This window comes from Corvus moneduloides, chromosome 3 (genome assembly GCF_009650955.1).
Source record: "Corvus moneduloides isolate bCorMon1 chromosome 3, bCorMon1.pri, whole genome shotgun sequence".
Taxonomy (NCBI): Eukaryota; Metazoa; Chordata; class Aves; order Passeriformes; family Corvidae; genus Corvus; species Corvus moneduloides.
The window spans coordinates 26161011-26694194 of NC_045478.1; the positions used below are offsets into that span (position 1 = coordinate 26161011).

General features: G+C 39.9%; 6 protein-coding genes across 16 annotated transcripts; 4 read left to right on the forward strand and 2 right to left on the reverse strand.

Moving 5' to 3' along the window:
• Positions 1–28248: 28248 nt before the first annotated feature.
• On the reverse strand, positions 28249–65362 carry GCLC (glutamate-cysteine ligase catalytic subunit). Of its 2 annotated transcripts, none has more exons than XM_032104642.1 (16): positions 65087–65362; positions 51011–51123; positions 50016–50198; positions 47330–47443; positions 46521–46579; positions 46293–46429; positions 40643–40717; positions 39671–39787; positions 38711–38849; positions 38066–38178; positions 37296–37388; positions 36443–36547; positions 34307–34388; positions 34107–34210; positions 33894–34014; positions 28249–29962 (listed from the first exon to the last, which is right to left on the reverse strand). In XM_032104642.1, the coding sequence occupies exons 1-16, from the start codon at positions 65234–65236 to the stop codon at positions 29757–29759; spliced, it is 1911 nt and encodes a 636-aa protein (XP_031960533.1). In that variant the 5' UTR covers positions 65237–65362; the 3' UTR covers positions 28249–29756. The 2 variants fall into 2 exon arrangements, with proteins under 2 accessions (XP_031960533.1, XP_031960532.1); XM_032104641.1 differs by having other exon boundaries at positions 38033–38178.
• Positions 65363–92598: 27236 nt separating this feature from the next.
• Positions 92599–100953, reverse strand: KLHL31 (kelch like family member 31). The gene is made up of 3 exons (XM_032104643.1): positions 100797–100953; positions 97344–98547; positions 92599–95559 (listed from the first exon to the last, which is right to left on the reverse strand). The coding sequence occupies exons 2-3, from the start codon at positions 98513–98515 to the stop codon at positions 94827–94829; spliced, it is 1905 nt and encodes a 634-aa protein (XP_031960534.1). The 5' UTR covers positions 98516–98547; positions 100797–100953; the 3' UTR covers positions 92599–94826.
• Positions 100954–102026: 1073 nt separating this feature from the next.
• On the forward strand, positions 102027–124394 carry LOC116440607 (elongin-A-like). Its single transcript, XM_032101524.1, has 13 exons — positions 102027–102117; positions 103179–103270; positions 106667–107077; positions 113578–113634; positions 115294–115406; positions 116472–117156; positions 118581–118680; positions 119916–120089; positions 120639–120736; positions 121484–121664; positions 121986–122109; positions 123849–123964; positions 124109–124394. The coding sequence occupies exons 1-13, from the start codon at positions 102027–102029 to the stop codon at positions 124168–124170; spliced, it is 2304 nt and encodes a 767-aa protein (XP_031957415.1). The 3' UTR covers positions 124171–124394.
• Positions 124395–151422: 27028 nt separating this feature from the next.
• On the forward strand, positions 151423–249551 carry LRRC1 (leucine rich repeat containing 1). 2 transcript variants are annotated; one of them, XM_032104644.1, is made up of 19 exons: positions 151423–151653; positions 166725–166842; positions 180901–180979; positions 184167–184256; positions 198385–198441; positions 200011–200074; positions 200753–200827; positions 202563–202707; positions 205333–205451; positions 206435–206518; positions 215613–215728; positions 216629–216801; positions 218344–218480; positions 230305–230508; positions 232629–232865; positions 233445–233534; positions 234209–234286; positions 236066–236161; positions 248905–249551. In XM_032104644.1, the coding sequence occupies exons 1-19, from the start codon at positions 151495–151497 to the stop codon at positions 249055–249057; spliced, it is 2274 nt and encodes a 757-aa protein (XP_031960535.1). In that variant the 5' UTR covers positions 151423–151494; the 3' UTR covers positions 249058–249551. The 2 variants fall into 2 exon arrangements, with proteins under 2 accessions (XP_031960535.1, XP_031960536.1); XM_032104645.1 differs by lacking the exons at positions 230305–230508; positions 232629–232865; positions 233445–233534; ... (1 more) ...; positions 236066–236161; positions 248905–249551 and adding an exon at positions 220341–221606 and having other exon boundaries at positions 151429–151653.
• Positions 249552–256557: 7006 nt separating this feature from the next.
• Positions 256558–360309, forward strand: MLIP (muscular LMNA interacting protein). 5 transcript variants are annotated; one of them, XM_032104646.1, is made up of 14 exons: positions 256573–256833; positions 298079–298237; positions 300582–300950; positions 306885–308513; positions 313939–314010; positions 323042–323107; positions 323186–323269; positions 323365–323424; positions 325145–325189; positions 327666–327710; positions 333488–333613; positions 350310–350363; positions 357855–357886; positions 359982–360309. In XM_032104646.1, the coding sequence occupies exons 1-13, from the start codon at positions 256771–256773 to the stop codon at positions 357879–357881; spliced, it is 2799 nt and encodes a 932-aa protein (XP_031960537.1). In that variant the 5' UTR covers positions 256573–256770; the 3' UTR covers positions 357882–357886; positions 359982–360309. The 5 variants fall into 5 exon arrangements, 4 of the variants coding, with proteins under 4 accessions (XP_031960540.1, XP_031960537.1, XP_031960539.1 ...); XM_032104648.1 differs by having other exon boundaries at positions 313942–314010; XM_032104649.1 differs by lacking the exon at positions 333488–333613 and having other exon boundaries at positions 256564–256833.
• A 7058-nt stretch (positions 360310–367367) lies between these two features.
• TINAG (tubulointerstitial nephritis antigen) lies at positions 367368–447625 on the forward strand. 5 transcript variants are annotated; one of them, XR_004239369.1, is made up of 14 exons: positions 367368–367850; positions 372096–372159; positions 373235–373324; positions 374902–375016; positions 383917–384040; positions 386198–386348; positions 392392–392572; positions 393026–393071; positions 398636–398741; positions 432490–432602; positions 433793–436421; positions 436743–436886; positions 437311–437412; positions 437656–447625. XR_004239369.1 is itself a non-coding variant. In XM_032104652.1 (11 exons), the coding sequence occupies exons 1-10, from the start codon at positions 367481–367483 to the stop codon at positions 432590–432592; spliced, it is 1350 nt and encodes a 449-aa protein (XP_031960543.1). In that variant the 5' UTR covers positions 367368–367480; the 3' UTR covers positions 432593–432602; positions 433793–436667. The 5 variants fall into 5 exon arrangements, 2 of the variants coding, with proteins under 2 accessions (XP_031960543.1, XP_031960542.1); XR_004239368.1 differs by lacking the exon at positions 437656–447625 and having other exon boundaries at positions 433793–436413; XR_004239370.1 differs by lacking the exons at positions 433793–436421; positions 436743–436886; positions 437311–437412; positions 437656–447625 and adding an exon at positions 430708–430831 and having other exon boundaries at positions 432490–432556.
• Positions 447626–533184: the final 85559 nt, after the last annotated feature.

The window sequence follows — 533184 nt, forward strand, 5'->3', positions numbered from 1 at the left end:
TCTGAAGATCAAGTAGTTCCAAAATGGGCATGAAGAAAGTGGTCACTTAACCCAGAGTTATGCAGAGATTAGCTGAGCTAACCTGTGTGGGTAGTGCCAGCTGTCCTCCTCAGTCTGCCTTATCTTTCTCAGTGTCCACAGGAGAAGTGGCAATCAGTACTGGCGTGTTTATAGCCCTGTACTCAAACCACACCTCTCCCTCTGGGGCAGACCCAGGCTCTGGCAGGGCATGACCCACCTTAGCCCATCCAGGAGTTTGCTGGTGGCTGCAGTGTGGCAGGGAAGGGGCAGCATGGAGGATCAGTCTGGTGTGCCTCTGTCCCACTGCTCTGCTCCGACCCCAGAGAGACCTGCGAGCCTGGCCCTTCTCTCTCCTTCCCTGCCTACTTTTGGGTATTCCCCCCACAATCTGGACACATCTTCAGTTAAGACTAGAAGCTCTTCAAGGGGAAAGTATATTGTCACTTCATATATCAAGCAGCTTCTGCTGGAGGAGAGTGATTCCATAAGAGCTAATGCTAATCACAGTAGGGTGAACAAAGTATAAACTGCATTATTTTGCATTAGTAATTGGATGCCTTGCTCCTTGCCTCTTCTTCCTATGGTGCCTTTTTGTTGACTTACTATATGGATTACAACATCTAATCCTTCAAAACAATGTGTGCTCTTCCAAAGAATCATAAATCCACCCGTGTCCACTGCAGCCTGTCAACAATTTTCTTGTTAATCTCAGAACTAGTGGGACAGGGATTTGGAGCTGTCATGTTACTCAGTGTAAGGGAGCTGGTAAGAGTGCAACACTGTATTTCCATGAAGAGTGTTAGGTGTTCTGATTTAGAGAAGCAGTTAAGGGCAGCATTTGTAATCCCTCTTCATGTGCCGTGCTGCCTATCCCTTTCTCTTTAACCAGAACCAGGGTAAACTGTTTGAGGTAATCCTGTTGTTGAGAGAAAACACTGTCTTACTGCTTGGAGCAAACAGTAAATCATGTTTTAAAAAAAGAGATGAGGGAAAGTATTTTTGTAAATGCGCTGGTTTGTCTGAAAACATGTACATGAATCTGAATGGTTGTCATTCTGTGTTGGAATTTTTAAAGTATTAAATCCATTCAAACTGCTTTGTTGGTGGACCTCATGGTGCCAACTCCTGATAGTCAGGATAGTTATTAAGTCATCACTGTAGTCATGTTTTTGAGGAGGCTGTTTCCCTGCAGAACACTCTGATCCTAACATAAGTCCTTTCCTCTTTCAGCCTTAAGTGTCCATAGAAAATCTATTCTGCATTTTGAGAGAACCATTATACCTGGACATTTGGTCTGAGTCAAAACTATGGTATACAATTTTAATAGTCTGTTTTATTGCAGGATCGCTGTCTGTGCAGAGCAGCCTGCCTTTCTGGCTGCAGGATACTAAAGCCTCAGTACACAACACTGAGCCCTCCCCTGCCCATCTTCCCAGGAGAACCTGCAGATCCAATGTGCTGTCTCTGTTGCTTGCTCAGCCCATGTGCTACGGCAAGAGTAACATTTTTGCCTCATATAAAGTGTTCAGATATCCTTTCCCACTTTTAAGGATTATTCCAGCTCTCGCCTGGGAAGGCAGAACCTGCCTTTGTCCTGTGGTCTTTGCAGTCTTCTTGGGACCTCCACTCACGTGGCCTGGGAAAAAGGAAGGCTGGGAATGTATTTTACAGGCAATTGGAAAAAAAAAAAAAACAAAGGTAAAAATAAAACATACAAAATAACCGGTGTTTTAGGGTTTTTTCCCATTCTCACTGGCCATCTTCAGAGAGCCCTCTGGAGATGTGCAGCTGGAGAGTGAGCCACTCAAAGCAGTGGCTGCTATTGGTGTTTCTAGCCCTGCTGCTGACCCGAGGAGAACTGTGAGGGGGCCCTGGGTGGGCTCCTCAGCTGTAAGATATCAGCAGCACCCTGCCAGCTACTGGGAATAATATTTGGTGAGTGATACAGCAACCAATCCAGGTCAGGTTTTGTGTAGGAGGTATTTTAACATAAACCTACTTCTTGTCAGATGAAAAGTATTTTGGCTTTCCCTGGGAAGGATGGTTGGTTTGGCCTTTATTCTCCTAGGAATGCAGTTTTTTCCCAGCTGTGAACAATACAAGATATAGGTAGATAATGAGATAAATAATGTTGGATATTCCTCTCTTCTTGTTTTGAGCACTCACACTGTAAACTTAGGGCAGGGACTCTTTCCCAGTATGTGCATGCATAATACACTTCAAATATTTAGATGGGAGAAGGGTGTAGAAATGTCACATCGCCTGGAGTAATTCTGATAATGACCCAAGGAGCTCTAAGGAAAGACTGGGTACACTCCTGGCTGCTATCCAGAGCGGCCTCATGGGCTCATAATGAGGTTTTAAGTAAGCAAAAGTCTTAAAGATAACTGAATCCATTCCCTCACCCTTAGGCAGAGTGAGATTCTCCTCAGCATATCCAAAGATACTGAACTATTCCTGCTGTGCAAGGTCAGCAGCCAAAAAAGAACACCCCCAGCCCCACAGATCACCATGTCCCAAGTGTGTAGGTTGAGACTGTGACTGCCAACCAAAGCCATGTTAAAGTCCACAGGAGGTCGTGATGGGGTCATGGGAAAGAAGAGTTCTTGCTTTGAGCAGAGACTGCGGTCTCTGGGGGCTGGTCTTCAAAGAAACAAGCCTGATTTACACTTTTGAAAATAAATTATATTTAAAACAATGCTCTGGTCAGTCTCATTAATTTCTTCTTGAGTGCCTTGCCTTCCTCACAACTCTTTTTAAACAAAGTGTCTACTTACTTAGCCATAAAAATAGTATTTAAAATACTTGGGTTTGCTTCCAAAACGAATTTTTTTTTATGCTGCTGAGGTATTTCTCCAGACTTGTCTTTTACGTATAAATACGTTTGAGCTTGCAGCCCTCTCTTTTATTTTTATTAGGCCTTACACCTATTCTGATGACATCTAACATTTCTCCTCTGCCTCTGGTACATAATTTGGTCTATTGTCTTCTTTCCAACTTCCTGCTTTCATAATTTATTGCATTACTAGCATTTTCAAGCTGCAGTCTGCTAAAACCTGTGTATTTGTCTGCTGTAATTTTTGTTTCTAATCCTTTGACACAAATTTTCATTTCAGTATTTGAGCAGCAATATCTGACTAACAATTATTAGGATTTCTTGTGTTTATTGGTCTGTTTGAAAAGGAGTATGGCATGATTACACTATTGTCAGAATCTAGGTGCTGACCTTTCACATCCATATCCATCCTAGTTAGCTTCTTGGTGCTGATGGCATGATGTGGGTCATGCTGACTGTTTCTCTGAGCAGAAGGTTAATGCATCCACACCTCTAAGCAGCCACTTTTATGAAAGTACTGGAATGATGAGATCCAATCTTTGTTTTTTGTCTGTCCTTATTTCTCCCACATAACTCCATTTTAAATGAGGCAAGTTCTGGTTTTGAGTCCTGCTACAATTTTGTCTCTTACATTTAAGGTTTATCTTTTCAGTGATTTCTGTGGAAAAATATTCTGTTTCTGAACTTGATCTCATTTTCTGCTTTGGCTGTATCACTGTCTAATAGCTATACTGTTATGATTTGATAACTTTAAATACCATATTTGTATCTAATCAAATTTAGAGGCATTCTGTATTCTTGTAATTGCATTTTTCTCATTTAAAAGGAAGCTCTTTTGTATGGTTGGACTAAAGGCTATTTTAATTTTATTGTTGGAGTAATTTTATTCACTTGATTTTTCTAAAACTGAAAGTTGCTGTAGCTCATTCACTGCTGCCTCCAGCCTCTGTGTGGGAACGGCTGCTGTGGGGTGTCCCTGGACCTTCATCTCCAGGATGGCTTCTCTGTATCATGACAAAACAGCTGGAACTCAGAAATGCCAAGTTACTGTTCTTTAATGAATTACCACATCAACCCACAGAATTAAGTTGTTTGTGCTCTTACTTTCTGTTGGAAATGAGAAGAGAAGTGCATCAGTCTAAACCGTCATGGATCAAAGGTACCTATGCTTTTGCTGGGGACTGAGAGCTTTCAGCTCCTGCTGCTGCACAGGCACTTGGTCAGCTGCAGCTGTCTGAGCCCTTACAAACATTTTAACAAGAACTAAAGTAGCTCTGTGTATACTGAGGGCACTTACTGCTGCTACCAGCTCTCCTCAGCACCAGCAGCTCAGAATTCTAGGCATATTTAAGAGAGTGCCTCTGTTCTCATAATTATAGTATCACTACCAACATACTATAATTAGACAAGTTAAAAATTGTCTGATCTGAAATGCGCTAAACTCCAGATGCAGTTATCACTGAGAAAAACTGCTTTGAAGCTTTAGCTCCAGATGGGTGATATCCTGACACCCTCCTCACCTTTCACTTGAATGGAGCTTTTTGCATGGACTTAATACACATGGATGGTCTTTGTTAACAGCTCTTCTTGTCTTTTTATTATATACCAGGAGAAGCATTAGAGGCTCAATGGAGTGTATTTTTTTTACATAATTCCTTTATGCCACCTGCCAGCCAGGGGGTTGTTATTTTATTACAGTAGTTTCTCATTAACTGTGCACATTTCCTGTGTGGGGGCCGCATAGAGCATCCTCTGAAACTTGGGAAGAGTAATCAGTTCACTCCTTTATTCTGTGTGAGGTGTCTGTGCTCCTTGTTTCTTGCCTCTTGCAGATAGTGGGTGTGAGCTCTGCACAGCCTGGACAAGATGTTCTATCTTTGAACTGCTGCCAAATTCAGTGAACCGTCAGCTTTGATGTATCCTGGTTTCTTCAACCTACTTTTAAGAGGGAGAAAAAGCATCACTGAGGCTATTTGCTTTTTTGCTATAACCACTCCTCATATCATTTTGACAAGGTAGTTGCCTTGTTACATCCCTTGTATGGATCATTGATTGTGTCACTTTTTATAATCATTGCATTTTTGTTCCAACCCTGCAGTGAGAGCACTGTCAGCAGAGAAAAGGTAGCTCAAAGCTCAGACTTCTGCCCTTCTCATGAATGCAGTAGCAGGAGATTCATCATCAGAGGCTCTCATCAGAAATCCCCATTCTTCACATAGTTTTGGAGTTTTGGCAGACTTTCTGCTTCCACCCACGCAGAAAAGACTTGTCTAATAAGGCTAGCAGCATGAAGTCCATTAAGATCAGAATGGCAGAATAACTGAGTCCAACTCCTCCTTTTGATAGTGGAGAGTTGTCTTTTTTAAAGGAAGGCAGAAAACTGTGTTTCAGCTCATGAAGCTGGCTGACTTCTGACACTGAAGCAGCAATCTGTGTTGGCCCCATGAGTGCCTGGATGCCAAGGTGGGCTGAAGCAGCATGTCTCTTCCTCAGCTGTGTTAGCACTGTGCCTGCTGCGGAGAGGTCCTGCCCCATCCACAAGGAGCTCCCGTGGGATGTGACCTGTGGGCAAGACTACTAACCACCCCTCCTGCTTCCAACACATAGCTTTGTTACACTTGGACTCTGTGTTTTATTTCAAGGTGCTTGCTGTTCCCCTGCCCTTTTCTTCAACCCTAGCCTCTGCCAGACTGACTTAAAAGCTGCAGTGATCTGATTTTTTCTGGAACATCGCTCTGACAAGGAGGCTTAGCGTTCCCAGCGCTGAGGCTTTAAAGGATGACTATCCCCAGGGGTGGCAGGATGGGCCACACAGGCACTGAAGGGCTTTGAGCTCCACTCAGTGTGTATTAGCACCACAGACTAGTGCCTCTGTTTAATACATTTATCAGTGTTTCTTACTGCATCATTGTACTCTACAGTATGAAGAATTGATTTGACATGAATCAGCAGGGGAACCTTACACATCCCAAATGAATGATGTGCAACGTTGGCTTTATAAAATACTCATCCCTAGTTGATGCTTGCAGCACAACATCACATACCTAATTGCTCACATGCAGAACTGTGCCAGCAGCCTGCCTGGGTAGGGTGCAGTAAACATGTTCATCTGTTGTCTAGATCCTGTTTTAGCTTAAACAGGAGGTAAAGGCTTCTAAGAAAATGAAGCTTGGCTATTTAAACTCAGGTTTTGCCTAATGGACTGTATGGATATAATTTTCATTCCCAGTAAACCCCAGAATGCATCAAGCAGACCCCATGTCAGTAAGATGGGTTGCTTCCCTTGAAAGCTAACAACTTTCATGGGCATGCTGGTAACTGAAAGACTAAGAAGGGGCTGGAATAATTGACTGTAGGGTTATTGCTGTGGACTAAGTAAAACCCTGGAACAGATTGCCCAGAGAGCGGGTAGATGCTCCATCCCTGGAAACACTCAAGGTCAGGTTGGACAGGGCTCTGAGCAACCTGATTTAGTTGAAGACTTTGCTGCTCACTGCAGGAGGGTTGGACTAGAAGACTTTTAGAGGTCAAATGCAAGTGCAAGGGAGAGAATGGGATTGAGGCCTGGGAGCTGGGGGAAGAATGGATAACCCCTTCCAGCTTGAGTAAGCACTTGTGCTGGATTAAGGGTCAATGAACTACAGTGTCATTTGTCTCTGCAGACACAGGTATGGGTGCTACATGCTTTCCACAATTTGTTCCTGCTGATGGTCTCCTTTTCTAGAAAAGTACCTTGAAATAGACCTCTCATTTCCACCTCTCATTTCAAACAGACTTTTGAAAATACTGTCTTCTTTTTCTGCTTTAATTGCCTGCAATATCTCGAAACCAGACACTTAATACATTTTCTGATTTTATTATTTTGTACTCTTTTCTTCCTGTATCAAAGATTTATTTCCCTACATTAGCTCTTCTTTCGAGCTGAGTGTTCAAGGGGGAAGAAAACTGTGCTGTCAGATCTCATACAAGTCGAACTGAAAGAAAGTAGCTCTACAACAGCAGGTATTGACTAGACCTCTCTCGGTTCAATTGTTTTTTTTTTTTTCTATTTGTCCGTGAAGCCTTAGACCAAATTAGTGCCATGACTGGCCCCTGCAAATTGCAGCATGCCCACAGGTGGTGGGACACGATGGCTCTGCTTCCCAGAGTCTCAGGAATGTTCCTGAGGCTTGTTAGGATGCACAGTGTAAGGGACCCCAGAGTCACACAGCTGTGAAAAACCACCACCTACATGAAAGCTGTCCAGTCCTGTGTACTTGGGAAATTCACAAGTAGTTGCTGAAAGGTCACAGAACCATCTTGATGGGTACCGTGATATAAAGAAAATATTTCAGTCAAAAGAGTAAAACCTTTCTTAAAGATTAAACTTCTTTAGAAACATATATTTATAAGAGAGGGAAACTAACATAGTTTAGGTGTGTCGGGTTTCTTTTTTTAAAAAGAGCAGGGAAAGATCTGGTTCACATTTTTACCAAACCAGGACCCAACTTCTTAAACTCAAATTGCCATTGATTTTAACAGCAGAAGAAATGAGCCTCACATTGATTTAGACAACAACTAAAAATTGGGTTTTGTGTGGCAAACTGTTTTTGGATCATAACTAATTACATCACTTTGGTTAAAAGCTTTTTAAAAACCCTACTGTTGTCATATTTCCTTTTAAATGCTGTTTCATCTGAAAAAATCCCCATCTCTTATGATGGGGAAAAGAGCAAATTCTGCACTCCGTTCAGTTTTATCTACCAGACAGCATTCTGCATTCCGTGCACACCGTAAGCAGAGGAGCGACCTCGCGGCCGCTCGGAACGAAGGCAGGGAGCGGGGCCGCCCCGGCTCTGGCCCAGCGCGGGCCGCGCAGCCGAGGGCAGCACCCACGGGCGGCCGCGCTGGCTCCGGGGCCGGCTGCGGCCCAGCCCCTGCCGGGAAGCCGGGGTTTTGTTTTCCGCAGTCAGTCCTGCCTCTCGTCCTCTTGCTTCAGGATGTGCTGCTGTGGGCCACTCCCTGAGGTACTTCAAGGCATGTGTTTTTGCTGGCGAGGCCAAGAGGCTTTGGCTAAAGGCATGAAGAGGTTTGGCTCGGCTTGATTCATGCTCCCTCCTCTTCTGGGAGTGCCTGGGGAGGTGCCCGAAAGGCAGCTTGAGGTGCTGATAACATCCCAGCAGATCACTAGGGACTAATTATTTATGGCATGCCCTCTTCACATTGCTTTAGCCTTAGCTGAGGTGCAAATGTGCCCTGCCCTGCCCCGGGGCAAGTGGCCCAGGCCACAGCAAGCATCTCTCTGGGGTGCCTGAGACAGGAAGGGCTCCCAGAACCGACAGGAGGAGTGAAGTCCTGAGGATGGTTTTGAAAAGGAAAATAAGGACTGTAGAGGAGGTGTCTTCTGAGACTTCTGCAAATCTTCTGGACCTTAAGGGAGAAAATCAGCTGGCATTATTTAGAGCCCTCTCCCTGAGCACAGTATTTGTACAGTAGGTACCATTAGCAGAAGCTTTGGTTGGTGAGAGACCTACAAGTCTCTCTTTATGTTCAGACAGTTCAGATATTTTTTTAAATTTTAATATAATTATTTAAATCCTACAAATAGTGATGGATGTGACTGTCAGGATGCCACACCTGGCACAGCATCTCAGCCTGCACCACTATGGAGACTTGTGCTTACCTCTCAGGAAGGGTAGTGGTCTGGGGCTGAATGGACATGAGCTGAGCAGAAGTTTGGGACCCAAATTGCTTCCAACTTCATCCAGTACCTTATCTGTTGTTCTTACCATTTGCAGGTCAGTTTTGTGTCAGTAACATGAACCTCCGCTTGGCATTTTCTCCCCCAATGACTGTCCACCGGCTGATGTCTCTTCCAGTCTGTCAGTCTGTGCTCTTCTAACTGTGACTATTGAATGCACCTGTACAGGCCAGCACAGGGATGTTTGGGCCCTGTTCACTGGAGGAACACAGAAGTCTCTTTCTTCACACTCTATTTGCATGGTCACATTATCATCCTAAATCCTGTGGTTAGGACCAAAGTTCCTCCATCAGACCATGTTTCATCCCTCAGATAAATCCAGATCAGAAAGCATTCACCCATTGCATATGTTATTTTTTTCAATACCAGCATTACTGGCATCTGTCTTCAGGTGCTTTCAGAACATCCTCTTTTTCTTCTAATAATATATACTTCCTTCCTGTACCTCCCTCCTTTTTACATTATATAGTACCATCAAAATCACAAATATTTATGGTGTTGGTTGTTCAGTTTAGTTAGCTGAGAAAAAGAATCAAAAAAGAAGGTCAGAAAGTAAAACTGAAAGCTGGTGGAACACTGGTAAGAAAACAAAAGGAAGTTATCGTAAGGGCAGAACTGAGGAGCAGAAAGAAGTCAGGTGAGGTCTGAAGACATGGTAATGAGGAAGTGCTGCCTGGAAAAAAGATGACATTTTGAAGAGCCTAAATAAACTGTAGAACTATAAAGAATACATCAATTCCTATAAAAATCTATTGAAACATTCTCTTTTTTGAAATACCTGTGACAAACCCCAGAACCATATCTTATTTTAAAACAGCAACAGAAGCTGTAAGCTTCACTTCCTTGGAAACATCTGCTAGCACCACCAGCAGTCCAGCCAGCTGAAGGTAAACCATCTCCCTGGCTTTGCCACGTACCCAAATCCTCCTCCTGCCAAAGAAAGGCAGAAAACCAGAAGGGAAAGATGCCAGGGCCTGTCACCACTTCTGCTCAGCCCTTCAGCTGGTCATTGTGCAAAGGGCAAATGGTAGGAGAGCTGCTCAGCGTAGTGGGAAACACAGAACCCTGTGCTCCAAGCCCAGCAGCAGCTCATCAGATAGCCCTCATCATTACTGATCTCTGGTGCCTTTTTTGTACAGTGCTAATCATCATCTTGGCTGTTTTCCAGCCCACATGATTGCCTTCTGCCTGCTGAAATTATCTTCAGATAAATCCAGATCTTTGAACTGGATTTGGTATCTTTCTGCATGTCCTAGGAGTGCTAGGGAGATGTGTCTGCACCATGTCGTTACTGCAGCTCCTGACTGAGGGCATGTAGGTGATGCCCTCCTCCTTCTATCTCTGCCACTTTTTCATATTTTAGAGCAACATGCTTAATAATTTTGCTGGGTTTCAGATCACACAACTGGAAATTGCCTTCAAGGTCTAAAATATGGCCCTAGCCTTATTAAGAACTATTTGCTTCCAGACAGAAGAGACCCTGCATATAAGTGTCACCTAGTACTTAAGGAAGTGTGTGTCCAGGCAATTGAACAGAAGTGCCTTGACATCTTCCCAGGTGACAGCTGGTCTCCATTGCCTGTTGCTGTCAGCCCACAGGATAATCACGTAAAACCTGTTGGCTGCAAGGGGGGAAATAACGAGTCTTCTCACAACTGCCCCAGGCTGAGAAAGGCAGAGCAGAACTCATCAATGTTTGCAAACAAGGCTCGGCAGCTGCCTGTGGCAGCAAAACAGAATCCTGGCACCTGATGGCTCTGGGCCCACTTTGCTTTTTCACCTCTTCCCAGAACCATAAGCAGAGTCTCTATACACCTGAATTTTGCTTATTCTGCTGAGAAATTTGGAGCCTCTGTCATATGCCCCATTACCGAACTTCAACTGACAAATGTGACTCATTAATCACAGTAATTTACCCTCAGCATACCACTGCAAGAAAATGGATCAAATTATTCTCCCAGCTCTGTTTGGGCAGTTGCACAACTTCCAGGAGCTTAAATGAGGGGTGGATCTGGCCCCTAATCTCCCAGGAGAGTCACAGTTGCTGCTCAGAGTACCTCCTCCCAAATCCTCTGAGCTCTTGGGCAGTTTTCCTGTTGCAAACTGCCTTGAAAGTATAAAAAATAGAGTAATCTGTTGAGGCAAGCTTGGCTGAATGTTTCATTGTTCCTTTGTTTCTAAACACATGCAAGCTGATTTACTTCCGCAGCTATCCAGTTAGAGAGGAACAACTGCTTTAAAAAAGCAACACTTGGGAAACACAAGGGAAAAAAAATTGGAGTTTGAACATAAATGGCCATAAGCCCAAAGAGAGCCATGTCTGACAATGAAGAAAAACTGAACACATTTATTCTTGCTATATATAAAGCAAACTACGTTTTTAAATCCATAAGAACAGATGCCCTTGGTTTTCAATGCATGTTCAAAACCAGTGGCATTGGTAGCAGGAGGAAACAGTTGTAATGCTTTGCTGGGGGAAAATGGCTTCGGCACTTCCCATCTTTGTCAGTGAACTATTCCCCAGCCACGGCAAACAGGCATGGCTGTGGCATACTTGCACTCCTCCTGAAAGCCATGTCTCCCCCTTTTCCCTCCCAGCTGTAGAGTTCAGTGCTTGCTCCAAGGTCACTGAATAAGCCTGTTAGACAAAGCTCAAGGTATTGAAGTATTCCTAAGCTGCTCTTGTGATTTTTTTACAATACCACCAAAGATGTGCTAGTGCAATATTTATTTCCAGGCAGCAACTGAAGAAGCCAAACATATGATGATAAATACAAATGTATTTTTGTCATCCACAGAGGGCTTTACTGAAAGCACAAGAATGTGCTCTAATGTCTGCACAATTCCATGCTTGATTTCTTACTCTTTCTTCCAGGATCCACAAGAAATTTAGCTTGCAGTGAGAGGTGATTTTGGTTTTGCTATGAAAACAGGACAAACGGATAGCTTTCACGTAAAATCTTAAATTGTGTGCTAATTTTAACTACCAGAAGATGAAAATAATTTAAGAGAAACCACTTAAAGCACTTTGTGACACTTTTGTGTCCTCTGGTAGTGGGAAGAAGCTTTAAAATGCTGCACTGTAGGCTATTTTACCTTGCCAGAAATATGTGTGTAAGTACATGTGTCAGCAGAGCAATAACCACTTTCTTTTCTTGCAGTAATTTGAAATTCTATGCCATTCCTTACACCTCCTGCAATAAGGACAAGGCCTAAATGCAGCAAAGTCACATACTGTATCTTCTAGATTCTGTGAAAGGATGAAGCTTTTATCAAAATCACCTTTTTTGTGATTTTTGTATTGCTTTCCCTGTTCTTGTAATTGCACAATTCAAATGCAACATTCAAGAGGGGTAAATGCTCCTCAGAAACAGCTTTCTTTCTCCACCCATTGGATACTAATAACTGCTGTAGTGGACAGGACTGGACAGCAGGCATGCTGTACTCTTGATCTGTCTTCCTCTTTTAAAAATGTTGAACAAATTTTTTCCCAACATACGTTCAATGTATTTGCAAAGGACTAAGGATATTGCCTTCATACATTTAAACAAACCCTGAGTGCAGATGTAGGTTGTACATCACCAGTGATTGATAAGCAGACAAGAAAAACAAAAGATAATCTGTTTACCCATTCCAGTTGCAAAACCCTCCTGCTAGATGACTCTCTGCTGTCACTTATGGATGACACTCTGCTGTCTGTGTAATGTCAAGGTAAACCTCAGTGCTGTAACTTTGCATCTACAGCAACACAGTTGAGGGAACCCACATCTGGCGGCCTACCTCGTGTTGATTTAAAATGCTCTGGACATCTCCTTCTGTCAGGCAGTGGTTTGCATGGCTCTGCACAGTCTTTGTAAGTAACACATCTCTGCTCTGAGGTGTGATATCTTTTAAACAAATGTCATATGAGCTTGAAGTTGAATGAAGTATGAGGTCAGTAGCATTGGAAATATGTCTTGCACTGGAAGTTTGTGAAGGATGAGGGGATGTGAATTTATGCTTAGAAGATCAGGAGGCTTTCTCCAAATGCTGTGAATGGTCTATGAAAAGGGCACCAAGCTAGAAGACAAAAGCAAGCATCAGCAGAGGTAAGGATATGAGGACATCATTCATCACAAATTGGAGATATGAGGAGATGTGCATGCTCTGTTCTGAGTCAGCGAAAACCAAATTGTTGATGTGACTACCTGTCATCTGACACAGGTAACGACCCCATAAAACATTCATGGATATAATCAGGCTTTATGGTACAAATTTGAGGAAGCATAACTCCTATTGAAACCCCTTTGGTGCTGTGTTTTTCCATGGATCCTGGGTATGTCCCAAAACATAAGAGCGGAGCAGGGAGTAGCAGGGAATCAGGCAGGAGGGATATCCTTCCTGGAAGTATCTGCCTTCTAAACATCAGGACATGCTCCTTACATCCTGCCTGAAGTTTCTGATGCAGTATTTAGAGCCCAAAAAACTTCAACTTGGAAAAAGATCCTTATCTGCTTTTAGTCTTTTAGTCTGAGATACTCAGAGCAGAACTATGATGCTCCATCACACACAGCAGTGTTCTGGCTGCTTAATCTCAGAAAGCATCAGCACCCTCTGCACCAACCACGATACATTTTCTGATCTTTTCCTCTCTGTGTTTGTGTGTGTCTCTGCCACAACTCGATCATTGTCCATTGGACTACCTTAGAAACCTGCCTGAAGCTGAATGGTCATTCATTTTGTACTAGTGGATAGACCAACTTGGGTTATGTAGTTGTGGGTGTCTTGTACAGATCATTGGATTGGAAAGAAGTAATAGCTGAGGTCTTCTTCAGGCAAGTGGAAGAAGCCTTGCTTGGTCAAAGTGATTTGGAATAGACAACGTGGATTTATGAAAGGGAAATTGTGCTTATCCAAACTTATAGCTTCCTACGATGAGAAGAGTGGCTTGATGGATGAGTGGATGTTCTCTCTCTTGGCATTAGCCAGGGTTTCAAAACTGTCACCTGTAACATCCTCATAGAAAAGCAGAGCAGTGGGCACAATATGTGGACAATGAGGTGGACTGACAACTGTGTGAATTGACAGGCTTAAAGGGTTGTGATCAGTGGCACAAAGTCCACCTGGAGGCCTGTTACTAGGGGTGTACACAAAGGTTGATACAGAGACCGCTATTACTTAACATCTTCATTAATAACGTGTGTGATGAGGGATGGGACAAGCTCAGCAAGTTTGTTGATGGTTGAAAACTATGAGGAGTGGCTGATACCATTCAAAGGGACTTGGACAGCCTGGGGAAAGGGGCAGAGAGGAATCTCATTAAGCTCAGTAAAGAAAAATACAAAGTCCTCCACCTGGGGAGAAACAACTCCATGCTTCCATACAGACCAGGGGCCAACCAACTGGAAAAGAACATGGCAGAAAAAGGCCCTGAGTGTACTGGTGAACAAGCTGACCATGAGCCAGCAATTCTGCCTCATGGCAAAAAAGGCTAGTAGTATCCTGGGCTGCATTAGGCCAAGTGTTGCCAGCATGTTGAGGGAAGTGACATTTCCCCTCTGCTCAGCCCTGGTGAGACCACAGCTGGCATGCTATGCCAGCGCAGGGCTCTCCTGGACAAGAAAGGTATGACCTCAAAGGACTGGGTCCCATGAAGTGTCTGAGAGTTGATTAAGGGACAGGAGCAAGTGCCACATGAGGAAAGGCAGAGAGAGCTGGCACTGTTTGGACTGGAGAAGACAAAGCTCAGGGGCAATCTTTTTATTGGATATAAATACCTGATGGGATGATATGAAGAAGGCAGAGCTTCTTCTCAGAGATGCCTACTGACAGGATAAGAGGCAATGGGCACATACTCAAGCACAGGAAATTCTATCTGAAGTAAGAAAACACTTTTTTACTGTGAGGATGGCCGAACACAGGCACAGGTTGCCCAGAGAGGCTGTGGAGGCTCCATCTCTGGAGATATTAAAAAGCCATGAGGATATGGTCCTGGATGGCCTGTTCTAGCTGACCCCGCCTTAAGAAGGGTGGCAGGGGATAGACTAAATGATCTCCAGAGGTCCCTTCCAACCTCAACTGTTATGTACTTCTGTTCCCTGATTTCCAAACTGGTATGCACTTGAACTGCACTTTCCTTTATCAGGAAAGTAAATCAGTTCCTGCATGCATTACAGGTAACAGGCAGTGATATTAGACCCTCTCCATGCACGAGAACGTCTGTTTCCTATTTCAGACACAAAGCGAGGATGTAGCTTTTAGATGTTTTAGAAGAAGTTGGACACAAAGACAGTGTGTAAAAAGAACATTTACTATATGAGACTCAAATGCTGCTTGATTTACACATGGTTGAATTATAAATTTCTGAGGCTTTGCCATTGCCTGGAGCTGTAGTGCTTGACCACCCCCCTCATCTGTGACGGTTCCTTTGGTCCTGTATAGTACGTGATGTGCCATCAAGTACTGCTGGATGTACCCACAAAGGCATAACATTCCTCTGGTTCTGTAGAGAGTCAGGTGACAAAACCAAAAAAATATTTGGGTACATGAAAGTGAAGATGTCATTATGTCTAATTTATAGATGTAACCTGTTTTTGCCAGTGGAAGTTGGTGGGAGGCACACAAGCTACAGCTGTACTAGTAAATGAAATAGTCAAGGGGGCTGACTCACCTGCCCGCTTAACTTGTATCCGTGTGCTGGCCTTGGCTACGTTAATTTTCTTCACAGTGGCTGGTGTGGGGCTGTGTTCTGGATTTGTGCTGAGCACTTGGTTGATAATATAGAGATGTTTTTGTTATTGCAGAGCAGGGCTTACACAGAGCCAAGGCCTTTTCTGCTTTTCACATTGCCATGCTGGTGAGGAGGCTGGGGGTGGATGGGAAGCTGGAAGGAGACACAGCTGGGACAGGTGACCTAAACTGACCAAAGGGATATTCCAGACCATGTGACATCATGGTCATATGTTTTCTTGGACTGTATCTGAGCCCCAAATATTTTCTCCCTAATGGGTAGGGCTAGGTATCCATTCCATGATTCCAAGTAACAAGTAATTCCATCAAAGTGTCTAGTTAATATTAACAGGCTGTTAGAACACTGTTGACCAAGATGTGGCCTGCACCCATTAATCAGGTTATAACACATCCTTGGGAAAGTAGTTGGGGCATGAGAAAGAGCAACCAGAGGAAAGAGCAACATTACTTAAGTAGTTAGGGAGACAATGTGAATCACTGAGTTCACCTAGAACAGGAGCATGGAGCAGAACAGTTGACAATGCTGCTGCATAGCAAAGTCAGTAGGAAACAGTGGGGCTTTCTTTACGTCCTGCATAGCCAAGACTGTTAGAGAGGTAGCCCTGTGAGAGGCCTGACTCATCTCAGGAGAGGCACCTGCCTGTTCTGTGTGACTGCTGGGAGGGCTGGGCAGGCTTCACCCTGCTGTCAAGGAACACAGTAACATGGCTGCAGCTGGTCTAGTTGTCTCCTGTGCAATGCTGCTGTGTTTGGAGGCTCACCCAGAAAGCTGAAGACTTTAATTCCCTTGCATGTTCAGCCACTAACAGCCATCCCACAGGAGGAGCCCCTAGGCATGGACAAGGCTCCCAGTGGTGTAGGGCATGTGCATGCTGGCAACTGGGAGTTTACCTGCTAGGGAACCACTTTTAAGTAGCCCATTCTCTACTCTACTCTACTAGTGACTGCTTGAATTCCGATCCAGCTCCCAATGCCTGCCTGATGGGCTGAAGTCTGTCCTTTCTACTATGCCTGCTTCCCAATTAACATTGAATTTTGTAAGAACATAACTCAGTCAGACCAGAAAGCCGGTGTTGTTTCCCTGGCAGATGTGGATGCTCAGGGAGAGAACACAAGGAATAGATGGTACAAAATGATCCTTCCCTGACTTATTTACCCCATTCCACCATCCAGTCGTTTGTGGATTTCTTTGGACAGAGATGGCACCGAGGCAATGGTAATCAGAACACTGACTATTAAGCCAGATAATAACAACAATAATAATGACAATGACGATGATGCCACTCTCTAAGTACTAGCCACATCTTTTCCATTAATTTGGCTGATCACTTGGAAAACCCTTTTATATTTTTGCCTCATCTTGCAATGATTGGTTCCACAATTTACTTAGATGATTCAATCATGTTTATCTCCCAGAAACCTATTTTCCAGGAGAACAATTTCTAACTTACTTTGTCTGCCTCATTAGCAAAGACCTTCTACTTTTCTGAGAATTCCCCTTTGGCCTTGCCCATCTGTTGCTCTGTTTTATGTGTTTTGAGATTAGGTAGGAAGAACACTCATACGGCACAATGTGTATTATACAGAGGTTTACAAGCATGAACTGGTTTGTTCTCTGTGGTAGCAAAGTCTGATAAAAAGGATGGAGAATTTCCATCCTTTCCTCTCTCCACCAGAGACTCTTTAAAAACTATGTTAAAGAATTGATTTAGGCACTCTGTCTGGAGATTGTGTGTATGTAAACACTCAGAGGCAGCAGCACATCTCTATTGGGTCTGACTGAGATAGAGTTCACTTGTCCTTAGCAGCCCTCACCACGCTGTGCTTTGCATTGGTAGCTGGAAAGGTGTTGATAACACACCAGTGTTTTGGCTACTGCTGAGCAGCACTGTCCCAGTAACATTCCTCCCCCCATCAAGGGGCTGGGAGTGGGCAAGATCCTGGGAGGAGATGCAATGAGGCCAGCTGACCCAAATTAACCAAAGGGATATTCCATACCATGTGATGTCAGCTCAGATATAAAAGCTAAGGGAGGGCGGGAGGAGGAACAGGGTGGGGCATGTATTATTCTACAGTGTTGGCCTTCTGGAGCTGCATGTGCTGAAGCCCAGGAAGTGTCTGAATATTGCTTGCTGATTGGAAGTAGAGACTGACTTTTCCCTTTGCTTTTGCACGTGCAAACTTTCACTTTTCTTTTTTTTCTTTCTTTTTTTTTTTTGCTTTAGTAAACTGCCTTATCTCAACTGACAAGTTGTTTTCCATCTTATTTTCTCTCCCCTGTCTGGCTGGGGAGGGGAGTCGTAGAGTAGGTTGGTGACCACTGAGCACCCAGCCAAGGTCGACCCACTACAGTCCTTTTTTGGTGACCAAATGTGGGGCAAGATAAAGGCATTAATAAAGTTATTTATTGCATGCTATAGTAAATAGTAGTTATCAAGTAGCAAGCTCCTGTGCAGGACATTGAGTTTGTCAGCTGTACTGCTTATCTCTTCATTTTGCTTTTGGTAACATGCTAACACAAACAATGGCTCTGTGCTTTGCCCTTACACTGATGGCCTTGTTGTGGGGGTGAGCTATCTTCTGTGGATGAGGGAATACACCTCCTTCCCCCTGCCTGAGATTGATATGAATGCTTTTATAATGCAGCCTCTCATGGTCTTTGCTCATCCTTATGCAAACTGCTTAATACTGTTAATAACATTAGCTAATACTGTTAATAATACCAACTAATACCATTGCTGTGCTATGGAGTTTGTGGAATCTGGCATCATCCTGGTGTAAGAGAAAACAATCTTTAGGTGAGTCGCTATTGAAATCTGCCCTGAGGCATCCAGTTCCTGGGTGGCAGGGTTCATGGAAGGATTTGGGCATGTTTTAAGGGCGGTTATCACCTCCCATTACCTAGGACTTTACACCTGAACAGGTAATAAACTTTGACAAACTGACCTGTCAACTGATAGAAGGGTGCCTTGCCCACCCCAGTGAAAACCAGCAGCTTCTTGCTCTGTACTGGAGCCTGGCGTGTGCCTATTGAACTACTGCACTGTACTCTCAGAGGACTTTAGTTGAGGCAGGAATCCAAACTGCATTTGAGGACACTATGGCTGAGACAGGGACTCAAACTACGGCAACTGCAGTAATTGCTCCAGTAGCGAAAACAAAAAATGGACAAGGTGAGTTACAGGCCCATACCACCATTTAGTCAGGGAGGAAGAAGAAGCAGAAGAAGCAGCACTAGGACAAGAAGGGGAAGTAACAATAGGAAAGAAGGGGTTAGATCAAGTGCCAGGTTCCTTCAACAAAGAAATCAAATGGAGTGAGGCAAATCAAACAGGAAACCAGAGTTACTGGTTACAGATCTCATCAGAACTTCAAGACTTGAGAGAAGATTACAGCCACCAGCCAGGTGAGCAGATTTCTGCCTGGCTGCTTCGATGCTGGGGTTGTGGTGCCGACAGTCAGCAGTTAGAAGGTCATGAAGCCTAACAGCTGGGATCCCTTGCTAAGATCCCAGGAAACTGAAAGAGGAATTGGAAAAGAAGGAGCAATTTGCAGCCTCTGGAGATGGCTTCTCTCAAGCATGAGGGCAAGATATCCATTTAAGGAAGATCTTGTGAACTCCCCAGGGAAGAGGACCGCTGCAGATGAAGGTATCCAGTACCTGAGAGAATTATCGGTGCTGGAAATTGTCTATAGTGATCTAGAAAGTGACAGGGTCCCTAAAGATTCTGAGGATGCCCCTTGCACACTGGCCATGTAGAGGAAGGTGATTCAAGGCACCCCTGCATTATATTCCAGCAGCTTGGTAGCACTGTATTACCCACGAACAGATACACCAACCATAGAGATGGCGTCCTCCTGGCTCTGAAATGTAGAAGAAACTCTGGGTATTTCCTCATTCCTGTGAGCCCACACTCCAGCTGTCAGGGGCAGCCCAAGAGATCAGTCCTCTCCTGCGCTTGTCAGAGGGAAGGGAAGCCCCAAGTGCAGGCCGGGTGATGAACAGTAGATTCTCATGCCCTGAATGAAGTCATGCTGCCTCTGACTGCTGCCCTATCAGATGTGTTGGAACTTCAGTATGAGCTAGAGTCAAAGGCAACCAACCAAGACTCTGTAACTCCCATCCATGAACTAATTCATCGACTGGAGAGCCAAGGAGCGATCAGCAGGACCTGGTCACCCTTTAACAGCCCAATATGGCCGGTGCGAAAATCTAATGGGGAATGGATGCTGACAGAAGTCTATCGTGGCCTGAATGAAGTCATGCTGCCTCTGAGCACTGCCATAACAGACATGTTGGAACTTCAGTGTGAGGTGGACTCAAAGCAGCCAAATGGTGCCACAGTTGATATCGCTGATGCATTTTTCTCAATCCCTCTGGCGGCAGAGTGCAGGCCACAATTTGCTTTCACTTGGAGGGGTGTCCAGGTCACCTGAAATTAACTGTGTCGACCAGATAACAAGAAAGAAACACAAGCTTTTCTGGCCTTTGAGGTTTTGGAGAATGCATATTCCAAGTTATAGTCAGCTTGTGAGCCCCCTCTATCGAGTGACCTGGAAGAAGAACCACTTTGAGTGGGGCCCTGAGCAACAACGGGCCTTTGAGCAGATCAGACAGGAAATAGCTCATGCAGTAGCTCTTGGGCCTGTTTGGACAGGACCAGCCATGCAGAATATACACTACACTGCAGCTGGAGAGCAGGGTCTCACCTGGATCCTCTGGCAAAGGACCTCAGGAGAAACCTAAGATCGACCATTAGGATTTTGGAGCTGGAGTTATCGAGGATCAGAAGCCCACTATGTTCCAGCTGAAAAAGCGGTTAGCAGCCTGTGAGGGGGTTTGAGCTGCCTCAGAAGCTGTTGGGACAGAAGTGTGTCCTCTTGGCACCACAATTGCCCATCCTACACGGGATGTTTAAAGGAAACATGCCCTCAACACATCACACAACAGTGCTACATGGAGTAAGTGGGTATCACTGATTACACAACAAGCTCAAATGGGAAAACCCCATTTCCCAGGAGCCCTAGAGGAGATTATGGGCTGGCCAGAAGCCAGAGATTTTGGAGCATTGGCTGAAAAGGTGACACATGCCCAAGAAGCACCACCATATAACTTCCACTTTCTGAGAAGTGCCCTAACCACAAGGGTCTCATAAAAACTTTGAAGCTAAGCAAGCCCTTCTTGAAAAACAGAAAGTGACCACTATTGCAGTTGCTGGATAGCCTGTTGCTTTCATTCCAGATGGAGTCCCTCTGGGACTTGGGCATTTCTGATTTGGTCAGTGACTGGACCTACACAGGTCTCTTGGTGCTCCCCTCTGGAGAGGTGTGTGCTGAGATGCCTGGGAAAGCTGGGAGGTCAAATGTGGGAGGAGTCTGGAGCTCAGACCCGCAATGTAGAGGGCAATAAATGAGCAAGGGTCTGATGCCTTAACCCATCTTGGTAACAAAAGGTCACCATAAATGGACTTTTATCACTCCTATCTAGACAAAACATTGCTGTAAGTCTGCAAAAGCCTGAGTTCATGTTAGGATGAGTGGCATAAGCAATGTAAAGCTTCACCTGCTGTCCTGTGGCTCACAGCCATCAACACAGCGAGCATTTGTCATGTTGTACCCAGCTGCTTCCTAACCTCACCCTTTCTTCAGCACGAAGTCCTGACATTTTGACTGAGGCCATTCCTGGTTTACCTCAGTGATGCTTCATTCTTTTTTTGATTTCTATCTGCCACACAGAAAGAAGCAGAGGGAGGATGGAACCCCCAGCTTTTCTTGGGAAGAAGGAGTTGCTAGGCTTTCTTAGCCTAGAAAAGGGTTGTCAGCTGCATATCCAAAACCGGTTCCACGGACGCCAGACACAGAGAAGTTCCTGCCTGCCTCTCAGTGTGCCAAAGCTAATGAGGTAAGCATATGAAAGCATTCCTTGGTGATCACTTGATGGAAGGAGTGGCTCAAAATTAGAGAAGTTTTTTTTTTTAAGTTTTTTTTTAAAGATAAAATTCTGCAAACACAAAAAGGCCTTCCATCCCAAATTACATGCCAGACTTATCTTGCTTGCACCATCAGGTTTCACAGGCATTGCTAAACTCTCCCTGCTATCTACATCTTCTCTGACTTTTTCCTGTTCTGCCCACTCTTAGGTTGCCTCCAGACTGTCACCTCACTTTATTATGTGGGTTAACCCTTTAGTGGGTCATTGTCAGCTTCTCACTCCTATGTGTCCTGCTGGTCTCCGTTTCAGCTGTCTATTCTCCTGTCTCTGAATAAAAGCAAAATTTCCTTTGCCTGTCTCTTTGCAGACAATTTACAACTCACTCTCTAGGCCAGACCTGCCTTCTTCTGCCCACATTGAAATCTGAGCTGCCAGATAAACTGATCTTGGACAAACTGGAACTCCTTAGCACCTCCCTCCTTTCCTTATTCCTTTCTTTTTTTTCGTTAACCATGGACAAAAAAAGCCACACAAGCTTGTAGCTTGTGCACTCAGTCCTCACGTCTAAGCTGCCTAAGCCTTGCAGAGTCTTCCTTCATGATGTTAAGTAATGAGGCATTTTAAGACGACCATTTTGTGGCTCATGCCCATGCTCAGCTTCCCAGGTTTTTTGTCTCTTCCACCACCTGGGTTGTGGAAGCAGGCACAGCCTCCCACTTTGCATCCTATGAATGTGGAGCTGCTGACATGGAGCTGCAGAGGGGCAGGCAGGCAGGGCAAATTCAGGAGGCAGAGCTTACTCAGGAGCATAAGAAGCAGTCAGTCAGACAGGAGACTCGACCATGGCAGAGGATGTGCTACCTGGGAAGAGGAGGGGGCAGGAAGGGTGTGGTCCTGAAGGAGAAGGTAAGGCTGGCAGAGAGGGAAGTAATGATGAAGGTAGCCTTTTTCCCTGGAAAACATCTTTGCAGTTCCTCTTGAGTAGGTTTAGCTTTGCTTCTTGGAGCAGGCAGAGCTCCTGGCAACACTAGGACAGAGAAGCTGGGATATGCTGGATGCATGTGATTCAGATTTTTTTCCCATTCCTATCTCCACAGAAGTCATCAGGGAAGTTACAAAACTGGGAACTTGGCGTTATGTCAATGTTTCCTTCCCCACTGAAAGAGTTTATGAAAGTAACTGCTAAATCACCAGTTCCTGTTGTAGAGCCTGTCATAGCTGCTGATCTCCAGCTGGAGGTATGCCATGAAGACACAGCACTAGTGTTCAGTGATTTCGGCACTGTCTGTAATGTCCTCTTGGAGGCACGTGCCATCCCGGGACACAACCAGAGGTGTTTTTTCATTATAGGTATTGGAGAATCTCCAGTCTGGCTGATTTTGAGCCAGTGGGCTCCACAAGTAAAAGTTTACAAGGAAGTAGCTAGGACAGACCAAGTTTATACACACTCTGTACTTGTTGATAATAAAAGATAGGAAATGGGTGTGCAGGACTGTCACTGTGTCATCTCTCTCGAACTCTAGGCACAGATGAGGAAAAATTGTAAAGACAGTGCAGTTTGATGATAAAATGCTTTACATTTTAATTGTAATTAGAGCATCAGACTCCCCACCCCACATCATCCTGTGGGCACTTCTAGACCCGCATTGTGCCTTTGGTTGCCCTATGTCAGCTGTGAGGTGGTGTAGAATGTCATTGCAACAGCAAACGTGCTTGGCACCAAAGTTTTGACACACTACAAAACTCTGTTGGCTGCATCAGGACAAAAGGGGATAAACCCTCCCTTTCAGGATGAAAGCAGAGCTGGAAACAGTTAACCATTTTGCTGATGTCCTGACAACTGATGTGCCTGGCAGATGATCCCCTCTGGACAGCATGGTCCTGGAGGAAGTGTTCCTCTCCCCTGGAGAGCAGCTTGCTGTGCTGTATCTTGAAACCTAGTACAGAGCTTTGTACAAACATATGAGTACTGAAGGCACTCAGTGAGAAACATAGCAGCCTGCAGGGATTTTCCCTGGATACTCTTGTTGCACAGTTGTAATCCTCTAAGCTTCCTTTCTGTTCTGTGGATTTTGATTTTCTGAGGTAGGATGAGAAATGCTTTGTCCTAGCACTGTGTTGGGGTTCAGGGCAAGCATCACACTTCATCAGTTAGAGGCAGGGCCAAACATGCCACATTTCTGGAAGCCAGAGTCACACTGAAAGCAGGATGCCTGGCTACCTTCTCCCTTCCTAACCATGCCACCTCTCTGAGTCCCTGTGGCCTGAGTGGGAATGGTCAGACGCTGATGACACCACATGTGCTGTGATGAGTGGGAAGTGGAAAGTCAGAATGAATTTCCAGGGACATGTGGGCACTCCCTTCTGGAGCTCTGCTTTTCACATACCTCTCTGGAAATGGCTGCATCCCTCCCCCACAAGAAGCTGTGGGATGTGTGCCAGTTGGGCTGCACTGGAAGTAAAGGGAAAAAGACAAAAATCTGAAATATGTTGGTTTGTGCCATTCTCTGAGGAGGCCTGGACATATTTTTTTAAAACATGGAGTGAAGTTTGTTGTCTAGAAAAGATTATTTTAGGAGCAAGAGCAAACTGCATTTAAAAGGGGAATTCACCTCTTTGGCTCACATGGTTGTTCAGGATGTGTCATGTCCGGAAGCACTGGGATGTTACACGTCTTAATTCGGACCATGGCAGTTTTGCTGCCAGCAATTGTGTGGCTAAACCAAAAGTTGGAAAGGGACAGGCTGGTCTGGACTGCCCTTTAAACACATAGAGGGGTCTGCCCTGCCTGTAGGGCACCTACAGAGCACATCTGCCTGGGGGGCTCCCAGCTGGGGTGTCCCCAGGCAGCCCCACCACTGGCTTCAGCTGCCCTTTGCCCTTTCCAGGGGGACAGAGTGGAATCACCGCTGCTCTGCTGTGTGACCCCACTGCGAGGAGTTCATGGGCTAAACCCATGAGCAGCAACTTGGGCATAAATCCACAGAGAATTTGGACCCGGAATACCGCTGTGGCTCTGGCTCCTTTCCCCCTTTACTCTGCCGAGAACAGCTGTTTTCTCTCCCAGCTCCCTGCAATGCCTCTTACCTTAGGAGGACACCTAGGGCTGGCCCTGGGCTTAGCAATGAGCTTCGTCCGACCTCATTCCCGCGCCTTGATCACACCCCAGTGAGGACCCTGCCTGGTTTTCTGCTCTCTGTGCCAAGGTTATTTCATTTTGCTGGCAATGGTCACACTGCCGAAGCCCAGGGATCACGTCAGGGTTTATATTGCATTGCTCTGGTTCATCCTGCCGGGGTGAGAAATCACAGGCAGAAGCGGTTTGTGCTCAGTGGTCCAGCTTGTGTCTGAGACAGAGTACAGCAGCCACATCTCCTTCTCTCCACAGTCTGGGGGGTCTGGAGATCTGGCTTGCAGCTTGGCCTGCCTCCACTAACATCCCATGCCATCCTCTGTCCTACTGCTCTTTAAAATCAGATGTCTGTAGCTGATGCCAGTGGGATGAGTAACACACAGGAACACTGCAGAGTGGGATGAAAGGTAGGAAATGTGGGTGATGCCAAGCCTTGCTTCCCCTCAGCAGAGAGGTATTTTTTTTGCTGGAAGGCTTTCCTGTTTTTCATTAGGCAGCTGTGTGACGGTCTCTGGGCAAGGAGTCTCAGTCCCTTACAGTGCCAAGAAAAACACTCCAAGTTCTTGGCCTCTGAATGCCCATGTTGTGAGTAAGCTGGCAGGGATTAGATGTCCAGCTCTGCCTGTGCATGCACGGATGGGAACAGACGGGAAGGAATATAGTCCAAGCTAGAAAATGGTTGAAGGGAAAGAAGAAACCTAACTGAAAAATGCTGGAGAACTTGAGGTCATCTTGGCACAGATGCTTCCCCAGCACAAATCAAAGAGTCGGGAGAAAATGGAACGTCTCAGGATGGTAAGAGGCTTCTCTCCTTCATTCTTTCCTCCTCCCTGCCCCCAGCCACCTTTTCTGAACATGACCTGCCAGAGCAACACACAGCAAGCAACTCCTCACTGCCACACCGACTGGCTGTAGTCAAGGAACAGATAGTAAGGCACTCTGTAAGATCTTTCATCCAAATATGTACCATCATCCTGTACCATCAGATAAAAATCTGCTTACTTTTGATCTAATTGCATTTAATAGGAGCTTGGGCTTTTTCCAGAGTAAGAAAAATTGTTGTTGCTTAAATATTTTATAAACTAGCATGTTTCTGGCTAGAACATAAACTCTTAGAAGTCAATAATGAGGAGCCATCATGCACCAACACTTTTTTTGAGCACAATGTGGCTCTGGGTATTACCTTAATTTCCTTCACTGGGAAGTGAAGGAAAATTTACTTTTTACCTTCTCACTGTCAGCATGATTTTAGTTTTCCCTTTGTGTCATGTCACAGGGGTGTAACTTTGGAGTAACTTGAGATACATAACTAAATTCAGTGGCTAAATTAACATTGTTTTCTAAGACTGAGAAAAGAGTTTACAGCCATTTCTTGCTTAACATAAGCCATACTATCTTGCCCAGTTGTTCAATTCATAGCCAGCATTTACAGTTACGCTTTTCTTCTGGAAAGACATTGCTTTGTTCAAAGGGAGACGCGATGCTGCCACTCCCACCTCTAAGCCCTTGGAGCAGGCATGGCAGCGTGAACGGTGCAGGCAGCAGGACTCCCCAAGCTGCAGGGTGCTCTGTGGGGCTGCTGCCAGCACCTGGAATCTGCCATCGGCTCTGGCCAGGTATCATGCTAGTGGAGGCCTCATTCTTTCTGCTCACAACAGTGGTATCTCAGCAAGAAGGACCCACGCCCAAAAGTGGAGTCTGACTCAGCAGTGCTGCCGGCAGCTCTGCAGGCTTCAGGGCTACCCACCTTACAGCCTTTACTCTCCCCTAGTTTACACAGCCTAGTTGGGAAGGGTGTAAATAAAATCAGGTACATTTTCAGGAAACAATCTCCAGTGTAATTTGACAATATGGTTGGAATAAATGTTTGATAAAGTCCTACCAGAAACCAGGTGGGCTTCTCTTTAGAAACGTGCTCACACTGGGGTGGTCATCCCTGAGCAGCGCCATGGGCTGCAGGCAAAGCAGTGGGAGCAAAGAATGTCTGCGACCCACAGCTGTAGAAACTTGCATTTACTGCTCCCACTGCTGTACAGAGAGAATACATCCTTGAGAAGGAATGGGCAGAAAGCGCTGTAGCCTGCAAAGCCTTCCTGACTTTACTTGTCTAGGAGAATCTTACAAGGAGTTTCCCAGTTCTAAGGGAATCTTATTCCAGGGAACACTGTATTGGATTTGCATGGCCAGGTTTGGGTATTGGGGGGGGCTATAGGGGTGACGTCTGTGAGAAGCTGCTGGAAGCTTCCCCCACGTGCAACAGTCAATGCCAGATGGCTCCAAGATGGGCCTGCTGCTGGCCCAGGCTGAGGCCATCAGCAACAGTGGTAGCACTTCTGAGACAGTATATTTAAGAAGCAGAAAAAAAACTGCACAACAGCACTCAGCTGGAAGAAAGGAGTGAGAATATGTGTGAGAAACAACTCTGCAGACACCAAGGTCAGAGAACAAGGAGGGAGAGGAGGTGTTCCAGGTGCTGGAGCAGAGATTCCCCTGCAGCCCGTGGTGCAGAGCATGGTGAGGCAGCTGTGCCCCTGCAGCCCATGAAAGACCATGGGGATGCAGAGATCCACCTCCAGCTCCTAGAAGAACCCCCAGCAAAGCAGACAGATGTCCAAAGGAGGCTGTGATCCCGTGGGAATTCCACAATAGCACAGGCTCCTGGCAGGACCTGTGGCCCTGTGGAGAGAGGAACCCAGGCTGGAGCAGGTTTGCACCACTCCCAGAAAGGCAAGCTGCTTGCAGAGCTCTGTGCACACACAAAAGGAGACATTTGAAGGATGCATGCTATAATAAAAGCATAGCTATAATAATCCAGAAACAAAGACATTTGAACATAAGTAGTCTGACTCAAGAGAAAACTGGCATCAGAGTTCATAGCATCAAGACCTCTGGAGATCACAATGGAATCTCCTAGCTGAAAACTGAGTGAAAGGCATGAAGCATGTTACTGGGATGAACTGGGGCCAACATAATGATCACTGAAAGTGCCACAACTGCTGCACAGTTAAAGTCTTTGGGCAAGGAATCAATCACAGTTCACCTCACGTGTCTGATGCTTCTTCCCCTCCCTTTGCTCACATGATTGTTGGAAAGGTCATTATTTCCATGAAACCACTTCATGATTGCAGGACCAAAAGTCCTGAATTCATAGCCCAAAGGAGTTTCTCATGCTCTCTGCAAAAAAGTCAGCCAGCACTTGAGGCTTGGACTAGGGTTTGCTTCTCTACCTCAGAGTGGGCACAGAGAGAGGTGGCTCTGTTCTAAGTTGTATTCAAAACTAGTGGCAAAGCTTGCCCCCTCTCCCTGCAGCAACTCTGGTTTGCCCTGTGAGAGCCCTCACGACACTGTAAAAAAAGACTGGATCACATACTTCAACTCTTCATCTAGTGACTGTAAGATGCTTAGACACTACAACCATGCATGTCTCAAAAAACAGCAGCAGCTCTTGTTTGATCTCACTCATCCCTTTTGGAAACATGCACACAAGTCAGGAGGGAAACTTCCAGCCACAACTTTCAGGACATCATGACAAAATGTTCTCTCACAGGACACATAGTCTGCCAGAAGGGTGATTCAATGTCAACTGAAAGGGAATAAGGACATGTATTGATGCAGTACCAGCAGAAAAGCATTCCAACTATTTTTAGGGGTCCTCAAAGCACAGCAGCTCATGCTGTGCAATCAGAGAGATGCTACCTTGACAATAGCAAGGACTTCTATGCTGTAGAAGTGGCAGACCATTTGTCTGAGTCCTGAAAAGCTCCACTGTGAACAAAGTGAGTCTGGGTGAATTGTACTTGCCAGGTATGCAACTCCTCCTTTTTTGAATCTGAAAGTGCGGATTCGAGTCATGGAAGTGACCAACACATACTGCAAATTTTATTTTTATTTCCTCATTACAGAAACTAAATTGGCATATGCCTACACCTTAATTAAAACAAATTCACCACTGCAGAAAAAGAGCATTCTTTTTATTCTCTAAAGCACACCTGTCAACACAGAACAAAGTGTAATTCAGTACATAAAAGCTTCTTCTTAGTGCATCTCTCACTGCAGTTTCTCCATTAGTTCTTTTAAAAGAATCATTACATCTTAGGTATTTATATATGCTTGCATTAAAGCTTTGCATCTTCTACCCCTAATGCAATTCACTTCTAGAAATCAGTTATGAAGCTAAATCAAAAAGGCCCCTTAAGTTTGCTTTATTTACAGATGCAATGGCTGAATTTAAATACTTTACAGTCACTCCCAGCACCAGCTTCCAATTCAAAGGATTAGTGCATTCCAAAATTTCTCTTGAAACTGTTTTCTAGAGGGGATTAAGTTGTCTATAACTACAGCTACGTAGGTAACCCCAGCCAGCTACATAAATTAGCCTACAGGAATTAAAACATGCTGACAAAAATACTTATAATTCATAAAATGAGAAACTCCATCTTTAGGAAGAATGGACAGAAGTTTGGTTTTGTGCTGCAGTCATTGTCGACTATAGGAACACCAGCAGTGTGGGAGAAGAGCAGTCAAGCAGGCCGAAGTCCAGAGCAGCTGTCTCTGGTTCCTTTGTGAAGAGAGCTGTATGTCCAGCTCTCATTTCCTCCTCTCTTTTGACACATCTCCCATTACTACTTTTTTGGTGAAATCATCTGGCAGATTTCTGAACTGAGACAGCATACAGCTTATTTCAGAGGGGAAGAAAATAACTGTGCATCTGCAGGCAGCCTGACTTGCATTATCTGAATAAAGACAGATCTGTTCCTCTGAGTTTTACAGTTTACAAGTGGATGCAGGTCTTGTGGCAACTGAGAAACTGCTGTAAGATTAACAACTGGGATGCACATATATTTGTCTGTTCTTATATACTTTCAAAACCCAAATGGAAGGAAGAAGTATCTGTGACTCAGGTAGATCCAGAAGGACTTTTTTTTTTCTTACACAATAAGGTAAATTACTTAGCACATTCCAGGTTAAAAAAATTACAGTAAACATTCAGTAACTGGAATGCATATAATATAGAAGTACCATTACATTTACAAAGCTGTTCAGGACAATTTTTCTTTCTATATTAAGCATAAAAAAGTTACAAGCTAATTCACAATAACTTTAGTTACAATGTTATTAAAATACATTGATGTTAATCATAAAAATATTTTACTATTTACATGTACATTGTATAAACCTTAACAATAAGAATATGCCTATTTTAGGATGCCTTAAATGAGAATTTAGGCAGATTGGCCCATTTTATAGTGCAGTATCCCTGTTTTGGTCTTCACACCATGAAACTGTACCAGATTCACAGTATCTTTGCTAGTGCTTTGCTAAAAGGCTTAAAGTTTTTATTATTTAAGAAGCATTCATTCATTCATTACAAAGAGTCAGTTTTGTTTCCACTTTGTTTCTTATTGAATCCTACCCCCAACAGTTCAGGACACTCTGCCTGGCCTTGTGCGATTTGGTTGCATTTCCACATAAGGCTGTAATTAATTTCATCAGTTATCACACTGTCTTGCTTGTAGTCTGGATGCTGTGCGATAAATTCCCTCATCCATCGAGCAACTGTCATTAATTCTCCTGTGGGCAAGAGCAAGTTAAATTCCACAGTTTATACACTAATTTAGCAGTACAACATCTAGAGTTCTGTGCACTATACACACAATGAGTAGCCCATGCTTTCATGAGAAACACATTCCTATATTTTTTGGTTTTCAAATATGGCGGAACTGCAGGCACAATTATGCTGACATAACCCAGATGGTCTAAAAGCCACTTATCTGGTGCGATTTTCAAACTTTTACATGTTCCAGTGACATAATGCAGAGGGAAGTAGCAGGTGGAGCAGGTGCTACCAACAGATTGTACAGCAAAAGGTCTTAAACATTTCATTTAACAGAGAATCTGTCTGAGATGAATCAACAGACACCTCTGCATTACTTCATTTATATAAAATAATTTTGTAGTTGATCCATCCAACCGAGCTGCTAGTTTTGATCAGTCAGCCTTGGCTTACTATTCTTTCTCCCTCTGGCAGCTACTCTAGCAAAAAATAGGCTGGTTCCAAATCATACCAACTTCTGGTTTGTACACAGTGCCTCTGCTTCACTACACAGTTCTTGGGTTGGTCAGCAGGTACTGAAGGGTCCCCAGCACCTCTATACAAGGTCACCCAATGACACACACCCCTTGCAGGAGACTGGTATCCCTATGAAGTAGCAGCTGGGGACTGGCTGGACACCAGTGTCCAGGCTGCTGAATGTTGCTCTTGAATGCAGCATGTGCAATCAAACCTTAAATACTACAAATTTAAGGTAGCTCTGACAGCAAGACATTAAGATGGGCTGATGGGATGCTCAAAGAGCCTAGAAAAACTTTCATGGCTAGCTACTGGAACATCAGCTTCGTTACGAGAGTGGAAAGAGTCAAGGGCTTCTACTACAGAAGTCTTTGGTTTAAGAATATTATAAAAGCCAAGAGGAATCAAGTTAGAGAAAGCATGAAGGAACACACAAATAAAAAGTAAAAAGAATCCAACACTATGTGAAAATATCCTAGCAGTGGTTTTGAACAGATGTACACAAAGACAAATCAGAAAAATTGCAAAATGTACAGGAAAGAAAAGCAGAACAAAAAAGGTTGCTAGAAATCAAAATGTGCTCCAAAAACCAGAAGTAATGTTTTAAAGGAATGAGGTCATAGTTTACACTTCTACATAAGCGGGCAGAAAAAAAATTACCCAAGGGGCTTTATTTGTTGAAGACACTAAAATCTCAACATGAAAACTTTCTGACACCAACAAGAAGCAGGAGGCCTGCAAGAAAGTCAGTGGAGTCAGGAGATGAGCCGAGCAAAGCTTAAAAAGAGACTCATGTTTGAACTGCAAGCCGTGCAGGTGTCAGTGCTGGCGGAGCCGTCCAGCACACACCAACACAGACACCTAGTGGCCAGGCAGCCCAGGCACTCCTCATCCTCGTCCCGCTGTACCCTGCACACCTTCACTGGGAGCACAGCCAGCGGCTCTCCAAAGTACATCGTGGGATAGGCACCACAACTGACAAAAGGTGTGAGACACCTTCCAGGCAAGGAGAGACAAGACAAAGCCAATTTTAAGTTCAGGAGCAACAATATACTGGAGAAGTGTGCACAATTATGAATGCTGATGACAAGTGAGTAGACAAATATGATTCTGCAACACAGAACTAGAAGGCGTATCATGGAGTACCTGTGAAGAGCACTTAAACACGAAAAATTACAGAATTCATTTTTGCAAAAAGCATATAATAGAGCTGTGTGAATTTTATTGTATGACTTTAGGGGGATCAAAAGTGTAACTGCTTCAAGAAAGGTAAGGCAAAGATAATGGAAATCACATTTCTGAACGCTCATCAAGCTCTGATTACTGCACTGCAGGCAGCCAGGAGCCAGGAGAGCACACCAGGGGCAAGGACCGCTTGCTGCTGCTACCTCAGTACTGCTTTCACTAATATTTGGTGGTGGTCAGCAGCTGCTGCCTGCCTAGCAAATCTGTAGTCTCACTGAGTGGTGGCAGTCACATACCATCTGAACACAGACCAGGATAGTAATGCCTTGCTGTGCTGCAGGAGAGGATGTGACTGAAGCTCAAATGAATGATGTCGGGGCAAGGTTACAGCCACAGCAGCTAAGGTGTCAGTGGTCTTAACTCATGAGTGCTGTGTTCACCATTTGAGAAATCTGAAAAATGGCCACTCTTTGTGGATATGACTCATGCTAAACAGGCTGCAGATCAGGAGCATTTGATTTAATATAGAGAGTAAACTAGAATAATCAAAAACTTCCAACTGAGAATCATCACGGCACAGTAATACAATACCTAATGTTTTTTTATTCTGTGCGTTCTAGTTCTTAAGTGTGGATACAAATATGCTGCTAGCAAGAATTTTTCTTGCTTCTTTCCAGTCCTGTGAGATGTTTTTCTCTCTCACAGAAGATATTAGTAGATAATATATAAACTATATACTATGAACACCTGTGACCTTGCAAACCTTTGTTTATAGTATAGTAGAAAAATATTTTGACAATGGATTTTAGCCAATCACCCCAAGGGGTGGCTGATCCTTTGACCAATTAGACTATGAAGAAAAAAGTCTATAAAAGAGTTGTAAAATAATTAAATAAATCAATCTTGCTGCACAATTCCTGCCTGCTGGATCTCTCTTCTCCTCCCTACGGCTGTGGGATACCGCGACACTTAAGAAGCCTCATTTAGAAGTAATTTCATAAGTTCGTAAGAGCTGAACTGTAAACCGTAGACTCTTATCTACCTACTCTCACAGCTCTTAGGTCTGTGTAAATACAGGAGCTGACTTTTGCAATGACTGCAACTTTACACGAGGTAGTGAAGTTTTTCGTTGGTGGGTAACACCTGCAGCTGAGGTTGGACCCAGGTCACTAGGCCTTAGGAAAAAGACTATGCTAGACTTATGCATTCCTTGTTTTTTCAACAGCATTTCTCTGAAGGGAAAAAAACCCCAACAGACAAGGGAACATTTAAAAACATGTTACCACTCTGAAGTACTGCTAAAGTAGTGAATTACCAGATAAGACACAATTCCGATTTCCACCTCAGCTTTAGAAAGGTCTTTACCTAAAAGATTCTACAGCAATTTTCAAGAATTAAAAAGGAATGCAACACTTTAGTTTAGAACTGGGGGAGGGGAAGAAAAAAAAAAGCCTTGACTTATGAGGCTAAAATTAACCATCTAACTAAATTTACATCAGTGCAGGTATACAGGGGGTTTACACAGAAAAAGTTAAAAAGCTGCTGCAGGCTGAGCTAAGCACACAGTTCTGAATTAAGTTTAGCTTGCATCTTTTACTCACTATATGGCTGCATTTTAAGAAGAAACATAAACAGTCATTATACACCTTTCCTGAAAAACATTGCAACGTGGGAAGCCAGTGAAAGAGTCTGCTCTGCCTTGAAGAAGTTCTGCTACATGCGGAAGGACTTTCTAATCAGTGAGCTAAAGCCTAGGTCCCATGGTCTAGCAGACCTGAGTTTAGACTTACGACTGCTTTGGAGCAGCCAGCTTTGTAGTCACACCAGTAATACCAGGCAAGCGATCAGACCCAACCTCAAATACTCTCACAACACTCAAATGACAGGGCAAAGTGGACTAGTGTATGTTTAAACTACTACAAAGTGGACAATACAGTGGCAAAAGCAGCAGTAACTGGTGAAAGCAGCAGTAAATCATGTTGAAAAGCACCATCAAGGACTGGATATATACTACTCTCTAAACCATGATTGTTACTCTATCAGTTACTCCTAATTTAAGTTCTAAAATGGATCACTAAACATTAAAAATCAAAAATAGACAGGACAAGATTTAAGCCAGAGAACACACTCCAATCCTTTACTCTAATGATTGAACAGCTAACGAGACATCCACAGCTGCTGTCAGTTTTATCCAACTGAAAGTAGAAAAAGGCCAAGAAAGTCAATGTCCAAAAATGTCAAACATACCAGAGGCTCTCTTTTTTATTAGCTTCAGATAGTTTAGGATGGTGCATCTTGTGTCCACATCCACTTCCATGTTTTCAAGATAGGAATTCAAAATTGGGATCAAACCAGGAAAGACTCCTTCCTATGTAAGAGAACAGAATCAGTATAAAACACACTCAGTCTGGTTTCTGGGAGGGTAGAACAGAATGTGTTCCGGGTAGAAGAGGCTATGACCTTCCCATTGATAATTGTATCAATGCTCATTAAGGTGTACTCTTCTGCGTCGGTGCCTGTCCCATTCTGTGCAGAGCCACATCCATCCACAACAGCATTTCCACCTTCATGTGTGACAAAGGGAAAGGAAAAAATGGTTAAAAGGCAAGACATGCTCTAAACATCCACAACAGTGTTAGTCAGATTACTTGATGTGATACCTTTGCATATATCTTTTCTGAAGTAAAACATTCCCTGTCGGACAGCATCTCTTTTCTGGGCCACCTTCATGTTTTCATCCACCTGGCAAAAAAAGTATTTCAGAGATCTATGACATTTTTAAAAAGTAGGATTCTACCAAACTGTCACATTTGGGTTTCACAAGTTGAAACATCTGTATTTCTTACTATACTATACTTCTTACTATTTCATCACACAAACTATGAAGGTAAGTTTTATTTCATTCTTAAGTGTCCAGGACAAACCCATGAATAGATGACATTTAATGAAACTGGGTCTCCAGCAGAATAGGTGACAGTATCATGTTAGAACATGCTATGCTAATTTAAGTTTGGATGAAAACACAGGAACATTTATGATTACTTCTTTGCATATTTAGATGCAATTTAAATAAGTACGGAAGAAGAAAATTTCAATTTCCCTACCCATAGTTTGCTGCTTTTATTAACAAAATCATCACTGTCTTTAGAAGAATTATCACTGTATTAAACAAACTTTCAGAAACAGCATTCAAGTAACTTTGCATGGGAATTGTATCTATTCCATTCCCAAACATCTGTTAGATATTTCAACTTAGATTGCTAGCAAAGAAGTTCTAAATTTCAGGCCTCTCGAAAGTCCTGCAAAGTACAAAGTACATATGCTCTGCAAATGACATAAGCATTGCTCTATCTTTCTGGATGGAAGATTTTGTCCAAGTTCTGTGGTTGGTCTTTTCTCAGGGAATTAACATCATACAGCTTTTGGGCATTAGCTTTACCATATTGTCTTCAGAAAAAGAGATATGATTTGCTGAATTCTTTGTCTGACCTTAATTAAAGACTATGCAAAAGCTTCACTTCTTACCTTTCAAAGCTTTGTTTTCAATTCATTTTACATTATGAAACCTATTTACACAACAGGCTCTCTTGAAAGTTTGAAAGAACTCCAGTCCCAGCTGACGAGCGTTCAACCACATTCAATCAGACAGCCAAGATTAGTGTGAGATTAGCCCCATAACCCCCTATTATTTTACTTGAAAGAGGCAGGCTTACCAATAGTTGTGCAATTCTGTGTTGCATTACCTGCCAAATTGCTTGGCAAGCTCAAGCAATTTTAAACCCCCCAGCCCTATGATTCTGTTCAGGTTCTTTCAGCACCTGATCTCTTATTCATTCTTAACTGGTAGTTAAAAATTTTGTGCTTTTGAGACACTCAAATAACAATGTAATTATGTAATCTAAGTGCTAAATTGCTGCATTATTTATGAAGTCTGAACTCCCTGACTTCAGGGAGTCATACCAAATGCATGGTATGATTACTGTAAATTTATGACTTCAATATTTTTCTCCATTTTAATTAAAAAACTCTATGAAAAGCCACGGGATACTATGGCTATGCTGGATTTTCCAGCATAGCGTCAAAAGCCTTCTGCCCTACAAGATCTTTTTCAAAGTTACCTATAACATTGCAAGAGTCTCTATCTAAAAAGACATTTTTTGGTCAAGTGCCTCAGAAAGAGGACACACAAGGACAATTTCACACAAAACAGTTCAGCAATTGTGAGGGCAAGATTAAGGAAAAAGTACATTTTGCATGGCTCTTCTGTCTAAAGACAAGTCACAGTTGTGACCAGAACCAGCAGTATTTGTTTCCACTCAAGTAACTGTGTAACACTAAGCATGCTGAGCTCCTCCTTTCCCTCTCCACCAGACACAAACATAACACAGAGTAAGAGCATGAGATGCAGGCAATATCCATGCTAAGGTAAGTCTGAAGCATTTATTTTGACCTCCACAGGTTATTCTCCCCCTGCATGTAAAATGGGGAAAACATGCCCTTTCCCAGCCTCCAAGCAGCCTGTGACAGTGGTATTTCACAACATTTCTGCAGACACTGCTAGGCATCACAGAAATTCCTACAGCATTTGTCTGTGTTTAATTTCATGAGACAGCAGTAAAATATTTGTTTAACACTGTAGAGTTGAAATTCAAACTACCAGTACAGATGAAAACTGACTGAAAGACAAAAATGACTGTTCTGTAAGTGCACAATTTCCTAGCTTGCAGGGGATAAAAATCAGACTTGATGCAAATCCTTTACATTTAGCTCTAATAGATCTGATCTTCCATACTTACCTTGGACAAAGGAATGAGAAAATCCAGTTTATATGACAGAATCACTCTGGTTAGCAATACCACAAACACAACATATGCAGAGTTTTCAAAGTCTGTTAACTGGACCTAGACATGAAAGGATTAGAGATTCAATTACTTTTAGTGGGAACACACTCATGCAAGTAGTCAAACAGCAAGGACAGCCTAGAACAGTTTGACTCGGATGTTCATGTTGGTACTTGTGTTCACACACACTGCACTCGCCGAGGGCTGATGCACGCACGCAATCACCAGCAGTGACTTCCAGCGCACAGTGCACGCACACGCTTCAACAAACTCAATCAACCCTGCAATTTGATGCCAAAGCACACTTGTGTTTCTAAAGACTATCTAATAACCTGCACCTTCAGGCTCTCTGTCTAATTACAGAAGTATAGTAGCTTTTAAATTTCCACTGTAAAAGGATTAAATTCAGAGAGCTTAGAAACAGACAGCTATAGAATAAAAGCACTTCTGAAAGAAACAAAACTCTGACAGTGGAATTGTTCAGTACCAGGAAATGTACTGGAAAAATACAGTCTCTAGAAGCTAAATGGGGCTTTGTTTACTGCTGCTTTAATACAAGCCTAATTCCTTTCCCCATCACCCCAAATCCATTAGCATGCGTTGCTGTGCTGCAGCGAATTCTCCTGTCAGTTACATTCCCACAGTCCATGTCTGATTAAATACTGCTGTCCACTTCACTTGCATCTAGCGAATCAAAGGGAAGAAAACACAGCACAAGTAATAGGAGTTTGATACTGGATGGCAGAATGCCTGGTACTTTTCCACTTAAAAGGAAATGTGCTCTTGTACATATTGATGTCTTCCTTACCTCCATAGGTCTGAATTCCACTCTCCATCCAATATCTGAATTTGGAGGTGGTGGCTTAAACCTCATTGTCTGCCAGTTTGTAGACTGAATATTCTGCAAAGCACATGAAATAATCTGTCACAATCAAGATACACATCATTCTATAATATAATCAAAGAAAAATAAGCAGATAACTAGAGTCCTAGTATTTTCCTTGGAACAGTGCATCAGGCTAGAGAAGTGGTTCCAAAGTAAGTGCCATAACTTCCTAAAGCCTACAGTACAACTAACTACCCATCCTAGGAACAAATATGTTGTACTTTCTCATGCTATTTTTGTTGAGTATTATGTACAAGACACTAAGGGACTAACATGCAGCTGACTTTATTTTTTCATGAGGGGCTGACACATCCCAAACTAAAAAGGCCTAATATGACCATAGCTATTATCTCATAAAGCTGTAAAAGGGAGCTTTCTACATAAATAAAATACAAACCAGTTTTTAGGAAGCCTTAAAAATTAACAGTTCCCCTTAACATTTATATACATAGCTATAATTTAGGCTCTTCATATTTTATTTGGTTTAAACTATAAGCCATCACCTTCTAAATAAAAGATAAAATGAATAAATGAATGTGCTTATAACTGCAGTCATATGCTAAAGAACTAGTTGAAGTGAAAAATCAATGAAAAAATTCTTAGCTAATACAACCATCTTCCAATTAAGTAGCATTATAAAAATAACCAATCATATATACATGTTTATTAAATTCCTCTAAATCAAATGTAACCTCAAAATGGTCGGATTCATTTGCATCATCTAGATGTATTTTCTCCTCAAACAAAGTCAATGGGTCTCGAATGAACAAGTGTGCAATATGCTGTGCCAAAAGATGGTCAATACCTACAAAATGAAAATTCAAACAAACAATTCACACATATCAAAATAGGTTGTAGGAAATGATTTTTTTTTACAAGACTGAAAATATCTAACACTGCAATGCTACCTCAACCCACCACATCCTGTTAAAGTTTAAATGATGACTTCAGGAAGGAAGGTGATGATTAAAAAGAGAAAAAACCCCAAAAATAAACAGGTTCTTGTTTGGAAATGGCAGCTGAATATTGGTGTGGCTGCCATTTTTCCTGTTTCCTGATGCATTCTGTGCCATGTTTCCTACAGCAGTTCTGCTCTCTCCATAAAAATAAAACCTTAATTCCAGCTTGAGAAACTCAGTTTGATGCATTAGGGACAGTTTCTGTTACAAACGAATCCTTTTTAAAAAACTCTTAAGACCACTCTACACAGATACTTCCTGAGTAGAAGTCACTCTGAGGGCTGCACAATGCTTGCAACAAACAAGAACATAAACACAAAATATCCCACACACTGCAAACATAATTCTTAACCTGCTCATAATGAAGCAAACACTTACCTTCCTTTATTAGGCGCTCGTAGATATCTTTGTCTATTGTCAAATCAATGTCATTGTATTTCTCACCACATTCAGATAGATAACTGTCTATGGAATCATATCTGGATTTACTGATTCTATAATGGTTGTTCTTCAGTGGCTATATAATTTAAGAATACAATATTTTAACAGCTTGTTAACAATGTTACCTAAGTTTTGCTCACTAATGACACTTTGAGAATTATAATCCTATTTAAAAAACCCTACAGCCTCAATTAAAATTATTAAAAGCACGAGTCTTAAATAGGCTCAATATAAAGTGATTCTGGAATTACGACTATTTTGTTTGCAGATGTATGTATCTGAGCAAAAAATCAGTCTTCACACATTGACTAGAATTCTCTAGCAGTGGAAACGTTTTCCTGATGTAATATACCATTACCCCAAGCACCTGGAAAGCATTAATAAACACATACCAACAGTTTCACTATGTGCACACTGTTAGAGCTGCCCTTAAAATATGTAGTTCAAGAATTCTTTCAAGTAAATTTTAAAAATTATTTACTTTATGTAATTTTTTAAGTGCCTTGAATGAAAATTCCTGCTTAGAGAAACTCTTCAAGTTCTGACACCTGGCTCTCTTCATATAGTTCTAGTTTATTCTACTCAGCAGCACCTGCTATTTAATTCAGTGCAATTTTTGCCTTTTGGGCTCAAGCACAAATTGGAAAGTTTCATCACAGGGGACCCTTTTCAGCCAGCTGTGGAAGACTGGGATTGCACACCTAACTAAAAATATTTATCTGTTAACACACTATCCAACCAAGGTGAGTGTTTACACCATCTCTCCTGTATTTACCACAGAGACCATCACATTCCCTGGTTAGTGATTCTGATGAGCACAAGCAGAATTTCATACTAAAGGAGATTTAACTTTTTTGCCTGAAAAACCCCAGACACCTACTAGGTAACATGACTTACCTCTAGCCCTCTCTCCTCCCGCGTTCGATCATCCACGGAAGCAGAGATCACTCCCCAGCGACAGTCAATGTCAGACACGTAGCCTCTGTAGAATGGAGATGCAGCACTCAACGCCATCTACAATGAAACAGCCCGTTATCAAAACAAAGGACAGGCCAAGGAACCAAAAGCAAAATACAACCCCACTGGAAAGGGAACATGCTGGTCCAGAAGGGACTGAAGTATATATACTTCAGTTTAACAAACAGCCAAAGCCAGAAATATCTCAACTGCTCCCTCCAAAAAACGCCTGGGTGAAGGGTTACCATTCCTGAAGTGGCATCTGACACTCCCCAAATATTTTACCTCTACAGATCAGTGTTTAAGGAACACAAAAATGATACTGGCAGTAGCATTTCTGACAAATCAGCAAGTATTCTGCTCGCACAGTTCACCTGGCAATCATTTTATTTGGTTTATTTTTGTTTGGCCAAACACCTTAGTAACACAGCTGGAACGTACCTCACTTGGGGCAGGATCTACTCATCATCCAGACCAGACAGTTACCTTATTTTTGTAACTCCCATTATAAGAAGCTGTTTACGACAACATGCTTATAAAAGGGACAGATTTACACAACTTAAGCTGAAACCCTCTATAACACCAGAGTTGAAAAATCAAAAATTGTTTTAAGGAGCAAGCTTGACTTGTTTTCATGAAAAACTGCCCAAATCTATTTCTGAAACTATTTAACAAGAGTCTCATGCATGTGGGAGTGAGAGCGGAGGAGAAGAAATAGACACAAGGGCCAAGAAGGAACAGATATCATCTGTTTTGTGGTGTCATCTGCACATTAAATAGTTAACACAGCTCTTGAAAGCATCTTCTCCCAGAGTACCCAATTTGTGAGCTTGCAATTTGGATATTGTTTTTTTTACATACAGTGGTTTTGCCACTAAGGAAGAGTTCATCTGACAGATGTCCATTACTTACCACAATGGGACAAATTGTAGCTAGCTGATCATAGAGATACCTTGCTTCAGAAATGCTGCAAGCCTGAAATGTTACCTGTTGGAAGATGTACAATTGCTATCACAATTTCTATAATCATACAAGAAGCACAGTCTTCCTACATTTAAAATCAAGTATATAATATAATTATTTATATACTAAAAGCTTTAGGGTTTTTTGGTTGGTTGGTTGGTTTTGTGTGGGTTTTCACCCTAAGTCTTGGGCACATTTCTGCCCCACCTACCAGTAGCATTTATATTAGAAGCTTCTTTCCATGCCATTTCCATGTTCATTAAAAGATTTCGGACCATAATGCTTCCATGGTGAGGCTAAATATACAAACACTTGCCAGAATCAAAGAAAACCGAGTTAACATCTAGAATACACATGGGTGAGTAATGCACCTTCAGGAAATAAGCCAGGAACCTACTTACTTAGAACAACAGTCAGACACTATTGTAGATTTAACATTTGTTTTATGTGACGCTAATCCTGTTTTAAAGAACATTTCAAGATGCCTTTGGTCCTGAAAAACTGTGGAAAAAAAAAGAATATCTGTGTATCTACTGTAACTTTCATTAAAAAAAAAAAAAGTCCAGCTTTTTCTGCATTAGCGGCCAGAACTCAGCAAAAAAATAGAAAAGAAATACTTGCAGAAAAGTAGTATTTTTGTGAAATTCACTCAGAGCAGCATCAAACAGAAGACATATTTCTAGTAGCAGATCTTATCCTCTGGGCCTTGCAAACCAACACTTTATGAATTTAAATAATGCAGAGAGGGATCAGTCTTAAAACTCCCTTTGTCTTAGCAGTTTACATACTCACAGATCAGAGGAAAACTTAGATGGGAATGTACCTCTGTACCACTGTCATAACGTTATACAACAGGCTTCAGCTCTATATCAGCATTTCTGCTTGCTGTCCTGAATGCCAGTTGTACACAGGCTTTCCTCTTCCAAGGATAAGAATTAGAGAGTACCACAAAACACAAATGTTATTCTCAGCTTGCCACTAAACCAAACTGCACCTCAAGTAAGACAAAAAAAAAAAAAAAGGACAACCAACAAATCCCTCCAAAACTCCTGAGTTCACTGGTACCTCAGTGAACAGATGGATTTTTTTGGGGGGTGTTGATGATGGTGGTATAGTGAAAATACGGGATTTGTTTGTGTTTGTTTCGTCTTTTTAATTCTTCAGCCAATATTCATTAAAACATCCCAGATTAGAAAACAGTTCTGCTGTGGAGAAAATATTCCTTCTGTGTCTATCCTTCAAGTGGCTTGTTTTTTTCAGAGAGAAAACCAAGCAAACAAACAAAAAACACAGTTGTTGAAAAGACAAGATTATTTAATTATCTTGCAGAGAAGCAGCTAAGTATGATTTCTCATCACTAATTTTGGACATTCAGCACTAGGGAGCCAGCCTTGAAGTGGGGGGGGTTGACAGGAAACCTACACTCTTTCCCCAGACAGTGATATTTGCCTTCCCTTCCCTTTTATGTTTATTCCAAACCACATTAAATCTGAGATTCAACATGGTTTCTAGGCAAATGTCCCATTACAGACGAAAAGAGCCTGGCTGTCTTCTCCAGGAGGGCTACAGGCACTGCCAGTGCAGGCCATCCTAGCCCAAGCTCATCAGGACATTATTTTTAACCCTGGAAATGCATCAAACCAAGTTGTAGCTTGGTGTGCAGTAAGAAAAACAGGAACAAAAACCAAACCAACAAGACTACCCCCCAAACACGAAAGGAAGTACATATACTACAAACTACCTTACAAAAATAGGTGGGCAATACATGTTTTCTTCTAGTCAGTTATCAGGAATTATCAGTTGATACAGAAGCAGCTGCCTGCCTTGTTTTCATTCTCCCTTTGATGGTAACAGGACTACTGAATTTGAATTTGGCCACTGATTACCAGAACATAATAAAAAAATCTAACAGTATGTAATGGTAATATAATAGTAAAATAGTACTCCTCTAAAAAGGAATTTAATAATGTTCTTAAAGTTCATACAATGACTGAATAAGGCTGGATTTCTTTTATTGGTCTTAAATGAGAGATGGCATAAAACAAACCATGCCAAACTAACACCTTGTAAAACCACAGAGTATTATGTACACCTTACTATCTCATCAGATTCTCCCTGATTTGCCCTAGTGACAGAAACTATATGTAGCAGCTGTCAAGAACTTTTATTTATACAGCTTTTGTAGTTTCTCAAGCTCAAATGGAGTGCTTTTCATGAGGTTTTCTGCCCCTGCTATGAAACAAGAAGAGCTTGGAGAATTTCCTTTAATTCCATAGAGAGTTAACACTAGCCTCTTCCTAGCTCTGCTTCCAAGACTGCAGTGGCAACAGGCATATTTTATCAAGAGACAAATACACCATGATTACCTAAGGTGTTAGTCAGTGCCCAACATCAGAGAAACATTTAAAACAAACAGAAAATGAAAGGATTAAAGCGCTTTTAATATTCAGCACCTGGATTCAAAAGGAAGATACTGTAAGACAGGAATACTCAGGCAAATAACTAAAACCAATAAAAAGTGGGCATGTCCAAATGGGAGAAAACAGAACCAAAAACATCTCCCAGCACACAGTTAGAGAAGACAACTACCCTCATGGATCTGGTAGGTTTGGGGTACAAGCAGTGAGAAGACAACTCTTTAGCAGATAGATACAAATATTTAAGAATGAGAAAATTTATACAGGAGGTCATGATGTTTGTAAATGAAATTAAATTATACAAAAGCAGAAAGCTACTTATTTTTAAAAATATTCCCACAACCTCTTGCTTTTGCAGTTCTAAGGATGCAGAAGGAGGAAAACACCCCAAATCAGTAACTACGAAACCTCTTCCATTCCTACAAGACTGCTCGGTTTCCATCTCTAGTGTCCTTTGGTAATGCCTGAAAGATGACCAGACTGGAAGATGACCTTTCATGCTTGAAAAGTACTGGAGTTTCAGGAGCAGGTGCTTGATCAAATGTGGTTTGACCAGTTCAAGAAACCCTCTCAGCAAGTCATCCAATTACATTTGAATATTAGCAGAAAATAAACATAATGCAAGCAAATAAACCTGGTGTGTTGGACTGACCCTGGCTGGATGCCAGATATCCACTAAGCTGGACAGGGAAGAGAAAATGTAACAGAAGGCTCAGGATCAAGGTAAGGCCAGGGAGAGATCACAGAATCAATTAGGTTGGAAAAGACCTCTGAGATCACAGAGTCCAGCCTACGACTGAACCCCACCTTGTCAACTAGACCATGGCACTGAGTGCACATCCAGTATTTCCTTAAACACCTCCAGGCACAGTGATTCCAACACCTCCCTGGGCAGTCCATTCCATTATCTAATTCACCCCTTCTGTGAAGAATTTCTTCTTGATGTCCAACCTGAACCTCCCTTGGCACAGCTTGAGGCCATTTCCTCTTGTCCTGGCACTGGTTGCCTGAGAGAAGAGGCCAACCCCCATTGGGCTACAACCTCCTTTCAGGTAGTTGTAGAGAGGGATAAGGTCTCCCCTGAGCCTCCCTTTCTCCAGGCTAAACACCCCCAGATCCCTCAGCTGCTCCTCACAGACCCTTGTGCTCCAGACCCTTCACCAGCTCCACTGCTCTTCCCTGGACTCCCTCCAGCCCCTCAATGTCTTTCTTGTAGTGAGGGGCCCAGACCTGGACACAGCACTCGAGGTGTGGCCTCACCAGTGCTGAGTACAGAGGGACAATCACTGCCCTGGTCCTGCTGGCCACACTACTGCAGATACAGGCCAGGATGACATAGGCCTTCTTGGCCACATGCTGCTTTATGATCAGCTGGATGTCAACCAGCATCCCCAGGTCCTTTTCCACTAGGCAGCCTTCCAGCTACTCTGCCCCTAGACTGTAGTACTGCATGGGCTTGTGGCGGCCAAAGTGCAGGACCCAGCACTCGGTCTTATTGAACCTCATGTAATTGGCCTTGGCCCATTGTTCCAGCCTGTCCAGGTCCCTCTGCAGAGCATTCCTACCCTCCAGAAGATCAACACTGACCCGACTTTGTGGGGTGAAGATCACTCACCAGTTATTCTCACAGGCAAAACAGGCTTAACCTGGGGAAATTAACTGACTTTATCATGAGTCAAATCAGAGCAGAATAATGAGAAATAAAAACGAAATCTTAAAATCCACTTCACTTCTGAATTCTCCACTTCCTCCCCTCCCAGCCATGCAAGAGAATGACAAATGGGGGCTGCGGTCAGTTCATCACACATTGTCTCTGCTGCTCCTCCCCCCCCCCAGGACAGTCCTCCAATGAACACGTTCACTGCTCCAACATGAGTCTTTGTCCTGGCGTCAGCTGGGATTATTAATTTTGTTCCTAGTGACTGGGTACAGTGCTGTGTTTTGGATTCACTATGAGAATAATGTTGATAACACACTGATGTTTTAGTTCTTGCTGAGCAGGGCTTACTCTAAATTAAGGACTTCTCAGTTTCCCATGCTCTGCCAGTGAGCAGGTGCACAAGAAGCCAGGAGGGAGCACAGCTGGGACCTGACTTGGCCAAAGGGATATCCCACACTATATGGCATCATGCTCAGTACATAAACTGGGGGAGTTGGCTGGGAAGGGCTGATTGCTGCTTGGGGACAGGCTGAGCATTTGTCAGCAGACTGTGAGCAACTGTATGGCTGAGCACCACTTTCTTCTTGAGTTTTATTCCCCCCTCTCTTATTTTCTTTACCGTTATTATTGTATTTTATTTTATTTCAATTATTAAGCTGTTTTTATCTCAAGCCACAAGTTTCACCCATTTCCGATTTGCCTCCCCATCCCACCAGGGGCAAGGGGGTGCATGTGTGTGTGAGGGAGTGACGGCACGGTACTTATTTGCTGTCTGGGTTTAAACCACACCAGCCCTTCCCATGGGCTACACTTAATCAACTGCTCCAGCTGGGGTCCCTTCCACAGGGTTCAGTCTTTCAGGAACTGAGCGCTCCAGCATGGGTACTCCATGGGGTGACAGGTACTGCGTCCTTCACACGTCCACCTGCTTTGGTGTGGGGTCCTCCAGAGGCTGCAGGTGGATCTCTGCTCCAATGCCAGTCTCCTGCCTCACCATGATCTTAACTGCAGGCTCCAGGGGAATCTCAGCTCCATCACCTTGAACACCTCCTCCCCCTGCTTCTTCATTGACCTTGGTGCCTGCAGAGCTGTTCCTCTCACATATTCTCACTCCTATCTTTGCAGCGTCACTGTGCAGTTTTTTCCTCCTTCTTAATGTATTTATCTCAGAGGTGCTACCACTGTCACTGGTGGGCTCAGCCTTGGCCAGCAGTGGGTCTGTCTTGGAGCCAGCTGGCATTGGCTCTGTTGGACATGGGAGAAGCTTCCAGCACCTTCTCACAGCAACCACCTCTTCAGCTCCTCTGCTAGCAAAACCTGGCCACAAAACCCCAATATACTTGGATTTGAAGACTAGAATACTAGACATACCATTTGTTCTTTTATCTCCCCTTTTGCCACACCGATGTAAAATGCATCAGTTGAACTATGAAAGTGGAAGTAGACATAAGACAAGTCTTAAAAAGGGAAGCATTTACAGAAGACAATGTGCAGTAACATCTTGAAAGCAGATGCACTTTACCTGGAGACAACAGTTTCCCATTCCAAAACCCATAGCATCCATATATATGTAGTCTGGCTTAGCTGCCTTTGCTGCTTCTCCATCATCATTAGGAAATGTTTCAATAAAAGGTGATGGCGTGCTCTTATCTTTAAATACTGTGTGGAAAATACAGGCACTCAGTAACTCAGAGCGTGAGACTAAACCATTATTTTGAAAAAGAACAAAGATAAGACTGAATTTACTCACTTGGTACATTTATCACAACCTTCTCTCCTCTTCGGTGTCGAATGTTTCTGGTCAGCGTACTACAAAAGAAGAAAAGTTTTTTGAATTATATCAAATTTTCTCTTTATGCAAATATTTTTGCAGCTACCTTCTCAACAATTTTCAGGGTTTCAGAATGTCAACTTTCTATTTATTTTGAGCATTTTCCTTCAGGAGGCTTCTTTTCCTAGTTTTAAGATAGACTGTAACATATACAACACTGAATTTTTCTCCAGTAAAGTCAGTCTTATTTTGATGGACTTCACAGTACTATGCTGACAAAACAGTCAGAAGTAAAAGGCTACGGACCTGAAGAATACAAGAGCAAGTTAAAAGGTATGCTTAGTTTTTAAACAGAATGATTTTCATAGTCCAAAGTCTCACCTTACAGTGAGAAGTACATGGTCCATTTCAGAGTAACTAGGCCAAGCTACTGAGTACAGAGATGTCACTGTGACACACCTAAGCAAGAGCTGGATTAACTGTGATGGAAGCATTTAGGCACAGGATTTCAAACTGGAAACCAGTTTGCAGTAGCAAAATCAACACTTTTTGCACCATAATAGCGTGAACTACTACATAAAGTTCCTTGAATTTAACAGTGTATTTTCTTAAGACACTTTGAAAAGAAAATACAGGTCATCACAACCATTTCTGTCCAAGTCAAGTCCTTGTGATATCTGCAGCAACTAGCTACTATTCCAGTAATGCACAGAATTTGCAGGTTTGTCTAGGATATTTAGGCACAGAAAAAATACTCAACTTCTCAAACTTCACAAAAATATTCTTACCTAAATCTAGGATGTTTATTGATGGCTTCATCTGGAAAAAAGAGGGATTTTGAAGCTCCTCCTTCTACTGGTGTTGGCTTATATTCCGGCAGTGTAAACCCAGGACACCCTAACCTATGTAACACAACAATGAGATCCAAGCTGTAATGAAAACAGACTGTGATTTTAGAACGGTCGGATGATCAGATTAGTATTCTAGTAGACAACCAGCCAACAACCAGCTTCTGCAGTGGTTAACACAGCCTTTTTTTTAAAGAAACCCCGCTAGTCTATCATTAGACAGCAAACATGGACATTTTCAGTGGCTGAAGCAGGAAACTTCAGTACTGTGTGGGGTACACACACATTCTAGTGTGTTAGTGCTTGTTATTAATACTGACACGCAGCTGCATTCTGTGCTTTAAAGTTTATCTAGAGGATACAGGTTAACTGCCAAAGTAATTTATCCAGTTCTGCTCTTAACAATCTACCCCTTTTAAAATACATACTTAACCAACTCCGTAAGAATTAGTGGTAGTTTCAAGTGGTACACATATCCTAAGTCTTTTAACACTTCTATAGCTCTGGAAACCCCAGTGAGGGGAATGTCATAAGCAAAGAAAAATTGCAGCTATTAGGTGTAAAATGCTGAGAGATATGCAAGATAATCAGAATACACCTCTCCCCCTCGGGAAACTCCATTTTAAGTTTCAGAGTCACCTGAAACAAGAATAAGCTTTCAGTACAGCTGAGACAAAGGAACATTTGACAAGGTTGAGGTAAAGTAGCAGATTAGTTTCCTCCATGTTGCACAGTAAAAAGGGGAAAGATTGTGTCATCTTGAGAGGCTCTAGTATTTAGATGGTTACAAAAAGTTAGCTGATAAAATTACAAACTACTCAAAACATCAGGAAACACTCACATTTCCAAGAACATTATTTATGCTCAACACAATTTCAGTATTTCAATATTGTTTCTTCTTCCTGGTTTCAGTGTGTAAGTTGTCCTACAACTTGTAAACCCAACTTCATCACTTACCTAAATGCTACACTGTGAACTGCAGCCCTCCAGTCCTCAAGAAAGAAAACAATTTTCTGGTCCAGTAGTGAGGATTCACAAATTTAGGAACTAGGGACACTCATTTAGTATCTAAGCTAGATTTTTAAAATATTTAAGCATTTTCAAATCATTCACTTTTAACTGAGTTGTTTTAATTTGAATAAGCTTACTTCTTTACTTTTCTTCTGTCTGCACTCTAACAAGTTTTTTTGTCTTTTCAAATGCACAGATTTTATTATTACATGTGTACATGCACAGATGCACACAGGTGTACGTACATGCTGTTGTAGAGACAATGTGGCAAAAAACTTCAATCCCATGAAACCTCAGAAATACATAACCTCAGACTCCAGTCACACCAGCAGGGACTTGAACGGCAAGATAGCAAAAGGGAGAAATAATAAACTAAATTAGGCTACCCTAGGGACAGCAATCTCTGAGGGATTGACCCCTAAGTAATAAACAAACTACATTTCATGATTTACTGGCTTTCACTGAAGTCCCATGTACCGCTCCTACAGTGACGTAAAAAGTACTTATCTGTATCTACAAAGTGATGAAGAACTCTTCTCCCTTTAGTCCCTGCAAGACTGGGTCCAAAATGTTTGTATGTAAAATTTATTAAATGACATAATGTAGTTGTAAGGTTGCAGGGGAAAAAAACCCAATTCTGTAATACACTGAGAACTACTTAACCACTTTAATAAGCTCTTATTACATCTAGTACCACTAATAAAGTGAAAGTAAATTTTGTCAACAGAGTGTTCTTAAAACAGCATTCATGGGGCATTATGCAGACATTTTGGCACCTTTACTGCTAAGTCATATTTTGTATTGTTCCTCCTCTCAGCAAGAAATTTGGGCTATCACACTCTGTATTACACAAGAAACTAGCCAGTAAGGCCAGCTGCTTCTCTTCTACTGCAGAGAAACTTTTTTACCATTATAAGCATAATTACCTTCATTCGCTTCACTGACCAGGCTACTTAGAATGAATGTAATACATCTCTGCCTAGAATTATATTTGAAAGGAATGTCACAAAATACAGTTTCTCCTAGATAATGAAGTTCATCCTGAATTTAATTTCTTCAGTAACGTCTTTACAACAATAAAAAGGATGAAATCTATCCTTTCTAAGGGTATTAACCCAGGAGAGATGCTCTCCTTTCTAGATTCAGTAAGTAGAGTATTGTATAATAGAAGTACTAAGTCCAAGTGCTCCAACCTACCAGAAGCTTGCATTTAATTCAGCGAAAAAATAGTATTAAAAATTGATCAGGTTAGCCATGTTTTGCAAAACTGCTACTTATAAAGATCAAAGTTTGCAAAATAGGTAAAGAGAAACCTTTTCTATATAATTTTCTGTATCAACTCAAGAAGGCGGACTACTCTCTACTTAGCACTTTATGTTACAAATATTCAGTAGTCTCTCCTAATACAAAATCGTCACAGGTTAGAAGCAACTTAAAAATATAGAAGATACTTATTTGCTTGTCTCATGGCAAGAAAAATTTTAGGAAACATGAGTGGAACATCAAGCCAAAGTATTTTAATCAAATAATATTTTTCTCTGTTCCATTGAACAGTTTAGCTATATGCAGTAAGGAGAAGAGGAAACATGGCATTACACTTCAACAACCATCTCACCTTGGAAATGATGTCACTGTGCAAACAGCCTCATTTTCTTTGAGTACAGAAGCAGCCTCTTGCCGTCTTTTCCTCATGTTGTCTTGCACAGTGTTGAATTCAGACATGGTTCCCCCATATGGCTGTCCAGGTGTCCCTTCAATCATGTAACTTCCATATTCTGGTCTCCAGAGTGTTGGGTGACTATGATGAAAGAAGAGCGACATTTAAATATTTGTGCAACTTCAAAAAACATTAATTATTTGTGAGAATTTCAGAAATTAATACCACTTGCGAGAAAAATCTCCTATACTTGTATATTTGACAGAGGAACACAATGTACCTTGCAATGTAGCTCACCATCAGGAAGTGGTGAAAAGAAAGCAAGGCGCAGTTTGACAGTAATAGCGCTGCTGTGTAGTACAATAAGCAGAATTTGCCTACACCAAAATTGCAGTCACCCTTAGCATCTGTATCAAGCTTTGTTTTTCGGGGTTTTAACTGGAACCAGAAAATACAGATCACTGCTGTTTTTCCACAGGAGAGGATAGGGAAAAACGTCCCTGCCATTCTTACATCTACATTTCTAGTTCTTCCAAAAATGGGAGAGTGCTCCTACAGACAACAGGCTTCCCCTATACAGCCCTCACTTGCTCCTGTAGTCAAGAGATACGGGAGCAAGTGCACACACATGTATATTTTATGGGACATGGATTACTGTGTACACACAGACACAAAATCAGAGCAAGACAAAACAAGTACCCGCACTGCAACTTTTGTGGGCTCACCATTACATCCTCCTTTATTTCAAAGCATAATACAAAAAGTGCATGGACTGCCTGCAAGTCTGCTCAAAATCTTTCACTTCCTGAACCCCAGATTTATCTGAAAATATCAGTATCTGTGGTTTACAGTTTTACCAAGAGCAGACTTGAATGTTAAGCCAGGTTAACAAAATTTTGCACAGTACCATAACAGGAGGATAAAAAAAAAAGAAACTGGAAACAGCTACTCACTTGGGGTTTACCTTCTCCCCCTTGTCTTGCAGTGTTTGAAGAACTTCTTCACCACAGAGTACCAAGCGCACTTTCTTATTTTCATGGTCAAATTTTACCAACATATATTCCACCTTGTAAATAATAAAAACAAAACAAACAATTAAACAGTAAGGTTTTGTTCAGACACAAACACATTGGCACACAATTTTAAGCATCAAGTGAAAAAAAAGAAATCACACTGAACTTCATGTAAGTTTAAAAAACATCACTAACTATGAATGCAGTAGGCAATCCTAGCAAAGATGGCTGCAGGCTTATTTCATCTTGAATAAAGAATGGAAATGCCTTGAAATTTCTTACCCTCCATTTCTAATTGGAGACACTTCACAAAAAAACTCCTGAATTTGTATTTGCCTTCACATTATTTTTAGACAAGAAAAAATTAAAACATGCAAGCTATATGCAACCCACAAACATTTCACTGTCATCCCATCAGTCTCTGCTGCCGACAAAAAAAAAAACCCCAGACAAACAAAACCACCAAAAGTCGTTCTACAAGACATCCATTTACACCCATCACTTGTGGCAGCTATTACGGACTAGCACTGTGTCTCATTTTCACCACAGAAAGCCCACAGCTGTTGGTGACAGCATCAGTCCTCTCATTATGACACTCCAGCTCTTGGCATAGCACAGTGGTTTTCACCGCTGCTTGATCCAGCTTTGGTGCCACATTTTCTTCCCCTCCTGCCCAGCACCATACCTCGCCCCCACAGCTCTGCCTCCTCGCCCCTGTCCCTACTCCAGGCTGCAACCCACACTAGATCCAACAAGCTACTCGTGACAGCAGTGCTGCATCCCAGCACTAGAGAATATGTTCCTCCAACAGACATTATCTGAAAGCAGCCAAACCTGGAACATCCTCATCTCAAACTTCCTGATCTCCCTGCACACTTGCTGTCAAAGCTCCCATAAAGACTTTCAGAGTGCTACCCAGCTCAGCAACTTAACAGCTGCTTATAGCCCTTCAATACTTATGGATACACTCTATTTGCTAATACCTCTAGGTCAGAGGATGCTTAGCCATGTTCTGGGAAGTGTAAAAGACAAACCAGCTCCCAGGTGCGATGTGTTGCCTACCATGTGGAAACAGAAGTCACACATGGAAATGCATTGCCAGAGGATGGGCTTTCAAACCCTGGTTGGACCAGCAGTTACAGGCAGTGCCTTTTGTTGGAGGCTCTCGAACCACTGCCTCCAAGACTTCCAAAAATCATCTAGTCCAAACATCAATTTATAGTTAAAAATTCAGGTTGCAATTTCACAGCTAGGACTATCACTGTGCTCCTCAGTTTCATTTTCCAACACTGTCTAGAGCCACATCCCTCTGTATTTAACAAATGTGACTGCTCCAGTCCCAGGAGTTCAGACTCACACAAGATGCTCATGGTTAAAGTTGCAGCATACCAACTCATGGCAATTTCTATTTTGTACAGAAGTCTGATGAAAATAGGAAAGCAGCTTGCCAAAACACAGGGAACTTGTGCTGTATTTCACAGCACACTGTAAAGCAGATTTGTGATCTTCACGTTCTTCGGCTGCTTCAGTGTCCATGGAAGAGTTATTGCTTACTACTGTGACAAAAAATACAATCCTCTGTTGGGATTTGTGATTAAATCACAAGCAGTATTATCCAACAGTGTTTGTAATTCTACAGAATCTGATCAGAGAAACTCTGGAAGGACTCATCCAGCAATTATACACATTTACTGTATGTTTTCTAAGTTCAAATTTTAACCTCTTAGAGAACAAATGATGATTTCTAGTTTCTGTGTAGATTGCACTTTCTTGCACAGTATATTCTGTCAATTGTGTGTATTATGCCGCAATAATCTACTTCCGATAACTACAGACTATAGTAACCAGAACACAGTCGAGCACTGATTTCGTTATTACCCAGCAGCAGTCTCTCCAGTGTCATTTGACCCTACTATTGGAAAGAAAAAGGGACTTCAAGTTTCCCTACCATGTTCAACATCATCTCCTGCTTTGTAAAAGTATCATTCTCACTAGGAGCTGGCCTAATCTAGAAGGGGTATCCAAGTCCACAGGTGAGAGTCATACAGATGGATACAGAAAGGGCATCAAGCTGGACATATGCCCAGCCTCCCCCCAACATTGCCTGCAGGAATGGGTAACAGAAGGGAGAGCATAGGAACTACAGCTGCTATCGAGGGACCCAAAAATTGAACACTTGTCCACCTTTACATGAGTATGCTACTGTGATTAGCTGCCTTTCCTAGAAATCCCTCTCCAAATGTAGCTGTAATAAGCTGGTGGTGAGAAGACTGTACTTTTCTATAAACCAAATTAATTGCAAGTTTCAAAAAAAAAAAAAAAAACCAAAAAAACAAACCACGCCAAAAGTGTAAAGAAACACTAAGCCAAGAAGGCAAACCCAAAGAAATCAAAGTGCTTCACGTTTCAAGTACAGTAGAGAATATATTGCATTTATCCATTCCAGCTTTAGAAACAACTATTACTTTTGCCTCCACAAACATTGACTAAATCTTCAAAGCTTAACACACGGATGATCTTCCATTAATTTTAATGAGAAAAGAAAAAACTTCAGATGACTGCCAACAGTTCTGAGTAACCCACAGAGCATCTTGACAACAGAGGGACTGGCTGAATGGGCATCCTTAAAGAATGTAATTTCAGCTCATTAAAAGATTTAGCCTACAGCTACAAAGAAAGAAACAAATTCAGAGTTCACACACTTTTACACTCAGCTTCAGGTCATCATTCACAGACTTCTCACATGTTTTTTATCCACAACAAAGTTCAGAGAAATGCAGCCAAGCTGAGAGAATCAGCATACCTGGCAGAGATTCTAGTCCAAAGGCCAAATATAAGGGGCTTCACCCAACATCCGTAATTCATTATTTTGCTGAGCTCTTTAGAGTTCACTTTTCTCTAAAATTTTAATTAGGCTCCTTAGCAAGAAGCAAAATACACATCAGATCAAACTACTGATGCAGATGGCTGACCAGCAGCCTTGCTTAGAGCCAGTGAGGACAATGTGCCCTGTCATGGTAATGAAGGTGGCCACTTTGGACCCATGCTTCCAGTCAGTGCTCTCATCGTGCAGCAAACCCTACACATCTCTGTCTTCTGGCTGGCACATGCTGCAAGGCTGCTGATGACAGGACATGGCCTCCCAGCCTCTCCCTGCAGACAGACATGCTCTGCGCAACCTCAGTGGACTAATCTCTCCAACCACCCCTGGGTCTGCCTGGCTCGCAGAAGTTCTGTGGTACTTTACCAGGCAAAGGAACAACAGTTTGGCCAGCATGGTTGCAAAGTGAAAGCCGAAAATCCAACACCCCACCCGCATCCCAGAGCAAGCCTAAACAAATTATTGTTCACAGTTAAATGCATTAAAAAAGCAAATACATTCTTAGTTAAAGCAAATACTCAGAGTATAACAGAAGTACCCATGAGCCAACACAAGGAAAAACTGTTCTTTAGTGGGCTCCTTCCTCTTAATTACTGGCTTGCAATGTAACTTCATCTGCAGAGCACTTCCACGCCAGCTCCGCTCCACTCCATTGCCGAATCTTCTCAAGAAGCAGTATGCTCCATTAGTTTGCTAGCAGAACAGCACCCAGAATGGTGTTACTTCACTTACTATCACCTTTTCTCACAGTTGGCTACCAAGAAAATTTCAGGCTTTTGAAAATTCTTTGATACCGCCTCTGTAAATACAAGTGAGACCTTGAAGCCTCTCACTGTGGAGAACCACAACCAGTCTCTACTCATTAAGGCAAACAGTTGTGCTTGACTTGTCTGGCGGTAAAATGAAAGATGACAGCTCTCTGGAAATGGGTAAGCATGTCTGAAATTGTGTTTGAATGCCTGAGTTATTTAACCATAATTACACATATTATTTCTGCATAAAGTATGCCTCTTAAAAATGAAGGGGTATCAGTGAAACAACCCATTAGTAATAATTCTAAGGAACAAGGTGGACCGAAGCTGCCACCCACGCCACACTGCTGTCCCAAATGCAGGCTTGCTGCCCTGGGTGCAGTGCCAACACCAAGATGAGGTATTTCTATTTAATCATAGAATCTTCAAGGTTGGAAGAGACCTTTAGGATCAGCAAGTCCAACTGTCAACCCACCACTGCCACCGTAATTCCTAAATCACTAAACCATGTCACCGAGCAAGACGCAGATTCCTCTTCAACACCTCCAGGGATGGTGACTACCACCTCCCTGGGTAACCTATCCCAATGCCTGACCACCCTAATGGTGAAAATTTTTTTCTAATGTCTGATCTGAAAGACCCATGTTTCAGCTTAAGGCTGAATATTTCTTTATTCTAATTGGTGCAAAGCAAGGAACTTGGTGATAACCCACAAAAGGCTGCTAGCTCCCCTATCACCAAAGCTTTATACCATTTATATGTTTTAGCAATTGACTAGATTAACTACAAGTTACATAGTTCTCTTACTAATTCTAGCTTTTGTTGGTTAAATAATTCTCTTGCTTCTCATCCTAATTAGTCTGTATGCTCAGTACTTCTCCTGAGTGGGTGGGTTTCTTGAGTCAGTGGACCATGGTGGTGGGAATCTCTCCCTGCCTAAATTACCTTTTACACAGTTGGAACTGATCTCAGCACAGTTGCTGAGTTGGCTTTGTTACTTTCTTACTTACCTTGGGAGTTCTGCCAAATGTCCTTGTGGCCCGTAAATTCTGTGTCCTTTGCGCCCACTATCAGTAGTACATCCTTCTCCCCAAGCTTTGCTAACCTCTCTCCCTAGACCTAAGATCACTGAAGCATGTCAAGCCCTAAACCTTAACATGGCAATTCTACCAACAAGTAATTTATCTTTCTCATGCATGGATATCAACATCATATCATCGTCCAAATACTTGCCCTGGTAGTGGTCTGCTTCCCAATGTGAAAACCTGTCCTTGCACACTCAGTTTAACACCATCATGCTAACTACACAGGGAACAAAACCTATCTAATAGTTAAGAGTAAAGCCTCTGCTGTAGCATTGAACTTTAAAATCTTTTTAACATTCAAAGTGTTTGCCACGAGGTACTTCTGCCTATGAAAACACTGGTAAGCACGAAGTCTGGACCTCTGTAAGCTCAGAAGTAAGGTGCCAAGATTATATAATAGAAAAAAACCAGTTTATAAGAATCATTTGAAGAGAAGCTTTTTTTAAGAGAAAAGCAATGAAGAAAGCATTGCTGCATGCTTTCTACATGTGAAAAACAGTACCTGCATTAGCCTTGTACCACGCTCCTGACCACTGATCTCAGACGTGGATGCCCCATCCCTGGAAGTGTTCAAGGCCAGTTTGGATAGGGCTTTGAGCAACCTGGTGTAATGGAAGATGTCCTTGCCCATGGCACGGAGTTTGACACGATAATCTTCAAAGGTCCCTTACAACACCAACTATTCTGTGATTCTAAATAAATCAGATCATAGGTGACTCATGGACCAGTGCTGTTTCTCAAGGACAATCTTAATGACAGCTTCTTTCTCCTTCCACTGGACAGCTATTGCCACATGTACCTGGAGAAATTTTTAGCAGTCTCCTCACATGAACCTTCCTTCAGGCCTGGAGCTTTAAGAGAAATTGAAAATTTTTCCTGAACATCCAATGAGGTCTCATGGCTATCGTTTACTGTTAACAAAAGCCACTACCAACATTTAAGTATTTTCATGCAGTTTGCCTCATACGCTTACGTATACAGCAGAAAATACCCCTTTCACTAGTTCCTAAGCTCACTTATGGAAAAAACAATAGCTCCTCCATATATTTATTCATCAGTTAATGCATTACTAAAATACCATTATCATTAAATGACAGTCTAGAGGAGAATAAAGTTTTAATAATCTGACTGTTCAATGAAGAACCTCTGCCACAAGTTTTCAGTGTTAGATGGAAAAAGCAGATTCTATTCTGTAGGTACAAATACTTCTGACGGATGTAAAGCATAATACCCAAAGTCGGTTTTTTTGATGCAGTTATCTTCTCACCACTGCTGTGATAAACATGGAGCCACAGAACTAAACAGCTGGTAATGTACCTTTAATTAAAGGTTTACTGTCTTACAATAAGTCTAACCCCTGAGGGAGCAAATTTCAAAGGAAAGCAAGTCTGGAAGTGCCACAGAGGCTGGTTACCCTCTTTCTAGCCAGCAAGCCCCCAAACTGTGCACTGGCATGAGGCAAGGCATTTCCACACTCATGAGATTACCATGGATGTTCTCTGCCACAGAAATAATTTCAAAAATCTGCAACAGGAGAACCAAGATTAAAATGTAATGCCCAAAATGCTTAACTTTGATTAAGCAGATTGGAAGTGGAAATCCAATGAAAAAAGCATCATCTTCAACTCTAAACAAAACCAATTCATAGAAGGCATGTCCCAGAAACAAAACACAACTCATGTTTTACATTACATTGACAAAAAAAAAAAAAAAAATTAGGAACTTCTATGCCACATTAAATATTATCATAGACAAAGAAAACAAAGAGGATGCAGAGGCTCTCAGCCAACACAGCCAGCCCCAACTAAGCGCTCTTGCCTGTTCTCCCTCCCATGTGACAACATCAGGGCTGCAGATTTTTTTTGTGCACGACACAACGTGACTAGAGAACCTTCTGCACACACCCCAAACCAGGAAGCTGGCTTATTGAAAACTAAAATCGAGAAGTTATAACCATTTGCATGATTCTAAAGAAGTAAGATGTGGCGCATTACAGAAAGAAGTGTCATCTTTGACTTCTGTACAGTGTAACACCTGAGGTTAGTATTATTAAAAAGACTAGGATCATGTTAACTTTAGATTTCTGCAGCAAAGACAACTTTTTTATTAATTCACCTGTGAAACAAAATGCTCCAAGCTTCTAATTTGCCTTTTGCATCAGAAAGAAAAATAAAAAACCTGAACAACTGAATATACAACATCAACAACAAAATCTTTCCTGCACTTATCCTTCTGATTCACCCTTTCTCATACTGTTAACTAAAATAAGGCATCTGCACAGCAAGAAGAGGTCCTGAGGGAAAAAGAGGAATTACAACAGAAAATATCCCATGACAAAACCACAGCAATCCACTTGATAGCCACAGAAGGACATACACTGTGAACAGAATATTTTGTTATCAGAAATACACAAACAATAGGTAGTTTAAGCTTCTCTTACTAAATTCTGAGATTGGGAAGGAGGAAATCAATGTTCACCATGGGGGTGGGTCAATATTTATGACCAACTGCAGCTTGCTTTAGGGAAAAAAAACTCCTAAAACCCCCCCTAAAAACCACCACACCAAAACAGCCCTAAAAAAACCCAAGCAAGCAAGCAAGCAACCAACCACACACACAAAAAAACCCTAAATAAAAATCCAAACAAAATTCCACACAACAGAAAACCCCCAAACTTCCAAAGTAGTTTTCGTTCATTACAAAATTAAATTTTCAAAGAGCATCTCAGTATAAACTCATCTCAGTGAGTCTTGCACTGTCACATGCACAGTGCATCTGGCAGTAAAGCTCTCGGGTAGGTCACTGGTGCTGCACTACAACCTATACACATCTTATCACCTAGCCACTGGAAGAGCTGAGCAGAGGGAGATGAGCAAAATTATAAGCCATCATGGGGTTAACACACTGTGCATGTTTTGAAAGCAACATGGTTTACTTTAGGTTTTCCATGATGCCAGGATTAAAACCAGGCAGAAAAAGTAGTTTCATGAGAGTCAGTTTAAGTACCCAGAGAATGAATTAACATGAAGATTCTTCAAGGGCACTTATCTTGCTCAAGTCAAGATTTAACGAGTTATATTTCCATGCACTAGTGTATTCATTTTAGAGGTTGCATACATACACACTCATGGCTGTCAAGCAGCATAAGCTGATACACTAACATCATACCTTCAGATCCAGCCCCAGAAAAGCCACTATTTGAAACAGGAGGTATCCATACAAAAAGTATTAAGGAAGTTATAATCTATTTGTAAACAAGTAATTCCACTGTCCCTTTATTTAGCTCAATAAAGCTCAGAGAGAAAGAGTGAATAAGCAGACACGTGACAGATAACGAAATCATTCACGAGTGCTGCTTCCCCCCAAGTGGCCAGCAGGTGAGCACATCGATTAAGACAGCTCCATTGAGATGCATCCGCACATGCCACATTTGGCAGAGGCCATCTTCAGGAATTTCTGCATGAAAAAAATTCAAAGACATATTCTGTTTGGGGAATTTTGCTGGGGGAGTGGGAGACTAAAAGCATTTGTCTTAAAATGACAAGAATGCAAAAAAATTTCTAAGACTGCAGGCTACCATTAGCTTTATTATAGGCACAAGATTACCAGGAATAGCTTTTAGAAAGGCAATTTCTGCACACTGGTATATTGCAGCAGTTTGTACAAAATGAGAATGTGAGATCATCATAGTACTGAGTATGAATCTGTATTAATGACTTGGATTAATTTTTTTTAAAGACCACATATTATTGACATTCTGGAAAATGCAACAACTATTTTTTGTGATTCTGTTTTACTTATAACATATAAAACAAAGAGCTAGTTAGAAAGTTTCAGATAAACATTAAAGAAACCCCACAACTCACTATACAATTATCTGAGTGGTTTGGATAGATGGACAAACATCTTGCAGCACGTAAAGTTTAAAGAAACTGTAATAAACTGTCTGTTCTTGTCCATGTAAGTCGATGTCTATCTTGGCTTCAAAGCTATCATGCGCCATCTTGTTCCACAGGGCATCTAGGCTTTGTAAAATATGCAATTATCTTAAAAGGACATCTGCTCTTCTAGCCCATTAAGTTAACCAAGTTTTTTGTAAAACGAGAAATGAACATTACCTTTCTGTACACCATGATGCTCTCTGAACCTACTCCATCAATTCTGGTCCTTTCTTATCTCTTTTTGAACATTTTTATGAATGTGCATCTGTCTCTCACCAAGCTTCACTGGTTGTCTTCTAGCAAAGAGATGATGAAAACTTCATCTGTGTACTTATTTCACGCAGCTGGTGAGCTAGATTCACCATTGCTATAAAATGCCCTAGATTTTGTTCCTGGTTTTTAATGGGTGACAGACAAACTGGAGCCTCAAACTGCGTGCATATGAACCCAAATTCACTTCCTTAATATGCAGCAATAATTTTACCAGTCTGAAGTTCTACAAGCTGTAATGTAACATCTCTGATCATATAATTTACACCTTGCTACTGCCCTGGAAAAACCCAAAAATGTAACAGGCTAGAAACTGTAACAAGACATTAATGCAATAGGTAGCTTCCTGGGAAGAATCACTCAAGAGGAAATAGAGCTCTTTTCACAGCCTAACCTTTCATTACGAAAAAGGAGAAAGCTTTCAAGAGAGTCATGCATCTTCTATCAGAAGCAACACCTTTGGGACATTCTGGTAAGAAACCTCTGGCCTCTCGTAGCTCCTGAGAAGGGCTACTTTGCTTCTTGCATGAGGAAGTGCTCATTAGCACATGCTCATTTTAGTTCTCATTTAACTTATTTACAAGGTATAATTAAAAAACTAAAGGATAAGGAGGGGAATAAATTGAGTGTACAGGACAAAGATCAAAAGAAGCTTAAAAAGGACTGAGGTAAAAGGAAGGAAAGAAAACAAAATCTAACTAGAATTAACTCAGTAAGATTTCAACTTGCAAGCAGTGCAGCAGTACATTTTTCTTGCTGCCTCATACACAGCATTATCGAATCTATTTAAAGGCCTCCAAATTTCACTTCAAGTTTCCATTAAGAAAACAAATTTTAAAAAGTTGAAGATGCTTATTGTATGCTAGCTCCCCACTTTGATGGGAACAAGACTCATACACAACAAAAGAGTCATTACGTCCAATTTCACTAAACAAGGCTGAGCAAGTCAGATTCCCACTTCACTCACATGTACTTTAAAATAAACTGTCATGTTTTGCCCATGCTTGCTTTCTACATATCTTCCTTCTGAGATATCCCTCTGGCAAACCTTTCTTAAACTTTCTTATGCTGAAAGCTTCTCCTCAGTATTTACAGACTGTGGAAGACAAGTATTACATGCACATGTGCATACATATGTAAACATAGTTCGGTGTGAAATGCTGTGACTCGTGGTTGTGTGTACGCTCAGCACAAAGCAGCAGCAGTGAGCCTTGCCAAGGGCCAGCCATTCCACTTGTCTGATCCGAGTGTCCGCATAAAGCTCCAAAGGGAAATTTAAGCAACATCCGTCAGAGGAATGCAATCAGCAGACAAGAGGCACTGAACAGCACAGGAGACAAGTAATGCACTGGCACAGAAAGGAGCTTTTTGGGACAAAACCTGGGAAGCTGCAGAATAGGCTAGCATCTGCCAAGCTGCACAAATTAATAGTTTCACATAGTATCTGCTAACTCTACTGGAGTACTGAAAAGTTGCAGGTTTTTGCTTCTGCTGCACAAAAATAAAAAAATAAACAACGATTACAACTCTGCAACCCCAAAGTCAAGCATACATTATTGGATGGAAGAGCAAGATGAGAACACAAGGAAATCGTACTTGTTAGCACGACAGGGTCTCACCAGCAGATGTAATTGTTGCCCAAACTTTGTGAGCATTAAGGCAATGAGAGTAAGGGTTTGATGACGGATAATAAGATAGTTCACTCTATTGTATTCTCCACAGTCAGGAGAAGTCAAGCATAAACAGGGAGGTCAACCGTCAGTTTTAAATGAGGTAGAAGGATGATTAAGAGGCAGAGGACCTTCACTTGCAAATACAGATTTAAGGAGACCTTTAGAAAGTTTTTTTTTAAAGCAACTCTTACTCTGTTACACTCATATTTGACTGGCTTTTATTTTTTACCATTACAAAGGCTTCATGGTTGTGGAAAACAGAGTAAAAAAGGACTTACCTCAAAACAGACAACAGCTCTTGGTTCTATTAACCCTGCAAGCAATAAAAGAGCTAACTTTTCAAAAGGCAGCAGAACTAGTGGTTTGACCTTTCCAGCTCTTTACTCAGGAGAGGATGGGAGCACTAGGGAATGCTACCCCGCAATGTAAGCTGTGATGCTGTCCCACTCCCTTCAAAACAGATGCCACCACCATGCTCTGTTAGCACTTAGCCTTAACACTTCTGTCTGGCACCCAAGAAACAGCACATGAGGATTCCCCACAGTTTCATTCCTTTGGAACTCCAGGGAATGGAGTCCCTAGGAGGTTACAAGCACCCCAAAGGACCCACACAGTTCTGTAATGAGTCTTACAACACGCAGGGCAAAGTGGGAGTCCTGTTGAAAACAAAACCAAAGCAAAGGCTGGTATCTACAGTCATGAGCAAACACAGTATTTCCTTTTCACAATGGCATCACCTAGATGAGGAACAACCTTTAAAGTATTCACATATATGCCCTGAAAGACAAACTCAGTATGTGCTACTGAAGTTGGGTTTTTTCTCATAAACATTCCTTAAAAAAAATTTAAAAATACATTTTTCACTAAACACAGTCACAGAAACGTCTCTTGAACACAAAAGTAATTTTGTTTATTCTGATTTTATCTCTACCATTACATGAGGGCTGTCATCTCCATTCTTCATTTCTATCTTCAACAAGTTTTTAAAACAATTAAACACCCTCAGGCTATGACTTTTTACATGAAGGTCAAAGTGCACAAAAGACTTTTTATGAAAACTGTCCAATTAGTCAGTTGATTCATCTAAGCTGCATATAAATGTGGCACCACTTTCTAACAACTGAGAGGAAAAATGGAAAACAAACGTACTGCCCTCTGCATTAGCCTATCTACAGCACAGCTCCAGTAAGTTATGGACCGAGGTATGGTTTTGTGTTTGCACAAGAGCAGACTGGCTACAAGTACCTGGGCCTTTAACACACTCCTAAATGCTGTGTTACATAAAAATATATAACTGCATAACACAGCAGAACAAAGTTGCCACACCTAAGTTTATCAGCGTTTGCTAAAATGAAGAGGTAGACAACGACCCAGGTTACCTGACCTCCTCTGAATGTTCACAGACATTTCTAATACAGCTCTCAGTTCCTTATCAAAATCACATCTGTAAATGATACTGCTCTTAAAATCCTGCCTCTTGCCATGCTGCAGCATGGTAGAAGAAAACTGTGAATCTCCTTTAACACAACGCTCCACTATTTACCCAGCATAACCACTTTGTTCAGTATGGTCCCCAGGCCAAAGGAAGAATGAGGCTCCCAGAGTCCAGTCTCACCATACGGCTAAGATTACCAAGTGATCAGCTGCGGGTGCGGCAGGCACTGGTCGTACTTTCCTCCACACACTCCTGCTACTTTCCTTACATTAAGCAGAGCTTGTTGGGTCTACCTGTGAAAGAGCTGAAGCTCTGCTGAGAAAACCAACCACCCTAAAAAACTGAATGGAAGTAGTTTTCTGCTGGGTTAACTTTTTGAACTCAGATGGCCAGTAACAACACAAGGCAGGCAGCAGAAATGTGAGCCTGGAACACAGGGAGGGAAGCTGAACCAGCTTCCTAGTGGGTCAGCCTTAGCTATCTTGTGAAATCTCACTCTGAGAAAGCAAGGACAATTAAAATCTAACACCCATTGAAAAACGAGTACCATCTCTTAAAGATTAATGAGGAAACCCTCTAGCCAAGTCTCAGAGCAACAGGAAGACTCTGTCTATATTCCTGGACTCAAGACTGTGAGGGTGTTTTGTCAGCATAACTTCAGTCATACAAGACATGTGGAAACACAAACATCAGACAAGGATAGATAAAAAAAGTATACTTAAACTTCCTGAGTCCACACCACTCTAGCTGCAAAACCCTGTGGTGTAGACTATACATGCTTTCATTAAACAAATTTCAGTAGCCAAGCCCCCACTCACTCATGGAAGCAGCTCCCATGTGCTGACGTTTGCCCTGCTGTTAAGTGAATTATGACAGGGGTTAATTTAAAAAAGAACAGACTTTAAGAGACAAGTTCTATCAAGGCGCACACAGTGAACAGCATTTTCCTCTGTGAAAGAGCATGTGTGAATAGCTGCTACTACTGGAATAAAGTTTTCTCACAAATGCCTTTGCTGCTCAGAAAGCAATCTGTGCATGAGACAGAGATGCAATGTATCCGGGTCTGCTCTTCCAACTTCCCTGCAACCTCATCTAGGACAGTTCAAATGACCAGTGCGGGATCTCACCAACACCACAGACAAGGAGAGCTTCTAGTTCAGCTCACGTGAAGCTGCTCCCTGTCTCCTGGGGAACTGATCAATGGAGGAGGCAGCCTTTGCTCCTCGCAGAGTGCTGTCAGGCTATGGCACAATTGAGCGCAGGTTTACAAGGCAACACACCTAAGACTAAAGTTACAGTCCTCGGGCACAAAGCACCTGTAACAGTGTTCAAGTCATGACCCGAGCGATCATCCTGATCCTTGTTCAGAAGGCAGCCTGACAGGTACCAAACGCCCAGGAAACTCTGGGGTAAAGCAGGGCTCAGCAAGTCCCTTTCACACAGGGATACAGGAGGAACACGGCGCGCGGCGACAGAGCCGCCACTGCAGAGCCGCCCGCCCATCCCCGGTCCTGCTTTCCTCCCAAAAACTGAGTCTGAGTCCAAGGCACTCGAGGCATAAACACGCTTTACTCAGACTCATCAAGAGAGCATAAACAGACTCCGGAGAAGGAGCGAGTGCTGCTGAGCAACACCGCCCCGGGAATACACCTCCCGAGGGGCTGCCCGGGCAACCGACTGGTGCCAGGCGGAAACACTGAAAGTTGTCCTAGCGCTTCAGAACCGCGGGTGATAGCGGGGCAGCCGTGCTGCGCAACGAAATGCGGCGAGCGCGTGTGTGTGTGCGCGAGGTAAACAAAGCCCCGCCGGGCAGCCCGCAACGTCCCCTCCCGCCGAGCGACCGCGGCCGAGCGGCCGGGCCCGCTCCGGGGCACCACGGCCGGCACGGCCCGACCCGCGCCGCACCGAACGGCACCTGCGCCCGCGCCAGGGGTCGGCGGAGGCCACGGCGGAGGCCGCGCCGGCAGGGGTTCACCCACCTCGTCGCCCCACTTGAGCACGTCCTTGTGGCGGTCGCGCAGGGCGCGGTAGATGTGGAGGAACTGGAGGATGCCGTGCCGCCGCACGTGCTCCGCGTACCGCCGCGTCTCCTCCCAGCTCAGCGGCGAGCCCTGCGACAGCAGCCCCATGCCGGCCGGGAGGGAGGGAGGGAGGCCAGGGAAGCGAGCGGAGCCGGAGCGGAGCGAGTGCGCCCGTGCGCGGTGCTCTCGGGGCCGCGGGTGCGCTCGCTGCCGCGGCGGCGGGACCGAGCCCGGCGCCGCACGTGACGGCGGCCGCGCGTCACGCCGTGACTCAGCACTTTCCGCCGGCAGGCGCCGCCCCCGCCGTGCCGAGTGCGGGGCTGAGCGCGGCCTGGCGGCCCCGGGGCGCCCCAGGCGCGGAGCCGCCGGGGAAGGAGGGGAGGGAACGTCCCCGGGGAAGCGAAACCCGGGGAGCCACGGCGTCGGCAGTGCCCGTGAGCGCCGCTGCTCCGAACGCCCGGCGCACGCCCCGGGCACGCGGGAGGAGGCGCCGCTCGCCTGCGCGAGGCGACATGGCGGCGGGACGGTGTCCCCGGCCCGGCGGGGCAGGACGCGCCACGTCCGGCCGGGCCGGTGTTCCTGGGGGAAAGGGACCCTCGTGGGCCTGAAAGCGCCGAAATGAAGGTGCTGATTGAAAGGCCCCAAGGCGCGGATAGCGTGCGAACGCTGCTGTGGATTTTACAGATCAGAGCACAGTGCAAAAGCGTGATGCTCGGAAGGGGTGGAGGGAAATCCAGAGAGGTCACACCTCATCCCCCATAGATCCTCCTCTGCATCTCTCCGGCTGCGGAGACCAGGTGTTGTGGTATCAAGCATAAGCCCAGCTCGTGAAGATGTTGAAAATGAGTTACCTGGGAATTGTTCTGGAGGGAATTGCGACAGCATTGTCTCAGGAAAGGGGATACGGGGGCGTGTCAAGGCGTGTATTTCACATTTGATAAAATGTAGAAGGCCTATCAGTGCTAGTCTTTACTAAATGAAGAGACAAAAGGCACTGAACGTTAACATGGAGGGAAAGTTTCTCACTGCTGAGAAGCAGAAATTCATTACTCCTCGAGCCTCGTTGTTACATCCACAGAGCTTGTCATAGGCTGCAGGAACAAGCAGGGCTGGTATGTAGTAGGATAAACTAAGGCTTTGAGAATTAGTAAGGTATTTTAATTGTCATATAGCCCACTAATGGATGAACTATATTATTAGATATTTCATTAACTGAATGACTATACTTACAAGAACTGCTTAATTGTCTTTATTCCAGGATATGAGATGTCTAAAGGATAGAATAAGTTCCCAAGATAGTAGACTAATAAAACTAAAATGCATTAGTGGAAGATATCAAATATTGAAGTAAAATGACTCAAAAATATTTTTAATAACCAAGTTTGTACACAAAGGGAAGCACTGACAGAATAAGAACAATCAGTAATCATTTAAATTACAAATATTTAATTTATAATGAGCTGGTTTTTAGGAGCTCTTGTTTTTTTAAAAAAACCCCTCATGTTTTTGGCTGAAATTGTACAGGCCAGCCTGATTGAAAGCAGTGCTGTTGCTGTAACTATTGTAGATCTGGAGATGGATGGTTGAGTTAGTTTGAGGGACAAGAAAACAGTCTTTTCTTCTAGCTAAAAAATCCCACAGCCTTTTTTATTTTTGAAACATCAAGAGGCCAAAAGTCGGACACTTGGCAATGGCATTCTGATGAGGCATATCCCTGATGTGAAAGCCAAGTACTTTATTTCAGATCTAAGGGGACAAAGGGATTTCATGCACTGCCCTGCATGTTGGAGGGCAATTGCACCAAAATATCAAGATTCCATGTAGGTGCCACCATGCTGCCATCCAGCCTCAGCTTTTCCACAGCTTTGAGTTAGAGCTGAAGCACCTGAGGAGTCCTGGCAGTGACAAGTAGCACCTGAAAGCCAACAGCTGTGTTAGCCCTTTTCTGGCTCTTGGGGCAGTGAGCCTGGGTCTGGAGCAAACCTTTTTGTATCAGATCAAAGTTAACATTATCATCTTATGAATCTGGTCCAGCCTGTCTGTATGGTTTAGGGTCCATGCTCTCGGTTCACTTGGCTGACAGCAAGAGCCCTGTGTTACTGAGAAACTTTTCTGGAAGAATTGGGTAGTTGGTATGATCCCAGCTGCTTTGAGTGTGCTGGTGTATAATGGACTGTAAATATTTCCAGTAACATACACAACATTTCAAAATTAAGATCAGTTTTATTATATCGCATGCTGCTATTATGCAGTCTGTACTCTTCAACTGACCACTAATGCTACTCTTTAACCTGCAATTCAAGAGCACATTTTCAGTGTCTTGTCTTTCTCAATATTTAAACTCAGCTAATTTTTATGTTATTTTAGTGCCAATATCTGCTGTATTTCTAGTTGTGTGTGCTTAGTCTTATCAACTGTAGAGCTAATACATTGTTTATAACAGAAAATCAAGGTATTTTCCTTCTGCACCAGTAAAACTGATGTAAACTCTTCTCACACTGTAATGTCTAGCATAACAGTGTGACAAGTCAGCTCTGTTTATGAAAAAGCTGGAGCTTTTTCCCCTCCAGCTCTAATGTATGTGTTCTGACAATGCGGGCTGATCCATAGTGGAGGACTAAGCCACTCTAAAGTTGACAGCATCACATGCAGAAGTGTTCATTTGCACATTGCCTAAAATATGACTTCAGGACTAACCACCATTGTATAATATCTGCCTACATGCTTAATGTTGTATAATTATTTCCAGTACACTGAGTATCATGTATAATTACTTCCAATGCACTTAATATGAAAAAAAGCATCTCTGAACATACAGGCAGTACTTTGGATGATATTATTAGTTTACTCTGTACCCATATCCCCAGCCCCAAGACTTAACTAGTTTTTCTGAACAGTCCAAAGGAAGTCATTGAGGGAAAAGGCTGATGTAATTTGGTAAGTTGTTCAAAGAGTATGTGACTTGCAACCTGTACAGCAAGGAGCTGTTTCACATGTTCCTGCCTTTCTCCACAGAGGATAACTCACTTTGTGTTTTGAATAGCTGCAAAGCTATTCAAACAAGCTGCCACTAAATCTAAATAGAGTAGCTTGGCTCCTTGAGAATATACCCACTGGGAGAAAGATATGTAGACTCATAGGTGAGACCACTCCTACAGAATCCTTTCTTTTACTGTCTGTCATTAAAAGTAATAAGTAACAAGCAGATGTCTTGTGATAAGGCTGTTATTAGAAGGAAGAAAGATTTGTCTTACTTCATGAATCATCTGCAAAAAATTTTTAAAGCAGCTTTGTTTGTTCAAGGTGATTGTTGAGTTGGCATTGCTGTATATTGTGTTATTCTCTGAGTAAAATGAAAAGACTTCAAATGAAATAATCCACTTTCAAAGTTTTGGAATGGTATGTTTGGTAGAAAAAAAATCATTATGTTTTTTTTGATCAAAATTTTATGCTTCCAGGTCTATAATTTGTCATGTGCACTTGTATCCATCCACCAGAATTGACTCAGGTGAGCAGCAGATGCAATAACTGTTTCCTTTTGAGTGAGGAGGCCTCCAGGCATTTCCTGAGGCACTGGAGAGACCTGTGCTCAGGCAATTATTTTTTGATGCAGAAAGTCTTGCTGACTAGCAAGTTGGAATAAATGATCTGTCTGGGGGGAGAAGGAAGTCAGGACACTGAAAAGATTCAAGTGAAGGATCTTCTGATGTATCTTGCAGTTAAAGTATTCCTGCTCTGCATTGAGAAATATGATTAATGGGGACTTATTCTGGTCTAACTAATAATGCTTATTCCTCTCCAAACGAACTTCTTAATTAGTGTATGAAAGACATTGTTGTGGCTTATCAGTATAGCTTTAAAATTTATTTTTCTTGCTGTTACTTGGTGTAGAAATGACTGTTGTAGCATTAAGTTATGGCATGAGTCTCAGTGGTGCATTTCTAGGATTTTTTTGGTGACTTTTCATTGATAACAATTGGTTTTGAGGGTTGGAGTTTTTTACTTCAGAAAGGATGAATTGTGCATTTCAGTCTATAAAGTTTCATGCATTTATGTAAAAAGTGAATATATTCACATTGTTTCACCATTTTGGTCTGTATTAGCATGTTCCTTTTGCAAGGAACTTGAATTTCTCCTTTCTGAGTAGCCCACATATTCTTTTGCTGTGTCTGTGCACAGGACATGATTATGGTGCCTTGACTGAGTCGGGCATCTCTAATCATGCCATGAATGCTGCTGGCAGTAATAGCAGTTGTAGTGTGTGAATTATTCTGTGTGCAAATTGCTGAGCTGCTTCCTCTCAGAGTGGTCTGGCATGGTGACTGATGTCCCTTGCATTCTGTTCACCTTTTCTCCTGCTACTACCAGTTCCCTTGGAGGTGCACTCTCCTATCAATTCAGCTGTCACTGTGTCCAGGTCTGTCCTAAAGAGGCTCCTTGATGATGTCCACAAGACACAAAGTATTCCAAAGAAAGCAAGAACTTCCAAATTATTTTCCAGTTTATTTTCTTTCCAGCATCTTCTAAGATGGAGACCCTTTATTACAGGATTATCTTTATATTCTTTCCCATAGGCTGACCTGTGGGATTTTTTTTCTGAGAAGATAACTGTCTAATATAAAACAAAAGAATGCCAGGTGCTCAACAGCAAAGCCAAAGACTGATTACCACCTCATCCTCTGCATGCTGAGTTGTTGTCTTTAATGCATCACTTCGTTCTTTGTGAATATCAGAAGCAGTGAAATTCATTTTTAGACATAAGAAAAACAGGGGCTGAGTGCAAAGTCCTTCCAAAGACTTTGTTGATGATTAAGCTTTACAAAAGCGTGAATTCAGTGTGCATTTTAACAAAGTGACTGAGTTCCTTGGTTACTTGAATTCCCACCTCAGGCAGGAGTGTAGGAATGTGCACTTTTTTTGCACACATGTATCCTCTTGAAGGATGATACACCAGAAAGTCCTAACTCCATCATCAACATCTCCTGAAAAGAATCCACAAACCCACAAATATTAGTTGAATGTGGGTTGGAACACTCAAAAGTCAGCTGAAAAGCAGAATAAATAAATCACATTTTTCCCTTTAGCAACTGTGTCATCTTTCTTGCCACACTCAAGCTGTAGCATATTTTTTACATAAAGAAGTTTAGCAGCTTAGAATAAAGTACTGATCCTTAGTGAAAAAAATAGTAGAATTCCTAAGTAAGATGCATTAGTAGCAGCTTTTGTATCTATTTTAATACCAGTTTTCAGCCTTCAGTTTTTTACAGGCTGGGAAGTAAAAGCAGAGCCAGTGAGCTGCACTGCCAGGTATACCCCAGGCCACCAAAAGCCAGAGGGGCTGTAGCACTGTCTTGTGCTCCTGCCTTGGTGTGGGCCAGGACGGGTGGCCTGGGCTCAGTGGTCCCTCCCTCTTGGAGGCATATTCCTCTACCAGGCAGCGACCTAGAGCCACAAGCTGTTCCCATCCTGGGAGCAGCATGATGTGCCTTAATGTAGTGAAGTCTCCCTGCCAGAGAAAACAGACATCTGAGAGCTGTGTAGATATTGTATATGAATTTGATTCTTCCATACCCGCATTTCTTCAGGTCAGGTCCAGCTCAAGATACTGAACTGCCACAGTATTAAATCTGCAAATCTGGTAATACCACGAATTTCCCAAGACAGGATCTGTTTTTTTCCCCGCTTCATGTATTTGTTCACTGCCTGGCAGCTTGTGTGTTGCAGTTCTGTGTGCTTTCATCCTTCAATATTGTTACTGCAGTCTAAGTTATGGTTCCTGGTGGGAATAAGTCAATATTTACAAGATTGCTCATCGTGTAGGCTTTGGTCAGGTAACAATGAACCAAATGGGAATAATCCTCTTGCGTTTTAAAGGACTGTATCTCCAAATATTTAATGGCAAAGTATTTTCATTTCTTCTACTTCATATTGTATATTTGATTTTATATTGAGTATAAAGTTCTATTGACAACTTGAAAATTATTGGAAATGCATTCCCCTTGTCTCTATGAATGAAATTGGTTGGTAGGTGATTTTTAAAAGAAGTCAGACAGAGATGAGTGCCAAATCAAAACAGTAAGAAGAAATTATGGCAAAAGAGAACATTTAGAGAGAAACTCAGTATTTGCCATGACATACCTTTTGAAGGTTACTGTTAACACCATTCATACCTCCTAGGTGTTTCCACCAGACCAGTACTTCTCAGGGTCTCTTCCAGAGGCAAGTTACAAATGTTTTGGAGACTCTAAGAGAAATCAAATTTAAGATACTGAAAATACCTCTTGTGAAATTTCTCTAGGTGGACTAGTTGATACAATTTTAAACGTTGGCCTAGTACTTAGAGTTACAGCACTTTGTAATATGTTGCTGTTATTTATAGCACTGATGAGGAACTGGTAAGTGGTCTTGTATACAGGTAGACAAGCAGAGGAAGAGAGATGTCAGGCTGCTTTGTGAGGGGTACAGAAGGCTTAATTTAAATACCTGAAATAATTATTGCTTACCTTACTGTAGGCCCCCAGCTCTAGGGGCTGATGCAGTTCTCTTTGAGTAAGAGCCTCAGTTTCCCATAAAGTCTGCCATGGAATTACTGCATAAGAAGCAGTAGTGACAGCCTGCCAGGATGCTGGCAGTGGAGAGTGACAAGCCTGCCTGCGAGGAGAAGCAGCCTGTGGGTTGCAGAGGGCTTTGCAGGCAGGTACACAACTTCCCTCCATGCTGTGCCCCACTGCCATGCCCCCCTTCCAGGAGGGACCCCCAGGCAGTGAACTGGGCAATGGTTTGTTAGATATGGTTTTTGTCCTGCACTCTGTCATCCAACTGCATTTATCTATGTAGCTAACAGGAGCCAGGAACTGGTTAGTGGTATCCCTGCCCTGTGGCAGCCTTTAAGCACTCCTGAAACAGCATAATTGGTGGGCTGCAACCCCACAAGGCATTTAATACAGAAACACCAGTGGCTGAGAAGTAGATGGGAGAGCACTGGGTCAAAGAGGACTGTTGGAAAGGTCAGGGCTGCTGAGGGATGTGTTGGTCTGAGCTGTATATTCCCTGGCAAACCCCTGGTGTCAGAGATGGATGGTGGCCTACTTATTTCCCTGTGTAGAAGGTCAGAGGAGCAGGTAGATGAAGTGTGTACTGTGTCCTCACCTCTTCTTAGACTTGTTGCCTTGGGAGGGCTGACAAACCATATTCTCCTGGCCATTCACCAGCTGATATTAAACCTATGATGATAAAGTAAGAAATATACATAAAAAGCTTTTAAAATAGTGATACACCTTCATATAATCGAGTATGTATTTTTAACCTTGCTTTGCACAAGGTTCATGCTTCAGTTGCTTATATTCCCTGTTTTGGCTCAAGCTCTCTAATATATATATGCATAATAATATATATATGCATTCAGGAAGATTTTTACTTCAAGGAAGAAACAGTTAAACCTGAGCAGGTGAGGTAAGGGTTGGAACCCAAGCCATGCTTGCATTACCAAATTGCCCAAGGCTCCATTGTTCTAGTATTTGAGGTTTATAGAAAATAACTGCCTGGTTCCTCTCCTATGCCTGTAAATGATTATATGCCTCACATTTCTAACCTCTCCTGATACTGCCAGTAACAGCAATACAACCTCCATGTGGTAACCCAGTTGTTCACATCCATAACTTCTTTAATCTTTGTCCAAATTCTGATTTCTGCCAAAGAATGCATCAGGCACCAAGATAAGACTCAGGGAAATGTAGCCCTTGCCCCAAATAACCTGTCATGAACTGTAATGTTTTATCACAAGAACTGTACTTTGCACAGCTGTGTGAAAGAGCAACCATCTGCCTGCCAAACCTGCAGTGCTCCCACACTCCATGGTGCTGACACCAGAATTCCCAGGTTTTGCCTGTTGGATTAGCTGCTGCCGGCTGGTTCTTTCCAAAGCCATGGCTGTTGGATGGCAGCAGCAAGGCAGCATTGTTGGGTTTGTGCCCTGCACGGATCCATGCATGGTGCAGAGCGGCAGAGAAAGCTGCAAAGTTCCCTCAGTGCAGGCTGTTGGGGGCATACAGCAGCAGAGCAAGAAGGAGGAACAGCAGATACAGCCAAAAGATTCCATGCTTAAAATAATTCAGTCTAATGCTAGTTATAACCTTCCTTTTAGTGTATGTATGGGTGCAGGTTTTGGTCATACGGATGACTCCCTGAGAAACCTTTGTTCTCAAATTTCTCATGACTCCAGTCTGCTGTAATCTTCTTTTTCATAAGAGCTGTATAATTCTGTGGCCCTCCACCAAGGAAAAGCCTTTAACTATATCATGAAATAGTTGTTCAAATTCCCAAGTAGAAACCTGTGTATTACTACATGTAACAGAAAATTGAATTTATTAATAAGCCTAAACATGTTCCAGGCATCTTGAGTAAAACACACTGTTAGCTAGCTCAGCAAATACTAGTGAGGCTGAAATGCCAATTTGCAAATAGACCAGCTGTATCAAGAAAGATGACATTGGTCTTCCATTGAATAGTTCATGTATTTGAATAATTTTACATTCCATTTTTATCTTGCTTTGGCAGCTTGTATTTCTGCTTCAGTTACTGAGAAATGGGTGGAATATAAGCTGAATAGATCTGTTTTTTCCCAGTGAGAAACTGAGTTACGTGAGGGAACATCTCCCAGCTGCTGTCTCACTGCTGCTTCCACATGCTGCATAAATACCACTCTTGGAAGTAGCTATGGATCATGGGCTGCAGGGTCTTTGGTGGTGTTACCACAGTTGTTTCTCAGCCTTTGTTGTAGAAAGATGTGGTCCTAAATGACTCAGGAGGTTGTTGAGAGTTAAGTAAGGGATAGGTTCTCAAAGACAAAGATGCTACAACTAAACAGACACATGCAGCTCTCAAGGGATGGCTAAGTGCTTTGGAAACACCTCAGTAGATACTACTCAACATTTTAGGCCTCTAAAAATATTGAAAAGGTAGCTTTCTTTTGGAGTTCTTGATGTTCACCTTATCACATTATTGCTCAATCCTTTGAGCCAGGCTATATAATTATGGTCAGGCATGCAGATGGCCATTAAGAGAAGCCTGCAGGACACATAACAAAGAATTAAAGTGTCTGCAGAAAAGCTGCACAGGTAAAAAGTTACATGTTTAGGCTTGAGATTGTCTAACAGCTCATTTCCACATAAAGAGGTTCTGTGCCCTTCTCCCTGTCCTCCTTCTGCCTTGGCCTACCTCCCTTTATGTGCACTGGCTTGTGTTTTCTGACCCTGCACCAAGCCAACTCTAATTACTGGAATTGAGAAGAATATTAAACTGGAAAAAAGGTGAATCGGTTGTGATGGCATATGGCATTGACTCAAAGCATGAATGTACTGATAGGCACAAAGCTAATGCAAAAGATGTGACTGGAACTGGATCTGGGGAAAGGAAGAGGAGAAAAATAAACAAGAGTTTTATAACAATGGAAATCTGGTTAATGTTCTTTGTGCTAAAGTGCCACTACTCCTGAATAACAAATGGCCAAATTCTGTTCATGCACAGTCCAGCATCATCCTGCCTATACATGTTACCTTTGTTTGTCATTATGGATTTGTCTTTCACAGAGTGGGTACAAGTAGATAAAGCTGGGACTGCAATATGACAGATCAGTCAGTGAGACACCAGCAGCAAGGCTTTGCTCTGAGGAAAGGTGGTCAATAATATTGGCATATTTTGTAATCTTGCCCCTCAGCTCTCTCCAGGAGGTAACAATCTCTCTTGCCAGCTCCATGGGACCAAGGTAGGCTTTCTTTCTCGTTTATTTTTTTTCTCATTTTTTTAGCTGCTTTTTTCCCCTTATCATAAATTCTGGAAAAAGATCAGCTTTCCATCTTCCTCTCAAAAATCTGTAGAAAAGCAAGACAGCAAATAAATAAATGGCAATGAAATGTACTGCCCGTGAAAGATTTAACATAATTCAGTTGGGGGAAAAGGAGGAAAGTTAATGGTTGGCAGCAACTAGTAATCACTCCAGCATTTCAAAGTGTTTTCCAGATTAACTGAAGACATTTTCAGTTGAAGTCAAAGACAATATTTCCATTGGCTGCAGTTGGGGCAGTTTTAATCCCTTAAGTTTTGAACAGTCCTGTTTTTTAATCTAAAATAATAAAGTACGGTATTCTTTCAAAACTGGGTCACTTATCTGATGTGTGGATTCATCATTCCATTTGACACTTATCTGATTGTATCCTCATTCTTCTGCTGAGGTTAGTTTAAGAGAAAAGGCAACTCCCAAGCTACCCTCCCTTGAAATGTCATCTGAGGCTTTCTTTTTCACTTTTTAAGCTCTGTGGCAGTACAGCCCTATTATAAAAAAAGCACAGCAAGAACCCATCTTCCTCATACAACAGTGTCTTGGGGTGAACTTGGCAGTGACTCACCGTTGCCTCTGGCACCCTGCTTTCGCTGGGCAGGTGCAGTGGCAGGTACGAGGGAGCATCGGGTGCATGGCAGCACACAGGCAATTCGTGCCAAAACACTGATGTGGGGAACAAGGCAGATGCCTGGACATGAACTGCAGAGGGTGTCCAAGACATCCGCACAGGGCTGAAGATACAACATAGGAATTACTGGACCTCCTTGCCCTCTGTGTTGGTGGCTGGAGGCTGCGTGGGATATGCTAGAGAACTCAAGAGGGCAACTACATGTGAAAACCTGCATCTTTGTTGAAGTTCCCCTAGAGCTGGTATGTTAAGAAGTCATGGGTGAAAGTGCTAACCCACACAGAGAATGTACTTGCTGGTTTTCCTTAACAGATTCTCTTCTGAAACCTTTAAAAGGATTATGGCTTATGCTTCTTTTTAAACAAATGGGCTATTTGTGCTGGTTTTTATCTTTGGCATAGCATATTGGACCTCTTGGCAGCCTGAAGGTCAAGGTTCCCATGTGCAGTTGCCACTGCCTTACAGGCAGCTCTCAGCCCAGTGCTTCTGGTTGCACAAATGCATCCCTCATGTTCTGTCTCCTGGAAAACTGGAGGAATGGTCCACCTTCAAGTGGACAGATTAGCCAAAACTCAAGGACAAATCTGTCCTTCAGGTAGACAGATCTCCTTTGAAGAAAGGAGTTCTGTCTTTGTGTGTGCATGTAGGCATTGGATACAGTGGTCTGTCCTGGCATAGATCAGAAGGAATTTCAAGCTTTCAATTTTATATTTCCCTATGACACCTTCAGGTGTTCTTTGTAGTCTGTACTGTGAAAACGTATCCTACAGTCAGTCAGTCAGCCTGAGGACATTGGTATAACTGCCCAGTGAGAGTAAAAAAATGTGTATTTTCTGGAGTTGAGCTGAAATATGCTGCTCTCTGAAAGGTCAGCTTTTAGCGTTGAGTGGAGAACTTTCAGTGAGGGTAGGAGTACTGCCACAGTAAATGCAGCTGGACATGACTGTGTCACACAGGCTGGGGACACAAGACTTGAAAACTAGGTTTTCATAGTTTGCTTAGTCTGTATATTTTAGTTTACTGTCTTGGATTACTGAGTCAGAACTCAGCTGCAGTTGAGTTGAACTTCGAGAATATTTACATAAAATATTACATTTTAAATTTCCTATTCAGAGCTGTACTGGGAGTGAGTTCAGTAAACAAAAGAGGGTGCAGAAGATCAGTGCTAATAAAAATCCTGCCTAGAATCTCATTAAGAAATTTCATCTGTTCCTGTGTACTGAATGAAGTAGGGATCTCTTGAAAGAAGCACGATGCAGTTGTATCATTAAAAAAGTGTATCATAATATGTACAAAACAGGATGTCACATTAAAGGCAAGCTTAATTCTGGCATTTCATGGCATTAAAGGGATTGACTTTGCAATAGTAATTTTCTTTCAGTGCAGGGCCATTTTTGCTTGGGTGGTGTGTGTGATTAACCTCATAGGTTCACAAAATTGGGAGGGTGAAAATGCAGGCCTCCTATGTATACACATGTATACTCATGGTGGCATTTATGCGTTCATCAGCAGGTTAGGATGTTTTTGATTCAGAACACATCCTCTGCCCTTTGAACTGCACTCAGAGAAGGCTTTCCCAGGGAGTCAGCGCCAAAAGGATGCTATGACACGTGTTCCCATTGACTTTAACACATAATATGCTGATAAATGAAACTTGTTTATTCCCAGCTCCAGAAGAAGTTGAGATGAGCTGAGATGAACTGTCTGGCTATTTGCTTTTCATAATTTATTTGTGGTAAGTGTGTATCTTGTGCCATTGGCTCCGTGTGCTGATCCTTGCCTTGGAGCCTTCAGAAGAGCATAAGGGTGCCCCAGGCAGAGCAGCTGCAGCATTGCTGCATGGGGATGGCACATCTCTCAGTCCCTGCTTGGTTCACAAACCTCCACAGACTGGAGGAGCAGGGCCTCCTGAGCACTTAAAAGCCATATTTGTTGTGTCCTTGGAATGTGAGGAGTTTCTCATATCGTGCAACCTTCACCTTCCCAAATGGGACATTCTTCATCAAATTCATAGTTACCAAAGAGCTTCCCAAGGGACCAATTGTAGTCTTGTCAACCTAGGAAACAGCATGTTTCCCACCCAGTCAAGTTCTCAACAGTGACTGAACCCCTCCAAAAAGAAGGTGTATTTCATGTCTTTTCTTGTTCTCAGTAATGACAACTATTTTTGTCAACATTTTCTAATGACAGGCACTCTTAGTGATACCAAGGATGAAAATTTTCAGCTGTGTGGAAGTCTTGCAAAGTCAAATGAAGAACTTCATGTGAGAACTGCTGGACATTTCTTCCTATAAACACTGAGGCCAGATTTGTGTATGGTACCAATCAGAAAGCACTGATAAATTATTGATTTCTGTCCTGATTTTATCATTCCTTAAAGAATAGAACTTACTTTTGCCTGCTATAAAGACAGTAGCTGCTATTCAGTAGCATATTGTACTTGTGAAGGAAGCAAGTTTCTGCATCTCAGATTTCTGCATTTGATAAGTTGTCCCACTTGCACACCAACTTTCTTAAAGACCTACAGAGCTGCTCAGCAGCAGAATCCAAAATAGAATTAAACCCAAGAGAGGAATCAGAAGATAGAAACTGTCCTACTTGATGGGGAAATGTTTGATTGACTGCACTAAGGATGTAGTTTATTTTAAATATTCTCATCCTTTTGAAATACTAAGAGGTCTAGAAGTAGATTCTGCAACTTTGAAATGGAACATTGCTATTTGTAGGGATGGTACCAAAAGTAAACATAATTGCCAAAAATACACAGAAATATTTAGTTGCTTTTCAGCAAGCACTGACCAAATAGAGGAGCTCTCCTGGATCAAGCTGTATGTTAATTACTGACCCATCATTAGGGTCTTTGCTTCTGAAAGTTTAACACCACTATTTTATAACAAACCTATAAGATGCTGTATTTTAGCAAATACTCACCACATTCCCCATTGCCGCTGTCAACCTGGACAATTCCATCTGAACAAAATGGCTGTTCTCATGCTCCCCTAAAATCTCTGCTCTCTGCTTTGATCTTAGGCTGCTTGGAGTTGAAAACAATTAAAATTTGTGGATGTGTTTCTTTGTATTGTTGTTTGGCCATACTATGGTTATATATAATCAATATGGTGTGTTTTCCATGGTAAATTACGTCAATATGTGGCAGCAGTGCTATGAAAATCAGGTTTCCAATTCCTTGGTAGTCAGGAATTTCTGACCCAATATGATGCTATTTGAAATCATCTAAAAGAATCAAATATTCTGTAAGAAAATAAATGAACAGATCCTTTTTATCAATTCATTTTGTTCTTCATCAATTCATCAATTCATTTTTTGGTTTTGGATGTATCACCAAATGAAGCCAGAAAGATAAGAATTTATTTTTTTTCAGAGAAAATTCATCCATTTCTTATCTTTGGAAAAATTTGGCTGGTCTCTATCCTTGAGTGATGTCGTGTTATTTCTCTGAGCTAATAAAAAAGACCAGTGACTCAGCATCTGTAGCTTATAATTCAATCTCAGGTGAAAAGTTTGAAGAGCACGCCAACATTTCATCCTAATGTTAATGTATTATCTTCAGGAGAGACCACGGGAGCCTCCTAGAATGCAAAAAATGAATACATTTAGCCGTAATTATTTTTAAATTCTCAGCTTGTTTTTCAGGTGTCACCTGTTATTCCTAAATGACTTTAATTCTTCATTTCGATTGACAGATCAAATTTGCCACCAACTCTGCCACTTTCCTACCAAAACTGTAGGAAACATACTAAAACAGAAAAAGGGATAATTATGGGAAGAAGTATTTTCTCTTCTGGCTGGTGAGTTGGTTTATTTTAATCTTGTGCACTATCAATTATTTCCAAAAGCTTCAAGTGGAAAATGCAGATGTAAACAGAATTTTGGTACTCCACAGAGCACAGCTTGAAGAGGATTTTCAGGAAAAAAAAAGTAGTTTCAGGAATTAAACTCAGGTGACTTTCTTTTTAATTGCACTTAAAAGTTGTGGGGAGAAGGGGGGTGCACAGACAGATGAGGCAGCTTCAAAGTATTTGTGGGGAGGTCACTGTGCAGCAGCATCATTTTCCATAAGTTCACCAGCACAAGGCCTGGCTGGTCCAGGAGTCCTCTTGGAGCAAGAGCACCTTGTCTGGGTCTCTCTTGCCCATGTCAATGAGGAGCATCACACGTGTCATGGTCTGATACAGCTCAAATCTATTAATTGATTTTGCAGAGGGGAGAACGAGAGTTTGTCATGATGCTTAGTCACTACTGACTTGTAACATAATTAAAATAATACAAAAACTTCTATATACTGTGCCCTGAGGGTTGCCATGAGGCTCCCATGCAATGCAGGCAGCTGACAGCTTTGTTTAGCTTTTCAAAAATCTGGTGACTTTCTGAATGCCTTCAGAGCCTCCTCTCCCCGCACTTTCAGTTTGCGTTCCAGTTCCAACAACAGCTGCTCTTTTTCGGCTGTATGACTTGTGTGGCCCAGTTGCAGAAGCAGATGTGCCCTCCACACTCATGGAGAGAAGGCTGGACAGGATTGCTCTGCTAGGGTTGAGAAGTTGGTTCAGGGATAGGAATTGTATTTTTAAGCTGACATTTGCCAGAGTTGGTGCTAGAAGATATACTGTTGCCTCCCTCGCCTGCTCATTCCTACCCTCTCCCTTGAGTTTGCACAAGCCTGGTCTGAACAACAGAGGAATTAATCCAGCTGAAGTCTCAGGCAATGGGAACAAAAACACAAGCTGTAATCTGGCTCGGGTTTGTGACGTGGTTTTCCATCCAGCCACGTGGACATGTGTGCCCACAGGAGGCAGAGCTGGAGGAGAGGGAGAGAACTGTCTTTCAGGGGACATGGGAGGAGGATGCAGGGTGGTCTTTGGGAGCTTGTGCTTCCTTGCAAGGTGAGGTCACATGGGATCGCTGAGCCTGGGGGTAGCTGCTAACCTGGGGACAATGACACCTATCTCCAGCAGAGCTCTGTGAGCCTTCATGAAATTTCTGTGATCCTTACTTCCCTGTGCTGGGATGGTGCACACATGAGCACCAAGCCCCACACCACAGCATGCCACAAGCAGGATGGCAGTGCTGGAGCAACAAGCATGAGCAGGAGCCCTCAGACAGCATTCCCCAGGCAGCCACAAAAACTGTGGAGATGGGCATGCTGCAACCTAGGGTGAGTATGTGAAATGGTGTGTAGGAGATGCTGGGAGGTGCCCCCAGCCCAGCTGTCCTAGAATTTCATTCACAAGGTAGGTCATGAGCATTTATTGTACAATTTGTGTTCAGGGTGGCTTTTCACAATGAAGCTGCATAAAATTGACTTTTTGTGTGTTGAGAAACCAAGTCAGAGTTGTGGGGCACCTTTGCATCTACACACAAGCCCGTAGTAGGGATTTTGCAGGCTAGCTCCAGGGTTGGAGAAACAGAGGCATGTGGAAACTCGGGCTGTCCTCAAAAGAGGGCATTGCAAGGAAAGGTTTCAAGGTCCTTTACTAGTTAATGGTTGTTTTCTCTGTTTTGCAATACAGAACAACTAAATATTCTCATCTTGTTGGAACCAATATATCTTGTGTGACTTCTCTTTCATCTTCTTTCTTTCATCACCTTCTTTATCTCTGACTAGAAAAATATACATTAATTCCTAGAAAAGCTTACAAAAACCAAAAAGGTGAGTGAACTAATTTCACTGTGGTAGAACAGGGCAACTTGTTGGTACTTGCTGTTAGTGTGCATTGATTTTATCTGGTGGGAAGATGGTGGTGACACCAGCATCGAGGTGCCTTGCTCTAACAACTCACACATGTACAGGGGCTGTTGAGAGCTCAAAAAAGTGGTAGAAAGTGTAGCATCTTCCTCTGTGAAAATATGCACAAATATATTTTTGTTTTCTTACTCTTCCTATTGGGAAGATTTTTTTGATTTTTCAGCCTAGCATTCAGATGAAGGAAGACTCAGTGATCACAGTGTCCATCCATCTGTCCTACTCTAAAAACTTTTAAACAAACCACCACTCTTTAACATCATGAAGTGACACAGAGCTCAAAAGAATTAGAGTAGGATTCATTTCACCTAAGTTCACACTTCTGTAGTACCAATGGTTCCATCTGAGATGATCTCTTTGGTTGTCCTTACAGTTAGTGGAGACCAGCTGGCATGTTTAACCATGATTCCAGTGACCTGATTTAGATGTCTATTGTGAGACAGGATGAATCATGGACTGAAAGTGCCTTCTCTCTTTTCTGCTTAGTTAGGATGACCATCTGAGATGAAGAATAGTGGGATTTTCAACATGACTCCTGAAGACCATCTCTACATAAGAAAGGAAGTTTAATGAGGCAAAGGTGAAGTGTGTGCTCAGCAGCAACAGTTGGGCCACTCACCCTGGATATCAGGCTGCCGGACAGAACATGCCCCTTGTTAGGGAGCCCTTCACCTAGGTGGTATTTAGAGGTCATGAGAAGAAACATGCTGAAGAAGTACAGCGGAAGTGAGGAGAAAGTCATAAAGAGCTTTAGGGTCAGGAGAGGTTATTGTGTTGGGCGAGTAAGAAAATAAAACATGAGTTCAAAATAAACAAGGCTTCACCAGGCTTACTGCTCATGGAATTAAATGATTGTTCCCAGAAACTCACTACAACTTTGTGTGCTGTGACTGCTCAGATAAAAAAACTTCTAAAATAACCCTTTCAGTATTTAGAGGTCAAGCCCTACCTCTGATCAGCTTATGCTGCAACTTAGTAATTTTCCATTTCCCTTTCCATTTTCAAGCACGCGCTTTTGATGCTTTTTCCAAGAAGCACTCTCTCTTCTCTGAGAAAGTCATTATAAACACCTCATAGCCACCTAATTATTTTCTCTGAAAGTCCTCAGGCCTGCTAAACTCTTGATGATGGTTGAGTGGTTGGTGTACTAAAACTGCTGCCTCAGATTGATTGTTTCTGTTTCCTGTTACTTTCTACCTCATGGCTCCCATTCCAAGAGCTTCTGTTCAGAGCATTTCTTTGTTGAGCACAATAGATGTCTTTAGTCAACACACCTGTGTCTATAAAATTTATGGTAATGCAAGTAAATAAATGTGAATACATTACTGTACTAGTTCTGTCCTGAATGTGTGAATGTTAGTGGTGTTCCTTCTAAACTGAAGGGTCTGGAAGTTGTTATGACAATGTCTCTAAAACACGCTCACCACTGCAAAGTTTCCTGGTTAAGCTCGGCACCCAGTTGTTTGTGGAAGGAGATTGAAAAACAGGATTGAGCTGCACCTGGAAGGAGGCAACAATTTGTGCTTTGTCACGGTGACTCTCAACCTTTTTTAAGTCAGGGTGCTATTCAAGACTGGCCTCAGTGAAAATGCAGTTGCTCCCACAAGCATATTCTTGTCTTAGGATCACTTCTTAATGCATATTTATTTAGTAATCTACCTCCTGGGAACAATTCCATTCATGTTCACTTTTTCATTATCAGCAAAGTGTAACTCATTACCCTGTTTTTCAGAAGGCACAAATGAGACAGTGAGCTAGTTGCTAGCTTAAAGCCATTGGGTGGGTCAGTGAGTCATCAGCAGAGTAGTTTGAATGGCAGGCAGGTTTTGTTTTGTGTTTCATTCCAGCAAAAACAAAAGAATGCAGGCTGGGAGAAAAACTTCAAAGCAAGTGAACTGGAACAATCACTCCCAAGCTGATCTTGACCAGAATTTGGTCCAGAGTCTGACGCTGAATGATGATGTGAATGCCAGATCCTCATTTCATCCTCAAAAGCTTCCTTCTCCATAAAACTCTGGCAAGGTTGCTGTCTGTTGTCCATGATACCTCTTTTGGGGTATCCTCATCTTCCTCATGGGACAGCAGAAGGAAGCATGGCCCATGTGGCATCCTTGTTGCCATCCTCTTGCAGAGGGAGCAGAGGTCTTCTGGTCATGGTATAAATTAACAACTCATCCCTCAGCATTTTCCAGTCTGACTGCTTCCATTCATGTCCTTGGTTATTAATACTGACCATTCCTTTGCCTTCATTTTACTGTTTTTTTCTGATGTTCTTAAACACGTTCATTCCTGTGTCACCCATAACTACCCATAACTACAATTTTTGTGCCTGTATGCTGAGGGAGGGCCATAGGGCTGCCTTCCAGTGATTTTCTTGCAAAACACAAGTGAGCCACAGTTAGGAAAGTTTGAATGCAGTCTCTAAACACTGAGCTACCTGTGTGCACATGTATTTGTTCTGCAATAGCCTGTTACGGCTTAAGAATGTGAGCTGTTGAACATATTTCAGGTGAGTGAAACAAAGCATGAGAGCTTCTAAAATTGAAGACACAACAGCCTCAAAATGAAACTTCAAGCCAACAAAATTTTCAAGGGCAGGGAAAAACAGGTAATATCTGGAGTGGAATTAGTTTAAGATGGAGGCTCTTAAATTAACATGCCTACATGTAGGTAAAGTTAAAAATATGCTTGCTGCTTATGTTTGGCTATGGAGATCAATGGATCAGTGGAGACCAGTGGTTTGATTCAGTTGCCTAAATGTTAGTGCCTTTGGAAGAATTTCAGAAGTCTGAGATGTACCTGGCACTTAAAACATAAGGGAAAACCTATGTCCTTTTGGGATGGCGGGATGCCAGACAGGACACCCTCCCAGCACACAGGCAGTGCTGGACATTTATGTGTGAATCTTGTCTCTAGCCAATACAGTCAGTAAAGCCTGAGGAGCAACTCAGGTTACCCTACAGTAGGACTTGGGGGTGACCGAATAAATAATTTGTGTGCCTGCATTGGCTGATAGTGTACCTTTGACTGCACTGCCTGTAACTGAAGGTTTAATATCTAGTGCATATATGGATGCCTAAATTTATGCTTCCTGACCTTGGGTTGTCCTCAGTGTTTCAAAGGAGCAGTGGCAGATATGAAAGCATTTAGCTTACACAGCAGCTAATGCCTGCAACTCCTCCAGATGCATGACTGATCTGGCCTTTTTAAAGCACTCTGCCCTTCCAAAGAGATATGATCATATGGGAATTCTTTGAACACTTGCTTCTCATATGAACAGATCCCACTTCTGGTAGTGACCCAAACTGACATCCTCCTGCTCTGCTTCTACTGCATGAACAAGCCTCTTTGCTGTGATTTCCTGCAACCATTTCAGCCCAGGAGACAGGTGTATCTATTGTTTCAAAGGATGCTGTGTGATAGAGAAGAATTCAAGCTGCTGCTAACAGCTTAGGGTGTTATGACTCACATAACACCTTAAGAGAGCTGTGCATTGAGTTTTAATACATGATTTATTATTACCACAGGCCTGGGCCCTAGGGTATATCACTGTGTCCCACAGCCATAGGGAGGAGGAGGAGAGAAAAACCAGCAGGCAGGAATTGTGCAGCAAGATTGATCTATTTAATTATTTTACAAACTCTTTTATAGACTTTTTTCTTCATAGTCTAATTGGACAAAGGATCAGCCACCCCTTGGGGTGATTGGCTAAAATCCTAAAACATCCATTGTCAAAATATTTTTCTACTGTACTATAAACAAGACTTTTCAAGGCCGCAGGTGTTTGGTTGTTTACATAACTCTGCTACCTCTTCTGTGAGAGAGAAAAGTCTCTCACGGGCTTAGAAAATAGCAAGAAAATCCTTGCTAGCAGCATTTTTGTATCCACAATTTACGATCTTCACTTTCTTCTTTTCAGCTTTGTTAAGATTCCTTTGCAGTCTAAATGCTTTGCAGTTCACTGTGCTGGTCTGCCACATCTGTTCCTCCTTCAGAAGAGTTGATCTGTTACTTCTGACAATGTGGCCAAGGTGTCCTTTTGCCAGAACTTGTTTGACACCAGCAATGAAGCAAAGGGACTCTGAAATGTCACTGACAGCCATTTTGGCTGCTTCAGTGCATTTGCTGTTGTTCCACTGAGTGTGATCTAGTGGAAAGCAAAATATTCTTATTATAGCAAACCATAATTCACTGGCTGAACTCTCAAGTGTATGCAGTGACCAGCATTACAGCTTTAGAGCAGCAGCTGGGCCAGGAATCTGTTGGCTGCACCGTTCTCCCAGCAACATAGGAAATAACTTTTTCCCATCTGCTAAATGTCAGTAATTTAAAAAATGTGTTCATACTGCACTGAGAAGAGAGCAAAATATGTTCTTGCAAGAACTGGTCCTGAGCTGAGCTACCAGCATTTAGCAGACTGGCTTGGGAAGCTGAAACGAAATGTATTCCCTACCCTGCAAGGGTGGTAAATATTAAGTTATATATTCAAACTGGAACAGCTCTGACAGAGGAGACTGAAAAACTTTCAGATAGGTTGGTGGTGAGATCACGTAGCTGCAACATAAAAACCAAGTCCCTGGTGTGAGCAAAAACATTACAGATGTATGTCCTCCCCAGTCAAGACTATGTCCTTTTCCCTGTGAAAGCAGGGATGGTACTCTCTTGTGGTGACCAGAAATTCATCCTGGATCCAAGAAACGTTTCCCTGATACTAATGCTGTCAAACCTCATGCAACATTGTGCCCTTTGATTTTAGCAAATGGGAATTTTTTCAGTTCATCCTTGTTGAATTGCACTCTGCTGTTTTAGGATCATGGCACCAGCCTGTTGTGATCATCCAGAGGTACGAATCTTTTCTCCCAGGATGTTTATGGGCAATAGATGGACATGAGGGAAGAGAAAGTGGGCAGACCACTGCTGAAATACACATTTGCACATGATGTAACTCTTGCCTTGTATGTTTTTCCCCTCTTTCTCCCTCTTCCCCGGAGCCGCCAGCACTGCTGCCGGAAACAAGCACTTGATGGCTTTCCCTCTGCCTTTCCCCTGGTACTGCCGTCAGCTTCCCACTGGGACACCCGTGTCCCCGCGGCCGCAGTACGGCCGCATGCCCAGAGGCAGGGACGCGTCAGCTCCGGCTCTGCCGCAGGGCCCGTCCCCGGCTGTCCCTGCTTGTCGCCCGCGGGGAGTCTGACGCCATCTCCGGCCTCTGGTGCCCTCCAGTGTCTTCTTCCCAGAACAATTCAGGAGAGCAAAACTCTTCAGAGATCCCGCGTAGAGTGATGCTCCTTCGGGATGCGTGAGCATCAGGTGCCGAATTGAAGATTGAAACTAAATTAACTGGGCAAGCCTTGTGTCCTTGACTAAAGGCAGGAAATAGAAGCGCCCAGCTGACATTAAGTCAGGCTAAGAAAGACAAGCGTTGCTGCGTTCAGTAAAGCAACACAGCATTCCTGGTTATCTGAGTAACAATTCAGAGAGCAGCCTTATCAAAGATATTCCCTGCATAACCATTTACACCGTAGTTAAAAGGCGGCATTACCCAACATAGAATGAGAAGCTGTGATTTGTTCTGCAGCTGCTTTCACTGAAAAGAACACAAGTTGCAGACTGAAAGACCTTTAATCTGAATTTATTCTCTTCCTTTAGGGAAATAACTTCAACAAATTTACTGTTTGGCTCAGGATAATCTCATACACAAATTTAACACAAAACAAAAGCAGTCTGTTCGATTTGGCTGTTTCTAATTAAATTCAGTAGAATTCTGACCCTACTCAGTTATTCTCACATCACTACAGAATCACAGAGTCACAGGATGGGTCCGGTTGGAAGGGACCACAGAGGGTCACCTTGTCCAGCCTCCTGCCTAAGCAGGATCATCCTAGAGTACGTGGTACAGGATTGTGTCCAGATGATTCTTGAGTATCTTGAGTGAGGGATACTCTACAGCTTCTCTGGGTAACCTGTTCTAGTGCACAGTCACCTGCACAGTAAAGTTCTTCCTCATATTCAGGTGGAATTTCCTGTGCTACACACGCATTTTACTTATAGAATACATGGTGTCCTTCAAATGAAAAAAGAGTACATAATCTTGGGTAACATTTATCCTATAAGCATTCCATGGAAAGAAGCAGGGTACCAATTTATAGGCCTCTACATACTGGGTTTAAGTTGCTATACTGAACACCATAAATCTATGCAAGACCTAGAGTTAAACTGTGGATAATTTACAGAAAACCAGCTGTCTCTAGCTAAATATTTCACTCGTATTATTTAGCTGTTTTTTGGAAGAAAATGATGACATAATAAGCTCTGAAATATAGCTGCAATACAGAAAAATAAGTTTTCCCAAACCCTTAATAAACAAGGCAAATATTATAAGAAATAAAGGATCCAGATAGTTTCTACTTTAATCCATGTTTACCTTAGTAGTGCTGGCAAATAATGCATTTTTCGAGACTTGCTTACAATATTTTCACATAGTTTAATTGTAATTGCTGTCTTTCTAGCAGTTTTTACAATAGAGTCTGGCTTGGCTCCCCAAAACCATCCCTGAATTTTGAAGCAAAATCGTCCCTTTTGTTGTCACATAATCATCATCACTACCCAAGGCAGCCAGGACTAGTGGACATACCAGCACACACACAGGTCAGCCATTCACTTCTGGACTGCAGTGTGGAGACTAGAGGGGCAAATAGATCCCCTTCTCCAGGCTTGACTTAGTGGCCATAGCTGGACACCCAGTGCCATTTGAAATGCTCTTCAGCACCAGGGCCATCTGCACAAGGGACATTTAGACAACTGAGTCCTGATCCCCAGACTTGATGTGCAGGTAAGCACACCCACAGGCATGCAGTGGCTTTTCAGGTGCCCTAAGGAGTCCAGCTGCTGCTCCAGGTGAGCATGGGTCCTGGTTCAGAGCCAGCAGGCTCACCTGGCTGCCTTGGCTTACCCAGCTGTGAGCAACCTGGTTAGAAGAGGGAAATTGCTGTACAGAAGAAATTATTGGTTGAAAATCATGAGAGACAGAGGTCTGCCAGCCTGGGACTGCGAGGCTGAAGACTAGGCCTGGGAGCCACAAGCATTCTTGAAAAGTGCAGCCGGGGACCTAGAAACCAGAGACATCCCAAGGAACCAGAATAAGCGCAAACCCAAGAGACTGTAATGACAGTTTACTGTCTGAGAAAATGGAAAACAACATGGGGATATAAAATTGCTGTAAAAAATCAGAAAACAGAATAATCTATTGCCTGTTAGAGGTGAAAAATAGAAATTAACATCATCTATTAACTGCTCAAAGTAGAATCTCCTACACACACATCTCTCTGTTATAAAATGGACTAAAATTGTCTCCCTCTGAGGACTTCCCAGCTGAATCCCACGTGAACTGTCCACTCTCTTGGACTCAGTGGGAATGCTGGTTGACTCAAGACTCTGTGTCAGGGATCTGTTTTGAAGGGAAACTGTCTGTTTTCTTACTGCTTAGGTCTTTCTTTCTTCCCTTCTTTTGGGGATGGTTGGGTGTCCCCTCCAGGATCAGTTTGTTCCTCCCTTTTGGGATGGTTTGTCTTCTTTAAAAATCTGGCTAATTTGCTGACTGTAAATATTACATATATTAAGCATATTTGCTGTAATATTATTGTTGGTCAGTTTGTTTCACTGGTAAGCTGCAGTAATTTTAATAGTCCATGCCTACTTGGTGGTTGCTGTCATCGGGTGTACTACCGTACTGTTTGATGCTAGTATTGATTGACACCATACTATTGACTGATACTGTATTATTGATTGCTGATAATAATTGTAATAGATTGACATATATTAATTCATATTCACTTTATTAATCTTCATATTAGCTGTAATAACTATCGGTATACTTGCTAGCAGCAATTTTTGTGGTAATCTGTAATAAAGTAGAACATTTTAGAGAATAAAGCCTCTGTGTCCTTGTGTATTATGGAATCTTAGGAACCCAGTCATGATCTCTGCACAGCTACAGGCCAGGTAACCCTTCAGGTTGTGACCTATAGAATCACACTTTGAACCAAGTCCTTGGTGTCAAAACACAGGGAGCAATTTTTGGTATCTCAAACCCTCTCATCTGCGGCACAAATTAATTTCTCTTCAGAATATGGAATAAATTTTTTCTTGAAATTTAGATGTTTTTATTTTTGGTACTGTTACCCATACAGTCCAAATGAAAACATGTTCAGTTGCTAATCAGACATCTGATTTATCATCACTTCTTGTTACGAATTTTGATCACAACAAAAGACTGAAATTCATGGTTAAAAAGCAAGTTGTTGCCCTTCTAATAAAATGGAAAAGAGAAAAGTGGCTCCAGTGTCACATTGTGCAGCTTATTGTGAAAGTGGTTTGACAGCCTGGGTGTAACAAACATTCCAGTTGGCTGATATGAAAGCAAGGATCAGCCTGGGGCTCAGAAAACAAAGCATATTTCAACTGCAACAAGGTGTTCATCAGAAAGACAGTCTCGCAGTTTCCAACTCATTTTAAAACAAGAATAATTTGTCTGTGCCATGTGTCAACAGTTTTATTTAAAGCACACAATGAAAAATACCAACATGCTGTTTTCCTCTTAATGACAACTTGCTGCACTACAAATTTCAATTTTTAAGTAGTAACATTCTCACATTACACTTACAGATTTTTTTCTGTTGTAATATGTTCCCTTGTGTTATCACAGTCCATATTTAAAGTGTACACTTAGAAAACCCTTCTGTATGACCAATCTAACACCTATAAGCCAGGAAAATGCTTTATACAAATAAGTTATATTTTTAACTTTTCTTGTCAATAAAGAAACTGCTAAGACTGCAACTAGAGTAACATCATCTTCCTTTCACAGTTCATCTAAATGTGTGTGTTCCCATTCTTACTAACAGAAATTGCCTATTCCTCATAAGTTTGTTAATTGCTTATATTGTTATTGAAAATTTTCATTAAGACGAGTATGTCTTTTGCATGGCAAAACTTATCTGATATTAACCAAATCTCACACGAGCTGTATAGAATTGCATGTGTTTTCCTTTATTCTTTAGGGAACTTCTGGGAAGAGAGCTCTGAGCAGGGTCACACTTGCAAATGAGCACCAGCAACTCATTTATTAACAAGGTTGTGGGTTTGATCCCCATACAGGCCATTCACTTAAAAGCTGGACTCTGTGATACTTGAGGATCCCTTCCGATTCAGAATATTCTGTGATTCTGTGATGTTGGGCTTGGTTGGTGCTAATTTTGCTTGCTTCCCTCTTTGAGGGATTCAAGTTTACTGGAGTCTTGACTGATCCACAGATGATCTTGCAGGTTAACTTCAAGAAGAGATTAAATGATCATGATCTCATCTTGATTAAGGACTAAACACCACATCTTCCTTTCAGCACAACTTTCCAAGAGTAAGTTCCTGCCTCACAATCTCTAACACACTTCCATGCGCCTAAACAGTCAGGAATAAACAAGAAAACAAACCCTAGCAAATTGCTTCACTCACAGACTGAAGAAAGCTTATTTTTCAGATCTGAATTTGAAGCACAGGTATTGACTATAAAATGCATAGGCATTTTATACAAAATTTTGAGGGTAACAGCTTATATTAATTTGTTTTGTTTGGTTGGTTTTTTTTCCCTACTACTAGTATAGCATTAAAGAAGATCCCTGTAGTGCTTTAACAATCTGCATCTCATACAGTTGGAAGCCCTCTGCTCTACTTAATATTACTGTATACAGTACTTCCTTGTACTTTAAAACTTCTTTTTGGTATATACAATAGTTCAAGTTCAACTGAGATGTTGTTATTAAACATCTAGAGATTGATAATACGGTACCAGACAATGAAAGAACACCATCCCATAAAACAGAACATACAAATAATTTTCACAGTTCTAACAAAAGAAGGTCATACAGAAAAATGTCACAAATAGGTCAGTACATAGTATGATTCAACATAATATTAAGTCCAGCTAATAGTGTCACATATTAAGGGCCAAATCCTGGCTCAATGTGCAGTTGAAGCCTAAACAGATGCTTAGAGAAAAAAATGTAAAGCCAGCCTGAAATGTTACATTGTTAACAATACCATTTGTTAATCTACCTAAAATTTTTGGCCTGAAGTATGTACCTAACTTGTGCTACAGAAGGAACGCATGGCCAGCGGTATTTGGCTCCTGTCCTAGGACATGTCCTCATGGATTTGTCGTGGCCAAGGGCACTGGAGGCAGAGGAGCAGTCTTCCTTCTGGGTACGACAGTTTTATCTACTGTTCTGCCAGAATTTGGCCAAGAGTTCAAAATCCTGTACATCTTATTCAGTAGTCCCACTGAAGTCAATGGAACCTTTTTTTTTGTGAGTAAGATGAAAAGGATTTGGCCCCCAAAGTTTTTAACCCTTTAAGTAGTAAGAAGTTTCATTGCACTTAGCCCATCATTCATAAATAATTTACTACCCAAAACCAAGATAGTTGTTGATGTATATGAAGTGCTGGCTCAAAACCAGGAAAGCATGCAGCAATGTCTGAGTATTCATAGCATTTTGGAACTGAATTCCTAAAGGGAAAAAGAGACACTTGCATATGACAGTTCCATCCAGTGTCTGTTTGAGGCCATAATAGTTGTTTTTTCAATTCGTAAATACAACATTATGGATACCTTATAAAAACTAAATAACTACACCATGTATACTGTTGTAATTGCATGTGTACAGGTGTCTTAATTGGACTGGATGGATTTAAAAAAATTTACAAAAAAATATTGGAACAGATGGTTATTTCTAAAGAGCTTCCGAAATGCATTCATGTGGAACACATGGTCATGACTTGGGGAAAGAGAAATTTTTCTCTCCTTCAGGAAAAGCTTTTGGTGACTGGAATGGGCAAGAACAGAATTTTCATACTTAAAGTAATCTTACTCTGTTACTCTGTTCCACATTTGTTATTAATTTGAATTATATGGGGTAGAGGACAACTATATGCCAATTAAATGAATCAAAATATATATGACAGTGCTACTCTGACCACAAGTCATTGCAAGACAGTATATTCTAATAACACGCAGCACTCAAAAACACAATTTGAAATTTAAAATTGTGCAGTCAGGATACAAACATGAGCCCTAAGTTAGAACTGGAAAACAGGACTGAGTACCGTGGAGTTTAATCCCAACCAACAGAGTGAATTACTTCATCTCTAATACCATGTCACGCTCATCCTGATCCTCAATATACAGCTTTAACAAAGCTACAGACAGCTTGGGTCTTGAAAATGCTTGCCTCAACAACATCTGCACTGACAGACAATTTTATAGTGTTCCCTTTCTGCAAATGAGATAAAAATTTGTCTGCCTCATAAACATTGCTAAGAGCATGGCTTCTCATTAGCACTGAAGCCTGGAGGTGTCAATGATAGTCAATGATAGTCTGAGGAAATTGAATGTGAAGCCTCTATGAATTGGTTGAGTGAGCTTCTGCCCTTTTGGTTATATTACATCATTTAAATTCCTTGTATTCCCTCCTTTCTTCCCAAAAGAAGGATGTAGACATTTTGTGCTGAAAGCAGTCCTTTGTTATCAAATCCTCAGGGGACATGATGGGCTGCATATCCCTTTGGCTATGGGAATAGGATTAGGTTTCATGCTTAATTCCCCCACTTCATGCTGAAATCAGGAAGAAAAGTTCTTGGAAGGTAAACTAAGTTGGGTGAAGACTCCACTCTATTCACTGGGAAAACTTCGACAAAAAGAGCATTAGTCTAGCCTTTGGAATAATGTGAATGAAATCTCCATAAAAAGGGCTGTAATGAAGGCTTCAGAAGATGCATAATGGTATGCCCAGGAGAAGGTTACTTTGGGTGGTGTTGTGCCTACACCTGGGAAGAAAGGTGTTACCTCTTTGTTTCTACTAAGGGAGTTTTCCCATGATTCCTTGTTTTCCACACAAATTCTAAAGGGCAGATCCTGAAGTCTTTATTCCATCTGTGTTCCTCACTCCACTGGTTACTTGCTGGAGTAAGGCAAGGGAGTTTGCTCTGTGCATCTTCCCCAGGTTCAGATGCCATTAGTCCTTGGTGTCTCCTGGCATGAACTCAGCTTCCAGGATTTTCCACCTGGCGTGAGAGGGGTGTCTCCCTGGCATGAGGAGGAGGATGAGGTGATGCTCCTTGGTGTACATGGAGGTCAGGAGAGCCATCCAGCACCCAAGGTAGCCCTTGGGGCTGGCCCATAGTGCTTACAGGAGCTAAAGTATTTTGTGGATTCAGATCTTGAAAGCCATGTCGCAGCATTTGATATAGGAATTAACAGGTTTCATTGTGGAGGGCTGTGAGCCCTCGGCACTCCCTTGGAGGAGAGAGGCCAGAGCCCAAAAAGACTGTCCCCAGAGATAAGCAACCTTCCTCTGGGTCATGGTGACAAAGTGAACCACCCCCAGCATGCCTTGTTTCTATACGGTAATAGTCTGTACCCAGTTGGCTAATTGGTTTCTACCCCACCCCCTGCCTTTCCCATAAAAAGACCCCTGTTTCTGCCCTGAGCAGGGTGTTGCTGGCCTTCCTTGTACAGGGGCTGCTGGACAATAAAGGCTTCCTCTGTGGAACTCCCAAACAGGGCTCCTGTCTCTCTGTCCCCGAGTTTGTCTTGGGTGATTTTCCCAAGAGCTGGAATCACTTGCAGCAGAGAAGTTGCTACACTTGCTGAAATCCCCTGCTGCCCAGGGAAGCCTGCCACTGCCCCTGGAAGAGTTGTTCTTTGCAGGATTCTCTCTCTAGGAAGGTCGTGGCATACTGGTGCTGACCAGCATCGGACCCCCTGTGATATTTCAGGCAGAAGATGAAGATCTTTTTCTACCTTCTGAAGGAGAAAATGCTTTGAGATTTTTTGTGAATACCCCTGCCCCAAAAGGAAAGTATGCACATGCTATATGCAATATTTTTGGTCTGCCTTTTTTTTTCCCCCTTCTGTTTGTGAAAATAGAAAATGCTTAGAAAAGAACAAAACTGATCAATTTTATGATGACATGGAACATTTCTGATCTATATTGAGATTTATTACTAGTCATATTTGACTTTCATATGGGGTTCTGAAAGTGTTTAAAACTTAGTATTAAAAAGCCTCATAACAATCTTCTGAAGCAAGTTTATCTCAATTTTACAGGTAAGGAAACCAAGGCATAAAGAAATGAAATGATTTGCCACAGATGGTCAGGAAAAAGCGGCAAAGTCAGGAAGAGAATGAAATGCTGTGATTATGGGTTAACTCTCTGTTCCTGCTAAGAAAACTGATCTTATCCCTAATGTGCTCTTTCATGCCACCTGTACTAAAGTTCATGAAAACTGGCCAGTTTGTACTGTTAAAACATTTGCAAAGCCAATGATTTTTTTTTTCCACATAAGCACAAAAATTCTACTTAAAGGGTTAATTATACTGCTGTGCTGGTAAACAGTTTTACTTATTGCTGGTTAGACCTGTCTAGATACTGACTGGGACAGAAGAGACTGAGCTGGCCCTGGACTCCCTTGTCTTAGTGTTGGGCATAGATATAGTACAGCAGGATACGCCCACAGTGGCCTCAGGCAGCTCATCTTCCTCTGTCCATTCATTGAGATCTGGGTTATAGCACTGAATGCATTTCTTGTACTTTTTCTCTATTTCATTCCAGCCACCCACTAAGTAAATTTTCCCATTAAGGGTGGAGGCGCCAGCCGTGCTAACTCCGGTTTGAAGTGGCGCCACGTAATTCCATTGCCCCATGTATGGGCTGTAACACTCCACAGGGAGAACATCGACCCTTTCAGCTCGTCCCCCCAGCTGAGACCCACCCATGACGTAGACCCTCTCCAGGAGGGACACTGCGCAGTGCCAGCCCCTTGGGGTGCTGAGGCTGGCCTTATCCTGCCAGCTATCTTTGCTGGGGTCATACATGCACACCGAGCGAGAGTAAGCGTTATTGATGTAACCTCCTGTGACCAGGATCTGGCCATCCACCACTGCGCTGGCGTGGCAGCACCGGGGCACCTCCAGCGGGGCCTTCATCTGCCACTGGTTAGTTGCAGGCACGTAGCACTCGACAGAGGAGAGGCAGCCCTCGGAGTTGCGGCCACCCACTGCGAAGAGGAGGCCATTGAACACATTCAGGCTGAAGTGGGTGCGTCGCTGATTCATGTTTGCCAAGTGAATCCAGCTGTTGAAACGAGGGTCATATCTGAAAGGTTAAAAAAAGAAGGTCTTATATATTGTTCTGCTAAATTATACAGGACTCCTCTGCCATGGCTGCAAGAGCAAAGTTGCTAAAACTTTAGTTAGTTATTCAGCCTATTAAAAGTCAGCATAATGAAACTGGTATTCCTGATTAAATTTCCAGTAAATTTAGGTTTTGATTGGAGAAAAAACATGTTTGTATCATTCAAACCCGGTATTATTTTAATGAAGTAAATCTGATTCTTCTGTAATTTGATTTTGTACAATAATCTCATTAGAGTACTAGGAAGAGATACTTTCAAGATACAGTAGAAATTTTAGAAGTTTCTTTGCAATTTACACCCACAGCAAAGATGTCTAAATTTACTCATAGAGTTTTTAAAAACTTTAGGTGGTGATTTATACTTGCATCCTCTTAGTGCTTTCTAAATGGTGAATATGCTTTCCCTGCCACTCACATGGAGTAAGTTTTATGTAGAAAGAGCATCTGTGCTTTCTAACACCATTCCTATCTGAAATAACATTCATTGTCCTTGACATTTAAATGAGCAACTCTGAAATAGGAAATGTCAAATTATGACTCCTGAAGATGCTGAGTGAGGTACATTAGTAGATGCACACACTTCTGTTGGATGCTAAGGGGACCAGAGAATCACATGAGAAAAAGACTATGGGAATGTAAATACTAATTGCTATATGTCATTCAGCATTGTCATCTGCAAGTCCACAGACATACTGATGTGACTTGACATGCTCACAGTTAAGGGCACAACGAGGATTCCCCCACCTCCTCCCTGCTACCAAGGTGTGCAATGAGCACACAGCTCCTTGTGACAATGTGAGGCATAGCTTAAAGGCAGAAGGTCAAGAGAGCATAACCTCTTTTATGTGAGATATTTTTCTGACGAAGTAGTTTACACAATAAAATTGATCTAGAGAATGTTCTTCATTCATGAACTTCATGTACTGGTTGAGGTCCTCAGGAGAAGCTGACTGTTCCTTCTGGGAGCAGAAAAGGAAGCACTGGTAGAACTGTGGCTGTGTAATGCCATTGCACGTCCGTAGTCTTAGTAGACAAAAGTTTTCTCACCCCCAGCCCTTGCTTCAAGCTACTGTGCACTGCCAGCTTTCAGGCTGAACTATTTAAAAACTAGTACCACCCATGTGGCATTGCATGTTAGTGTATGCACTCTTCTGGCCATGCTATCACCAGTGCAGTCTCGGATGACTATAGATAGGAACTGCAGTATTTCAGAAGCGAGGTATTATTCGGGGTACACTGTAAAAGACAGTCTTCAAGCAATGGTACCATTGTTTCTAAACTCTAGATAATAATAATTAAAAAATAAAGGATATGAAATGCAATATAAAAGCTGTTGAAAATATGATGAATGGTGCATAGAAAGTGAAGTCTATAATACCTAAAAGGTGTTTTTCTGAACTTTCTGTGCGGCATCAAAAGCTTTCAAAAATTTGAGAAGTCTCCTTAGAACATCCCATGACTTCCTATTTATGTTCCTATCTATTTCCTCCACTTGGAATAAGTTTTCTCAGTTTTTCCTCACTTCTCAGTGTGCATATGTAACCATGGTGAAGTTTTTTGGAGAACTCCAGTTGCATATTTCTGCTCATTCAAAGTGTAATATAGAATAGCATCTGTACCTCCCCCACATTGTCCCCTTTCTCTTTATCCAAGTGGTCCATGTTGCATCACAAACCAGCTTAGTCTATCTACCTGCCTTCTGTGGAATACATACCTCTAACCTTTTTAAAGAAAGAGCCAGTTACCTGCAGAAATTGCTGACTGCATGCTTGGCTTGGTTCCTGGCATCATTCTGGTCTTCCCCACCAGCCACATAGAGAAATCCATCCATCACTGTGACACACTGATTAAAACTTTTAGCAGGCATTTCACTTAGCTTCTTCCATCCATTTTCAGGATCTCTGTATAAGATGTCTCTGCTAAGAGACTTTTCTGTTAAAGCAGGGCGTCCCCCAACAGTAACTAAGACTCTGAAACCTCCACGGATCCTTGTTCTTCTGGACTGAAGTGTATTCTGGTGATAGGGAAGCAAGTGATAGTTCATGGCATCCACTAGGAGCTTATGGCAGTCTGCATCTTGCATCATTCTTGGCACAGTCTGAACGTAATTGACGAGGTCTTGAGCTGAGATGGTACCAAAACGGATGTTACTTAAGAGATTGGCAGCAAACTTTACTCTTTTTTGGTCAAATTCCAGCCATTTTATTGCAATCTGGAATGCAACAATTTCAGAAGGCAACTGCAAGTCATCATCTGCAAGAAGTTCATTAATCTGATCAAAAGTAAGTTTTAGGAACTGATCAGTTTCTGAAAATTCAATGAAGTTGTCTTTAATAAATTTGTGTGCTGCTTCCTTGGTTGTTTTTAGTCCATATGTTTCTGCAATATTGGCAATGTACATACAGTTCTCAACACTGATTTCTTGGACTAGAAAATCACAGCACATCTTTGTAAGGGTGTGAATCTGTAGATAAATTGCTGTGGAAATGATACTACCTATTGTATAAAGTGAGAGAGTAAGTTTTCCAGTGTAAGCATAGGTAATAACAGTAGCTAGACCCAATGGGGACACATCATTGAGGTCCACCCTTTGAGTAGATGGATCTTTCTTTAAGATGTTGTGAAAGTATTCACTGCTTGAAGCCATCACTACCTTATGAACACTGAAGGATTTGGTTTTGGTACTGATGGTCAAGTCACAAAGGAAATTTTCTTGTCTCATTTTGCTTAGACCTTCCAAGAGGTTTGGGCAGTATGATGGGTCAGAAACCTCAGATGAGATGCAGCTGAAACCATTTCCTCCTTCCAAGAGTCCATTCAAGCCATTTAGTTTACTGAGGGGGCCATCTTCCACAATGATAGTTGTTTCATTGATATCTGCTTTGTTCTTTTTCACATTCTTCTTCTTAGGGGCCATGACTGCAATGAAATATTACAGCCAAGCACTTGCTAAAAATAAAATTAAACACCACAGTTGTGAAATTTAATAGCTATGTGATGATGCAACAAATCTAACTTTTGTCAATACATATAATGCCACAAAATCAAACACACAGGATAATCTGTCTTCCTAAATTCTAGGTTGTAGCATGGCTGCTTATTAATAACAATCAATACTCCAATTGTGAAGAATATACCCACAAGTAATTCAGTAATTCCTTTTTGTTTTAAATAACAAGGTCATAAATTAACATTCACCTATTATCACCACATTCAGAAAGTTAAATTCTCTAAATGGGTTTGCCAGAGTGTAAAATTTTGTATATATTTGTTTAAAACAGACAGGTTCTAGACCTGAATTCATTAGCCTGAAATATAGGAAAAATATGGGCCCTCAACTTTCCAATATAGGAAAAAATATGGGCCCTAACCTGTCTGTAAGGGTACAGACTTACAGGTGAGTTCAGAACTTGACCAGGAAATACTAAGACTGGGAAAAATTCTTAAAGAAACAAAAGTGAGATGAGACATAAAGAGAAAGAGGATTTTAATATGATGTCATATTGATTTTAGATTTAGGTTCTACTCCAAACTGCTTCCAGGTTTTTGTAACTTTTGATTTTATAGACTGATAGTGTTCTATTTCCCATGTCAGATGTGCAAATATTTTCTGCTCATAGCATACTTTGATTGCTTTTCAGTATCAGTAATTTGAAATCTATAATCTTACTTTTAGGATTTTGTGGAGATTTAGGGAGAAGAGGTCTAACTTCTATTTGACAAAATGTCATGCAAACTATCAGGATGTGCTATTTTAAACAAGTTCTGCATATGTGAAGGTAAGAATCAGTCCCATACAGTTACGTTAGAACACATATTTAAATTATATGTAACAGCTCTAGGCAAGCTCTCAATGAAATGAAGAGCCAAATTTTGTCAAATGCAATGTGAGTAACAACTCCTAGTAACAAGGGAGTTACTTAAAACAAAAATATGTATGTGCAAATATACTTGAAGGAAAGCACTGATCTTCAATAACACAATTTAAACAGAATTGTGAAGATCAGCATTCAGTATATATTTTAAAACAATTTACACATGCTAATTTTCTTTGTGATCCTTGCAGTCATAAAAACCTGAACATGAAAAAATGCTAATTAATGATAAATCAAATGACTGGTTTATTGTAGATAACTTAATAAAAAGACTTCAGTAATATTTCAATCTAGAATCTCAGCACATCATTTATTCCTTAAGCACACAGCATGTAATAAATGGTAATATAATTATAGAAAGGAATGGTTGGTGCCTGTGAGCACCAGCAGTATTTGCTGCTGCTGCTGGGTGATGACCATGTGCAGAGCAGGCGAGGGAGAGGCCATGTGTGCCCCAAGTGTCAGTGTCAGCCTGTGCTGACGTGAGCTGTGATCCCTGATACGCCAGTGTGCCAGCGCAGGGGTCAGCTGCTGCCCGGCTCCCCAGCTCCGGCTGCATTCCAGGAGCTGCATCTGTTGAGACCTATCAGAGTCACCTCCCAGAATAGCAACCTCCCAGCAGCTTGCCATTTTAAGACAGGTTCACTTGAAGGCAGAGCTGGTGTTTTAGTATACTTGGCTGTTTAACGCAACTTTTGTTGCAAAAAACCTATGATGTTGCAAGTGTTGCATATATTTGTTGGCGTGGGAAAAAAGTGAAACAAAACTTTTGGATATCTCTGTCTGTTATACACATGTAGCTTTGCATATGAATAGTCACAATTTTAAAGTTGGCGAGTGCATATTCTTTGGCAGCCGTATCTGTTGTTCTAAGTATTTTTAGAGATTGTAACTTAAAATTTCTAATATATGTAGCACTTAATGTTTATTGCCTCATTGCAGAGCTCATTTAAATGTGACACTTTAAGCTCTCTGTTCAAAAATTCTCACTATCCAAAGCTTTTTCCTGAGAAACACCTTTTCATCAGCAGAAATTTCACAAGCTAGCTTAATGTACAAGCACTGTAAGTGATGGGACATGTAAACCCAGTGAAACAAATCAAACAATCCTATAATAAAACCAAGTTACTGAACTTTGAAAATCCTGGGTGATTTGGTCTTCAATAATTGTTTGCTTTCACCTAATTTATTTTAGCTTAAGTACTAGTCATGCCAAAGGACACTTGGGGTCCCCAAACAATGCATTCAACCAACCAGCCTCCCCCCCACTTTAAAATGCCACCTTCTAAAAACTATCAAAGTGAGGAGTTAAAAACCTCTTACCCTCCTCAGAAAGATACAGTCCCAGAGCTGTCCGTCAAAATGCCTCTTCCTTGGAAAATGCGAACACAAAAAAAGAGGAAGTGTGGGGAAAAAGAGTGAGAAAGATCAGAGACCACTTGGTAAGTGTCAGCTCACTGGTTTTCAGTGAGGCACTTTGCCGTCACAGTGAGCAAGAGACCGGAGCCTGTGCTCTGGTGCTCTTTAAAATGACCCCTCCTCTCCATGCCTTGCTCCCTGCCTCTGCCCAGCCACGGGAGCTCAGCTTCCCTGGGCTGCCTGGCCACTGGAAATCAGGAGGACAAGGCTGGATCCTGCAAATGCGCAGGTACAGGGGAGGAAAGAGAGGGTAAGGTGAAGATAATTACAGCAGGTAATAATTGTCCCAGGTGTAGGGTGTATGGTGAACCAAGGGGTTCCCCAGCGCCCAGCTGGGAGCCTGGGAGAAAGCCATGAGGCTAGGGAGGGGCACAGGTTTAGACTGGACATAAGGAAGACAGTTTTTATGATGAGGGTGTGAAGCACTGGAACAGGATGCATAGAGAAGCTCTGGATGCCCCATCTCTGGAAGTGTTCAAGGCCAGGAACTTCAACAACAGTTCACGGATGTTTAACAGTGTTCAAGGATGGAACTTTAAACAACTTTGTCTAGCAGAAGATGTCCCATGGCAGGGGGGTTGGAACTAGATAGTCTTTGAAGGTCCCATCAAAACCCATTTTAGGATTATATTGTTCTGTGACCTAAAATAACCCACAGAAAACACCACGCAAAAGCTGGCACTTTACACTTTCTTAGATTTTCCATGCCTAAATGCAGTCAGAGGAAAGGAGACCAGCTGACAGGGATTCAGTCATGTCCTGTTTTGTGGAGTTAGGTCACTGCTTCCATAAAGACTTGCCTCAGCTTTCAAGGATAATGGCTCACATCCTGATACAGAGATGTGAACTTTGATCTTCTGTCTCTCAAGTGTGTATCCTAACTTGGTGGTTATAGTGTACACTGGAATAGCTTACCTCCATATCCTTGCTAGGCAACCTCAGGAATCATATAAAGCCAAACCTCCACATCCCAGGAGAATTTCATCCCCTGGGAGAAAGAAAAAATGCAAGTGTCTGCAGGGGAAGGGAAGGGTATTGGGAGAAGTGGAAGAATAAGAACAGGAAGATTTTCTCTTGGCTGTGCTTTGTAGAATGCTTAATCAGACAGATTTATTGGGTTGCGTTCAGGCTTGGATGGGCTTTTACACCAACCACTGCAAAGTAACACTCGTCCTTTTGAACAAAAGGGCATCGCTGTGCCGGTGGAGCTACAGAACATCACAAGGTAAGAATGAAAAAACAGAATTGGAATGTCTAATGTGTGAAATGATAGCAAAGGAGAGGGACATAGGGCTCAGCCCTCCCAAAAGCAACAAGGTGACCAGGTTTCCTTTTGAAAAATAGGGCCACAGCTATGAAAAATCAAGGATAAAGCCTTATTTTCATAGCATCATGGAATACCAGGTTGGAAGGAATATCAAGGATCATCTGGTCCCACCTTTCTTGGCAAAAGCATTGCCTTGACAAGAAGGCCCAGCACTCCCTTCAGGTAAATCTTTAAAAGTGTCCAGCTTTGGGGAATCCACCACTTACTTCCCTGGGGAAATTATTTAAATGGTTGATTGTTCTCATTTTTTCCTCTTGTGTCAAGACATAATCTCCCCAGGAGTAACTTGTACCCATCCTGTCTCATCTTTTCCTTGTGATTCCCTGTAAAAAGGGAGTCTCCATCTAATACTTTCTTTTTTTTCCCTCACATGTAGATTCCTACTGCCTGAAAAATACAACTAACTATAGCATTAATTTAATATGCTGGATGACATATATATCATCTTTAAACATCTCAATATATTTTAATTTGGCAGTTCAATCTAATTATAAAATTACTTATATCAACACCTATCTTTAAGACTTTGAAGCTTTGCACTAATAGGATCAGTTATAATGATTTTTATACAAAGAATTTATTTTGCACTATGCCCATGAGTTTTAAGAACTTGGAAAATATTAGGTCTTGTAGGTAGTACAAGCACATTTTTAAAACAGTACTACCAAACACATCATATCAGTGAATCACAGTTACTGAGTGTTCCCTTCTCTAACAGCTCATGCCCAGACTTCTATCAATTTTCATAATTTTAAGATGCCCTAAAAGGCCAACATTTTTCAGAGAAAGATTGTTTTTTTCTTTTGTTATTTTTCAGCTAGTTGGGTTTTCTTTATAAAGGGAACACTTGCCCTATGAACAAACACACATCATGATACGTAGAAAATAAAATATTATTTTAATTTTCCTATCTTTAAAATTTACTAGTACATTGTAAAATAAATTTAATTCTTATTCAGTCTCTACGAATGTGTTCCCAACATCCTTATATGATTCACTGTTGAAAATCAACAGAAACAACAATGGAGAAGCATCCTCTGAAAAGACAAAAGTAATTTCTAATTTCCAGAAAAATACTGAACATGCTTTGAGCTAGGCAGTGTAGAGATAACCATCTTGTGGGGATTGAGTCAACATCTCAATGTACTAAAACTGACAAAGTCAAACATCTCACATAGTTCTGAAACTTTGGTTCTGTGTTAGGACAAAACCTTTAGTTACTTGGTCTTCGAGATTAGAGGATGACTGATAGCATACTTGGATATTGTGTGGCACACAAGCTGGCCTTGGAAGCAGTCATTCTCATTTTCCATTAATTAGCACACAATAAAGTCTTTTAAAAATAACTGATTCAGGATCAAAAATAATATATTTGCATAATGCAGATCATATAGCTATATAATTTACATAGTACAAATCATACAGTTTTAAAAATCAAACTTTGATCTAATATGCTTTTTAATTTTCAGGTATTCTTAACATTGTTTCCCTTATATCTTGAAAATAGCATGTTCTTTCTGCTTATTTACTTTCAAATGACATAGAAATTAATTGCTATAAAACATTTTTATATTGACTGAAGTCCTTGCAAAGATCATTGTCTTCTCACTTAAAAGAGAGAGTAGTACATTTTTTAAAAATATCTTGAGCCTCTCAAGATGTATCCTTTTAGGTATGAGTGAATCTTGGGGAAAAAAAGAAATTAATTTCTTCATAATCAATTGGTCTGTATGAGTGACTAAGGACAATACTACCAGTCCATGCAGCAGTAGCAGGTCATGAAGTAATGTTTTAACATTTTTGGAGTAAAACGTGGAAACATTTCAAGAGAGTTGTTCTCAGCCTAATGAACAAAACCAATTGTTATTATTTGCTCCATGTGCATGATTCAGAGTCAACAATAGGGAAAGTTCTTTTGTCAGCAAAGACAGTCCTTTAGGCAATTATAACCATCTTTTCTAATCCATGCACAACCATTACTGCACTCTTTCTGGAAGTATAGAGCCTTTTGTTTGAAGTCAACATGCTCTGATTTGTTGGTGGAACTCAAGTGTCACAGCCATGGCCATGTGGAGATATAAACTATGATCAACTAAAGATGTTAACAAAACTCAGGCTCAGCTCTAGATCATGACTGTTTTGTTTGCTCAGATCACTTTGTGTATGCTCAGCCAAGTACCACACACCCTCAAGCCCAAATTTAGTTCTCTATGATAAATAGTTATGAAAAATATCTTTAAATGCACTAATCTGAATATATTGAGTAATCACACCAGCAATGCCTTTAGGAAGGGTGAAACTCCTTATGCAGACTGCAAATAACTGTGAAAGCATACTGAACTTCAGTGGGAATGGCAGTGTTTTCAAAAAAGAGATGGAAAAGCAATGTGGTTTTTTTAACCTGCTGAATAAATGTAAAACCAAAAACATTGTTAGGAACAAATGCACAGGGCTTGATTTCACTTAGATAGCTCTGAGGAAGTGTTCAGCAAGACACCCAGCCCCAGTGGGTCACTCAGACCTGCCCTGGTACTCCATCATTTGGTCCCACTTCCTTGCCTAGTTGTGCCCAGCCAAGCCTTTCACATCGACCCATCCCCTGAAGTTCTCACTAGGCTCGTCTCCTGAGCTCAAACAAAGCCTGCTCTTCTACACAGTTTCAATCTTTTCTTGGAAACTCACTAAGCACTGCCAGTAGGGTATATAGAGGTCCTTAAGGGTGAGGAGAGAGTTTGCAAGCCTTGGAGCAGAGCTGATGACACATCTCTTGAGCATGTAGTGCCAGCGCAATTTTTGGAGCTATATTTGTGTGTATGTCAAGCCCACTTCTTCCTAAGAGGAGTCACACATCAATGCCAAACAAACAAATCCTTGTAATAATCAGCATTGGCTGCAGTTTTAAAGGACTGAGTAAATTGGAATTCTTTCCTCTTGACAGTTATGACAAGCAATACAAAAAGTGTTTCAGTTAGATCTGGGCTAAAAATATTTTTCTTGTTCTAGGAAAACTTTTGAAATTTTAAGTGTTTTTTTCACTGTCATGAAATCATGATCTTTCAGTATAATTGGGCAGCAAGAACATCTTCCTCATCCCAGGAAATCCAGAAGCTTGATAATTAGGCTTTCAAACAACATATTGGAATTCTAGCTTCAATCACATAATCTGTATGACAATCTGACCCTCAACTTCTCTACTCAATAATGACTTTTAATCATAATGCTGATGTGAGCTGAATTTCTCTGAAGATTTCTTCTCCATAAATGCCACTTTGTATAAACAATGTTACACTATTTGGCCCAGAAAACTAAAGAGTAACTAGTTGTGGACCTATTCTAAGGAAGGGTTGATGAAGTCTCTATAGACTGTGAAGATGAGTTAATTATTTCTGTAAAATAAAAATTTGAGTACAGGAACTGGAGAACCAGTCTGCATCAGGGACCTGGATTTATTTTTTCCATTTCCAACCTGAGTGTTCTACCTACTGTATTGGCCTATCAGCTATTTTGGTTTCTCTACTGATGAATTTGCTATACAGTGTGCCAAGCTGTAATAAGACCTATTTTGCAAGAGCAGCAACCCTAACGTGCAAATACCAGACTTGTGCCTACTTAAAATTCCGCTGTAGTTCATACTAGATGCACTTTTTTTTTAACACTTCCCCGAAACACCACTTTAAAGAGTGAAAGGTGTTCAATGTACCTATTTTCATTATATCTACAGTAACTTCCAGGAAATTCTGCAAACACACAGATTTTTCTAGGAAGGACTCGTTCATCTTGGGAGTCTTTCAAGCCCACGCTCAGCCCCGGCAAGCTCTGTGGCAGAGATCCCGTTTCAGACGTGCAGTTCACACAGCAGCAAAGACTGATTCCCTGCCGTAAGTTTTTAGGTAACCCGTGGGAGAGTCCTGCTGGAAGTCGCAGGGCCCAAGAAAAAAACAAAACAAAACAAACCAAAAAGCATTAGGCATGAGGCTGTAAGTAAGGCAGGACCTAAAGAAAAGGTGTCCTCTTCAGCCCGAGCAGGACTGCAGTGGGCTGCCTGCGGGCGCCAGTCACGGCTTCACGGCTCGGCCTCGCCACCCCAGCACAAGGCACCCTTCCACAGGGCAGCCTCGCAGAGACACCAGGGATGCCACGGCCCTCGAGGTGACTGCAGCTAAGAGATCAGGCGTGCACCAGCAAGTGACACTCTCCGTGTCCCACCTGGCGCCCGCGGCACAGGGACCGCTCGGGGCTGCTCCCGGGGCTGGCACGGCCGCCCTGACGGGCCCGCCCTGGCAGGGGCACAGTGGGCTCCACGGCTTTCCCTGGGCAGGCCGCTCCCTGACTCATCTCCACGGGCCCACCCCGACTACGCCGTGCTTGCTCAGCACCGCACTGTGCGTTCAAACGGAGTCCCGCGGGGCAGAGAAAAGCACACAGTCCGCGCTGTTATTGCTGGTAGCTGGGCAGCGAACAACCAGCCCGCCTGCTGCCCTCAGCAATCAGCCCGGCCGGGAGGCACGGCCAATGGTGGAGCCGGCGCGGCTACAAGAAGGGCGGGCGGTGGCGGACTGACCCCCGTGGCGGCGCCGGGGTGGAGGCGGAGAAGGGGCGGAGCGGCTCCGGCGGCGGGGCCGTGGCGGAGAAGGGGCGGAGCGGCTCCGGCGGCGGGGCCGTGGCGGAGAAGGGGCGGAGCGGCTCCGGCGGCGGGGCCGTGGCGGAGAAGGGGCGGAGCGGCTCCGGCGGCGGGGCCGTGGCGGAGAAGGGGCGGAGCGGCTCCGGCGGCGGGGCCGTGGCGGAGAAGGGGCGGAGCGCTGCGCGGAGCGTGCTGGGGCTGCAGGAGCGGCTGCGCTGTGCGCAGGAGCCCGCCGAGGTACGCGGCCGGGAGCGCAAAGGCGGCAGCTGCTGCGCTGTAATTTCTGTGTTCATAAGCGCTCTTCTACGTGAAATAGGTGCTTCTGCTTGGTTTTAAGGGCGCACATCAGGATGAGCGGGGGTTGTCACGCCCTGCCTTGCTGTTCTTCCTGGTCCAAGAAGGACTAAGATGTTATTCTGAAACGACCCCTGCAGGGTGGCCAGGCTGCTCAGTGCGCCCGAGGAGTGGCTAAGGAACACCTGAAGCAGGCAGAGATGGGTGGGGAGCGCGGTCAGAGCAGGTGCTGAAGCTGCGCCGGGCGCTGGAGGGGCCGAGGGGACCAGGGCACCCCCCGCTCTCTGAGCAGCAGCCGGCGCTCCCAAGGAAATGGAAGCAAAGTAGCACGTGCCAAATTTGCCTCAGTGTTTCAGTGAAGTAATAAATCACATTTGACTGAAGAAGGTGTATCCAAAAGAGTGATGTCATTTTTGCTTTGAGGGGCTTTTTAAAAAAATTTTTTTCGGAGGGTCACATCTGCTTTGAAAACACAGAACGCTTTTACCTTGATGGGTTTCAAAGGCATTAAAAATTGATACAAGTTTGTGGTCAGAGGCAGAGGGCAGCAGTAAAAACGGCATTGTATTTGGTAGTTGATGAAAAGCTTAGCTATTAATCATGTTTAGAGCCTGTTTTTAAAGTGTGTGTGTATGCATATAGAGGAAATACTGATTTTCCTAGCCAGTAATGGTTTATCTTATTGAATGCCTGTGATGTAGACAATATCTGTCTAAAAGGCAAATATCTGTGCAGGTGGTTCTTCAGAAGTTTTAATTTGCAGTTCAATAAACCTAAGATCTCTTCCTGTGCTACAGAAATGATCAGATATTATAGTGTCTGAATTTGTACTTGGGATTAGTGTTGCTATGCTATTTTGAAGGGGTACCAAAGGAAAAGAAAGAAATAATTCTAGAGGTAATTAATTTTTAAGTGATCCCAAACCAGTAAGTTTCAAAGCATCCAACTAAAGTGAAAAATGAGAACAACTCTGTTTATGATTCATTAAGGGAGGAGATACACTGTTATGCAGCATAGCTGCAAGTAGGTGCTGCATAAAATGGAGCACCTAATGGTGGTGCTGCAGCACTTCTGTCCCTGCTAAAACTGTCTACTGAAATAGAAGTATTTATGGGTAACAGGGCCTAAGGAGTGGCAGAGAAAGTGAGAAACTGATAGCTGTAAATTGGCAGTCATGAAAGGTACTCCTAACAGAAGTTGAATCTAGTAAGAGAAATTATGTGGTTAGCATCTTTAAAGGCAAAGAGGATGTGTGGAAATGTGTGGAAAGAATTACAAATCAGTATTACAGATGTGTATGTAGGTAAGCATTGTTGTCAAATACTTGTGTTCCATACTGAGAACGATATTTGTCTTTGGACTTTTTAGTAAGTGCTAAAAGTTTTTGATAACCATGCAGAACATCAGTTGTCCATTTCAAAAGCTTCTTAATGTGTGAAGTTTGATAGCTACCCACTGAGTTTTCAGAGAATTGACCAAAGAAAGAACAGGTATTGAATGATGCTTATGGTTCTAGGGAAGGTACAGGAAAAAAGTAACTGTACTATTGGTGATAAAGGTCAGTGAAATGGTCTTCATTGACATTGATCATAAAGGAACATGTTGAGCAGCTGCATGATGTTAAGATGTAACTGATGCAGAATTAAAGAGTGGTGCCATGATCCATACCACTTAGTGAGATGTTACGTAGATACTTTCTGCCAAATTTATCTCAAATTGTATTTGGCTGACACTAATTATAATAAATATATGCAAGCTTCAAGGCATTTGACTTGCTTCTGTCCGATCCTGATTTGAGTAGTGGTGTCACGGGCCTGATATAATACATAAAACTGACTTCAGTTCCACTCGCCAAAAATAAGTGCCAGATCGCATCAGGAAACAATATTGGTTTGTGGGTTTGTGGTGTTTTTTTGGGGGGGTAGGAGGGTGATTATGCATCTCTTTGTGACTTGATGCTACTGAAATCTTTCTTAGTTTAAAAGACAGCAAGCATTGTAGGGAAATGCTACACATACTGAAGTAATTTGTGTCAAATGAAGAGAGTCTCTTCTAGAAACCAAATGTGATCATGTGGTAGGCTACATTCATTTGAGCAACACATGTTTTACCATGGCTCAGTGGAAAGTCACAGCTAGGAGCTATGAATGTAGGTCACTCAGGATAGGAGACTGTATTTTGGAAAGCATTGACTCAGAAAATGATTTGGAGCTCTGATGTATTACCAGTTGAGCATGAAATTGCAATAGAGTGCAGTGGCTTATGGGGTAAATGCTATCTTTGGGTAGCTTAGCAGGGTTATGTTATTATTGCTATATAGACGGACAATTACAGGAATATTATGTCCTGTTCTGAGGACTGTTTTTAAAAACAACACTGGCCAAGCTGGAAAGATAATAAGACAGCCAGAGAATGGCTGTAGCTCTGGCTGGCATAACTTAATGAAACTAAAGAACCAAGGTAAAGTGTGTGATTAGTAATTACATTTATTTCTGTGTTGTGTAAGATGATTGGAGGAAAGCTCCTTTTGTATAATTAACAGATTTAGTAGCTGGAAACAATACTAGGCAATTGTTTTAGGCAAACTGTTGGTTTTGTTTGGTTTGGTTTTTTGTTTGCTTTTATTTTGTTTTGTTTGTGTGTAGGGGGGGTGTTTTGTTTTGGTTTGGGGTTTTTTGTTTGGGTGGGGGTTTTTTTGTTTTGGGTTTTTGTTAGCTGAGGGCATAGGGATTATTTGCTTGGGAGAGTTGGGTTTTTCTAAGGTGTTTTCCTCAAAGTCCTGGTGCTCTTTCAAATGAGTTATCTAGCTCAGCCAGAAGTTACTGACTTGATGGAATTTCACAGGCTTTTTTATAGAAGAGAATGAGCTAAAGAATCATAGGGATCTCTTTTCGAAAGAGATGCGGCTATTGAGTGAGGAAGGAGAGAAAACAGGAGTTACTGTAGAGAAATGTTGTCAGTCCCCTAAGGACAGATGGTCTGGGAACCTGTTAATGGGTCCCGGCTCAGATAGGGAAATAAGAGGAGACCGTACAACACTTGTAGAAAGGATGATGGAGCAACACTGGTGTCGTGGGAAGAGACCAAACCCAGTGCACCTGGCAGCTGTTGTTACTACTTTGCTTTCAGTTTTGACTCTGGAAAATTTTGTTTGCTCACATGCTTCTTTCCCATTGCTGATTACCATTGATCTCTGCTTTCCAAATTCCAGCCTGCGTTCCCTTCTTCCCTGCATCCTTGCTGGCTTTTGTTCCTACTGTCCTCTTTGCTTTTGTCTCATACCACTATGTGTATGCCAGCTCTCAGTTCGTCCATAAGGCTTTGCCTGTTTATATTGCATGAAAATCTAGGTCTTGGGTTTTCTTGGAATGTCTTTTATGGAAAAAAACCCCCAGTCCTAAAGGGTTTTGATCATTCTTTTTAAATCAGCATTTAGGAATTATGTAGACTAGTCTAGGAATTGTATATGAAGATAACTTTTCTTCAAAATTTTTCTGTGGAGTTTACAGTCTCTTTTAAAGTTGATAGATTTTTCCACGAGGATATAGCTGATAGTGGTTTGTGAGGTAAAACAGTCTGAAAGCCAGTGGAGGGTTACATATGTATTGTTTGTATATGGAAAGTCTTCCATAAAGAAATTACCAGATCCAGTCCAGTGAGATAAGAGCCAGATAGGCCACAAATGCTATGGTAGAAGAAATGGTTAGAGAAACATGCCTCAATAGTCAGTCTTCAATTTGCTTTTGAAGGCCTACTCAGAACAGACTTTACAATTTTGCCTTATTTTATGCAATAATTATAATGGTATACTATATATAGGTATCATGACAACAAAGCTTGTGTTTCTAGCAGGCTCTGGTTTTGGTGAAAGACTTTACTGTGTCCTGTGCTTCACCATAGACCTTTCTCTGGCCTTCACCAAAGCCCGATAGATACTGGAGCTTGGTATTTGTGCTTTGTCTTTGGCAGAGAAATCAGATGTCTCTAGCAAATAGGATAAATACAAAGTTTCTCTGCTGCTACAGATGCTTGCCACAAATTATATTTTACTTCTGATTGTGTCTGTAAGTTTGGTTCTAAATCCCAAGAACTTGGGGATGTGTGATTCCTACTGGCTGGATGCTACCATTTGCTTTGTCCAGTTACAGAACGGAGTCTTACACTTGTCCTGTACATGCAGAGCTGCTGATTCCCCTGCAGCCTGAGCTGTTCTCTGCTTTCAGGTGGTTGGTATAACTTCTAAAAACCTTGTCAGTGTGTCTCATCAATTTTTTCTGCCTTTTTTTTTTTTTTTTAAATGAAACAGTGTTATTTGTCTTAATTTTCCAAATGTGATATATATTTCAAGTAACCAAAATGAGCAGTGTGGTCTTTAGTTTAGAAAACTTGGAAAGTTTTGTTTTTCCTTAAAATGTGTTGACTGCTTTTGAACATGCTTGTTGTGTAGGTGCTTTTGTAATTTAGCCTGTTGGTTTGAAGTTGTATGAATCGTGATTGCCTGCTTCCTGAATTTTTTCTTCAGAAATAAACTTGGCTTTATGAGTTAACTTAGTCCAAAATCCATCAAGAGGAACTATTCAAAACCCCTATTCACTGTATCTTGATGAAAACATCCCTTACTGTTCTTCCACAAATAGGTTTGTCTCTGGTCTATGGGATTTATTCCCAGTGGTTTGCACTGCTTGATTATCTAGTCATGTTTTATATCCAATATAATGTGTCAGCAGTGGGTTACTTCCTTTTTTCATTGCAAAATAAATTAAATCAATGAGGATATATATTCTTTTCATTAAATAAAAGTGAACTAACTTGACACTGATCATTTCAAGCATTAGAAACTATGTTACCATCGTGAGCAATTACTATTTTTCTCGGGGAGTGCCTTATCTTAAAAATAAGCAGAACTTCATATGGTTTTTGTGCTGGTTCTGAAATCTTGGTCAGGAAGGTTGGTTTTTGGTTTTTTTTGGTTTTTTTTTTGGTAGGTATCCTGTCATTTTATAGGTAGCTGAACTTCTGGGAGAGATTTGATTTGTTAGCTCTGGTCCTGGGTGTATGTCTTACCTTTGCAACTTGCCTCACATTTTCCCAGACTGTGAAGTATTTCTCCTGTGCTTGTCTAGACTCAGAAGCACTGTTGTGGGGTGGATGTTTTACAGAACTGCATGCCAGGCATGTAGATAGAGCCCACTGAACACGATGAAAATTAGTGTCAAGTGTGGGATTCCACTACTCTAATGCATTGTAGGAACAATGAAACTTGGAGCAACGGTAGAGCAATATATCCCTGGAGTGCAATTTGTAAATTGTTTCTTCGAGCTTGCTACTCATTTTTTAGTACCACTTCCACCTCCTGCAATGCCGTTTAAGAAGCAGTATCTAATATAACAAATGACAGTTCATCAGTTATTTAAATTAATATAGCTGTTTTTATTGTCAGAAGATTTCTGGGGTTGTGTGTTTTGTGTTCCGGCTGTTACATTGAGAAGTGTTAATGATCTGAAACACTTGACTAGTATTTCAGGCTTTGTGAAAGCCCTATGAAATGCTGCTATTTCAGTTGTACATTAATTCTGTCATCTCCATAACATAGTTTCATGTGTGTGGTTGTGAATGTTTCAGTGGGAACACTAAACTGGGGGATGCCATTCTTAAACCACAACAGGAAAATAAGACATATGCTTAGCTGCAAGACTCTGGGATGCTATATACCCATTGCCAAAGAAATTGTATCATATTGCTGTTGAAATTTATACTCTGCTTATAAATGAGACTTCTTTGTTATTACAACACTTCTCATAGGAAGATCTGCATTTTGTATGTGAAAAAATCTTTCCTGCTTTTATGGAAGTCTTGAGTTTTCTAACAGGTGTAAGCTTTGATAGTGCAAAAGAAAACAGTTGTTCTAGCTTGCGCTTGTTTTGTTAAAATACAAATTGCAGTTATGTTTTCAAAACCTTATTTTGTGCAATCTGGGCTTGGACCAGCTCTGTTGTCCTTTCTTGGCCTGGACTGATGCAGTAGTGCTGCTGACTGTGAGACTTGCTGATTTTTGCATGGTGGCTTTGCATAATGCGGCTTTCTATTGGCTCTGTGGCAAGTTAGGGCCACTGCTACATGATGAGGAGGCATATATATGTAGCCTGTACTACTGTGATATTTATTTTTACTGTAATCTTTGTAGCAGTAAATTCAAACTATCTACTGGATTTTCTGATGCTACTGAATTTGAGGGGTTGGCAGGACCATACTGGTTCACAGCACAGACTGCAAACATGGCCCTGATGTGCTGTAAAGGAGTGCTTACATTTTCCAGGAGTTACTGGATGTTCCTTTTGACACTATTGTGTGTTTTTGGATTAAATATGTGAATGAGGATGAGAAGAACAGAATAGGATTTCCAAGTATTTGTTTAAAACAATAAATCTAATGTTTCCTTCCAGATTATTAAAACACTTGAGGTACTACAAGGTTTGGATTTATCGCTGGATATTCTAGTGGTAAGTGATCAGTAGTAATACATTAAACTCTTTAGTGAATTACTATGTAAATGTCAGGAGTGTGCATTTGTAGAAGTAGTGAACACATTGCATTTTATAATTTTGACTTTATATCCTATTTGGTTAGAGTCATTTTCCAAAAGCTGGTCATCCAACCTGATAAATCCAGTATTACATCAACAGTGATAGTACTGAGGAGGGAACGGAGCACACAGAGGACATTTTGCTTCACTGTAAAACTGCCTTCAATCAATGCTTAAAACAAAGCAAATATGGGTGAACCATTCTTTAGGTCAGTTGTCTAACTCTTCCATCTTTTATTAGCAGCTCAAAGTTAGTTTCTTGCATTTAAAGAGCAGGCATCTCAAATAATGATTCCTGTGGCTTTTATCCTCATCCAAGCTGCATCATATCAAATTCTATATTACATATTGTCACAGTGGTCTGTGAAGCTTCTAGCTATCGTAAGCAATGTGTCTGTGTTTTGAGAAGAAGAAAAATGTGGGTTTTGTGAGAGAATTCTTTGAAGAGTAAGAGGAAAAATATAGTTGCCAAGATATTTGGGTGGCCTATTCAGGCAAAAGTGTTTGCCTGCCTAGACACAGGCAGACTTCTGCTTGAATGAAGCAGTATGTATTTTGTTTTCTAATAAAAATATATAATCTCATATTGCAAGTCGTTGTTTAAAATGACAAAGGGTTTCTGCAGATGATTCATGTTCCCAGCAACGTTGCGTGTTTTATAACGGGACAAACTTTGACGGAAGCCTTCAAGTCAAATAGAGGAAAGTGATGTCTTACAGCTGAGGGCTCCACATATTTTTAATGCATTTGAAGAACATCAATAGCTTTATGAAATAGTCCCACCAGAATTCTCCCATCTGTTTGCAATAACTGACTTAACCAAATCAGGTTGCTCAAAGCTAAATATACTTGAAGTGAATTTAGGGAAGCCCTTTCTAGGGGCTGAGCTGATTATGTGGGAGTAATGTGTATAGCTCAGACTTCACAGGAGTGTAATTTCACTAGTTAGCAAGAGCATTAACAGGTTGCAGTGAACCTACTGAATTCCATATTTTGTGTGCATCTTAAAGATGAGAGTTTGTGAATCAGAGGTGCTTACTGATAATACAGAATTAACATCACCTGTGATTCTGCAAACAAAGTCTGCAAGATATTTTTGCTTAAACAAAACACTAGTGTGAGACTTGAAGACACAGTGATACTGTGAAAATAACTGCTCCTCTGACCCTTCAGTGCTGTACTACTAGTTGAGATGTATTTTACATTACACCATGCCCAACATATATGCTCTCTAATATGCTGAAATGTGCTTAATAAGCCTAAGGGAAATTTGAATTGATGCATTTTGTGGGCTTAAGCATTTGAGAGAAGTGAAATTCCTGAAATATTGTACATTTAATGGAGGAAAATTACTTATCTTAATTTTATGAATTAAGGCTGCATCTTGTTCCCCATATGTGGTTATAAATAACTACTTCAGTTCTGTTTGCAGTATAAAGAGTGCATTTATTCTTTGGCTGCCATAGGACTGCCTTGAATACTAGGCTAATACTATTTGTAGCAGTTTTAGAGGAGCTGTTATTTGGGATGAGAGTTGTGATTTATTCTGCCTATCTTTCTTGCATATCTTCCACAGGAAACTGGCATAGACAAAACAGTTGACAGTTTTAGGAAACATGCCACTGCTGGGAATGTAGCTAAAAGTCTGTTAAAACAATGGGAGAAGCTTATTTCTCCAGAAAGTAAAAGGTAGGTGAACTTTTTTTCCTAAAAGTTAGTTATACTGTAGTGTAATTTTAAAATACAGATTGGAAACTTAGGAAGGTGTTTAGAATGACAAATGCACATTGAATTGGAATGTGAATTGAATTGAAGAAATGAGAATGCAGTTATAAAATATGAGAAGAATAATCAGACCATTATTGGTCAACTGGCCAGTCGGCACTTTGACTTCAGCTGCTTTTTTCGACTGGCACAAGTTCTTAGGTCCCAGCTAGTGCCAACGGGACTAAACCATGATGGGCACTGCTCTGCACTTCAGGAAATTGGGAAACTTGCTCTTTCTTCCTGGAGGTGGTGATTACATGAGGCAGCTCTCCAGTGATTTGGTTGTATTTCTTGTAATGTTCTTGTGGACTGAGAGGGCCTTCCAACACTGGAGGAGTCACAGTGAAGCGATGCAGCTTCTTCTGAGACTGAAGCAGCCACCACTGCCATGGCCAGGCCCACTCTGCTTTAGATGTTTTGCAGAGTTCCAACACTTCCAGGCAGTTGAGCTGGGAAAGCCAAGGGAATAGTTTGACTAAATAGTGCATTTTAAATCTGAAGTTGTTCAAACAACAGGAAAGTAAAATACCAGAATCTGTGATAAGCAAATCATAAAGGCTGACCTGTTAATCTGTTATCACCTACAGACCATGATATAAATTCTCTGTCTCCTGATTATTTCAAGCACCATGTCTTTGTTATAAAGCACGCAGGGAAACTTTATGAAAAAGTGGTATCCAGCATGTTACGAGCAGATAGTACTGCCAGGTGTGTTTTCCTATGCAGGGGTATGTCCCTATTCCCCACTCGTTTTGCTATCAATTCTTGTTGCAATATTTAGCAGTGCTGGACCCAAGAGCTCTGTGATTCTGTGCTGATAACGGAAGAGTAAGAACACAGCACAGAACAAAGTTCTAGGTTTTGTGAAACTATGACACATGGTGTGATTTTATCCTTTTAGTTTTACCAACATAGGGAAAAACAGATTGTTTAAGAATTTAACGTCATCTGTAGAATGGGATGTAATTTTTTTTTTTATTGTTGCAGTGGTCACAGGAGAAGAAAAAATAATGAGAAAGAAAAACGTGAGATGAAATCTTCTGTTTCCAAGGAGATTAAGCCTTCAGAGAAGCTCAAAACATCTGTTCTGGCCTTTAGAAGTTCCAATAGTGCTCCCATTTCTGCAAAGTTGAATAAGGAGCATATTTGTAGTGAAAAGACCCATCAAAGCACAAATTCTGCATCTCCAAAAGAATGGGATCATGAAGAATGTAGCACCAGTGGTTCTAAGCACGCTTCCCAGGGTACCAATTCTCAGGCTAAAGAAAGTGAGTTCAAAGAGAGCAAGAAAGTTTCAGAAAAGCAGCATTCCTCTGCAGCAAATGAAGGCTTATTACCCCTGGAGGAAAAGCCCAGTAAGGATGCTTCCAAACAGAGAAATCCTAAGTGTGTGAAGAAACGAAAACAAAATCTTGTCATGAAAGACCGAGCCAAATCCTCTAGTGATGAGGAATTTGAACCCCCTACTATGTCTTTTGAAGCTTATCTTACTTATGATGTGACCAACAAAAGAAAGAGAAAGGCTTGTTCTACAGGTGCACGGCCAAAAAAGTGCAGTGAACAGAAGAACAGCTCATTACCACAAAAGACTTCAAAACTTCCTCAGGCAAAAGTGGGAGTTGAAGATGTAAAAAAAAGTGAGAGTGAGCAATCAGAAACTCCCAGTAAAAAGGTAAACCACTACAGGGTTGAGATAATAGCAGATAAACTGCAGACAAACAAGTGCTTTGGACTTTTATTTTCAGTGAAATTTATCTGTATTTGAAGGAACAGATTGCATGACTCTGATGTATCAGCTGCACTGCAATTGCCAAGAATTACAATAACTGGGGGGAAAAAAAGATACAGTTTGCAATTGAATTACTTGTATTTTTAGTATTATTTCCAATATTACAGTAGTGTTTGATCCATATCAACTAATCTGCATTTGACTTGAAAAATGCAAAGGCAGTTACCTTTGGAAAGATGTCCACCTTTTTCCTTTCTTGACCATTCTGGTTTGTGACTGCTGCAGCTCTCTGTGTATAGAACAGTCCTTTTGTCAGATGCTGTGGTTCTTTAACAGTGAATATTAAGGTTTGCAGTGGAACTCAGCCTTCTTTAAGTGCATTGAAGTAAACCACAGTATTGCATATAAAACTAGATTACACATTTTCTTAATCTGGGCTATCCTAGTCCCTTGAAATGCAAAAAGTTTAAGTAGCTCCTCTGAGAAAATGTGTATGTAAAAATGTGTATTAATTAGACCTTTTAAATGAAGAGCTTTTGTGCACTGAAAATTAGAGTTATCTTCAGATTTATATCTTCACTGTGATGTGAAAGCTTTAGGCTTTTTTTTTTATTGTGGAAGATCTGCAATCTGAGTGTGGTATCTTCTGTCCCAAATGGGGAAATATTAATGTAGAGGCTTATGTGTGATACTCTAACATAAACTGTTTGAGGAAAAACCTCAGATATTCAAGCAGTTGAGAAAAGTTACTATAGATACTAAAATAGTATCTATACTGTTGTAAGTGCAGGGAGTGCAATGCTGTTAAGTGCCTGACTTGAGATTGGAGGACACCTAAGACCCAATTTAAATGTTGCACATCATCCATTTGTAGGGACCTATACTGAACAGGCTGCTGCATCTTTCAATCCCTTTTCAGGGGATTAGCGGTGAACATTTTAGGCTAAATGGCTTACTGAACATGATCTAGCAGGCTCGGTAGGACCAGGTATAAAGCTGTTTCTTGTCTTTTAGAATTATGCTTTTGTCATCTTGCAGTTTTGCCTCATTCAGTGCATGCCTCAGTCGTGATTTATCTGAAAGCCCCTTAGCTCTACATATCTGCTCTGTTCTTTAATCTTTTTATGTGCTGATTGCAGATGTCCCACTAAGTTCCTTTTGTGGTATAGTGTCGGTAAGTGGAATATGAAAGGATATACTGAACAGTAATCCTGTGAGTAAATTTTAGTGTAGAAAGACAAGAATTCTAGTTATCCTAGTTCATTTTGGGATTTGCATAAAGGTTTGGGGGTTTGTTGTAGCTTATTTTAAGCCTCGTTAACCCCAAATTTATGATGTTGAAGCAGTGTTTCCTTGACTGTGCACAGGCCAAGGTGGCATCCTTCCAAGAGCTTCTTAATACTCCACTACCTAAAATTCTGCCAGGGATCTCACAATCATCTCCCCCATATGCTGCAGACTTTACAGGTAAGTAATATACAAGGCTGATAAATATGAAATAGTGCAGGTTTTTACAGCTCTGTGTAGAAATGTTTTATCCCCTTTTCCAATAAGCTGTATTAGCTCATCAGTCCATGGCAAAGAAGGGCCTCACTTTCACTTTCTCACCTGTAGAAACCATGTTGAAGCTGAACAGAGTTACGGGGCCTTCCTTCTTATGGCTTGCTGAGTCTGAGGAAGGTTCCCACAGGCATAGAGAAGGCATAAATCGAGTGGCAGTTCTACAGGCTCCATTTATCTTTATTCCTGTCTATATCTTAAAGCAGGCAAAGCCTTAGTAGAAATTATCTTAGGTAAAACAAATACATGAAGCACGGATGCCTTGAGAGGCCTCCCAGAAACAGAGACTAGACAGGAGTAAGGGAAAAAAAGTAGGTATTTATTTGAAAGGCTTTCAAAGGTACACCCTGGGGACTCTGAAGCTATTCTCAAAATGGACCCCAAAATGGACCCCAGCTCACGAGTTCTTCACCCTTTTATAGGTTTGGTTCATTTGCATAGCAGGGTTAATCCTCCAATTAAAACTCCAGTTTTCCCCTCACCTTGCCCCCCGCCTTAGTGGCTCTCTGGTTTATAGTTTTGGCCTAGGACAGTCTTGGTGTCCTTGGAAAGCAGGGCCAGAGAGGCTTTGTTATGTCTACCTAGCATGAGAGAGCAGAAGTTAACAGGCTACAAGAAACTTCAGAGTCATGCACCAAGCAGTACAGAATTTGAAAAATACAAAAGTTAAAACCTAAGGCATCACACTGGGTCTAGCTTTGGCATAGGAACCACTAGCATCTTTATGGGTAGGTGACAAAACGTGCCAGTGGTTCCCTTAGCAGCTCTTCTGATGTTTCAGTGGTTTCATACCACTGGGATTTGAAACATTGCTGCTATTGCAGCTTCTGGCTTCTCTAAGATAGCTCAGGAGGATTACTAAGGTGCATGTAGGTGGGTAACAGAGTAATCGAGGTGTGAACACAGCTCACATAGACTGGAGATAAATAATGCAAGACTGGTTTGAGTTGGTGCAGCTCACCTGCAGTGTACATGTTGTCTTGGCGTTAGATAATGGTAAATGGCCTTCTGCAATTTACAATATGTGCTAGGGCCCCAAACTGTAATACAATAACTTAGTATTTCAAGAAAAAGTAATACATGTTTATCTCAGAGATGAATGTTGGAAGCATTGTGAAACCTGCCTGGTGTTTTGCTTGCAGCTTCCACAGCAGCTGTTTTAGACGTGCCCCAGCAAGTTGATGAGATAGTTCAATTCACAGGACAGAGACTAAACTCTAAAATGCAGGTTTACGCTGGCTCTAAGGCAGTCTGCCTTTTGAAGATGCTGACGCTGTATGAACAGTGTGTCCGTGTGCTTCACAACAATATTGAGTGTGAGTATTTCAGGGGGTTTATAGCAGCCATGACTCAAAGGGTATGAGATTTTTTTTCTCTAGGCCAATAACTGGCCTACTAAAATATATTGTCTCTCCCTACAGAGGGTGATTTGAAGCAGGTTGAAAGGCACTTGCAGAAATGGATTGATTGATGGCTGTGCTAAAATGTACCTTTGTTTTGAAAGCTTACCATTTTTAAAGGTCCAAGTTTACTTAAAATAATGTCCTATAAATTATAAACCAAAAATTCTTCCCATCCCCATGTTTGTTGTGATCAAGAGATTCTTTTCTTCCTTGCATAGGCAGAGGAGGAAGAGATGCATATCAGTAAAGATGGGGCAATGACTACTCAGATGCTTTATCCATCCTCAAGTATAACTGCTAGTCAGTATGGAACTGCTGGTTTATAAATACTATGTCATAGCCGGACATAGGATATTCTGTTAGTGCTTGCTAAAATTAACTTGTGTTTTTATTTTTAAACTGAGTGGTGTTACCCATTGAGTAAAATAAGTGAGATACTGAAAGTACTGTCCTCTTTTGTAGTGCTACAGGAAGCAGGAGATGTGCCCTTTGAAATTCTTGAGCCTGTGCTAATACGTTGCACACCAGAGCAGTTGTTTCGAATAGAGAAATGTAATCTGGTAAATTCTGCCTCAAATTTGGGTAACCAGAGTTCCACAACTCCACGGGTTGCACTGGTTTTCTGTCTTGCATACTAATTTCTTTGAATTCAGCTGTCATTATCAAGTCTCCCTTTCTCAAGTGTCAGGATTTAAAACATTCAGGAGAATTACTACTGATGACTAAGTGAAAGACAGTGTGTATAGATGAGTATTTCTGTTTCTAAAAATAAGAAAAAAGATGACCACTGTATTTACCACTGAAGTAGCTGGGAAAGTCAGAACCAACTGTTTCTAAGTTACAAACTGTTAAGGCTGCAAAGCATATCAGTCAGGAAGTAGCTGGGGTGAGATTTCATGTGTGTGTTAGATTTCTTATCTATGCTGTTAGGACTTGAGTTCCATGATGCACTTGGACACTGATATTCTCAGTGTGTACTCCTTCGTAGGACAAGTTAACCTTTTCTTGTGTGCTTCGAGTTGAGAGCCAGAGTGGCCTGAGCCTCTGCTGTAATCACAAGTCTAGCCTGTAGGCATGGCTTACTGACTCCAGGTCTGCTGCTTGAAGCTGTGTGATTACCAGGCTGTAGTCAGTGTCCCTGCATGGTATTGCCATGGTGCGGGTACCTGTGTCAGCACGTGTGGTGGGATTTGTTCTGTGCCTTCTTCCACCAGAGGCTTGGGTTGTGTCTGTAGGCTCAGGTAACAGGTACTCTTGAAAATGTTATTTTGCAATCTCTGATTTAAAATATCTTGTGTTCAAATTAGACATTTATAAAAGAGACTGACCACTTGTGGAAGAAGCACTGCCAAAGAGACTTTAAAAATGAGAGCCTTCGGGAACATGAGTCTTGGCGTGAAATGTACTTGAGACTGTTTAATCAGAGAGAAGAAAAACTGAAGATCCTTACAAAAAATATTCTTTCAGCTCAGTCTGAGAAACCAAAAGGTAAAATCTCTGTTTAGCTCTTCCACTTACAAAACCCACTCTTCTGCTGTTCTTGACAATATGTTTGGTTTAGTGACTTGTTTGCAGTGAGTACTAATGCTGTACTTCTAGGAGAAATCATCAGGAACAAACACTGTTCCTCTTAAATTTAAATTTGCTTAAAAATAAATACATGCACTAATACAATACATTGGTGTATCCTGCAAATACTATGCATTAGACAAATCTTACCTTACTGGTTAGACTGAAGATTCTAAGCAACAATGCAAAGAGTTTTGGACATAAAGGACATGTATCTGCTACTCCTTGCTTCTGTATTAGGCAGGCAAGTAAAAATGGCTTATATGACTGGTGCAGCAAAACCACCCAGGAACATTCGCCGACAGCAAGAAATCCATGGGACAGCAGGACCTGTCATCCAGCTTCATCCCACAGAAAAGTGCAAGTAAGTGCTATGTACTATGCTTTTAATTTGTCTTTGTCAGTTCAAAATTGTGCTTGCAAAATAATTTTAAAGTTCTAAATAACTCTATTTACTTTCCTTTTTTTATGTGGCTAGTAGCTAGAAACAAACTTGCCTTTTAAGTCTTGTGTGTTCCTCAGCTGCGTGTGCATTGTCATTGCACATTTCTCGAAAATGCCAGTGAATTTACCCTCCCAGCTGGAGTGTAAGTGGACGCTGGTTTTTTTTCTCCAGATTGCACCAAAGCCGCTTGGCATCCTAGGGCGATTCCATTGTTGATAGTTTGGGTCTGTAAACCTGCCTAGTAGCCTCATGTGTTCTCCTGCTTTGATAAAATCCCAGTCAGCAGCCTGGTGTGATACAGCTGACCAGAATGAACCTCAGGAACTTTTAATATTTCTTCTTTCCTGTGAATTTCAGAAGCTTACTCGAACAGCCTTGCTGCTCAAGGTGGTTGTAGTATGGGTCAGGAAGGGCAGCCTGGATGTAAGAATTTTTTTAAAGTCAGCTTTTACACCAGATAAATTTTCATAACTGTGCCTTTAGCTGGTGAGATTCAGAAGGTTCTTTCCATACTGTTGCTATTTTCAGTGAAAAGATAGTTCCCCACCAAGACAGTAGCTTAAGGCACTTTGAACTGTGCTTTTGCTTTCAGTTGCTTTGTGGGAGATTGTTGCTTTGTGGGAGACCAGCCTTTCCAGTTTAGGTGCTTCAAGTACAGTAGCATACAATTACATATGTCCTTTGTGCTCTAGTAATCTCTGGACCAGGAACTGAATGATGTAGATAGACCAAACCTTGCATGATTTTTTTTTTCTCAGACATGATAAATTAGGAAGAACTGGTGTTGTGTGAAGGAAGCTGTGAAGAAGGTCGTTGCTTTGCCTTCTTGAGAAACAAGGGTTTGTTTAGGCACGATGAATTTAACTTACTGCTTTGACCTATTGGATTTTTAAGCTGCAGAATTTGTACAGCTGAAATTGTCACTTAAGAAGCTGGTCTTGCAGGAGCTAAAAATCCTGTGGCAGACATGCAGATCCTTAGCAGGCCACCGTTCTCACTCTGTGCAGTGGTGCTGAGCCCTGGCAGAATCCTCAGTGACTGGCTCTGAGGAGCACAGGGCTGGTCACACTGGTGACATTGTGCTGACACTTCAGTGCTGCATTGGGTTAATGGTCTTCAGCAGGAGGCATCAGCTCTGTATATGCATCTGCCTCAGTCCTTGTCTTGTTGACTGAGGATTCCAACATCATGTTTAGTTAGTTATTGTGCCTTTTGCTAGTTACTCGTAGTTACAGAGGTATTGTTTTTAAATACTCTTATTTACCCTCATTTTACCCTCGTTTTCTGTCAATGAGCTAGTTAGCAGTTCAGCTGTATTCAAAGAGGAAAATAAACATAAGGTGCAAACTAGAGCACAGCATTATGAATCACAGTGTTATTTGCTGACGAATTTTGATCTGTCACAAACTCTGATAATTTAAAGACTAATAAGAGACATGGAATCTTATAAATGTAATATTTGTTCAAGAATTAAAATGGACAAAATGATCATCTGTGATCCCTGAATTATCCTATGATTTTGAACTGTATAAAGTCTCTTAAATGTGTCCAATTAGGCTGTTGTTTTTGTTTGTTTTTTTTTTTTTTCAAAATGAGCCAGGGCAAATAGTAGCTTGATATCAAATGCTAACTTTTTTGTTATTTGCTTGTTTTAAAAGAATAGGGATTCCAGAAATGAGAGACAGAAACAACACATTATCAAACCTGATTCCTGCTGGCAACAGTAGTTCTAGCTCAGATGTCATGATTCAAGATGGAAAGAAGCCTACCAAAAGTAAGTGGCATTTCCTAAGATGATAAATTTAATTGTTTTAACCTGCTGCCTACTATTATATGCTTAATATTATACTAGTAGCATTTAAAGTTGCTCATAGCTGTAATCCTGATGGGTCTCTTTGTTTTGTTGTTGTTGTTGAAGAAATTGCACCAATAATGAAGAAAACTTTGAAAGCACTGAGGAGTAGAGTTGGACAACGGTAAAATGAGGCTGTGTATTTGAAGCTTATTTGATGTGACTGTTTGTATATTATGCTACAGTGAATGAAAGTAATGTTCATGTAAGCGCTGTTAATTTGTCTTAGTTGAAATAGGTCTGAAAAATTGCAGGGGTGAATAACTAGCAATAAATACTGAAACCTCCAAGTCGTTTCATACTGCTGCCTTCTTACTTGAATTGAAATAAGGTCAGTACACACACTAATGACAAATCAGTTTATATGAAGTTTTATAGATGATGTATTTATCAGTTTAAGTTGATGAAGGGTCTGGGACACAAGTGTTGTGAGGAATGGCTGAGGGAATGGGGGTGGTTTAGTCTGGAGAAAAGGAGGCTGAGGGGAAGACCTTATTGCTCTCTACAGGTACCTGAAAGGAGATTGTACATGGATGGGGGTTGATCTCTCTTCCCAAGTTACAGGACAAGAGAAAATGGCCTCAAGTTGCACCAGTGGTTTAGATTGGATATTAGGAAAAATTTCTTCACTGGAAGGGTTTTCATCACTGGAACAGGCTACCCAGAGAAGTGGCTGTGTTACCATCCCTAGAGATATTTTAAAGATGTGTAGATGTGACATTTGAGGATCAGAGTGCTGGATTAACAGCTGGACATTGATGATGATCAGGGTCTTTTCCAACCCAAACAATTCTGTGATTCTATGATTCTACTAAGTGTGGAGATGAAAGAAAACTTGGACTATACTCTGATCTGCTGCTCTCAGCCTGTCATGAAGAGGCCTAGCTCACAATCTTACAGCCATTTGTCTTAAAGTCAAGAAGCTATTTGGTCTTGGATAGCTGTCCTTTCAAGAGTTAGGGACTACTGCAATTTGGGATTGGTCTGTGAATGGGTTTACTCTTAGAAATGAGATAAGTCTTTGTAATTTCTTCTAAACCAGTTCACTTGCACAAATTGTAAGCCTGACTTTGCTTTGAAGGCATGGCTTAGAAATGGAGGAACTCTATTGTACTCAGTAGTTGCAAGTAGGTATTATTTCTTTCTTTGTACTTCCAGGATTTGGCATCTTAGAACTCCTCATGAAGGACAGAGTAAGGTTGTCATGAAACCTTTGAATTGATGTCTCTTACTCAAAACACCTTATGTGTCAATTTCCTCACTATCCTATACGTTAGGTATTACAGGTAGATTACAAAAATACTGCTACTAAAAATGGCTTTTAAAGCCATTAATGTAGTCACCCATCCATTACAGCTTGTGCAAATGCCCTGTTTATACAGGGATTTGAAGCCAGCAGGTGTGCTGCTGTGTTGTGTTTTTTCTCCATGCATTATAGTTGCACTAAAAACAATGAAGGTTGAAAACAGGTGTGTTGAACTGGAAATGCTGGGGGAGCTTTCTCTGCTTCTGAAATCAGAACAAACATTAACTAGTAGGAGAGGTAATGCAGCATCTGTCATACATACCTGAAGAGTTCATCCCAGAAGCATTCTTCACAAGACCTGAATCTGGCTGAATGGCCAATGTACCACTCTTTGTTGCTAATCAGTTGGTGGCAGATGCTCAATTCAGCTGGAAGTTTCTATCAAGTGTGGTGTCTTTTTGTGTGAGAAAAGCCAAAGTCATTGGTTGGGCTCTGGCATTTGAGAACACAGCTGCAGCCATCTAGAACAGATACAGATGATGGGAATGTCCCCTTGGGAGTCTGAAGGATAAATAGTTGTTTTAACAAATAGGCTTACATTGTTGATTGGCGATAACTTTCCCTATCCATGACAGTAGCAGCAGAGTTATGTAGAGGGCAAATGTGACTTCAAGATTAGGTGGCTTTCATTTCCTCTTCTCACTTTCTCTCACTTCAAAGGCTCTAGATATAGCTCTGGTAAGAGGGTACTCATGGGATCAGATTGTCATCCTGACATTTCTAATTTAGAAAACACAGTAGACAAGCAAATCTCTTTATTGTAAAGTAGTTGGTGCTACACACACTTTAGGCTAGGGTTTTTCTTTTGCTTGTGCTGTGGTCTGTTCCTATGGACTAATGCCCACCTGAGGCTGCAGTACACTGGGGTACTCTGGGAATGCATCTTTGTGAGGAATCTTGTTTTTGTGGTTTGACAGTGCTTGATGACGCAATACAAATCATATGTGGAGGCAAATTCAAAGCCTGCTTCCAAAGCATACCCTTTTAATCTAGAACACTAATGTAGGTGCTTCTGCAGTCTCCTGCCTTCCATCCCTATATACAGTTACTCCAGTATAGAGGAATTATTGCTGGGTATGTGTTCCTGGCATCCGACATACCGAACAGTACACATGGTATTGGACTATATTGGCCTGAGGGAGATGACTTTCCTTCTGGTGGATGGATGAAAGATGTTTGCTTGGTTTTGTTGCATATTCCCCAGGCCGGCTGCCACATCTCATCAGAGAAGACCTCTGATCCTTCTTGGATAAGGGACTATTTTCACAGAAAGACTGAATGTTACAAGTGCATGATGGCCTCCTCTTCCTTAAAAACACATTGCAGCTCCTAGTCCTCCTGCAGTATCTCTGGAGCCTTTTATCCCAGCAGCATAATGCTTTTCCCTCCAGGTGATATGCAAGTTCCATATTAATTTCTGGCAAGTTAAATAAGTAATGGGAGAAAAATATGGGCACAAAAGGAAAGTCCTGCTGTTGTGGAAAAGACCACAAATGCATATTTCTTTTCTTCTTGAGCTTTTTTCTTCTTTCAAGCATAGAAACCACTTTCCACTTCCTGACAGTGTTTGTTTCATAGCATTCAGGAACGTTTTCTATCCTGTTAGTGGCTGGGCCCAAGAAGGAAGCTTGGCCTGATTGCTATACCACTTAAAAAAGGAGGATGCATGATGTTGCCATCTAAACAGTCCCTGTGGTAGGAGAAGGAAAACAGTTTTGAGGTGAAGTGTTCAATGTTATGAGACCCTGCTCAGAAGGCATATGAATTCCGGGAACTAAACTCTTCTTGGGGACCACGTAGGCATTTAAATGTTAGCTTAAATCCTGGGCCAGGGCCAGAAGGGGGTGAAGGGTTTGGCATGATCCTTCTGGAAGAATTTGTAGATGTCAGTGTAGTGCCCCATGCATGCTGCTGTCAGTTGATGCTGTTTAGGAATCAGTATCTGGGCTGCTGCTAAAGCAAGGTACAGCTGGGATCCCTGTGAGCAGGGAGGTTGTGACAGCTCTGAGCATGATATAGTTGGTTGTGTGGTACCTGGGGATGTCTGAGAATTTCTGGTGGTCATAGGAGATAACCTCAGCAGAGGGAAAAGAAATCCCCTCACACAGTGCAGATCTCAGACTTGCCATCTGAAAGTTTGGCAAAACATCTGTGCCAGGGTTTAGTGTGGTGAAAAATGCTGATGCACTGATGGGTAAGAAGACCATCCTCTATATACTGCTTTTGGGGAAAAAAAACCAACCAGACAAAACACCACTCCACAAAAACCCACATCAACCAGTCAGAGTTGCTTTGTTCTTCATCTCACTGCCCTTCTGTAAAGACAGGAGAGGTTTTTCAGTGGCTGACTGAAGGCCTTGGTTAGACAGCTTATTGTCTCCCCCTTCAGCCACCCCCCCCCCCCCCCCATTGAAGAGGGGGGAAATTTATCAAGATTGTTTTCCTGCAGTTGTAACTAGTTACTGCCACTGGAGGAACAAGTCTCTCCTGGGTCACCACTGTAGCAGAAATGGTCTTGGGTTTGCCTATTTATAGGAATAATGTATAGTAATTTCCCCCCCCCCCCCCCCCCTAATTTCCATATGAGCAATTCTTCCCTCCAGCTTCCAAAGCATTTCCTTTCTGATCTGCTGAATCAGCTGGAGGGGAAAAAGAATGGTGTTGCATTCCTATGATCAATCATATTTGATCCAGTGTAAGGGCTGGGTTCAGCCTTTCTTGGTGTTATCATTTGCCTTTGGTTTTCAATCATCTCTGCTTTCATTGTTTAGCAGTGAAACCTTTCAGGACAGCTATGGAATCTCTCTGCAGTTGTGCTGCTTAGCATGAGAATGGAAACAGGATATTCTTCTTCCTGCTTAATGGAAGTGATGTGCAATGTATTTGCCTCCTCTCTTACAGATTCTAGTAAGCATTTTTTAATGTGCTTTTTCCAATTTTCTGCTTTGCACATGTGTGAGTTGCATCCTTGCACAACTATTGCATCTTCTCACTCTCCAAACTTCTTCACAGAGCTGAATTATATTTTATTCTGTGGTACAGAATTCCTTTGGTTACATGTCTTGGGTTGTTTTTAAAACTTCTACCCTAATCATTGGCAAAAAAGGGGCTCTGTGACTACACGCATTATAGAGATAGAATTGCAGGCTTTTCAGAAGATAAATATAATTTGTAGAGAGTTTGGATCTAAAACAACAAAAAAGCAGATTAAAAACAGGCATTCCCAAATGTGTAAAGGACTGTACTAATCCCAGAAGACTTGAGAAGATTGTTTCCACAGATGGACATACCAAGTCCAAGTCTCTGATGGCCTGGAGATGGAACATCCTGGAATCTGAGGTCTAACCGTCCTGTGCATTTAACCCTACTCAACTTCCTCACCAATGTGCCCTAGGCAAAAATTATACTAAAAATGGAGCTTGGAAGTGCTATATATATTCTAGAAGAAAGCATATGATGAGACTGTAACAGTTTTTCAGAAATGAAGCATCAAAAACTCAGAAAACTGCCAACTGTGTAAAGGCGTTGAAATCTAGTTTCAGAATCCAAGTGTTTCTCCTAATTTCAGAAGATGAAGCTAATTCAGGTCAGAATAGTGCAGGAGGTTGCAGTTTTGTTATTTTTTTCCCCCCTCAAATTGCAGAACTTTAAAATTCCTGCTTTAAATGTGAAACTACGAAGTCATGAATGTAATCTTTGTAGTTTAAGCCCTAAATGGCGTGCTTGCTGTGGGAAGTGCTGGAGGAAGCCTTCAGCAGCATATGTTATGTGAACTCTGTTTACAGAGAAGTCACCTCTTTTTATCTCTGGTGACAGACCTAAAAATGGCACTTGCTGCGGGACAGGGCTGAACAGCTCTGGAAAATCTTCTGTAGCTGTCCTCCTACAGAACTGTAAATAGGTATCCAAGCAGTAGACAAAGCTCTTTACGACATCTCCAGGCCCTATCCCTTTGTGTTTATGGAATTGCTGAGGCTGCAGAAAGAGATGCTGTTTCAGGAGCAGGAAAATTAACTGCTCAGGCAGAAATAAAGAGGAGCAAACTGCTGCTGGCCTCTGGAAGAAGGAAGGGGTCTAACCTGCAAGAGGGGGAAAAAGCTGCTGAGACCAGACTGGGAAGCAATATTCCCTCTTTTCAAGTTGCTGACCTCTCTGAGGGGCAAACATTGAAGCACTCTTCCTTATGCTATCTAGCTCTGTGTATTACATAAGTTTCTTTCACCAGACAAGGCACTTCTGCTGCTTACAGCTCTTCACAGTGCTCAGGGTTCTCAGCTTTTCTCTCCCACGGATGTGCCATAGCCAGCTCTCTGCAAAACACACTTTCCCACAGTTACCTGGGTTGATGTGCTTTTTAATACTTTCAGACTTTTCACTCTGAAAGTTAGATGATTAGTCTGTCTCGAATTTTAGATAAACACTAAAGTGGTGTATTAAAGTGTGACTTTTCAGAGCATTAGTATCATGCTTGAGCAGTGCTGACAGCTGAGTTCTGGGCTTAGGTATTCAGAAAAGCATGGAGAGACTAAAATGTTGTAAAGAACTCCCAAAGGCTTATGCACAAAGTAGCTTCTCCAGGCTTCCAGAAAGCCTGAGACCTGAGTTTGCTTCTGCAGCCAAGCGATGAAGATCACAGGCCCTGAGCAGAGGTAGCAATCCTTGTATAGGAAAGGAGAAAAATATTCTATGTGGCTCTGAAAAGGCAAAATCAATATACTGGGCACCTCATTATAACAAGGAGGTCTCTGTGCCACAAGGTTTTGTTGTGACCTGGATGTTGATCACCAGCTGATTAATTAGCTGGCATAATTTCAAATTCCTTTATTTGATAAGGTGCAAGATTCATCACTTTTCCTTGTTAAACTCCTATGGTTGGTGATTGCCCAGCTGTCTAATTTTTCTGTGTTTCTCTGCAGGGCCTCTCTGCCCTCAAGGGAGTCAACAGCTCCCCTCAATTTAGTGTCATCTGCAAACTTCTTCGGTATCCCTTTCAGTTCCGCATCCAAGTCATTTACGAAGATGTGGAAGAGCACAGGGCCCAAGATGGAGCCCTGTGGAACCCCACTGGTGACAGGTCACCAGATTGGTGTCACTCCAGTCACTGTAACCCTTTGTGCCAGACCCATGAACCAGTTCCTCACCCATCCCATGATGTGTTTATCCACCTCTGTGCTGGACATTTTGTCCAGAAGGATCTGGTGAGAGACAGTATCAAAAGCTTTGCTAAAATCCAAGATTACATCAACTGGCTTTCCTTGATCAACTAGGTGGCTTTACCTTGTTGTAAAAGAAAATTAGGTTTGATAAGCAGGACCTTCCCCTCATGAAGCTGTGCTGGTTGCGAGTGATGACTGTGTCATCCTTCAGGTGTTTTTCAGTAAGTTTCAGAATAATATTCTCCATAATTTTGCCAGTTATCGAAGAGACACTGACAGGCCTGTTTTTCCTGTAGTTTCCAAGTTCATCCTTGCACTTATTGAAAATAGGACCAATGTTTGCCAGCTGTCAGCTGGGACCTCTCCAGATTCCTATGACCGTTAAAAAGTCATTGAGTGAGACCTTGTGATGACATCAGCCAGCTCTTCAAGTATTCTTGGATGAGTTCTGTCAGGCCCCATAGGCTTAGAGGGATCCAGCTAGAACAGCAGATCCTGTGTACATTCAGGGATGACTGGGATCATAAAAGGTTTTAGTGGTCTTAAGAAGTTAAAATTTAACATTTTCAGCAAGGTATGGGTCCCTAAGAAGGGAAATGTCCGTGGTCGGTATTGAATGCCTTTCCAGAAGTTTCCTGATCTGGAGAGCTGTAGTAAGGTGTACCAGTGTTTCCTCTGCTGTTTGGTACAGCAACATGTTCTTCATTGCTGAGAGCTTGAATCTCTTTGGCTTGCCTAACAAGAGAAGAGTAGGAAAGAAAGAAAACCTTAGTTTGATTTACTATGAAGTTATTTAATCATTCAGTGTTATCAAAACTTTCAACACCCAGTGTATCTTGTTTCTCTATAATCTCTATCAAGAGCTTTGTGGAAGAACTCATGCATAATGTATGAAGTGTTTTTCTAGATTGTTTAAATAAGACTGAGCTATATTTTGCATATAAGCCAGTGTTAAACATTGAAAACATGGTGTAATTTTCTCAAAATCATGGCACTTATAGCAGAGAAAGGATTTTTCTGAAGATTTAAGGGAAAAACCAAGGATGTGACAGACCATGTTTTTGGTGCTGCTGTGATGAGCAGCAGCTGTTTACATCCTTCTTAGTTCTTGGTAGTTAAAACCCTCTGAGATCTTTGAGCTAGTCAGTGACAAGACAGCCATTCTTTCTCACCAGTATTTTTCTCATTGCTCTGCAACAGGAAGCTTCATCTTTTATCCATTGTTCATAATAATCTGTTGAATTATTTTGAGAATAATGCTTTTCTTCTAGGAGTGAATTACTATAATTCTCAAAAAATGACCATTTCCTATGGTACAACTATTTCCATTGGAGAGAAGACACTGCTGACTCTCTTCCGGGATGCTTATCCATTATTCACTGCCTTCTCTTTCAGCATTCTGCTGCTGGGGAAGTTAGGGCTCTTACCTGTGGAGAGAGAGCAAAGAGCTGCCTTTTCCTTACTATGCTCTGAGATACATCCTGCTTACCTAAGTTTATTCAGTCTTCCTAAAGTAATTATCAGGCAACAGAATCTGGTAAGAATTTTGACAGCAGAAGGCTAACAGTGTCACCACAAGACCACAGTCCTGAGGGTGGTAAGGAGTTGGGTGGGTCCTGTGCATCCCACATCCTGTGTCCTTCTTGGAGCATGGCTCCTGTCCCTAATTGTCCGTCCTTCCTGGTGGCTGCTCCATGGCCCAGCAAGGATTGTTACAGAGGGTTTCAAGTGTGGCAAAGAAGCTGCGAGAACCAGGTCTTTGTTTCCTCCTGAAGCTGGGTACAGTTGGACTCTGTAACTCCTCTGGGCAATTATGAAAATTATTGTTTGGGTAATTTCCGCCTCAACAGCCCCTTTCTGGGAATGTTGGTGTGCAGCTTAGAGGGTTTATTTCCTCAAGACAGATGCCAAGCCACAAGCATGGAAAATCTTAAAATCGGAGAAACCTCTGAGAGGTCAAGAATACTGTAAGTTTTTTCAGTCTGTCATCTAAAATGCTAGTGTAGCTCTGTGCCTTGACAGCTCTCCCAGTAACATTGAGTAAGGCGAGTTTTGGTTCTATCTCTTTTTTACCCAAAGCCGGCTGTGTCCTTACCTGCCCTCCCACCCCCAACCTCCTCTGTTCACCCAGATCCTGCAGTCTGTCTATCTGCCTCCTCTTTTTATCAGAACCCTTCCTCCTCCAGCTCCTGATGCCATATAGCAATGCTGCACGAAGAAATGTCTCTGTGAGAAGCCCTAGTGTGTATACTCTGTAGTGCCTTCTTTTGTGTTGCACATGCATGCTTTTTTTTCCCCCTGTTTTTAGGGGTGTCACCATAGTTCCAACATCAAAACCATTCCCTGTTCCTCATCACAGATAATTCCATAAATGTATTTCCAGTGGCACTTTTTATTTTTCATAGCACTCCAACAGGAAATTAAAGCTTCCTAGTTTGAGAGATGCAGCTGTTCCTTGCTAATGTATCCCAAAATAATCCCAAAACTGAGGATGTGTTTGCTGTCTTCAAGTGTTCATACTTTTCAATCTGCTAAATTTGTTTTCTCTGCACTTTGACTTGCTGATTTGTAATTAAGTGTGAAATAGGTGCTTGTGTTCCTTTGAAGCAGGTGCTTCAAATTCAGGTTTAGAAAGTCCAATTTCAGTTCCTGTGCTTGAAAATGGGATGTTTCAAAAAAAAAGGAGCTTTCTCCTTGCCCAAAACCTGCCTTGCTCTCAGGTATTGCTTGTCTGCAGCTCTGCTTACAGCCTCACATGATGAGTGGGCTGTGTCTGTTCAGAAGTAAGCAGATAAACACGCTGTCCTCTGCTCACCTAACGCTGGCTCCCATGCCTTTTGGCAGTTTTAAAAAATAGACTGTTTACTTTTTTTTCTTGTTTTCACAGAGGAAAAACACTGTGCTATTTTATCTAGCGGAGACAAGATACCTCAAAGCAGTAGTAACTGTGTTGGTCTCCATGCAGGACCACACATGGCTCTGGTGGCCTCAGCACAGCAGTCTACAAAGACCAGAGAGCAGTGTCTGTGCTTGCATTTTTAATCAGGCGTCACTTGTCCCCGTTAAATAAGAGAAGACTTGCTAGAGGGAAGGCTTCCTCAAATGCCTTGCAAGAGCTCGATCATTTTCCATCTGGGCTACGTAAAATACGTCCTCTAGTCACACCATTCCCTGTGGTACAGCCTGGTGACTGGCAGCATGGCTGGGGCAGGCAGCAAACCTCCAGGTTGCACTCAGAAGGAGCCAGCAATTCACTTGAGTGTGCTGCTAATGGCCTGCCACTTCCCACTACAGAAAATTAAGCACGAAAGGTTGAAGGAGAGTAACATTAGTTTCAAGATATGCTACAATGTATTTGTGTACAGACTGTGAGGCTCACGCTTCTCTTCATGGGGAGCTACATTGGTCCTTTATACTCTTCTTCTTTTTACCTGCTCTAAAGAGAGCAGGTTGTTAGGTCATCTAAAAATATCTTGCTTGCATGAGGTAGCGCTCACATCAAAATGGGTGTTTCAGAAAGTTAGAGAAACCCAGTGCTGCCAGGACAGAGAGGTAGCAATGTTTACTTTAGGGGAATGTTAATAGGAGTCATCCACTGAAGTCCTTCTGACTTTGATTGGACAGTAAATGTTGACTCTAAACACTGCAGTGGATGGGCAGGGGAGGGCATGTGGATTGAACTCAGAAAAACTAATTTTCCATTGCTTGGATAATCCCTTCAGAATCTGTTTTATGAGCAACAGGGAAAGATCCTATCTCTTTATTCATGCCTCTGTAGTGCCTGTGTTGGAGTGGAATGGGTGTCAGCAGACGAGTAGCTGTGCAAAGGCTGTTTCTATAACTGGTCGGCAGCTGATAGCTGTGAAGCTGAACCATTTAAATCTGTGCTAATATGCAGCACTTGGGATTTGTTCTAGAAAATTTATGCTGGAACTTATGAAACACCAGAATGGCAATATGCACTCAAACAGTCAGACGAATTGCAATATTTACAGTCCATTAAAGTCCAATAAAAAAATTCACTATCATTAAACTGGAAAAACAAAGGTCTGTGATAGATATCTGTTATTTTTCAATATAGTAAGCACAGCCTGCATCCAGTAGGACTTCAAAATTGTAAACTAATCTGGTGAACATATAGATGAATCTCTTCAAAACACAGTATATGTTGCCTCACCATTTTCAAACCTCAGCAGGATACAGCCAACAATTCTCCGTCTTATATTTTATGGGTTCTTTTACAGACAACTGGGTTAGATCCAGATTACTGGCTCAGGCTGATACAAAATGATGATGTTGTAGCATCTAGTTTGTATTACAGGAGAATATGGATTTATTTATATTTTTACTCTGTAGAGGATTGGCCATAGGCACTACATAACTTTCTGAATGTTTTCAGCTGAAAAGAACAGTTTTCATACCATACAGAGTGGAAGGTGGGGTGGGGGGAGTATTCAGTCACCTCCACAGACATCTGAAGTTGATTCTTTTATCAATAATGGCTCTATAAACTTTGTTCTATTGGAAAAATCAAATTACATATTTGCTGTTGGTTTTTTACTTACAGTATTTACACCTTTTTTTTTCTCTCTGAAGTAGAAAGGATGAGAATATTTTGCCTTTATGCCTCTCAGATGAAAACTGGCATTTCAAAAGCAAATTAGACACATGAGCGGGAACTAATGTGGTTGTTTTGTCATTTTCAGCCTGCTTACAGTGAGGTTTCTGTCTGATGGGCTGGTGAAAGGAATGCAAGGATGAATTGCTTGTCACCGTGTAATCTGTCAGTATAATTTGTCAACATATAATCTAAAGCAGCCTCTGGAGAAATAAGTACATGCTTTGTGGTTGCATTCATAATGAATTCAATGAAATGCAGATACTTTGTATAAAGCCATGACAATCTAGCCGTAAGACTATGCTAATTGAAAAGATCTTTCTAATTTCAGGATGAAGTTTTTGTGAGCTAGTAGGGCTCTATGTAAAAAACATATTACAGTGCTGAATTAAGGAAGAAAAGTACCTAGAAGCTTCCAGTATTGGTATTCAGTTGTTTTGCCCGTTCTCTTGCGTTTCAGCACAGGTTGCACCACCTCTCAGAGTTCCAAGCCACTATTTCCCCACCTGTCCCTGCCTGCTGCCTGTAATTTAGGGTTCGCCTCATGAGCTCCTCTGTGAAGTTTATGTAATTAAAATAACCTTTGCGGAGGAACAAAGAGCCATTCAGTTTGGGAACTTTGACTTGACTTTGCTTTTAGTGCACTGGTTTCCTCAATACAATGTAGAATCAAATAAGTAGCTGAGTGTGACAATAATGGTCCAGAAAATATATAAGATACTAGAGACATAGAGTACACTAAGAGTAATGGGGAGAAAAGTAACCTGAATTTCTCACTCATGCTCTTTGCTTCCACATTATAATGTGTGAAAGACAGCAGGAGCTTATATGCTGTTAGCCAGCAGGCATGGCCACCCCAAATACTGCCTATCACACTGGAACTTTTTAATACAGGGTCCAGAAATACATGGTGGGATTCTCATGCTGCTCTTCATAAGACCCAAGCCAGAGAAGAAAAATGTGTTATAATTCTATAAGAGTCAGTCTGTGAACACTACAGTTCTCCTTCAAAGAAAGTAAATTCCTGGTACTGCCCAGCATGCTTTTTGCTCACCATTTTATTTTTGTGAGCTCTAAATATAGTTCCCAAATGAAAAAGCTGTAATATTTCCAAGTGTAAGATAGAACAATGTGAGCTGATCAAAACTGGCATTGATACAGTCTCCCTCCCCTCTCTTGCTGTATGTTCCTGGCACCTTCTTTGCACCAGGCTGAGTGTTTTTCTGACTAAGCCGTGAGCCAAATTGGTAAAAATACACTCCCAAACTGCTGACCAAACATTTCCACCTCCTTTTGTCAATCGGATCTAGTGCTCATGTACTACATGCTGTGTTGATTCAGCCTTCAAAACCAATGAAATAAAAAACTCGTCTGTTTCTTTGTATTTGTCATACTAGTTTGGTTTCCCACAGGATCAGCAAGCTTGATCTTACCCCACTGCTGTGACCAATGCACAGGAGAGCTTGGGGAAGGGGAGGCAAAGGAGAATAGCTTTTTTTTTTTTTTTTTTTTTTTTTTTTTTTTTTTTTTTTTTAGCAGAAACCTCTAACTAGAGAGGTTTAGGCTGAAGAGTGGTTCAGGATGGTCAAAATTGGTCTGAAGCCCTCTGAGAAACGGTCCAGCCTGTGCTTGGCTGCAAGAGTGCTGGCAAAGTGTGAGAGAATTGTCGTGCTGGGGAATTTCAGGGCTAAACCTTCTCTTGCTGATCACAAGGGCACTGGGTTCAGTTTCTGACACAGTGGTATAAGCCTAAAGTAACTCACTGTCCAAGTGGTTTAAGCTTACACTGAAAGTGTAGCCTCAGAGTCTAAAAACATGCAACTGATGAAAAGTGTACTGAATTGATACTTGTCCCATGGAATTGGGAACTGAAGTAGTTCAGAGAGCAGGTTCAGCTACTAATGATGGCTGGACTGGATTCCAGTTGAATTGGCTTGCATGAACTGGCTAGAATGTGCCTGCATGAACATTAGTGCTGGCTAGCACAGGAGAGAGAGCAGGGGAGAGGAGGACAAGGGTGTAGTAGCATAGGCTTAAATTGCAATGACATTTTGTACTGGAGTGAGCCAAGAAGCAGATTACATCTGTCCAGATGGGGAGACTTAATCAGTGCAACTACAATCAGCCTAGACTGGAAAAAACAGTGGGAGCAGAAGGTGGAGACTGCACCACGCGCTCCATGTTGAAATGGATTGGTGGCGAATGGGAGGAGGGTCTGGGGTGCTCTTTTCCCTTCTGTTTTAAGTAGTTGGCTTTGCTGGTTCAGAGGTATGAATTGTATGAAGTACTACCTGAAAAGTCTTCAAGGGATTACTCTGGGGCATGTAGATACAGTCCAGAGTGACATTTGTTCAAATCAGCTTTTGAGGAAGGTAAGGGATTTTCTTTTTGCTGGCCTTACCCAGCCCAGCTCATCCTGGAAACTCAGCACAGTTTCACAATTCTCAGCTGCCACATTGAGTGCCAAATGAAATTCAGTGCCTAATGTTGGGTGAGATGTTTCTCATAGCAGACAGTGATACTATACACAGTATACAGGCCATTCCCCAGGGGAATTCATGGCCTGTAAATGTGAAAAAGCTTCGTTTTCTTTAGATGTTACTTTACTTTTTTCATATTTTCATTCTGTTTCTTCTATGTTCTGTACAAGGCACAATATTCTTGTGATATTGTTGAGTCATGTGTTACTGCAGTTTCATGGCAGGAAAGCATGAATTTGATCTATTATTATTTTAGCTCTTCTCCTACATTGTGTATTTAGAATTTAGATTAATTACTGCAACTGGTCTTTAAATATTATTGTAATACAGGAACTAGGTGTAAATATTCAAATTGGTTCATCTAAAACTAAATTACTAAAAGCATGGCGTGCGACACTTGCTTTACTGATTAGTTCCAAAGGGACTGGCTAGGTGCTAAGGGTTTCTAAAACTCACAGCCGTGTTTACTCTCTGTAACTAAATAAGAGACCTAGAGACCAAACTAGAAACATGATGGGATTTGGAAGCTTGCATTTTTTTAAAATTTTTTTTTACATTTGTTTCTAATATAAATATCAGCATAAGCCTATGATCACAGGGAAGCAGAGAAATGAAGGTGAAGCAATATTCTAGGTATTACTGAGTGATTGGAGCTTGCCTCAGTTTGTTACAACCATGAGCCCTGTAATTAAGTAGAATTCACACCAGCACAGAGGATTTCTGTAAAAGCCTTTGCTCCACACACGACCTACTTCACGTCTCTGTGGAGGGCAGAAATTTGGCATAACTGGTGAGGTTCTGCCCCAGACATAAATCCTTGATGAAAATCCCAGTTATAACATTCAGCCACTGGATGTCCTCATTTTCAAAGGCCTGCAAAGGTTCATCAGCTGGAAAGCCACATGTTGTTGACAGTTTGCATTGCATAAAAATATTCTTGCATAAAAATATTCTGTGTGTAGTGGGTGTTGCTAAACTCCAAGCTTACCACCCATGTAGCAATGGAATCAGTTTCACTTAGCAAGGTAATTGAACTACTACTAGATGCAGAACATGTATTCTCAATTATCTTCTTTTCTCTTCTTTTATTTTATCTTATTTTCTCGAATTTTGCTCGAGTTTTTTGGGTTTTTTTTAATGACTTAGGTGTAATTTATGTAACACCTTGCTTTGCAGGACTTGCATTCCTAAACACTGAGAAGTTCACTACATTTCTTCCTTTTTCCAGTGCTACCTTTGCTGGAACTTACTGCAGTTTTTAGTGTGGTTTTGGACTGCAGCTTGGTTTTTTAAAGTTCTTGTGAATTCTCAAGGGTACATCCCTCTGCTTGCAGGAGTCCTGATTGTCTGATCCCACAAAGACTTTGTCAGGGTTAGGTAATCACATCATGTGTGCAGCGACACCTGCTCAGAGAGCTTAACTTTGCTTCCTCTCAGAATCATAGAATGGTTTGGGTTGGAAGAGACATCAAAGATCATCTAGTTCCAATCCACCGACATGGCCAGGGACACCTTTCACTAGACCACGTTGCTCAGAGCCCCATCCAACCTGGCCTGCTTTCTCCTGCAGCTCATGAGCCATCATCACCCACCTTTCCTTTGCTGCAGGCTCGCCTGCCTGCACCATCACGGAGGGCGTTCCTCAGCCCAAGCTTCCCCTGCAGCTAAAGCTCTCATCCAGTCTCCTCATTCTTGCAGCTCTAATGGCATCATCCTTATTGCCAAAACATTCCTGTCTTCTGATAATGATTTGACATTGCTTGTCAGACACCCTCCAACAACTTATAAAAATCTGAGCTGGCAGAAAGATTGACAATGGGCTGTCTGCAGTGCATGTGGGTTTCATGTTTGATCATGAAATGTGATACATTCACGAAAATCTGTACTGATGGTTTTTTTCAGTTCGAAATTTCGAAGAAAAAGTCTACTTTTCTTAGCTTTCTGCCTTTTATTTCTTTAATGTAAGCTGCTCTTAAACCACATTGTCTTTCCATCAAGGCAGCAGCTTGTGCTCCCTAAACACTTGTTTGAAATTGTGAAAGCAGGTTTTACTGTGAGTAGAAGACAAACTCAGGAGAAAAAATTAAAGCTAGGCTTCTTTCCTTCATTAGGGAAACCCACCTTCTGGTCACACTTACACTAGATACCTACCCTTCATGTACTAGGATGGTAGTTTTGTTCTTACCAGGCTGGTGCATGAGGCACATCTCCAGCACGAGTCAGCCCCTGTAGCTGCTGAAGTCTCCCAAGATGACTGATGCCAGATATGCTTTTATTTATCTCCCCACTCAGTGGTTCCGCATCAGGTGAGTGCTTCAGAAAAAGAGATGAACATGTCATATTTCCACACACAGCTCTGCAGGACTGGTAGATCCTCATGGAAAGTTGCTCACCCCCTGTGCATTCTTTCATGCCCACTGTGGAAAGGGAGGTGTGCCCAGAGTTGCTCAGGTGGGCAGAAACAGCTCCTGATAGGACTCTCAGTCCTAGGATTTGCTCCAGCTCAGTTACTGTGCTGATTTCTGGACTCTGGAACAAGCCTAACGTTAATGTGAAAGATTCAGAAGATGGAAGACAGAGAGAAAACCACCATGGGCAGATCTGGATGATACAATTCCTGTCACAATGCTGTTACCTCAGTCCCAAGTTTGTGCTGATATTTCCATAACAGGGAGAAGAGCCAAGTGTGATAGGAGCAGACCGCTCTGCAGACACGGCGAGGAGCAAAGAGCAGCTTCTGAAGAGGATGTGTGTTGCAGGACTTCTCCAGAGCTGCCAGCAGCTGAGGAGCCAGGAAATGGTTGACTGGAAATGAGCTCTCTCCACTCCTGGAGACTAACTTGGCTGTAGGAGTGAATCAAAAAAGTCATATCCCTGCCCTAGAAACTGTGATACTAGTCTGAAATTTGCTCACCTTAGGCTAAATGATCATCTCTCAGAAAACACAGCTTCTAAACTGCTTAGGAACTGGTGACAGCCTGCAGACTGCTCAGCCTTCACCCTCTAGGAGAAGACTTACTGATCCCTTTCTGTCATTCTGAAGGTCATTGTGGGCCATGCGAACAGTGGTGGCAAATACAGACGAAGAAGAAATGGAATTGGAGTCCCACATCTATCTACTGAGGCTGGACACTTCCACTTTTCCCTCCGGCACTCATGGCCACCCTTGGAGAGCTGAAGCCTGCTGTGATTTTGCAGGGATCTACCTACTCTTTTCTCTTGTGGCTTTTGAAGAGCTCTTTGGAAAATGTCAGGTGCTGCTTTTAGAGATTGTAAAACTGGAGATTTAACTTGGAGTGATGAAAAGAGATTAAAGGTTTTGCAAGTGGCAAACCCTAGATTTATAGCAAACACAGAGGATTTTGCTTCTTCAGTACAAAAGCCCAGATGCAGCTCAAAATCAATAATTGATCTATGTGCATTTACAGATACATCTACATTCATTCAGGCTAGGAAACCTTATTCCTGGGTGCATATTTTCCTTTTAAGCAGCTTGTACTCAGGCTGCCTACAAATGTATCTGTTCATCAAGTGGGCAACACTTAGTCCTTCTAGAAATAAGCCAGGGACATTTTTTTCTACAGGGAGCCACGAGTAGGACTGGAAAGACAGATGGAAGCTGCTGAACTGTTACACAGCTTGTTAGGGAAGCGCAGAGCCTTTTAAAGCTGAGGCTGCAGCCAGGATTTACCTCTTGAGAAATGGCAGCAATCCCCAAAGTAAGTAGCTTGCATGGGCTACAAATCTGCCTCAAAATAAGGAAATAAGTAGCATGGATGCAGCCTTTCTATTTCAGCTGAGATACTATAATATGGGATGAAGCTGAGCAAACATATTGTGACTCCCCCGTTTGGTGCTCTGTGTCCCAGATCGCTGACTGTGCAGCCACACCAAGCTGTGCGTCACACATCTGTATTCCTTATATAGCTAAAAATTCCAGCTATGTTAACAACAGATCTGTGAGGAATTTCATTTTTGTTTCAGCTGGGTAATGAACCAGTGTCTTGCTCTGGCTGGATGCTTGATGCAGCACCTGGACAGCCTGGGCAGCATGATGCAGTCCATGGAGGATTTGGAGGATTTTTAGCTGCTAAATACTAGGCTTATTAGATGCACATGCTTCTGGGCCTTTGTGAACTGATTTTTAAATTTTTTTTTTTAAAGGAATCTTGGACAAATTTCATGGTTGTGGCAGCAAAAGGCCCACTGGTGGCAGGAGGCTGAGCTTGCTGCTTTCTGGTAAAAAGGCTCTTTTTCTTCCAAACCAAACAGTCATAGCAACAAAACTATGTGCATCTTTTCAATCTTTACATCTGGTAAATGTATTCTTAGAAGCAGATGATCATTTTAGCTAAAACTTTCTTAAGAATACCTGGGTCGAGCCAGACATGTAAGGCAGAAGACATTATCCTGACAGCTGGAGTTTAGGGAGGTTGCAAGCAAGTAGAAACTAGATCTTATGAAAAGAAGTACTGGCCAGCTAAGGATGGAGATTATCATCTCTTCCCATTGCTTCTGATGACAGAAAGACAAAAGGTGCCCTTCTGCTTCCTAGGGATGTTTCCAAACTGAAGAAAGGGTCTTTGTTTTTGGTGAGGGGGATTTTGGCTGAGGAAAGTTAGCAGGGAAGCAGAGATCTGAAGCCTACAGCAGCTTGGCATTGTGTGTGAGGTGGCAGTTGCCCATTTGGTGCTAAGTGTGCCTCCAGAAGCTAGAAAAGGCAAGATGCTTTTGGTTTTGGCTTTATTTATAGCTGTTGTGTACTCTCAACTTCCTGTTTTCAGCTTGCAGTCCTGAGATTAATTAAGCTTAATAAATTAGAGCTTCCCACCTTCCAGAAAATAAATTATGTGATCTCATGGTGGTCCTGTAGGAGATGCACAGGGATGAAATGGGAGACAAAAGAATCAAGGAAAAACTGCATCACACAGCTGTGTCTGTATTAGGCCCAACATCTGTATCCTGGCATCAGATTTCTGCTGAGATTTTGCTTGAGGGCAGCTTGTCCTTCCTTCCTGCTGTACATCTTGTGGGTGAGCCACAAGATGACCATGGCTGTGTTGGGAAAGTTGGAGGAAAAGCGACATACAGGAAAAGGGGCCCTGGGTGGCCTCTGTTTCTTTGGGGTAGCCCATGTCCCAGCAGCACTTCTACCTGGGGACAATGCCATCTGTACAGCTCCTGAACCTGAAAGCACTGATGTATCTGAAAAGCCTAAACAAAGCAAGCCCATGGCAAGGAGTGGAAGATGAGAAGTCAAGCCTCTGCCACAAGCCAGGAGCCTGGCGCCATGCACAGTAGAGTGGTATGGACAGCTAGGCTGCAAAATTACAGCCAAAATTACAAGCTGCTGCTTGCCAACTGTGTGGCTGGAAGGAGCATGCCAGAGCAGACTGGGTTTCCCTCTCACCCTTGTCTGGCCTCCTGTCAGTCTATGCCTCTGCAAAGTGTCTGGACAATGTGCTAAAAACTGGAAATAGAAATACAGAATTAAAAACTTGAATAAAATGTTCAGGTTCAAGGTCTGTGTTTCTCTGATGGTTGAAAAATTAGTGGGCATTTCATAATTAAAGCTGAGCAGTATCCACAGTGGGTGATGGTGTTTCCATGCCATGATTCCCACCAATGGGCATGACAAGGTGTATATTGCACCTCTGGGTTGGCACCAGGTCCTTTTCCGGTCCACACATTTTCAGGTCATCTCATTTCACGTTTGCAGTCATCTCACATCTTCCCATAATCAAGTTAATTTCAATACTTTCTTCCAACACAAAAAAGTCTTAACACATGGTACCCTGGAAAACCTCTCACTGACGCCGTCGGAGCATGCCCTCGGCAGATGTTGCTGCAATGTGGCTGCTGGTAAACGGTTTGGTGCTGGCTCCTCGTAGGAGGGAGCACATCCCAACCTGTTAGATGGATGAGCTGGCACTGCCCAGGGCCAGAGAAGGAGAGAGGGGTCTTTGTGTGGGTTCCACGAGCTTTTTTTTCTTCTGAAGGGTCCCCAGAGAAAAACCACAAAAATGGAAGGGTCCAGGGTTCTTATAGTAAGGGAATAGGGGTGGGGAAAAGGGAAATAACCAATGGGGTACAACAAGAGGGGTGGAATCTTTTAAACAACAACCAATGGGAATAACATGGAGGCGGGAGTTAGGTCAGGGAGCCAATGGGGGTGTCAAACTTGCCAGAACCTTCTGGAAAGGGGTGGTGGCCTCAGACCTCAGATCTGCCCATGGATCCGCCCCCACATCCCTCCTCGGGTCTGCCCTCATCCTGCCATTGGAGGGCTAGAGTCTTGTGGGCATTTGATTGCCACAACCCATTGATGGGCTGGGCCACTGCAGCATCTCATCAAATGGCCAAGGATGGGATAGTTCAGTGTGAAGGGACCTACAGTGATCATCTAGCTGAGCTGCTGGGCTGGTGGATGTTCCTTGCAGTTAGGAGTTTGCTGAAGGGTCACATTTGCTTTCCATTCACTCCTTCTGTTTGCCTGCAGAGCTTCAGAGGTGCCTGCATGGACTTCTAGTTCTGTTTGCCAAGTGTTTACTTGACCTAAATTCTTTTGAAAACCATCATTTGTGACAACTTAGCACAGGCTTTACAGAACTGGGTAGCTGATTAATAAGCACTGTGGCCTGGACTCACAAGCTCTGACAGTTCACCAACAGTACAGGCAGGTTTTTTTCAATTTTATTTATTTTTAAATGTTACTGGTTTCTTAAACTGTATTTTTTTCTAACTGTATGATTGAACTGTTGTATATATGTCCTAAATTGCTACTTCATCTTTCAGTCCTCAGCATAACATCTCTCCAGAAAGGTATTTAATTCTGAAGACAGTCGTGATTCTCACAGAGTAGCTACATCATACCAGGCAACTCACTGGATTCAGATGTCTGCTTTTAATGCCAGTTGTTATTGTGACATGATTAAAAGCAGAAAAAATATTTTAGCTGGTGCAGCTACTTACTACAATTTTTGTTTTTGGGATTCCAAATAATTTCTGGTTATATTTTATTTATCCTTGGTCTGATTCCTTAAATAAGCAACTTTCAGAGTTTATTTCCTCTTGCTCTAAGGAGAAATGTCAGAAATTTCTTCATTCTTTTTACTGAAGACCAGTAATACTTTTATAACATAGTATTTTATAATTTGAATTTAAAAAAATCTTCTGTAGTAAAATTCATTGAAGTACAGCTGTCCAATTAACATGCATTTATATGAGGTAATAGAGGAAATTAGTGAAGGGCAGACTCAACATTAAACTTGCATTTATGAATGCCAAATGTGGCATTGTGTGTGTGCAGTTGTGGATAACACCCCATTTGACTATTGTAAGGGCATTAAATTCCCTTTCAGCTGAGAGGAAGAAAAAAATAAGAAACCACTTACCAAAAAAAAAAGTGTAAAACAATTATGAATCAGTCAAAATACATTTAATTGTTGTAAAATTTACATTAGCCCTGGTGCTATCTGCTTCTACCTCCTCTCTGTAAAACGTGCTCCAGGTCCATCAATCAGTCCATGAAATGATGGGCTGTAAGAATACTCCTGATACGGGTTCTTGATGTGCCAAGTGGTGTTCCTTATTGCTACCCTTGCACTGGTGGGAACCACCAGCTCAGCCTCCCCAACAGAGATGGGACCTCCTGACCCTCGCAGTGCTGAAAGCCCACTGGCAGCTGGGGATCTCTCATCACTCAGCCAAAAGAGATCATGAAATGAAGGTGAGGCTTAATGCCTACCCAAATCCTCAGGCTGGGCTGATAGGCAGGGTGACCTACCTTGTGCTTGTAACTGCCTTTTTACTTCATGCTAAATCCAGCAGCGTGGTTGTTTCTGCTGGCCATAGGAAATGAGCACCAAACTATATCCTGTCAAGGATTAGTTCCATCATGACGTTGATTTGAAAAAATAAACATAGACCTGAATTCATGTCTCTACTTGTTCTCTTCACAGTATTTGGAGAAGGAAAATTTGCTGTGAGAGGTTGTACTGAACCAGCTGAAAACAGCAAAAACCTGGAAGAATGGTTGGGACCCAGAATCTATCCATCAGCTGTGACAGCCAGCCCAGCAATTGGGAGACGAAAAAAAGAAGGAAGGAAAAAGCTCGTCCTGGCTGCCAGAATATGTCTTTTCCTTATTTGCGAGAACACATCAATTTGTTCTTCTGGCCAAAGAAGATGAGGGGTGTCAGCCCTTGAAAGATGGTGTGAAATATGAAACTATTGGATACAATGCAACCACATATGACTGGCCACTCCTTACAAACCAAACTGAAGGAAGTAGGATTAAATCAAAGTAATACCTCATGTGATTACAGCTCATTGTGTTCAAATAAAAGCTGACGTTAACATGAATGATTTGTTTGGTGGTGGGGGTGGAGAGGATAGGAGATGCTACAGCTTCTGCTCTCAGTGATTGCTATTTATAACACTGTAAAACCACAGTGAACGTGTTAAGTGCGCTGCCACGAGCGTGTGCCGCTTCAGCTTGGTATTATGGCTAAAATAATTGATTGCAGCTCTTAGATGTTATTGTACTAGTAATACATCATGTGATTCTCTATCAGTAATTCTAGGTATACAAAAACCTTGTAGATGTGGTGGTGCCTGTGATGATTAAACTGTAATTTGTAACTGTAGCTGTGTAATCAGTATGGGAACACTTTATAGTCACATCTACCTGCTGTATTTACAGCCCTCCTCTAAACAATTTACATAGAAATGAAGAGCAAATGAGACCAGAATCCTCAGCCAGCAAAACTGAGCAAAGAGAAGTATGTCAGTGCTAATTACCTCCAGCACCCTGCCGGGGCTGGCTCTCAGCAGCTCTGCAGGCTGTAATACAGTTACTGTGGGTTCAGTAGTATTCCTGTCTAATTTGCTCAGAGGTGCTGGGTAACTAATCTTCCAGCAGAAATACAGTGCTACTTAAATTATTTTCCCCAAAACTAGTCGTACTTGGGTCTTTCTGTCTTCATACTCTTCTTGTTTTGCCCTGGATTCTCTGTGCTATATAACTGTATCTCTTTATAGCAAGGCTTAGAAATCTGGGGGAAGGAAGAAGTCCTGAATGCAGAAGGAGGCTTCAGGAAATTGGCCTGCTTTATTTTTATCTGCTTTTAAAAAAAAAATATTATTATTATTCATTGTACTTTTCCGGGTGTTAATTTACGTGGATTTTGAACTATGAGCTTTATGAACTACTTAAACCATGCTGATGCAAAATCTATTTCTATCCATTCTGTATGTTTTCTCTCTATCCCACAATGTGCTTTACTATTAAATTCTGATTATTCTGAATATTACTGCTTTCCTTGTAGCAGCACTAACCTCCTCTGCACTCACTCAAGCCCATGGATATCCTTGCTCTAGGCCTATTTATAAGAGTCTCAACTTGAAACTTGGCATTGTTTGCTTGAATTGCCTTTTGACAAGCCAGAAAGCAATTCTGTCTGAGCCATGCTGAAGAGGGAGAGCTGCAGCATGACCTTGCTCTTGGTTCTTTCAAACCATAACTTTCAGGAACACTCCTGAGATCAGTCCAGCCTTATCTGTATTTTACTTTTCATTGTCTGAATTCTTTATAAGTCACATAGAGCTAATTTTTTGTTCAGGATCACACAGGATGATGGTATCTAGCAAGAGAAATTGAGATTTTCAGCACTGAAGCTCTTGGCTATGTTCCCAGACCAGGCTGGTAGTGACTGAAAGATAGCTCTTTGTTTGATGGACTGTAAGACATTAATTTTTTGGTCATGGCCAGTCTCCCAAGTTTCAACTAAGAAGTGACTGTCTGTATAACTGGTACCCCTGGTGTCATTCCCAACAGAGAGCCCTGGAAGCACTGAACTGTTCAGCAGGGGGATCTCTTGCATTCAACACAACTCGGCTGGCAATGCCATGCAGGAGAGTTTGCCCACCTCCTGCTGTGTATGTCCTGCAAATAACTGGGGCTGCAACCTTTGTTTATGAGCACTTTAACACTATTTAACGGGGGCAACAGTGACTGTCACAAACCCTGATGTGGGTTGCCTGATCACAGCGCGAATAGCAGGAAGATACGTGAACTGTGGTATCACAGAGAGCAGATTTAATCTATTCCCCTCCGAATCAGAGCTGGTAGAAGTCTGACCTTATCTGCACAAGGCTGAAGAAAGCAGTCGGCTGGGAAAGAAGCACAGAGCTGCTCCCCACACTCATTTACTCCTCCTGCAGAAGAGGTAGTGGCTTTACCTCTCATCAAATGGCAGCTGGAGCTAAGTAATCCCCCTGCAGGACTGCGAGAGCAGCACACCTTAATTCCTTCTGCACCTGAGCCACACCTTAGCTTGCTATGGAAATGAGTAATGCAGCAGGACTGCTGCTATCAGAGAGGGCAATACTGCTTTGACCCCTGGGGGACACAGTTGCCCCAAGTAATAAGGTTGTCAGATATGTGTTAGTATGAATTCTAGCAACTTGCTGTCCTCCTTTCTCACAACTTGCATGCCTGGCTATAGCTTCTAGTTACTGTATTGTATCACAATTCTCTTTTCTCACTCTTTTTTCAAGACCTCTCCCACCAAAACTTGTCCCAAAGGAGGTCTCTTCTTCATTTAAGGAAGGTTTTGTTATTGCTGCTATTTCTTAGTGCAGAGGAACCCCAGAGACCAATAACTTATTACACTGACCAAAGCTGAACAGGTTTACTTTCTCGGGAAGTTGCTTTCTGCTGTGAGAATACTGTTTCCTCAAGAATGGCACTGGCTTGCCTTTTGACTTCTTCGATGCCTATTTCCATACCATAGCTTCACGCTATATCTTCACCTGTGCAGTGGGCCAGGGGCACTAGCACTGATTTAACATCCTAAGCTTCCAAGGATTTTATCAAAGATCCTATGACAGTAACTGTCCACCTTAGAGAAGTGAAAAATCTTTATATTGAGGGTCAGCTGGCGAAGGCAGATCTCATAAATAAGTATTAAACTCTCTTGCCATCACTCTGTCCCCTGGACTCCCTGACACTCATGAGAAGCGTGCAAATACGTTGACTCATACTTCATTAAAGTACACAGACTCACCCGACTGATAGTCACCCTCCTGTTACTGCCTAGACTTGTCACAGTGAGGCGCAGTCATGAGACACATGACAGCATCTGCAGAAATGACATCTCATGTCAGACTTTGTGTCCATGTCATGCACGGAAGGCTCAAGCTGTTTACAAGCATCTGAGACAGATCAGTGTAAGTCCTCTTTGTCTGGAGGGCATGCTGGGCATTTCTCCCAAATGGCACAGAGGACGGTGGGACAGAGAGCAGCATAAGCTGGCAAGAGAACCTTTCCACTGAGGGCACTGCTAGAGTTCTTGTCTGTTGTCAGACTCAGCTGTGGGACAATGTGGATGCTTCCAGAAAACAGAAGATGGACATGACGTCCTGAGGTGCCATTGACCAGTCTGTTTTTAGAGCTGAATTTCAGGAGTCAATGCGTTCATCCTTCTGTTTGGCAATTAAGCAAGTCACGTTGTTCTCCAGCTTCACATGCTTTGACTTATCTCGTCCCCATGATGTAGTCCTTTGTAGTGCTACATGTCCTAGGTAAGCTGGGGACAGTCAGCTGCAGCCCTCCTTTGTTCATGTGCCCTGGTGCATGGCTCCTCTGTAGTCTCACTTCTTCAGAGGGCTCCCTAGGAACAGAGGCACTGAGGTCACTGAATTTAGGCAAAGCAATCTTGGCAGCAAATCTCAGTTGGTCACAGAGGCTTGTGAACACTTTGAGCCTTAAATCTGCCTCAGTATTTGTTCAGTTGGTCTCTGCTGAGCCTCCACGTTCCCTGCATCTGGTTCAATACCTCCAGTGTCAGATATTGGGTTGGAGCTGCCATGAGAAGATTGATTTTCTGAACCTGTCTCCTTTGCCTGGCATCTGGGAGGACCAGTCTCACCAACAGCTGCAAGAAGTGCATCTGAAGCACCTGGCTGGTCACTGGTTGGGACTCACAAACTGTGATGGAGATGGTCCTCCTCATCTCCACCTCTAAAATCTGCTGGGCAGCTTCCTGCATCCCTGTCTTTGCCAAGCTCTGCCAACGCACAACAAGTTCATTTGATTTTCTCCTGTCAAAGTTATCTAATCTCCTGCTGCGGGGCTGGGAAGGCTTGGGAGTGCTGGTGTGTGCCTGTCCTGTTTCTGAGCACATGTGAACGCATTTTTGAATGCTCTTCTGTAATTACTGAATACATTGATGGAAGTAAGAATCTATTGGTTCTGACGGCTATTTTTAAAAGGTATTTATAAGAAGAAGTTAACATTTTTAAGGTTTCTTGTTTTGTAGGTCTGCAAAGAGTAACAGCACACAAGCACCTAAAATGTCCTTTTAAAAACCAAAAAATAGGCAGATCACTCCAATTCCCACAGAAATTTAACAAGCTAAGCTTGCAAGATTTATCAGCTAATTTAAGAAGAACCTAACAATAAATACATTGCGACTTTGTAAGATTAAGTATTGTCAGTGCTATGCAGGGATTGAAGAACAGAGACTATTACAATAAACTCCCCCTCTCCCCTATTCCTATACCTGCACCCAATTATAATTATGCAAGAAATTAGAAATATTTCAAGAGCAGCTCTGATGTTAACTGCCTGTTTTCGAAAAGTATTTTGTGTTGCTGTGTAGATTACAAAATTGCTATTATGCAACCAGAAAGACGAGATCCTTTGAGACTGTTTTGCTATCGGAGCTCAGGAGCACATCGCCCCACTCACAGGGGTGTGGAGTGGGACTGCCGGAGCCCAGAGCCGGTGGACAGGGGCAGAGGACTGCTGGGGTATTTGTGTTTGCTAACCCTTGTGACCTTACAATTGCCCATTGGAAAGTGGATTAAAAAAAAACAAACGTGTTTCAGACAGTCTTGAGGATTTTTTTTTTTTTTTAATGTTAGACCAATGCAATTTGAGAGGGAAAACATTACCCACGGCCACGTACCTAGAGTGCGTTCCGTACATTTTATTGTGTTACTTTCCAGACAGTGTTCTAACAACTGGGAAGAAGCTGTGAGCGTGGTCTGCGCACGCTCCCGCTCGGTATTCCCGAGCGCCTCAGGTAGGGATCGGCACGTCCCAGAGTCGGTAAAATGAGCGTCCCAAGCCGCTCCCCGGCACTCCCGGTCACCACAGCAGCTCCCGCACACCGCGGGGCGATGGCAGAGCCCGCCCGAGGCGGCTGCCGGCCCGGCCGCTGCTGGGGAAGCCGCGCCCCGCCAGCCCCCCGGGCAGAGGGGAGCAGTGCGAGCCCCCGCTTCCCGACCAGCACTTTACGCTTCCAGCCGGGGGAAGCTCCGTGCCGGCGCCGTTTTTTTTTTTCCTTGGCAGAATGTTCTGCGGGCGCCCGCCCCCGGCGGCCCGGGGCGCGGCGGCGCCGGGGCGGGCGCGGGGCGGTGTGCGAGCGGCGGGCCGGATCCGGGCCCGGGCCCGGGGCGGGGCAGGGCGGCAGGGCCCGGCCCCGCTGATGTCAGCCGGGACGGGGGAGGAGGGGAGGGGGAGCGGGAGCGGCTGCCCGTGTTCCGGGTCAGGCGCGGGAATGCGCGGCGGCCGCCGGCAGCGCTGCGCTCGGCGCCCCGCGATGCCCGTGCCGGGAGGGCAGCGGCCCGCCGAGAGGCACTAGGGGAACGCCCCCGGTTCCGCCCCGCTCCGGCTCCCGCCCATTGTTCTCCCGGGGCCGCCGCGCTCGCCCGGGGCTGCTTCCCGCCGGCGGCGGCGGCGCGCTGGATGCGGGTTGCGGCCGCTGGCTCGCCGGGACCCGCGCTGCGCGGCAGCGGAGCGGGCAGCAGCTCCCGCGGCCGGCGGCGAGGAGGGGGCGGCGGTGAGCGGCGGCGCCCGCCCCGCGGCCCCCGGCGGCGGGGCGATGTTCCACTGCATCCCCCTGTGGCGGTGCAACCGCCATGTGGAGTCCATCGACAAGCGGCACTGCTCGCTGGCCGCCGTGCCCGAGGAGATCTACCGCTACAGCCGCAGCCTGGAGGAGCTCCTGCTGGACGCCAACCAGCTCCGCGAGCTGCCCAAGGTGAGCGGGAATGGAGCGGGGTCCAGGTGAGCTGCCCCGGCAGGTGCCCGCCGAGCTCCCCGGTCCAGCGCCCGCACCGAGGCTGCGGTGAGCGGATCCCGGGGCCGTCGGTCTGTGGTAGCCGCCCTGGGAGTTAAAGGAAGAGCCGGAGTTTCGGGTTGGCGTTTCCCCGGAGTTAGGTGGTAAATGAGCTTTCACGAGCAAAACCTGGAGATCCGCGTCTTGCGGGAGGGTAGATCCTGTTGGAGGGCAGGGGGGTTGGTGCCGGAGTCGCAGGACATGAGTGTATATTGTGATTAACAGTCACGTCATCGGAATTACGAGACCTTGGAGGGTATTCAACCCTCCCCTTTTTTCCCCTTTCGGTAGATACTATCTGCTCCGTACATGGGAAAACCAAAACCCTCCAGCAGATAATCGCGTTCCCGTTTCTGCATTCTACTCCTGGAAACTTCGCTGTGTGAAACACGAGCCTTTTCTGTGTCTCAGTCTTAGTCCCGCACAGTTGTCAGTGTTTTGCTTCTTACTTGAAGCATGTAGTCAGAGTTTTATGCATACTTTATTTTTGGTAGTATTGTCAACGGTGAATTCACTTTAAATTCAACATGGTTTTGAGACCTTGAGGTGGTACCTGCCAGTGTACCTCTTCAGGTGGCATTTGCAGGTTTTGCTAGACGAACTCTATCAGAGTGATTCCAGCGAGGCACTGTTGGGCTCCACAGATGCAGAATGAGTGGGAGGTATGCTCGACCTCTGACTTGAGGACCCACGAGCTTTTTCCCCGTGTTTACCCTTTAAACTTTGGACAACTCAGAAGCCTTTGTGAGCTGTGGTTGGTGGAGTTTGACACGGGAAGTGCATCTTACCTGGAAGCTGCATCTTAAAAGTGTGTGGACTCTTTACTAACTTGGAATCCAAGAAACTGAACTCACTAGCCAGAAAATTTTTGAAAAGCACCTTTGTTTGCACCTGAATCAAAGTTGCTCTGTTCCAACTGAGACTTCAACAGCCTTACTTTTTCCTTTTTGAAATTCAGTGCACTCACACATACTCTCTTTTTTCAGTCTACATAGTAAGAGTAATCGTGGTGGCTAGGTTTTCCTTCAGACAGTAGTAAAGATATGCAGTTGAACTGACATATTAAATTTGGCTTTTTCTTTTGAAAAACCTGGGCACAAGTTTGCGTCTTGTTGTGACTGAACTCTCTATCCTTCTGAAGTAGAGCAAAACTGGTTTACATAGCCTGTGTGTGGGTGCTATTTTTACTTCCAGCAGTTTTTTCTGGCTTTGTGTGCAGACCAGACTCAGGAGTCCCTTTGTACTAGACCTTTCTTCTTCGTATTGGCTTTCAGGCTTGTACACATCATATTACGGGGGTATTTAATGTGCGTGTGACTGAAATCCCATTGAAACCCATGAAGCTCTCTGATTTAAAAAAAAAAAATCCACCGCCAACTGGTTGCTGTGTACAAATGTAAAGGTTGACATCTGTTCATGGTGTTATATGGTATTAATTTCTGTAAATAGAGTGCAACTATTTATTGTTTCTCCTCTCTTCCTTGAACTGTAATATATGAAATAGCCTTTTTTTGCCCTGTGGTGCTTAAAAAGACCACTTCTTCCCATTCCTTACATTTGACTATGCATTACATCCCATATGTGTAGAAATAGCTGAGGGGGTTAAAAAACACCAAAAACCAACCAAGGCTCCTTGGCATTGCGGTAGAATCAAGCAAAAGTTGAAGTTAGAAAGAAGTTTTTTTTGTCTCTCTTTTTTTTTTTAAATGTGCATGGATCATGTTACAGGAGTCCCTAAATATACTGTAGGAATATGTTTGTGGGTTTTTAGCTGGCCTAGGAGGAATCTGATGAAATACAACCATGGAAACATACTTGTTGTATCTGTCCTAAGTACTTTGTGCCTTGTCAGCAATGCAGGGAGGCATTTTTATTGGGACTTCCTGCACGAACCTATGAACTTTCCTTGTCAGTTCCTTATTAATGATTTCTCATAAATGGAATATAGAGCTATCATCTCATGTAAATGTTGACTCTGCAGAATTCTGAGGTACAAAAATAGAGCTGCAGTCCTGAATGTGAGACTAATCTATTGAAGGTGAAACTGATGTTTAGCTGTTCTACCAGCAGATAGTTCTAAAAGTTCTCCTATAGGAATCTGGTTCAGGAGAATCACGGAAGATCTCTCAGTGGAAGGTAGTTACAGCATACATTGCTCATTCCTGTTGTATTAGAAGGGTAGTGTCAATAAAAAGTACAGATACAGAATTGGAAATAAGTGCAAAAAGCTGGGGTAGACTATACCTCTGGTAGAGAAAACACAGGGGAAACCATCAGAGTGTGTAGTTAATAAACAGTTAGGTCAGCACGGATAAAAGTGGTCATTACATCCTTAATTTAATGTAATTCATTATATTAGTCTGACCTTACATCCATTAAGTTTCTTCTCTACATACATAAAGGCAGTTACACAGAATCAAGCTAGGTTTGGGCTCAGTTGAGGTCTAAACAAGTCAGGAGAATTGTGTAACTCTCTGTGCTGGTTAGTTAGGTGTTTTTCAGTGCTTGATAAAGTCCTGAAGTTCAGTGATCTGTGCCAATTCCTGCTGAATCACCTGTGGGCTGTGCTGATGCCGTAATATAATCCATTAACACTGATAATCTGTTTGTGTCTCTGAGATGGTTGTGATGCCCCTTAGGAAATTGCTGCTGTAAAGCCTTGCCTTGGCACAGTGAAGAAGAATCGCCCTGTGAACTCCGTCACTTGCAGCAGAAGTTGCTGTGGATGGAGGAGGAAACCCCAACTCTGCTGCGCAGCTCTTCATTGTGCACACAGGCAGTTCAGGCTCATTTAACCAGTGTGGGCAGTTGTGGTCTGAAAGGTCTATTACAGCTGGCAGGAGGTCTTGTAATGCTTCTCTGAAATCGAGTAGATATTGGTGAGTTCTTTTACCAGCTTTGCCATGGCTACAAGTCAGACAGTGATGATGGCTTTATTTCTAGACATCCACTTCCCATCCACTTGCATATTTTTTTTCATCCCTTCAAATGTAAAGCTTTCTGAGGGAGATAAGTATCAGCAAATGGCATAATGAAATATGTGGACCTGCTGCATTTCTCTCAAGCTGATGAGGCAATTTGTGTTGGATGCACACACTTCTCCCCTCCCCCCCGGTTCTCTCTGCTGCCATTTCTATCAAGTAGCAATAAAAGGTGTTCTTTGGCTGGTTTGATTCAATACCCCAGTAAAAGAATACACTCTGATTCATCCTAAAATCTCCCTTTTGAGATAAAGAAGTAGTCCTAGGCTTTGTTTAATTTGCAGTCTTTTGTAGCATACTTAAAACCTCTCTTATTCTAGAATAAGTCAGAAGAGCATGGCATATATCAGGGTGTTACTGAAAAAAACCCAACAGAGCAAACACACATAAAAATCCCTTCAAAATACAGAAGACAACTTAGAGAATTGCTGTAGCATCTTGAAGGGAAATGACTAGCAGAAGGCCCCAGCCCTGTTGCTGAATTGTATGTTATGAGAGTCATGTGAAGTATCCTCAGGAGAAACAAGAAATACACTTGAATTATTTTGAAGGAATTACTTTGCTAGTTTTATTTTTGTTCTGTTGGCTGACCAAAATGTATGGTAGAGTTCTTCACCTTTTTCTAAGGGGAGAGGCCCCCATTGTTTCTGCTCTTCCCTGTGTTTTCTTCCTTGTGCATTAAGGTATATGTGGACCTGAGAAAGAACTGTTCCTCTGACTCCCTTTTCCCTTCAAGTATCTTTATTTCACTAAGCTGTATCTGTCAGCATTTCAAGAATACAAGGCTATAATTTTAGTTTGTAGAGTACTTTAAAGGTTTTTTAATACCATTTTGCTGCTGCACATTTGGTTTCCCATGTCAGTAAATGATTCTTTCACAAGGTTTCCCTAACTGCTCTGCTGGATCCCTGGGTCCCACTCTTTGCTCCACTCCCCAGTTACGTGATGCAGAACTTGTGCTCATGTTGACAGCGACCTTTTTCTGTTGTTACCACTGGTGTGTCAGACTCCTCACCCTGCATGTTCATACTTTCCCATCCTCCCTTGTCCGTAATGTTCCAGGGTGTTGCTTATTTCCTCCAACCTAAACAGCTCTGTCTGCCGTCTGTTTCTGATGCTTTGCTTCCTCTCCTGTCCTTTCTGTGCTGGGTTCTTGACTGCCCTTGCAAACATCTCTTTTCTTTGTACTCTGCTCTTTCCCCTTCCTTTCTGCTGCCTCCCAGGTTCCCTCCTCTGCTCTTGCCCTTCTTGCAGGATAAGCCAGCCTGGTGGGATGTGCTGGAGGAGCAGGCTGTATACCATTAAGCTGCTGGTGGTTTTCCACAATAATGAAGTCTCTCTGAAGCCTTTCTCGGCAGATGTGGCTGTTTTCCCACAGAACAGCAATTTCTAGCTGTCAGCATGCTTCTCGCCACTTCTGCTTTACAAGACAAATTAAAGAGCTGCACCCTTTGGTCTGAAAAGGATGGGCTATGTATAGAGTTGGTGGTAAAGTGTAGCTCTTAACTTGCTTAAATAATTCCTTCTCTTGTGTTGGATCCTAAGTGCCTTCTGTTGATTATTTTGTGTATCTGATTTTATTGGAAAAAAAAAAAAGGTCGCCAGTGTGCATAGAGTGACTTAAAATTGTAGTTTTTGTGGTTTTTTCTAAACCTGTAGCATTTTTATTTTCCTTGGGAGTGAAAACTTGAAGGATTTTTCAACTCAAGCTGTAATGTGTAGTATATCATTTGCTACACGTCAAAAATTATTCTTCACTGAAGAGTAGGCTTTCTGGCAAATTGCTTTGATAGAAGAAAATAACACGTTCTGCATGATGGGTTTCAATAGCTTCTCTAATGAAAAGCATCAGATAAAAATAAAATGCTTTCAATTCTATAGATCAGTCTGTAGTTGATGAAATGTTTTCTACGCCCCTACATTAGAATTTAAGGGCAAATACATCCTGTCAGCTTAATTTCTCTGTGCCTCCAATTTGCAATACAAATCCAAATCTCTGCATATTTCTTTTTCTAGTGATTAAAAAAAAAAAAATATCGTAGGAACCCTTGAATGCAGTATTATATTTTGGCCTTGGTATTAAATCACAGCATTCTTTGCATTGGTGGGTGGTGGAAATAGCTTATAACTCTTGTTTTGCTGCTGTTTTGCCTTGCTGCTGCTCAGTTCTTTAACTCAAAGAATAAAGACCACTTTCCCATGAGACTTCTAGCAGATGTTGTTTATGGAAAAACTCCAGTGGCCAAAAAAAAAAAATTCAAAATTTTTTCGATGTACTTACTTTAGCCTAAGAGTCTGAGGAACTCTTTTTTTCTTTCTTTTTTTGTTTTTTTTCCTTTGGGGAATGATTTTTATGTCGTATTTGTAAACCTAACATAGTGCAGTTCTGAATTGTTTCACATTTCTGAGCTTACAAATTATCTCTGTCATCTGTAATTTTTCTTCTTGGTCTTATATACTAAAGCTTCTCTGTAGAGTTACTAGATAGATGGGAGACCTTTTTCCTGAGAGACCTGGTTAAACCCTGGCCTCCTCCTGTGCCCCAGTTTCTTTGTTAGAGATGCTGCTGGTCTGCTGCTGCTTGGCATTTGGCACTGTCGGTATCTTTGTTATGTGCGGTGTTGAAATCCAGGGGGCTGTTATCTTACCAAAATCATGTGAAAGCTCCTTAAGAGTAAGCCCCTCTGTTCTTCCCATACCACACCTTTGTCTCAGGGAAAAACCTGTTCCAAGCTGAATTTCACTGTTCTATCATTGTTTCTATCATTATGCAACCATAAGCCTGAACAACACTTGTTTGGTCAGTGGCCAGTAATCTGTGGAAAGACACGATTATCATACTGTCCCTCTCTTTAAATTTGGGTTTACGGATGCTTATGTTGTACATATATAGAAGCTTTATTTCCTTTTTTCCAAAGCATAGATCTCGTTGGGTTTGGAGAGATGTGGTGAGATATCTCACATGGCTGGAGTGCTGCAGTGGATGAACACAGGCTCTTTAAGAAGGATGGGTCGGAAAGGCAAGAATGGAGAGTTGCCCTTTGAATGAGAGAGCAGCAGGGATATGTGAAGTTTTGCCTTGGGATGGGTGATGGGCCACCTGAGAGCAGGTTGGGATTAGTGGATGACATTGTTTTGGGTGTCTGCTGTAGACTGCTTGATCAGGCTGAAGTAGTAGATGATGCCTTCTTCAGATAACTGGAAGAAGTCTCATGTTTGCAGGCTCAGGTCCTCACGTGGGTCTTGAACCACATGACAGCTGGAAGGACAGCACAGCGGGACATAAGCAATCCATGAGTTTTCATTCTTAAGACAGGTGGAGATGTGAAGATCAGGGTTGCAGTAGCTGTAGTGACCATGAGGTGGTGGAGTTCAGGATCCTGAGAGGAAGGAATAGGACAATAAACAGCATCTTGAGAAAACAAACTTTGGCGTGTTTAGGATTCTGCTTGGAAGAGGTTGGTAAAAAAGATGTTTATGCTGCCATTCAGAAGGACAGGGAGAGGCTGGAGAAACAGGCAGAGAGGAATCTCATGAAGTTCAGTAAAGAGAAATACACCTGCACCTGGAGAGAAATAACCATTCAGAATTCTCCAGTACAGGTTGGGGGCCAACCATCTGGAAAACACCTTTCCAGTAGAAGGCCATGGGTGACCTGGTGGACAAGTTGACTGTGAGCTAGCAGTGCTCCTTCATGACAAAGAGAGCAAACAGTATCCTGGCCTGCGTTACACAAAGTATTGCCAGCAGGTGATTCTTGTCCTCTGGCTAGCTTTGGGGAAACAGACCTGGAGTGCTTTGTCTAGTGCTGGGTATCCCAAAAGAATGGACATACTGGACATATACTGCAGGGCCACAAAGACTGTTACGGGCTTGGAGCATCTCTCAGGATGGGAGGCTAAAAGAGCCAGAATGGTTCAGCCTTGAGAAGTAAAAGGCACATGGTTGTGTATAAATACGTGTAAATCAGCGTGCAGCCTTGCTTGGGGTGCCCTATGACCTTACAAGAGGCAGTGGGCAAAGGCTGAAACACAGGGAATTGTCTGAAATACGAAAATACTTTTTTTACTGTGAGGATGGTCAAACACTGGCATGGGTTGTCCAGAGAGGTTGTGCAATATCTGTTTATGGAGATGCTGTAAACCTGACTGGACATGGTCCTGGGTGACCTTCTCTAGGTGACCCATGCTTTGAGCAGGGGGTGGTACACTAGGTGATTTCTAGAGCCCCTTCCAACCTCAACTGTTTTATGATTCTATAGAGGGCATATCAAAGATTTTGCCATCTTTAACTTGGGTGTTTTTAATGATACAGATAGAATTGTCGTGGTTTTCCCTGTTTATTCACCCTCAAAAGTTTAATTGTTTTACTTTCTGCATTGATAGTGTCACAGTGTTTTTGCACATCTTGCTGTAAATCCTTAAAGAAACATGACTGTATGATTTGAACAAGCATGTATTTACAGTTAGTGTCAGAGAGAGAACTGTGCCACTGGGTGAAGCTGAAGCAAACTGCTACACACAGAGTAAAAGTAGTTTTATTGAAAGTTTAAGATTTTTTTCAGTATGACAAATGCTACTTAAAATACTTGCTAAGAATACGTGTAACTTTACAACTTCAGTATCTTGAGAATATGTTACCTTTTGTAAAAACCTGTTGTGAGTATAGTCAATTAGGACTACCATGCAGTATGTGCTTGAATTACTAAAATCCATAATGGTTTGTAGAGAAGCAACGTTGGATCCTTATATTGACATACTTCTAAACACAGAGCTCTGTGTTGAAGGCTACAGATAAGTTTATTACCAGATAAATATCTCTAGGTTCTCTCCTCCAAGTTTCCAGATTTTTCTGTTGTATTGCTTCGGACTTGAAGAAATACTTTACCTTTTGACATCAAATATGAAAGACCACAGTCTGATTGGCGCAGAGGAAGAACTTAGTCTGCTGTTTCCTAAACAAAGGAAAGTCATAATCTTCCCTGTGATTGTTCAAAAGATTTTTGAAGTCTGCTTGGTTTGAAATATTTTCTGATGGCAGTTTTTTGTAGTAACAGCTCAGCTCTACTGATTTTTGACCTCAGTTGAAAGAAAGTAGGTAATTATGTTTCAATACCTTTAACTTTTTTTTTTTTTGGTAAGGTGTGTACTGTTGTAGTAAACTGGTAGCATTCCCTTCTATTTGTGATGTACATAGGTGAGACAAGGTTTGTGGGCGGAGATTGTACATCTGTACCTCTAAAATAAGTTTTATGATTATAGATAGAGTTATTTTTCTGATTATATCAGTTGGTCTAAAAAAAAAGACATTACCTCCTGCCAACAGTCTTGTATACTGGAAAAATGCATGCTAGAAATTCATTAGAGAGATTACTGTGGGCTTTGGACGTGTTTTTTTTTCTCCAAATGGCAAATGCATTTAACTGCAATGAATCCATATTTCATCGCAGCAGATGTTTTCTGGCCTCTCTTAAAGGCAGAGGCAGTCCTTCTCACCACTGTGCTCTAACAAACAGCTCTAGCATGGAGTGCTCTTTAGCCTTTGTTGCTTCTGCTTAATTGACATAAAAGAGAAAGCAAATCCTTGCCTGCCAGGAGCAGTATGAGATAACCTGGTCAATGCATTGCTTGGTAGCACGGCCATTTGGATTCAGTGCTGCAGTGTATTGGTTTTTCAGAGTGGATAATCCCCTATTTGTTTTTCAAAAGGGATGTAATGACTGAGACTAGGACCTGCAATTGGCCCATCCTTGTCAATGGTTCAGAAAATGGCAGATGCTTTGAAAATAGGGCGTCAGAAGCATAGCAGGTTGATGCTGAATACCAGCTTCAGTGAGGCATTGGTATCAGTTTTGCTGTCTTCTGTAGGCCTTCCCCCACAGCCCTTCTTGCCTGGCTGATCTTTCTGTCGGGCTTTCAAGTATCCATTGGAGGGGGAGACAGCAGTTGCAGCATCTGGGTCTGTTTAGGATATGGGCCCATGAACTGTGATCTTTAATTAATACTTTTCTCTTGTTGTGAAATCTAGTAATTTTATTAATGTTTTGTATGGACTCCTGCTTGAATGTCTGCCTCCATGATGTCTTTCATTAGTATTCATGATGACAAAGTTGGTAGTAGAATGCTGTGAGACCAAAGTACAGCTTGAATATATTCTGCATACATGGTTAGGTGTGTGAAACAATCTTTCATCATGCCAAATATGCTCATGGCATATGTGAAGACAGAATTGGAGACCTCAGCTGCATGGTGTAGTTGTTCGTTTGCCAGCTTGCTACAGAACAGGCTGGCAGAAGTCTTGTGTACTGCTGTCCATCACCAGCTGCTGCTGTATCTTCTCATGGCTCCAGAGGAATTCCATTAGCTGCTTCTTTGATGCAGAGTCATCAATTGCACGATGACTCTGCTGTGCTACACCGTTGAGTTAGTCCCTTCCCTCAGAAATTGTTTAATTATCTCAGGGAGTATTTTATTTGAAAGTTAAAGTTTATTGTGCCCAAAGGATCACATGGGATCTGCATTTGTGAAACCCTGTTGCCCTTGCCAGCTGTCTTTGGTCGCAGGTGAAAGCAGGCAGAGTGACTTGAGGGATCGTGATGTTGCTAGCAGCCCTTGTGGGAGATGCCAAGCTGATAATACCCATGCTAGGCTTTACTGGAGTCTGCTGAGATCTCTTTTCACACTTCATGAATCCAGAGTAGGATTCAGCTTCCTCAGCATTTATCATGCAATTGGATTGGATGTGCTTCTAGGGGAAAGGTGTCTGTTTTCTGTGCTCTTGCTGGTTTTCCTCAGTGCTCCCACCTGTGCTATTGGCAGAAGTCTCTGGGTTGGATGTTAAGACAGTGATGTACAGGATTACATCCTAGAAGGAGTTTTTTGCTCCCGAGTTAGTTGTGGATTTCGACTGAGGGTGGATGTCTTGAGGCTTGAGTGGAGTGCATGGTTCATTACAACTTGCTGAGAGCTCCAGACTGGTATGTCCACCAGCTGACTGGAGTAGAAGTGATGTTTGGAGTCCCACCAGCTGGTTACTGTAGGGTATTGAATGTCCTATCTTCTTGGAATTCTTAGCACTGGGTGACCCCTACTGATCGTCTTTCAAAGGCCGTTCTGTTGATGACTTCTTCAGAAGTGGGTTGGGGAGGAATGAGGAGAAGCTCACCCTTCCCTCTTTGCCTTTGCTCTTCAGACAGATGGGGAATGTGCACGTATGGTTGTGCCAGTGCCTGGTTATTAAAACCATCCCAAGGAAGCAGAGTGCTTGAATTCAGTAGTGCTGCTTCATTATGGTATTTAATCTTTGTTTTCCTCATAGTGTCCTGACCACCATGCAGTGTGTTCACCTAAAGTGAGCTGGGCTTCCTCTGCTCCCACTGGAGCCATGCAACAATGCAGACAAAATGATAACTTCTAGGGGCCAAAAGCAAGGGACTGGGGACCTTGTTGGGGAGCAGCTGTGTTGCGAGGTTATTTCATGGATTTGATGCCTTATCTCTTCTTTACTGCCTTGCTTACCAAAATTACCTTTTCTACTTGTGTTTGCCTGAAGAAAGACCTCAGAAAAAATTCTTTCTGAGGCAGTATAAAAAGTGTGGGGAAGGATTGACTGTGATTTCCCTTATCCCGTGACTGAAGGAGGACACACAGCTGGTGATTGGAAGTAAACAAATGAAATGATGTCCCCATTGACTTTTGTTTACAATGTAAGAGAAGAAAATGGAGCCTGATGTAAGATTTGAAACAAGAATGCATCTAGGAGTTAAACTGTGTTTAAATTACTATGTACCACTTCTTAATTCTAAAGCACAGATAGCCTTTGGTTGCTCATTTGTAAGTTTGGAAAATGGGTGAAATAAATACAGATTGTACTTAAGAAACAGAACCTAGTAACATTCTCTTCTCATAGCTTACTTAATTAATTTTAATATAATAATGTAATTGCCCGAAGAAGCCTTAAAAGCTGAGGCAGCATGTGTATGTGGAAAATCCATACTGGTGTCTAAGGGATATTTGACATAAGAGCAAACGCTTACAAATTCTTAATCTTGTCAGCAACAGCTAAAGTGCTTGCAAAAAACCCCAAAAATGGAAGCAAAAAATCAACAAACCCTCATCCTATCTGATGTGTATGTAACCGTGAAACAAGTTAATTTGCAGTTTTCTTTCTCCTTTACATCTCATTCTAATTTTTACTGCTTCTGCTGGCCCATTGTGAGAATTAGGCAGTGGATTCATAAAGGTTCTAATTTTAATTCTCTTTGCTGCTAGTAGTAGCCTTTTTATGGAAATGTTTTGCTTAACACAGTAACATTTAGTTATGCTACCTGTGCCAGATGGGTTTGGAGTGTGACATGTCTCTAGCACTGCAAAGGCTCTAGCAGCTCAGATGTTGCTGAAATGTTGCTCTTCCCCTTAAACAGCATTAGCCGCAAATGCGTCTTTGTTCCCTCCTATTTCAATTATTTCAATTGTCTGTTGTTCCCATGGATCTCCATTTATGGTTTTTTTATTCCCATCAGCTAAGGTGCTGAATTTTCAGGGAAAATTGTCAGATATGCATGTTCTTTGTTTCAGGAGTGAATTGTTTCAGGAGCTATTGAAAGAAACCCAGAGATATGTTGTCTTGGCCACTTGCAAGGGAGAAAATATCCTACTAGTTTGGCTTAATTCTCTTAACTTTTTTTTTTTCCCCTAGAATTGAATGCCAGTTGGAGTGGTATTCTTAAAAAAAAAAGTTATAAAAAATGAGAACTGTGGGATCACACTGTCTGTTTATACTTTTCAGTGAGTCATGCACTTACCTGTTACTTTTTTTCTTCCGTTGGTTGACATCGACCCAATTTTGTCAGAATGAAGTTTTTTTTAAAATGTGTGTCTGGGTGAGAGAGACTTGGTTAGTTTTCCAGTGAGAGGAGGGATCTGTTCAAGATGTATGTTCTTAGAAAATCCATATAATAGAAGCCTCTATAAATTCTTTGATAGGAGGAAAAGCTTCGATTGAGGATTGGGAATTGTTACTAAATAGCAAGTTATAGGCTACTTCAGTGCTTTATGCTCATGACATTATTTTTCTCATTGAGGCACTATTAATTAGGCTGGCTAAACTAAGCAGCATTAAAAGTGTTGCCAAGATACTTACAGAGACGTTGGGTCTGCAATCAAAACCTGCTATTAGAGCCTGCTGGGTGGATATGCTGCTCTGGCCAACAACCCCATTGCACTTTGGATCGTGTTAGAGCTTATCAAATAGATGCAGAATTGTTGTTAGATACATCAAATTAGGAACATGTTTCTTGTTGGCATGGACTTAAGAAATCACTGATATTTATACACATGCATATATGTATCTGTTTACATTTGTTCAACTCTCTTGAGAAAGCTTTTAATTCTCTTTGTTCCCTGTGGCCTTTTTGAAAGGTAGAACATACACGGCCAAAAGGAATTGCTTGACTCTCCAGCAGTGCTTCAGAGCACTAATGATGTGCCTTAGATAAAGGAAGAACACTTACTGAAATGGGAGTAGGATGCACTAAACATACAAGAGTGATTGAGTCGTGTAGTTTAAAGGAAAAAAAAAAAACAAATGAGAAGTTCAAAGAAATGCCATTAATGTAACTCCAGTTTGATTTTATTTAGGAAATGGTGTTATTCATTAAAAAATTGTTATGCAAACAGAAAATAAAGCTTCCAATTAATTTGTCTTTTAAGTAGTAGTCAGTTAAAGAAACAGGAATGTATTTAAATATTGTGTAATGTTGCTTGTTGCAGATGTGCTCTGCACATTTAATAAATATATACTGCATTGGGACACGGTAATGTGAGGGTCCTTTAGCCTTCCTGGGGATATCCAGCTCTTAACAGGCTTTTGATGACTATTCTGTCTTTTAGCCATGTTCCTTCTGTCTTTGCTCATTTGCCATTGAATATCTGTCAGGGACAACTGTTGCTTAGGATAAGATTTGTAGTAGAACATCAATATTTGTAACTGTCATATAGTTTAGCAGCTACACGCTGCCTTGAGGAACACATTTTGGCAAGTATTTATTTTGGAGTGTTAGGACAGATTGGGATTTCTTCTGTGGAGTGTACTCCTGCTATGTTTTCACAAAAGTGTCTTTAAGTGCTTTTCTAAGCTTCTGATGGATTCTTGGTTTAGTCATATTAATAAATATTTAGAAAAAGGGCTACATTTGTTTTAAGATAAGAATGGTAACGATATGAAAATGCAGTTATGGATCTTTTGAGGACAATGAAGGATTAAAAAGCATTTGTGGCTATTTTAATTGGAATTTATGTTTTCAGGGAGCTAGAAATATGGAAGTATAGGGTTTTTTTAACCTTCATCTTAAAATTTCAACTCTGTTATAAAACACTTTTAATATGGGTGGAGGAGTGCCATTCTGACTCAAAAATGCCTTTGAGATTTCACATTCAGGTCTGGTGCATCTTTTACTGCTGAGCGTTTATCAACTTTTTAAAGCTCTATCCTTTTTATTCCCTAAAAGGAACCCATGTTTTTGAGGGAAAACACATTAGTTTCAGTTGCGTTTTATTTTTCTGTGACGAAGTGTATATTGAAAAGATTGATGCAGAAATGCAAAACTCTGCACTTAAAAACCTGATTTATGATATTGAACAGAAGACGCTCAAAATAAGATTGAAAACCTGTACTGTAATACAGATTCATGAGACTGCTTTTATCTTGTGTCCTAGTAAGATGCCTTACTCCTCCTTTTTGTGTCAATCTAAGTCATATCTGAGTGACATTTAGAGCACATACTCCAGCACCTAAATAAAACAAAAACTAAAAAAGAGGTGCTAATTTCCTAGAAGAGATTGCAGGTGATTAAATGTTAGCAGGTGTCCCAAATTTACAAGTATCTTCCAGTTACCCTACGGGGGGGCAAACCCATGGGGTGCAGGCACGCACACATGCTGCGAGTGGGTGAGATGGAGATGCACGTTCTGACTCCTGGGTGAAACTCCTCCTGCACTCTGGGAGCACCAAACTCGCTCAGAATTTGAGGAGTCCGTTCAGTTTTGATCAAGATGACTTGTATGTAAAGTCATTTCATTCTGCACAAATCCTCACCCCTTGCAGTCACTCTCCTTCAAAGGCCTGCCTGGGAGAGTGGAAAGTTGCGATAAGAGCTCCACAACTTTCTTAGGAATGCCTACATCTCATTAGGTTTTAAATGATCATTTTTCTCTTTCAGTCACCAGCTGCTCCCAGTGCCTGGGGTTGACCTGGCTTTCAGCTTGGCCTGTTTAATTGCTGTTTTGTCTTGCTGCCAGACCCCCTGAGCCCATAGCTGGGGGTCAGGGAAAGTTGCCATCCTGTCTGCGTTGTGTGCCTGTGTCCTCACTGTGGACAGGGCTGGCTTAGGTTTTTCCTCAAACAAAGAAGACCTGAAATTGTGTGTATCCTGCCCAACTTTCATTAGTCTTTCTGAAACTGGGCCACAGAACAGACGGTGTTTGAGGCTGGAAAGAAAGCCTTCCTGAGGGAGGCTGGTTCTGTAACCTAGTTGGTTTTGGTGTTCACCGGTGAAGAAGACCTTGTCAGCACCTCTTCGTCAGTTTTCTGGATCTCGTTCTTTAGCAGTGTCCCTCTGCATTAACTTCCTAATGAGCCCTGGTGTGTAATTAGGATGCTTTTAATTACTCTGCCTGGTAGTCTCACTCCATTAATGACTTGAAGCTGGCACTCTGGATTTTGCTAGTGTCTGTCTGTAATGATCTTTAACAGCAAGGTTTACGGATTTTTCTTTTTTTTTTACATAAATTTTCATTTTAGGTAAAACACGGGTTATAGTTTGTTTTAATTTTTACATGTAAACAAAATGTTCATTCTGATACAGGTCTGAAAGAGATTTACATAACTAATGCCTTGCAATAGCCTTAATTAGCTCACATTTTGAAAGTGATTCCTGTTATTCCTCATTGTTTATCATGCCTATATGTGAGTTATGTGAATATTTTCTGACATGTAATTTTTTCTTTCTTTCAGCCTTTCTTCCAGCTTGTGAAGTTACGGAAACTTGGACTTAGTGATAATGAAATCCAGCGGCTCCCTCCAGAAATAGCAAATTTCATGCAGCTGGTGGAACTTGATTTGTCTCGAAATGGTAAGCTCCAAAGTTAATTTGTTTGATTTTATACAGTCCTATGACATGGTCTAGAAAACCGGGTTAGTAGGGTTTTTCTGTCTCAGAAATTGTTATCTGTATCCTGCAGAACACTTTTCGGTGTAATTCATGGATTTGCCTGTAGTTCTAGAGGGGAAGGAGGGAAAGAGAAGAGAGGAGCTTGTGGTAGAAATACAGCAATAAAATAATCCTTGACTGTAGTTCTGCGTTTCTAAGACCCTGCTTTATTTTCCAGTTTAAAAAATGCTTTATGTGGTAGTTTTATATGTGTTTCTGTCACTATGTTGACTTCTTTTCCCATGCTTTCTGAAATGCCTGGCATTTAGAGATGGAAAAAAACAGGGAAAAGAAAAAAAAGTTGAAAAAAAATAAGGCTGCTTTCTGTGCTCAAAAAAGGACTGCCTGTGGGTTAGAAGTCCAGTTCTTTATCTCTGCTCTGCTCTTTACCTGGGATTAGCAAGAGGCAGAGTGCTGGTATTTCTAGTTGTACTTCTGGAAGAAGAATCAGTCTGTTTGTCATCTTCGGTGATAAATTCAGAAAAGAATGCTGGGACAAAGTATCTTCTAAAATGTGTTGGTGGAAACAACATGGGTTTATCGTTTGCTTGCAATGCTTGTTGCATGTATTGTCCTGCATTGTGATGGAGTGAAAACTTTTTTTTTTTTCTGTGGCCTGGTGAACTTACCAGTTCTACAAGAAGTTAAGGGGCTGGTGGGTCACCTTTAAGCAGCCTTATGACCCAGTGGTCTAGAAACAGTGAATCTGTGTTACCAAATTAGAGCAACTGTCAGCTATTTTTGCCTCCTTACATGCAGTGCATGTGCACAAAAATGCTCTCTGAGCTGTGATGGAAGGGGTGGGAGCGATCAAGGTTGTGTAACCTTTTAAATAAATGCGGGTTGTACTTGAATATTCAAGAAAATAATTAGTGTAATGGAGAATCTTTTTTGCTTTATGGTTTAACTTCACATCGACTCTTTGTGACTGAGGAATATTCTGTTGCTACTTCACCTTTCTGTAGCATATTTCCTTTATTTATTTGGTGCTTTAAATTCTGTCCTTATCTGATAATATAACTGATGAAGCATAATGAGTCTCCAGGCAATTGCTGAAAAATTTCTGTGAACCATATAATTTTATGCACATTTGGAAAACATTTTAAGAGAAGAAAACTGGGAAAAAAAACAAGAGACAGAAGAGACAGATTAGTTAAAACATTCTAGAAATACATGAACATTAGTTGATGTGGTATTTGGCTACTGAGTTTGGCTGAGTTGGGTGCTGTCAGTGACAGACCTTATACAAAAAGAAACCCTCTGTTGGCTTAGTAATTCTCTTTGCAAATGAGTAACTAGTTGGAAAAGAGCTGGTGGATCAGAGCCATGTGAACTCTTGTCAGCCTGACTTGGAAGTTGGCTTGAGAACTCAACTGTAACAAGAGCAGATGGTGTGAATGTTTATGGCTGGGTAGATGCATGTGTCATTAGAAGTTACTGCACAGGGAAGTATTTTCTCCAGTAATGGGTTGAACTAATGCAGGTGGCAGGGAGCAGTTGCTTTTCTACATCCAAGGTTCGGTGTTAAAATACCCATTTTATTGCATTGCTTTCTTTTCTTTGTGTTTCATTGCAGAAGGTGACTGATAAGGCTTCCCTCTACTTAATTATGTCCCAGTTACTGCATGACTTGACCCTTCAAATGAAAAATGCACCATGCAATGTGGTGCAGGGTAGCTGTGGCAGAAGATAACTAGTATTACTTTCCGCTGTTTGGTTGTTTCATGGTTGTCTCATGGTTCTCCAAATCAAAAGGCAAAACACACACCATCTGGGATGCGGCAGGGGGAATTCTTGCAAAGGTTTTTGGGATTACAGTATTTTGTTAGCTTTGTATTTCGAACCCACCTTTCAGTACGTCTCATTCTAAACCTGCCACAGGTTTGTCCTGTTCAGTGGTTTGCACTCCAAAAGGTTTTGTTTTTCTAACTGTCCAAAACTACTTAGGAAAAAAAAAAGTGAACTCTTCGTATTCCTTTCAGGCAGAGAAAAAGAGCCCTGCTTTTCAAAATGCAGTATGCTGCATGAATAGGAAAGTGTGATGGTGACATCTGAGCTTGGGAAATAAGAGATCATTGTTCTGTGTTTTTTGTTGTTCTAGTTGTCTGGTTTGGTGCACTAATTGCCTTCAGTTCTGGCCATTCTGTTTCCTCAAGAGCTTAAAAACGCAGATATAAATTCATTTAATATTGTCTCCACAGGAATAGCTTTCTCTTTTTTAACCTCTCATCACAGAAGGAGGAAAGGATTTTCAATAAACGGAGTGCTTCCACTTCTGCCATAATAAAATGGTAACATACCTTCCTTTCTCCTGCTTTACAACCCTTTGATCAGCATATGATCTTTGAAGCCACATGAGATGGTGGCTATATCATACGGATGGACTTGGGTGCTCTTCCAGGCTGCAGTGGCCAGCTGTACTTGGAGCAGCAGTGAGGTGTTGAATCTGGAGGAGGGATCAGTCCCTCCAGGCACAATCCCTCCTGATCTTTGGAGGTAGCTCTGGATACCCGTGCCATGCAGTGTTATGTGCTGTGTAATAGCCCTGCTTCATAGGCACTTGGAAAAGGTCCATAAGGAAACTCTTAAATGTGTCTCTCTCAAATTCTCAAGTGTTTTAAAATGCCCAAGACATGCTAGTATATGTTAAAAATGTGCTACAATAATTAATTCTTCAAGCAGTTTCTTGGTCAATGAGTGAATATCGAACTACAAAAATCTCTCCAAGAAATAAAACTAAAAAATCTTCAGCAGATGTAAATTTGATGCTCCCTGTGTATGTGAGAGAAGTCTGGGGAGGGTAAGGATAGCCTCAGTGGTGCAGAAGGAAAAGGATTTGGGAAGGTAAGCAGCCATATATTCTTAAACTTTTCCTGGATTGTTTGCATGTTGATGTTTCTTATTCCCTGCAAGGCCATGTGTTCATGCAGATTTTCCTAGGAAGCATCCCCACTGTGCTTTTCTAGTCTGGCTGAGGCTGTTATTTGCGCAAAGGTTGAATGGATGAATCAAGGACTGGAATATAAGAGGGCAGAGAAGCTGTGCTAAGAAAACAGCATAGTGGTGGTGAATGCTTTGAAGGTTATTTGGCAATCCTGTTTATCTCTGCCTCTTAGTATCAGGTTGTTCAAAAAGCTGATGTACTTGTTGCAAGGCTAAAGGAAACAGACTTGTAGGATTTCAACAGTGATGCCTGAGCTTTTGACTTGCTGGCAAAGCATGTCTGAAACTCAGAGTATTCCCTGAGATAGATAGTCACCTGCTGTGTGTCTGAAAATACTTCTGGTTTTGTCAGACTCCCCAAGCTTGGTTAAATCTTTTCCTGGATTCTCATATCATGGGTGAATTCTGTGAAGACACTGGGTCACTGAAACATTCTTGCTTGGTGACCCTAAAGTTTGGGTACTCTCCAGTTCTTTGCATTGAGCTCCAGTGCAAGTTTTTGCTCTGCATGACAGAGGGAGAGCTTCTGCTCTAAGCATAATCAGAAGTGTCTGTGTGCTGTTTTTATTCCCATAGCACTTGGACATTCCCTCAGGCAATTCCTGAAAGACCCCGTGATTCATAAAGTGCAATCTCCCAAGGTAGAAAGACGTGCTTGAATTTCTACAGTTCTTTCCTGGTGCCTGGACTGGCACTTCATTAAGCTTCCCTTTCTTCCGAAGGCATGCCGTGTGTTTCAGATCCCTGTGAGTTGTAGCAGGTTGCTACCCATGCTGTTCACCCCCCAGAGATTTTCTTCAGTGACTCCATCCCCCCTTTTCTTCTTGCACAGCCCCTGGAGGCCAAATTCTTAAAGCTTAAGGCCCTGCCATCCCAGGTTCATTAAAATGTTAATGGCTTTTCTTGTTCTGTAGCTGCTTCTAAACAGGAGGGGCAATGCATAAAGTGTCTTTAGTTAATTTAATGCATGTTGATATTTGGGATTATGTATACTATGTATGTATGCTGTGTTCTTCCAGAGGTGATGCAATCCTTTTTAGTATCCCTTTTCTCCTAGAAGAGGGGTTTTTGTTTGCCTCTGACAAAAATATTCAATCCTCCTAACTCCACTGATGTGTTTTTGTCATGATATTGCATGTTCCTTAAAATGCCCCGAAGGTGTTAATTTAACTGTTGCATTCTTATTTGAAAGAAATTTCTATCCTGCACACACTTTCTCTTAACAGGTGTGCTGTGGAAGCCAGGTTTTGTTCCTAATGTCATACACCTTTCACAGCCATTGACACATTGTCAGCAGCTTGTTTAATTCAGCTCTTCTAGCATCAAAAGAAAATTATTGTGAGCTGGGATGCTAGACATGAGGCACTGGAGTGGCTTTCCTACCCTTCCCAGCTTCAGGAGTGCCATTTGAACCGTCCTGCTGTCCACCCCTTTCTCTGATGCAGGCTAACCCCGTTGCTTTTGTAGGAGAGGAGCTTCTTGCACTGCTGTGTCTACCTGTGAGATGCTGTCTCTTTGTGACCAAAGCCTGGCAGGCTTTTCTGCTGCTTCTCTTGCTTCCATTGAATGTGTGTACTGAGGACTTGGTCATGCAAGCCTGTAGCATTGGTAGTTGCTCTGTGCTGGCAGTTTTGCACTGACTGACTGTAGTGACTTTCCAGCTGGCAGCAGGTAAAGGGACTCAAATGGTGTGTTCTTCTCTGGAAGTGGTCTGTGACCTTGCAGTTCGGTGTTATGTCCAAGCCCCAAGTCTCAAAACTGTGGAAAAGATGCAAGTGTGAGTGCAGTGGGAGAATTAAATGGATTTTTATATTACTGGTAGATAGATTATTCTGGTTCTGTTTGCTGACTCAGCTCTCAGTGGAGCTGAGATCCATTACCTTGTGAGCTGAGGAGTGATGGGTTTGGCTGTGGCATCTATTGAGGAAATCTCTGTGTGGGTGCATCTTGTTAAGCTATATTTGGCTCTGCATGATGCTTGATGCCAAAATCTCAACATGGTTCTTTACTGTGATATCCAATAAGAATAATACTGTTTGTTTAATGTGTACAGTTCATATTTCATAGCCACCTCAGAGAAGAATTCTGGCTACATGATAGTTGCTACCCATTTTTGTAGTTTCTGGCTAAACTGATCTTATGATTGTATTGATAGTGGGGTTGTTCTGGACACAAGTCTTGTGACATCAGGATAGTCTCATTCCAAAATCCTCTCTGCACACAGTTGCCATATGCTGTCATTTATATGAAAATTATTACAGATTTGACCAAAGATAAATCTGCTACTTTAGGATTACCATAACAGTAGAGATGGTTCCTCACAAGCATCTCAATAGTCACTACACTGTGTAAGGAAAGATTACACTGCTGCTGTGCAAGGCCTGGGCAGGGTCCAAGACTTTGGAAGTCAGTCTCTAGAAGATCCAAGTGCTCCATGAGCCTTATTCTTATGCTTTCCTTGCTTCCAAGATGGATCACAGTTGCAAATTTAGAAACTTGTATTTTGTTCTGTCTTCAGTTCTCAGGGTACTTGGAGAACTCTACAACAATGGTATTTTTCTGTTCCACTTTCAGCTGCAGGTGATTTGATATTTCTGCTTTTTATTTGAAATGTTTATTCTTTCTAGCCACTTTACAACCTGACAGTCTCTTTAGAGATCTTGGTCATCCTCAGGACACCACATGCATTGTGTGATAGGTAAATTTCATTGAACAAATCATTGGAGGGCCAGGTGAGCAGGCAGCATCTTTCCTGCAGAGCATCCATCAGTCTGTCCTGCTGAAGAGCAGTGTAGAATCTCTGCTTTTCTAAAACTCTGAGACTCAGCTGACTTGTTTGTATCAGTGCCTGCACATCAGTAGTGCTTTCCCTTTTTAATTCAGCCATCTGCTCTCAAAGGTATACCTGTCATCTGTACTGTAGGATTACCTCCCTTATGCTCACAGAACAAGTGCTCTCCTTTTCCTCTCCCCCACTGAAAGCAGGATAACCAGTATTTTTTCAAACTAGAAATTCTGAGGGAGGAAAGGCTTGAACACTTGTTTCAGTTCAGCCTGGCCTGCTGATCCAGCTATTCTACAGTGAAGAGATAAGCTAAGTAGGGAGAAGCACTTTGAGTCTTCTGATCCTGTCCCACAGCCTCACATGGACTCTGCTCTTGTCTGGCCGCTGCTGCTGTTACTTTGTGCTTTTTGCATGGAGTCTGGCTGTCACCTCTGCTGCACTTCCACAGCATCTGAGCAGAGACTTCCTCCATGAAATCCTCTTCTCTGCCTGCCACCAGCTGCCTTGATGTGAATGTACTGATAACAGGTCTGGTAGCAAATAGCAAAACGTGGAATGCTGAGAGATAAATGGGAATTGATGCTTGCTTGCTCAGTGGACAAAGAAAAACCTCAAGCCAGCTACCTGTGTCAGAAGGCAATATAGTTGACAAGTGCATCTCTTTTGTTAACATATGCACCTGCTGGATGTTGCTTGTTTGTCTTCTGGTTTGTGTCCAGGGGAGTGCTTATGGACAAACAGGAATTGCTCTCCTACTCCTGCATGGACACGTCTTACCTGATACAAGAAAGCATCCTGTGAATGCAGTTGCTGCAACCCTGGGATGGAACATCCTACCTATGTGGGACCATTGTGTTTTGTATGGTGTTAAAATATCTTAAGCTTCAGTCTGAATCTGAACAGTGACTGGTTTTTGGTTTTGTGGGGATTTTTGGGGATTTTTTTTGTGCTAATGAAAGTGAAGCAGACTTGGAGATCAGAGAATTTTTTGCTCTTTTAGATGGTTGCTTGCTAACAGTTGTGTTGCATGTTTGGGTTTTTATGTTTGGGTTGCCTTTTTTTTTTTTTTTTCAATTCTAATTCCTTGTGACATACCTTTCTTTGTATTATCTCCCATCTCTCCCTTGAGGTTAGTTTAAAATTTGTACTTAAAACCATCATCACTTTAATGTCTTACACGTGTAGTTTAGTGATCAATGTACAAAGGAGCATATTAGGGAAGAAAGAAACACCTACTGCAAATTCCTTTTGGACTCTGGAGCTCTGCATAGTCCCTCAGATGTGTAGAAATTCTTGCTCACTTTGAAGAAGTGATGTAAAAGTGAATCTGATTTGTGAATCTGTGTCACTAAAATTAATTTTATGTCAGTAGGTTGGAGGAAGAGGAGAGCTTTACATGCAGCAGGAGAAGTAAGGTACGGAGAGAAAATTACTGGACCTTGTCCTTGAGCAGGGCTTCTCATCAAGGAGAAGAAAGAAGCAGCAAGTGCTGATTGTGATTGAGAAAGTGAAGATAAATGAAATCTCATGATAAAATAATTTAATTGGAGAAGTCTGGAAGAGGTTATTTTAAAATTGATTACAGAAAAGTGGATTTTTCCATCATGGCATATTCTGCCAGATTTAACTGTTCTTTCTGATGAGGCTTTGCTAATGTACTTGTGTGTGCATCTAGCAATAGTGCCTTCATGCAAATTCAAGGGAAATCTATGGAAGGGAGCAGGCCAAGTTGGACACAGAAACCTTAGGCCTGCCTGAAGTATCAGTTAGAGTGTTAAACATCAGGCAATACATGTAGGAGTGACATAAAATAAAGACTTAATTTTCTGGATAATCTAGATTAGAGATCATGAAATGGTTATCTGCAGACAGGCATTCTTAGTTTTTGTATTCACAGGTTTGCATGGGTTTTGGTTTCTATTTTATTGAGAAGGTAAGATGACATGACAATGAAGTTACTGAAGAATTAATCCAGTAAATCTGGAACTTTGCTGTTAAAACGGTTCAAACACTTTCTGTCATCTACAGCTTTGTAGGTAGAATATTAGTTTTCACATTTTTCTCCGTCTTACCTCTCAGACTAAAAGTATTTAATTCCTGTTGTCCTTGAGGTCCAAGGTAGAAATTCGTATAAAAACATCTCCATTAACTCTTCTGTTTAACTCTTGACTGGCATATATATGTGAAAAGGTAGAAGACATAAATTTGTTGTCAAACTTGGGCTCTTCCACTTAATTCACCTGGAACTATTGTTTCCTTGCAATGTGGTCTTCAAGCTCTCCCCTCTCTCTCCCCCCTTCTTTTTTCCTCCAGTTTCGAATTTACAGCTCCTGATCTCTCTTACTGCTGCTTGCTGCAGCTGAGGAGGATAGTATGTTGAATCACTGCGTGCTATCTGTTCAAAAACCCAGCTTGTTCTTATGTCCCTGCATAAGTTTTCTTTCAAGTAACATGTCTAATATATATGTATGCATGAAATGTTGTTTTGTGAGGACTCTTTTCCCCGGTGCTCTTGTTTGGAAAAGGGATGTATCCACAAGCGAGGGAAATGAGACGTCTCTTCAGTTTCTTGTTAATTATTCAGTGAGGGATTTTCTTGAGAAAGTGCAACCTGAACCTGTTGGTAAATTTTCCTTAAAGCTTTAGCGTCAGGTCTTAAAAGAGCTTTATGTCTTCTATGTTGTATATCCTCATCCTCAGAGACTGAAGAGGAAAATGTTGCAACCTGTTCAAGAACCATTTAATCTCAACAGACTTTGCTAGAACCACATTACTCCTGTCACATTGTGCCCCCAAAATTGGAGCACTTTACCTAAAGAGGTTTATTACTTCTGTCTTCAGGGCTAGTAGCAAAGCCTCCTGGTTTTAAAAAAAGGGAAACCTGTCTGATTATTGTGTATGTCATGATCTCGGTGTAGAAGTGGAGGGAGAAGATGAGTAACCTTCCTCCATCCCTTCCCCTTGCAGGATCAGACCCTTTGGGAGCTGCATTTGGCTGCTTTTGGGAGGATAGAGAGATGTGGTGGGGACATCTGTGACACTGCAGCCTGCTCAGCTGGGCTTTCTAGCTGGAGAGCCCTTCAAAAAGACAAACAAATGCTTGCAGAGCAAATTACCACTTGAAAGGTATTTGACAAAATGGGCAGTTTCCTTCCATGTTTAGCGGCAGGAGGAGGTGGACAGCAGGGCTGGAAAACAGCTTTTCCAAGGGCAGGCTTCTCAGAGATCCCTCTGAGAAGGTGGGTGGCACAGAAAAACCTCCCTGGAAGTGACAAAAGAACCTTGAGGTTCCTAAATCACTTGAGTATTCCAGTGTTTAATGCTTCAATGGACCGTGTGTGTGTGTATAAATACTGTAGTTGATAATGCATATTATGTACACGGAGGGTGAAAAATAGTCTGTATTGAACTGGATGGATGAGACCTGGTTTGCTGCTGGTTATCTCTCCTGAGGGATAATGCTGCATGGATTCACAGTCTTTGAGTCTAGAATGGGCTTCCCTGGGTATAAATTTGGTGTAAAGTAATCAACTGCTTAATTACATTTATGAATTACTACTAAGCAGTTAAAGGTGTTTTGTCTTATGGAAAAGTGCTGTATATACTGTATACATCTTGGTGGATTTTCTACCAGGTAAATCAGCTGACTTTTTGCTGGGGTGTATGCAGTGTGCCAGCTCCAGTGCTCCTAACACGCGGTGCTCTGCGTTGCCTTCGCAACTGGAAAATATGACTGCATCCAGTAGTTGCTCCCTGAAAGACTCTCGAGCGTGGTAAACTCTGCCTCAGGAATGTGGTGTATCTCTCATGTCTGAGACTTCGGCAAAGTTCTTGCAAAAATACTTTTTACTTTGATCAGATCAAGAATCATTGTTTGAGTAGCTCTGGTCTGGCAGCCCTGTCACAGCCTAGGATTTTCCTGGTCATTGCTGTTGTCTTATTGATTCGGTATTGGAAATTATGTTCAATATTGCAGGATGTATAAAGGATGCTGGCTATACTGTAGCCTTTGGGTAGATGAAATTTTATCAGTTCTTGAAATGTAATATAAAATGCTCGAAAAATGTGCTATACAAAAATTTTATCTGTTTAAAAATTACCCTCCCAGCCATTAGAGGAAGAAAAGTGGGGGAATGTGGATTGAGTGATGTAACTGTTGTAAAAATCTTAAAAAAAAAAAAGAAAAGGGAAGAAAGGATTATCATCAAACAAAAGGATTTTTAGAAGTTATTTCCTCATCCAGACAGTACAGAATTCCCTAGAGGCAATTTTACTTCTAAAGTTATTTGTACAGGGCTTGCTAAATTGTTAGCAAATTCTTGTACAGACTATAACAATAAGCATCTGAAGAGGTGTTTTGAATGGAGAAGGGGACACATACCCTCTTGTATACATGACTGCTGAGCTTGATTTTGATCCACTTCTGCAGCCACAACTTCTTTTTTGCTGTCAGTGTATTTGTACTGTCACATGTCACAGGGCTTATGTTTGGTTTATGGCTTTATTATTAGCAGTGCTGCACAATCTGTATGCCAGAACATCTGGGGCATCGTGTAAATGCAGAGCATTCGCTGCAGTGTAGCATTAGAAGAAACGTAGATATTTAAGTAGGATTTGAGCTGGTTATCCAGCAGTGGCAAGAAAAGTATTCAACCTTACTGTTGCTGATATGGGCAGGTACATACATGTTAACGTCTGTAACAAAATTGAGTAGTCAACACTAATGGTGAAAGGTTCTTAATACATCAAGACTTCAAGGACTTCTTTATATATTTTAATATCCTCTGCTGCATTCCAGTTGATCATATCAATACTTTTATTATGTACCATTATCTTCTCTGCTACAATTATCACTCCATTTTTTTGTCATGTACTAAAATGCTCCTCTCCTTTTCTCTTCTGAATTCATTTATTCAATGCAATATTACGCTAGTCTTCACATGTAGTGATAAAGTATCTTCTCATAACTTGGGTTTTGCTTGAGAAATCTTTTTAAGATGCCTGGCAATGAAAGTGAATTACATTTCAACCTTTTTGAATTCAGTTAATGTATAATGATCCTCACTTCAGAGGGCTGCGCTGAATTTTTGTCCAGCCTTTGTCCAGATAGGCAGAGGATAAAAATGAATAGTGAAAGTATCAAGCAAGGGGGAGGAAAATGCACTTTACAGAATCAGAGAGTGGGTAATATTGGAAAGGATCACAGTGGGTCATTGATCCACCTTCCCTGCTCAAGTGGGATTGTCCTAGACCACATTGCACCAGGATTATGTCCACCTGGTTCTTGAATACCTCCTGTGAGAATGCTCCACGACCTCTGTGGGCAATCTGTTTCAGTGCTTGGTCACCTGCACAGTAAAGACATTTTTCCTTATGGTCAGGTGGAACTTCCTGTGCATCAGTTTCTGCCTGTTGCCTTTTGTCCTACTGCTTGCCTGGAAACATCCTCTGACACCATCTCTTCATATATTGATAGACATTGATGAGTTCCCCTCTCAGTTGTCTCTTCTGGAGGTGAACAGGCCTAGCTCTCTCAGCCTTTCCTTGTAGGAGAGGTGCTCCAATCCCTAAATCGTCTTTGTTGTGCTCTGTTGGACCTGTTTCAGGAGCTCCCTGTATTTCTTGTACTGGGGAGCCCAGAATGGGACACAGCACTCCAGGTGTGGACTCACAGCTCAGCGAGTTCTCTGTCCACCTCACTGTCCATTCATTCAGTCCTCACTTCCTGAGTTTGTCTATGAGGTTATTGTGGAAGACAGTGTCAAAAGCCTTGCTAAAGTCCAGGGAGATGATATCCATTGCTCTCCCCTCATCCATCCAGATAGTTGTTTCATCATAGAAGGCAATTAATTCAGTCAAGTGTGAATCCATGCTGACTACTCCTGACCTTTCAAAGATGATCATGAGTGGCCTGGCTGTGGTGTCCACCAGCTCTGGCCGCACTCGTGAGTGTGTACCGACAGGGCCCATCCACTTGTGGAAGTCAAGTTTGCCTAGGTGTTCTCTACACCAATCCCTCTTGACCATGGAAAAGTCTTCTTCCAGCATTCCTATACCCCGGTCTCCTGGGTCAGAGATTATGTGCAAAAAAACCCAGAAAAATGAAATTTCCCTTGTTTTCCCTATGTCTGTTTACATTTCCTGTTGAAGAAACGTAATTTCTCATGTAGTGCCTTCATACTCTGGGAGAGCAAATTTTATTTCTAAAACAGATTTAGTAATTTGCAAATGCATCCAAACTATAAGCAGTGCCTATACTGTCTTATTGTAAATAGTATCTTATATTGGAGTAACTTTTTCTTAGCTTGGATACTTGTTGGCTTTTACAGATAATATCCAAGACTTTTTTAACAGAAAAAGCTTATCAAAATATTTTGGCTGAGAAGGTGTATTTTCTGGGTTTCGTAGTACATAATACACAAGTAGAAGAGAAACTATTTGCAGTATAGTGAAACAATACTTTGGTGGAGGAAATCAGTAGCATGATTAGTTTTAGAAACTTTTGCATTGAGGATTTATCTTCTGCTCTATATGTTGCATTTTTGTGTGTATATTTTTTTTCCCCCAAACAAACCAGGATAGTTATTTTTACTTCAGCTTTACTTTTGTGGTTTGTTTGTTGTTTTGTTTTTAATCTGTGAGAATGATAGTCATGCGAAAGTCTGTATCTCTGTGTGAAAGGGTTGTGTGTGTACATAAAAGCATTTTAAAATTCGTGGACACTGGGTTGGTCGCAAAGAAATAAGTAATTTTGAGTCCTCAGAAGCTCTGAAATAGAGATGTCCCTTTCAGAATGTTTCCAGCTAGTTTCCAGGGAAGAACAGCATGAAGACTAGATAGTGGATGGCATGTTTTTTACTTGCTGTTGGTTAGCCAAGCTCAGTGCCAGTATTTGTTGTTGCTGTAATGCAAGATAAAAGTTGCAGTGTCTATTTGACTGGATTTAGATGAGATTTTAGGAAGAAGTTAATCACTGTGAGGGTGGTGAGGCACTGGAACAGGTTGCCAGGAGAAGCTGTGGACGCCCCATTCCTGGAAGTGTTCAAGGCCATGCTGGATGGGGCTTTGAGTAACCTGGTCTAGTAGAAGGTGTCCCTGCCCATGGCAGGGGGGTGGGACTAGGTGATCCCTTCCAACTCAAACCATTCTGTGATTTTGTTCTGAGCAAAACAGATGCTTTTGCTGAGATTACCTGGCAAGGAATGAACCTAGTGAGCAAGTACTTTCTTCCTTTCTATCCTTCTTTCTCTATCACACCTCTTTTGGGGAGAAAATCTGAAGTTACTCAGCTGGGTAGGAAAAGAACTACTTCCCACATTTTTTTTTCAATGTATTTAGATCATACAGGGCTGCTAAGGTCAGCGAAAATAGCAGTAAACTTTGAAACAGAAGTCTGACTTTTACTTTAAAATTTGCTTTTTAAAAAAAATTACTTTTAAAATCAATCATAAAGATTCATTTTGAGATTCAAGGAAACCAAAAGTATGTTTCATTTTTGCTGGATCTCAGTCACAGTGAACAAGTACTTAACCAGAAGACTCACAGCCTATTTGTGGTGATTCAGTTTGCAGTAAGAGGGCGAGAAGACAGTTATATTTCTAAGATGTACCTGACTTGAGTAGATAAGCGTGTTGTATTTAAGTTCCTTGAAAAAAACCTCACCTGTTTTCTGTACAAATACCTCTGTTTTCTTCCTGTCAATCTGAAATAGTGTAGTAGCACTTACTTGCAACCTGTCATTTTGAATAATATTTTCAAATTACTTGGCTATGCTATAAGGGAGGATGTTTCTGCTCCGTGAATGTATGTTACAGGTGGAGAGACTTGCATATTCTCTTCTTCCTTCCATTGTTTTCCATTCCCATGTACTTTCTTCCACTACAGAATGTGGGCATGTGTTGATCAAATCACAAGAGGTTCAGATTACAATTGGCTCTTTAGGACAGCCCTAGCACATCAGTTGTCTGATTCTTTTGATGGGCAGAGTCTGATAAAGATCAGTCCAAGGACAGGTGAGTAGTAGGAAGATGAATGTGGAGCAGGAGGGGAAAATGGGATGTGAAAAACCACAAAATGGCTCTGCTTCTATAGTTCTGTACTTGGACAGGGAGCAGTCTTGCATGTTGAAATGTCTTGAAAGATACCAAGATAACTCCTTGCAGTAGCAAGTTACTTACTGTCATTAGGCAATAATTTTGGTGCAGATGCAGTACAGTTGCTGACAATTTTTTCCTTTTTTTTTTCTTCTGCAGATATTCCTGAAATACCAGAAAGCATCTCATTCTGCAGAGCACTACAGGTAGCAGATTTCAGTGGCAATCCACTGACTAGGTAACTTCACCTTCTTCTTAGTACATGACACACCAGAATTGCAATCTTGCTGTAACAATTACAATTTTAAATAAGCCCTTAAAAATTGTGACCTAGGCTCTCTGTGTAATATTGCCAACAGTGTTTGTCTCTGGCAGGCACTGCAGCAAAAGTTCAGATTAAAAAAGTGATGTGCGTCTTTCCTTGGGAGGGGATGAAATTTGTTAGCCAACCAGAAAAATCTGATTGGGTAAATCTGATTGTCTATAAAATGATTTTCATTCCTTTCCTTAAATGCATAGGAAAACCATGTTAAGGCTCGGGAAAGATAAAGCAATGGCTAGAACAAATACATTGGCACAAACCCAGGTGCCTGATGATTTGGAATAGACTTTAGATCAGCTGCTGCAGATAATGGCTTTTACTAATGATTAAAGAATGGACTAGCATTTCATCACCCTCCCATCAATTGGGACACAGTGACATGCAGTAACATGAGGCAGAAATGCACTGTGTATGTCGGTGACTGCTCTGTCTGCTGCCAGCCTTCGTTCTGATGAGCTGATGTTTGGAGCCTATGCACACTTTTAGTGTGGAAGAGGAGTTTTGTTTACATTTCTCTGTTCAATTTGCTGAAGAACTTGGAATTTTTCTCTTAAAGTGGGGGTGGAGGTGGCAAGGAAGAGGTGGTCTCCTGGTTAAAGCCTTTGAATACTATTGGGAGAACTGTTTCTTGAACCAGCCATTGCCACAGAGCTCCTTTGTGATGCCGAGCAAGTCACATAAGCCAGAGTGCTTGCAGTGGGTGCTCACTGACCTGCTTTGCTTTGTACTGAGATGGCCAGATACTTGCAGGGTTAGCTGGCTGGCTGGGCTGCTGCAGTGCTAACAAACAGGAGTCTGTAATAGCTTAAGCTGCTCCAGTGGTTTTGCAAGGCTGCTTCTCCCACATGTGCAGCTCAGATTCTTCAGAAGTGTGCTTTGAATATTGCCCATAGTGCCTCCTAAGTTCTCTGAAAGTCAAATCGCTGAGTGTTAAAGGGACACTTGTGATCTTAATCCCTGTGGCTCTGTAGCCTATTTATATAGTGAGGATAATAATACCACAGAAATCTGGCAAAGCAAACTGGGGCTGAACTGATGTTTAGATACACAAGTGGTGAGGGTCACTGAGCAGCTTTTTTCCAGGCATCAGTTGCAGTGTATAAAGCTCAGAGCTGTGTCTCGTGGTATTGAAATCAAAATTGTCAGCAGTAGTGTTCTAGTTATCTTTCTTCATTCTGTGTGCTCAGTAAGGCCTGAGGCCTGAGTAATGTGTTTCCTTAAACAATAGTAATGCACAGCTACAGCTTCGTGGAATTCACAAGAGTTTTTCAGTGGTGTTGAAATAGATCTCGTAACTCTTTGTTGGCAATTTAAGGGAATTCTAAAACTTCTTGATAAAGTGGCTCCAAAGCGTATGCATGTCCTGGAAAACATCAGTCCAAGCAGTTTAGTAAGTTAGAAAGCACACATTCCAGAAACTGTTTACATATGGTTGTCAGGTCTTTCTGTGATGAGATCCAGAATTTCAGTTTTACCTATATAATAGCATGTCAGTTTTGGCACTGATTTGCTCAGGCAAAAAAAAAAAAAAAAAAAGTGGGAAAGTCAAATAGTTATTTTTGTGTAATATTCTGGAGCTTTATTTTAGCCATTGATTCTTGTCCTTATTTCTCTAAGCTTAAAAGCCAGTCGGAAATCTTTGCAATGTCCTACCACTAATACAGTATGTTACCTCAGTGTCAAATCACTGATGAAACTGGAGCATTAAACGTGGATGGCAGACCATTTTTCCAGTTGTTTTCAAATTATTTCAGGTTTATTATTTATATCAGTAAAAAGCTGATGCATTTATTTATAGGTATTTATTTATAGATATTTATACATATATATAGATTTATTATAGATACGGAAGTCCACTGCATGCTATAGATAGAATAGTTCTAGTTGGAAGGGACCTACAATAATCATTGAGTCCAGCTACCTGTTAACATCAGGGGTGAGCAAAAGACAACCAAACCATTTAACTCGACTCCTAAACTTATTAGAGTCTAAATAATAATAAATGGTTCCAGTGGAGCTCACCTTTTGAAGATAATGAGCATCTTCTGTTGATAAGGTCCAGAATGTGAAGCAGTGCAGTACAGAATTGGTCACATGAAAATTCCCTCCTGCCCCACATTGTAATTTGCCTTTTTCCTTCTCCCCATCCCCACTCTGCAGAGTTGTATTTGCCTGTAGGTGTGACTCCATTTGGCAAGTTGCCTGCAGGTCTTACCGTGTGCCTTGAGCTGGGTGATGGGGAGAGCAGGAACCAAACCAAATGCTACAGCTTCATCTTTGGTTATATGCCCTGGGGGTCTAGCAGAAGTTGAGCGGCTGGGCCAGGGGCTTCTGCTCCTTTACCTCGTTGGCCCCTTTACCTCATCCTGTCTCTTGTGCAACTGCAAACTGAGCTTCTTGGTAGAGACAGTGAGCAGCAAGTGGCACAGGAACCCCTTAGTGTGAGGGAACAGGGAGCCACGCTTTGCAGAAGACCAACTGGGTGATGGACCTAAAGGCTTTGGGAATTTTGGAAGTGTTTTGCATATGATTGCATTTTATAGTGTGAGAAGGGGGGATTAACATGCTGTTGTGTTGTGAACCAGTAAATGTGAAATGCTGTAACAGCAGAACATTGTCTTCGTAGTGAACAGAATGTTTCTTCAAAAAAGCAGCAGTTGAAGAGCAGCCTAGCAGCTAATACAAAATGGCCATGCTATAAGCATGTATGTAACTGGAGCCTGAATAAAAATAAAATTTAATCATTTTACCATTTGATTATACAGAAAAATAACAGTAAAAAAAATTTGGCTGCCTTTTTTTTTAATGTGTTTGATTTTATTTTTCAGTGTTGTAAAAATGCTTAAAATGTTCTCAAGCCATATAGCTTTTTGAAGTTGCAAATTGGGTGCAGGGCAGAGAGTGGTGTATCACCTCTTCTTTGACACAGAATAAATTTTAACGCCTCTAAACCATGGGGATTTTTTAATGATCCTTAGAATTTTCTGAGACTCATGCTGGAATCTGGGTATTCCTCCCTCTGTGTGTACTTGCTAAATAAAGTGTTATTCACATGAATGTGAATACTTCTGGAAGTCCTTGATTTGAATTAATATCTCCATAGGTTGCCTGAAAGCTTTCCTGAATTGCAGAATCTAACGTGTCTTTCAGTAAATGACATCTCTCTGCAAGCACTACCTGAAAACATTGGGAAGTAAGTCCTTTACACTTTATTATTTTAAATTTATTTTTTCTTTATTATTACATTTATTGTATGAATGACTTGCATAATTGTATTTAATACACCTATAAAATTATTTACAGGTCTATCTTTATTTTTTCCATTCTTTCAAGTTGGAGGGATCGGTTTAAAAAAACCTTAAAACATGGCATTTTCACTTGGCATTCTCAGGCTAATGCAGAATCTAAAGTGTGTATGTGTATGGTTCAACTCTGTTCTCTAGGATTTAAAATAACTTGTAATTTTAGATGCAAAATTAATTTGGTGTTTTGTCATGCCGACCTGACCTTTTGCTTTTCTAAGTAGACCATTGATCCATTATTGTGAACATGTCAGATGGCTTGCAGCTTAGCTCAAAACCAGGCAATTGCTGGCACAGGAACAGATGGGTAAAAGCTGGCTGTGATCAGGGTGGAAATTAGAAGGTTCCTAACTAGCTATGGGAGCAGTCTGGTTTTGAAAAAAACTCCAGTGGGAGCTGTGGAAATGAGAAGTCATAGAACAGCTCTTAACATGAAATTTTATAAGCTTTTAAGATGTTTGTTCACTCTGGAAAGTAGAGTAGTGTTGAAAGGACAGACTTTCAAAGTGGGAACACATGGAAAGTGAACAATGTTTATTTGTCTCTTTTTGACTGAAATAATATCCACACTTGCAGAAGGGAAATCTCTTTCCCCTTAGCTGAGAGAAGGGTATCTCTTTCAATTTGAAGGAGTAGTAGTAATTCCATGTCTCCTCACTTAAATATATGAGAATGACTGACTGTGCTGATTCAGCTTAAAGGCTCATCTAGCCCACCTTCCTTCTGCAGTTGCAGTAAGTAGATGCCTAGTGAGGATTCAGAAGAAAAGTGTGTGTTTGATGATTCTTCTTTCCATCCCCTGTTTCTGGTTCATAGGATTTCCTGAGCTTTGGGTTTTGGTTTGTCTAATTGATAGACCATAATGAATCTCTTTCATGTACTTGTCCAGTTTCTCTTTAGGCATGCGTAGACATCTTTAGTATCCTCCCCTGGCAAATAGCTGCACATATCTATTACCCATTGCAATGGTTTGATATTAGTTCAGTAAAATCCAGATGTTTCTAAACAGAGGAGTCCTGCAGAAAGTATCTTAATAATACGAGCTCCTGCAATTTAGTCAAGTTCAGACTGGCATTACTTTAGCCACTTCCCATGGATATGAAAGCTGTCAGCTGGCACCATGCCAGCTGCAACAGAAGTGGAAAATGTCTTTTGAAACCTCCCACAAGCACTAACTGGTACAGATAATGTATGCCCAGTGACTAGGGCAGAGTCTTATCTAAAAATTGCATGGACCAGGACTTCTGTGACATTCTTCCTTCACTATAAAAGTTCACAAAACTTTTTGTGCAGCTTTTTCAGCAGTGGCAGCTAAGAAAAGGCCTGTTCAGGCTTTGCATTTACTGAAAATCAAGGCAAAAAATTTGGGATCCTGCCTGATTCTGAAAATAAATACAAGAAACATGACGAGCACGATTCCCAAAAGCATGGTGTGGACCGCTGCTCTGCAGACAGTAGCTACAGGAAGATTGTTGGCTTCCTTGAGAGCTCACTGGCTGTGGTGGCTCTGGCATATTGCTTGTCCTGCCTCTCATTTGGTAGTGTGAGTGGTGATAGCCTCTGTTTTGGAGCAGATGACTGGAAACAAGTATGGTTAAAATGGGGATACCAGAATTTGTAGAGCTCTTTATAGAGATCATGTGTGGAGCTGTGCAAGAAAGAAAAGTAAAAATTTGCCTCATACTGATCCTAAGCAGTTCATGGAAGTGTTGTGATACTATTTCAGCGTGAGCTCTTGCAGAACAGAGCAAGGCAACCCATCCTTCCTCAAAGTCAGGATCTGATCCTCAACATTGAAGTCAAAAATCTGGGGTCCTCCCTTGTGTTGGGAAGAGCCACAAGCTTGTCTTGGTGAATTCTCCTGGAGAGACATACTTTTATTCAAGTCTGACAGGCGTGCTTTGATCTGGGAAGTGTTCCCACGTTAGTTGTTTGGAATGTGAATATTGTATTTTTACAAAAACACTTTAATCTCACTAGTAGAAATTTTTATCAGGTTTATATTTAAAGAAGCAGAGACAAATATGTGGGGCTGTTGTTTTTGCATCATCAGGTATTCAAAATAGGTGGGAACATGTTGGGAAGTCAACAGGAAGTTTGGACTGAACATGCGTAGTTTCCAACTAAGAAAAATGATAATGTTGCAAGAGGGAAACTCATGGGGTGTCCACCCAAAATGTAACTGTTCCTGAAGTCTGTTGAGGAATGTCCAACAGAGAGATTCTGTCTGATTCCAGCTGGAAGTTATTGAGAGGTCTTATTTGTAGTGAACTGGAGCTGCAACCTGAAGTCCTTACAGATCACTTCTGAGAGTGACTTTTACTGATTTTTTAGCATTAGATCTATAAGTAAGAGATTTACTTTTTTTCAGTCTGGCTACCAACAAATGCAACTTTCCTGTTTTAGTTGGCAAAATTTTCATCATTTATTGCAAATGAATTTGATGGTGCTGCTAGTCACCTTGTATTTGGTAAAAGTAGTGAAATGCTCTGTGGCTTCTCCAGAGGTAAAAACCACAAACTGGTACTCGTTGTTCCCCTCCTTTGTTCTTTTTCATCTGCTGGGACCCCAAAAGGTGTTTGGATATGTTTGCAAATGCCTTATTGGAGCTTCAGTCTGCTTTGAGTAATAATGCATGTTGTTATTTGATTGAATAGGCTGCACCTATGTGCTCTATATAACATCTATCAAATAGTGAGCAAACAAATATATATACTAGTGTTTTATTCTACTATGGTTAGGCTTTGGGGGAAAATTTGAAGTCCTTGTACTTGCTGCAGGTCTTCTGACCACTAGAGTATGTGGAACCTTGGGGAAGTGCTTTCTTACGGTCTTATAGTGCTGTCTAGGAAGCTGCCTAGTACAGCCAGTGAAATCTCTAACTCATCTTCATGTAGTACAGTGATCAGAATGTACTTAGTGTCTTTTTTTTTTTTTTTTTTTTTTAGCGACCTACTTACACTCTTGTTGCAATGCAAATTTGCCTTACTGTCTTAAATGGGGAAAGCAGCAAAAGCAATGGCAAATCTTTTACAAACGGCAGTACTTTAATGTTAGTAAGAAAGTTCTTACTAATGGCAGATAATAGACTTGAATTGCCTTGCGGTGAACCCTTAGAGGAAGTGTGTCTTCCATGTGAATTCAGGTATCCAGTCTGTTTTTCCCATGGTCTGATGTATGAGTGCCAGTGTTCAGCTTCACTGTCCCAGGCCAGTGTTTGAACTTGCTCAAACTACTCATATGTAGAGTTCTGTCAGTACTTTTACTGTGCTGTTAAGAATTCTTCTGTGCAGACCTTCTATATTTTTATTTTCTTTTGTATTGCCAAAAGGAGTATTTTTAAGGGTTACGACTGGATGTTTGAAGAACATAGGCAAGGCCTTCCTTGAACCTTTTGTCTTTCTTCTTGCTTATGAATAGCCATGCTCCGAGTATATAAACTTTTCTTACTCTGTGTGACCACTTCAGTCTGCTTTTCTGGCACTGTTACTTGCGCTGTTTTTTTTCTTGCTGGATTAAACCTACTTCTTTTAGGCTCATGCGTTGTTTCAGGGCTTTCTAGAAAGATTTGTGACGGACTGCCTTAGGACTGGATAACAGACTAGATATCCTGATATTATCAGCGCTGCTTTTTGTGTTTTTCTGTGATTTGTGTTCTCTTAACTCGTGGTTCGGTTGCTATCCGGAGTAAAACAGTGAATGCCAATGCATGGGAGATACTTAACCTAATAATTAGGTGGGTGCAGCTTGGAGCAGGACTTGTCCTGTTGGCTAGTTGAACCATTTGGAGAAACAAGTTACACCATTTAAGCTGTGAGTAGGAGTGTCTTTTGCAGCTTTTCTCCATCTTAATGAGAGCAGGTCTAATTTCCTTGCCTATTCTGCAGGGCTGTCTGTGTCTAGAGCTGCCCAACAAGCAGGCATAACCTGTTCCTCCCAGCATGGGTAACATTTAGGAATTTCCCCTTGCTTCTAGGATTATTTTTCTTCAATACTTCCCTATTCATGTAGCACTCAAAACACAGGGGATGACTTTTTCCTGAAATTGAAAAATCAGAGTATTTGTACGTAAGGGGATTTGAAAAAATTGGGATGTGAGGCTTCCTAGGGCATGTCTTACAGTAATAGCATGAATATTCTGATGCCCAGCACCTTTCTTATACATATGTGTTCATTCTGTAGTGCTGGCTTCAGCCCACTGTAATATTGGCTTTTTTACCAGTAAAGATTGATGATTTTAGAGATCTGCGTAGTGCTCTTACAGCTTAATGTCTGGAAAGAGAAGAGAGATTGTGTCAGCTTTGTATGTTTATGATTTATTTGTGGTTCTTAGGCTTGAATGAGATCCATGTACCTTCTTTGGAAAGCTTTTTATGTATCTCTAATGTTTAATCTAGCGTTGGACTCTCAGAACAGAGCATCATGAGGAATTGGCCTTAGCTGGAAAAACAGTCCTGTCAGCATGAAATACATACTTGAAAAAGACAGTTATCTGTCACATTCTGTAGGGGTAGCAAAATCACCTAATTTCTTCAGTGGCTGAAGCAATGGGCAGAACTTTACTAGTGTGCTTTAAATTATGATTTAAGACCTGCTGCCCACTGGCACACCAGACATCTAACTCCTACCCAGTTTTTAGCTTTCACCATTTTTTAGCAGTCTTGTCTGTGCCTGGGAAAGATAAAGATTGCCAGATTACTTTTTTTATTTTTGATATTAAGCTTTAAAGTAAGAGATTATTCATGACTTGCAGGTAGGGTATTTTGAAAGTTCCCTACATGGCAGATGAAAAAGGATTTCCTCCACCATACGCAATCTTTATTATTCCCCTGAAAATGTACAGATGTTCTCCTACTTGGACATGATCTCAAAATCCTGAAGATTCAACAAAAGATCACAGAAATGTAATGATTTGTAGTATCCCCATCATTCACAGTCTCCCTCTCCCCGCCCTTCCTTTTTTTTTTTTAAGACAGCTGCACAGTCTGTGATGCAAGAAAGTAGGATAGCTTTATTTTAGCTTCAGAAACTTCTGATGTGGGGAGGGGTGAATTTCTTTAGATGTGAAGGATATTCTGATGCTGCTGACTGATGAGTCTGGTTTACCCCCAAGCTGCAAGCAGGCTGAATGGATCTGTGGACCCTTACTACTGAAAGGGAATTACCAGGTAAGCAGAGATATTTTTCCTCTTAACATTTGCAGCTAGCAGGTAGAATGCTGAAATAGGCATTTCATTATGAAAGTGAACATAATGAAAAGAATAGAACAAATGTGCCTGCGCTTAGGAGCATTGTTTTGCAGAAGGATTTGTTACAGGCATGCTTTTCAACAGTTGTGGAACCACAAATACCCAGAGATTTCGTGTTAGTCACTGAGGGTGGTGGTTTTACATATATATGTTTAATTCTAGAGGTTTTCAAGTTTTCAGCCGTTTCTGAACCAGAATTTCTAATATTGATCATAGAAGAAGTAGCTGGAGAATAAAAGGCAAGGGTGAATCTTCAAAGGCAAGGGTGACCTGCTTAATACAGATGGTCCAGAAGCCGATCAGAATGGCAATCCTTAGAATGGATTCCTGGGCCAGTCCGTGACTGTGTTTTTCTTAGTGTATGCCTGGATGTCTCAAGTGTAGATTATGCATCTGGGAGCATCACACAGAATGGAAAATGTTCTTAAGATTGTGTGGAACAAGACAATGTAATTGTCTTTTCAGGTTTAGCATAATAATGTCTGATTAACATAAAGTCTTACATGATACAACAGAAGTGATGGGGAGGCTTATCTCACAAATACGTAGAAGGAGGACTATGTGTAGGTGGTCTGGCTAGGCTGATATAAATAGTATTAAAAACTCCTACTGTGGCTTAACTGAATTTAGCATGGCAAGAAATATTTACAGAGTTTGAGTAGGTAGAGAATTCAGTGTTAATCACAGCTGGTTGGTAAATGACAAAACTGAATGTTAAGAACGCGGAAGTTTATTTCAGGAACACTAGCAATGTCGTAGTGAATGCAGTGCCAGCTGGCCTTTAAATAAGAGATGTTGCATCCTGTATGTTACACAAGAAAAAATATTTAACATATATTTAACAATATTTTTTAAAAGTGAAATAATTCCATTTTTATTGAAGTTGTTGAAGATTGATGTTGCATGAGTGGAAGATATTTTAAAAATGAAATTTTGTGGTAATAGTGAATTTGTTTAGCCTTCCCAATCCATTTCAATAATCTTGATAAGCAAATACGAGGGTGTTTGGTTAAAACATTCAAAAGTGAACAGGATGAGCTGTAATTACAAATCTCTCTTTTCTTCTTAATGATGCCTTTGAAATTCATAGGAAGTTCAGTGTTCCTGTCCATTTTTTGGTCTTGTTGCCATGCATGAGGGACTGAGTAAAACTGATCTCAGCAACTTGAAAGCCAAGCTTAAGTAGAAAACTAATCTTAATTAGCAACTTAGACTATCTTTGTAACATATTTAGGGACTTCCTTGGCCATAAACTGTAGAATTTTATTTCTAAAATTTGAATGTGACTTGTACTACTGGCCATGTATTGAGGCTTTCTCTCAGTTAGTGGCTGGTAAGATATTTATACTTTTTTATCCTGTTTTCACTTTTGGAAGACATGTAGCTTTTTACGAGCCAATTAACGGTATGACAATTCAATCCAAGTAACTCACTATGCAAATGCACTTTTCTCTGACTCTCAATGTCTGTGCTAAGTCTAGGAGGACAAAATTATCAACTTTACTTTTTTGGTCCCTATTTAAAATCAGTCTTCAGAAGGAGTATTTCCCCACCCTAATTTGTGTCCTGTTCTCCCAGCTCTGTAGAAAATGACAAGTGTTAAGAACGTAATCCTTAATTTCAGATTTTGTTACAAGAATTATTACTAGAATGCTGTTCTGCTTATCAAGCTCTAGAAGTAGACTGCTAAGGAAAGCCTCATGCCTTTCCCCTGAATGTTATACACTTAAATTTGAGAGGAAAGAATAATGTTTAATTTAGATACAAGTTACATGAAGTTACTTTGCTTCCAAAGAAAAGGAGGAGGAGGAAAGCTTTCAAAGATATTTCTGGATGGTCTTTAACAGTACTGGCGAGACATAATAATAGTTTCATCAAAACCAAATCTAGTTACTTTGCTTTCTAGTTGCTTTTCCAGCTTCCCTTATATTCCAAGGTAGAACCGCAGGACTTCATGTGTGTGAAGATCAGTTTGTTTTGAAATAAGGAAGTGCTCTCAATTAGGAAATTAATACTTCGTGTAATTTCCAGCTCATGTAAGAATTTCTGGCATTCAGTACCTAAGAATCTGCATAAATCGCTCTTCCCTGTGGTATGGTGTGGGCAGAAGGTCTCTTTTTCAATTCTGTCAGATTAGTTTTGCAAAAGTTCATCAGTGCTCTTTTTTGTCATTCACAATGTAAAACAAGTTTCTATGAGCAAAGGGTAACTATTTGTAGGTTACCATATAATGGATATGAATTCCAAGGTTCTTTCATGGTAACTTTGTCTAATTATTTGCCAGCATTATGCAGTAGTCGGAAGCAAAATAAGCATGTAGTGTTGAACCTTTTAAGAAGGTGAGAAAAATGCATGCCTGGAGCATATAGACCACAAACTACATGGTTATGTGTCAAGAGACCCTTAGTAATTTCTGGAAGCATAATCCTTCCCTATATGGCAAATACTGCTTTAAATTACACCAAAAATCCACATGGAGCTGGTTGCTGGTTGTTAGACACGGGGAAGATGCGTTGCTGGCAGGTATAGTAACTGTGGGTGAAATATGGCAGATTCAGGGAAGAACTGAGGTGGTAGTTAACTCTGGAAAGGGGTACATGCTACAGGAGCTCTTGAAACAATCCAACTTCAGGCATCTAATTTGATAGAATGGGTTGGATTGGTTGGATGGGACCTTCAGAAATCATCTAATCCAGCCCTTCTTTTGTGGGCAGAAACATCTTGCATTAGATCTGGTTGCTCAAAGCCCTGTACTGTCTGACCTTGGTTTCTAGGGAGGAGGCATCTGCAACTTGTCTGGGTGTCCTGTTAGTGTCTCACTGCCCTCATTGTAAAAAAATTCTTCTCCAGACTGAACAATGCCAACTCTCTGAGTCTGTCCTCACAGGAGAGGTGCTTCAGTCCTCTCACCATTTTTGTGCCCTCCTCGGGACCTGCTCCAGCAGGACTGTGTCTTTCCAGTGCAGGGGCCCTTGGAGCTGGATGCAGTGCTCCAGGTGGGGTCTCACCAGTGCAGAGTAGAGTCACTTCCCTCGACCTGCTGGCCACACTTTTTTTATGCAGACCAGGATGATATGGTTGATGTAGGCTTGGGAGTTTGGAGATTTGGTCTTTACAGGGTCTGTGTGCAGTTGAGGAAACAGTCAAGAAAGAAGAGAAAGAGGCTTCTTTTGGGTGTGACTTGGAACAGGAGCCTACCCTGTTCCAAGTCCAAAGGTATATGCTGCACCTTCAAATACTTATAGTCTGAGTAAGTGGTATTTTGAGAGCTGGCTAGTTATTGATTAACCCTGTCATTTTCTTGGGGAATAAAAGCTGCTAAGCATCGGGTTCTCAGTGCATTGTTGATCTGCAGCTAGAAGCCTTGTGGGATGGGAGTAGCTTACTAGGATTCTGTCAGATGAGTGACTTGTCATCTGACTGGTGTGTCCTGGGGCAGGGTCATACATGTTACTGGTAGTTTTATTTGGCTGTGGGGATGGGCTGTTTAAATAAGGCTAATTTCATGCATTGTTCTGCCATTGTCAGAGTACTACGGTTACCTTATCTCTTGGAAGACCCTTGAAGGGACAGAAAACCCATGTTCCTTTTCTGCACAAAAAAAAGACAGTAAATTGCCTAGTTTAGACTTCTTTCCTTCCCAGTTTAGAGTCATGACAAATGTTTTAAGGTGTATGTGCTGTATATCCAGGCAGGGTGTCTAAGTACCAGTAATCTTCAGATGCTGGCTCAGTGGAGTCCTTTGGAACTGGTGCACTGGCCAAAATGTGGACTTAATCTCTGATTTCTGTATGCTGCATCCTTGAGCTGTGTTTTGAAGTCATTGCTGCTGCTGCATAAAAAGTTGTAATACCAGACCATAGTCGGAATCTATACCTGCTGTTTCTCACTTACGTATCCTTATTGTGCAGGACTGTTCTATTGTTCTGTATAAATTTGGGGACTGTTCCCATTGTCCTGTGTTTCATTTTGCAGTTTTACAAATGTAAGGAAAAATTACATTTGGGATTTTTTTATTCCCCTAACCAGCTTGAAACATGCTGGAAAGGGTGCAGGTCAGGCCATGGATTTCTGCAGGTGCTTTAGATCTTCATCTCTTCCAGCTTTGCTTCCTTATTTCCCAAAGCCTGTATTCTTGTCTTGCTGGCTCAGCTGTGTGCCACTTTTAACATAAGGTCCGAAAGTGTAGTTTTTATTACTCAAGAGAAGGGCGTTGTTCAGTTTTTATTGACAGAGCATCTTTAGCTTTTGTCAGTTCCTTTTGTCATCTATCTTCATTTTTTCCTAGCTTTTCCCACATTTCTCTTTCCACTTTTGTAATTTTAACTTTTTCCTTTTTCCAACAAGGAAATAGTGTATGTCTTATCATGCTTCCCAGTGCTTCTCTCAGAAACCTTTTCTAGTCTCTGCCAAGGGCTTGGATCCTCCTAGTCTTTTTGCAGGGACTGGGATAGAAATGGGGTGTAGGGTGTTGCTCTTAAGGCTGACTTTCTGTCCTCATGGATAGAGGAATATGCTGCAACTGTTCCCCAAGGTTAAAGTGCTAGGATAAACTCATAGCACTTCTGTATTTTATAACTTTACAAAAGATACTACATTTAATGTATGCTATACACTGAAAACGTAGTTTCATCCAGAGTAACTATGGAATGTCTCTCTTTTTTTTTTTTTTTTTTTTCTTTGGTTTTGTTTTGGTTTTTCTTGTGGTTTTTTTTTTTTTTTTTGTTTTTTGGGGTTTTTTGTTTTTGTTTTTTTTTTTGTTTTTTAAATTCAGTGTTGTTGTTGTACCTATTGCAATGAATCTCTGTTGTTTAGAGAGTCATCTGTCTGTGAAAAAGTTCTTTTGTAGAACATGGTGGTGCTGATAATCTCGTTGTAATCAATCCAAACTGGCTTCCTTTGGAAGAAAAAGAACAACAGGCTTTGTTTCTGGTTTTAGTGGATGATTCTAGTCTAACCCTTGTTTTGGAGTAGACTGCTGCAGTTGATAAAGGAGTATTTGTGGTATTCCCTATCTGTAGATTGTGTTGGATTGCACACTTCTCTCTCAAATCCTGACAGGAATGCTCAGGAAAGACACTTCCAGCATTTATGTCTACTTTGTTGCTATTAGTTTTGTTCTCAGTGATTGATTTCACATTCTCTTCATTCTTCTAGCTCACACAATGAGTACCAATATCTACAGTTACTGTTGGTAGAGTGCTGAACAAGTATACCTGGTTTATACTGAACCTGACATTTTTAGCCATTGTACCTTTAAATTCAACTTGGTTCCACCCTTACACCAGAAATCATCTGGAATGCTGGGATGGAAAACGTGTAATTATTTTAGTTAGCTTCATCCTCTGTGTGGTTTGTCTGTTTCCTTGTGCTCAGTAATTTCACACACATGCTCAGTGTTCAAGGTGTGTGTGGTAGCTTTTGTAGTGAGAGTTATTACAACATTAATGCTTTTTACAAAAAAAAAGTCAGTATCTTCTGTCAGTATCTTCTGACGGTGGTGTTTTTTTGTTTGTTTGTTGTTGTGTTTTTTTTAATCTTGTTGCTGTTTTGTTTTTCTTTCCCCTTTAGACTATAAATTACATTTGCTTGTGCATTTTCTGTTGGTTTTTTTTTTTTTTTGGGAGCAAGGAGTGTTTGTTGGAAAGCAGCCTGCAATGCTCTGTGGTGCATTTGCATTTCTAAATGCAGTTGGTGAACAGCTGCTGATGGAACTGTCTTTAGTGTGAGTAAATTAGACTGCTGTTGCCTTTGTGTTTTATGGTAACTTCCCATGATTGATTTTCTCTACAAGATGAAGATTAGAATTAGGGAAAGAAATCGATAAGGTATGGCTTGCTTTACTTCTTTTCAGGGACTTTAGAAATATTGGACTGACAGTGCACCTGTAAAATTAAGGGCATAGGGAAAAAAGAAATTATTTCATTTAGTATATTGTGAAAAATAGCTATTTGTGGCTGAGAAGAAGGATTACACTTTCTGGAGAGAGTGTTACTAAGTCAGAAAACATACTTGAAAAATAAGTTACGTAAAATTTTTCCTGCAAAAGACTTAAAATTGTGTTTCTTAACAAAACTTAAAAAAAAAAATTTAGTACACATACAATGTGGTAAGAACCTGTTGGTAAATGTAAGGATGAGCTATACTTCTGCTTTTTAATGTATTGGAGATTAGTGCTTCAGTACATCAGCATGTCCTTTATATGATACTATTTTATATGATAGCTGTCACATTTTAGATTGCAGCACATAGATTTGCTGGGAGCCATTTCTGTAATTAGTCAAAATGTAAGAATAATAAGTCACTGATTTCCTTCCATTTTCTGACCTCTCTATCAAATAGATCCATCTTAAACATAGTATTTCACTCTAATGATGCAGCTTTGCTGGTTTAAACTTCATAGACTTAGGTCTCTGTGTTGGTGGGATGCCTAATTTTGCTTATTGGGGTCTGCTTACATTGGATTTGTACTCAAGACCTTGGAAGAATTAAAAAGGATAAAGGAGTGTGGGGCAGTATCTTTTCTTTTGTTCCAGGGTAGAGTTAGGGTTGTGAGCATGCTGTGGGTGCGAGTAGCTGTAGAATGAATAAAGCACTTCTCCCTCAGAAAGCTGTGTCATTAGAGATGAAAACGTAGTCCGGCAGGTGGCCGACTCCCACAAGAAGACAACCTGGGCTGAGACTGTGGTGGGCCACAGTCCCTCCGCAAAGTGTGGTTGGATGCTCGCAAGGTACCCACAAGGGCACAGCTGCCAGTGAGTGCTCACAGTGCTGCAGCACAGCTGCCTTCCTTGCACCCTCTTGGCAGCTGTACTAGCCCAGGGGTTTAAGGGGATTTATTCTGTGTTGGTTTGGGGATCTGTGTTACTCTCCTTGCTGGGTTATTTTTAAGCAGGATCAATTTCCTGAGCTGATTCACTGGCCTGCCCCAGTCTAATGATATGATGAGGCTGGTTAAGATGGTGGTTCCAAAGTTCTTACTGTTGAACATGCTTTTCTGACAAAGATTTCTGTTCAGCCACAGTCAAAGTGTTGTCTGAGGTAAGAGAAGAAATTAAGAGATTGCACCATTTTACTCATCAACACTTCAGCGTGATGGGGAGGGAGATAAGTAGATGTGGGGTGATGTGTAAACACAAGATTGCAAGGCAACTTGGAGGTGTGCACATCCTTTTTGTATTCTCTTGATAAAAATGAATCATGGACCTCACCTAATACAAGCTTGAAGAGAAAGTGGAAAATTCAAAGGAAGGCTGAAGTAAGTTTCTAGAAAACCTGTAAATGCAAACATAATGGCAGTCTGTGGGCAGCAGTGCGGGTAAGATCAGACCTACACACCTTTTGCAGAGAAAATGGTTCTCCATCACCCCTTTCCTCTCCCCCTCCACTTGTTTGGTTTTCATGAGGGTGTTGGATACCATGTCCCACCTTGACTTGTGTTTTATAGTTTTAAAATTTTTATGTGTGAATTTTCTCTTGTGTTGTTGGAATGATGGCTTGCTTATTTCTGTCAATGATTTTGAGTGGCAGTAGCAGAGTTATTCTCACTTATCTTTTAATTGAATTTGTAATAGACTTCTACTAAAGTATCTTTGCCTATGTGATATATTTTAAGTATACTTCTGGAGGAATACAGAACATGTTGGGTAAAATGTGCTTATTTTATAAGCTGGAAAGGGCTGCAGAGACCATAATCAAAGGTCCTATGAGATTTCATTCATTGTTTTTTGAATGCAGTATGAAATAGGCGCATGAGATAAGGATTTATTTTTCAGGCACCATCAAAAGTCAATCCATGAAAAATCTTCTTTCCCGTTTAGTCATTACATCAATTCTGTTGCTTTTCCCTGCTTTGATAACTGTATTGAAGTTGCAATGTGAAGATTTTTCTCTTTTTTTTGAGGCTTAAGTTTTATTGAGGTTATCAGCTGCTTTTTTTTACTGGAGCTTAACTAATTATTCTGTAATTTGGTAAGCTGGTATTGTTTGAGATGAGAAAATATTTCAACTTTATGTAGTCTGAATGCATGGAATTGTTTTTGTGTTCTTTTTTTTTTTCCATAAGGTGTACAAATTTAGAATTAACATCTGTTTCAAATTCAAGTGGAATTCTTGTTTTTCGTCTAGATTTTATTCCCTGCATACCAGGGCAAGGAGTTTTTTACGACAGAATTATGTTTTATTTGCAGTCACCATATCTGATTTTCATTTTTCCCTGGGATGGTGGAGGATTAGAGCAGATTATAGTGTTGGGATAATGTCTGACTCCTTGTGTTCCATTTAGTCATAAATAACCCCCTGAGAAATCTGAATGTTGCCATGGTGATGTTAGTAAAAGCCTGGGATATGGGGTAAGCGAGCCGCTTAGAAGCAGAATGTCACTTAGAGTAATGAGCACACCGTCATTAGGACAGTGATGGGTTTACCTGGTGCTCTGTAACTTTGGGAGCCCATGCCAGATTCTGAAGGCGAGTAACTAAAAGCAATTCAGATGTAATATACTCTGTTTAGTAACTTGCAGCTACAAACCTTTTAACAAATGGAAATTTGTGTTTTATGTGTTTACTTTCTAGCTTTAAGTATCACAGAGAAGCAAGCAACAACTTAGTCTTTCTATTCTGCCTTTCACATGGTGGTCTGACTGAATTAAAACAAGAAGAATCAGTTTATAGCAACTTGTTTTAAACTGTGTAAATGCACACTTCTCTTCTTAAAATGTGGAATATAAAAAGATGGTATTAAAATGTGGGATTTTTTTGTTTTTTTCCAGTCTTTATAACCTGGCTTCACTGGAACTGAGAGAAAATTTACTGACATATTTACCTGAGTAAGTCACATTGCATGTGTTTCATTATATTAACATAAAATGTTTTTATTCTTAAAATCTGCTCACATAATGAAACTGAATGACAGCTAGAAAAAATATTCCAAACCAGTTGACAACATGAGATACACCCTTCTTTTAGCAGCATCTACTTCCATCCATTACTTCTAGTTGTACTTGATTAGTAGTAGCAGGAGCCTGCAGTCTGCATGGATTGGCTTTGTTCTATAAAAAAGTATTCTGTATGAAATACAGCAGCACCAAACATGTCCTGCATGCATTGAACAAGCCCATCTGCAGTGGGAGTGCTGGTTTGGGTTGTTCTCATGATGAGATTTTGCAACTCTGAAAGTAGGGCAGTAAGATCTCTGAGATTTTCACTCTAGACCTTTATAGCGTTTAAATAAGTGTTTGTATTCAGGGCTGAGTAGCCAAAAGCTTCTAAACCTGGAGGTGAATCTGTTGGTAGCAAACTAGGCCTTCTGATGTCTGACTTCAACCACTGTGACTTCTGGAGAAAAAAGTTATCTGTGCTGTCTGTATTGTGGCAGAGGAATTGGTGGTCTTCTGTTAGACTAATTTGGTATCTTATACTTTGGGGATCCTTTTTGTCTGCCTGGAAGCAGCCTCTTCTTTCTCTAGTGAAGGAGTTTCCTTCCTTCATTATCTGTCTGCTTCTTGCAAGAGTTTTGTTGATGCCTTGTGCTTGTTTAGATAATCTTAATAGGTACTGTAAAAGATTTAACCTATTTTAATCAGAATGTCTTCCCCAGTTGCTTTGGGGTAATTTTTTCCTGTCAGTCTACTCAGTGCCTTGGTTGTGGCTGTTGATGGCAGTGAGCCACAAGACACTTCAATGTCAGTGGTCAGAAGATAGGAATTGCTAGCTAAGTTTGGCCATCCAGTGTCAGAATGAAGCTATCACAAATGCTGACAGTTTTATTGCTCCTGGAAAATTCTGACTGTCAGTAATGTAGTTGACAATTCTTTCTGGTTTTTGTGCTGCTGCAGCTTTGGGGAAAGTAAGCAAGGGCTCTACGACAGCCGGATTTTGAAGGGTGGCCCTCTGTTGTCTGTCTGTTTGAACTTCTTTTACATCCTTTTGTGCTTCCCTGTGTTTGCAGTCTCAAAAACTGAAGTATTTCAGAAATTGATGGATCATGTTGAGAAGATAAATGATGGATATTGAGTCTTGAGTCACACAGTTATGTGATCACGGTGGGGAATTTTTATGCAATTGCATAACTGCAAATTTCCCCTAAAAGTAAATCTAACTAACTGTACTAAAGTATGTGGCATTTGCTACCCCAGGGGACTTACTGTTAAATTAAAAAAAAGTAATGATTTGGTTGCTTACTAAGTTTTAAGTTTCAAGGGCATACAGTTACACTGACAAACCAAATTATTTTTTCAGTAAGATATTGCTGCAAACAGTCTGTGCCTGGTAAAATAACTGTCTGCTTACACTACATTGTGATTTGAAATTCAAGTTTCAGTAAAATGAGCTTATTCAAATACATGGGGTTTCTGTTGCTTTAGTCTAATGTGGTTTTGTTTTGACTTATCTCACAGATCTCTTGCCCAGCTGCAGCGACTAGAAGAACTTGATTTAGGAAACAATGAACTTTATCATTTGGTAGGAGAGCATGCCACTGAAACTGCACATTGGTCTTGTTTTATGCATCATTTAGGTTAAATAAGTTATAGGATGTCCAAAATGGAAGAAAGAAAAATGTATGGAGGGAGAGTCTTTTTATAGGTACAGATGAATTTTCACAGTGAGCTGGTGCTTTCATATCTGCTTAGTCTTGTTCAGTACAATGTCACTTTACTCGAGAAACTGCAGCTGATCTCTAGAAAATGGCCCAGCTTTTTTTATGGAAATAAAAAGGAGTGGAAGGACACAAACTCTTGTCTGTGCTTGCAGTTATAATGGCCATATGGACTTGTGTCAGGGGATGGTTGGGCTAAGGGGTTGAAAGTTCCTACATTGTCACAGATAAATCTACCAAAAATATATCTGTCATCTCCCTTAAGGTGGCTCAGGTGAATGTTGGATGGATTCTCAGTAGATCAAGGCTGTGCAGGCAATTTGTTAGTGCATGCCAGGTAAAGAATGGTAGCTTATTAAGCTGTAGCAATTAATTTGTATGATGGAGTTTCCAAATGCTTATAGTCACTACTTCTAACCAAGGTACTTCTAAATAGTGCTCTCAGTAAGAATTGGGTTACTTAGACTGTAATTGTTGGGTAGCTGTTTGTTTTTTACTTGAAGCTCCTATGCTACTTAACTTAACTGCTTTTTATGTTATAGCCAGAAACAATTGGTGCACTTTTCAATCTTAAAGACCTTTGGTTGGATGGAAACCAATTAGCTGAAATACCTCAGGTAAAAATGAGCTCTACTGATACTGTTTTGAAGATGCTTTTAAAAGAAAACTTTTTCATTCATTCCTAAAGGGAAGTGCTTTAAAATGGAGTATTTTTTCAGTCTGGGTCTTTGCCTGGGTTTGGTTTTGGGTGTGTAAGGGTTTTCTCTTAATGAGTTCCTCTGTAAGGGATTGGCCATGATGCTGTATGTTGTCAGAAATTTTCTTTTAAGCATTTTGACAAAGGAATTGTTTCCTAATACGCACATTGTTCAGTTTGTAGGATGACACATCCTCTGTTTATAGTTCTTGCCCTAAGATCAGGGAGCCATTAGTTGTTTGAGCTAACCCTCACCTTGTGTATCTATCTGAATTGCAGTTTTAAAAGTTTTGAGTATGAATCCTATTTTTTTTTTTTTTTTGTAGTCATCTTCATCCATTTAAGCATGATATTTGGAAGAAGTACAATAATGGAACTGTTACCATAAACAGAAATTTTGGTTTATTCAGGCAAATCCCCCATCTGACATCAGTCACGGGATGACGGAACTTAGCATTTAAAGCTTACAGCACTCTAAATTCCCTTTCTTAAGAACTTTTATAATATGTGGGATGGTTCCTTTTCCCTCTTTTTCTTTTACAGCCAAGTCAAAACCTGTTTTTCTCTGTTCCTCCTGCAGTTTGCTCTTACTTGCTGCATGGATCTCATTGTCAACTGTGTGTCTTGGAAATCAGTTACAGTTCAGTGGGTTTAGTTGACTTTGTTTTTGTTGGTTGGCCTAGTAATTTTTTAAGTAGAGGTGATAGTTCATAAAAGGTCAAGTGTGACTTCAGCAGCCGTTTTTGTTAAAATTGACCATTATTGTGGTCAGCGTCCAAAGGGTGAACTTGTAATATAAAGGGTATGTGTTTAATGAAAGATCCTCTTGAGAGGTAGGCATTTCAAAAGTAAAAGAACCGATCTTGTAACTTAGGATCAAGGCCATTGCTGTATGAAAATTTCATATATGTAAAAGTAAAAGGCACTTCTTCCTCAGCCATTCTGTTCTCTGAAAGGTGATTTGGATGACTAAAATGAGATCTGTTCTCAAGTGTGTATAGGGATGTCTGTGTGCATGGGGAAAGGGGGGATGCTCTGATAGCTAATAAAGTCAAAGGTATTTCTCTGTCTAATGGTTGGGTTGCCATGGTAAAAAAATTAAGTAGTCATTAATAATAGTAGATGATGGCAGTATAACTTGGCAGTTCAGATATGCTTGCCAGAGCAACACCCTCAATTCCTATTTCTACATTTGTTGTAGCTGGGAGATGTGAGGATATGAAATCCCTAGATGTCATGGCATGTTGCTGTAGCAGCCAGGAGAGACTAATCCTAATTTGCCTAGGGTTAATTGGGAGGGGTAGACTTTAATTATGTAGTGGTTGATAATCTGCCATTCTGAAAAAAACAACTTTGCAGTCTTTACTTGAGGAAAACTCCAGGTTTGGCTGGTGCTTGCCTGGGTGTGCTTGGCATAGCTTGCCTGACTACTGAAGCCAGTTTAATAGTTAAAACAAGAAACCGTGACTGAATCACTTGGTTGGTTTATCATATGTAAAGTGTAATTATTTACTTTTTTCTGCTTTTAGAGGTCGTACAAAGAATGGCCAATTAAGAGGTCATACAGATAATTGTTTTTCTTTGTGGAACTTCGTTTTTCAAAATGCTTTCTTACGTGTTTGGGCATGACTTAAATTTTTTGTCTTGTATCGCAGGAAGTAGGAAACCTGAAAAACCTGCTTTGTCTGGATGTTTCTGAAAATAAATTGGAATGCCTTCCTGAAGAAATTAGTGGTCTGACTTCTTTAACAGACTTGCTTGTTTCTCAAAATTTACTTCAGGTCTTACCTGATGGCATTGGTAAGTACAAGATGAATGCTATCACACAGAACCATTTAATCCACCATAACTGGAAGTCATTTGCGTTTTTTAAGTCTTTTTGTGCAAGAGATGAGTTTATCTCAAGTTGGTTTTTTTTTTTATTTTTTCTTAGTATGAAATGCATAGCTTTATTAATGCTGCATTTTAATTGCCTGCATAATGACTCCCTCATAATCCTCTTTCAGTCTTCACTTGATACATCCAAAACAACATAAAAGTTAGTATGTCTCTTCAGTTCCCATTGTATCCATGTCACCATCAGAACTCTTTAACAATGTAAAATTGTAGCTTGCAACATGCTGTGGGTCACTTGATAAGACTGGCTGAAAGTATCACTGTATCAAAATACAGTATTTTGAATGGCAGTGTGTGTTTATCTTCGTTTGGACAATGTGATTAATCCTCTACTGAACCTAGTGGAAGGCTGTTTGCCTCGCAGCCCATTAATCCTTGCCTTGAGGATTCCAGCTACAACCTTTCTGTGTCTGACCCCTTAGACTGGGTTCAGTAACTGAAGAATGTTTCCTGAAGCATTACCAGTGCCTTTTTTAAGGTGTATGTTTTTACCTGTGCAGTAGTTGTGACAAGTAGTCGAACAAGCATTTTTTTCTCTACTCATCAGCTGTTTTTCTGGAAATTTCCATTTGTAGGAGTATACCCTCTCCTTTAGAGGATTCCCTCCCACCTCCCCCCCCCCCCAAAAAAATAAAGGTGTAGGGGAAGGAGGACTTGTGAATGTGGTTTAACCACATTTAACATTTGGAAAAGAGTGGTCAGACCTTCCCCCTTCGTATATAGTCTATATAAGGCTAAGAAAAGTTTCTCTAGGAGTTAGACTTGGGGAGTGGGGTGGCAGTTGTGGGTCCTACAGCTGCCTACTGTTTGTTTGACAGAGAGTTGTAGCAGCCCTCTTTGATGACCTGTGCTGGCCAGTACAGTTTTTGTACATCAGAAATGGAGCTGTAGCTTCTGAAAGTCGGCAGCCCATGCACCTGGCTAGACGGAGCTTGTTGGCAGAAGTGAACCTTGCTGGTCTCTGTGGAAGCTCCTGGGAGTTGCCCAGCTGATCACTGAATTCTTGGTGGGATTGGTGGATCTGTAGAGCTCTTGAAACAGGGCTCTCACCAGTGCCAGTGGGTCAGGTCAGCTGTGGCCGTGTCTCACCCAGTCTCCAGAGTTCTGATGGAGCTCCAGCACCCCCAGGCAGCCTGTGCCAGTGCTGCACCACCTCCCACTGAGGAAGCTGCTTCTGATGAGCAGCTGGGATCTCGCACGCTGCAGTTTGCAGCCATTGCTGCCTCACCTGCCACTGCAGAGAGGAGTTTGGCTCTGTCATGTCTGTAACTGCCCTGCCAGTGGTCCTGGGCAGTTTCTAGATGCCTCCTTGGCTGTCTCTTGGTGGGAGTCAACAAAGTCAGCTCCTTCAGCCTCAGCTCACATGTGCCCTGGCCATCTTGGTAGCTTCCTACTGGACCCCCATCACTTGAGCAGGGGAGTTGAGGGGGAAGACAGGACATCACATGAAACTGAGAATGATTTTGAAGGTGTGGTTTCACTAATTGCACATAGATAGGATAGTAGCAACTTCTGTTGATCTGCTGGCTGTAGTTCTCCTGATGTAGTCTATTGGTGTTTGTTTCTGATGAGAGCTCACTGCTCTTTAGTGTTCAACCGGGTGCTCAGCATGGTATCCATGTCCTTTTCAGCAGGGCTCTTTTATAGCTGTCACTTCCCAGCCTGTGCTGGTGCATAGGTTTACTCTGTCTGGGTGCAGAGCTCTGCGCCTCTTCGTGCTAAACCTCAGGTTTCTGTTTAGGTTGCTGTCTTTTTGTGTGTCTGACATCTCTTCATGATTTAGCATCATCAGTGAATTTGATACTCCAGAGTATTACAGCTGTTTTGGAAAACACAGGGGTGGCAGGGAGGTGTCAGCACCTAGTGTTGTCTCCTGAATTCTTTATCTTGGGCTCTGCCTGAGTCAGCTTTTGCACCAAAGACCATTCGGATACAAAGGAGTAGAACAAAGAGAGTTTTCTGCACTGAAATAGTGTTTTGTTCTTCCTGAGAAGGTCACCTTCAAAGAAGTTTGATTTCTCATCTAAAGAATAAACTTGGGTTTCATGTCTGACTAACTAGGTTCTCTGTTAGGACAAAGAGACCTTGATCCTGTTTGGGTTTGGGCTATCACTTCAGTGCAGGATGTTCTCACTGTGTCTGATTAGGTGTAGGTGATCTTCTGAAGACTTCTTTATTAATAAACATTGTATAATTGAGGAGCAAACAGGTAATTTTTTCCCTTGTTTATAGGCGTTTGGGTAGACACATCCTTGATATTTACATGGGATATCATTCAGATTGTAACTTTATTTCAATTTAATATGCTTAAAGGTTGGATATGAATATTGAATATTAATTCAGTCATATTAAAACTTGCAAAAATAGTGCAAGCACTAAGTAAAGTAGTGCTTGAGTTCTTTTATTTCACCTAAAAAAATTTTTCATTGTTTTAGAGGATTTCTAGGTGTTTTGCAGCAGTAAAAATTAATGGAATTAAAGGTATTGGAGGATACTAGACTAAAAATCCATGTTGTTCTTTCTGTCCAGGAAAATTGCGGAGGCTCTCCATTTTGAAGGTTGATCAGAACAAACTGATTCAACTAACTGATTCAATTGGAGACTGTGAAAGCCTTACTGAACTAGTTCTCACAGAAAACCAGCTGCAGGTAAGCATGGTCATGGCTGCTCAAATGGCAGGTGGTAATAAGACCTGCTGTTAAGTGCTGAATCACTTAGCTCATTAGGTTACTCACCCTTGCTACTGCTAAGTAGTGCATTTTCTTTAAATGCATCTTATTTCTTACCTGTTAAATGAATGCTGGAGATCAAGCTGTGTGTAGTAGCAATCTGCCCTTCAAATGCTTAAGCAGTTACATATTCACTTCTGAGTCTTTCATGACCAGTGAGAGAATTGGAGCTCGTGGAGTGCAGGTATCGCTTACTTTGTTGCGTTTTTTTATGCAGGGGTTTGTGTTGTATTGCATTATTGCAAGTTTTTTGCTGTGCATTATCTGGATCGGTCTTGCTGGGACTGAATAGAAGGCCTGAGCTCTGAAGAGCTTGAACTACTTGCTCTGCTGATCTGCTCTAGCCAGGTGTTAAATATGTTAAATGAAAATAAAATCTCAGAATTCCTTCTGTTAGGTGTTTTCTTCCATTATTTTGAAACTTCATGTGACGCTGACACTTGGAGAGTAGCTGTCTTTAAATAAACTAGGTTTGAGCATTTCTTGTGCTTGGTTGAGTTAGAAGCTTAAGACTGTTGAAAAGATGCCTCTCTAACAGTCAGTTTATAGCACCTCAGTTAGGAGATAGCTGACCAAGAAGCAATTTTAGGAGTGTAAAGTTAGATAATACGCACATCCTACATACATGCATTCTGTACACAGCTGTTGTGTGTCTATTGTCATGGTGCAGAGATAATTAATGAGTGAATTTGTGTTAGAAACTGACATTCTTGGACACTTGTTCTGAAATATAAACCTTTGGACCTTCTTTGGAAGGTCTGGCAGTAATGAGGATTAACTACATTTCAATTTTGAAAGTGGATCAGACTATTAATTAATTATACAAGCGAGTTAAGTGGTTTACCCTGACTCTGTGTATTTACAAATTCTGTTTGTGTATTGTTTTGTTTTTGTTGGCACAGTCATTGCCGAAGAGCATTGGAAAACTAAAGAAGCTGAACAATTTGAATGCTGATAGAAACAAATTAACATCTTTGCCCAAAGAGGTAAGTTCTGTACAGATGAGATTGTAGAAACAGAAAACTCTTGATTTCAGATGCCTACAAGAAGTAGCAGGCAACTTTGGTCCCATGGGTATTCTTTCCAAACTGATCAAAACCAGAAACTTGTCTACTAGATCTGAACTGTGGTGATTTGGTGGCTTGGAAGTACAAAATGTCTTTGTAGTTGAACAAAAAGGCTTGGATCTAATTAGCGTGTAACTAACTGGGATCTAATTAATTTTCAACTGTTAATTCCCAGTGTAGATGTCAGGTCCTGCACTATTTGAAGACTTGGAGTTCTGGTAGGGTGCATGCAACACCAATATGTCTCTTCTGCATGTAGTATGAAACTACTGCCACACACTTCCTCACCTCACTGCTATGACCAATATCTAAGGGAAAGTTTCATACTCTGAAAAGTGGCTCAGTGACTGTCTTGACAGTCTTTTTGGTTTTGGAGATCTCTGGACTACTTTTGTCCTTAAATATAAGGACCTGACGTGACCAAGATACCTCAGATTTTGCAGCAATGAGCACTAGGACTTCTTGTCTATTGTAACAGTATGTAGAATGAAATGAGGCTAGAGTTTGTGTTGTGGAACTAAATCTTATTGAAGGCTTTACAAGTTTAGTTGAGGCGTAAATTGTGGAAAAAAAGTCGGGAAAGCAGCATCCTATGATTGTAGCATGGGACTATGAGTTGGTTCTGTTTGTACTACTTTTTCTCTGTGATATTTGTCCAAGTAATTCTCCCTCTTAATTTTCCTATCTAGTGTGTGATTCTGAGCTTGTAGCTATTGTTCTCCACTTTCAGTCACCTAAGGAGCAGGAGGGTTATGTACTTGGGTGACAGCCATTGGATGGAAATTGAGAGGAGTATCAGCTCTGACTTGCTTCCTTATGGAGCTTGGAGAGCTCAAGAAGGAGGTATGAGAAGAAAGCAAAGTGGCAAGGAGATGGGGAAACGCTGAAGAAGAGGGATCAAGCAGGGGCAGCTGCCGTGCTGTGGCACCGGCAGCATCAATCAGTGTCCTGGTCTGAGCTGCCACAGGCCAGTCACCTAATTGGGGGAAGGTGAGGGAGGAGATATGTTAGTACTGCAGCTTTTCTAGCAGAACAGTGTCTTCTCTGCAGTGGTGCTTCTGGTTCTGAACAGAGAATTGTTACAGGTCTTACCCAGACAGGTTGCATGATTGCTAGCAAGAGGCAAGACCCTGGGAAAACTATCTGCGTTGGGATGGGATGGCAGTTTTCATCTTACAATATGCTGAGTTGGAGGAAACCCATCAAGATCATGAAGTTCAACTCCTGGCCCTGCACAGGACAGCCCGAAGAGTCACACCATATGCCTCGAGAGCATTGTCCAAACACTTCCGGTACTCTGTCAGGCTTGGTGCTATTATCACTCCCTGGGGACCCTGTTCCAGTGCCCAGCCACCCTCTGGGTGAAGAACCTTTTTCTGATATCCAACCTAAACCTCCCCTGACACAGCTTCAGGCCATTCCCTCAGGTCTTGTCACTGGTCACCACAGAGAGGAGATCAGTGTCTGCCCCTGTGCTTCCCCTCACAGGGAAGCTGTAACTGCAATGAGGTCTCCCCTCAGTCTCCAGTCTGAACAGACCAAGTGACCTCAGCCACTCCTCATACAGTTTCCCCTCAAGGCCCTTCACCATCTTTGTTGCCCTCTTTTGGATGCTCTCTAATGGTTTAATGTCTTTCTCATCTTGTGCTCATACAGCAGAAGACTTTCCATGTCTTTACAAAGGCCTTTAAGTTAATACATAACACAGGTATGGTAAAATGCCTGTACTTGAGATTTGTGCAGTTTTATGTCTACTGCACCTTTGAGCAGAATTGTTCTGAGTTTAGCATGGAAGGTTTTACTGGTACACTTTATTTCCAGGTTGGACATTAATATCTTGTGTAGTGTATAAGCGCTTTTCTCAGTTAATGGAATACATGGTATTGGAGGTGGTGCATAAGGGCAATCAGTGTGGCTTGGAAGAAGCAGGGACAGGAGCAGGTGAGAGGAGAAGGCTCAGCTGCAGAAGCAGGTAAAGCAGGGGGAATATGGACCATGTCTGTTTGGGGGTATAGTGGGGTCAAGAGCTCAGTTGAAAACAATAGAGGGATTAATACTGAGCAAGATACTGAAGACTTGGAACCAGCGACGTTTTTCAGAGGTGGAATGTGTTGCTCAGTTGGTGACGGGGATATCCAAGGGTGAAGTGAAGAATGAGAGTGTGTCTAGAGAAGTTCAGTGCACATGAGAGAGAGGGAGGGAGGGGGACACCTGCACAGAAGTGGAATGAAGACAGGGCTGAGCCTGTGTTTGGAGAAGGTGAATAATGAGAAAATGGAAGGTAGTGTCTGGAATGAGGTGAGCTGGGGAGTTGTGGAAGTCCAGGAAATAAAAATGAGAGAGGGTGGTTCCCAAGGGAGCTTGGCAGGGAAACAGAGGAAGCAGAGCTCTTTGGCTCCCTATCAATGACTTTGAAATAGAATTTTTATTTTTCCTTTAAAGGTGTCCACGCCAACGTGTCTGTCTCATTAGAACAAGTGCTTTGAAATTACATGTAATGTAAGATTTTATGTTTTGCTCTGTGGATATTTAATTTTTTATTATTTAATTTTAAAGGAAGCCAGCCCTTTTCTAACTGCAGGGTCATCTCACCTTTGATCAGTGCATTTGAATTCCAAGATAGTAATGTTACAAATAGAAAGCATAAACAACTCATGGCAGTGGTGTGCCTCAAAAATACTGTTAATGCTTGCGTTGCAGAACCTGCTTTCTAGCTAACAAGACTTTTCTGTTTCAGTTTTTCAAGTTTCAGTTTGAATTCCTTGGGCTACAGCTGTGAAGTAAAACATTTTTCCTTGAATGTTTTTAGAGTGCCTTCTTAGAGTGCTGAAATGGTAGTTTCAAAAACAAAGTAATCTGTTGCTCTCTGCTCATGTTCCATCTGTTCTTGGAGCTGGATTTTCTCGGTATAGTATTTTTCTTAACCAACAGCATTTTGCTTTAAACCAAACACGAAGATTTCATAGTATACGTTTTCTGCTTAAAATTCAGAGGAATTAAGTGAAGAGTCACATTTCATGTCGCTAAAAGAAAAATGTTCCACATAATTGAGTGCATAGGTATAACAATTACTGTTTGCTGTTATGGAAAGCATCAACGGGAGCAGCTTTAGGGGGCTGATAATGGCAAAGATTTCAATTCTGAGTTTCCCTTTGGATGGCAGGGAGGAACAATTTGGTGTCTTTGGTGAAATGTTCAATTTCCATTTTTGTTCTCATTGTTACTGACTTGGAAAAAAATACAAAATACACTGGTAGTGCACTTAGGGAAGACAGGAAAATGTGTCACCCTTTTACTGTCTGTTGGAAGGCTCTGCTTGACAGTGAGAAAGTATACTGTGTTTTCTGTTTATTTTCATCTTAAACTGACTAACTAAGATTTAAAGCCAGGCACAAGCTTCTGTCAGAAGTAATTTTCAACAACCCTGCCTGCTGTGTGTTGCTTAAGATGTCTCCTGAGACAGTATGGCAAAGACTGGGGTCGTGGACATTTGCACATCAAAGTTGGTATTTGTACACTGGTTCCCCCCTCGCAGAAGCAGAAGTAGAGTATGCAGTGCAGATATTTTTCCTCAGTATGTTTCCCTCTTTTCTTTTACGTGTTTTTCTTACCTCTTCCATTCTTTCTCTGCCTTACAGAGTGCTAGAGCAGCTGTGCGCATGTAGTCTTCGGCCCTATAAAACATGGATATGAGACAGGCTGTTACTGGTTTCTGTTGGAGAGGGACAAAGACACGGTCTTGTGTGTAGAAAAAAAAGTGGAATTCAGCTAGAGAAAAGAGTACTTGTACCCAATACTGTACCTGCTTGGTGTTGCTGTCATTTCATCCAGAATTATTTCAGTAGCAAAGGCCACTTTTATAGATAGGACGGTGGAAATTATGTGCCTGCTTTAATGTAGCCTGGTGAGATAATCTCTGAGTTCTAGCTTTTCTGTGGTAGTGTGTGTTTTTTGGGGAAGGGAGTAGAAGGATGTTGATTTGGTTGTGTTTTGTTAACAGTTTAAGAGAATTGGATTTTGAGTCACTGTGTTAAACTATTACGTTGCAAGATCTATTGCGAGGCACATTTGTAAAACCATTCCTTATCTTTTGGTGTAAAATTTCTTGACTTGGGATTATTAAGGAGTTTGTATGTAAATACACCTTCAAGGTTTCCTGGTTCAAAGGTTCTTCTTTATTGTGTGCTGATAAAGGTAAAATGTGGAAGAACTAAATGTATGACCAAGGCTTGAGTCACAGATTTCATCTTCAGTATCTCATTTTGCAGCTTAGTCTCTCTCTGACTGAAGTGGTGAAACAGACTTCAGCAAGAACTGAGAATGTCTAAACCTGTTCATAGTTACAAATGTTTTTCCCCTTAAACTTGAAAGACCTGCCTGGTGACTCTTTGGTGTTGAAATCCCACCCTGGCACAGGAACGCTGATGAAACTGGTGTGTTGATTTTGGCACTTGCATAAATAACCTCCTTGGAATGTTTTCCAGTTTATGTGCTTTTGTTAATGAGTCTTTACAATCTGCAGAGATCTGGTAATGTGTCCTTCCTGGCTCTGAGATACATTGTGAGAATTATTACTCCATTAGGTAAAACTATAGGGTTGGTTTGTTTTTTTTTTTTTTTTTTTTTTTTGCAATAACTATGGTTTTTAAATTTAAATTTTTTAAAACAAGTTGGGACCACTTTGTTTTTTCTGATTTTAACTTTTGATATCCTGTCCCTTCCCTCATTTGTGTAGAAGTATGTGTGTCTCAAAGGAAAAAAAGAAAGACACTGAGAAAAAGTGCAGGAACACTTGAGTCAGAGGGCTAAGAAGCTGTCTTGGTGAGCCCCTCTCCTACTGTTCACCAGTGGTGCAGGAGGTGTTGAAGTGAGTTTACTGAAGATTTTCCTAGCCAATTTAAAGTTAATAATAACAACAGAATAATAGTTAATGATAGTGAATTGGGCAGTTTTTTCCACCCCTAAATGTACCCTGTGCTTGCAGTTAAAGAATTAATACAGTTTATGTGGAGCCAAGGAAAATTCTGACTTTATTTTCTTTGAACCAAAACAAAATTTTGGATATAGTGCTGGAAAAGATTTTACAACACAAGAGGAACTGTGTTTAAATTGCCACTATATTTATCAGACTTGTTTACATCTGTGAGAGTTTTTGATGCTGACAGCTCTTTTGAGAGTTGAATAAAAGAGATGCATCACTGGACTTCTAGCTAGTCACACGACAGCTGAAGACTAATCATTACAGTATTTGTCATAATGTAATTTTTTTGCAGTGCTTATAGCTGTGTGAAAGGTGCTGACTGCTAAAGGAGAGAAGAATTGATTCATACCTTTTGAGTAGTAAACAGGTGCTGATATCTGCTTGAGAGTCATCAGAAACACCAGCAGAGAAGCAATGTATTAAGACTTGAGTTCTGGAGGACTGTTTAAGGTAGACTAGTAGTGGGTATATGAATGGCAAAAAAGCAGGAGAGTGAAATGCTAAATGCTGGTCATGATGACAACATAGGGGGGGAGTTTTAGCAACCAAGCTGATACCCTGTCTATGTGTGTCCCAGCCTTACTGCTTCTCCATAATGAGGAAGCTGTTAGGAAGATGAGCCTCAGACTGAGATAGAAGAAAAGAGCAGTAAGATCACCCATTAAAGGGTTTAAAGGGTTAAAGGTTTGTGATGCCTCTAGATGCCTCCTAGTGATGCTCATCCTCTCAATCAAGCCCATCTGAATGCAGTTTTGTTCTATCTTCGTAGTATCAATGATCTTAAGATTAGTGCTTCATAGAAATGACCATTTACTGCCTAACGACATGTGAGTTTTGTTTTTGTGATTTTCCTTTTGGTTTTTACCTAGGCTTACTGTTCTTTGGAGTTGGTGTGATGTGACAAGTCAGTAACCCTTAAACTAAAGTTGCTAAAATGAACTAAGTCTCATGAGTATGACTTAGGCATGCACAACTCATGTGAGATCTTTTCCTGATGTCCTGCTCACTACAGAAGAACGTGAGGACTTCTTTAAGCCTCCAGTCCTTGGAACAGTTACTCACGTGCCTAGAACTAAGCACATGCTTGTCCCCATTAAGTGAAGTCTGTGCTGGAAATGAAGTGTGTGCTTAACTGGCGAATGGGCTTGTGGCCTCAGCTGTGTCCTTGCTGCGTATGCGGTGGTTTGGCACAGTTTGTTGTGAGCATGTGACCCTTGGAAAGCATGGCTCTTCCTCAGTTAACAACTCTGAGCCAAACCAGCGACGTTCTGATACCGTGTTACTTCATGGCAGCCACAACAGTGTTTTCCTTTCCGCATGCCATGTAGTGTGTGCACTTTGCCTCCGTGGTACTGCTTCTTGTTTAGGTTTTCAAGCATTGGACCTGATGTCTTTCTGTACTGCTGGATGGGTGCCATCTTTGTTTGAAATTACAAAGATTTTAATTGATTTTTAACTGTCAGCTTGTCCTTTTTTCCTGTGTGATATCTCACTCGATGCTGCTTGTTAAATGCTGTCTGCATTTTCTAAAAACAGTTTCATTAAAAAAATTCAGTGTCTCATTTTTAGCTACCCTACTACCCTACTAAAATAAAAGGTCTTCACTACCTTTGAATGAAACAACCTTTGAACAGCAGCCTGTTGACTGATAGAGAGCAAAGTTATATTAACTGAAGTTTAAATGATTTAGGAGTTACAACCCTCTTTGGCAGTAGAAGAATGTATGTTCTGTCTCCATTTGTTGGCATGCTCTTGTCCAGTATGGGTAAAGAAAAATAAATTGAACATCTCTTGTATTTTCTTAATTGTTAGCCGCTTGGAAAATTATGGGTCAGGTAAATTGATAACCCTGTAAGTATTCTTCAGTCCGTGGTTCTACTGTTACCTTTCATTAAACTGCTTTAAGTGCATGATGACTCAGGCTGTCCTGATTCCACTGCTGCATTTTTCCATTGTCAGAAGTATAGAAGTTTTGGTCTCATCAGGGCTGCATGGCTTTACTTTGTTTGTTTGGCTAACCTGTTTGGATCTCCATGCTCCAAGACTGAGTAATGCAAACTTCATTCATGAAAAGGGAACACTTTGTGCACACTGAGGGCATCACTTGCCAGCTCATCAACATTCCCTAATTGTATTTCTTGCTTTTCAGAGCTACTCATGTTAGAAACACCAATTAGACACTTACTTTGTATATATATTTTTTTAATGTCACAGTGTGTTCTGTGAATGTGTGAAGGCACATTATTTAAGAATTTGTACACTCTTTAAAGTGAATAGCAGAGTTCTTGCACTAAGAAATGTTTGCTTACTATTTGAGTGCTGGTTTCTAAGGGCTTTGATTCACAAGCTAAAATGGCTTGCAAGGTTCATGCTTCTGTGGTACACACAGGGCTGGGAAAGCTGATAATCTTGTGAAATAGCTGTATCTTAGGAGTGCAGTGATTTAAGGGAAATGTCACGGATTCTCTTTTGTCAAGAATGTAGTGCGTTAACTTTGTGCTGTAAATAGCTTGTGAATCAGAAGCCTTGAGCAGCTGATTGCTGTTTTCTTCTGTTAAAAAGCATTTATCATACAAAGGAAGGTGAGTGGGATATAAATGCTCCATTTCTTTGTTTTATTTTGTAAGTCACAGTTGCATCCTTTAAAAGTGGCTTTTTGCTTAGTAAATAGTATAGGCTAAATCAACACTATTTTTACTTTGACTAGTTAAAATATTTTGTGCTATTTGTCTATAATCTCAGTCTTGGGTTAGGTTTTGCAAAGGCACAACTGACAGTTGACAAGAATACAATAATTTCAGCTTAGTTTTGGGGACTTCTGGCCAAGGTATAGTTACATATTTGCTATAGTGTGAGGGGAGAACCTTCTTAGATGTATGTCACTACAGAAGTCCTCTGATTCTTGAACGGAGGTGTTCCACTGTGTTTAGTTCGGAATCTAACTCTATAGTTAGATTCTAAGTCTACTTAACTTAAAAGCTTCAAATGGCATTGGGATATTTTGCCTCTAATACTTGGAGTAAGAGAAGAGAAATCTTTTTTCACCTTCTTACGGTGAGTTTTGGAACTGGCAAACAAACAACAGGGCTTTTTGAAACTCTGTATGATAAGCAAACAAAGATGAGTTTCCTTTGTTAATAGGAACAAAGAGTTACTTGAGGCAGCTTTTGAATTCCTAGACCTGATTATCTTCCTGTTTAAAGTAGTTCCCTCTGGAACATAAAGTTGGAATGAGGGTTTTTTAATCAAATGTGGAGGGTTTATTTTTCTGAAAACAGCTACTTTTGGTGCAAAATGTAGATTTTTAAAGGTAAAACTGAAAAATCCCATCTTTTGCACCCAAAAAAACGAATTAGCTTGAGAATGCAAGTGCTTATATTTGGGTAAATTGATAGAGACAGAGGATATTAGATTAAAATAGATTAAAGAAGGCCAGTTCATGTGGGAATCATGTTGAAATTGGATGCTTCTAATGAATTGGGGCATCAAAGATTTTACCAAGTCTTCTGCTTCTAGTGAAATTTTAATTAATCTTTGTGGACTCAATAAATTTTGGGAGTTGATAGGTGTATTTAGCATTTTGCCTTGCTTCAAGCCCCATTGCGCTTGCCCGGATATAAAGTTGCCATGAGGAAAGAAAGAATTAACATGTAAAACATAGAGCTAGAAAAAGTTGACTGTAGGGTGTTTTGTGAATGTTGGGCACAGAGTAGCTTCTGTGCGGTTACTGGTTTCTTCTGGGTGCGGAAGGCTCTGAAAGGTAGCTAGAGTGTGACCTATATGTAAAGATATCCATTATTTGCAGATACAGATGTTCCAGAGACTGCCCCAACAGACTTGCTTCAGGTCAGACTTCTTCTAAACTAACACTTGTTTGCAGTCTGTACCTCTGGGGGAAGTGTCTGGCAGGCATTGTAACTTGAATGTGCTGTGACACACTCTGTGACCCGTACTGCATGCTTTTGTTATGCTATGGTACTGCAACAAAACCAGACTTGCTTTTTTTCCCCCCCCCCCTCTTCTCAAATGTAGGTTGGGGGCTGCTGCAGTCTTAACGTCTTTTCTGTACGTGACAACAGATTATCTCGAATTCCCTCTGAAATTTCACAGGCCACTGAACTTCATGTCCTGGATGTTGCTGGAAACAGGCAAGAGATTTTCGTATTTTCATGTTCTTTTGCTGTATTTACTTAATTCTTTCTGATAGCAAAAGATAGTATGTCTAAGAACTGAGTAATAAAAAAACAGTTATGACATTCCTGTTAGTGTTACTGTTGAAATTGTTGAAGTAGTCATCCCCCTGGGCCAAAAGTAGCATGAATTGTGTGTTGTCATGAGTGTGATTTTTGGATTACTTTGACCCTGAAGAAGAGATTGGATTTAAAAAACAACCCTCTGGATTTGTATATTTCTGAGAATATAGGCAGTGGATAGAGCTTCAGGTGAAGCTACCAAGCCATGTCAAGTGGCACTAATATTGAGTGTCTTATCTTCGTGATACAGTGTGAGTAACAAGGAAAGCCACTTTGACCTTGCAGCTTCTCATGAGTCTTAGTGCTTCAAACATCAACATGCAAAACGAGTGGATTAAAGCATAAACCAGCAAATTAGTTCAGTTAGTAGGAAGTTAAATGAAAAAAAAAAACCAAAATGGAGGAATAGCGAAGGGCATCTCATCTATGCAATATAATTGTCTCACAGGCACTTGCTTATTTCTGTTCTGGCCACTGTTTACATGTAAGGCTCCTGACAGGAAGAAGCTGTCCGCCTTCCAGGGCACTTTACTGCAGTAGAGGAAGCTCAGTGTAGTTTTACCTGTTGTTCACAGCTTCAGAGGATTATGGTATAAAGTTCAGCTGCAGATTTTTTTTTTTTTTTAAAGAATGGAGTAGTTGAAATTGGTGACTACTGCAATGCCTTCTGTTAGAGGCATTAAATTCAATCCTGTTTGTTCCAACTCAGCGATGTATACTTGAGTTGCCTTCACGACCGTCTATTGAGTCTCCTAGAGAGTGTCCTGACATTTTTACTTTGCTTTTTTGAACTAGGCTGACGTATCTTCCCATTTCACTGACTACCTTAAAGCTGAAGGCTTTGTGGTTGTCTGATAACCAGTCCCAACCTCTGCTGACATTTCAGACTGACACAGACCCTGAAACAGGAGAAAAGATTTTAACATGTGTATTACTTCCTCAAATGCCTTCTGAGCCTGGTTGCCAAGGTAAGTGCCTAGAGTCAGCTTTTCGTTATGTATAGAAGTATTATTTCTTTGTTTACTGAGTTGTCCCATAAAGTTTTGCAAAGCATGCATAATCTCTAGTGAGCAAAGTAGCAAAGTTATGGTTGAATTTTTGACATTAAACTTAGATTTTTCTGTTATCCTACTAGTCTTCAGAAGACTTGAAAACTTGGCACTGAGTGTTACTGAAAATACAGTGACAGCAGCTACAATAAATAAAATACAGATCTGTAAGAAAAAGAGTTACTCATATCACTATTCTGAGGCTTGCCAGTGGGCTAAGTAGTGGTGTCCATATTTGTGTACGTTGATTATACATCTTAAAGATAGATATATATAGATATATATATATATATATATGGTTAAATGGTGGCTTTCCAACTGCAGTCTTTTCACCAGCAAAATAAATTGCATAGCTAATAGTAAACAGTAGACTTTTTACTTTGTAGCAAACTAATTTTCTTTCAAGCAAAGGTGCTGTACAGTAACTTTATTATATTTATCAACAAGTGTAGAATTGCAGTATAAGTGGCTTTTCCCTTTCATGCTGAAACTTGCCTCTGGGTCAGGTGGAACCATAAACTCTTCTGTTGGCTGTGCTGCTGCTCCAGTAACTTCTGAATATTTTTTGTCCTCGAGCTTTTAAAGCTGTGTGTGAGCATTCCAGGGGATTCATCTGAGCTAATATTTAAATCTCTGCTGTAATGACTGGAGAGTAATTTATCCCATCCAAGAATGGACTTTTAAAAGAAAATTGTGTGGATTCTTCTCCACTGAGTACAAAGGGGCCTGAAGAGAAAAGTTCAGCTGTGGGTATTTGTATTGTAGGTACCCAGACTTAATTCCAGTGTTTCAATTGTATATGGCTGGAGCAAATAGAAACCATTAAAGCAGTAGGAGTTGTAGGAATGTCTCTGGAATGTCTCTGTTTTCAGCTTCTGAATTTTAAGAATAATTAAGAATTAAAATAAATAAATGAATTAACCCCTTTGCAATTCGAGAAGATAAGGCTAGTTCAAGAAGAGTGAGGTCGATTTGACTTCCTCTAAAGGCCGTACTACTAGAAATTAGATTTCCTCCTCTCCAGATGAATCTCTTGGCTTCAAGGGTAGAAGGCTTGGAGTTCAGATTGCTGGATGTGTATGCCTAGCAATACTGAAAGGATGAGGTTAGTAAAAACAATGATCCTATGTTATGGAATGCCATTTAGGGAACTGGCTAATGTCAGCTAGCAGCCATATTCCACAAGAAAAGCAGGTATAGTGGCACGTCTATTAAATTATATAGTCAGTTCAAATACAGAAATACCTAATTTATACAGAACTATTGTGTATATACTTGATAAAAGAAAACTAATGTTAGTTCTGTTTTCTTCCAAAAACTACTGCTGAAGAAATCGCCACTTGTAAGTCTTGAATAAGTGATCGTTCAGTTATTGCAATTATGAACAGTATAGCATGTTGATTGTGTGACTTCACATGCATGTTGTTGTGAGTCTTGAGTTACATTTTCCTGTTCTAACAGATAACCTACCACGATGTGGTGCATTGGAGAGTTTGGTAAATGAAATGTCAGATGAAACATGGAACGAGCGGGCAGTGAATAGAGTCAGTGCAATTCGCTTCTTAGAAGATGAAAAAGATGAAGAGGAAAATGAAATGGTATGTTTTCCAAGCCTTTGCATACCTCCAGACACTGTGACATTAATGCAAAAGTACAAAAAGTCTCTGAGCATTCTTGCTGTAAATGTTTCAGCTTGAACTGCATGCTTCGTGTGTACATTTGGAGAAGAAACTGTTCATGTTGGCTGCTGCAGCTTTTTATGTTGACTTTAAATGCCTTTGTTTTTTCTGCTTTGAATATAACTTTTATATTCTGATGCAGGGCAGTCTTCTGTTTTGCTTTGTTTTCCTCTGTCTGCTCAGGATGTTTTCTTTCCAGAAAGAAGATAGGATCTTTCTGTGCATCTGTAAAGTTTTACTGCCTGAAAGTATATAGGGTCTAATTTAGGATTCCAGCACTCTGGCATGTGTCTCCATTAAGCTTGCTATTGTTTGTCTTTCTAATTTCTGTTTCCAGTCTCCTTCTTGCTCTCTCTCATTCTTTTTTTTTTTTTTTTTTTTAACTCCACCATTTGCATTGAAACAACCATAGTGTCCATAAACAGCAGGAATGTTGCTCATTAGTTTCCCACTTAAACAGAGGATGTGGGAACATCTGTCACTGTACTTATAAGACCTCTCCATTAAGTTGGGCTCTGCATGTCCTGAAGATCAAAACACAACATGATCTGTAGTTCTACTAGCTTTTATTAACAATTAAAACTCTCTGTAAAGATTAAGACTGCTTCAGTCACATTTTTAATGTGCTTCTCTGATGCTCTAAAAAGTTGCTGGTGGTCCTCATTAGATTTCAGCTTGAGATACTTCAGGGCACTGTCTGGATTGTTTTAGTTTAAAAAGTGACTATAAAAACTCCTACTTTAGTATGGAAATGAAAAAATAGGGTAGTTGCTTACTCCAAAGCAGCAGAAACAAAATATCTCTTAACAGGCATGGTTCACAGACTGATAGGGAGTTCAGAATGATGCTGCTTAACAGCTGTGCCAACCTGAGAATGTCCATGCAGTAGTGAGGGCTCAGGTGTTGAAGATAACTGCTTTCAGTCCTGGTATTACAGCCTGATTTGAGGCAAGAACCTTTCTAGGGGAAAAAAGTTTATGATCTTTCTGAGGAGAGGGAAGGGCAGATTTCCAAAGCAGTCTTGACCAAAGCATCCACTTATGGGTCATCAGTTCTGCTGTACTCTGCACAGTTTACAAGCATGCCACTAAAAAGTAAGTGCATGTATACCTGTATTACACATATATTGTATTTGTGGTGTTCTGTTGGTCTCCAGCCTGGATGCTAATTGGAGTTGTTGTAAATTTTTGTTTTCCTTGTAAAGGTTTCGGCACAATGATAGACATTCCTGTGTCTAAGGTGGGAGAGAAATACTCCCTCTTCCTCTCAAAATGCTTGTTCTCAACTGACTAGAGAACCAGACTATGTGGTGAGGCTGAAAGGCAAATGGAGCTCCACACAAACACCATCTAAAACTGTAAAGAGATCTTGTGAGAGTCTTTCAAAATCAGATGGATGTTTTATGTTTGAAGTGTGATCTTAAATCATTTGCATGCTTTTGGGGAGAAAAAAAATCCCCAAGTATCGTTACGAAAGAATCTTCACTTCATAACTTGTAATTGGAGTTCACTTGAGCGGCTTTCAGATTAGTAGTCCAAAAGAGGACAAAATTTGCTTTCAGAGACTTCTTAAAACCTCCTTCCCTGTCTTCATAAACAAGTAGCTTTTAAAGTGTTGTTCATCACAGAGCATCGTAGTTTGAAAAGGAAAAAGGGGGAGGAAAAAAAGGAAAAAAATTGATACTTAATATTTGGTATTTGAATGCTGAAGCCTTGAAAGTGTATGTTGTTTTTGCAGAGAGACAAAGGCAAAACCACTTATTGCGCTGTTTATTTTTAGAGAACACTTCTAAGGCGAGCCACTCCACACCCTGGAGAATTAAAGAACATGAAAAAGACAGTGGAGAATTTACGGAATGATATGAATGCTGCTAAAGGACTGGATTCAAACAAAAACGAGGTCAATAATGCCATTGACAGAGTGACCACTTCTGTGTAGAGTTTCATCTCCAGGTTTTACCTCCTGTGTCTTCCCCTGCTGTTTAAATGTTCCTGTCGTCTTCTGGGACCTCACTGAGCCCCTTTTTGTTTTTAACCAGAACCTGATTCATCGCCTCCATACACATGAAAAGTGCGACCCGCTGGAAGAAAGTGCCTTATTTCATCCAGGCAGTGAACCAATAATTTCCAAATCAATTTTGTAATTTTAATAGTCCTAGGCTTTTTTAAGTTTAATACACTACTGTATGCAGAATACAATATTTTTGTCTTAAACACAGGGGAAATAATGCTTTTCTTTTCCAGAGTGCTGGGATACCTTCCTCCCAGTGGCTGGATGTGCTGGTGAGAAATATAGTTTTGTGGGAAATCGGTACATTTTTTTATTTTTTGGCAGCTCAGATGGTGTAAATTTTAAATTTTTGTATAGGACTTTCATAACAAGATGATGTATTTCATTTTTAAGAGAAAATTTATCTTGAGCGGTACATATTTTAGTATTTGTGGAAGAGAACAAGTTTCATGGACAACTGTATTCATTTGTTTGTACCACCCATTGTGCCTTATTGTGTCTGGTATGTCATATTAGTCTTAAATATAGAAATTCTCGAGGAAAGTGAGTAGATTTGGTCTCTTGCTTTAGATATGTTTTTCTTTCTGGACAGTAATTTGTTGGGAATTTTACAGCAGAGAATTTATGTTTGTATTATGAGATCTTAGGTTGTGAAGCACAAATGTTAGTTTTGTTGTAAACAGAATTAAGATTAAATGACCAAACTGCTAATGTTCATTACATAATGCACTCACACTTTAACTTAGTTGTAATGAAACATCTTGGTTTGGATGCCTTGTTGCATTGCAGTCACTAGAAATTCATGCTTCCATTGTTTTTTTCTTATATGTGCCATCTGTAAGATAACTTGGAAAACAGCATGATAAACTTTCAGAAGCACAGTATGAAATTAGTTTTATGTATTACACAAGAAAGCATGATTCTTTAAAGTGCTTTGGTGGTTTTATAAAAATTTATAAAACCATAATAAAAACATCTTTAAAAGCTTCAGTAGATGTGATGTATCATTAAACCAGCAATTAAAGTATCTATGAATTAATGCTGTCACTGTTACTGTGTTGCACTTCAGTTGTCCAATGCTGCTTTCAAGGTCTTATTAAATCTGTGGGTTCTGGTTTGTTTATAAAGGTAAGTATTAACTGAATTGAATTCAGTAAATAACAATTTTGCAAAAGCCTGATAAAGACTGATATTGATGTCTCTGGGTTCTGTACGTGCCATGAGCTAACAAAGACAGTGCACTGACTGGTTCAGTGAGGGACTTGAGGTGCAGAGCAAAAATGTCATATATTTAGTGTTAGATAATGCAATGAACCCAAATTTCAACAAAATGAAAGACCTGAAGTTTTGTGTGGCTAATGATGCCCTTTCTTCTACTGAATGTTTTTTCCAGTAAATGTTGGTTGTATGAGGATATCTAGGAGAAGGTGGGAAAGGAGGAGATCGGGGAAGTCATAATAACTTGTGTTCAAATTAATACCTGCAATATGTGATAATTTTTTAGTTTAACTCTTTGAATTTTCATTTGAAGCTTTTACAAAGGGCACTGCTCTCTTTTTGATACTGAGCAAGTAGGTGTTACAAGCCATCTGCAAGTATTCAAATCTAACCTGGTACAATGCATTAGTTTTCATTTCTCATCCTAAAGATTCCTCATTTAAGCTTCAAGACATGGTTTCTTTGCAGGAGGGTGCTGGAGGTTTGTAGGTGTTAGGTCAGTTCAGTGGTAGTGCTGTTTCATTCTTCCCAGAGGAGAGTTCTCCTGGTTATTCTTGGTAAGCTGCTGTTAAAATAAAACCAAAAAGAAAATCAGGTTTTGGTACAGCTCACTCCAACCTTGGGTAGAATTTTCTTTGTAAAGTACTTACTGGAATCGGCACAACGAAAGTTTAAAAATACAGGAAACCCTGTACCCAGAGTCCAAGTAAACCGCAACAAACCCATTTGAGATGAAAAAAAAAATTCCTAAAAAAGACAGTTCCTAAAAGAGCCAAAGGTAGCAAGTCTCTGTGAGGCCAATTTTTCATTTGGAGGCCGTGGTTTGTTTAGTTTTTAGTGTCTGCTCCATCAGCAAGATGAATGCATAAAGCCTGGATTTGGGCCCTTGCCTGACATGCCACCAGATGAAAATAATTAACTGCCCTTGTGCACCTCCTGCTGCAGTCAGAACATGATGCAAGTCTTGTCCCAGTGCTGTGATATGCTCTGTGTCGCTTGGCAGTTCCTTTTTGTACATTCAGCAGGCTCGTGGAGACTGCTGCAGCCCACAAACTCACCACAAGACAAGCACTACTTGCTGCATCCACTTTGACGCAAAGTAACTGGTCAGCAGTCAATATTTTTTACTTCGGTGATTTTTTAAAAATTTTTAATAGTGGAAGGAGTATTTGTTGTGGTTTCTCTGACTACAGATAAATAAGTGGGTGATCCAGGCTGGTTGCCTTCATTTGGGATGGTTTCACATTCCTGCACCCGAGGGTGGCTGGTATCATTTCTTGTGGTCGTCTCAGCCAAAGATGGGTGGTATGAAATGCATATTGAAAATGTTTGCCTCCACTCAATTGTAAAAGAAAATAAATTGAGCTCAGACTAGAATCCAACAATTGCTTAATGAGAGGTTAGAGGAGCTGGTCCTTCATCAGACCAACCAGCTACTATCCCCCGAGGAATGTTGGTGTTTCCTTGCTTTTCACTGCCATCTGTCTTCACTTTTTTAACTTGTGTAGTGGAAGTCTGGATTTTTATTATGTTTTTTCAGTCAGTGTCTGGGGAGAGATAAAGGAGGTGTGTTTTTCAGTCTTTTACACTAACACTGCGTAGCACTGTATCTCGTTAATGTCTTTTGTTTATACTTTTTGGTGAGGCAATTTGAGATTCTGCTCTGCTGCAGGTAGTTGAACAGTGTATACAAGGTAGTGTAGTGTTTGAGTCTGGCAGTAAGTGTAATTTCCAGGCTACACCCTGAGGTATGGGAACAGCTGCTGGTGGTATGGAATAATAGCAGATGAAGTGTTGCTTTTCAGGGCTGACAAGATGCTTGAATACTAGCTGTGCAGAGACAAGTGGCTACCCTCTCTCTCCTAATGCTGGTTCAGAGCAACTTGCATGTCATTCCACTTGATCAAACCTCCATCAGCTTAGACCTCAGAAGTCCCTCTGATCTCGAGCGATCCATGTATATGCCATTTTATAGAGTGGTTGAGGTACACTTCTCCCAACAGTGTTGATAACATTCCAGGCAGTTTTAACTGTGTTTTATAGCCAGAAAAAGCTGATGACACATGTTCTGATGAAGCAATGTCTGTCCTTGAAAGCACAAGCCCTATCTTCCCAGTCTCTGTTTTTTTTTCTCTTGCTGATGCTGTGAGGAGCCTGAGTAGTAAATATGGTTATGAATTTTTTCTCTATAAACTTTTCCTACTTTGTAAATCTTTTGAGAGGTGGGTTTAATGCAAAGAAGCTACAAAATTTGCATGCTGTTTTATTAGCTATAAACAGGTAACTGGGGAAAATCAACTCACCGTACTGGTCGAGTGGATTTAATATTAACCTGCCAGGTACTGCATGCAAGTTCTCTTTATTCAAAGTCACAATTCCTAGCCTTAAAAGAATAGGAAGGAAAAGGGCACACCTGTGCTATCGTAGTTAGTGTAGCAATGGATTTTTCCATCCTTTGTGTGTTGCTCCAGGCTTTTCCCACAACTTCCATGTAATTTATGTGTTGAGATTATTTTTCTGGCTTAAGTGCCATATTTTTGATAATCAGCGTATTGTAGGAAAGCGTGTACTGGAAACTTGCATGATGCTGTTCTTTCCAGCAAGTGACTTGTTTGTGTCCTGCTTGGCCTGCTGCTTGTCTAGCACTGATGCTTTACTAGTGCTGTGTGAGCAGCTTTTTGCTGATTAGCTACTTAACAGGTTTCGCTACTTGCAGCTCATAATTTCAGCTTTTAAGAGAGAGTAGTGACGCCAGGAATTAAGTTTTATTAAAAGGGCATTTTTTAGTATATTGGTTGATACTATCCAGGTTTGCTGTAAATGTCCGCCTCCCACTGAGACAGAAGTACACTTTATCAGAAGTATCTAGACCTTTTGTTGTGGAGAATTCACCACCATTCTTTGCCTTGACTCCAGAAAATAAAATTACTTTAGTTTTTCAATTGACTTGATAAGAGTGTTTCCCATCTTCAGTCTCCGACAAACACACAAATCTGTTTCTGTGCTTGGGTTGCTGTCAGGGAATATGACAAAAGCTGTCTGGTCTTGACTACCAGTAATTGTTTTGGGTGTTCCCTTTCTTCTGAAGCAATTGTGAAATTTTCAGAGGAACAGTGCCTCCCTCTTTTATTATAAAGTCAGGATTGTAATCATTATTCCACTAGCTGAATGAAGAATGTGATTTTTTTTTTTTTTTTTTTTTTTTTTTTTTTGAAGTGGGTAGCACATGCCTGATTTGAGGACAACTCTCTGAGCTGCTTTGCAGGAGCCGTCCTGTCTCCTCTTCTGGTGGGTGTTGGAGACAGTGTTTGTTTTATTCCCACTTACACAGTTCTTGTGGCAGTGGGCTGGTCAGTCATGGGTTCTGCCAGAGCAGAGGGCTTTGAGGATGGAGCTCAATAAGTGTAGCTGGACTGTGTGCTAACTTCAGGAGCAAGGGTTCATGGCAGTCTGGTTTTAAATTTGTAACCTGTTCAAGGTATTTGCCTCTAAAACTGTTGTTATTAGTCCCTTAACTCTGAGATCTTAACAAGTAGCTGATCTTTTTCTAGGAGAAGACCTCTCTTGAAAATACAGCAGCACTATTGTCCATGGAGAGAACTCTGTGGCTCCTCAGTGATGTTTCCGAGAAGGGTTTTAGCAAACCTCCCTTGGCATTAACACCAGGAAGTGGACACCTGATGTACAGTAACCTTTGACACTGTTTCTCTGATGTGCTCTTCTATTGCTGGGGAATGTTGTCTTGGCTGAAATCTCTGATGTGCAGCTGGTGGTGACAGCCAAACACCAAATGTTAGCAACTCTCACTGTGGAAGACCAGTGCTGACTGCAGTAATTTTCCTCAAGATCCACAGATGCACACAGAGCTTGGAAATACCACCAAAGCATCAGCAGCTTGGATTTCAGTTTGTACGCATCCCCCAGTATGATGCGGAGAAAGGACTTTGAAGCGTTTAAATAGTTTTGTGTCCAACTAAAACTGTCTTCTTTTGCTCCTGAGGCAAACTCAGGCAAGTTAAGGGAATATGCTCATGATGGAAACAGTCTGATTCTATGATCACTCTCAGTAACTTGCCAGTTTTACTCAACCCCAAAATAAATGGGCTGCTTTAAATCATTCTGAAGTAGCTCATAGGAGATATGATTGTCCCGTATTTCTGGAAGATTAAACAGGGCACTACATGATGACATGATTATAAACGAGTGAATTTTTTTTTAGTTTGTTAATGGCGTCATGAACTTCCACTAAGCAACTTAAAACCAAAACAAAATCCAAACTAACTAGCTAAAAGGTTTGTTTGAATATTACTGATGACTTTTGTTCATTCAAAAGGGAAGAAAACTTCCAAGTCTGAAGAGCATTTGCATAGTGGGTATTTTTAGGATAACCTACAGCAATTTTTTAAAATTGTATTTTCAGGAAATTTAAAAAATCTTATCTGGATAGTTAATACTTGAATATCTGAGTTTGAAATTAAGTCATATATTTACTGCTAGCAAAGTGTATAAGGCTTGCTTCCATAATCAGTTCAGGCAGCTTTTACGTTGTCTCTCCTCCAGTGAAAGTATATTCAAGGATGCCTTTGTTTCAGCAGCATTTTGTTCAGCTTTTGTTTCATGTGAATTACACAATGCTTTCTTAGAAACAGTCTTTTGTACATTAAAAAGGGAATGAGTCCGAAATAGTTTTTGATTAGTAGAATGTGTTATGTGTAGTTATACTTAGAAGCACGAAAGTGTTCTAGGAAATGCATCTTTAAAAACATTTTCTTTCCCATAATTGTGCTATTTAAGCAAATCATCTTTTAAATAGAAAAACAGGTAAGAATATGTGTTTGGGGTTTTGAGTTGAATTGTAGTAGCAAGTGTATGACCATTGTAATGTTCTAGGTAACTGGTTTCTACTTGCCAGTGGAGACCAGGCTGTGGCTGTAAGCAGAGTGCTTCATTTTCCCTGTGTGATTTCAGTATGGTACTTCAGAGACATGGGTGGCTTTCATATCTTGGCTTTTATTGTTAGGCTCTTTTGGATTCTCTTTCATTTACCACCTTTGTTTCCTGGAGGAAATGCATTCTCTAGGGCATTTGTTAGTGAGATCTTACCAGAACAGACACCTTGTGCTTTATGAGAACAATTTGTCCTCTTAACGTACAGGGATATGATACGGAGCAGTAGTTATGTTACGAAGAGGCTGCCTTTGAAAAGATGAAAAACGTGTTGAAAGGAGGTAAAAATGTCACTTGACTTGCTGGTGAAAAAGTGAAGCAAAACAATCTGTTACCAATCAGTGAGGATCATTAACAGTGAAGGGAGAAGAAAAATGTGTTTCCATGGAACATAATAACTGCTAGGCTGGTAAATATTTTCTCCCTCAAAACACATCTGCATTTACAAAACATCAGTGTTACACCACCCACATACCCACGAAGTTTAAAGTCCTAAATACAGAATTTGCCTTCTTTGTTTCATTCCACCTATTTTTAAGCAGATGTAAATCTATGTGCATCTCACTTTGTGTTTGCTACTAATGACTGAAACCAATCACGTTTTTAATCTTTTTGGGTCTTAGCTTCCCCACATATGAAACACAAGAAAGAACTTCCAAACTCTACCTGTGTAGTAAGAAGACCAATTATCATCTGTAAAATTCTGTGAGGAGAACTGATCATTTTTTTCTTCATATTAGGATATTTGCCAGTAGCCTCCTGTCTCAAACCGTGGTCCTATAGTATTTAATATAATGGGAATGAGCTAATAAATTACTGCAAGTTTTTTGAGAGAGCTTCGTTTTTGGAGTACAAATCTACTTTCTGTTACCTGAACTACCTTGAGGGGTGATGGAAGCTTGTCGCCCATCTAAAGCAATTTTCATTAATACATCAGAGTAAGGAATTGGCTTTATTTTTGGCAGGGAAAACAAAATCCAGTAAAAAAAATCAGACTGAGGGGCTGAGTTCACTATCTGCTTATTTCCACCCCTCTCCCTTTTCTTTCATCAAAAAGGATCAAGGTGTAAAAAACAATTGAGGATTAAGATTTGTTTGCAAAGTAGTATTAGCCTGCACTCACAGCAGTAGCATTCATTGGCTCGGTTTCTCCATTTTACTTTGTGAAAGTATAATTCCTGTGGTGTTTTGCATAGAGCAGGTACGTGCAAATATAGACTAAAAGGCATTTCTGGTTGTTCCATTCCATCTTCTGCTACTGATAGAACCAAATTAGGAAACTTTCATAAAGATAATGCTATCCACAGTACTGTGTAGACCTGGTGAAAATTCTTCACCAAAATTGTTCTGTTGTCTCTGTTTTACTTTGTAGTGCTGTAGATCAAAAATATTAAAGACTAAAATTTCTTGGGTTACAGGTGTTAAACAGGTACTGAATTTATTTTCAGGTGTATGTCAGCATGAGGAAAAGCATCCTGCCATAGGAGAAGGCCGACAGGGAGCAGGAGTGCCCTGTAGCTCTGTGTTCCCAGCTGAACTGCAGGGGGCATAGGGATGTAAAATCTACTGATGTTCATCACCTTGCTCCTTGTGCATACAGGAGGCTGCCACTGCAGTTCAATGTATGCCTAAAATGATGAAGGGATTGTCAGCATAAGCTTAATTAGAAGTCTCTGTTACGTTGAGGGAATAGCCTTTTACTCGTCTTACAGAATTTGGCAGGCTGAGTTTGAGAAGCTGTTGTTTAGGATTAGGGGTCAGGGTCAAACAAGGATGAGACATTTCCTTGGAAGGAGTTAAATGCTTCACTGTACCCGTGTTTATTTTTAGAGTGAAATTGCTTTATGACTTCCTAATGAGCTTAGAAGTTGACAAGGATTTAATTTGTCTCTTGAAATACCCTGAACATTGAGAGATGTCACATTAGCTATTCTGAAATACAACAGACCAAGCCAATAGCAAACAATTGCACCTAGTGTACTGTTTATCTATCTGATTAGAATTGCTATCCCCTTAGTTAACAATCACAGAAAGCAAAGTTTCTGTTTAGGGTACCCTGTGTTTTCCTTATTCAAGATGAGCGTGAAGAAATATCAGGAGATATCCTGCCTTGCATTTTGAATTGTCAGGAGGAAGGGGAGCCACTGCCGTGTTGTGATTGTTTGTGCTGCTTTCCCACTGATAACTAAATTGGCAATCACCTCCAGTGTCCTGAGCAATGTGGTTTAGAATAACCAGGAATATGGGCTATTTATCTGCAAATAGTGGTATCACTGAGTGTCAGTGCAGTTCAAAATGTGGTTTAACAGCAAATTTCCTGCAGAAGCCAATCATGCCTTCCTTGTACAATACAAATAATCCTGCATTGGGGTTATCATCTTTTCAAGGCTCACAGAAAGGTCTGTGGTGTTTTCCAGTGAGGTGCTGAGATACTGTCCATTTCCATTTCCTAGTGTTTTCAGCCATCCTGAAACCAAAAGCAAGTGAAGAATCCCAAGGGGACCTTTGGCAGCTGAAGATGAATCAGTGTGTCCAGCATGAACAATCTTGTCCTATTTCCTTGTCTTTATCAACTTTAGATCCAATAGAGATGGTGACATCTGGGTTGCTGGTAGCAGCAAGAAATCTGTGTGTGTGTGAATATAAACATTCTGCATTTAAAAAGGAAAATGGAAACTTAAAGAACTGTTAAATCTGAATCAAATACCTGTTAAAACACGTGTAAGTCACCATGTGCTTCTTATTGCCCCACCACAAGCTTGTTGAAAGTTGTTTTTGTTAGGTTGTTTTCTCTATTGATGTATCTTATTTGTATGGCATCAGGATGCTTTTTGCCATCGGATTTGTATCACTGTAAGAAAATGCAGAGGTGAGGTTAAAAGAAAGCTTCAAAGAAAAAGTTACTTTGAAAAGTGACTTCTAAAATACAGTGAAATTTAGGTACATAGGTGACCTTGACACAACTTGTCATGTATAAACTTCTGTGTACGAGTGAGAGAGGTGGAGTATTTTGGATGTAAATAAGTAATGGACATTTTGGGATAACTGGACTATAATCACTTTGAAAATCACCAATCCTTAAAAGATCAGTTAAGTGTTGTGCTTTCTGTTGGTACCATTCAACAAATGAAACATTTTATTTAATGAATAATGAAGAGGGGAGTGACTTAATAGTTTTTTAAACTCAGGTTGTGAGATGAGATGGTCACTAAAGGTCTAAGTGCTCTTGTTTGTTTTCTTAATAGTACACTTTATTGAAGACTGTTGTTGATCATTAATTCTTCTTTATGATGCTGAAGGTAGGCTCGGTCCCGTGCTCTTAAAAATCCTTAAAGGCTTCCACTATTTTCAGCAGCCTTTGCTTGTTCTTTGTATCACCAGTAATGCCCATTAACTGGCAAAGTCTCTCTCTGGGACTGAAGGTACCTCTAAAGGTAAAAAAGGGAAACAGTATTTGCAAGAATATAAAATAACTTGCCAGGGAGTTTCTGCACTTACATACTTCAATTGCTTTCTTAAAATCTATTAATTGCCTTTTTTTTTTTTTTTATGTCCTCTTCCCCCTCAGGACTCTATTAAGTGGCTTCCCAAGTCTCCTAAACTGTACAGTGGCCATAACTGGAGCTCCCAGGGCTCTCGCTGGGCCTCGTTGAAGGGAAAGGAAGGTTTTCATGGTGGTAACCTGCACAAATTCAGCTCTGCTAATGGAAAATGGAGAGAAGGAAGGATTAGTCCTGAGCAAGAAGCAGAGGAACTCGAGGATCCTGATGATGTAAGTAGTCTTGAAATTGGGGGAGACAATGTGTATCTATGAAGAGGCTATGGCTGCTCACAGTGCTATGGAGCAGAGCACTTCGGGTCTGTGCATTGCTTGTACTCTCATGTCCTTGCTTGTGCAGATGGTGCAGAGTTCAATGTTTTATTCCTTTACTTTGCTTGCAATTAATCCATCCAACCCTCAAGAGTACAGTTCAACTTGCAGGTTAAGATGAGTAACCTGAGCAACGCTGAGACACGTTTTTTACTTTACTCCTACTTAGATCTGTGGTTAGCAGCCTCCCTCCATCTCTTTCAGGTGAGTAGGTTGTTGGCAGTACTTGGGGCTCAGCGTCTCCCTGGGCCTGGATGGTAGAAAGGAGAGGTTGCAGTGCTACTCTGCTGCACGTTTTGGGTGGTGCCCTTCCAGGATGCTGATGTCTGTGAGCCCCTGCCTGCTGTAGTTTCTCCAGCCTGTGCCTGGCAGGTGTCTGTCACCTATGCAGCAGCCTGGCTGTCCTCCTGGTCCTAGCCTGGGAAAGGAGGTTGTGATTGCACTCTTGCAGCCTTTCCCTTTCAGGGCATTGCTCACCATCCTTCCTGATGTTTGCTGGGAGATGAGGGAGGAACTGGGGCTCCTGCTCCTCTTCCTCTCTTTCCTTCCTAGCCCCTGTGAGGGCTCCTGGTGTGCCCCCTCTTCCAGCCCACAGTCCTGGCTCTTGCTCATGGGCTTCCTCCCTGGCACCCACAGCACTGAGCCATCTCCAGGTTGGTTAGCCTGGCACTGTAAAGAGGAATCTCTCTCAAGAGAAGAAAGGTAATGAATGTTTTATGTGAGTTAAAGCTAAGCAAATTTCCTTTTAAGTGAAAATAGGAAGCAATCATGCCTTGTATGCTTTCCCTGGGGTTGGCAATGCTTCTTTCCATCCCAGCCAAAAAGAGATTGTGGGAAAGCACCAATATAGATGAAAAATAAAGTGTCCATTGGGGTTCTGCACAGCTGTTCAAGGTAATGCCACTGCTTTTTATTTCTGGTATTAAACTTCCCAGCTTAGAAAAACACATATGGGGCTTATTTTCAGAGGTGTTGGTGTGTGTTCGCTGCATCATTTTACTGCCAAGAGAAGATAGAAGGATTTGGGCAATATGAAGATCTGATTTGACCTTAACCCATCGGATTAGGGAGCAAAAATCAGCTAAATATAAATAAAGCATTCATAAAATGTGAACAGAATTTGAGCATCGTGTCTGAATTTTGTTTAACCCTTCGCCAGGAATAGCTGATAGCTGGAAAACATCACTACATTTTGCAAACTTGTCTGAAGCTTTAATTGTTTAGTGAATGTATTTGAATTGTGTATTTCTCTTTTCAAGCCCTTGTGGTTTATCTAAGCATAGGGTGACATTGTGAGCTCCTCACTGCATCTCAGAGTAGGTTCATCCTAGAGCCAGGCTTCAAAGTAGGCTTTAGTATGCATCACCTTTGAGGTTCCATTTCCAGAGGACTCCTAAATCACTTAGGTTTGCAGGTCTCCACTCACTGCCATTTGCAACTAAAGTCAATCCAATGACTAAAAAATAGTCTTAGATGTGTAGATGAAAGGTAGGGGTTTGCCTTCCCTCTCACACCTATGCTCCCAAAAATGGAATGTGAGCTTTGAGGAACTGTGAGAAATGTTTTATTTTCTGTATGGAAATATCTTTCCTTTGCCTTGTGCGTGTGGTTCCTTCCCCTGGAACAGTGGATTCATGCTACGGGGCTGCCAGAGGCTGCCCAAAATAGTCTTGTTCTCATGCTCTGTCATTTTCACAGGGCACTGTAGGATTTATGCACATATGGATATATGTGTGTTACGTGTGCTTGTGCATGCCAGGGAGAGGCTATACAAATCCCAGTCCTCTCCCTGTTCTCACAGTTTCAACCCCAGTCTCGAGGGCAAAACATGCCCAGAGAAATAATGCTAAAAGAAATCCTTGTATGTTTGCTGTAAAGTTCCAGTTTTGTATTCAGTGAAACAAATTCTATCATACAGCAATGTGAGAGTGAGGAAGAAATTCATGTTAGCCTGGGTAAGGTCTGTGTTTCAGATTCTCCTTGCTGTTGCTGTGTTTACCTTTTTTATCTTTAACCCTCAGGAACCTATTTCCAAGTTTTCGGGCAGCCTTTTTGATAGCAATGATAGCATGCGAGATCAAAGAAATACCAGAAAAATGCTTCAGGAAAAGCACAAGTTGGCAATGAAAGGGAAGACTCTTCCAGGATCCAGCACTAAGGTGCAGCCACCTGTCTCAGCAGCAGGCAGCTTCCCCAGCGAGAGCAGCCGCATCCCGGAGGAGCTGCAGGTGCTGGATGTGCCGCAGCCCCCGCTGAAGGTTTGGAACTGCTGCATGGGCTGTGCTTGCTGCTGGGGGGCTCTGCATGTCTGTGGGGCAGGCCCTGTGTCTGTGGGGGAAGCCCTCTTGTGTGAGGCAGTTTATAAAAGATGCAAAGAAGTGGGCACATTGCATGGCAGATAGCGTGAGGTTTACCTTAAAGAGAGTAAGCTGAGGGTTGTCCTTGCTCTCCATGGCTTAATGGAAAAAGAATTTCCCATTAAAAAACCCCAACAAAGCCCACTTTTCTTGTAGCTATGCATCTCACTTTATATATCCAGCTTTGGTATTGTGAGGTCAAGTCGAAGGTACATGCAGGTGGGCACTGAGCTGAGTCTTTGTTCAGTCCATGGTTTCAAAGCAGTGGTGACAAGTCTTGCATGTGCCAGTAGGGCAGCACCATTTTTCTACTGAAGAAAAATACCCATTGAAGGGGTAGCACCATTTTACTCTGGGCTGGGCTCTCCAGGGGCATGTCTGGTGGTGTTCAGAGTGGGAGCTAGATTTTCAATGCTCGTGTAACTGATAGGCAAGGTTTTTGATTAATCAGGCCACTTATCCATTATAATTCTTTTCCAGGTAACCATTACTGTGTGCAGTCAAATGGGGAGTCTTGGTATTAGCATTGCTGGTGGAAAGGGCTCATCTTCATGTAAAGACAGTGATGAGGTGCATTTCATTATCCAAAATTTATCTAGTGGTCATTAGGAATAGACTGATGAGTAGTTCCTTGAGTTATTTTGGTTTTTTGTTTTCTTTCTGAGCTTGTCCTTCATGTAACATTACTGTTTTTGTGATAAAGCTAACAAGGGTAAACATAGCTTATTTCCCAGCATAGGATCTGGCATTAGATCTTGTTGGGGAAGCTCCAGAAGCGATGATTTGGGAGAGAAACACAAATGTAAACCAGTGATTTTGCAAAGGCAACCTGATGGCTGAAACACCGCTGTCTAATTTTAATTTTCTACCTCAATTTGGGGTCACTCCCTTGGCAATCCACATGCCTCTTCATCTCATTTGCTCATTCCCAGGAGCTAACTTGATTTGAGAGAAATATTTCACACATCTTCTCACTGATTTATCATTTAAATAAAGCTTTGTTTTCAAGTCTGTTCCCCATGGCACAGTGTAAACAATTACTGACTTTTGTTCATTGTTGTATATGTCAGCCATGGAGGCTTCTTTTTTTTTTGTCTTGCTAATGTGCTAAGGCATTTAGTTTTTAATTTTATAGAGGCAACAGAACAATAAGTCTTGAAAATTAATTACTTCCCATTTGCTTTTTACTTCTAAGAACAATGGGAGAAACTGTCATGTCTGAAAACTATGTTTTGTGTTACCAGGGGATCCTGATTGCACGGCTGCCAAAAGATGGTCCTTCAGACTTGGCTGGGGTACAAGCAGGAGACAGAGTGGCTGAGGTAGATGAGTTGTTTGTCACTGTGGAGCGTGTTCTCTTGTTGTTGTCTTTAAGTCAAATCACTTAGAGTTGGGGAATTTGAGATCCAGATCTAGGCTTGCCTTAGCTTTTTAGATACTTGCCATTATGAAGAAATGATAATAACATTAAATTGTTGTATTCCTTCTTGTTATGTTCTGGTTGTCAGATCTTTATGTTCAAAGTGCTTAACAAAATATTATTCACTTAAATGAATGATTTACAAAGGAAAATAATGGTCTTAGTAAGCAGTTATGTAAGCATAAATGCAGTTGTACTTGATCCAAGAAGCTTTCTTGTGACATGGTATTAGATTTACTAGATGAGTTCATTGCAGTTGTAACAAAGAAATATAGACTAGATGAGCTTGTTTCCTCAAGGTAATTTTTGGTGGGAAGAGAACAGCTCAAAATAACTCCCCTGATGGAGGCTTAAAGTGCTAAGTGCCAAGGGAGACATGTGCCTCTCGGGCTGCTCCACCTCAAGTCTCATCTTTCCTAGCAGAAGCCACATTCTTGAGCTTCAGAGTTTCCCAAGAACAGTGGGAAAAAAGTGGTCACATACAGTTTCGTAATATATACTTTTGATGTACTGTTTGGTTTCTACCTGCTGAGAATGGTGGAGTAGGAAGAGAGCCTCTACAAAATTACTTCGAGGTGAAACTGGTCCATATTTTTTTCAGCTCTTGTTCTCTTAAACTGTCATTTATACTTGCTTATATTAATAGTTTTTACTTCAGCGTGCTCCATGTTGAATTAAGGTGGAGAGAGCAAGCAATATTACATGTCTGTTAAATTGTCAGGAATAGTGATACAACCTGTATCAGCCAAAGATTATCTAATGATAAATTGATCTACTACTTTTGTAAAACTGTGCTATGGACTTATTAATAGAGGATGGTGTTCCATAATAGATAAATATTGTGCTAGTTTAACAGTTCTTGAAAGGTTAATTATAGATAAAAGTCTGTATAATTTTACATTTTTTCTTTTATGAAAGGTATTTTAATGAATGTGAGAGACTGTAAATAATTCTCTATGTATTTCACCTTATCAGATCACTGGGGAGAAAATCCCAGGATTTTTAGTTGCTGTACCTTTACCTTCCGAGCAGAATTTCTGGTCAAGTTATTATCTTAAAGATCAACCCCATTGCTCAGGTTCCTCCATGAGGCTATAATTAAATTATTTTGGGGGCTATTTGGAATATACTAGCTGTTAATGTCTGTTCACTTAATCAATAGTGAAACAAGTGAAAAATAGAAGACATTTCTGTTCCATGCTGTTCTGCCCTGCTGTTATTGTACAAATAGTTAGGATTTCTCCATCTCCCACAAGATGGCAGAATCATTCATCTGTTTAAAGAATATAGGAAACAACTCTCTGCTTTTTGTGTGTGTGTGTGATGAGAAGGGTTTAATGCAATCAGGTGTGCTATAGAAATACTGTTTTGACCATGGGACTATTCTGTGTACAAATAACAAGCATTTTTCTCTTGACACTATGTGTTACAACTTCTTATTCTTGAACTGGTAATTCCAACAGTTCAAATATAAAATTCACCAAAAATGGGAAACAGCAAGAATTGCAATTTTATTTGCTTTTGTTTTATCGCCACATGTAACAACAGGGCCAGGTGTTTGTATACTAACTTGAGAGGGAGGGAGGGAACTGCTCTTTACTAACTTGAGAGGGAGGGAGGGAACTGCTCTTCTTAAACAGCATTCAGAATAAAAATATATTTCTGGTGTTTTCTTTTAAAGGCAACCTTTGTTTCAGAACCTGCTGCCCTTGATGCTGGTCCCACTGAAGCTTCCCCCAGGGGCAGCCCCTTCCCGACAGTCAACCATGTCATAACAGTAAGTAGGATGGCCCAGTGAATAACAAATCACTCTTACCTAAGAAATTTGTGTTGTCTGTCATTAATGCTAGTAAACAACTGGCACAGAACTCGACACGTATCAGAGATCAGTGACCCTACCAAACATTTACTTGGCTGTCATTGCAGCTGGGACATGGCTTCTGGAGGAGCTCAGCTCCTGGGTGAGCACCTGTGTAGCAGAGCAGGGCTTTTGAAGCACTGTGGTTTGGGGACTTTAGGGTGGTGTCTATTCCCTCCAGTTTAAGTCATTATTCTGTTGTCTGACCTCTGTCTTCTAGCTAATGGAAGGAGCAGCATTTCCAGGGTCCCTCTTTTAGGAGGGAGAGGGCGAACTGCTGCCTGGAAATGACCATTTTCATCTTTTGACTGGAGGGGGGAGCTTGTGTCACAGGCCTTTAAGACATGCCTGTATTTTAGGTGACTGGTAAGAGTAAGCCTACTGCATATGTCACAGAAGGAAACAGCTGAGTCTTCAGGGTGGCTTTTAGAAATTCACTTTTTTGAACTTCTCTAGCAAGTTCAACTCTATGAAGTTCAATTACCCTAATCTTGGTCATCTATGTGCACACCTGAACAATGGCTTTACTAGGAAGATACAATAAGATCAAGGTATCTGAATAATTAAGGTCAAAAAGCATCTTACTTTTATGGAGCTTGAAGTACCACGAAGCAACAACTGTTTCTCCTACAGCAAATGCCAGAGGAATGCTTGCTTTGATTCCTCTTCTTTCAGCCTTTTTTTTTTATCTTTCTCCATGAATACCATTCACAACCCACCTAATGGCAAAAAATGAAAGTATGTAATTATATAAAAGACTATAATGAAAGACCATATCCGTTTTTATTAACCATTTAGATAACTAATGTGATTTGTTAGTTGACTGAAAAAGTGAGCAAATAGATCATGCAACTGTTTTTCTCTAGTTTCCTCTGTTAATCACTGTTTGAGAAGTGCTGAGCTACAGTTTTTGTGCATGAGATAGACTGAGAAAGGTTTTCTCTTCTATTAGTTGCTTAAAGAAACTTATTTTGAGGCCTCTGGCCTCCAACGTAATTTTGTGAAACCTTTAGACCAGCTTTATTTTCCAGCTGAAAACACTTTGATCAATTTGGGTTTTTTTTGTCCAGCTTTACCTGGTAACTGTTTCTCACAGTCTATCAGCATTGCAGGAAGCATGAGGCTTCCTGTTAGAGGAACCGCTGTTGAAAGGGTTTATTCTTACATTGGTGGTGGCCTGGATCTGTTGCAGTAGTATCTGACTTTCAGTATTTTCATCCAAAAAGAGGAAATTACTGCATTTTTATTTTGTATGCCTCCCTTTAAAGTTCTTCAGCTGTAGGGGGTGGGGAGGAGGCAGATTAGACTGAGCTGCTTAACTTAGAGCAGAGTACTCAGAGGGAGTCAACTGGCTGAATATGTTCCCAATGTCAAAAGTACCTGATGTGCAAGTTCTTTTGTGAAGAAACATTTGTGTTTCTGGCTTTTTTTTTTTTTTTTGAAATAAGAATCTTCCTGCTGTAGCAAATTATGTGTGTTACTGCCTGTAACCTGGAGCAGCATTCATCAGTTTTAGGGATTATGGGCTCATGGGGAGTATCCTGCTGACTTGGGAGTGCTCAGTTTCTCATCTGTTCTCACTTTGAAGTCCCTCTTATTCCTCAGTAACTGAAAGAAATCTTATTATCTGAAAAACGTTTAGAGCCTGGCTTCTCATGGAGGACTTGCTTTGCATGTTCAGATAAGCAGGTGGCAGTAGGACCTTAATGCAGAATATTCTTCTGTGCTAGGAATATAGGAAGGTTCATTTCCTTTGTGTTTCTGATCAGGTTTCAATAGAAGATGGTTGTGTCTACACATCAAGGGAGGGAAGGATTGAAGCATAATGGCAGAAAAACCAGAGACTCCTATTAATATTCTGCAAAAACCGAGTATGTGCCAGATGGTGTCATCTTTCTTCTCCCTCTCCTCCATGTCATCATCCTGCCTTCCAGCAGATACTGTCTTCATCTGTTTATTTTTATTGAATTTTAATAAACATCCTCTTTGCATATGCTCTCTGTGATAATATTTGTCTCATTCTTGCTAGGCACAGCCCACCCCATCTCTGAGCCTGCTGCTCTGGCATTGCAACAGGCACCGCTGCTGCCAGCTTCAGGTTTGCTCTCTGTTTTCCACAGACTTGGTTGCTCTAACTGCTTCTAAAAGGCTCATTTAATTGTTAACTCATCCAGTCAAACTCAATTTCAAACCCTTTGTGCCAGCTTTAAGATTTCATGACAGTGTGAATGACCAGTAATTAATTGGACAAATGAAATGTTCTTTCACAGTGAGTCATTGTTTTGCAAAGGAAAACTGAGAATCTTCCTTGGTTTTAATTATGATTATTTTGCTGACATGTAGATAGAGGCCTCAGAACTTTAATTACTATTAGATAATTTTTACATACAGTATTTTATAGACTTGCCTCAGTTAGGCTAATCACAGCTCAAAAATACGAGAACATTTTTTTACTTTGGTTAATATGTATATATCTAAATAGAAATACTTGAACTGAATATAAATCAAAAAAATCAGGGATATAAACACATACCCATGCTGACTTTAACAGAAGGAACTTTAACTTGGATTCTGGAGTCTTCCTTTCCAGTTCTGTTATTGTTTCCTATTCATCATCTCAAACACAGAGCCAACTCTTCACAATCTTTCTCCATCATAAATATTTTCATTCAAGTTTTGACTGAAATTCCCAGTGGATTTTGTCTGACTGAATGGAGAGCTTTGACAGGTTTCAGCATCTTCTGTCATTTCATAACATGCATCATCATGCCATCTTCTTTGACTCATTTTTGGGGTTGTCAACATAATAAGGATATTAGATACTTCATCATTAATATCAAGTCTTCAAGATATTTTAATCACTTAAATTGTTATCATATTATTTGATTTAATTTTATGCCTTTGCCCTGGGAATTTCCTCAATTGTATTTTTTCATAGTTCACCAGGGGTACAAGTGTCGCTCATATTGGGATTGTCAAGGATGGTTAAAGTAAGAGTTATCAATTAAAAGTGATTGTGTGAATAAATAAATAAATATAGGTGAATCTTACAATATTGGAAAAATCTGAAGAACTTCTTCAGGCTAAAAAAGCCAAATTTTTTGGCTGCTCTGTTAGAAGTGCAGAGATAGCAAGCATTCCTAAATCTGCCGAGAAAACAGCTGAGTGTACTAGAACCTGTAACATGTATCAAAATGAAATCCTCTTGTGCCTGCATAAAGTGCATAAGCAGATACACCATCTCCCACAGTATGCAGCTGATGGATTTCTGCCTTTTTCTCATATTTTTCATTTACAAGTTGTGAGAAATCTTACATGGATGAGAATCCCAGCAGATCTACCTTCTTCATTTCCAGCTGATAGACTTTTCAGGAAAAAACCTTGATGCACTTACATTAGTTAAAAATCTTTAAAAATCTAATTATCAAACCCTTTCTTTATTCATCTGAGTGTGTTAGTTCTAAACATATCAGAAAATTGAAATCACACAACATAAAATAAAACTTTTTTCATGTTTCTTTAGTCATTGTCTTACTTTGTTCAATTTTAAAAGCAAAGCCAGTGGAGTACTCAGGTCAGAGAAGCAGTGTAAAAGGAGACAACTACAGTGAGATTCAGAATGTCCCTATCATGAACAAAGCCAGGTTTCTTCTGAAGCTTGTTTCAAACAGTGAAGACCTTGCTCACATCACATACAGTGTTTGACTGACCCGTAGCACCGTAAGTTCTACTACTTCAAGTTTCTTATGAGGAACTGCTTTATCCCTTCTCCAAAACATTTTCATAACTCTTTTAATCTTGTCAGGTAAGGGTGTTGATGTTTTTATGTTATTTTTTTTTCTATTCTGATAAGCTAAGTTAGTTCTAGAAGTCAGGAATCTAACTCTCCACTGCCTTGCACCTGGTGCAGGTTTACATACGTTTGCAAAGAAGCCTGTGAGCCCTGCTGGTTTAGCTAACCTTAGTCATCTTGTGAGCTCCAGTGGAGTGTAAGCACCCATGTGCCGTGTGATCACCTCCTCCATTTCATCTCCTAGTTTGCTTCTGCTTTTATCTAAGCAACTGAGTATTTCTGAGTCACGATGAAAGATAGAAGATAAAAGGTGTGTGTTGTAGACACGGTGTTTGCCTCCATAGTGTAGTGGTTGGGGAACTTATTTTGTGAATTTGAAATTAAGTTCCTGCTCCCAACAAATGCTTCTGTTTGCACAGTGTATCTTTTTCCTCTCTTTCTTTTAAATAGTTTTCTCACAGCACTCAGTCAAAACTGACTCATGTCAAACTTTAAGTTCTTGGATTTTGCAAAGCTTGTAATTAACAGTGCTAAATAGGAAAAACCTTTTAAAAAGACAGGACATTAATTTATCTTTTCAAGTTACCATATTAAAATACCTCCAAGTTACAGGAAATCTACAAAGCGAGCTCATCATATAAGCAATATAAGCATAATAAGACAATATAAGCACTGCCAACAATATAAGCAAAAACATATGAAAGACAAATAGACTCAAGCAAAGCACCTGGAACTGTGCTGTAGGACAGCATATTATTTGAGAATAAAAGAGGGTAAGTATTGAAAGAATTACACAAATGATAAGCAATGTCTCCCCTTGTAAAAGGCATCCTCACGGACTCTGCGGGAGTACTGCAGGGGAAGAGACTGTACTGAGTTCCTGCAGGCTTTCAGATACAGCCACTGCCTTTCACAGGGGTGATGAGTTTTCCTCAAAAAATCAAAGGGTTGGTAGCTTGGACCATGGGTAGCACTGCTTATGGGGGTAATGCCTTTTAAGTCTCCCGATGTGGTCAGAGCAATGCATTTTCTTCAACGTTTTCATACAATCAGGCAATAAATGATTACACAGAAAGCACTTATATGAAAATCTGTAAATCAGGTTCCAGGGTCAGGAAGTCACTTTCCAGTGGTACATTAGTAGATGAAAGAAATAGAGCAAGGACAATTTTTCATACACAATTTCGATCATATAAAAGCCTTTTGTGCCTGACAGCATTGTAGATATGGCACAATGGGGATTGATCTCCCATTTTTGTGCTGAGTTTGACAGAGCTCCACCTTTCTTGCCTTGTGCATTGCCCTTGGGAGGCACTTGGCAGAGAAGCAAGAACAGAAAGGAGCTTTGCTCTAAATGTGACATGACCAAATGTTGTATATACTACATGCTGGAAGACAGATGAAACACGCAAGATGTTCTCTTGCTACTCCAAGTAGAGAAAATACCCAGTTTTAAAACTGAGCTGTTAAATATATCAACATCTAGAAAATTCCCGCAGAGGAAATTTTCATAGAATCATAGAGTGGTTTGGGTTGGAAGGGACCTTTAAAGATCAGCTTATACCCTACTTGTAGTGAGCGGGGACATCTTCCACTAGAACAGGTTGCTCAGAGCCCTGTCCAACCTGTCCTTGGATATTTCCAGGAATGAGGCATCCACATCTCTCTGAGCAACCTGTTCCAGTGTTTTCCAGTGTTGTCTGGTTCATTGACTTCCAGGAAATCATGCTGAGCTGAGTTAGATTTTGGAGTGAATCACTCTGCACAGTGCGAGAATAGCAACAGGGAAGAGGGATGGGCTGGTGGGGTAGCCCCTGCTCAGGGCTCTCTCCAGGCTGCTGCACACAAAACTGAGGCAGCACTTCCAAAAGCATGGTGCCAAAGCTCCTCTGTCAGTGCTTGAGGGTAGTGTGGCTGCTCCAAGTGCAAGGATGAACTGAATTATGTGCTGCCCTCTCCCAACCCCAAGCAACAAAAGGTGTTGTTGTGAGCCAGTTGCTCCCAGAGTGCAGCAGCACAGGTCACACAGCTCTCCTTGTGCAGAGCTCTTCTGTAGCCAAGAGTAACGAGGTGCTTCATCCACGCCTCACCAAAAATTTATCTTCCCCAGAGTGCAGGAGAGGTTTATACCTCTCTCTTCATCCAACTTCACCATTTCTGGAGTTTGGCCAGAGGTCAAACACAGCAGAAAAATAGCATTGTAAAGTGCCAGGGAAAGGGATGCAGCCAGGGATTTCCATGGCCAGGAGAGTTGAGGGCGCACCATAAAACACATGCTGGGTAAAATGTTCCTGATATGCTATGGAAAGGGAGCAGTGTTGAATGCCCAGACGAGGTTTCCAGATGCATGTGCTTCCATACACACAGCTGTGCATCAGCCGGATCCTGGCGCACGCCCCTCGCCCCTGCCCCAGCTGCGCCCTGGCTGCTGTGCCTGCTCCTGCCTGGCCTTGGGATTGCTTGTGAGTAATGAACTCACAAGGAACCAATTAGATCTCTTTATCTCTCTTTGACTTGTATTTCCTTGTTTCCTTTTGGGGAGAAGGTTGCTTTTATCTGTTGTCTCTGACATCACTGCAGTTAAGGACACCATCAGATGCCGGTTTGTTCTGAACCGTGCAGCAGAAGATCTGCCCCTTCTCTGCTGTTCTGTTGGATGCATTTTTGCATCCTCTTTTAAAAACTTTTATTTAAAAATCCAGCTGTGTAATATTTTTTAGGCATGAGTAAATGCCCTTCTTTACTAAATTCAATTTAGACAGTTTCTTCTGTGAATACAGTCATTATCAAATGTGACCTTTTGCATCTAGCAAAGGCATGTTTTCATTCTTTAGTGAGAAGTCTAAATTTCCTGTTTAGGTCTAAAAAATTACTTCCATGCCCAGTGATGATAAAATAGGTAAGACTAAGTATGAAATCATAACATTATTCATGGGGTTTATGTAAACCCTTGCACATGCTCTCAACTGTGTTGATAATTTTATTTTCTCCTGTTTTCCCCAGTTAAAGGGTACCATCCTTAGCACTGGAGTCAGTGAAGATCAGCTGTGAAGTCAAATTTTAAAAATATGCACTGTTTAGATACATGGAGCTGAGCAGGCAGGCATCCCTATTACAGGTATTTTCTAGCTGGGGAATATTTTCTTTAGAAAGTTACCTGTTTGAACTAGAGTTAAAAGTATGTCTGGTTTTCTTCTTAAAAAGGATGAATCCAAATTCTTTTTTCCTGCCCTTATTCCATCAAACTTTGGCCTCTCATGTGTTGTTTCACCTTCTGATTTGTAGCCTCTGTCCCCAGCAGCTGGCCTTGCTGCCAGGTGTGATTTGCCCTGTCACTGCTGGTTATGCCTTTGATGTGAAGCTTGGGTTGCAGCTGTGACTGTTGCCTTGAGAGCTTTCCTCTCTGGCTAATACTGGAATATGGACCTGTGGACTGGGGAAGGCCAGGGGAAGGGAAAGGCTTATAAAAGAAAAAAAAAAAGATGTTTGTTCTGTTCAGTTTTAGTTTTGAAAAAGTTATAAAAAGACATAATGAACTGTCCTTTATGGACTGTTCTGTAATGTTTTGGACAGACATTTTGGTTAGAAGTAGGTAAGGAAAGCATATGTGCACATCTGGAAGTTAAAAACTATTGGATGTTAACCTGTTGGCAGGACATCTCATTTATCATGTTTTAAGAAACTGCTTTCATTTGAAGCATCATAGCTACTTGTGGGTTTGTTCCCATCCTGTTTCAGTATGAAAGAATTTTTGCAGCCAAGAGTGCAGCTGAATTGCCCCAAGTTGTTTAGATGGCTTTATTTTGCATCTTTCTGCAGAGGACCCGGAGTGCACAGGCAGCTCCTGTCTGTGTTCCAGTTGAAGGACTCTGACTTTCAATGTAGGCTGTTAATCCCATTAAATGAGAGTGTCTGAAATAATTTGATTTTTAGTTATGCCTGATTCAAACAAAACGGAATTTTTTTAATGTAGAAAGTCTTAGTGGTTATGTTATAAAAAGTGACACAAACAAGGTAATGAAAGAAGTTTCCACAGTGAACCCACTGGTTTTACTACAAGACATGTCTGTTGTGAAGTTTACTTTATAGGCACTGAAAATGTAATTTCAGGGGAAAATGGAAAAATAGTAACTTGTTTCAAGTGCATGCAATGCATTTGCAATGACGCATTTTTCTGAAAAAGTATCCTATGTATTCTGCCGGTTTGAGGTTGAATAGTAGTTCCACTATTATTTAAATAATAATATTTAAAGCATGATGATGGAAAGTGAAGTAGGAAGACTTTGCAATTTCCACATAAGTATTTTAAACAAGTTTGAACACTGCTGCGTAACAACCAGTGGAGAAAACAATGGAATAATAAAAAATCTAGATAATTCTTCCTCCTACACCATCATAATTTTTCTTTTGCAGAATTATCTACAGAGGATAGAAGTTTCACACCTTCCCACATGCCTTAGACAGGCAACTCAGGTGCCTGTACTGGAAGGGTTTTCCTCATTGCCATCCTCAATGTCTCTGCCTTGCCCTGTCTGTAATGGGCAGTGGAAATAGTTTGCTTCCTCTTTGCTGTGCCACTTTTTCACATAGGAAATCTGTTCTCCTATCTTCCCTCTATCATGCTGCACCAGGAAATGTACATTCAAATACGAATAGTAAAGAAAAGCTCCAAGAACAAAGCATGTCTATTCAATAGGGTAATGCTGAGGTCAGTGAAGATAAGCAGGGAAATATGAAAGCAAAGGTAAAATCGTCCCAGGATTCTGCGAAGAGAAGGGCTGGGTTTGAGAAAAGGATGTAACAAAATACAACGCAAATTTAGAGTTGTCGAGTTTTGTTACTTTCCTTTATTTGTGGTTTTTGTTGTTGTTGTTTTTTCATTTTTAAACAAAGCTGAAAGAGGAAAGGAAGCTGATAAAGCTTGTATTGTGATGTTCCTGGAGCTTGGGTGAATGTGAAGGCAGTGACAGAGTGCTGGGTTCTTAGGGGATGGTTAGGTAAAGATGGAAAGGCCACTGTGGTTAGAAATGTGATGTGTGTTTGTTACACCTATTTTCTGTTGCTTTTGGTTTATAGAGGAGATTAATTGATAACTTTTGCTGCGAGGAGAGAGAGATTAGAGGCCTGAGCCTCTTATTGAATTAGACCTTGTACAAATGCATGCTCTATTACTTAGTTGCATTTTCAATTGCATAATTGGCACAATCTGCAACAGAGTTCTTTTTTCATTGGTACCTATGATTCAGATTTGAGGAAATGAGCACTCTTCAGGGTCCTGTCAGAGAGACAGGCACGGAGGAGGATAAGGGGCCGCAGGGGAAGGAGCAGCGATGGTTTAGGGACAATAGTGATATGGGTTCACATGGGGTTTCAGAGGGAGAGTGGGCAGGGAGACGTGCAGAAAGCAGAGGGACAGAGAACACAGCTGCACTTGGACCAGGACATTGATTTGTTAGACTCAGCAGTACGTCTCCAAATCAGCGAGAGTCAGTGTACGTGTGAGCTTTCTCCTGCCTGGAGAGGGTACAGAGGGGCTGCTGTAGATCAGACCTGAGCCCACTCTTCTCTTGCGAGTGGAAGTTTCCAGCCTTTGCAGCACTTACGGGCTGAGACACTGTTCAGCCTCTGCTATAGAAAATTGGCTGCTCATTTAGTGCTGGTTCCTCTTTCTCTGCAGCAACATGAAAGATTAGATGTAAGACTTCTCCAACACCGTGTATTTTGTGGAGTAGTTAATACAATTACCACAGAAATGTTGAAGGAGCGCTTTTCATCAATTAAATTTACTTTATCATTTTTAGACCTAGTCCCATTGTAATATTTGAAAGATAGGATGAAAGCAGTCATGAAATGTTTGAAGAAAATCTTTTTTAGAGAATTAGTTTTGGCTCCTTGGAAAGCGGGGAGTAGGAACCATGCTGATAAAGAGTGCTTAAAAAAATGACATTCAAAATGGCTAAGGTCTTTTCTTCAAAAGGTCAAATAGGTACTGGTGACTCTGCATTGCTAATGAAATACATGTCAGTCATGGGGAGGTGTGCGCATGTCTATTTTTGAACAGCACAGTACACAAAGAAAGGTCTTCCCTGAGCTTGGAACTGACAGCTCAATGAAATGCAAAGCCTGGTCCTGGATATGACTGTAGGTAACTCAGGGCATAGACCTCTGCAGTAGTTCTTGAGGTGTCAGAATTTCATTATGTGACCCAGTAAACCACCGGTATGTATAGATGTGCATTTGCTGTACTGCAAAGCAGCTGGCTGCTGGCTGTTGATAAGCAGGAAGCATCTTTCAGCAAAGAACAGAACCATCCAGTGCAAGGAAAGCCTAAAGTGATGTCACGTGTGCATGACAAAAGCAAATCTTCCCAGGAGCTGTTAGCTTGGCCAGTGCTTAGGATCTGTAGAGGTTATTTAAAGCTTCCAGAAATGTGTCCTTCTTAGTTTAAGCAGAAGGAAAAGAAGAGGGGAAAAAAAAGGATATATAATTGGGTGCCCAGTACACCAGGGTATAAACTAAATTTATAGCTGGTTTTAAAATTAGTTTACTTCTGTCAGGGGTGAGTCTCAGCTCTGGACTGACACCTGCACTTTGGTGTCTACGTGTAGTGTGCCGTGAGCCGGGGGGAGTCGGAGCTAATGTCAGGGGAGCCTGGGGAGTAATTCATTTTAATTCAATGCAGAAACCTCCTGGCTGAAAGTTCAACAGCCACAAAGCATCTATATGCTTGTGTCGTTTCCTAAATCAAATAATGTACAGCAAGGAAGTAATATATAAGCAATTGAATTGTGTGGTGTCAACATTAAATGTTATTATGAATTTGAAATAGCTGATAAATAAGAAGTACTAACTTTCCTGAAAGTTTTCATATTGCTCATAAGATGGCCACTTTATTGCGCGTTATCATATTACATTTTCCTTAGATATATTGACTCACCCTTATATGTTTTCATTACATGTTAAACTTTTTTTGAAATGCAGTAAAAAAGGGTGATTTTGTGCATCAGAGTGAAATTCGTAATAATCCATTCATTGATAAAACAATTACTGATACATTATTTGACTATACATAAAGAGCCTGCCATTGTTTTTTTCTCAGTTACAGCAATTAAATTAATTTTAAAACATTACAATATAATTCTCAAAGAATAAAGTTCTTATCCAAAAAAAAAAAGAATCAAATCCATGTATGCATATTTTACTGACAAATTTAAACACTGATTTTTCTCTTAATGTTTCTTTTAAATATATTTTGTCAGTAAAGAAGCCAAAATATGCAATTTTTCAAAGATCAATAATTGATATGCTTTTTGGTTCTTAATGAACCCTTTATTGCTTTCAGGGGGATGAATTAATGAACAATGAAGTAAAATTAATTTTTCATATTTACTTGTCTTTATTTTTAAAAAATATTTTACTCTTTTTTTTTACATATAGAAGGTATTTTAAAAGATTAGCTAATTAGAGGAAGAGGCAATTTATCCTAATCTCACTTTAATTATCAATGGCTTTTTGGCATAAACAAAAAATGAAAGGAAGGCTAAGGAGAATCGTCCTTTACTGGATGTGATAGGAAACATAGAGACAAAGGATAAGGTACTTAATGCCTTCTTTGCCTCAGTCTTCAATAGCAAGACCAGTTGTTCTCTGGGTTCCAGTTCCCTAAGTTGTAACACAAGGATAGGGGGTAGAACGAAACCTCCATAATCCAAGGGGAAATGTTCAGCACCTGCTGCACCACTTAGACACCTACAGGTCCATGGGGCCAGATGGAATCCACGAAGTGTACTGTGAGAGCTGGTGCAGCGCTCACCGAGCCTCCTGTCACCATATATTGGCAGTTCTGGCTAACTGGGAAGGTCCCAGTTGACCCTCCACCAGGCTGGGTGGGAGTGTAGATCTGCTGGAGGGTAGGAAGGCTCTGCAGAGGCATTTGGACAGGTTGGATTGATGGTCCAAGGCAATTGTGTGAGGTTGAACAAGGCCAAGTGCTGCACTTGGGTCACAACAATCCCATGCAGAGCTACGGGCTGGGGCTAGAGAGGCTGGAAACCTGCCCAGTGGAAAAGGATCTGGGGGTGCTGGACCTCAGCTAGCTGAACATGAGCCAGTGTGTGCTCAGGTGGCCAGGAAGGCCAGTGGCATCCTGGCCTGTATCTGCAGTAGTGTGGCCAGCAGGACCAGGGCAGCGATTGTCCCTCTGTACTCAGCACTGGTGAGGCCACACCTCGAGTGCTGTGTCCAGGTCTGGGCCCCTCACTACAAGAAAGATATTGAGGGGCTGGAGGGAGTCCAGGGAAGAGCAATGGAGTTGGTGAAGGGTCTGGAGCACAAGGGTCTGTGAGGAGCAGCTGAGGGATCTGGGGGTGTTTAGCCTGGAGAAAAGGAGGCTCAGAGGAGACCTCATTGCTCTCTGCAACTGTCTGAAAGAAGACTGTAAAAAGGTGGGGGTCAGTCTCTTCTGCAATCCAAAAAGTGACAGGGCAAGAGGAAATGATCTGAAGTTGTGCCAGGGTAGGTTTCTATTGGATATTAGAAAGAAAGTCTTTATAGAAAGGGGTTCAAGCATTGGAACACACTGCCCAGGGAAGTGTGAGTTACCATCCCTGGAGGTATTTAAAGGACATGTAGTTGTGGCGCTTAGGGACGTGGTTTAGTGGTGGACTTGGCAGTGCTGGGTTAGTAGTTTGACTTGATGTTTTTAAAGGTCTTTTCCAACCTAAACAATTCTATGATTCTCTATGGTGTTGCACCTCTCACATGTTTTTCTCATCACCTTTTTCCCCTGTCCCTTTAAAATATTTCCTTTAAACACTTCCCTGCTCTTGATCTGATTCTTTTCTCTGAAATCTTTCGCATCTTGCTGAAGATACCTCGGATAATCCTCACACGCCCTTCCACTTCTGATGAAGATGCAGACCAGTTGCCCCCAGACCCTGATGACTTTGAGCCCGAGGAGCCTGACAGCGCAGAAGGCCATGCCTATTCAGACTGTCTGAGGAGTGCTTTTTATCCTCCCTAATAAAGTACTTTTCTGGAAGGAGTTCATGGGTGGTTTTCTTTCCCATTGTTTGACTACATTTAATGTAGTACTTGAACCGCTATGCCTTATTTGTAGTGCAAACCATTACATGGAGGATGGATTTGAGCTGTGGGAGGAGAACCCTGTTTGTATTTCTTTGCCTTTAACTTTCCTTCGGCAAGAACTTGAGAACCTGAAATGAAATGCACTGGGTCAAGTCATGTGAATGTCACCACATGTTTCAGTAGCTACTTGTAAAGGTACCCTGCAGCACCTAAATGTAATGGAGAAAAAACCAGATGATTTTTATTTAGAAGGTACTTTACCCATTGGAAATACACTGAAAGCAATTGTATAGTTTGGTGGGATTTTTTAAATCTTGTATCCATGTTTTGTCTATACAGCTCGTCCTTCTGTGTCCCCCCAGGTTCCTATGATTTGTCCCTTTTAATGTTATTTTCTATGAGAATTAAAAAAAAAATTCCATCTTTTAATTGTGCTGCTTTTTTTACCCATTGAGAAATGTTATTTGTGTTGGAATTCTGTATCTCATTTTAATGTAATAAAGAATAGTTTCTCCAGTTATATCAGTAATGTGAATGTATATCAGATTTGAGCAGGACCTGTCAGCTGTATTTTATTAGATCCAAATGCAGGAGGCACCTTATGCAACTATGTACCTGAGAGTGAACTGAGAAGTAATTTCTTATGCTTGAGGAACTATCTGGAACTTACTTTTTTTTCTGACTTGCATATAAGCAGAACACTTTTAATTTGGCTTACTGCAGTATGCCTGTATTTCATGTATATATGTGTGTATGTGTGAGGTAAGCATTTAAGAGCAAATTTTCCTGTACAACAGTTTTCAATCCTTTAATTCTCTTCACTGCTATTCAGGTTTCTAATGCGTTTTAAGGTGTTTAAGAAGAATCTTTTGGGACTGTTCTTAATTTTGGGTTCCACAGTGCTGCCTTAACTCAGAGGTGGGGTCTGGCCCTGCTAGACTTGAATGCCGTGACTTCCTTTTCATGTACATAAAGTATGCATTGATGGTTTTTATGATGTTTATGATCTTTATACGGTTTATTTTCCTGTAAATGTAATATAGCACAACCCACTGACCTGGTAAATCCTCATCTTTTATTCACATTTTTGAGAAGGATTTCTCAGGTGATCGCTCGTATATAACTTCAATGAATGCTGGTAGCTGCCTTTTACAGAATTACAAAGTTCCCAGGAGGAGATGGCTGTCACAAAGACAAAAATATCTCCTACTAACAGAAGGGATATTTTAGTTTGAAAAGATAGATTTGCACTAACACTATGATAACAAGTCAATGGCATCCACTTTGGTTTTATTATCTTGTACATCTGCATTTTAATTGAAGATAGCAATAGGAATATTAAGCTAACTTAATTCATTTGCAAAATAAACATTATCGTAGAATCTGCTGTGACTTTAATATTAAAGACTGTAGAATGTGCATAAGCATAGGCTTAAATGATATTGGTAAATGAAATAATATTTAAAATATTTGCTTCCCATCTCTTCCTCCAAAACAGGGTTCTTCCACTGTGACTTAATGTTTGATCAATGCATGTTGCAAAAATATCAATCTCAGAATCCACAAGTGCTTTGGCACTCTAGCTAGTAATGTATGGTTTACTACTGCTTTATTGTGTCTTACTAGACTGCAAAAAAACCCCCAAACTCATTCAGCTGTTCTAAACCAGCCTTAGATTGCAGAACAAGTGGTAGTTGAAAGCTAGTAAAACAAAAGTAAGAGTTCTGTTGAGAACTTGGTATTTTCTTCCTTTCTAGTTCCCATGCATAAATATTTGTTTTAGATTCTTCATTAGAGCTCAAAAATCAAAATATTTGCTATCAAAATGACAAGCTTTTAATCAAACGCTGTTGCCATTCAGATAACTTAAACACTGAGATCTTTGTCTGTCCTTTTTGACTGATTTTCAAGGCAAATTTCATATTGCGGTGTTGAGAATTTTGCTGTGAATATCAACTTATGGTAGTAACACTCTCTGTGGACATGCAGCTCTACAAAATATATCAGTCAAAGCCTATGCTTATTCAAGCTTCAATTAAGAAAAAAAAAGTCAGTGGCAGTTGATTATGTTTTGCTTTTGTTCTGCAAAAGAGGGGCAGAGGTAAAGGTCAGATGCTGGTGTCCTTATCAGCACTGAGTAATGTCTCTTTTGAGGTTTGGCTGTTTGATAAGAATGGGCAGAAACAGAAGGTGGAGAGGCTCAGTGGGAGTTGGTCTGTTAATGACAGCTCATATCCTGTGCTCTCATTTCCTGCTGACCTGGGAGGTGACTAGAAAAAGCCACTGCCTGGCTATGGAGCAGTCCCTTGTTAACTGTGGGGAACGGGCTTCTCCTCATTCGCAGCTGCCACATTTAAAAGATAGCTATGAAAGTATTTAATGCTTTACTAATGTATTTCATTAGCTCCATCCTATCATTGTTACATCCATCGTTGTGGAGGAAGGCATGGAAAACAGTACCAATCAATATGGGAGGGAAGATTTTTTTGTGTGTGTGTAACTAATCTACTGAAGTATATTTTACAGCCCAGGATAATTTGGTTGGCTGGGATATAGCAGTAATATTCAGGGACATTATGTATATAGCTGAAGCAATGGATATCTGACGGAAAAGAGGTCTGTTGTTCCACTCCTATCTGTACCCCTGGAGGACAGTAGATGTAGGACCTTGCCAGCCCAAGGATAGTCCACTTTAAAATAATTGACTTAAAAGACCTGCAAAGAGAAGAACGCACGTACAGCTTCCGTGGACTGCCGTGTCAGAAAAGGCTCTGAGCTCTTGGAAACAATTTATTATGTTGAAATAACCTTCTTTGTTTTCATCCTCAAACATATACAAACTTCTCCCTTTGGAGAATATTTGTCACGGAGTCTCCTGCTCCCTGTACATGACATGTAGGACTCTGCTTCCACACATGCAAAGCAGAAACTTGTGGTGCCTGTGCTGTTTTCCTTTCTCCACGCCTGCTATCTCCTGCTCTGTGAGTATTTGCGGAGCCAGCGGGGTGGACCAGGGAGTGACAACAGCAGCTGTTGGGTTCTGCGGCAGGAATGTGGACCCACCTCTCATAAGGATCAGCTTCCCACCCTTGGCTCCTGGCTGCCTGGAGGTAAGCCTGCTTCATACGCTGTCTTGGTAGTTCAGTCATGCTCTTCATTTCTGCAGGGATCCTGCCATGGAATACCAGCTAGAAATGCTGCTGGTGTCCTGTCGTTTCCAGGCGTGTGCAAGTGACCTTGGGTGCATATGACCTGGGGTAACATAGGGGGATGCTTGCTGGCAGGGCACGGTGGGGCTGAGAGAAGGGTGAGCACCAGAAATAACCTGGAAAGCTCAACTTGTGCCATCTGCTGGAGTGGCAGTTAAGAGTCATGGGGAAGCCTACTGAGTTTGTGCTTGTTCCTTTCAGCTTTTTTGATTTAAGTGTGGGACAGAAACTCTCTCCATGTTAGAGCTTTAAAAATCACTGTGAGAGGAATTGCTGTATTAGGGTTTTTAACTGGTATATGTTAAGTAGATGGTTTTCAACTGAGTACAGCTTAATTGACCACATCAGGGTAAGAATTAATACTTCTGTTGAATTCTTATGATGTGTCTGATGCTGAGCAAATAAAAGCTATGGGCTTAGGAGAGCAGCAGTGCAGATATGTGACGTGTGGTGTAGCCACTGGCTGGCAGCCCTGGGCTACTGCTGAGCCAGGCTGAAAATGAAAATGTGCAAATTTAAAGAATTGCAGGAGCCACAAGAGTGAAAACACAGCTGAGAGTGACAGAAGCATCATGATACTCACATGCTTCCTTCTCCAAGTACAGCAGATCAAATGAGCACAGAAGATAACATCTGCTTAAATGCCTTATTTACACGATACTGTTATTTGGGATATACAGCGCTTGCACCTTACAAGAAAGCCCACAACTCTCTCCTCCATCAGCTTCTCTTGGCCTCTTGTTAGCTCCTGGTCTGAGAAGAGAAACAGGTGTCAAGAGATGAGTGACTGTAATAAAAAGAAGCAATTGGAAATAGCACAGTAATTTAGGCAATGTCTAGAACATGCTTTTTACTTAGCGCCTGTTTTCTATGTTTTTCCCTTGCAAAGTAAAACAGGAAATATACAGTTACTAACAGTGTCTCAGAGAGTCCTTGGAGTAGAATAACCATTATTTCTCTGTAGGAATAAGAAATGTACTCTCATGATTATATAAAACCAAATTCTCAGATGGTTAGGATCATGGTCTTTCCTCAGGTTTATTGATGAAATGTCATGCTGAGCAAGGTGTGGTAGATAATAAGGTGATGTCAGCTGTTCTGTGCTCTATCTCCAGGGTCTTTATATAATGGCATTCAGGCTACAGAAGAACCCTGCATACAGTGTTTGTTTCCTGGGCTCCCTGATTTTAATGTGATGGCATGAAGTTTGGTGTCATACTCTCTTGCATTCATAGCCTTTTTTTCATGTTCCCATCTCCAATGCAGTTTGCTCCAACTGCCTTGCAGTTGCGTGGTCAGCAGCATGATGCATTCTGAATGTAAATTTCCATTCATGAGAAGTGGAGATTCTCAAGTGAATGCTGTTAGATGCTTTTACAAGAATGTTAATGGAAAACCCACTTGTGAAACTACATACTCTCACCACTATCTTATGTTAAAATTATTGAGTACAGTTCACTCCATAGTCAATTCCTTGTGTCTTTCTATAGTGATTGTCTTTGATATCAGAGGGTGAGATGACACATGAGAACAGTATTAGACCCTGCATGTAAAGACTATAAACATTACTGAAGATTAAGTTTTAGGGTAGTTAGGATGAGTGCTAAGTTACATGCAGCATAAACACCAGATAAAAATCTGCCATTACTTGCTTATAAATGTCTGGAGTCCTGCATTGCTGGTTAATATTGCACCACTGAGAGCCTACTCTTTTACTGACATGGATCTCTGTTCCCCAGCCCAAGGAGGAAGTGACTTCCCTGGGAGCCACTGTTCGGAAGCCTGCTGACCTCCAGGGTCTCCCAGCTAGCAGTGGGATAGAGCTGGGAGGGCATCGAGCTGACACAGCTGAATGTGCCCACCCGAGGTGCTGCTGTCCTTGTCTGTCATTTCAAACCATTGCAGATGGACGGATTAATGGGAGTGGAGGGGCTTCGGGTTCTTCCCCTGCGCCGCAGGAATGGCCGGTAATGTAAGCAGCAGCATAGTGCAAGCTGCTGTTTGGGTCCTGCTGAGGACCTCCTTTGAGGTCTTTAAGTGGTGCAAGGACATTATGAAATCCCTTGCCACAGGGATAAGTTTCAGCCTCAGGAAAGATTATGGAGATACGAACTTACTACTGTTTGCCTTCCCACTGAGGAGTGGAGAACTGCAGATTTCCTCTGGGTATTATGTTGCTTACTCTTGCTCTTTTTATCCCAGCATTTCCAGGAGACACAGCAGGGTGATTTTTTAGTTCATGACATCAAGCTCATATTTATTCCCTCTGCTACAGCAGCTCTTGCAGATTTGACTGCTTCTTTGCATTTGCCTTGCCATATTTACTCTTCTGCTGGCTGTCTTACACAGGTGAAAGAAAGACTAAAGACAAACAATTGTCACTGAACTAACTTTTTCTTTGTTCTGAAGAATGTTTCAGAACAGGAACAGTTTAAGGTTTGGGGGTTTTTTATCAACTTTTCATGTATAAGGTACGTAGACTGTTGGGAGATGACTGGCTACCTTCCTATCCAAGGCTCTAAAGATCACGTGAGTATAACATCTATCAAGAGACATGCCTAAAGTAGTGTGCCTAGTTATAATAGATAAAAATATAATGATAGATAAAAAAAGGTTCAATATTTATTTATTAATTTATCCCATCTACTTATTTATTTATTTTATGAGAGCCTTCTTTTACCAATGTGTTGATGGGAAGAGGTGGAAAGGATGTGTGTTTATGAGGGGTTTAGTTAAATGCTTAAACAGCCAGCTTTACAGCAGGGCTAATGAACCACAGATTACTAGACAGCATGTTCTTGTTTAACAGTAGCAAACATTTTCTGTTACTCTGTGTCTTCATGCTTCCCCTTCCCTTGCTGGTAGGGGCAGAGCCAGCCTTGTGTGAATCACACCTTAGGCAACATGATCCCAGTTGATGTCGCAGCAGAAGGGTGTGTTGGAAACCTTGGCATCCTCAGCAGAGCTGCTGAGAGGTTCCTCCAGCACTCCAGTTTCTATTATTGGCCTCCTGACTTTATCATTGTGAACCAGAGCCAGGTTATTCTTCAGCAGTCAACTAACAGACTCCACAACCACCCTCATATGGCTGTCAGCTCCATTTTAGTTGTTCACTGGTCATTTCTTCACAGTGCCTGCTGGAAGTTTAGCAACTCTTTCTGCATTTCAGAAGTGCAAGATGTCGTATTCTGATACTAGGAAAGGAGAGTATACTCTGCCTGAGGGAATGGGGGGATAGCTCTGTTCCAAAGACTCAACAGGGAAAGACCAATAGTTATGGTAAAGTGCTGTTTTAAAGTATTTTTCTGTACACTTTCATCTCTACATAGCAACATGTGGTGCCAGTGAATTATATTTGTCATTTTATTTGCTTAATAATCTCTGTGAACTCAAGTTAGTGCTACTGAGACATAGCTATTAATTTTCATGGACTTTCTTGGAGTGAAAACTCCTCTGGACTCAGGCTCAGAGGGAAGCCAAAGCACAGGGGTTGAATTAGAACCTTTGGACAAGCTGAGATACATGAAGGCACACCGAAGTGAAATAGAAATATAGATTTTTAACTTTTAGTAGAAATATGTGCTAAGTGCCTTAAACATTAAAGAGCTGTAGCAGAGACCTTAAACACAGTTCTTGCTGCAGCAGTGGTACCTTTTCACAGAATTCTTTACTTTAGACAAAATATAGATAGAATGATACTGTTCACATATTTTAGGTGGAGTGTTCACATAAACAAGAAGAACTGATAGAAACTGTATATGCAAATCTGTGTAATACATGTGTAACACTTGTGTAAGACTTATGACTGTTAGAATTAGACCAGGATAGGTTAAGAAAAAGAAAACTAGAATTGTGTGTTAATCTTATTGGTCAGTTAACAAGTATAATCCACACTTCTGTAAGAAAAAATAAAGAGAATGTAGAAGAAACTAGAATTAGAAGAAGCAGCTGTTTTTGCCTGCTGTTTGCCGTTGCTGCTTGGCTTTAGCATGTAACCCCCTTGAACTCTGCCTTCAAGAAAGCTATGAGACTATGAAATAAAGAACTTAGCAGAACAGGAGCCTCCTCTGCTCTCTTACCCTGGTCTGAGAAGGAAGGGTACCCCGTCAAAAGCTCAACAGGATTTTTCAGTGTGAGCTTTTGGGATAGAGGGGAACAAGGAGAGAATGAATGGGGCTGGTAACCAAAATCCATCCTTAACAATTTGCTGTGATACCAAACCAATGTTTATTGTTATCAAAGGCAGCTGTTTCTCTTCTCTCCACGCTTCTATTTGTGGATTTTCGATGGCTATAAATGGAAACACATGCTGACCAGAAATCACCACAGCGCTCCTGATACTCTTCTGTCCTGACTCCAAAAGTGCAGGGATATCTAACATGTAGTCAGGTTGAATCATTTCTGCTCAGGATATTAGCTGATTTTTATTCCCCTGGGAAATGGAGTTAGGAAAACGTGAAAGCAAAGCCTCAGGAAGAGAAGCTTTAGAGGAAAAGCAAATGGTAAGCTATGTTGAGAAATGTTGATATTTTAAATTTTTTTTATTGTAATTATAAGCAGGAAAAGGAAATAATCTATTGTACTTTATAGGAGTATTTCCTGGCTTCCTTTAACCACTGACCTTGAAGATTAAAACTTTATTCATGTATGTTAAATTAATTATAAATTAATTATGACAGTACATTTCTATGGAAATTATGGAAATTTGTGAATGCATTTTGTGTGCATGTGAAATGCAAAAACTGAAATCTAGTTAAACTTTGATTTGTTATCGTAACCCAAACTGATAGCTAATATCTGTGAGTTTCTTCTGTTTTTCTTAAGGGACAATTTCGTATCTTTGCACATTATGTTCCATAACTTTAGATCAGCAAATGGCAGAAGAAATTTTTTGTGTCTGGAGTGAGTCTGAAACTTACTGAAAAGAGGTGTCACCAAAACAAATTATTAGGAGAAAGTGAAAACAGTCAAAACAATTAGCTTATTCCTAATTAGCTGAGGCTTGCAATGCAATTTATAATTTGCCTTGTGTTAATGAGGTTTTTTTCTTGATATCACAAAAAGGGCAGTTTTTTCTTGGCTTTGCAAAGCTGTCAAGAAAAGTGGTCATCACTCTTGCTAAGAAAGAAATTAGCACTGAATTTTTTAGCACTTAAATGGTGGTGTTGTGTTGATTTGGTTTCGTAGTGGGCCAACTTTTACTCCTGTTTAATCACAACGTTGGCCTCCACTAGCCTCAGTTAAGTGAGTTTTGGCAAGGTTGTGTGTTAGTTAACAGTTTTAAATACAACTTCACCAAGGCAAGATGCCTTGGGTAGGAAATAGGGAAAGCAATGAAACTGAAAGTCATGACCTGGTCTTACAGTATTTTTCTTTAAAAAAGCAGTGTTTATCTAAAGAGTAATATCTGAAAGAGCATTGCTAAAGCTCCAGCATTAAGTTCTAATGGAAATACTATTTATTGTTTTAATTGTTCATTTTCTCATTAATTAATTCTTTAGACAATGACCTCATTTTCAATTTGTGGTTGATATCTAAAATATGAGGAAAACTCATCAAAATTAAAAACAAGTATAAAATCCACTTAATCTTCAGGGAACGTTTCAAAGGAAACCCTTGAAATTTTGTTTCAGCTCATGCATAGAGAAAATATATAGCCATGTAATCAGCCAGTATGGTTATCTAATTGCAGACCATATCCTCATGCACAAAGTATTGACCAGCCAACCTTAAGTAAGGCTTTTCCAAAATGCAGAGTGCTTCATTTGGAACACTAATGATCTGCTGATGACCTTCTCTGTGTGCATCATTTACTAATTTTAAGAATAGCAAACTGGAGCAAACAGGGACCCCAGTGATGGGAGCCGTGCTAACACCCACGTCAGGTCACACACTGTTCAGTAGTTTCAAAACTAAATCCTCCCAACACGCTGAGCTGAGAGTGTCCCTTGGCAGTGGCAGGTCACATTCCCGTGGATGCTCAGTGAGGGGGATACAGACACCTTGGCTCAGTGTGTTTCTCACCACTCTGTTCAGTGGAGGAATGCCTCAGCTGTACACCAGTTCTCCCAGCCCTTTCCCTGTCCCCTTCCAGCTGAGCCCCAGCCTCCTCTACATCCCACCTCAAACTGTCTCTGCCTGTTTAGTCTTAATGCCTTTCTTTTTGTTTGCTAGATTGATTTCCCTTTGCCCCCACATTTTTTCCCTAGTTGTGTATCTCCTGGATTTTTATTGATTCTGCCCTTTTTTCTTTGTTACATGCAGGTCAGGTCAACTGACTGCATGGTAGCAGTGTCAATCTGTGGCACAGATGCTATTTGTACATGCTATTGTTGGTGTCTGTTCACATATTTAACTTCAGTAGAGCAAATACATAAACTGTTTCATATTCTGCTTCCACCTCTTGTGCTGCCTTTTTGCACTTCAGCTCAGTTACAAACTCTGTTTGGCCACACTGGTGTCCTGATAAGTCTGCTTGTATTCCTGAATCATGAACAGTCTTGCATGTGTGTAAGAGGCTGTTTTCAAGGACGTGATGACTTTCCCAAACTCCCTGTGTTTCCAAGCTGCCTTCTACAGTATCCCACTTACTAGCTTCTGGATAGGCTGAAGTCACTTTTCCTAAAGCCCAGGGTGTGTGTTTTGGTATTTGTCTTCCTCAGCTCCCTGCAAGGTCTTAGGCCTCACTATTTCACAGTCACCACAGCCAAGCTTGCCACTGAGTGTAACATCCACAGCCACTTTTCCCTTGTTTATGAATAACAGATCCAGCTGTGTATGACACTGGTTGGCCCATCCTGTGCCTGAATCAAGAAGTAGTCCTTGACACCCTGCAGAAACTGTCTGCAGTGCTTGTGCCTTGCCATTTTGTTCTCTGCAGGTGTCACAAAAGCTTAAGGCTCGCGTGAAAAACCCCAAACAAACAGGGTGTGGAGTCCAGATACTTCCCTGAGTTGTTTAAAGAAATTGTTGTGAGCAGCACTGCCCACTTCCTCACCCCTTCTGTGCTCTCTATAGCCCAGTCCCACTGTGATGTCACCCTCCCTGGCCTCTCCTCTGTCCTGACCCAGGAGCACTCACCCAGCCCTGTTGTTCAACCTGTGCAAAAATTCTCCACATTTTAGCTGCTGCTGCACACAGAGATTGTCTTCTTTTCCCTGCCTTTCTGAAGAGCCTCACAGCACTATTGCCATGTGAGCTATCCCAGCGTATCTCAGTTATTTCTGTAATGTTGTAGTTTTGTGACCTATATGTATTTGTATGTGTGAGACCAATCTTGGATTTGTATGCCTTGTTACAAATATTTTCTAGTTATTTTCAAAAGAACAAAGTCTATGTCATTCTGAAAATATTCTGATTGTAGCATGTCAATCAAATAGAGACCAGTTCATGCTCAGAGTCTAACATAGAAGACAACCTCACAGACAGGTTTATGAAGTGGTATTGTACCTTTACACTCACTGCTTACTGTGGATGAGATAAATAATATAAAATTCTCTACCACTTCAGGCTTTTTCACGTAATATTTGTGAAATTTATTGTTAAAGAATTCCTGTCCTTGCTTCCTGGAGGAAGACTCTTCGGCAGCCAGAATCCTGAAGAGAGTCTTTGTGTGGAGCTGACTGTGGGAATGGAAGATAATGGAGGGCCCATTTTATGAAGGGAAAATAGAATGACTCACTATAAAATAGATTGGACTAAGTAGATGGACATAATTTTCCTTTTCATAGCTTTGATAGCTCAGAAGGATACAGTAATTCTGGAGTTTCCCTACTGAAATGATGACTCACCTCAAAATAGTCTGTTTTCAGAAGTCCTCATACCTTAATGCATATTGCCTTATTTGAATTTATTTTAATTATATTTCACACTTGTCTCTTTCTTAGTTGATCTATTCTGTCCCCATGAAAAACAGCACATAAACTATTGCATTTAAGATAATGTTTACATTGGTATGTTTAACAGGGAACATTTAATCTTTGTACTATAGTTTGCATTTTAGGGTTTTTCTTCTTACATGGAGTAGCAATAAAGAACAGTTCTGTAGAGAATATAAATCAGCCAAATGGATATATGAATCAGAACGAGTTCCATGCACTCCTTGAAGTGGCATTAAGGTTAGGTTTTGAATGAGAGGGTTGCAGGACTTCATTCAGAGAATAAGCATTTGGTTTTCACAAACAGTATGTGGATACAGCTTATACAGAGCAAGGCAATTTGGATCAAGTCCACCCAAGCAAAACAATGATTAATCTTTGTACTCTAGTAGCAACATCAAGAGTCCTGTCAATATCAGGTCTTCTCCATGGGAAGTGTGGGAAGTAGAGATTCCTTGAAGAAGGCAGCCTGTTTCCTGAAGTTTGCCACCTAAGGGAGCCCAGACAGAATGGAGGATGGTGACTAGTGAGGTGATGGCAGGTCCTGCTTGCAGGTTTTGTTGTTGATTTAACGACATGTAAACCAGGTGAGAAGCGAGCATGAGATGGGAAGGGTTGTTTGAAGAGCAGAAGATAAGAGAGCTGGGTGGAGGCTGGTGGGAGTGGGCAGGGCAGGGAGCGCTGGCTACAGCCATGCCTCCATGGAGACTTCTTCTGCTAGGTCACCCTCGCTCTTGTGCTGTGAGGGCTGGTGTCAGACAGCTAGAGACGGCAGCACTCCCTCTGGGCTTAGGCTGTCGCTTCTTTGCCAGGAGCAGGAGCCCGTGGCCAGTGCTCTGACATGCTCCCTCTGGGCATGCACCAGGCAGCTCCTGCTGGTGGTGGCTGCAGCTAGAGAGGTGTGCTAAAGCCTCAGTGGATCGCCCCAGGGAAGGAAGAGGAGCCGAGGGAAGAGCGAATGTTTCTTTGTGCAGATACAGGGAGTCAAACGCCTGGACAAAGGGATCATCTTTGGCAGCAGCAGAAATCTCCGTGGCTGAGTAACAGCAGAATAGCTGCGTCTGCTCAAAGCCTTGGAGACGAACCGAGCTTGTGCCTGTGTGACACACCAGCCCCTGAGCCACTCCTCCTGGTGGGGGGAGCGAGCCTGGAAAGGTCGAGGTGGGAGGGATACGGTTGCTGCTCTTGGGAAGCAGCTCGAATTGGAGGCTGTGAGAGGGGCAGGTCGGTAGGTTCCTCGTGTATCACGTATCTGGTGTCCGTGCAGAGCTCAGGGTCTCCACCCTCGTACACATCTAGCCAGGACGGTGGGGCAGGAGCACAGAACAGCACTGCTGAGGTCGCATCTTTCTCGTGGAGAGAGGAGGTGATGATCACAGCTTGTGAGGATGGCAGGGATTCCGAGGGGGAGAAGAACAGTGATAGAACCCGGAGTGCAGAACGTACCGGTGCTTCAGCAGGTTACATGCTCTGAGCAAGCCGATGGCACATGCACACAAACCCCTCCTCCTCTGCCAGTTCTCCCACCTAACAAAGGACAGGCTAGGTGACTGCTAGACTGCCAATTTACATTCAGGTGAGACGGTAAAGGTGAGAGGTGAAGTGAGTTTTTGTTTAAGTCTGCTTTCCTCACTGGTTTACTTTGCACCTTGGCTTTTCTTCCGTCTGCTGTAAGAACACACCTACCCACAAAAGAAACTCCTAAAAATACATTGCCTGCCTGAATCCTTTCCTCAATTTGATAATTTGGCGCTGAAGTTTGAGTATCATGCTCATCTCACGGCATATGAAATTAAATAAACACAGAAGTCTAGAGTTAGAGGTGGTTTTATATGTATATATATGTAAATAATTCCTGTGTATCTAAAATAAGAGTTTTAGTTCTTGCTGTGGAAGGTGTGTGTGATCTCCTCTGGGAGATTTTGTCATGTAGCTGAGTTCAGGTGGGTGAGTTGACACACTTAAGGCATTTTGTGCTACTTTGTCCCACATTACAGCAGCTTTGGCAAAAAGGATTGCTTCCATTTTCAAATAATCCAGAGCTTTGTAGATCAGGACTGAGGCTTTGTAGTTGCTACAGCAAGAAACTGGTAAGATCCTAACATGGAGACAATTGCATCTTGCTGTACAGGTGTAGGAAAGTGACCAAGGCAGAGCTCCAACCAGAAGATCACCATTTCCTCTTGCATACCTAGAGTTGCATTGCTGCCTAACTGTGTGGATGCATGGATTACTTCAGCAAGCAATCACCCAGAAGGAGGAGGAGGGAATAAACTTGGAGCCTGCATGTAGCAGCGTATTTTTAGCACTGTTGATGTAACGTTAAGCAGGACAAAAGAAAATGGGAAGCACTGAATCCTGGTCTGCCCTTCTTTCTAATCCTGTCACTGAACATAAGTGTAACGAGGCAAGAGCTGCCTTTTTTTAAAGCTAATGCCAGTCTTACAGAGACTGCTGGAACATTTGAGGTAGGCTTTGGTTGCATCAGTGGGAAAAGAGCTATCTTGGAGAGGTGTCATCAGTGCATTTTTGGTTGGAGGTTATGTGAAACATTACCATACAATCTCACACGGGTGTTCCGAAGAGAAGTGCAGCAGATTCCTGTAGGGTCTCGGATGTTGTGGTAAAAGAGGCTTTTCATGAACAAGTAGCAATGGCAAATTTTAATGTTTTGGGGTGAGGAAAGAGAGCCCCTGTAACAGTTGGATCAATTGCTGCCACAAAGTCATGCAGGGCAATTCAATTGATTGAATTCTGGGTGAGGCATCAAGAAAAAGAGTGTTAGTACGGAGAGACAGCCCCTGTTGATGAACTAAAGCAGTTCTGGGAGATAGTTCTAGGAGTGGAACTTTCTAGAATTCAGTTAAATTAAAAGATTGTTCTGTGGTATGCTATTGGTTTGATACTTGCCTGGATGATACCCAGGTGTAACTTGAGAGTTATGAGTGAGAGACCACTTCCAGAAATAAATTTGGCTATGGAGCCTGTTTAGAAAAAAACCCATTTTTTCCAAAGATATTCCTCAGGAATGTGTGAGTTATGGGTGATACTTGTGAAGAGGTTCACTGTCCACTGCTGCTGCTCACACTGAAATTCAGAATGAACACTCGGAAAAGCTCCTTCATTAGAAGTATAGGGCAGCACTGGAACAACCAGGGTATTTCTGGACTATCCACTTTGGGAAATTTTCAGGACTGCTGATGGGGTGTCCAGGCTCCTGGATCATGTGTGTGCCTGGGTTTTGTGAGTGTGCATTTTTATTGATAATTTTTGCCTGTTCTGGAGCTAAGTTTCTCACTTTCTATGCAAATTAGTTGTCATATGCAATTCATTCTTCTGGACCCTTCTGGAGATGGGTTGGAGGACACTGGGGGTCGTTGGTGGTCTTGTTGGCAGCCATTTGTTGGCAGCCCGTGCCTACTTCTAGACCTCGTTCCTGCACTTATGCTGTGCTGTGTTGTGCTTATCTCCAGAAACCAGAACAAGGATGTTTATCCCAGAAAAGTGCTGCCCTACCTCTGTATGGCCTGCTTCTCCAGTCACATGTAGTGAGGCATCAAGCCTCCCTCAAGTATGGTTGCTTATTTTCATCTCTTCTTGAGAAGAAGATTCCAGTGGATGAGGAGAAGCGAGAGTAGGGTAGCCTATGTTTCACTTTTTAAGAATATAGTCTGCTGCACTGATGGTAGCAAAGGCAGGCTGAAGAAACACAAACTGTATGTGGAATGAGTTTGTGCTGCAGACAAATGATGAGGCACTGCTGAGGACCTGCCACTTCCTAACAGGTTGGAAAATGGAGCAATGCCTGGTGGTCCTTAATTTCTAGGACAATCTAAAATGTTTCCTTCCTGTTGCTTCTCCTTTAGAGGAAAGCACTACCCTCACCCCTAAGTTCTGTGTATCAAAGGAGGAGCACTTCAACTCTTGATTGAACATGAAGGTCGTGCAGGAAACCTTTCTGCGTTTAATGCTGCACTGTTGAGACTTAATGGTTACCTTTTTTTAAAGGACTGATGGTGACTTGTAGTACATATTGCAAAATACTTTCTGATGGCAATTTTACTATATTAATACCTTCCTGGTAACAAAGATCCATTCTTGAGAAAAAGGAAAAAAAGCGGATTTGCTGAACTTAGGGGAAAAATTAATTTTGCTCAACCACTTTTAATTTGTTCAGAATTCTGAAAAGTAGAAAGTAACTGGTTGAAGCTTTCCATATCTTGAATTGTATGCAAATAGATGTATTCATACCCCAGAACTGACAGAAATCCCCAAAGCAATTTCACATTTTTCTCTATGAGAGAGAAATTGAATCACTGCCATTCTTTCTTTGCTGTATCATGTTTCTTGATCTTGAAGAACATTTGGGAATCAAACATGGGAAAATTATAGTGTTTTTTAAATATTATGTTTTTAAATGATGTAAAATGAACCGACAATATTTTCTTTAACCATTTAAAATCGAAGATTCAGGGAAGAGCCATAAAAATTTTTTCCCCTGTTGAATAGATTTAAAATTGTTTTCATAGGAATTCCATGCATCTCATAAAATGTTACTGACAGTGCATTTATCACCATTTTACTGCTTCTTAAAAATACAGCTGTTGGTGGTGATTTTATATAACAAGAATACTTGAAAAAGTCATTAGATTTTTCAGCCTCAAGCAAGAACTAAGTGGTTTAATATTCTTCTTTAGTAAATGCACTTTGAAATATATCCAGATCAAACCCGAAACATCAACTGAGTTAAGTGATAATCAGGCAAAGAGTAATTCTTAGCCAAGCTCCTGAGCCAAAACTCAGCTCTTTCAGCCTGAGACAACAAAAGCAAAATGCAAAGTGTCTGTATTTGAATTCCAGCAGAGGAGAGGACATGATTTGTCTTTCTTTCTGCTCTTCTTTAATAGATAATGTTGTCACTAATGAGATGGAATAGATCTCAGTTAAAAATGCAGCGGCTTTCCTTGTAACAATCTTATTTACAATCTTTTAGGTGAATTGACACTGATATTTACATATTAAAAAAAAATCCAAAGAAAATGTCACTGTTTTTTTTTGTCAGCAGAGAAGTAGCTAAATCTTGACAAGAAAGGTTTTATTTTTAAAATTTCATTTTATTTTTAATAACAATATATTCTAGCTTACACTGTCATTTTCTGAGAAAGAAACTGTACGTGCTGAAGGATTATAATGATAAATGATTCCTGTAGTGACTTTCAGTTCCTCCCCAGTTTCTAAGGCTTAGAAGTCGGGGCTGTGGGCCCATGACTTGTGGTGACACAGTGCTGCATCATGTGATGGATTGCCTGGGATTTTAAGGGGCTCCAGTGCACTTTAAAGTTTATCAGAGCAAATTTAATTTTCACTTTGTTTCATTTGCTTTGTTTTATTAATAAGTGTTATGATAAAAGTGTCAATAACAGGATTACAGGCTATTTCTTTGTTCTCCAATGGTGATTTTTCTTAGGAATCACCATGGTCAACTGCATGAGGATACAATGTGACCTGAAAAAAAGAGTATTTACCCCCAGTGGTCTTATAAGTAAAATATGATAAAATAAAACCCAATATTTCATCCTTCTGTTTCCAATTGAATATTTTTTGCATTTTTTAAGAACATATGCTTCTTGACATATGCAGAAAATCCAAGTCAAATGGTTGAGTTGCCCAAAGAAAGGGAAAGCTGGTATTTTCACCCTTCCACATAATGGCAGTCAAAGGGATGAGTCCAGAAAATGGTTCTGCATACTGCAAAGTGCTCTCAGAAATTACCCCCTGGCAGCCAGGTGTGTGCATAACACTCTCAAAATTACTAGGGACAAGTTAAACCAGTTTCTTGAAACCAGCTAAATTTGTAGATATTAGTAATTTTTAAGAAGTAGAAATGATCAGACCACTTGAGTTCTAGGAGCACTGCCTCTGTGGAATGCTCAAGTACTGCAGATGTAAGTGTCAAGTAAAAGGATGGAAATAATTGTCATGGTGCTCTGGGCAGTGCAAGGCTTGGGAGGGGTGTGAGACTGAGCATTGCAGAATTAGGATGTGCTTTGTCATGTGCTGATTTAGATTTTCAGAATATACTCTGGTGCAGCAATATTACGTATTCCTTAAAATTCAGGACTTATTCGAAGTGTTGACCCCAGTATTCTGAAGGAATCTCTTTGCTGTTTCTATATTGGAGTTTCTTGATAGGAAACTCTATTAAGAACAGAATTACTTATATGCTGTTATGTTTGTTGTGTATTGTAGATATCTTGTAAAACATTATTTGTCTATGAAATTGTATATTAGAATTTTCTAATTAATGTTTTTGTGTTCTGTTTTTATTACTATTTCTCATACAAAATCTTACAGGTTTAGATGTTCTTTCATTAATGATGCAGGATAAAGTTGCCTTCTTTCAGACTCCTTAAACAAGAACAATTTGTTCCAATAGTGGAATTATATTTGAAATAATGGCTTTTGCATAAAGCACAAATAGTTACAGTAGTTATCTCACTGAGCTATCTGAGGGTGGCAGTGATTCGGTTTGATAGTTGTTTGTCTTCCTTTACAAGTACAGAAAGTGTCTTGTATTTTAGCTACCCTATTTTTGATGTCTGTGAGAGGGTACAATTCTAAATGGATATCCAGGAGTTTACACGTGTAGCCAAGAATTTATCTAATTTTTATATAACTGCATATAAATGATTTGTATGTCTAGTCACTGACATAAAATATATTTAGGTCCCTTCAGAAGCAGATAGCCACTTTCAGTCAATGCCTGAGTGAGCAGATGATGATTTTCCAGTACATCTATAGTTACTTACATGTAACTACTTGCAAACAGACTAAATTATACGTAAAGTGATGATCTGTGTGAAACGCTGCCCTACAGTACAACAGATGCAAAACAATGAAGAACAGTGTTTTTGTATTTGCAGGTGTGGGACATGCAGGTATGGGAAAGAATGTGCAGCATAAAGCATGAAGGGAGTTGATAAGCTGTTTTGTAAAACCAGCTTTCACTTTTGACACAGAATACAAAGGTATTTTTAACATTATTGGATGTTTCTGAGTTCAGTGCACCAGCTTTTGCTCTCAAAAGAAGAGACCAGGACTTGTTCAGAGTGTGACTGTGCCTGCTTCTGAGAGAATCAGGCCATTCTGGGAAGTAGCCTAGCCAAATATTCTTTTTTATCTGAGAAGTGGAGGAAATTGTGAGGGATTTTAGTGCTCCAGCTTAGTGAATTTGAAAGGAATCAGATAATATTTGGATTCCAAATGATTGTTTTGGTAACCAGTGGAGAATCTAACTCATTGCATAAATATTAATAATATTTGCATCATCATTAGCATTACTAATGCTGTAATTTTCTATGATTTGTGTTGCAATTTCACCCACAAATCATCTGCATCAGGGCCTTTTAGCTCAAGTTTAGGAGTAACCAATGACTACTCATCTGCTGAACACACTGCACATGCTATTGTATACTAAATTCTTCATATGAATTCGTTGTAAGTGTCTTTCAAGTTCAGATGTTTGTTTTAAGCTGCTATATTAAATATTTGGAAAAAGCATGAAGTGCTTCTGAGTATTGCTTCAAGTGATCTTGAAGCAATATTCAGAAGACTGTAAACAACTTTTTTTTTTCCCCATCTAATAAATATCCCAAAATAAACATCCCAAACTGTTATGTTCTTCAATTCAATAAATAGTTCCCTACTTAAATGTGTGTAATTTAAAATATGTAGATTTCATAAACAGAAAGTTATTGCCATAATTTACAATTTATGTATGTTTTTGTGCTGGAAAATGAAGCATGTTTTAAAGCAGTTTTAATGAAGTTTTAAAACCATAATTATATAATAAGTTTAAAATGTTTTCAGAGGAATGAACATATCTGACAGAAAAATCATCAGAAAGTACATTTATATCTATTAGCTGTGTGTTGAAATCAGTTATTTAGAATTTCACTGAAGTGACTGGCTAGGTATTACGTGGAATGGCAAGTACCAAGGGTGTTTGGAGCTATGAACCCACAAAGAAATTGGAAGGCACTTTTTAAAAATAGACACAGAACAATGAATTCTATCTCAGTGAAGTTTATTTGCACCAGCCAGTTACTTTTCAAATTTTTGTTATGTTGTCATCTCTTAAGTTCACATTTTTGGCCTGTTATTGTGATGTGTCATCCCTGTCTGTCCTCCTCCAGCTGAACAGCAACACTCCACTGTCAGAAACGCCTCTGGTGCCTGCTTTCATAATGTGGCGTCTCCGCTTTCCCCGAGCATTGCGTGCTGCCTATCAGAGATGTGGGTCTGTGATACCTGGGTAATAAATCCCAGTCTGGCTTTGGGTGTGACATGAGCACCTGGATGTTGAGCTGAACCAAGGCAGTAGCACCTTTGGATAAGCAATAGTGGTAGCATATGTACCTAAGAACTTTTTATCCCCATATTTAGGCACATGTGGGTTTACAGATGCAGAAAAGGGATGAACACTGAATGGAGGAGGAATAGGGGTTGAAAAGTTGAACCTAGGAGAACTTTTGAGGTATAAGTGTTGCTTTGAATTACTGAATTGGTTTTGGTGGGGAGCTTCAGCCCTTTGTTGTTTCCTGAAGCAATGGGTCTTAGTAAAATCATTTTACTCTTTGCTGCATATGTCAGTAAAATCAATGCTGCAGGGAAAAGTACTGGTGAAGTGAAAAAGTGGAGTGAATCTGGGGGGCTCTTTGGGGCAGCTCAGTGGTGCTGTGACAAAATGTGGTTTGCACCACAAACCTTTTTAGTACTGCACACCATAGACACCGTTGTAATACACACATTAGACAAGACTTGAGGAGAAAGCAGGTAAGACAGGAGAGGCAGGGAGTCCTAAAAATTTTTAAAAGAAGGTGGAGAAAAAGTAATAGGAGTCTGAAATGGGAGAAATGAAAGAAAAGGAAAAAAAGGTAATTACTTTGAAAAATGAAGTAAAGAAAGGCTACAAGATGGTGGGAGTGAGAATTAAATAGATATGTGTGAATTTAAAAAGTTCAAGAAACATGGGAATAGAGATAGAGAATGAAAAATAGGGGATATGTTGGGCTGAATCTTCGGCAACCTTATCCTTTAAATAATTGATGTGTGGCTAGCTGTATTTTATTGGTCAATGTAATAATTCCATCACTTGTACCGAATATTAAGTTTCCTCACACTTTTGGTAAATAATTATGTAGAATTCCCAGAGCACTTGAGAGAACATCTGTAAATAACTTGTAAGTACAGCTTAACAGTGGAAACTCCCTCTGCTAATATATTTATAACAACCTTTCACACTGGTTAAGTGACTCTCCCAACATCTGTTAATTCCCCACTAGGCACATATAAGCCTCTTCCATGAAAAAGTTTAGTTGTGCTTTTTCACATACTGCAGGATGAGGGATTTCAGTAAGGAGACTAAAACCTTGTTGCTGTTGCGTTTTTCTTGCTGGCTCCATCAGCACATCTTTCCACGTGGGTTGATGCTGATAGTAGGGAAAACTCTTTTCCTTCTGTACAAACAGGTTTTGCCATTGATTTCCATACCCAAGCCTAGCTGAACCATAAACAAGATTTCCCTCCTTTCCTTCTGGCACTTTATATAAAGCACAGGACTGCATTTGTAACTCAGTCTTAACCAATTGTTTTTGTGTTTATCTATAGAAATAGATGTAGATGGGTATAGAGAAGACTTTTATATCCTGGGACTGCTGTATAACTAGAAGCTATATTTCTACTGAGAAAGCTGGGAGTGATACTTTGCATCATATCTTCAAGTGAGAATGCTTCAGCTCTTTGCTTGATTCATTTTGCTATTATTATTTCTATGGTTAATACCTCTCCAGCATTGCAGACAATCCTCCTTTGCTGCTACTCTTTCAGTGGCGTGGTTGCCTTCTCACTCGACAGCACTAGGCAATGTGTCACATTTTTGGTTGACCTCTTGTTCTCCTGTATTTTCTGAAGTGTTTACAGGATTTGTGGCACTCCGGGCACGTGAGGCAGCAGCTGTGCTCCAGCCTGGCAGGAGCTTTGGGCATTATAACAAGAATTCTCCTTTCACAGCTTTGCAGTGCTCTTCAGTCCCATGGTTGGTTCTTTATTAAAGTCTAGAGATAACCTTGGATTTTTTCAGCATTAGGAAACCTGAAGTAATATCAGATAACATAAATTGGACTGTGCAATTGCCCTGGTTGTTTGTGGGATCTTACAAGGTTGTATTTTGGTTCCTTTGTTTTCATTTTGGCTGTCTTCTGTCACTTACAGGAACAACAGACTGACTGCTATTAATCTTTAATTTCTGATATATTATTTTTTTTTTGGCATATACTTGCCAACCTGTTTCTCTCTGATAAATACTTAGGGTCACTACTTTGTGTGGTTCTATGCACACACTTCATTAGCAGCACTCCTCCACTGGTTTTGTTTGGATTGCTTCTGTGATTTAATGTCCATAGGGACCAGAGTTTGCTGTTGAAAAATTTGATAACTCCATGAAATTAATTATTGTAAGCATTGTGTGTCTGGCTGCTAATACTGAGATGAATGTAAGCACTTTCCCTTTAGGAAAAACACTTAGACTGTTAATTGCTAGTGCTCAGCTTCATGTGGTTCCCTTTCTAAAACACAGCCAATTTTGATTATATACCATTCTGTTTTGATTGAAAAAAAACAGCAACAAGGCCCAAAACTCTAAAACTTCAAATATTTTTTTTAAAGCTTACCACCACAGAACACAGGTTTATGCAAGCCAGCTGGCTTGCATACTGAAATAGTCCCTCTTCCTGTCTGTTATTATGGGCTCTCTATACAGGCTCGGCTGCAACAAACACAGGTAAAATTTGGGCAACCCCCCCAAACACACACAAGACTTTTTTTTTGAAGGATTTTATTGAAAACTCTTGTAACTATTTCATGGCTTTAGCAGCATCTTAATATTCTTGTTAGGGGTACATGTGTGTCTATATCTATTTCTACCCAGTTTTGAAATAGCTAATTTACACCGATTGTACTGGAAGATAACAGTAATTTGTTACTCTCTGGAGTAGAATGGGATGAAGTGCAAAAGTAGAATGGGACTTAGTGCAAAAAATATTTATGATTCTTGTGTTTATTTGGATTTTTCACTTTTTATTTTTCTGTAAAGTTGATTTAAAAGTGCTCAAAAGAAATTGACTTAGCATAATACGACAGCTTTTCTTCTCTAACATGCTTCTTTCAGTCATATAGGAGAGGTATTTAATATAAAGGATATGTGTCTCCTTCAGCTTGGCATTTTTGGTAATGCATAGCAGCAGTGACTGCTGAAATACAGTAGTTAGCCTGATGGCTAATTTAAAAGTAAAAGGAAAATAGGATGTTTGGATAGAAAGAAAAAGAATGTCATATGTAAAATATTTCTTACCACAAACAGGTCAGAGCTTATTTTGTGTTGCAATAATAGTTCACTACTGAGCTCCAAAATATTATTGGGAAATCCTTATGTGTCTGATTCTTCAGAAAATAGTTAAGGTGTTTAAGAAGAGGGTTTTGAGCCATGGTTTGGTGTTTCACTGCCCTAAAAAAAGGTACCGGGTCAATGTAGCATTGGAAGAAAGAAACATTATAAAAAACAACCTTATCTCTTACCGTCCCTGTTCTCTCCTAAAAAGATGGAGGTAAAAATTCAATTATCAGCATTAGTCACAGTCTAAGATTTGAGTTCCACAGAAAAAACATTCTGCAGTCAAATTCTGCTGCTATTCTTAGGAATTTTTCAACTTTGCCCAAAAGGATGGAAGATGAGACCACTGCTACTGAGTCACATTGATGACTAACAGAATGGATAATATCAAGTAGGTGTTTGGCTCCAGCACTAACTCTCCTCACCAGTAAATATCTCTACTAAAAGAATGTATGATTAATACATTAATATGATTAAAAATGACCAAGCACAAATGTTTTGAAGTAATATTGTGCAAGCAGGTAAGGTGGTGGCTTGCATTTTTTGTTTGTGTGTTGGGTGCTTCCTGATATAAAACTGAGGCTTAACCTGCATTTTTTAATCCTGGACAAAAATGATATGAGTGAGAGAGGATTATAATATTCCTTGCTTGGCTCACTGCTGTAAGAACAGCATTGGCAATATGAGTTCAGACAACAAGACTGAATGGGAGGTCCAGTCCATCTAGCTCAGTGTCCTGTCCTTGACTGTTACCTGCAGTTCATGCTTTTGGGAAAAAAGGCACAGTGAAAAGGATAGATATTCCTGTGCCTTCCTGTTTCCCCTGAGCTTAGTGTAAATAAGTGGATCTGTTCACCGTGGATGTATTTTCTTGGGTTTTGATCTGTTTTTCTTTTTGGCATCTGGAACTTCCTGATGCAGCAAGTTTCATAATAACTATCTGTTACATGAACTGCCACTTTTGTTTGTATGATAAATTCATGTGGTGCCTCATGGCAATTTTGTTCTTATACCAAGAATCCATGACACTGGAGTAGAATTTTAGCTTTATAGAGATCTGGTTTTCTATATAATATTATGGTAGGCATAGTCTTGCTCTAGGTACCCACTGGCTCATATTTACAGGGAATCTTGTGCATGAATGGTCCAACTAATGTTACTTAGACAGTCATCATATCCCCTATTTGAGATGTCTATCATGTACGTCTGAGTGAGAGTAATCTGATTTTTAAAATATCAGTTAAAAAAACCAAGACTGTGATTAATCTGATCCATATTAAACATTTACCTTTGAGTAGGATGGGCTGCATCTCAGAAGTGCCAATTCATCTGTATTGCATGTAAAGAGAATGTGACTTAGATGTGGATTTCTGTTCTGGACACCTTTGCATTTGGTCAGATGAATGTTGCTTTTGGGGAGGTCATTCACTACAGAAGAAGAAATATACATTGTATTTATATATGCATTCTGAAACAGATGCTCTATGAAATCATTCACCATATAATAGACTGGTAAAATGCATTTTACTTGCTGTCCTTCCTCAGACATCCTCTGGGCAGGTGGTAGCTAGACCCTTTGGGCACTAGCTAATGTGCTTTTGCAGTACAGAAAGAAATGGCAAGGAAATTTTATCCAATGAATACTCTTAAAGCAGGGTTTTTTCTTAAAGCCTGACATCATGGTGTGCCCACTTTTTTGTGAAATTGTCTATAACCTCAAAAGAGCCCATTCCTTGGATGATGTATTTCATTTAGATTGTAAAGAGGGCTCCCAGCACAATGTCTCTTCAAAGGTCACCCAGAACATTTTGATTAATGCTATCTTGTGTCTATTTGACAGCTACCAAAAGGGAGGAAAAGAGAACACACAAAAAAAGCAAGGCAGTGTGAAAAAATCTCTTTGCTCCTTAACTAAAGCAAGGTGGCAGGTAAATGTTATCCTCACAAGCACATGGGGTGCAGTGGGTTGAAGAATAAGAGATGCTCCCAGGGCCAAGGGAAGAGGAGAGCTGGTCTCTCTGCACCTGGGAGATAGTGAGCCTCAGCTTGCAAGTGCCTTGGTGGTGTGCCTTTAGTTGAGAGCTTGCCATCTTAAATCCATTCCAAAAATTTGATCTCCCTGATGGCTGAGGAATCTGTTGCTGCCATACTGAATGTTGGCACAAACATGTTGCCTTGCAATTGATGTTGCCCTTCTGATGTCAGCTCTTTCCTGATCCTGATGCCAAATCCATAGAGTTTGATTCAACTAGGTAATTGGAAATTACATTTTGTTTTAACCATTTTCCAGTAGGAAAATATGAGAGAAAAATTTATTCAAAGACATAAACAATTCAAGACTGAGCCAAAAAGTAAGCTTCAAGAACCTCTAGCATTTGGCTTACCCTGGTTTTGCAGTTTCGGTAGCTAACAGCAAATGGCATTTAGTTCCCAGTTGTGCTTTCTGGCATTCTAGCACTATTCTTTCTTAAAAAAAAAAACCAAACCCTAAAAGACCTTCAGAACTATTTCTTGATTGTTCTGGCATTCCAGCATTCATCCCCACAAAAATTTCAGGTGCCAGCATGATACTTCAATACAGAAATTGTAAAGAAAATATCAGAGTAACTTTTTAAACTTATTCAAGATCTCTGCTATGAACTTTGGATGTGAAAGGCAGGCTCTAGATGTTTGAGGCCTACAGAAGATTTCAATATTTTACTTGCTAGTCTTCAGGAATAATTGAAGAGGTGAGAGTGGGTAGACCCCAGGTTACAGTAATTTTTCTCCTACTATTTCAGAATCTGATTTTGCTTCAATTACCTGATTTTCATTCCCTAAAATCAGAAATTTAGAAGTTCTTATTTTAGATAACAGGGCTAATCAACAGGCTGTGATTCATCTCTCCTGAATTTAGATAGCTGCATTTACATCTGAAGAGGCTATCTAGGCTCCTGTTGCAGTCAGGGAAGGAATTAGGGACTTCTTGGGCATTATTCTGTGATGTAGTTTAGATGCCTATCTTATGGTGAAATGTATTGTTCTCTAAAAAGTGCCTATTCTCTCCCCTTTGACAATAATGGACCCTTGAACAAGCTCACACTTAGATTTGGTAAATATTTGTTTCCTTAAGTGTCTGTACAGGAAATGTCCATTTAAGTTTGCAGAAACTTTGGCTTTTCATATTATTGCAATGCTATTTTTTTTGTCTTTCAATTTATTTAATTCATTGCTCAGAGTTATATTAGATGTGGAACAGGGGTATCAGCAGGCACACCAAAATTTTAGATGTGAAGTTCAAGATATACACAAGTGAAAATGCAGAGAAAATGTAGACTGAAATCTGGGCACAGTCCCAAGAAACAGCTGTTTACATTCCTACTCCTGTGGAAAGGGTTAGGCTATTTTAAGAACCACTGGTTTTGATTGATAGCAGAGGGGATTCCAGTCTGAAAGAGTATTTTCAGCATGTTAAGTATGTCAGGCATTTATTATCTTACACACTCTTGTCTTTTTTTCATGTTTTCTGAAGCTATTTTTCCCCACAACCTCTTTTAATATTCTACTACACCCTATATATTCTTTCTGATAGATTGGGCAAGCTAACAAGGCTCTGCTCATGTTTCTCACTTGAACAGTAAAGGACCAAATGATTAGGAGAGCGTTCAATTTGTACTGTTAATTATGTGAATTTAAGTACAGCAGTTTCCAGGTTGTAATAACCATAACTCCTTCCTTTTAGGAAATGTTGCCATTTAGACTTCACCACTGCAGTGGGATTGACCCACAAAGCTTGTAGATTCCTTTACTGAATTGTCAAAGAGAATAGTCCTGGAAGACTACTCTCCTTGCTGTGTTTGTGAATTCAGCATGGTCTCTATGATTTAGTTACTAGTCAGGAAAGAAAAAATTGTGAAGGGACATCATGTGCCTTGAGAGAGGGCAATCACACCTGCAGAAAAAAATTGGCTGTGTGATAAAAGTAATTATCTGTATTTTCCTAGCAACTCCAATGTGTTTTGGGAAAGTAGAATTAAGAAATGTGGGGGGAAAAAATCTACTCATGGGATGATTTACATATACTTAAATGCTTTTCACCCGGTATTAATTCGTCAAAAAGAGAAGGTAATTATTTAACTAGTATGCATTCACTGATCATCACAGTTACAGTCAGTGTATCTGCCTTCAAATAATCAATGAAAGCTTCACTTGGACTGCAGAGAACTTTTCTACGCCTTTGTCATGAAAGTGCAGGACAGAAATATGTGGAAATCTCCCACTTCCATTGCTTGAACTTTGCTTAATTCCAGAGTGTATATACTCTGTGGAGTATGAATTAAAGAAGTAAAATTACGCAGGAACTCTGCAAAAATTCTTTCAAGAATTAACTGGAATTATAGCAACAGATGAACCAGTTGATTGTTCTCATCTAGTTTTCCATTTCTGTTAGAAAATCATAGTGCAGAAAAATTCAGTTCTAGGAAAAAAAGTGCTTTGCAATATAAAATCTTTACAGACAAATGAGCTTTTCTCATTTAAACAAGAGTAACTTTACAAAGGACACTGTCTACAAACAAAGAAGGACATTTGTAGGAAGAGAGAGGGTTATATCTCACCTGATAAACCTTATTAATACACATAACCAAGCTGTGCTGCATCACCAAGAGTGATGTACTCAATAACAAAAAAAAAAACCAACCTGTTTTTTGCAAGCGTAAGCTGAAGTGTGATACATATGTGCCTATAGACACAAAGTGACACAGACAGAAATGAAATCCATGGTATTTATCGAAGATACTGACCATGGTACCCATAGCAGGTGAACCCACTTAGTACCTGTGTAACTGAACCAGACACTCTGCCTCATTGCACCTGGTGTCGGATTAACTTAATTTCCTTTGTGCTTGCACTTACTGGAATGAAATCAGAAGTCATTGGCAGTATTTTTTTTAAATTGTTTTTTCTTAGGCTGCTTTGTACAAAACAGCCTAAAACTTAATTCTAGGGGGAGAAATTCTACATTGCCTGAGGTAAAGCAAAAGTCTGGACAGTTGAACCAAGGAGACAAAGAACATCACTTGCAGACAAGGAGTTGGGCTGAGGAAGAGCTGGAAAGGGAGCTGCTCTTTCTCTCAGTCACATTGCTCACTGGATTACACCCTCTGCAAATCAAGCTGGCTTAACTGAAGTTAAGTAGTATGAAGTGGAAATAAATATATATAAAAATGTTAGCCCCAGTCTGCTTTGGTCAAAATTTACTAAAAAAAAAAAAAATCAGTTTTACTGAAACTTGATGTGGAGTTATTCCAGGCTCTCTAGAAGATTCTGTACCTCCACTTGACCCCCAACATGCATGAGACCATGGAGCTGGCTGCCTTATTTTTTTATGGGGCCCCACCCTGCTTTTGTAAATTATTTGCTTAATCTACAGACCCAGAGGGATGTCTTGGAAGACACCTTAAGTTTTGTTTGCCTTCCCACCACCAAGCCCACTGCTCTAAAGATACTGTAAATCTTAAGAGAGAAGGTAACATATCAGCACTGAGACAGAGCAGTCCAATATTCTGGCATGTAGATTAGTCCAAGAGACAGTGCAATATCATGGCATGTACATTATTTTCAGTCCGTTTAGTCTAAAACAAATCTGGTCTCTTCCTATTTATTTTCCAGATTTATACCACAATTCTTGGACTAGAGATCACTGAAGACAAAATATTAAATGGCTCATTCTGACCATAGTTGCCAGCTAGCTTACTACAGTGCAAAGCAAGAAGTCTCCTTTTCTGTGACGTGAGATGAAAGGCTTTTCCCACTCAGAGTAAGATTCAGACATAATTCAAATATCTCATTCGAAATTCTGGAAAAGCAATTTTTAGTTCCCTTCAAATCATGGGCTTTCAAGGCTTTTGTATATGAAAATTTCCCAACCACATTCATTTCAGCTTCAATGACTTCATTTTACAGTATACTCTGAGTGTGTTGGTGCCAGTCTGAAACCATATGTCTATCACAAATGCAGAAAGCGGAAGTTATTTTGATAAGTCCTTTGATTCTATGAATTTGATCTGAGCCCCCCTCACAGAACAGAGATCCATGGGGTGGTAATTTCTATTTAATACAAAGGGAAAGGGAAAAGAAAAATCGTTGTCCTCTTTTAAAAGACATCCTACTGGAGTGGGGCGTGGGAATGTGGGTGCCTCCAGCATGCTGGAGACATAGTCTTTGAATAATTTCTTTAAACCAACCTTAAGATGCATCCCAACCCCCAAATCTCACCCTCTGTTAATAATGTCCCTTAACTATTGGTGGGCAGTAAGCAATCATAACTGCTGAATATTTTTGTAATATTACCTCTTGCAAGAATGGCCTGTTGCCTGGTGTTTGAGGAATACATGGGGTTAAGTTTCTTCAGGCAGACTTTATTCAGAAAGCTTGTTTGAAAAGGAAAAACAACTGCCTATATTACACACCGGCACCTGTTTAGCACTGTAATCATCTCTATATTGCCAGCCTCTTCCGACTGTAATAGAAAGAATATTTGCTAGATGGCATGGCAAAATGTTTCCTGATCCCCAGCTGAAATACTTTCCTGCTCTGTTTTTTCCCCACGGGTTCTGTGGTGCAGGCCAGTGAAGCCACAGGGAGATACAAGGAGTGGGTGGCAGTTCACATCAGTGGAAGAAGAAACCCACAGTCCCTTAATACACCTTCAGATGAGTTTTACCTCTGTAACGAATTCCTCCTCAGATACTTCACATTTTATGCCTTCCCAAAGCTGCAGGATTCCTTCTTTACTACTGCACAGTTTTAGCTCTTTATAAGCTTTGCTCCATCATTATTGTAATGTTTTCTCATAGGCACAGTGGTGTCAGATTTTTTTGTTTTGCTTACTATTACCAACATATCTAGACAGCTTTAAAGAAAAAAGAAGAGACCTTCAATGGTTTATGTGATGCTAAAGTTGCTACTGCTCTGCAGCAGCGTGCTCCACAGGAATGGAGCCATATGGTATGTAATGTTTTATATGGAATTATGCATCAACAGATAGTATAGATGATAAAAAGTCTGAAGGTGATCACCAGGTGATCTCTGGTTTAACCCAGACCTGTGTTAATGAACAAAGGTTTGTTTTTCTTAAGAGATTCTCCACCTCAAAGGAACTAATATTATGGTGATTTTGTGGTTAGAAAGCTATTTGCTACTTTCTTTGTCATGCTTAAGGTATAGTTTAAGATTTGCCTACATGTTGCAAGGACTGTATTAAAGAATATGGTGTCATTGGCTTTCCCTTTTCTCAGTGCCATGTCTTTGTTAATTTTAATTGTTTAATTTTATTTGGTTTAATTTAAAATGGTGTTTCATTGCAGTACTTACTGCATGGATCCAGTATGTTTTTTGGGAATACTTTTAGAGAATTAAGTTTCAACAAGGTGCAGTAATGCTTATACATACTTAGGTACATTTAAGCATGAAATTGGTTCTTTTTGGAAATAACAGACAGACAGATCCCTGAGGCGATTGCCTTTATACCATTGGTTTTCTCTATCACTAGAAATGAACTTGGCTGGCTCATATAAAAACCACTTTGCTTCCATAACAGGCAGAGAAATGTAATTGTTTTTGTAGAATTGCATACCATAAGCTCAAAGGGTGTCAGTGTATTTCATTACAGTTGCAGTTGACTGATGGAGATTAACCTTATGCTAATCACTGTAAATGTAAAACCTTCTGTCTCAGATAGTGCTTACTACAAAGATTACTGATGTAATTCATGCAAAAAATAAGATTTTTTTTTTAGTTGTTTAGAAGCCATTTTAAAATCTGACAAACTAATACATTACTTCTGACCATCTATAATATTTATGGTGCACTTCCAGTCATACAAGATATACTGTTCCTGAATTTGGACAGCAAAGAGGAAAAATCTTCAAAGTTGACAGCATTTCAACTCTTTAAAGCATCAACTTTGTGAAGTAATAATATTGTTAACATTTTTATAAGTGATTCTTCAAATAATTTAGTCCCAGTCATGTGTCTTGCTTAATGAGATGGATATTCAAGTCAAAAAGAATAATAACAAAAAGATTGTTATTCTGGAGACGTATATAAAGAGTAAGCTATAATGCCTATTTTACATTTAGTTCTGAATTTTGCACAGTAATAATTTCTAGCCTTGTTAATAGTATAGACTTCTGTCTCATGTTTTGGGAGGATCTAGCACAGGATTAGACTAGGTTTCCATGACAGAATATAACCCAAGTCCACCCTGTGCTTTCTTTTCTCATTAGAGAAAGTAAGAGCAATACATTTGACCGCACATAAACATTTTCATTAAAGTATTCTGGACAAAATTTAAGGACGTTTCTTCACTGAAGTCAACAATGAAAATCTCAAAGGCCCTTCTGGTCCCAGAATTTCCATCCCACCTCTCCCCACCTCAGAACTCATTAATTGGTTTGGGCAGATACAACACTACGTTGACCTCCTTTGGTCTCAGTGAGCCATGGACACGCTGCTCAGTGACTGTGACCTGAGCACCCTCTACCACCACTGTGGGCAATGTTCACCAGAGCCTGTGCAAGTAGGTATGAGCTACAAAGGACTAGTTCCAGGTTGCTAGAGATTTAGGGATTAGTCTTTCCTGAAGGTGATACTTGGGCACAGAAAAGCTGCTGTCATGAGTGTTTCTAAAGGGTATTTTTATTTTATGAAAGCTGTCACAGCTGAAAAACAGTAGTTAGGCTAAAATGATGGGGCAAAAGGTTTTTTGTCTCCTTTATTTACAATGGAAAATGCAACATATCTTTTGCATATATATGTGCCAGGGTCTTTAATAAAATCTTCACTGGGAGTAAACCTGTAAAATTATTTCAAAATCTTCTGTAGGTAATCAAACATTTCTATTGTACTGCTATTATTCTTTTACTAGATGGTATATGTGGTACTAAAAAATGATATATTTTCATAATATAAAAGATATTAGAATATCCAACTACAATCACTCTTAGTCTTTTATAGTACCTACCTTGGCAGAACCTTAGTTTGCTTGTAATGCTTGAAGGTTTATTATTTATTCATCAGCATCCTAAGTTAGACAGCCTTGGTATCTCAGCTGTCTGTGTCAGGGCATGTTGATTAGTGTTTCTAGAAAGATTTGGCATAAGCTAGGTTGATGATGGCAGAGAGGTGGGTAGCATATGTAGTGCATTATCACTATACATTTTCAGTGTTGACAGGAACAGAAGGAAGCTGACATAACACATCTTGATAAGTAATACTGCTATTACCAGTGTCACTTTTATCATCAGCTATGCAAAACATTGACCTAGGACTCTGATTTGATGTTAAAATAACATTGGCATGTATTGACATATATATTATGTTGTTTTTGTCATGACATTCCTTGGCAGGAGTAAGATTATTGCTTCAGTTTACTTGTTAGCATTGCCCTTAATATCTCCTTCAGAAGGCAGTATTTATTTTTGTGCCTGTTTTTTTTCTCCTAGTGACAAAGATAGCATTTATTGGTTTGGATATGAAAAGCTTATAGGTAACATTTTCGTATGAGAGGCTGCCATACAATTAATTTCATTGCCAGCAATTCAAGTAGTGAACAGACTCAATGTCATTCAAGGAATTTTTTCTTTCAGAATACAAATCCATTTTTGGTATTTCCATAAAAATTTGATGTCTGGAACAGCATACTTTTTCTGTTAAACGTGGACTAGTACTATTACATAATGATGTATCTTTAAAATGTGCCTATCATTTGATTGCAATTTAAAGTTGATTAGAGGTTTCTAACTTCTGAATGTGAATGACTGGTATCAAAGTACTAGGCTGATCTAGTGGAGGTACTCTGGAAAACAACATGCTGCAAATTGCATAACCCTCCAAAGTACAGGAATTTTAGGGTGATATAACTGGCATGGACTCTGAATGGCTGGTGGGAACTTGAGCTGTGAGGCATTTACTTGCACAAGTTCATGAAGACTTAGCACTCCAGAGCTCACTGGAGTTGATTTGGCCATAGATTTTATTTTCGCCGTGTAGGTACAATGGCAGGATACAGTAAGTGTGGGGTTTTCTCTAGAGTACAAACAGCTCAGCAGTGCACATTTGGGCAGAAAAGATCTTTTGTGAGAACTGAGAGGTGCTTTCTGGGACCTGTGAGTCATGGGAAGTGGGACCACAATGGCTCTTAGTCCAGCGTTGCCTTTGCAGCACTAATCTGCAGGTGCTGTGCGGTCTCTTGTCCATGCACACATGCACACCCCCTCTACAGCTTGGAGGGCCATGTTTAAGGGAAAGGAGCACCACCATGCTGTGACCATCTGGACGGGAGCCACTTTAGTGTGGAGGATGAGTCATTGGTTAGCACAGAGCTGTGCTGTGCTTATTAAATTAGGTGACGTGTTACACAATTAGCCTGTATTTGCACGGCTGGTGACCCAGACTGGCTCAGGTCTCCCGAGCTCTGGAGCTTAGGAAGGGATAATTTAGATCTATCTGTAGTAATCACCCAAGAAAGTTACGACCCCGGAGTGGCGAAGCTGCCTCGGGGAGCTGTCAGGAAAAGCCGACTGTAGGAAAGAGCCCAAGCCCCGGCCCTTGAAAGCGGTAAGGATCTGACGCGGAGCCACGGCGGAGCAGCTCGCCTTGCTCGGCATTCTCAGCTGTGACTCTTTCCAAATTTAGGCCTCTAAACTAGGTATCTGTTTCTTACGAGAATGATGCTATAAAAACTGCCACCCTGGATCAGCCAGAGTCCCGGCTTGTCCGGTGTCCTGTCGCAGGCTGTGTCTGAGAGCTGACACCTAGAGAACAGTGTGAGAAAGGGGCCAGCATTATGAACTGAGCTCACATCTCTCCATTTGCGAGGCAATTACCGTACTTCATCATTAGGCACAGAGTATGTCAGTGAGTTTCTCCTAATGAAAGTCTTTCATGTTGTTTAACTAATTGAATATTCACTGGGCCATCACAGGGGACCTAAATTGTCCTTTTCATTTCCATGTCCTGATCAACAGCTAATCCTTAGCTGCTTCTGCATTGCCCGAAATATTAAGTATTTATATGGATGTTTTGTGTGGAATTTCTATGTATTTGTTAAATGAGTCCCTCTTTGTTACCTTATACTAACCTAGTATTTTAACTTTTTTCCCCCTTAAATATTCTCTTGCATTTGATGTCAAAATCTAACAGCAAACCAATTCTTGGTGGCTTTTTTGTGCACCTTCCTTTGCTGCTACATGAGTAAATTACATTATTTGCATATTCTTCAAAGATATCATGCCTCTGTTTTATTTTATTTTAGATTTAATTTTTCAATAATTCTATTGTAATTTTCTAACATTAATAATAATAAAAAAGCTTTTGCATTGAACTATTTCTCTGTAAGCTCTCAGAAGTTGTGTTTGACAATTTAGTCAGTAGATTTTTATGATTCCTGGAAAAGTGTGCAGTCAATCTGAACAGGGAAGAAACGTGAAGATTTACTGGAGGGTTTATTCTACTGATCAGTTGCAATGACGGATACAGTGTATAAAAATTCTTTCTCAGAATATACTTTCTAAGTGTGTATTTGTGTACAGTTGTTTTAAAGTGGTGACAAACAGCAAAGAAATAATAATTAAAAAAAAGATAAGTATCTTAGAAGTGATGTAGAATTCAATGTTGCTGAGTAAGAAATCCTGTAAAAGAGTTTTTCATGCTTGTTTCAGGCTTGTTTTACCAGGTATGAAAGGCCACATGACTGCAAATGCTCGACTAACACATTCAAACGAGTTATCCCCTGTTAGCAGAGACACAGTCTCATGCTCCCCAGGGAAGAAGTAATAGTAGGCTATTTAAATAAATCTATTTGCACCACAGTAGGTTTTTTTTTATTTTTCAGTTGTGGGTGTCCAGCAGTCCATAGATGGTTGGTTCACTATCTGTACCTCCACTGACAGATAATAACCTTTTAAAATAGTCTTGCAATCACGTGCACATGCTCCAAGAGAGATAAACTAAGTTTGGATGAGAAAACAATTTCTGAATTGTGCCCCATGGATAATTAGGGTTGAAACAAGCTGACAATTTAGAATTTGTTCTTCTGATGTGATACAGCATAATTCTTATGGAACTGTGCCTTTCATTAGTCTTCATGGAATAAAGTGTATTTTTAAGTAGCAGGTGCAAATGTATGAAAGCCTGTTTTATTTTTGTTTCGATGCGATCTCAAAAACATCATAAAATCTTGCTCAAATCTAAATTTTTTCATTAAAAAAATTTTCCATTAAGAACTCTAGAGTTTCATGTGAGCAAGGCCTTGTGTATTTTACTAGGACAAGTATATAGTCTGCTGACCTAGCTATTTGCAAAAGCAAATCCCAAATTCTTGACACTTCACCTCCACCCACATGGCATTCCCCTGTCTTTCATTTTATGAACACACACACGCACAAAGACACGCAGTTTCTACAGAAAGCATGCCAAAGCCTCTTAATCCTGAATGCTCTATTGAATATTTGAGGTTCTAGTAAATTGGAGTGAAAATGCAATGACAAGAAATAGTTTGTGTCCTATGTAGCAGACAAGGAGTTCTTAAGCAGGCCTGATTTTGTTTTTGTAGCACAGATCCTCTCTATAAGCCTTTTTTGCTGTTGAATTTTGCCAGGAATGGCTATGGGTCAGTGCAGCCTTAAATCTTGTGTTTATTTAGTATTAGTGAGGAGCCAAACAAAAATGCCTGCCAATTGCTTCAAATCTGTGCCCATGTGCATTTCTCATTGTTTTGGGAGAAGAATAAAGGCTGATGACAGATCAGACGTGCAGATCCTTCACCTGCAGCCTTCTGGCTTGTTTGTGACCATTAGGTGCTGCAGTGGCTCTTGGCTGCTTGCAGGCAAAAGGCAGGTTCCAGTGGGTGCTGCAGAACAAGACCTGTCATTTCACAGTTGCCTAAAGCTCCTTGCTTGCTCCTCAAGTCCTTCTTCCAAGGCCTTAGCATCAGGATTTTTGGGTCAAATGCTTTCCTGACTCTGGAAGGTTGTAACACCATTATAACATTCAATAACTGAATAGTCTGACATTTCTGACTAGGAAAAGGCTTTATCTGAAAGAAGGTTTCAACCTTTGGCAGTCTGCTTTCTAATGCTAGTGGTGGAAGACCTCTTTCAAAGCTCATGCTGAAAAACACATCTGAGAAGGAGTCTGGTAGCTGGGCCATTGATCAGCACTGTAGGAACTTGGGGTAATTTTCTGTCATGTCATTCAAAGAGAGACATATTCAAAAGCAGTTTGTCTCTCCATGCTGGTGCTTCCACTAATCATTCCATCCTGGATTGAAGGCACCTTCCAGATAAAAAGGGAATAAAACCAAATATGTTCTGTTAAAAGGTTTTGTTCAAGAAAACTGACTTTTTTAATGTGGAAGAAAATACTTAAATGAAAAATTCCTGGTCCACCACAGAACTGTAAAGGAGATGGGATTTCCTATGTACAATGGCAATATAGAGTCTGTTGAGGCAACATGCAACAAAACACAGCATCTGACTTCTACTGAAATTAAAGGCAACCTTTTAAATTAATGGAATTTTATCATCTGCTAGTATATTTGGTCATTTTCTAAAAGAATCTTTATTGGAAAGCAGAGAAAAAGTAATTTCTTGGTACAAGGAGGCTTTTAAGTTACTTCCAAAAATAGCTTGATTAATTACCTTAACTGTCAAACTCTTTTCTCCACACCAATTTCTGGCTAGTTAATAAACAAGACCTAATAGGCAGGGAAGATGCAAAGTCAAAGACTGGAGCTGAGAGACAAATACTGCATGAATACATGAGAATACATGTCACTGATTTCACTTGCTTTAGGTGTCAGAGAATGGGTGTTCCAGGGAAGAGGACTGGGCCTGTGGGTACATCTGCCTTTTGCTTTTCTCGGACACCTGAGCTGTCCCCTTGACCTGTAGTCTCTGCTGTAATCAAAACCTCAGCTATACAGCCTTGGCAAGACTGAGCTCCTCATTGCTTTTTTCCTGAAGAAAGATCTGTAGTCAATAGGAACATAAAGTCTAACACTATGGAAAAGAATTTGACATAAACAGTACAGCAGTGCCTTTTTGTAAAAACTGAGTTAAGAATATTTTAAAATAACCTGAAGATTTAGTGAAAAGTGTTCATAATTAAAATTTTATTTGAGTGCCAATACATTGCTGTTAGGATGTTCTTGATACATGGCCTAGAGTTTCAGGGTTTTTAATTTTTTATTAAAATTTGCAACTAGATTTGCTTCTGTGTTATGTAAACCAATTAAGCTGTTCAGAAGACATTGATTATGACCCTTTCACAGACTGCATGATGCCTTGTGCAGGCAGACAGGAGAGCTTTATTAAAAATGCTTGTCATTTCTTAATATTGTTCAGAGGACATATAATCTCTGGGATAAAAAATACTTGCAAGAGTCATTTGCTGATGCAGAACAAGGACTTTTATTAAGTTCAAATCTATTTATTATCTGTAAATCTTCTAACTTGTCAAAACACTGGATGAAAAAGGAGTGCATGTGTTACAGGGTCTTTCCTGTTGAATTCAAATGAAGGGTGTATATTTGGATTAATGATCCCTGCTCTTGAAAATTAAAACTATGACTGATATCTCAAACTAACAAACTGATAACTGAAATGCTTTCATTTTTTAAAACTTTATATTAACCTCCTATTTTAGTTAATTTGAATTTCAATTTCAATCTTCATCCAAGAGATATTTTGTCCCTTTTCAAAGGTAAGACCAAGTTCAGAAACTCAGAATCATACTCATTTTCACTCAGTTCTTGGGGAAAAATTTGACTTATTTCAAGTAACTTTAAGAAAAAATGGTCCAAAGTGATAAAAAAAAAATTCTTCTGAAATCTTGCAGGATTCTCCTCAATCCAGGCATTTAGAGCACTGCAGTAAGCAAGCAGTGTTTTCACTGAATCTGTCACCTCTGCTTTTAGGAGACTGCAGAGTCATCTACCACTAAGGCAAAAGGAGCAAAGGTCTCTTTGAATGGCTACAAAATTTTGGACTCTAAAACCTAGAGTTTGAAGAAGAGGGCATGTGTCTTTAGCTAACAGAAAACACAGCACAAGAGAATCTTGACTTATGAACACTCATAACATCATCAAAATCCTCCTTTACAGGAGGAGAGACAGAATCCATTCCATGTAATGTATGTCAGGAATGTCACTTAATGCCCATCTTGAGGGTAATGAGTTCTCCCTAGTGGTGAGGGTGGTTTGAGAATCTGTATGGAACATACTGGAATTACTGACTGTACTGAGTTTATGGGGTATTATAGGAAATACAGGCTTTGAACTATTTTAAGGTGATAAAAATATTTACAAAATCTCTGATGTTGTAGTTCTGTCAAAAAATTAATTCAATTGCTTCTTTAATCTCAAGCTATGGTTATTACATGCATGCCTTCCTCCAATTTCTTAGAACGAAGATGCAACATGACAGTACAAATACATAGGAATCAAGTACTGAACCTACATTCTTTCTTACTACGTGCAGAAGTGTTTCCCATTGCATTGTCACCTGTATTCTTATATTGGGAACTTCTGAATAAAATCTCAGTAGGAAGTAAATGACAGCGTGTAGATTTTTGTTCATTTCAATTAACTCCCCTCCCCTTTTTTATAATCCTTTGGTCATGTGATCCTTTTGGTTAGTTCATAGCATCTATGGAAAGAGTGTTATTTACACATTTTCAATTGAAACTCTAAAGTGTTCTTTATAACATTGACAGGGTTTTGCTTAAATTTGGAAGACTCTTCTTGAGAAGCGGGACATTAGTAGCATACTTGGTCATGAAGTGTTTTCTCACTATCCAGATTTGTTGACTAAAGAAATTATGCTTGTTCTTGGTGCAAAATGTACTGTCTGCTGTTCTCCTACAGTTCTTCTATTCTTTCTCCTACACTCTAAAATATCCGAGGAATGGTACATGACTGTATTTAGTGGATTATTATGCCAAAGTGGAAAACTAAGAATTTTTTTAATGAGACAAAGTTTGTATATATATAATATAAAATCATTTAATAAGTAAAAATAAAATTATTTAATTGGAACAAGCGTAGCTATTCTTTCCAACAAATAAAGTCATATGAAAATGACCCTAGCACCGGTAAACATGCAGTATTCATGGTATCTGGGAAAGCTCAAGTTAAATGTTTAAAGACAGCTGCTTTTTAGTGATTAGCACAGAGAAGAAAACAAGATTCTAAGTTTATTATCGTGCCCTCCTGTGAATGTGCAGAAGAAGCCAACAGCCATTCAGCTTTACCTTATTGTTTGCTAGTAGCTGAGTGCCAGAATAATTGCTCTTTGTAGCCAGCATTCTTCTGGGCCCACACAGACCTACTCAGAAAATAGCTCATTAAAAGGACCTCTGAAAATCCTTGCTGAGAAGAGGAAAATATGACCTCTTCTTCAGTTTTATCACAGACATTTTGTTGCTGCTCCTTTAGTGTTCAATTTTTTTTTATCTTCCAACTGTGCTCTACATACTACAGGCAGCAGTCTGCAGAAGGAGGGATCTGAATTATCAGCCCATTGAGTTTTGTTAGTAGGGGACAGGTAAGAATGCTTGTAGATGAGCTTGTATTGATTATTCATTAAATGCCTGGCACAGATGACTGTAAAGAGTGCAGCTTTTGATGGGAAGCCTATTGCTGATAATACAGGATGAAATAATCCATTTCTTAGAGATTAAAATACTAACTGCCTTCCCCTATGTGTGGTTTGTTTAAAAGCTGAAAATTTAGCAGCTGGTACTTCCAAAGTACTCTGAGTATCCCTAATGTACCATCAATGAGAGCTCTGTTCTCTTCTTTATGGAAAGGAGCTGAGGAATATGGGCTAGCTGGTATTACAAGACTTTCACTGCTGTCTGCTGGAATGACAGCAGAAAAAAAATGATGGCAGATTAACTAGAAGCCCTCAGTCTGGTAATATATGAGTAGATAAAGACTAAGGTTTTAATTTGCCCATGACAAATGTGACAGCATTGCTTTTCTTTTTTCAAAATACCTTTTCCTGACTGTTAAAAAAAACTTGTTAAATCCAGAGGCCAGATGGCTTTTAGAATCTTGAAAAACATATTTGAGAATATGCCATGATAATTTAGTGAGATAACTCCAAAGCATGAAAGATGTGCTGTTATCTGTCATTGGTATGTGGGTGGCAGCTGTATGGCCTTTTGAAAATTTAACACAACTCTTTCTTAATATTCTCTTGATCCCTGCTCCAAAAATATAGTTCCTCAGCAGTACAAGTGCCTGGACACAAGTTGTAGCAGTTTGGGAAAGAAGATATCTATTGAAAATGTCATTCTTATTTTAAAATAATAGTAATAGAAGAGTTCAAACACGGGAGAGAACCTTATAGAATCTGTGCTGCCAAAAGCAAATCACATCAGCCTTTACTTTCCTCCTGCCAGATCAATTATTTTTAAATGAGAAGTTACTTTCCAATTAAACAAAACTTGTCCCAAACATTTTAACTCAAAACCCTTACTTTTTACAGTTTTCAAAAATGAAAATATTCTAATAAATGAAACTGAAAAAGCCATCAAAAGATTAAATGTACTTTTAGCATTGTTTAGCTGACAACTGACAGCAGTAATAAAAGGAAAATTAGAGGAAAAGGAAACTTTTAGGAAATCAGAAAATCAAAATGAGGAGGCAGCTGTCAGTGGAGACATGCATGTAGTACTGGAGGATGTGTATGAGCATCTCACTGCATTTTGGCGTTTTGATGAGAGCAGGTGGAGCTGGTTGGTTGTATCAGGGGCAGGAGGTGATGACAGGAGCTGTTAACCTGGGGCATGGGAATGGGCACGTTCAAGTCTCACAGAGGTAGCTGCAGTATCTGAGTGGGGAGTGTTGGAAACTCTCTCATATCCTCTCCTGGAAAGAGTTTTCTTTGCTGAAAGTGCAGTGAGAATGAATTTTAACCTGAAGCTGTAGTCCTTTGGGTTTGAGGACAATTTTTCTTAAAGTAAATGCTACAATTAGCAGGAGACCAGGGTGTAGAGGGCCGTGGTTGTTCATTTATTCCTGTCAGACTAGGATGACTGGAGTGTTCACACTGTGTTGAAGTGTTTTGGATAGTTATACCTGGGGAAACACAGAGAAAATGCTGTTGTGAAACGAATGATGTTGTGTTTGCCAAAATATTGCTAAAGTGCTCTTGCTAACAGCAGGTTTGCCCTGAAGCACTGAGAGCCCTGATATCCAGCATATCCTCATAAGAGTCCATGAGGGATTTCACACACAACTGTTAACCTGGAGAAGTTTGAACTGTAACTCAGCTGCTAAGGTGAGGCTGTACCAGTCCTCCTTTGATTGCATCTAAAAAAAGCAGCAAGACAGTGCTTCAAAACTGAGCAGAAACCCTGCACAGGTGGGAAATACTCAATGTCATCTGCTGCATCCAGATCACTGCCAAACCTCAAGGGTGTGGTGAAAGACCAGATACCTCGTGCAACTTATGCAAGCTAGAGAAACATATAGAAATGCAAAAATTTGTAGTTACTGTAATTGAAAAATTAGCAGTCTAATCACAGAGTTATAATGTTGTTAATTCCCTTTTCACTGACGGGAACAAGTGGAAGGAAGCACTTCTTACAAACAACATTTATCTGAACCCTTTTACTGTTCAAGATATTGTCATTAAGAGAACGAGGCTGTTGTTATTAAAGCAGATAATTTTTCACAGGGTGTGTTTGGTTCTCAAGCAGCTTTCTCAAACCCTCATGCACTAACTCATATCCAGCTGGCAGGACAGTCCTTAGTGCAGAAGCAGAAGACTTTACTACTATGCCTTTGGCTTCTGAGAGGGTGACCTGTACATGTAATTGTGCAGTATTTGTCTGTGTACAGCAGATACAGCCTTCTTGGATGGTGTTCAATTTGTTCATTGCTGATTCCAGTGTGTCCTGGTGGTCTTGGGCTGGCGCTTGGCATTCTGAATTTATCATTTATTGTGTATTCAACTGGGCCACTTATCTCCTGAGTTTATCCATTTGGGAAAGACTTCTGTGTACTTCCTCTCTACAACCTGTTGTCTCTTAGCACCTCCTCATTGTACTGTTCACTAAAGTGCACACAAACCCTCACATACATGGGGTTTGTTATTATGATGAAGTCCAGGTACAGACATACTCACACTTCAAGTCAAAATGGTCCTATTATTGCAGCTCATTCCCAATGATCACACAGATGACAGCAACCTAGACAACTTTCTCATTTCTACCACTTTTATTTTCTATGCATTGTTATGGAAGGTGTCAGCATCTCCAGTTCTTTGCAGGCAGGTGGATGATGTTGATGGTGGGGATTATGTACCCCATGCTTTGGGCCCACTTGAAGCTACTTTTCTGTCTTTAATAACAGTTTACTTGTTCCTTCTTCATCAGCCAGCAAATTTTATATCTGAATTTGATGGTGTTTGATATGTTTCATGTATGCCAGATACTGGTTCTTTGCCTGCTCTGTTATCCTTAATACCAGCACACAAGGTTGCATTCCTGTAGTGAGTAACAACTTATTATTAATGATACGTGCTTGTAGCCCTAGGGCTCCTATTCCACACTTGCACTTTCAAGGCTTCTGTGATTATCTTGTGCTTGTACTTTTGGAAGCATCTTTTTAAATCCCTTGGTCTTTTTCAACAGCCTTCAAGCTATGATAGCTGGACATGTAGTATCAGCACACATACATCCTTTTTCTGCAGTCACTCTGAAGTCAATCCATTGTACAAAATTAATGGTCTGTTAGGAGATTAGCTCAATTGGTTAAAGCATATGCTAATAATGCCAAGGCTGTGGGTTCAATCTGTGTATGGGCCACTCACTTAAGAGTTGGACTCATTGATCCTTATGGGTCCCTTCCAACTCAGAACATTCTGTCATTCTGTGAGACATGCAGGGATATGTGCAAGCACAGCTGTGATGCTGGGCACCACCTGCTTCCTAAATGTGTTGCTTGGACCAGTGTCACTGGTGTGTTACCAAACTTGCTCTGCAATGTGTTTTGGAAAGGAGAACTCTGGAGATGCTCACCTGTGGTGGCAGCACCACGTGGGCTAGATTCTCCTGTGGCAGGATTGGCAGTGCTCAGTGTGTGGTGGTGGAACCTCACCGCATGTGAGCCTCAGCTCTGTGGGGAGGGAGCTGCTCTGGCTGAAATCCCCCTGGCCCTCAACCACTCAGACATTTTGGGACACCAAAAGGCAAATGGCTGGTGTGTGATACTGTAAAATTGAATTTCCTTGCTAGCATCATCCCACAAGACTGATGTCTTAGCTCTGACAGATGTAAGCAGGCATTTATTTATCCTCCCAGTGCTTGGTTTGAGAACTACGCCTGCTTATTGATAGGTCAGGTTTTGGGAAAAAAACTATGAGTGGAATTATGTCATATAGATTAATGGGAATGTGCTTCAAGGTTGCTGTGAGGGTGACAGCAGCATTTTGGGACTCTTACAGAGCTGAAATTGCAAGAAACTCTTACAGGAAAAAGAATAAATTCTAACTTTCAATTTCTCACTGAGTAATCAAGACAGAGCTGTTCAAAAATGGACTGGAAAACTGGGATCTGTTTTGCCTCACTGCTATACTAACGTGACTAAGCTGTGTGCAGCCTTTTTGTTGGGCGGAGGTATCATGACATTGAATAAGAATATATTATGTATATCAGTTGTAAATGTATCTGTTAATGTGCTAGTATGGATGTTCTGCATATGAAGACATAAGTCCTATAACCTTGTAAGGACTCCAGTTTTGATGCAGATATTTTTCTTTATCTACAGGCACTGGATTTGATATGAAATCTCCTATTTCCCAAGGAGTCTTCTGACCATGAATAATATAATAATATTTGATAAGCAGTCCATGTGCATGTTAGACAGCATCACTTTTTTGTTTTCATTTGGTTTTTTTTAAATTTTCTTTTGCAATCAGCCTTCAAACTTCTTCAGTCTACTTTTGTCAGTCCTTGACTGCCTTCTATGGAAGACCAGATGGCAAGCCTGGCCACACTAGTGAAAAATCAGCAACAATATTTCAGCTTAATTTCTGGTTGATCCACACAGCAAAATAAACACAGGACAGCCAGAAGGAAGGGGTGACTATCTGCTGAGGGAGAAGCTGGAGGCAGTCTGGGTATGGGACCACCTAGCTGTGGTTTTGCGCATGGGTGATGGGACTAGAGCAGCTTGAGATGTTACAACAGAGTGTTTTAACTTGGGAGATGTTGCTTCTTAGGAGGTTTAGGAGACTGGAAGCAAATAAGAGGTTTAAGGGTGTCAGTGATACTATAAACATGATTTAAAGGCCCAGGTCATCTTAGGGTCTGACATACTATGACCATTTAGTCACACTGCATATAATTAAGTCAAGTAAGCATAACAGGGAAGGTATTTTACTTGCCCTTAGAAAAAGGAGGAAATTAAAGGTTATCTTTACTTACTTCTCATCAAATTTAGCTACGTATGTGTAGAGCAGTATCAAAGAGCAATTACAGTTGTGTAAAGTCTGCTGGGCTGAAGAGCTGGTTAAAATGATGTTTGAAAAAAACCATTTCATCTGAATGAGCTCTTGCATTTTGAATAATAGATTAAAATTTTTTAATGTTACAGTGACTGGGCATACCCTACATTATTCATTTGCTCTTTCTAGTGCTTTACACATATCACACATTCATTTTCAAAAGATACTTGTCTGCATTTGAGTGTGTGTTGATGTATTGAAAGAAGCAGAAATTATTTGCTGAAGGTGATAAAATGGGAACATCATAGGGCCTGGGGAAGCTTGTGGACCACAGTTGTCCTTGGGAATTTTGGCACAAACTTCATTTTGACTGTAATTTCATCCTGGATTTTTGGAATGGGTTTAGCTTTTTCCTCTGAAATTTCACAGAGAGAAAGTTGGTGTTCAGATGATCATCTGCTGCTGTTTGTAAAAGGTTTTAGAAAAGCCGGAGCTCATGTTACACAATAAACAGCTAATCCATATTAGGTTACTGTGATAGCTATAATAAGTCAGGATATGAAGATAGGCTGAAGATTCTTACATCTCATTAACTGATAATTCCATCTGACTAGATTTTCTCTGTCTTGAGGAGGAGACAATATCTCTTTGTGGTTTGACTTTAGTCTGAACATAGAAAAGGAGTTTAAGGAGAGATTACAGAACTCGGGCTGTGGTTTTGGATGGCCCCTCTCTCTGGCTGGGTGAATGACGTTAGCTGTGCTCTCTCTGAGTGTCAGAGCTATATTTATCACTCAGGAATCGTGAGCATGTGAATTTGTGCTCTGACCAAAACAGTGCTTCTGTCAACATGTTTCTATGTCATGATGTACCCACTTGTTATTTTGCTATTATTTACTCATAATTTACTTTTCTGTTTTTTAAACAAATACATATCTTCAAAGGAAGAGCTAGATTCAGGAATGAGGTTTTCTCAGGGTGTTGTTTTATTAATGGAATGACTTACATTAACAAATCAGTGGAAGAAGTGGTAACGTGAACCAGCATATTGAATTTCACTTTAGCAATCTGTATTCCAGAAAGAAATCCTGAGAAGCAATCGTTGACAATGGGACCTCAATTTAAATTACAAAATAGGCAGTATGCTGAATGCATATAGAGCATATGAGAGATTAAATGGAAGTGTTAGTTTGTGTTCACAAGGTAACCAAGACATTAAAAATGGGCTCTACAAGTAAGGACTACAGAAGCTGTGGTAATGAAAACAATAATTAATATAATTTAAGTTACTATCCCCAGGGCAGATGTAAATTGATGGTATTAATTATGCAACAAACCTGTTTGTAAATTGATGACATAGGAGCTCGTGGAAGTCATCTAGAATAAGGTTTTTGTTTTGAAGCTTTTTGGCAGTATATTATGCAGCCGCCGATAGACACCAATGGATATTCAAAGGTTATTTATATTAAACTCTATAATTTGTATTCTTCAAAGCACTAACTAACATGAAGGCTGCAATTAAAAACAATCAGTTATTTCATGTGCATAAGGTTGGTTACATAACATAAACCAGAATTCCTTAGTATTGAATTCAATAGATGTCACATTTGGTATTTTTCTGCCGCTGTAACTGTATTGATTCAAGTAAATTCCAGCAGCAGGGAATGTATGGCATTGAATGACTTCTGCTGTTGCAACCAATTTTGGAGAAAAGATGATAAGAAGTTTCATGTATGTTTTTACATATATTTGAATTTTAAGCTTCTTTCTTTATTGTTTACCTCTAAGTATCAGAGTGGCTATTAGTAGATGTAATGAAATGCTGGAAGCCCAGCCCGTTCATTTCTTTTCAGTTCTTCAAGGTTGGAAACATCAGCCAGAGAGAGAGATGGTAAATGAGATGAGTATATGACAAAAGGTGCAAAAATCTTTTCTCTACCTTAAAAAAGAAAGTAGTATGTGACAGTTCCTTCTACTTCACACTGTTCAATTAAAATTTAAATTTTAAAATGTCAAAGTATTTTTTCTTTTTTTTTTTTTATCTCTAAAATAACCACTTAAAAATAATTCTAACCAAGAAATATTTCTCTTTTGTTTTCCCCCAGTGGCAATGTTTGTGTTTTCTGGCTAGTCACCTGATAGTTGCTTGTCTAGGTTTCTGTGGAGCAGCTTAGATTGCATGACCAGTTTTACCAGCTGGAAGTTCCTGTTTCTCAATTGCTATTAGTGAAACTAAGAGGAACACAGTCCTGTCACTGCTTCATGCAGTATCTAGCAACTTAAAACTATCTGAAATGCAGTAATTGTATTTGCTTGTGTATGCTTTCTAAACTCTAAGAAAATAATATACACTAGGGGAACATAAACAAAACCATGATTTAATGGCATCTCCTGCCTGAAAAAAATAGTCTTGTTCGCCCATTTTTATGTATTTTCCAATCATAGTTTTAGCTTGCAAACAATTTTGGTGATTATTTCCACAATATCTTTAGGCCAAATACAGAAAAGTTTTCTTTGTGTGTTCTTTAATACCAAAGCAATAAAATTGGAAGTGCACGGTAAGACACAATACAAAATTAGGTGATAGCAAGATCTCTCCATTACTATGCAACAGCCTGGAGCCTCTAGTCTGATTTCTTGTTTGTATTTTCTCATTACAAATATGCAGATAAAATAGTGGGAGTTTAGCAATGCTGCCACATTTGATTGGAATTTGCCATAAATCTGTTTGTGTTTGGGTTTACTATTTGCACATTTATTCCCTCTCTTCCTTTTTCTTTTATAAGGAATATTTTGCCTTCTGTCTCAAGAATGCCCACTGATACAGAACAGCTGTTATCAAGACTAGAGAGTGAGGTAGAGGGGGAAAATGTTATTAAAGACAACCAAAGTAGCCAAATTCATCAGCTGCACTTCCTGATTAGAGAGAGAAGATGAAAGCAAAACTACAGGTCTTCAGGAAAGCAAAGGCCATCTCTAGCTGATTTTAGTGTAGACCCAGGTACTGTGTAAGACTGCCACGAGTTGTGTCAGCAGTACAGAAAGCACTAATGCTAATGTGATGGGTGCTCCTGCCTGTGTGTATGTAATCGTGCACCTTGAAGGCACCTCAGGGAGCAGCAGGTGCTTGGGTGGCGTCTGCATCCCTGGCTGTGTTGTAGGGACTGGCAGCTGCTCGCTAGTGAGTACGTCCTTGAGTACGAATGGTACTCTGCTGACTTTTATCAGGAGCAAGGTTTAACGTGCTGGCTAATAATATTTAAAAATTGTGTTGTTGTTTTATAAAAAGTAATGATCAGACTCAGGCACCTTAGCGCCTAAAAGAAAGACAGAGCTGTTGTTTCGCCTTCACATAAAATAACAACCTGAACTCCTGGCATGGTGGATCATTTAGCTGTCACTCTTTTGCTGTTGATTCAGGCCATGCATTATATATTCCAGTGCTTGGTCACTTGTGTGAAACGGAGGGGGAAGTAAAAGTAGGAGAGCACCTTGTAGCTTCACAGCTGGATGTGTCTGAGAGAGCAGAGTTCTTCCAAACGGTTGAGGAAAGAGCAGTTGACAGCGTTTGTACAAGTAACCTGCCTCTGTTTTGCCTGAGCACTCCAGCAGGCAGTTGTTAGTGGAAGTAACTAATATTTGCTTGGAGTTTTTTAAAACTGGAAATTTTTAATATTCCAGCCACAAGATGATCAAGTAATGTAAACCATAATTCCACTCTGTTCCACAATTGCTATTTACTTATGGATGCAAATTACAAAGCAGCATAATGAGATTCATAGCTCTTCAATCTGTTTCACTTTAAACAAGCAAGCAAAAAAAAAAAAAAAGAGCCAAAGCAATAATCCTGTTTTCCTGTATGATTCAATACAGTTCAAGCCTCTGCATATTAGAGTTCATTGAAAAGACAATTAATAGCCATAAGGTTTACATCAGATGGTATAACAAAGGAAAATCAATGTACTCCATAGTTATAAATCAGAAAACAGAATTTCTTTACACCAACAAGTAGTGGGAAAGTCAGCATGTCAGGTTCAGTGGTTTGGGGTGTGGTTCCCCCTATTCACCTTGCGAAAGCATGTGCAGTTCCTCTTCCTGAAGTCTGGCAAAGCAACTGAGAGTTTTACAATGATGTGGACTTCTTTTTCCTGTTCCATCTCCTGTGAAGGAGATGGAAGTGATAGGAGAGCACTGTGATAAAATTGAACATTTAGGTGAAATTACCTTTGTTTAGTCTTTCTTGTGTTTGGTGCGTTCAGGTCCTATGTACACAGCCCTACTGAGAGGGCAACAGGGGGAGGGAGAAATAAGCAGACAAACAAGCAATTAGTTGGTGTATGTGGCTGAATAGCTCAAAGAAAATGGAGAAGATACTTGAATCACAATTAATTCCAGATATTGCTCAGAATTAGCTGCATTTGCATTAGAAAATGTGAACATGTTTTGCTTTTTTTTTTGCAGAGCAAAGGTTTTTCCTATTTGTTTAAGTTGTTAAGCAAATACTCTAGGGGCTATTATTTGCCCAGATACACTGGTATAATTGAATTGTTGTCCTACTGAAGTGGAGTTAAACAAAGATAAAAACAGCCTTGAAGTGGATTGAATATGGTTTTCTGATTTTGTTATGGAAAATTGAAAGAATAGCAAGCTATCAAACAAAAGTTCCTCTGTCTGCTGTGCCACACCACTAGAATATATAGAATGTTGATGAGTATAATCAAGGCAGTATTTTGTCTGTTAAATAAGGCTTTAATACACAATTACCCAATTTAAAAAAACCACCAAAGCAAACACCAGTATAGTTAATAACAGACACGTAAGTTATGTAGATTAATTATTTCATGTTATTAATATTACCTCAACTCTGATAAAAATCATCTTTATTTGGATAAAGAATTTGAACTAATTTTGTGTTTTGTAGGTCACTTCTCAAGAATCTGGAACCAAACCATTGACCTTCACGTTTGTACCATCCATTGGACAACTTCCAACTCATTTTGAGGTTGTGGATATCTCTAAGTTCCTTGTGACAATTCCAGAGGATCCAAAGGATCTGAGCAACCTAAATATTGTAAATAAGGTAGATTTTTTGTTTGCATTATTTTTTCCACTTCTTCAAAAGATAAAGAAAATTTTATTCTGAGCATTGCTGAACTGAAGCTCTTTCTCTTGAATGGTTTCTTGGCTTGTGCTTGGTTTAATTACCAAGATGTGGAATCATTGTGCAAGAGAAGGCAGGTGTCTGCTCAATAGCTTGCTTTGCCTTTGGCAGAGTTTATATTGGAAGGAAACCCTTGATCATCTCAATTCTGTCCTCTGTCAGTCATGCAATGGCAGATGACAGGAATTCCTTCTTGATCTTCATGACAGCAAGGGTGGTGTGCAAGGAGTGTTATCACATGGAAATTGACCAGGAGTTGTTCACTGGATCCTGGTTTCAGCAAATGCCAGTGCTGTGGCTACCAGAAAAGGTGCCAATCCTATTCATAGCTGCATAGTAATGCATCAAATTGGAAGCGAGCTTTTGATTTTTGAAAGCTTGTCCCTGTGATTTCCTGCAATGGTGTAGCCAGCTGCACAACATTCCTGGTTCTCCTTCCTTTAGTCAACCCTTTGTTTGTTATTCCTTTCCTGCCTCACAACACTTAATGCCCTCTTATTTTATTCCATGCTGCTTGAAAGGCTACTGCAACTCTCAGGTTAATATTAATGCTTATGGCAATTCTGGTTTTGTATAACAGCTCCTTCCCTGGGGCATTGCTGGGGCTGTGTGGATACAAATATTACTGCTAGCAAGAATTTTTCTTGCTTCTTTCCAGTCCCGTGAGATATTTTTCTCTCTCACGGAAGATATTAGCAGAGTTCTATAAACTATGAACACCTGCGACCTTGCAGAGCTCTGTTTATAGTACAGTAGAAAAATATTTTGACAATGGATGTTTTAGGATTTTAGCCAATCACCCCAAGGGGTGGATGATCCTTTGACCAATTAGACTATGAAGAAAAAAGTCTATAAAAGAGTTTGTAAAACAATTAAAAAAATCAATCTTGCTGCACAATTCCTGCCTGTTGGATCTCTCCTCTCCTCCCTACCACTGTGGGACACCGTAATATGGCTGCAGTTCTGGGTGCTCTTCCATGTAAAAAACTTTTCACAGTAGTTCACAGCCCTCTTACCTGAACATGTTCCAGCATTTCAGTGTCCTATCTGAGAAAAAAGCAGCTAGGTCTGGGCAAAGGATGGATATATTTGAAGAGACATTGACTGGAATATTATCCTCAGGCAGTTTAACTCATTAGTTACATTTACAGCTGCTCAGTACAGGTTTTGTTAGAAGTAATGCCCAGGATAAAGCAGAATCAGGTCTTCCTGTCATCCATCCCTGTGTATTTTTCTGTAGACAGAGGAAACTTTTCTGGCAGTTGATGCAGTTGTGAGGCCTTCATAGCACAGATTAGTCCCTATTCTAAAATGTCTAGGACCTGAACAATATTTCAACAACCAACATCAGATAATCAAAAGAACACTGTCAAACTCATAATGCTGATATCCCCCTCTGTGGTCCAGTATTTTTTCAAAGAACTGAACTCTGGGACTCATGAAGCTGCAAGTGCAGTGCAGATTTGTAATTACCCTGTTCCTCAAGCAGCACTCAAATATGAGCCCCATCTGGAGGCTTCCTCTTGCAGTACACAGTATGTCTATTCATTTACCTGTTTCCTCCTCTGAGGGAAATATGATTTAAAATAGCAGTTTTGATTTTGAATGATTTAACGATATGTGTGTCATATGTGCAGTTTGCACTATTCCTGCTTTCATCCAAAGTGTACTCGAGAAGTGACATACTGGATGTGGAAATTGCAGAACATATGAAGAACAATTGTGGCCTGTGCTGCAAAACTTGAACATACAGTAAAGCTCTCTGACCTCTGAGTCTCTTTGCATTCTTTGGAGAATGCCTTGTCTTAAGGGCCTTTGTTTCTTCATTAATATGTATACGTTTTGTCCCAGATTAGTCTGTCAGACTCCTCTGAGGAGCATTGTCTGCTCTGTGGATCCCGCAGTCAGGGTGCCTTCCCATCATGTCTGGTGTAGTCAGGTCTGACAGCTCATTCGGCTTGACTGCACCCTCCTCCTCGGTTCCCGCGCCGGCCCTGTCTCGGGCCATCGCTGTGCTCAGTGCCCCCTGTTGCTCTGTGAGTTGCTGGGAGGGCAGCCCCCACAGCATTGGCTGGGGGGCTGGAAGCTGGGACTCCCTGGGGAAGTGGCTTCTGCTGTGTACTCATGCCTAAATTCTTCATTTGCCTACTGCACTTTTGGTAGTGCAGAGACAGACACTACTGAAAGCCAAAGTTACTTCACATTTTGGGGAACTCAAATAAAATGCAGTTAATTTGGCTCTTTCTCCTTGTATCTTTTGCAGTCTGACACAGTCTCTGATGAGCTGGTCTTAAAGAGTGGGGCCAAACAAGACTGTGTGTCCACTGTCTGTACAGACAGCACCCGAACGGCTTTCCGGTCCCTGGGGTGTAATTCAAGCAAAGGAGAAATGCAGGAGAATGACCTGTTTAAGGCTGAGTTTATCCTGATTACGGACTCTGGTGATGAAGATGAAGTAGCTGCAGCCTCGAACAACATCCATCAGCCTTCCAATGGCTACGGTCCCATCAGTGCTCAGCTGCTGACCACATCGCATGTTTCCCCTGGCACTGGGGCAGGGAAACCTCCTGGTGATGGGCACCTTCCAGGTGCTGCACTTTCCCATGGTACTACTGATCCACAAAAACATCAGGTAACAAGCTCTTCAGACTCTAGCGATAACCTTTGCTTTCTAAACCTTTCAGGATGTGGAGCCAGCTTGTACAGCAGCTTGGTCAATTTGTTCTTTAATTAGCCTTTTCATTGGCCATTTCTGTAACATTTGGACCTTAAGGAGGTGGCCCAACCCTTCTGACTTGCTGCCTCTCCATATGATTCTGGTGTGTGTGTGGAGCAGATAAGGGAGATGTATTCTTTCCTTTTAAGAGCAGTTCATCATGACAGCAAGTTAATCAGGAGATGTTAGCTTCCTACCTAGTCTAAATTGTGTGGGGTAATTGAAATCAATAGAGCCTTGAGATCATTTGAATTACTGGCATCAGACTTCCCAGAACTAGATTCTTTTTTTTTTTCTCAGCACCTCTTGCAGCCTTTATGCAAGAGAAAGAGGCTGTAAAAAATCCTATTATTCTGATTGTTGGATGGTACACCTGACTTTGCACAGGTGTAAAGAACTAATGAAGATGAAATTTCCATTTTTTGTGAACCTTTATAGGTGCATTTATTGAATGGTTAAATTTTAAATTCTCCCTGGGGCATTTCCAAAAAGGGTCTTTGAAATGTTTTACAAATGCATCAATCCAAGCTACTGCAAGAAAAGTTAATGTCTCCCATCTTAGAAAGAACACTGATCTATATTGAAGGGTGTGTATGCAATGGAAAATTCCACCTTTAGCAAAATAACAACATCCTTCTCACATGAAATTAATTCAGGCATTTCCTTTGACCTTGAAAATGCAATTCTTAATTGATAATTTGAAAGCAAACATTAAGCATGGCTACTTTGTTTCTGAAAATGAATAGGATATCCTATCTTGTGTTGAAATACTTTTGCCACTCAATTTTTTCATCAAATTCAGTGTAAATTTTGATTGAAGACATTGTGAATAAGAAATCCACTCTGGGATTCACGGAAGTATGAAATGTTCATTTCTTCAGAGAAACTCCCAGTGAAGTCAGTGAGAATTTTCCATGAGGAAGGTTAAAGGCATAGGTAAGCATACACAGAGGAAGCAGCCTGTAAGAGAATACTTGTCTTGAGGAAATACAAATTTACTTTAGTAATGTTCAGGCTTACTTCAGTGATTTTTTGAAAAGCTTTTACAGAAATTGTGTGAATTTTGGAGTACTATACAGAAGAGTTCCTATGTTGAATCTTTCTTAAGCTTCTGGTGACTTGGCAAGTAAAGAGGATTTTGGCTGGTGAGGTAACAGAAGATAAAGATTGCACAGAACATGAAATAAAGCCTAACTTTGCTAACTATTCACCTGGACAGGAAGAGAGGCAGTATGTAATATAGCAATTGCATATCTTGTCATTATTCTTTAGTCACAAGTTTTCAAGACCTTACTTCCACAGTCTTCATTATCTCAGTATCTTTAGCCCTCTCTATCGCTTGATAAATAGATGTTTTTACCAAGCTGCCTTTCACTGTTGTTCTGATTCTACGGCGTTTCTGTAGGCATCACTCTTTCTCGCTTGATATCTAATGAAAGATCATCATTTCTGAAATGAAGGAAAACTATGAAAAGATTAAATAGATGCATGGTTTATCTGTTGGTACATTTCCTTTGTAAAATGGATTCCATATATGGGCTATCTTTTCAGTTCGTGGGTTATAAGGGCAGTATCGTGTCCCTTTTAAGAGTTATTGCATACAACATTATGTTAATTTAAAAGCATAATTAGACAATGAGTTTCCTGTCAGATGTGAAAAAAACAAGGACCAGTACTGGGGAGCATTGTGTTGCAGAAGGGATCACTCTAACTGACCCAGAGGGCTCATTCAGCTTCATTAATTTCTGACTTAGTTTAAATGAAGGAAAAAAGGAAAGAATTAAAAAAAAAAGGAAGTTTCTGTTCTGTGAAAAAAAGCAAGGAATTAAAAAAAAGGAAGTTTCTGTTCTGTGAGACATAAAAGTCCTGACTGATGTTGGAAAATGCCACACTATATTCAAAATCTGAAAAAAATAATCTGTTATTCTGGTCATATTTTGAGCCTTTTGATAATAGTTTAATGTTTATATATTGTGTTGGGGGGTTTTCTGCCACTTCTATTTTTATGTTAAAAAGAGTCAAGCCATGCAAGAGAGAGTCAGACTGACTCCTGCCTTTGGGAATTTACCCTTTGGGTTGAGCGGGGTGTCTGCTTCTCTCAATGTCAGGGTGTGAGCTCAACTTGGAGAAATTTCTTGACTCACTGTGGGGATCAGTAACCAAAAGGAATTTCAGTTACTCGAAGTCACTTGACATTCCTCTGTCCATTGAGTGGCATCTGGTTTGGCTTTTCCAGACAAGTAAGTCAGGAGTCCCTACAAACTCCTGCCATTGCTTGGACAATGCACCTTCCTTGTTGGCAGAAAATGGACTGTTCTAAATAGCATTTATATTAATTGGGTCTCAGCTCACAGTCTGATTTACTGTGTTGTCTCCAGGAATTTTGTTAAGTTTTCCACAGTTTCCAGTGCTTCCTTGTGGCTTTCTGGTTCTGAGGTTGCAGTCTTTGTAGGTAATTTCTTTTTATTTTTTCCTATCTATAAGCAGATTCTACTGAGATCAAAGCATGGTTAGCTGGGCCCAGAATCAGGTCTACATTGAAGACATGATTCACTCAGACATGATTTCTGCCTTTTGGACTCTCAGCTTACACACTCTTTCCCTTTTCCTGTTTGACCAGCACATCTTTCAGGGTCTTGCTGGTATAGCTAACCACATCTTTTGTGCCCTTCAAAAACAATGTGACCTCACCAGAATGACGATTTGCCTTGCGTCCAACTCAGTTCTGCCATTTCAAATGTGCTGAAGGTCTCCTGGGCAAGGCTCAATACTAATATTATGTCCACTTTGATAATTCTGGAATGATTATCTACAAGGCATCAAGATCTTTTTCAAGTGCCTTTATCCCTTTGTGCTGATGTAACCTTGCCACCTATTTCAACTTTCTTCATACATTTTTGGGAAATGTTTATCTGAGATGCTCCTGAGAAGAGCAAAAGACTTGCAGTTGAATCACAGACCAAAGCAACTCAAATCTGCTTTGGTCACTCACTTCTTCTGCACCAATCCAATTCACCTACAGGAGGGTTTTAAAGTAGAGAAACTGAACAGAAGAAAAATCCACAGATTGAGGGACGTTATTATATCTCGCCTACTGGCACTGTTGAGGCTGCAGCTGTAAAACCATGGTCAGTTTGGTGGCCAGCAACCCTCAAATTCAAGAGAGACGTGAGGAAGGGAGTGGGGTACAGCACAAAGGTGTAAATATGTCTGGGGCACATGTGAGCTGAGGCTGAAGGAGCTGGCTTTGTTGACTCCCACCAAGAGACAGCCAAGGAGGCATCTAGAAACTGCCCAGGACCACTGGCAGGGCAGTTACAGACATGACAGAGCCAAACTCCTCTCTGCAGTGGCAGGTGAGGCAGCAATGGCTGCAAACTGCAGCGTGCGAGATCCCAGCTGCTCATCAGAAGCAGCTTCCTCAGTGGGAGGTGGTGCAGCACTGGCACAGGCTGCCTGGGGGTGCTGGAGCTCCATCAGAGCTCTGGAGACTGGGTGAGACACGGCCACAGCTGACCTGACCCACTGGCACTGGTGAGAGCCCTGCTTTGAGTAGGAGGCTGGACTAGATGACCTCTGGAAGCCACTTCCAACCCACTTTGATTATGATTTCCTGATCCTGTAAATAAGAGGTCGATCATCTGTAGATGTGGTTATTAATATTGTGTTACAATAGCAAAATCATTTCTGACGACTTGATTAATGGCTCAATTAGCTCAGCATGTAAATGTTCAGTCGTATTTAAACATGAAGAGTACTGAAAAATGTCTTTATTTTACCTGCAGAAGTATATTTGTCATCTGCTATCATGAACATTTTTGTAGCTGCTTATAAATCTTTCTTCTTGAGTTTTAACTAATTAGAAGTCACTGCACATCCTGTGCTTTTATTATGAAGTTTCATATTTATTCCTCATTTCCTTTTAATCTGTTGTCTTTGTAAGGGAAATTTATCTATTCTATTTCGAAATATAGAGATTTCACACCCCAGCTCTGTTTTGGTAGTTGATCAACTTCCCGAATAAATTATTAAATTCAGGAGGCTGCTTCAAGTTATCAGATTTATTACCACACTGCTTTTTAACTCGTTAAATAATTTTATTTTTCATGACATATTTAATAATAATTTTAATAATTATTAAATACTGGTAAATTAATCTCAATTTCCAGTATTTTTCTTCTTCTTAATTAGCAGCTTTTTGAGCAAGAGTCATAATTTCTCAATCCAATAGAATATATGTACAATGATATAAACAACATTAATTTTTATATTCCAATATTTGTCCTGTATTCATCCATTGCCTTTCCACTTTGAAATGGGATGCCTTAATAAATGTGTAAAACAAGGGGAAGTCAGTGTGGTTGTAAAGGCATTCATATGTTTTGTGTTTATTCCTATAAATCAAAGCATTGACCTGGCTTTTCTGAAGTTACCTTATACAGAAAGTGTCTTTGGTTTAAAAGGCTTGCTTTTTGTATGGTATAATTTAGCAGGAAGAGCCCACTGATTTTAAGTTCTAAGGGCTAATAGGGTTTTGAAGTGTGTATTTAGCCCATATTTAGGCATAGTTCTGCCCTTGAAAACTTTTAAGTCTTGCTCTTCTGTCACAGATTCTTCCAGCATGTGCTCTCACTTGAAAATTAGTTGTTTTGTTCTTATTTTTATTTTGTTATGTATCAATGATATATTACATAATACTAATCCTAATCATCATCATCATAATTCCTCTCTTCTATGGGTAAGACATATGTATTAAAAATATAATTCATAGGCTGAGCCACAGCCATGAGCAAGTTGTGTGTTGAAGGGTATAATTGTCTTTTACAGAGCTGCATAATCTTTTCAGGGTATCTAACAATAGTTAAATAGGTGTTCTTATATTTACATCAAGTTTGATGGAATTAGAGTCAATTTCCCTGCTTTCAAATCACTCAGTCAAATGTTAGGTGACAATTTGTATCCTTTTGGTTTTACAGTTGACTTAACTTACTATTTCACACTGATATGTTTTATTCATATTGTGTATACCTCAGTTTTTAATTTCAGCATTATAATAACTTGGAAGATTTTGAGAGAATTTCTTTCTTTAGAAGCATGAAACTGTATAACAGGTTGATAATATACTTGTATGCTCTAATTAGTTTTGACAAATCCTAATTAGAATGGACCCAAGAAAAAAGACACTCATGAAAGAGCTCATTACTGTTTTATTAGTGTATCGAAAGACTGTGGAGAAGGGGATAAGGACTCTTACATGCCTGCAAACTGTCAAAAGCTCTGCTCTGTGAATGACAGGAGAAGTGAAAAGCAAACTGGATGTCTGATTTAAGTTGTTCCAAGCAAATTTCTCATTCTGATATCACAGTGCTGCAGAAGGAGTTGTTTACTGAATGAGAAAAAGAGCACTTGGCTTGAATCCCATTTTCAGAAAGGCTGCTTTCCACTGAACTGTAAAAGTGAGATGGGACACTATTGCATTTTTTTTACCTTCCGTTGTGTTTATTTTTTGTGGATGCCATCACATGATTCCAGACACTCATGGCACAACTGTCTTGGGTTTTACCTAAAATGAAAAATACTGTGGCCTTGAACCTTGTTTATATCAACTAAACTGGGGTGTCATAAACCCAAAGTACCACACAGCTTGTCTGTCTCAGTCACCTCCCCATGAGAACCTTATCCATCAGGCTGTATGCCCAAGCTGAAAACAACCCTATGCTTTTAATCCACGCAGCAGTACTAATGGAAACCCTATACGCATGACCACAGGACTGAAATGTGGGGTGTTTAACAGTTCCACAGGTTCCACCTATATTAACAATTCTGTTTTGTTTTTTTTTTTCTCTCCAGTTAATTTCTACTCTTTCCACCTCTGATCATCTTTCCTCTAAACCACCTGCTGTCCACTTAATTTCTCCAATTAATCAGAAAGTAGCGTGCGGTGCCATGGTTAACATGAATCAAGCCTCTTCGCTGGACAAGTCCTGTAACAACTGGCAGTCAGCAACTGGGTTTTCTAAGCAAGACTCATCTCTCTACTTTCAGTCTGTTTCCCATAGTTCATCTCCCTCAATGTCTAAAATATCCTCTTCTGCATCAAAGAGTTGGTACTCCACTCCTCAGTTGTCTGATAACCTACAAACACCAAGTCTCTATAGTCCTGGCTGTGTTTGCAAAATGGGAGGCTTCTCCACATCCTCTGTTCCTGCAAGGAGCTCAAGTCTTTCCTCCAATCCTCCATGTTCAACGGAAATTCAAAGATCTTTAGCTCAGTCTCTATCCCCCAGTTCTTCCAAAAGATTGAATGCTTTGTCTCCTCTCCCTGTACATATAATAACACATTCATTATGTCCTAGCCCTAAACCTTTGTCTCCACCCTCTCTTTATGGGTCCTCTTCGACCATATGTAGTATAAATGAGCCTTGCTCACAAACATTATCCAGAGGAAATTCAGCCAAGTCAGGAGTCAAATCCCCTCTGCCAACAAGACTGACTCTCTTAACTGCTATTTTGAGATCAGGCTCCTCTCAGCAGAGACCACTTTCTCCTGCTTCTTGTCCCACATTTTCCCCCAGCTCCCTTAGTTCATCAACATTTGCAATAGATCAAAAGTTCGAAACAACTCCCCCAACCCCCAAGAAATCTGTTTTAAGCCCTCCTATAAGCCTAGATTCTCCCAACAAAGAGGATTATTGGCTTTCAGGATGGGCTCAGCATCTGCTTTTACCTTCCAAGCCACATCCCACGCCTCGAGCGAAGTCCCTTTCTCCTAAAAAGCACCTTCCATTTCAATCACTTTCTCCAGACTTCCGAAATTCTCTGTCATCGCCTGTCTCCTCCCACAGAAGATCAGTTGCCTCTCCAGATATGCAGTCTTCACTGCCTCCTCCTTGTGCCCCGGCTCCCTCTTCCTTAGCATTCCCCACCTCTCCTTCTCCAGAAGGGCCGAGGTATTCTGCCTCCAGGTCCCAGGGCCCTCAGAAGTCTCACAGAGTACACACTTACTCACCCATCTTTACTTGCCGGTCATACCCTTTGCTTTCTTCTACCAATCTTAGTGGTGCATTGTCTCCCACCCTAGAAAAACACTCATCTCCTTCCCCAAGTCTTTTGCACTCACCTTCTAGATCTAAATCAGATTCATCCCAAACATCTGTTCAGGAGATCAGTGCCTCCTCTCCTACCCCTTCTAGCATCTCAGAGCAGTGGTCTCTCCCACAGCGTCACCCTACCCCACTGGTTCCACAAACTAGTAGTATTCATTCCCATCCACTGCAATTTAATTCTTCATTGGTGCAAGCAAATTTTAGGTCTAACTCCTCCTCTCCAAGACCTGAGCATTCTGCCACCTCATCCGTGTTAAAGTGCAGATCTCCCATCTCAGACAAGTCACCAGGCACACTACCATCAAGACCCAGAGAGCTGACTTCGCCACAGTCTTTTTCCCTGCCTCCTGACCATGAAAACATCAAACCCAAGGTACTCTTGGTGCATGCTTATTTTACAATAGTTCTTTGTCCCTGTAGGGAAAAATCACGTCCACGTTTCACAATTCTAGTAAAATAAATGGGACGTGAAAAAAATGTGGAAAAGCTACAGGTTTTGTATTAATAGTGAAGATAGTGAAAATGAAATCCTACCCTTCAAATTGCTAGCAATGTGTTCTGTATTATGGAGAAGATGGTGTAGGAATCCTTTAGCACAAAAAAGAAGATTCATGAGTGAGATGATTTACTGCTAAAGATGGATTTGTGTCCAGTGGCTCTGATGTACATTTGGTACACCTATTTGTGGAGCTTGCCTAAAATCCTGGTCTGTCAAAAATCAACCATGAAGAATGTTCTAGTCACCCCATTCTAAAGTAAATCCGTATGTGTTCCCAGGGAAAGTAATAGAGGTATGGTGGTCTTAGGTGCAGGGCTGAGCAAGAAGCAGTTTAATCTAATTGATATGAACTAGATGTTCCAGGGGTGAGTGATTCCCAAGCATCTCATCCCACCTGCCCTCCTCACTTCCCAGGAGGCTTTCCTCACCCCAGCCACCCCGGGACCAGCCCAGATGCACTAATGAGCTCAGCCTGAGCAAAGACTTTGTGGCCAAGGGCCAGCAAGGGAAGATAAGGACAGACTCCTGCTTCTTCCCTTTCTTTTGTACTCTTCTATCTTTGGTACTTCTCTGATCTTGTTGTGCTAGACAGAGGATGAGGGGGGAAAAAAAGCCAAGCTTCCTACAGCATGAACTACTGCAAATACAAAAGTCTCACACCTGGCAGATCAGCCATGCTCCTGCTGTTTGTCATCCACCCGAAGGCAGGAGAGCTATCGCAGAATGAGAATAAGCAATGATGGCAATTGCTGCAGGAGGGCTTGGGAACCAGGCATACTGTAGATTTAAAGATGTATCTCAAGACTGGGAAGGGAAGGGTATCCAAAAACATGCAGCAGGTAGGTGAGAACAAGAGAGCTGCTGTGCAAAAAGGAAGAGTTAGTTGCAGAAGGCATCAGAGCTGCACGAGGCTTTCCAACCTCTTTTATCTTATCTTTGCACTCTGGGCTTCGCTTGTGCTGTGTTCCCATCCTCTAACTCATATCTGAGCTCTGTCCATCACAGAAAGTCTCTCATAGTTTATTGATTTATTTGCTCACAGCACAAAATTACAGCCTGGTCCACCAGATCAAGTCGTGTCAGGTGTGTTCCTAACAGCTTAGCCATGGCAGGGGGTGACTTAAAAATGTTAATTGGAAATGAGAGGTTAAAATCAGCACAAGTAGCAATTGTCATGAATGGTTCTTTTAAAATCCAAACAAGCCAAGAGGAACCATTTTGCCAAGCAGAGATGTACGGTGTTGTTACACCCTATCATTATTAGTTAATGAAACAAAAAAAGAGATATGAAATTGTAGAAATTCCAAGAAAAAAGCCCCTGAGATCAAACTGTAAGGCACAACCAAGCCTGCCGACTGCAAAACAGTTGCAGTTCCTATTAGTTGGTGCATTGAGCACTGTGAGGTCTCAGGCAGTAAGGAAATGCTCTGCTTGTGACACAGAGCTATTGCCTGGGCTTATATTTGCAGAGGTTGTTATACTCCTTCTATCTTTCCTTCTGTCTTTCCTACTGTCCCTTTTCCTACTAATTCTGCTTTATCATGCAATATGGTGGCACTTTTGAAACTGCCCCACCATTCCATGGAGACTGGGAGAATGTCCACCAGTATAATACACTTGGACCATTAGTCTGGTCTAATTTTTAAGCATGTAGACAAAACTGACTCAGCTGGAGATGTGGAAGTTAAAGTATCTAAATCTAACACAGCTGGGTATTCAGTGCAGGAAAGCTCTCTCATGGCTTTAAAATGTGAGTCTGAGACCTCATCTACAGTTAATGATACTGTGCATTCAACACCCCCCTCCTGCTCTCACTTATTTCCATCCCTAGATTATGGCATAGCTCAATGAACGTTGCTGATGTGTTAATGGTAGCAGGCTGTCCAGTGATACTCCAGTGTCAAATCTCAGTATATTTCCACGGAAAAAAAGAAAAGTTTTGAGGAGAGACAACTTTAACATCCTAAGCAGCATTTAGGTCTCTTTAGTACTAATCAGCTCAACTTTATAACCAGGCAAAAAGCAGATTGCTTCATCTAATGATTGTTGATGCATGACAAGATCTTTTCATGTATGAATGTGCTAAGTGAACATAGAGGGGAAAAGACAGCATCTAGAAGTACTTGCCTTTGGTGTGTATAATTTGGCATGTGTAATTTTTCAACCTTAATGTTGCTTCAACAGTCATTGCAGCAACATTAAGACATATTAAACCAACATCTATTAAACCAGAATTCAGACATGCACCTATTCATAACCTATCCATTTGTTTAAATGTTTGTATATGTGTATATATAAGCATATGCTTTCCCATGGTTTATATTCATTAATGATTTAAAAATAGGAATGTTTTGCAAAGTGAATATAAACATAAATCCACAGATCAGTGCGAAGTGTGAAGTTTGGGTGACCCCAGGAAATAAAAGCCCTCTCCCTAGACTTTGTAGATACTTTGATAGTGTCCTCATGGACCTAATATAGCAAAATGGATGGTGAGACAGAGTAGGGAAAGATAAATTTGATTCAACAAGGAACAGTTAGAATAAAAACTTCTGGCTTTCTGGTTTGAAAAAACTTTGTAGTGGTTTCATGGTGTATCATTCTTACATATTCTTTGATTTTTCCTATTTGAATATAGCTCAGGATTGCATATAAATCTACCCAGAACAGCTGGGGAACAAACTGACTTCAGCAACATGGAGCTCAGCACAGCTGCAAAAGCTACCATAAAGCAGGAAAGATTATTCAGGAGGAGCTCTGTGCTACTGTGGTTGGTCACTGATTGTAAGCCTTTACAGTGCATGTCTAGCACATTTTGGAACACCCTGTGGGTGTCTTAGGTGATCATTTGAACAAAAACTCAAGGACATTTTCCCCTGAACTCCCCAGACTGACATTTACCCAAGCTTTGATGTTGGAATTGGTTTGCTTTTGGCTGTACCAAGGTGCAGGCCAGCAGACCTAACTATCCATGGCTGTTTAAAATTACTGCTAGATTCCTGTGAAGCAGATTGTTAAATGTATTTAGGCATTGAAAAAATAATTTTAAAAAACATGAAATAATGTGTAAAGAAACATATTTGTAGAGATGAGAAACTGAATTAAAGACTTTCCACTCATCTCAAACCTGTGAAAATAGCACATTGCTCCCAAGTTCTACAGTATCTGGAAGTCATGAAGCACATGAAAGCAGTATAGAAACTTTTACATTTTAACAGTCTCTTATGTCTTTGTTTAGTTCATATAATAGTACAACTAATGTCAAAGTGATAATAGTTTTCTTTTCATATATGATGTTCATTTCACCATGTCAAAGCCTATGTGCTTGTGAAGACATTGTATTTCATGTATTTCACATGTTCAATTATACAGTTTTTAGTTGAATATCAATTATAATCAAACAAGGATACATTTTGTGAATATGCCTATTTTAATATTTGGAATTTGGTCTTCCATCTCAGTGATCAGTATTTTATCTCTTACGAATATAGTTTTTGTATATGCATTAATATATCTATGGAGCTATGCAGTGTTGCTGTCTAAATGTTCTAAGGGCAGGATTCAACTCACATGACTTTTGACATTTGAATGTTACACATGGAAGCACAGTTTAGGTGATTCTATTACAGCTAATGGAGAGAATATGGTGTCTTCAGAAGATTATTTTATTTTACTTTTCTAGTTGCCTAGTTTGGGATGAGATTAATTCTACAGAAATGCCTATGATCATAAAAAGCATTCGTGTTGACTGAAGAGCCTGAATGGTAGACATCCAAGTTAGAATCACTAAACCTCATATGAATTACTATCCCATGCTCTAAAGCCCCTCTCACCAAAAAATAGAAAGAAGTTCAGTTCCAGCATTTGTATTCATCTGCTTTGTCAAGATATTAATTCAATATGATTGCTGTGATTACTGACTTCTTGAATGACTCATTCTCCAGCTCCTCACTAAGAATGAGTGAAGTCAAAAGCAAACAATATTATGTATAGAAAGAATTAAAAGGTCGTGTCCTACACTATTTCAAGATAGGTGTGCAGATAAATTTCTTATCTGAGTTAAAATTTTGCCCACTCTGCTGTCATCAAGACTTTTAGTAGATATAAAGAAAATTAAAAGATAAAAAAAGAATGACCCAACGTGCAACATGCTCTTTCAGACTGTTATCTCATAACCACCAGTATTTACTGTTGCAAGTAATGGTACATTAAAAAACCTGACCTGATTAACAAATAGCTTTATTTCTGGATGGTTATCATAGAAGTAATCAAACACTGACTTAAAAGTCTATTCTTGTGTGAATTTAGGATTTTTTGTTAGATTGTTGCCTAAAAGGGAACAATGTAACAAATATCTACACAATAATAATAGTAGTAATAGTAATAAAAATCCAACAGTCATGTGATTAAGAATCCTAGCTCTTGAACTCGTATAAGTATAGAAGAACCTCATAAATCTTTTTAAAGTTACTGAATTCAGCCTCTACATTTGCAATGAAAATGTAAAAAATATGGTTTGTAAGGAGTTAAAAATAACCGAGCAAAGTAATATATTCTAAAATATAAATTATTTGAAAATAATAATTTTTAAGGTTGATCTTAGAATTTTCCTACCCAAACCCATACATTTTGTATGGTTTAGATTGCCAGTTCTGTAAGCTTTATAAGAGTATGAAAGTTCCTGTACTTATTCTGTTTGGTTGGTAGAGTTATTTATTCAGGAGATGTAAAGCTGCATCAAGACTTAAATGTTCTATCCACTCACACAAGCAATTCAGCATTTAAGGATCATAATCAGTCTCATGAGAGCCAATCACAGAAATCCCTCTGATTTTGTGGTTCAGGATCACACCACTCAGCAACCGTTGCTGAGGTGGATGTACTGACAGTAATAGCTGTGCATTTTCATACCAAATCACCAGAAAAATTGGAAAAAACTTACAGCCTCTCCTGATACTCATTTAAGGGTGGTAGTCAGCAGAAAGTGGTTAAACTTAATTTGGAAGCTATAAGCTCAACTTACTTTAGAAGATGTAAGGTAGAGGGAATTTGCTTTATCCTACTTCATTCCTAAGAACAAAACATGTACGTTACATGACTTTAAAATGTTAACAGAAACACAATATTTTCTTTAAGAAATAGCTTTTCTGGGAAATATGTAAGCATTGTTTTGTTGCAACGTGTCTGCAAGATGATTGGAATTGTCTTTCATTCTGTCGTACCTTTCCCCTCTCTTCCCTCTCTCTCCCTCTTCTACTCTGTTTTACTTCTCTTCCTGCTTTCTGGTTTACCCTTTTAGCAGTACAAGATCAAGACAAGCTACAAGGCATTTGCAGCAATCCCTACAAACACATTGCTTATGGAACAGAAGGTTAGTGTTTGCTCAAAGACATGAGCATTGCATTGTATATTTGAGACCATTCACCTTTATGTACAAATTCTGACATTTCTGTTGGGGGATACTGCAGAATGGAAGTTCTGGCGACTAACTACTCAGGATTATAATTCCAGCCATTTTTCAGGGTCAACCACTTTCACTGAAGATCAAAGACTTCACTACTCTGAATTTCTGAAAAGCAATTTACTATAAAAAAGGAAAAAATCCCAGTGTGCTAAAGGAAATGCCTTTTATGGCAACATCTCCAAATCTGTTTTGTTATTGGAAAGTGTCTGGAGCACTGCGGGGTATGCCCAGCCCCTGCCCTGGAGGGGGCTGATAAGGACATTGCATAACCTCCCAGCAGACTCCCCTTGGAAAAGGCAGCACTTTGCAGTGAGGGTGAGAGAAAACAAGAACCATGATCCTCTGGGAGACCTTATGTAGAGTCCTTGTAACCCATTGGCTTCTACCCTCTCACACCCACCCTTGTATCCCTATAAGATCTAGCCCTCTCGCCCTTTGACGGGGAGATAGAGGTGCGGGCAAATAAAGCTGCCCCATGTGGAACTGCCCTACGAGCCTCTCGTCTCCTCCCGGTCCAGCCTGGGGTTTGCCTCGCAGAACAAGCGCTGAAATCACTCCCGCTGAATCACTGAAGGGCTGACAGCCTGCTGAGACAGCCCCCCCCTGCAGAGGCACCCCGGCGGCCGAGGGATCCCCGCAGACCTCTGGGGACTGTCCCTTGCAGGACGCTCTCTGTGGAGCTGTCACGGCTTCCTGGTCTGAGCCACAGACCCCATCCCGGCCGCTATAGACCACTGCTGTTCTGGGACCTGACAGTCAGTAGATCTTGGTCACTTAATGATTATTGGACAGCTGTGCTTATATCTGTAAATTTAACATCCCAAAATATGCAATTTTGACCAACTGCCTTGTTAAACTGTTAGAACCATCCTGGCCATTGTTCTGACCTCTGTTAACTTCCATTCTTCTTGAACACTTTAAGAGCTAGGCAGTGGGCCATTCCCAGTATGTAGTTTGAGGTAACAATCATTTTCTGTAGGACAGGCAAATAGGTTCAAACCCCAGACTTCAGTGCATGGATTTACTACCAAAGTAAAAAAGCCAAAAAAGGCTAGGCTGTATAGTCCTTATTTAGATAATGCAACTTTAAAAGTCAATTGAAAATTTAAGCTTGCATGAAGGGTTCAAAATACCCATGGATATATATTTCCTAAATATTTTCCCCAAATTAGTTTTGCTCAAAAGAATATCTAAGTTTAACAAAAATTTTCTCTGATGATTGATGAGCTAAGTGTCTTACATGTTTAAAGACATAATCATGCTTACATCCAGTTTGTAGCTTTATCAGAAAAAGCTTTCTGTTCAGGACCTAGGTGAGGAACTTAGCCTTTGATTAATTTCTTTAAGACTAAGCATTCCTGACTACACATCTAAATATTTATTCACATATACAGCTCAGTTTATTTCACTAGTAGTTTACAAAGCCTAAAGTTATTGGAGAGGGTGAACTTAACTGTGTACAAAATCTGAAGACGATAATTGTCTCCTTGAAGTATTACTGATTGTGATCTAGTATTTATCAATTAACTACTATAAATCAGATTCTTTTTCAGAAAAAAAGAGACATTCCTTTCTTTTCCAATGTTCTTTTCATCTTGAATGATTTTTTAAAACCTTTGCATAAAACCTGATCCTTCCCTTACTTAAATCTTGAATGCACTAATGAAGGTTATGTTTGCTTTAGCTTGCAATGTGGTGCAATAGAAACGGCTCTGTAAAGGAAAATAGCCAATGCAGGAGATTCTACACCCCTACAGAATGTATTTTGGGAGGGTTTTGTTTGAGCAGAAAGCCTGTTAGCAGGTGGAAGAATTTGGTGGACTCCTGAAGTACCACTTCATAGTTGACTTCACCTGAAAGGCACTGTTCGTGCACTCTGAGACTGCACCACTCTGCAACCCAAGCCAGGTAGGTGACTCTGAGCAGGGTATTCACTCTAAGATCACACTCCTGATGTGAACTAGTGGGTTTATGTCAGCTGTCTGATTGCACTTTTTCATAAGAAAATGGATTTATTTTGATGGATTTTATTTATCTTGCTGGTGCTCTCCGGGGCATTGACTCACAACATGCATGTTACTTATGCCCAGTTCATAAAACTGAATTGTGCAATCTAACACCAGTATCTGTAGGAAAAGTAACGACTCAAGAGATATCTGTGTTTAAATAGACTTTTGGTTACCCATTGATTTACTGAAAATCGTAGCCTTGGTGTATCTTTCAGTAGTGAAAGTAGTCATGTAGTACTAATAAGAAATCAATTCTCCACTATAGGATTTGCCTTCAGGAGAGACTCTTGACTAATTAACTTTTTAAGTGTGTGTTTCAGCATTGCCTGAGCACATGCTTTCTCCCATCTTGAGAATTATGGATAACAATCTCCTATTGATCTGCAGCAGCAGCTAATCGTAGCGCTCCTAAACTAGTCCCGTTGTGTTAGCTGATAAGAGTTTAGAGTATGACTCCTATGAGAAAGCATGAAGTAGTCACGTGGCACATTCGGGCCCGCTGTAGCAAGCCTTAATATCCAAGTATTCTCCTCAGAATTGTTGAATTCATGATACATTCTAGCTTAATGACAATAATTGTGGTGTTGTTCCCATTTTATGCAAAGCATTTTATGCACAGAATTAAAAAGAGAGAGATTTAAGATGATAAGATTTTAACTGCATAAGTGATGTTTTATTAACATTAAAATAATGGTTATGTGATTAGAAATACAACATTTTTTTAAGATACGTTTTTTAGCCTAAGGTGCTAAAAAAGTGTTTTGCTATGTGATTAAATTATAAATGCACATTGTCAGAAGTCAGCTATTTTCCACTGTGTGAGTAATTATATTACTTAATTTAAGTGGTCATGAGAAATAAAATTAGTCAGAATTGTGTTGTGGGTGATCTTAGTAACAATTCATCTGTAGTATTAATTAGATCCCATGACAGAAAACTGCTACTCACATGCCATGTAAGGTGCAATGATTTGTCTCCCTCTAAATTGTCTCCTGGTCTCTAACTTTCTCAATTTTTCTTTTATGTTTGTGTAGATGCTTCCATTTAAACTGGCATTTTTCAACTCCTGCTTATGAAACCATTAGGCTGCCATTACCTTAATGTTTTTTCTAGAACATGTTCTTCTTACCTTCCAGTACTCTTACTCAAAGACAGCTGTTCTAGTATGTGCCCATTCGTAGAGAAGAAAAGGCTGATAGACTATATATGTGTATACTTTGAGTAACTCAGAAGTGGCTTAATCTCATCAAATCTCCTCACTGGCAAACTTCCCAGCTGTTTGAGTTTGTGTGAACCTGGTGTTTCTCCTATCACCTGCTCTCTGCTCACAAAAAGGCCTATCGAGGATATCTCTTGGAAGGTTGGGCTGTAACTTCCTTCACAGCCAGAAGACCAAAACTTGTTTTTAAGGGACTTATCCTCAGCATGGTCAGGCTCTGTCAGGGAGCAGCAAGAGGGGGTTGCTCCACAGGAAAGGTGTGTCAGGAGCTGAGATGGCAGCAAGGATGGCAGGACAATGTCCTCATCAGCAAGGGTACAGCTCCACAGTGCCCGAGCAAGGACGGCAGAAATGCTGATAATGAGTTGATGATAATCAGGGTCAGTCAGCAGCCACACATATTCAGAGCTATGAGGCAGGTCCACAGACTGTGATACTGAAGTCTCCAGCCCAGCTGATGATAGGATCCACAGGCTAGAAGGGGAAGCTGAGCAAGTTTAATACAGGCATAAGGAAAAATTTGACAGAAAGAAATAATTAATGATTAGAAAAAATTGCTGGAGACTGAAATAGGCTCTTTATCACAAAAATTGAAAAATCAAGACAGGACATTTTTCTGGCTCCTCATATAGTAATTCCATGTAGTCCTGTGGTTTAAAGAAGTCAGACTAGGTGAGCACTGTCATTCCTTCTGGCCTTATTAGCGCTGAGACAGTGAGTCACCCTTCTGCCGACACTCACTCTTGTGTAGGTTCTACAATTATATGGATGTGATAACAGTCTAATTCAAAATTCCATTCTGAACTGGGTATTATTTAAAAAGTAATGTTTCTATTATTTAGAGGTTGTATTTATCAAATATCTACTACTGTGTCTTTCAGTCAAAATGGATAGATGAAGAGTTTATTTCCAGGAGCTACAGAAAAATTCATAACGTTGCATACCTCATGTTAAGAAAGAAAGGCAATAATTGTGCAGTTGTAGAGTGATAAAGGACCTTGTACGTCTATAATAGTAACCAAATACGCCAATGCAGAAGCAGCCTATGAGCTCCCTTTTTCTTTCAAGGGCCTTGAAAGTTGACAGTCTCTTAAAACAGATCCAACTTCATCTTAAGGATTATGTAAAATTTGAGATGGAACCCAAAAAACTGTTGTAGGCCTTGGATTTACAAACCAAAAAAGTTTTCTCTTAACACTTCTGTGGTCTTTGGTCTACAGCAAGGTCTATGCAGGGAAATCTGGGTTTGTTGTATTTGTCCAGCTACACATGTGCTCTACATGCTAATTGGGTGAATTTCCCTTATCTGAGCATCATTTGGATGGGAAGGAAACATGGGCATACAGACTTGGTGCTCAGACTTCCCTCAGCCTGAACTGGGGATGAAGTGTGGCACACGTGTTACAAGCCATCATGATGGAATGTGTCATGAAACACACCTGCTTCACAGCTGAGGCTTATCCCACACTGACCAAGTCTTCTGAATAACACTAGGCATGACTGGCTATGGGTGGAATAGGTGCAAATGTCGACTCATCTGGATTGCACTTATCAAGTAATTACAAGCAGACAACAATAATTTCAATTCTAAATAAATGTAGAAAAAATAAAACAGTCTTTCCATGTTTTGCTACACTTAGAAAACTCCAAAGACCTGGTAATTGCAACCCATTGCCTACAAAAACAGACTATAGGCAATGCAGCATATTCTCCTTGTGGAAAGAAAAAAAGAAAAAGGTATTTTCCTCTGCATCCAGAAGGAAAAAGAAGGCATGTTGGGTTTTGGATTTGGTTGGTTTTTGTGGGTTTTTTTTAACTGAAAAGGAAGAAATGCAACTGAGGAAATATGGCAGTGTTCAGCTACACTGAAAACCCAGCTTTAAGTTCTTGCCTTTAGGAAACTCTTACTTATTGTATTATCAAAAATCCATTACTATAGGAACTGATCATGGCAAACGCAGATCCAGGTCACTCCTTGAAATCGTACAGCAGGAACCTGGAAGCAAATTTTTCTCACTCTCAGACGATTGACCTGACTGCTGGACAATTGGCTATTAGGCATGTCAGAACTTTCTGGACCTGGAATGCATTTCTGACAAGACTTTGTTGATAAAAATAGATTTTAATTTTCCCCAAATAATTCTGGTGTGCACTTACTATATGAATTTCTTGCATCCACATTATGTGTTCACACCAAAGTGTTTCTCAAGGCTAGAGATAAATACCTCATGGTAAGAAAGAAAGGCAATAATTTGTGCAGTTGTAGGAATAAATGAAAGATCTACTTTGTCTGTAATAATAATCAAATGTGCCAATGTGGGAGCAGCCTATGAACGCCCTCAGTTTTCATGGCCCTTGCAGTTTTCAGTATTAATTATTTTATAAGACAGAAAGTAGTCAGTATAATTTCATTAAAATTTTCAGTATAATCCCCCAGAATCTTCAAGAAGTAAGTTAAAGGAATTAATGGTATGTGAAGTTCCATTACACAGTGGGATTTTTTTTGCATGTGCTGAGGGCTTAGGAAAAGATAGTGATGGGAAAAATATGCTCAGTCCAGGGTTTTCACAATACAGGAAGAGGAAAGCTATGTCAGATCTAGGTCACAAAATTATTTTTTTCTTTTTCTATTGATGTGGTCTATTGGTGGATGAATTAATGTTCTATATTTCCTATATGTAACCACGACATTTCAGTCTTCTAACAAAATACTGGAGATTGTGTTTGGATCATTTACCAGTATCCTTTCAGCTCTGATAAAGTTTTAGCACTCAAAAAGGAAGAAAGAGGAGGGAAGGGTTGTAGTCATCAATGATGTCAATGGCACAAATGCATCACACCCTCAAAGTTGCCCTTTGCATGGCAAAAAAATTAGTGATTCACCACATGGTTATTTCATATAAATTGCTTTACATTTTCATTATCTAAACTACAATCTTCTTTTAAATTTTGGTACCACTGTTGTTTCATATATAATCAAAAATTTGAATGTCTAAATAAGAATGTTCCACTTCTGATTTGTTAGACCATCAGCCCAGGAAGAGAATCTTGAATACTGTTGATAGTGCTAATCAGCAGCATGTAGATAGCACTACTGTTTTAAATTAATCATAATATTTTTGCATGAGAACACCAGCAATTTTGAAAAAAAGTAGTTGTACATTTTTATCTCAATTTCTTTCTATGTGGAAACGTGAAAATAAAAAAGAAGGCATGTTGAAAAAAAGAATTGAGACGTGTTTTGAAAAGCTAACAACAGGTTGAACAGAACCATTTATCTCTGTAGAGGTGATAGGGATAGTTATAGAAAGTATAGTTTCCTGTTTCTTCTCTTTCTTTGGAGGACTCAGCTGTTCAAATAAGATAAAATGAAAAATAAGGGAAAGAAAAAAGAAAGAAAAAAAGATGAACTAAAGAGGTGAAAGAGTGAATAAAATTAGATTAATTGGTTTGAAAATTAAAATTTTCTCTTTCCAAAGGTACAGAAAGGGAGAACACTGCAGCTTTTTCTAGTGTGGCTCCTGCGTGATGGTTGGATCTCAGGACTGTGGAGGACGCAGACCTCAGGTGCTGTGCTCACCTGAATTCCTTAGTCACTGAAGGCTCCAAAATGGAAAGATATTTGGGAACTCAGTTTCTACTGAAACTGATGAATTCTTAAATTAGCCAGTCTTGGCTCTGAACAGACACCTTTGGATGCAGCTGTAATTCCTGTAGAAAGATTCCCCCAAATCTTCAGGCTAGTTGTTTCTTACCCTTGGTTGCATTCACCCACTATTCTGGTGAAGTGAATATGAAACAGAAACATGTAGTTTTTTCTTGACAATTCCTTTGTTAGGTTTAATATCTTACTGGTTTCTTGGGGATTTTGAGACGCTGACATATTTCCCCATTCCAAACCCATGATTGATTAAAAGTTTTCTTTTTTCCTAACTCAGATTCAAACTCATCATCCCTCTACAACAGGCTGCTTTGTCAATCCCAACCCTAATAGCTACTGAAATTACTCTCTACTTAATTTTATTGCTTCATTTTAAGTTTACCAGAAGGATGTAATATTACCTGAAATTGAACCAGGGCCACTGTACTTGAGTGCAGCGCTGAGCTCTCCTTAGCTGAGCCCTCCTCTTCGACAGGACTGTTCGTCTTTTTGAAACTCTAGCTGGGTAACAATGATGAGACTGCAGAGATGAGAAAGGCTATTTGTCTTTTCATGGTCTGTCTTGGGATAAGATTACATTAATTTCTGTATATTAAAGTGAATCACTTTTACTTTTTACCTTTTGAACTACAACTACTCTATGGCCAACACATTTGTCGGGAGATGGAGAGAAAGGAAGAAATGTTTGGAAAGCAACTACTTTTAATTTTAGTAGAAGGCATGGTGTTCCATAAATGTGCTTTTGTGCAAGATCATTTGTGGATGGTATTAGAATAATATTAAAAGTAAATTGTCATTAACTTTTCACTTAGGTATACATAGATGTATGCTGCAAGTAGCTGGACAAGGAAAGAAATCAAATGTACTCAGCAAAGTAAAACTCAGAAATAAGTATGCTTATTTTCTTTTTTATTTTTTAAAGATTCTGACATTTCCCTCACAGCTGCACATAGTCTCCTGTATTTGGCAGCCCTCATACCCACCTCACTGGGACCAGTCCATTCCTGCAGAATCCCACATGCATGAAAAAAGGGCTTTACTGGAATGCTCTTTTTTTTCTCTTATACTTTTTAAAAAAAAAATTGACAAAATGAAACCTTACAAAACCATAATGTGTTAAACAACAAAACCTCCACAAACCCTGCAGTTCCGTTCCCTGTAGTCCAACTTCAGCAGACACATCAGCAGGCTTCCAGAGTAATTTTTGGTCTCAGCACGGTATCTATTTGAAAATCACTTCAAAGCAAAAATGGATGATGGCAGGGAGAATGTGCTTCACAGATGTTGGACAAAGATGAAAAGGGAACAGAACAGTGGATTTTGGATTTTGAGAGTGCTTTGTGACCCTTATAAAGTGAAGGGATCGGCAAACTGATTTCCACTGTTCTCAAACCTGCTCCAAGTACTGGCATAGGAAAGTGAGCTGTATAGCCAAGCACAAGAAGCTTGTGTTTTGTTTTGGAGAGATTGCATATCTGCTTAGTGTGAGATCACAAATAGAGTATAGAGCATAATTTGCTTTGTACATTTCTGATTTCAGGCTAAAACCCAAGAATGTTAGACACTATTTTTGTTGCAAGGTGAAATCACCATCCCCTTTAAACAGGAGACAATTTTTACAGAAAACATCTACTGAGGGAAAAGAAAGGGCCTCCTGTGTGTTTGGGTCCCTGCCTTGTCCACCTGCTCACAGCTGGTGGATCTCCAATGGCAGGCAGCAGAGTGCACACTCACTGTGTCACGTTTACTGTGAAGGAGGGGGCATTGTTGAAGGAGAAGACAATTTGAACTGGTAGCTTCTGACCTTCAAAAGTAGAGATGATTCACCCTGCTTGAATACTCTCTTCTCTGTAAACCCATATCTACATTCTGAATCAGGTGTTGGTAACCTGTAGAACATCACTAGGCCTGTAACTTCTCTTTTTTTTTCCATATTTCCATGGTGAAAGAGGAAGTGCCACCTTTGGAAACAGTGTTGCAAGAAGCGCATGTTTGCTTGGTTTTTAAAATTTTCGGCTTGGTATCACACCAATACCTCTTGAATTGCAGGCATTAGAAGAGCCGACCAAGCCTGCTGGTGTGGCTGAAGGAGCTGCTTTGGACACTCATTCAGAGGTAGTGATGTTATTTATCTTTCAGGTCTATACTTGAAAGCAAAAAGCAAAGGTTAACTGAGTGATCCATCCTTTTCAGATGTGTTCCCCTGCCCAGCTCAGACAACAGACAGAAGAGCTGTGTGCTGTCATTGATCAAGTCCTGCAGGACCCATTGACTATGGTATCCCATCAGTACATGGAATGGACTTATTATCTTCTTTTCATTATGTCTCTTGTCATTAATATGTCCATTTTCTGTTGAAAATAATTTTCCAGCGCCGGTGTGAGTCTTCTCCAAGTTTTCTGCAGATGAGCACGGAGTCAGATGTTGGCAAGGTAAATGAATAAGCCCACCTCCACAGCAAGGGCTCTTTTCAGGTAGATATCAAGGCAGGCAAAATCAGTGGGCAGTAGAGACTGCTGCTACAGTAAAACCGATGGCAACACAAAGCTGCAGCTGAGAAATGCAACATCAGAAGCGTTTGGCAGTTAAAAAAGTATGGAAGGACAGAACTGTAGCCCTGGAGTCAATGCAGTCTTTGCTGCAGGATGCTTTCCTGAAGTCAGAAGGAGATATATTATGAAAGAGAAACAGTTTATTAAGGCTTCAGAGGCTAAAAATCTCTCATACCTTGCCTGCCTTATGGCAGGGTCTCTGGCCTTCTCCCAGATTTCATTCCATCCATATGTCCTTACTACAAAGCAACCAATGTTTCTAGCTTCAATGGCTGGAAGCATCTTTCAGAACATAGGGTTTTTTTCAAGATCATTATTTATTTTCAAATAATGGCAGTATTAAATTAACAATTGGACTTGCTCTGAGGTTCTGATTTCATTTTAAGTCTCACCACTCCCAGAAGGAGGATGTCTGCAACATCTCTTTCTCCTGGATAACTACAAAATAGCTAGTGAGAGGCAGGATCAATCCTCTATTTCTAAACTTCTGTTTTCATTAAGTTATACTGATGTGCCTTCTGAGTTCAGAAGGATGGCTAACCAAGGGAAGAAGGTCCTGTATTCAGTTTGCTCCAGGTAAATTTAAGTTGCTCGTGGTAGCTATCAGAAAGTGAAAATGGAGGATACCCAACTAAAAGTGGGAGGAAAGGAATTTCTGGCAGATGAACACATCAAAAAGTTGATCCATTCAAAATATCACACTGAATGTCCAGTCCACCATGCAAGAATAGGGCACCGGTGCAGCATTTCTGAGTGGCTATATTGAATATACAATTCAAATTTAATTTTCATTTTTGAAATTGAAATTACTTCTGTCAATCAGCATGCAGCAGTGAATTAGACTCCTAGAGTCTGAAAGACAGAAATGTGATAGCAGCTGAAGGATGGGCAGACACTGTTATTGAGAGTGTTTTCTAATGCCTGAAGAATCTGAAGTGGTTAAAATGCTGCTACTAAGCTGATTTATAGTATCCAACAACCAATTCCTTGGGCAATTGAGAATGGAAGGCATCTTTAAGCAGTCATGATATCAAATAAAGAGGGGCAAAAGGTGGGCTTAACAGGATGTAGCTTAGGGACCAAGCTAAAAGTGGTGAAGATCTCAGAATGAGGTCAAAAAGTGCTTAACAGGGTAAACAAAGGTCATAGACATGAAAGAAAAAAAGAGCTGATAAGTAACTGCCATAGAATTATTATGGATTAGTCAAATTAAAGCAAGTTCTTGCAAATGAGAGCACAGAGAGGTAATATTTTAGGGTATTTTGTGAGCAAATGTAACTTAAATTTCATGGGGCAATGATACCTATGGCTATCTAATAATAAGCATTTTGTTATGAGAGTTCTCATATTAAATGCTGTCCTCAATAAAGCAGGATCAATATTTTTGAGCAGTAAAATTAAGTAACATTTTCTACAGGAAATATACAAGCAAAACTTAAATATGCCTTAGTCTCATGTATGGTGTGAATCTTTCTGGAAAACTTAAGTTTTCCTGAATTTGAGCAATTAATAAATTCTCAGAATGTTGAAAATCTCTTAGGGTTACTGTTCAGAGTAACACAATATATTAATCATACATCTATTTTTTTTTTCTTACAAGATGTCAACAACATTGCAGAGAGCAGCTGGGCGTGAAACCAGATATGTAAGTACTTTTACAATTGCTCTATATTTTGTATGCAGAAATGCTTACTTTGTCTGCTCCTAAACGATACTGGGTGAGTCTGAACAAGCATCTACTTGTGATACCAGGTGTTGACTAACACAGACAAGCACGTGTATAACAGTGCTGGCATTTGAGAATTGAGGTGTCTTCCCTGTAGTAAATCCATCATGGCTGGAGTCTCTTCACTGCTGTGTCTGTTGATAATTTTACCTGTATGAATATGATATTAAAATTAATTTCCTCACACACTTTGTTGTTGTTTCCTTCAAGCCTGGGGCAAGAGTTTGGCTGTTTGGTAAACAGACTGTTTGTTATAGGTCCTGAAGGGTGCATTGTAGGGGACTTGCTTTGGTAGAAGTCCTTTAGTTCTTTCTTATCCTTCAGAGTTTGGGGTTGATCCAAACTTTTCTTTCCAAGGTACAGAGCTGGCTGAAAACCCACAGTTTAGATGAATAGAAGCTGTTCTGTCACGTACACACACATTCCAACATATGATGAATATATCTATATTGAGTCATTTGTCCAATTATTGAGACATTAAACTCAATGAACATTTTAATTCTCTCTAGTATACACAGTTACTGCAGGTTCCACATTTTACTTGCAACTCATCTAGTCATGTGGTGAGAAATCTCAGCTTACTATTCATCATTCAGCATTTCTATTGAACCTCAAATCAAAGCAGTGCTGGCAAAGCAATAGAGGTCTCCCAGTTTTATGCCAGCACAATGCTTGACTGATCAATTCAATTTTGCTTCCTGAGTGTGGCAGTATGCATATTTTATTGCATACTGTGATTTTTTTGCTTGGCAGATTGTGCTGGCTCAGACTAATTAGGAAGAATATCAGAAGAGAGCTTTTTAATGAAATAAAAGAGTGTACTTCAGAGGTAGTCTTTGAGAACAGAGTGTATTAAATAACACTCCAATGCAGATCTCCAGCTCCCAAAACTGGAGCCAATATTTACCATAAATTCAGGCATCCAGCTTAGGGGTGCCTAGGGATACAACCAGTTTCTCTTTGCTGGCGTGGAAAATCACCCTTACAAACACTTCTTTGTCAGTCTCCACCAGAACTTTCTAGATGAATGAACAAATTAATATTTAAAAATGCGTTTGGGAATAACACAGAGGATTATTGGTAGGCTAATCTTTCCTATAAATTCTGCAAGTGTGTTGAATTTTTTGAGTGTCAGGAGACAGACTGGGGTCTCCAGGCTGGGCTGTGGTGCCTGAGCTTGATGGGTCCAGGCTCTCCTGTGCTCTGCCATTGCTGTACTCTGCAGCAGTCTCCTGAGGGATGTAACAGGTGTCTATAACAGCATAGGTGCATCACAGCTCTTTCCCCCTCTTTTGCTCTTCTTCCTTAGTAGGAGATAAAAAGGCTATTTCTGCCCCAGTTAATAATCCAGGAGGTGGTTTGTCCTCTGACCCTTAGGAAAAGGGCACACAGAAGTGGTTTCCCATAGACTTGTCTTCTTTTAGTATTTATGATATCTAATATTGGGATGCTTGTCAAAATGTTGCTTTGAGGGCATTTTTGGTTAAAAGAGGAGCTTAAATTTGTTTATGAGTAATGCTAAAGTATTATTTATAATTGCCACATATAAAGGTATATATATGCACACATGGGAATATTGCTAATTACTCCAGTAGGTTACATTGAGTAGTAGATTGTACAAGTATGTTGGGATAGCTTGCCATTTAACAATGAAAATGTTACAGATTTGCCTTGGCCTCAGCTGTCTTTTATCTTCTCATGCACTTCAGAACCTTTTAAGGATGTAAGTGATTGTTCAAGTAGCAAGGGAGTGTATAAAAATATGAAAACTAACTTCAGTGTACACCTGCTGACAGCTAAGTACTACAGTTATAATTCAACAACTTTTAAAACTGTATGATCTTTGATATGATCCCATTCATCATTGAATAAAAATGCATCTCTCTTGGCTTTAGGGATGACACCACTGATTTTTAATAATAATATAATGATTCTCTAGATAGGAATTTCTCATGATTAACTGGAAAAATGGATGTCCATATTACTGACATGTATGCTTAAGTAGGATTGTTCTGGTTCTCCTACTGTAAAGTTAGGAAAGATTGAGAAGGTAGTCAACCCAGTACTATTCATAGTGTTAATAACATTGATGCTGCAAATTAACAGCCAATGGCAGGCTCAGGATAATAAGATTTAAATTTCACTATTAGATCAAGCTGAAAAAGGGAAATTTTGTTGCACTTGGAAAAAAGAATCCCTAAAATCTTAACAGGTATTTGATTATATCTAGAAATAAACTGGAAATGAGAATGTTTTATATTCTGTCATATCGCTGCATCTGTGGGAAAAGCTTCTGTAGCTAAGCTAAGCCTAGGGCTGTACCTGGATTTTTTTCTGTCATCATTATAATCACAGATACTGCATATGATACTGTATGTATTAATCTTTTTTGCAGGCCAACCTTTACAAGTCGGTGCCTATAGTAACTGAGAGTCAGCTGGTATGTATAGCACAGCTGTGATACACTGCTTTTCAAAATGTGCACAAGCACAAAATTTTATTAAGTATTATTTGCTTTCTTAGTCCTTTGAAAAAAACTGCTGTCAATATCTTTTTACAAAGCTGAATTGCTTCTACAGAGCTGTATTGCTTTTCTTTCTGTGCTGAACGCACACCTGTTTAAGAAGCTATAAATCCTGACACTACTTGTAAACCTGTGGGCCAAATGCCAAACTACAAAGTCATGCTGAATCTTGAGGTGTACGACAGCAGTAGAGTCTGCTGCTGGTTCTTGGAATCTTTCAATATTCCACTTCTTCAGTTTTGTTTGAATGCAAGAAGACTCTAGCATCTATTTTCTTCTTACACTGTTTTACATCAAAGCTGCTTTAACTAGCGAAAAGCAAGGGTAAGGTCAAGTCAGAAAGTGAGATTATGTATCAGATGTTCATTTTAGCTCTGATCACAATTTCATCTTCTTGGAGCCAAACTTTCTGAAGAAGAGTCAGAAGAGAAATCATGAAACCTGCCCAAGCGACAGTGACCACTAATGAATGCTTAGGGAAGAAAAGAGATGTGGATGAGAATTTTTCCCCTTGTATTTCAACTAATGGAATCTTAGGGACTTCCTCAATCAATTTCTTCTGCCTAGCAATCTGACTGTGTCTTCTTTCATGATTTTTTCCAGTTACTTTTTGAATATTGTTATATTTTGGTCTTTATAACATCCTCTATCCATAGGCTTTACTTTGTAATTATGCATTGTGCAAAATAGTACTTTATTTCTTTGTTTTAAACCTATGACTTGACCTCAGTTCTTGTACTGAAACAGCAACTAATATTTCTTTCTTCACTTTATAAGTAACATCGGTTATTTTCTAGGTATTAAGAATAATACACTACCAGTCATCTCTGTTTCTTGTAGAAAATTGAAAATTCCGTGGTCACTCTTTGAAAAGTATGGATACTGTCCCATATCACTGTTGATCCTTCTTGCCCTTTTCTTTATCTTTTTCAGGTTTTTGTTTTTGTGATTGGGAGACTAAAACCATAAACTGCTCTTGTATAGCTCTGAATACAGAACTTCCAATTTACACGAGGGTGTGATAAGGTCCTTTATTGCTATTTCTATTCCTTTCTTAACCACTTATAGTACTTTATTTAGTTCTTCTGACTTGTATTGAGCAGCAACCCAATGTTTGCACAGAACTGTACACAATAAAGCCAAGATATATTTCCTGAGTAGTGAGAGCTGTTTTCTCAGCTAATTAGTTCATTGGTGCATGAGCATGAACAAATTTAGGATGTAGTTTAATTTTTTGCTGTGAAATGTATCAATGCTGAATTCAGTTGTGTTTCACCTGCCTTTTATCATTCATTCACTCAGTATTGTAAGATCTGTTGGTAAGTCTTTGCACTGATACTTTGTTTTTACTCCCCTAATCAGTATTACCAGCAAACTTTGTCACCTTGCCAGACACTCTTTTCTAGCTGACCTGCATCCATAATTCAAAGCCCAGATTCCCAAGCAGATCTCTGAGGAACTCTGTTTGTGACTAGTTCCAACTCCGCTGCTGTGGACAGGGACGCTTTCACTAGACCACGTTGCTCAGAGCTCCATCCAACCTGACCAGGGTTGGGGCATCCACAACTTCTCTGGGTAACCTGTTCCAGTGCCTCACCACTCTCACAGTAAATAATTTCTTCCTAATATCTAATCTAAACCTACCCTCTTTCAGTTTCAAGCAAATCCTTCTTGTTCTGTCACTGATGGAATGGGGTTGCAACTGGGACCTGACCCACCAGTTTCAGCAAGATCTCAGGGGCAACCAGTGTTATAATAACAGGGGAGAAAAGTAGAGGTGAACATGCCCATACATCTGCCGACGTTTAGTCTTCTGACTTCAGACAGATATCAAGCAAGGCTCATTTTCATGTGAAATACCTTCTGCTCCTGAAGGAGGGTGGCCATGTCCGTACTGCCTATGGGGAGGCACTCTGGCTTATTTCTAATTGTGCACTTGCTGACCTGGGCCAAAACCACGCCAGAGAATACCCTGGCACTGGGCCAGTATCACTGATTATGGGTCAGCTTTGGAACTTGTGCCTTGGCCCCGTGTAATTTGCTGAAAGTTCTGTACCCATGCAATGGCAGCCCAGTGCTACCATAACAGCCTTTACCATTTTTTGATGTTGTTGTAGGAAGACCAACAGTTTCCTCGGCAAAACTTAGTTGTAGATTGTTTCTCAGTATGTCAGCTGTGACATCTGCCATCAAAGAAAGAGTTCAAGATCTTAGTTTTGGATCAAAGACTTTATATAGCTTGTCAGAGTGCTAATAAAGTGTTTAGAATTCTGGTAGCTGGCTGATATCTCTCACTCTGGTAGCAGAGTCAGTCATAAACATATGACTCAGTCAGCACTTGAATACACGATGTCATTTAGAAAATGCTTCCTTAAAAGCATTTCTACAGCATGCTTTTGGAAGAGGTTTCTTACAAAAGGAGAATAGCTTATCCTTGATGATTTCAGGTACCACAATGGGCTTTTAATTGCATGGTTACATGGCGTGGAGGAGTTCTAGAAGGCCACAGGTCCTTCTTCTGCATAATGATGACTTGATAACAACTGCACCTTTGTTTTTAGATTTATATTTACCTTTCTGTTGAAAGCCAGATATTGTAGGGATGCTTTTCAGAAATTTTGATAGAAAAATAAGTACTTTTTGGTGAATCCTACAAAGATATATTAATGAAATATAAATTCATTAAATGAGCACTGCATCTTTCAGAAAGTTGATCTTTGTAATGAAAACATTTTTTATGCAGCTTGACAGTTACTACTCTTTAAAACAATTAGTATCCTTCACAGCTGATTTTTTGCTTTCAGTTGAATATTTTTCTTATTTGATGAGACAAATGAAAGGGCCCCAATCTGTGGAGAGGAGGGAGAGGATAAAACACGAGTCTAAGGGAAGATATTTTACTCCCTGGGCCTTGCTCTTCCCAGGTGCATTGTGCTCCTGCCTGCCTCTGCTGCCTTCACCTCAGACCCCGGGCTCTGCTCTGTCCTTTCCCAGGGCAGAAGCAGAGCACAAAACACCCTCTGCACCCTCCCCTCCAATGGAGACCTCTCTTGCCTTGTCCTTGCTGGATGCCTGCAGATCTTGTTTTAAGGTGATCCATGACTCAGTTTACACGCTACGTCCAGCCATCTTAGCTGCATCATTTTAAGCTTACTTTCATAATAAGCTTCTTTATTTTCCAGACTGACTCCTGAAGTGTATTGCTCTTATAAATAGACAACATGATGTTATTAAGTATACGTATTTATTTTATAAATAATCTAATAGTGAATCAAGTCTCTTCTCTGCATTTTTATACCCAGCTGGATACTGTGATGGGGAGGGAGCTGTGACAAAACCTATTCCTCAGTCCCAGCTGGGCAAGCTTCCCCTCTGTGCTGCAACCACAGAAGGAGCTCAGCACCAGTCCTGTTGTTGCCTATATAAGTTGTGACAGAGACCATTCATTTTCTGTGGCTTAGTCGTAACAGAGAAGAATACAACTGACTCATTTAAAAGTTTAAATTCAATCACAGACCTTTGAACACTTGGCTACTAAAATTCCAGTGAGAAAGTGTACTTTTTCTTCCTTTTTTTTTTGGCTCACTGAACAAGTCTATTTTAAAATTATCCCTTAGCCTCCATTTAGAGTTTATGCCACAATCCATCTTGTCAGATTTTACTGTAAGAATTCAAAAAAATCACAGATATACTAAATTGAGAAGTTAATAGTCAAATTTTTTGTTTGCTTGCTAATGAAGGAATTTTTTCTTGGTCAAACAATCCAATTTGTCTGAAATGATGGGTATCATGTATCCATGCTGATCAGATTCTCTCAAATTGTACTTTTCCAACTGAACACTTGAAGATACTATCACTCTGTCACTGAGGTGAATGGCTCTGGTGCTGGCATGATCGGCAGTGGAATGCTCCAGTGGCGTGCACAGAGGGGCTTCCCAAGCTGGGGGAACCTCAGAGGGAGCTGGAGTGAAAAACTGGCTGGATGGCCAGGCTCAGAGAGTGGTGAAAGGAGTTAAATCTGGCTGGTGGCCAGTCACAAGGGGTGTTCCCCAAGGTTCAGTATTGAAGCCTGTTCTGCTTAGTATCTTTATTGATGATCTGTATGAGTGGATTTAATACACCCTCAGCCAGTTTGCAAGTTGAGTGTTGATCTTCTGGGTAGGAAGGCTCTGCAGAGGGATCTGCACAGGCTGGACCAATGGGCTGAGGCCAACTGTATGAGGTTCAACAAAGTCAAGTGCCGGGTCCTGCACTTGGGTCACAACAACCCCAGGCAGTGCTACAGGCTGGGGGCAGAGTGGCTGGAAAGCTGCCTGGTGGGAAAAGCCCTGGGAGTGCTGGCTCATGTTCAACAGCAGCTGAACATGAGCCAGCATGTGCCCAGGTAGCCAGGAAGGCCCATGGCATCGTGGCCTGTATCAGGGGGCCAGCAGGCCCAGGGCAGTGATTGTCCTGTGCTCGGCACTGGTGACGCCAGTGGAAATCCTGTGTCACCTCAAATCCTATTTCCATTTGTGGGCCACTCACTACATGAAAGACATTGAGGGACTGGAGTGAGTCCAAAGAAAGTCAATGGAGCTGGGGAAGGGTCTGGAGCAAGTCCTGTGAGGAGGGGCTAAGGGAGCTGGGGTTGTTTAGCCAGGAGATAAGGAAGGTCAGGGGAGACCTTATCACTCTCTACAACTGCCTGAAAGGAGGCTGTAGTGAGGTAGTGATAGGACAAGATGAAATGGCCTCAAGTTTGTCAGGGAAGGTTTATACTGAACATTAAGAAAAATTTCTTCAGGCTGCCCAGGGAAGTTGTTGAATCATGGGGATATTTAAAAGATGTGTAGATGTGGCTCTTAGTGATATAATTTACTGGTGGGACTCGATTATCTTGGAGGCCTCTTCCAATCTAAACAATTCTATTCTACATTTGTATCATTTACAGTACCTGAAATCAATAGTATGTCTCCACTTTTGATACTCTGTCTTAAAATTTCCACTCATTGGACATAATATACTGCAGATATTTAAAAGATACCTTTAAAGTGTGGTGCAGATGGAGTGCTCAGGTACATGGTTTAGTTGTGAACTTGGCAGTATTAGTTTTATGGTTGGACTCAATGATTGTAAGGGTCTTTTCCAACCTGTTTGATTCAGTGACTCCATGACTCTATAAAATCCAGCATACAATCACTGGTATTATTCCCCAGAAAGGTTTTTCCTAACATGCTTCTGCCTGAGTATAAGTTAACAGCATCACGGGTTGTCCTTCCTTGTTTCACTGTTACTCTTTTGAGGAGCCCAGTGTGAAAGCAGATGCGTGGCTGTGCATCAAGTGTGACTTGAACTTATCAAGCTGCAGCTGAACAGCCAGAAAAAAACCAGCCAGCAAAAGCCACAAACCGTGGTCTGACAGCTCAGTACCTATTTTTTGTCAGTAATAAACACATGCCAATGAAGAAGTTCTGTGTCTAAAAGCAGATCTTGTCACTTTCGTCTACAATCTGTATTAGAAGTATCCCAGGCAGCATAATAATTTTGGTGAATAATTTTGGGGGTGAAATATGTAATTAATAAAATTTTTAAAAATATAGTCAGTACCTCCCCACTGGCATTGACTTGTCTAACAAATAGTCTGTAAATTGTAAAGTATTTTATGTTATTCTTCTTCCATCTCTTTTCTCTTGGATGTGCTATGGGTCAAGACAAAACCTGGTGTCATTCGTCCTGCGCAGGCAAAAGGAAAGAGTGCACAGCAAAAGGAGGAGCCCTATCAACCCAATCCTTTTAAAAAGTACCTTGAAGAAATCAGTGATCAAAATATTGAGCAGGTGAGTAGCTCTCACTCTGAAGGATTTTGTAGCCTCCGCTAGTTTCCTTAAAGGTGAAGGAATAAACATAGATCCTTATTTTGTCCTGGTCCCTTCATTTTTTTGCAAAGTTAGATGATTCCCTGAGGGGCACCCGGCTCCTAAAGGAAAGTCTTCAAGCTGAGATTGGCAGCTGGGCTTTCTACAGGGCCATTTTTTTCTGGTGATGTATGCTGCAACCTGTATGCTGAGGAGAGGACCTTTTTATGACGTCTTTAAGAAACATTGTAAAAGAGAGGGTTGAAATCCTGTGCTTCCCTGTCAAAGAGATGTCTAGATCAGATCCACTAGAAAGTGCTTCCTTCATCTGGGGCCCAGACCTGAATCCTCTCTGAAAAGAAATGACAGCAATGACTGGGCAAGGTTCACACCTTCCTCTCCAAGGGAGACTGCAGAGGAGCTCCAGGGTGTTTCTGTGTCACTTCCAGTGCATAGCTCCCCTAGGTCCATACCTCTCCCAGGTCCATGTCCCTCCACAGATTGTGGGTACAGTTCTACCACATGTGATGGGCATTAATGGGCAGCCCGTGGGGCAGCAAAGGTGCTGTCTTCTCCCACAGCCTTCTGCATGAAGCCATAGGATCACTTTGCAAAAACACATCTTGAACTTTGCTGATATGTTTGAGGCATTATCTCAGAGCAAATCCAGAGAAATGGCTGTGACAGCCTTTTCTCATGCATTTGTGTTTGTGTGCAATATTGGGAAATAAACCTTAAATATGATACATAATCTGAATGTTCCCTGTAGGAGTTTGTTATTAACCTATCCAGTGTGTTCTGAATCTTGCATCTGGAGGGAAGTAAGATGAAGCCAATAGTCCTCTTGTTAGACACGATGTGAATAAAATACCTTACTAATTGAATTTCTCTTACTCCTATGCCTCTCTAGTCACATTAGAGATTTTAGCAATGGCAGCCCTCTCTTCTTCCTTTTAAAACAGAATTTAATTAAGATTTTAATTTTAGCTCTTTCCCTTCCTCTCCATAGCTCTGACTTGATATAGAAAAATCTAAGAATTTCTCAAGAGTACTGCAGCAGTGCAGAGGAAAATAATTGTGGTAGGAATGGGTTCCAGCAACATGTATGGGTACCATCAGAAGGTTTCTATAGAATGTAGAGTTGATATAAAATATAAGAAAAAATGAATAAAAATAGTGATTTACAATTTGACTTTGAACTTTTGAGGTTGACAGTGAATATTTGAGGTCGGTGCCTACAAGTGAGTTGATAGTGAGTTATTCATGCTTTAACTTACTGAAAGCCTTCTGATGCCAAGGTACTGTGCTGCCATTTGCCTGGGATGAAATAGCTGGAGAGTTATCTGGAGCTCTTCCCAGAGAGCTTCTGCCCTAGGCCATCTCGGCAGAGCCTTCCTGCAAAGGCAGGGGCAGCTCAGACCTTCCTTTCATCAGAGCTGGACACTGATTATGCTGGCTATAGTTTTACTGATGAAAGAATTCTGTAATCACCAAACTTCATCTTTTCAGGCAAAGACAAACCTGGGGTTATTGCCAGAGCTTGAAGCATTATGACATTTGAAGCTAACTGTGGAAACCAATCAACTTACACTTTATAAATTACCTGTGGCACATATTACTGATATACTGACAGCATAAGTCCATGTTGTTGTTACAACAGAAGGCGAAATTATTTTATATAAAAGCTACACATTAAAATGAACAAAAAAAAATACTGCACTGTCTTTAATAGATGGAAAAGTTAATTTCCCAATTAATAGGTTTAGTTTTGCGTCCTTTATTTAAAAGGAATAAATATTATGTCATATGCCTTATAGGACTGATAAACTGGTATTTTTGTCCTAAGCTAAGTAATATTACAAGTTGCTGTAAAATACTTATTAATTTAGAAGATCTCTGTTAAGACATCTTTGTTCTGAAAAAAGTAGTAGTGACTTGTATTCAGATGGATTCACTTAACAGAAACTGATTTTGTTTGTGGGAGCAATGGCTGTATGATTCTAGTGGTGGTCCCATAGAACAATTAATAGTACAATATTATGTGGATCTAGGGAAAACTCTAAAGTGCTGAACAAGACAGCATATGCTCTTAATTTCAGCTCCTGCCTCCCAGAGTAGTTTCATTGTGCTGATATTATATCCCCTGTGGGTGGAGGAGACTTGGATGCCCAAGTGAGGATGTTCACAATCTTGCAGCATCTGTGAAACTTCCCTGAGGGGTTTTAGTGCCTGTAGGAGGGCTGCAGCACTGACTGTGGAACTGGGCTTGGTGCCAAGATAACAGCTTGAAAATTGCGCTGGCTATCTTTAACCATGGAGTTTTTTAGCCCGTAAAGACTAAAGACTCATTCTCCCCCTTCACCTGCTCTCAGTAAAAGCATTTTTGGCTGCACGGTGGCTGACTTCCAAAGTGGGGGAGTTGTTCCTACCAATATTCCACCCAAATCAGGTGAATTTACTGCTTTGACTGGATATAAGAGCTGGGAATTAAAACTAGGAGACTGGGAGCTAGGCATTCTGCTCCCTGTGGAAGAGCCAGTGCCAATCCACTTGTCCACAGATACGACCTTAGCACGACTATGGCTGTGGGCAAAAGTGCTCATACTGTTACCGATTTTCCCTGCTTTTCTTTTAAGATTTTCCCAGTCATGCTGGGAGATTCAGCTCTTACATTTCTATTCTCTCTCTTTCTCCGGGTTTTCTTTTCCTTTCTTTCTAATTCGGTTGCTGACAGCAACCTCTCTAGGTAATGTTGCTGCCTCTCCTTCATGTAGCCCATCTTGAAAGGATGGACCCTTTCAGACTGCATCTTCGAGGAGGGTAGAGAGTAGATGAGATTCCAGATGGCATCAGTTTTATTAATTTATCTCTTTCGATTTTTCTTAGACCTCTGCAGTAAATCTCTGCCCTGCCAAACCTCTCAGTGTGACACTGAGCACTGGTGACTATTGTGGGTGACATTCAGTTTGAGACATAATGATGCAGCCAGCTGTAAGTGCTGACTTTCAGCTTCACATCCCTCTGTTGACCACACTGTGTTTTCTGTGCACCAGAGAGTAGCTTGTTTGCCTTCCATTTCGTTAAGAAATGTCCCTTTGTGGAAAAGGTCCATTTCCCTTAAAAATAAATGGTAATTTCCCCTTAAACAGGTAGATGATCTCATGCAAATAATCCAATGTAATTAACAGAGAAAAAAAATATCTAAATTAGTAAAGATCACCTGGAAAGGATGTAGTTCAGCTCACAAATATCTTTCTTCATCTGTGTTCTGGGTACAGTGTACATAGATTTACTCATGTACCAATAAAAAATCCCAATTTATTTTGGCTTTTTTTTTTTTTTTTTTCATGTTATCATATGCTGCCATCTTTATTCTTTTTCCCCTGAGGGCATATACAATTGGTATTACTGTTATCTTGTGGATATTCACCCCTCAAACACTTTTTACAGACAGAGTGTAATATTTTTGAGGTTCCAATCCAACAGTATTAAGCTTCCCACATTTTTAGATGCCTTTAGATGCCTGTATTTTTCCCATCATGAGAAAGAATTTTTTTCCTCTTAGTACATTTCAGTAACATTCCAGGAATTTTGTAAGTATGTTCCACTTCATTCAAAAAAGAACCATGAAATACACTGGAAGTGGATATAACTCCTGAGCAGTGCTGACATGACAGCTTTATGAAGATTTTAATTTGAAATTGGGGGAACAAGATCTTTTTTGGAGGAAGATTAGACATTTTGTTACATAATTATGTGAAATGACTCATAATGAATGTTAGAGAATTTGTGTGCTTGAAACTACTTATTAGCAAAAATGTTCACAGACCCCTTTGTCCTTTAAAAAAGAAATTACTTTGGGCAAGGGAAGGAGAAAGATCAGGATGAACTAAAGAGATATTAGCTACACTTGGTGTGAACTTGTACAACCTGTTTGCCAAGGTTTATCATTAACAGAAGCAGGACTGGTGCCTTTGAAGAGGCACGGCAGGAGGCAAGGCTGGTGTGAAGTGGCTGCGCTGCTGCCAAGCTCTGATCCGTTGTTTGCTCATGCTCACTCTTTTGGTGGGCAATGCATTAGCTTCTGCTGGAACTAATCACAGCTCTTGTCACAAATTTTCTGGTTCTTGAGCTCAAAGGCACAGCACAGGGGAGTTTCTGGTCTAGACAGCCAGCCAACTGGGTGAGAATCCAGGATGTATTGTGGCAACAGCCTTGACAAAACCTAAGTGCAAGACGTCTGCCAAAACCTGCCTCCTTGACTCCTACCCCAAATCTTTTGAAAAAGGATTTTATCCTTTTAAAAAGAGCAAAAAGAGCACACATATTGGGTTTTCTTAACCAGAAACACTATTAACTACCGACAACTTAGAACAGCAAAAAATACTGTGTATGCACCTTCACTGGTTTAACTCTTAAGTGTCTCAAAAGTCTTGTTGAAAACGCTGGAATGCTCCTGCTCATACACAGATACAGCCTTCTTTTGTACCTCTCAGACACTGTTTTTACATTGGTTTTGTTCCCAGCGCACTGCCTCATTAAATCCCCCCAACATGACCATTTTATCCTAGCACAGGATCCTTCAGGGATTTCCTTTTCTGTTGCTTGAGCACCAGTTGAGCTGCAGGAGGGAGATGCACTGGACCCCAGTATAACTTGTTTAATGGGACATCTACTGCAGGTTTTTGTGTGTGCACTTTCATGCCAATGAAAATGTTTAGTGTAGATCAGTTGTATTGGCATGAAAATTGAGTACCTTTCCTGATTAACCATCTAGTCCTATGAAACATAAAAAGGTGCAAGACAAGCACTTTGCTTTTTGCCCAAACTACTTTTTTTTGCACCCATTAATCTGTTTTTGTTTACTTTTTCTTTCATAAAAGATTGCTCTCCTACACCGTCTGTATCCAACTAAACTGATCCCTCCAACTAAGTCCCCTTTGTGTCCTCCATCCATCTCCCTCACTGACTGTCCAAACCCTGGACCTTTCAGCTACTTGTCTTCCATCATCTGTGATGCTCATGAGAATCCTTATAGCCCTTACAGACACAACTCTTTGTACAATAAAGTGAGCATCAAGTGTGGTGTGATTCAAGAGCTTTGTAGGCTGTTATCCTTTTAATTCTAGGCAGAATTCAGCTGAGTCATTAGGATTCAGTGCTGGTAAGTGCTGTGGGAGATGTATCTCAGATGAGCCTGTGTGTCCAACTTCCCTGGAGATATTACAGCTTTTCCTTTCCTTGACACAGCTCGTGTTGGGTCTTGCTTCCTCTAGACTAGCTAGGACAGGCCACTCTTCATTCAAACTATTTCCTCTTTAAAGCAGGAATAATCTATTTCGTCCCTCATGCTCAGATTAATTTTAACACTTACCCACACTAAAGTAGGGGGGTATTTCTTTTTTTCTTGGTGATTGAGTGAAGGGAGGCTAACCTGAGAGAAATACAGACTTTTCCAGTGACTCTGTCATCCTGACAAACAGTTGTCTCTTGCCAGTACAAAGCGAATGCTGTTATTGCTGAAATTTTTGTCTTCTTTGAGACAGCATTGGAGAAGTTAGACAAAAATCACTGTAGTCCCAGGTGTGTGGGTAACAGGGCTGTCTAATGAGCTTTGTAAAGTGAAAATTGTGTCCTATGCCTTAACTGAAGTCTTTTTGAAGAGCAGCTAGCACAAGGTATTTACATTTACAAGACAGCCCCTGCATCAGTTGTGGAAATTCATAAGCATCCATTCCATATCCTCTTTTTCTATCACAGAATCTGGCTGTAAGTGATCAAACCTTGTTGCCAGGAGAGATCATTGGACTCAGATGTACAGCATGCTTTTTTTGGGATGCAAGAGGTTAAAACATAGGCATTATGTGCTGTTTCTTTAGGCTATGTCATGGTTTCCTCTTCAGGGGAATTACCAGGGTGAAATACGTGTCATTAGTTACGGCCACACTTGACAGGGAGTCGAGACTAGAAAGTCAAGACTTGACAGGGAGTCAAGTCATTTGGAAAAATGTATCATCTCTGCAGAGAATACATGTTGATCAGCTGTCAGACTCCAAAGAAATACCTGGAAATGTCTTTCTCTCCCCATAATAGAAGCATAATTTATGTTAATAGGCAATGTTAATAGTGTTTGATACCGGCTCCTCCATCCTGTGGGTTTTATAGAATTTACCATTTTACCTACTTATGAGGATGAACTAGAACTAAAACTAAAATCAACCTTCCATTCTGTCTTTGAGACATCCTGAGCAAAAGCACTTTTTCACATCTGAGAGACTGGTTTAAACAGAACAAAAATTCTGTTTAAATGTTTACTGAACTGGGCTGACATGTTTATTTAGGCAGAAAAGATTTTACAATCAAATATTTTTGACGAGTTTCCTTATTCATTGAAAGCATTCACATGAACAAACAAATAGTTCATAGGACCACTAAAGCAATTTTTTAAATACTGAAAATACATATCTTCTGTTGCTAATGAAAACAATGCTAAAAACTCAGAAATTTGAATAGAAAAGTGAATAAATCAGGAAAAAGGTGTCTGAAGATAATTAAGACAGTGTACTTTTTTGGTATATCATGTCAGCTGTTTTTTGGGAAACAGAATAATCAGATGGCAATACTGGGCTATTTTAATACAAACTGAGTTTTTTTTACCCCAAAAGCAAATATTCGTCAGTTAGAATTTTTTAATGCTTCTGTTTTGGTCTATAATATTAACTTTCTTTGATAATCAAAGGAAGACTAATTTTGATTTTGTTTACATGATCAATATTTAACATTTGAATCAGTATATGCTGATAAAATTGCTTACAATATCTGCCTGTTATTTCCTGTACCACCCAACTAAAGTCTGAGATATTAATATTAATGTTTTTAAAAAGAAATTATTTAATTTATTGTCATAAATACTTGCAGTAGCAGAAAACATAGCACAGCAGATACAGTAAAAGGTGTTGAAATTTCAAAGAGTTAGACCAATTCTGTGAACAACATCCTGACAGCATGGGAATTTCTTTCTGTTCTCTACTAAACCTGGACTATTTTCTCTGTAAATTCCCTGGACTTTCCCCTCTCCACTTCTCACCCCTTAGGATAAGGAATAATATGCAGTGGCTCACTTGCTGGCTCTCCAGCCACCCAGTAAACACGTGGTCAGTGTCCACATGGTCAATCTGTGAATGTTTCTAATTATATGTTGTGTTTGCTTCACCTTCCACTAGAGGGCAAAACCTGCTCCTATAAATTCTTACAACCATTCTTAGTATGTTACAAATACAGTATTGAAAAGGGGCAGGAGGTCACAGTGAATGAAGGTATTCTCCACCTGCACTTTTGTTAAAAAAATACCTTAAACAAGGGTTCCCTCAGAAAAGGGAAATGGAAACAACCAAAATGATCACCTGTGTCTTATATTAGGGAGACTGGATATGGTGAGGTCCTAAAAACCAGGATCACTTCATTTGTTGCCTCGAGATCTAAGATAATATCAGCTGTCTTGATCTGAAATGCTTAATGGAAGGGCACTGTGGTGTTGTTTAGGTGGGCTTGACTTGGTGCCAGATTGGTTTTTTTGAAGTACCTGAATCTCTATAGATGATAAAATTACACAGATGAAGCTGAAAGATAGACCTGGCAATTTTTGTGGATTAATACTGTTCAAATTGATGAAATCCATAACCTGTGTCCCAAATAATTTCACTATGTGGTTTTAAGCTTTGATAGGAGGAGGCAGTGGGAACCAAGATGTTGTGTCTCTTTCCTCAGTCTGTGGACAGGCTGCTTCTGAAGTAAAAATGTTGCCCATTTAAGTGAGCTGATTCTGTGCCTACTTGCCTTGTTATCTCTCTTGTCCTCTCCTTCCCCACTCTATTGCCCAGCCACCAGGTGCTGCTGCTCTTATTTAAACTCCTTGGACTTGAATAATTACATGAATTAAAAGTTTTATTATTAAGAAAGCTCCTTTTCCTTTGGATTGCAACAAAACAACTCAAGAAAAAGGAGTTATATACAAGTATTGCAGTGATGGAGAGCCTGAGGAAACATGTAGCTCTGTGGTTTACTCCAAAGCATTCTTCTGATGGGAATCCCTCCAGCCTTTAAGGGGGAACTGTGTAGGGTGGAAGAGCACAACCCTGCACCTGGGATACTGTGTCCAGTTCTGGTCTCCACAGTTCAAAAAAGATGCAGACAGGCTGGTGAGAGTCCAAAGAACGGCCACAAATATGATCAAAGGGCTGAGAAGGAGAACCTATCCTATGAGGAAAGACTGAAGAAGTCTTTTCTTCCTGGAGAAGAGAATGCTCAGGAAGGACCTCCTCACAAGATCCCAGTATTAAAAAATAGTTATAGAGAAGACAGAGGCTTTCTCTTCTCGTGGAGCCACATGGAGAAGACAAGGGACAATAGGTTCAACTAGCAGTAGGAGAGGTTTCATCTTGTTATACAAAAGATTTTTTTATAGTGAGAGGGACCAGTCACTGGAACAAGCTCCCTAGGGATGTGGTAGAGTCCCACCACATGTGTTCTAGGGGTTCTAGATGTGTTTGGACAGGGTGCTAGGTAACCTCACCCAGGCTCTCTTTCCCACAAAGGCTGGGCCCTTCCAATCTGTGCTGTTCTAAGATTCTATGATTTACAGGAGGCACGGTCGATGTAAATATCTGTCAGGGCAGAGACCACTAGATTTTAGAAAACCAGCTGTCATTTTGAAGGAGAAAGGAGTGACTTGCCCAAGCAAAGAGGCAAGAAATGAGTGGGTGTATCTCCCTCAGCTTCTAAGTCCCTAGTGAGTTTCAAACTGCCTTTTCTTTCTGTCAGCAAGGGCTGAATACACGATTTATGAGCACTCCTGTGAAAATCTCCCTGTTTGTTAAATATTTAGCAGCACAGCCTTTGAAAATGGATTGGAGGGAACTGCCTTTTTGCAAGAGGTGTGAGAAAATTACCATTTCTGCCAGGTCAGGCATTACTTACAACAGTAGCAGAGGACAAGTTCTCTTTAGTGTCCAACTTTGTGCTCAAGCCAATTTAATTTTTTTCCCTTGGCCTAAATGGAATTTTCTTGAAATCACTAAATGTAGTCATGCTGAAAGTGTCAACTTTTCATAATCACTTGCAGGTCTCCAGGCTCAGAGGTAAGCAGAATATTTAAAGGGAATCTTTATTATTTTTTAAATGAAATCAATGGTGTTTACTTCATCATCCAATCTCCTACTCATTGGAGTTTGTATTTGATTAATAGTAGCATAGTGGGAATTGACATTCTGTGAATACAGCAGCCTTTCAAGGTTGCCATGGAAAAGCACTTTTCTCCGAGACATCATCCCAGAAGCTTTTATTTTCTAGAAGACAGTTTCTTTTTCTCTTTTGAACTTTGATATTTAAATGTTGCACTTGTGTAGGTGTATTGTGGTTGATCAATCCACTATCTGTGATCCAGAAAAATTGCTTTGGTGTAGAAAAAGATATCAGAGGTAAACAACTCAGTTCATTAGTGCTGTGCTACAAATTGGACCTCCCTGTTGGGAAAATACTAATGCTTAATATTGCTGTGTCTTCTTTGTATATTATTTTATGGCATTTCTTCGGCTTAATGATTTATTTTAATGATAGAATGTTTAGATGACATTTCTATCATGTTTGACTTAGTTTGATAATGCCTTCAGAAAATATGTGTAGAGTTCCTGCTCAGCTCATCTGTAAAGAAAGGCGTTTCTCTTGAAGCACTTTTTAGAAAGATCATAATTTTCTAAAAATAATCAGTTGCTTTCTTCAAATCCATTGAATTAGCAATAGAGCTTGAAGGTATCTTAGGCTCAACAGGAGACCCAGGAACATGCACTTAACATGGAGGTGTCCTAAGTCTGGCACCACCTGTAATGAATTCTGCTACCCATTTCTCTGGAGACAGCTCTTCCAAAGAAAGAGAAAGGAATTGATTACTGTGTCACTGCTTTTGGCCTGGGTAGTTAGACAAGTTTGAGAGCCTTTCTGTCCTATTTCCAGTAGGAGAAGCTGTTGATGGTAGGACCCTGGCATTTCTTTGGTGCGCTTCTGTTCATTTAGAAAACATGCACAACGCATGGGATCAAGCTCCAGCAGGCACTTTTATGCTTAGAAACCAAAATGTTCTTCCCAGTGAACACACCCAGGAGTGTTCAAGTTTCCTCTTGGAACACAGTTACAGCCACCTGTGTTTCTTTCTGCCATTACTTTTATACAGGCTGTCTCTGCTGGGACAGATTAAACCAGTCTTAAGCACCAAATAAGTGTCTACATAATAAAAATTTGAGTTCATCCTTATATCTGGCTTTCAGGGGTGATGGCATCTAGTCTTCTGCATAGTGGATTTCAGTCAGACATTTTTTATACAATAAACATTCCCAAATATAATAGAAATTCTGGCCCTGGCTAGCAACTTGCTTCTGAGAACAGAAGCAACCCAGAGGTAAAGGCTGTTATTAACAGCATTAGCAGAAATATGTAAATAAGTGAAGAATATCAAACAAGATTTGGCGTGTGTGAAACCTGTGTGAGAAACAAAACTTATACTTGTACACTTTTTACTGAATATAGTAAAAAAGCAAGGCCTGAAGAAAAAAAGAAAATCATAATTGATGGAAACTATCCCCAAACACCTAGATCTATATAGAAATTTGTATCTTAGGGCTCACGGAACACAGGTGTTTCTACGCAATTTCCCACTGCTTTTTTAGATTTTTAAAAACACTACTCAGGTATCAAGAAAAAGTAAACAGTTAACTGATAGACCTTTGGAAACTTTATAATTTAAAGGGCAAATTAGAGTTCACTGAACTTTTATTGCAAGTGTTTGTGTAATGTATACTCTGAAATATGGTCTTAATTCACTCCAGTTTTAATTATGTTAGATAAAAGCATAAAATAGAACTAGTTCTGGTGAAATTCCAAGAATGTACTCAGAGCTTGAATTCAAGAAGTCAGAATTTACTGATTGACAGAGGTGTTGTGAACTAGCTTTCTCTTTTTCTCAGTTAAATACTAGCTATAATTTTAGTAGTTATATTATGGGCAGAATATGATCTGAATGCAAATTTTTATATAATAGGTGGCAATTACAGATGTGCACTCTTGAAAATTCATTCAAAGTTTCTGGTTTGGATTTAAAGTAGCTAAGGTAAAAGATCGCTCTTGCATCAGAAGCTTGCTCAGGAAACTGGGCTTTTTCAGTTTTGCAGGTAATTTGGTAAGAAAATATGTGGAGGAAAGTCAGCTCTGAAAATTAAATCTAGTTCATTTCACAGTGTCACCTGGAAAGCAGTTAGAGTTCTTTGGGTGTTTTCATTCAATGAGAAATGAGCTCTTTCCTTGGGCCAGGAAGTATCATCAATTCTAAGCAATTACTCAATTTCCATGAGTCCATAAATAGTTTACAGTCAATATGTTGAAGGAAATTTCAAATACTTGTGTAGTTGGAAATTATGACATTTTCTGTCCAACACACATTAAATTTTGAAAACATTTAAATACTCCGGAAACCAATATGCATCCTTTGGGTTACATGAACTATCTCAAAGCAAATAGTTCTAATCCATGTGATTAGAAGAGATTTGTCTCTGCTGCCTTACCCTGTGAATGTGTAGGTTGTGGTTCTCATGCCTCAAGTCTTCACTATGGGTCTGAAATCCTTGCTGGCCACTAGCTCCCGTAATCCCCAATAGTGAAATTAGCCCTGCAAGGAACTGCAGCACTTCATTAGCCCACAGCAGAAAACAGAGGCTCTTAACATGATTGCCACAAAGTGGATAGTGAAATGCATTTTAATATTTTATGGAAGTGATCCAAAATGTGACATCCAAGACAGACAACACAATATTCTAGTTACAGATGGGTTTTCTTGCAATTGAATACTTCATTTTAATTTTCTAAATTACTAGCAAAAATTTGCAAGAGAAATCAAAATATTATGCAGAAAGCTTCTTTCTTTTTTTTTTTTTTTTTTTTTTTTTTTTTTTTTTTTTGCTAGTATTTTTCATTGAAAAATAATTTTGGCAGAAAATACTCAGTCAAATCCATCACAGACTGGTCCTGCATGTGAAGTTAAACTTGGTCTGGGAAAAAGCAGCCCAAGGAAAACTGCACTGCTCGGCTTGCATGCATCTCCCTCCCACTCCACTTACAGATAAGGAATCCTTGCTGCAAAGCCCTGTATCTCTTCCAGCCTCTAGCATTCTCTGGTATTGGGTTGTCCAGAGAAGCTGTGGTTGCCCCATCCCTGGAAGTGTCCAAGGCCAAGCTGGCTGGGGATTTGAGCAAGCTGGTTTAGTAGAAGGTGCTTCTGCCCATGGCAAAGGGGTTGGAGCTAGGTGATTTTTAAGGTCCCTTCCAGCCCAAACCTTTCTATGGCTCTATGATTAATTCTATTTAGATTCAAATCTCTCAGTCTCACCACAGTCTGGTGTCCTTCAGGCCTGTGTGTGGTAGGAACCTGTCAGGAAACCATGTTTGTGTGAGTTGTTTCTTTTTTGCAGGTATTTATCAGTACCTGGAAAGAGTTTTGAAATCTTCAAAATAAAAATGCACAGCTACAGTAGTGTATAAGAAGGATTTGCAAGTCTGTCACGATGTTTTACTGCATAAGTCTGAAGGCACATTGTAAATCTGTATCGTGATTACTATTTCTACTTTACTTTTTGTTTCCATAGAGGTACAAGATGCAAAAGAATTCAGTGCTTAACAACTGAAACTTTGAAATAGATTTTATACTGTATCATTTCAAAGAGACTAGAGGCATTATAATCATAAATTGCCTGTTTACATTATATTATTTTCTTTCCCCTTAGTTGAAAGTAGTCCTTGTTCTGCTGCTGTGGGTGTTTTACCATTTATTGGTACCGACTATTTAATGTTCATTATCACTCAGATAAAGTGGAGAGACATAAAACAGTTTTATAAAAATGTTTGTTTGTTTTGTGTGTTTAAATAAATGTTTTTAGTCTTTGAGAAATCAGTCATTTTTCCCTATTGTGAAAGCATGTGTCTATGTTTAATTAGGGTCTAGAGTACCTAATTTATTTTCAAAGGTGATTAAAGACTTGACAGAGTAGTGTAAATGTGAATGTTCTCTGGCAACTATAGTTGAAATACTCTTATTTCTTATGTATGTTATCTCTCACTGGTTCCAGTTTTAAACTGGTGCCGCAATTAGCAAAGGTTGCAGAGCCTCCAGAGAGCAACTTAGATTTATGAAAAATGTCTTACACTGAGAACAATTCAGAAAGCTTTATATTAGTTCAGAGGCAGCTGTGATTCATAGCACAATAAAGATGAACTGACCTTTTAAAGGCAAATATGTCTTGCTGATTACAGAACTAAATGAGCAAAGGTCTAATGAAGATATTATATAACCACCTCTTTCCAAGCCTTGTCTAAGTCTGTAAGAAGTTATTTTGGGCAGGTATATAATTTCTCTTTGAAGTTACATGCTGCTAATACTTACATATTGTAAAGATTCTCTGCTCTCCTCAGTATAATTTTGCAGCCACAAATGCAGATTTGTCTAGTTTGCTCTTCCATTGTTCTTAGAAAATATAAAGAAAAAATGTCACATTATGAGAAATCTCAGTAATGTCTGGAAAAGTCAGATATTATTGATTAATCTTGTAAGAGTAATGCAGAATTTTGTAACTTTGTCAAAGGAAACGAGTAGAAATTATAAAAGAAATATTCATCTCCCATCATCAACAGACACGATCTTTTCGCATTTGCATAGGAGGTAGGGCTTCTTGCCAGCTGCTTTGACCTGAAGATGAAAGAATGCCGCTGACAGAGTTTGATGAGGTCTCACTGAGACTACACACCGATAAAAAGTACAAAGATCCTAGTTGCATTCACACCCCAGATCTGGTGGACACAAGCACATTCCTATATGACTCTGAGGGGTGGTAGGCACACAGTGTCTAGTTATGAAAGGGCTAATCCAGCCTCATTCTGCCTACTTCATGTTCTGGTACTTTTAAGTTGTCTGTGTAGTGTGCATTCAAGAACACCAAAAATCACAGTTTTAAGGAAAACTCAGAAAGGAAAGAATAAGACTCTATAGCCTCTTGGTTAAACTCAGGACAGTATGGGACATTTTCTACAGGAAGACAGACACATTTTGGTTTGCGCTGACACTTGATGGAAATAACACAGATAATTGGCCTCCAGTTCTTTAGGATGAAGTCACCCAGCCAAGGCATTTGTTTCCTTTGCAGCTGGCAGAGGCAGAATTGTATGATTCCAGGGAAGAACCCAACACCTTCCTTTCAGGGACCTGCAAGACTAAATGTTATTTCAGCAGAAAAAGAGTTCAACACTAGGCTTATATGTTCCTTATTCACTGAAGTACTGCTTAAAGTTCCTTATAAATGAGCCATATGTGAATTCCTTAAGTCTAGACTCATCTGAGAAGTAGAATGTATAGACTCTTCTACGATAACTTCAAGGGTTTTAGGTCAGAGAAGCCTTGTGGAAACAGAGAGAACTGTATATTGTTAACTAACTCTTTTTCTTCATTATTAATTAGTGAATTCCTTACCTTCTTTCAATTAAACCTCCCCAAAACAATCAATATTACATGTCTGCTCAGAAAATATAAATAATTTTTCTCTCTGTGGAGACTGTCACACAGTTTGTCTCTTTAGTTTGAAAAGAGGGTGCTATCAAAATAAGGGAAGCAAATATATTTCATGGACCAAAAAAGGTAATTTTGTCTGGTCTAAGGAGGGACATGAGACCTCATATTGAAGAAAAAGGGTAAGGCAGAATCATGACTCAGAGGGGTATTTCAGGTTAACAGGACAGGCAATGGATACTTGGCAAGAAAGGCCAGGATGAGACAACACAATAGAAGTGCATTTTTCATTTATTTGCTCTCTGTGCAATTTGAGAAAAAGAGCTGCTTCATTCTCAGATCACTGCCTGGCTAGGGAACTTTTCTTTCTTGTGAGTAGTGGACAATTCTTCTCAGAGGGCTTAGCTGTACATCAGAAAGTGAAGAGAATATGAACAATACTTTCCCCCTTCTCTTTGTGGTTGACCCTCCAAACTTTGGCTGGGATACAGACGGGCCACATTCTGATAAAGCAATGACTATCTCAACTGTGGGGTTTATTTCACTGGAATACACTTGCCAAGATACGACAGGTGTTGCTAGAACTCTGTACCTGTGTATCATCAAGGATTGCCCAGCCTTGGTAATCATGGGACGTTTGATTTGGAAACAGGAGTTCTGTCTCCCATGCAGACCATCCAACACCTCCTGTGTGTGCTGCAGCAGGGGCTGGTGTGAGGTCTGGGGGATGCCTTGGCAGCTGCCTGGTTGACATTGGGAGCCACGTGAGCGTCAGAGGGAGGGATGTTGCCACTGAGAGAGTCTAGGCACCTTATCCCTTCCTTACCCCTCTTTTGCCTAAATTTATTCCTTCGTAGAAATATATTGAATAAATAAATAAATCTGTTGCCTAAAGTTATTCCCTTGCCTTTTCATTTTTGGGAATAATAATCACAAAAAAAAAGAAGTTAAATGGTTCAAAACTTCTGTTGTTGCTAAAGTAGATTCCTTCTTCCCTGGAAAGGAATCAGGGCAAATTTACAAAGGAAGAGAGAAATACATAGCACATCCATAAAGTAATTGCAGAAAATTAGAACGTATTCCACTTCTGTATATTTCTTTGTGTACAGGGCCAGTCTAGCAGATAGTTTTGCTTCTCAAAAAGCACAGTGTAAAAATCAATTTTCTTAGAAGAGCAATATTTTTAAGCAACAGATAATTTTTTGATTCAATATTTGATCTAAATGCCAAAACAAATTAATGCCTTTGATACACTGAAAATAGCAGGCTTCTTCCAATCTTGTTTTTGGAGAATCCTAAAATACCCAAACCCCAGAACTTTCAGCAACCTTTTCTTTAAAGATGATGTCTCTGTGTTAGCCTATAATAAAATGTCACAAGCTTATGATCTTAACCTTGGCTTTATAGGCTCCAGCTGATCTATTTACCTGCATTCTAATTAAAATCTCGTTGAAGTTGGTATGGTTCTTCACTTGAGTCACAGCCATCAAACTTTATTACTCAAATGCAAGATATATAATATTCAAACCACTGGAAAGTTACCAAGATTGAAACCAGTTTTCTGCACATACTAATTACTGTTACACAGCATTTTTTAGTGAAATGTTTGTATGATTTATGTCTATGAAATTTCATAGACATATGAAAGGAAAGCTCTTTTGGAGGAGATACGAGAAGACAGATATTCAAAGTGACAGAAATATGGTTGCAGTTTTAAATAACTTTATGTGCATTATCTAATACTAAATGTATCATAAATTGGTGCTCTTGCTGTGATTTTTACTTGAGATGCCTCTTTGAAATTCAAAAGGGATTTATCCCTTCCCCAACCTTTTAATTATGGGAATATAATATAACAGAAAACAGACCATAACTTGAAATAGATTTTCATACAGACAAGGAGTAGTAGAGTCGGCTGAACACAAATTAGATCTCATTGCCTTGCTATCCTTTGTATGTCTGAGGGTATTTGCTTTAATTTTAAATTTTAGTGATATTTATATAGAAATTGAACTGCTAATGAATTCTTTTTTCCTTTTTAACCTCATGTTCTCTCCAACCTGTGACATCTTGGCTCGGCAGCCCAGTCATCCCATGGTGCCTATTCCAGAAAATGAGACACTCATCTCCAAGGAGGTAATCAGTTGACATTTAATGGGTTTAAGCATCTGCATGCTAGCTTTATCTTTTATTTGCATAGCTCATATAGAGTTGATCAGTAAAAATGTGCTGAGCTTCCAAACCTGCTTTAATCCAATGCAGAGACCACATAAATATTACTTGTTCTCAATGGTCAGTGAAGAAAAAAATCGAGAGTTGTTTTGCTGCCTGTATTGCTTAAGTGAATTTGAAATAACACTAACATTTATGCTCCAGGTTCCTGGTATGTGCTGTTGGGATGTTAGAAAGTGGGAATGGTTAAATTATGCTCTTTGTTAAATTATGCAGCCATATTTAAATAACACCTTCCACTGTTTTCAGTCACTAATATAGCTCCTGTTTTAAATTCCAAATACTACAACAGGTACCAGAAGCACTTAGGATAATTAGTTATTGAGAATTTCACAAAAGACAGTCAAGAAAACAAAAGTTTGTCCAGTATCAAAATTCAGTGCCAATTTTATTTGACTTTGAAGAAGGATAAAAATTTTCTTGAAGTCTAAATTCAGTGGCCAATTCCTGACTATATTTATATAACTAAACTTTAGGACCATAGTGGTTACCACCCTAGACAGTGAGAGCAGAAGCAATCTATTAGTCATTATCAATTTTCTCTTGAGACAGAGCATACAGAAAATTAAAAAGGTTCAGCAGGCACTGGCAAGTCCTCTTTTTTCCAACAAGGTTATGAGCATGAAACTGAATTATAGCTTCAATGTTGGAATAAACATGTAATTCAATTAACTATCATATTCTTTACTCTGGCTTTGAAATGTCAAAGAGCATCATGCATTACAGGACGTTTTCAATACTATTTTAGAAATTCATCTAAGAAGGCATAACTTACTACCAATAATAGCAGCATGAGAATGTTTATGACACAAGAATTAATTTTTTACTACTGAGACCTCTTTTACCAGGTTCATGCTCACAATTCTTTCACTAGTTTTTTAATGAATTTAGAAATACAGATAGGAATGATAATTACATATTTATAAACAGTTTATTTTTAATTTATTATATTAAAATTAGATTCTAGTTTGTCTAAAAGCAGCAACATGATAATTTAAATAAATGAAATGGATGTTTGCCAATAATTTCTACCAATGAGTAAATTATTTTTAGTTCTGAAAAATATTGTGGGAGTTTTGGGGTCAAGCCCTTCACATTTTGGAAGTGGAGGATTTGCCTGAATTCTGAGTTTGTTGAAAACATATCAATATATCTTCACAGTTTCTCTCAGTTTCCACTTAAAAAATAAGGGGAAAAAAGATAAAAATGACAAGAGGTTGATATCTCACTTGTTGGGTTGATCAACAGACTGCTGTTCTGCACCAGGAATATACAGGCACAACCATAGCCTCTTATTCTCATGGGCATCCCTGGGCTCCCTGTGCAGGGTGTCAGAGACTTAGAGCTATTTCATATATCTTTTTGTTTGAATCTCCATCACAGCCTTCCAAATCTCCTCCTTCCTTCCTTGCCTTTGACATTCCTGCTTGTTTCTACACCATCAATCCCGTTTCCTCTGCCTCCCAGGAGCCACTTCTTGATTCTCTCAAAAGCAGGTGTTACTGTGGAACTGTGTCTGCTGTGGAACTATTCAAAGAAAGACCCAAAATGCCCTCACAAAGTGAAGTTAGACCACAAAGACCTGGCAGATCTTCTGAGATAGATTGTTTTTTTTCCATCTCTGCTGTAAAGTTTCTGAAATATTACTGAAGTAATGATCTATCATTAGAAGGCAGTGAGAGGGACTGCATAGTTCTGAGGGTAAATTTGTTTTGAGATTAAGCAGATTTGCAATACACCAGGAACTCTAAAACGTGTATATATACACATGTATGTATATTTGTGTATTTGTATAAGTGTGCATGTATATATCTACAGCCTCTGATGATGCAGATGATTTTCCTGTATTTGAAAATAAGATAGAGGGAGGCAAACAGCTAGATCCTTGTCTCTCATCTTTCTGCTTTACAGTTTGCACATTGAGGGAGAATTTTGCAGATCTAATGGAAAGACAGATATTTTCAAAGAGAATTCTCTAAGAGACAAGACACATAATTCAACTGATGCGTTATTATGATCAGTTCAGAAAGTGAAGGACCTTGTACTGACGTAGTAATGTCAGACACAACAAAAGTGCAAAATTCCTTTGGTTAGAGGCCAGCTTGGTCTGTTCCAAGACAGGTAAAATATATAGAACTGTCTTCTAAAAATTTGCTTCGCTTTTGAAGAAGCACTTTGAACAGAATTTCTATCAACCTATTTATTAAAAAGCTTAAATGTACTACAACAGTGGGAGAATTTGTACCATGACCTGTAGAACAACTATACCTGATGAAATTGTGGTTGCATTTATAAGGACCAAGGACAGTCAATGGGAAAGAAGAAGATTTATAAGTGCTGTTATCAGTATGCTTTCTTTTTCCTTTGATTGCATCTTACTGGATGACTTATAATGGCATTAGCTAGAGGCAAATAATATGCTTTAGGGTTCAAAAAAGTGTCAGATACCATTTTGTACAGCTGAGCAAGCTGACTATTTGTGCTGTTTCCCTGGGGCCTGTCACTAATGTGTATTTTGCAACTATGACTCTGCAGGTGAACTCCAGTCCATGCAGATACATCAGGAGGAATTGTGCTAGGCTCACCACAAGCTGCTCAGGAAGTGATATCAAGAGATGACACATTTACTGTTTCCTCTATTACAAAACAAAGAAAATGTTCTTCATAGAACTATTCAACTCACTTGTACAGAGCAAATGATCTAATATTTTCCCCAGTTTTTAATCTCATTTTTAGCAGGAGGAGGTGACCAGGGCACACCACACTGGCCACGTGAAGGCTGAGCGATCTCTTTGTATGTTTAATGGGTGGCAGAGAAGACACAAATGCATCTAGAGATGACCCCCCCTTTCTCATTCTCAGTCAAGAAGGACTGAACAAAGGCATCTGTTTCCCTTGAGATCTATTGCTGGAAGCGGAAGTATACAGCACTGATACCCAGAAGGAGATCAACATTTATTCTGTCTTGGAGACAGACAGGAGAGCAACACAGAACTAGAAGCTGCTCTAGATATTTGGGACAGTCTTCTTAGCTGCCCTGAGGGTAGTGGCTTCTTGGAGATAAGTTGTTGTTGACCTGTCTCTGAAAAACAAACACATTTTCACAATTTCCTCTTTTATGTGGTTGGGTTTTCAGAACTGTATGTTATAATGCTCTCCCTTTCCAGTGCATTAAAAAAAGCGAGGTAGGTCTTGGTTGATGATTTTTAAAATCACAACATCTTTCAGGCACCTGCATTATTCCTTTGTATTTAGGAACCTATCTTGACTCTAGGAACAGTTTATACCAAATTTACACCTTATGAGTTTACATAACCCACAAATCTCCACCGAATTTAAAATGTCTTTTTTTTATCAGTGAATTCTGTTTGGATGATGAACTGATTACAAAAAAAATCTGCCAAGTCATAAGCCCAATATTACTCTTACTGCTATCATAAGACCCTTAGATCACTGTGCTATATTATCTAAATTATTATCTGCCCTCTTTATCTAAAATTATATGTAGGCTCATACTTAACTTCTCCTGCAATGTTCCTCCCTCAGTATGAGAAAGTCAGTGGGATTCGTGCAATTCAAAAAAACAAATGGATGGGCAGATGCTCTGTGAAAGGTGAACACCTCCTTGACCTCTAGGAAGGAACGAGAGAGGAAATGAGGGGAATGTGCTGCTAGTTTCTCCTTAGTAATTAGTGTTGTTTTCCTCAAAGCAAAGTATTCACTGGAAATAAAAATAATAATAAAAAAGGAGTTACCTTTGTATTCAGAAGAATAGCATTCTATTATTTGTGTAATTTTAGTGTCATTCTGTAACAGCATGCACTAAGACCTGTGAAATCCTTGTGAAAGCAAGAAAATAAATAAATGACATTCTCCTCCTTGTGAAATCTTTCTTTACAACCAGTGCATGTTAAATGGAGGAGGTCTGAAGGATACTGTTTGAAACCTAACCAAGCAGTATGCCAATAATTTCTGATACCTACTGTCTTCCTTTCAAGTAAAGCTAGTGTTTGCCCAGGCTGTAATGTGTGAATGGTATTATAACCATTCTCAGAATTTTACCGAGTCAGAACCTTTAGAGAGAACAGGGGGCATATGTACCTCTAAAATCTGAAAAAACCCACTGTGTGCAGGGGCTAAAAGTATGTCCTCATTACCCTTATTCATCTATAATTTGAAAAATCCCAAGTCTACAATTACAATTACTAATAAATGACAAATTACAGTTACTAATACAATTACTTTAGGTCCATGTAATCTTTTGCTGCAGCTGACTCATCACTCCCTTTTATCTGTTTGTTATTCATGAAAGATATGCAATATTTACTTGAGAAATCAATAGCATTTCTAAAGTCAACATTCATAAAAAGATCCCATGAGAAAAAGCTGATTCTATTGACTTCACTGGCAACAGGATTTCACTGACTGTCTTTTGTGCAAAGCAGCAAGAGTTTTTGAAATTTGAAATTCTGTGAAAACGTCAATAAGGTTCAAAGTTCTGTTATACACTGCTCTTAGTCTTTATTTACTTAAGGAGTGTTCCTGCTCAGAAGTCAACAATAGTATCAATTAATCATTGATAGATTCTACATATAAGAGGAAAATGTACCAATTTTATGAAAGTGTCCTTGTACTAAAGAATTTATATAAAGGGTTTTACTTTAAACAAAAGCTCCAACCTAAATGGCATTATCACAGCAAAGTGGTGTTCTTCCAGTTAAACGCCCTCCTCACTGGGCCCTGAAATATTCTGTAATGATTCAGCTTGTGCATACTGCTCAATACCTTTTCAACTTGTAAAGAAGATTTCAACTTGTAAAGAAGATTCCAACTTGTCAAAGCAAGGACAAGGATGTGGTAGATACCTAACAGAAGTGGAGGGAACTCTACTGGCAACACTCCCGCTCAAACATCAACTTTACGCAAGCACCTTCTTTTTCCATTTGGTGCTGGGACAGATCTTTCCAAATGTTTTGGGGAAAAAGACCGTGTTGTTCCATATGCTTTCTTAGGAGACAGAAACATGGGCTCTTCATGTGTCACATCATGGATGTACTATTCACTTTTTGCTTTCAATCTTGATTAAGTTTGCAGCCTTGTTCCCCAGACAGTGGAGAGCTGGTGTTGACTGGTATGGCAGAACATTGCTGCCCATTCCTCTCTGGAGTAGTGGTCTCACTGCCCTTAGTTTATTTTGACCAAGCCAAGGACTGCAACACTAAGCTCTCTCCATATCCTTATAACAGTTCATTTAGCTGAAAATTTAATGACCCTGCAAATGAACATTAAAAGTAGGAATAACTACTGCTTTTACTAAAGGAGTAAGATTTTCAGGTGTTAGCTGTGACAAATTCTTTAACTTCTAAATTGGATGGGCCACTGAAAGGGAACAGTAAGCTGTAGCCTTCTGAGTCTTATAAATAGAAAGGCAGGTCCAAACAATGCACACTTCTAAATTCTCAAATAAAAACTTTAAATATCAGCAGATAAAATTTCTATTTACTTTATATCTAAACAATGTTTTAAATTTTTTTTTTTTAAAGATTTTATATGTACAACAGGAAATTTATATTGCGACAGGTATTTGGGCAATACTTTTAGTCAGCTTCAATTATATCTCCTTGTTTTAAGTAAAATTTTTCAGTTATAGCCTACTAAATTGAAAGGGCATATTAGGTCACCATGCTTTAACAAGAAAAAAGCCTTATACACATTTATAGAATTTTATTTGTAGGGTGAGCGCATAAAAAGAATTACTGTAAATATATTCATTTTATAAGTTTACATTAAAAATTCTGAAAGGGTAGTAATATAAGAATGATAAAGTTTAAAATATCAGTATGTGATTCAAAGTACAATTTTAATCTAATTCTGCCTGGCATTAAGAAACAGCTGTTGTTATTGGTCCCATTTAAAGAATGGCAGGAGTACTGAGAAATAGTTTTGGAGGAAAAGAACTTGCTCTGAATAGGTAGTCAAAACATAGTTGTAGGCTGAAGAAGGCTTTTTAAAATTATTCAATATTTAAGTAATGCATAAGTAATTAGAATCATAGAATCAGATTAAAATTAGCTATAGTGTTTGACCACTCTTACAATATAAAATATTTTTCCTTACGGCTAATTAAAATTTCCCCACTTGCTGCCTTGTTTTCTTTCATCATGCAAATCTGAGCTGTCATTAAACCCTTCTTAAATAACTGGAAGGGGAAAATAGATACCCCTTAGTCTATGCTTTAGGTTAAAGAAGTGCTGTCTGTAGCCACCCCTCATCTGTCACACATCTTTCCCAGAAATCAAATCAACAAACACTTGCAACCATCCTGGTAGACGTCCATTGGTTTCCTCTGCTTGCTTGACAAAGCAAAAAACTGTTTTTCTTGTGAGGGCTCAAAAATGGAAACTACATTCCGGATGCAGCCTCACTAGTGCCCAGCAGATGGGAATAATTTCCTTTAACCTGCTGGCTATGCTCTAATTAACGCAAGTGTATATGGGGTTATCCTTCATCATAACAGGGCTGGACTGATGCACACCCAGCATGGTGTCAGCTAGACTTCATGTCTTTCTTGGCAGAGCTGCTACAGGCCAGTAGCAGTCAGTCAATCACTGGCCTGTGCCATTGCATGGGTTAATCACTTCCTCCATCTCTCCTTGTCCCCTGCCCCAGGCAGGATTTTGTATTTGCCTTTGTTCATGAATCTTCTGCTGGTCTGTTCCTCCAGTCTGGCAAAGTCCTCCAGAATGGGAGCCATACCCTTAGCATATCAGTCTCTCTTGCCCCTCCAAATTCGGAGCATCCACAGACTTCCTGGACATACAAGCTTTTCAGATCTCTGATGGAGATGTCACCCTAGCATCCTCTGAAATACCACCTGGAACAGAGATCTTGAACTGTTGAATACTATCTTTTTAGACCAGGTGGTTATTGGTCCACCCTGTAGTCTATCCTACTCCTTGGTTTGGGTGCCAGGCTATTCTAGGAAACCGTGGCAGAATCCTTGCTAAGGCAGAGGAAAGTGACACCTATGTCATGTGAATGCAAGGGTGGCCACATGCTCTGTCCTCCCAGCATGAGGTTCAAAAAAGAAGTGGAAAGTGGAAAACCAATGAGTCTGAAGTGTCCTCTGATGTGCACTTTGTCAGGGTGATGTTTCTCTGTTGAAATTTGCTGTGTGCAGAAGACTTCCTGAAGCATGTCAATGCATGAAAAATCATTCCTGGTTCAGTAAGCAGAGTTATAAATTAAGAGTGCAGCAAACCAGTGATTAAAAAAAAGAGCAAATTGCTGTATGAAGCTGTCCATCAGTTTTTACAACTGTTCCTGCATAACATATTGCAGTTTCTATTCTCTTCTTCACTTTGTTTTCACTTTTTTTTTTTCATTTTTCTATAGGTTTCCAATGAAAGAGGTTCTGTTTAGATATGGTGAGTATTACTATTTTTTCTAACTTGATTACAGTCACAATTTGAATATGTAACTGCTTTGGTGTCACTTTATCAAATTTTTATCATTTTGTTTAAAAAGATGATAGGATGTTTTAGGTACAAAATTCAGTGTTTTGGTAATAAGATGGTTATGTTTAGTGAGTGATTTTCTATAAATAATTACCAATGCAGAATAATTCCAATTCTTAGCATGACAGAATAAAGTCACAATAGAATTAATTCTAAGTGGGATGCAATCAAACAGTTGGAAGAAATTGAGGTATAGTCTGGAATTAGATTGTGAAAGGATGTTAGGGAAATAAGATGAATTTTTTTATATTTGAGCACATGACCACATAGTGCCATTAAATGAGTGGTTTGCTAGAGTTAAACAATACCATGTTGCAAATAATATACTGTGCTTGAGAGCTGATTTGTTGTATTACTTAGCAAGAAAGGCCAGCAAATAGGTGATACTGAAAAGGCTGAAATGTTGAACGCCTTTTTATTCTCTTTCCTTGTTTCAGTCTTCACAAGAAAAGAGATTAATTATGACTAAAAGTTTATTTCTATTATTATTAAGAATTTGAGAGTAATATCATGGAGAGAAATGGAAAATAACACCTGAAGGAATACTGAGGTAAATTGGAATATTCAGGACAGAACAGCCTAATGAAATTAACCCTTAAAATACTTAACCTAAGCAATTTCTCAAACACTAGTGATTAGCACGATGAGTAAGCTCCCAGAAAACGGGAGAAAGGCAAACACAATGTTCTATCTAAGCAAAAGAGGAAAGGAAATGCTAAAGAATTACAGAAAATTCAGTCCTAATAGCATTTCCAAGACACTGGAACAAGGTATTAAACAACACATTTGTAGACACCTAGAGAATGGTAAGAAGATAAGATTATTTGCACAGGGACACGTCAGAAAATCCTATCAAGTTGATCTCATTTCCTTCTGTGACAGCAAAGCAGATATAAGGATGTGTTTTATACAGTGTACCTTCAGTGTAGTCCCACACGACAGCCATAAGCAAGCAAAGCAGATATGGACTAAATTAAACTCATATAAGATAGATATGTACTTGATTGGAAAGCAGGACTCTGAGAAGAGTTATTTGCTTCTGGAGTGGGACAACATCTCACAGACTTCCAGAATGCTGTCTTGTAGCTCTAGCACTATAAAACTTTGCCATTAATTACTTTCTCAATGACATGGACAATAGGCTTACCCAATTTACAAATAATGCTCACTTGGGAGGACTTGCAAGCAGCATGGAAGCCAGGATTTTAATTAAAAAAAATTGACTTACATTACAAGAATGGCTTGAAATAAATGTGATACAATTGGTTGAAGAAAAATACAAAGAAATATGAAGGGTACAGACAGAAAAGGAATGACAATAATACTGCAGGTGAGAACATGAGGATTATAGGGGAGGACAAACTAAGTCTGAGTAGAAGAGGTGATGCATTCAGGGAGAGGTTGAAAGGAATACTTATAATATGATGAATATAATTACTCATTTTTTTTCACTATTAGTGCAAAATCCGTGGCATAGGATGTGGGAAACAAATGGAAGATTTAGAAAAGATGTAAATACTTCAGTGTCTTCACACAGAAGATAAGAAATAAGGACAGAGAGAGGCACAGCAGTTTCTGTCTCTTCATAATGGACTATTATAAAGGATATTAGTCACTTTTCCATCTTTCCTGAGAGCAGGAGAAAAAGAAATAGGTCTAAATTTCAGGGAGAGAGATTTAGTTTGAATTTGAACAGTTACAGCTCTGTGAAAATTTAAGTCTTAAAAGCAGTTTACCTCAGGCTGCTGCAAAGACGGGCAAGCTTCTCACAAAATAAATTTGGTCTGCCAGCTCTCATCTTCTCCCACAGCTAGAGCACAAAGGAGGAGACTGAATAGATCTTTAGGGTTGGGGTTTTTTTTCTGTGAAACTATGAATTCTATTTGTTAGCCAGATCATCAGGTTGTATAAATTAGGAAAACTAAGTGACTTCAGTGTGTGTTATGCATCTTACTAATCTGTATTTTTGACAAATTGTGTTCATGCAAAAATCCTTCTTTTGCAGCCCCAAATTAGGATCAAGAGCTAAAAACCATATTTTGAAGCCTGTTTCTATATTGAGAAGGAATCCACAGCACCAGTCTTATTTAAAGCACCATTTTAAAAAAAAATTGCTTTCGGTATGCTAGTTGCAAGGCAATAATAACAATCAAATATTCTTTCAAGAGATAATCCTATGTACTAGCATAATTAACCCCAGAGGCACACACATGAATATGGCATTTCCTGAAGTGCTTGCTGGTTTAAGAGATGCCCAATATAACACAGCATATTTTCTTTAGAAATAATATAAACGTTGAAATTAAATAAAGCTGTATTTTTGTTGCAAAGTGTTTTTTGTGATTCTTGTTTTTACTCTTGTAAATCTGGCTCCATGGGTTTCAGATCGCTGAGAACAAGTGCCATCATTGCTGGGAAAGGAATGCTCCTGTGTGCTTAACCTTGGTCACATTTTGCTGCCACACAGACACTTGTATTTTGTGAAGTAGTCCAGGGATTATTCACGCTTGTGTCAGCACCCACAGCAGTCAGCAGTGAACACGCACAGCAATTTTCCCCTGCCATGCAAAATTCATGGCCCTTCTGACCGTGCCAGGTGCAGAATTACCGTCTGCCCTCCTGCACACTGAGAGGAAACACTGCTTTCCAGTTTATGCTGCTGGGTTTTTGATCTTGTGCTGCTACCACAGGATGTTTTCCAAGCCTGGATCTTAAATGTTTTGCTTTGAAAATGCATTATGAAAGTCTAAGGAAGCTGGTTGTCTATGCTGGCATAAGTTAACTGAGTTCTCCCCAACCTCTTGGTCCTTTGAACCACAAGGCACCCCACAGGGGACTCTGACAACATGCTCAGGACCTTTGCATCGCAGCCCTGTCCCAGAGTGCAGGAGCATTTTATCTCCTGATGCATTGTGGTTAAGACTGATATCTTAACGAGAATCCCTGCTGTTTTCATTAAAATTAATGTGATGAACTATTTTATGAAATACTACCATAAGTAAAAACATGAAAATTAAAACCAGTCTAAATGGAATAGTCCATGGGCTACTCAGCCTCTTGCCATATTGGACCTGGTGTGATTTTAATCCAGCCTAATTTTAAGCTGTTGGACTCTGGAGCTGTGAAAACGGAAGAAAAGGTCAGCAGTCAGTAAGTCTCTCTCTCTCTAGGTAATATATTAATTTGTCAGAACATTCTGAAAATATTGCTACACATTTAAGAGTGGTGTTTTTTGTATTCTTTTCTTTCTCAATGGAAAAATAACAGAAGTTAACTGTATAGACCTTGTGAATTGCATACCTATTAACCCGGTGGTGGAAAAAAAATTTGAAAAAGCATTTCAGTGAGTTCAAGAGAGAGTTTGTGAGGTGAGAAATCAACACATACAAATAGAACAAAAAAGTATAGAAAACTTTAAAAAATAGATAAAAATTTCATATATATAAGCATATCCATAACTATAAATGTGTTAAAAATACTCTAGAAATTGTAATAGATCTACCCACCAAGGACCTAATAGTATTTCTTGTTTCCAGTAAGGCACTGAAGTGGGAAAAATTCATATTTAAAGCCATGTGATCTGTGTAATTCTCAAAGCCTTAATCTGCTTTCCTGCCCATATTTTTTCAAGGCATTTGTTTTGTACTGAATTTGTTCCAAGTCCAAATTTCTTTTCCTCTTGAATTTTATTTTTGTGGAGCCCAAATCCATTCTAGCATGTCTAGCTGAGAGAATTGTTCACATGGCTTAGTTTTAAGTTTAAATTAACCTATGAGATAGAAGCCCACAGGTGAAAGGAACACAAGCAAGAGAAAGAACTACTGAGATTAGAGGAAGGACAAAGGAGAAATCCTTTTGTTGACCTTTGGGTTTGTGAGTTTGTTGATCTGTGCATAATTTAAGAAACAGTTTTGCTCTCTGTTCAAACAGCTTCCATCTACAAATGAAAAATGAGATTATATTGACAATTACAGTGTAGAAACCCTATCCTGGGAAACAAATGGAAAAAGTATTAAGAGAAAAAAAACTTTAAGGAGAGATTATAAAGAGCAAAACAACATGAAAGTGATTGCTTTTTCTGAAGTACTAGAAAATTAATGGATGCTGCTTATTCAATAGTGTAATATATTCAGTCCAGGTTCTGATGCCTTTACCCTGATTTTAGTAATTATTTTCTGGTAAAATACACTTTTCCATCAGAATCAAAACGACTGCCCATGTTTAGTGAGGCCTTCTGATCCCCTTTTTGCCTTAACTTCTCTTGCAGTCTGATACTCCATGTTCGCCACCCCCCCTCATCCACCCCACGCATGCTTGTGATGTTTCTTTTGTTGCTATGTGCTACAACTCAAGCTACCTAGAAAATGACTTATTAAAGTTGGCCCAAGTGGTCAGAAGGGAAATGTGTCCAGCACAAGAGGTGTATTTGGAGAGTGACATACTTGAGAAAATCTGGATGCTGCATCAGAATAAGGACAGCCCTTGGCCCCAGGGTTCAGCTGGCTGGCACCCAAAGCCTGGTTTGGTGTGGCACAGCTCTGTGGTCTAGACTCAGTTTTAATGAGAAAATTGCTTAAATCTCTGGGAGTTCACAAGCTAAAGCTATGCATAATGAGAAAAGTGAAACAAAGAGAAGGATTTTGTTAGGATGGTAAGAGTAGCAACTCAAGGACAGAAAAGGAAAAAAAAATCTGTACCTTAAGGTATAAAAAAATCCTTGAAGGCAGAGAATCAGAAAGTGGCAACTAGGCAACATGGAGGATCAGCCTGTAAAGGGGATTAAGATACAGACTTATGAGAAGCAGCTGAGGGAGCTGTGGGTGTTTAGCCTGGAGAAAAGGAGGCTCAGGGGAGACTTTATCACTTTCTACAAATACCTGAAAGGAGGTTGTAGCCAGGTGGGGATCAATCTCTTCTTCTAAACAGTAGATGATGAGAATGGCCTCGAGTTGTACTGGGGGAAGTTTAGATTGGACATTAGGAAAACATTTTTTCACTGAAAGGGTGGTCAAGCATTGAAATTGGCTGCTGAGGTAAGTGGCAGATTCACCATGCCAGGTACTGTTCAATAGGTATGTGGATGTGGCACTTGGGGACATGGTTTAGTGGAGAACACAGTGATAGGCTTGGTGATCTTAAATGTATTTTCCAAAATTACTGATTCAATGATTCTAAGATTGGTGGGATCAGATAGGACCACACGATTAACATGAATGCCGGTATGTGCATAACTTCTTGCAACACCAGCACAATACCTTCTGAGAGCTCATACTGACAATGAAATACAGTGTAATCCTCGTCTCCTTCACCTCTGACTGGTTGATGAGGTTTGGGATTGGCAAGCTCACAGTAAACATCACCTCTCTGAAGCTATATGCAGCCATGCACAGGTTAATATGTTCACAATAGTCTGCACTGACAACATAACAAAGGTGGCATGTGGTCCATCCTGGGGTCACTGTCAAAATTTCCATGCCTGATTGTGTTTCTTGAGAGGTTCCTATTCATGTATGAGCCACAATGACTGCTGCTAGCCGTGCTGTAAGTCCTAGTGCAACACTGTTTAGGAGAGCACCTGCTGCTGTATGACTGCATGGACACTGTGCTGGGGCATGCACAGGGTTCCCCACTCTTCACAGGTTCACTGGGCTGAGCCCAGAGTGGGCTGACCTCGACACAATGCAAGAGCACAGCTGGCAAGGAGAATGAGATAGCACCAGCTTCCTCGAGGTTGCCCGAGTGATGCAGCTGGTGTGGGAAACAGGCACGGTCAATTACGGTGGTGGGAAGAGTGAAAAGGCTGTGAGGGCATAGCAACCATTTAATCATAGTAATATACCATGCAGCATACATATGTAACACCCATAAAGTAATTTCCTTTTATCTGCAGTTGTTGACTCTGAATTCTTGGGCATTCATGTGTGTGAATCTCTGTGTGTGAGGAATGGGATTTCTTTGGCATGTACAATTTGGGTCAGTTGCTCTTCCTCTACTTCCAACCCTAAATCTGTTGATTCAAATATCTGATGAATTGGGAGAACTGGTCCCAGAGACTGTAACAAGTCACACTGTGACATGACTCAGACATCTGATGAAATTTTTCACATAAGAGACCACTATTTTGAGTTACATGTAACCTGGATTAGCATCGTAAGAGTTGAGATAGGCAGCCCTGACATTTTGAATTAGAAGTGGCACTGATTGCTACCACACCAACAACCTACAGCAGTGAGCTGCCAAGCTCTTGCCAAAAGGGTGAAGGCACCCCCATTCCTATGCCTGCTCCAAACATACAAAGACTGAATTGACAGTGAGAAAATCACTTTAACACACAGCTTGTCTGTGCATAAACACATCTAGGAGCTAGTCATTCACAATTTGGGAGAATAAATCCTATTCTGCCATTAGTACACGGTACAGAGAATACATTGTGGGATAACACTTTTGTTGAAGTAATTTTGCTTTGAAAACTTCTACTGCCTTGCAACCATTAATAAAAAAGAGTAGTAAGTATAAAGAATTGTGGCCATTAGAAATCAGTGATGCATTCTGTGCCAGGAGGCACCAGTTAAATTTCCATTTGAATTCAACAAAAGGGATGGACTGTATCATTGCTGAGTTTAAACTGGAGACAAGCAATTACACGGATTCTCTGATGCACTGAGTTGTGCCTCCTGGCAAATGACTGACCTGGGGTGTGGTGTCGTGGTTTCTTCCTTGACTTGTCAGGTGTCCCTTCATTTTCCTGGCATAAGGTCATAGTACTGCAATTCCCCCTGCACAAGGCTTGGTTCCCATCTGCGTGCAGCAGCCATGAGAAGGGAAGGTGTCACAGTTGCCTGATGGGATGGGCTCTGCTGTCCATCCTGGGAGCCACCTTCAGCACCCAGAGTCTTGCCAGCCACTGCTATCCTACCCTTCTCTGAAGGTGCTGAGATTTTTATGATGCCCAGTAGGCTCAGTCAGACAAATTAGGACAACTTTTGAAAGAAAGGCTATGAAATAATCCTGAATCAGCTTCAAAGAGTTTCTTGGCTTTTTTTTTATTTTAATGCCTTTTTTTTTTTTTTTTTAATTTTTTACTCCACCAATCATTCAGTGGTATTAATATTTGAATTCTGGCCAAATGTGTGGTGTTTTCTGAAGCTCGAGGGTAGACATCAAAGACTGCTGAAAGAGGAACTAGACATATACTTTTGCACTTAACTGTGCTAACTAGGACTAGGACCCTAACTCAAAATCTTAGGAGACCTGTTGTGCTTGGTATAGGCTAATCTTCAAGAGAGAAAAAGGATCATGTCTAACTGTTCCTAAATTGTTACAGATAATTCAGTGCATGCTTTCACACAGTGAAGACAGAGCTGCTTGGCTTACAGTGGAAAAATACTGAAAAAAACCCCATTTGCTGAAGCACAGTGGCATAGTTTTTTGGGGTTTTTAAAGGTTTGAACACAAGCCATCAAGTGGGAAAAATGGGTTGTATCAACTTTGTTGGAAAACAAAGGTGCTTAGAAACACAAGTTGATTTTTGTGTTCCTTTAAAAGAAATCTAACTCCTGTGTAAATGAGCTGAAGTGATTTCCAAGCAAATTCCTTGCCTCTGTTTTATCATCAGCAGGTCTTTAAAGTTAAAAAGAGATATGCCTCTTCACTTAATCTGACTGACAGACATTTACCACATACGGCAGCTTTTATTCTTTCTTATGCTTCCAGAGCAAGGAGATAACTAGATAAAAGTATTTCTGAAGATTTCTAATGCAAAGGAGATTTGAATTTTGCTAATGTCAGTGCAAATCAGAGGTCATTCTCTTAGAGCTGAGACAGCTGCACAGGCATAAGGAAAAGAAATGAATTATAATTTCCAGAGAGCACTGTATCCATGAGCAAATCCTTTCTCATCTCCCTTATATTTGTTGCATTATAGCAGTCAGTGGCAGAATTAAGGTTGTCCAGATTTTTCTGTTATTAACAAAACAATAAAAAAAAAATCAGAGCAAATTTGAAGGCTAAGATTTATGTACTATTAATGTGATTACCTGTTGCTGGCCTTGGCCTTTCTGTTATCTTTCACACAGAAGATTGCCTGCAAAATAAAAATGGTGCGGTCAGATGTAATTTTCCCCTCATCTGTAGCTCCTTAGTTGTGACAAAAACAGTGTAGGAGGCAGGCCCAATAAAAGCACTGCTGGTAAGATATTGAAGACTTCAATATTTGGATTACAAGCCCAAATACATAAACATAGACACACATTTCCTCTTAATGCCTCTACCGTTCATGGCAATGCATCCGCACTGGCTGTGCTTTCAAAAGTAGCTGCCCTTTGATGCTATGCCTTCCCAAGCAGCCCAGCTGAAGTCACAAAGGGAAAAATCCCCTTCATTCCCTAGAAAACAACCCACCATCAACTTCTTCAGGTTCCTCTCACTTACTAAGAAATGGAGACAGAAGGATGACTGGTTTTTACCTCTGCTTGTTCAGCTTTGGAGACTTAAATTCTTTAGTCCAGATTTGAAACTGTGGGTGGTTTTTTTTATTTTGATTAAGCCTTATGTGCTATCTCTGGTAGGAACTTCAAAGTTCTTTGGTACTTTTTTCTGAATCTTTTAAGTTTTGGCAACAGTACCACGTATATTGCTTTAGGCCCTCTGTTCAAAAACCTGGAGATTACAGATCAAGTAGCAAAGGCTTTCAGACTTCTCCTTCATATCTGCTCTGGTTTTTTTGTGCATTTATAAATACAGCCACTTCCTTTTTAAATAGGAATGAGCACTTATCAGTGGATATTTATTGTATTAATTAGAATGACTGCCAAGTTCATTTTGACTACAGAAATGCAAACCTTAAAAGAATACCTTTGAGTAATAGTTTATGCTGAATATCACCTGATGTTTTTTCTGAATTTGCCCATAATAAAATGAGTGAAAAAAGTGAAGCATATGAGGTTAAGCTAGATCACTGGAAATAAAATTGAAATGGGGGATGCAGGATAAGTTTACTCCAGTGATGTAACCCTGCTTATCAGAAAGCATGAAATACAATCTAAATGTTAAAGATTTTCTAATAATAAGGAGAACATGCTGGTTATAGGTACATGAAAAGAAGGAGAGCTTCCTTTGACAGCATCACTTCTTCCTCACATTGTTTTGATTTTAGAAGTCTGAAGTATAGAACTAAAATACTGGACTGTGTATATTTTGTATGTTCTGAAACTTTAGTATAAACTTTGTCACTTGCAAGAGATCGCACCCCAAGTTTCATAATGATGAATACATACCTGTGACTCTGTTTTCAGTACCTCTGTATCTTGGGCAAATATATCAGTTTACAACATATCTGACTAATAATTAACACATACAGAGTCTTCCTAGAAAACCCTAGTCTACAGCTTTCTGTTCAGATTTCTTTCTGATTGCTAACTGGAGGTACTACATCTAGAGTAAATGAATGTTTGCTGAGAAAGCGAAGGACAACAAGCCTGAGAAAAGGCTTCTAGAGGCACAAGAATGCGGTGCAAAATTCAGATGTTGCTCATATACTGCATTGCAAGTGAAGTTTCGATGGCAAAGCAGCTTGATTCTAGAAGAAATTTCCCCCAAGGACTTTACTCTGTAGAAGACAGGGGGTCTGCTAAGTGGAACAGGATTAAAAGGAGTCCATATCAGGGAAGTTCCTGCAGGATACGAGGCTGTTGCACAGGAAGAGATGATGACTGCAGCTTTACCATTGTCTCCAGGGGAGCTATATGTTACTGTGACCAGTACTGTACCTCAGGCTCTCCTGGGCCTGTAGACTGTTGTGCTGACTACTGGGATGTCTGCAACCACCCTGTGGAGCCCACCAGGTCAGAGGAGCCTTGGCCACCTCCAGCATGGGGTAAGTTGAGAGAAAATGCTCAGTTGGTTTTAGTGCATCACAGTGAAAATATATATAGAATTAGAATTACCGATTAATCCTTAGAGTGTATACATCCTGAAAATGTCACTAAAGATGTGGACAAAGACACTGAGTATGACATTGCAGTAAGAATTATACTTGCTGTTATTTCTTTGTCTCTAGGACATTAGCATTGATTTGATTATATTTCTCTTGGACAGACCCTTTGTTTTACTTGAAACTTCACAGAGAATAACCTCATTGGGTCAAAATTAGTGTAATCTCAACAAATTCAATAGGGTTTCACAGATTAACATGAGGTGAACAGCAAGCTCTAAATATTTGTGTCTATCAGTACAAACAAATCATCAACAAAACTAAGGGTTATCCTGAATGATACTGCCCTGAGGTGTTCTGCAGTGGTTTTGATGCAGCATAGCTTTCACTTTTTCTGGAAACAGCTCAGGTGTGGGACTAAATGAGGGGGTGTGCTTAGAACAAAGAGTAGGTGAAGGGATGCGTTTAGAACAAGGATTTGTGTCATATTTTAGTTTCTTACTAGTTAGTTTGCAGTGGAAGTCCCTCCAGAGCTACTCTAAACTAAGTCTAATTATTTTTAGTACTAAAGATTGCAAAAAAAAAAAAACCCAAAACATCTGCAAAACAGCTGGTCCTCCCTTGGATAGTGGAAAGGCCAGATCTCTGCTGGTGAGCAAAATACAGTATTGTGGATTTTAAGACTATGTAGATTCTTACTGTCAGTGCACCAAATCTGGCCAAAGATGTAGAGAATGTGCCAAAGATGTAGAGAATATACCAAAGTTTCAAAAGCCTAAAATCAACAAAATAATGCTGTGACTTTTTAAAATTAACCATCTCTTTGCAATAACCTTGCTGCTTGCAGTTCAGCACTCAGAACACAAGCTCTTCAGGAGGCTGTGCTCTTAGGCTCGCAGCCAAAACCTGATAAGTGGGAGTGACAGAAATGCTGCAAAACAAATTTGATTTTCCAAAGTGTTTCTAACCATCTAAAAGAATGTTCTAGAACTCCATGTAAATAAAGACATTTCCTTCATTTTTATTTGTGCAGTGGTGTATATTATTTTCGAGGTGGGGTGTTCGTTGCAAGCTCTGCATAACCACATAGTTGCATTTCTGCTCCGGAGCTGACAGCTGGTGAGTCTACTTTGGCAAACTGTCTCATGGAATTGGATGACTACAAAACCTGTAGCAGTTTGCCATGTAGTCACTGCCACAAGTCTACCACTAAAAGGTAGAAGTGTAACAGTAGCTTTAGATAAGGCAATAGGTGAGGGGTATATTTTTATTGCTTTTAATCCAATATTTTGCATTTGTGTGTACTGTTTTGTAACTCCTAACATACCTGCCAGAGGTAGTAATTATATTTACAGTATTCAAGTACCTTTACTTGTCCTATAGATGACTTTATACTATTTTAAAATATGTCATCTCACAAAAAATCCTGGTTCTCTGGTCTTTAAAGTGATGGAAAGTCTGCAGTTTTTAAAAATCTCTTTATTGGACATTCATTATATAAGTAGATAAAAGGGTAAAAGTAGAATAATAAAGCCAAAATAAAGTGGGGGGGAGAAAGTAACAAACAAAATAATCTCTAAAGAATCTTTCTAGAACTGAAATGTCTGAGGAATTGGAAAGAAAAAAAGGTGAAACAAGTAGGACTGAATGCCTGAAGATTAAGCAAATCAGGAAGCATACTGAGAAACGACATAAGTATGTTAACTGACTTTTAGCAACTGACACTACACTTCTACCTTAGACTAAGGATTATTTAAGCACTTGAAGACCACATATGCCACACTGCTTTTTACCTGGAAGATCTTGATCTTTTTTGGTTGCCCGAGGTTTTGCTCTCAAAGCCTCCTGAATCATATTTCTTTAAATAAATCAATAAACTGAAGTGTTTTACATGGGCTGGAATGTACAGCAATAAAACTGCTTGGTGGTTTATTTCTGGATCTCCCCATATTCACTGACTTAGTGTGCAGCAGAAACAAGCTACACTGTGACTTCTTCCATGGAGGTGCACCATGCTGGGGGTCAGTATTGATTTAACTATGTGGAACTGCTTTGACTCTGCCTTCATAAACCCAGCCTTCAGTTTATTTCTATGGCTTTCATGTGTAGTTTCAAAAGGAACTGCAGATTCCTGCCTTAGATACCAAGTGGAAGTTCAGGATCTTTTTATTATAGTAGTGTTTTAATTTTTGTTGTTAGAAGAACTTTTTGAGATTTATCTCAGGACTGTATTTATTATTTATTTTATCTCTTTGTTTCAATTAGTCTGATGGTACAAAAAGCCCTGTCAAAATCCACACACCGGATCTCACCCTGTTGGTGGTGTAAAAGTGACGTCCAGTGAGTTTGCTAATTGCTTTTACATGACAGTCATGATCTGACCTACAAGGGAGTAAACCTGAAGATATTTCAGTGACAGAAGTACTCACACCAATGCTGGAGGCAAATGAAATGAGAACCATTAAGGGTATAAGAATGTTGGACTGGGAAGGAAGTCTCCATTTATCAAATGTTCTTCTTTCCAATAATGACTTGCACATCATAAAATCCCATTCACAAAGTCATCAAGCTGCATCTTCAAATTAATTAATTTCCCACTTAGTGTATTAGTATTCTGACCTAATACATTCAGAGCCAGACAACTTTGCTGTATTCTCATGTGTCTTTTAGCTTAGATATCTCTGTTGTCTCACTGGTGCCTCAGGCAGTACTCCTGGCCCTCAAAATATTAATTGGGCTAGGCTAAAGAAACTGAATGGTGTTAATCTTCAATTCCCTAGGCATACATCATTAGAAAGCTGCTTCTGTACTGGTCCAGGTTTGCATTTTATCTTGGGCACAGGCAGTGAGCCCTGCCAGCAGAGCTCCACTGAGGGTCTGTTCCATCTCTCAAATGTTGCATCAACATTTTCTTCTCTTGATATTTTTGAAATATCTTGCTTGATCCTCCTTCCAGCTACTGTCCGATGCTGACATTGTGACAAACTGTGACAAACTGTGGCGCTTTGGTAATTTGAGTATTCACTGAAAAACACCTCAGCTCTTAGCTGAAGTTGGATTAGAGCAGACACTTTGGGTCTCAGACTTCCTCAGTGGAATTTATTTTAGCTGTGCTATCTCTCATAGCCTAATGAACTACCAAAAGGAAAAGAAAGGCACTTACAGTTAATACATCACCTCTACTGCACTTTGTTATGAAATTATGTAGGGCTCAGAGTGTGTGCTTCTGTCCTGGCAGTGAAGGAGGCACAGGCAGCTGAGGCGTACATGTGTGCGTGTGTGTCTGGGCAGAAAAACTCCAGCCCTGGACATGAGAGGGGCATGATCTTCCTCACACTGCTGGTGGGGGGAAAAGCGTGGTATCATGCAAATATGAGGTCAGCACTGTGTTAAATCTTCTTGAAAATGGAGGCAAAGGGAGTCCAAACCCTCTCAGCAGGGGAAGAAACCTGATATTTGCAGGCTCACCTATCAGAACAGACTGGAAAACACAGACCCGTGTGATAAATGTACAATGTTTGCTACTGACTCAACCCAACACCCTGTGCAGGCATTCTGGATCATTATTCTACTGAAACTTTGACAATCCAATGCAGTGATGAAACTATTTATGTGGAAGATATTGAAAGACACACAAAATCTTTTCTAAGTGAAGTGTTATCAAATAAAAAAAGTGAGAGGGATGTATTTTTTTGGAGAACTCACCACTCAATTTAGGTTTTATAGTGGGTTTTGGAGGGTGTATGAAACATACATTTGCCTTGAAATGTAATTGATCTGTCTGTTTTTCAAAGAGGAATTAATCTGGCAAGGAAAAAGAATTTATTACAATGGGTTTGGAATATTCACTAGTTTTTTAGATTCTATACCTGTAAAAACTTATTTCTATTTTAATTGCCAATTAGAAAATAACTTTTATTAGAAATATTTTCTTTTTACTACTGGAAAATAACTTCATTTGAAGAATTTTTTAAAAATTTATTTGTAAGATAGTAATTCTTCACTGGGTGTTTTAAATACTTTAAAATGCCTTCTTTACTTGGAAGAAACTGGAACCATATTGCTGACTTTCAACTAAATAATTCAAGCATAGTGCATACAACCAATTAATACAATAGTAGCAAGAGTTTTCAGTAATTCACTTGAAGAATTATTTTATTTTCACACATCTATATGTTATGTTGGCAGGTTGTTATAAAGATGGCCGATATTACGGAGAAGGAACAATAATTAAAGACAACTGCAATTCCTGGTAATGTTTCAGAGAACAGCAAAATGAATTTTATCTAGCATATGTCACGAAACAGTAATTAATGTAGAGAGCATCTTGAAATTCATATTAAAAATTTAATCAAATCAAAATGGCTGCAAAAGTAGTGCTAAGTGTTAAGGTTTTGTGGAAGTAGATTATAGTCCCCTTAGAAGCATGGCAAGAGGGAAACGGAACTTTCTAATCAAGATGTGAATATTAGACTATTAAAATCTCCTCCTCACTGGCCTAATTCTTTTCCTGCTCAGTCAAACCTAAATTGAAATGGTTTCAGTCTAGACCTGGACATTGACCTGAATGCAGACCAAACAAATATCATTGAACTTTATGGAATCCTTCCTCCTTGTTTGTTTGTTTGTTTTTTACACGAGTAAGGAGAGATTACATTAACTTGTAAGGGAAGGAAATATATATATATATAAATACATATAAATATACACTATATATATATATATATGCATTTATGTGGGAAGGGGAGAATTGTTTGAGCACACTTTTCTCTGCCTTGGGACAGGAGCAGACAGTGCAGGCAGGGGAGCTTTGCTCTCAGCCCTGGCAGTTGTCTGCCTGAGCCTTGCCTCTCCAAAAACCAGCCCCACACTGGAGGGACTGGGGCCCCAGGGCAGTCCCAGAGCTCCAGCTGTGCCCAAACAGGGCTGGAGCTCCCACTCTGCTGACTTTAGCCCAGGGTCCTTGGAGCAAGGTATCTGGGGCCACAAAACCCTTTCTGGGTTTCCAGAGTAAATCTCCCTAAAAACATCACATTTTTTCAGGAATTCAACATCAACATCACATTTCCTGGTTTGATCTCACAAAGATGGAAGCAAAATTTTTCAGATATGACCTTTCTAACAAGCTGTAAACCTTCCCAGCTTGTTCCAATTCATTAAGTGGTGAAGCAGGAAGAAATGACACTATGTTTTCATAAACACTGTGTGACAATTATATCGTTCATACTTCTTTCCCCCTCCATCTGCCTTCTGCTGTTAAAGTGCATATTTTTCCTTTGACAATTCTTTTTTGTTGTTGTTGTTTAATGATATTCTTGTCCTTTCAGCAAATGTTTCAACAGTCTCTGGGAATGTTCAACAGACGTATGCCTTGTTCGCCAAGACTTAATTCAGCACATCAATTCTGGAGATTATGGGTGAGAACCCTTTTATTTTAGAGTTCTGTTATGCATCACAGTATTGCTCATTGTGTGCATGTGCTAATTACAAGGTATGCAGTCCTTCTCCAAATACGTTACAGCAATTTGACAGTAAGTGTGCATTTGTGAAACTTTCCTAATGTACTGGCAGATTACAAAGCTTTAAATAGAAAGATACTGAACATCTCATGCTAGTAAGAGTTACTCTAAACAGCTATCTAAAATATTTTCCAAATTTAGAGCAATTTTTTTCTCTGAAAACACAATTTGCATCATCTTCCCTTATTCTTCATTGTGTTTATTACTTGGGATAGATATTTAAAGTAATTTTTTCTCCTCCCATGAGACCACTGTTCCATGTTACAGGACTCTAGGTAGCACTGGAAGAGGAGAAGATGGGCCGAATGGGGACCAAGTTATGAGAACTTTGTGGGGCTTTGTGGGGGTGTTTCTCTTGCTAATAATCTCATTGCCCTAGCTAGTGCACGGAGATTAGGGGCCCCAGTACTGGATCTGTGCCTTTGGAGACTTCTGGCTGTTTACTGACAGAGATACAGGGGCTGCCTCCCTGGGATCTGGGGTACCAAATTCACCAATGAAGCCTGTCCAGATTTCAAACTGTCATGAGTGCTGAAATACTTCACAGGAGACTTTTAAACCAACTGAATGAGGATAAACAACCAAGTTAGGCCCCTGGAGCCTTAACCTGTCTCTTGTCAGTGGTGAGCAATGAGGTTTGTCACAGGGTGACAGGTGAGGTATGGCTCAACCTGTCCATGTGCTTGCACTTTTCACTGACCACAGGAAGACCAAGAGCAATGAGGCTTCTTTGGGCAGCATGAATCCCACTCCTTGTTCTTCATATAAAAGCAAGAAAGGAACGGGTTAAGAGAATGCTCGCTCCCCTGTCACTCAGCCCTTATCCAGTAATGAATTTCAGTGTGTTCCAAATGTGTATGGCTGCAAGGGTGTGGTTTTTTTGTTGTGCATATAGTTTGCACGTCAGCACTACAGTGTGAGCCGAGTCCACCTGAGAGTAGTGAGGGAATACTTAGAGAACCATGGGGAGCCCTTCCTCTCACAGCGGCTATTGGTATAAAACTCGGGCAGAAGGTGTCAGCTGGGCTTTCTGCTGGGTTCAACAGCACCTCTCTTCTGGTGCACCAGAGCGTGAAGGCGCACTGTAACTCACTACATGAGGCTGTTGGTTGTCTGTGGGAATCTGGGCTGGAGCAAGATTTGAGCATAACTTCAAGAGAACAATAATATTTTGACTGAGCATCTTGTTTTCCAATACTGCCCTGAAGTATTGCATGCTCATGTCCTGCAGGCTGATGTGATGCTGACCCCAAATCACCACTATTCATATAGTCCTGGGTTGCTCCATCTTACACTTATCTGCAGTGGAAGAGCCCATAGTAAATATTTTCTCATGTATATTGAATATAAGGTTTTGAAATGTGGTTTCAAAAATTTATTTCTGGATGCTTTTGCTAGTTGTACTCTTAAATGAGCAATGTGTTAATGTGAGTTATATCTCTAACGTGGGTCTTTGGTTTTCATCTGTGAGGAAGATGGAAAGCTGACAACTACAGTCAGTTCTGGGGAATGACAGTGGAAGAAGGTTTCAAAAAGCGCCTGGGCACCTTCCCTCCATCTCATTCTTTACTGAATATGAGAGAAGCTCCAGTAAGTGTCATGTACACTTGTTAATTTTTGTAAATAACTTTATCACATGGAAAAATAACCGTGGACTATTATAAGAGTATGATTCAGGGTTTTGGCACTGAATGTTTCTATGTTGAATATGATGCTCCTGGAACAGTTCTACAAGTCATAGAATGTCTGGCCCTATTGACAGAAATCAAACAAGGAGGAGCAAAAGAAAATCCTAATCACTGTGAAGTTCTGCAGCAATATTAACATATCATTGTAGATCACTTCTTTAAGAGGGCTCCATAGTAATCTCTCAATTTTGTAATCATTGCAGACATAGCTGTAACCACAGGAAAATAAATCTGGGCATAGTTCATTAGGGCTAACAGCTGAGACTTCACAGCCATCTTTGACAGAAGCTATGAAACTTGTTTTGGGTTTTGAACAAATGGACAGCAAAATTATGGGAATCATGGCAAAATGAAATGATTACTACCAGCTTTCTAAACCTCTTGGCCATGGCAATTTTCATGACAGCTAAATTAAATTTCCTATCATTTATTTATGCTAAAATTAGTTCTGCAGCAAAGCAAACATACTTTAAGTTATGTATGTAGCTTAAGCAATTTAAGAAAAAATACAAGTTATTGAATCCAGAGTGATTTTTCCAATGCTTTGGATCAGTTGCTTAGTTTCTTTCTTAGAGGACACAATTTATGGAAATCACAGACCAAAAAATCCCCCACCTAACTAGCTCACCATAGTGAAATTAGAAGAGTTGCAAGTATAAATCTATACATCCAAGGTTTGCAAAAGCATTAAGTATAACAGGTATTTATCTTTGGCTTCTATATAGTTCAGGCAATGATGCCATTTGATTATCTATTAAAAGTCAATCGTTGATGCTTGTATATGTGTTGTGGTGTTGCCTAGAATCGAAAGAAAACTTTCCAAACATTATTAAAGGTGGTAATATAAAGAGCAGTTACTTAATGAAAGCTTTCAGGTGCACAAAATATCTATGTGCATGCCCAATATGGGATGTCCACAAATTTTGTAAGTTTAATTAATTAGCATATCTAGCAAGTACATCCAATAGGAGACCGGTTGCCCTGGTGTAGTGGTTTGGTCCAAAATACTCATTACTGTTTACCTTCTGTGAGATAAGAATTAGGAGAAACGCAAAGCAGGCACCAAACTGGAAAGAATATAAAGAAATTTATTAACAGACCTAAAAGAAGAAAAAAAATCATACCACACCTTCAGAACACTTCTCCTCCCCCTACCTTTCTCCCTTCTCCCAGTGACAATGTAAAAAGACAACCCTTGAGATGTTCAGTCTGTTTACCATTTCCATAATAACCTTGTTCAGTCCATTTAGGAAGAGGAGTCTCTCTTGTCCATGCTATGAAAACATTATCACAACGAGACAGCCTCCCAGGTTGGTTCTCTGCTCGCCTGTGAGTCCCTTCCCCCGACTTGCAGCTTTTCCCACAACTGCTTTCGAGGGTCCACTCTTGAATTACCGGGGTACAATTTTAAGGTTGAGCCATTCAGAAACAAAAGTTCTCTTCACCCATCTCTGGGAGCATTTCATCTCTAAGAACAGACACCCTTCTCCTTCCCTGGGAGCAAAGGGTCTTCTTCAGCTTCATCTCTAGGACTATCTCTGGGAGCATCTCTAGGAACTGAGGTTTTCTCCTTTCTATTTGGAGCAAAAGTCCTCATCGCTTCCATCTCTCCCTGTCCAAACTTCTCATCAAATTACAGCTGCGTCAGCATCTGCCTATCTCAGCGCAGGTGCTTTTGCTCACAAGTACAAGCTGAACGCTCCACCCCCCATGCCTTCATGAAATTAGAACGGGTACTCTGATATATCATAGCTTTACAACAGAATTTCAGCTTTAAGCATCTCCTCTTTCTCTTCCCTCAGGTTTTCAGCTCTTCACAGCACTAAAAGGGTTAATCTCACCTAGGCCTTGCAGCTGGAATGTCGCTTATCGCTGTTGGTCACATGATCTTTGCCGGACAGTGGTGGGCAGCTTCAGCTGAATCTTGGCCGCACTGGAGGGGGGGGGGGGGGCTGGGCTGCTCTGTCTGCCCAGAGCACGGCAGTGGGGGTGGTTCTGCGGCTGGAACAGGGCCCATCGGCTCCAGGATGGCCGTGGCCCGGCCTGGCCTGGCCCGGCCCGAGCAGGGCCTGGGCTGGGCCCGCTGGCCCCTGCACCGGGCCTGCAGCCACCTGTCTGGAAACGAGACAGAGCTGTGGGAGGGGTTTGTCTATTCTTAAGTGTGGATCGTAGAGGCGGTCACAATTTTAAGTGGCTTAAAAATTGTCCATATTCAAACTGGCCAGCTGATAGGTTCTGTCAGGTCACAGAGGAAGCTGTAAGCACCCCTTTGCAAGAACGTAACTTCCGGGACTATGCTTGCTAACCCATGACACCTGGTAACCCACCTTTGGGCCTGTCCCTTGGAGTCTCTCCAAGGGCTTCTTCACCCTATATTTTGTTATGTCTCCTGGGTACTGGTGCAAAACAGGGTGTCCTTGTTAGAAATGCTTTTTTTTAAAATAAGACTAAACAGTGACACTGACTGTGCCTTAATTATGCCTCCCCTGATGGGGGAGAATTTTAAGAGTCTTTGCCAGGAGTCTGAGAGACGAATGGGACCTTCAGCCTTTTCTGCTTTCTAATAGTTGTTTATTAAGTCTTATCAGAGAAATAGAGCCACTTAATGTGACCCAGACATAGCACAGAGCAGAGAATGCAGGAGAATGCCAAATTATCAAGATTTACACAGTCTTTTAAAGGTGAATCACCCAATGAAAACTTAAAACGAAAGATATTTTCACTTTTCTTCCAGTGTATAAGAAATCATTTTGTCACGTAGACAGGAACTGCAGAATTCTTTATCCACTCATCCCAAACTACTTCTACTGCAGAATATGGAGTAGTAGAAGAAGAAGAAGAAGGTCTGGAGAACAACAACAATCCTCCATTTTGAAGTTTTTTGCTTTTATCTATTTACTATATTAAAAAACCCAAATCCTCTAAGTTTTCCACCTTGTGACAATCTTACATAATATTCTATCACCGAGTTCACACCAGTGTAGATTCTAATTCTTCCCAGAGGGTAGGCAATTTTCTCCAAGGACGAATGTCAAAAACAGTGTTGTCCAGGAGGGTAGAACCCTTCAAAACAGGCAGAGAAGTATTCTCTGCACTCTGGGTTCCCACAAACAGAATTTTGAGAAAGTAGCATAAATGTGTGAGAGAGGGTAATCTACTATTGTAAGGTGTGAGAAAGCATGAAAAATTATACAGCTATATACCAAAAATCTACAAAGCTGCAAATACATTAAAAAAAAAAAAAAAAAAAGCTTAAAATCTTTAGGCATCAGTGGCAGAAGGATTTCCACGTGATGGTAAGCCCTGTGTGACAGACAGTGGCATTGCAGAGCTGCCACTTGAACAGGTTTTGGGGAAAGAGGGAATGGCCTCTGCAATAATTTTAGCAGTCCTAATCCTTTTGCTTGCTTCAGACTCATTCTGTGTTGCACAGAATGCCAGCTCCCTGCAGCGGCATGGAGAGGCATTGGGCTGGGGCCCAGATCAGCCAGCTCAATCAAAATTACACTGTGAAGGGTTGCCAGAGCAAGAAGTGGACAGGAATCAAGCTTTGGAGTTTTGCCTTGTAGGATTTTCTGGACTACTCTTTGCAGCCAAAGATGGGTCATTTCACTGGAAGATGGCAGGTCAAAATAAGACAATAGCATAAAAGAATTTAATCCAGTATTTAGTAGGTGTCTGCCTTAAGTCACCGGTGAACTGCACTGAGGCTCAAAAGCATCGGATTGATTTGCTGTTTTTGGCTTTTTCCTTGAGGGATACAATGTGGTGCTTATATAGCACAGGAGAAAAAGGATGTCATCAGAGGCTGATATCTCCATTGGTAGGTATCTAGCTAGGTGAAACAAATCCCACCTAGGAAAACAGGAAAGGGGTTTCAAGAAATTCTTTACGATACTTCCTTTCCTCCATTCAGTTTGGAGTAGCTGTTTACTCAGCAGTCCTGCATTACATCCAACCTATTGAATCATTGTTATTAAGCTTCCTGCAGCTACTTCACTGCTATGCTTCTTACAACCTTTGTTCCACTGACAAATTTCTCAGTCACATTTTCTCTGTCTGCTGTCTCAAGAAATCTATGAGCCACAAACCAACTCCCTTTGGCGCTGCCAGACACCCAAGGAGATTCAGTGGATTTTTCTCCAGAAATCCAGCTTTGTACATTCATGCATTAAGCCGTCAGGAGACTTCCTAACATGTTGCTGGAACCACATACTTTCCACAGGATTCTAAGAAATCTTTCTACTTACAAAGGCTAAAAATATAAAATAATACGCTCTGTATGACTTTCTCAGCTTCTGGAAAATTCATTCAGCTTGCATAAAATGGGTCTCAGTTGTACCTGAGCCCATCTCCTACCTATGGCTTCTCTTCAGAATTATTAGAACTTCCTTGCTTTTAGCCCCATGGTTTCTGTCTTAGCTAGTGGTGATATAAAAAATATTTTTCCCTGAAGTTTCCTATGAAGTTCCAAATTTCTCTGATTTTGTCTCCTTCTGTAGTTTCCCAGAAGAATATAATCTCTTTAGTGTCATTGTGCTGCCTCAGGAATTACCTGTCTTTGCCACATTTTAATACTTCACAACAACACTTAAAAACGACAGTTTCCTTCACTAATAGGCAGATCCATATCTACCGTCACTGCACCATCCAACAATTTCGTAGCATGCATTGGGCTCATCAGGGGATACATCAATCGATTCTTCCAACTGGCAAAACAAAAGAAGCCGTGGAGATAAGTTCGAGGCACTTTCAAAGATAAATATCTTACCAGATTTTCATGGACTATTGCCCCTGTTTCACATTTCCTGGATAATTTTCTGTCACTGATACACAGCGAAGCACACTCACACATTTACAACGTCCCAAGTGATTCAAAACTAGTGAGTTTCCATGACAGTGTTTCCATTAAGCTTCACCTGTAACTGACAACTCAGAATAGGGTAAAAGAGATATGAACAAAAAAATTCAGAAATAATGACTTTGTAATATTTTTCAGAGACACTTCTCAAACCTTTATGGTTTAACCTTTAAGTGACTTTGTTGACTACTAATTCACTTGCAGGCTGATGTACTAGTTACTTATTGTGGATAAACTGGTACTAATTAAATAGTCATGCGTTCTATGGGATTATTACTGCCTTTCCCATTTTGCAAGTCACAAAACTAAACATCCACATATTTAGTGGTTAAAAAACTACAATTAGTGTTCAGGAGTTTTGGGCTTGTACTGACCTGATTAACTGGTAGCTCTGGTACAGTAGAAATAAATCCGAAATCTGCAGCTACCATTCATTAAATACAACTTTTTTTTTTTTTTTTTTTTTTTTTTGACAAAAACCGTTTATTCAGCATGCTTCTGATCTATTATTAAGGGGAAAAAATGATAGCTTCTGGTATGCAAGAGCCTGACGTTCCAAATTATTTTCTGTTGTCTTTTGGGGATGCTTGAGAAAAACATTTTTGTGTAGAAGGGGCTTCTTACTCAAAGGCATGGGAAAAAAGTTCAAAAATATTAAGCTTTTCTGTGCTAACAATTTTATATGTACAGCACAATCAAATCCCAGCAGTGTCCAAAAAGTTTGCTTCTGGAATAGAGATTTTTTAGTTGTTTCTTTGACTGTCCAACTACAAATAAATCTTCATAGGATTAATTCAAATTAAACAGTGTGACAGATCTACATGTCATCTTAGGGAAATCCAAACTTCCTGAAGTTTGTCTTAGAGCTTTTAAAAGTTCTGCTGTTAGTAAAAGACTATACCTGCTCAATAAGGTGATGCTTTTGTGTGGAAGGGAAGTTTAACATGATGGTACATTAGAATACCTAAAAGACAATGATATGGAGCAAGAACTAAATCTGAACTGAGGGCTCTCTGTTACATAGTATGGCTAGACCTGAGTACAGACCAACAGCTAAGTGCACCACTAAAACTGTTTGACTCCTGACAAAGCTGAAGCTCCTCCGTCTGAGAAGGCATTTTCACTGCAGGAGACAACCATTCTTGAAGTTCCATGTAGCACAAGAATAACCACCACACCTTTAAAACTACTGTGGTGCACTTTTGGTGGTATTCTGTCAGCACAAGTCCTGGCAAGAGGTACATTTCAATGGTAGGATCTGCACCCCTCAGCAACAAGATGCTCACCTAAATGCCATCTTACAAGAAAATGAAATACATAATAAGGCACCATTTTTTCCACTAAATATCTAGAAACTCAAAAAAACAATTGGAAAGTAGACAAAGTACACCCTCTGTTCCACTGATATATGGCTTTTCCCAGTAAAAACCCTCAGCAGTTGTAGTTGTCTTGCAAATAGAAGGTCATTCATGCCCATTTTGTCTTCACAAAGAAAATGATGTCCAGAAACTTTTTCCTCCATTAAAAAAAAAAAAAAAATTGCTTTCCCTCAGGGAAAGAAGTGTCCACATTTGCAAATTCATTTATCTCTGGCCTTTTTTCTTTAATTGGTCATCTATGTTTTCTGAAGAAGTCATAGTTCAAATTCAAGTGCTCTTTTATATCCTCTTACCTTTCTGCTTTGGCCAGGCTGCTAACTTCACTACAGAGAGTACATATAAAGGTTTAAAAATAGTTCACCAGTCATGCTGCTGATTGCCTTGTGCTGTCTGATGCTGGTCCATGGAGCATACACTGAGAAACTGTTGTCTAGACTTAATGTTTGTCACAGAGCAGCAGTACTTCTCAATATCAGGGCAGCAATCTTTTCAGAAAAAAGCCAATGTTTCTGGCTACAGGTCATTCCTGCATTTCTAAATGCCAAGGCTAAGGGTTAATGAGGGGTTTGCTCTGGGATTTACAATATGAGGCTTATAAATATATTGGCAGTAGGTTAGGAATACATAAAGTAATACATTGTCACAGACTGGAGATCTATTTAGAATTTTGCTTTTCTCAACTGCCTCTTTTGTAGTGAGGCATTGTAATGATCATTGTAAGCAGCCATTACCCACATAATTGTGCTAAACATTTGCCAAATTTTGCTTTTTTACTGGTTGGTAGTGAACAGCCTCATCATATAAAAGAAATTCTATTTGTCTGGGATTTCTCCTGTATGTTTCATCTTCAAAGTAAATCTTGAGCTTGTTCTTACTCGCTAATAATGAACATAATGATAATTTGTCAAGTTACTCTTTAAATTAGTTGCTGCTTCCTAAGTGTCACTTGAAGTTGCAAGTCCCATGTATATAAAACCCTTTGAAAAAGCAGACTTTTGAAACTGATTAATCAAAATACTGAGATTAATATTTTACCAAGGTTTAAAAAATTTACTGGCCTTTTATGGGTGGAGGTGAGACTTTCAAAATCATTGAAGTGATCTAAGAGCTGGCAGTACTCTTTAATTGATTCAGGACTCGCAGCCTGCATCTAACCTGGTCAACCTAGAACTTCTGGGTCTGGGAATGCACACAGACTGTATCAATTTGCCTGTGGGGGCTGTATCCCAATGTCAGATACAGACCTGAGGTACAAGCCTCCTTTTTCCTTTCCCACTTTTTCTCAGCTGGGGATTTGCTATGGCAAATCCAGACGTGCAAGCTGGATGGAGGCGCTGCTGTTTCACAGTGTACACAACAAAGTGATCTTGATACAGACAAAGGGCTAAAATTAGGTTCTCTGAAGAGTCCTAAAATAGTTTGAAATAACAGGCCTCAAATGTTTAAATTGTCTTAGCAATGTCTTAGATTTATGATTATAAATCACATAAACTATTCAGAAAAATGTTTTAGCAAGGGTACCCAGAATCAGAAGATAAGAAAATTGAAGAACAGTAAGAGAATTTAAACAGGATAGAAGCCATTCGTCTTCAGGGTTTCTGCCTGCTTATGAGAAAGAAGCATCAGTGAGAGTTTTTCTTAGGAACAGATAATCTTATTTTGTATTTTGTATTTCCTTCTGGAAGTGACATTATCAACAATTTTTTGAAACAGACTGATTGCATGGCTTAATACTGCAGTTCTCTGTGGCCATTCCTATTTCCTTGCACAATATAATCAATCATTCCATGAAGTTCAACACTAAAAACAAAAATGGGTCAATGATTTTGATATGTTGAACACAGAGCAGATTATTAGCAGTTGTACCAGATGGCTCTTGCATATGCAAATATTTGTTCAAAGCTTGGACGACTTTGGAGGAGGGCATAAATTAAGGCTGAGAGATGAAGGTGGCAGAAATGGCTGGCCAAATTGCTTTAGTGAGCAGACCATGAATTTTCATGAATTCACTATCAGATTGAAAAGCAGAAGAAAAATCAGTGATTTTTATTCTGGAATGGGAATAAGTGCTTCCGATTGAATAACCTCTACGTAAAAGACAAATCAGTGATACACTGTACTGATTCCTCTCCCACAGTGACTAAAATTTCCTACCTACACCCACGTGTCTGGGAGAACAGGGCAGCAGGTATCTAACTTCACTGCTATTTGTAGCAGAGGGCTTTTCATTCCAAAAATGCCAGCTGGGTCATACTTAGCAAATTTCATTGGATTGTTGTTTGAGATAAAAATCAGAGAGAAACTGGTCAGGTTACTCAGGTTGGCAGTCTTGAAGCTCAGCTTTTCAGTTCAGCTAATGGAGTGCCAGAATCCTCCTGCTCTCAGAGGTCTACAGCACCCAGCCATGGGGAAACCACCTCAGAGTTGCTTGGGAAGTCACAGGAGCCAATGCTTTAGGTTTCCGCAGTCTAAAAATTAACAAGTTTACCAACAAAATTACAGTAGAATTTATGATAAAAATAGGAAATGAAGCATATACAGATCTTCTACATTTTGTTTCAGGGAAAGTCACTTCCAGAAGAAAAGTTTCCTGCAATTTTTTCAGCGACTTATGAGTGGCCTGAGTGGATTCATGATCCTTTGGATCAACGAAACTGTGGAGCATCCTGGGCTTTTTCAACCGCAAGTAATATTTTTTTCCTTCCCTTTAAAAGTATCAGTGATGTTATATGTGAAATGAAAACTGTAGTGGTTAGTTACAACATAATTTCAGCTCACTTTTCACCTTTTATTAGCAAATAGGAACTTTTAAAATTGCTACAACTTTCCCTCTGTGTTGTTCCAAAGTCTTAAAATGTCAATCTAAGCTGCAGCACTTCACTTTTCATAAAATTGTGTAACATAAGATTTTTTTTTGTGACAGAAAGTAGAAAATTAATTGACTGATGCACTTTATCTTAACTAGTAGAGTAATTTTTTAAAAATCCCCATCCTTTCTGTGCAACTACATGCTTGACTTGAAAGCTTAAAACAGGCAGGCTTTAATTTCTTTACATGTATTTATATGTTTCTGCATTTAACAGTGTCCAACCCTTGCTACTTAAGAAAATTGGGTAAAAGTTTTCAAAATTTATGAGAAGAAAAACCTAAAACTGCTCAAATATTTGTGTAAGAAACAATCTTTCAAATTCTGTAAGAAATGTCAATAATGCAATCCAACCTCATGTGCTACCAATTCTGGTTTTATGAGAAATGGGCACAATGGTCACTTTCTCTAAAGAAGCTAGAAAAATCAGTTTTTCTGATGTAAAAATGTACATTTTTCTTGCAATAAATTTCAGTGCATACTTGGATATATAAAGATAGAGAAAAAAATCATGCAATCAATCTTTACGACTTAATTTGGCCAGTGGGTCCTCGCAGGTGCAGGTTTCTACAACTGCTTCTTTAAATCACAGCAGTAAGAGAAGGAAAGGAGCACTTAGTCCAGATAATCCCAGCTCCCTGAAAAAACCAGACTGAACAGGTTCTTTTTCTGATATGTCTTATCCACTGCACCTTTAAAAAGAGAAAACCAAGAGAGCTTTTAAAAGCTCTTCTGACAGATTACTGCAGAGATGAACAGAGAGCACTGAGGGGAAGACTTTCCAGATACTGTGTCTGAATTTTCCTTTCCATAAGGAATTCACATAATTATTTTCAAAGCTATATAGTGTGAGATGCCTTCACATATTTTTTAGGTGCATCTAACATTTTCAATCTGAATTTACAAGATTAATTGTTGCTCAATGAACAGACAAGCACTGCTGTATAATTTTTTCTTATCATGAATAATTTCTGTAAGTATTCCAAAACTTTACAGTAAAAGGCTTTTATACCTATGAAAATAAATTCATTATTATGGGACATCTCACAGAAGCTCAAAATATAGTTTACATCAACAAACTTTCTTTTCTGAAGTCCTCCTCAAAGCTCAGCAAAGTTAGTGTTGATTTTGACAGGGATTTGAATTTCAAGAGATTTTTTAAAAGTTTATTTTCAAAGTAAAAAATTTGGGGCTTAAAGTAATACAAATAAAATTTAATCACAGGTAATGACCAGAAGTGAGGCTTAATGATTGTTTCATTGTCATTCGATAAAGAAGGTAGAAGTACCTTAGTTTCACCCACAATTTAGTTAACCTAGTCTACATTAAATCAGTTCATAAATACATAAGGACTAAGAATCATCATTATCTGAGTGAATTCAGATAAGGTGTCTATCCCAGAAGAATAATTTTGTGTGATAAGGGAAGGAGGTACAAAGAGTCCTACAGTTACACGTTAATATGAACATCTCCAAATATTCTTTGTAATAAAACCAATACATACTTTCAGTCTTAAATTTTCTTCTTCATAGGACTGTTCTCCTTTTTTTCCCCCATCACATAAAGGAAAGAAAAATAGGAAGAAAGCAAAGAGATTTGGAGATTCAGCTGCAGAAAGTTGGAAAGTATTTGCTTCTTCTGCTGAAGGCAACCACATACGAATATGCAAACAAACTTTTACAAACATGGTAGAGACAATTATGCAAATGTCTCATCTGATGTTTAGATATGTGGGACTTTATAATAGCCAGTAAATCTAGGGATTTGTCATATTTCAGCAAAGTTGCTCATGATACTTTGCAATATCCCAGTCCTCTCTCACAAAAGTCTGGGCAGATTATATCACTATTGTTTAGGAAAGATACCTGCACAGATAGAAAATATTGAGGTTGTATTTCCATCCCTCTTTCACAAAAACAAATGCAAAGTTGTGAGTAATTATTTGGTTTTGATAACAGAAAATTTATTTCCATACAGGTGTTGCAGCAGATAGAATAGCAATTCATTCCAAGGGTCAGGTCACAGACAACCTTTCTGCTCAGAACTTGATCTCTTGTGATACCAGGAACCAACATGGATGTAATGGTGGAAGTATTGATGGTGCTTGGAGATATCTGAGAACACATGGGTAAATGTTTTATCTGGCTGTTTAGATAATTTTAAATTGAACCAGTTGCTTAAGTTGTGATAAGACAACACTGTAAATGGACTCAAAACTCTTGTGTCTCTTGAGATATAGGCTCTTCATTTTAAACAACCTTGAGTAAGCAGCCAGTTGCATGAGACAATATTGTGAATATTCAAAAGAATCAAACATCTTTTCTCTACAAAGCAAATTGCAATAATCTCATCCCACGAGTGTTCCAGAATGCAACACTCTGTTAAGGACTGTACCTAGATCCTTCCTTCAGGTCAGACTAAGCAGAGTTAACAGCTGTCAAATTCCTCATGAACAGCTAGAAACTTTAAAATGGGATATAATCAGTTATGGAATCACAAATTTGTTTTGGTTGGAATTTTTGGAGGTGACCTGGTCCAACATTCTGCTCAAAGCATGACTTTGAAATTAGATCAGACTGTTTAGACCATGTCCCTGGACACATTTTTAGTATCTTCAAGGATGGAGGTTCCAAAACCTTTCTTGCAGCAGGTCAGTTTTTTTGACCACTCTTATGTCAAACACTCTTTTGTCATATCAGCATTTTCCTTGGTAGGCCTTGTGATGGGTGCCTTCCAACTTTTCACTGTGCATCTGCAAAAGTTTTGTTCTGTCTTCTCTATATCTCTCCTTACATAGTGGAAGACAGGAATTGTATACTCTTTTGCCTTTCCTTCTCTGAACTGAACAAGCCCAGCTGCCTCAGCTCCAGTCCCCTAAGTGCCTTCCACTGGTCTTGATCAGTTTGTCAGTGTCTTTCCTGGGGAACACGTAAGTGAAGATACAACTCCATCTGCTGAGTAGGAATTTGAGGGGAATATTAATTTTTCACAAAATCTTGGCAATGTTCTTGGTAACAGAGCCCAGTATTGACTGTCCACATTTGCCAAGAGGGCTCACTGCTCACCTACATTCAACTTTCTGTTTCTCAGGGCCTCCTGTCCTTCTCTGTGAAACAGCAGAGGCAGTGCCCTGCCAGTACCTGGGCAGTTCTGGCTCAGAGGCAGGATTTGCCATCTGTCTTTGTTGAACTTCGGGATGTTTCTGTCAGGCTCATTTCTTCAGCCTATTAACGCTGCTCTGAATGGCAGCCAGGCATGCTAATCCCTCCCCAACAGTTTTGCATTCTCCACAAACTTTCTAAGGGTGCCTTACATCTAGCTGTCCAGATTGTTAACAGAGATGCAAAACTGTTGCTTTTGTGTTGTCTGCTGGGGAATGCCATTAATAAACAGACACCAGTCACTTTGACCTGTCGACCTTTCAGCATGCCAGTCCACAGCTGACCTTGTAAGCAACTAAGCTAACCCAGTAAACTAGAGGAACACCACAGGAACCTATGCTGAAAATGTCACTAAAGACAAGGTAAATGATAGCTATTGCTTTCCTTGTTCTCTATGGAGCCAGTCATTACCTGCCATGGTAAATCTGCACTGCCTGTTCTCTATCAACTCCTTGAAGTTTGTGTGCCTGGAAATGCCTTCCAGGAGAATGTCAATAACCACATTTTAGATACCATATAATCAAATCCTGCTGTTTTTCACATTATCAGAATTTTGTTGTCCTTTCTGTTCCATATCAAAATCTGTTTCCTGTCTTGTTTTCATACAATCTCATCCCTTACTCTGCTATATCTGAAACTGACAGACAGAGAGATCTCAGGTGTTCTCTCTGTCGACATTTAATTTTATTTATATAACAAACAAACCATGACAAGAGCAAAATAATGTCAGACATGATGTTTTGTAGTTGACATGACAGCCTGGGGATCCAGGAGAAGACCTGTCACACTATACAAGTGATAATTCTGCTTTCTGCAAGTGTATCAAACTATTTCTGACCTGACAAGGATTTTGTATTTTTATAGGGAGAGTTTACATCGAGTGCTCCTCTGCCTTTTTCTCTCAGGGTTTCAACACTAAATTGGCTGTCATTTAGGTTTTGAGCAGGAGATCCTTTAGCTGAGTGATTCTACCCAGCAAAAGCCTCTCAGCACCTCAGGGGGTCAGGGAAAAGGATTTCTGCATGAAGAAATGAAAGTCATAACTTGACATTTTAATTGTAAGCACTTTTAAACTGCAATACTTTTCTATAACTAGAAGAGCAGTCCCATTTTACTCAGTAGCTCATGTTTTTGGGAGAGTAATTCCAACTCTTTCTCTCTGGATTGTTTTCTTGCCTGTTAAGAACAGGAGCACAAGAAATGCTGGTGTAGATAAGAGAAGAAATGAGAATAATATTTATGAGCACTATCTCCACAATAGCTGGAGCAAGTTATTTTTAGAGGAAAAGCTGTAAATAATGCAGCAGTAGGACAATCTCCTAGTCTTCTATTCCCTCTGACTGTTATCCCTGTATGGGCACAACTACCATGAGCCCCATAATAATAAGATTCTTCCTATGGCAGAATGTAGTATTATTTTGACCTTACCGCTGTGGCTAGTGACACGGCCTGTTATGCAGATGCAATTTAAGTATAAAAGAGTAAGCTTTTTCTTAAAAGAAAAGCACGGCAGGCTGAAGCTCTACAGGACAGTTCATTATCAGCCTGGCTGTACCCTCACAGGTGTGAATGCAGTAACATTAAGTTTGACCTGACTGAGTAGCAGTGTGACAGTGGTGTGCTGAGCGGGCTTTCTGACTGATGTAAGCCTGGAAACTTAGAGCCACAGCACCGCAGCTCACACAGCACACCTGTGAACTGTCTTTTCACCTCCACACTCCCAAGTACTGGCTTATTGCTCAGCCTCATGGTGTTCACCAGCCTCTTGCAGCTGATTGTCTTGAGTAAAGAATCTGAAGGGCAGTAGTGAAAACCATCAGGAATTTTTGGAAACTAACTAGATCTCCAACAAATCTCAGCAATCCAAGATTATTTTCTTAGTCACTTATTAAGCTTTTTTGTTGCCATGGAGCTAACTCCAGCATGTACAACATCATTGGGCTATGACAGACCTTTTCCTGCTACCATTTTTATCCCTGATCATTGATTTGCCATCAAAGTACCACATATGAAGGTATCCCTACTTACTTATTTTTATAAACATTTCTACAATCTGATTTTCTTCCCTCGAGTTCAAATGATATTTCAAAATCCATTCCAACATTTCCAGACACAAATAAATACATTAAGGGAAATACCCAAATATCTTTAGAACAGATACTGGAAATACACAAGAACAGCTCTTCTGGATCTGAGCAAGGGTCCATCTAGCCCAGTGTTAAGTCTCTGACAGAAGCCAAGAGCAAATAATATCGAGAATAACAAAAAAAAATTTAACTTTTTTAATTCACCGGACCAATAATTTAATCAGTTTTGTAGCTAAACCCCATAATCCATAACCTTTTACTTGTGACAATGAAAAAAATTGGAAATTTATGGCATAGAAGTCAGAAGTGTCTTTTGAATGAGCCCTGTCAAATAGTCCTTGCTTCCTCACACTTTCAGGTGAGTTATTTTTAGGAATCATTATATTGCAATCATTTTTTTATTATTTCCATACCCTGCAATAGGGAGAAAATACATTGATTTTTTGTGGGGCCTTGTAAATTATCACAGCGGGTGTTCAATGCTGTTTGAAGTTTCCGATGTTTTGATTTCTGGAGTGTGCTTAGCTCAGGTTTTTGACAGATGTTCAGAAAAATCAAGCTGACCTAAACTATCCCCAGTGAAGTCAGAAAACTATTTCCATAAAGCTCAATGAAGCTAGGCCAGTGCTGAGACCTGACGTTTTAGAATCACTGAACACCCAATTAACAGTGAAATCTGCTATAAGTGGAGCTGAAACACTGTTTAAATATCACTCTTTCTCTTTATCTTCCTCCATTAATTAAAGAATAAATATGTATTCTATTACCAATTATTATTAATTTTAGGTATTTCAGTTAAAAGCTACAATTTGGGAGAAATAAGTGTTCTTTGAAAGTATCTATTTTAACTAATAAGGAAAACTAAAAGGTTATATTCATCAAGAATGAAGAAAAAAATTTCATTTTCAGGTAGTATTAAGGTTAGACACTTGAATGCAAATAGTGCTTCTAATCACAACAGGGCTTAATCTGATTTTTACCTTGGTTTCTTGGCAGTTGCAGGGTATGAGGAAGATGTTATTGTTATTAGCCAACTTACAAATAGCATAGTCTAACGTTTAAGATTGTTTTTTTATCTCACAATTCAAACATATAAATCCAATAAATCCACAAAAATTTTCATTAGACTGGACACATAAACATGACTGAAAACTACTTCTGTCAAGAATGTATGGACATACTACAGAGTTTTCCTGGTTGTACCTGGATTCTGCTTGTTTCTAACGTTATTTTTGTATATATGTATCTATATTTGTGCATATAAACATATTCACATCTATTTCTGTTTTTCTTCTGTAAAGAACCTTTTGGCAAGGTCTTCTCCTTGAAGCGTTTTTAATGTTTGCTGGTGTGCTGGTGCTTCAGTACATACAAAATCATGCTTCAGCAGAAAGCTGTTCAATTATGTTAAACATGTCTGCAGAAACTGTGGTTGGTGAAAAGATTCAAACGTGGCTCCTGGTTCAGAGTGAGTGATCTTATCTGGATAGCCACACAGCTCCAGTGTGCCAGTGCAGCTTTTATTGCTTCACTTCTGTTGTACAAATAAGACCCATCCATGCAGAACCTGTGACAAGCCCATTGGGACAGTCCAGCTGAGAGGAGGGGGAAAAAAATCCCTATCCCAGGAATGAATTTTTCCTCTGTTGCCTCCCTCTGAGGGGTTTCTAAGTACGCCTGAGGAATACTTGATACTAGGCTGTAATTGCCTGCTCCTGCCCTGCTTATTGTCAATCATGCTCTAAGGACTGTATTTGCCCACCTTCTCTGCCTTGCAGGCCTGATTGCACTCAGCAGCAATCCTGTGTTTCTTTCGAAAATCTATCATCAGTGCTGAATGGAATGATTATGCATATAGAGACAGACACATTTTATCAATAATTAGAGATGTGTACATATATAAACCAAAGATTTCCTTCTACCCGGTAGAAGAAACACAGCATAATAAATTAAAAAATGAGCAGTAACAATCTGTGCATGCTTGGACAAAATACTTGCTGTTCCCCACTGGATACCTATGAATCCAGAATATTGTCAAATTCAGAAGGAATCAAAAGGGGTTGTCAGTGACCAGATTGAAGACCTAAGCAATAACAGCCTAACAACCTTAAATTTACTATCCCTTTTCGTCTAAGTAGAATTGCTTTTGAAGCTTCTGGATGTATGTGATCTAGTCGGGGCAGAAGGAAAAAGACATTCTCAGATTTTCTATAACCAAATGCTAATGGGAAAATGCCATTTCTTACTCAAAATAGCTGAAACATATATGAGCTCATCTTGTAAAACTCCTGACGACTAAGTATACACTGGCAAACATAGTTATACTCCATATTGTGTAGAAATACAGTTTTCACTTCCTCAGATTCAGAAAGTCCAGTATAATTGATGAACTACCTAAATACAAATGCTTTTTATAGGACTGCCTATTTTAAAATATTCTGCTTCAGCAAAATATTTAATTATGCTCTTTGAAAGAAACCCTCTCCTAGGCTTTCATGGCATTAACACAGAAATGTGTATATTGTTTCAGAAATGTCTAACAGTATTGCATGCATCCTGTTTCACAAGCCATTTTTTCTAAAATAAGCCCATTGACAGTATTGGTAATTTATTGATCCATTTCAGGGTGAACTTTCATGCATTGTTAATGAGATGAATATACCAGGTGACAAGCGCTAAACACATTTTTTACCCTCTCTTTGGAGAAGGGTGGGGAGGGGACTACTGTAATGGAAACTTAATCATAAATATCATGTATATCAATTGAAGCAAATGCCATCCAGTTGTAGATACGAGTCATTCACAATTCTGAAGAATATTACTTGAAATACACCAGTTGCAAAATAATTAAAAGCTTGAAATAAAATGACAAAAATGTTTAAGCAAGCTTCTTATCAACTCTTTTTTTAAAATACCTGAACAGGGTTGTATCATATGCTTGTTATCCATCGTTTTGGAACAAACACCTGGGGCCATCAGCAGAAAATCGCTGTTATGTGTCAAGTGAACATGGAAAAAACTATACAAATGGGCCATGTCCCAATGCTTTTGAAAAATCCAATCGGTTATACCGGTGTGCCTCTCATTACAGGGTGTCCTCAAAAGTAAGTTCATGACATTCACCTGTTGTCTCACCAGTTTTACTCCTTTGGGGCTTGAATGTTATCTGTCATATTTTAATATGTTCACTTAACTTCAAGAATAGAGCAGTGAATTTTCCTTTAGGTTGCCTTTGAATTTTTCTAAGAGTTGAAATTCTTTATAGTTTCTCAGTTGTACATCATCTCTTTAAAGCTGATAATTTGTGGTCGCATTGAAATTAGAGACAGAAAAGAAAATATGCAGTTACAACAGTGCAGTTGTTCTTCTTAAACATGTTTCTGAAGGTTTTGCTAATTTGGTAAACCAAATATTCTCCAGCAGAAGCACAAGTACAATGGTATGTTTATACTATACATATGTGCACACAATGATAAATTAGTATGAGTTTTAATTTTATTTAATAAAATGTGTTATCTTCCCTTGCCCTCTCTGTTGCTGCTCTCACCTCCTCTCAGGAAACCGATATAATGAAAGAAATCATGGACAGAGGACCAGTGCAAGGTATGGTAAATTTAAAGGATGGTAACATTATTGAAATAATTAGACTGTGCAATGACCTTGTATCCAAATATTAGAAAACACAAATTCTTTGCCACAATGAAGAAACTGGTCATATGCACTGTAGTTCATCCAAGGACATTTGATGGGTAAGTCATGGCCCTAAAGGCAGCATGACTACATCAGAGCCTGTAATGAGTAAAATGACCTTGAGCTGGATACGTTGAAAATTTGTGCAAAATCTGTGTGCAGTAAATCCATGTGCCCTTTTTCATGACAGTTCTTTGGTCATTGGTGAAATAGCAATCTGTAGCTGTGCAGGTGGAATTAAATGTTAGCTCTGCTCCATAGGGCTGGGGTTGATTCCCCCACTGGCTAAAGCCAACCCACCAGGCCTGCTCTCCTCTGAAGGTAACGCTGAACTATATGGGCCTTCCAGCAAATCATTCAATACTGAAATACCCCAGATTTTCTCATTTCAGAGCACAAATGCTCTTGTTGAGGCCTATCAGTTTTGAATTTTTCTGCTGAACTCTGCAATGAAGATCCCTGACCTCTCAGTGGTCAGAAACAGAGAGACTTCAGCATTGAGTAGGGAAATGCAAGAAACTTTTTTTTTTTTTTTTACCCTGGATACTGTCCATTTGTGGATGGCAACAGCTGAAAATGCAGGTTCCTGCTCACACCCCAGGCCAGTGTAACTAGAGAGGTTGATGGATGTGGGCCTTGGGGTGATGGAGAAAGGTCATAGTGCAGGATGTCTGCTTGTCTTGGATGGCTGGCTGATGCAAAACCAAAGGATTTTACTTCAGGGGACTTCTGCATTCCTACTGCCTTTAATTATATAAGGAATTATCATAATCCTAAATTTATTATTCAGATCGTTTTGACTATTAGATAGAAATCATTTTGGTGCATCATGGAGTTGAAATTACTTCTTAAAGCTTGTTATGTGGGCAGCTGCAATTAATCTGAAGCTCAGACTTAACGGATCATCGCTCTTTTTTTTTGTTCTGTCCAAATATGTTTACTCAAGGAAAATATTCTTTCCCGTACTGTATTTGATCTAAATACAAAGACAGTAATTTCTGCTGGTTTTAGAAAATGATAAAAATTAGGATCCTCAAGATAGATTTTCAGGCCTCAAATATTGAGTTCACAGTCTGTGTATAAACATTTTGCTGGATTAATCTGTTAGTACTAAATTTTACACATAAAATAATCAATATTCGGCCATTTTTCAGGATTTAGGCACTCAACAATTCATGTAATTTTTAAAAATTTTAATGCTTTTCGTGTATCAGGTTAAGGTGATGCTGTATGTGGAAAAATCAAGATCTACATAAAGGCATATAACCGAGAGTATGTATCATTGTGTGAAATCACTTTCTGTTTTTTCTTTTGGCTGTAATATGAATTTTAAATGAATCACAATTATCATCCTGTAATTTGTCACTCATTCTATCTTCCCATATTACAAATGCAGCCAGGGCAAAAGTCTAATTTTAAAACCATATCATACTGTTTTTCTGCATATGATCTTCAAATACTGAAGGAGATTTTCCATTATTCATTCACTTGTCGTTCCTGAAGAACTTACAGAGTGCTTAGGGACAATCTTACCTAATGTACTAAGTAATGTTTAATAGCTGGAAAGCATTCAAGATCCTTTAAAGATCATGATGATGAATGGACTTTGATTTTTGAACATATTCAATGTTAAGAAAAATTATGTTTTTTTAACAACTGTGAAGCAGTAGGTGTAGGAATGTAATTGAAAATTTTGTGTTATACAGCTTCCAAGTTTGAATGACAATTTCTCTCTGACCTACGTCATTGTCTTACATGGTACAGAAACTGAGCAATTAGCATTTTTGGATTCAAATGAGGAAATACTAGTTTTTTTAAGAAACCAATTTTCAAGCAGTAATATTTCACCAATCCTTTGAAAACATTCAAATGGACAATCTAATATTGGCCATTCATCCTTTTTTTTTTTTTTTTTTTTTTTTTTTTTTAAATGGGCTTTAGGAAATACTCTGATGATTATAATGCTGAGGTAGGAAAATTATCCTTTCTGACACATTAGTCAGTCTTGATTAAAAGAAAGGCTCACACATTGTTGGCAATACATCAGAGTTTTGACCCCACAAAACTTACAAATTCAGCTATCATGATCTTGGGAAAAATTCTTATATTTACTAACACAAGAAAATTATCTTAGAAAGCCCTTGGCTATATTAATTAAGCCCTATATTAGTGTAGGGCTAAACTCTGTTTCCTTTTGTAGCTACTAGTTTTTTTTCTCATGTCTTTGCATGATTAAAAAGAGATAAAAATTCCTATGTAAGCATTTTATGCAGGGGAATCCATAGAGGAATCAGTCTTTTAATCTGCTGCATCTGTATGCATAGATCTGATAAGCTCAGCATGACTGAAGTAGCTCATGCATGAACTACAGTAAAAAGAAAATTGCTGCCTTTTCTGATTCATTAATAATTAATCCATTCATTTTGGGAAATGCAAAGTCTCTCCTATGCCAGAGGGAAAAAAATTAGGTGGTGGACTGTGGTCATCTCGTTCAGTCCAAGTCACAGTATGTATCAGGACAAAGTCACTGAATAAATAAAAATGTCTCAGTCCTAGATCTAGAATTCTCATCATCTTTGTCCATCCTGTACTTCATGCACCCAGACCACTCTAACTCCAAAGACTGTATCATTATTTAGCTCCTGATTGCAAGGTATATACATATACATAGATATATATATTTACATATATATACAAATGTATGTATACGCACACACACGGGTGCGTGCTCAGGCAGTATATATGTAATATATAATCATGGATAAAATTCTCTCACATAAACTAAAGTTATTTTGGAAACACACTTCAAAAATTCCTGCCTCATTTTAATGGAAAAAATTTAGGTATGGTATCTCTTCACAGACAAGAACGTGTCTCATTTGGGGCACAAGTTAAATTCTTTGTACTTGCAGTTGAAGGCAGCAACATTGGAAGAAACAGATGGGCTGAGTCTATTAATACATGGCTCCATGGCTGGTGTCACAGATAAAATGGGGTTTTTTGACAATAGAATGGCCTAAGCATCAGGCATGCTGGCACCAGATGGGACTCACCTTTTGCAGAAAGAAAGGAGGGTCTTTGCTCAGGAACAGGGGGTCTTTGTTGGCAGAGCTTCAACAAAGGTGTGATGGGGAAGGGACACAATATCAGGCTTGTCTGTGGCAAGGTGTGGGATGAGATGCAAAGTTAGAGGGACGGGGTGCTAGTGATGATCCTCTGCCTGTGCCTCTGAAATGTGCTGGCCACTCTGGAACACAGCTGAAGTCATACAGAGTTGAGCCTATGACTCCTGAGGGAACAGAAGCCAACAGGGAAACACCATTCCATTCCTGGAAGTGTTCAAAGCTAGATTGGATGGGGCTTTGAGCAGCCTGGTCTAATGGAAGGGGATATCCCTGCCCATTGCAGGGGGTTGGAACTAGATGATCTTTAAAATCCCTTCCAACTCAAGGCATTCTATGAGTCTATTATTTAGAGTTGCTGATAAAGAATAGATTATTTTCTGAAACTGGACCTTGATTTCAAGAGCAATGTGACTCACAAATGAAACTACCTTCTCCTGTCTCAGCCTGATGACAGATGAGATCTTTGAACCTCAGTTCTCCCATGGGAGGTATGAATTTTGCAGTATTTGCGTTCAACCTCATTTCTTTCCCTCCCTTTAGCCAAGGTATCAAAACAAGATCCAGGGAAGCCTCTACAGTAATTTTTTGAATGACTTATCCCCTTCACTTCCCCTGTGATACCCTCACCTAGAATAAGGCTAGCAGGAGTGTTCTTCACCCTTTCTGTTCCCTTTTATCATTTTCAAGCTCTCCCTCCACAGGATCCTCTGCAGCTCAGAAACCTCTACAGGTGATACTGTACCTAGTGGTACAGGGACATCAGCAGAAGTTAAATTTCTTGCTCTGTGCACTGGTGGTCCTGGGGACAGAGGGAGGAGGGGGACCTTTGAAAAGAGCTCTAATGGAGTCCTGAGCTTGCATCTAGAAACACAGAATAAAGTTTGTGTATTTTTCCACTTGGTCTGTGGCTATCAATATGTGAGCTCTGGTTTGGCAGGCAGCTTGACAGAAGCTGTAATACTACTAATTCAAAACATTTAATTTTTTTCTGATTTAACTGATATAGCCATATCCCCAACTTGTCACCTAGGAGGCATCATGGCTGTTTAATCCTGTGTATTGCTATCAGCTTACATTTTTTACATTTTTTTATGTGAGTAACCTCATTAACAAAGTACATTCTTAGCCAGGTTTCCTGGGCAAATGGCCTTATTTCACTAGGTTTTGAGAAGTTTTTTCATCCCCTAAAATTTGTGACTGTTTTATATTTTCAGCCAAATGTGATAGAGGTTGTAAAGATAGCTAATTTCCTTCAAGTTTATGAAAATATTCAGGTAAGAAAAAGAAATTTCAAAGTGTGCCAGACAGAAAAAAATGACTGCATGAGCTCGGTTTACTGGATACTGCAGATCTATACCAGGCACATGTTAGAAATAGTGCAACCACTTAAAAAATGGTCAGTGAAACTTGTACTTTATGGGACTCCCAAGGTGCAAGACTTTAGGAAATTGGATTACACTAATTCTCATGTTCCAAGCTGTGTGTCAGTTAAAATCATAAGCTAAAAATAAGCTGGAATTAAGATTCTATTTAATGTTTCTAATTCACTGGAATTTAAAGGTAATGTAAACCTGAAAAGTATTTTCATTTCTCTGGATTTGTTAGCCCACCATAAAGCAAATAGAACTAAGGTGGCAGAACATATGTCGAAAAGAAACCCAGAATTATTTTCTTAATAAACAAATAAATGATACTCCTAAGAAATAACAAATAGGCATAAGATGCAACTTGTAATCTTCATTCTCTTGCGTAAAATTTCTGGTTCATCACTCTTTCACCTTACATTTTTATGAAAAAAAGGAGTGATTTTTCCCACACTTTTACCTAAAAGTCATGATTTATACATATACAGAAAAACTAGTTTTCTTTAAGGACATTACTGTGTATTTGACGAACTTTAGGTTTCAGAAAAAGGCATGTCACTCCACCATATTTCACAGGCTACACATTTCTGTTAAATGATTTTCTTGAATATGCAGATGCTACTCAGAACTGAGTAGTTTGTACATGAACCTTGAGGAGATACATTTTATTGAATTGGATTTCAAAATTTATGTAAGCCTTCACGAGGCAATGTTTCTTCTTACTGTATCGTAAGAAGTCAATGACAGGGAGTTTCCACAACATGGAAAACCAAAAAAAATTATAAGAGACCTTTGAGAGAGCTCTGTTGAAGTATTTCTGTTGTTTTGCTCACAACAGGGCACTTCTGAGAAATTGATGCTTTGAGATTAATTACAAAGTACACTTAATGCAGTCCAACACACAAGAATTTCACTGGTAAGATGCAAGGAGCAAAGAGGAATAGAAGTAATGTTTGCTGACTGTGGTGATTTTCCTATTGTTTTCCAGCGATAATGAAAGTGTATGAAGATTTTTTCCTTTACAAAGAGGGAATATATCGCCACTCCCAGAAAGCAGGATCTAAATGGAAAACTCATTCAGTCAAACTCCTTGGGTGAGTAAAGCACATTCTTTTACCCTTTTTCTCTGCCATTCATGGGTGTAATAAAATTTCAGTGACCAGTCTGGAACCCAAATATTTGACTGTCACAGATGGAACACTGCTACCTCCCAATATAAGGCTGCCTTGTCTGAGAATATTAGAGAGTATTGGAAAGAAGTGTAGACCCATTGTCTCTTAATCTACTCTAATATTGGTTGAAAAACTTCAAATATAGTGTTTATAGAATAAGCCATTAAACCCCATATAAATATAGAAAAGACCCACATACACACACACACACACACAAATATAAATAAAAATACTTTTTGGGTATTCACAAATATTCCAAGTACATATCAAGTTGTGAATGCAAATAGAAACATAAAAATTGACAGTGACCTCCCAATTAAATGGTATAGCTTACTGGTACAGCAGTCTGGGCTCTCTGTGCCTTGAATGGAAATAAAATGTTGCTGAGATGCTGGTGATTTTATTTGGGAAACTGCTTCAGAAGCGTGTGTGTAGTACACCAGTGGATTTCCTCTCAAATGTAGACCAGGGCCACTATGTTAAGAAGACAAGTATCTAATAATGCATATGCTCGAATTACTGAACACACCACGAGGTTTTATTCTTTGACATGAAGGGAATATGAAAGGATGAATTTATTAAATCAGCAAGTGCGTACACAGAAAAATGACTGGGGAATCTCATGCAAATATTTTATTGGTGGTCTAGAATATCATATAAATAATGATTCCGTGCATGCTAGGAAGATTACTGAGAGTATCTTCAACAAGTAGTTCAAGAAAATAAAGTTGTGAAATAAGGTGCATTTTGTGCTTGTGGTCTTAGTGAAGATGTCTTCATGAAGGGCATGGAAATGCATATAGCTGTGGAAACTGCTGGCTATGAATTACAAGAGTGTGCTTGATAGTGGCATAGAAGCAAAGAGAAGCAGCAGGCTTATGAAAGATCATCCTTCATACTGCTGCAAAAAAAGTATTGACTCAGCCTAGCAGAGGAAAAGCTCCTGAATTATGATTATAGAGAATATTGTGAAGCAATGAAAAAGAGAAACTGGAATTTAGTGTAGAAAAATGGAGGGCTGAATTAGGAAAAGATGTTTATGGAGAACAGATGGTATATGTTGGGTTTTGTGTGTTTTTTGTTGGGTTTTGTGTATTTCAGGTATATTTGAACAGCCATGAGAAACCAATAACATTAGACAGTAAAATTTGCAGTGCAATTTGGATAATTTAGCTCAGGGATGAGCTGCTGTGAGGCTGTGAGTTCAGGGGTTGGAAGGGCTGTGAAGCATGCTTGGCGCGAGCATAGGTGATGACAACTATTCCCTAAGACAAGATGCTCCACATTTGTGCAGAATAACCTACCCAGATGAGTGACTATGCAAGAATGGCACCAGCAGACAAAGTGATGGCTGAGGAGAGAGAGAGGAGAAGATAACTAATGTACCAACTATATGCACCAACCATATGAAGTTCAACAAGGGAAAGTGCCAGATTCTGCACCTGGGGTGGGGCAGCCCTGGATGTATGGACAGACTGGGGAATGAGATGCTGGAAAGCAGTGCCTCAGAAAGGGACCTGGTCAATGGCAAGTTGAATATGAGTGAGCAGTGCCCTGGCAGCCAGGAGGGTCACCTGTGTCCTGGGGGACATCGGGCACAGCAGCACCAGCTGGGCAAGGGAGGGGATTGTCCTGGTCTGCTCTGCACTGGGGCAGCCTCACCTTGAATATTGTGTGCAGTTTTAGGTGTCACAATATAAGAAAGATATTAAACTATTTGGGGACATCCAAAGGAGGGCAATAAAGATGTTGAAGGGCCTTGAGGGGAAGCCATATGAGGAGCAGCTGAGGTCTCTTGGGATGTTCAGCCTGGAGGAGACTGAGGGGAGACCTCATTGCAGTTACAGCTTCCTTGTTAGGGGAAGAGGAGGGGCAGGCACTGATCTCCTCTCTGTGGTGACCAGTGACAGGACCTGAGGGGATGGCCTGGAGTTGTGCCAGGGGAGGTTTAGGTTGGATATTAGAAAGAAGTTCTTCATCCAGAGGGTGGTTGGGCACTGGAACAGGCTCCCCAGGGCAGTGGTCACAGCACCAAGCCTGACAGAGTTTGAGAAGCATTTGGACAATGCTCTCAGGCACGTGCTGTGACTCTTGGGGTGTCCTGTGCAGGGTCAGGAGTTGGACTCGAAGATCCTTTTGGGTCCCTTGCAACTCAACATATTCTGTGATTCTGTGTTTCTATGCTGAAGTGGAAGCTGAATTGAATGGGAACTGACAGGCTGTGAAAAGAAAAGATAACAACCCTCAGGCAAGGAGCCACTCTGAGCAAAACCTGAGTGCCTTGACTGAGACACAGGAATGTGCTGAATGGTCACTGCCAAACACAGAGTAGAAGGAAAGATGACTGGTCTCATGTACTGAAGAAGGGCATAAGAAGTGAAAGAAAAAGAAGAAAACTGAATATGATGTTATGTAGGAAACCTCAGACTTGTTCAGGATTTAATATGGGGAGAATGCATTTTCTTACTAACACATTTACTTAATTTGAATATTCCTGAATGGATTCCAGTGGATCCAACAATATAAAGAGTTACCAAGCCTTGAATTGTCTAATGCACAAATGTTGTGGCCTCCAAGACTGTGCTATATAAAAATATTTGCAGAGCTGTTTAATAGTAAAAATTGAATTAGATCTTGACAAGTTGGAGACTGTTGGATCCCTAGGCTAGGTGTTTCTAGCAATGATAAATCCAGCCATAAAATATAATTTTGCATCATGAACTCTAAACCACTTCTTTTTACAGATTTCAATGTCTTCAGGATTAAGTCATCACTTTTTAATATCATTTATTAGTTTCAATGAATTTGAATGCAAAATATGTATCATGGGTATAAGTTCTTTGTCACTCATATATAGGTTGGGAGCAAAGGAAAGTGTAGACACCTTGACCTAAATGAAAAACTCATGGGAATCTCCTCATAGTTGTACTTCAAATAAAAATAGTGATGAATAGTTGCATTTTGCTTAGCTGAGATGGCTCCTGGAGAGACAAAAAGGAGCAGAGACATACTGATAGATAGGATAAAAAATGCAGTTTTGTGTGGGTTGATGCTTATTTTAGGCTCATTTTTATTTATAACCCCTTCCATAAAAGAGATTCAGTATGTGTAAAGGGCATCCATAATAATGACTGACCCTGTTAAGTTGATATTTGTAATATCTCAGAAACATTTTTGAAAGTGCCTTAAATTGCCCATGAACTGTACAACATATAGGGTGATGGAGTGATAAAATACAAATACATTTTGGTGAAGCTTGCAAGAGCTATTTGTACAAAACCAGAAATGCACATATAAATTGCCTAATTGATCATTGGACCAGAAGGATTTTAAATGTTTAGATTCACTTCCCTTGTTCTGCAGCTTGAAATTGCAAGTTATTTTCTATCATTCAAAGGCTTATTTATAAAATCAGCTCTGACAGGACTGGGAGTCTGTTGCAGTGGGGTCTCCTGCAACATCCATAGACAGCGAGGCCCATGGAAAGAAAAAGGGAGTGATTTTTGATAGAAGTTTCAGAGATCTTTATTTTCCAGCCACATGGCCAGGGGACTGCTGAAGAACTGAGCAATCACAGGACAACCAGGGTCCTCCCCGGGCAGGGGAACACAAAATCACCAATGGGGAACAGGATTAGGATACGTGTGACCAGGGAGCAGGGAGACCCCGTGCCTAGGCCATGCCTCTACCCCAGGGTCCCCTCTCCCAGGACCCCATGGCAAGGAGGAGGAACCCCAATAGGAGTCTATCTCCACTGAGGTACTGTGTGACCTCAGGTTCAAGGAGAAAATATGAAAACACGGAATAGCATGGAAGGAGGAGGGGAAAATGTGGAACAGCCAGGCGGAGGCTGTTGCGGGGAGCAGAGTGTTTGGGTTTGGTCAGTCTCTCTAGACAGTGAAACAGGGCTTTCAGTAACCTGAAGGCAGGATGGACTGACCCACTGATACTTAGAGAGAGCAGGATGTCTCAGGCAGCTTCTGTGTCAGTATTCCAGAGACAGAGAGGTAAGCAGAAAAAGTGAGTAATGGAGACTGGGATACATAACAGCTAAGTTTTGACTTAGAAAAGTTAAATCCCTGTACCTCAGCATGTTTTCCTTTATCTTTTATAGCTATTCATCTGCTCTAGCTTGAGTATCTAAAGGTGAGCTGAGTTGCTTTGTTGGATCTGATTTCTCCTTGTAGACTATAAAAGAATTTGTGGGATAACATCACACTTAAATAGCTAAAATGAAAATCTAGATTAGATTACAGAAATCTCACATGCAATGGCATCTTGAAGTTGCTTAAAACCAAAATGACTGGTGCATAATATGCATAGTAAGACAGTATTTTCAGAATATCTTGCATATGTATGTGTGTATGTACGTACATGCATTCATGGATCCGTACATACACAATTACAGCTCTTAATGACACCAGAATGAAAATAAGTTAAAGAGGCAAAATGAAGCTGCAAATGGCAAGTAGGACTAAGAAGGACAAACTATTAGTTTGGTAATTTTCATTTTTTCATCTACACTCTGTTATTTTAAGAAGACTGATGGATGAAAAATGACATATGAAACCATCATTTTAATCTCATGGTCTCTTAATAAAAAAGGCTAAATTCACATCAAAGATGAACTTGGTGGTAGATTTCTTTCAGATCTGTGCATTTAAGCTAGGATTTCTGAACAAACCTGTCATATCTATTCTATACTAGATTCTCTGTAAATTTGTTTGTTTGGTTTTTTGTTTTGTTTTTGTTTTTGTTTGTTTGTTTGTTGATTGGCTAGGCTTTTAAAATTTCTTCTTTCTACTCTTCTGGCTTTCTTTGTTCCATCCAGGAAAAGAAATGTAATGTCCATAGGAAAAGAAAATCTGGGGCAGATTTGTTGGTATAAAATGCCATAGTCTTTTTAGTAAGGAAAGTACAGTTCAGTAAAGGAAGTGCTTTGGATGGTAGCTGTGGTTCTAGTTCAAACAAATCTCATTTCCAACTTAGTGAAGTAAAGTATCCATCATGAATGTTTGCATTGCATTGCATTGCATGAATGTTTGTTGAGACAAATCTTCTCTCAAACTTTTATTTCTGAGTCATTTTAGTATCCATGCCAAACTACAATATATGATCCATACCTCACTAAAAAGCATCTGCTGAAGCCCTGACACTGAAAAATCCAGGAAGTCTCAAATGCCGGTGCCTTTGGCTATAGTTAAATCTATGGACAATCACCTTAAGGCTTGGAGGAAACAAGAATAATATTATTAAAAGCCTTGATAATCTCTCATGAACAAGATAGATTTTCAGATGCTTGGAAGGTGCTCAGAATGAAAAAAGGCTTTAAAAAGAGGACACTGAGATGTGCATTTGCTGGAAACACATTTCCCCTCTATTTTAATTAGCAATTCACAGAAAGATTTAAATGGAATAATGCAGCAGATTAAATGGCTTAGCCAACTACTAAACTGAAACATCTATGCCCTGAAAAAGCATTGGTTGAATGTTTAACACAAAAAGCCATACTAATGGAGATAAAATTAGTATGTGAGGCAAAGAGCTTGTGGTTTACTGTTGAGGGGACAGCCAGACAGAGCAACAGCATTCTAAGATTTAATACACAATTAAATGACTCACCTATGCAAAGTCCAAAGTCTTAACTACTGTTGGTGATATCTGGAGTTTTGGCTTTGGAGATGTTTTTCTCTATATTCTTCTCTTTACTTGCCCTCACTCGAGCTTACACTCAGAATAACTACAAACAAGTAACATCTTAAACCAGCAAAAGTTGTGACCCAAACCCTTTTTTCCCCAAATAAAGAAACCTGGGCATGAGTTCCCTTTTTCTTTCATGGAGAAAAAATAATTACTTTATCATTGTCAGACAATCAGCGTCAGGTGTTATAGTTAAAAATTAAACAGCAACGCTCAAACGTATTTTACAGCAAAGAGAAATACATGAGGAGATCATGGGGAGAAGATACAGTGTCTGATGATTCATGCAGTTAAATCCATGAGACTGTCCCCCATACAATTCATTACAGCACATCTGTGGGATCTGTGGGAGTGATTTAACTATTGGCTCACTGACTCAATTTGACTCACCTCTCTTGTTGAAAAGTCTAGGCAAAACTATAATTTCAAATTCCAGCAACCATTTTCTAAGAAGCTTTCTCTTGTGGTGAACATTAGCCAGTGACCCTAACCTTCTTATTTTTAATACAAGATTAGGAACGAAACTTTTGTCTAATTGAGTAGATAAAATTGCTAGTTTTTGAAATGTACTAGGCTTTTGTGATTCAGCACTAAGAATAGGACGTGACCCACAAAAGTTAGACTTTTTTTTTCTCTGGTAGCATCATGACAGTTATACAACCAAGTCCAGGGAAGAAACTGAGAAGAGAAGTTTTGGACTGCATATATTTCTTGCCAGCAAGCAGTTTAAATCCTTGGTTAATACCAAGCATTGACTTCTACTAATAACACCTAATCTGCAGAAATTAGCCTGAGATCCAAGATCTGTCATTCCTCTTTATTTTTAATGCCTTATTAGATTTCAGTTCATATCTTCAGTCCTAAGGAGTGAGTTTGTGTAATATTATTTAGCACACTCTTTAGAAGTCTTCACTGTATTTGCTGCTAAGAGCATTTTACCTATAAAAGTGACTATAAGCACACTTGAACCTAGTTTCTGTTATCTGCCAAAACACCTTGGTTTTGAAGCCACTGCTGATACACCTTTTTTATTGTATTAGGTCTTATTTCCAGTTTTTTATTATTTTATTCAATGATTTATTATCAGCTTACTTATTTCCTGATAATTTTCTTTATGCTTTTCTTGTGAAGTCCACCTTAATTTTTGTGGTACAATATATTGAAAAACAAACTTGGAAATGTTCAAATAAAACCAATTTCCATTCTCTGCAACACTACTGAAACAGTCTTTGTATTCTAGTTTTTAACTGTCAGGCAGAGTTGTATACTCAGGGCCTGCTTCTACAGAGCTAATATAAAGGAAAAGTTATTACTGAAAAGGACAGCTAAGGTGCCTCTACTTTATAAAATTGTACACAAAATTATGAAAATAATTTTATATAAGACCACAAGTACTCATTCTTTTATCCGAAAGAGCAACATAATTCTTTTTACAGTAATTTTGAGCAGGTTTCCTTTGAGTAAATGGAAACATATTGCTTAGTTTTTTCTCCTGAAGGGGACTGAATACAGTTTTGTGAAATTACTTTTTTTTATTCAAGGTTATTTTTGATTGAAGATCGTGATAGTTTCTTTTGGAAAAGCTAAGTGGAGTATTTCTTACAAAATATTTTTGCCACAGAGAAGAAAACTTCCTTTTAAAAGTTATTTTCAGTAATTGATAGACAGACCTTCTTAATGGTTTCTTAAAATCTCTTCTTTTTCTTCTTAATAGAAATGGAAAGTTTGGATATGAAATGGTGTCATGATTTAAGCCCAGCTGGAAATTAAGCAGTCACTCTCTCAGCTCCTTCTGTCTGTCTCCCCACACACCTCAGTGGAATGGGGGATAAAATCAAAATAAAACTTGTAGATTGAGATAAGGACAGTTTAATAAATAATGTAAAATACAATAACAATGGCAAGTGATAATAAAAAGGGAAAAAGAAGTGCTGTAAAATGCAATTGCTCACCACCTGCTGACCAACACCAGAACCCCCCTTCCTGAACCCGGATTGGATGCACTTCTGGATAACTTCCCCCAGTTTGTATACTGGGCATGAGTTCTATGGTGTGGAATATCCTTTTGGTCACTTCTGTCACCTGTCCCAGCTAGGATCCCTCCTAGTTTATTTTGAATTCCTCTTCACTGGCAGAGCATGAGACGAAAGGAAAAAAAAGTCCTTACTTAGCAAAACCCAAAACATCAGTGTGTTATCAACATCACTCTCATTCTAAATCCAAATCAAAGTACTGTAACAGCTACTGAGAAAAAGTTAACTCTATTCTAGCTGAAACCCAGACATAAGGTTGAAAGATTTCCTAAGAATATCAAAGGTAGGGACATTAGTGATCTAAAGCTTTGCAAAAATAACCCTAAGAAATTCCCTGTCTGTCCAAGTAATGAGATCCAGAATCTCTTTGCTTTTAAAATGACATTCATTTGGAGTAAATATCAAGCTGGAATAATCACAAAAGCAAACAAAAGAGTGTGATTAGGTTATTTTGGTCATCTTCCAGAAAATGCAATATTGTTCTCTAATGGATGTTGTCCAAGAATGTGTCAACTCACTTTAAAGTCTCTGTCAATTACACTTGGGAAAGAATTCCACTGGGAGTTTAGTTATTTCACCTAATTCCTTTAGGATTATGCTTTTTTTTGTTTTTAATATTGGTTTTGAAGATTTTGAGGGACCCATCAACACTTTCTCGGAGCTGCTACTCTGCAGGGAAAATGATCTGGAATGATATGTAGAGTAAGCTGGATGCAGCCATCACTACTGCCACTGGTGGTTAAGGTTCAAGTAGGGGATGTGGAAGGGAAGCAGCGGGGGGACCACCACAATGTATCAGGAGAGTCTGTTCTATCTTCTCTTTACCCACCCTTTGCAAAGAAGAAGGCAACAAATATATCTGCCCTGAGCCTTCTCTCCTGAGGGCTGAATAAAGCCATTTCCCTCAGCCTCTCCTCATACATCACGTGCTCCAGACCCCAAATATCTCAGTGGACTCCTGCTGATCTTGTTCGAGCCTGTAAATGCCTTTCCTGTGTGAGGAAGCTCAAGGCTGGGCACTGGGCACAGAATGGCAGTCCAAAAAAAAAGGAGATCAGTCACTTCTCTTGACCTGCTGGCTGCACTCCTCTATATTTTAATTTAATATACTTTAATTTAGAGTATTTGATGAATACTCATAGGCATTCATTACTGAGAAAGCAGCTCTTCTTTTTAAACTGTAAATAAAATGCATATGTCAAGTGCCTATGTATCTGACTATGATGACACAAATCCTGGAAAACTAAATTCATGGATATGTTATTGTCAAAGATAAAAAAAGTTACTTTTCTACCTTGGCTTCTAAGTTTTCTTTCATCTAGAAACATTTCTGAGAATCAGTAAATTCCTATCAATGTATGAAACTAGAAGCTGACTCTTTTAGAAAATAACAAATGTTAGAAATACATTTAATCACAGAAATGTGACCCTGTGGGAACTGATCATCATCATGCTCAAGCAAGCGAGAGAAATTATGTGTAGTACGAAATACAGGAATACATGAATATAAATTCAAGGCAATTTTTCTCTGTCTTTGAGACTAATGTGAATACTGGACTTTCACATTACAGCTGCTGTAATTTTTTTAGTAAAATGCTCATGAGTAAAGAAGTAACTCTGAATCTGATAAGAAATTCAAAAGCCTCCGATATATCTTTTTTGTTTAAATTTATGATCATGACAGATTGTATCTGAAATACCTTTGGCAAAGAAACTGCAATTATTGATAACCCCTGAACATTCATGTGGTAATGAAAAGAAAAAGCATCATGAGACCTCTTTAAAAAAACAATAATTGCATTCCAGGGTGATTATGGCAAATACTGTTTTTATGATTCCATGAATTTAATGATCAGTAGCTACAATTTGTACTTGCAATTGCAATCCACGCTTCATCTCTCTGCTAGTCACCAATTTGTCTTCCTTTCCTTTTTCCCTTTGGCTGAAAATGCAGGTATTCCATGTAAATGATGGTTCACTGTTAACCAAGGAGAGTTGATGCCACCATCACTGTTCAAATAAAAGGGTGACAGAAAAATCCCAATTTCCCCATTCACAGTGTGGGATTTCTCATCATATTTTTGCTGGTTGCCTTTGAAAATGAATGGAGCACTGCAAATACAGCTCAAACATGTGATGTTGATGGAATATACACCAGTACGCACCTTGTCAATGGCATTTGATATATCCTAGGATTAACTTTATGCTAGGGAAAACCATCTAAACATTCACATCTTTGGTTTTCTGTTTATTTGTGCCCTTGTATAGGCACCCAAGCATCATGAGTAGTGAATAGTAACTAGACAAGCATTTGTTGTATAAATTCAAAACAAGACAGAGCTCTTTAAGCTCCAGCAGGCAAACCATGTGTACTTAGCTACCTAAGGTGTGCAGTGTAACTCTTGCTCACTGAAATACATCCAGGTGATTGGGTTGGAACTTCTTCTTCCCTGTGTATAAAGTGAGGCCTAAAAATCAGAGTACTATGCAGTTCAACTACAGGTATACAACTATGAAAATCCTGTCACTTGGCAGGTGGGGATGGCAGATGGGGAAAATTTCTTGTATGATTTCATAGATACTTCCATAAAAGTTAACATGTCTTCAAAGATGATTAAGTAAGTTTAGAGGTCACCCCCCCATACCATGCAATAAAACAGATTAGGCTGACAGCAGTTCAATTTGATCTGAGAAAAGCTGGGAATATTTTCAGTCCGAACTCACCATTTATTTCTCTAAAAGTGCTGGATGAGACTTTCAACAAAAACATTCTTAGGGGTCTTCAGTGTTCACATTAGTTTTAATATTCCTATACAGCTCAGTTCAGCAGGCAAGCTCACCAGAAGAGAGATTCTATCAATGAAAACAGGTCTTGTCAATGAAAACAGGTCTTTGCAATGAAAAACTGAAACTACACTTGTTTTAAGTTTTTGTCATCACTAATGGCGATTTGACTTGTGACTAGCAGGTCAGCAGGTAACCTCATTTGAATCATCAAAGTTTGTTATTCATGCTTTGTTCCGATACTGGTAATCACAACTAGCTAAGACATGCTTTTATTTTCTGATTACTTGTTTCATCAAAGTACCATTCTTTTCTAAAAGGTGGGGAGCCTTACGTGACAAAAATGGACAGAAACAGAAGTTCTGGGTGAGTGAATACTTAGGGCTGTGTTTTGAAGCAGAAGAAAAAGATTTCAACAACACAGATCATCTAAAATCTACTTCTTTGCTTTCATTCACTCTCTGCAGCTGTTTTTTTCCTACACCTTAAAGTGTCCTGCATAATTCTATTCTCTCTCTGGAAACTTTTGTCATGCTGACCCTCAAACTATATCATCACCTACCTCAATTTCAAAGCCTGTTTCATCTCACTTATACCTGTGTTTTTCCTACACTGCCTTTTCTGTCTCAAATCTTATTCAATTTTTCAAATGTTATTAAAAATTTCTATGAAAAGTCAGTTCTTTTTGATGCCTGCAAATGAAAGTCAATAAAATTAATCAATAATATTTGTTAAAATACTTGGAAAAGACAAATTTGCTGTTTAAACAGTGTTGGCAATTGTTATCCAGCCATCAAAATAAGCCTCCAAAACTAAAACCAATCAAACTAAGAATATTTCCTTTAAGCCATTTAGAGTAAGTCAAATTTTATCATTTAGAGTAAGTTAAATTTTATCACTTGGATTATGACTAACAGCTCATCTTATTACTCCTGCATTCATCTGAAGGGAGTTTGGTGTTTACATAGCTGATGGCAGGGCTTATGGTAGGTAGTTTCACTGATATCAAAGGCAAAACCTACTGAGACTTCATCAGAAAATAAATTGCTCAATATGTCAATAGCTACGTGAATAAAACTTCATTTTTTAAAAGTCAGCTGGTTTTTTAACAGGTGTCTTTAACAGGTTTTTTTAAATTGGAATTCCGACCGTTGTTGTTTTAATGACCACTTTCACCAGCCAAGAGCTGAATATTCATTTAATGATTTCTGCTTCAATTTATCAAACTGTCTTGTAGAAATACTATTCCATTTTTACTAACCCTGATTTTGGAACTGAAATTTTGATCAAACCAAAAAAGGAACAAATTTTTAGAAATTAGAAAAAGATACATGCTAATTCTCAGTGCACCCAATCTGAGAGACTCTGTTTCTTAAAAAGGAAACTAACATAAAAGATTCATTTTGCATTTTAAACCTTGCATTTTTAATTAATATTTTCAAATTAAATCTGAGAATTTTTTTCTGCTTTGTTTACTTTTAGATTGCTGCAAATTCCTGGGGAAAATCCTGGGGAGAAAATGGTTATTTTAGGATTCTACGTGGACAAAATGAGTGTGATATTGAGAAGCTGATTTTAGCTACTTTGGGACAGCCATAGTTTATCTGTACCATATTCTGCTTGATGTATCTATTCTTTCCATTGTTGTATATCGAGTCCTTATGGGGAAATAATAATGTCTTCTCTCTAAGTTACCTTTCTGTTAGTCCTCATGAGGTCTTCCTGACTTGAACACACTGCAGGCATCACAGCACTCTTGGATCTCACCTGGTACAAACACCCCTTTAGGCTAAAAGCATGTTATATCCAGGACTACTGAAAACCTTGATGTGTCACAGAGCAGGAAGTTCCCTCCTGATTGAATAATGCCTGAAATAAATGGAGTTACACTGTTAGCATGAATATCTTTACAATACATACTCCAATCAGAAATTACTTCAGAAATATTATGTACTCTTCCAAACAAAATTGGCTCAGCTCATGATCATACTGAATAACAAATTCCAAAGAAATGTAACCAGTTCTGATCCTGTAGCTGAAGAATTATTTCCTATCCACCTTACTTACAACTGAGTAGATAAGTTGTATCTATGTATCAATATCTCATCCAGGATACTATATTTTTTCTAGTAGATCCCACAAAGTTGATGCATTCAGTGTAATACAAAAATAGCTTGCAGTGAAAGAGTGTATTCCTGTTCCTGCAATCACAACCAAAACTGTAAATTTTAATAATGTTTTAATTAAAATAAAGAAGAAAATGTGATTTCTCCTCAATTCAGTCTAGATTAGACTAAATCTGGAACTGCTTGCCTTCCACTCCCTGTTTAACTTGAGAACAGGCATGTGTCAACATTCCCAAAAACCTTTTTCAAACAGAAGATGATGGAAAAGGTACTCTGTTGTTTGCCTCCACTGACATATCTGCAATCCAGGCACAGTTTCTGGTGTTGGTGATCAGGATCACTAGTGCAAATGAGACACGCAGAACTTCTAATGTTTCCATAGCTACTTCTGTCTGAAGAAGCAGCTTTTTGACCTACATCCCCTCCTATAAGCATTGCTGCAAATATTGACAGGTTTGAGGACTCTTTTGCTTATTTGCTAATTAAAATATAGATATTGCAGCTATTGACATAAGAAGAAATTAAATGCTTTCTAGCCCTTTCAGTTTCAATTAATCCAAAGGCCAAATGCCAACAGGAATAAAATTATCTATGAAAGAAATCATGGCATGTTAAATAAGTGGGGGGAAAAAGCTGCCATGAAATTTCAGTGAACAAAGAATTCCCAGGGATACCTTCAGTGTATTTAACAGAATATGTTAATTCTTTCTAGAAAAAGAACCTGATTTCTAATGTCATCAGAAAGTTCCTTCCAGAATTTTTCATGGTGGTAGTATACAAAAGACACCCATGCGTCTGAAATAACATCTCTTAAACTAAAGTTGGGTGACAATTTATGTTTCATCACTACTTAAGGAGCTATTGTTAAAATGTCAGTAGCATACTACAGCACAACAAGACTTCTGCGGCCTCTAGAGTCATATAGTAAACTGAGTTTAGACACAAAAAAACCTTTATTACTTGAAATTTGTAGCAAACTGTAACACAAGCAATTTTAGAAGCTCTAAATGCTCTCAGACAAATAACTTTTCTAGTTTTAGTGAGATAAGCCAGTACTTGAGAGGAAAGTGTACTGAATCATCTACACACCTATTTCCCAACCTCTTGGTATATATTGATTCCATAAATGTCAAGATTTCAGAAGAGTATAATTTAACTTTGGAGTGAATGACACTGTAAAAACATGTTCAGTAAATTCTGGGGAGGATTATTTAGTTCAACTTCAAATTGGTCTGCACAGCTGTGGTTTTTACTTTTGCCAGTGGCTGTTGCTGCTCCTGATTTGCTTATGAGATCTTCCTAAGATCTGGTCTCTAATGTAAAACTTCTTCAGTGATGAGAAAACTCAAAACGACTTTCCTAGATCTTTAACAGATCAAACCGTCATATTGGCTTGAACAAAACACCACATGCAAGTGAAAGAAATCCAACCATATTGAAGCAATTGAATGGTTTAAAAAGTCGTACTGCTTTACCCACCCTCCAGAATTAACCTTTTGTGACTATACCTTTTGGTTCTTATGTATATGGGAAATGCTAATTTTTTTATTGTTCCAAGTGTATAAAAATGAGAGTCTGGCATACTGAAATCGAGTTAGCTTTGTGGATGCACCACCTGGCATATATTTCTGTGCAGATATGAAATAAACAAGTATCTTGACTCTGTGTGCAGATCAGCTTCATGCACAGGGGTTGAAAGAACCCATATTTGGGACAATACTTTGAGTGATGTATGTGCTCAGCACCCTCTTCCTACTCCCTCAGTATCACGAAGCTGCTATCTATGGATATGTGACAGTACCTGGAATTTAACAGACAGACAGATATATCTGCATCTGGAACCCAGTTTGCTCTTTGAAAACAACCTTGATGTTGTGGCAAATATTCTGATACTATTCAGAGCACAAGTAAACAATCTTCTGCCAGTGCAGGTCTTCTCACAATGTGGAAGAGACAGTGGGGCCCAGGAGCCACCAGTGGCTCTTCCTCATGCAGACTATCTGAAGACAGACTTTTAAATATCAGGGCTTTGATTTCTTCTAGTTCATGATTTGGTTGGATTATGCAGAAACTTGTTCTTCATGAAGACCCACCTCTCATTTCTCTCCTCTGTTTTTGACATCTCCATCACTAATACTCAGCTATGCCTGCTAGCTTGGACTGAAAGTGTCATGTAGCCTGGAGCTTTTTCCTGAATGAATATAAAGGAAAAATATGTGGCTCAGGTTAATTTGAGAGAGAGCTCACCAGCTTTAGAATACTTGTATTACTGATGACCTGTGGGAAATTCAGAAAGGGGTTGTACCAGGAAGGGAAAGCAATGCAGGAACAACATTTATGTTTGTGACATGGAGGAAATTTTCTTTTCCATAAAAATAGGAAGGTGACATTTGTATAACAAGCAAAGAAAGAAGTCTCCACTCAGATTACAAATTACAATATGTCCTGTTAGCAACATGCTATGTGAAACTTTGAATAATTGTTAGTCTCACAGAGAAATGTTAAATCTGGGTCTAGCTACAGGTATGTATGTCTTGGTACCTGGGACCTGACAGTATACATTTCTAAGTTCCTATGTATTTAGAAACTGTTTCAGATAGAACTCTGAATAGAAGTAGCTGTGAACTCAGGAGAGTTTGAATCGCCTCAATATTAACTGAGCAGAACAGGCTCCATTTGCAATTTATACTGATCATCCTTCAAGGCTTTCCCACAATCTGGTCCTAAATGTTACTGATAGTATCTAATAGATGAAGACATTTGAGATGGCTTTAAGTGAAATTAATTTGAAGTTAAAAGGACTAACCAGGCAAAAAAGGAACCCGGTTATTTTCACACTATTCTTACCTTTTTGCCATCCTATTATTATGGAAACTTCATCTGTTTGCTAAATGATAGGAAATCACACTCCAAAGATTTCAATGGAAAGCACTATCAATAGCTGGTAATATTCTGAGTCATTTTGTTTACATTAGGGTGCCTGGCAAGTGTTAAATTCCTGAAGGCAATTGCTCTGCTGAGCTGACTGAGTCATGGGCAGCTGCCTCTACGCCTGGCCCCAGGCAGAGATTTTGAGGGTGCTGAAAGGCACAGAAAACTCTTTTCTATGTTACTAAAAATCACTGCACACAACTTGGCAAGACCAGTTTTTCTCAGCTATTGGAGTTTGCTCATCATCATTAGAAAGCCTGAAAAATTGGTGGCACTTGCCACATGGGGATTTTAATTTCGTTTTACTATTTCAGAATCATGCATGTTGAAAATTATTTTACACAGCCATGATAGGTGCACTGAGGCAAGATATTCCTCTTTATTCTAGTTATCAAAGTAGGGAGCTAGGTGGAAACCTACAGAATTCTAGCTCCCCAAGCATCGAAACTTTACACTATTTATATGTCTTAACAAACAAAGGTATCGCGTTTCATTGGTTACAAATTTCACAGCTTTTTCTCTAATTAGTACTCAATCCCTTATTTGCTAGCTATGTTCCTTGCTTTTCATGCTAATTAGTCCTCATGCGCAGTTCTTCCCTCCATTTGAGTAGGTGGTCAATGAGTTGGTGGTCATGATCTGCCCTGCTCAAGTTACCTTTCCTGCAGTTACTTCTCAGTCCTGCTGACTTCACTGCTGGTGGCTATTGTGTAGACAGCACATTCAGTTCCCTTTTCCTCAAAACAAAGGATTATCTAAGCCTACAAATTTACAATGCACTTGCTTTATCATAGCTTCTTAACTATAGCTACTGATTAACAACAAAAACAATTGCAAAGTTTGGTTTAAATCTTGATGTCTATAGATATGACCAGCACAGTGTTGTTTCTACCTCCCTTTAGCTGAGGGATGTAATATGTGGCTTGGATTTTGCCTGTCTGCTCTTTATTGCCTGGGCCTTTCCCCAGGATGCTGTGGTTAGGAAAAAAAGATTTTATTTAGGATGGTTGCTTTGTCTTGGATGCCCAGAGCGAAACTCCTCTAGGAGAGCTTCTCCTGGGCACGCAGAAGTTAGGGAGGCTTCCTGGCTTTAAGCTGGCAGCCAGCACTGGCTCTCAAAGATGCAAAGACTTATGTGTAGCTTAGTACAACATGTTTTATAGGAATGCAACCTGAAACAAGAGAAAAGAGAACTCCCAGGGATGTAAGGAACTTGCATCTAGAGCAGGGACGAGACAAGACCTGAGAACAACAAGGGAACAGTTTTCCTGTAGTTGCAGGGATCACGGAAAATTGCCAGACTAAGAGCAAGCCTGAAGAGAGGAGCTACACTTCTAGGAATCAGACTAAGAGAGACATATGTTTGTAAATCTTTACAGCTTAGTGTTTTACTAGAGATGTGACAGGAACTTGCACCTGGGTGCTTAATGCTATACCTACCATTTGGAAACTGTTTCCTATATGAACTTACATCTTTGCACCCATTCCTCACTGCAAGGACCATAAGGATGGAGTCTGTGTCTTTGCCTGAGTTAACAGCAAATTGTAACATCGCTTTATTCTAAAGTTCTCCTGCATCCCCTCAGTTGAGATATACCCATACCCAGTTATCATGTTTATTTCCAGGCACTGTGGAGACTCCCAGCTCTTGAAATTTTCTTGGTCCGATATGTAGTTCAGCAGTCACCCCAAGTCAAGGATGGTGGCAGAGGTCAGTGAGTGAGGGCTGCAGAGCAAGCACCTCTGTCTCAAATAACTTTTAGTTAGGGCATATTACAGAAAGAATGAATGCAATGAAAGGAATATGTTTTCTCTTTTCTTTATAAGTCTAGCTGTCAAATACACCATAATACAGTGAATATTATTGCTTCATCTATAACAATTTATTGTTGTGTCTGGAAGTCTTCATCATGGAGCAGCTCTATGCAAAGCTTTTCCTGGAGAAGGCAGCTGAGGCAGAAGCCTGAGGCAGGAGGTCAGACTCTGCTCACCATTGAAATCCTCTATGCTTTAAAGTTTTTGGGGTTCTTTTAGCTGTGGGCTCCCTCAAGCTCTGTATGAAATATTTTAGGCTTATCTATATGTTTCATTGAGCTGTTCCAACAGTGACAGCCACACAAACACAGAGATAGGAACTCATTAATTTAAACTACTCCCTTAAAATAAGCACAGCTGCAATTCCATTGCAAAACTCTGAAGACTATAATCTTTTAGTTCTCACTGCAGCAAAACCAGCGTAAAAGAACAAGTATAGTTCATTACGTCCATCTGTCCTGGGGTGATGTTATGAAGCCGCTTTATTCCTTAACCGTCCGCTCAATGCCCAAGGACGCTGTGCCTTTAAGACGGACCCGGGGGGCGGGGCCACGAGACTGAGTGCGGGGCAGTTGAACGGCTCAGCCCAACGGCTCCAGGGGCTCGGGAGGGAGCGCGCCGGGAGCACTGTGCTCCTTTTTGTTTTCCTTTGTGTTCCAGCTAGCTGGGAGAAGGTTCTGTTGGTTTTTTTCTTGTTCTTTTTTTCTTCCCTTGCCTCACTGCCTCCCTTCCCTCCTTGCTAGTCCGGGGACCCTGCGGGGGTGGTCCTGGCAGGCCCGCGGGGTGGCCCCGGCTGGTCTGAGCCTGGACGTCTGTTCCCTCTCTGGGAATTTGTTGTATTTTGAGGGTTTTTTTTTCCCCCTGTTCTACCCTGTTTTGTTTGGTGTTAATAAACAGGTTTTTTTTTTTTTCACTTCCACTAGCTGTGACCCACTTGTCTTATTGGTGGAGGAAAGAGGGAGGCCCCTTTCCCTTCAGAGGAAACACTCTTTCTGAAGTGTTTCCTCCTGAAGTTTTGTCTCCAAAACTGAGACGCCATCAAATCATGATACACAGCACAATGTTTTATCAAAGAAAAATTTATAGAAAACTTATGTGTAGAAGACAAATATTTAGCCCTAGTTTGCTGTACTGTCATACTGTGAAGGACTCAGCTGTTGGTCCAAATTCATCAGCAATATTGCTATTGCATGTAGTTATAATATTGTTCTCACTTAGAATCACAGAACTGGAAAAGACCTCTAAGGTCAAGTCTAACTATTAACCTAACACTGCCAAATCCCTATCATGGACCCTAACATGGCACATCTACAGGTGGTTGAAATACTTGCAGGGGCAGTAATTCAACCACTTCCTTGGGCAGCCTGTTCCAATTCTTGAAAACCCTTCCTGTGAAGAAATTATTCCTAATATCCAATCCAATCCTCCCCTGGCACAACTTGAGGTCATTTCCTCTTGTCCTGTCACTTGGCAGAACAGATTAACCCCCCACTTTGTGATAAGGTGCCCCTCGAGCCTCCTTTTCTTCAGGCTAAACAACTCCAGTTTCCTCAGCCTTGTAAGACTTGTGCTCCAGCGAAAGAGCTTATCTTCATCAAGACAATTGGAAGCAACAAAACTGGACAATCAAGGTTTTAGAAGCTGCACATCTTCTTTTTCATTCTAGATAAGTTTTTTAAGAGCACTGTGTACTACTAGCCAGCAGGATCCACAACATCTGAAAAACTGTATTAAAAGTGTGACCCGAATAGAACCCAAATTGCTGAAGTTTGTGAAAGTCTTGACAGCAGAGGAAAGGCAAAAAGGGGAGAAGAAGAGGGGGGGAGAAGTGGTTTAATAATTCTTTCTGGTTTCCACCAGGTATGGAAGCAAAAACTAATTGTACTTTTGTCTTGAAAGCAAAATTCAGCAAGTTTTGCTGAGCTTCAGCTCAGTCTAAAGCGAAAAATAAGGCCATACTTACAGATTTTTACATACTTACAGCAAGTCTGGGCCAAGCTTTGACAAAGTCTAAAGCAAGCATATGTTTCCACTGGAATCATCATCTTGTAATAGTTCCACTCCACCCAGTCTGGTGTGAAACTCACCCCTGTTTCACTCTGATTTCCTTCTTGGAAAACTATCCAAAATCAAAATGGACTGTAACAGGAGATTATCTCAGCTTCACTGAAGGAATGCACCAGATTAAAAAAACCAAAAAAAACATCTTTGATGTCTAGCAAATACAGATCCTGCCAAATTTCATATAGCACTGCTCAACCAAAAAATACTAGAGTACCACAGTGGTGGCTGCCCTAGTGACATTTTCAAGGTAAATAACTGCATAATGATTTATCCAATAAAAAAAGACAGATCGAGGGAAAAAATACAACTAATTACTCATTTTTCCAAGCCCTGAAGAATTTATTGTTCCATTAAACAGGAAACCTTCCTGCTTTGAGTGAAGTGTGGATGAACAGGTGGCATTTCACTAATTGGCTACTTTTAATGTGGACTTTCATTCACTGTTCTGATGCTTCTCAGTCCCTCATGGTGTGCTGCCTTTTAACATGTTTGCATTTCTTGTGTTACTGTCATGCTAACGTTTGGGACACAGAAGGTGATATTTAAATAAGGTTGCAGGCAAGCTCTCTGTGTCCACTTAAGAACTTGGGCTCCCATAAGTTTCCATGGTATTTTGGAAAGGCTGCTGGAATTTAGTTCAGGAGACCAGAATAAAACGAAATTTAATTTAATTTCCATGTACTGAATTTTCTCAATGGACAGACCACCCAAGTGGTAATAGCAGAAAGGGAAAGAATATAAATGGGCAAAACGGCAGTTTTGATTTCAGTCTGATTCTACTCCACTCTTTCATAGAATCAGAGGATCATAGAATGATCAAGGTTGGAAGAGACCTTTAAGATCATCAAGTCCAACTGTCAATCCAGCACCACCACTGTAACCCCTAAATCACTAAACCACATCATCCAGAGCAAGATCCAGATGCTTCTTAAACACCTCCAGGGATGGTGACTCCACCACCTCCCTGGGCAACATAACAGTGACAAATTTTTCTTATATCCCATCTGAATCTCCTGTCCCAGTTTAAGGCCATTTCCCCTCGTCCTCTCACTGCAGGCACAGTAGAAGAGACCAGCCCCCACCTCACCATAACCTCCTTTCAGGCAGTTGTAGAGAGCGATGAGGTTCCCCATGAGCCTCTTCTTCTCAAGACTAAAAAAATCCAGCTCTCTCAGCCACTCCTCATAAGACATATTTTCCAGACCTTTCCCTTGTAGCTCCAACAGCAGATTCTGTCACGGTCTCATTCTAAAATGAGGTAAGTTATTAGTCATTGGAAGACAAAATTTGAGAAACTGAGCATGTAGAAAAAGATGTTAAGAAAAGCTTTTGGTTTAAGCCTGAAAGTACATGCTGATGTTGGTAAAGCAAGGTGATTGAAGAGTTTGGGTTGGTGGCCCAGAACAGTATCATGCAGGCGTGGCTTTTTACTTACAACTTCCTCTGTGTGAGATACTCTGAGTTTTTACATGTATAAGTACAGCTCCAGGGAGAGCTAAAGCACGTTTGGGAAGAGAGTACTGCAGAAAACAGACTGAGATCACACTAATGGGCATGACAATAGCTGCAGCACATGCGTGCATCTCTGGATGTGTGAATCTGTGTGTTTGGATAAATACAGAGACTTTTTCTCCACAGCACTGTCTTGGGTCTGCAGCCCTTCTGCAGGAGATCTTCAAATCACAATGATGGGTAATTCAGGTAGTCAGGGTGTTCAGAACTGCACAAATGTTGGGAAAGAGAACAAAGTTTTCTTTCTGAAGGCAGGTTGCTCAGTTAATCTAAAGACCATGATGGCATCTACAGAAGAGATGAATTTGCTTTGCTGAGAACACTGACTGACAAGATAGGCCTGTGTAACTCTTTACTATGATTTAAAAAAAAATACTCTTTATAAAACAATTACTTTTTAGCCAAAGGGCAAGAACTTTAACTTTTTAATCACACAGAAATCTCTGCAAAAGCATCGCACCCTTCAGTATCAGGAAGAAAAAAGGACAGACAACAAGGAGGCAATCCTGGTGCAGGTTCCCCAGCCCTGCCAGGCACAGGGCCTGGTAGCACACCCTACCAAGAAGTGTACTAGTGTGAGAAATTGTACTACTTCACACCAAAACTGCTCCTGCAAAAGTCAGCTGAGGAGTAAGAAAGGCCTTGAATGGTCTGTTTCTAAACCAGAACATAGCGCTACATGTGAAAACTTAATCCTGTATTCAGGAAATTCACCTGAATTTATGTGAAAAACATGGCAACAGAGTTCTGCTCAACAGCTGAGCATCATGTGAGATGAGCTATCTGGGAAATTTTTGTTTCTGAGGCTGGAACTTGTGTCTTCTTGGTGTGGTCCCTGAAAGCCCCCAGATGTCACCAGGGAGTCATTGTGACGCCTGTGACAACAAGCCTTTTGGATGCAGAGGGCAGCCCTGAAGGGCCACAGTGCCTGGCCTCCTCCATCAGGGACAGACATCCAGTTGTGTGCTTTCTAAGGGTGCGGAGAGGATTTTCTGGACAAGGACACTAGCAGGGCCTGGGGCATGTCTGTGTCTCTTTGGGGAGGAGTGAACACCATCAGCAGGACCACTGCATTTGTTTCATCGAGCTGCAGGGGACAAGGAGCCAAACGCCAGGGAGTTCCCACAGCAGCTGGCACCAAACACTACAGGAGAAGTTAAGGAGGATGGATCACAATGTGGGTCAAGCTCTAAGGTCTGAACAGGATGTCCCAGCATCAGGGAGGAGTGAACGCCGTCAGCGAGGACGCCGGGTTTCTTTCACCGAACCTCAGTCTTCAAGGAGCCGATCCCCACAGAGGTCCTGCAGCACCTGGCACCAAACACTGCGGGAGAAGCTAAGGAGGATGGAACGTGATGAGGGACGAGCTCTAAGACCCGGACGGGACATCCCAAGCTCCTCAGGGAGGAGTGAGTGCCATCACCGGGGACGCCGGATTTCTTTCACTGAACCACAGGTGGCAAGGAACTGATTCCTGTGGAGGTCCGCAGCTGTGCCGGGCACAAGCCTGGTAGCACACCCTACCAACAAGGGAACTACTGTATGCCCTGTTACCCGTGTCAGGAATGATACTACTTTAGACAAAAACAGCCCCTACTAATAATTGCAAAAATAAAGTCAAATCCAATGCTCAAGGCTGGGGCCAAGCATCTATTCTCCATCAAAAAATGCATCTGAAAATCTAAAGATACTTGCAAGGCCTTTTTAGGTTAAAGAAGATAGCAAGCATGAAACCTGAGTGCTGGTTTTGTCATCGTGTTCTATTTTACACTGTTCTATAAAATGTGGTACTGAACATTTTGTATGGGACTGCCTTTGTTCCCTATATTGTATTTCCACAGTGTTATCAACTGAAGATGTTACCACATTTTCTCCTTTCTGCCCTAGTATCAACAACACCAGTGGCTTATTAGAAGAATCTCTTGTCCTTCCACGCCTGTTTTCTTAGGCTTTACTCACCCAGAATAACTTTTCCTGTTTTTTACCATTCTTCTCACAAGGTAGCAGTGAAAAGTGAAGTCAGTTTACAATTGCTCTGTCTCAAAGGCACTGCCTATAATTCCAATCCAAATCTAATGCCTTGTAGCAAGCCTCTGAAAAGCTTTCTCTTCTCCTGCTGCCATAGAGACTTTAAAAATAATCCCCAAGGCTTTCATAGAGAAATTTGGCCCCTTGGTATGCCCTGCACAAAGCCTCAGGCTTAATGCCCAGAGTGGCAGTACAGGCTACAGGCTCTTCAGACCATGGCCAAAGACTGACAAAGTCATTAAAAAACAGTGGTGTGCCAAGAACTGTTACTTTCAAGTAAGACTGGAGCAAAAAGAGGAGTCTTTTCAAAAGACAGGTGTTACAATACATTAATTACTGGACAAACCCCCCCTGTATTCAATTTTTGTATTTAACTACAGTTGGCCTCTACTTTGAACACTTCTTGTGTCACTCCATGAGTAGTACCACCACAGAACAGAAGCTTTAAGATGCCGCTGTGAAGGAATTCAGATGAAGATCAAGCTGCCAACTTGCTGGCTCACAGATTTGATGTGCACCAAGTTGCTTTAACTATAAATTGTGACCTGCCGACCAACGGGGAAAGCTACAGTCACCTGCAACACATGCTATGATAACAGAGCCAATTATTTTAGAGAGATTTTTCACTTGTTGCAGCCCTCATGATTGTGTTTAGCTTGTTAGTTTTCTATGCAGTCACTAATAAATCCCATAAAGGGGAAAAAAATTAGGATGTGGAGACCTCATGGATGATTCCATGAGGAAAACCTGACTCTTCATGAACTTATAGAAACATTCAAATCTCTCCATATCAGGCAACCTGAAGGTGCTTTCTTATCTTGCATGAGTGTGTTTTGAGTCACAGAATCTCAAAACAAGTAAGGTGAGAAAGGACCTCCAGAGGTCATGTGGTCCAACCTACCCAGCTCAGGCAAAGCCACCAAGAGATGGTGGCCCAGGAACACGGCCACACAGCTTCTGAGTATCCTCTCCAAGGACAGACACTCCACAAGTGCTCTGGACTATCTCTGCCAGTGCTTGGTCACACTAAAAAAGCATTTCCTGATCTTCAGAGGGAAGCTCCCATGTTTCAGTTTGTGCCCATTGTCACTGGGCACCCATAAAAATAGCCTGGCTTACTTAGTCTCTGTACCTTCAATTCAGCTATTGATGTATATTGGAAAAGATACTCTCCAGAGTCTTCTCCAGGGTGAACAGCCTGGAGGCAGCAGTCTGAGCCCTTCCTTGTAGGAGTTGCTCTAGTCCCTTCATTGTTTTTGTGGACCTTTGCTGGAGGCTCTCCAGTATGACCATCTCTCCTTGTGTTGGGGAGCCCAGCACTGGCCAGAGTACTCCAGGTGGGGCCTCACCAGCACTAAGCAGAGGGGGAGGATCACCCCCTCCCTCCCTCCGACCTGGAAAGTCTGCTGAGGAGTAAGAAATGGCTTGAGATTGTTTATTTCTAAAACAGAGCATAGTGCTGGGTATGAATGTGAAACCTGTGAATTTATATAAAAAATAGGGCAAGAAACATTATTTTCCCATATGTCTTCCTAAATAAAAAGTACTGAACTCTTGTGGTGTCATAATTTATCCACCAGCTTCTTTTCCCATCCAGAAATGCATGCAGAAACCCAGTTAAGCAGTCTCAGCATACTGAGCGTACATGAAAATTATTCTGTCTAGGTATCAGTGAGACTGATGGTGGGACTGTAGACCTAGCAGAACTGGGTAAAAACATTTCTTTTTCTTTTTTTTTTAACATCTTCTTCTTCAAGCCCTTGAAGCAATTTTGTTTAGTGTGGCTCAGTACTCATGTTGTTCTGAAAGGATTCAGTTATATTGCCTGTGGAACATTCAGGATGCTGTCAAGATAGGCCCTTAGAGCAGTGTCAGTCTGGGCAATAATATTTGTCTTTATTCAGAGGCATCAAGCTCTGTATCAGAAGCAGCTGTAACAACCTCTAAGTGTACATTTACACACATGAATGCTATCTCGAGGGGAATGCTTTAAAGGTTTGTGTAAGTGATTATCTGATCAAGGAAGTTAATGACTTTGTCTATTTTTTAAAAAAAAAATTCCCCATCTTACGTCTATCACAGAAGAATTTACCAACTTTCCATATGCATATAGCATCTTTGAAATATGATGCACTTCCTAAGAAAACAGCACCACTGTGTCATGTTTTAACCCCAGACAGCAGTTAGGGTGCCATGCAGCCATTCACTCACCCTGCCCCTTCCGCTGCCCCACCTTAGTGGGACGGGGAGGAGAATCGGAAAAAGGTAAAACCCGTGGGTTGAGATAAGAACAGTTTAATTATGGAAATAATATTAACAACAAAACAATAAGAACACTAATAATAGTGGTGATAAGGGAAATAACAAAGAGAGAGAGAGAGAGGAATAAAATCCAATAAAGAGAAATGATGCACAATTAAACGGCTCTCTACCCACTGGCCAATGCCTATTTAGTCCCCAAGCAGTGACTGGCACCTCCTGACATCTCTCTTCAATTTATGAACTGAACATGATGTTCCATGGTATGGAATAACACTTTGGCCAGTTTGGATCAGTATTGTGGTTATGCTCCCCATCAGCTTTTTGTGCAGCTCCTCACTGGCAGAACGTGACACACTGAAGAGTCCTTGACTTTATGCCAACACTGTTCAGCAACAATTAAAGAATTAGTTATCAGCATTATCCTCATGATAAATCCCAGACACAGTACTATATCAGGTACCAGGAAGAATATGTCCCAGGTGAAACCAAGACACACAAGCATGGCACAAGTCATGTCAAATTGTAATTGTTGAAAAATGAAACTGTTCCTGACCCTTCACTGAGGAAGTAGGCTTCTCTGGATGTCAGTATGCCTTCCTTGGTCTGACTTGCTCTACTGTAATCCACTCCATCCCCTCAGGGTTAGGTAATTGGACAGAATTGTCAAGAGATGCATTAAACTTTGGACCATTCCAAGACTGAGTTAAGGAAGGAAGCATAATCTCTTTTGTTAATTTGATTTCCAGGGTTGATATTCACTCTGAATAAGATGAAGCATTGCCTTTGCTCAGAGCCTGAGTCAGGACAACTTGACCCTGGCTGTAGTTCCTCTTTGAGTTGTAAGGGCTGGCCCCCATTTCCATTAGTGTTTTGCACTGACCTAGACTCCAGGTCTGCTTTGTTAAAACACTTTTTGGAATTTGGGGAATGGTGCATCTGGCAATATAGAGAGAGCTGACAGACCCAGAGGCATCCCAAACCATTATCATATTGGTCAGATGTTCTTCAAGTAAATTTTCAAATCATCAGCTTTCAACACAGAGAAAGTCTTGGTGAGTCATTGGTTGTCTTTTTTCCCCCCACAATGCTGATTCTCTTGCTCCTGTATTCAGAAACAAATGGTCTGTCTGTAGTATAACTCAGTCATGATTGATAAGTTCAATACCAGACATGCAGCTAAGGTTTTTTGAAAGTGCTTAAGAAGGTTTCAAGTCAAGTTGATGCACAGGAAAGCTGGGTGAATTATTTATGAGTGCTTATGAAAAGCCCACTTATGGGTATTAGAAAACTGATGTATGTTCATAAAGCTCCACTCTTTGCAGACGCAATGTAACTTAAAAGAGCATCTTAATGGAGTCTAGCTAGAAACTAAAATCAATATTTCATTTATCTTAAAGAGAGCCTTCGCTTTCCAAAAGGCACAAAAAATAGTGTCTAGAATAAGGAATTGAGAGGTTCTGCCTGATAACATCATGCAATCCTTCATCCACTAGAATTATCACGTGATATCACTAGTTTTCTTTACTTTGCACTTTACACTGTGCTTCCTTTTGATATCAAGAAATTGATGAGCAATGTCCGGCTCACAATTAAGCATCTGATTTAAACATAGAGGTACACAATTTTGTGTATGGATTTACGTGCAGGTTCTTGTGTTAGTGGCAGAAATTTAGATTGGGTTGTTCCATTCTTGATGAGTTCAGCTCAGATCTCCTGTGACCCACCAGAACAATTGTCATCTTCTATACACAGTGGCAGGGAACTGTTTAGTTTGTATTCCTGTGTGTAGGACTGGTTAAAATGAGCGATAGCAAAGGAAATTTGTCCATATAATGTGAACATTTTTGTGCATATAAAACTCCTTGTGGACTATATATCATCCCTGTTTACCAGGTGCACACAAGGCACACACTTTCTTTATTCCTACTTTGGCTTTACTGGGCATAGTAAATCTGTATGTCTTAGATTCTTCCGTCTCTTTACTTATGGTCTTTACTTGCCAGATACATACTTCTGGAAATTATGATTATGCCTTTTAGAAATTCTTGTCCTGAGAAGGAGTGAGATTGATTTCAACACACATGTAGTGCACATTCACCTAAGCTGTGTGAGACTGAGAGAGAAGATGGACATGCATGTATAATCCATAGTGATTCACAAGGTCCTGAGTATGATCTATGAGATTGGAACTGTTTATTACACGAGACTGACAAAAACAAATTGTTTAGGATTATAACCATTCAGAAAAAAAGATCTTCTCATGCAGGATTTCAGTTTCCAGGAGAAAAGAAACTTTACACAAAATTAATTGCATGGAATAAGTTATATATATTAAAAAAATTCTGAGTCTAGAGTAGCACTTTGTTTCCTTTGCAATTTCTCATGTTAAATCCCACATGTGCAATTCCCACAATGGTATCAGGACACAGGGATTTAACTTCCTTTTCTTTTTTCCAGCAGATAAAGCTCCTTACCACAGAGAGGTATAGAGGGTCCTTCAAAATGGCTAATATACACTTTTTGAATACCAGCAAATATTGTAATACATTGATGTCTTTCCAAAAAGTACTTGTAGCTACATTTCCATTTCCTTTAGCCTCCACAGAGGCACAGGCATTACAATTCAAGCTGGGGTTTCTATTTTCAGAATGGCAGTAAGTCTCATTAGCAGTTTCTCCAGGCTGGCAGTCATTCTTTCTGAGCTGAATGGAACTGAATGAATGAAGTCATTCCATTCATCAGTTTGTTTGCTTGTTCATCATTTAAAATGGTGCTGGTTTGTTGGGCTTTATTTAGCTTGACTGCAGCTTGCACTCAATATAGATATGATGGAAAGACAAGAATGAATGCAATGTTTCAAAGTAAAAGCAACATTCACCCATTGCAGTCCTATGCAGATGTGTCTTGTAAAATCCGACAGCTAAATATTTGTAAGTCTGATCTCAAAGAATCAAGACATTAATGTAAATGAGTCATCAATTTTAAAAGTTTGGAGATTTTTTTTTTCAGTTTCAAAGACTTTTGGCTTACATATAGACCATGTACTTCAAGCCCTTTCTAGATATGTGAGCTTTGCAATACCTTTACAAATGGTAAAAATTATCTAAAACCCTCCCTCAGACACTTGACTACAGGAACATAAAACTCTTGCTAAGTCTCCAGGATGTGAAATAAAAAATGTAAAACCATGTATCACTCCAGATGTGTGCATTTATTATATACACATTTATTTCTTAGATTCAATAAAGATAGTATTCTGAGTGTTAGTGAATTTGGTATGCTCATTAGGAAATATTGTAGTAGGCTGTGGCACTTTTAAGTTGACTTCTGTCAATAGTTACTGGCACTTCCAGTTGTTCTATTATTAAAAGATTGAATAAATAGGAAGTTATTTTTTATGTTTTTGCTTATTTTGAGTGGTATCACACTGCCCTTTTTCCAAGAAAAATTAAAGACGATGCGCCGCTACTAGGAGTTCTTATATGCTTGCACGTAGAGGAAGTCTTCTTACTGGAATAGGAAAGGTCTTTTAATAAAACTCTTGCTAAGTCTCCAGGATGTGAAATAAAAAATGTAAAACCATGTATCACTCCAGATGTGTGCATTTATTATATACACATTTATTTCTTAGATTCAATAAAGATAGTATTCTGAGTGTTAGTGAATTTGGTATGCTCATTAGGAAATATTGTAGTAGGCTGTGGCACTTTTAAGTTGACTTCTGTCAATAGTTACTGGCACTTCCAGTTGTTCTAGTATTAAAAGATTGAATAAATAGGAAGTTATTTTTTATGTTTTTGCTTATTTTGAGTGGTATCACACTGCCCTTTTTCCAAGAAAAATTAAAGACGATGCGCCGCTACTAGGAGTTCTTATATGCTTGCACGTAGAGGAAGTCTTCTTACTGGAATAGGAAAGGTCTTTTTAATCATCATGATCATATCTTCCCTATAAAAATAAAATAATACTTTCCCATAAAAACATAATAATGAATTAGAGTTGGGAGTTTCATTCCCAACTCACTGTAATAAAATGATCCTGTGACAGCTGGCTTTAGGTGGCAAGCTGAGTTACATTTCAATTTAGAAACTAAATGTATAGTCCAGTTATCAGCCTGAAAATCTTGGAACTCGTTTCTGTTAGTGCTCTTCCTGTGGAAGGTTCTGCCTTTTTCTGCACTTAGGTTTCCCATGTATAGAAAGAAATACTTTTACGTCTTAGTGCACAGATACATCCCAGGTTATAACCCTTGCTCATAATAGTCCTGGTATATTTGAGAGAGGTCATATAGGTCTGAGTGATTCTACTGTCATCCAACTGAGCATAATTTTTCTCATTATTCTCACTTTGACTAAGTAGAAAAAAGTATTGTAACATATAAATCCAACAGCTCTGACATATAGGAAAAAGAGGTGTTACTTGTTTAGCATATATTTTAATATGAAACATTTGACACTTCTGTTTCATCTTACACCAAGGTCTTACAATTCAAACCTATGAAATATTAATCAGAATGAATGAAACAGGGAACTGCCAAAACACACTAAGTGACTCATTAAGATGTATTTCCTTTAACTGTCAAAATTCTTAGTTAGGAACATAAATAGAAAGTCATGAAATGTGAGGACATGTTTCATGGAACATTTGTACTGTCAAATGGATTTTGTCTCTCATAAAGGTAATATTATGTGCCTTGGAGGGATATTTAGCTATATATATATTTTAGCTATATATTTTTTGATAATTTACTGATTGATATTTTTGGATGTAGAGCTGGCTAAGTATTCATAACTCCCAAGTGGATTTCTTAATTCTGATTATTAAATGTATCAATTTACCAAGTGTAAAGTACATAATTGTCAGAATATCCTGAAGATATGGAAAAGTTTTGATGAGTAAGCCTTCATAAGGTACAGAAACATGAATGTTATTTCAAAATGGAGGAAGAAGTGAAGAAAAGTGACTTTCCTGTCACCCAACAGTTTGGTAGAAAATAGATGATTCTGCTGTATCAATATGGGCAAGTACACTGCCAGTAGAACACCCCTGGAATTAATCTGGTATTTAAAAGAAAAATATTCAGACCTTATGAATCTTTAATGTTTACTTTTATTAGGGTTGTGTTTTCTTAAATAATCCTTACTTCTCTAAAACAACATTCTCCTGTTGCAGATTTTACCTTGGTTTCCTAAGGAATGAGTTTGAATCCTTCCTTAATAATTTATTGCCAGCTGAAGCCTGTTTCAATGGTAGAAGATCCACAGAGATATTTATTAAATATGTAGAAACTTAATCTAAAGATGCAAACAGACCTTATTTTTCTTCCTGTTAGGGTTGAAGAACCCCTTATTGCACAATGGATAATTCACACTGGGGGGAAACTATGAAAAAAGCCTCAAGATCTTTCACTGAGTATTTGCTGGACCTCACACATACTTTAAGAACAATTTAAGACAACCTGTCAACCCCCCTCCCTGAAAAAAAGAAAAAGTAATCCAAAGAAAAAGTTAGATGTCCTTTATTCTATTGTTCACACTGAGTCCACCTGCACAGACATTTTTGTGAGCTTCTGATGAAAGAGCATGTGGCCAAGACATAGCTCACTGAGGAGCTACCTAGCATGTTAGCATTTCCATTGAAATAATAAATCATGGCACAGTAATTCTGTGGACAGAAGCCCATTGCTGGGTGAGGCCCAACCAGTTGCCTTTCTCCCTCTTATTATACTGTTTCAATCACTTCCCATCTTACCAGTCAGGCATTTGCAGAAAAATCCCAGAGTCGTTTTAGATACCTGAGCAAAGCTATGTTCAGTAGACTTCTCTCAAATGTCATTTTCCTTTTCCAGCCTCATACAGTTTCAGTCATAGTGTCCCTTTTGCAAACTCTGTTAATCCATTTTCATATAGTTACCCTTCTTACTGCATTTTCCCCCCCAGCCTTCCTTAGTTCTGAATTCACTACATAGCTGTTGATCACTCTCTGCTTGGAAAGCCCAGTTGGGCAGTAAAAAAGAGCGCCTGTGAATTGAAGAGGTGATTGCACTGTGAGAAACAGTATTTATTAAGGTTTAGTCCTGTGTTAGAACCATTAATCTAGTGAGGCAGTTTCTAGAAGACTAACATCATGCATTGCTCATGCTCTGAGCTGTTTTCACACCTTTCCTCTAAGAGAAGGGGTTCACAAAGTGTGTTCAGATGTGGAGGTGTGAGGTTTCCAAATTGTGTTAGGCTGGTGTGTGTTTCTATGTGGGCACAGGTCAGTGCAGCTGATGCACTTTACTAGTGTGCATCAACAGTGCTGCTGCTTCTCCCGAAACAGTTGCCTCAGGTCTGAAAATTATTTGGATTTAGTTGTTTGTAGTTCTTCTGGCATCTGAACATTAGTTAGATCCGAATCACATGAATGTGAAGGTACATATGTCCCTCTTCCAGGCTGTATCTGGAAGGAGCTTTGAGGGTGTTTCAGAAATGTTTGTCTTTTCTCACAGACATGACCAAGTGACATTCCTAGTCACTGCATTTCCTTCTTTACTGTTCACTGATGTCTGACTTGTACTGTTGCATCTGTTGCAAGTTCCCTAAGGATCCCAAATATCCAAGTTTTATCCATCTCTCTTTTCCTATTTGCCAGGGAACTCTCCAGGCTAGTGACAGTAAGCAGAAGACTCGTCTTTTACACAGCACCAGTTGGAAAGAGCTCCTAAGCTAACCTGAGCATCCTAGCACACCTTGGCTGCTCTGAAAAGTACTACTGGGTAATGTCAGAACCTTTCCCTTTTGATTATCTCAAAATCAGTGTCCTGCAAGCCAGTTTATGGCAAGTATAAAGGATGTAGTTGAAAAACTAAATACAGACATCTACCTAGGTGGGAGATGGCAGCACTTCCTTCCTGGCTGGTGGCTCCCTTTCCTGAGGCAGGGAAGAGATGGGCTGCTGCATGCTCTGAAGGCTCTGTATGTCTCTGCCCACCTCCACAAAGAGTGAAGGGCTGCCCTCTGAGAGGTGCCCAGCCAGCCACCAACATTATTAAATGCTTCTGCATTGGATTTTGACCATAGGGCTGGGGACTGAACACCCCTAATTGTATTAAAACCACAAAAAAGGAAACTTTAGCTCTCTCTTATGCTGAGAAATTTGGCTTTAATGCAGATGATATTCCTCTCCTTTCCAATAATGAGTAATATAAAAGAGAAATGTTTTCATGGGGCATTCCCCCCCACCCGCTACTTAGTAACAATTATATTTCTTTATAAAGGGTGTATTTGACAATCAATTATATAAAAAAGATTATTTCAGAATATAACTATAACTAATAAAATTAATAAGAGAAGAAAGTATAAGAAGAGGAATCACTGGGTATATACTGTTTCTTATGCTTCTTCCTAATGCACCTGTTCTAAATCCTGCCTGACAAGATGCTGCATTAGGCAATCTGCTGGGTCCATTAAGAACATTAAAAAAATTAGCATATGGGATTGCTAAGTGATCTTCCATTATGTATTTCCTGTGGCTAAGAGAAGCACATACATTCATCCTGTGCACTGTTTTCTTTTTATACCTACCTTTTATACCTGGATTATTCATTTGAGTAAAACATGAGAGGGAAAATTTCATTGGCTTGGATTATGCCATTTTCTGCAGCATGAAACATGAGTCAAATTATGTCGGTGAATAATAGTCTAAAGGTTTTGAACAAATATGGAACATTATTCTTCCTAATTATAAAACCAACACAATGCAAAGCTCTTTGTTTCTGTAATGAAATTGCCATGAGGACGAACACATTAGAGGTACAGAAACAGAATTCACAGTCAAAAACCAGTAGCTGCCTGCATGCTATTAAGATAACAAAACAATATGTTTCCAGCTGAGTGACCATACTTCTTTGTAGAATATAGATCCATTAGGCAAGCAGAATTTACAGCTCATTCCACCCTACATGTACTTTCAGTAAAAAAAGAGCAAAATATGATGTCAAACCCAGGAAGTCAGAGATGGCCTTAGTCCAGCACAGGAAGAAGCTCAAGTGAGACTGACAGAGAATATCACTTTAGACCTCAAGGATATTTAATTCAAGTAAAAGTCTTTTTGAAAACATTTGGGATGACAGTATGATTCATTAGTTACACTGTACAAGCCCTATACTGTACTGCATGAGAAATGTTATCAAACTTTCAGGACCACAAACTGGGTTCTGCTAGAAGCACAGAACTGAGCAGTTTGGAATGTGTGCTGTAGACCAAGAAACAAATGCTGAATTTTAAACTATGCATAAGATATCAGTAAAGCACACACATTTTAGTGGAAAAGTAATGCAGGAAACAAGTTTTTTCTCTAATGACACTGACACAAGTTATGCAATGTAGCCTACTGGTTTTAACCTGTATGCTCCTTTTTTTTTTTTCCCCCAAGAATTTTTCTCAGAATCACAGGAAATAAACTGGGAATCAGAAAGTCCAGCTCAGTTTTACTCCCCAGTTTGAGGCAAGACTGGCTGTATCGAAACTATTCCTGACAGATGTCTGGTGAGTTCTTAAAGCCTTCAGAGGAAGATGTAGCACATTACAGCTAAGCAATTTACTCTGGTACTTACCTCTCTTTCCCTTTAGATATTTTTCCACCTGCCTGATGTACACTTCCACTGCTGCAATTGTAGTCCATACTACTTTTTTCATTCTCAGCAGACATGAAAGTTTTTCCCTTTCTTTTTTTTTTTTCTCCCAGCAGTTTTTTAAGCTTGCCATCATGTTTCCCCACAGATTTCTCCTGAAAAACCAACTCACATTTTTATGTTTCCACATTTATGGTCTAATAATTCTTATGGGATCATCTTTTTGATGGTGTAATGTCCAAATTGGAAATTGTAGTCCCAGGGAAGTAATATAATTGCTGAGAAGAGCAGAATGATTACTTCCTGCAATTCATTTTAAACAATTCTATCTTTCAGTGTTTCAGTAACATTATTTAATTATGCTTGGTTATTTTTTTGTAAACACTAATTATTTAAATTCTTACTTGCGCTGATACAACATGCCTCTGACTGCTATGCATACTTGATTTTGATTGTCACTATTTCCTGTGTAGGACTGGGTTTTTGTAGGCTTTTTTCCCCTATTGTTAGTTTGTCTCTAAATTTTTGCTTGGGTTTTTTTTTGTTTGCTTGTTTGGGGTTTTTTTTTGTTTTTATTTTGATTGTTGTTGTTTGCTTTTGTTTCTTTTGTCAAGATCCTTCATTCTAATATTCCACTTACAGTAAGCTCACAACCCCACATGGCTTGCACATTTAATGCATAGTATTTTGTCCAGGTTCCTAATGAAAATATTTAAGAATATGGAACCATAAAATCCCCCTGTAGTACTTATACCCTTTATCCTTTTTTCTCCAATTACTTATCCATTTTGTGGGAAGCTACTAAGGAGTGTACTTTTGGAGGAAGCCAAGCGAATATCCTGTTGGAGAGGGTCAAAAGTCCTATTCAATTCAAAATATCTGCTTTCACCAAACCCTCAGGTTTGCTGCCGTGTCAAAAAATTTAATTGATTCATCAGGATTTCTTTTTGACAAAGCCATATTGATTATTACTTATCAGTTTGGTGTCTTCTAGATGATAATTTTTCAAGTTGTTTCTTTCTAATATTTCTTTGAAAGATGAAGTTACAATTATTTCAAAAGCTTTTAGGCTTCTCCTGTTGTTTGGTCTCTGTTTTTCTCTAGGAACGAAGCACTGCATGATGTTATGATTAATGTCTGCCATATTGCCAGTTTTCCAAAGTTGTTCAGAACTGAAGAAAACGTTATTCTTTGGATGGTGTCTTAACTTCCTGGATCTAAAGATATGTCCCACTTGCCTGTTGTATAGTCTTACTGTCTTTCTTCAGTGAATCGGGAGTTAGAAACCTGCCATTAGCATCAAAGCCTATCTGTCAGATGATTGTGCTAACAATTTTTCCTTTTTGTTCTTCTCTAAAGGCTTATTCTAGTTGATCTTTTTAATTTAGAAGTCATCAATAGACCATGCTTGACAGCAATATTCTTGGGTTTTTTCTTTCTTTTATTGTGTAGAGATCTAATGAGTTTAATTGTCATTATACTTTGGATTCAGGGAAAGTGCATATAACCTTGATATACAAAATTCTACCTCAAACTTCTGTTCCTTAATAGGTGGCATTACTCACCAGCATACACATTATAGAAATGATCGACTGAATGATAGTTTTGGTGCTGAAATAATGTTGCTTGCATTCTTATATGTGTTACATGTACACATTTTTGTTCTTGTTACTTTGCTATAATTCTCTTTTCAGTGTAGGTGCATCTAAAATCTTGCCGATACTGCTGCATCTTTTCCTACCTAACCAATTCCACCTTCACTAGAGATTTGTATGTTCATTATGTTGATAAGCTTCTGGTCTTCCTTGAAACTCATTAACCTAATTCAATCATTCAAGTTCTCCTACTCGATCAGTCTAATAGGAGACATCTTTTACACCAGATAATCTTCCCGACATTTTTTCTTGGCAGGAAAAAAGACGACAAATTATGTGAAACGTGGGCCAGGACACAGTCTGAGGATTCTCCCTCTGTCAGACAGATGGTGTTTTGACAATACAGCAGTACCCAGCCAATTTGCTTCTTCCTCCTGGAGTCTTTGTAAACTTGAATGTTTGCTTCACGTGTTGTTGTTTCAGGATCAATACATAGAAAAAATTAAATGCATGTCCTCAAAAGTACTGTGAAGGAATGGAGGGCAGCCTAGTAAGCACTCATGTGTAACACCATGAACCACACTGGAAGTGTTTTAATGAAAGTCTGTATTGTATATGGGGCTGGAGGGGGAGAATAATTTTTTCTCAGGAAACTATGAATCCAGATCCACAGACAGTGTTAAATTATTTTTTTAGACCAAATAGCGTTAGAAACAATAATTTAGGCAACAGTTCAAATCCCTATGCATAAGATTTACTTTCTGAAAACATAGAAAATCAAATGACAAAAATAACCAGCAAATAATAAGTTTAATAACTGAAATAATAGCCAATTAACCAGGATTTACTCTCAGCTAGAAAACTGGTCTTCCTTATCAGTTGTATCAGTTATGACTCATGGCATAAGAGATACCACCTCTTTACAAAGAATATAATTACTCTGCTTTTTTTTCCAATTGTATAAGGTCTGACTGAGATAATTTGCATCAAAACTTCCTCAAGGAAAGTACCTATAACAAATAAAATTTATTTTAATTTTGATTTCTGAGGGATGTTTTAGTCTATAAACTTATGGAAAATATCTTTAGGACTTCTCTCTAATTTTAAACCATACAAATGAAATTTGATATTCGAGGGATGATTAGTCTTTCTTTATTAAAAATGCATTAAAGTAAGTGCAGTAAATTTTGGTTTTGAGAGCAAAATGATGTAAACAAAATGTAACAGAACCTATGGTCAGATCGTACTCAACCCCTCATTGCAAAATAAGATCAAAGGCATAAAATAAGACAGCAGATCTGATTGCAAATTTTTATGTTGTAGCCAATAGCACAGAATATAACCAAGGAAAATTCATAGAAGAATTAATGAGAGATGCTGTAACTGATGAAGAATACAATTTAAAACATCCATTGATGTTATAGCATAGAGAAAATATGCTCCATTATTGGAAATAGAGGTCACTGCAGTAATAATTTCAAACAAGCTAATCTATGTCTTTAAATCTGTGGGATCTGCCATGCTTTCACTGATGCCAAGGTCAAAGATAAGGGCTATGCTCAGCAGGCATACATCAAAGATACAAATTACTGCAGACACTCACTGGAGTGATTTCTGAATAACTACTACCGTCACTGTGGGATAGGTCAAAACAATTATCATTTTGAGCTCCTCAGATAGCTGTTATATTACTGAGTATGTCTTATATATTTAAGTGCGAGACTCAAAAGCATGCTTAAGACTTAGAGGAAAAACAAGCAAGGAATATGAATCAGTGAATTAATGGTTAAATCTCTTAGATGGTAAGGTTGAGTCTTGCATACAAGTCAAGCTCCCAAAGTCATTACTCTTTCTTTTTTCTCATCCATTGCTAATATGAAACGTATCCCAAGGACAGGATCAGGGCTCCTTGTTTCCAGCTTCCTCCCTGTTATCACTGCCACCCACTTTTAACTCTCCAGAACAGGATCTGCAGTTGGGAGCAAAGATGTGTGACTCCAGAAACTTCTTGAGGCTTGCTGTAGGCCACTGAGTGCTCTTCCCTTCTTCACCCAGGGACCCCAACAAGAAGGATGAAATATGCACATCTTCCTATAAAAAGCCTACATGTTTCCACTCCAGGAAAGCCAGGTAACAAGGTATTGTGGAGTGTAAGTGCCTGAATCCTGAGTCTAATAGGGAAATCTGGGTATAGAAGCTGTCCATGCACTGCAGGGAGTTGAAAAGCACTGGTTTGTTATAAGCTCTAAAGGCAACATCTCAATTTTACAAGTAATGTTAATCAGGAAACTTTTAGGAGAAAGAGCTGAATTGTTATTAAAAGTCGCTGAAGCATATGTAATTGAATTTAGTTTACTCAATCAATAAAAAGATGTCTAACTAACTGTAGGGCTTTGACATGAGTCATTACAATGGTTACAAGCTGTGGCAATTTCTTTGTGTCTTCCCAAACTGTAAAGGCATAGTGAAGACTTTCCTCCACATCACGGAGAAGAATCAATGAAGCAAGAGACCAAGATCAGTACAGGATTTCAGGTGAATTTGGAGTTAGGCTCCAAACCTGATCCTGTCTTTTCTTTTTTGGCTGCTGCTGGACACTGAAGGTACTTAGATAAGACAAAACCAGACTTCTTTGGTCAAACCAAATGGCTGAACTTTTTAGCCAATAACCACCAGAAGGTCTGTTTCTGGTCACGCGGGTATTGCCTTTGTGGACAGGAGTGAGGGGTTGGGTGCCCGGATCCCACCCCTCTTCCTACTCTGCAGCTGTGAGAAGGGGCTCTCTATAGTGGCCCACTAGGTCACCAGACTCAGCTGCTGCCAGAGCACTACACATGTTACAGACATTCATAGGACTGGCATTCAGAACAAACTGAGTGGTATCTCCACTGGGGCAGGGGAAGTTGACTTGACTGTAAGAAAAAGGTCATAACATTTTAAACAGTCATTCAAAAACAAGCAGCCCCAAAATCCAAACCCCATTCCCTTAATTTTACATATCTTATGTGGTGACTTTTTCACTCACAGGCCAGTGGAGTAGTTTCAAGAGAAGCAAAGGAATATAGCATCCATCTTTTGCTAAAACCTCGTGACAAAAGAGATGGAAAAGAGTGGCAGGTTTCCCCTTTAGTATGTCGATTATAACTTTCCTGCATAAATTCTGAGTATATTGAGTCTAAGTAAGTAAGTGTGTTGGAGCAGGTCTCTTTTTTTTTTTTTTTTTTTTGGTGTGGCCTTTATGTTAGCACAGGAATTCTGCACTGAAGTACAGGAAACCATCTTTCTTATTGAACTTAAATAATTTTTTTAAAAATTTCTTTTGGGATTTTTCAGTATTTCTTTTGGACTTTTACTTTCTTCTTTTTCATTCAGCTTGTCTGAGAGAGGAGGAACAACCTTGCTGCTTCTCCAGGATTTCCTGGGTTCTGTAAGGCACAATGAGATGAGGCTTTGTAAAGCACTTTATTGTCCTGGGTCTCAAGGGAGGCAAACAAAATCTGCTGTCTGTGAGCTTCCATTTCTATCTATAACATAAGGAAAACCTTAGTATTTCAGAGGCATAATATGTAGCTGGTGAGTTAAAGTTTAATAAATCTGGTGAGGTATTTATATACATATTATGTATATGTCTGCAGTTGAGGGAAGATAATTGTCAAAAGCAATGGGAATGGACTGTAATGCAATGCAATGCAATGGAATAGAGAGGGGTGAGATCATGGGATGACTGATAGTCTCAGAGCAATCTAATTTAGCAAAATAGGTGAAGGAATAGAGACCAACCTACTCAGCTCAGGGAGCTGCTGGCAGCTTGCTTACGTCATGCTGAATGCTGCTCATTGTTTAATCAGTCAAGGTATAACTCCCTTGACTGTGTTTGGAGAATTGAGGGAAGAAATATTGAAAACATATTTTGCTGTATTAATTATAAGACTCAATTCTGACACTTCTTTACTACTGTCAGACGTGACTTCTATGCACCAGCTCAATAACAGAACACTGCTATTTCAGTCTCAGTGTATTTTTTAACAGACTTACAAACTGAAAAGGGAGTGAAAATAAGGAATCAGTCACAGGATTGGCCAAGCAGCAATTTTCCATCAGCACACAGGCAATGGAGTAGTTCTCCTGTTAGCATGCTCCAGCAGGGTGTTTTAGAGTGTGATTCTGGTGATGACATCAGTTTTAGGAATATGGTTGCACTGGCCAGGTCTCACGTGCTGAAGCATGCAGCCAAAGCTGCTGGCTCTTCTTAAGTTTGCACTTCCTACTCTGAAACCCTATATACATTTTGCTGCCTCTGCATTGAAGTCCAGTACACAAAAGACTGTGAGGGATATTAGAAAACTCTCTAACAGCAACCGAGCAGGAGAGGGGCTCCCACTTATGTTCATGGTCACAGAGAGGAAAACAAGTGATCCATCAGTCATGGGACATAAAGGAATGAATGGGGAATGGAAACTGCATTCATTTCAAACTAAAATTAAAGCTCGGCATAACTTTGTTTCACCTCTGATTAATTTAAAACTTCAGTTAACCAGGCCTGGCTTTTCTTTAATAGAGATGAGAATCATGTTTTCTTTATAACTTATTTATGCTTATAAATAAGCTGGCAAGCCAAATGAGTCAATGTGGTTTCTTAAGTTCAGGTCTTTACAGATCCTGGCAAAAGAAATATTTATGCAGATTCCAGCCAATGTATTCCCTTCCTAGTAAATTCTGATTACTTCACCTTTATGTCCTGTCTGATACTACTGACTGCTTTGTCTCACAAATGGAAGAGTTAAATCATAAATACTATCGCCCTGTGTCTCAGTGCTCTTCCTGCTCCTCCAAAAAGAAAAAACCAAAGGCTCTATCATTTAAAGGCTACAAAGATCTTAGGTGAAATCCCAGTGTTATTGAAGGCAATGTCAAAACTCCCACTGAGTTCAATCAGGTCAGGATTTCACAGCTTGTTTTTGTAAAGCTGATGAGTAAGAGAACGTGGGATATGGGTATATAAAAGAGTCACAAATCACAGAATGTGAATCATGCACTGTAAGAGCAGAGATTTTATAATACAAGAAATAGGTCGTTCTGGAAAAATAAGAGTTGCAAATCTAAAGCTGATAAAAGCGAAGTGTTTTTATCTCATGCATAGTCACTTTTGGAACACTGTGGCACAACTTTCTCATTTCTGAGTGAAGTGCTTAGAGTCAACATTAGGAATGGAATAAAATGGGGCTTAAATTAAAAGGGGCTATGCAGTAAAAATAAGTGCTATAAATGTCTATGATCAATAAAAGAAGATAAAAACAAAAACAGATGAGCTTTGACAAAACACAACTCTTAGTCACAATCACACACTTCTAAAGGCCAGGGAAGTGACAATTATTGCAATACTTTCTCATAAAGTATTCCTATTTGCCATCTTAACTGAAGGATACACCATACAGAAGAGATGCCATAAGCTCTATTGAAAATAACTGATGTTGTGAGAAGAGATGATTCCGTGAAATTAGTCTGTGCATTATATGCCCCAGCAATAGACACAAGGGTTTAACACTGAGTAACCTCATGTCTCCCCATGTGGACAGGAACTGCACTCTGTGCCCTACCACTCACTGTCCCATCTTTGCAGAGTGGCAGCAGCTTAAAGAAAACAATAAATTTACTTGACGTAAGCAAAAAGCCAAGTCCTTATCCAATAACTTAGAAAGAAAATTATAAAGAATAAAGGACACTGGAGTAGGGGGGTGGACTAGGTGACCAGAGGTCCCTTCTGACCTGAATTATCTTTTGATCCTATGAAAACACAAGAATCTGCAAACTCAAAATGCAAAGATCTCAACCTGTTTTCATTGCAGGAAGGGATTTCTCTGATGCATTTACTGGCGGCAAGGACCCAACTTGATAATCCTGCTCCTCACATCCTATCTGTGGAACATCCTTATTCATCTGCTATCTGGTACTGTTGCTCTTGCTCGGGTGCCTGGCACTTGTGAAAAATTTAGTGGTTGCTCTCAGGTTATTTGAAAATTAGTGATATTCTGCTTTCCTTCATGTTAATTCCTCTATCCATATAAACATTTTCTCCTAGGAAATCAACGGAGTTGAAGCTACAAATCCACAGTTGCAGTATTTTAGAAATGATGTATCTGAGAAGTATGTTCTTTCTTCACAGTGGTCTTTCTGTCTGCTGGCTTTTACAGGGACAGTTAATGGCACATTAATTTATATATTCTTTAAAGGCAGCTTGTCACAATATATTGTTGGTCTCCAGATCAGTAATATGTTAATAAATTCACGCTGTTAAAAGACAGATACTTGGGTTTTGGACAAAAAAATCCCCCAGAATAAAAACAACAACAACAACAACAACAACATCAAATCATTTTCATAAAAAATTTCACATTTTTAAAAAAACTTGAAAATTCCAGCATTTTTCAAAAATCATTGATGAGACCACATGATACTATTTCAGTTACCTGAATCAGTGATTGCACCTACTGAGTAGCAGCTCTCAATTTTCTTTTTCCATTCTTGCTGGATTTATTCCATTCTGTCAGAGGAAGACAAAAAGATGAAGACTTTATCTCTGTTTTACCTGCACTTAGAAACTAAGGTGTTTTTCCAAATTGGACACTCTAGTGCTTGTTCCTGCCTTATAACATTCTACAAAGGAAGTACCAGCGCCAGGATTTTACCAAAAGACTTTGGGCCAGATCCTGGAGCGCAGAGCCTGTAATAGCAGACTTATTATATAACTGGTTCAACTTTGATTTAGTTCAGAGTGTCTGGCTTTTAATTGCATAGAAATCCATAAGCCAGGAGGGAAGGGAAAAGAATCATTGTGACTCATCTAAAGGCTTAGACAGCAATCATTTTTGTGGATCTTCTCCACATGAAATTGACCTTTGCAAATGTGAATTGATATAATCCTCTTGCCAAAGTAAGTCCCCCTCTTTTAACCTTATCAAATTATGGACAACACCTCCACTGCAGATAAATTCAATAATTGAAGCCACCAACCACAGTTATTTTACTGTTTAAGAAAGAAGATCCAAAAGAACCAACAAGAAAGAGTACATAATAAAAATATCTCATTTGGCTACAGTCTCATTTTGCTGTTTCTGCTTTAAGAAATTTGATGGAGAATATTCCTTTAGGATGGCTCCCTCCCGCAATAGGATTGAAATTGTTTATTTCGTAAATAAATTGTGACCATTCTTTCAGTCTATTATGGACAGGGAAATAGTTTTATGTAAGGATTGGGAAATTTTGCTTAGGATGTTTATGGATGACTTGAGAGAATTGTAAAAGGAAGAAGAATACTGATCTTACCTGAACCTGTGACATCAGAATAAGTATTAAAGAGATATTATTTAAAAAAACTCCATTATTGACATTGCTCATTAATAGGTAAGCCATTTATATAAAGAAACTAAAATCTGATTAATTTCTTCACTTTCACAGAACCAAAAATCAGTTTTTACATGCTTTTCTAAAGTAAGCCATTGAAAGGAAACTTGATTTAAGCTAAAATTGATAAGGATATTTTTATTCCAGAATATTTTGGAGCTATAAAATAACATCAGATGGGCCAATGCTTTTTTACAAATTTTACTTGATATCACTTAAGAAATAATTAATATTTGTCCTTTTGACATCTCATACTCTTACAAAAGAAGAAACTCAAACCCTAACCCTAAAACTCCTGAATAATTTATTAACATCTCTGTTTAAAGAAAAAAAATAAAGTACATTTCATCATTTGTTGGAGCCTTACAACTTTATCTCCTCACCATCTCTTGAGCTAGGTATCTCACATATGTCCAGTGTGACACTGTCTTGATGTCTTGGGAGACATCCGTGCTGTCAGTTCATGACTGACCAAACAGTCCAGAACTGTACAAGTAACCATCAGCAATGCACTGCAATTTGCTGTGACAGAGACATTAATTTGAATAACCCACTAAATACTCTCAAACAGTAGAGAAAAAGGCAAAATGAGAACTACAAAACCTTCTTTCTTGAGCTTTTATAAATACATTTGCAAGTATTTATGGCCAAGAGTATTAACTCCTTTGAAACTTTAAATTGGAGTAACATGAGCCAGAAAACATAATTGTCCCATGTAATCTCAGAAAATAAATAAATAAAATCCAAGTAATATCATCACCATCTAGTCTCCCCCAGAACAATTCTTAGCATCAAAAATACAAACAACACTAGATACCATCTGAATTTCAGTAGAGGAACAAGCTAATTATAATAACCTAATTTTATCAGAATAAATACTAACATTTTATAAAATAGCCATTTATAATTACCTTGCTGGTAGCAACTTTCCGAATCAGATGCAAACAATGTTGGATCTCTTATCTGATAAACAAGAGGTGGAAATGTTTTTTTTTGGGAGTTAAGAGTCTGACACTCACACCCCTATTGCCTGAGGTAGCAAGGATCGTGCTCCCTTTTCTCACCTTGTGCAGTCTCAGACCAGACCTGAACTGACTGAAACAAAATTTGCTGTGCTATTTCCCACTTTTTAAAAATTATTCTACTGTGGTTGAAATGTATAAAGCTCAGTATATGCAAGTTTTAAAAAAATACAAACTACAAGCAGTTAAGGCAGAACAAAGTCAAACTTTCTCTTCACTGTTTTACCTAGGCCTCCATCTTTGCCTTCTGCAAAATTTCTTTAGCACTCACAAGTTATGGATGTGTTAAACAGGCACACAAGTGCCGGTGGTCTCTTTTGTTTCTGCCTAAGGTACTGAAGTCACATTTCTTTCAGGAGAGAAAGGACATCTTGAAATTATTTTATCTGACACATCCTAGATGATCTTCTAGATCATTTATCATGGTATTAACTAAAGATATTAATAGCATTAACAACAAGATATTCAGCAGTGTTTAATCAAGATATCAAAATTTCTTTGACATTCATGCAGCAGTAGGTTTGCAAAAGCAAGAAACTTACCTGTTTGTATGACAAGCTTGTAGGGACCCTGGCAGCTCCTGTCCTTGATCCAAGCCTCCTTGGCATTCACCCCTGTTGTTGCCAGACATTATTTGTCTCTGAAAGAAGCTAAGTGCATATTATCAGGTCCTAATGTCTATTTCAATGCTTTGTCAAATATGGTATAAAATGAGCAAGCATGTCTTTCAGTCAGTGTTCCTATTAAAGTTTCTTTCCTTCCAGCGTAACCAACATTTTTCTACTCATGCTTTTTAATAGGAAACTGAAGGGACCCAGATACAGCAATAAACAACAATCTAAGTGTGATGGCAGCTGCAATCTGTTTTTTATTTTAATTTTTGCTTTAAATACTTTTTCTATGTATTATTTCCACTGAAATCTGGTCACTTCTCTCTTGCTTTGATGACTCTCTATAGCTCTTTATTAATTTCCTTCTAATTTTGCAGCACTAAACAAGGTGAGGTACTGATATCAGCTAAAACTACAGCCATTGAACACATTTCTGATAGAACTGCATGCATTTTGTATATACTTCAAAAATATAAATCTTATTAATTGAAAAAATAATTACAAAGATCAAATTTCTGTAAGATTCTGTTGTCACAGGTAGTAAATGAATAGAAAAAGAATAATTTAATATATTTTTAAATTATTAATTTTATCTTTTTCTGCAAAGAATTGAACTTTGCCCTCTAAGTGATGCAACCTCTGAACTAACACCAGACCTTTTTGATGTTCTGGTGGGTTTTTGTTTGTTTGCTTGCTATTTTAGACATTTTCACAGAAAAAAGTGACCCAAAATTGGGGCAAATATTAGGGGCCTTGTATGTTTTCACATGTAATATATAAACACAGGCACAATTGTCACTCACTGAGGGGCGTCAAATTTCCCTGAAGCTTGGGCAGAGTGTTTATTATCTTTTGTTTTTTCTAGATTAAAATGTTTGCAAAGTCCTATTTTAATGTTTATGACATGCTGGCAACCATACTGTAACTGATGCCATTAAATATGTAACAGTGTCAGCTTCATTTTTTTCTCTGTTATAATAATTGGATGAATTTTTCATGGAAGTTACTGTTCTTACATTTGAGGTAAAAATTTACCTATATCAAAGCCTTCATAAAATGTCTGAATTAAATGTCTAAACATCTAAAATTATAAATGCCATCTTCAACTTTTATCCATGTTGAACAGTAGAACTGAATCAAATATTACTTCAGGCTCTGGAAATAGCTGGAGGCTTCATCTTTAGTCTCCTATTTTCCTGTATCTTTCTGATACATAGGATTTTGAGGCAGAATATATTATCTCATAGAGGTTTGATCGTTTAACCCATAGGAACCAATTCATGCAAGAATTGAAGCTTGGTCTCTAAATGACCTATGTCAGATATCGGTAAACTGTGTAAACATATTACTTATGAAATCTGAGCATGAGCTTCTGCAACATTCACAGGTATATACACAGTGTCCAAAATTTGGATAGGTATTTAAAATTTAACTGTTTTCATCATCAGAAACCTGCATTTTTGGGGCTGGGTACTAATAATCCAACTTCTCTGTTTCCTTTTTCTCTTTTCCTTCTTTTTAAAACTCTGTTTTACTACATCTCTTTTATTAGGTATATGCTGAAAGCAAGCCCAATTCTATAAAAATACCTTTCTTCCTGCAGCTGGAGTTCCAAGACTCCCCATCCTTGTCAGTGAGTACATTGAAGCCCAATCTAGTAGAGATTTAAGCAAGGCAATGAGCAAGGGCAAATTGCTGTTTTCTAAGGTTCTGCCAGTCATCGCTACCTTAACAAAATGAATACATTATCTCTTTCCCTTACAGTTGCCCTTTTCCTCATGTGAATTGCAATTCAGATGTTTATACATTTAAAGGCCAAATTGTGCCTTGACACACAGCTTGCACAGCTGTGACCCGTGAGATCGCAGGTTATGACACATTTACAACTGTTTGCCTCGCTCGCTAAAGAATGATGGCAAAAAGAGTCACCATTTTAAGGTGAAATCTTACGTTAGAAAAAACTCCAAATCTTACAATGTGCAGACAACTCACCAGTGGTACTTGGTCACTCATCAGAGGGCATTAAGCTGAAAAGCAGCAATGCTGACTAACTCTGTGTCTCTGCCAAAGGGCACAGAGCCGTGGGAAGCAGAGGCAACCTCCCCTGAAAGAAGACTGCAGCATAAAAATCCACTTCCAGGAGCAGAAACAGAAGGGAGGCCAAAGTAATCTATGCTTTTAACTTCAATTTGTTTACAGTGAGGTGAAGGTCAAGATATCAGATATTTCAGATATCTTCTGAAACTCCTGTGGCAGACTGGTAAGCATAATGAAACATCAAAACACCAAACAGTGGACTGAGCAGTAAAAAAAGGAACTGAACATTTGGAACTGAGATGGGCATGGCCAGGCAGTTGGTGGGAATTATTCATGTCTGCCAGACCATCCAATAGGTAAGCACAGCACATGAAGAAAAGATGGAAAGGCACAAATGAGGGCATGAATAATGCTCCTGAATAACACAATGGGCACTGATTGCAGGTTACACTTCCTGAACATGCTTCAGAGACAAACGCCTTTGCAAACAGGACACATTTTCAACTTAAGAATATTAAGGATTGAAATGTCTTTGTGTTGTTATGCCTAACAGCAAGGGCTAAGAAAATAGTATACAACTGGGAAATTTGTATGGTTTTCTCTGAAATATCTTACTCATTTATAAAAGATTTTCTTACAATTTCTAGACAAATTGAAGCACCACCATATGCTGAAAGTCATTCTTACATGCACTGTGCTCCTCAGTCAAGTCTGGTGTCTCATTAAGAGTTACTATTTAAATGTTTTAGCGTTAATGTGCCACAAGGGATACTATGATCACTTTTTAAATTTTCTTCACTGTTCTCAATAGTATCCCTTTCTATATTTTTACTTAAGGCATTTTTTATAATTCAAGATTTTCCATTTGACTAAAACTGATTAAAATTAAAGATATTTCATTTACTTTTTTTTACTTTATGAGTATAGAACACACTTTAACGATTGTATTATAGTGACAAACTTCTAGTTGGCTTTCCACCAAGCATGTGTCTGTCATGAAGCATCTTGGTATTAGAACCATTGCTTTGTACTCTCTTCTGTAACATAGAGAAGAGAAAAGGTAAGTCTCAAAAGAATAAGCTAATAATGAATACAAAGATAATTCAAAGATAATTCAATTTTTCAGGAAACAGATGCTGCCTTGTAAGTATGATTTCCTACTGTAATAAAAGCAAGTGGAAAAAGGATTGCAAGCAATAAAAACCAGTTTTATCAGATTCTTAAATAGACCAGGACCTGTCAAATATTCTTTGATGGCTGGTGACTTGGGATTCTATAGCCTAGTTTATCTCCATTGGTTCAGTCGCACAGTACTGGAAAGCCAATATCTGTGTCCTAATTCAACTTCTCTATATTGTTCTCCTTTATGCTCCTGGGTCTGCAATAAGGCACTGCATTTTACAGTAATATATAAAAGAAAATCCAGATCCTTAAGTATATCAGGTTGCTCTATATTATGTCAAACCAAAGCAGGTGTGTGAGTTGATTTTTTTCTAGACAATTTATTTATAAAACCTGTCAAAAATGGAAAAAGAAACACTTTGGGGTTTTTTTGGCTTTTTTTAGAGTATTCAAAGAACAAATTTGCACAGAATTGACATTTGGACAATCGGGAAGTGAAAAGATAAGTAAATTGAATGAAGCATAAAAAACATGTCATGCTTTTAAAATGCCATGATACTGGGAAAAACTGCAGGTCCTTCTAAAGACAGGGATCTCACATTCTTAAAAATAACTGGATTATTTATTTGGGCTGTCAACCTGACTGATGATCTGCACAAAACCTTGTAGTAAAATTTTCATTAAACTTTTTATCATCAATTCAATTGTTCTTCAGAAAGCTATATTGATTTAATTTTCTTTTGTAAATGAAATTTTTCTTAGAGAGATGCAGAGATAAAAATATTTATTGTTTTATTTTATAGAATGACACTTTTAAGTGGGATTATTCTTTCAAAATCAGTTAATCTATTACTGTTCTATTATTTTATCTCTCTGTTTCCTCATGACAGTATGGAATAGTGCATCAATCAGTAGTAGCTCATAATAATATAAAAATATTGTTGGACTTTATCATATCTCAAATTTTAAAGGAAAGCTGTTACTTAAAACTGGTTGAAACTACTGATATTTTAGAACTTAATGTTTCCTATATTCCTGTAATAGTTTTGTCAGGAAATAATAAAATCTGTCTAATTATTTAACAGAGCTATCAGTGATTCAACAGGTGTGTGCTTTTCATGTTTAAGAATAAAGAAAATTGTTTATTACCATTGTAACATACTGTTCTTTATACCACAAGACTGATGTGTATTGATTTGTAATTTAGGAAAAGATTTCCTACTTGTCAAGCATCTGAAATACCTGCCTTGTAAAGTGTTATATGACAAGGCATCTCTTTTAACATGTTTGATAAACAGAAACCATACATTATAGTATTATTACATTAAGTGGTTGCTGTTGTGTAGAAAATCATTTTGGCCAATACCTAGTGGAATTAAATGCTTTAAAATATGTCTCATGCCATCATAGCTTCACAGGATTATCTCAACCATATCTTAATTCTTCTGTATATTCAGCATGTCCATTTGTAAACCACTGCATTTTGTAAGCCTTGATAACTGTGAAAATGATCCCCACAGAAATTCTGAGCGCCTTTAAGGGTACACTGGCAAGTCCATTGGCATAAGTATTTCTCAGGAGCCATATTCACTAATATTTTCTTCAGCATCTAACCTCCTATTGAGGATCCAGTGGTTGGTGGTTAATGTACATTTTCTGCTGTGACGGCTGGTTTCTAATGATAATCATGTCTTTTCTGAACAGAGAAACTGATAGGTAAAGTCAGGATGTGAATAACATTTCTCAATCCCAATTTGAACAGATGGTCATGGTTTATAGGAGAGGTATGAGATCAAATCAGGAAACACAAAGCAAATAATTAGTATACGCAGTCAAGGCACTGGAAAAAGACTGTAGACATGGGTGTTAGATTGCAAAAGAAAGGAAAAAGAGAGTAACGTGGTTTATCCCAGCTCAGAAATAAACACAATACTGGGATCAGAACTTGTATTCTGTCTTAATTAATAGCCTAGATGAGTGAAAGGGTTGCCGTCTTGGCGGGTTTGTAGGCAACTCCAAGTTAGAGGGAATAGTCCATAAGTGGAGGCTGGAGAAAAGGGTTGACAGGGACCCACGTCCTGCAGCTAGGTAGGGACAGCCCCACAGCACAGAAGGCTGGGAAGCAGCTCTGTGGGAAAGGGCTGGAGTTCTTGGTGGGTTGCAAGGAAAGCCTGAGCCAGCCGTGAGTCCTGGCTGCAGATATGGCCCACAGCACTGGGGGCTGCACCAGCAGGTCCACAGGAAGATCCTTTCCCTCTGCTCAGCACTGACACCTTATTGTGATTCCTACCACGATTTCTCAGTAATCTTTAACACTCTGGATTTGCTGTACAAACAAAAAGTCATGTTTTTAGCAGAATTTTCTCCATTTATTTAAATGTTAAGTTTTCTTTCTTCATAAATCCTTGTCTGGGATTCTGATACATTAATTGAGTTTTGGTTTAGGTTTTTTTTTTTTTTTTTTTGCCTCTGTTTCATTACATTGTCACATTGTGACATTGTCAACAGCTCAGTCTGGCTGTTCAAGCAACAGGTTCAGCATAAAGTCTGAAATGTGTGAACATAGAGGTGAACTTCCCTAGCCAATATATTCCTTTAAAAAGTGATGGATGATATTGCTGGTTAAAATTAAAAACAACAGGCTAGGAATTTGGATGAGGCTTGAATATCCTCATCTCTCTTTCAGTTACTAACAATGTCTGAGATGAATTAGGTGCAGGTCTCTTACACTGCTTTAAAACACAAAGCAAAAATGCCCCATCCTTGGAGGGAAAGGGAAAGATGACAACTGTCTGGGATGTTTCAGTGACTTCTTAGAAATCTAGCTGTTTAAAAGTAGTTAATTTTAATATCATTCAGGTCAGGTTTCCATAGTTTTGACTGGAAATTACTCCTATGAAAAATTCACAGTTAAAGGAGGCAATATAAATAAACTAGGATGTAACTCTGTAGCATTGCTATACCTAAAGACAGAATCTAATCCTAAATACTTTTGCAAGATTCAATTGTTTTCTTGTTCTGAAAAGTATGTGTCCTGTAGAAATTAAACTTCTCAGCATAGTGGTGCAAGTGATCACACAGCAACAGCTACTAAAGTTATGGGAATATTTAAAAACATCTTTTGAGATTTCCACCTTCTACCTTTTCTTCAGAGAGTCACACAATGCAGTAACAATTTTTAATTTTCAAATCTTGCTTAATATTGGCTGTCTAGTTCCGTGGAAGCTGCATTCCACCTCCATTTTTGGGGTTTGTTTACAAGGCAGTGATTTGCTCTGCTGTAGTGGATCATGTGGAAAGCTTCCTAGCTAAAACCTTGTTGTTATTATTCAATAATTGGTAATCATTCCAAAAGTACTAGAGATAGTTTTCAAATAGAGGAACCAATTATGTAGTTGTAACACAGTACTAGTCTCCTTTGAGTAATGTACCTTAGAAAAGCTGCCTCAAGACAGAGCATTTTGGATACACCAGGCTGCTTCTGGACAGGCCCAAGATAGGAGCTGGGTGACTTTTCCAAAGTGTTTGAATGAGGAGAACATGGATACTGATAGCATAAATGCAGGAAAAAAAAAAAAATTATAAATCCTAACAGAATAGTGCAGCAGTGGAAGATGCTTCTTACCACTCATTGTAGCTACTTACAACACAGCTGTGCAAACCATGCCTTCATACTACTCTGTACAAATGTCACATGGTATTACTTGGTGATGTTACTTTGCTGATATTACTCAGCTGTTTATAAACTTGAGAAGTTTGAAAGATGCCTTGGAAGCAACAGCTGCAGTTACTCCTGTGATGCATGGAGCACTTCAGAGACTGCAGGGCCAGGAGGGACCACTGAGACCAGCAGGGCTGACTCCTGAGGCCCTCAGCACGTGGCAAGTACCAGCCCATGAGGCAGCCGTAGAACTCAGTGTTACTGCAAAGTAGCCCAAAAAAACAACAGACCTCCTCTGATCCATCAACAACAAGAGCACTGGGTTTGGGTATATTGAGCATTGTTAAGAGCAATAGGACAGAGACAACAGAGAGAAATAAGAGGTGAGGTTTTGGTACATATTGGCCCTCCTTCTTTAGGAGTCTGTGATCAGCGGTGCCCGGAGCCTGCAGTCAGGGGCATCAGAGTAGCTGTAGCAGTGGCATAAAGCAGTCCCCAGCCAGGCTGGTGCCCAGCCTGCCCTGCACCCTCTGCAGGCCAAATCATCCAGCCAGGAGAGAATTGTTCATATGGGAATGGATGAAGTTTATAAGGGATGGTTTTACACCTTATGGAGAAGGACAACGCATCATGTTCCACACACTGCCTGCTATGTCACGTAGCTAGAAAATGACAGCTTTTTAGATTGTAAAATGTCCCTTTGAAAAGACACCAGACTGGTATCAATCACAATAGATAATTTCCCTCATTCTTCAAGTAGACAATGCACATATAAATACTACAGAGACAGTTCAAATTTAACTGAAGACTTACCCAATTTAGTTTTATACACTACCCATACAATAATTTTTTAACACACTTCCAAAGACACAAACCTGTCTAAAGGATAAAAGATCAGTTTAATATTGCTCTGTTTTTCTGCAAGGTGGAGTTTTCTGCCTTATTTTTAACACAAACACAAGGCAACTGCTAGTTTGTCTTTGCTCTGTATTTCATTTCTGTACAATTACTTGACAGCATTGTATCAAGATGAATGCATTATCTCTTGTTTCAACTACAGCATCCAGAAAACTGAAGAGCTAGACTTAAAAATGCATAGTAGATTTTCTTTTGGGGCAGTATAAGGGACTTAAATGACAGTGTCCCACTTAATGAATTTTTATGGTATGCCAATTTCTTCTGTAGTTCTAATGTTTCTCATTTCACTTAAATCTATTAGAAAAAAACCCTTATGCTTATAATGTCTTTTCAACAATAAACTTAATAGATATAAAATTCATCAATTAAAAAATCTTAGAATATAAAATTTCACAAATGTTAAAATTTCGTCTGGTTTAGGGGAATACTGAGATAATTTTCATCTGAAAATACAAAACAATACATATACAAGCCTTCTCAGTCTCAAATTAATCAGAACATTGTCTGCCTCTTGTCTTCGAAGCAATCAATTAACCACCAGACTTCGGAACAAATAATTGATACATATTAAATATGGTGGTCAGAATACAGATTAGAAGCTTTTATCAAAACTCATGTATAGTGTTGCACTGAAAACAGAGCCTTTCTCTTAATAAAGCATTTCAGTCACTATTTGAATATGCAATAAGCACAGAAGTCTTGAATACTGATGACCAGAGTATTGATTAACATTTTTTTGCAAGGTTTATTTCCTACTGAGACAATAATCATTTAATATGCCAAAATTCTTGCTGGAAATTTTAAAGAAACAAGGAGCCAAATCCAAAGAAAGTCTTTCAGTAATTAAAGTAGAACTTAAACATATTATAGGAATTCATGTCTAAAATTATGGTGCTGAGTAATAACTCATGAGCTGCTTAATTTAGAATGTATGTTTTTTACATGAAAGTGAATTAAATTCTCCAGTATTCATAGATGTATACATGCTCAGACCAAGTCTGGCTTAAGAAATCAGTCTCATTAGACTTTATAAACTTAATGCACCTACATTCTCAAGGGACCAAATTCATCCATCACACTTGCAGAACCAGTACCTTTCCTGCCCAGCACCACCAGTCTTGCTCTTTGCACAGCAAAATGTTACAGCTTTGCCCAGAGAGGGGCGAGGTGCCCAGCCAGGAGTCACCACCTCTTGCATCTGTGGGGCATTTGCTGAAGAAGAGAAGGTTGGATCTGACTAAAGCAGGAGAAGCTGAGGACATGTTTTTCTCCTCCCATCCACCTAATTACATGCTAATTAGAAAGTGGAGCATCTCTGACTAGTTCTTTCAAAGAGTAGTTGATGATACTTATAGTTTTGACTGGTTTAGGGAATTCTAGAGATCAAGTTCATGTGGATTTTTTGCGGACAACACTTCAGTCTTTGACTGAACTTCAGAACTGGGCAACAGCTCAGCTATAACACTGATGAGCATTTCCTAGCTACAGGACTGTCAGCAGGACCAAGGAAGAAACCTGGACTTAGTCTCCCATACTACCAACAAGAGATCTCATACTGTGTTTGAACAAGGGTGAAGTTTTTGCAGTTAAAATACTTTAAAAACCCAGATAAATTCCCAGAAGTGGACTAAATGGCTAGAAGTGGAAAAAATGAGTGCAAACCAATGGGCTTCCAAACAGATTATTTCAAACCACAGCAGTGTTTATGGCCATACATACAAGTTGGGGTGAATTTCATGTTTATTATCTTTCTCATGGACTTATGGCCATATGATTTAAAGAGCTATCAGTTACGATTGACTTTAAATTTGGATAAGTAAGCTCCATTTTACATTGTGATATATACACTACAGCCAGTAGTGTATATACCAGGCAGTTCCCCTGAAATTAATGCTGAAGCTTCATATCCATCTCACCAATCACAAAAATTGCAATGTTTTTTATTTTTTATTTTTATTATTTTATTATTATTATTATTATTATTATTCCTGTAGCTTGTATAACATTTAGTTTTGTACAATTTAACAAAACAGAGTGGTTTTAAACTCAGCTGACGAGGACAGACCCACTTAGTAAGAATAGCACATCCTCATGTACAACAGATCTTGAGAAGCTTCTTGTTCATTGCCAACTCCCCACCGTTAAATTACAATTGAAATGGGTCAGGTTAAACAAATAAGCAAAACAAAGAGCAAAACCATGCAAAACCACATATTGTGTGAGAACTGTGCTTACAGGTCATTAATAGCCCACAGTGAACATTTAATAATTTAGATACAAAATAAGGATCTTAAGCTGTGTCAATTAACATGAAACATCATGGATTTTCAGGATTTTGCAATATGGAAAAAAACCTTTCTCCAGGTTTTTCACCTTTCTCATTCCTCTCAGCACTGGTCAGTGAACATTCTGCCTTGCACAAAATTACCTTAAAGGTGACCTTACAAGAACATTAAACCAAAAGCTAAAATCCACCTGGTATAATTTGGAAGACTTTTTTGAAAATGAAGAGTAGCATTCTCTTGTTTCTGTCTCCAAAACACGGTAGAAGCTGACCTTGACAATTACAGCCTACAGAAAACACTTGTGAAATTGAGAGTGGTTGGAAGCAATGCAGTACAAGGACATAAAATGAGGAAAGACATTCTTTCCTTTGCACCCAGTGCTATTTGCATCACACCTTTCTTCAGTTTCTTCAAATCACTCATGAACGGCAAGGCAGCAAATTAATAGAACCACTGACACCCTGTCTCTTCACCTCATATCAATGCCTGTGAAATGGAAAGAGGATTCAGAGGCAGGCTTGAATGTCCTTTAGCTGAAAACTGAACTGATAGCCGATTAATTAGCCTTTTAAAAAAGGATCTGGGGAATGAAAGTAAAGGCCTTCATAAAATATGAAAGTATCCTATTCTATCTTGTTCCATTCTTTTCTTCCATCTTTCTAAATTGACAGACATTCATGCTTTTAAAAGGAGCAATGAGTATTAAAATTTGTATCTCTGTGAAGAGCAATGATTGTGAGCTGAAAAGTGTTGTTATTTGTACTCAAGACTTAGGAGATTTCTGAGAAATGAGCTAAGCAGGAGCTTTCACTGACTCACTAATTGTCACCGCATTGCCATAGGAAATTACTGAGATAAAGATTTGATGGAGGTTATGATTCAAAATGAATGCAGCAAGATTTTCCCAGGTACTTCACAATCTTTAGAGAGAATTTGTTTTATATTTTTTTCTGCTTTTAGCTGCTGATGAGAGATAATCCTTGGAATGAAGTAGGTGAGAGGGTGGAATAGAACACACATTCAAAGAGATTCAACAGAAATAGTCCTGTCACATCTGCCTCATTATCATCTTTACCTCTGAAGCATCTGATGTCTGATTTATGTTCTAGGTGGAGCATCTCAGTGCTAAATTAAAAGGAATTTTAGTGAACACCATAACAGAATCAATGTCTGTGTCAGTTCTTATAGCAATTATCTCATAAGTAACTGCCTACAGTTTTGTGTTAACTGCGAGCCTGTCAGGGTCCGTCATTCAAACAAAAGCAATTAGCTGTTTGCATGCCTTCTGTTTGTAAGCTGTCATATAATGATTCATACCATTGATGTTAATGAAACCTGCCTTGTAAAAATAATTTTGATGGAAGATTCTCAGCTGTCGTCTCACCCTTTCCATAAATCTCGTGCAGTTTGTGTCACCATGAGCATGATGGCCTCAGGTATCAGGAAGTAAAATGAATTACAAAAAAAACCGTGCAACCTAGACTATAAGCAGAGGTTTTACAACCCAAGGTTGTACTACTATATTCCTTGATCAGCTTCAGGGTTCAGGCACTGAATCAGGTCTCGATGCTCTTGTTGTGTTAGCCATGTGAAATGTCTGAATCTCCATCCAAATTTTTCTGTTTCATTGACATCTGATCAGTGCATCATGGAATGCTTTGGGTTGCAAGATGCCTGGGAAGTCATCTAGTTTCAAGCCTTGTGCCACAAGCAGGGACACATTGCACATATGTGAGAGGCAGGTCCTCCAGCAGCTGGGCTCAGACAGGAGATGCCCCTGTCCCAGTCTCCCCAGCTGGTGACACACAGACATGCAGGCTCCCGAGGCTGCAGCCCTGCTCCAGTTGCTGGTACTGACCATCACACTGGTCATGACTTCCCAGGTAAGTAGGAAGAAGTAAGTAAGAAGGAAAGACAGTATATGCAATAACTGAAGAAAGTGAAGTGAAGAAAGTAGCTGAAGCATCACTTGAATCTCTTTGACAAGATAGCAAGGTTTTCCTGGCTGTTGTGATAGAGTGGATGATGTATAGAGTTGGAAAATTGAGATCACTGGGAATGGGCAGCAGAAGTGTCAGGGTCACCACAGTGTTTTCTATACCTTGCTATGTAATACAACAATGTGGAAAGTACTTGCGGGAAATTCTTTTGGTAAAACACAAGAAAGGCCTAAGACACCACAATCCTGAGAAAAGGCAAGGTGGCCCTGATGGCTAATCTCCCAGAAGAGTAAGTCCACTGAATCATTAATTTTTGTTACAGTCATATCTGAAAAGTCAAAATGTCCTCAGGGAGGAAAATACAGACCTACTCAGAAGTATAGTCATTGTCTTCAAATATAAAGAAAGCAAGAGATTAAAATTTATCAGAAACAGGCAAAAAATCTGAAAATCTAGGACAAAATTCTTTATTTAGGCAAGCATGTCTTTCTCACCTGTCCCTTCCTGCATAACCCACAGATGGGGCAGGAGTGGCGAATAGCAAGTTTTCCAAAGAATGCAATTTTAGTCATCCTGAAATTGCTTTGTGATATTAGTTACAATTGTTTATATGGGAATTTAAATACTATTTAACTAGGTTTTTTTCAGTTAGATAAGCATTGGTTACATAGATCCATAGTTTTGTGTAAAGCATAACACTGTACTGAATATTTTTTTTTTGCATCATTTTGCCAACACCCTTTTGTTTTACCAGTATTTTCTTTTCTTTGTCTTTGTTTTCTTCAAGGGCTGTTACTCTTGACTACAGCAGCCCAGAAGCTTATCTTGATAGGCATATTAGAACGGTGTATTAAGCATAATCAAGACCTATGAAGCCACTTTTTTTTTCTTTTTTTGTTTTCTTTTTTTCTGACTCACAGAAATAAAAACTAAAGTATCAGTTTCTTGCTTTCAAAGGTATTCAGAATTTAATTTTAAATACAAAAGAGAGCTAAAACCAAAATTAATTTATTATTATTATTTTACTCATGCCAAGCATACCTGTGGGATAAATGGATAGTTCAGATTGGGTGTGGATAAATGACAGGTAGAGTTTATCAGAAGCAAATGGAAAAGTCCTTAAGCATTTGAAATTCCCCAGTCCAGGCACAAGTCTCCAATGGTATTTATAGAATTCACATATCTGCTTGCTATTTAGCTTTGAGAAACTACACTTGAGCATCTGTAGAACCTACTTCTAGTCAAGAAAATTTCTGTTTGTATCCAAAATCTAACCCTAAAGGAAAACAGTTTGGGATTAAGCAAAACTGGGAGCTCCTGGGGAAACAGAATGTATCCATGCATACCACACAGTTAAAAATGTGGAGAATCCAAGTAAATTATGGTGAAGCAGAGAACTCCAAGGCATAATGACTTATAACCTTCAAAACCTCATATACTTTTGAGAAAAACACTAGTGTTACCACGCAGTTGCGTAATTTCCATCATGTGAATATAAAAAGATTGAGAGAAAAGAAGTTTGAGATCATTCAAAAATAGTAGGTTAGAAGCAAACTTAAATGTGGTAAACTAAATAAGTCTCATGAGGGAATACACATCTTAAAAACTTCTAATGGCTATAGGTCACCTCTAATATAAGCTACTAGCAGCAACCAAAGTATCACAGGGCTGTAAAGACTCATCAGGTAGGTATGTAGCAAGGGAAACTGGCTCTGTGAACGACTCCACAATATCAAATAGTACCAATTGACTGCAATCCTGAGAACGGATCTGTTCACAAAACAGATTACTGTTCACAAAACAGGACCTAAGGGGAGTAATTTCACAAGCTTGTGCAGCTACAAATAGCAGTTCAACAATTTGTGACAAGGTTCGAAGAGGCATTGATAAGTGTGACATCCCTGAGCTTTGGGAATGCCTGCTCTGACTATATACCATGAAAGAAGACTGTGATGGAAGAACACAGAGTATCCATGCAAATAACACATTAATAGGCCATGCTTTATACTCAGGTTCACATCTCCAGTGTGGAGGTGAAAACTCACCTTTTGAGCTCCCCAGGACACCTGCCTGGTCTCAGGTTTTATACAGGTAGTTACTATTTCACACCATGTCACTGAGCTTGGACTCTGCGAGGGTATTGTGGGCAGACCCATCATGTTTGCAGCACCTTGCTCCCCATCATCCCTCTCTGGACACATCAGAGTTTTCACCTCTGTACCAGTGCCCTGCTCAGCCTTGTGTTGTATCAGTCCTGCAGCTGCATGATGAGCTGCTGCCTTTCTGCTCTCATGTGCTCTGTGTCCCAGGCATGGTGCTCCTCCTTATGCTCTCCCTGCCTTCTCCAAGGCCTCCCTGGCACTTGAACTGGCGCCAGCCTCTCCAAGCACTTCTGGCACAGTGGCTGGGGGAGCCACACCTGAAGCCACCACACCTTCCTCTTTCAATCTCCTTTCCTTCTTTCTGCATATTGCCTGGGACTACCTGTACACAGACCTGTCCCTCAGAATAGGATAGAATACAATGTGTATGTAAACATACATAGACATATACAAATACCTATGCATATATATAAATATATATATGTATATATAGTACTCTCACATATATACCTATATATGTCTATTAATGACTAAAGGACATTAAGGCAGAGGTAATTGAGGCAGCTGTTCCTTTGGAAAAGACTATAAAACTGTGACTGGTTCCCTGCTATGCCCACCTGTTTCCCCCTGTAAGTTTCCTGTATGAGTTAAATTGGGATATGAGACCACCTATTCCTACACAAAATACGAGGGGAAGCCAGAGAAGAGATAGTGATCAATGAGCTTTGCTTTTAATGAGAATAGGAACTGGCACAAAGCAAAGTTATCTTCCTTGTTTCAAAGTTGTGTTCGCTAGGGAAGTCATGGGGAATAAACACATCTGTGCTTAACCTTCTGCAAAGAAACCCACAGAGTATCTTGTCCTTTGCCAAAAACATGTGTACCAGGCTCTTTATTGAACTCCCAGTTTTCCCATTTTACTTTCCAAACTCCCCTCCACACTTGTGACTGAAATAGAAGGGAGGTTATTTGGTCACACATGTATCAGGCTTCCAACATCAGTTTTTCTTGAGTGACATTTAAAAAGGTTTTGAAATTGAGTTGTATTGGCTCAAATAATTTCTCCTTGGGGTCTGTTCCAGCAACACTGGTATGTGTATAAACAAGAGTTTGTATCCCTGTTGGGGTTTTTAGGATTTCTCCTAGTTTTTTCTGTTAAAGGAATTTTCCCCCATGCTGTTGCTAAGAGGGAAAATTGCTGGGTACTTAAGGAAAACAAAGAGCTACCCATTGCGGGTGGGGACACCTGGCTATTCTTTTGTTTCACCTGGGTGTGTGGGCAGTTCGGTTTCCGAATGCGGGAGAGGGAAGCTGTGTTTTTTTCGTCGGCTGTTTTTTTTTTCCTTCTGTGGAGAAAGACCCCGGGATCCCAAGCCCACCTTCCCTGCCCTGCTGGAGGCCAGGCTGTGGCCGCCCTGTCCCACCGCTGTTTCGAGCCTTCGCTGCGTTGTAGCCGTGCTTGCCCTGCCTGCCCAGACCTCTGGGGGGTTCTCAGTTTGGATACACCTTGTCTGCCATCCGGGATTTGTGCTCATCCCTGCTGCTCCAGCCTGCCATTCCCGAGAGTCTGGCCGGACACCGGGATCAGCTGCCCAGGGGTTTGTGAAGCCTTTGTCCCATCCCTTCCCGGGATCCCAGGGCACCGGTGCCGCGTGCTCCCCGAGCTCGCTCCGGAGCGCCCCCTGCAGCCGCGGGGGAACCATCGCACCTGCCCTGCTCACCGGGAGCCGCCAGCGCCCCTGCCGGCTGCGAGCGGAACTGCACCCGAGGGGAAAGGGCCGAGAAGGCTGGGACTGGGTTTGTGATTGTTTGCTGTTACTGCCAGAGTTATTGCTGTTTGTTTGACTGGTTATATATATAATATATAATAGTAGAGAACTGTTATTCCTATTTCCCACATCTTTGCTTAGAAGCCTCCTTGATTTCAAAATTATAATAACTTGGAGGGAAGGGAGTTGCATCTGCCATTCCAAGGGAGGCTTCTGCCTTCCTTAGCAGACACCCGTCTTTCAAACCAAGACAATCCCTTGATAATTTCCTGAATTAGAACAGTCCTTGTGGTCCATCACAGCAGAAAGAGCTGCAGGGGAATACTTTGGGCCAGCAGGCACCCACGTGCCACGTGTTGACTACTACAGTGGGTGCTTGTGTCACAAGTAATGGTTTTCAGTAATGTCCCTTTGCTCGCTATTGTCACCGTCTGCTTTTCTGATGTGCCTTAGAAAAAAAGCTTCATCTGCTAATTATCTTTTGACAGCTCTAATATCTTGAAGGGAGAAAAAGTAGATAAGAAAAAGTTAGGCCAAAAGGGTTATCAGACACCGGAATAGGGAAGTGGTTGAGTCACCATCTGTGAAGGTATTTAAAAGACACATAGATGTGACACTTAGGGATGTGGTTTAGTGGTGGACTTGGCAGTGCTGTGTTAATGACTGGACTTGATCTTAGAGGTCTTTTCCAACATAAAAGATTCTGCCATTCTATTTCTTTACTGCCTCTGAGCTGGAGTTCAGGTAAGCCTTAAAAGACCTGCTTCATTTTCCTTCTTTTATTTGACTAAACTTGAATTCTTGTGGCTTCAGAAAGAAGACAGTTCTGCAGCTCTTCCTGCTTTTTTGTCTCCAAGTGGCCAGTTCTCCACCAAGAGTACTTGGCAATATCTCTGTTTATTCCTACAAAAAATAATGAGATCCTTCTGCAATCTTGCAGCCAACGTGCCTGAAATTCTGTTTCTCTTGTAGGTATTTAGAATTGATAAAATCTATGAATAATATAGATCTAGAAAGAATTCAGAGTTTCCATATTTTGTATCTGTCTCTTCTGCTCTAGCACTCACCATATTTGTCCAATAGTAATACACTGTGAATTTGGTCTTAAGACCAATATTAAAATAGTCACAGAAAAAGCAAATCAGTCAGAAAGTGCACATGTTATGACTAAATCTAATTATGGGCAAGCGCACATTTTATGACTAAATCTAATTATGGGCAACTGTATTAAATTATCAGCTAATAGGTCAACTGCTAGATTTCAAAATTATTATAATAATCATTGCTACCTTTTACTGCTTTCTCCAGAAAGTGCATAGACAAATTTAGAGGCCTTCATGCTTCCCAAGAAGTATTTCTGTTTGAATGGTATAGGTGAAGGGCGAGGTTCCAAAACAATGCTGGGTTTTAAAACTGAGAGAGCCTTTTAACACATTAGCAGTCTAAGTCCTTCATATGTAGCTAGAAAGGTTGTCATTTATGTATTATTTGCTTTGTTTACTAGCACTATGATAAAATTCCTAGATTAGTGTGGTTCTGTTTTATTTAGCTAAGGTACTCTCTCTGCTTTCCTACCTGTGTGTTAATTTTAATGCAAGACAACTCAATCAGGGGTGTGTTGTGCTTTAATTGTTTGTCATTAAGGGAGTGGGATGGTATCTACATTTGTTTCCCTTCATTGCTTTGACCTCATCATGTGGGGACTCACTGGAAGATGGTATCTGTATTTATCTTTCTGTTGTCCCAAAAAATTAAGAAATTGAAGATGGACTTCAATGTGGGATTCTAAATTCCCACAACAATGTAGAAGATTTTGAAGGGCATTTGGTTTTATAGGGCATTATGGAATAAAAATATAATGGGACAAGCTGAGCCTGTGTAATTATGCAACATAAAAATTGCTCAGCCTGTGTAATTATGCAACACAAAAATTGCTTGTAGAATTGTCTTGTCTTGGTTATCCATTGTAAAAGTTGCCACAAACCCTGATCTTTCAAAGGCAACGACTCCTCTAGAATCTCCTTGTTCACTCCTTGTCCACTCCTTGTCCACTCCTTGTCTATTTTAGTGATTGTTCCTTTAGAATTACCATCATCGTACCCTGAAACATGCTTTGGATCTTGCTATAAGATAAACAACTGGCTAAATATTCATTTATCCAGACATGCTTTACAGTTTGTAATAGCTGTTACCTTAGCACAATAAATAAATGGATAACGTACCACCATGGGTTATATATATGAACTTATAATAATATAAAATCCATTAAGAAATATTATATTTATTTGTAAATTGCCTTTCAGGAAACTGTTGTTTATTTCTTTTATCTTTGTTTACAGAAGTCTTGCCACAATGAAGTGCTGTGATCTATATAGTAAATATAGTTCACTGCCTGCACAGGAAAAAGCATAATTTAAGTGAAAATACCATTTTCCTTGAAGTTTTCTTTTAGACATGATTTCAAACACAGAGCCCAGTAGACTAAATGAATTCACACTGGCTGAACACTACAGTGTTGTTTGTTCAAACAGTGCTAACATGATGAAACACAATTTAGTGTTATCCATACACACAGAGAGTACAGATTCCCTTGTTTCTTAAATCTGATATACTTATCATTTAATAAATAAAAATTGATTAACCCATCTGTCGCTTGTTTTTCTGAAGACACTGGGGTCTGTTTTGACAGAAAATAGAGTAACTTTAGGTATATCAGCAATATCTGCTTTCAAGGCTTTTGAGAAACCGACATTAAAAGAACTTTATTCCTAAAACCTAAAAATGGTTATTAGTGAGAAACTAATAATGAGTTAGCTTTTGAGGAAAACATCATTTAGATTTACATGTTTTAAAAAATCTTATTAAATACTATATAATACTATTAATACTAATAAATACTATTAAATAATGTTGCAAAAAATTAAAATATTTATCGTAATGGAGAAGGAAAAACAAAGCAATAAATCCCCATGTCAAATTGTTGAGGAATCCATTCAGTGCTGGTGTCTCAGTGAGCAGGTGCAGTAAGAGGCCCTGGTTGAGCTCTGGGAGCCCGAGACTAGAGGCTGGGAATTGCCAACCCTGTGCACAACAAAGGGTCTGGGGGCCTGTGGCCTGGCCAGGGAACTGGACATTTAAAGACACAGCAGGAGCCTAGGACTTTCCTGTGTCTGTGAGGACTGTGAGGGGATAAATGCCCAGAGTTTCCTTTTTTTGGGGTCCCTCCTTGGAGGCACCAGCCTGAGCTGGTTTTGTACGATTCTGTTATTTCACCAAGACTAAATTATTTTAAGGATTGGTTCATCTGAAACTCTGCTGTGAAAACCTGGGGTTGAGCCAGCTCAGAAGCCTGGTGTGACTGTATGAGTGTGGGAGTGTAGCTGTGAAAGGGCCTCCATCCCAGCTCAGGTGTGCGAATATGACTGACAGAGGGGCTGCTGGCAGGACAGACAGGGACATTTCCTTAACAGAATATCCTGCCTTTTTAATAAATTTAATTAATATATTGAATCATGACTCATTTCTGAAATGAACAGATGCCTTTTAGTTACTAACCTCAGAAGGGCAAGGTTTCTGCTGTTTCTGCTCTTTCCAAGTAGTGAGAATCTAGACAGTATAGTTCATCTTCTACTCAATAAAGATTTTGTCTGGAAATGTGGGTGAAGAAATTAAATGGAATAACAGAGTAGGAAGAGAAAGAGAGAGAGAGAGAGAAAGATGGAGGAAAATGCCATCTGCAGAACATGTGAACACAGAGTTCCCTTGTGCCTGGCTTGCTCTGTTTTTCTTTATCAATCACAGAGCATATTCCTGTTGCAAGAATGCCCTTCTGGAGTCACTCTAGAAATGTGTATCTAGAAAAATCTTATCTTTCAACCTTCCAGGCTAAAAGATAAATATTGACAAAATTTCACTTCAGTGAGAAAAAGTACGAGTTACAGCAATAACAAAAATAATTATCTTAATTAAAACCATGAAACTGATGTTTGTGTCCCAGCTTTTGTGAATTTTAAATGACACAAAGATATATATGAATAATACCCTTGTGTTCACAGAATCATAGAATATCCTGAGTTGAAGGGACTCATAAGGGCTATCAAGTCTGACTCCTGGTCCTGTTTCGGACACCCCAAGAATCCCACCATGTGCCTGGGGGCATTGTTTAAGCCCTTCTTGAACTGTCAGCTTGGGTGCTGAGACCACTTCCCTGGGGAGCCTGTTCCAGTGCCCAGCCACCCTCTGGGTGAAGAACCTTTTTCTAGTATCCAACCTAAACCTCCCCTGACACAACTTCATGGCATTCCATCGTGTCCTGTCCCTCACTGGTCACTGCAGAGATGAGTTCCGTGCCTGCCCCTCCTCTTTCCCTCGGGAGGAATTTGATGCTTAAAATCTCCAGTATTTCTGTGCTTTCACTGAATGCTGTTTTGGATGATGTTGCTGCTCCTTACTCTATGGGTGAAGATTTTAAGCACATTCATGCATAGCTGTATAGGAAAGGAAAAGAATGCATTTTCATTCAGATAGCACATTTTCTATTTAATAAAGGGGTGTCAAATTTTAATACCTGACAATATCTACTTTCTAATCAAAATGTTGTCACAATTTCTTTGTGCTCTTGAATCTCAATACTTTGCAGCTTTTTTCTTTTTTGAATGCTGCAAACATCAAACCGACAATTCAAGCTAGAATGTTAATTTTGTTTCAATATTATTTGAATAAAAATTACAGTAAGTAGATATAAAAAAGCAGCAAAATTGTGTACACTGTGTTTCTTACTTTAAAGGGACCCTTGCACAGTCAAATACATGATGGCTGTAAAAAAGGAACAAGTCAAAAAATAATTTTAAATTCTCATAGTACTGAAGTCTGCATGGAATTTAGGGGTTACCTATATGCAAGGCATAAGTAATAATGTTCATATAAGTCTTTTAATAATCTCTTAAAGTCCAAGAAATCGTACAAACATGTGACTATTGTCCCCTCTGTCTACACAGATGTGCTCACATTCCCTGTGACTATACCACACAGCAAGGATCAGGATGTAAGATTTGGTGTACTGGGCTGCTACAAAGTCTCCCAGTGAGCATTAAAAAAAGGTGCTGAGTTATTTACCAGGATGGCAAGAGTAAACATCCTGTGTGAAATTCTGCTGTTGTCAGTGCTGATAATAAGACTCCCACTGACTTGAATAAGGCTAGATTTCACTTCTCCTACACTTCGTTTTCAATTAGTCTGCTCAGTGATCTTTTGACTAGTAATTAAGACCTTGAGGGGCCTATGGAGACATTCAAAGTAGCTTTTTCTATTTGCCTCCTTAAATTTTTATAGAGCTGTGATTCTTCATCTTTATAAACTCTTCTGAATCTTTCCTGGGTAGGAAGCAAGGCAGAAATGTGGGGAAGAGGATAGACACTAGGTTTGCCTTTATTTCTTTGCTTTTTAGTTTAGCCTTCCTCTCTTAAACTACTTAGGAGTGGTGAGTCACAGTTCTGTACACAGCTTTTTTGAAAAAGTTGGTTTTAAAAAGATGAACTTACTGCAGATTTTGGGTCTCATGTAGGAAAATGTTATTTCCTCTGGTATCCTTGAAATGTACAACATAAGTAATCATATAGCCCTTCTGAACTGTTGCAGTGGGGATACTGCAACATGCATATACCAAACCAGGAGTCCCGTGGAAAGGAAATCTTTGGACAGACAGATTCTTGCTAGCTGTTTCAGAGATGTTTATTTCTCCAGCCGCATGGCCGGGGCTCTGCCGAGGAACTGTTCCAGTCACGGGACCAAGGGTCCTTCTGCCCGCGCAGGGAACACAAACCAACCAATGGGAACGAGGCTGAGCAGGGGCAGGGAATCCCCGTGTCTGTGCCCTCAGGGCCCCTCTCCCAGGGCTACACGGCGGGGGAGGAGACCCCAACACCTCACCCGTTTTATTTTAATAAAAGGAGAATGAAAACAACTGGATAAACATAACAAGAACAGTTTCAAGGCAAAACAAACTGTCCTCCTGAGTCTTTAAATGTCCAATCAGATTCTGTGGAACATCTTAGGGCTGACAGAAGGGAGACAGAACTCTCTGAGCATGCTTTGTGGGGAAACTGAGGCAGGAGAGGGTTTAACTTCTTCCCTCCCCCTTTTCATCCCCCGCTCGGCATTGGAAAGGGGTTTTTGGGGAAACAATTGGCAAAAGCATGGTTTTGTGAGGGAAACCATGGATGAAAAAACGGATTGGGAATACACTGGGAGTAATAGGACATAGGGTAAAAGGGAAAGGTGGGATTAGGAAAGGGAAACTGTAGGGGGGGTTTACAATGGAGATATAGTCTAACATGACTACGATTTTTTGCATATATACTGCCTTTTACAGGAACACCATCAGGCCCAGTGACCTGCGATGCTTGTAACCCTTTTCTACCTCGTATAATTTTGAATTCCACGACTTCTCCATCTCCCAAGCTTGGGATGCATTTTTCAGGGTTATTCTTTTTAATAGCAGTTCTATGCACGAATATGTCTTGCTGGTTGTCACACCTTGTTATAAAACCATAATTTTGCTTAACATTATACCATTTTACTATCCCTAAGGTCTTAGTTACTACGATCTTTTCCTTTTTCCGAGTGGCTGCTGTTTTCTGTCTCGCTGCGTCTTTGCTCTCTCCTTTGGTCGCTCCCGCGTTGGAATTGTCGGGGCTGCTCGTGCCTGCGTGCTCTTCCCGGGGTCGCGTTCGGGGCTGCGCGGGCCGGGCCGGGCCGCGCCGCTCAGTTCTCCGCGCGTCGCCTCCTCTGGTCGCAGCTTCGCTGCCGCTGCCGGGCGCTGCACCCACGTCTCGGCCAGGCCCCCGAGCGACGACCCCCCCCGCGCCCTGCTCCAGCGCGCATTTCGGCTGGGCGCGGCTCCGTTCCACCGCCGCTGCCGCCAGCCGCCGCCCGCGCGCCGCCCCTCTCGGCCGGGCGTTCCCGGGGCTCGCTCCACCATGCGCTGCACGCGGCCGGGCAGGCACCGCCGGGTCCCGCCGCCCCTCGCTCCGCCGCCGACACTGCGGCTCGCGTGGCTCCGCCCGCACGCGGGAACTGCCTCGCTGCTGCTCGCAGAGCGCTCGGTACACGTGGCCTGGGCCTCACGGTCCCTGCGCCAGGCTTCCCTTCGCCAGGACACAGCTGACATTGCTCAACAGTCTCGGTAACTAAATAATATTCACGAAAATATTCTTCCATCGGCATATATTTTGACTCCAGTATTAACTGTGTCCAAACGGTTTTCCAAAAGCCCTTCGTAAGAATTAAATCCCAAGAAACATAGAAAAAGTTCTTAAACAACCATGCCAGGAAGTGTTTCAGTTCTTTCTGAGCTTGAATCAAGCTAAAATTCACAAATCGTTGTTCAAGAATCATTTTAAGTTTAAGATAAATGTCCATATGCGGCTCTGAGAGCCAAGAGTCTTCCCACGGTTCCTCCATAGTTTAGATATGGAATAGCAAAGCAAAACCAAGAAGAGGAATCCAAAGTTTCCAGGGTTTACTCACACAAATCAGTCGCTTAGGGATCGGGGATCGTTCTGCTCTCAATTCTCCACCATTATGTAGCAGTGGGGATACTGCAACATGCATCTATCAAACCAGGAGTCCCGTGGAAAGGAAATATCTTTGGACAGACAGATTCTTGCTAGATGTTTCAGAGATGTTTATTTCTCCAGCCGCATGGCCGGAGCTCTGCTGAGGAACTGTTCCAGTCACGGGACCAAGGGTCCTTCTGCCCGCGCAGGGAACACAAACCAACCAATGGGAACGAGGCTGAGCAGGGGCAGGGAAGCCCCGTGCCTCCCCTCAGGGCCCCTCTCCCAGGGCTACACAGCGGGGGGGGGACCCCAACACTGAACCATTTGAAACTGTCTTTTCTTATTATCTAAAAATAGTGGCATGTTCAACTGGCCATTTTTTCTTGAATTACTGCTTAGATGCCTTTTCTGTGAACAGCAGGACAGTCTGCGATCTAAAGCCAATCAACATGGTATGTCCTCAGAAAGCAGCAGCAGAAAAGGAGACTGCAGTTTAGCATTTGTTCACTCTGTCTTCTATGCATCTGCAAATTCCTCCTTCTTCCTTTCCTTTTCAGGTAATTCTTCGTGGCTCTTTGGGTGTCTTAGAAGGAAGATGTACATGAGCCCAACACAGAGAGAAGATGATTTATGGGATGGAAGGTTGTCTTCTCTGAGAGTGAAACCTTTTACTAGGTAAGCTCAGGAGAACTCCTGTAAACAAGAAAGAAAAAGCTCATTTGTAGGTGACCTGAAATCTGTGCAGGAGAGATTGGATTTCTTGTCTGGGTAGATAAATAACATAATAACTTCACTGGGGCTTGGGTTAGCCCTTAGTTGGTATTTAGCTCACTTAATAGGATTGGGAAGGTCTCATAAAACCAATCATAACTAAATTCTTGACAGATCTCTGTAGTAACAGTAAATACTGATTTCAAAGGGTGCGCAACCAAGAAATTTGTCATTGTTCATGTAACTTTATGAAATCTCTTTACCATAATGCCCTGCACCAAGTAAAAAAAATACTCGTCTCCCAAACCAGAACATTCTTCAAACATTTCCCACCTTGCATTTTTTTGTTAAATACTTTCCACTTGTAAAAATGACACAGTGTAAAAAGAAAAGCTTTTTCTTCATTTAAATGTCCAATCAATACAATTAGATTTTAATGAACAGGAGATTTCTGGTTTGGTTTGGTTTGATATTTTTTTCCTGAAGGAAGAATCAGTACGTTGCAACGTTGCTGTTCTCTAACTGGTTTTGCCCATAAACATTAATTTATTCCTCCTCTCCTGCTTTTTGCAAACCTGTCAGAGATTAAACAGATATACAGGAGATGGCAGAAGCTGCACACAAAATTTGGTGTGCTTGGCATCCTTGTAGCGGGTTGAGTTCGAAACCAGGCAGAAACACCAATTAAATGTAGTGGTTTTGATTCAAAATATCCATTATTTACTTATTTTTCTTCTGTGAGATAAGAATTAGGAGAAAAGCAAAGCAGGCACAAACCTTAAACAGTTGCAGTACAATGAAAGAGCTTTATTACTAACAGAATTAAAAGTAAAGAGAAAACAACGAAACAAAATTAAAGTAAATTCCCCCCCCCCCTTTTTCCAGCACTTCTCTCCTTTTATCCAGCTCACACAAGGGATAACAGAACATGGGATGTTAGTCAGTGTTGCAGTTCTTGAAAAGTCTTTCTCTTATGCTTAAGGAAGAAAAGGTTTTCCTTCAGTTGCACGTGGTTCCCAAACTGCCACCAACAGCACACCCGCCCGGAAACAAACAGTCTGCTGTGTGTAGAACATCTCTCCCATGAAGAATTTCACAGTTCTTTCATACTACAAAACATGGGCCATCACATGGGGTTATTCATCTTTTTAAGGATAAGTTATTTTGGCCTGCACACAGAGGCTTTTCTTCGCCACAAGTCTCTAACAGCCTCTCACTACTTCTATATAGCCTGGCATAGGCACTCTTCACAAACTTCATAGGCACACGAGGATACTCCATCCCCCCATGTTCTTCAAATGGATTAAAGAGACAAACAGTTTGTGGTATTACAGTTTCTTACCACGGCATGCAAGAAGGTTTCTTTTAAGCTGCGCGCCAGAATCGCGGCACCGCCCTCTTTTCTCCTGTCGCCATTTCCAGCTCCGTCCCATGTGACTCACTTCTCTTTCTCTCTGACTCTGAAACCACCATGTTGAAGGGTGTTCTTGTTCAGGCTTTACGGTGGGGAAAGCCTCGCTCCCTTTGTGCTGCTGGCTGCACGGTGTCCTCTTCAGTTCAGCATGAAGTGTGCTGGCTGCAGACAGGAGGCTCCGCCGGCTCCCGCTGGCTCCGCCGGCTCCGCATGGAGAGGAGAGGGACCCGCCTGTCCCCAGAAGCCGCGCTGGATGGGTTTAGCTGTGAGCAGTCCATGGCTGGTTTGAGCTGCCTGCGGCTCTGGGACAGTCCCCCCCAGCGACCCAGGGTCCGTGCCGTGGTGCTGAGAAAGGGGGAAAGGGGCAGTGGTCCCGGCCCGGCCCAGCGGGGCCGGGAGGCTCGGAGCCCCCCCCACCTTCCAGCAGGCGAGCTCCGACCAAAAAGGGGAAGTCCCGCCTTTCTGTGCGGTTTAAATATGTAAATTGTGAGAAGCGTAATTGGTCTTAAAGACTGTCCATCAACTCAGGGTCAACCCAACACAATCCTTTAAAACACTTGGTGGAGCAGATGAGAGTTTAAAGGGAGTACCCTAATTAGTATTGGTCAGGGTCAGATGCAGAAGAAGTTTGAAAACTGGAAACGGAGGAAATCATTAGGAAACTTGGGTTAAAGAAATGGAATTCTAACACTCAGCCAGGCAAATTCCCGCAGAAGCCAAAGTCTGCATTGTAGCACAAAGTATCAGCACAAAGTTTTAATGTTAACGTGTAAAAACCCCATACGATGTCATCGCTCTTTCCAAATTTGTAACAACCTTTCTTAGAACAGTGATGTTTTCAGCAGAACACCAATGGAAAAAAAAAATCTTGCTTCTTTTGAAGAAAGTGAGCTGGCATTGCAGCTGCACCTTTGAGATCAGTTTAGCTTGATATTTTGTTCCCTTGCTGCGTATTCCTGAAACTGAGAGTCTTGTTTCCATTTGAAAACTTCACAAAATATCTCTGGGAATTTGCCAATATTAAGCACTATTGCCATTGTAGGGGTGTTATTTTAAAAACACTGACAAAGTTCCTGATAGCAGAGTAGAGAGTTTAGGATAAAGAAATCCATGGGGGTTTTTGACAGATAATGAACCAGAATCCATATATAAATAAAAAATAAACCCATCTAAGGATATGCAGGAGATAGCAAGAAGCTTGTACAAGGAGGGAAGTGGGAATGTCCTGCAAAGTCCATGGTGATATTCTAAGCAGAGAAGGGATGGCAGTTAACAATAATAAGGTAACATTCAAACCAAACGTATTATGCAAAAAGGGTCCAGTGAAATAAATTCCTAGCAGACCCATGGTCATAGACAAAAAATGAGCTATTAACTTTTAAAGTAGTTTAAATATCTGCACTTTATTGCAAGTTAAAACACAAGTGTTTGTGTAAAAAGGCTATATTCTACCAACACTCTTAGCAGTCCTCCAAAGCTCTTGGCAGTGAAGTTCAACACTGCATGTGAAAAACAGATTTCTTGAACACCTCAGCCAGCACAGTTTTATTCAGAAACAACATTTGATTCCTTTCTTTCATTATAATAGAATATAAGGAACTTTTTCCCCCCCATTATTTCTCTATTATGCATGTTCCTGTTTCATAAGGAAACCAAATAGTCTGTGGATGGCCTTGGTGTGTGCTTCACTTCTCTTCTTTGTCATCAGTCAGTGAAGCAGTAACTAGCAAATATATTGTATCTGAAAAGTCCTAGATTCTTTTAAGTAATATTCCACTAATAACTTCTGCAAACTAGCCAGCTAACTATGTTAGTATTTCACAGAACAGTGGGTCATCACTGAAATCACCCTTTGAAGCTCCTGTTGAATTATGTTGGCTCAAATTGGTGCCAAAGGCCATAATATTGTATATAACTTACTTTCTCCCTTCAAGTTTGCTCTTTCCCTGCAGATCTGAAAGAAAAACACCTTCACTTCTGATCTGAAACCTATGCTACTTTCCAACTTTCTCTATTATCTTCTCTTTTGTGCTGTTAATTGCTGCTATGGAAGTAAAAAAAAAAAAGAAGAAACTGATCTCTTGATAGATGTAACTGAGAAGTTCAGTGGATGGTTAATAGAAAGAAATTACATGGTTTGACACAAGATATCTATATATAGAGATATATATAAGTCTGTGTTAAAAGACTTGGTGTGTGTTTGATTTCTCGAACTGAAAGCTGTTTAAGAGCTAATTCTAGATTCTTACAAAATACTTACGAGACTGGGATGTCTTGATGTCAAGTATTTTGACAGAATACTTTGTGAAGCCTTTTAATAAGGCTTTATTATTCCTTTATTTATTATTTATATAGGCTAAAAGTTCCTTTTTTAATAAGGAACATAAAACTCCTACTATTGTTTCAAATATACAACAGATTTAAAGACAATGAAAGAAGTTTATCCAGAAAAATAAAATGCCTCAAATGTATTTGGGACATGCACATGGGAGCATAAAACCCATATAAAATAAGAGTATGCTTAAGGGGCAGTTTCATGCTTATTCATGTAGTATTTTCTTCTCTGTCCATCCTCTCAGATATGGTAGAACAATAGGCACAAAGTTTGCTGAGTTTCAGAATGTTTATTTTTGTCCCTAAAAACATTAATACCATCTCAATTTCTGTTGAAGTTGGTGGCTTTCTGTGACTCATTGTGATTGTGTCAAAGCAGAAATAACATGGATTAATCCTTTTATCTAGTCTGACAGTCAACAGCTCTTTGCTCTACCAGCCACCACAGTCCTTGGCATTGGTCATAAATCTTTTTTTCTTGAACATATATCTGTTTTTCAGGCACTGTTTTCAGCAGGTATCTGCAAGGGTTCAGTTGTACCTGAAACTTTTTTTTAATCTGCTTTTCCTTCAAATACTCATTCTTCTTCAGCTCTATCCCTACATTTCAGAACACATGGAAATTGAACATATGTCAGGTGATAGCTCTTGTGTGACTAATTTATATCTACTCAATGTTAACACGAAGCTTTAAATTTTTGGGTAGCTGCCTCGGTTTTCATCACAGCCTTTACTTCATGCATTACTTGTCCCAACTACCTTTCCTGTTATTGCTCTTTTTTCTGGCTTCTCCAGTTGCTCTGCTCATTAGCTCAACTGCAAATAATGCTACCTATGAAATATCATTCCTTATTTGATTAAACACTGTGTAATCAAGCCCACAGACTTTGGAAAAGATTGATTGTATGACAATTGACTCGATGATTTGGTCAAAATTTAATAGGAAATGAATAATTTTCATAAAGTGAGTCATATAAATCAGGAAACTAGTTTATGATAAATAGATAGTGAGAAAACAGTATCTGCAAAAAACAAGGAATTTGTTACCACATGGGGTATTTCAACAATGACTCAGGTCTAGAGGAGAGGAGGGCTCTGAATGCCCTCTTGGGTATGGGTGGGTCTAAATCTGTTGCCACGGAAATGTGGTTATACAGAATAAAATACCTCATTTTCTGTTAGAAATGTCTCCGATAAAAAACATCAGAAAGAAAAAAAGATGTGTTGATTAACCTTTATCATGTTTCTTCTGATAATGCTTTCCTGACACCTCCAACTTTGAAATGTTGTATGATGCTTTATATTCTCTCCTGAAATGTACTCTGAACTTTTACTACAAACCCCTTTGTTACTATGGAAGCTGAAGGCTGTAGAAGTCCATTCTTCTTCATCTTTCCCTTCTTTTTCTCTTACAATTTCAGACATCTTGACCTTAGAGAGGATTGGTTTTACAGTTACCAATAGATTAACACCAATTAGGTTTTACTATGTTTTAGGAGTTAGTGAAATATAAAGTACCAGAAAAAAGAGACATTGCTGGTTCAGATCTGTTAACTTCCAATGGATGGCAAATTCTACCTAAATCCTAAATTCTACCTGAATCCTAAAGAATGAGAATAATCCATGTATTAGTACACACATAAGTCATCAAAAAAATCTTTTGCCTCTGCCAGCTGCTAACATCCTAAACTCTTCTGTCTGAAATGTAGCACCCCAGAATAGACTAGGAGAGAGACTGTGGGCATATTCTGTTGACTATGGGCAGCTAATAAACCCTCTTTCTGACTGCTGAGGCACATGGGAGCTCTCTCAAGTACTTTCAGGTAAAAGCTAGGCTGTTAGGGATTGAAGTTACTCTGGTTTCCAAAACCTCTTCCACAGAGAACTGTAAAAATAAATTTTATCTCCCATATTACTTGAGCCCTTTCAGAAGATCTTTGGAAGTTTGTGTATGATTTATCAGGTTTTAGCAGGATGTCTAGTAGTAAGTGCACTGGAATCATAACCACCAAACTCATGACTCTCCAGCATGGGATAACTTCTAGAGAAAGAGCAAATGCCTCATGCCATATGGCAGTGTATTGAGTTTGTGCAGCCAGGTTTGGATGGTGAGTGGGCTACAGGGGTGGCTTCTGTGAGATGCTGCCAGAAGCTTCCTCCATGGCCAGCAGAACCAATCCCAGCTGGCTCCAAGATGGACATGCTGCTGGCCAAGGCTGGGCCAATCAGAAATGATGATTATGCCTCTGTGATAACATAGTTAAGAAGAGAAATAAAGTGATTGTGGAGTTGTAATTGCAGCCAGAGAAGAGCGGAGTGAGAATATGTGAGAGGAACAGCTCTGCAGACACCAAGGCTGCTGGAAAAGGAGACGGAGGAGATGCTGCAGGTGCTGGAGCAGAGATTCCCCTGCAGCCCGTGGTGCAGACCATGGTTAGGCAGCTGTGACCCTGAAACCCATGGGCATGCAGAGATCCAGCCCATAGAAGAACCCCATGCCAGAGCAGGTAGATGCCTGAAAGGAGGCTGTGATCCAGCCTGTGCTGGAGCAGGTTTCCTGGTAGGACTTGTGACCCGTGCTGGAGCAGTCTGTGCCTGGAGGACTTCACCCTGTGGAGGAGTGATCCATGTTGGAGCAGTTTGTGGAGAACTGTCTCTCGTGGGATGGATTCACATTGGAGAAGTTCATGGAGAGTTATTTCCCATGGGAGGGACCCCACTTTGGAGTAGGGGAAGGACTCCTCTCCCTGAGCAGTGGCAGAAACAACCTGTGATGAACTGACCATAACCCCCATTCACATCTCCCTGCACTGCTGGGGGAGGCAGTAGAGATGGGAAGGAGGGAGGAGTGGGGGTAAGGTATTTTTAAGGTCTTATTTTACTTCTCTTTATTCTGCTCTGATTTTGTTAGTAATAAATTCAATTAATACCTCTAATTTGAGTCTGTTTTGATCATGACAGTATTTGATGAGTGATCTTTCCTGGTACTTATGAACTCATGAACCCTTCATTATATTTTCACTCTCCTGTCCAGCTGCAGAGGGGAGTGATAGATAGTTTTACAAGCCAGAGGAGCACAGCCCTCTCTGGTGCTAGGTACTAGCTGTGAAATAAGGATAGCCAAAAATTCAGCACGAGTTTTCCCTTGCACTTTGGAGTTGGGGCAGGGAAACAAAAAAAAACTGACCCAAGATTTTTCCTTTTCTGAGGACAGAAGGGCATATCTATTGCTAAAAGCTTCGATATGATGTACAAGCAGACTCTAAAAGTACCAAAACAGCATGCAGGTTTAAAATCCTGACCTGCAGGCACCAAGTTTGCTTGTATTCACTAGGGTTTGAACATTCTAGCTTTTGTTTGATTTAAATCACTTCAGGAAGTACTTTAAAGACAGAAATAATAATTAGGCATAAAATTTATTAAAAATTAGTGGGAATCATTCTCCTTCTTTCTATCTGAATATTTTGAATCTTCCCTTTTTTTGGTGTATCCATAATAGTATGTTAAAACTTTACGCTGAAGAACAGCATAAGAACACTAGAAATGGTAGCAAAAATAGAATTGAAGTACCTCTTCAAATCTGAACTAAGCTCAAACTTCAGTTACATGACACATGCAATATTTGTTTAATAAATTTAATATACTAATGTACAAATGAAATCCTTCCACTGTGTTATTATTAATAAATACAGAATGAATTATGTCAAAAAGAATCTCTGATAACTAACTTTTAATTACTTTATGTGACCATTTTCTGATAGAAGAGGTTCTGAGCTAATTTGCATGTGTGCTTAAATATTCAAGGAAAATCAACAGCTAACTAGATGCATCTGGATTTTAGTACATAGTTTAAAGGCCTTCAGGAAATATCCTTTGCCTCTGGAGAAAAAAAACTGACTTGTATTGTTTGATTAACTGACATAAACACAAAGGAATTTTAGGTGCAGAAAGGATAATGCAAGTCACTTCACACTGAAAAGATAAAATTATCAGCATAAAGCTGTATCCCTCCTATTCACTGAACTCTCTTCGTGGTTTGACCTGCTTTCCTCTGCTCTTTTTAAAAACTGTGCTTTCCAGCCAGATGTAATATTTGAAACCAGCATCAGTAAGACACTACAGGCTTAAGTTTTCAAATGCAAAGGTGTTTTTCTTAGTATTGAGCTTATGACAGCTTGTCCAAGTATATTAATGACCATGGGTAACAAAACAAACAACGCTTCCCATAAAGAACCTAATTAATACACAAAACATAACAAATTACAAGAAACCAAAGTGTCAAGTTAAATAGTTTTAACATTAAATTCTTCTCTTTTTTCCTTGATTATAGGCTATGTGAGGCACCTAAGCTCCTTCCATGATCAAGAGAGAGGAAAGAGGATCTGAGAGGTGCACATAGTACATGACATTAATCATCTTCTGGAAGTGTCTTTGAGGCAATGTCACTTAGGTTGGAAGTTTAACTGTTAGATGGCTGCAATGAGTTCAAATTAATCCCACACTACTAAATAGGCTGTGTACAGAAATTCCCGTGGAGTTTCAGTGACAAGACTTAGTCTACTCTAATACAGACTAAGCTCCACATGGCTATTATAATTAGTGTAAGGGATGCTCGAAGTCAGGTCTGACGTCTCAAAAAGACTTAAGCACATAGGAGCCTCACCTGAATGCCAAATAGGTTTGGGTAGAGTAAGTCTTTACCTGTGCAAAGTGCATCCAACAGGGAAGCACTACTGAAGGTACTCACTAGCAGTGCCCAGGGACTCAAACACATCATTCAACAGGAATGTAGGAGTCTTCAACTGCTGTCACAGTGGAGTGGCATTTCTCTAAAATAGCGAAGGATGGCTGGCACTTAAATCCTGCCCTAACCTGGGCCTTAGGTCCCTGGGGCAACAGCTGGCCACTGGGCTTTCCACCTGAACCAGAGCTGGACTTGCTGCTGCACATGAATGAAAATTGATACTACTGATTGGAGCTTCATTGGCTTCTCTTCATGTATCATGTTGCTTCAAGCTTGTTTTTGTCTTTAGGTCTATGGATATTTTAATAATAAATAATTCTAATAAGAACTAAATAAGTTCTGATACTGATGAGACTGAATTCAGTTTTTTACTGTCTTATGTTCTCCCTTGTATTGGCAGATAAAACAGAATTTAACATGAAGTGTTGACCTTACTCTAAATATCTGAATGTGCAAGAATAAGGAAATAACGCTTTTGAATTTGAATATTATAATTTCTTGGCAGGTTAGTAACCGTAAGGTCTGTAATTAACACCTCCTCTCCTTCAGTAGCATGGGACTCTGCTGACTTCTTTCATCAAAAGGTTTTCGTGCTTGTTATTTGGCACTTGCTGTTTTGTGTCACCACAGAATTAAAAGTACTCAGAGCATTACTTCTTCCACATGTATTGGTAGAAATGAACATTAAACATATTGCAAAGTAGTTTCCTTTATTTTTTTTAGCTGTCCAAAGTAGTTAAAATGATGCAATTTGAGCTAGTTCCAGCAGTTATTTCTCAGGTTGGTCGGTTTTTTTTCAAAGAGACAACCTACTGAAATTGGTGGACATATGAGGAAGAGGTCCTTCAGCTTTGGGATGCACAATCTCCATGTAGGACACTCTTAATGTCTCTTAATATCCTTAATAAATTCAATAAAAATCCAGCAATATTCATCCACTTCAAGTGTATGTAATTGAAAATGCAACTTTCTTTCCCCCTTTATACAAATTTTGGAACTAAGAAAGATGAATGAGGGGGTCAAAGGAACTCTTCATAAATTCAGATTACTCTCTTTAACAATATTGAAAGGTTATGATTGGGTTAGCCCTTTAAATTGTTATTATCCACTTCTACCATCATACCCACGAGGGCAACAGGAATCTTAGTTAAAATATCATCTCAGTTACATGCATAAATGTCATCTTTTCTCATTTCATTCATCTCTCCTGGAAACGGCTGGTTGATACCTGCTGGCCATACACGTAACTCTGATGCTGCTCCTTGAATTTCCACTACCTCTGCTGTAATTCTGCTTTATTCAGTTGTAGCCATTCTGATGAGAAGCAAACTCTCATCTTAACTGAGCATGGTGCTGAAGAGACAGCCCTGCCATGCACATGGTGCAACAGCTCTAGATTCTTCACTTCGTCCCATTCCCAATGGTGAGTATTGCTGACCACTTAAAAATTGACAGCCACTAAATATTTTTTGACCTTTGATCAAGGAAGGAGAAATCATGTAATGGAATGACATGATTGACTAAGTGACCTTATTCTGATATCAAAAATGGAATATGAAGGATGCTGTTACTTTTCCTCTTCAAAAAGAAATTGTATGAAAAGCAGAGCCCATAGGCCCGAAGTCTGGTTCTCAGCAGTCTGATTATCAGTGGCCTGATTGTCATGTGCGTAGTTTTGATCCAAGCTATAAAGAGGATAGTACCAGTCTGGGTGGTTGTCAAGCTGCATAGAAATATTTCATTCTTTACACTAAGATACATGCCAAAGTTGCTACATGATTGTTATTTACTCATTGTGAACAGGATCTTCTTCTGCTGATCATCAATTCGTGGGTGCAAGCTCCAAGAAAAGCTTGCGTTTTCCTTTCTTTTTGCTGTGAATTTTAAATAGGAACACTACATTTATGCAGAAATTACTGTTTATATGATATTTCTTCATATATATAGGAACATATATGTTCTCAAAAATACCCATCATCTTGGTTGCACCTTGGATTTATGAAATACTTGAAGATATTATGGCTGAAGGTGGTGTAACTGACTGATATTCAGCCAGTGTAAAGGCAATGTTGACAAAAATGAGGCAAAAAGTCACATGTTCTGTACAGACTCTAATAAGAATCAAGTCTTTGCATGGTCTTAAAGAGGAGAAGAGAAAGTGTGGAAGCAGCCCAGGCTTTTGACTTTCTCTCCTAGGGGGATGATTAGAGCATTTGCAGGACCAAGTGCAGCCTGAGACAGAAAAACCCCCACAACCTTGTTTTCTGGAGGGACGGAATAACCCACTTGCCAGATTGCCATGAAAATGTGGGTTTTCTCAATTCATACCCATCCTTCTTGTACCTGCCTTAAGAACAGGGGTGTGGGTTTTATTTCCACTCAAGCAGTACTGATGAATCCCTCTATCCTCTCGTTCTCTTTTCTGTAGTCACAAGACTCTTGCACACAGCTTCAAGGACAAGCAACAGGGCAGCCTCTCTTTCAGGCTGCTATAATATTATACTGAGGTCCTGGCTATACTCTTCTCTGCTTTTCATCTTATATCCTTAATGATTTTGTAGTCTTGGGGATTCCTTGTCCAGCTTCTTCCAACTTGGTAAAATGCAAGCAGACCTGCTCCACCAAAAGCTTAATGGGAATCCCTGTGATCACATAGATCTATACAAAAAAATGGGGTCCGACGTGGTCCTTAGGGAAAGTGGAGTAGCACAGCTTGCCACAGCTGAACTTGCTTCTCTTATCCAAAGAGCCCAGATCTGTCCAGGCTGTATAATGGAAATAATCCCTGGCTCATTCAGTTCCTCAGATTTTCCTGGGCATTGTCTGATTGTTGCTACAGCCTAAAGACTAGCCCTGCCTTGCCTGGAGGACTGCTGGGAACAAACTGATATGGATGATAGGAACAGTGCTGAGCTGGTGTCCCAGTCACCTGTTATTTTTAGCAGTTTTCACATGCCTTTGACTCTCCTGCATGTCCTTTGATCTCTTTTGCCTCCAGGCTGGCCATACTATTAGGTGCTTCAATGCCTTTGTGAAAGGATATGTGCAGAGGAGATGTATCTGTGATTTTATCATTTTAAAACTCTAATTTTTTTTTTTTATTCTTCCTATTTATCTTGTAAGCCATTTAGTTTAGTCCTGTTGTTTCTCACAAACTAAGATTCATTAGTTGCCCCCAAGATATTGTGACAAATAGTGAACTGTCCATCCCTACTCACTTCCTCCAAATCTCTGCTGTTTGTGATTTTCTGGATCTTTATCACAGTCTTTTTGCTGCCTTCTGCCAATGAGTTTTAATCTTTTTAGTAACTCTTCAAGGTCTCTCACATCTTCAGATATTATTGTTACCCTTTTGATTTATATTGTTAATATAGATGGCCAGGATTGTACTGATTCTTTAAAATGTGTGGGAACCTTCACAAACTGACAGAAAATAATGAAATTTCTGTTTTGCTCTCAGTTCTTAATAGCCCTGAAAATCAGCTTAACTGTTTTTGATATTTATCAAGGACTTGACCATCCTCCACTTAACCTCTAGAATATAATCACTTTTTAATTATTTCTATTCTGTATTTTTGTACATGGGAGCTGTGAAGCGATGTTCTATTTTGATCTCTTTTTTTTTCTTTTTTTTTTAGTTCAATTGGGATCTTTAGTTGTCACTTGCTTGGATGCTTCTTGCAGCTGATAGTATTTGGTGTTTCAGGAAAGGTTGTTTATTGTAGTACTTTGAGAAATAGTCACAGCATGTCCTGAAGGACCCTACTTAGCAAAGAACAAAATTCAGATTTCACTGCTTAGATCCACAGTTCTGGGAAATAATACTTGAGCATTATTTGAAATGGTTTAATTATTTGACTTTGCTATCTTTTCAAATCCTCAAGTGGACCAGTGAAATGATTTTCAAAGTGAACTGCCTATATTTTCTTGTAGCGTCAGTCCATCACATATTAAAGACCGAAACCTAACATGCACTAATTTTCCTCTTTTTTTAGTAACTCTTATCTCCTCCTTTCATATTTTAAGGTATTAAATTGTAACTTTTTTTCTTTCCCTGTGTATGCAAATGTCACACTTCCTGTCAAGAGCTGAAAATATTTCACAGTGGATAGTGAAGAAAGGAAAGCCTGCAGCAAATCTTTTGGGTGGCTTGCTTTGCCTCTCACGTGTTTGCAAAGAACTGTACAATATCCAAAGGAGAGAAATTACCCCTTGAATTGTATTTATTAGATATATTTTGGTAACAATTACTCTTAAATCTACCTGTGTATTTTCTTCATTTTTATAAATGCTGTTGATGTGTATATGGTATGTATCACAATTGATAATTATGAATTTTAATGGCTGTGGTTCAGTTCCTTAACTTTCAGCATTTCTGCAAGAGCAGAATGCTGTATTCACAATCTCTTGCAGGTACAGCACACCAGGATAGCTTAATTTGCCACTGTAATGGTTCAGATGAGAGCAGGATGGAAGGAACTAAATTGTGAAGATAGATGTCACAGGTAAGCCCAAACATGTTGATGCTCAAACCTGATCTGCTTATATTAAAACTTTGATTTTAATTTCCAAGGCTTATATCCTATAGGGCCAGAAAGATAAGGAGGTTGATTGTTTTGAATATAGTCTGGGTGATATCAAAGTTGTAAGAAACAAAATTTGTGTCTATATCATAACAGAGATGGAGATTTACTTATTCCAAGTGTAAGTTGTCAACTTATGCCCTAAGCCAGCCAGGTGGGGAGCTTTTGAAGGATCTACCTTAGGTCTTCTCTGCTTACACAACAGATCCTCTTAAGAGATGTGATGGCTTTCCTAATGCCCATCACTTCAAAACTCAGATCGAGTAACTGCTCATTTGAATCGTGAATTAATAGAGGTCACTTTGCCTTTCCCAGTACAAGAAGATCCTGCTGCAAAAAGGGATAATGAGTAAAGCACTGTTGTCCTGAGCATGCTTTTAAAGAAAGAAGAGGAACACAGAGAAAATGAGGACCTGTGAGCGGCAGTAGCTCTAAGACGGATGGCTAAGTGGAGTCCTTTCTGCCAGACTACCTCTTCAAATCAGAGTGTTACCATTTAACGTTCCTAAGTGTTACTCAGCAATAGCTTTCTGCTGGAAATTTGCCCCAGCTTACTTGGAAGGATTTGTGACTCTGAGATTGAGGTAACCTGGGATTCATTCATTGGGTTTTTGCAAGACTGGGCCCTTATTTTTCTTTTTCTTTTTGGCTAAATGCTATCTTCACTGGTAACAGCTTCCACTGGATGAAGTTCACAGGAAGAAGTTGTTTTCTCAGTATCTAAGTGATACTGAGACCAGCATGCTAATCTCCTTTAATAAAATTTTATTTTCATAGACAATGAAACTATGTAGATAAAATTATCTTGCTTGCTTCTGTTCAGAATCTTTGTACACAATAGCTGCAATCCGATTGGAATTCCTAATCTGCAGGATTCACTTTTCTAAAAACTTTTAAGATAAGCCCTAATAGACAGATTTTACACACACATGCACATATACACACACACATACACACACACACACACACACATATATATATATATAAGCACTAGATGCATAAGTACTAATTTCCACTCTGCCTCATCCCAAGTTCCCTAAAAAGGGACTTATTTATGTGATTGCTGTAGCAGGATCAAAAGCCATCCATATGTGAGGTGGCTGGTGTGGGGTCTGTAGCTCAGACCCAGGAAGCTGTGACTGGTCCGGAGAGATGGTCCCATGAGGAACCGTCTTCCCAAGGCCCGGTGTCTTCCCTCAGCTGTAGCTGGAGTGCCTGTGCAGAGAGGCTGTCAGCTCTTTAGTGATTCTCAGCTCGTGATTTCAGCTCTTGCTCTGCGAGGCAATCTCCAGGCCAGACCAGGAGGAGAGAGACGAGAGACCCATAGAGCAGTTCCGCATGGGGCAGCTTTATTAGTCCGCACCCCACGAAGGGGAGGCCAGGGACGAGCTCTCTCTGCCCTCGCAGGGGCAGAGGGCTAGATCTTATAGGGATACAGGGGGTGGGTGTCAGAGGGTAAAAGCCAATGGGTTACAAAGGATCTGCGTAGGGTCTCCCAGAGGATTCTGGGTCTGTCTTCTTCTCACCATAACTGAAAGTGGTTGCCTTTCCAGGGGAGTTCTGCTGGGAGGTTATGCAATCTCCTTATCTCAGCAGATGTCCCTCCAGGGCAGAGGCTGGGCATACCCCACACATATGTGCTTCCAGTCCAGTGCAGCAGCAGCTTTCAGAAGCCAGTATGTGGCTTTGGGGTACAGGGAAATGTGGCTCTGGTAGCCCTGTCTAAAACATCCTCCTGTCTTCCCTGGTCCAGACCAGCTCCAGTGGACTTGGAGCAGCAGTGTCCTGCTGCTGCTGCTGCTGCTTTGGTCTCAAAGTGGATTACCCTGACCTTGCCAAGAGGTCCCAGAGGCCCAGGAAGATGGTTTGAGTTTGTTCCTAATGGGAACTGCTAGGAGAACAGGAAGGGGGAGCACTGCTCTTATGCCCTAGAAGAGCACAAAAGGAGGAAGCTGATGAGTTAAAGAGGTAAGAAAGCATTTCCTGCCTTTGCCTCTCCCCCAGACATAACCATAGTCTTCCACAGAGATCTCTCTCTGAAACTATACAGACTCCTCTCTTCTACCCAGACATTTGGAGGTGCCTGGACCTTTCCGACACCTGTCCCTTGCTCAGCATCCCACACAGGTCCTCTGCCATCCTGCTTTTACAAGAGCAATCTGCTGCGTCAGTTCTCCCTCTCTTCACCCAACACTGCTCAAATCATCTCTCTCCCAGCCCTCTCTTTGACCACCCACATACAAGTGTGGTCCTTTCAGTGCCCCTCCTTCCTCTAGTTCTGCTACCATCTCTAAACAAATTAGTAACAATTGGAGATTTAGCCATTTTCAAACTAGGAAGTGACTTTGTAGGATATACATGCAACATCTAACTGTAACCATCCTTCATATTATTTACAAACAAATTTTAAACAGTATTTTTGTTTTGTTTCATAAATACTAGCCTAGACATCATTTTTGTACTCCATTCAGAAAAGGCCTCATGCAAATGTAAAGTGACTAAAAAGAGGAGAAAAGTGTGATATAAATTGAGCGGTACATGCAAAGAAATACTCTTACAGATGAAAAACTTAGTGTTACATTATTTTTCTGTTGAACCAGCAATTAAACATAAAGTCAGTTTAAACTAATTATAATTGAATTTCATATGTGATGCAGTTGTCAATGAAAAAATAGCATGCATCAGAGGGATGCAACTATTTTTTTTCTTCCATCTCTCCTTCCCTGTCTTTGGGGCATTTTAAAAACAGACATATTTTTCCTTCAAGACTCAGAACCTATTGATTTTTCAAGTTACCTATGGAATTCTGCCTTGTGAGGTGCCAGATGAACAGGGGAAATCACAAAATGTGATAGGAGTCCCTATGGAGCTTACTCTAATTAACTGTGTGTCCATGAAGGATCTCCAGGAGTGGAGAAAGGCACTTGTTAAATAAGGCAACAGTTTCTATGGAAATGGAAAATGACCACTCTTTGAAACTTACTTAAAAAAGCCCCCCAAAACCAGTTAGGCTGATTGTGTGAATTAAGTTAAATTTGGTAGATCTTTCCAGAATGAAAACTTGATGACTTTCTACACTAATAATCACTGGCAGTGCTGTTAGTCAAATTCTTTTAATCTGTTTGGGCAGCTTTATTAGCTTAGCTTGGAAAAGAGAAGTGGATCACTCTAGTCTGCTCGTGCACATGACCACGATCACCTAATCACATTTAGACATCTTGCTGTCTTTTTGCATCTAGTGCTGTTTAGTTGTAATTTGAGTTATTTTTTGTTTTGGATGTCTATTGATGAATAAAAATCTTCTTAACAGCAGGCTTCTTTGCAAACTGCAATTTTACTGCAATACACAACATATTCTGTAACAGTTGTGAAAACATTCAGGAGTCAACTGGCCAAAAAGTCTTCTTTCAAATGTCAGTGTCCTACCTGAAAGTTATGAGTCCTTTGCAAAATTTAGGTCACTGAGCACTCAAAATCAAGCTCCAAATACAAAACAGTCTGAAATCATGGATGGATCTGATTTTTTGCAATAGTAGCAGAAAAGCATGTTTGAAATTCTGCAAAACATATGCTAGGATGAACGGAAATCAATGAGTTCTTAAGCAAAAAACCCAGAGAAAGTATAAATATTAAATATTTTATATTCAATTTAAAGTGTATCTTTTCTACTGAAAGAATTAAATAAAAAATCTTTCTAAAATAAATTTAATTATTTTGGCCTTTGGGAGTAAGTAGCTAAGCATAAAGCCTTGAACTTTGATCTCACTTTGATGTGTTCTTTCAGCTTAGAATAAATTTCTAGCTTCAATGAAATAGGATATAATTCCTGCTCCCTTCAATGGGCTGGGACATTGTCTGTGAGAGAGAAGAACTAAATCCTCTAGTTCTGCCAGACTGGTAAAGCACTATGTTTTTTCTATCATGAAAGAAAATAATAAGTCAGAAAGACCCTACTCTCTTCTTCAGAAATAGATTAATCTAGCATCCAGCACCCTTGAGAGCAGCAGCCTCGTTGCAGAAATGACACAAAAATGCCAGGCAGCTTGGATTCACCATGACTTTCAGAACATGGTTCTCTGGAATGACTTCACATAGTTCTGGCTATGTTAAAATATTGGAGACAGTGGATATAAATGAAAAGATGAAAAACAAACCAAACAAAAAAAACCTCATTCAAATTTCATTTGTCACTGCAGCCTTATTAGATGATCTCCTGGTATTTGAGCAGCTCATGTTCAGAATCCTGCTGCGTAACACGTGTACAGCACAACTCATGCTTCCGCAGCATTTATTTTAATCAGAACTTGTGAAATGAAGCCCCACCTAAACTAGAAAACTGGATGAATGTTCATCTCTTGTTCACATATATTTTGCTGCAAAAAATTGACTCTGAACAAATGAACTCTGATTTGCAACAAACCTCTTACATATTGTAAAGAGGAAGAGAAAGAGAAAGAGAAATCAAGGAGTTGTCATTAGCGAATCTCCAGCGATACTGATCAGTGATAGTGAAAACAGTATATTTTACAACAATTACTGTATTTTGCTTCTGTCACAAGGTTTTGGTAATCATGCAAGTGAAAATAAATGTTTATTGAGTAGTTATTGAGATGATGAGTCTTTTGAGTCATAACCTTCAATTGGAGAGGATCTGGCATGGGAACAAGCTCTTTTATATCAATATAAATCTTTAGATATTGATCAAGGGACTGTGGAAATAAAAAATAATGATCTATAGTATTTGAAAGACTGAATTATGTCACAAGAGAATGTCAGGCCTGAAAATCATGTATTAATTGTGAGTAAAATGACAAAATAAATGGATCTGAACCTGTATTAATAGATTGTATAATTAATTTGTTGATTAATTTGTTGATTTGATTGTATAATTAATACAAATCACCTAATATTAAGCATCTCTGTATTGAAAGCATATTCTCTCAAAGAACTAAGAAGAACACAGTTATTAATGCAACAGTGCTGGTTTATTTCACTTGAGCTTACGTTAAAACACCTTAATTTCATTGCTTGGTGTCTTGGGGTGACTTTATGATGTGTATCCTATATTGCAGCCCTATGCCCAGGAATTAATTTTTGCGCCTTTCTGTGTCTTTAAACTGAGCCTGAGAGGGGGGTAGGAAAAACTGAGCAAAACTTTTTCAAAGCAGTTTGCAGCTTGTTCAAGGTCACACAGAGATAGAGACTTTTTTCCCAGCTGCGGCAGGAGAGTGAGAGGGAAGGGAAGCACCCGGCTTGCTCTTCCTTTCCAGTCGGCTTTTGGCAGTTTTTTTCCTCAGCTCTTTTTCCTTCAGAGAGCAGAACTTTTGTTTTCCTGGGACTTTATTTTTTTTTCCTTTTCTCTCTGCTGGACTTTTTCAACATCAGAATACATTGGGAGGACTTTCCACCGAGGCTTTGGCCCTGGAGGTGGGCCCACCACCCTGTCCCAGCTCCAAGGAGGGGGAGAGAGAGTTCTACGGAAGGACTCTGAAATTTTTCCAGGTTTCTCTCAGCAGGACAAGGGGTTTTATTATTTAGCATCATTATCTTTTTCCTGTGTGTTTGTTAAATAAATAGTTTTTCTCTCTTTCACTTTCCTCCGAGGAAAATTTATTTTTTCCTGAAGCTGGTGGGGGAGGGATGATTATGCCTTCTCTCAGAGGATGTATTTCTAAATTTGGCCAAACTGAACAGGATAAAACAATTTGAAGCTGACGGGGTATATGTTGATTAGATACTTTGCTGGCTTATGTTGTAGTTTTAAGGGAAAACTTAATTATGTTTTGGCAGGTTATTCCAAAAAACCTTTCTTGGCTAAAGATTAGTGAATACTTTTACCAGCATCCTCAGTGTGAACTTGTCAGCTCACTGTCTCTGTATAAGCAGGCTCATGGCCAGGATCTTTTATTCAGTATAGCATTATCAGATGCAGAGTCTTGGCATTTTTTGACTACTAAACTGTGATAGTGTATGACTTAATTTTATTAAGTAATAATGAGAACATGTCACTTGGGAGCCAGGGTGAGCAGGTGTGTAGGGGAAATATGAGGCTGAATTGCCCCACCTGCAAGGGCAAACTGCAAGGATATCAAAGACAGGGCTTTGACCTGGCCACAAGGGCTTCAGTGGCACCCCCTGTCTTGGTCCTAAACCTCCTTATAAGCTCCTCTCTCCCTCTCTTCCCCCAGTGCTGGCAGAGTTTTGTGGACAAAAAAAATAAAATAACCACTTTTAATTTTAGGAGAGCAGGCTGTAGGTGTTGGGAACTGAACTGCTACAGACCACACCATTTGGAACCAGCTGTCTTCTTCATTGACTTGTACTAGTGATCAGTTAAACTTAGTGGCTGAAGGAAGCAGATCACTGTCAGACTCTTTGGCTATACATCTGCTGCTCAATATAATAGACAAGAAGCTGTCCTTTGGTCCTGCATGCAAATGGCACATCATGGCTTTGTCCTTAGAGCTAAACACTCTCCCTCAAGCCCAGAAAGTTCATGCATGCAGCAGGGAATACACTAGCAATTGTGTAGTGTGGGCAACCACACAGTAGTGCTTGATGTCATGCTCAGATCTAATACTCTTGGCTCTGGATGTTAACTGAGCAAAGCACATTAAGGTGATTAAAGACAGCTAAAATTCCATTTAGTGGACCAGTTAAAGGCATCATTGACACTCTTTGGAAACACATAGGCTGGTGGATACTTAAATAACAATCCATGACAACTGTAAATGATGAATGCTGGCTAGTCAGAAAATGGTCTTATTTCTGGCAAGAGATGGCCTGGCTCTTAACAAAGCACAGTCAGTCACCTGTACCTGTGCACACCTGTCACCTGTACATGAAACGAGAAATCAGAAAGGGAGACAATGTTCTGTGTAAAATACTGACATGTTTCTGAAAAAGATGAGACCCAAAAACTCACACCCATAAAGATGTTAATCTTTGCTTTAAGGCAGCAGATCGAGTCTTACAAGTTTTTAAGGCTAATGGAATATCCATGATAACAGGTTAAATCATGCATAGAATACAGGCCAAAGCTCATGGCTTTGTTGAGGAAACCCAGAGTTTACACATAGGGAAGTAGTTACACTGTGCAGAGAAATAAAATCACCCAGTCTTGACTGAATCTTGATCTTTGACACAAGACCAATGCTGACAGACAAAGATACTGCAGTCAGAAGCAGGTTGAGAGTCATGAGTAATTCGAAATCTGAGTTCCCTACGAAGAGCCAGAGCACCATGTTCTGCCTGAAACATCATCCAAGCATGACCACTGCAACCCTGTGAGTCAGGGGGAAAGACACCAGGAGCACCATGGGAGCATGTGCCTCATGGTCAAAGAGGTCAAAGAGTGTGTGCCTCATGACAGCACTGTTGGCTCCCAGGAATTCCTCATGGGAGAGGTAGTTGCAAACAACTAAGAAAGTAGTTGGCATGAAATCAAATGGTGTATATTAATTTTAAACTGGGCATATGTACATGCCTGTTATATTAGAAATAGCAGGACCAGTACTAAAGGAAGAGATACAGTGACCGGAGGTTTCAGAGCCTAATTCTTCCAAGTGTATTAACTAAATTGTATGTATTAACCACACCTTCCCCATTCCCTCCTCTCCCATGCATTATGACATATGACATACAGAACTGCCCATAAAATGCATAATAAAAAGGACTTGATCCTAAAAGGTTGAATTCTGCCTGTTACTATGTACAAGTACCCCTCTCTTGAGCAAAAACTGGATAAACAGGACTTTTTGAGCTATGAGGAGAGAATGTACTAAACATACTCACAGGATAATTAATGTCCTTGCTATTATCTGTATTTTTTTTTTTACCTAGTTTTTTTGAATCCTCCATTACCCTGACAACAGAGCGATGGCTGTGTATACTTAAAACTCACAGCTTAATGAGAAAAGTTCATTTCATGAAAGGTCTAAAGACCTAAATGCATACCTTTGCAAATGGGAAAGCTGTAATTATGGTACCATTGAAAAAAAAGAGAGACCAATACTGGATTAAATGGATGTGAAGGTATTGTTAAATCATAGCTCTCATGAAAAGGTAATGAGTAAAAATAAGAAAGAATTTGAGGAGCCATATAGGTAATAGGAAATCTCTCAATTGAGAGTTGATGGGAATGGAAGGAGTTTTATATAAAGGATTTATGTACATAATTCTGTACACTGTACCACTGAATTCAGACATTAGACCTTGATCAGAAGAGGATCTGTAGAAGATCAATGACTTGCATTACAGTGATCAGTTTATCTCATGTTAGTGATCCCCTCCAGTCTGCAGCTCTGTATCCCAGTGGAGCTATAAGAGTCCATGGCATACATTTCTCCTGTCAGCATTCCTAGAGAGCACAAACATTGTGAACCTCTTTGAAGTCAACACAACTCAGCTGATTGACACAGAAAGAGAATTTAGGACCATGGTTCACCTCAGATTTAGGGTCATATCATCCCTAGTGCATTTGTGTACTTCTCTACAATGCTACTGTGTTAACCAGAGTATGAAAGAGAATAGTTAATCATAATTTTCCTGAGGCAGTAATAAGTTGGAGTTCTCACTGAGCAGTTCCTAATTCCCAGTGTTCAGTTTTCACATTCCTATAAAAGTTTGGAAAGGCTCCGTGCCACATTTTGATTGTGAAATGAAAGCTATGTTCCTATACTACACACAATGAGATCCGTGGATATTTTTCTGAAAGCACAGCAAGCAGAGAAGTTGAGACTGTAATTTCTGAGGATTAGCATCATGGGATGGCTTCCACTTGTGATGCCATGAAGATTTTTTGCCTTTTCTTTTATACCCGTTATACCTTTTTACAACTTCTGTATTCCTAGTGCTTTTTGCCTACATTCTTGGACTTGTTTGTCAAGCTGAGAGACTAAACATTTTAGAAGCTTCGTAGCTAGGGATCAGTGTGCCCCAGACCCCAAGGTCCTCTCCAGAACACATTCTGCAAACTAAGATAGAACCATCCAGGGAAGGTTCCTTGGGGAGGGGGGCTCGCTCGAGCCTCTCATTGGGGAATTTTTGATAGATATGCTAATTAGTGAGACCTATTGATCTTTTGGGGGTGTGCACTGTGGTGTGCATTTCAGTGCATTCGACCTGGATGTAGTGCACCTAAGGATCCTTAAAATAAATACCAAGGTAAAATCCCTTTTTCCCTTCTAAGAGTGTTTGAGTCTTGATTTTAAGACCAGGAAAAGGCATCACTTGGATAAAATATGTATCTATATCTGTACTCACACTTGTTTATTTGCAGATATAGTGAGAACTGGTTGAGCACCCTGTAGCATATCAATGAAAACTCTTTGCTCCTGCAAGCTAGAACTAGTAAGACACACCTTGAGTGGCATGAGAGACAAGTAGGCGAGCAACGTGCCTTTCACACATTAATATGCATGGCATATATTTGCATTTTGTTGAGCATAAGGTACATATGTCTTAAAGGTCAAGGTCCTGCTCAGGAGGCAAGTCTTATAATTTGGAAATACAGTTTTGGGTAAGGGACCATAATACAGACTACTCTTCATCTAATTGTCCTGAACGTGCTGGTTAATTACATGTGGGAAGAGCTTCCAAGTAATTTGAAGAGTATCATTAAGGAAAAACAGACAAAGTGAGGCACCCTGTGCCAACATTGCTAGAGCTGGCTCTTTCTTAAACACCTTCTACACACTTGATGCTGGCAGAGCCATTACAGCTTGCACATTCCACCCCTACTGGCAAGCTTCATCTCAGATTAACAGCAGTTGACAACAAGCTATATAATTTATAAAGGGTGTGAATGATCTCTCACTTAGTGTTTCTGCACAAACATTTAGAAAATACAACTTAATCTGTATTTGCAAAAAAATCATGCCAGTATTCAGCTGTTCCTGGGGTCTACCACAATGCTACTTTCAGGTTCATAAAAATGGAATGGAGAGCTAATGCAAGAAAAAAAGAGCATTCCGTCTTTAAATTGCATCCTTACCCTCCTGTTCCAACCTCACATTTAAGTTTTCTTTCTAAAATAGAGGCTTAATAGAAAAAGACAAGAGTTTTACAGAACCTCATCCCCAATAGTTATTTCACTGCTTAAGATATGACCTAAACACAAATTAATATTACAAAAGTTTTTTTAATTCTATGATATTTTCAGAATAATGTGCATGATAGTTCTTTTTTTTGTTTGTTTTTTTCAACGGTTCCTGTAACAGGATTCTGTTATTATGTGCTGCATTTTCTAAGATATCTGATAAGCCAGTTTTTAAATGGATTGAAATTGAGATCTAAAATATGATCTACTTTCTTATCAACTTTTTGATGTATTTTATTTGCTTCTCTTTTCCCCCCCACACACATCCAAACCCTTAGGCCATTCTTTTAAGTTATTAAATTAAATTATTCAAATAAGTTTTCCAAATATAGGACAATAATTTCTGGCAATTTTGAAAAGTAGTTGAACCAAAAGGGAAAGTTTTAGGGAAAGATAAGGCAAGAACTTGTCAGGAATATTCTTAGTCTCAGAAAAAAGTGTATTACATACAATGTTGATGTTGAAGGCCCATGCAATAGTACCTTTTCATGATTTTTATTTATTATAAGCATAAGCAACCTTAGGCTAATGGTATCACAAGCTTACCTTGAGCTACAAACTCAAGTATAATATGTGAGGCTGTTCATTCTCAAAAGATCAAAGAAATGTTTTAAATGTTTTGCTCAAATTTTTTTTTTTTTTTTTTTTTGGTTTTTTTTTTTTTGATTGCTTGGTTGTTGGGTTTTTTTAAGTGAACAGTTGAAACTTGGAAAATAAACAGTTTAATCATAGAAAGCTTTATCTTAAAATTCAATATTACTTTGACAGAAGAAATTAATTAATTCTAAAATACCTTTTAAACGAAATACATTGTCATGAGAAACCTGACATATCTCAAGTACTTATCACAAGTAATCCTTCTGGGAAATCTTGATACTTTATAGGCATTAATTCATTATCTCTAGAACACTGTCTTTCAGCAAATATTGCCTCATCTCTAAACATGGGAAAATTGGTGTACAGCACAACTAGAACATCAAAATTATGGAAAAGTTGTGGTTGAGCTGTTAATAGCACCCTTGAGTCCCTGAAACAGAAGAAATTTTCCCCATCCTAATAGGGATTACAGTTATATTTTCTTTCTCCAGATGGCTCTTGGATACTGGTTGCATTCAGATTGGACAGTCAACTGGGTTTTTTCACTTTCAAAAAGTAAAAACCAGCTGGTTAACACTAAAGGAGGTCACAAACACCAGGAAAGTGAGAGCTACAGAAAGGAAAAAGATGAAATTCCCGTCAATTCCCACAGGGAGTTCACCTGGAGACTCTGTCCCAAGTCCTGCCATGATAAGCCTTTCCAGAACCTGTATGATCACCATTAATGACTGTACAAAGTAAAACCACCAGGGATCTACATCTGCAGCAGAGATTGTCTTTCATGGTACTGCAAAAACATTGGGATCAACAAATTTTGCCCAGTGCTCCATCTACTAACAAATGGATCCCTAATAAAATAGCATAAACAATTAACTTTACAACATGAAAGCTGTAGGCAAATTACAGGACAGGGACACTGATTAGAACTTGCATATTTTGTTTTCATTTTAGCCCATTCCATATTTTACCCATTTTTCTTATTTAGCCTTTACAGGTCTGGCTATGGAAAGTAAATGTAAAGTAACTCTCTAATTTATATGAATCAAACACTGAATGAGACCCATAACAGAAAATATTTAAAATTATTAGGAAAATACTAATTGGGAAGGAACAGAAGATCCTACGAAAACATTAGGTGCTTTATCCTACATTATGCTCGAGTCAAGAAGGGTTTATAAACATAAAATGAGTCAGTAAACTGCTCTCATATAATGAGGAATGGAGGTGGTTGCTTAGATAATCTAATATTTGTAGAGATAATCAGAAGACATTATTTTCCCCTGTACACAGTAAATATTTTTTATCTCTATACAGATTCAGTATGCAAATATCGCTTTAAAACTATCCTGTTTCTTTTATTCTCCTTATTAGATATCTATCTATATTTATTTTAAACCTCTTGTTTGGCCTTTTTTAAAATGAGCATGAGAATTGCTTTTATTTCACAAATCCATACATATTAAATAGTTAGATAATCCAAATTACACTCTAGTGGAATAGTTTTGAACTATGTATGGCTACCTTGCCTTCTGAAATATAGGAAGTAGCAATCATCATAGCAATGATGAAAATCTTGAACCAAATGAGTAAGTGAGTAGACATAAGCTACTTGTAAAGATTCTCTCCCAAAAGCAGGAGGGGAACCTCAGAGTGGCCTTCCCACTGAATTCTCTTTAGGCATTGCTCATATGTGTAATCTGAGCAAGAAAACATTTTTTAAAGACTTCCCTGTCTTCACATCAATAACAGAAGCCTGGGGAGGGAGGGGGCTGTTCCGTTAAGTACAACGCCAATTTTTGGCATCTCTGATGTAACTCAAATGAAACTTGAGCAAGGCAAGCCTAGTATTATCCATAGGTACCTCAGGGATATTGAGACAGCAGCAAAACCTGCTTAACCTGTTTGCTTTCCCATACTCCTAGGCTTTACCTAGTTGCCTGATGCCAGCCTCCTGCTTAATTGTTTGATTTAATTGTTTCTCATAGAATAATTGGCTTTTTTCTAACCACATCAACAACTGTTATACCGTTCTGGGCTTTTTTCTTGCTTTCATTTATAGTCACCACATTTTGTTTGTTTGCTTTTGACATTGAGGGGGTTTTAACTCATCCTGTCTTTATTTTAGAGCCCTCATGTTTCTCCATTCCCTGTGTCATAGAAAGAGATTAGGAAGACCAGAAGATTTCATGAGATGAAATTAGCTGAGATTCTTTCAATTCTATCTTTCCATTGTGTTGAAAGAAGATGGGATCAACAACCTACAAGTACTGTTTGTCTTTCAGATCCTAAACCAAGAAAGTCACAGAAATAATGGGACAGGTCAAATTTCTCCTTTGAAAGGAGGGGCACTGCAACACCAATACAGCTGCTGGGAAGTATTGCAGGCAGATATTCAGCCTTACTTTTGTTCTCATAAGTATGACGTGAACAAGCATGAAATCCTAAACATTTGTGTAATTTCTGTGATTCACTCTTTCATGAATATCTGCAGCCATAGCAGTGATAAAATTTAAAAACTCAAACAATGAAAAGCAGTGCTGTGCTGACAAAAGACTGTTTTTAGGATGTCACTCTAAAAAACTCCTTCATGCGAGCGATGGTTCCTCTCATGTCACATCCCATTTCACGGATCCAGTTCCATTGACCCTTGTTCAAAAACAGGAACGACAAACACTTTCCTATCATGCATCCCAATGAGTACAGTACAGCACTGCTTTTTTGGAAGGATATCTCTTAACTTGTTGGAACTTGATTGTGCAAAGGCACACAGTATTGCATGTACTTTCCTGTTAACTGCTAAATAAAGGTCTTAATTGCTGTATTTTCAGCTTTTCTCTCACTTCCCAGAAGGCATAGCCTGTGTTTTAGCTGCTTAGCGGCAGGCTGTTATTCTGATCACGTTTTATCCTATTAGGACTTTCTCCCTTTCCTTCTCAGTTTGCAAACTATCCAATTACAGACATGACCATTTGCCAGCTTTTACTGATACTTGGTGGAAATCCCGTTATTTTTGCTCTGCCTGGCCCACACAGCATCACTGTGAGAGCCTGCATCCCAAATACCTGGTGCACCGGGAGGTACTTGCAGAGGAGCTGGGCAGTGTCCAAGCCTGTGGTACATTCCTGTGTGCTGGAACCCACAGCTCAGTGTTCGACTCTCCATGAAAATCTTCTGCCAATGTCAGCATATAAAATCTTTGATACTTTAGCTCATATCCATGTCTATTGGCAGCTTAAGTTAGAAAGCTAAGCTGCAAATTTTTCAGAGTGAAGTAGGCACATGTGCTTTTTACCACTCCAGTGCTAGCCTTACTAGACCAGTGGCTCTGGCCTGGGAAGTCTTGATTCCTGGGTGTTTTCTAGGCATCCTGATTGCAGTTTAAACAAGCTCATTAAAAGCCTGCGTATGCTTAGTTTCGAGTGGTTTCAGTGTGGCTCATGTGGTGCTGATGCCAATTTGCCACTGGGCTGGCTACCTCCAGCCCATAGCCAGGGGACAATACTAACATCACAGCCACAACTCTGACAATGCCAGAATTTACAAACACACGTGGGAAAAACTGAAGTTTGGAACAGAGTACGATGTCTAACTGCAATGGGGGAATGATCCCCGAAGATAGAGAAAGAGAGAGGATGCCTCTGAGACAGGAGAATCAAAGCTCAAAACCAGAAAAAAAAGTCCCTAGTTCAGTGTTCGATAAAGTGCCCTTCAGCAAAGTTAAACAGACACCCAGGTAACTCTCACCTTCCTCAAGGACCTGGAGGAGCAACTGATTCTTGGTTGCAGAAAGGCACTTTGCTACATTCAGGACACAGTACCTTTCCCACTCGTGTGCTGGTCCTTCCTCACAGAGTTGCCCCTTACTTGGTGCTGGGCAATCGAACTGCTAATCCAGTTCATCCAGATGCAACTGCATCCCAGGCTATATCAAAAGCAGTGGTGGCCATCAGTTTGAGAGAAGTGCTCCTCCCCTTGTGCTCTGGAGAGACCCCACCTGGAGTGCTGTGTCCAGCTTTGGGGTTCCCAGCAGAAGAAAGATATGGATCATTTGGAGCAGGTCTAGAACAGGGCCACAAAGATGATTGGAGGGCTGGAGCAACCCTACTGTGAAGACATGCTGAGAGACTTGTGGATGTTCAGCACGGAGAAGAGAAGGCTCCAGGGAGACCTTAGAGCAGCCTTCCCTCCTGAAAGGGGCTTATAAGAAAGATGGGGCCAAATATTTTAGCAAGGCCTGTAGCAATAGGACAAGGGGTAATATTTCTAAACTAAAAAAGGGTAGCTTCTGACTACACATAAGGAAGAAGTATTTTTACAATGAGGGTGATGAGGCACTGGAACAGATTGCCCAGAAAGGTGGCAGATGCCCCATCCCTGGAAACATTCATGGTCAGGTTTGATGGGTCTCTGAGCGACCTGTTTTAGTTGAAGATGTCCCTGCTTCTTGCAGGAGGGTTGGACTAGATGATCTTTAAAGATCCCTTCCAACCCAAGCCATTCTATGACTTTGATAGTAAGTCGGGCCTCGGGTCTCTCTTCTGCATGAAGGAATACAAAAGCACAGCCCCTGTTTCCTAGTTCCATTCAGAGGGCCCTGAGGAGAGCTAGCTGGATTAGCTGAGTCTAGTAGGATACATGAGAACGAAGTGGGATGCAGTCTTTCTAGAGAGAACTTGCACTGGAAGGAACTAGGTACAGGGTATGTTCAAAAACTTATTCTTTTCTGTGAAGAAGAAACTAAAAAAGCCGTCTAAGTAAAATGGTGTTTTCACACTCACTGATTTGAATCAATATGATCCTACCACCATGACATATGCTTACACCAGGTTTTGTGCACAGGTGGGAACGAAGTGGCAAGACTAGTTTGAATCCAGGACTGTTTGTCACTTTGGAGACATTAAAAAACCCCACAAACCCCTCAGAAAACAAAACAACTAAATATAAATTGCCATTTTGCCTCTATGGCTTCAACAACTGTAGCATGTAATTCATTTGCAAACAGAATTTCTCTTTTGAAGGCCTATTCCACTATTTTCCAGTATATATGGCCCTACACTTCAGACTTACTTTTCATTATGGAAATATTAATTTTTATTTCGTGTATTTGTTGAATATCCTACTCACTACAAGCTCACAAAAACATTTTTCTGGAGCTCTGCAGTATGACAGTAATGGGGCCAATTTATGAAATGTTTATGTTTCCTCCTGCCAGACTGCCTAGCTCAGTACTTCTGCTATACTTGTCAGACATTCCAAATACAAGTAATTAGGTTCTATGGACATGATTTTAATTGACTGTTGCATCCCATGTTGTTCTGTTTTCTTCTACAGTTGCAATGATTTGCTGTGCTCTTAAAGGAGGCAAGGAAGAAGAAATGCACTTTATTAAACCTAATAAGACACTCGTGAGTTATGGTAAAGGTACCCACAAATTAGTGTGTTGAGTACTCCTCCCTGAATAGATCTCACCTACGTGAACAAAGCATTGTGAAATTTCCTGTTTCATGCTATTTAGAGTTTTCAGACTTAAGGTGGGGGTTGGGGGTAGGATTACCATGATAATAGTGCTTATAGCTTTTACCACACATATATGGTGAATATGCTGGTTACAACCTTTATGGAGCAATCCAGTGCAGGACTGTGTGACTAGGTCTGAACATGCATTTAGGAAGGATGTTGCTCATACTCTAAGAAAACTTGAATCAGTTTGTTACAGTCATCTGAGTAATTACTTGAGAATTCAGGATCCAGAGATGGATCCTTATGAAAAGTGTTATAGCTTTGATTTTTGTACCACTGATTTGGATTTAGGCTTTACTAACTGGTAAAGTATCAAGTTTAAATTAGGACCATTGGACCCTCTCTTGTTCTGTCCTTCAGCCAAATAAATGCTTTACTTAACTTACCACTGTGATTCTTCCCAGCTCCTAACCCAGTGCTTCATCTATTTTGATCAGTTTTTATCTGCTTTTCTGTAAACAGCAACATACTGCACATTGTGTCACCAGACCTCAACCTTTGCTAGTACAATTTTACAATGTACTCAAAGAAAAATAGAGGATGTAATTCCTAGCTTCAGGTTCTTGCTTAGAATCATAGAATGGCTTGGACTGGGAGAGATCTCAAGGATCACCTAGTTCCCACCCCCCTGCCATGGAGAGAGGCACCTGCCACTAGACCAGGTTGCTCAGAGCCCCATCCAAACTGACCTTGAACACTGACAGGGATGGGGCATCCACAGCTTCTCTGGGAAATTGTGAGTAACTGTCCTTCTCTTAGGATGTGTTCCATTGTGCAACTGGATGTTTCAGGAGAGGAAAAGAGCCATCTGGATTTGCCTACCCATACTCCTGTAGCTATAAAAATAAACAAAAAACGTATCTGTTAATTGGAAAGAGAATTGCAAATTCTGAGGCTACAAATTCAACAAATTAGAAAAGTGCTGACAAATATATTTTGTTAAAATTCTGTTTGTAATAAATTTAATCAAAGACTGAAAGTTATTTTTAAGCCCATACAGTGACATTAGCAGAGGCTTTTAGTGCAAAAAACTTCAAACAATCTATTTTCCTCTCTCTACATGATGAAACACAGAAAATTAATAATAGAATGAATATTTTTGTCAGTGAAAACTAGAAAGATTTTCAACAAAAGAGGTTTTTTTTTAACATGAAGTTAGAAAGTAAAATATTTCTACTTATTTTCAGAAGAAAGGTATTCTCCATTTCAACCAAAAGATGAAGAGTTGATACAAAAAGTGTATTAATTTCTAAAATTTGACATCTTCCTATGGCAATCTATTATCATAATGTATCATTTTTAACCATAGAATTTGAGCTGTCTCTAGCTGCTGATTATTGGTAAAGGTAGGACACATCCAGTGTCCTTTATACCGAGTTATTTAGAGGAAGTGAACACTGTCAAATATATTACATATATTATATACGTTAGAAATATTTGTTACCATGTCCTATGATAGTTGCTGCTCTCGCTGCCACAAATACTTCTCATTATATGAGTTTTATGTTTATGACATTGCATATCAGAGAAGTGTATTTGTATAACATATATTCAATAAATAGAAATAATTTTTTCATTTCTAGAGATAACAATAAGTCGTCCGTTGATGAAAATGTTGGTTTTAACTAAATGTAAGTGACCTTTTGTCACTCTTGAAAACAGCTTTACTGCCAAGTTGGTTTGATTTGTTCACTCTGGGGCCAAGTCAAATGATCATTTTACACAGCATGCACATTAGTTCACTCCCCAGGTCCAGCTTATAGCAATCCAATTACTTTCCTTGATGAAGAAACCTTTGGTCAAAAAAAAGAAAAGTTTGCTGACAGCTGAGTCAGGTCTTTTATCCTTATATGTCACATCCCAATTTACCTATGACATAGCTTTTAAGTATAATAAAAATATCCATGTATGGCAGGTTGTGAAGCAACCATTCCATTATTCATTATTGTTTGTCTCTTTTTGCAGGATCTTCTCTGGAGGACAGAGCATGCAGCTCTTCACACCCTCTTTTCCCAGACCACTGCAGGGACTTTGCTAGGTTATTTGTGAGAAAATCAGCAACCCTGCTGTGCATACTCATGCATCCTTAGAATTCCACTAGTTGAAGCTGAAAAGGGCAAAATCTGTCAATCAGTGTGTATTTACCAGTTTCTCTTCTCTAAGACTGATGCTGTTGGAGAAGACAAAAGACCTTGTGATGAAACAAAAAACCAGGATGCCTAATGCACAATTTAACCAAGATGACTTGTTTTTCCAATTTTTTTGTCAGCTTGTGTGCTCTTTCTGAGTTTCCATAATACCTGATATACTATACAAAATAAATTTGTGCATACCTCACAACATAATGGGCACATATAATCTTTGTACTTCCAGAAGAGTTCTCACCTAATTTCCCCTCCTTTACTCAAATTTTTCAAGATATGTTTGTGATCAAATATGTTTAAATATGATATCCACCTGCCTAATGGAAATTTCCATTCAAAAAGGTTACCACTTCAGCCTGTTCTTACAGTACTTTTTATTGAGATATTTGACTTACTCTTCAAGCCTGAACGTTAAGTCTTCTTGACAGAGGTATTAAGTCTTTCACTCAATTATGCATCTAGTCTTTTCCCAATTCTTGTTCCAGTCATTTATTTCACTCTTCTTACTCTGCCCTATTTTTTCCTGCCCATTTATTATCCCATCTCCCTTGCTGAATTGTGAGAGTTGACACTGTAACTATGACAAGCATGGGGTTTTTTTCTTCCAGCCATGAAACAAAATGATTGCTTGTCCTGACATTTCTGTCCTTCCATTTTTTTTCATCTGCACTTACTAGAAATAAATCTCAGCTCCTGTCTGCTTGAAAAAATTAAAATATTCAGGAAGGACAGCAGTGTTTGTACCTGCTGACAATAGGTCTTATGGGAATGGATAATACTGATTTTTTCCTACAGCCTCAAAGGAAAAAATAATTTTAACCATCTATTTCATCCTTTGTGTTTATTTCTCACATTCATCACAATTTAAGGTAAGTCTCAGGTTTTAGAATTTCTTCCACTAAGAGAAACCCATTACATGTCAGGTGTTCTTAACTTTTAAAAACTTTGCATTTCATCAGCTTTCAGCTTTGAGGAGGTAAGTTGTACTGCACAAGACACTGTCTTACGTTAATTAAAACAAAAAAATCTGAGGTATCTACCTCTCAAGTGTAAAATGATTTTGAAAGGTAGCTTAGTCACAAAAGCCACTTTTCAGTTATGGCTGCACACCTTTTCATGTAGAAAATGCACTTAGAATTATCTGTATCAGGCCAAAACACCTTTCCCATTTCATCTAATTCCCTGGGAATATTTCTGTTGAAACAGGAATAAAAATAGGAAGATAGTGCTTTCCATCAGAGTAGCACCTTAACCTATGGTAGTATGGTGTCTTCTATGGACTGTTGATATGACGTGATAGAGTTTTACTCAGCTGAAAAGGGACCAAAGGGTAGGAATTAATAAAATGAACAAAGGATTAAAGAAGTTTAAACTCTTTGCTTCATGACTTTTCTGAGCCTCTTAACTCTGAAATTTTTTGTCTGTGTGGGTCTTAACACGACCAAACTGGATATCTTTTTCCATAACTTCTATAAAATATTAATTTGGAAATAACTCCTACAACTGTTGCATTAAAGAGACAGACTGAAAAAATGTTTCATCAGGAATTACTATACTTCGGGTTTTCATAGTGCTAAAAGCAACAAATGTCTGATGCCAATAGAAACTTTCAGACACTATAGTATTAGATATAATAATTTAATTTTTTTTATGTTACTGTGTATTTATAGTAATTAAGTCAATGTTTTTCTCACACATACCAGGCTCAGTTGTTCATCAGCTACTGTATGTGGTTTAAATTGAATAGCCTTTTTCCACAGTCTTTTTTACTTTCCAAACCCTTGCCTAATTAAGAAGCTGAGGCAGCTGAGCTTGTTCAGCACAGCAGAGTGAAGGTGAAGGAAGTTCTTACAGCATGTGGCAGCTACTTGAAGGGTAGCTACAAAGATGACAGAGGCTGAGTCTTCTCAGTAGTGGCAATCAGTGTGACAAGAAGGTCAAAGGAAACGGGGAACCTTGAGAGGTGCATGGCAGAAATGAAAACACACACAGCACAATAAAACCAACCAACCAACCAAAAAACCACTGGGAGACAATGTAACATTAAAACAGGTTGTCCCATCCTTGGAGGTTTTCCAAACTCAGACAGAACCGTAGCTAAATGACTGTAGTGTCAGTGCTGCTCTGAGCAAGAGGTTGGACTACATATTATCTAGAAGTCACTTTCAAGCAACACTTCTGTGATCTGAGGTCTCTGTGCAACTTTTGCCTCGCTAAACAGCCCAAAAATAAAAGGATCTCTTCGTTACCAACAACATTGGCATATGCTGAGAAAAATCACAGCATCTCCCTCTGCCATTCTAGCTCCAGTGAAATTGTTAAAAATTGAATGTGTAACTGCACAAGTGAAACACTGCAGTTGTTTTTACACTGATTTTTGTAACTACAATGCTGTCCTTGTTCCTACAAACACACAGGCTTTTGAAGTTGTGTCTGTATGAAAATGACATCTCTCCCAAAATTCCACTACATCTACCACAATATCAAACCTGGTGAATTTATTCACTCTAACGACAAAGAACTTCAGTAGATGAATTCTTCTGAAAAATTCTTTAGACACTTTTACAGAACATTTTGGCTGCCTGTTTGAGGGGGATGGAGTTTTAGAATCAATCATTGATGAACTAACTGAGGTTTGTGTTTTTAAACCTGTGTAAGTCAGCAGATGACACCTTTGAACTTTCAAAGTATTGCAAAATTTATTGTGGCTTTTTTCTTTTTTTTAATAAATGCTTGCACTAGACAGTACAGAGTGCCCTAAGCTAAGCAAAAACACAGAATGATGGCATAAAAGAGCAAAATTCTTCAAAGCAAACCCAAACACCTGCAGATATTCTCAGCTTATCTGAGAAGTCATGCTTTAGAAATTACTCAATTCAAGTAGCTTTTCCTCAGCTCATTTTAGAGCTGATATCAGTGTGGGCCTTTTCTTAGATGGTGCTGTTGTCCTTTTTACAGTTGTTTTCTAACATCAAAATACATCAAGTATCAAGACCCGGTGCAGTTTTATTTTTTGGTTCTTACATTATAAATATCTAAGGCCAACTAAATCAAAAGCCTGAGAGAATGGAACAGAATGTTAAAAGCCTTAAATTCAAATAATGTAAGCTTCTCTGAGTACCAGTTTGTGAGGACAAGTTGTCTGATGTGTATTGAAATCTCTGTCTATTCAAACAAAGTAAATTTGGCACTGTACAGTCTAGTATTTATTTCAAAGCGTATTTTGACAAAATGCATCATCCATTATAAAATAATAAGAAGACAATTTACATTAATATAGCTTGAGATTCCAAACATAACTGGAGAATATGAAACTCAGAAAAAAGAGACATTGGCAAAGTATTAAAAAACAGCTTTTAAAGCATTGAATTGAAGAGGTTACAAACACTATTGGGGAAAAAAAAAAAAAGGAGAAAACCTGAATACTCAAGAGGAAACAACATATAGCATCTTTTAAAAGAAGAATGTAAAATGTCAATTATTAAAAAAAAAAAAAGTTAGAATGAAGACAGTGCAAGAATGAACCACTCGTAGTAATCAATGAAATATTTCATTTTATATTAAAGAGAGTTTTGTGTAGAGATAAAAACATACTACAAGTTAAAAAATCTCAAGCATGACAGTATTCTTTGGAACTGAGTCTTCTGAATTAAGTCTTAATTCAGTTTTCCTTTTGAACTTCTCTAGCTAAGGACTTGACTGAAACTTCATTTCATTGCTTTTGTTTTATACAGTACAAGGACAATTAAATACTTTTGCAGTAAATATATTTTACAGAGCCCTGGAGAATACAACAGTAGTTGCTCAGACTGCAATATTTTGCTCTGAAGCTGAAGGGTGAAAATATTTATTCTCTAATCACGTTTTTCAGTGAATACCTCCTCTCTTTCCACCTCTCCTGTCTCTCCCTCCTCGCACATCCACATTAGCCAAGTGGTATTGAATGTGTAGCTACCTCAAGAGAACAAGTGTCTTTAGGTGACATTCACAGTTTTCTGATTCCAAGTGAATCCAAGGGCTGGCAATGCTATGGAAGTAATTTACACCTCCAGTTTGGCTAAATCACACTCCTAGTTGACCATAGAAAAATGTCTGCATAGGTAAGAAAGATACAGCCTCAGTCTTAGATGCAGATTTAAATAACCAGATTTAAAGAACAGATAAATGTTTGTCTTTAGCAGATGCTCTACTAGGATCATCTTACACTGGTCTAGGTGTCTTACCTGATGAAAAAAATAATGTAAAATGTGAAGATGATGCTATTTGAGTAGCATCGGGACAATAAAGAATTTGGGATATGCCCTTGCATCTCAATACAGGAGTAAAATTCGAGACACAAAGACTTCACAGCAAATAAATATTATTTAATGTCCTGCTGATGAGTTTAATATCCCAGCAGTTACATCAGCACAGCAGCGACTAGGCAGGTCCTCCTAGTGGAAATGAAAACCAGATGCTTTCATGGCATGTATTACTTTTTGGCCACTGCTACGCAGCTTCTAAGTAGGCAGAATCTCTTCTGAGTGCCCAACAGTTGCCCTTGACTCGGATTCACAGCTCCCTGTTCCAGCATGGAGCTCAGTTGTAGGAGTTAAGAACACATTTTCCACTTTTAAAACTGTCTTTTAAAGGAGCGTAAATCACAAAGGATATCACAGAATCACAGAGCATGTTGGAAGGGACCAGAGTGGGTCATCTAGAACACATTGCACAGGATTGTGTCCAGATGGTTTCTGGATATCTCCACTGTGGGAGACTCCAAAACTTCTCTGGGCAATCTGTGCCATTGCTCGGTCACCTGCACAGTGAAGACATTCTTCGTCATATTCAGGCATCATATTCATATGCATAGGAACTTCCCGAGCATCAGTTTCTGCCCTTTATCCCTTGTTCTGTTGCTTGGCACCACCAAGAGCCTGGCTCCATTGTCTTATCTTCATATCCATATTCAGATACTGATAGAAATTGATGAGGTCCTCTCTCTTGAGGCTGAACAGTCCCAGATCCCTCAGCCTTTCCTCATAAGATACTCCAGTCCCCAAATCATCTTTGCCACATCTGCTCGACCTACTCCAGGAGCTCCCCATCTCTCTCATCCTGAGGAGCCAGAACTGGACGCAGCACCCTAGATTAACCAGGGCTGAGTAGAGGGGCAGGATCACCTCTACCGACCTGCCTGCAATGCTCCAATGCACCCCAGGATACTGCTAGCCTTCTGGGCACACTGCTGCCTCATGGACAACTTGTTGTCCACCAGGACCCCCAGGTGGTTCTCTGCAGAGCTTCTGTTCAGCAGATCAGACCAAGCCTGTGCTGGCGCCTGGGGTTATTCTTCCCCAGGTGCAGGAGCCTGCATTTGCCGTTTTTGAGTTTCAGACACTTCTCTGCCCATCTCTCCATCCTGTTGAAGTCCTTCTGAAGAATTGCACAGCCCTCTAGGGTATCAGCCAGTTCTTACAGCTTTGTGGCCTCAGGCAACTTGCTGGGGAGGCCTCTGCCCTTTCACCCAAGTCACTGATGAAAGAGTAAACAATACTGAACCCAGTACTGTTTGGTATATCTACATATATAATATACCAAACGAAAGGTAGTTATGAGTAGACTATAACAGACAAAGCATGGATTATATGGACTGCCAAAAAAAGCTGCAGGAAATGAACTCTGACAGTACATCTAAAATGAGCAAAACTAAATATAGAAGTTATGAAAAAGATGTTTTAGTAATGGATAAAGTTAAAAATTATTAGAATAATGTTTCAGAAATCTGTCACAGTCAAAAATATGACTGTATCAGAGAGTTTTGAATCTAGCCGCATACATCTTAACGTGTGTATCCAAATTCGTGTGTTCATAATTGAACAAAAAAGAACAACAGAAAGTTTATACTGATATGGAACAAATAAATCTCTATACTCCTTTATACCTCACTGGTAGATTTATGAACTAGGTGCCTCATACAATTTCCATTAAAATCAAAAAAGAATTCAAATTAGGTCCCTACAGGGCACCTAATAATTTTTTTCAATTAACATTGCCAATATGCAAACCAGAGAGAAATAACCTTCACTTTTATGTTTTCATGTGACTCTGAGGGTTTTAGTTCCATCTTCTTTTCTTGCTGATGAAGCAACTTCATCCTGGAGATATTTCCACAGACTTATTTCAATAGGTCGTTCATCACAAAAAAAGGCTGAAACATTTTCAACATATAATAAAGTCTTGTTAGGGTCCTTTCTCAACTGTCCAGCTCTCAGTTTAGTCTCTAAACCAAGCATAAAACTTTGTTATTAGCATGAGCACTTCAGAGCTCTGTTGCAAAACCTCTTTGTTTTTTAACAGTAAATCTGACACAACTATGGTTAGACTGTTGTGTTGCTCAGCAAACATCTGAGTCATTTCACCATGTCTTTGAAAGCCAAATATATTTTCATGGTAATACACTGTGAACTGTGCAGCTGTGCAAAGGTGTATTTGCACTCTTCTCTTTTGTTTTCTTAAAATTTTCTTATACAGGCACAGATATGCTGGAATATAATATGGATAAAGCAGAGATCAAATATCCCATAATATAAGAACAGGCAAATACATTTTAGAATAGGGTTTATAAATGCCAGGAAACTCCTCTCTTACTAAAATTTAGAGCAGAACTTCATATGCAGAATAGGTGAATTCACATAATAAAGCAGCTTATGCTCTATCTGTGTAGATGGGGAATAAAATTTTCTTAAAATATTGAGAGCATTAAAAAGTTCAATTGCTGTACATGTATTTAATAAGCATTTAATTTAAATGGAGGTTCAGGAAAGGTTAAACACAATTGATTTAGATAATGAATAATGTCACGGTGAAGGTCCAAGGTAGTATCTTTATGATAGATCCCTTTGCCAAATCTACTCCTTTAAAATGTTACATTATAGACAGTCTTCAAGGCATTTTGAAGGCATCTCTGGTATTAATGATGCCAGTATGCAGTCTCCAATGACAAATGCACATGAGCACTGACTCAATGAGCACTGAATTAGAAAATACAGACTCAAAATATCTCTCAGAGCACAATAGACCAGAAACACATTATTATAATGTACAGAGTTAGGTACATTATATTTATGCATATGTGTAAACTCTGTTTAGAAAAAAGCCCTTTCATGACATATTAAATAAGTAAAAGTTGCAGTTAAAGTCAACAGAGACTCTTCCTGAAGATGTAGTCCAAAGTAGTCTGAATGCTCCTGGCTTTGATCACCTTGACTGACACCTCAACCTGATAGCAACCTTTGACCCTAAACAACCTCTGTATTGGTTTTCTTACAAAAAAATTAATTAATTTGAGTTTTGTGGGACTGAATTAATTAATGTTTGTGAAACACTCTGACACCCTAGAGGAAATGAATAATTCTGCCTTACAGCAGTGTTTGAATAATGTGAGGCAAATAAGGCCATGGGGTATACAGTGAATGGTGGGAAGCAAATACAATATACAACTGCTCACTGTTGGAGCACTGTCTCTCTTCACGCTTAATGAAGCAGGTGACCTATGTAACTAAAGTGTCATAGTACATTCAGCAAAAGATGGCTGAATTAAGGTTTCCTGGGAAATCTTAGTCCTGGCATTTCCTATCTTTTGAGTACTTGACTCTGCAACCTTAATAATGTTCTATTGTTTGCAAGATTTTTTGTGTTTTAAAGACATCAGTCATTACAGTATGTAGGCAACACCAATGAAGTACAAATATCAAATCCTTCATTACAGAGGAACTTGCTTGCTTTCATCTCAAGAGGAAATAATCCACAGCACAGTGTATCCCCCAACAGGCTCCCAGGAGCAACTCTGTCACTAGTAAGGCACCTATAGAAAGTGGTCTGGTTTTGAATGCTCCTTTAGGTTCAAGGACAAGCTTATCTCTAGCAGCAGAATGCTCCACAGGGATGCTGTGCCTTCACTCCATCGCAGTTGAAGCGTTCGTGACTTCCAGTGTCAGCATCCAGTGCAACAACTACAGGAGGAAAGCAGGGTAAAGGAGCCAGCTGGAGAAGCTGAACAGACAGACTATACAGGCAAACAGGCATTTTAGGGTATCACACTGAATACAGTGTTGCAGAAGTAGCCACTTTAGAGCAAATTAAGATACAGCCTATTTTCTTCCATCCATGCTAGCTTCTGGGTCACTGAACAGCAGTAAGAAGCTGTAGCTTCTGAAAAACTTTCAGATTTCATTGGAGTAAATTATAAAGTCCATTTCTGTGGTGGATAATGCCATGATTTGCTTCAGCAAAAATTTGACTGACACAAACCAGATGAAATAGGATTTCTGAAGAAAAAAAATACATGTATTTCTACATTTTGTGAAGAGGCCCTTTAGACCACAGTACACGACAAAAGGCTAATCAGAATACACTGTGAGAAAGACACTTGGCCAGGCAGACCTGCTGTCTCTGAGGAAGGAAGTCCCAGGAGGGCTTAGCAGCCATGTGCCCACAGCTGGTTAGTGTGACTACAAAGTGACCCTCTGCCTGGTAGTGCCTGAAAGGAGAGAAATTTAAAGTAATTTTGCTTCCAATAGACCTGTGCCTGAACCAGACACCCTGCGGCCAGGTGGGAAAACAACACTTTCCCAAATGGTCCTACAGGCTGAGTATAACCTGTGACAGGGGAAGATCATTGAGAGAACTCACCTTCTTCAGCGAGTATGACTTCAGGTAAAGAACAATACAGATGTTCAGCTTACTGCATTTGTTTTTATTTGACTTTTTCCAGAAAAGACACTCTGCCATGGAGATCCCCCTCTTGCTTACTGTTGCAACTCCACCAGGATTTGAGGAATATGACGTTGCCCATCTCTCTTTTGAATAATGAAATTACTACCTACCTCCAACACTATCTTTCTCTTATCAGTCTCTAGTATAACTCCTTCATGATGTATATAACTTGGCTTTTGAAGATATTTTAGATATGTAAACATGTATCCTTTTATGATTTTATTTCCATTCAATTTCTATGAAAAATAAGGGTAAATTTGTATTTCTCTGGAATGTAACTGACTGTACGTCTAATAACCAAGGCTATTCGGGAGGATTATCTGCAAAACAGTAACTTTTTTTTTTTTTATCCTGTTTATGACTTCACAATGATTCATAAAAAATGACCAAAAACTTCAACAATATTTGTTGTCCATTTTACAATTTTTCTTTTTTTTTACATTTGGGGTACTATAACTGTTGTATAAGAATCAGTATTATTTCACTTTTGTCAGCTCTCACACCCATCTCTTTGAGGGATGATAGCTGCAACATGGTATCTCACGTGAATTGTATACGCCTGAAACCCGGTGAGACTGATGTTTCTAGTGAAAAGCTAACACAGAAAGGTAAAGTTTTTCCCTTTATTAAAGGTTGAAGGAGCAATGGAAAAGTCTTTTTAATACAGGAAGCATTACAATGTAAGAACATTTTATTTTGCTGTGTTACAATTTAGTTTTTGGCTCCAAGCAATTAATGCTTAAACAGAAATGCAAGAAATAATAAGCTCCATTTTGTTGTTTGCCTAGATACCTTCAGACAGGGGAAAAAAAAAAAAAAAGCCAAAACCAAACCAAATGCAAATCAAAACAAAGCAGTCCGGCCATTGCTGAAATATTTCCTTCTCCTATTGGCAATTTATTACATTTTTCTACTGGTAACACAAAAGATTCAATTTAGAACTCAGTACACCCACCTGGAGTAAAGACGAATGCTTGTGAAGAGTTTATTGGGAAGAAATTATTTCAAACATTAATTGCTGATGGAGATTGAAGCTGAAGCTGACATGAGGTTGGTGATGAAAGTAAGGAGAGGGGTACATGACGACAAAACCTCCCACACCTATATAATGGGGAGTTCCACATAACAAGTGAGCTACTGCTGGGTGAGCAGAGCAATGCTGTCTCATTGTCTCCCACAGCCCTCTGTGTCAAACTGCGCTGGGTCTGCACCAGCCAGACAGCTGAGCTACTCCTGGAACAATTCCACCGATGCCTTGACATGCATTTCCAGGAAGACATTAACTTTACAAACCTTCATTCTGTTGGCAGTATAAAAAGATTTTAAGGTGATTGCCTTAGACATGTTTTAGAGGTCTAAAAGAGGTCCATACTTGGTTTCGTTATGAGTAGTGCATGAGATCTGAAGTTATCAGGTCCTAATAAGGGTCATTGTGATTTACCTCGTGTCTACCACACTATGACTAATCCATATGTAACTTGAAGATAATGACAGAGCATTAAACTTTGTTGAACATTCAGGGTGCTACAAGTCTGGTTGAATGTTCTAATCTAAAATGAAATCTCATTCTTGTGAAAACTAAAATAATATTATTTGCAATATTAAATACAAAACATTGATTCCTATTTTGCTGGTACAAAAGCAAAAATTTATTTAAAAAGCCCCCAAACCTACAGTGTGAAATCCTGGTTCTCTTGGATTTCCTCTTTCTATCATAACAGTACTAAAAATTATCCATTAATATTATACTACACAGCTAGGTAATGCATAAATTTAAAAAAGAAATTTCCTCACCGGCAAAAGCATAACTCTAGGGGAGAATAATTAAACTGACTTTTTTCCCTCATAGCCTCATGACAAGAACATTTTTTTTTCAAATTCAGACAGATGCAAATAAGAGATACTGCAGTCAGTATCCCAGTCCTTTTAAGTAACACTTCGAAAAGTCCCGAGCACTTTCAAATTTTATATTCCTTACTTAACTTTGAAGTATTTTGTCTTTCTCATCACAAAAAGGCAGGCAAACCCTTGGAGGTGGCACGTCTCTCAGCCTTTTCCCTGTACATCACTGAAAACAGAAACTTTAGGCAAGAAAATATTGCTGAGAGGTTAACTTTTCAAGATTTCCTTGGGGGGGTTTCTGTATGTGTTTGGTTTTTTTTTTCTCTGTTTTATTTTTTTGCTGTTGTTGTTGTTGTTTGTTTTATTGTTGTTGTTGGTTGGTTGGTTTGGTTTTTTGTCAGGGAACTGCAGGATTACACTTGAGCTTGGCTATAGGATTTACTAGCCTGCTGATGAAGCTCTTGGGGCTTTCATGGTATATAAGCCAAAAAGAAAATGAGCAAAGAGCAAACAAGATCCTCTAGCTAATGCAGGAGACTTCTGAAGAACCCTGCACTGTTGCAGTGTGTGGTTTCCTACGTTGGTTTAGCAAGCTGCAAACTTTCCTGGAGAGCACTGCGGGGCTGCTTTGGGGAGAGCGGCTGTTCCGCTTCCCGCAGCCCTTCTGGACAGCCCCGCGCTCCTGCTCTGGCTGGCCGTCGGCTCCTCAACATGGTGGCAATAAAGGAGGTGAGAAGAGTCTCTGCATGGGCACCTCAGAGGAACCTACCCACATGAAGACCAGCCAGTTCCCAGAGGCAGAGACACCACATAGTCAGGGAGGCGGGGTTTTATATGGGGACAGGAGGGGCGGAGCGAGCACATGGACTTATGGTCTCAGGGCACAGGGGCGGTACATGGGCAGAGCTGGGGTACTGGAACCAATAGGGAGAACCCGAGGGTATGGCCAGGACTAGGGGTGGGGAAGGGAGGACAAAGTGGGAAGGGCAGACATTTAGTAAGAAAAGGAGTGAGGAAATACCACACTACACTGCACAATTTCCAAACCCTCAGCCTAGATTTGGAACAAACATGAGACTTTGTGCAGAAAGCAGTTCTCACTCCTTTTCTGTTTGTTTCTTGAAAGAGAAAGGATCAGAAGGAGAATAAGAAAAACCAGCCATGTACTTGGGGTTGATGCAAACAGACTGACAGTAACCAAAAATTACAGAAATTATAAATATCCTATTCCATTACTGGTACTTGTACATTAAAATACTATATCATATTTTTACATGATAATTAATAATTAAAATTAATAGAGAATTAATTTTATTGTGTCTCTTAAAAAAATCCTAAATAGTTGAAATTAACTCGTGAATTAGATTTTATTGACTTGAAAACAACAAAAATCTTTCAGTCTTTACTCAGTGGATGAAGGAACATATTTTGTTTGATTTAAATGCTAGAAACTTGAAGTTTTTCATGGAACTTCAACTGTCACATTGTTTTGTTTGTAAAAGTGCCTCATTCTCAATTTATGGTTGAAAAAAAGAATTGTCAGTAGTAGTTAAAACAGTTCAATATGCATAGTATGATGACAAGAACAACAACAAGATTATATGACAGTATATAGTCAGACTATAACTGTACTGCTCCATTTGGTTTGTGGGTTTGATTTTAAATGTAGAAAATATTATTAGCATATGGTGTTAATCAGCTTTTTTAAAAATGTTGGTTAATAGCCAAAATGACCAAAGGTAGAGCTGTATCTTCAACACAAATACTTAATGTAGTTTTATTCCTCACAGTTTCTTGCCGAATAGCCATTGTGGTCTGTTTCATTTTTCCTACTGGACGAATTCATGAGACTTTCTGTGTGTGTCAATTTTCAAATCCATTTTCTTAAAACAGAGCCAAATGCTGCATGATGCAGAATATGTTATAGTCAAAGGACAGAAGGCAATCAGAGGAGCACACAAATCTCTAACAAAGCAAGGCACATTAAAAAGAATGAAACTAACTCAGCTGTGTTAGTCATACAGTTGCATTTCAGTAATGACTAGATATGTTGCTGGGTCAGACCTAAAAGCTATAGCACTATAATATTGCACAGATACCACTGAGATTAGGTACCCAAGTACTTATTTCTGTTAACTGAAATACCAAATTGCACAAGTTGTCAGCTTCTATTTTGGCAATTTGCTGCTTTCTATCTTCTTCCAAGCTCACAAACTGTGATAATGGATAAGGTGGGGTTGTCTTGTTGGCTTTAATTTTATTTTTCCCTTTAAACTTGCCTTCTTTAACTGTGATACTGCAGGAAGGAGTTTTTTAATGCTTGGCACTCTGTCAGAAAGGTAAACATCATTTTCCTGAGAAAAGCCAGAACCCTAAAGGCTCTAGCTGCGTACACAGCCAAGACACTTTTTTTCAAGAGCCCTTAAGCATGAGGATGATCATCAGGTATGAGAAAATGCAATTGGAAAAGTACCAATGTTACAGAAATATTTTTCCCATGTTGTAACATGAATGTGAAGATTCTTTGCCTAAGTACTGAGTTGCACATGAGTATGCTGTGAGACAGCCACCCTCAAGGCATAATACAGCTGAAGCTGCTGGGGAGTGAACTCCCCAGAAGAGTCATGATTTACTGTTGACCACACCTACAGCATTTATAAAATGTCAGTACAGCACATCTTGGTGTGGGAGAGAAAATGCAGCCAAGAAACATTTCCTTCACGAGCTCTTCTTTTTCAGGGTTAATGTCTAATGTTATGTTTTCACTGAGTGTGCTCTTTTTCTTTCAAATCAGAATATTCATGGTAATAGCATTTGCAAAACACCTACTGTGGACAACTTCTCCAGAGGGATTTTGTGGAAGGATTCCAAATCCTTCTTTCTTCATGTATTTATATATATGAAAGAAGTTAGTGTTTGTGGATAAGAAAGAGTTGGAACTTCTTGCATCTAGATGTCTTTTATTATCCACAGGGAAAACCTAGGTGGGTATCTAGGCCTCATTGTGCCATTTGACTGTTTCTTTGACACCAGGGCTCATACAGCTTTAATGAAGGACTGTGGTCTTGGTATGAGATCTTACTGTCAAAAGGAGACATCACATAAAGAAGACACATTGCGTCTTCTAAGTCTACAGACAAAAGATTGTATTAGAGCTACCTGTGCCATGATCCGTGTGGTGGGAGGAATAACAGACACCCAAGATATCCCATGGGAGAACAGTGTCACTTCAGTTATTACCTTTTAAACCATTTCTAGAGGGCAGCTGCTTTTCCTGCTAACAGCCTGACAGATGGACTGGTAAAAGGAATCAATACTTTCTGGTGTGTTTCTCATGAAATGAACACCCGACCTTGAATGGACACCTCCAAAGTACTGCCTGCAAGTGGCTGCCAGTGCTGGAACTTTTAAAACAAAAAATGTAGTGTGAAAGTTGATAGCTGAGCAGCATTTTCTACTTACCAAGCAAGTTTGCTTCTCTGTCAGAAATAACCATTGTGTTTTACAGGTATCCAGGGAGGATCTGTACAAACATGTCCCCAACACATAGAGTCACACCCTGCTGCATAGGGTGTGCAGCATGAATCACAGACAGAAACACAATTTGAAAGTTTGGCCTGGATTTTTTTTTTTGCAGAGTGCAGATGTCCCACAGTAGTTGAAAAAATTATGTGCAAACTTTACTTGGGAACAACCCAAGGAGTAGATTCCCTTTTTTTTCTGCAATGTCCAGCTTATCAGGAAACATTGCCTTTAGGGTGTTACTCTCACAATTAGTAAATCCCAAGCCAAACTTTGCAACATTATAAAGTGCCTATTTAGCACTCTATCAAGGGAAGAGTATCAGCAGATGACTGACCATCTATAGCAGAGGCTGGAAAAATGAGCTAAAAGATAAAACATAAAAAAAGCAAAGACAAAATTACTTAAGAATCACACAGTTCTATTTTAGCAGCTTTGGAGTTAACCTGCAAGCACTGCACTCAGAATTCTGCTGGGATGCTTTTGATGAAAATTAAGCTTGTGCTTTTGTTCAAATCTAAATATTTTTGAGAAATAGGTTTTAAGCAAAATTACTTTTACACTTAGTTCACTGCCAGACACATATATTTGTAATTATATATTGAGTTTATCTATTTGTTGAGCAGCTGTTCCTAAATGACTCTGTAGGTGAAAACCTGGATTCAATCCCTGTCTGTCTTCATCGTCTTTGTGTCAGGAGAAAGAAATCAAATATTGCTGATAAACCTGGCCACGAGTGCTCTGCAAAGGGAAATAAATATACCAATAAATGCCAAATGCCTTTTTAGATGACAACATTAAAACAGAGAGGTGACATGTTTTGCCCAAGGGTAAAAAGCAGAAAGAGGAATGGTTGCTGTTCTCCTGGTTCATGTGAGTTTGTCTGATTCCCAGTCGTGTGTAGGGCTTGGAATGGTACCAAACATGGTGACTCCTTTAACTCACACCTCGAGGACAAATTGTGAAATTCAACAAGGACAGACAAAGGCACGTAACCTCTGACAGTGATCCAGGCTGGGGTCTGGCTGCCTGAGGGGCAGCTCTCCTGAGGACACCCTGGCAGTCCTGGTGGACACCGAGATGAGCCTGTGCCAGAAGTGAGTCCTGGCAGCTGGAGTGACCAACAGCACCTGAGGCTGTGTTAACAGAGCATGGCCAGAAGATCAGGGAGAGGTTAATTTTCCTCCATTTAGCACTCATGAGACTACATCTAAAACATGCATCCAGCATTGTGCCCCCCTCTGAAACACCAAACACTGATCAGCTGGAGTGATTTTGGAAAGTGCACCAAGACCATCAGTGTTGGAGCACTTGACTTTGAGGTGAGGCTGAGGGAGATGGGCTTGTTCAGACAGGAGAAGGCAGAGCTCCAGGGGAGACCTGTAGGGAAGTTATTTGGGAGGTAGAGTCAGGATTTTCCCAATGGCGTATCACAGAACGTTGAGAGCAAATTGAAAGCTGAAATGGGAAGTTTGGAGTGGATAGGAGAAATTTTATCACAATAAGGATAGCCCAGCAGAAGAGCAAGTTGCCCAGAAAAAGTTTGTGCAGTCTCTTGCCTCTGAAGTTTTCAGACTCACCTGGGTATAAAGCCCTGAGCAACCTGTTCTGACCACATCTGATCCTGGTTTGAGCAGGAAGCCTGACTAGAGACCCCTTGAGTTTCCCTCACACCTGAATTCTCCTGTGATCCTCTGACGTTGACTTGAGTACTTATACCTTGTGATAACATTTTGTACTGGCAAGAACTCTAGAATAACTTACCCGTAGCATGCAGCATCCATGGTTTGTACAGTATTCTTGAATGTTTTTTCGCACTTTTGGACTGACAGGAGTGAAAATATAAACTTTAAAATATGAATTAGTATCTGTAAATATTGTTCAAGAAAAAGAATGTTTTCCAATTGTTAGTATTAGAAAAATACATAATTAAGATTGACCTAATGTTCCTAACAAACAATAACTGAAATAATTCCATTAGTAATATTTTAGGGGTACCCTTCTCATGTTGCTTGGTACACCTGTTGGGTCTCTGCTGTTGTAGAAAAACAACACTGTTGAAACCACAGTAAAAACACAAGCTTAGTGACTGTGTTTGCAGAGTTCAGTAAGATCCAGTTACAAAATATACCAGGGATTGCATCACATAATTGTGGGTGCAGTATTGGTAATATCTATTTCTTTAAATGCTCAACTATGTTGGCATTGTTTTTGAGGACACACCATTTCTAATAATTTTGTTGTTGTCATTTTTTTTTAATTGAGCAACATGTATAACACGTATAAAGGGATGGCAAGAACCTTATGTATAGTATGAACTGGCAATTCAAGGGTAACATGGATTTTTTTTTTTTTTGACAGAAATATGTTTCATTTTCATGCAGTCCAAAGCTGCTTCTAACTCTGAGATCTGTTTTCAGAGAAAATCCCTTCAAATTTCTGTAGCTGGCACAAAAGGGTTTGAATTTGTGCATTTCTGTCAATATTAATTTCATATTGCTCAGGCTTCTAGCCCCAAAAACCCACTGTTGCAGTCCTCTTCAGAGATATTGCCCACAATGCCATGAATAAGCAATGGTGAACTCTCCTTGTTCAAATCTGCTAGTTGGAGATTCTGACACAGACAATCCATAAACTGTACTTCCATGTTCTTTTGTGACACATGAAACCCTTTGCTACAAGCCACACTGAAAAGAGTGGCTCACCACTAAATCTAGAATTTAGAATGTATCTTCTCACACATCTGCTCAGGGTAACTGCATGACTTTCAACCAATGTAGCCCTGTGTAACCCTATGCAGTTCTGGAAATGACTGACCAGAAACTGTTGATTCTGAATACATTTATATGTAAACTGAGACACAATACCTTAAATGAGAAACTCAACATCTTCACATAATTACCTCTCATTCTTTTTTATTTTTCTGGGTGTTCCAGAAAGCTATTAGCACTGGTATAAAGAGGGATTAATTCACAATAGCACTGACTGACACACAAGGCTGCTTCTAAGCCAGGGCTTCTGTCTCTTCACTAGTAGCTCCTATGTATTTCTTGCATCAGGCCATTGCACACTTTACTTCTTAAACCTTTATCTCGTCTGATCTTACTCCAGTGCTTACATCTATCTGCTTTTGCTGCTGTTCAGTCAGCTAAGTGAAAAAAACAGTGAAGAATACATAATTTTGACTAAGCACAGATTTAAAAGTAACTTGCTTCCAAAATGCTTTAATTAGCTATAGGGGATTGTAAACTTTAGGAATCTAAAAATGAAAAGAATGAGTCTTAAAATTGTTATTATTTCAAGTGATTCAACTCAGAATCAACCTGACATTTGCATACAGATTAATTCCTGTTTTTCTGTCCCTTTCCCAAAAATTCCAATGTCAATTCAAAGCCTGCAGATAAATTTGTAAACTGGTTTGTCTGCTTGTTTTCCAATTGCAAGAAGACAGCAGCTTGAAATATGACTAAATTTAACTCCTTTCCTTACGTGTAAGATAGTATAATGACAAATTCATCTAAACGCGAATGATTAAGAGGATGCTCTGAATCCCAAAGCAAGGACATGGCACATTCTCTGTAGTACCTAAGGGCAAATATACCACTACTGTCACCTTACGCTGGGGCTATGTGAAGCTGTTGAGGAAGCACTGGTCCACAGTCTCTATATCCCAGAAGATGCAGATAAAGAGCCAGCAGCACAGTTCATAGAGAAGCCCCATGATAACCAGCCTCTATACTGCCCCTGATGTGACTGGCAGAGTACCACAGCATACACCTCTGCCGACAGATACAGCTCATGTTCCTTGATCCAGAATGGCAAATGCTGAACCTGAAAGCTAAAACACCATGGATTTTTATCTGCATTCCACCCCACTCACTGACAAGCACAGGATGCTTAAATGTTGATATTTCTTCTGAGCAGTCAAAGAGAAGAAAAATAGCAAAGGGTCTTTAAAACTGTGTGACACTTAAACATATTTTGATGTTTTACACCAATGAAGACCTGCTAAATCTGACACTTTTATTGGCCCTGGTTGTCAAAATATATATGCTTGCTTGAAGATGTTGTTCTTAGTATTGTTTCTATTCCTTGTCATCCCCTTTATCTGTGTCTCTTTCAACCTTAGAACACTGTGGTTATCCAGGGAGTGATTGGGTGCTGATATAAAAACAGCTATGATAATCAAAACTCTTCTGTGTTTCTCTGTAGTGTGACAACCTACCACTCTGTTTGCCTGCCTTCCTGCCAGCATTGCCTGGAATTTTGGAATGTGTCGGGTGTCGTCGTAGTATAATTGAACACATCAAACTTTGCACTTGGCAATAAAACCACCTGCAACTGTGCAGCTTAACATTTTCCTATTGGTAACTAAATATTCTGCAATTAGAAATAAAACAGATCCTAAACAAGTCTTTATCAATTAATAAGGGATAGATTTTTTTAGATATCTATAATCCAAACCACCGAAATCCAACAGTATTAAGTGGCCAAGTCCATGCCTAAGCTGTGTGGCCATGTCTCTACACATGGTTTTTTAAGCACTCAATTCAACTTGCCATGTATCAGAACAACACATAGTGGTGAACAGTGTAATTTCAATCTGTGGGACACAAGCCCTACATAGCAGGGAACAGGGGACAATTTCTAGATACCAAAACCTTGTAAGAACAGCAGGAAAGTTCCAATTTCACTGGTCTTAGAGAGATTTCCATTCCTGATAAGGATTAAAAGGAGCATTGATACCTTACAGCTTTTGATTCATGTTCACTGAAGTAATCTTGGAAGGGTTAGCTATGTACCCATGGACATAAGACTGTGCAGAGGGATGCTCAGAAGTCATTAGTTTGATCAGCATACACAAAGTCTTACAGTCTTAGGTTTTTGAATGACTTGAACCAGATTTTGGCCTTGGATGTATTGGGGTATGTCTTGGGGTGACTTGATGTTGTATTCCCTATCTCTGCACTATGCCCAGAAATTAGTATATATACCTTTCTATGCTTTTAAACTTGAGCCTGAGTGGAGAGAGAAGAAAAAAAACCCTCAAGGACACAGACAGAGAAAACACACACTTGTTCTCTGCATTTTTTTTTTGGGCTTCTGCGTTCTGCTGCTGAGAGAGCGGGAGCGGAGAAAGCACCCTGCTTGCTTGTTCAGCCATTTTTCAGGTTTTTTTCCTCCAGAGAGTTGAACTTTTTTTTTCCGGGAATTTTGGATTTTTTTCCCTTTTTCTGCTGGACTGCTTCAATATCAGAACACATCAGGAGGACTTTCCACCAAGCACAGAGGGCCTGGCCCTGGGCCAAGTCCCAGCTCAGAGGAGGAGGGAGACCAAGGGGAGGACTCTAACATTTTCCCAGGTTTTTTCTCCACAGCGAGAGATTTTTATTATTTAGCTTTATTATCCTTTCCCCATGTGCTTGTTATATAAATAGTTTTTATCTCTTTCACTTTCCTTCAAGGAAAAAGTTTTTTTTTTCCCCCGAACCTGGTGGGGGAGGGGTGGTTTGTGACCTGCCTTCTCTCAGAGGATATATTTCTAAATTTGGCCAAACCAGTATAGGGTATAAGCTATTTGTGTCTGTTTATACAATTTTTTGGAGAGTTCTGTGTCAAGGTAGGTTTTTATTAAGTACTAATGATAGCCATATGCTATACTGGAGGTCTTTATCAAGGCCATGAGGTGTGCATCAAAGCAAATTCTCTTTCCTGTTGTCACGCATGTCACAGAAACTTCACCAGACACATTGATAGAATGGGAAATCCCCTTGGGAAATGAGTCTGGAAAGATAAAGCAAAGGTGAATGATGAAACAGAGACAAAAAGGAAGAAAAAAATAATTTCCCCTTTGTTATTTAGATACCTGTTGTGATTTTGTGCAAAGCAGCAGTATATCTGTAGTTCCTTAGATTAAAAAAAAAGTGATATTTTTTATCCCAGAGAAACATAAAGACTTCAGAGTGAACCATACTTACATTAGAACTTACAGGCCCTTGCAGCATTTCATTCTGTATAAACAGTCAGCTATGCTGCCTGCAGAGGACGTGTAAAATTTGTAAATGTAAAGCAGTTGAAGTCTGCACATATGGATGTGCACTGGTCATCTGAATAGTCCTGTTAGAATCAGCTGAGCTTCCTGGAGCCTGGAGGTGTCAGAGAATGGTGCCTGCAGCAGTGAAGTATAGTAATTGTGTTTGCAATGGAGATTACAACTGTAGTGTTATACCCACTGAAGTTCACACCCCTTTGAAAAAAGAGATTCCTTAGCAAGAAATGGTTCAAAGAAATGGGAAGAGATTTCTTTTTACTGAGATGTTATAAAGAAGAGTAAAGAACATAACGGGCTGAAAGCACTCAGAAGTTATAAACAAATAACACATTATCAGTATGGTATTAGATTTGCCAAGAGATCATGTCTCCTAAACTCTTGCTTCCTGTTTCCCTGCTGATGTGCTGACAGCTCTGAGGGCAAATAGATGCTGCACCTCAACCAAGCAGCTGTATCCTTACACAGTTACTACGTGAAAATGTCTCTCTGGCCTCCTTCACAAAATGCTGTGCTCCAGTTTCAATCTGCATGAGCCACTTGGGAGATATAGGCCAGGTGCATCAGCCTCACTGTCCACAGATGAACTGCGAAAGTAAAATGGAGAAGCATATTAAACTTTTATCAGAAAAATGGGGAAAAAATGGTGGAAAAGGAAATTTAGACGTTTTGCCAGAAGAATCCCAACAAAAGTATATATGGAAGAAGATTATGGAGGAGAAGGAAATCTATGTTTCTTAGCACATTTAAAATTGGCCATGATAGTTTTACTGATAAAACTACTTGTGAGGAGTTTTTACTGATAAAACTACTTACCTGGAAGGTGACAAGATGACCTGGTAATTTATTTCCATTTGCATATTCTTTGACACTAATTTGGGCTACTTCAATCTAATTTTAGGCATCAACAAAATCTATTGCTCATTCTGAGACTGCAAGTAAGAACAGAACTTACCAACCCAAGCCTCTGAAGACCCCATTGCTGATACGGAGAAGGTGTTTCTTTCTCAAATCTACAATGGCTGCTAAGAATTGATTGCTCATATCACTCCAAGAAAGCCATATATTTATCACAAAAAAAAAGTATTTAGAAAATGGTTACTGCTTATTAATGCCATAAAATATTACCATGTCCCAGAGCTGTAGGGAGGAGGAAAGAACATCCAGCAGGCAGGAATCGTGCAACAAGATTGATTTATTTAATTATTTTACAAAATCTTTTATAGACTTTTTTCTTCATAGTCTAATTGGACAAGGGATCAGCCACCCCTTGGGGGTGATTGGCTAAAATCCTAAAACATCCATTGTCAAAATATTTTTCTCCTGTACTATAAACAAGGCTTCTCAAGGTTGCAGGTGTTTCATTGTTTATAGAACTCTGCTACTATCTTCTGTGAGAGCGAAAAGTCTCTCACGGGCTTAGAAAATAGCAAGAAAATCCTTGCTAGCAGCATTTTTGTATCCACAACTGCTGTTGCTAAATGCCTAGGAAACTCAGCTGCACGTGCATTTCCATACCATGTTTGAACTGGACCCATATGGGGCTTCAAGAATTAGGTAAAAAGTGGCAAAGGGATTGAAAGTAGTAACTTTGACTGTCCTTATGTTCCACTGTCTTTAGATGACGTCTTATCCTTAAGGACACTGTACAAGTGACAAGTGTAATCTTCCCTAATAAATCTCAGCCCTCTACAAGTGGCTGTTTGGAAGGGCAGGATAGAGGTGTATGAATCAGACTCAGAATCAGACAACCTCAGATGAATGGCCAACAGCAGCCAGAACAAATGCACCACTTTGCAGTTCTCATTTTTAGCAGAAGTCTGTTCTTTCAGCACTAGCTGATGGCTGGCAGCAAATAAATCTCTTTGTGTCATGCAGATTCTTCACAATTGTTTTTCTTTCTCTGAAATAGAGACAATTTCACATTCATCCTATGCATTCTAAGAAAACAGCATTATTTACATTAAATTGTCTTAAATGAATATAATGATATTGTATAAATAGCACAAATGCAAGGTGAGCTCTCATTAAAGTATTAGAGCCAGCCCAAAGCTTTGTGGCAGCCTACATTAGAACACATGGCAAGTTGGAACGTTTTTTCCTCGTGCTTGGGTTGTTTTGCATTTGCATTCCTACCTCAAATACACCAAGTGCCTAGGGCTTTCCTCCAATGATGAGGACTCTTCAGCCATTTTAAGGATTTCTGTGGTCTCTGAAGACTTCCTACTTGAGGCTAGAAGTGAGAAAGCCGATATGAATTCCACATTCAAACCTGGGGATTGAGAGGTAGCTGAACTATGGTGCAATTTCCTACTGTGTGAGTAACAGAGGCTGGGCAGAATATTCAAACCCAGCCTGTGGCTGCTGCTGTAGTCTAAAAGCTTATATAGGCTTAGTGCCACTGCAGTGTTTCCCAGAAAAGGACGTATCATCTGTCAAAGAGATCATCTATTAGAAAGTAGGAGAATTTAGCTTTATTTTCACATTGGCACAGAAGATAAGGACGTTTCTATTTCCACCTGAGTCTGATGGCAGAGGGATGTCTGTTCAGGAAAAAAAATTCAAGATCAGATTGAACTGACAGCAATTATGTCCAAAGATATTGTCACCTGCCTGCGTAATAAAATGATTTTCCTGACATTCTTCCTTTTTGTTATTTCTGTTCACCACAGCCAAGTAGAAATAATAATGTTTTAAGAAGTTTAAAAAAATAGGAAAGACATTGTTGTTGGAAATTTTTTTCAAGAATTTGCTTCTGCTGAAATATTAAAGTCCGAGTTGTGAAGGAAGGGGGAGGTAAGAGAAATCAGATTTCAGCTGCTGAGATCTGAAGATATTTTCATGGTCTGAGTAAAACATGGAAATACTGACATTCATGCAGGTAATACTGGTTTTTTGAGAAAACTATCTTCAAAATTCAACTGAAGTCTTTCAAATAGGTCTACAGTAAATATCAGGATTTTATTTTAATTTATTTTCTTGAAGAAGAGAGCTATTATTGATCATAACTTGTAATATTGTCCTGTATAAAGCATTTTACATGTTCTTCATATAAGTAAATATGTAGACTACTGGAGGACTTTTGTAACTTTCTATTTCTCCTCTGTTTCTAAACTGAGATGGATATAAAGTATCTAAGTTAACACTGTAAATCATACATGTAGCTTTGATTGTAGTTTTCAGAAGTAGTCAGAAGATTAGTTGCAGTAATTTCTGACTAATATTAAACTTGATAGGCATAACCTATCTGAATTTTGCTAAATTATGCCAACTGATTTCCTTGTCAAGTACCTGAGCATATTAAAAAGGATTTACAAAGTCAAAAGTAGCTCTGGATGTTCACTTATTATAACATTTTTAAGATGATTGTATCACAGAGGCTGACAAATCAACATGAAGAAAAGATTAGTTTTCCAAACATGTTTTGTGTCACTTCTGCCGTACAAAGCACTCTAACCACAAAAGTTTGGATAAACTGTCTTTGATTACTTCCCACAGGTGAGACTTACAGACTCTGCTTGTGATAGGCACACCCATTTTTTTCTCTCTGAGCAGAGCCATTAGAGATGATTTCATGAAGAAGCAAGCTCATAATTTTTTTAACAGAAATACAGTATTTCTGACAGAAACAAAAATGAGCTGTCTTCCTCATCTACTAACATCTGAGTAGTTTCTTGAGTAACAGTTGGTTTTAAAAATAACTATACGAGTTCAGAGCACATGATCTTAAGAAACAGAACAGACAAGTACAAGATTAAAATACCAAAAATAAAAAGTGCAGAATCAATTTGCACTTTGTTGCAGTTTTTCCAAAGTATTTGTAGCGGATTGTGAGCAGTACTGCACTAACATGTAACATGTTTTCCTTGTCTCAAAGAACCTACAGCTCTATTGCAGCATGTGAAAACATAGGATTAAAGGCCAAACTAAGTAAAGGTGTGAGATTAGTACTGTGGATTAGAAAGAAGAGAGTTAGTTTGGAGATATATGTTTGAGGACAGCAGAGTGAGAGAGAAGAGGACCTCATAGATGAAAGCAGAAAAGATGTCTAACAGGATAGAAGGAAGAAAGCAAAGCAGATAAAAGCAGCAGGAAAATTAAAGGATTGGGAAGAACAAAAAAACAAGAGAAGAAAGATAAAAGCAGGGGCGAGGTGATGAGATATGCAAAATTCTACTCAGACACTTATAAAATTAAAAACACACCCTGATGTGTACAAAACTTATCCACACCTTCTTTTCACACACAGATCACTTACACTACCTGATAGTCCCATAGATATGCACTCCATTTCACTAATATAAAGGCATATAAAATCCACATCCAATTAACTTTCAGTCTAAATCAGATACAACCCTCAGCTGAGCAGCAATTTATATACACACTGAACTTACTAACAGGAGACATCACATTGATTATTAGTAGGCCTATATGCTGTCCTGAAGCTTGGTGTGTAAATAACTACAGGTTTAGACCTCTAACGTGTGCACTTCCCACTTTATTTCCAGTCTAGTGCTATTACTAAGAACCTAGCTGTCATCAAAAAATATAGGAGTGCACTGCTGGTACACAGCATGACACAGCACATGTAAGTGTCATCCCGTGAGGTCTTTGGGTGGTTAGAGAACTGCAGAGATAAAGTCAGAGAGTGGTGTTTGAGAGGCACTGCTTTCATGTATACTCAGGGCTGCAGATATTAATGTTTGGGTAAGAGTTTTCTTTTTGGTTTAGTAGTCAAACCCATCTTGCTCTGGGGGTCAGCTGGTGGCAGGATACCAGCAGGTAATAAATCACAACAATGGACTTGGAGACTGAGGAGAGACCTCATAGTATTAGCTTCCTGTATTGGGTGGATGCCTGAGAGGAGGCTGTGACCCTGTGGTAAGCCCATGGAGAGAGGAGCTCACGCTGGAGCAGCCTGTCCTTGAAGGACCGCACCCTATGGAAGTGACCCATGCTGCAGCAGTTTTGGGGGGACTATTGCCTGCGGGACGGACTCACATTGGAGAGTCTATCACCTGTGGGAGGGACCTCACACTGGAGTCAGGGAAGGACTCCTCTCCCTGAGCAGCGGCAGAAACAACTTGTGATGAACTGGCCATAACCCCCATTCCCTGCCTCACTGTGCTGATGGAGGAGGAGGTCGAGCTGGGAAGAAGGGAAGGGTGGGGCAAGGTTAAGGTCTTATTTTACTTCTCATTATCTTGGTCTGATTTTGTTAGTAATAAATTCAATTTGTATCTCTAATTTGAGCCTGTTTTGCTCCTGACAGTATTTTGGTGAGTGTTTGGGACAGTTTTTGGTCCCAATCCTTATATCAAATCATGAACCCTTCATTATATTTTCTCTCCCCTTTCTAGCTGCAGAGGGGAGTGACAGAGAGGCTTTGGTGTCCAGCCAGGGTCAACCCATACACTTCCTCATGAGGGGAAACAGAGGGGCAGGCACTGAGCTCTTCTCTCTGGTGACCAGTGACAGGACCCAAGTGTGGGGAAAGTCAACTGCTAGAAGCAGAAACCTTGAGCAAGAATTCACCATTCTGGCTGCATGGATATGCAGTAAAATCTAAAAAGGTACTTGAAAGCTTACATAAATGAGTGTGGTGAATGTTAACACAAGCACACATTCATGTGGGTGTACACAGCCATCTAAGCAAAGACACATACATGTAGATATAATGATTGAAAGGGGGTATGATAGCCACAACTAAGCACCTACACATTTTAATCCTAGGAGCATTTAATCAGATGCTTACAACTCCAAGAGCTCCATTTGTACTGTTAGTGCATGTGTTCTTTGCAGCAGGGTGATCTCGCACTGCAAAAATTTTTCCTGATCTACTGTATCCATGCAATCTAATAGAGAATGAGATTGCATGAAAAGGTAATATCCCTCCCAAAAGACTCCTGCCTCATTTAAAATACGTATTTTGTGGCTCCCAGAAAAAGGAAAATAAAGTGTAAATAGAGATGGTCAGCTTCTCACACTCTGACATATCTCACGGGTCTTGATCAATATGTACAGTGTATAATTAATCTAATAAATCCTCTCACACTTGACCTGGGTTTGCACTTCTCTCCAAGACATACAAATACAGCACTATCCTCAATGTCACTGTCCTGCTGACTCACTACCAAATAAAATTATCCTGCTGGATGAGTTTGCACAGGTAAGGTGAAGGTAGATTGTTAGTTGTTCCAGCCCTTCGGACCCTTGGCTCATTTCCAGACATTTTGCTACAGGGAGGGCTTAAAATGGGATCAGTCTGGTGTATGCCTTTCATGCACTGAAAAGAAGCATGTTGAAGGTGTTGGTACTCTATACTGTTGCTATATCTTCCCCAGCTTTAGAACTTTTCTAGCAATTGTAGTGGGCTGTCTATCACACTGATTACAAGTACTGTCAAGCCGCTACTTCCCTTCATTATGTGCATCGGCTCAATTACCACAACACCAGCAGCAAGGGAGATAACATCACATCCTCATTCTCTCTCCTATCCCAGATTTGTTGCAGTTTGGCAGGCTTAGAAGTGATGGTGGCTAAATTCTGTTTAACTGGCCTGAATAAGAATTGAGGCAGTAGACATTGGGAGGAATTACTCCAGGAGCAAAAGGGCTCTTATTTTAACCTGTGTCAGATACTGGTTCCATTGGACAGCCTCACTGCTTGTTTGGAAGGTTTGAATATGTCCATAATATCTATTTGGAGATCAGGAAAAGATATGTGGCAGATAACTCCATCTCCAAGCAAGTTAAAGATGCAGAACCATGAGATATCTCTTCCAGAAATTGCAAAATTGGTCTAATGACTGACAACAGTGAAGAGTTTGGTTCTAGAAGATAGGAAGGCAGTGATTTCATTCTAACATTTCTAAAAATTGCATTAATAAAAGTTAAAAAATGAGGACAATTTCAGATTCAGTTACTCTTCTTTGAGGAAATAATTTCTTGAAGGTTTTGTGGTATCTTTTCAGCGATAGTGGCTACAGTACTAAAAATGGCAAATACATCTATAAACCATGGGCACTGCAGCCTGCTCTGTCATCCTGCATGTTCAACAGGTTTCATGTAAATGCCTGAGAACAGAAATTTATAGGTTTCTTTTAAGTAGTGTTTTACCATCTCTTATTACCCATCTCTTCTCTGTGCTCTGCCAGAAGATTTGACTAGCATTGCATCATCTTGCTCAAGTAGTGTCATGTCATTGGGTTAGTATCTGGAGCAGCATGTGGATTAAAAGCTGCATAAAAGGCTTATAAATAAAATTATGCTGTCCATAGCAAAACAGTGTTCACTTTAACATGCTGTTAAAATGTTCTTGCTAATGTAGCAACATCATAAGACCTGTGATTTCAGTAGAGGTCACCTACTGTCAGAATTCAGTGGTTTTGACTGTTTTTGTACCCCTGTTTATGAACCAAGAGTTCAATTAGGCTTATTGGTATCACAGAGTCCGGGTCTATTTATTTTAACTACTGTACAGTTCTGCAATTCTCAGGTTAATTTTTAGTTGAACCTTATGGCTTTTAGATTTTAAGGGCAGTTATAGGTATATGAAGAAGGCCTATATAATACAATTGACGGGAAAATTTGTGAATACAGAGGATTTAAAATAAAAGAACTTGAAAGATAATATTTGTTTACTTGGTATGCAATTTCCATTTAACCCAGGTTCTATTTTAATAATATATGAGAATGTCATGTTTCCTCTTTCAAATACAGAACAATTGTTATAAAAGTAGACATTTGCCAAGTTACTGTTAGAAAAACTATTAAAATAGATGAAATTATATCTCAGTCAAAAGACTGTAATTTCAATTTAGTAATTTTCAGCTTAATTCTATTATCAGTGTGCTTAACTTTACTCCAAACTTTTGGTATTTTTTAAGATGAGGATTTCTGTGTTTTTGGAGGCAGCAAGGTCTTCAACACATCAGTGAAGGCATTTTAAATCTTTATTACTGTCTATGTTTGACTATAGGGCTGCTCTAAAATATTCTAATGTTTCTATATAAGTTGAATTTTCCTGATTGGAGTGACTTATACAATGTCTCATAAAAAGTGTAATATGTCCTGGAAGCCCTTGTTCACTACTATGAAATTGTTAGTATTCAACTGAAGTTACTGAAGTTAAACCTCCAGTTGTTTGTACATGAATTATTACCCTGTTGCCTACCTGGCATTAGTGGCTGCAGGACAGAATTTCAGGTTGGGAATATATTTACACTGTTGGTTTTTCTGTGACTGCAGATGGTGCCAACATACCTGAGCAAGGCTGCAAAATCCACCAGGAAAGCTGAACAAATAGTTTAGAAATCAACAAACACACACTGCTTCACTCTGCTGCACTGCACTGTGAGGACCTGAGTGCCAATCCCCATCTCATCCATTTAAAACTAGCTTAGATAGGGCTTTTGAGTCTGCAGCCAGCCTTCAGAGGGTGCATGTCAGGTCCACCTCTGGAGGAAGTACAAATGATTCGGGGACTAACTCACCCATGAGCTTGGTGAAGTGATCTCAGTGCAACAGTGACAGGCACTCCTGAGACTGCAGCCTGTCAAACAGCAGTTAAGGTTCATCAAAAAAAAAAAAAAAGAAGCAGAGGAAGAATTAGGCCATTCCATAGATGTTAGACTGAAGTTGCAAATCCCTGCATACTGAAAACCAAACCAAACCAGTCATTTATATTATATGACCTAACTGCAATGAGATTGATCTGACATTGATGCTGAGATTATTAGTGTTCAATAGATCTCAGCTAGTATTCCAAATAATTTATTATTTTAGTTTGATCAGTGGATTAAATTACACAACTTCAAATAAAAATATTCCATTTACATTGCCAGTCTTTTGCAATTATAGTTTATAGGGACCTTATTACAGTCAGCCATCTATGTCTATGACTTTGATGAGCATCTACCTTCCTCCTTGACCTGTAATATTAAAAATATGGATTTGTAGGGAATTTCATTCTTTGTCTAGAAACATTTAATAGAGATTTTTCTTCTGGCTTATTTCATACTACTGAAAGCACAAAACATAGAAAGCATGGATGGTCATTTCAGAGCCCAAGAAAAATGGTAGCTAGTTGTTTTCTGATTTCAGAGAAAAGCTACGCCAAGTGTTGTCTTTGCCAGCTTTACATAATTCCATCAAACAGCAATGTCAACTGGGAAACACTGTCTGCCAGAAGTATTAATTCCCTGTTCTTTACTCATACAAATTTCACTTGCAAATTAAACTTATTTCTTAATGGATTAGTAACATCCAAACACAATTTCAGCCTAATACGAGCAGTGAAGGCCAAGTGCGTTACTGACAATTTAAAACTAAAAGTCTTTTAGCCTCACTCTGTCATTGAAGCAGTCACAGATTTACCTTTGTAGATATATGAAATCTCACTCATCTATTATATCTAAAACAATATGTCTTTTCACATCCCATCAAAGGGTCAGCAAAGAGCACTTCTTATCACTTTTACCACCATTTATAAAAATGGTTCTAAACTCCCAAAGACATCTAACAGCCTTTGGACAATTTGCCCTTCAAATACTTTATGCTTTGATTAATATCCTTGAGCTCAAACAGACTGCCAATTTAGATCTGTTTCTTCCATCTCAAATTAAGCTTGTTTCTTAGTTTGCAATGTTGGGCAAAATGGAATTTAAGGCTACTCAGTATTTACACAAGATAGCACAAGCCAAGGCTTTGATTTCACCATTCCTAATCTCAGCCACGCATGACCACATCCCTGAACTAGACAGACTCGTCCTGGGTCACACAGGGGTACACAATCACACTGCAGAGGATGAATGGGCAGGCAGCCACAAGACATGGTGCACCGATTTGATACCAGCTACAGGGAGACAAATGATAACTTATGGTGAATTAAATTCCATACACCATGGGGTCTATTTATCAAATACTAGTGTCTTTTCATTTCTATATCATCATAGTCAACTAAAGCAAAGTTTCACAAATCTCTGCACTTAAAACCAGCTCTTATTTGCCTTGATTTAATTTGAAGTTAACGGGAATGTTCACCTTGCTTAGGCAGGTAATGTCTTTATATCCTTGGGACCTTGTAAGAACTGAGAAAACAAAAAAGATAGCAAAATTTTATATTTTCAAAACAAAAAATAGCAGCACTTCAGCACTGCAAAACCACCAGAAAAAAATCTTTGAAAAAATGTAAAACATTCATATAATATTTGAAGTTCCTTTTTATTGCAGCCCTATTTCAGCTTTTACCAGTACTGGTGTAAATCAAAGTATCTGCCCAAAGTGGGATAAAATACAAGTTTCTTTTTAATGTGCACTGAGATTTTGAACCATTTTCCAAAACTCCTGAATTCCCAAAGTGTTCATTTCACAATAGGACAAAGGCTATATGGATAATGGGCAAAGTCTGTGGCTGAATATAGTACCAGCTGGTTATCTGCTGACACTAACATACAGGCTCAGTTTACTCACTGATGGAGATCGTCAATTGCTGTTAATGAATTATGTTATTAGAAGCAGCCAAGCAGAAAGCTTGATACTGGTGCTGAATGACCAAACCTGCTGGCAATACAAAATGTTTCAACAAGCCTGTGCTTGGCAGTTGGAGGTAAAATAAGCTTTCTGTCAACATATTAAGAATGTAATGGTATTGTACAGCTATAGACCTGTACAGTCTTATTTTAACTACAAAAACCTGTGCCACAGTATATCTCAGAGACCAGACCCAAGTGCAGGAATTTAAAGCAGCTGACAAAGAAAGAAATTCACACAGAAATTAAATCTTCATCATTTTTACTAAAGCCCTGTTAAAAGGCTTGGATTGTGATAATCAGCCCAGATCTCCAGGACAATCCACTGCACAGGGGTGGCTCCAGTAGCTCTAAATATCTTTCCAAGTTCTATCTTGTTTACAAATTACTCTTCTTTGGCAAAATGAGTAAGAATATGTCAGTGTTAAGTTCCAACAGCCTCATATTCCAGAAATGAACTCCAAGTTCCAGCATGTCCTATACGTCAACAACCTGGACACAATTAATGTTTCTGACCATGGCAAAGCATCTGTTGCCTGCAAAAGATTCAACAGTCACCAATCGCACAAAATTATTCTGGTGTTTTAAATAGGGTACAAGAAATAGACTTGTTATTATGTGTCTAATATGTAGTATGACATTCCCTTTTATTAAAAAGAACCATCCTTGAAAGAAGGCAGCAAAGTCCTTCATCCTGCTTTTCCTGAGGTGGTATGTTTCAATATAGCCCCTGTCCTGGTAAGCTGTCAAAAGCACCATTTAGTCAAATTATTTGGAGAAGAAACAAATAAAACTAGGATTATTTTATGCAGGAACACAATGCTATGTTACAAAGATAGAAAGAATAAGAAATTGCAAGAAAGTTTAAGTCATTGATAAACATGCTAAATATCTACAAAATTTAATGGGAAGTGTGAGTGAAATAAAAATATGGAAAAAAGTCACAAAATGCACATTTATCCATCTAAAAGACCTTTAAAGATGTAAAATAAACATACGGAATGGCAAGATGTAAGAATGACAGACACAGATTTAATACAGCTACTAGTACAGAATTCTAAGCAAAAGAAATGTAAGGGAAATAAAGGAAAGTAAAACTAGTAACACCTGAAAGTGATAAACCATTTTTTTAAAGTACCACAGTAAGAAGATGCAGGGCTTCTTACTGCTTATCTTGAAAGGAAATAAAGAAACTAATAACTGAATGAAAATACTTAAGCTTGTATTCAATTCCTGAATTCAAGAGATAATTTTTTTCTTGGTGTTTTCAGTTGCCAGAATATGTTGCTATCACTTTACCTTATAATAAAATCTTTCCTGTGAACAGATCTGCTATAGAGAAGACTGCTTCCAGGAAAATTTTAAAAGCTGCAAAGAGGTATCAGTGTCTTCTACAGCAGTAAGGTGTAACATCTAAAATAATTGAGTCTGTTCATGTGCTAGCATGATTAAGAATGTCTGTCTCAAGGTAAGATTAGTTGGACAGTAGTTATCAACAGATCGTCTTCTTTAAGATCAGTTACTTTGGTTTCCATTAAAAGTCCCAAAAACATTAAAACATAGGCATTGTCATTAAGTTCCATATTAATTTATTCAGAAAGGATTCTCCATTTACCTGCACATTTCCTTAGCAGGAATTTCCCAAAATACTGCTTCAATTAAAAAAAAAAGTTTTAAAAAGTTGGCTTTTTTTCCCCCTTTCATTAGTAGATTTCCCATTCTTTAGTGTGACTACACTTCACTACTGAGCACTTAAAACATGCCGGCAAGTATCTATCTACAAATCCTAGATTTTGGGCAGACCTCAAGAAAGGAGATGAGATTATTGCATAAGATGGAGCTGTACACAGGACGTATGTAATGAGCTTGACCTGGGACACATATCCACTAAAAAAAATTAGAGTTGCAAGAAAATTGCTCTCCAAGAGTCATTCATAAGGAATAAGAAGCCTTGTTTTTGATTCACAGAAATAAATGGATTTTCAAATACCAGAGAGTTACTTTGCAAAATGCCTGAGACCATTTTTTGTCTATCCTATGCACGGTTTCTGGTCTCACTACTGATGCGCTAAACACCAAACAGAAAGGACCTAAGTCATACTGACAGAAGATAACCTTGATAGGACTCTGAGCACCTGTAAGGGTAGAAAGGGGCATGATTTCTGGGACTGATGGAAAACTAGGAGGCAGGAATACAAATGCTCTGTTGCAACAAAACGGGTAAACAGAGTGGCATCAGTCATGATTAGGGTAAGCAGGCACATATATTTCTGTGGGCAGCCTACCCTGTTTGCAGAGTGAGACAAGTGAGCTGGCTCCCAAACAAGGTAACTATTGCCATTAAGTTACTGTGTGTGAGCTAATTCATCCCTCTGAAAACTGGGGCTTGTTAGTAGAGGTGTGTCACCATGCTGATATAAAGACACCACTTACCTGACAGCACAGGAACTGTACTTGCATTTCCAAACATGCATAGCATCATGTGGACATTTCAGCTCAAGTGGTACTCCTTATTATCTCTATAATCCACTCCATACAAATGTGTGCCCTAAAGTATCAGAGCATGGTCCCTTCCAAAGCCTAAAACTGCAGCAAAGCACCATTTTCCTCTTCTGGCAAGGCCTATTTGCAACACTCAGTGTACCCCATCTCTCAGATAGAGAGCTAATAAATCCATTTGCTAAACACCCAATCACAGTCTCTCCAGGCAGAGACACAACTACAATACTGTTCTTAAAGTTGATCAACTTCAAGTTGTTTAGCGCTGTGCTTTGAAGATAAAAAGCGTGATAAAAGTATTATGTGCTTTGAAAATGAAGCATGAAACATCTCATGCTCAGCAACCAAAATTAGGGAATGTTTTTGACAATTCTGACCTTAATCTTTATGTGTCTCAATTTCTCAGTTATAAAATGAGGATAATAGTGGCACTTAATTTTGTAGGGAACCACAGATTAAGTAATTTTATGAAGCACTTACATGCCATGGCAAGAGCACAGCATAATCATCTATGAAGATATTAGATAATTTTAAATTTGATGCAGGATCTGCCTGTTGGATGTTGAGTAAGATCTGATATCAAATACTGGAGGAAGAAGAAATATGGAATAACTACCCCTTTACTGAATAAGGCAGGATTTCCAAATGTGAAGAAACAATACTGATACAATCATGTAATTAAAAGCTATCTGATGATGTGGATACATAAAAAAGGCAGATTGAAATTTGCACAGGAAGCCTTTTTTTTTACATTCCTCACATTTAAAGTACCTCACTTTCCAATCACTGTTTTGGTATGGTTTATCCCTGTAGGCAACTTTAATTATAAGAGTTTATTGCATAAAATAGTTCAAAAGATTGAAAGTTCTGGTTTTCACATGATGTCAATAAAATTATTTTGATAGTCCTTTTTATTTTCTGCATGTATTTCTGATTTCTTTGTAAGTATTTTTCTATTATGATAAAATAATTTATTACTTTCATTACTGTTGCTGAAATCTTATCGGGAAGTTTGGCAGTTCATTACATAATGCACAAAGCAGGTAGAATCAATTAAATTCATGGAAAAATAAAATTCTGACATTATTGAAAGAACACCTTTCATTCAAAAAAGATCCAACTGGTACC

Bases quoted from the DNA above. Each gene is read 5' to 3' on its own strand.
- GCLC (XM_032104641.1), bottom strand. From the start codon at position 65,236: ATGGGGCTGCTGTCGCAGGGCTCGCCGCTGAGCTGGGAGGAGACGCGG. The intron at 50,199-51,010 runs GTGAGTAGCTGT...CTTTCATCATAG, and splicing joins GGGGAGAAGGTAAACCCCAA to TCACCCAACACTCTGGAGAC. The intron at 40,718-46,292 runs GTAAAGTGCATC...ATCTTCCAACAG, and splicing joins TGGGAAACTGTTGTCTCCAG to GTAACATTTCAGGCTTGCAG.
- KLHL31 (XM_032104643.1), bottom strand. From the start codon at position 98,515: ATGGCCCCTAAGAAGAAGAATGTGAAAAAGAACAAAGCAGATATCAAT. The intron at 95,560-97,343 runs GTAACTGGCTCT...TTAACCTTTCAG, and splicing joins GCAGTCAGCAATTTCTGCAG to ATATGACCCTCGTTTCAACA.
- LOC116440607 (XM_032101524.1), top strand. From the start codon at position 102,027: ATGGGCTTTTACACCAACCACTGCAAAGTAACACTCGTCCTTTTGAAC. The intron at 120,090-120,638 runs GTGAGTATTTCA...CCTCTTTTGTAG, and splicing joins GCTTCACAACAATATTGAGT to TGCTACAGGAAGCAGGAGAT. The intron at 120,737-121,483 runs GTAAATTCTGCC...TGTTCAAATTAG, and splicing joins GAATAGAGAAATGTAATCTG to ACATTTATAAAAGAGACTGA.
- LRRC1 (XM_032104644.1), top strand. From the start codon at position 151,495: ATGTTCCACTGCATCCCCCTGTGGCGGTGCAACCGCCATGTGGAGTCC. The intron at 198,442-200,010 runs GTAAGTCACATT...CTTATCTCACAG, and splicing joins TTACTGACATATTTACCTGA to ATCTCTTGCCCAGCTGCAGC. The intron at 233,535-234,208 runs GTGCATTTCATT...TTGTGTTACCAG, and splicing joins CATGTAAAGACAGTGATGAG to GGGATCCTGATTGCACGGCT.
- MLIP (XM_032104646.1), top strand. From the start codon at position 256,771: ATGGAGTTAGGAAAACGTGAAAGCAAAGCCTCAGGAAGAGAAGCTTTA. The intron at 308,514-313,938 runs GTACTCTTGGTG...TTACCCTTTTAG, and splicing joins ATGAAAACATCAAACCCAAG to CAGTACAAGATCAAGACAAG. The intron at 350,364-357,854 runs GTAATCAGTTGA...ATTTTTCTATAG, and splicing joins AGACACTCATCTCCAAGGAG to GTTTCCAATGAAAGAGGTTC.
- TINAG (XM_032104651.1), top strand. From the start codon at position 367,481: ATGCGGTGCAAAATTCAGATGTTGCTCATATACTGCATTGCAAGTGAA. The intron at 372,160-373,234 runs GTAATGTTTCAG...TTGTCCTTTCAG, and splicing joins AAAGACAACTGCAATTCCTG to CAAATGTTTCAACAGTCTCT. The intron at 398,742-409,656 runs GTGAGTAAAGCA...CTTTTCTAAAAG, and splicing joins CATTCAGTCAAACTCCTTGG to GTGGGGAGCCTTACGTGACA.